This window comes from Bactrocera dorsalis, chromosome 2 (assembly GCF_023373825.1).
Source record: "Bactrocera dorsalis isolate Fly_Bdor chromosome 2, ASM2337382v1, whole genome shotgun sequence".
Lineage (NCBI taxonomy): Eukaryota > Metazoa > Arthropoda > Insecta > Diptera > Tephritidae > Bactrocera > Bactrocera dorsalis.
Window position 1 is genome coordinate 95,219,653 of NC_064304.1, and position 576,716 is coordinate 95,796,368.

The window sequence follows — 576,716 nt, forward strand, 5'->3', positions numbered from 1 at the left end:
TATGAGAGCTGCTTCCGCCACAACGTCAAAATTGTATATGGCGACTTTAATGCCAGAGTGGACAAAAAATATACTTTTGGACAACGGTCAGTAAATACAGACCCATAATGAACCATTCTCAAATGGTTTGAGGCTGATCGACTTCGTCGGGGCACAAAATATGATTATCTGCAGTACTAGACTCCAGCGTAGAAAAATTCATCAAGCTACCTGGCTGGCTCCGGTAGGTGATCTAGTAACTGATGCCGACAGCATACTATAATTATGGAGGGAACACTTCCCTCCACCTGCTGTGTAGCAGTGAAAACATAACTCCAGAAGATGGTGAAACCGATTCCCCAATCGATGACGATGGAGCGGACGTTCTATTGTCCGATCATGAAGAAGTACGAATAGCAATTACCCATCTGAAGAAAAACAAAGCGGTGGGGGCCGATGGCTTGGCGGTCAAGCTATTCAAACAACGTGGCGAAGAATTCATAAGGACCATACGTCAGCTTTTTTGTAGAATTTGGCGACGAAAGTATGCCCGACGACTAAAATTTAAGTGTGCTCTGTCGAATATACAAAAAGGGAGACCCCACAATCTGAGTCGTATTGTGTGAAAGATTAAAAACCACTGTCAACAAACTGATTGGAACTTATCATTGTGGCTTTAGGCGTGAAATATCCTAGGGGTGTTGCCGCAGTGGTCCAATATTAGTGGTTACCACGAATGACCAATTTCTGGGAAAGAAAACTAAAGAACTAGTTCGTGTTCTTTAGAGCAAACTTAAAATATCTTGTTGAGGGTATGAAAATATATATATATGTATATAAAATATAACGTAGCAAATCATTATTTTATAATTTCGTAAGCGAAAATAACTGATTCGTATTCGAAACCTTGCAGTTATCAGCATAGCCAATTTTAGCAGCAACAAATAAACACATAAGTTTAATTAAATAAACTTTTGAGCTAAAATGTCAATGAAAACATTGTCCTGCAAAACTTTGTAGACAAGAAAGTGGTCTTGTGGTGAACCTCTCACTGAACACGAGAGCTCATTAGCTTGCTGATGTCATACTCAGTTTGGAGTGTTTCTAATTGGGAAATACAAAAAAAGTCAACAGAGAAATGCCCAAAACAAAACACAAACATTATGCTTCTGAAACAAGTTTGAAGACGGAAAGAAACTTTTGTTTCATTCAGTTGAAGCGTGGCATATATGAAATGTTACGGTAAAAGCGCCCAAATGTGAGCTACCAAAAACTCATATTCAAAAGCGTATAACTTTCACTTTCGCACACATAAATGCACGCGTGGGCGAAACAAACTCTTGTGTGAGTGTGTGTGTGTGTGTAAGTGCCAGAGGTCACCAAGCATCCTTGAGAAAAGCATGTGGCCCCGTGGGCCATGGCGAAAGTCGGCTAAAAAGTGTGCGCACAGTTAAAAAGTGAAAGTTTTGCATTTATTTATTGTTTGCGCTGCCGTTTGCCCTAATGCCAAGGAATTAAAAACGCAATTTTGCTTAGCATATTTTTAGGCTTAAGTATGAAATATGAGGTTTAAAAAACATAAACACGCCATTAAAACTATAGAGCAAAAATGAAAAAGTAATCGCGACAGCAAAGCAAAGGCGCAAAGCGGCAGCCGAGGCTGGCGGGTGCGGAAAACGAATGCCGCCAAGTAGGCGGGAGGGAGAGAAAGAGCAAAGCGGAGCGACAGCAAGCAGATAAAGAACAGCACGGCTGATGATTTTGTTGTTGTTGGCGGTGTTGGCACAAGGTAAGCAGCACTTAATTTAAAAGATTTGCATAAATGAGCGACAGTTGCTGCGCTCCTCAGAGGAGCAGAGCGCGAGCGAATAAACAACAACGGCCATGTATGCCACATGGCGCGTATGCTTGCAGCATCAGCAGTCGCAGCAGTGGCAGCAGCATTTTCGGCAAGTTTAGAATATTTTTCTTCGCGCCCAACGCATTGCCGCCCTTCTGACGCAGACGGCGCGCGTATGGCATTTAATTTCGGAAGTTTTGTGAGTTTGCCTTTCAGTATTTGAGTGCCGTAGCGACGTTCGTAGGAGCGTTTGTCGCACACAAATGCTGCCAACTTACTTTCAGCACCGTTAGGGCGGCAGCGATAAAGTTTTTCGACTACCCCCGCTTAAAGACTGCTGCTGTAACAACAACGAAAAGTTAATGGAGGGAGACACTCGTATAAAAATACGTACACACATACACACATACCCCCTTACAAACAGCTTGCTTTCATAAATGGCACCTTACCTTGGCAACAACAAAGTTTTTAATAAAAGTCGGAAATGAGTGTGCAAACAGGTTTCAACTTATTCGCAAGCCATACCTTTGGAATTAAAGGCATGTACATATGTATTTACGTACATTCCCGCAAATCTAAGCCAAATAAATTTTGGTAGCCTTAGAAATGCGGAATTTGTTTCTGGTATTTGAAAATTATGTTGGAAAGTAAAAGTTTTGAAAACGAATTATGCTGGAATTTGTAACAAAAATTGTTTGTTGTTTGGGAAAATTTGCACATTTAAAGTAGTCAGCAGGAACTTAAGGCTGATGTGTGAGCAGATTATACTACAACACTACTGCACAGAAATCTAAGGTGCGTACTAGCTTGGAATAAATATAAGCTTATAATCTAAAAAAAGTCAAGGAAAACGTTGACTCAGCTTGCGCCAAAGCCAAAATATGTACCCTACAAAAATATATTTCTTTGAGATAAAGGGATTTAAAAAAATCTTTAAGTCGATTTTGCTCATTTAGTTTGTATGGCAACTACATTCTAGAGTGGCCCGATTAGAATAGTATGTTTGGAGATTGTAGCACTATCTTGGAAAATAATTCGTGCCAAATTTCATCAAGATATCTCGACATTTGAAAAAAGTTTTTCTTACATGACTTGATTTTAATCGATCAGTGTTGCTCCCATTCTATAATGTTCCGATCTACGCAATTTCTTCAGAGATTGTTGCTTTGCTTTGGGTAAGAATCTGTTGCGAATTTGGAGAAGATTTTTTGTCAAATAAAAATGTTTTTCATACAGGAACTTGGTTTTCATCGATAAGTTTGTATGGCAGCTATACGTTATAGTGATCCGATCTGAATAGTTTCTTCGTAGATTTTAGCTTTACTTTGGGCAACAACCCATTGCTGAATTTGGTGAAGATTTCTCGTCATATAAGAAAGTTTTCTATACAAGAATTAACTTTGGTCGATCAGTTTGTATGCGGGCTTATGCCTTAACGGTCCGATCTGAACAGTTTCTCGAGAGATTATAGTGTTACCTTGGACAATAATCTATGCCAAACTTCATGAAGATATATTTTCAAATAAATAATTTTCGATATGTAGACTTGGTTTTGATCGATAAATTTGTTTGTCAGCTGTACGCTACAGTGGGTCGATGTGAGCAGTTTCTTCGCAGATTGTACTGTTATCTTGGACAAGAATCCACTCTAAATTTCGAGAAGATTTCTTGTGGAATAAAATCGAAAAATCTGTCCGACTGAACGATTCACAAGAGAGCTTGTACGAACATCAAATTACAAGGAAAATTTCTCACTTCAGATTATAGATTACAGATTCCATACGCTTATCACTCTTCACTGCACGTTGAGCATGCAAACAAACACAGCCAAAAATGCAATTTTTCCCAATCGATACAATAACAGACATATCTATAGTTAGGCATGCACCTGCCGAATTCTACTTTGTAAATTTAATCAAATAAAGGTGAGTTCGTGAAAAAAATGCAGACACAAGCCAAAGCAATTCAACAAGCAGCCATACAAATACACGTACAATAAGCGTTAGAAGCGTTAGAAGCGTAATTTTTAAATAATTTTGGAGATATGAAGTAGAATCAACAAAAGGGCCCACCTGCCTTTCTCTGCTGCACCAGCAATCTCTTTCAAATTATGGTATATGCAGTTTGCTCATGTTTTTTTCCATTGGCCGGTCCGATTTTTCGTCAAAGTTCTCGTTTTGGTTACGGAGTCAGTTTTCAGGGTTTCAGGATTTCCGATAAACCGAGCAACTACAAACGGCAGCCACGATGCAGCCGAGGCAAGTGCACAGGTACATACTATATACACATATGTACGAGTATATGATTCACATAACGGTACATACGTGCTCCAAAATCTGCATAGCTTAATTCCAATTGCAATTTGCTTTTCAATTACAACTGTTATTAGCAAAACGAAGCCAATACTCTGTGGCAAAAAAAAATTGTATTTTTAAGGATGGCTACTAGTTTTTATGCTGCTGGACTGTTCATTGTAGATTTCATTATTTGCAAATTCGGCAGGAATTTTAACGTAAACACGCTGCTCATTTTACATACAAACGGTGGATGGATGAGATATGCTGCCTAAAAATTTTACACCCGAATAATTACTGCTAATAAGTTGCCGGTTACAAACCTAATAAATACTCTGAAACTCGCAGAAAACAGAAAATTTTCATTTTTTTCGAAGCCGTTTTTTGAGAGCGGTGAGTATTTGTTATCAAGGAACAAAACTACATAGTACCATAAAGTGCCATGAGTAAAAGACACAAAAGACTCATAAGGTACACCCTCCACATCTGGTATCAACAAACCACTAACAGAAAGTATAACTTAATTGAAACATTATTTCTACATAAAAATTGCGTAAAAATTCCATTAAAGCAAAAACTTGGCTTGATAACGAGTTTCTGCACAGTGTTCCAGGAAAATCAACCATCAAGGACTGGTATACAAAGTGCACATGTGGTAAAATGTTCAACGAAGACGACGCAGTGGATGCCCAAAAGAGGTTGTTGCCGACGAAAACATCAAAAGAGTCCACAAATAATTTCGGATGACCGTAAAGTGAAGTAGTGCGATATAGCAGGCACTCACGAATATTTGGGTATGAGAAAACACTGTGTCACGCGAGCGAGTTTGGAAGTGACAGTGGATTAAAGATGGCTCCATCATTTCACTCCGAAGTCCAATCGACAGTCACCCGAGTGAACTGCTCACGATGAATCCGTTCCAAAGCATGCAAAACGACAACGATCGGTTGGTAAGGTTATGACGTTTATATTTTGGGATGCGCAAGGAATAATTTTTATTGACTACTTTGAAAAAATAAAAACCATCAACAGTGACCTAGCGTTATTGGACCGCTTGATGGACGAAATCGGCGAAAAATTACCGCATTTAAAGAAAATAAAAGTGCTGTCTCGCCAAGACATTGCACCGTACACAATTAGTCCGTTAAGTGAAAACGATGGATGCACCATGTTCTACAGATCTGGACCCAGCAACTATTTTCTGTCCTTAGATCTCAAAAAAATGTTCACTGGAAAAAACTTTTCGTCAAAAGAGGAGTTGAACGGCTCAGGTCTATTTTGAAACAACGGTCAAACCGTACAACAAAAAGAATATCGAAAAGTTGGAAGGTCGCTGTAATTAGTGTACGAGTATCATCCGTAAAGTGAGATGGTTCGGAAAGTGAAGAAGCGACTTGGGCGAAATCCACGACGAAGTGCCAATCAAATGGCTAACGAACTGAAAATATCCGACCGCAGCATGCGACACATATTGAAAAATGAGCTCAAGGTCAAGCCTTACAAGTTCCAAAAGACCCTTGAAGTAAGACTTGAGAGAGCGAAGCAGTTGCTTCGATTGGTCGGAAGCGGCCAAATTCCGAACATTGTGTTTTCTGATGAAAAAATTTTTTCAATTGAGCAATTCGTAAACTCTCAAAATGATAGGATTTCCTTGACCGACCGTTCGTACGAGAATCTAAGTCATCGCTTGGCCTCTAGGAGGCAGCACCCGCCACAAATAATGGTTTGGGCGCTCTCCAATTATTTTCATCGAGCCTGACGTCAAAGTAATTATCGGGAAAGTGTTCTGGAGGCTGCTTTGAAGCCGTAGGTAAACAAACATTTCGGTCGCAAACCATGGACGTTACAACAAGACTCAGCACCGTCTCACACAGGGCGAGTGAAGCAAGAATGGCTGAAAAACAACGTTCCGAACTTCAGTACGACCACACAATGGCTCTCGAATTCACCTGATGCGAATAGCTTTTTAATGTTCTTGTCGAATATAGAATGGAAAGTGTTGAAACTAGCTTTCGGTATGTATACTGGTTTTCCGACAGTCATAACTTTGATGTCAGCCACTGTGATATTGAAGAGAACTGTATACACTCTCTTCTAATTAGTGAACTGTGTCCTGTGGATATCCTACAAAAAATATTAGATTACAGGTAATGAGTAATGTTTATAATTATTTATTTTTTATTTAACAGGAAGATAATTATATTACAGTTTAAAAGCGCAACGAAAGCTGTCGGTGGTTTATAGTATAACTATAAGACTTTCCATTATCATACACTCTAAGTCCCATAAATATCACGACTTTGTTCTTACCACTCAAACTCGTTTATTTCGGTAAATGTTTGCTTCAACTTTCCCACATTCATACTCCTTACTGTCACATTATGGGCTAAGCGTAAAAAATTGTCAAATCCCCAAAGAGCTTGGCCACCCAGAACACAGAAAGGTGTAGGTGTAGAAGAAGAGAGAGCGAGTAGATGTGCAGAGGAAAATATAAAGTGAATGAAATCGACCACACATGTCATTTAGTCGAATTGACCACAACTTTTCCATTTAAGTGCAACTACCGAATGACAGACACAGAGTAGAGACAACAGTGCCAGCAACAAACGGAAGCGCACTCCAAAAACAGCTACAACCACGCACTTAGGTAAGAAAGTAAAGCCATCTGGCCAATTTATAGCGTCGAGATTTAGTGCAGGAGACATGAGGTTGAAGCAGAGAATTCCAAAGCGTCGACTGTCCGCCTTCACATAACTACGAACATATCGGAATCAAAGTGACATTTATTTCGATACTCGTTCATACATACATACATATGTATAAGGATGTGTGAACATGTCCATTGGAAAAAGAAACCGTTAACATGGTTGGCAAGTAATACCGTACAACGTTTTAATGCGCTGTAGATTGGCACTGGAAACGTCATCGGCGGTTTACTACCAACCGAGCTTAGTCGGGACAGTTTTTGTCAGAGCAACAGGCGCTGCTGTACTTCGCGCACATATCTTGGCACATTTTATGTCTCGCAAGTGCATATATGGTGGCCATATGTAGTGGCAGCGAAGGCCTTTAAATCTTCATACGCCCTCCTTGTCACACTCAATTTTTTTTTTTTTGTATTTGCGTGGCATTGTCCCTGCTGCAGTTTTGTTTTCACAACGAGACAACACTTTGTCTTGCCTTGCCTTGCTTTGGTTGTCTTCTTTGTTTGGCAGAAAGCGCGTAGCAAATGAATGTGTGCACATTTATTTTCGGTTAATTTTTTCGGTAGTCTCTTACGTATACTCCGAAGTAATGCACCGACACAAAGACAAGCACGAGTTGTTCTTCAACGGGTTCAGCTGTACCTCAAGTCAGCTTATTTGTCTGAAAAGACAAATGGGTGTTACTTAAATGAATCTCAACAAATCTTTGGCAATTCTTAAAAGGGATAAAAGTGAGGAATGATCGCATATACACACACATATGTCTGCGTGCGACTCAATGCATGTTTATTACTGCGATTTCGTTGCAAAGATGAAGTTATTACTTAAAAACACAAAAAAAAAATATTTGTCGCAGATTTCTGCTTGGAAAATATATAACAGCATCACAAAAAATATGAAGGAAAACCTCTGTGAAACAAGAAATTGGAAATTAGCCACAAGCTCTCCGATTTACAACACTTCCCTGTTCGGATCGATCACCGGGGGCCCGGAGATGATTGTATTAAATTGTTGTAAAATAGAATCATCAAAACGTTGTTGCAGAGGACTGGACCTCGATGAAAACTCCGATAATTTCGCTTATCTTGGAACCAGCATCTACGCCAACAACAATATCAACCATGAAATACAATGCAGAATCACCCTGACCAACAGGTGCTACTTCGGACTGAATAGCCAATTGAGAAGTAAAGTCCTCTCTTGACGAACAAAGACTAAACTCTACAAGACTCTCATCATCCTCGTTCTCCTATATAATGCGGAGGCATGGACACTGGCAGCATCTATGAATCGGACTTAGGAGTGTCCAGGAGAAGATTTATGGTTCTTTGCGCATTGGCAACGTCGATGGAACGATATATACGGCGACGTTGGCATAGTTTAGCGAATCAAGAGACATTGGCAGCGCTGGCTAGATCATGTTGTCCGGATGAAGGAGAACACTCCAGCTGTGAAAGTTTTGATTTCAGTCTCCCCCGGTGGAAGCATAGAAAGAGGAGGACTTTTCTGAAGAGATTAGGTGAAGAAGGACCTGGCTGAACTTGATATCTCGAATTGGCGCCAAATACCAAAAATAAGAAACGGTTGGTCCCCTGTTCCTAACTCGGCTTTAACTGCGTAAGTAAGAAGAATAATTGCTTTAGCGCACAAATATTTTAATTGCCGAAACCCCACAGTACCAACAACAAAATTTGTGAACTTTACAGTTGTTTTGTTTAGAGGTGTTGCAGTTTTAACAGCTTTCTGCTTCAATTGTTTTTCCAACAGCATTTCCTACCGACAGCAAGTCGTCCGCGATTGCGAAGTTTATAATTCCATGTCCCAACTTTTTTCAGCCACTAAAAAAACGTTGATTTCACTCGCCACAATTCCTATCAGCTCCACTCACGCACACTGTACGCCATACTCTCCGCTCTAGACGCGGTCGCCCAAAACCCCACCAGAATGTGGACAGCATTGCCGTCCGTCATTCTCGCATTCGCGTCATGTTGTCATAGCCACGGAAGCCGATTAAGTGTGTAATCCTTTGACATTGTAATTTTTTAGTTATTCCTCTCTTTGTTTTTTTTTAATTTAACGCTCTGACTGCTATTTCCATTCCAGCTTACTTGCTAATACGTTTTAGAACAAAAAAAAACTAAATCGAAGTTTTAAAACTGAACTAGTGGCACATAAAAGCATATAAATGTATCCGATTACAGGGTCGGTTTAAATTCAAGAATGCTTCGTCTTCAAATTGGACATTTATTATATTGAATATAAACTTGATGAGCAGGTTACTTTCAGAACAGGATAAGTGGTGTAACCCCATTTCCGCATAGATTCTTATAAATAGAAAAAGATACCACAGTACCACAGATAACCTTCTCAATTAAGGGACCGGACATTCCAGATGCATACCCTCATATCGTAGTCCTTATTTCGTTTGCCATGGTCGTCATCAAAAGGGAAGCCTCTCATCCGAGGCTGTTTTTTGTTGTTCATTTTGGGGCGTTTTTTACGAGGCAGATCCCAAACCCAGCGCACAAACCTATAGAAGGGGATGTTTCGCCTTCTTACTTTAACTCGCCTTCCAACGGATGTTTTCTGGCTACCCAGAAGATAATTGATCTAGGACCGGAAGTCGTGAGCTCCTTGAGTCAAATGTAAAAGATGACTCCCAAGTCAATGGCAATCAGAGAACTTTTCTCACTTGTTTGAATTTCTACACATGACTCCATCCTCAATTTCTCAAAACTATTTGGAGAAAATTTTTGGCCAAACATGTTTGCGTTTGTTTTACCCATGTCGAGGAATCGTACATTTCTTAAGGTGTCAACTCGGAAAGATTTCTTTGAAAGACTAGCTGCTCTCTCGGGTTTTCCTTTACTTTACTTTCTTAACACAATTTTGCTAGCCAGATTATAATTGCTTTGTTCACCTCACGGTGGTCTGTAACACACAAAACTAGCGAATGAATGAGGAGATAAATCGAGTTTTGAATTGTCGTCTGTCCGTGAAAACATATTATTCGAAAGCATATAAAGCTGGCAGAATAAAACCTGCTACTATTTGAATATTGGATGAATGATTTCCGAGTATGTCTAACTACTTCACCGAATCTGTTTCCCATTTTGGAATACCGAGGTCACTTTTTAAACTAACTATAACTTTTTCAATTAATTGAAGCTACAAAAGATATTTGCTATTAGAAAAATGCCAGCATTAAAACTACGCAAGCGAGGTTCAACGAAAGACACACAACTTACACAACGGATAAAGCGCGCGATTAAAGCGTTACGAGATGTTAAGTTGCTAGCCGCACCCCCATGTCTGGGGCATGCGAGAAGCTGCATAAATGCAATGCAGCGTAAATAGGTAAATAAGTTTCAACGCTTTTTCCCTCCTCTTTCTTGCTCACTCTCTCTGCAAACCCGAAGCACCACAACGAATTTATGACGCTTAGTGGGTGTCATGTTTAAATTCCAATTTTCGCTCCCGCAACGCACTTAACGGGCCACCCACCGGCCGCGATATGCTGATTTCATTACTTTCTCCTCACTTTTATTTTCACCTTTTGCTCGATGTTGGTCCCATGCTTTAACGGATTTCGCACACCATTATCCCTCCAACCAATTTTTTTCTCAGTTTTTGTTTTTGCCTTTAATGCAATGTCTGTAATTCATTAAAAGTGTAAGCGAGAAAACGGTTACGGAGAATGCAGCTGCTGTTGCATGCTAGGCAAGGTGAGGGAGTGAATGAGGCGCGCCAGTTTTGTGTGCATTACATCGCCTGGTGGGCTTCACCTTACATAGTGTTTATGGATTTATTGTTTCTACTTATACTATATAATGCGCAATCGGTGTTTTTTATCACGTTGGAATTTTTATTATCATTTTTTCCACTTTCCTTGTTATCTATATGAGATCTGCGTCCATCAAAGGCTAACGTAATTGCATTTGCTTTCTTTTTTCTTTCTCAAAGTTATGTTTTCCGCAGATAATTACCTTTGCATTATGCAATGAAATTGCGAATTACGCTATACAGTTATAAAACATATCTACATTCGGCGACAATACTTGCTCAGCACCACTATCTTTCCTATTTTATCGTTATATAATACAAATTTGTACAAGAGAGAAACATCTTTACACGATGGAGAGTACATGTAACACTCGAACAATCCAAAGAAGATTAAACGACATAGATTTTAACTCTTGCAAACCCGCAAAAAAGCCTCTTCTCAGAAGCCTATTCCGCAAACATTTGGTCTGAACGGCGAGAGCGGGCTAAGATCCACAAAATGTGGACCTCTGTCCTATGAGAGAATTTTATATTTAGGAATGAATGCATAATTAATCTTAACGGAGTTGATGGACAAGAGCGTAAGACGGAAAAACTGAGAACGTTTTTCAGATCAATATTTATTGTACACTGTATAGCATTAACCTTAAAAAGTGTGATCCATTTCAAGGTTCCCTATTTTATAAAAGAAAAAACACAGAAACTTCAAATTTAATGAGGAATCTTTATTATCATTCGAAAGAACATTCTTTAGCATTTATTTTTTGAAGATTATCTCTTTCAAATGTTGGCCGCGGCTACGTCTCAGCTGGTCCATCCGTTGAGTCTAATTTTCGATGACTCGTTCGAGCATTTCGACTGGTAACTGGCGAATGACTCTATTTGTTTCAAGGCTTTATTAAAAGTGGAATTGTTCGCATAGACTTTAGATTTTTCATATCCTCACCGAAAAAAGTCTAATGGTGTGATACCAGAAGTTTTGAAACTAAATGAATATAATGGTATTTGGTGGGAGAGCAATGAATCTGATTTTGCCCGCCTGAAATGCCAACATCCACAGTGGAACAGTCAACGAATAAAAAGTATTTTTAATGCATCACAATCTCTACTCACAGACACTACGACTTTATGTCGATATCATTACAAGCAACCGTTAGGTGAACCAAACTAACATACTCTGTGCAACATGTGCGCAATTTTTGCTTTGATCTCTCCATTCTTGACCAATGTACATATATATACATTTACAATTGTGCGCTGCTAAGCTCTTGCCGTGTCCACAAATTGCTTGATTATGTCTCTTTACGGTTGCGAAATTATTTTTACTCTAATAAGGTTTTAAAGGCCAATGTGTAAGTATGCGTGCTTATGACTTTGCTTTTGCTCTCATTAGCATGTCATTCGAGACATGCTAATTTGTTGTTGTAACAACTCACTCTTAACAGTTTGACCCATCCAACACTCACATACAGGAACACTATAGGTTTCTACACATTTATCTGTCTATACATATATTTACGTATATTTATGTGTGTGCTGTTATATATGCTTTTAGTCGTTAAATCTAATGAGAAGTTGTAAAATCATTAAACAAATGTGTTGCGAGAAACTTTGCAGCTTTCACTACAACTATGTCATAATCCGTATGGTGGTATTTAGGAACAGCAACAACACTCGTTAAAAGCTTGCACTAAATGAGGGTTTCAACATTGTTAACTAAGCCTTAAAAGTCCGTGTCAGACATGGACATTTGCAAATCGTCACTAATTGCTTTCATATACATTTGGAGCTTAATGTGGGTTGCTGGATTTAGTCGCTTTGAAGACTCTTGCATTAAACTTAACTATTAATTTGTATATTATGAATACAAGGTATTAATTTCGATGTACGAGGTCAAATAATGCAAGCTATTATATATTGTCTCGTCTACACTCTTGTCTACTAACAGGTTTTCTATTTAGCTTTTGTATCTATCATTTAGTAAGAAACGTACCTATTTCACAAAGTGACACTGACTCAGAGTAGATTGCCTTGAGGTTGTACATACTTAGTATGTTTTGACATACGAGCGCCATTTGTGTTGTTTACAGTAACTCAAAATATTCAAATTTAATTAAAATCGCAAACATTTACGCGTGATTTATTTTTACAATTTTCGACGTCGATTAACTCATCAATAGTGCATTTATAAGCATAATTCTATTCCTGGCGATAACGCTCCATCAAGGACTTGTGTATGTAGTTGGTTTTGGTGAATTCAATCAAGGTCGTAGATCACTTTAAGATGAATTTCGTGAAGGTCGCCCAAAATCAGTTGTTATTCCATAAGCTATTGATGCTGTACGCAAAGTAATACTGCAAGACTGTCATGTGACTTGCCGTGAGATTGAAATAACTATAAGCATCAGTAGGACCAGCAGACATTCAATACGAGTATAGCATGAACATTTGACTGTAAAAAATTGTGTTCACATTGGATGATACACTATTTATCAATCACTCAAAAAAATGGTCGTGTCGATTTGTCGAGAGAAATGTTAAAAAAAAAATACGGTAGCGGATTCCAGATGAGCCATATCCAGCAAAATTTATTCGCGGACGAGGCATCACACCACTATCAATCATTTGCTTGCCAGTTGTCTTTCAAGAAATCAGGAAAACAACTACCGAACACGGATGACTCTTCACCATGATAATGCGAGCACACTCGTATCGACAGAAACAACCGCGCTTTTGAGTACTCAAAAAATTGATTTGATGAGTCCGTCCTGACTTTTTACCCCATTACTTGTTTTTATTCTCGTATGTAAAACACAAACTAAAAGGTCAAGGTTTTACGACACATGCGCAGGCAGTTTATGCGTTCAGAACTCATATTTTGGAGATGCCCCGATCAGGATGGTAAAGAAGCTTCGAAAATGGGTTCAAATGCGTTCGAAAGTTGACTGATCTCTATGAAAGATATTTTGAAAAACAATAAAGCAATTTTCAATGGCAAAAATATGTTTTTGTTTCAATACCAAAATATGACAGGCAAATTTGGTACAACTAAAGTTTATGAAGAAACACCCAACTGTCTCACAACTTTAATCTGGATTTTTCCTAATTTTCCACGTACAATTTTAAGCCATATTATCTGAGACTTCTGATTCATAATATCAAATAAAAATGTATAATAAATGCTTGATAGTCTTGCTTAAAAAAAAAACCAACACAAGAACAACAAACGTATCAATGTTTATCTGCTTCTGGAAATCAAGCACACTCACTTCAAGCGAAATATTTCATAAATTCAGATGTATTCACCCCACAAATATGCATAAATCCATTTAAACATTTTTGCCGCGTCTGCCTCTGTACAGAAGACTTATCTACTCATTTTCAAAATAACTCACACATCTCATCAACACATCTGTTTTTACAACGTGTTATTCGCCATAAACCGCAACATGAAATTTCGACTTCAAGCGAGTTACTTTTGGAAGTGATTTTGAAGTGCATAGCATACATTAAGGCGCCATGCTTTTGCCAATAAATAAAAAATCATAAAAACCATATTTTTATGCGTGCGTTCATAAATGAAAAACACCCTCTAAAAGTTGTTGACGTGCGGCTGCCATATTGACGGAAATGCGGGCATAAAACAGGTAAGTAACTGCCGAGCATTTCCCGTGCCATGGTAGGCTTTTACTCGAGATTTTTATCATTTTATCGGATTGTGTGTGTGTACGCTTATACTTGTATACGTATGTATGCATACACTTAACATTGCCTGGGCGCATAAAGATATATAAAATAAAACCAAATTGTTGCTCGCAGCAAACGACCGCGTGATAAACAACTCTTACGCCACTTACAACGCTGTCGGCGGCAATAACTGCAAATTTAAATCTGTTTACTGTTCACAGGCATTCGAAAGCGATGTTCGGAAATTCGCACCAATAAGCCGACACCCACCTTACAAAAGTGAAATAAATGTACGAGCAAGCAATAAAAAAAAGGTCGACAGCAGCGTAATGGCGATGGAAAGAGTTGATTTGCCGCCTGACATGACTGCTAATGCGTAGGCGATAAAATCGCACATTATGGTGCAAATTTGTCGAAAATTCATTCGCTGAGATTGTGGATATGATTATTATTTAGAGCAGGTGAACAAAATTTGTTAGCAAAGCAAGGTTGAAAAAAAATATTGATGATTCAAAATGATGAATGGCGATGTTAGTATTGACAGCGTCAAATCAAGCATTAGCAGAGAGTCGGAGATGTGGCTATATTTAAACCAAATCGAACCATTTCTGAATCAAATGGTAAAAGTGAATCAAATATGACAATAATCTGTGAAAAAAATCACGGTCCAAGCCTGGTGAAGCTCAACAAATGGTTGCAAATCCAGGATTAACACCTAGAAAGGCTATGCTGCGTGTTTGGTGGGATTGGAAAGGAATCAGCCACTATGAGCTGCTGTAGCCTGGTCAAACGATTGATTCTACATTTTACTGTCAACAACTGATGATACTGACACAAGCAATCGAAAACAATGACCAGAACTGATCAACAGAAAGTGCTTGGTCTTTCATCAGGAAAACGCTAAACCACACATTCGACAAAAACTGCTAGAGCTTGGCTGGGAAGTTTTGATGCATTCACCACATAGCTCTGACCTTGCACCGTTTTTCTACCATTTATTTCGGTCATTGCAGAACTCTTAATGGAGTAAAGTTGGCTTCAAGTGCAGCCAGTAAAAATTACTGTCGCACATTTTGGCCGAGAAACCAGAAAAGTTTTACACCGAAGGAATAATGTCTCTAGCGGAAAAATGGCAAAGAGTGGGCGACCAAAATGGTACATATTTGGTTCATTAAAGTTCATTACAAATATAAAAAAAGTTGAAGTTTGATTGGAAATATTTTTCGACTACCCAATACATAGTATACCAAAAAAGTTGTACATACAAGACCTTGATTTGAATCTGCCAGTTTGTACGGTAGCTATATGCTATAGTGATCCTATATCGGCAATTGCAACAAATAATAAGCTTCTTACAAAGAAAAGATCATCTGCAAATTTTCGGAACAATATCTCTAAAATTGATGAACTAAATCGGGTGTATACTAACATACAGCCTTGAGTTAATCGAGTCAGCTCGTTACGCTGTCATTTGTATACAAATTTTAAAGCTTAACCAACGTTTTCTTTGAGTTGTTACAAACTTTGTGCCATACTTAATATACCCTACTCAAGCTATAAATGTGCCAATAATACAATATTTGTTGACTTACTCCAATAGTCAAGTTATTACGGTCGAGCCTTTGAAATCCACTCTACACTCTACAGCTCACGAAACAAAGCAACCCAAATATAGGCAAAACTTAAATTGCTACAATTTCGTTTTCAATGTGAAATGCACTTGTATCCGTGGAAGAGAAGGAATTCTCGTCGCAGACCACGACTACCACAACTCACTAGATTGGCCTTGGACCAAGCAGCAAACGCTGAAATGTATTACACGTAACTTTAGCTAAATTGTTAAGCCATTTGCCCAATGACCTCACGTAGCCAACGGCGCGCACACAAACCGCTACACACACTCATACATACATACATATGCAAAGATGTGGGCGTTTGCGCATATACAAGTCATCAGATTTATATGTTCGCTGCTTAATGTATGTGTAGATGCGTCACACTTGACAGGACACGCGCAGTGTCCGAGCATTTTTGTGGCATTTGCGAATTATGTAAATGTATATGTGTGCGAACTTTCGGTAGCGAACTTCAACAGCATAATTTTGCTCGTCGCAATTGTAGTGGTTGTGGTCATGGTGGCGACAGAAATATATTTTTAACCTTTTATATAAAGAATATGCGCTACACACACGTGCGTGCTGGCGGGCTTATCCACGTACACATATGCCTCTGTGTGTGTGTGTTGGTGTATGACTCGGCCGAAACGTGACTTTTATGGCGAATTCACTTTCTGCCAGTGTGTGCACGCGTTCAACATACGAAAATGGGGCAGAGTGGAGCCAAACTAGTTTTGGGTGCTAACTCGCTTTGTACTTACTACATCCCCACTTCTCAGTATTCACCTTAAGCCAATTTTATGCTATCTCTTTTCACAATGAACTGACTGCCAGGCGTTGCGCAAAAGTTTGCCTGCGTCCGTTACAGTTGTTGGTTTGACTGATTTCAATTCAATGCAGTCAGTTCATCGGCATCAGCAGCAGCAGCAGCAGCAGCAGTGAGTGAGTGACTGTGGCAGCGGCACGCAACCTTGGACCAAATCAAAGCCAAACTGAACAGTAAACTAAGGCAAACTGACGGCAGCAGCATCAAGCCCAAACTAAACGCAAGTCAGCCGCACTAAAATCAACTGAAGCGCATAGGCCATAGCCAAGCCGAGCGTAAAGGCCAAACAGTTGTTGTTGTTACGTTGTTGCTCGTTCGCTTTCCTTTTTTGCTTTAAGTTCTTCAGCAAATATTTTTAATTTTAATAGTTGTTTTCTTCTGCACTTGCACGAGTTCTGCTTTGTGCAGCTCAGCAATTTAGGGTATTCTGGATAAAGCCCTTCTGGGAATTCGCAAGTTAACACTGGCCTGGGTATGCATGTATACAGCATTATGACTTTCGCCTCTAGCCTTAGAACCGTGCTTTAATAAAATTAACATTACTCATACGTCACGTACGTCCGCGCTTTGTTTGTGACAGCCAGTTGTTTTGCACAAATATAGTTTACAGTCAATTCGTGTATTTAAATTTTGAAATTAGAAAAATTTTAAACACATAATTTATATATATTTGTATCACAATGTATGTATGTGCTTATACATAACTGCATTTCATTGCGCAACTTTTTTTCATTACTTTATATGGCAGTTCTTGCCTGCGTTTGCATCCTTTCTGCACTTTGTGTTTTTGTTTCTTGCCTCGCGCTTACTTAAATGCACAAAACTTTTTCAATTTTCCGCGCTTTTCTTTCGACGCAATAATAACAAAAAGGCGAATAAGGAAATTATTGGGCGTGTGCAGCGGGTAAAGGCAATATGCGGCTTTGTTGTATCTACTTGAGTGTTTCAACCGGTAAACTGTAGGTATAACACTGCAACGTGTGTTGACGACTACGAGGCTGTCGCAGAAGGTACTGCTACTTACTTACAAGTATATAACAAAGCACATGGTTAATGAGTTGGAGACCCGCTAAACAAATGGGCAAAAAATAGTAAGACTTTTTGATACAAATTTCGAGCGAACATGTATTAATTGTGTTGAGAAGAAAATTGTACATTTATAATCTTAAGAAACACCCTGTATATTATTAGACTTACAGATGTCATTACGAATAGAAGCTAAGTTCATTATTTAATAAACTTCCTTCTTCTGTTTTCTACTGTCGCCAAGTCAACACGCGTTTTACTCTCCTAACAAATTGAAAAAAATGTATTTATAGGTTGGTATGACGCCAGTGACATCTATTTGGTACAGATCACATCAAAGTAGTCGTTAATGTTTATTATAATGTTGTCTTTCTGAAGTATATAAAGTGCATTCGGCGATTTTTACGTTGAATGAACGTATTCAACAAAGAAGTTCCCTTAAATTTTATGTGCGTAGTCAAATTTCTGCTGACGAAACTATAAAAATGTTGAAAAAGACCTTCGATGATAATTTTTTGTACCGAGCAAGTATTTTTGATTGGTACAAATAATTCAAATAGGCTCGAGAACGCGTTGACGACGAACCACGTCCAAGAATTAACATCAACTGATGATCAAGACGTCAACAAAATAAAGGAAAAGGTGCTTGAGAATCGACGATTAACAGTCGAAGATCTTACAGGCATCGTTGGAATATCGGAAGGAATAGTTTTCAAAAATTATTTCGGCACAATAAATGTGAAAGCACGGTTGATTATTACACTTAACAATGCTTTACGATTAACGGTATGTCATGAAACGATTGATCTATGCTTACGACCCGGAAAAAGACGATCAATCTGTCGTGGCAAAGGTGAGCCGAAACCGAAGAAATCACGTCAGAGCAGTCAAAAATTAAGGTTATGTTGAGAGTTTTCTTCGATTATCGACTTCGAATTTCCTCCGACCGAGCATACTGTCAACAAGAAATACTATTTGAGTGTCATGCGTCGTTTACGTGAGCTGATCGTAAGAAGTCGTCAGAATTATAAGCCGACAACTCTTGGTTTTTGAACCATGTCAATACATAGACGCATACTGCATTGATTCTTCGTGACTTTTTCGCCAAATTTTCAACCAATATCCTGCCGCACCCCCATATTCACTTGATTTAGCTCCGTGAGACTTCTGCCTATTCAAATGGCCGCACCGTGGGAGCCGTCTTGAGTCAATGGAAGGCATTAAACGTGAATCGCTGCGCGCAATGAAAGGTTTTCCAGAAATTAACTTTAACCACTATTTCGGGTATTGGGAAAAACGTTGCCACAAGTGTGTCGGACCTTACAGACTAGTGTGACTCTACCAATAGCTAAGCTACCGCCAGCATCGCCTTCAAAACCATTGAACTTGCTATGCCCCCTCATTGCGAACTTGTCTAGCATATCGTGGTCATACAAACTGATTGTTTAAACGAAATATAAAAATATTTTTACACACTTTCATGCTATAAGAAGTCCACCTATCAAAGGTTTAGGGTGTAGCCTGTGTAGCCGTAGTTAGCGTGTTTTCTTCTTTTCAACTAAAATGCACCAAGTTCTTTTCAATTACTTTATATTTGCACTTACAGGTTTTATCGTGCTACACGCGTACCTGCAGCTACCTCTTGCCTGCATTATTCGCCTTTCCTTTCTGCAGCAAACTCGCTGCCACCCAACAAGTTAGCACACTAATTCGCTGCATATTTAGGTGTGTACTTCGCATTTTACGTAATTTTTTGCTACTTTCATTGAGTTTTTAATAAAATATTTCCGTGCACGCCGCAACTAGCGCATATTTGCATTCGAAATTGAACTAACTAAGCATAATTTTTAATTTTCCCACACAATTTTTCATTTCCCTTTTTGCACGTTTCGCCTTTACTGGCCATTCGTTCGCCGGTGGAGGGCTTTCTGTGTGCGGCAGCAGAAGAAGAAAACTGAATATTCAATTTATTCAATTAAGTATGGAAAACAATATATCCACCACGGCAATGAATGGTATGTATTTCGGTGTGTGGGTGCGCTGCGTTTTCATGCGTTCGTGCGCGCGTGCTTATGTGCGTGGTTAACTAACCGGAATCATTTGGTTAATGTGAAGTTATGTCTGTCATAATTACAATCATTTATACTATGTTTATATGTGTGTGGTTAGTAGGTTAGTTAGGTAACAGGATTTACTATCGCTCTTTTTTTAGATATCAGATTATCATGATGTTTACGTTATGATGAGCTTAGCATGGAAACTGTGCGCATATTCATGGTAATAAGTTACGTTTTTGCTATTTGCTTTGTGCCTTTGCACATGGAATTGACTATAAACGTATTTGATGTACAGGGTTTTCCAATACGAATGATATGACTTCTAAGCGTTGTTTCGGGCATTTTTAATGTGTCACGACCTGTGACGCCCGATATATGGCTATCTGTAGTACTAGATTCCAGCATAGAAAATTTTATTGCGTTATCTGGCTGTCTCTAGATCGAAATGTTACCAGCCAGATCGATCATTTCGTGATAGACGGAAGACACGTTTCGAGCGTTTTAGACGCGCGTACGCTCCGAGGTCTTAAAAAAATCACCTTTTTCGATGAGACTCACTGTCATCAAGGTGGTACGATAGATAAACAAAACTGTCGTTTCTGGTGCGAAAAAAATCCACAAATTATTCATGAACAACCATTACATTCACATAAATCAACAGTTCTTACTTATTTCGAAAAACTGAGAAACACTTACTGTCAATGGAGAGCAGTAAAGATCAATGATAACCTACCTATTATGGTCGCAATTGGAAGAAGTTGATCTTTACAACATCTTGTTCCAACAAAACGAGATATGTGCCCCACAGTACGTGCAACAGCCGAATTTTAGGAAGACAATTTTGCAGATTCGATTGTTTCAAGAAATTGTGACAATAAATGGACTCCAATAAGTTGTGATTCAAAGCAAATAGACTACTTCTTTTGGGATTATTTGAAGTCATTGGTCTTTAGCAATAAACAAGGCTCTCTTCAAACTTTAGAAGTCAATATCGAACATGCTATTCATGACATACGACTTGATTTTGTGAAAAAATTACCCGCAAATTGTGTTCAGCGAATTCGTTCCTGCAAAAGAAGTCGTGGAGACCAATTGAGTGATGTTATATTTAGAACATGATTGTATTATAAATATGAAACGAGTACATTTTAGGTATAAACAACAATAACCACAACATATTGCTATGCATATCACAAGAGAGGAAGCGACTCGCGTACAACTTTGTTGCTGAAATACAGCAAAAAATTGCGAAAGCGGCAAAACAAATTGTTTTTGAGAAACGAGCGAAATTGCTTGCTCGTGAACTATCTGCTTTCTTGTGCGTGGTAGTAAGCGTTAAAGCGAACCTGTTGCCACATTTTTTATGTCGACTTGATAAGTTTTTTATTTTCGCTTTGTTTCACTGGTTACTGCAGTGCCTAGCACAGTCAGCATCCGGCGCTTTCGTCGCTGCAACAATGCTCTCTTGCCGCAAACGCCACGAAAGCATCTGCCGCAATGAGTAAGCGTTTAGTGGTCGAGTTGGTAGCAATAACCGCATAGGACCACCCGCATCTTAACATTTTGTCTTGACTTTTCAATTTCAAAACGCGATTAAATTCAAATTGTAGTTGTAACTTTGTCATGCTTTTAAAAGTTTTCATAGCCAAATCGAAACACAGAACAGACAACCATTGAGGAACCACACTTGTGTGAAGCTAAAAAAAATCTATATTTTCTCATATTTCGATTAAACATATCAGAATGACGTATTAAATCAATATCTTAAATGGTTTTTTAATTCAAGCCTTCCAAAGTGTAGTCGCTCGGCACCAGCAGTTTCGCTTCGAAAACGTTTTTCGAATTTTCTGCATGGGGTTTTCAATAAGAGCGCTGCAAGAGCTTTTTAAATAATATTACATTTGGGAAATTAATGAAATTCTTTATTCCTCTAAAAATACATTCGATGTCATTATGTATGGAATTCTTTTGCATGGCCACCACGGACACGCTTGCAGAAGTCCAGACGCTTAATCCAATTTTCAACAGTTTCCAAGCATAAAACGGTTGATACTGCTGCAATTTCACAATCGATGTTCCTACGAAATTCCTCAATCGTCGCTGGCTTGTTGGCACAGACCATAGACTTGCAGTAGTCCCTCAGGAAATAGCCCCAAATCGCACAACAGAGGTGGCCAATTGACTGGGCCATTACGGGAGATAACACGTTTACCAAACTAGGTTTTCAATAAAACGATTGTGACATTCCTATTGGAACCACATATATCAAATCCATATCATCCAATTCGGACCATAAATATTCGGTTATCATTTGAGCGGTAGCGGCTCCCACTCACAATAACATGCCGGTCTTGATCATCATGGAAGAAGTACGGCCTAATGATTCCGCCTGCCCATAAACCGCACCAAACCGTAATTTTTTCGGAATGCAGTAGTGACTCAGGGACTACGCGTGGATTGCTGCCTGATCAATGCAATGTATATTTTGCTTACTGACGAAGCCATTCAGTCAGAAATGAACCTCATCGCTGAACATGATTATTCGATAAAAATCCGGATCATTTTCAAGTTGTTGCCCAATTCTCGAACATAGGACGATTCTGGTGGTCAAGCGGCTTCAGTTCTTGCGTCGATTTGATCTTGTAAGGATGTAGGCCAAGATCTTTTCGTGAAATTCGCCACAACGATGTGATAACGCTTGAAAACGACGTGTCAGAATAATTTGGGTATTATTTGGGTCTTCCTCAATTGCTGGGCTAGCGGCAGCAATATTCTCGAGACTATGGGCACTTCTATATCGAACTGGCATGAGAACATTTTTTCCTGTGCCTGTGGATTAAAAAATTTCCAATAAACACTCAATTGTTGATCTGATAGGACGATTATGATGACCAGAAATTAGGCGTAGCGCTCTTAAAGTTGCGGCCACTGATTCCAAATTTAGGTAGTAAATTTTAAAAATTTCGACTCATTGGATCGTATAACTTTCCATGATGAAATGGCAAGCCTTACTGAAGAGAAATGTCAAAAGAGCGGGAAAAATATTTTGTTGTTTGCTATCCCTATCGGTCTAAAAAACTACTCAGCTCGATAAATTTCAAAACTATGACAGTTAGGTTTGATAAGATTGTTTTAGGTTTTCAAGAACTCGACTTCTTTAAGAACACTACGAAAATATTTTGGGTTGTCAAAGCAAAAGGTTGCACACTCTTCGCTCAAGTAATTTCACACAGAAAATTATAATCGCTGAGAGTAGTAGTAATATATTCACGGCAATTTTAGCATTTTTTCTCTTATTATCCTTTTCGGTTCCACCACAACGGTCAACTTTATATCATTTTTCAAAATGCAGCTCTAACGGTATGAGACTTTTCAATGGCACAATTATCGATTTAGATAATGCTCTTGTTGGCATTGGGACCTTCCAGCTCTATACAAAAGAAAGAGCTTGTTACTGATAGCAAAAAAGTATTTCCTAAACCCATTGACCCAAAAAATTAAATTTTGCACTATAATAGTGTGGTTATTTTCGTGCACCGTTCGACATTTGTTTTGCAGAAGAAAAAACGAAATTGATTACACACCGTTCCAGAGAAAATCAAATGCGTCAGGCGATTCATCAACAAAGAGAACACAAAAGTCAGCAGCAAAGACCGATTTGCATGGAAATCATGCAGCAAATTTCACATTTGCATAAGGACATCACCGAGAAAATATATGTGTGGTGGAATAGCCTTCGTTTTCAGATACACATAGGTACACAGGTGTGCCAGTTTGTCCTTTGGCACTAATGCGTTCGAACAATAAAACTGTAGAGATTAGAGATCTAGAGCCAAACGTGGACTTCGGCGGCCAATGCCTGCATGTGAGTGCGTAGAAAAGAAAACAAAACAAGTCGTTTCGCATCACATGTCGACATGCTGACACAGAGCTAACGGAATGAGCAGCGATGCAACAAAATTGGTTTTATGGTCAAATGGTTCAGGCAAGTCAGTTAAGTTGGACAACAACAAGAGTAGCCAGCTCACTTACAAACGTTCTCGAGTTCGCCATGTGTGCTGTCGTGTATGTGTACGTGCGTCAGCGAGTTGGCTGGAAAATCCGTTTGTTGGCAACGTCAGCAACAGTGCAACTCGGTCATTTGCGCAGATGCATATCCTGTAGAGCGTTCGCCCGATTCACGATTAGTCTGCCACAGGTGCATGACAGCTGCAGCGACAGCGGTAGCGATGAATCGCTCAAACGGCAAACCATGCAATCCATTCGTCATCAATCGAAGCCGTCTCAACAGACCATTCAAGCCAGACGAAGTCAACGCATTGGATGTTGCCTGCTGAATGTCGCGGTCGACTTGTTGACCCGTTCCAGCCGTACCTGCATGTGCCAAACTAAGTCATTTAGCCGTTGGCCGGTCCAGTCTGCACTCTAATAGCTACTAGGCTGCTGTCAATAGCGACGTTAAACTACAAACGTGCACCTTTAGGTCTTTTGCTTGCGTTGCCCAGAATTACTCACTTTGTTTGCGTGAAAAACTAAACACACGCTAACCGTGGTTGGCCAGCACTAATTTCTGCACTAATTTACAAGCCTTTACATCACCTCTGTCTCACATGCAGTACCTTACTGTGCAACTATGCTGCCTTGCAGCTCTTCACCACACACACTGTATGCACTTGCTCACACACAGAAGCTGTGTACGTCACGCCGTTGCTCCACAGTTTAATCACAAAATCTTGCGGATAATATTTTGCTGGCATCACGACGACAAAGGACGAAAGCATCAGTGAATTTATGCGCACAATTGCAGGTCATACGCAGAACATGCAAGATATATGTAGCATGCAGCATGCATGGAAGCTCACCACCCGAAGCAGAGGCAGCGGATGCATTGTAAGCTGTTGCTAAACCCCTTAGCCTTGACGGCGCACACAATCTGAGCGGAGCGGCCAAATACTGCCATTGGGACAGAGTGAAGAAAAGACACAGGTGCACTTGCAGTAGCTCCGTTTCGTTTGTGCAAAATCCCAAAGCTTACTGGCACACCACCTTGCTGTAAATCTTGCCAAAGGCATTGGGTCAACTTTTGAGCAGCTTTCTCTGCGCCACAACACAAGACATGCAGAACATATTTCTTCAAAACATACTTTTACAAAACTCTGGAGATAACCTCATTGGAAATATCTTCGTGCTTCTTCCATATTAAAATTGTATGTGTGCGTAGTCGCAAGGGAATCGCTAGAAACTGCAAAGCCGATGAGCTTTCCAGAGAGGCCACCATTTCCTCAACTTTAGTTTATTGGAAGCGAATCGGTTTTTCAATAACCTCTAGATTTCTTGCGTTAAACCGATGGTCCCCCAGTGAGCTTAACAAGCACTGGTCAATAATCAACCGCAAAAGGTTCTTCGAACAGCCAACCTCACCGTCGGTAGACACACCTTTGGCGAACCTAGCGAAGTGGTTGGGATTGCTATTAACTGCCTTAATAAATTTGTGCTAAACTCAAAATGCTTCGTCGATCTCGAGGATCCGGTGATACACTTCTAGAGAATCTATCCAATATCTGTCCAAGTGAGATCCGTTTAATTTTCATCTACCATATGTCTTAAACTAACGTAACCAACCTGTATGTACGTAAATCGAACAATCTACCTCATGGCGCAGTTTTTTCTTGCTGTGCGACCTTACACATTGTAAGCGTATTAATATCTTTTCTGGATTCAAAAACTCACGCCCTTTTATTTGTAGACCTGTGCATGCAATCTCACATTCTTCCGTCAATGTCACATTGTTGCATGCAACGTTTTAAATTTCAGCAACATTGTAGCTGCGCAGACATTCCCACCAGCACATATCCAAAATCTCTCACGCTGAGTGCAAGTATTGGTGCATCCTTTCCTCCGTCATTTGTCTTTCCTGACATATTCTAGTTACTGTTTTTGGTCGCGTCGCATCCTGTTTGAGCAATTCTTACTGCGTCGTATACTTTTTAGTCAACTGTGATTTTTAATCGTTCATTTCTGCATTCTTCAATTTTGCTCATTTCGTATGCTTATTTTTACATTTTGAGCTCTGCCCTCTTTTCGTTGCTCTAGCATTTGCTTTCTGACAAATGAGAAACATTCATTTTCCATTTGCTCGGTCTTCTTTTTTGCTTCATTTCGATTTTTGCTCTTAATTAACTTTGAGAGGGTACATTTTGATGAGCCGTTCGAATTGTGTAGAAATTTTTTCCTCTTCCACTGGTTGAGTACATGGATATACTCGTATGCATAGGTATCTCGTTAAATTTAAATAATTTTCGAATAATTAAGTGAATGAAATTTGAATTCCGAGGACCGATACGAGCAAGTGGTTGGTCAGATCTAAATGTTTATTATCACTCGAAAGAACATTCTTTGGCATTTTTTTTTTTTTTGAAGAGTATCTCTATCAAATGCTGGCCTCAGCTACATACGTCTCAGCTGATCCATCCGTTGAGTCCGATTTTCGATGATGCGTTCGAGATCTTCGACTGACAACTGGCGAATGACACGTGTGATGCTTTGCTCCAAGGCCTGAGTTGAAGCAAAATCGTCCGTATAGACTTTATACTTTACATATCCCCACAGGCAAAAGTCTAACAGCCTGATATCACACGATCTTAATGGATAATCAACCGGCACAAAATGTGAAAATATCAGCTCACCGTAGTGTTCTCTCGTAAGGTGAAACCAGTTGTCCCCGAGATCACCAGCTTCAATTTCAGGCATCAAATAGTCGAATATCATGGCGCGATAACGGTCGTCATTGACATTTCTGTTCTCACCGGCATACTTTTTGAAGAAATATGAACCGATGATTCCAGCGGCCTACTAACCGCACCAAACCGTTGCTTTTTCTGGATGAAATGACAGCTCTTGATTCTCTTCAGGTTGCTCTTCGTCCTGAATGCGCCAATTTTGCTTGTTTACATATCCATTGAGCCAGAAATGGGTCTCATCCCGGAACAAAATTTGACTCGAAAACGTCGGATCTTTTTGGAACTTTTCAAGAGCCCATGGAGCGTACCGATGTCGCTTGGGAAGATCCAGTGGCTTCAGTTCTTGCACAAGCTGTAGTTTGTACGCTTTCACTTTAAGATCTCGACGCCAAATTCGCCATATCGTTCCATACGTCAGTCCGAGTTCCTGTAAACGGCGCCGTATCGACTCTACACGGTCTTCGTGCACACACTATATTTTTTTCCTTGTGTGCCAGACGTGGTCTATTCGGTCGAATATAATCCAATAATGAATGCTGGGGCTCAACACGGGTGATGGTGAATTAGTACGCGCAGGAGGCCGATTATATTGGCGATAAGTCGAGCGAAGTTAACAAAACACATTCTTTACATAACGTGAACTTTCGTAATAAGGTTGAACGTTGTTCAGGCGTAAGGATTTTCAGCATGAAATGCCAAACAATGCTCAACAAAAATAACATGACACGTTGTCCCGACTCACGCGTGAGCTGTCAAAGAAAGACTATTAAAAAAGTACCTATACTCGGATTACCTGTTATATCTTTTTACTTGGCTCTACTTAGATCACCTGCTATATTTGGCAACGTTCCTCGTTTAATCCATATTTTTGTTTAGTTTGCCTTTGGTTGAAATCGTGCGATCCGACTCTATTATAAAAAAAGTAACAAACTATCCTGAATAATGTCAGGTTTAAGCCGCCAGTCCACTAACGGGCTATTTGATGAACACGCTTACAATCTGTGGTGCATAGAAATGATAATTCGTTGGCCGTGGAGAAAATCCGGCAGTTAAGAGCGGTCACCGTCATTGTCAGCATTCGCGAATGACAACGCATTTATTTCTAAGCATTCAGCTAATCCGCTGGCAATGCCAGCATCGTCAATGATAAGTAGTATGTGTCAAACGTGCGATAGGTTTTGGATAGGACGATGCGCATAAAAACAACGGCCAAAAGTGAAGCGTAGAAGACCAACAAAACGGCCCAAAAGTGAGGAGGGGCCGAAAGCAGTGAATGAATGCGTAGAATTGCCAACTTTGTAATGTTTCGCAACGCGCTGCAGTGCCATGCAGCATCGGTTGTCAAACATGGCACGCGACGCCAGCGCGATAAAAACCGAAAAAGTCAAAAAGAAAAGAGAGAATTGGAAATTGGAGCAATGCATAGTGGCGAGTGGGTGGAGCAGCCTGAGAGTCGCAGTTTCGAAATTTTTTCGTGTTACGCGCATTTCACGTTTCATGTTGAGAACGAAAAAAACCGAAATGCATAAACGCAAAAGCAACTGTAAAAATCGCTCAAATTGCCTTCGGGTCAGAATACCAAAAAGGAATTTTCATTTTCAATGCGTCTACATGTATGTGTAGCACTGCTGCTATGCAATAACAAGTTCGCATACACGTATGACACAAGTAGCAAATGGAATTAAAATATTCAACTACAACAGTGCAAATTTGTCTAACACTCCCTTGACGCTAGTCGACCGCATAAGCCTCTTTCAATACCTTTCGATCCGTTTGCTCTCGACTGCCACGCTTTCACTTTTACACTGCCGCTTCCGCTTCCGCCACTATGGCCAACAGAGCTATAGAATAACGGCACACATTTTGTATAGTATATATATGATAATATATCCACCAAAAAAGTGTGCGTATGTGACATTAGGGTGTATGTTACTTCTAAAGTTGAATACGAAGATTAGAGAAAGAGGTTGTTTACGTTAGATTCTTTTTTTTAGGACAAAAATTGTTACTTCAGAGTGCGTTTGGGAAAAAAGGTTGGTAATAATAGACACCCTAACGGGACATACTTTCTTCCGAGGCTGTTGTTTAGTTTTCATGTTTTCATTTTTACGTGGCGGGTCCCAAATCCAGTGCAGAGACAGGAGCCATGCTAGCTAAGTCATGTCGTCTTAACGGATTAAAAAACTCCAGCTCCTGAAACTATTCGACGCAGTACACCGGTGAGAAGCCGAGGAAGAGAAAGAGCTCCACTCCTTTGGAGAAATCCGGTAGAGAAGGACCTGGCTTCGCTTGAAATCTCCAATTGGCGCCTCGTTGCGAAAAGTAGAAACGACTGGCGCACTGTTGTTAACTCGGCTATAACCGCGTAAGCGATGTTTCAGGCATATAAATATAGCAGACTGATCTCTGCTACCTTGTCTCTGCCGAGACCTCGCTCCAGGATTGCAACTGCTAATTCATGACTCTTCATATATATTCTTTGAGTCCTAAGCTCTTTCAGTACTTACACCAACTTTGCTCTTAGCGTTGTGGAATCAGATGGTTATCCGCTGATGGCATATATGCATGGCTACGGAGGTTGCTATCAGACTCCAAGAAGTCGGACATATTAAGGGACACAAAAATGAACTCTCGGAAATCATCTTTCCCTTAGATTGCCTTCATGATAACGTGAACCTCTCCTAGCGGTACATGTCTCCGAGGGATATGTGGGTGTGACAGAGTCGCTGGAGAAGAGCTCTTCATCATCTCTACTTCCAAACTGCCAGACCAATGTATTATCCGCGCCGCCCATCTACGTCAATAGCACAGCTGCTATAAACGTCTTGAGTTTGCTGATAATGGACTCAAAACAAGTCAAGGAGTGCATGACCTCACTAGCTGTAAAATTTAACAACATTCACAATACATAAACCTGTGAGGTTGCCTGGTTACAGCGGAATTCTCGAAAATTGTAAAACCAATGAGCTCACGAGACAAGGCACTCTTACCCAAATCCTGTCCGAATGGAAAAGAGCAGATGTTCCCCTATCTTCGCGTAGTCATACGCTTGGGCTATGAGTTTCGCTAGAGCTCAGCAAGCGTTGGTCAGCAACTAACACTTGTGCGGTTGCGACAACCTCCTGACCCCGAGTGGAGCACAAAAGCTCCTTGAATCTAATACCTCTTAGTAAGGTTCACATGGCTGCACTCACACTGTGTACAACATATTTTGGAAGTAGTGTATCGCCTTTGTCATTGAATTAAAAGTGAATTGAAATATGCATAATTCTCTCACTTGGCAGAAGCAAATTAATGGCTAACAGAACCCCACCCAACCTTAGGTAAAAAATAGATACGGTCCGAATATTGGTTCGGGATTATGGCACCTCGCATTCGTTCATATAACTTAATGCTATAAGTATAGAGATTTACAGCTTAAGGATTTCTTAAAGAGTCTGGGCAAAGTGTTATCAATAGGTAAGTGAAATCTTGCAGCTGGAGTTCAACATCAAAGCACGGCTTAGAATCCAAAAAAAAACGTAGCGACATTTATATGAAGTCTGCAACTTTTTTATTAATCGCCATATTTCACGCCTACATATTTTATATGTATGGCTTTTCACAGTCGAAATGCGAAAATTCCACTGATAATTCTCGAAACTGCCGTTGATGAAATATTCAAACCTCAGTTCGCCAGAGAAATGATTGTCCGGATCAGATAGACCGCAATTCCAAAGCAAAACAGCTAAATTAAGCAACAAAAGAGTTAAATAAACTGCAAACAAAACAAAAGCGAACAGAAAAAATTATAAAGCAGAAGACAAAAACCCGTTAAGCTGCTACCATTAACACCAGACAAGAGAGCAAATAAAAAGAAAACACAAAGCGCTTGCTACTGCCCGCCCAAAGGAAAATATTTTATATCTGCGGGAATATTTTATAGGCTCAGTCAAAGCATTTGACTTTTTGGCCCGCCAAATCAAAGCGAACGCCCGCCAAAACCAACCGTCAAAAGGCCGATCTTTATGGCTATTTAAATGGCTGGACCGCGCTATGAGGCAATTATTGTCTGCTAACATGTTCCCGCAGCTGTCTACTCGTGTGGTCAACTTCACGCCCATCTTCCGTGAACACAACGCCAGTGTGTCCAGCATGTCCTTTTAATGACCGCACACGCGGATTAATGCCACAAAAATGTTTTATGGCCAGTCATGCGTGCGCATAAAGCGGCCGGCTGCAGCTGTATAGCCACGCTGGAACGACAAGCAATGCGCGGAAGTGGTGTTGGCCATTTAGTATACGCTTGCCTCTACGACTGTCATCGCTTGTACCCATTCCAATTTTTATTTGCTTACAGCTTGCCGATTACCAACAAACTGGACGCGCGTATTCAACAATGGGTCTGGGTAGGTTGCAGTGGCAAAGGGTCGCAACCGTACAAACAATGAATAAAAGTAATAATAAATGTTCACGGTTTTTTCATGTCATTTGTAATTTAAAACCCCGCCGCTGCCGGTTTCTGCTTTTCCACCAACCGGTTCCTTGCTTGTAGGCATAAATGTTTCAGCATTTTGTGCGTATTTTATCGGCTTGTTTGTGTAATTTTTATGAGCTTCACTTCCAGCGGAAATATTATTCGAAAAATACGTGCCCGCACACAGTTAGGCTGCGCCATTGCGTTGAAGGATGCGTCAGCGGCGGCGGCAGGCCGTGCCCATGACAGGAAGGAATTAAAATCTCAGCTGACTAAATTCATTCCGGTCGATGTGGTTAATTTTGTATGTTATAAAAGCACTTGCGTAATGCTGATTATGGCCTCTCATGTGGTTTTCGTTATTGCTTTTATTGCAATTAAACACACATGCAGCAAAGCGCTGTGGCACGCAGCGGCCGAACGAATTGTGTGGCCATAATTTACAAGCAAATATATTATTTTTTTCAATTTACGATTCAAACTCACGCAAAGGTTTCAATTTGACCTTTTCGCCTGCTTTTTGGGTTGTATAAATTTTAATATTTGAATTCATTAAAATTCAGGGTTGCCTTAGGTCCAAAGGATTCATACGTTGAACATTCGAATTTGCAACCATAGAATCGGTATTTCTCTTTCGAATTAAATTTTTTAAGCTTTTAAAATTACAGTTGTCATTACCGGGCTTCTTTTGGGGAGTGGATGCATACACTCTGATAGCAGAGCTGTTGTACAAGAATTGTGCTGTCTGACAGGGAGCTCTAAGCCAGTCCAGAATGGCATAACCTCACTAGCTACAGCATCAAGCAACTTCAAAATTAAATCGTGCACTCGATCGCTGAATCTATGGACCTCGAGCGAGCTCAGTAAGCGTTGGTCAGCAACGAGTTCTTGTGGAATTGCAAGAGCCTTCTGGCTAAGAGTGGAACAAAAAAAGTCCATGGATCTAGTAGCTCTTAACTGAACATTAGAACTCACGCAGTGAGGCTAAAGATTTTTTAAAACGCAAACTGTCAAAGTTGAAATAACGAAAATGAGTTGGGAACATCTAGCCACTTTCTCCTTTAATGATCACCTTTCGCCAGACCAAGGTTGAAGCCTCTTGGTTTCCATACTTTCTGCGAATCCAGGGAATTGGCTGGAAATCCAACGCAGAATATCTCTTGACCACAGGTGCTACTATGGACTGAGTAGGCAATTGAGAAGTAAAGTCCTCTCTCGAAAAACAAAAACCAACCCTATAAGTCACTCATTATTCCCGTCCTGCTATATGGGACAGAGGCATGGACGATGACAACATCTGATGAGTAGAGTTTACGAGTTTTCGAGTGAAATGTTCTGCGGAAGATTTATGATCATTTGCGTATAGACAACGGCGAATATCACATTGGAGTTATGCAACAACATTACTTAGTTCAGCGAATTAAGAGACAGCGGCTACACTGGCTAGGTCATATCGTCTGAATGGACGAAAACACTCCCGCTCTGAGAGTATGCGACAGAGAACCCGCCGGGGGAAGTAGAGGAAGACCTCTAATCCGTTGAAAAGACCAGGTGAAGAAGCTTGGCATTTCCAATTGGCGCCACGTTGCGAAAAGGAGAAACGGCTGACGCGCTGTTGTTAACTCGGCTCTGCTCGTAATCGGTATCTGCGTCAGTAAAGACGAAGAAGAAGCTATGTTACCCTGTTCAATACATTTGTGGTTGGCTTTAGGCGCTTTGCAGATTTGCGACGGTCTATGAGCCATACTTAAGAGTTCTGGGCATCACAACGGACAAGCATCTCTAGCAGCCCAATTGGGATTATTCGATCAAACTCGACCTTCGCTTTATTTCCTAATGATTACTTTAGACTAATTTTGGGAAAAATCTTAAAGTTTCACCAACGCTTTCTAAGTTCATAAGAAGTCTATAGATTCAACGCTGACGCGTAAGAGGAGAGCGGAACCTATAAAAGTCAAGTGGTAAAGGAACTAACTAAGCTGCGGTTTTCCTTTGGTGCCAACTTGCAAGAATAAGAATGGACTGACGCGCCATTGTGGACTCCGCCGACATTTCTCATGATTTTTATTACTTCAATCAACTGCAATTTCGATAACTGTGCGACGATAGTAAGTACCAAATAAGAGTCGAATTTAGTAAGGGATATACTTGTAAGTCAGTATGAGCTTGGTGGTTGTGGATTTCCAAAAACCACTGATAAGCTACCAGGAAATAAAAACCCTAATTATTAAATCTAAAAAAACGATGACCCTCTGGTCAAAGACGATTTGTATAAGGAACCACCATAATGTCGCAACACTTAGCTTGAATCACCCACGCAACCTGTGTCATTTGCAAGAGCAATTAAGATGTATACCCCCATAGTTCCAAATTTATAGTAAAACAGTTCTCAAAACACTGCTTCCTTGCTTTGACACGAAATTACTGCGACATAACAAAACACTGAACTGATGATGTCATTGGCCCAGCAAAGACACTAAACACATACACATATGTAGCTGCAAAGATTCTGTCGGTTCAGGCAAAACAGGTGAAAGTTGACTCCGTGCAGCTGAAGTAGCCGGCCACTTGAATTAATTCAAACCAATTTAGGCAGCACCACGACACTGAGTGTCAGTTGTTTCCACTTGACTTATCTGCCGGAGACGACAACATCATCAGCTGGTTGATTGCCATCAACGACGCGCCAACTCTTTAAAGTTACACCCTGCTCAGAATGCAATGTGATATGGCGGTGGCATGCCATGCACTTCAAACATTGGTGTTTTGTATGACAATCAAGTGTCTATGGCTGCCGCTCACCTCTCCGTGATAAGCCTAATTTGCCTTTGCGAGTTGAATGTACGCCCGCCCTATTGGCCTGGTAAGCTGAGCACGACGTCACCGTCCACACAAGACTACTTGTGCAAGTTCTCCAAAATTTGTACGTAAACTTTCTTCAACTCACTTACACTTTAAATGGTTTTGGAAATTTGTCTGCTACGTCTGTGGTTGGTGCCTGCTGCCATCGATGCAGATAAGCTGCCATTAAACTCATAGCCGCCATGCTGTTTGTGTTTGAAGACGATTACGTATATTTGGGTGAGCTTGTTCGTGTGATTAAAACGCAATATTAGCAGTGCAGTCACGAACTTTAGTGGAGAAGTTGAGAACCTATTGTTCAAAGAAGTTTAAATCTATTTTGTCAAACTCTTGACCAAGCAAATAATACGCAATTAGAAGTTGCAGCTTAATGAAATTTCTTCGCCTTAAACAGCGTTTTGTTATTTCTCTCGTCTCTCTCTCTTTTTGTTCTGCGTAGAATTGAGATGGCTATTGCATTCCGATAAATATTTAAATTTTATCAAATCGTCGAGTTAAGTTTGACTACATTAACTTATTTAGCTTATTTGACCTTGACGAAAGGTCCAATGTAAAAAGTATCCAACAAAACTCCTCTCAAATTGGTTCAGTTAGAGAAAAGTATTTTTAGGGTTTTTACCGAAACCGAAAGTATCTGCAGAGCTCTCTATAGCCGGCAATTATGTACTCTTACCTCGGTTTTTGTTCCCAAACCCTTAAGTGGAACCATTGTTAAAACTAAATCATGGCTTAAAAGCAAGGTTCTTTGTTTCAAATATCCAAAAATTTGTTTCGCAAAAGAAGCGCCAATGGCGCTCAGTTTCAATTTTTCAGAGTTACTTGCCCTGAAAAAAATGTGTTTACACTAGTAAGCTTGTAACACCCAGAAGCAAACGCGCCGACTCCATTCGTCTGTCTACCTGTCTTTGCGTACCCGAACTAGTCCTTCAGTTTTTGAAACATCGATCTGAAATTATGACCACGTTCTTTTCTCCCAAAACAGCTGCTTATTTTTTCAAAATCACCAATATCAGGGAATTATAACATATAGCAGTCATACAAACCGATCGATCAAAATCAAGCTCTTGTATGGACAACTTTTTTAACTGACATGATATCTTCATGAAATTTAGTATGGGTTGTTATTTAAGTTAATAATGTAACCTCCGAAGAAATCATTCAGATCGAACCATTATAGCATATAGCTGCCATACAAACTGAATGGTAGGCTTAAAATCCTTTTATGGAAAACTTTTTAATTTAAGAAGCTATCTTCACGAAATTTGGCGTGGATTATTTTCTACGGCAATGGTAAATTTTCCGAAGAAATAGTGTAGATCGGACTACTATAACATATAGCTGCCATACAAACTGAACAATTGGAATCAAGTGCTTGTATGGAAAACTTTTTTATTTGACGAAATATTTTCACGTAATTAGACAAGAGTTATTATCCAAGATAACGATGCAATCCTGTATGGAATATTTCAGATCAGGACACTATAGCATATTGCTGCCATACAAACTGGCCGATCAAAGTTTATTTAACAAAGCTCTTGGAATTGTAAAGTTGACGTTTTTTTATTTTTAAACTTATTTGACCTTTCAGTATTTCGATTATTGATCTATTTTATTAGTTATTCACACTTTCTTGCTTATTTCAATTATTTTCATTCCATTACTTATCCCTTTTCGAAAGAAATTATAAATACCAAGCAGCAGAACAGCATTCAATATAAATGTATAAATATATATAATAACAATAACCATGCAACTAAATAATGCGATTACAATTGCTTGGAAATCACTCCAAGTCGGACTTCTGCTGGAACTTATGTCAGCATTTTGTTAAACGATAATGGCAAATGTTCACAGTTTCATTGTTGAAATGTAAATACGGCAAAGACAACAATCAAAGAGCACCATAAGGCAAATTGGCCGACGCAGTTGAGCGGCAGCAACCATAAGGATGCAATGCCTTGACGCCAGACGCTAGAAGATTTTCAACTTGCCAAACGGCAGATTTGCAGTGATGAATGTTGAACGTTGGCAATGAAGTAGCGGCTGCAGCTCCACCCAAGCCGCCTCCCGCGGTGCTTACTCATAGCGAACAACGTAAGCCGAAACCAATCAGCCGAGTGCCTTTGCTATCAATCAATCACACAATTTCAACGTCTTGGGCCTGTTTATGCACACACACACGCGTACATACATACTTAAGCCTGTTTATGCACGCACGCACACACACACACATACATACTTAAGCCTGTTTATAGGCTTATACGCGTTGATGTGTCAGAAACCCGGCAATTTCTTGCAGACGACGTTCAAAGTTATTGCTGCCGTTTGCAACACAAGCAATAAGACTTTCTTGCAGACAAGCAATATAGAAGCACAGCAAGTTGTACATACATATTAAATTGTGTCATTATAGCGTACATAAACAATTCAACAAATTCATCGTCTATAATTGTGGCTTAATTGTGTATTTGCAATTAAAAGGAGCAGTTATACCGTATCGATATACCATATGTTATGTTTGAAAACACGTTACACGTCGGTAATTATTGATGATAATCTAGGAAAATGCAAATATTTAAAATAAATATCCAATTTACTGTGTTTAATACGAATAAAATATTAAAGAGTTCCAATTTATCAACAGAATATTATATAATTTTATTCTACGGTAATGATTATGCTCATTCGCAGTTCAAACTTAAAATAACATTATTATTATTACTTAAAACCAATCAAAGGAGATTATAAGCATATAAGCAGGTATGCCGTTAGAGGCAAAGAATGATATAATCCGGCATTGTTAGTTTGTATATACTGTAACAATGTGGCCAACGGAGTTCCACAAAAGTCTTAATTTTACTATGTTCATCAATAAATTAAAGCACTTTACGTTGGGCTATATCATTTTCTATCTTCAAATATAAAACTACGGTGTTGTCATTTTTAAATACATTCAGCCGGAAGTTAGAAAATATTTATATTAGGTATATGAGGCTAAGAGAGGTATTCCATTCCATTTTATGCATTTTGCTATAATGGTGTGCTGTCATCACAATATATCTTCCCCGAATTTCAATACTAGAACTCACAGGTTCCAAGCAGTTGTGATTTAACACCATTAGACTTGTTCTTGTGGGGTTATTTGAAGTCATTGTTCTTTACCAATAAATCAGACCGTCTTCAAGCTTTAGAAGTCAATATTGAAAGTGCTATTCATGCCATACGACTTGATTTAGTGGAAAAAGTACTCAAACTTGGCTTCGTTGAATTCGTTCCTGCAGAAGTAGTCGTGGAATCCATTTTAGTAATATTATATTCAGAACTTAATTGTAACGATTGTACTTCACAATAAATAAACATCATTTAAATTCACTGAACAACTAGTATATTTTTTTAAAGAAAACATAACACTCTTATTAGAAAACCCTTTATATGGTGGCTAAGTGAGGTATTGATCTGATTTTACAGGGCATGTAGACATCACAAAAATATTCTCCCCGAGTTTTAATACTAGAACTCCTAGATCCACCAATATATTTGGGAAAAAGTCAGCAAAAGCAGATATTTGATGTCTGGGTCCTTGAAAAGTTTTAACCCGATTTCTGCAATTTTCGCACATAAAATCAAATACTTCAAAGTCAAAGAATGAAAAAGAGTTTAAAACTGTGTTATACGGAAGTAGGCATGATTGTGGTTCGAATTTACTTATTTTTACAGTGTATGATTTTTAGTTTAAAACCCTTATGTAGTTCCTGAGATATATGTCTTCACTTATAGGTGGACGGTGCCGCAACTATCATTCAACTTTTCTTTATCTCTTTGATCGACTGAAAACGGGTTTCACGGAGCAGCAATTTCAGTTTGGGTAACAAGAAAAAATCAAGCGGAGCCAAATCTGGTAAATACGTTGTTGATCGATGGTATTCATTGCGTTTTTGGTTATAAATACAGTCACAATCGTACTCTTTTTGGAAAAAATTTAGATTTATTGGAACGAGTTGTGCATGAACGCGTTTCATACCCAAAATTCCACCAAAATGATTCGAATGAACTAGATATCAAGCTCTCTTGCCATCTCTCTAACATATGCCTGACGTTTTTCAAGCACCATATCCTTCATTTAATGATATTTTCATCAGTTGAAGAGGTTGAAAGTCATTCAGAACGGAGCATGTTTTCAACGATCTCTTGACCATCTTTGAAGGGTTTGTCAGGCTTGTGTTATTGATAAAACTAAATTTCCAACTTTCGCGACGATTCCTCGTACGAAATTTGGTTAGAAATACAAAATTTTAACCAAACTCTTTCTTCGATATTTTTATTCATTGTGAAAATCGCAAAGCACTACTCAGACGTACCGACTTAAGCAGCTGCTGTAAACAAACTGGTAGACAGATTGTGCTCATATTTGGCATACTTACCAAAACACATGTGTTTGAAATATTGTTTACCCGAGGAATTTAATTACAATTTCCGGGTGCTTTTTTATCCCAACATATTATATGTAGCAACTTTCATCGAAATATCTCAAATAATCGTTTGCAGAGATAAGCAATCACCCGGATTTCAAATAATGTATGTAAAATCTTATCTATTTCGATTAGTTATGGGTGATACAAATAACCATAAGGTAAACCAAACTATTATACTCTGTAGCAACATATTGCTACATTTCCTCGATTACATGCTCGCGAGAAGTTTGATCTACAAATTTCACATAGTGTGTGCTTGAAGCTTATTTTACGCCCATTATAGAATAATTATTTAAAAATGTTTCACAAGTGCTTTGGCCACTTTATCAGTTAGTGTAGGTTCTGTCATCTCGAAAGTTCAAACCTCACGCGAGTCGTTCATCCACTTTGATTAATGACGATAATATCGAAAAAATTGAAGCAACAATGTTTGAAAATGCTGTGTAGTCATCAGAGAGATAGAAGAGGACCTCAACTTCTCTTTTGGATCGACTCAACATATTATAGTTAATATTTTGAGTATGAAGCGTACCAATGCAAGCGACATATCAAAAGACCTAAAGTTTTTTTCGTAACACGACGTTGCGGAGAGGTAACAAAAGAAACGCTTGACGACGTAGCTAAAGACCCTACATTCATAAAACTCATCTCTACTGGTGATGAGGTGACGGTTTATAAATATGACGTCGAAACTGACCAAACATTCTAGCGAATGGTTATCCAAAAATGACAAACAAGCCGAAACCGGAAACAACAAAAGCATCTGAAGACCATTCCAGCCGGGAGTTATAACAAGTGTATGGAAAATTGCTTTAAGTGTTGGGCTCGCCGTTTTAATGCAGAAGCCTATTTTGAAGGCGTTAAAATAACCTATTTTAATATATATTTTTTTTCAGTCCATTCCAAATAATATTTATCCTATCATTTTCACTCTACTTGTCATCTTAGCGCTAGAAATATTGTCCTGAAACATCGCTAAACATTGTTTTTGATTGACGAAATTTATTACAGCTGACGATAACAAGTTTTGCACGAAAATATATTATAGGGTATTGTTCTTTTTGAAGCGTCGCCAAACAATTTTCAAGTAGAAAATATAACATCAAATTTGTACTGCACATTAAAACTTCACCTTAAGCTTCCATCTCTTACATAAACTGGCTCAAGAACTGCTACATTTGAAACTTCTTAAAGTGTTTGTTATTGTAATCTGAATTTTTATGATAACTCAGACTACTGCTGCTTTCTTATGGGTTCCCCGGTAAGAGTATGAGTCTCTCTGCTTCCTAACTGCGACTGCTTCGCATATAACACAACAAACGTAAATACTATCTTACGCAATTAAGAAGCGACACAAACTGCAATCGAACAGTAAAATTAAAGGCAACATAGTAGCAGCAATGGACGGATCGTGAAAGTTTTGACGGAGTTAGAGTATTACATAAAAACACCTGCACAATAAACGAAAAAGCGAAGGTTAAGTGCTAAAAAATACCGAACTATAAAAGAGTTGGCGCAAAGGAAGAGAAAATGCAGAGACAAATCTGCTGATATGATATAAAGGGTTATCCATTTCGAAGTTCCCTACTCTTTTTTTAAGAAAAATCAAATAAACTTCAAGTTTAATGGGCTTATTAGCATTCGAAAGAACATTCTTGGACATTTATTTTTTGAAGATTATCTCTTTCAGATGTTGAGTCACATTTTCGATTGCTCATTCGAGCATTTCGACAGGTAACAGGTAAACGACACGATTGATGTTTTGCTGTAAGGCCTAAATCGAAGCGGGATGGTCCGCTCTAGTCTTGTCTCTAGACTTTAGATATGCCCACAGGAAAAAGTTTGATAGCGTAATATCACACAATCTTGGTGGCCAATCGGCTGGCCCAAAATGTGAAATTATATTATAACCGAAGTGTTCTCTCAATAATTGATGCGATGTTTGGGAAGTGACAACGTCTTGTTGAAATCAAATGTCGCCGAGATCGCAAGCTTCAATTTCAGGCATCAAATAGTCATTATCCTGGTGCGATAACGTTCGCCATTGACGATTACGATCTCCAACTGATGATTCCACCGGACCACAAATCACACCAGACTCATATTTTGGTAAACAAAATTTGGCTCGAAAACGTTGAAAATTCTTGGAACTTTTCACGAGTCCAAAAAGCGAAACGATGTCGGTTGGGAAGGTCGGTCGGCTTCAATTCTTGCAAAAGCTGTATTTTGTACGTTTACAATTTAAGATCTCGACGTAAAATTCGCCACAATGTTCCATACGTTAGTCCGAGTTTCTGTGAACGACGCCGAATCAACTCTGCACGGTCTTTGTGTACACCCCCAGCTACGGCTGCTATATTTTCTTCACTGCGTGTTGGACGTGATCTATTCGTCAAATGGTATCCAATAATGAATGCTGGCTCTCAAGAAGGGGGATGGTGTTGCGAACATAATACGCTCAGTAGGCTGATTATGTTCACCATAAGATGAGCGAAGAGCGCGAAACACATTATTTACAGAACATGAATTTTCGTAATAAAGTTGAACGATTTGTAAGCGTTCATTAGGCATAAATCTTTCCATAATGAAATGCCAAACAATACCGAACAAAAAGAACATGACAACTTGACACGACTCATGCGTAATCTGCCAAAAAAAGACAATTGGAAAAATTATATCTACTTGGATCACCCGTTAGAATTAAACTCATTGCAACTAACTGTAATTATGCGTAAACATTCTTAATTAAAAGTTGCAGTTGCAAATATAAAAGTCCGTGTACTACAATGTCACGTCAACCGTCATTATTTCTAGGTATATGACAAATCATAGGTCATACTTACATTGCAAGACAATGTATTGTCACTGAAATTATGTCAACTTAAAAGAAATTCGAGTATAATATGTGTGTGCATATAGTAAATGACTTCCTTTGCTACACTTTCTCCACAAATAATACCGTTAAGCCGTGATTAAATCCCTCAGGTGCGGCTGCTCATATTGGTTACTTTTCTGAAAGTCTGCATCAATTATCTTTAGGAATTGAGACACGAAACTTTATGTCTCCACTAGTTTGAACTATTGCGTTGCTTGTCGACTGCCGTGCGCTTGTTTGTAAGTTCTACGGCCGAAGCCTATCTGCTAGAGACGAGTGTGCAAACTTCTCACAAAGTATACAATATTGTTGTTGCAGATTGTGATGAAAACGCCATTGATGGAGTTGCTATACTAGCTGCAAGCTACTATAACTATATGTATGTGTCTGTGCGAGATTAAGCAAGCTAATTGAATTTGTATCGACGCTGCTGGTTCTACGTCTCATTCCTATGAAAGTTCGCAACTCAATACGGTGGACATACATACATATTAATCAAGCTCATCGTCTCCTGCTCTTATTGGAATTCTATTCATACCTGCAGCTTCGCATTAACAAAGAATCGCCATTCGGAGGTAGTGATATTGTAACATTACGGCAAAATTATTAAGCTCTGCAAAAGTTTTGCCTGACAAAACAACTAAACTTTTAGCTGCACCGGTTGATGGCGTTTCATTCCGTTGCTGACACTTTTACAATGCGCTTCTCGGTACAGTTGTTACTGTGATGATGGTGGATCAGGCACAGTTGCATTAAGGCACAAAGTTTCTGGAAAACTGAAAGAAGTTTGAACTCACTAAAAGTTAGTAGGCTTAAAGATGCACTAACGTAACTCTAACCGGTTTTTACTCAATGAATAATAATTAAATAAGTTAAATACAGCAAAAAAAAAATTATTGTACATTTATCAAGGAAATAGTTTTGTATGAGTCTATTTTTTACTGTTTTACTGTAAAAAGCTTTTAAAATAGCAAAGATTGTATAAGTCACCCCATTATAGCTCAAAACTATATTATTTCACAGCTTTAAACACATTTGAAGACCTTGACAGCCATTGTTTCATTATCGTCCCTTCCCCACCTTTCACGTCGCTTGCTCTATGGCATGCTCATTCATGGTGACACGTGTCCTGCTAGAGTCTCTGTAAAGCCTGCCTAATGAACGCATCAATGCCAAAGACCACCAAAATATACTGAGACCATACAACCATTCAATAATGTTATGTATGCATTATAATAAAGCAACATTGGAAACTTTCGAAAAGCCAAAGCAAATCAATTGAATTAGTTGCCTGTGGAGAGACAGAGAAGAAAGACGATGAGAAATCGAGCTGGGTATTGTAACGCCAACAATCGTGTGGACCGCATGTCACACTCGATTTAAGCCATTATTAACTGTGCCCGAACGCAGTTGACAGCTGTGACCGGAATATAATTGACAACTTTAGCTTGATGGACGGACAAATGAGTTGGTAAGCCTACCAGCCTGCTGCTGTAGCCCGCAGTAGAGTCAGCGCCATAGCAGAAAGCCAGTAACGATGCCGAATGTTTAGTCATTAATCGAGTGTCGCACAAAAATGTTCTGCCAATGGAGGTAACCAATTAAGTAACCAAAGTTTGGCGAATATAGAATGTGTGTGTTCATGTATGTGTGTGTATGTGTTCGGAAAACTCAGATTATGAAGTCATGTACATTTAGATATATATTTATATTTAGTATGGTCGAAAAGGCCCTTGCACTAATGACAGTTATATGGAAGAAGAAGCTAAATAAGAGCCAAAAAAATATTATTTTTATAAAAGCTTCGTGTGAAACTTTTCGCTTGTGCTCACCAACACATGCGAAACATTGACGACCATTGGCCGCCATTAAACTTTCCGATTAATTGCACTTTGAAATTAATTTGGCGATTTTCGCATTTGTTTTTTACGCATCGGAGCTTTATTATTAAGGCATTTTAAGTCGGGAATGCAACGTTAATTGATTGTCTGACTTTTGAATAAATTAAGGAAAGCGTGATGTCCAATAAGGCGTAAAATCTCAAATAATAATTAAGTTTTATACAATGCATGATTCTAAGTATTATCATAAGAAGTTACTAAGTGCAATTAATCAAAATTAATTTAATTATGAATTCGTATACAAATGAACGTATACAACGACAAATGTAAAAGGTGATCCTCCCTCCCAACCTAAAAAAAACACTGACACTTTAAATTTAAAGGGGAATGCTTATTATCATTCGAAAAATCATTCTTTGGCATTCATTTTTCGAAGATTATCTCTTTTAAATACTGACCGCGGCTACGCCTCAGATGGTCCATCCGTTGAGTCCAATTTTCGATGACTCGTTCGAGCATTTCTATTGCAACTGGCGACTGATGTGCGTGATGTTTTACTCCAAGGCCTTAATCGAAGCGGAATTGTCTGCGCAGACTTAATACTTTACATATTCCGACAGGAAAAAGTCTAACGGCTTGATATCACACGATCTTGCTGACCAAATGACCGGCCTAAAATGTGAAATTATCTGCTCACCGAAGTGTTGTCTCAATATATACCTTGATTGATGCGATGTGTGGAAAATGGCGTCTTGTTGAAACCATATATCGCCGAGATTACGACTCATTTTCAGACATAAAATAATCGGTTATTATGCCGCGATAACGGTAACGATAACAAACCATACCAAACCGTTTGTGTTTTCTGCATGAAATGGTAGCTTTTGGAACTCTTCAAGTCATTCTTCGTTCCAAAAGTGGAAATTTGCATGTTTACATACCCCCTAGCCAGAAGTAGGCCGCATCGCTGAACAAAATTTAGCTCGAAAACTTCGAATCTGCTGAGATGTCGCTTGAGAAGGTCATGTGGCATTAATTCTTGCACAAGCTACATTTTGTACGCTTTCAATTTAGGTTCTCGACATAAAATGTGGCAATTCGTTCCAAGTGCCAGGTCCTTCTCCACCTGATCTCTTCAAGGAAGTGGAGGTCTTCCCATTCCTCTGTTTCCACCGGCGGGTACTGAAACGAATACCTTCAAAGCTGAAGTGTTCTCTTTCATTTGAACAACATGACCTAGCCAGCGCAGCCGCTGTCTCTTGAGTCGCTGAACTATGCCAATATTGTCATACATATATCACGTACTCACGCCTCATCGTTTCATCGACTTTGCGCAAAAGACCATAAATCTTTCGCAAAACCTTCCCCTCGAACACTCCTAAGGTCGACTCAGCAGATGATGTCATTGTTCATGGCTCCTCACCATATTGCAGGACGGGAATAATGAGTAGCTTGTAGATTTTGGTCTTTGTTCGTCGGGAGAGGATTTTACTTTTTAAATTGCCTACTCAATCCAAAGTAGCAAGAGTGATTCTGCGTTGGATTTCAAGTTGTCTAATGGGTTATAGTTATGCTTCTGGGTAAGCAGTTACAGTTGTAGGACTATACCCAATTCCTACTCTTGCGTCCTCGTCGCGTACCCTGGAAACGTGAGTAACCCTTGTATAAGGTACGGTAGCAAACCCATATGGAGTCTGTGATCATGGCTAAAAGGGAGAAAGCTTCAGCGGAGCCACTCCGTCATATTCGGTTGAAGATCTCGCTGAAGTCTAAGTGCAGCGTCAGTTGACGAGGGTGTGGAAACAGGCGTCTGTCTTGAAATCAACTGCTAGCTTCATAAATGTGTATAAAGCTTTATACTACTCACCTAACAAGTTTGTGCGCTGGGTTTGGGAACCACCACTTAGAAACAACTACAAATGAAAAGGGAAATATGCTATTTGCCAGCACCTAAAGGTATTTCCCCGGTTTTGATTCTTTGAAATTAAGGGAGAATATTCATTTACACCCGAACTTTGCCCTTCCTTACTTGCTAAGTGTCGTTCCGTCATGTCAAGCGCTTTTTTTCGGTAGGGGGAAGCATCAAAAGCCGGAGTGCGTAACTTTAATCCGCTTAACGAAGAAGTATTAATGATAGCGATTTTGACCTTGGATCTTTTTTATAGCAAATAAAATTTCCTACAAGTTTGGCATGTAAATTTTTTCTATAACTCCTGTCATTTACGAGATACGAGTATATACAAAAAAAAATGCGAACTTCTTGGAAAAATCAAGTTTAGAGCCCCAAACGACATCGCCGGTGTGAGTTACGACTTTGTTGCACTGGGCACTTTTGTAGAGTGAACAATTCTGAGAAATATGTGTCTAAAGTCAAAGCGATGCCATAAAATACCTCTGATCTTTAGGAATTTAAAGATAAAAACACATGATTGTTGTGTATTTTCTATGGAAAATTTTTACAGGCCTTGGTTCAGTTCTTAATGTTAATATTAAGGGCTAAAATTTTCAGGGAATTTTTTTAGGGTATTATATGAGAGCATTTAAGGAAATTTCGTGATGGGACTGAAAAAACTTAATAGTTCAAAAAAAAAAACACCGTAATATACACATATATATGTATATGTATATAATCTTTTTCTTGTAAACTAACATTATTCTCCTCTCGCAGTGGGAGTAAGGCGTTCTCGAGCAACCTTCGGTAGAAAATATCTACCACGATGCAGCAAACAAATTTCACAAAAATAACAACATCAACCTCAACGCACTGTGTGCTCACTTTATTATCCGTTTTACGGCTTTTATTGTGCTTCGATCGCATTTACTTATTTACGCTCCTTTTCATATTTCCTTTATACCAGTGCGACACAATATTAAAAGCAATTAATCATATTATGAACGCCATTAAAATGTTAAGGCTGCTGGGCGAGCTTGTGGGCGTGGATATGGGCACAGAGCGTCGGCAAGGCAGAAGACACTGCGACACGGCCGCAAAATTATGATTTTTATTAATATGAGAAAAATGCAGACCTGCCTCATTGCAGCAAGAGCAGCCGACAGACGCAGCATACTTGGATGGGAGCGCAATAAGCCGAATCAGCCGAGACTGACGTTGCGATAAGCATGGAAAGGTGGCGATTCAAATTAAAATTTAATATACAACAAACACTCTTAATAATGATTAACTTTTGAAACGAAAATAAAGGCGTAAACATAAATTTATATCTGCCACTCTGCTTTCAATGTAATTTATGCTTATCAAGACGTCTTAAATGAGCAACGACGAAGAGTTCAAGAAGGTGCAATATAAATTTGTTTATTTTATTTATTTGAGAAGCATGGGTGCATGCAACATTCATATGAATTAATCTATGCAGTTGCTTGACTCAAAAGCTGTTGTCGCAATATGTTATGAAGTAACAGTAATCTCAACATTTTCAGTGTCTTAACAATTCAGCAATTTTGGGAGTATTATTCTAAAATAATCCAACCATAGTTAGATTGAATCCGGAAAATATGTGAGAGCATTTAAGCCTACCTAACCATTTTATAATAAATTTAAAAGTCAGTTCAAACGCATCATTCACCTTCAAGCGCTCACAAATCACACAGACTACGAAGCTGATCAGACGTCTCAAAGGCTTTGGTGTTTTTATTGTTACTTCAAACATACAATTTTTTTCAGAAATTTCTTGCAGAGCAGCAGTTAAATATCAAACAATTTTATGCACACGCAATATGTTGAGATAAAGCTTATTAGTTTTGTTCCACCATAACAATTGGAAGCATCAAGATGATTGGAAGCATCGAGGCAATCGGTTAATAAAGTTTCTACCGCCAAATTGTTCCATTGATTTCCCGCAAAGACTTCTTTTGACTACTCCTTAATGCTCCACAAATTAGAGCTCTGCCACGCCTTCTATTTGTTGCCGAAAATCGAGTATTTCAGCTGTGTTCGATACGCCAATTCACTACTCGCTACTATTCTCATGTCAAAGAAGTTACATGCCAAAGCTACAACAAGGTTATAAAGTTGAATTCGTACAAGAGAGTATGCGGATACCTCAGTACAGAACATACGCAAGAGACTAAAAACGATATATGTACAAGTACAATAAAATTTTCAAAAGGACTGACATACGAATCAGGGCGAATGCTTCAAAGACATGCAGGATCTAACAAGAATATGTGCAAAAGCCCTTGAAAACACGCATGCTTTTCACTCACACGGTCTCGAAAGGACTGTAGCACGGTTATGACAGCTCACAACCTACTGGCATCACATACGAGCCGGATGAGTATAGGAAACGGGGATGGATCTTGCAGGAAGTAAGTAGGAAACAGAACTCGTCATAGAGATCTAAGAGCTTTACAGTTCAAGAGACTGGATGAAGTATCAGAACAAAATAACAAGTCGCCTTTAAAATTCGCAAACCGCGTTGACGTCCTGCATGACCAGAAGGTCTATGTATAGCTTGACAGCCTTCCAGTATAACCTAACCTAACTTAACTCTTTTTAATGCGAAAGTATCCCATATTCGGATGCGCCCGAATTTATGCCTTCCTAATTTTCGATTCATTCAATTTGCATACACAGGAGATTGTATTGTGATAGTGTAAATTTTTAAAATATTTTCACTTTTATTTCGTATAGTTTGTCTCAAAAGCATTGCAAGCTTTAAATTTGAGATTTTATTTAAATAAATCGCACACAGACACGCCCGTAGACTTATACGCTACGTGCAAGTATAGTACTTGCAGAACTCTTGCTAGTTGTTTGCTTAATATCCGCAATCCTTTTCGTATTTATTTTTCCCATTTGAACTTCGTCGAACATCGCAAATTTAATTTGGCTCAGTTTACAAAAACGAGCATAACGGATATTTGCTGTTACTGAGCATGCATGCATGGATTAAACATACTAACTAGAATTATTTATATATAGATATATATACATACATATGTGTATATATGTACTTGTATATATGAATGTAAATGTATATATGAATATATGTTGACTCAGGTATTTACAGTTGGCCACAAGAAATAGCTACGGAAACCACAGTATGTCAGTTAAATATTTAGCATTCATTAATTCAAGAACACACACACACACACACATACATACATACATATGGCTTTCAGAATGCCGAATAAATAAGACCGTATGAAGAAACTGCAAATGCAATGTACATAAGCCAAGCCTGCATCGAAGAAAGGCAATGAGAATATTACAATGGAATTTATGGAAAAATTTAAAATGAGAGCATATTAAATTAAGCCAAGCATTTAAAGCCTTCAGAAAATATGTACCATGGCCAAAGGCACAAATTATGTGTACAGGACTTCGCCAAGCTACAAAACGTTGGGAAAGCTTATGAAAAACAAAAACGAGTGTATAGATTTGTAGGTTAAGTTAATGCCACCGAGCATTCTTTTGAGATCTGAGAACAGAAAAAAGTAGATGAGGCCAGATCAGGAGAATGTGGTGGATGTTTAAATCATTAAGAGCTCAATTCAAGGATTTTTGTCATTGTTTTCACTAATAAGCGACACGAACACTTTCTTTTTCTTCAAAAGCGGTCTTCAATAACGCTAAGTAATAGTCACTGTTGATGGTTCTCCCATCAATAAAAATTATCAAATGCGCACCCAATTAGAGATTTCATGCGAAGGCGGGTCCTTCTCCACTTGGTCTTTCCAAAAGAGTTGAGGTCTTCCGCTTCCTCTGCTCTGTCTTTTAATTGGCCAAACTATGTCAATGCCGTCGTATATCTCATACAGCACATCGTTCCATCTGTGGTATTCGCCGTTGACAATGCATAACGGGCTATACATCTTCCGCAGAATCGTTCTCTCGAAAACTCGTAACATCGACTTGGAGGATGGAGTTATGTGTAGCAGTTCACGCCAGTGAGGAAAGTTCTCTGATCCAAATTCACTTGGGCGTGGCCAGAAACCATTCTTTTATAAATGGCTCAAACAGCGCACGACTTCCGGTCTTAGACCAAGTATCTTCTGGGTAGCCAAAGAACATCTGTTTGAAGGCGAGCTAAAATGAGCAGGCGAACCACCCCCCAGAGTTGTGAACTCGCCACGTAAAAACGCTCCCAATGAAAAGTAAACAACAGTCTCGGAATTGACCTTTTAGTTCATAAAATTAACCGATGGATGCGACAAAAAACACAAATAGTAAAAGGAACCCAATAATATCGGTTTTCCGATGTCTTCTTGCGTTTTGGCCTTGAATCCATGTACCTCCAGCGAGCGACTGTGTGAAGCGTACGATATCCTCAAAAATGCTAGCTCTTAGCAAAGCCAATCTCTACGCATTTGTAAGTGCTCTGTCTGGACAATAGGTATACGTGCAGTTCGGCTAAATATACTGTCGGACGCTTTTTATCAAAGCTGTATGGAGAAAGGCAAATTTTGTCACTTCCTTTTCTCGGCTTTTGCTAAACTGAGAATGAAATATCTCGGTAGACACACCTTTGGCGAACTCAGCGACGTGGATGGGAATGATATTAACCGATCTTAATAAACTTGTTGTAAGTTTAAAACGCTTCGTCGATCTATGAGAATCTGGAGTTTATGAGTAGCACGGAGGACGAATGTCTGTCAAAGTGTCCAAAGATTTTAAATCAATTCTAAAGCCTAAACTAATTTAACCTGCACTAAAGTTCTTCCAAAACTTACGACGCTCATCCGGTCAGACTGTTCCGATAACTTGCAAACACGAACTTGCGCCGTATTAATAATACAACTAGACACACACACATATAGTATATGCAGTACTTTAAACATATAAGACAAACAGACATAAGTGTCATTAATTTACATTTTCTTTTCTTGCATACAAACGACAATAAAGACACTTGTCTTGTGCGCAAGTAGAGCTTAACCAGCGTGTCTTTTAGGTCGAACCGCAAGAAGTAACTGCATTTATTTAGACACTCTTCATTTAACTATGAAGTTGTTTCTTCGCACGCTTACAGGCTTTATTTTTTCTTCTCCACCACTGACAGCTGCTTTCATTTGCGCACAAGACACAAACAAACCGATCTCTGTCTCTTGACGGTGTGAAAGTCGCAGCACGAACGAATATTGTACGCCCAAAATGGCGCAGTGCTGGGACCAACGCCTCCGGACACAACACGCTCCAATTCAATTAATCACATGGACACACATGTCGGACCCATAAGCGCCGACACAGCCGGCAAGCGAGGTGCTTGCGAGAGGCCGTACAGGCCGCCAGCCAACGAGCATACAAATATTTCTGGTTAATGTAATTTTTCATTTTCAATTTTAAAAACTTAATTGCAGGATGTGGTGCCGTCGTTGCTGAGCCGTACGAATTCAAGGAAAGCTGCGTTGTGTCTGTGGACAGCAGACTGCCAGAGTGGGAGATAGACGAGCGAGAGAATATTTCAACGTTCGTACAGCATGAGCGCTTGTCTCTTGTTTTTGCACATTTCAGCAGAGCTCCGAGTTTAAGTGAATTTCAGGCACCAAAGTGTGTATGTGTGTGTGTGTTTGTCAGCATGAATTGTTGTGTCAGACATCTTGGTGTTGAAAGTGTATCTAAGCTTGGCCGTTGCTGCCGTATCTCTGTGTATCTTGTTGGTTTATTTTTCCGTTGTACGTCTGTATGTGTGCGATTACGAAATCATCATTTATCACATTATGTCACTGCGTTAGCCGTAGGGTGACGAAGATGAAGCTGCTCGATGAAAATTCTCCAAAAGCATACTACAAGCAACTGAACCCGGCTTCATTCAGCTGCGCCAACTTTGAAGCAATAGAAGTATTTCCATTTTCGTGTTGTCGTGACGATTGCTGTTGCACGTAAATGTTGCTGCCAACATCAGCTGTTATCAGTCATGTGCGAGAGGAGAGTGCGTGGCTGGCGGGACATCAACTGCTGACATCTGAAGCGAAAAAGCGTGACAAATATACGTTCGAAAACTATTTCTGTATTTCTATTTATATTTACTGCACTGTGGCAGAGGTTCGGGGGGAGTGATGAAGCAAAATCACCGTTAATATTTTTCCTACTGAGTGATGACGAGTTTGGCATACAAGAGAGAAAGACAATATTTAAGGCAAAACTCTTTAAGTTGCCACCCATTTTTGTTATAATTTTTGCTATTAGTCTAGTCATTTATGTCGATATATAAATTCCTGATTGTTATGAATCGAAAATTACTAGAAAAACACTGCATTACCTTATTTGTAATAATCAGAAATACTTCCAGGTCCGTAGCACTCCATTTTTTTTCCCGGCTGTCTCATATAAGAGAGTTCAACATTTTTCAGTAACTTTAAATTCCGAAAATTGCTGAAGATTAAATGCTCAGTGCAGCCTCACTGACCGTACACAACACACGAATATTGTGCAGTTGTTGATAATTTATGTTGCTGTCAAGCAAGTTGTTGCCGCTGTTTGTCGTTACTTTACACTTTACAGCTCACCATGTTTGTACTTGTTATTTTATTATTGAAGTAGGTACTGTGGCACAAAAAGCTGCAATTGGCAAATTAAGAGACAACACAGTTTGATCAATATATCTTTATATATAAAAATCACGTGTCACATTGTTTGCTCGCGATGGACTCCTAAACTACTGAACCGATTTTAAGAAAATTTAGTGTCTCCAGTTCGAACCAACTTAGAAGATAGGATAGTAAAAAAACTCATAACTGAAAAATACAGTGAAACCTCTATTAAATGGGCGTTCTATTAAGCGGACATCTTCATTAAGCATGCACATTGGCCGGTCCCACAATTAGTTGATGTTTATTAAGTACAATCTATTAAGTCGACAACTCTACGAGTATTAACTGGACAGAAAGGCTGGTTACCAGACATTGAGAAAGTAGCCTTAAGTTCGTTATTTTATCCAAGCGGATGTTTGAAAATCCGCATACCTTGTATATGGGGTATGCAAAACGGCCATCACAACCGCAGGAGCAACGTGTAGACCTTCGAAACATATTTCAGCCATTACGCCATCTAAATTGACAGAAAACATAGCAAAGTCGATAATCGGAGTACCACAACTCGAGTTTCTTAGACATATTATCACCCTAGACGGCATGGAACCATTATCAAATCATGTCAAGACTATCACAGATCATAAACTTCCAACTTCATCGCAAGATCTCAAACCATTTCTCGCTATAGTAAACTTCTATAGACCTTTTTTGAAAAATCATCTTCATTCTCAGCAAAAATTTTCAAAAGGCCGAACAGCGATACAGCACTTACGAGAGAGAGGTAACAGCTATGGACCTTGCGATCCAACATTTTTTTTATGCTTGAAGGACAAGAATGCCAGGTCTACACAGACCACAAACTTCTCACATTCGCATTTCGTTAACGACTCGAAAAAGCTTCGGATGGTCAAGGGCGATAACTATCACATACACATCCGTCAGGTGTCTGGTCAACAATATGTTGTTACCGATACGATGTCTGGCATCGAAGCAGTAACTTCAGAAACAACTTCTCAACCAATAACAACGAGTCGAAATTATTAAAATTTACTTCCGAAATTCGGTGTCAGTGGCCTCAACTTTAAGAGCGCTACGTCCAATTTATGGTCCTCATAATCGTCCTGTCAGATCAATAATTGAGCGTCTAGTGGAAAAATTTTCATCCACAGGCACAGTACAAAATGTTCCCGTGCCAGTGTGACAAAGTAGTGCCCTTAGTGTCGAGAATATTGCTGCTGCTAGTGCATCAATTGAGGAAGACCCAAATCTGTCTCACACACGTCGTTCTCAAGCGTTAGGTATCTCTGTGGCGTCGTTGTGGCGAACTTTGTGAAAAGATCTTGGCCTTACAAGATCAAATTGACGCAAGAGCTGAAGCCGCTTGACCAGCAAAATCGCTGAATTGGGCTGAGCAACAACTTGAAAATGTTACGGATTTTCTTCGAAATACCATCTTCAGCGATGAGTCTTATTTCTGACTGTATGGCTTCGTCAATAAGCAAAATATGCATCATTGGTCAGGCAGCAGTCCACGCGTTCTCCATGCATGCCGAAAAAATACGGTTTGGTGCGATTTATGGGTATTCATTTTGTTACACAACACAACACACAGTGCTGAACCGAGTACATAATGCATGCTTCTGTTTCTTAGTATTCACCAATTCAGCACAAACTGAGCGATGAAAAATAAAATACACATCGCCAAAATGCTGGTCACCGACATGTAGGCGCAATCTGCTGCAACAAGCTATCAGAAGCATACGCACGCACTCACGCATATAAACGTGCAACAACATTTAACGGGCTTGTATCAAAAAATCTACATATACTCAGTTATATATATGTGTGTGTTACTGGCGCAGCAACATAAGTTTGAAGTAAAGAGTGAAAAGTACAAATTTCTGATATTAATTCTGGAAAAACGTGTACTAGTTCTTTTGTAATCTAAGCTAGACCAGTTCAAAATTTAGCCGATATGAACTGTGTTTTTTAACGGTGACCTATTATAAGTACCTTGCATGTGCCTAATTTTCTAAACGAACCAGGCTTGCGCACAATATCACTACAAGTGCACCAGCTTCAAATTGGTGAACTTTCCCATGAAACTTTCGTCACTGCTGTGACTAATGCTTTCCATTGTTGGTGCTGGCATTCAGCATGTTTCCGTCATTTCTATCAGCGTCCTTACTGCCACGACACTAATGGCAACACTAACCATTAGGATGTGTTGTTGTTGCAGTTTTCCAATTACGAAGCCTTTCGATTGCGCAGCTTAAATATTTTCATAGCTTATATTGCCTTTTGATGCCTTTGATGCCACGCTGCTCTCAGCGTTGACGCAGCATGCCTCTGTTACTGCTGACGCTGTCATCACTCGTCGTTGCAGTACTCAACGAAGCGTCGCCGTTAGCACAATTCAATGAGACCCGCATTCATACGGCCGTCTCTTCAGATGCTTTGTCTGCCTCGTCAATCGGACGACAAATTTGACATTTTAACAGGAGACTGTGGACCCTGATTGACAACAAGCGAGCACAGCTCTGGTGCAGCGCTTGCTTGCAACAATCAAGAGTACAAAGAAGCATAAAATTCCAAAAAGGCGCACACTGACTTACGGAGTATTTTTGCTGATGAAGTGAAAGAACTCGAAATCAAATTACAATTTACTGAGCCAAAATATGGAAAATTTTAAACTTGCTCAGTAGAATATCGGTAAAGTAGTATGGGGTGAGAGAGGGAGAATTATGTAGCCATAAAAACTAATATCAAATGATGAGAAGAACTCTAGCTAGCAAGCGCAAATTCTGTCGAAACTGTGTAGCCGGTGCTCTCAAGCTATAATAGTACAGGGTAGTAATACATTATCCAGAGAAATTGTTCAGATAGGATCATTATAGCATACAGCTGTCATACAAACTGAACGATCGGAATTAAGGGCTCGTATGGAAAAAATCTCTATTTGAGGAGATATCCTCACGAAATTTGGTACGGATAATAATCGAGGGCAATAATACAATCTTCAAAGAAATTATTCAGATCGGACTATTATAACATATAGCTGTCATACAAACTGGCCAATCAAAGTTTTTCTGTATTTGTGAAGGGTATTACAACTTTGTTACAACCGTAGTAAACGATTTCTTTTTTCATTTTTTCGACAATATAGCGCAATTTTAAATATTAATTTTAAATAATGACACAATAAATTTTACCTAACCTCAAATAACCTCTGGCTGAATATGAATTGAAAATAATTTGAATTATGCAAATCTGTTTATAATAAATTCCGTTTTATATATATTAGCAATTAAGATAAATGATAATCATGCAATATAATAGCACACGCATAGCTCAAATATTGATTATAACACCCTTTGCCAAATGAATTAATTACTAGGTTATGCAAGTAAGGCTTGTAAACATACATAAATATGTGTTTATTTGCCGATATTAAGCACAACGAAAATATAAATCATGCATTTTATATGGAAATACAATGTTGTGCGTAGTTGTTAGCGCTTAGCCTCCCGCACAAGTATCCGCCCAACATGGCGTATACGTAACGAAGCGTCAACGCTTAATTTATAGCAATTTTCCTAAATGCATCAATGAGAATTAAATTTATTGTAGGCATTGATTAAGTGGCCAGCAATGAAGCATAGAAATAAAATATTCATTCGAAGATAAAATTGTTGTTGTTGTTTTTGTGTGTATTTTAGCGCGCATGCGTTTCTGGCTGAGAGCATTTGGGTAGCCACAAAGCTTTCACTGGCGTAATAAATTCTTGATTTTTGCCACAATATGAAACTGCACTTACACATTAGAGCAAAGGCAAAGCAATAGCCCACCCAGCCACCAAAAGTGGCGATTGCAGGGTATGAAATCAACCATTTATGCCACTGCAGCATGCAACATCAACACAATGTATGCAGCACACTCAATAACAAATCGCTTTGGGCCAAACACAGCAATGCGAACCGCAACAACACTATGCCACTGGGACTTCGAGAGCATGTAAGGTGCATGCAACCAAGATAAGGTGAGAAAATGTGAAAGTGTGAAAATGCATTGCGTTGCGTGCCTCATAATGTGTTTCCAAACTAAAATGCAGCCAACACACTTTTGTGTCCTGTTGCATGTTGTTTGCGTTTGTTGTGCAACAGAGCGCCGCAAATCCTGTCACCTGCCCAAGTTGTGTGCATCTAAAGCGGAAAACTTATAGGCTTGCACACAAATACGTGCAAGCATTGCACCTCAGAGACATATATATGTATGTATGTATATAAAACTGGTCACGCAGGTTAAATGGATTTTCAGGGCAAATTGCTGACTGAGCGAATGTGTGTGTGCGTATGCACTTGTAATGCAGTCATGCTGCCACATATTCGTACTTGTTAATACGCATTCTATGCTGCAAAGTTCGTAAATCACAGAAGCTTGCAAATCGGCGGCAGCTGCCGGTGCGCAGGTGTGTCTCAGCATGAGTGTGTTAAGAGTTGGGCCAACAACAACTGTGCATAAGGAATGGTTGGAGAAGGTATTATATGGTACTACAATGCACGTACTAATTTCACTGGTAAAATTCGAAACACCTGTCTTGGAAAACATCGAGTTAGACCGGCATGTGGCATCTCGTGACATCGCCCAGAAGATGGAAGTAAGTCACCAAACCATTTTAAATCATCTGCAGAAGGCTGGATACAGGAAAAAGTTTAGTGTTTTACTGTCGCACGATTTGACGAACCTTCTGGACCGAATCAACGCCTGCGTTATGCTGCTGAAACGCCAACAAACGCCATACCACACTCTTCGTGGATGATGTGTGGGAGCTCGGATGGGAGGTTTTATCGCATCCACCATATAACCCGGACATAACGCCAAGTGATTACCCCCTCTTTCAGCCAATGGCGTACGCCATTGTTGGTGTAAAGTTGAACTCAAAAGAAGCTTGTGAAAAGTGGCTGTCCCAGTTCTTCGCAAATAAGTAGGGTGGCTTCTACGAGTAGATTATTATGAAGTTGCCGTCTAGACGGAAACAGTTTATCGAACGAAACGGCGCATATTTGAGCTAAATCCGATCACTGTAACACTTTTTATAAAGCATTAAATAAAGAGCAAAAAAGGAATGACTATTTTTAGTCAGAACCAACGACCAGACACTCTTCCAACCTGTGGGTATATATAGAGAGGAAATAGCTTGTGGAGTACTTTGAAAGATTTTGAGGAGTTGAGTAGTCAACTGTTATTCGAAAGCTTAAATGAGAAATTTGCCGCACATCAGAGCAGACTAAGTTATTATTTAGGGACAAAATCAGCATATTGAAAGGCCAACTGGCGATTGAAGGCTTAAATGTGATATATGCCACATATCAAAGAAGGCTAAGTTATTTTTTATTATACTTTGGGTTCTTGTGCATGACCTGACCTTGAAAATAAGTCAGATATCGCTTCCTACACTGCTCATCTTCAAGGGATATTATACACACATGATCAAAATTGACCCGGGCTGGTCGATGTAAACTGTGTGTGTAAACCGAATCTTTATATATTTTTTTCATAGAACAATTCAACAATTTGTATGTTGTTGTGAATTTTGATTTCCATAAGTCGATTAATGTGTGTTTGACAGCTCAGTGTTTACAATACAAACGGTTTGTGTGACGATTTTTTCCATGAAAAAAAAACTTTAACTAAAAGCTAACTCAAAATTTTGCGTTTCCAATGGAATCACGGCTATGGAATCGTTGAAATATCACAAAAGTACTTTGGAGAGTGTGCTTCACCCCGAACAAAAATATTTTAATGCCACAAAATATTCAGCGAAGGTTGTGAAGTCATCCAAAACGTGACTCATGCGGGTCGTCTATCCATCTCCGTTAATGAAGGAGTCGAAGAAACGGCATTTGAAAATTGTCCTGTTGGCAACAGGGAGATAGCAAAAGGTCTCAGCATCTTTTATGGATGGACCCAGCTATTTTTCAATGCTAGACTCGTAACAAAATGCCTGAATGTACCATCGAATTATGTGATGATTGGGACTCTTTTTTGGCCAAAGACGAAATGAGAGTCATTGCTTAGTCACCGTATTCGAAAGATTTTGCTTTTTTGACTAATTTCTGTTTCTGAACCTGAACCTGAACCGCTACGGAGAACCGCTTTGGAGAACGTTTTATTACTGGCGATGAATCTTGGGTCTATGATCGGCCGAATATCGTGGCAACGGTGAACCGAAACCAAAAAACCAGGTCAAAAATCAAGGTTATGTTGACAGTTTTCCTCGATTATCGAAGTATGGTGCACTCCGTACTTCATCCGACCGGCCTAACTGTTAACAAATCAACAAGATATACTATTTGAGTGTTATTCGTCGTTTACGCGAAGATATTCGTAAAAAGCGGTTGGAATTATGGACCAACAATTTCTGATACTTGCACCACGATAATGCGCCGTTGCATACTGCAATGATTCTTCGTGACTTTTTTGACAAATTTGACTTTAACAACTGTTTCGAGGATTGAAAAAAACGTTGGCACAAGTGTATTGGTGCCAAGTTTCATTACTTTAAAGGAGACAACATAAATTGTGTAGAATAAATTAAGAATTTTAAAATTTTGCAGAAAGTCTTACTATTTTTTGCCCATAATAGAAATGAAAGCATTCTTGCTTTAACGACGAATATCTCTTGGGTAGCAATATTAGCTTCCTCGCTTCTAGAAGCAGCAGCGCAATTCAAGCTGCGAGCTCATAAATTTGTCACTTCACGCCAACGCATTGTTGCAATTTGTTGTGCAAACATTGAGAACATGAAAATTTATAACGCTAAACTATACAGCGTCATAGTAGCAAAGTAAAAAACAACAACAACAACAACATGAACAAGGCTTACTTTAAACGCGGCCAAAAGGTTTGCTGCCGGATCCCACTAAAGCAGCGAGTCCACTGCTTTGCTGCCAACCGCTTGCGCTTCGTTCACGGCGGCTAAGCCATGATATTTCACACCATTGTTGTTGCAAAGTAAATGCAAAACTGCCTTAGCATAAAATATTAATGATAAATAAAAACATACACACGCAACATGGCAGCAAAGCGCGCCCTAAGGAAAGCAAGTAGATGTGTACACTTAATATATACTTATATATAGTTGTAGATAATCAAAATGAGCAGCAACACAAGCAAACAACTCCGCCTTACAAACTATGTAATAATAAATAAATAAAAGCCAAAACCACCACTATAATATTGAACGAAGAAATTCGACCTGCAGCGACGGCGACAGGCCAACGGAGGGAGGCGCTGGTTGCGTATTTATCGGACATACTAGCGCCAATGTGGCCGAAGGGCGTACAAGCCTGCATAAAATTTAATCGCGCACAATTTGCGTTTAACCACAAATTGAATTTTCAACGCCCGCTTAACCGAAACACCTTGCAAAGTGTTGGGCGTGGGAATGACAAAACAAGCCTCACACCGCGTTCGAATTGTGCGGCAGATCAGCAGCAAACTAACTTACATAACTGGAAATAACTTTACAAGTCAACTGAAAAGTCATCGGCTTGACACATAGATGGCGCTACTGGAAGGCGGTGAACACTTTGGACGCCGAAAAGAAAACATCAAAAAAATTCGCAAATTAATTTCGGATGACGAAAAGTAGAGTTTTTCCGATAGCAGGTACTCCAAAGATATCAACGGAACATGTTATCATATTATTCACGAATATTTGGGTATGAGAAAGTTGGATGCAAAGTAGGCGACCTCACTTTAGACCGAAAGCGGCTTTGGTGTTTCGCCAAGACAATGCACCGTGCCACATGTCAATGAAAACGAGAGCAAAAATCCATGAGTTGAGCTTCGAATTTCAAATTGCCTCTACATGCACCGTATGCTCCAGATCTGACCTCCAGCGATTATTTCCTTATCTCAGATCTCAAGACTGCTTGCTAGGAAGAAATTTTCGTCGAATGAAGAGGTGATCGCCGAACTTGACTCCTATTTGGCAGCAAAGAACCAATCGTACTACATGAATGATATCGAAAAGTTGTAGGGTCGCTTTTCTTTCACTTTTAAGGAAACAATGTTGAATAAAAAAACTGATTTTGTTCAAAAAATATATATAAAAATATATTACTATAGTAAGCCGAGGACTTTTTCATTGACCTGTTCAATTCGTGCGTATGTACTAGATGACTGTTGCAAAGCCTCACCCCGTGCCACTTCTGCATAAATATTTCCTTAAATAAGGATAATTTCCCGGAAAATAATAACGCTTACTTTATTTGTGTGTGTGTGTGTTTTGTTTTTCGGGTAATTATAGCTATCGTCTGCACTGCGCTCCGCCAGCCGCTAGTGCGCCAGTGTGTGTACCTACGAGATATATTACACTCATTTAAATATTATCGCTTATCCGTTCGTGTCATCGCCGCAAATGCGCGATTCATTTACATAAATTCTATTATTTAACGTTCGCATTTATTGTTACGTATACGACACGGTGACCTCAAATAAATACTGATCTGCAATGGTTTTCGCTGTCTGGCGCGCTACCATCGCGCAATACATACACATATATTATATTTACTTGTCTGACTGTCTGACGCACGCACGCACACACTTATACATACATACTATGCGTATGTTTGTATGTATAATGGAATATGTATGTATTTATCGATTTGCTGGCTGGCTTTTCTTTGTGTCTGCTGCTGTCTCTGCGTTTGTCTACCTGCTGACATATTGACAGCTTTATCGTGCAACAATTGTTGACGATACGAAAATTTGCTAAATTGTTGTTGCTGTTGTTGTTGTATATTTTCCGTGTCAACGCACGTTAACGAATTCGTGGTGTGATTTTTTACAGATAATTTCTTTGTCAAGCGTGAATTCGGCGTATGATTGCTGCGGCTCTTGAATTTTTATGGATTTCCTGACGATAGTTTTTTGCTATAAGAGGTAATAATTTAAAATAACACAACAAAAGTTCAAAAGACAAAGTTAAATTGATGCCACATGGAAATTTACTTGCCATCAAAAGCATAAAACCAACGCAGTTTTTAATATTCCTTTGGTAACAAAATCCATTACTTACACTTAAAGTAAGCACAAACCCATTTAGAAGCCTAGCGTATCTCCAACCAACGCCTCATCATAAATATTATATGAACATCATCGCTGGCAAATCATTCTCCTCAACAAAAAAAAAAGAAATTGTGCGCCGTCTGTCAGCTTACCCAACATAAAAAGCTCTGCGGCAAGTGCTGCACTCAAAATAGTTAACATCAGCGCGGCGCGCTAAATGACGAGTCGCACATGCACAGACGCGTATATGCAACCTTTATCACAAGCATCGACAATTTAAAACGATTTCGACATTTTCCTCACTCACCGTCGCTTTCACAGAGTTTGGTTTTTTTCTTTTTTGCTCTTATTTTTGCAACCTGGAAAGGTGAATGGCAGCCAAACGAAAGCAAACCGGCATTTTTTCGGCTGCTGCAACATTTTTATGTGACGCCGCTTGTAAATTCGCCATAAAAAATTACACTTCGTGGCAAAATGGGCGCACAATTGACGATGATGGAGTGCGACGTGAACGCCAACGTGGACTGCTACGTGACCCTGTCTACCCCATGGCCGCAATGCGCGCAATGTGCGTCTCAACGCGGCTTGCGCTGGAAAGTGTTGAGGCGTAGTGAAGCGTATAAACGACTGCAAATACGTTTGAAATGCGAATGTGACAACCCCAAAACGCGGGTGATGTTTTTGCTTACGGTTTTCACTCACTTTAAAACTGTACCGGAAATGTACTTTAAATGTTTTATTTTTCGAATACTTTAACAATTTGTAATGCGTGTCGGTTGTGAAATGTTACAGAAACGTGACAAATAAATGTCAATGTTCTGTATCATTACCGCTTCCCCAACACTCAACGCCTATCCATCTCTAACTGTAAGGTCATCAACACCTTATTTGTCCCGAACGCAGCTAGGAATATTAATTCTCCTCGTTTTTCTTGGCTAGCGGGAAAGTTCAAAGCAACCAAGCACAACACAATAGACATCCAGTGGCTTGCAAATTAATTGACTGCGAAATGTCCCCTAAATTCCCAATGCCTATTTTGGGTTCAGTTAAGCTTGCACTGGAAAAGCAAAGCAAGGGCGTGGCCGGCAGCTGTGCATTTTTGTAAGCGTCCCGTCATGTGGTATTTATTTCTGATTGCTAAGTGAAATTGTATGTTCTAATCTAATTGGCGCTGAAAGAGCATATGAAAGGAAGAGATATTGCGCGGAACAAGATAAAATGTTGTTGTTGAGCTGCACTGGCAACTATATGCTGTAGTGGTCCGTTCTGGGAAAGAAGATTCAGAGTAAACTCTGAAAGAGATGCTTGGCGTAAGGATAGCTAAACGCAACATGGTATACACTCCTAAACATGGCTCGAAAATGGAAGACAGAGTTGATGTGGGCATAAACTGTCCAGAGTTAGGCATAAGGCAGCCGTTTAAGCTGCCGAGCCTGCTATATATTTTAAGCAGAGATTTTTGTTATTAGGAAAGCCGCGGAGCTAATCTGACAACTGTTGTGGTAACATACAAGGTGCGCTCCAAAGTAAATAGGGCTTAAAAAAACAGAACAAATGTTTTTTTCAGCAAAATCAATTTATTTTATTCAAAATAGTCTCCTTCTGCTTCAATATAGCTGTTTGCACGGTCCAAAAGCATGTCGAGAGGTGTTTTAGCTCGTAGGCCGGTATGGCCACCAGTATGCCGGTGCAAGCCTTTTGAATGGCCTCTACGTCTGCGTAACGCTTTCATTTTATGAACAAATGCATTTCTTCGAAAAGGAAAAAGTCGAACGATGAGATATCAGGTGAAAACGGGCAGTGGTTAATGGTTAAAATGTGATTTTTGGTCAAATAATCGTCCTTCTAATGTTGGATTCTGAGCAATTTTTGGTCGTCAGTCATTTTGTGCGGAACAAACCGTGTTCACACCTTCCGCAAGCCCAAATGTTCGGTCAAAATGCGATAAATGATGTTTTGGAGATGTTCAATTCCATTTTCATGAATTTCAATGATGATTTCGGCACGCACAGTTTCGATGAAATTTACAGTGATCACGGATTTTGATTGGCCCACATGTTGGTCGTCATTTATGTCCTCACGACCACTTTGAAAACGTTGAAACCACTCGTGCACTCTGCTACGGGATAGGCAATCATGGCCGTAGACTTGTTTCATCAATTGAAACGTTTCGGTAAAAGTTTAATCAATTTTAAAACAAAATTTAATGTTGGCTCTTTGTTCGAAGCTCATTTTCGCACCGATAACACAAACATACTGGCACATAAAACGCAATAACTTCACTTCCAATCTAGGCGCTAGATTCAAAAAGTCCTGTTTACTTTGGAACGTACCTTGTATGTATACCTGGACAGCCAAGCAACAAACAAGGAATTAGCGCATTTCGCATATCAGCTGGATAATGAACGAGATTGACAAGAGTGGCTTACCGTTTTTAGCCATAAACGTGACCGACCCTGATAAGCCCAGAATTATCCATACGTCGATCTACTTGTAGACAGTAGTTTGGCAAGAAAAGTCGAAACGTGATGAAATGATCCACACAAGAGCTTCGCACTGAGATTCGATAGAAAAGACTGTAGAAACAGGGGTTGGGATTCTTACTGCTCATAGACTGGTCACAGCACACACCTGTGGCTGACAGCTCGAGAGCATGGCGATGAACAATGTAGCATACTTTGTGCTCTTATAAAGCATTGGCATGGTTAGTGAGGCCATAGAACGCATTGACACAATGACGTGTTAAACTGTGAATACCATTCCTGGACTAGGTGACGACAGTCCATCTCGTAACGTTAGGGATCAAAACTGGTCTATCCGTGACTTATTAGCCTATCAGACTATCAGACTAATTAACCTTTAATACACACTAAGAACAGACAACTCTTTTCCAAAAATTAATAATTTCAATCTAAATATTGCTATCACAACCCTTTAAATAATCTTCGTTAGTCCGCCTGACTTAAAAATAGACATTTCGTTATCAAGAATGTTGACATAAGGAAGTGTGAGTATTTATTATAGAACGAGGTAATGTTATACTAAATGTGGCATTTCAGCCAAATAACCACCAGTTCACCAAATAACGAATCACTATTAAAAAGTCGTTCAAAAGAAGTGAAAAAATAGTAGAGTCAAAAATCGTCAAAAAAATCTAAATCGAAGTTTTATATTGTTTACGATTCGCTTTATCATATTACATATGTGTAGCATACATTTTTCAGCTTTCATTCTTAGATATAACCAAAATATAACCGATATACATATAATCAATATATAATCACCTTATAACCAAAACTCAAATTTGTTTCAATGTAAGTGTTGCCTATTATATCGTTTTTCCTTCGCCTTTAAACTTATGAAAATTTCGTTATTTTGCATTTTAGGTAGCGATATTATAAATAATCAACATGCTGAGTTCAGTCGATTTAGCCATGTTCGTTTGCCTGTCCGTCCGTCAGTCTGTCTGCATATAAGCGATGTGATTCCTCAATTTTTACGATATCGTTCGGAAATTTTGCACACACACATATTTTCTCGTAAAAAAAGCAGCTCACTTATTGGAACCACTGAGATCGGACCACTATAGCATATAGCTGTCATACAAATGAAAATTTGAACTGAACGATCGGAATAAAGAGATTATCAGGAACATTTTTTCATTTGACAAGATACCTTTTCGAAATTTGGCACGGATTATGGTTCAAAGCAACACTACAATCGCCGAAAGAAAATGTTCTAATTGGACCACTATAACATATAGTAGGCATACAAACTGATCAACTAAAATCAAGTTCTAGATCTTTATTTTTGTATTTTCAAAGGATATTATTGCATCGGTGAAACCCTCGTTTTTCCATATTTTTTCTTTGTATTAGCAGGCAACAAGTATAACAGACAAAGAGAGAAAATTCAAATACAAAATGAATATAGAGCGAAAGTGAATGGAAATTCCTATTTGGAATGTGGAAATTGGCAAACGGTTTAATTGAATTTTGAAGCGATTTTCGGAACAGCAACCACACATGACCACCAGAGCACATATACTCGTATATATGTATATGGGCAAGCAGAAAACTGCTGCATGGCATGTTGAGAGTATAGTATACATACATATCTATGTATATATACGAGTGCATGCAAAATTCGAATTTAGCAGAATCACAACTAATGTGGGAATTTACAAGCGACCACTCCAACGAACATACCCACCAAAACTCAAGTATGCAATAATGAAAACACGAAGGTATTTCTCCAATTTATTATTTATAGAGGTTTTTTTTTGTTTTCAGATATTTACTAACGTGTGCAGGTGTCAGTGTGACGAAGCAAAAATTGTTCCACTCAAAACACGCATGTTCGCTCAAGCGCAACAATAATATTGAATATGCTATGTTCATAAAAAATCTCCGGCATGTCGTTAAAGAAAATAAATCAAATGAAATAAAACACAAAACGCAGCGGCTCCTAGCATATGTCAGGCGTTGGCGCTGCCGGGCTTGACGCTGCGTTGTGAGCTGAACTCCGGTTGCCAGCAATTTTACACAACATTTCCGCTGCATTTTTTGTTAGCATACTTTACGGTGCTTAATGTCGGATGAGGGCAATCATTTAGCTGTATTAATTTTTTATTGCATGTAAATATGCTCATGTAAATGTGTGTAAATCATTATTTTATGCATGTATATGTGCGTGTATGTATATATTATATATTTCTATATAAAAATATTACACAACGCCTTTGGTGCTTTGTTTACCAACGCGTTGAAATCAACAACACGTTTATGCAAATATCGCGTTATATGAATATGTGAATGTAAAGCACGTTTACGCATATTATTTAAATTTTATGTTTGCCATTTATTATTAACGCAATTGTTGTGGACATAAGTTTATTTCAAAACTATACAGGCTATGGCAACTTTCAGCGAATTGATAGCTGGCTCAGCAAAGCACTAAGTTAAATGAAATTTAGCGTACGCCAGCTGACGTAGTCGCATGCCATCCATGTCCGCCCAGTAATGTACAGAATCCGCTGAAAATTGAATATTGTTCGATAGCCTGTAATGAGTAGAGTAGGCAATAGCCACAAAGCAGCTGAACAAGCAAAGCACATCGCACAGCAACAACTAAATGAAATGCGAAAGAAAATAATGTAAAGCTAACAAGAAAGCATGTTTCCTACGGCTGCACCGAAACTATGATACCCCACTCAGTTGCATTTCTAATAGCATAAAGAGGTATGTAAAGATGTTTATCTTGATTTCGAGGAGGCAGTTTGTATGGCAGCCATATGTTTTAGTGGCCCGATCTGAATAATTTCTTACAATATTTAACCATTGCGTAAGGCAATAATCTATGGCAAATTTCGTGAAGGTATCTCAACAAATAAAAAATTTTCCCATACAATGAGTTGACTTTGATCAGTCAGTTTGTATGGCAGCCATATGCTATAGTGATCCGATTTGAACAATTACTTAGAATATTTAACCATTGCATAAGGCAATAATCTGTGAGAAATTTCGTGACGATATCTCAACAAATACAAAAGTTTTCCACACAATAACTTCAGTTTGATCGGTTAGTTTTTTTGAATCCATAGCTCAGCTGTTCACGCTGATTATTGATATAATATATTTATATATATATTTTTTTGGGTATTACAAACTTAGCTGCAAACTTATTATACTCTGTTCAGGGTATAATAATGCAAAACCAAAAACGAACAAATGTGCAAATAGCAATAAAAGGCGATTAATCAAGAAAGTCAATGAAATCAAAATAAAGAAAAATGCAACAAAGTGAAAGAATTGCATGGCATTGTAAGGAATGAAAAAATGTCAGCACAGTGTGTGAGCAAAGAAGAAAAGTAAAGACAACAAAGACGAAATCGAAACAAGAATGCGATAAAAAATACCGCAACACACATGAATGGCTCAAAGCCAATAAAACATCACTGTATTGGTGTAGTTGACGCCAATAAAATCCGTTAAATAAATTCCAGCCAAAAAAAAAGAAAATAGAGCGCGTAAAAGTGATCCATTCCATTGTCCGGGGAAATAAGAATGAATGAATGTTAAAATAGCTGGAACAACTGCAATAACAGTGCAGTCATGGTGGCAAAAGTGGCGCGAATGAGTGGAAAATGTAGAAAAGTAAAACAATTAAAGCACAAAACAAATACAACAAAACGAAAGAATGTTGAAGTTGAAGCTTGAAATCGACAAATTTATATGTACGGCTTTGGTACAGAATCATTTATGCAGCTTAACTCACATATCACCCCAAAGCGGTATTGTAATGATTTTTTTATTCAGTCTCTAAGAAAACACTTGCCAGCAAATACATACATAGTAGAGGCGTACCAGGAATTAAAAACTTACCATTCTCTATTATCGCCTTCAAAATTGGTAAACTTTAAGACAATACAATCATGCCAACTCTTAATTAAACCTTCAGTGCCTTCCGCAAATGACTTTTGTTTGACTTTTAATAGCTTCAATAAGTTCACGGTCCGCTCGCTGAAGTGGTTGTTTCAGTTTCGTAAATGGCGACTTTGACGTGTTCTTTTTAGGTTTTTGCTGACTTTTCTAGCATCATTCCTTTAGAGGTCTGAGAACAGGAAATAGTAGCTGTGGGTCAGATCTTGAGGATGGAAAACGAAAACCAATTCATGGATTCTTACAATCGTTTGCACTGAAAACCTTCTTTCACCTATTATATATGTGTTGAGTTGGAGTGTCCACTACCTCGAGCAACTTCACTATTTTATTTATTATTTCGTTATTTTTTCGATGCTTTCGTCATTACCAAATTTGAATTGACGCACTACTTTATTTAGACAAATTTTCGATGACTTCAACATCTACACTAAATGCTCTGTGTCACTCAAATATTTAAGTTCCTGATAAAGTAGACTTCGGAAACCACATTTTCAACGATTCCGTAGCCATAATTTCACTGGAAATACAAAATCTCAAGCCAACTCGTTTTTAAAAGTTTGTTCATTGTAAGAGTCGCCAGATAAAGCTTGCGTGGCGTTAACAAAGAGCAGCCAAACACACACTAATAATGGAGAGCAAACTTCACGCGAATATAAAAAACATGTTCTATCATCTTCAAAAAATATTGTAAGTCATATCCTTCACGCACAGTTTAAAGGGATGCGAGTCAAATTTTATGCGATGGTTTAACCAATATATAGGTTAGTGATAGCATGTTCGAAAATTTCTTACTTAGTTTCTTAAGAGACAAAAAAAATACCAACAGCTACTGTAGCCATACCGAAGCGACAATAAGTGCCAACGATTCGAAAAAATGCATAGACCCCAAAAAGTAAAACGAGATAAAACTGATCTTCAAAGACTCAAAACCCCTAACAGGGGTAGCGACAAACATTTTCGATTTACAGCTACCATCAATGCAAAACTCTTCCGGACTTTTGACTATACTTGCATTAATACACCATTGTTGCATCTGTTCAATTAATTGAAAACCCTAGAAAAGGAATATTCACATTAACTATGCTGTTTGGGTGGTTTACAACACTTCTCTTTGTTTATGGAGGCAAACCATTGCAAACATAAATGTGACCGTTTTGATATACATACATAAGGCCTATCTGTAAATTGGTAACTACACACAGGGCTATCGGTTGGTATTATAAATGGTTAAAACCACTAAACACGTGTAAGTCAACAACTAAGAGCAACGAGCCACCTGCCACTGCTGCAACGCACAGGTCGATGTCCAAAATGTCGGCTTAAGTCCATACATATATGCATAACTATGTACGCAGCTCATGGATATACAAATATTTACCACCATGCACCATATGTACATACATATGTAAGTATGGGCATGTGAGTGCCGTACTCAACGGAGATCACGCAGGCGACTTCGTCAGGGGACATGGTTATTTGACAAGGTGTAACACTGACATATGTCCATCCTAATAGGCAGCACGAAATTAACATTTCATTGACAATGACCGGCAGCCCAATTGAATGAATACAAACGAACAAGTGTAGACATAACAGGGCATTAACCCAAATACATTTCCGCTATGCGCATATAATATGAGAGCATGTATGTGGGGGAAAGTATACATGGGTGGTAGTGGGTAATGACATTTATTACTCATAACTGTGACACGCACGACCTCATAGACCAGCACGCATTCATATGCGCACTTACGGCTGGTGGCTTTCAAAATTTAATGAGATGAAAAAGGTTGACAACGGAACTCGGTAACGGCTGAGAGTAACGACAGCCATACACAGTCGTCAATATACAATTATAACTGCTCTCTCGAACGCCGGTCCCAAGGGTGGTCACTAGTCAGTGACAGTAGTTGTCAGTCGGCAGAAAACATTTAATTTGACGCTATCCCCTAGTAATTGTACACGATATATACATACATACATATAAAAATAAACCTCTGAAAAGATGATTTTTTTAATTTTTTTTATATTTTTTTTATAAATATCGTTGTGATAGACGTCGTTAAACCACCGTTCGGTTAATGCGGCCGGAGTATGTACTTAAGTGAATATGTGAAAAAAAGCCAAACATATGAAATGCTCACAAAGCCCAACTTTGCTTGGTACTTACCAACAATTTACACGCTGTTTTGGCATTCGAAAGGAAAAACGAAAATCCGTTAGTAAAAACAAAACTTAAAACTTTAAAATACGTCAGCATTGCGGCAATTCAATCGAACAAACAATGCTGCCAGTGCCTGCCTACATACAAGCATAAACACCTGCATTCAAACCCTGCTCCACTTTCAACAATGGCAACCTCCTTTCTGCGCATGCAAAATAACAGAGAGAGAGAAAAAGTTTTGTTTACACAACTTATATGTATACTGAATATTTTATAATGCTTGATGTTAAAAAATATTTGTAATTTTTTTCGAAATACCCACCGTATTTACGGTCATATAATAACGAGAAATCCTCCTCAAGTACAATTCACATGCGAGAACGTTCGCAAATACACATAAGATGAATATTTTTAACTCTTGACCAGCGAACTTGGAAAGCCCTTGCGTGCCCTTACCGCTGAAGCATCCATATTTTCCACCATTACTACTAAAGCCAACAAAAAATATACAAACAAAGGCATGTCACTATACATAAAAACAAAAAAAAAAACACGCCAACCGAAGCCATAATACCCTTCACAAATACAAAATATTCCTTTCGTCGTCATTACTTATATTTTTAATGTATCAGCTATAGGTTTGAGATGGATGGAGAAGGGGGCCACGTGTAGGAATTAATGCAAGTGAGGAAATTTTCCTGAGCGCAATTCACTTGGAAGTGGCCAGAAACGATTCTTTTATATATGGTTTAAGCAGCTCAAGACTTCTTATCTTAGACCAAGTTTGCTCTGGGTAGCCAAAAAACATCCGTATGAAGGCTAGAGTGAGGCGAAATATCTCCTTCCCAGGGTTGTGCGCAGAGTTTGGGACCCACTTCGGATAAAATACCCCCCTTTTGATGGCGACCCCTGCAAACGTGTTAAAGATTACGATTTAAGGGAATGCACCAGGAAAATCCACTTCCTTAACTGGGAAGGTTCCGCATTCTTGCTAGTTTATGTCTTTGTTAGAGTAAGGGCTGACATCACCACCGCCAGGGGTTATACTTGAAATTTCTATGAAAAGATGCGGAGTATAACAGAAATAACGATGACATTGATATAGTTCAGTGTATTTAGAGACAGCGGTTACGCTGGTTAAGTCTTGTCGTCCGCATGGATGAAAACACTCTGAAAGTATTGGATGCAGTACTCGCCGGAGGAGGAAGAAAACATCCACTCCGTTGATGAGATAAGGTGGAGAAGGAACTGGCTGTACTTGATATCTCGAATTAACACCAAATCGAGAAAAGAAGAAACGACTTGCGTTCTGTTGTTAACTCGGCTATAAACGCGTAAGCGTTGCCTACGCTATTTATGAATCCAATCTGAACAATTTCTTCGCAGATTGCACCATTGCCTTAGACAATAGTCCATGCCAAACATCCTCAAGATAACTCGTCAATTGAAAACATTTTCTCTAAAAGAACTTAATTCCAATCTTTCAGTTTGTAATATGCTATAGAGTTCCGATATCCGCGGTTCCTACAAATGAGCAGCTTTTTGGAAGTAGATATACAGACGTACAGACAGAGAGAAAATATTAAATCGGCCCAACTCGTCACACTGATTATGCCAAAGCCTTTGAAGTACTTTTATCGTGTCTGAGGACCGTCGAAATCGACCCATAACCGTTCAAGCCATCAAACACCGAATATGTGGACCCCATTGACTTTTGCCGGAATTGACCGATATTTTTGACAAAAGTCTTTCATACGCAATAGGGGTTCACATTTTCGGTCTATGGTGGCTTGAAGAGTTATGATATATTTATATGATATTAAATATGATATTTTTAGTTTATAAAATATATATCTGAATTAAAAGATTTTCAAACTCACAGTTTACTTCATACCACACATATCGGCCAATAAGTGAGTTATCTCAATGAAAATTAATGATCTTATTTTTCTAAGAAAGGTACATCTTTGTGTATAAAATGGGTTTAATTGGTTAAAAACTTGCCTTAGCCACCATATAACTTACAAACCTTATGCACCCGAAGGTATTTCACCGACTTTGATGCTTGCAAATTGCAAAGGTGTAACATGTGCGGTTCGACCCGAACTTAGCCCTTCCATACTTGTATCAATACCGTTTCACCTTTGCTTTTTTGTTTATCTGAAAATACTGCTACGAACTATTTGGTCAATTAAGGACATCGAAACTCAACTGCACCATTTGTCATTTAGCTTCCACTTTCAACCTCTTGTGACTGCTTTTAGGCATTTGCATACGCATAATACATATAAAAAGTTCAGATTCTTTGAGTTGAAAAAGTTACACTTTTTTACGTTCAAAGCCATACCCATTATAAAACACTCGCTTTTTCACATTAATTGCCAATTATATTTGACTTTATTTTTTCACTCTTAATATGGCTCGCACGCACACGGCTGATCGAGCGCGACACCGAACCTACCTCCAAACTGAGCAATATAGACATTATCCTCACATACTTGCATATACTTGTAAACATGTTTTTGTTAGTTGTAGTAAGTGTAAGTGTATTACAGCCATTGCAGCAAGCGATTTTGTCCACCTGCCTCACACAAATCCATATACCACATACCACAAATGCACGTGACTATGTGTTTGTGTAATGAATATGAACAATTCAACCCGATATCAACAGGGAAATATTGTAATAAATTCACACCTTAGTGGAGTGGGTCGGAACAGCTCGCAACAGCAAAAACAATGGTCACTATATTTAATAATTGCATTTGCATTGTTGTCGTGAATATTCATAACGCGCTTAAAACATTATTTCAGTTGTCAAAATAGGTAAAAAGCTTTCTATTTGATTTGGTACGGAATAATTCAATAAAAATTACAGCAAATATAAGAACAAATAAGGATATCAAAGGGTCATATTTCGATTATTATTATTTTTTAGTTTTTTACTAAAAAAAGCCATCGAATCGAATTAAAGCTAGGTTTGATTAAAAGTTCGTTGCTGGCAGGCATCTAACTGTGATGGCTTAGAACGCCGGTCCTTTGCGGTTACTGAAATAAGAGAAAACGCTTTGAGTCTATCACAAATTTGTTGAGAGGGCTAATGTCAGTCTTGGCTATGTCTTCGCCGAGTGTTAAGATGTCGCGATGGTTCAGCCTCAGTCCTGCAAAAGCTGGGCAATTTATTTAAGAGAAAATATCCGGGTGTTTCCATCTAAGTCGCCTCCATACAACTTTGACAACTAGCGTCCAATAATATTTGTAGCCTTACCCCATGTGTGCCTATTGGGTATGTATCCAGTAAGAACTCCTACAATTGCGGGAAGATAAACTTTGCTACGTAGTTCAGTAGATCTCGTAAATTCTACTCCAGGTCAAAAGGATCTCACAGTCGAAAAGATGCTGGTTGTCGACCAGCGCTTGCTAAGTACACGCGAAGTCCATTTGTTCAATCCTAGAATGCAAGGTGAATATGGAGAACCAACTCGTTGTAATCTTTATATCAACAACTTCTGCCTGAAAATAAAGTGATAGACCGATAGCCTAAAGCTAAGCTCTTTACAGAAAAATCTTCTTCACACCTTCTCTCATAACTTCAACCCATCCGTGAAATTGCTGACAGCGCCTTTTCTCCAGCGACTTCCCATTCAAGTATCCCTCGTCAGTATATACTCGTAAGTAGCGATAAAACTACCACGAGTGACCTCTACAACGAAGTGTTCTAAGTTTTCGGGGATCCAGTTAAAGGAGAAAGAATTTCAGCGTGAATTTGTTCAGGGCCCTTCATATACCCAGGTTCCCTGAACCTTATAGCGCGCTTCGGAGCAATATACATACCGGCAGTGTCGCTGGGCCTTATACAAGGTGCATTCCAAAGTAAACAGGACTTAAAAAAAACAGAACAATTGGTTTTTTCAGCAAAATCAATTTATTTTGTTCAAAATAGTCTCCTTCTGCTTCAATACAGCTTTTTGCACGGTCCAAAAGCATGTCAAACGAGTGTTTTAGCTCGTAGGCCGGTATGGGCACCAGTATGCCGGTGCAAGCCTTTTGAATGGCCTCTACCTCTGCATAACGCTTTCCTTTCATGGGCAAATGCACTTTTCGGAAAAGAAAAATGTCGCACGGTGCCATATGAGGTGAATACGGGGAGAGATTAATGGTGAAAATGTGATTTTTGGTCAAATAATCGTCTTTAGGATGTTGGATTCTGAGCTATTTTTGGTCGTCAGTCAATTTGTGTGCAACAAACCGTGCTCACACCTTTCGCAAGCCCAAATGTTCGCTCAAAAAATCTATGTTTTGGAGATGTTCAATTCCATTTCCATGAATTTCAATGATTATTTCGGCTGATTTTTGATGAATTCTCTCACAGTTTCGATGGAATTTCCGGTGACCACGGATTTTGATAGGCCCACTTGTTGCTCGTCATTTATGTCTGATAAATAAAGCATATTCTAACGCACCAGTTGACATATATATGACGCCACCAGGGCCGCTAGATTCAAATAGTCTTTTTACTTTAGAATGCACCTTGCATTAAAAAAGGCTTTATGTGCTTTTGTTGGTTTAGTTCGCGGTGCACCGGAGGTGTCGATGAGAGTAGCTCTTTAGGCTCGCTAAAGTGTCATAACAAGTGTAGCCTATTTGAGCGCCTCCTCCCGATGACTATACCATAGAACATTTTCGACTTGACCACGGTTTCGTAGAGTCAAAACAACACCTTTACAGAGAAACTTAATGATTACAGCTTCTATACAGCATTATATGGCAACGGATGTCTTCCTTACTCTCCCAATATTTGGCGTCAACGACAGCTTTCTATCAAGGATAAGCACGCATAATTGAGGTTATATATGTTCGCCTTATTTCATGAAGATATCGATTAGCGGTCGGCGATATGTAGGTGAAATCGGTTAGGTTGTTTATGAGAGTGAAAATTCAGCGTCAATTAAACGAAGGCACGCCCATAATGCTTATAACCTCAAACAGCGTTTCAGCCGTTATAACTTCGCGAATCACAGCAATTTTGTTTTATTATGTGAGTGTGATCATCATTCCCCACCTTAGCTATTTGTAGTTCTCCCGAAGCCTTCTAATCTAATCATAAAACTCGATGCGTTTACCGATTACTCGATTTTCATCTATCCAATCAATTAGTTAGATTTAACTATATGTATTTTCAAATCAGATCGGCATTCCAATCTTACCAAAGCAACTAACAGCAAGCACATGTACATATGTATGTATAAAAATTTGCTACGAGCAGGAAAGCATATTTACTCTTACAACTGTTTTCATGGCAACTCGCATTGCTATTGCTGGCAAGTCGCATGTAGCAGCTGCAACATTTAAGGTCGTTTGATAAAGTCAAAAGCGCAAATGAAGCGCAATCGCATGCAACATTGGCATTTATACGTATTTACCCAAGTTGTATTGAGAAAGAAAACGTTCCAAAACGAGATGGAGAAAATTATATTTTTATACTCTTGCAACAAATAGGTACAGAGTATAACAGTTTTGTTCACCTAATGGTTGTACATATCATCTAAAACTAATAGATATAGGATTATATATACTACATATAAATGATAAGTATGACGAGACGAATTGAAGTCCGCGGTACTGTTAGTCTGTCCATCCATCTGTTCGTGCAAGCTGTAACTTGGGTAAAAATTAAGATATCGTGATCTGGGCATCAGTCACTAGATCACCTCTAGTCTAGTTGCCAGAAACTAGATATGATGGAAAGCTTCTGGCAGAAGATTCTAGCTCCTACTACTATCCTCTGCCTTCGTTGTCACAATTAATGAATTTTCGGATTTTTGCAAAGCTTTTGTCGAAAACTGCTCATCGTGTTTTGTGGCGCAGAGAAGGCTGCTCAAAAGTCGACCAAATGCCTTTGGAACGATTTACATCGAAGGTGCATCTTCAGTGGTATGCAAGTAAGCTTTGGGATTTCACACAAACGAAACGGAGCTACTGCAAAGCACCTATGTCTTTCCTTGACTCTGTCACCAACCATATTTTGGGCCCCGGTGAAATCGATCAGGTTCAATCTCATTCATCGTGGAAACTGAGTTTACTGACCGTAGTGCCTAAGATACCTTCTTTGTCCACCCTAGCCTTAATGTAGGTGCGCTCCAAACGCGAGAAGCTGTTGTGTCCATTTCATTGGGAGTGTTTTTTATGTGGCGGGTCCCTACCCCAGCCCACAACCCTGAGGACAGATGATTCGCCTTATCACTTTAATTATGCTTTCGACTGCAGTTGTTATCCCATTTTATCAAATGACTGGCAATATTATCTTCATACAGATTATTCCCTAGGATCACCACCCGTAGTGTTCCATTTTCTCAATTGTGATCAATTACATTCCGTTGTCCCAATTCGACCGCAAAATCTTCTTAAACGACTAGCTCCTACACCTTTGCAAGAACCTCTTCTACTATATGCGTTACCCATATTTGCCCATAATGTTTCCTCCTTGCTAGTTGAGCATATATCGACTAAACGTCACTTATGCCTTCCTCTCAATCAACTATACAGTTAGAATTTCAGCATACAAATGCGTTTACACCTCATGCTGATTGCCACCAAAGAAGGTGTCGGCGCCAACTCCTAGGAGTGGTAATGAGAGGTGCGTGAAGGCAATAATTATGCTCCGTATTTACATGCTTTAGCTGTAGATTGCAGGGCTGGCAACTGTAGAGCTTCTTCTGTATTTGCAGTTGTAGTAGTAGTAGGCTGCTGATTTATATATACAGGTATATGGGTATGTGAGTGGTGTAACTGTCGATCGGTTCGTTGGCTGGGGTGTAATGAAGTGCATAAGTGTCGATTATATTAAGCACCGAAATTGCAACAATACAAAGCCACACCTCAAGTAGTCAGCACAAACGTAACACACAACTGCTGCCACCTGTATTGACATGTGCATGTATTTGTGTGCAACGTATATATGTATGTACCATAAGTGACCAATAGTAGGTAGTGTTCAGCACAGCCTGCGAATGCGTTGACACCAACACTCTTGTTATTGCGTTAGCAACAGCAACAGTCTGACCACAACAACAATACTGCGAGGCAAACCGTGGTGAAGCCTCTGTTTGTATAGTGGCAGCATCGTGTTGCATTGTGGCAATTAATTACCTGCGAGCGTTGCAAATTGCCATTTTAATTAGTGAAGGAGCTGCAACACGTGTAACTTGGCGACGTGAGTAGAAAGCGGTCAGCGCGTACATACATGCCCACCCACTTACATAATATATATACATATACTTATGTGTATGTAAGTACATACAATCTGGACTCCGCATCCACATACTTCTGGTTGTACACCCATCTGCATTGGCATCGAGTGCCACCTTCCACGGCACACCTGGGGCGCACTCCAGCTGATTGCTTTAATGCGGCAACTTATCGTTACCAACAGCTCGGCTTAACGTAGACACACACAGCCGCACAGCGGACTCGTGTAAACATGCCGGAGGAAGTGTGCAACGTTAGATTGCCCAGCTGGCCCCCAAATTATTACAAAACCTAACTTAAACATATATACATGTATGTATGTGTGTATATGTAAGTATGTTTGTATGTGGCAAATATAGACACATCGACAAATAAATTTGATATTTGTCAGCGCTTAGAGCAATTAGTACGCCCTGAGCAAGTATTCGCCCATAAGAATAACGTAGAGTAATACGAGCATTACGTACCTTGCTGCGCGGTAGGCTCTCTCGGAGCTGACTCCAGCGCATTTCGAGTATTAATCTTATAGTAAGGCAATTAAGTGGTTTGAAGGCTGACTTTCTAATTGTAATAAGAGTTCTTAATGTAAGTGGGATTAAGTTTTAAGATCTCTAAACTAAAGTTAATTGACGACTAAATTTAGATTTTATAACTTCGTTAAATGTCAGTCGAAATTGTAATTACTGACTTTGCGAACTGAATAATTATTTTTGTTCAAATTTAAATTTAGCAACGTCACAATCGACCACAACACGTACGGAATAGGATAGAAACTGAAAGCTGAAGATTGAAGCGAGACGCATTTGCATGCAAAAAAGAGAGAGACCGAAATGTGTGAGTACGAAGAGCTATATAAGGTTGAATACGGGGGTAATGCTCGAAAATTCTACGATGCGGCGACTAACAGAAAATTTCAAGACCGGAGCATACTTTTGTAGAACCCGCAGAAGTGATCTAGAGACTGTATCCAGAACATACTGAAATTATGGAGGGAACAACCGATGAACCCGATTTCCTAATCGATAACGACGGACCAGACGTTCCATTGCCCGACCTTGAATAAGTTCTAATAGCAATTACCAGTCTGAAGAACATCAAAGCACCGGGAGCCGATGGATTGCCGACCGAGTTATTCAAATACGGCGGTGAAGAACTTGTAAGGAGCATGCATCAACTTCTTTGTAGAATATTGTCAAACGAAAGCACACTGGACGATTGCAGTTTAAGTGTGTTCTGCCCAATCCACAAAAAGGGAGACCCAACATTAGCGCCAACGCCAACTACCGTGGAATAAGCCTCCTCAACATCGCATCTTAGATGGTATCGAGCATAATGTGTGAATTATTAAAGTTCACCGTCAACAAATTGATCGGAACATATGGTTTCAGGCTTGGAAAATCAGCAACTGACCAGATATTAACCATGCGCCAAGTCTTGGAAAATACTTGTGAAAAGAGGATCGGCACACATCACTTCTTCGTCGATTTTAAAGCTGCTTTTAACATGAAAAGGAGTTACCATTACGCCGCTATGCCTGAATTTGGTATTCCCTCGAAAACTAATAAGACGGTGTAAGCTGAAGTTGAGAAATACTAAAAGCTCTGTCAGAATCGGAAAGGACATCTCACAACCATTTGATACCAAACAAGGTTTCATATAAGGCGACTCCCTATAAAATAATTCGAGCTTCAGGGCTAAATAGAGAAGGTAAAATCTTTTATAAGATATTGATTTCATTGGCCTCAACAACCGCGATATTAGTTCTGCTTTCTCCAGATTAGACAAGGAAGCAAAACAAATGGGTCTAGTAGTGAACGATGATTCATTCTTGGCCGCCAAACTGGCGTAGTTCTTTTGGAACGTTGTTAGAAAGTAATATGCAGAAATGTGAAAAAACGCACGAATATAGTTATATAGGGCACAATAGACCATAGATCGCATTGCATTCCTCAAGTTTCAATCTATATATATAATAATGGACTCAATATTTGGTTAATGAGAAATGCGGAAATTAACACGCGACATTAAATCCATTGTACTCGGAAAACAATGACCACTTAAGTATATATTCAAATCAAACCCCTCACAACTTTAACTTTAGTAAGTTTTATTGGAGGGGTAGTTTGCAACGATTGTTTCATGCTTACTTGCGTTTTGGGAATATTCTATATTTATTCCAGAATGCCTAGTTCAATTTATGAAATTTTCCATTAGAAAATAACGTACTTTACTTTGCCCAGCCTCCTGACCTTCAGAAGTCGTGCACTCAGAATCTTATCAGAGCAAAATGAAACACTTTGACTTCCCTTTCAACATTGGCATTCAAATTAATGGGAAATCATTTGGTTGGATTAGCAGTTAAATAATTAAATTATATGGGCTTTGTCTAAAATCAACGAGTTAAACATTTTACACATAATTTCAGAACTACAAGCCTTCACACATTCAGCATACATATGATTACAAGCGAACGTAAACGAAGGCCAACAGAACTTCAGAGTATAATACAAGTAGATACATGTTGTCTGAAACAACGGACATTCGGTGTGGTCATAAACATAGTCCAATTCAGTAATCGCTAAAATTAACTAATTACCGCTGAGAGCATTTAGTCTGCAAAAATAGATGGCCCAGTGATCCTTTTATAGATTATCGAAGTACGCACAAATTATTGCACTGCATTGCATTACTGGAATAACTCATGTCTCCAGATCCTTGCTCCTGTAACATGTAAGTGTTGCATAAGTAGGTGATTTGAAAGTAGTTATGAAAACAATTTTCTCCAGTTACTTCATATAGTTCTGCAAAGACTTACCTACTTACTTGATCCCCATCCTAATTAAACCTCATATTTTAAAGGCGTTGTGGTTGAATTTGGTGTACTCCTTGGAGTACTGCTTGGAATAGTCGTTATATTTTCAGGGTTGTGCATGTCATATCCACGCACACAATCGCCGATTCGAACAAACTGAAGTAATTACTTAGAAAATGTTCCGAAACTTACATATAATGAGCAAGAAATAGATGTGCAAGAACAATAACAGGTAAGATGGGTACTCAAACAATACTACAGATGTAATTGTGGCAAATTAACCGAATGGGCATACGAGTACATTGCATAATAGGTATTATAGATATGTATAGATATGATAAAGAGAAGTGAGAAAATTTTCATAAGTAAATGCTTTCATAAACATAAGAGGCACTAGGAAGAGAATACGACTGTGTTGGTCAAGTGAAAGCGTTGTTTACTGGAAGCTGAACCTGATAATATGTATAATAGTTAACCAAAAAGCATGAAACACGAGCAATGCTTTCATACTAAGTAAAAATAATAAATGAATACAGACATCCGTACAGTCTAATTAGCTTTGCAAAAAGAGAACACACAGTGTAGCAATTTGAAGTTGACGAAAAACCATTGTGTATGAAAGCAGATCGATTAACATATTCTAAAATATTATGAAATAGAGGGGTATCCAAATCTCCACACCCACACATACATAGAAGAAGAAACTCTCCATATAAGAATAAATGGACTTTAATTTTGTTTGGCACCAAACAAAAACGTAGAGATTTTCGGAGATATTAACATTTTTTGCTACTCGACATTTTGTCGAATACTCTTTGTTGAAAATTTCTCGTCGTGTTTTTTAATAGCTGTAATTGAAAACAATACTTCCTTCAAGATCTAATAAATTATATCTCTAAGGCCATCATTAAAATCGTTTGAGTAGATCGCGAGAAATCTTGGCAACCGATTTTAGATGCAAATTTTCAAGAAAGCTGCGTTCAAAGTTTTAAATGTGTCTATACCTGAACTCTACCGCGCAATTTTTCAAGGCTGTATCCCCAAAACCATCTCTCCGACCAACTGAATCATTTAGGACAATATTCCATAAAATTTCTAGAACTAAATATGATAATAAAAAATCGATTCGAAACCACGAAATCCATATTTTTCCTTAGCATACATAAAATAATATGCAACCCTGGTTACATAAAAGAGTCTATGTTCGCAAAATACGCGGAAACAGTGACTAAATCACGCATCAAAAGAGAATTTTATTAAATTTATACATAATAAGTCAGCAACAGCAAAATATCATATAGAACACCGTTACCGTTATACTCGTATAGGTTGCAAAGGCACGAAATGCAGCATCAGACATGAAAGTAGTTACAGTTATTTTATAAACTTTGACGACGTTAGTCATAGCCTAATGCTAAAGTATAACTTATTTCGTAAATCTGGTAGCCATCAGCACGAAAAGGAGCTGCCTTTATGCCGCTATGTCTGAACTTGGTATCCCCACAAAACTAAAATACAGCTGTGCAAGCTAACGTTGAGCAACGCCAAAAGCCCCGTCAGGTCCCGGAAGCAGCTCTCCGAGCCGTTCGATACCAAACGAGGTTTCGACAAGGCGACCTCTTTTCGTGCGACTTCTTCAATCTACTGCTGGAGGGAATAATTCGTGCTGCAAAATTGAATAGGGAAGGTACAAGCTTCTACAAAAGTATACTACTAGTGGCGTATAATGATGACATCATTGGCCATAACAACCGCGCCGTTTGGTCCGCTTTCTCCACTCTAGTTTATCTAGCGAAGCAAATCGGTCTGGTAGTAAACGAGGGCATCAAACATACAGTCGACGTACTCGCGGCTTGGTTCCTACATCAACGTTGACAGTCATAACTTTGACGTCGTAGATAATTTCATCTATCTTGGACCAGTATTAACACCAATAACAACGTTAGCCTCGAAATCCAATGTAGAATAACTCTTGCCAACAGGAGCTACCTTGGACTGACTAAGCAATTGAAAAGTAAAGTCCTCTCTCGACGAACGAAGACCAAACTCTATATGGTGCGGCGGCATGATAACATCATCATCATTTTAAAAGAAAGGTTCTGTGGAAGATTTATGGTCCCCTGCGTATTGACAACGGCGAGTAGTATAGTCGATGGAACGATGAGCTCTACAATATTGACATAGTTCAACGCGAAAAGAAGAAACGACTGACGCGCTGTTGTTAACTCGACTATCATTAGTTTGTGTGTATACGCCAGCAAAGACCGAGGAAGAAGCCGAAATCTGTTAAGATTTTGTGTCTAAAACGTCGTAACTATTTCTATGGCCGTATGTGTAAATGCGCACACCGTGTATAATACAGATATACAAGTAGTCAATGCCACAAAATGAGTTAGAAGAAGTAATTATGATTTGATTGCAATTGGCAGTCGTAAATATAGAGAATAGAAACAATGAGAAGATATTGTGGCAGGCGCCAGTGTATGTTCAAAGCGCATTGCGGACAAAAATGGCTATGTATATATGTATATTCAGCAAATATAGTTATCTAGAGAAAGCTTCCCTTATATGTACAAGAGAATATGATTACTTGAAAGTAATGTTAGTCGGTGTCTGTGTGCATATCTTTAGTTGTACATATGTTTAAATGTTGATGATTTGAAGTGTTTCTTCTTTATGATGTTTAGTTAGTAGGCAGATGGCAGCCAGTAATTGCACACCCAACTAAATATAACTATATACCCCATCACTGTAGAAGTACAAGACATTTCATTGTCCGTTATTTTGCGGTTACTCGGTAATTAAATGCATATATTCACTGGAAGTGCTACTCGCCCACTTCCCACACACACAGATAATGTAGAATACATGTACGCAGAGCAGGCAATTACACACACTTACACACACGCACGTTTCACTTTCATGTTTTCGCATTTAGAAATATCTCGTTACTTAGAAGCGCTTACAACTGAGTAACATAATTTTGTGTTGCTGTTCAGGCATTTTGTATGCTCGTATAACGGTACTTGCTGTTAAGTTGTTAAAATTACTATTTGTTGTTGTTATTGTAGCTTGTTTGCATGTTAGTTATTACAACATTTTCATATGCAAATAGATTCCACAAGCATTTAACCATAAGTACCAGTGCAAAGACACCTGCAAACGTGCGGTATATGCATAAATATATACATATATATATATATATACATCTAGCATTTACAAATGCTAGAATATTGTATGTAAGGCAGCCGCATATGCAGAATGGTATTTCACTTAAATAGCATTGTCATCAGTTCGCAGTTGTTGGTTTGAAGGACATTTGTCAGTTTACGTGCAGAACATTTCAAAATGCCGTTAGCATTGCATGTAACTGTATAGGTGTTGCAACGGATTTGTGAATTGCAATATGCGTCAGCATATATATCTATTTACAAACTTGTAGTCTAACTGCTCACAACAATTGTTTAAGTGTTGATAGAATGTTTTACGTAGCAGAAAAGTAACGTCAGAAAGAGACCGCAAATATGTGTGAATTTTCTAAAATTTCGCCCGAGATCTCAAAAGAAGATTTAAATGAGGAACAAGAAGTGTTATTAAGAGACACGGCTTATAATATTAATAGCCACACCTTATGTGAATCCTTTAAAAATCACATACTAAAATTTAAAATCCTGATCTAAAATTCAATTAAAAAATAAACGCGGAAAATTTGCCCATTTCTGATTTTTTCGACCTTGGAGCATAGATTAGGTAAATGGCATTTGACATTTCTTTTCAGTAATGTTTGCCGTTTCGTCGTGAAAAGATATACGCTCCAACAATGAGTCAGATTTATTAAAATTTACTTCTGGAATTCCGTGTCAGTGGCCTCAATTTTAAGAGCGCTACGTCCAATTTATGGTGGTCATAATCGTCTTATCATAGTCTAGTGGAGAAATTTGAATCCGCAGGCACAGTACAAAATGTTCCCGTACCAATGAGACAAAGAAGTGTCGTTCTCAAGCATTGAGCATCACTGTGACGTCGTTGTGGCGAATTTTACGAAAATGTCTTGACCTACATCCTTACAAGATTAAGTTCACGCAAGAACTGAAGCCGCTTGACTACCAGAATAGTCGTATGTTCCTTAATTGGGCTGAGCAAAAACTTGAAAATGATCCGGATTATCATCGAAAAATTATCTTCAGCGATAAGGCTCATTTCTGACTTAATGGCTTCGTCAATAAGAAAAATATACATTACTGGACAGGCAGCAATCCATAAGTACTCCATGAGTCACCACTATATCCCCAAAATTTACAGTTTGGTGCGGTTCATGGGCCGCCCCGATCGTGTGATTTGACGCCGTTAGACTATTTCCTGTGGGGCTACGTTAAGTCTATGGTCTATGCCAGCAAGCCAGCGACGATTGATGAACTTCATTGGGTTCAGCGTATGGACTTCTGCAACGTGTATGTGGTCTTGCAAAAAAATCAAGTTCCATACATAATGGCATCGAATGTACTTTCACAGAAATAAAAAATTGCATTGATATCCCAAAACAGAAAACTTTAGTCCAGAAAAAGTGTCTGGCGGTTTTCATCTCATTACATCTTCCTCGTCGCAACTTTAAAAATGGGCGCCGCGTGAGCTAGGCTGACATGGAATAATTTTTATTGACTACCGTGAAAATTTAGTCGAATGAAGAAATGAATACCGAAACAGAGGTCTATTTTGAAGCAAAGGACAAATCATACTAGAAAAAATTGTATCGAAAAGTTGAAGAGGCGCTATAATCAGTGTATCACCCTTGAATGGAACTATGCTGAATAAAAAACGAATTTTGCTGAAAGGCCGAAAATTTTCAATTAACTGGTTATCTTCTAGAGAAAATTTTAATACTCTTGTCTGTTTTAGTTCCCATAGAAAGCCCTTTTTAGGCTGTCACACTAGGTGTATCCTTTAAAAAAGAAGGATTTAAGACTAAAAAATACTCATATTTATAAATTAATGAATGATAAAAGCGTGACCACTTTCATATACCATACCAACAATTTGCTCAGCTAAACCATATCCACACTCAAAGTGTGCGCACGACAGGCGTAACGCTTTTGAGAAAATTTATTATTATTAGTTGGGTACTTTCCATATTGATTTTTTCATAGTCCTTGCACATTATGTGATCTACCAATATTGTCAATATTGCCGACGTTTGAATGAAAATTAAGAACTTTACATATATAATTCGTTACCGGTGCTCCACCAAAAGCATACACATACAAATAAACCTATTAACTGCGATTTCAATGCTTGCAATGTGATTAACATTTAATCTATAAAAAATGGTGTACATTTTGGGGAGTCCCTAGAACAACCTCATGAATTAAGTACAATTGCGATGCAAATAGTTGGGCGGCTGAACATGGAAGCGGAGATCATACTCCCGTAGACGGCTGTGAATTTATGTGCCATCGCCTTTTGGCTCCATTCATTTTATGTTTCGACTCAGCTGGCCGAAGGTGCAATTATATTCACATTTGCTTTGAATAATTTCCGCTATAAATGTATTTATTATCCGCCCAACTGGTGCGCGCACAATGCTGGTGGGCGCTGCCAATCGCTGCAGCTGCCCCATTTCGATCGAATTGCCGCGCACTTCAGCTGGGCTGTCAGTAATGCAGAGACATTAATTTCGAGTCAAGTCAAAGTTAACGGCACAAGCGCTGCGTCATTACGGTCATTTACTCTTTTAACTGTATTTTTACCATTCGCTGGGAACGCACATTAATTTCGGTTGCCTTTGCGCTGCTTTTGTTTTTCATATCGAGGCACTACAATCAGCGACGCACGCTGTGCGTTGCCTGGTTTTGCTATGTGCTTTTCGCGCTTTCGTTCAACGCGTTAAAACAAAGTCAACGACAATTTGATAAATGCACTTGATCCCGGTCAAATGTCGTCTTTAATTGAATTTCAATGGCGTGTGACCGGCTGGCGGACCACTGCAGGCGGGGCGTGCGTTGCGACTACAAAGTAATTTCAATTTTTGGCCATACTTAAAATTGTGTAAAATTTCTTTTTTTCCTGATTAATGGAATCTAGTTGAATTCGCGTAGTGTTCGGCTGAGGTGATTAGGGTTTGTTAATATAATATCTCATTGGTTTCGGTTGAGCTATTAAATTTAAGCCCGATTCACATAAATCGCATTAACCAATCTCATTGTGTGTTCTACTCGCGAAACCAAATAACGTCAATGCCACGAAACATTTCTTTGACAAATAATTAACGCCACTTAATCCCGGGAAACTTTTCTACTTTTCTTGCCACAATAAAAATTATTTCAAATACAATAATGACTGGACTCATGTTTGCAAATATTAGTACTGTGAAAACTTTTTGATGTGCCCTTTCAGGCACTCATTACCGTTAAGTAAATTTACCACTTTAGCCGACATTAAGGTAACCTATTATGACAATGGCCCGCCTAATGCAAGACAATGGCTCTAAAGGATTAAGTTGATTTTTACCTTGCCAAAACAACGCGAACTTTATCCAGCAAATATAAGCACCGCGGTCCATTAATTTTGTGGGCTTTCATAGACCTTTTCTCCCCGCTCGCTCATTTACTTTAGCAATTCTCAGAATTTCTAATCTCTAACCCTATTCATTGTGCGTCTCTGAATGGTTGTTTATTTTGCTGCGAGTTTTAAACACATTTTGACTTAATTGTAGCCACCACTTTGCACCTTTACACCTCTTTGTGGCGGTGCTTGATTGACTTCGCTTTGGTGTGAACAGTTTTCGTCGCCTTAATACACTATTGCAGAGGAACTGACTTTCACTAGGGAGAATTCTTTTGTTAAACTTTTTCAGTTAACAATTCGAGGGAGAATGGCTAAACTGAGGCGAATTAAATTATTGTAGAATTTTGAAAATATTTATTAAGTTAATAAAATTTATGCATTTTTGCATTGGCTATGGTATTTGCCGTTGCCAATGCGCTTCAGACCATAAATCTTCCGTATAACCTTTCTCTAGAAAATTCGTAACGCTGATTCATCAGATGTTATAGCATGGACATATAGCAGAACGGGAATGATAAGGGACTTGTAGAATTTGGTCTTTGTTCGTCCGGAGAGGACTTTACTTCTCAATCCGAAGTAGCTCAAGGGTTATTCTGCGTTGGATTTCGAGGCTGACATTGTTGTGGGTATTAATTCTAATTCCAAGATAGACGAAATTATGTACGACTACGATGTTATAACTGTCAACAGCGACGTCGGAGTCAAGTCGCGAATGCGACGACTGTTTGTTTGATGACAGGAGATATTTCGTCTTGCCCACGTTCACTGTCAAACCCATCTGCTTCACTTTCTTATCTAGTTTGGCCAAGTTGAGGCCAATAATATCAATATCATCAACGGACGCCAGTAGCTGTATACTCTTCGAGAAGATTGTACCTTTTCTATTCAGCTCTGCAACTCGGATTATTGAGGAAGTCGCACGATAAGTAACGCCTTGTCTGAAACCACGTTTGATATCGAACGGCTCAGAGAGATGCAATGGAGTTTTTGATATTACTCACACAGCCGTATTAGTTTTGCGGGGATATCAATTTCCGACTTCGCAGCATAAAGGCAGCTTTTTTTTGTGCTGTCGAAAGCAGCTTTGAAATCGACTGAGAGGTGGTGTATATCGATCTTCTTTTCAAAGGTCCAATCAGTTTATTGGCGGTGGGCTTTAATCTTTCATACAGTACGCTCGACAGGTCCTTTTTTATACTCTCGCAACAAAGTTGCTAAGGAGAGTATTATAATTTTGTTCACATAACGGTTGTTTGTAAGTCCTAAAACTAAAAAGAGTCAGATATAAGGTTATATATACCAAAGTGATCAGGGTGACGAGTAGAGTTGAAATCCGAATGTCTGTCTGTCCGTCCGTCCGTTTGTCCGTCCGTGCAAGCTGTAACTTGAGTAAAAATTGAGATATCGTGATGAAACTTGGTACACGTATTTCTTGGCTCCATAGGAAGGTTAAGTTCGAAGATGGGCGAAATCGGCCCACTACCACGCCCACAAAATGGCGGAAACCGAAAACCTATAAAGTGTCATAACTAAGCCACAAATGAAGATATTAAAGTCAAATTTGGCACAAACGATCGCATTAGGGAGGAGCATATTTGGAAGTAATTTTTTTGGAAAAGTGGGCGTGGCCCCGCCCCCTACTAAGTTTTTTGTACATATCTCGGAAACTACTATAGGTTTGTCAACCAAACTTTACAGAGTCGTTTCCTTCAAGCATTTCCATATACAGTTCAAAAATGGAAGAAATCGGATAAAATCCACGCCCACCTCCCATACAAAGGTTATGTTGAAAATCAATGCGTTAACCGACTAACAAAAAAACGTCATAAACACTAAATTTTACGGAAGAAATGGCAGAAGGAAGTTACACCCAGGTTTTTTTTTAAATTGAAAATGGGCGTGGCGTCGCCCACTTATGGACCAAAAACCATATCTCAGGAACTACTCCACCGATTTCAATGAAATTCGGAACATAATATTTTCTTAACGCCCTGATGACATGTACGAAATATGGGCGAAATCGGTTCACAACCACGCTTCTTCCAATGTAACGCTATTTTGAATTCCGTCTGATGCCTTCTCTGTATAATATACATATACATTAGGAACCAATGATGATAGCGGAATAAAACTTTACACAAATACGGTATTTGAGCTGACGTACCCCTTGTGGAAAAATTGTCGTGATCGGACTATAACTTTTCAAGGTCCCTGATATCGAACACGAAGTTCCAGTGAAACTGACTAACCTAATTTTTCACCGAAAATATCGGTAAATCTCTCAGAATTTAATTCTAATTAATTTTACGGCAAAATAAAAATAAAGGTAAATGACGGATAATGAAATCTCGATTATCACTTTATCATGCGAGAGTATAAAATGTTCGGTTTTGGAAGTGTTTTTAGTTGGGGGGTCCCAAACCCAGTGCACAACCCTCGGTAGGGGATGTTACGCCTTTTCACTTTAGCTCGCTTTCAAATGGATATTTTTTGGCTACCCAAAGAATACTTGGTCTCAATCTCAAGTGAATGTCGCTCCAAGAACTTTCCTCACCTGCGGGAACTTCTACTCATAGCACCATCCTCTAAAGAATTATATAAGATAATGAAAAAATCGATATTTTGAAGTCCATGCAACCTCTTAAATTATCGCCGAGAAGGACGAAGAGATAGTCGTATGGAAACTTACCCATCCCGTCTTCTTGACCTTTTTCACATATGTAGTTCTATATTTATCTCAAAACTGAACACATTTGTGATGACCGTTTTCAAAACTATTTGGTTAAAACCTAAAAAATATCAATGCTGCGCTAGAAAACTAGGTATGTACTACATATGTATATATATGTTGGTCAAACACCATAACGCTAGAAACAATTTCACCTGACACAATTTTGGAGCACAGTTACACACGAGGATTTTATGATAGCATCGCTAAGCTCTTAAGAGCTGCCACTATTGCGCACATATACACAAATGCAAAAACAAAGCCGAGGCAAACAAATGAAATTTCAATTACCTACAAATAGCGCGCCGGAACAAATGCCGTCATGGTGAAAACAATTACAAAAGCAAAGCAATACATACAAGTACATCCGACTGCACATGATGCAAAAATTATTGGACCATGTGGTCAATTTGTGGGATATTTCAGTGCTCTCCAAAATGTTCATCAGATTTTCAGCATTGCAATAAAACCAAAATTCCAATTGTAATTTTCAAAAAACCGATTTTGCTGCGTTTACCATATATCTCAGATACACATATACATAGCTTTAATATTCTCCGAAATTTTGCAGTAGTTCCGGCAAATCCTTATGAAGAGGAGGAGAAAGAAATACAATTTTTGATAAAAATTTAGATTTTTAAAGCCACACTTAATGGATCTAACAACATGTTTCACGAAAAAGCTGCAATGGGTTCCTGGACATAGTGCTATTGCTGATAACTGCGAAACAGATGAACTAGCCAGAACTACCCATAGTAGAAGCTGTTTAAAGGTAGAAGAAGAGGATAAAACCAACTTCTATGCGAATGCAAAGCTTTGTAGGGGAAAGTATCACAACTATCGGTCGACGTTTTCTTGACGATATTTAGGAGGTTTCACAGATAAAACTTTGTGTACTCATTAACTTTATCAGAAACACGGGGTAGTTCAGAGGAGACATAATATAGTAGAATGAGTAGATTTTAGTCCCAGTAGTTTCACAATGAGCTACACTAACAACAAATTTTGTTGATACGTGGATTCGAGAAAATTTCGAGTAGAAAAATATTCCTCACCATCAAACATCTTTTTTTGAGGACATACTGGAGATAGTCCTCTTGATTTCTTGCTAAATGAATTGCTGATTATAAATCACAAAAATCAAGGATATTAATCCCTAAGTAAACGCCGTGCTAATGGGACCACTTAAATTATACTTTAGGTGTGCATTTTAGTTAATTTTTGAGTATACTCTGTTCCCAGTTGAGTACTTTTTTGTTGTTCTTGCAGGGCTGTTTACCATTGCTCACACAATATGGTAATAAACACGCATGCTTATACATATATATAGTACAAATGCAGATACCTGGTATGTTTAGGTAAATAGCTGTGCAAACAAAGAATATTTAAATGCAAGAATCGAGGAAGGACACATTAACCAGATAATTTCAATTTGGCCTAATTAGACCACAAGCTAATGAAGGATAAAAGCAAATATTTGGACACAAGAATACAAATACACTAAAGTTTACCAAAGTACCAGGCCGGCAAATAAACACCGTGCAGTCAAAACTACTTTGTAACTAGTTTGGAAAAGTAGTGAGCTAAGAGTTCATTTTTCTTGGAAGCAGCTGGAATTTTTAACTGTGGTTAACCTGACTAATTTGCACTAATAAGAAAAACAAATCTAGTTCAACAATAACTGATTCGGTAATTGGTATAAGTCCAATATATTTCTGTCTACCTAGATTACGAGTAGGTTAGGTTAAATCAAGTCATAATATTGATTCAAAATCGCTAAATATCTCTTAGTCCTTTGTGTCGACCCATAAACTCGACGAATCGTTTGTGCTTACCACAAATTTACTAAGGCGATTAATGTCAATCCCAGCAAAGTCTAGCAAGATATTTTTGTCTCAGTCTAACAAAAGCTGGGCAAAACGAAAGGAAGTTTCAAGACGTTTCTACTTAGCTTTCCTCCCTACAGCTTTAGCAAAAAGCATCCGACAGAATATTTAGCCATACCTTGTGTAAATCTATTTGACAGCGTCGAGTCAGAACATCTATAATTGTGGTGAGATAGATTTTTCTAAGCGCTAATAGTTCGGAGAACCTCTGACGGTTCTCTCTGAGCCAGAGGGATCTCGAAGTCACACAGGTTCTAGTTGTTGATCAGCGCCAGCTGAACTCACTCGAAGTCCATAGGTCCAACGCCAGAACGCAAGCAAACATCGGAGAACCGACGCGACTCCAATCAAATGAAATTGAAAAAAAATGTAGTTTTCGCGATTTCATGGCCCCTACTAATATAATAGAGAAGAAGCTTGAAGCTATATAAGGTCATGCACTCCTTGACTAGTTTTGAGTGCCCACTTGGTAACCACATATACATAGGTAACCTTGGGTTAGATCGTAAACTGTGTTCAGGAATATTCATTTCATCAAAAGAGCTACATTGTCTGCGTAGGCAACCATCTTCCCTGCTTTTCTTCTGCCGGTCGTTCACCACTAGGTTTCAGGGAGAAAGGACGCCAACTTGCGGGGCTTCCCTATTTACTTTCGATGTGCCCGTGCAACTGTTCTGTCGCAAACTTATTAAGGGCTCCAATAATCGCCTCCGGCCGGACGTTGTTAAAGCTCCCCTTGATATCAAGTCGATAAAAGGCCTGCCTTTGCTGTAGGCATGCTGAGCTTTAATAGTCCGTTCCTTGTAATTCGACGCCTGCATGACCAAAAATTTCTAGTTACAAACCGGTTTATTTCCAAAGTAGTGGGATGGAGATGCTCCATTGCAGCGTAATTATGCATTTTCATACTTATGCAACGGTTTTCGCTTTGGCAGAATTAAGTGTAAAGTGATGAAGAGAAAAATCGCAGTAAGCGCTTTGAATTAGGCGAAACGAGAGACAAAGAACAAAAGCCCCAACAGCTAAGCCAAACAAATATGACACACAGAGGAGGAGTAGTAGAGAAGGCAATAGAAACAAAATACAAAGCACAGAAGCCTTCACTGCAATACGCACACGACGCTCGACCAGGGTTGCCATAGATTTTATTTTATTTTACTTTATTTTTTTCATAAGACAATACTGTTTTTGGAAGCCAAAACAAGAGCGGAAGTGAAATAATGCAGCTACCATTAATCTAGTGGAAAGCACAACAATAACAGCGTAAACGCACACATTCAAACATTATAATAGCGGTAAATGTACTTTTGTGTTTAAATATGAGTATATGTGTGAGTGGATAAATGCAAAGTCGTGGTTTGTGCAAAAACTCGCACGAGGACAAATCTACATACATATTTATGAAAAAAGTAACAGAATAAAACTAAGTGCGACTATATGCGAACGGGAGAATAATAAAAATGGGCAAGCATAGAGACCACAAAAGCTCTAATGATATATACCGAAAAGTACAAGAGCCTCTAGTGCTGTTGCTTTTTTATACTCTTGCAACATGTTGCTACAGAGTACAATGGTTCTGTCTATTTGGCGGCTGTTTGTATCACCTTAAACTAATCGAGACAGATAAGGCACTACAAAAGTAGACCGATAGGGATAGTAAACAACACCATATTTTTTCCACTCTTTTGACATTTCTCTTCAATAAGGTTTGCCATTTCATTATGGAAAGACATACGATCCAACAACGAGTCGAAATTATTAAAATTTACTACTGAAATTCAATCCAATTTATGGTCGTCATAATCGTTCTGTCAGATCATCAATTGAGCGTCTAGTGTAAAAAAAATCTGTACAAAATGTTCTGAGCCAGTGAGACCGTGCCCGTAATGACGAGAAAATTGCTGCCGCTAGAGCATCAACTGAGGAAGACCCAAATCGGTCTCTCACATGTGATTCTCAAGTGTTGAGACTCTCTGTGACGCCGTTGTGGGGGATTTCCGAAAAGATCTTTGGCAATATCCTTACAAGATCAAATTGGCGCAAGAACTGAAGCCGCTTGGCCACCAGAATCGTCGGATGTTCGTGAATTGGGCTGAGCATCAACGTGAAAATGATCTGGATTTTCATTGAAAAATCATCTTCAACGATGAGGCTCATTTGTAGAAATAGTGACCTCAAAGTATTTTTCGAAATCGGACTACAACTTTTCATGAACCCAGACACCAAATAAGTGGACCCCTTTACATACAAGTATGACTGATTTTTTACCGCACATATCAATCTGTGAGTTTTAACATTGAAACTCAGGTAGAATAATTTTGTGATCACAGCGTGCCCTTGCGCCAAACACGAGTAAAAACGAGTTAATGATTCCTTTAGCCCCCATATACCTAATACCTTGTGAAAGTATAAAATTTTCGGTTACACACGATCTTAGCCGTTCCACATTGTATTTTGCAGGCAAAGAAAGTCAGTACTAAATAATGTACTTTTTGAAAAACTAAAGAGTCAGAGAAATTGAAAAAATGGATCGTATCCAGGTGGTTTCAGATGACCTGTCTGTTTCAAAAGCTGGAACAATCAAAATCAAAAAAATTCTTGCTTCAAGTAAATGCATGTAATATTGTTTCGGGCATTATATTCACTACTAATCGGATTTACAATTGATCTCCTGAGTAGCTAATTTTGGTACTGTTACCAGAAGTTACTTAAATAAAATTATCTGTTAAAAATATCCAAAGAAAGCATGTTTTGGACATTTAGGACGTAAAGTATACGAGCACCTCAAATTCATTTCGCCAAACTTATATCTCATCAAAACCTTAAACACAAGAAACTCGATGCCCCTTAAGACTTGTGATATATGTACAAGTCCGCTCCGCGTCATAAAGATCTCATAATGTGATCAGATTAAAATATAACTGAACTCAGAATTGGAGGTAAACTCTGGAAAAAGCTGTTTTGTGCTTTCAAATTTGAAACAACAATTTGCTTTCTCAGAAAATCAAAGCTTTCAAAATGCTCCATTAAGAGTTTACTCAGTGTGATGCTTGCAGATAGTTTTGAACGGCCGGAGTAACAATAAAGAAATATCGCATTATCAAGAATTTCTCTATAATAGAAGCCTAAACCGGGTTGCTAGTCGTTTTGCTCATCATGACATGAATAAGTTCTAAATCATTAAACGTGTTTTCTAAAACTGAAATACAAAAAAGTATTTTTAAGTTCTGAAAGCTGAGCTAATGACGATGCTTATGTCGATATTTTGTATTCACACAAGTAAAGGGTGATCCACTACGAGTTCTAACGTGGGCCTCGACCACTCGACCGGCACAAAACGTGAAATGAACTTCTTACCGAAGTGTTCTATCACTCTTGCTGAAACCAAATCCGCCGAGATCACGAGCTCCAATTTCAAGCATCAAATAGTCGGTTATCATGGCGAGATAACAGTTGCCATTGACGATTACGTTCCCACCGGCAACATTTTTGAAGAAATATGATTCCACCGGCCCATAAACCACACCAAACCTTTATCTTTTCTGGATGAAATGGCAGCTCTTGAAACTCTTCAGGTTGCTCTTGTTTTCATACCATTTAGCCGCAAATTAGCCACATCGCTGAACATAATTTGTTTCGAAAACATCGAACCTTCTTGGAACTTTTCAAAAGACCATAGAGCGTAGCGATGTCGCTTTGGAAGATCGAGCAGCTTTAGTGCTTGCTTAAGCTGTATTTTGTAAGTAAAACGCGCCAAGTGGTTACGTATGTCAGTCCGATTTGCTCCGAACGGCGCCGAATCGACGCACCACGTTCTTCGGGTACACTCGCAGCTACGACTGCTATATTTTCTTCACTGCGCGCTGAACGTTTCTATTCGTCGCTGAACGTCGAATAGATCTATTAAGGAATGCTGGGCCTCAAATGGTGATGGTGTTGTGATCATAAGTTAAGCGAAGGGGGCGAAACACATTCTTCACAGAACGTGCATTTCCATAATAAAATTGAATGATTTAAAAGTGTTGTTCAGGCGCAAGTCTTTCTATGCTGAATTGCCATACAGTATTGAACAAATGATACGACACACGCATGATCTGTCAAAAACAGGCCATTGAAAAAAGTATCTCTACTTGAATAACCCGTTATTTCTCTACCAACTGTGAAATGTGTACGTTTTCTAAATTTATCAAAAACAGGTTCTTTTATTATTTATTAAGTATTAATTACTACTAATTTAAACAAAATAAACTCGTTTAAAAAAGGTTTTTTGCGTATCTTTGCTTTTCACTCGCGTTTCCCTCCGTCTTGTCGAATGGATTAACTAGTTTCCAGCATTGTTGTGTGACCAAAACAAAAATAAACTTAACAGCAAAGAGAAGTTGTTTGAGATAACGGACACTCTAAAAATATTAACTGAACATGTACACCACATCATTCACGAATATTTGGGTATGAGAAAGCGCTGTGCTAAATGGATGTCGCTCGAACTCACTTTTGACCTACAACAACGATGAATTGGTGATTCGGAGCAGTGTTTGGAGATGTTCAAGCGAAATAAGCCCGAGTTTTTGCGTTGATATGTGACAATAGATACAACATGGCATCACAATTTCCGTCCGAAGTCTAATCGATAGTCATCTCTGTGGACTGCACAAGATGAACTCGTTTCAAACGCGTGGAAAACGCAACATTCGGCTGGCATAGTTATAGCGTCTATATTCTTGGATGCGTATGAAATAATTTTTATTTACTACCCTGCAAAAGGAACGACCTACAACAGCGACTATAACATAGCGTTATTGGATCGTTTAAAAGACGAAATCATTTGAAAAAAATCAAGTGCCGTTTCAGCAAAACAATGCACCGTGTCACAAGTCAGTGAAAATTACGGCAAAAATTCGTGGATTGAGCTTCGAATTGCTCCCGCATCCACCAAATTCTCCAGATGTGGCCCTCAGCGGCTATTTTCTGCTCTCAAATCTCTAAAGAATGCTCGAGGGAAATAAAATTTTGTCAAATGGAATAGTGATGACCGAAATTGAGGCCTATTTAGAAGCAAATGACAAAACGTACTATAGAAATGTTGTCAAAAAGTTGGAGAATCGCTATACTCAGTGTATCAGCCCTGAAGAGGACAATGTGGATTAAAAAATATATTTTACTATGGTAGGCCGGAGTTTTTTTCAATTGACCTGTTCCATGGACTAGAAACTGAGGGAGTTTTTGAGACATCGATCTAAAACTTTGTGCAGGAGTTTTTCTTCACAATAAACTGCTTATTTGTCGGAATCGCCGATATCGCACTACTATAGCATATAGCTGCCATACAAACTGAATGATCAGAATCTTGTGGTTGGAACTTTTTGATTTGACGTGATATCTTCAAGAATTTCGACAACGCTAGTTTTCTACGGCATTGGCTGAAACTCCGAAAAAATTTTAGAGATCGGATGTCTATAGCATATAGCTGGTACACAAACTGAGCGAACACAATAAAGTTCTCTAAGGAATCTTTTGAATTTATGGAGACTATTATTGATTATTTGATATTTAACGATCTTCTCTCGTCGTGATGTGGGCACGTGCTACATTTTCTCTCAGTTCTCTCAAGTTGCGAGAAATAAAGCGATTAAAGTGATTAACCGAAGAACAATGAGAAAATATAATCAGCTATCTTTCGGCTACTGCCTGGTGACTTCACTAAAAACAAAAAAAAAAAACAAGATTAAAGTGTAAATAGTGAAGACATTGTACTTATGCTCTAAGTCTCAAGAAATTCCTGGGAACTAGATTTTTTTCTAATTTCCCAAAGCTTACCAACCATTTCTAAATGGCGATGATAGAGCATAAATATTGTTACAGTTGTTGTTTACCATACATCTCGTTAATGTGTTGATGTAAGAGTGTATATATGTATTTCCACATATTCAATATCGGCACAGCAAACATCACATCGTGCATTACAGTTAGTGCGAAACTCCACTTGGCCGAATGGCTGTAGTGGCGCAAACATAACTTATGCTCTGCTTTTCTATTACTGCGGCAACAACTACAACAATAACAACGACAAGAACAGCAAGCCGAAGTCGTTGCCAAAGTCATGCCACAGCGGAGTATTGCCTTGTTCTTGCAATCTTGTCAACTCTGTTGTTTCTTCTAGCGCATGCCGCACACTTTCCGTTATTTGTTCGCTACGCGCCACAACAGGAGCATAAACAACCTTGCCATCAACAGCAAGCATTTTATGCTTTTCCCGTTAAGGGCATTTGCCACGCCATACTTCTTTCGACGGCAAGCGACAAACGGCACAAAACCTCACTGCGTAACGGTGTATGTAAGTGAGGCAACTAAACAGCCATACGCTCAGCTAGCCAACTTTGCTTTTATTATTATTGCATTACCTCACATTACTTCGCATTTTCAGCTGCGACTGCCACATTCTTCCATATACAATACAATTATTTAACGGTACAAAAATACTCCCATTCCACATGCAACATCACTTCAAATGTTGCTTTCCTCCTTTTTATGGTTTTTGGTTTTATTTTTTCGTTATTTGTATTTTTGTTGTTATTGTTGTACCGCCTTTTATGCGCTGCACTAGTTTCAATTACCCTTCGGTTGTTATTGTTGTTATATGTAGTTGTTTGGCTAATATTTCGCCACGTTTGACAAGTTGTGTACGTTTCGGTGGTCAACATGGCGCGTTTCAATTGAATTTCGAGTTCCACCAGCAAACTTTTGTGTGCCACGAGTGTTTGGTTTGACGATATTATTGTTGTTGTATGTTGTTGCTGTGGTAAAGCTAGAATGATGGTTATGGCAACTCGTTAGTAGCGCAAATGAGCTTAAGGCTTCTTTAACTCGCAACAACAAGCAATTGGCGAAGTTCTCAAGTAACGCGCACACTGCCATGAAGGCGGTCAACTTCTCGGTTAAATAACAAAAATAGTTCATGAAAGTGGGATTTAAAATAAAGTTTAGTAATAAAGGATCGCTCGCTTGCATTCGCTAAAATTCGAAAAATATTCGAAATCTTTGTGAAAAACATGAAACACACGCATGTGAAACATGAAACACTACCATAGTAAAACACATTTTTTTGGCGAAACTTACTTTTTTTATTGAACATAGTCTTTCAAGGGTGATACACTGATAATAGCGATCCTCCAACTTTTTAACAACATTTTTGTAATACGATTTGCCATTTGTTCCTGAAAGGCCCCAGTTTCGGCGTTCCATCGCGTTCTTCTTTTTTATTGGCGTAGATACCTTTACGCAGTTTTAGTCGAGTTTACAACCGCGCACCAATCGTTCTTCGTTTTCGCTGGATTTTCGCCAATTAGAGATTCCAAGTATAGCCGGGTCCTTCTCCACCTGATCTTTTAAACGGAGTGGAGGTCTTCATCTACATCCTATCTCGAGTACTGCTTCGAACACTCTCAGAGCCGGAGTGTTTTCGTCCATACGGACGACATAGTTATCTATGGCAATGTTATCATCATCTCATACAGCTCATCGTTCCATTGACTGCGGTATTCGCCGTTGACAATGCTCAAAGGACCATAAATCTTCCGCAGAGCCATCCTCTCGAAAACTCTTAACGCCAAATCATCAGATTTTGTCATCCATGTCCATGCTTCAGCACCACATAGCAAGACGGGGATCATGAGTGATTTGTAGGGTTTGGTCTTTGTTCGTCGAGAGAACACTTTAGTCATGCGCGTCCATGCGAGTGAAATAACAGAGCCATGTTTCATCCATTGACACGCAAAAACTCGGGTTTAATCCGCTTCTATTCTCTGCTCTGCCTCTGCTCTCTGGAACAACTTCACTTTATTACATCTGAAAATATTTTGGAGACATTTTCGATGTTTTCTTTGATACGAGTAACAATCTCTTTTGGTCGTCCATTGCGTTTACCGTCTTCGGAACTTATTTCTATGTTTAGAAGTGAAACTTAGAAAACCAATCCTTGAAGGTTGATTTTTCTGAGGCCCCGAGGTTCGGAATCTCGTGATTTCACAATCGATATCGGCGGTTCCGACAAAGGAGCTGTTTCTTGTGAGGAAAAGGACTACTGCAAAATTTCAGATTGATATCTCAAGAACGAATATGTACTACATATTCGTAGATAGATGGATAGGCAGAGAGAACAAACAGACAGACATTAGTAAATCGGCTCATCATGCTAACCATTCCTAAATATTTTTATAAGCTCTTCGAGGAGTTTTTGTGGGTGTTACAAGCTGTGGCAAGCTTAATATACCACATTGAGGATATGCAAATTATAAATAATGCACAAAAATTCAGAGGTTCGTTGGTCCCGATATCTCATCTTCGATGTAGGCTTTCTTTTTTTTCGCAGAAATAGTAAAACAAAAGCTCAACACATTCAGAGTTGCAAATCGCCTGCAAAGGTATTTATAAAACTGCAGTCATTTCATTTCCGAAGTTGAGAGACTCCACCAAAAGGCAAAGGCACTGCACTGCTCCGTCGCAACATTATACAGCACTTAGAACCATATAGAAAACAAAACTAAAACCAAATCCGCATAGGCGTACACAAGCCCTACACTTTTACTATTTCCGGCTTCCTAGCTTGCGGCAAACATTGCCAATTTCTTCGGTGCAGCAACTTTATTTGCATAAAATTTCAAATATAACAACGGAAAACGATGTAAAAACTGCAGTACAAACGAGTCGCAGCGGTAGTCTGCCGTATTGCGCGCCCCTTGCCGTGCGTGAACTGCAACACTCTGTTGCAAAAAGCCGCATTGGCCGACTTTCGTATTGATGTGCGGGCTGAAAGCATAAAAAGCAATCAGACAATCAACATACACCAAATCATACGATGCTTACGAGTATGTATGGATGTTTGTGCGCATTTGCAAAGTGCATTTGCGGGCTCCTTAGGGAGCATAAGTCGAATACCAGAAACACAGGTCTAAGCGTTATGCTTTGCTGGCACGCCTCAACTGCTCTGCTGGACTGTTTTTAAGTAAAGTTACTCAGTTTTTTTTCTGCACGAGACCACATAGCAGACTATGCATGTGCTTCGCCTATAATTGATTATCAAGTTTCACATACTTTTACCATACCTATGCTGCCTTTGCATTTTTACCATATTTACGAATGCCTTTTATTGTTCGCCCTCTAAAAATTCGAAATTTGTGCATTTTTAGCGTAGATTTCGCTCTTTTGGCTCCTCCTGCTTGTGCTTCTTCCGCAAATTGGCTTACTGTGCTTACTTTTGAATTATTTTTATGTTTTTCGCTTTGCTTTTGTGTGCTCCCATCGCTCTTTGTCGCACTTGCTGTAGCTCCTTGTGCTTTTGCATTGTATGTATAGTATACATATGTATGTATGTATATTGTGTATTATGGTAATGTTCCAAGAAATGCATAAATTCCATGTTTTTATTGCATTTTTAGTGCTCGCTTTTCGTCGTTCAACTGCTCACTTCATGGTGACTTCCCTCATCGTTGGAGAGCGGAAACGCGACCAGACAAATGCTCGTTATCCGCCCTACGATCGTACGCTGTAAGCACTCGTTTACACATATACACAAACAAACACAGAATAACACAAATTCCTTATAATTTGGTAGTTTCGTTTTTCTTTTCGTAAAGCTTTAAGAATTACATTTTCTATTACTGGTTTAATTAAGTTGTCTACTTTTATTGTTATTTACATTAGCTATATGAGATATTGGCAGTTGTACCATATACATACATATATATATGTATATATTCATATAACACATTCCATTAAATGTCAGATAATTTTGTCTGTACAGAGTACCGGCCGATATTAGCATAGGCTCTATTTTCCTTCGTGCAACTTTTTTGGACCGAGATAAGGCACAAGTAAGTCTATATAATTGTTGAACTCTTTTGGACGATTTTATGTTTATGTTATTTAAGAAAACCAACAAAAAAATATCAAATTAGGGCCGGTGGAGTGGTTGCTTCTTAGTTAACATAACACCAACTCTTGTAGTAATCTAAAACAAAAAAACTGAAAAAATTCCTCATTAGTAAAGATGTCGCTATCGAATTGACCTTTGCCAAAGAAAACAAAAATTGACTTGATACAAAATTTAGTCCCTTTTGGACTTTTTCAAATTTTTTTAAATACTTAATATAAAAAATTTCCAAACTACAAGGCAGGCACGATAGAGAGATATAGAACAAAGATTATTGTCCAATTTCAAAGCAATCGGTTCAGTGAATCTTGAGTTGCCATTTCAACCACCTCAAATAAAGTAATTTAGAGAAAAACGCGTTTTCTTGGGTATATGTGAATAAATATTTAGGTATGAGAAAGCTCTGTACAAAATGGATGCTGCGCGAGCTAACTTTTGACCAAAAACAAGGACGAATTGATGATTCGGAGCAGAGCTTGGAGATGTTCCAGCGTAATAAACTCGAGGTTTTGCATCGAAATGTGACAACGACTCCACCATTTCAATCCGAAGTCCAATCGACAGTCATCCGAGTAGACTGCATACGATAAACCAGTTCTAAAGCGTAGAAAAACGTCGACTGCCAAGGTTATGGCATATGTATTTTTGGGAAACGCATGGAATAATTTTTATTGACTACCCTGCAACAGGAGGGACCATCAACAGCGACTATTACATAGCGTTTTTGGACGGTTTGAAGGACGAAACCGCCGAAACACGGGCATATTTGAAGAAAAAGAACCAAGACAATGCATCGTGTTACAAGTCAGTGAAAACTATGACAACAATCCATGAATTGGGCTTTGAGTTGCTTCCGCATCCACCGTATTTTCCTAATCTGAGCCTAAGCGATTTTTTCCTGTTCCCAAATCTGAAAGGAATGCTGGCTGGAAATAAATTTTCGTCTAATGAAGAGGTGATCACCGAAACTGAGGCTTATTGTTAAGCAAATGACAAATCGTACCAAAACCATGTTGTCAAAAAGTTTGAGGATCGCTTTTAATAGTATATAACCCTTGAAATGAACTTGAAGTGAAAGGGAATTTTCAATAGACCTGTTATACCCTTCACAAATAGAAAAAAGTACTTCCAAGAACTTGAATCGTTCAGTCTGTATGATAGTTATATGCAACAGTGACTCGAACTCAACAATTTCTTCGCAGTACCCAGGTACGAAACTGCAGATCGATATCTCAAAAACTGGATTGGGAATAGTTTGGAAGTATTTTCGTACTTTGTCAGCAGATTTTGTTGCAGTCGTATCTCTCCAGTACTACAAGTCACATTGTGACATACCATATAATGTTGGAAAGATGAGATTTTAAGCTTCATTTAACAAAAAAAATTAAATTCGGGGAAGTTGAAAAAAAATTACAGCTGTTCAAAAATTAGCGAAAATGCCACGCAAGCCACCAATAATATTTGCGAAGATTACGGATCCGATCCTGTATCAGTTCGTGTAGTACAACAATGGTTCGCTCGCTTCCGTTCCGAAAATTTCGTTGTGAAAGATACACTTCACTCTGGTCGACCTATGATTGAAAAAGTCAACGAAATTATGGAAAAGGTTGACCAGGACGGTCACATAATCGGTCATGACATCGCTAAGGAATTTAACATTCATCGTTAAATGGTTCTGAACCATTTAAAAAAGACTGGCTACAAAAATAAGCTCGATGTTTGGGTACCATGACACATGAATTGTCTGGGAAAAATTTAATGGACCGCATTAACATCTACGATTCTTTGCTGAAACGAAATGAAACTGAATAATTCCTGAAGCGAATGATAACAGGAGACGAAAAGTGGATCAAATACGACAATAATGTGCGAAAAATATCATGGTCCAAGCATGGTGAAGCTCAACAAATTGCCGCAAAGTCAGGATTAACGCCTCGAAAGGTTAATCTGAGTGTTAAGAGCTGCTCCAGCCTGGTCGAATGATTGATTCCATATAGTCCTGACCTTGCACCATTAACCTTTACTTGTTTCGGTCGTAGCAGAACTCCCTTAATAGAGTAAAGTTGGCTTCAAGAGAAGCCTGTGAAAATTACTTATCGCAGTTTATCGCCGAGAAACCAGAAAAATTTTACACTGATGGAATAATATCTCTAATGGAAAAATGGCAAAAAGTAGTCGAACGAAATGGTACACATTTGGTTCATTGAAGTTAATTATAAAAAAAAATGGTGAAGATTGATTAGAAATACGAAAACACTTTTTCTGCTATCCAATATACAGACGGACGGTCCTACTTCAATTGCAACTGTAAAATTTAGCAGCAAAAACTTTTTTAAACATAAATATTTTTAAACGAAAATATCGTCAATAAAAATTAAAAAATATAATCTGTTCAAGTATTTCCAATTATATTTAACGACGTCTTAAAGATTACTTTTAGCGAAAAAGTATTTAGAGAATACTAAATACTAAAAATGCACAGAATTCAGTGAGCCCATTTCGGAGCTAACGCACAGCTTGCGACAATACGAGTACAAGTTTGACAAACGCATTTTCCAACTACATGAGCGCACAGGTGAACTGACGATTTATTTCAAGAGAACAAGTTTTCTTTGTTTGTTGTACTAACTCAAAGCCAGACGATCGATTTTACGGTAATTATTGCATTACTAGCAATAAAGACCGTCTCTAATTTGGGTAGTAAACAAAATACTCGCGCCGATCGAATTGTGGCTGATCGTTATCGCTATATACGCGAGAGCGCTTGCTAGTCGCTCAGCTAACGGCGAACAGTGCGGTTTGTCTCAGGTAGTAGCGCTACTTGAAAAAAGCTAACCACACAAAAAATAAAAACAAAACTTAATTCTCCACTGCTTCAGCTTTCATCGCCTACTGGGCTTTGTGTGGCAATATTTTGACACTAATCTGGTTTGTTATACGAATCCGGCTATCAAATGACTACTAGTTTCGTTATCAATGGCACGCCTTATGATGGTAAGTTAGCGCAATGGCTTGTCTCTATTTGGCTGTATTAAGCGGAGCTTTCGATTCTGTTTGGGCCGTTACAGTTGATTTGAGCAGCTTGCCGGTCGACATAACGCTGAACACCTTCCTGCGCGAGCATGCCCAGCTAACAGGAACGAAATTCATGTGCCTGGAGGGCGGCTGTGGCGTTTGTATCTGCGTCGTTAGAGGCAAGCATCCGGCGACCGGCGAAACACGCACTTGGGCTGTTAACTCGGTAAGTGGATTCAGAGAGCACATTTGTACTTAGGTATATAAACACATATGTATGCATGTATGTACTTTGGAGAATGCATTTGCCTACACTCGTTTGCAGTGCTTGACTCTGCTGAATACCTGTACGGATTGGCAAATCACCACCATCGAGGGCATTGGCAACAAACGCGATGGCTATCACCCGATTCAAAAGCGCTTGGCCAAACTGAATGGCTCTCAGTGTGGCTTTTGCTCGCCGGCCATGGTAATGAATATGTATGGATTGCTTGAATCCAAGGGCGGTAAGGTCACTTTGGAGGAGGTGGAGAACTCGTTTGGTGGCAACATTTGCCGCTGCACCGGTTATCGACCGATATTGGATACCATGAAATCATTTGCCATCGATAGCAATACTAGGGTGCACAGCGGCTGCTGCGACGACATTGAAGATTTCGAATTTGTCATTTGCCCAATGGCGGGTAGGCAGTGTGTGAGCAAGTGTGACAAGCCCCTAACTATGCTGGCTTATGAAAATGGCACTTATTGGTATTGGCCACATACACTTGCCGATGTTTTCCACGCGCTAGGTCAAGTGGGCAACGATCCGTACATGTTGGTGGGAGGAAATACCGCACATGGCGTCTACAGACGATCCCCGGACATCAAACATTTCATCGATTTGCATGCGGTGCCGGAATTAAAGCGACATTCCATTGTCGGCGAAAAACTTACACTAGGTGCCAATTTGAGTCTCAACGAAGCGATTGAGATTTTCCAAAAGATTTCACAGCGTCCCGGTTTCGAGTATTGCCAGCAACTATGGCAACATTTCGACATGATCGCTCATGTACCTGTGCGGAATGTGAGTGCCTAATTAGACTTCGAAATACTAAACTCGTATTAACCGAGAACTATTTTACAGACAGGAACACTTGCCGGCAATATCAGTATTAAAAAGGCTCATCCGGAGTTCCCCTCAGACGTTTTCCTTACCTTCGAGGCACTCAATGCGCAGATTGTTGTACAGGAGCTTTCAGCGCAGCCGAAGACCATTTCCATACTGGACTATCTGAAATTGCCATTCAATAAGACGGTCATTCTTGCATTTGAGCTAAGAGCATATCTAAAGGGCCGATTCATTTTCCACTCTTACAAAGTAATTTAGTGCCTTAATTGAGTCCTCATTATTCTACTTAATACGTATTAATTTCAGATCACACCGCGGGCACAAAATGCACACGCATATGTAAATGCCGCATTTTTGCTCGATATGGATGTGACTTCTTGGGGCATAGTTAACGCCGCGCGCATTTGTTTCGGTGGCATCAATCCGGACTTCGTGCACGCCACTGCCACCGAAGCATACTTGGTAAGACAAAACTTATTTGATAAGGAGGTTATGGCCAAGATATTTGTGAGTTTAAATAACGAAGTGCAGCCTGATGATGTATTACCGGAGCCTTCACCGACCTACAGAAGAGCATTGGCATGTGGACTCTTTTACAAAACAATTCTGAAGCTTGCGCCGGCAGAGAAGGTGAGGCCGGAGTATAGAAGTGGAGCGGACATATTAAGGCGACCACTTTCATCCGGCACACAGACCTACGAGACAATAGAGAAAAATTATCCGATCACACAGCCGGTGCAAAAACTTGATGGTATATAAAATTACTTAAACTTGATTCTTTTCGTAAGAATAACAATTATTTTCATATCATTTAGCCTTGCTTCAGTGTTCTGGAGAAGCCTTTTATATGGATGACACACTCACAAATTCAAACGCCGTCTACTGTGCATTCGCTAATGCCACCAGAGTTGGTGCCCACATTGAACAGATCGACGCATCGGAAGCCTTAGACATGTCGGGCGTCATCGCCTTTTACACCGCTAAGGATATACCCGGCAACAATAGTTTTGGTGATGCGGCATTTCTATATGAACCCGAAGAAATATTCTGCAGTGATGTAGTTAAATATTATGATCAGCCATTAGGCGTTGTTGTCGCCCAGACTAGTGACATAGCCAAACTTGCGGCCACAAAGGTTAAGGTCATTTATAGTAATCGTCCAAACACACCAATTTTTCCTACTATGACACACGTTTTCGAGGCAGAGGCCAAGGGGCGGACCAAAGCAAGGACGGCTTCTCAATTGAAGGATTTACAACTCTCAGATCAGCCAGATATATCAGCGAGAGGTATTTTCGAAATGGGTGGGCAATATCATTTTACAATGGAGCCTCAAACCACTGTAGCTGTACCCTTTGAGGATGGGTTGCAAATTTGGTGCGCCACGCAATGGATGGACCACACACAGTGTGTCATTGCCAAAATGTTGGCGATTTCAGCAAATGCTGTGCAATTAAAGGTACGCCGGCTCGGTGGCGCATACGGTGCTAAAATCTCACGTGGTAACCAGGCCGCTTGTGCGGCCTCTCTAGCCGCCTACAAACTCAACCGACCGGCGCGTTTCGTACAGTCCATTGAGTCGATGATGAATTCAAATGGCAAGCGTTGGGGTTGCCGCTCCGACTACGAGTTTCACATTAAAAATAATGGTAAGATTGTAGGCTTCACGAATACATATTACGAGGATGCAGGATGTACAACAAATGAGAATCCTATTGAGGATCTTACACAATCAACAGCGAGAAATTGTTATGACCTTAACGACTCAAATTCAAGAGTGTCCGGACAGGCCGTCATCACCGATGCACCCAGTTCAGCTTGGTGTCGAGCACCAGGCTCAACAGAAGGAATAGCAATGATCGAAAATATGTTGGAGCACATGGCATTCGAGGCGAACTTGGATCCTGCGGACGTCCGACGGGTCAACTTAAAGCCGGGGAATAAAATGGTGGAACTATTACCGCGGTTTTTACAATCGACAGAGTACCAACAGCGCCGAAAAGAAATCGCTGCTTTCAATGATAGTAATCGTTGGGTTAAACGTGGACTTGGTCTAGCCATAATGGAGTATCCTGTCAATTTGGTTGGACAGTACGCAGCAACTGTAGCCATATATCATGTAGACGGAAGCGTGGTCATAGCACACGGCGGTATCGAGATGGGACAAGGTGAATGAACACATACACACACACATACACACATATATATATATATTTAACCAAAGCATAACGAATAACATTGCAACATTCTTTAGGTATGAACACGAAAATAGCGCAAGTTGCCGCGCACACACTTGGCATACCGTTATCATTTGTAAAGCTCGAATACAGCGACACAATCAATGGCGCAAACTCAATCGTGACAGGTGGTTCATTGGGCAGTGAGAGCCTTTGTTACGCCGTACGCAAAGCTTGCGATACACTCAATGAGCGCTTGAAACCGGTAAGAGATGCACTCGGCAAAAACGCTAGTTGGCAAAAAGTAGTGACCGAAGCCTATATTAGAACCATAAACATGATTGCCAGCGAACATTATAAGCAAGGCGATATGAAGAACTACTTCGTTTACGGTCTAGGATTAACTGAAATTATGTTGGACATTTTAACCGGCAATCATTTAATTAAACGTGTGGACCTATTGGAAGATGCTGGTGAAAGTCTAAGCCCTTATATAGATATTGGACAAGTTGAGGGCGCATTTGTCATGCTACTTGGTTACTGGTTAACGGAGCACTTGGTGTACGAACGTGAAACTGGGCGACTAGTAACCAATCGTACCTGGACATACAAACCACCCGGTGCAAAGGACATACCCATTGACTTCCGCATCGAACTGCTGCAGAAGAATCCGAATCCTGCTGGCTTTATGCGTTCCAAAACTACTGGTGAGCCTCCAGCCTGTCTAGCAGTGAGCTCTATATTTGCCATACAACATGCTCTGCAATCTGCTCGAAGAGACGCTGGTATTCAGCATGAATGGGTACGCCTAGGAGCGCCAACAACGCCAGAGACAATCGTCTTGAATTCCGGCACTGACACGAAGACGTTTTCGTTGGAATAGTTTTTATAACGGACATTTATCGTAATATTTCTGCACATATATGTATATATTCTAAATCAATGTAACAATCTAAAATATATAGTACTAATAGCGCCGCGTATCATAGTCCTTATTCTTCTTCTTCTTTACTGGTGCAGACATGGCTTAAGAGATTATAGCCTTATCACATGTCAATTGGAGAAACCAAGTCCAGCAAGGTCCTTCTCCACCTGATCTTTCCAACGAAGTGGGGTCTTTCTGTTCCTCTGGTTCCACCGGCTGGGGGGCCAGCGTAAGGTGGAGCTTCTTGATATATATTTTAAGCTCTGAAAAAACCGGTCTGGGTATTGGAAAGATACTACTTCGACGCAGTTCAGGGTACAAAAAGCTCATTCAACATCTTTAAATAACGGAGCCCATTGACAGTTACTGTTATTTAAACCCCTTATTTCAAAAAAGGGTGGCCCTACAATGCACCTTGATGAAACTGCGGAACACGCAGTAACTCAATCTAGGTGAAGTTCCGTCTCGTGGATTATTTCTGGATTTGACTCACTCCAATATGACTACTTTGCCGTGATTGTTTCTTGTACACGAACATACGGATTTCTATGGTACGGTCTTCTTGCGATACTTCAAGATTCGAAAAACAGGTTTACCAACCTCATATTGGTCCATCTAATCGGTGACTGTCGCCAAAATCCCATCAAACTTTTCTTTGGACGGAAATGACGGGCTACAAAGCGTGATACCGCACTATTCAAACCCCCTTTACGGTATTCCAAACTTTCACTGTTATTTTATTTTTAAATATAAATAATGACCCACCAAATGAAAAAAGTAAAGTGATTACTCACACAGCAAAAATGTGATTCAATTATATTTGTAGCAAAATTCGTGCGCCACCCTGTACAGATACAGTCTGAATTGTTGAGTCAAGTCTGCGTGTCAATTGGCAATTACGGAAGTGTGTCTTGCAAAACAACTTGTTACCATTAATTAGTGGTACCACGTAAAACCTATTTAGTTTTACTTACGAGCATTTTGACACCTTAAACATGTACGTTCGTAAAACCCAAGTCGGTCGGTGTAATTATAAATAGATTCCAGCGACCAAAAAAAGTAAGAAACTAAAACAGAAATATAAAAATTTTGGGCACATAAGACCTCTATCAACTAGGATTAGTTGTGAAGCGGAATGGTGCACGGTTTCACAGAGTAAGAAGCTCTAAGGGCAAGCAGTAACCTGTAATGGAAATACACTCTGTTTAAGAAGCATTCGAATAATGACTGAATTGATTTATTTGCTTAAATGTCTTGGTTTTCTTCCGTTAGTTCAGAGGAATACATCTTAATAAATAATTTCTTCTTAGTATGTTCGCTGAACTATGTCAATGTCGGCATTGTCGTATATCTCATACAGCTCATCGTTCCGTCGACTGAGGTATTCGCCGTTGCCAACCTTTATCTCGAAAACTCATAAGCCGACTTATCAGATGTTGTCATCGTCCATGCCTCTGCATATATCATATAGAAGGACGGGTCTGATGATTGACTTCTATAGTTTGGGTTTTGTTCGTCAATAGAGATCGATCGATAGACCATCCATTTTTAGATTGCTATCTTTAACCTCGTAGATAGCTAGCTCGACATCCTCCGTCTTCTTCGCGTAGTTGAGTTACTAAACTAATCTTCACTATATACACAATTCACATTTGGAACCGGTGCTTTTTGTTTACGCTGCAGTTATTAACTGACCAGTGCCCGACCGAGTCCTATGGGTCTATGGCAAGGCTCAATACTTCTACTCCTCTCAACAACGCAAGGTATTATTTTCAATAATAATGAATATAGACAAAAACTACAAAATTAATAATGACAGTGTTTAACATTTTAGTTCCAATCTAATGCAGCTGTTACTCGTTCCCTCAACATGCTTCGTGCAGCACTAAAGGGGGTTATAAACCGCATCATAATGCCGCGAAAGCATAGGGGAGCACTGTGGTAGCGGTGAATGCAGAAAAGTTTTCCCATTATTATGTACCGCAAACTTTATGTTGCACAACAACGCGCGCTACTGCTAACAGAAGCGCACACCGACCCGCGAGCGGAGCACGTAACTCCGTAAGAGTTTAGTGGCGCGCACCTTGCGCAATATGTTTTTTCGCGTTGCTCTCTTCAGCGATTTTCTGAGCAATTTTCTTTTTCTGCGGATATATTTATATATATCTTATATATATACCTATATATTCATTTATATATGTATATATTTACATATGTATGTACCTTCGTCACTTTGACACTTCACTTCTGTTCGGAAAATTGCGGTGTTTTTAAACTACATACTATTGCGTAATTCGCGAAGAAAGATAAACACTAACAACATTAACCATTGCAGCCACTGTTGCAACAAAGATTCAAAAAGCTGCTTTAGCTATGTAACTAGCTCCATCTCTTTAAAAATCATATTAGGGCGGTTACAAAAATCACCAAAAAGTCAGTCCATTTAGGCAAATGGGCAAATCCACTTTTACTGCGCTCCGGATCCCTTAAGAACTTGTGCTTGTATTAATTATGAGAACGCGGTGACTGTATGCGAGGGCTGCTATATATATATCTGTCCTAATAATGAAAATAGGAATATTTATCAACGAAAATGTTTTTTTTTTAATTTTTTTTTCGTTGGATTTGGCTCGTCTTGGAAGACCCACACGGTCGATTGCTGTTTTGTTTCGGGCTCATACGCATAGATCCATGATTCGTCACCTGTGTTATAAACGTCTTTTGAAGCACCGCGATCGTATTTTTTCAGCATTTCTTTACACCAATCCACACGAGCCTTTTTTTGAGCGATTGTCAAATTGTGCAGGATCCAACGAGAACAAACCTTTTTTACGGCCAGGTGTTCATGCAATATCGAATGTATGCTGGTGGGAGAAATGCATAGGCATGCCTCTATCTGAAGGTATGTTACATGACGGTCTTGCATTATCAGTTCACGTACGGCATCGATGTTTTCTGGCACAACGGCTGTTTTTGGACGACCTTCACGGAATTCGTCTTTGAGCGAGCGTCGGCCACGATTGAATTCGTTGTACCAGTTTTTCACAGTGCTATAGGATGGTGCTTCATAGCCATACAAAGATTTTAGTTCATCGATGCACTCTTGTCGTGATAATCCACGTCGAAGGTTGTGAAAAATGATCGCACGAAAATGTTCACGAGTTAATTCCATTTTTTGGCCGAGATGAATTCTTTAATTCACTGTAAATAAAACAATTCACGATTAAATGACAAAACGTTCTGAGTGATGTTATGCTAAAAAATGTCAAACTTTCCAATGGAAATGTCAGATAAATAGTTTTTGGGTCATGGGGTCTACTAAGGGCCTACTAACGGTGAGTGGTGCTTCCAAAGCATTTGCATAAACATAAAGCTTTTCGTTTCACTGACATTGCTCTGCATTTCGCTTTTCTTTCACCATATTTAGTACGCACCGTCATGTCATCATGTCTGACTAAATGCTGCCTATCCAACTCAACTACATGAACGCTTCGGCATTGCCCTGCGAAGTCGCGGAACTACAAACACTTTCCTTGGCAATCTGCCAGGTGCGTAGTGCCCGCTTGAGTTTACTTTCGATTGCAGCGTAACTGCGTTTCTTTAAATTATTACCGCTATGCAGTAATAGCATCAAAAAAAAAAAATAACTGGTAGAAACGAAAATCATTGCATATGCCACTTAACTTAAAATGCTCGGATGCGCAGAGAAAATCAGGAAGACGAAAAAGGGAAGTTGGAAGCCAGAAAGTGACGTAAATGCGTTTAAACAGGTAAATTGCTTTAGTTGTACGCTGTCAACGAGGCCACCTGCAATCATCGCTGACGTCCTAACGCCCGCCTTGCTTCCTCCAGCGTCAGGCATTACGCTCTTAGTCGCTCCCTTTTCAACGCTTTACGCCTTACAACTATTTTTACAGTTACGCGTAGCTCCTTGGTTGTCGTTCGTTCGTACGCATCGTTGTCTTTTCACTTTTATGGCTGTGTTCCCCCAGTTTATATTTCCGTTATGTTTAAAGTTGTTACGCTTTTTCACGCCTTTGATGTCGTAAGCTCCCGCACAACGTCAGTGGTGGTTGGTGGTAACGGTGTATGCTCTGCAACCTGCTGATTTCACTTTATTTAATTTAATAATATAAAATTGACAAGTTGCACATATTACCTGAGCTCAGCACCTCTCCCAGGTACTCCCCCAAAATTTCCTCAAACGTTTTGCACTGTTTAATTCCAAGCCGCGCATACATCAGTTTGGTAGCTGCGATATCAGTTGTACTTCAATTGCTAAGCGGCCTCACTAACGATACCTCCTCCAGTGTATCATACCGTGGGGACCTCAGATCCTTACAGCGTAGCCTTGGTAATGTGAGACAAGTACACACAAGTACCTACAGCCTCTTCTATCGAGAGCCGATAGGAATTTTGTGTAGTTTCAATCTACCATTTTGCACATGACTTGTGCAGTTTTTCACCCAGATGGATCGGTCCGTCGAGTTTTGATTTTCTTTACCATTTATGTTTATTAAAGAAAATACTGTCGAAAATTAGTCAATTTCCGTAGCACTTAGTCTTTGCTAGGACAAAAAGAGTCACCGGGAACGAACAGTATAACAAGCTTGTCCGCTTCGTTGTTACCTCCAGGGTGGTAGTACCGGAATCTGTATGGTCTTCATACTGTAAAGGAGCTGCTCCGTAAGGAGGATGGATATATCCGGCTATTCGTGGCATTTTACACTGAGCAGGCTCAAGAAGTTTACTTCTAAGCATTGGTACAGCCTCCTATGAGAACTGTGGGTTTTGCGAGAAACAGCGGGAAACTCGTGAATACCTGATTCTAAACTGCAGACGCCTCATCAAGTTATTTGTATGGCGGAGTGTAGGGTGCAATAGATTCTAGATCGCAATGTAAGCCTCATTTTATTTCTATCTGTCTATAAATACATGCAGTTATTCTCAGTTATTACATCATCCAGCATACATAATACCACACCATCATAAATTATTTAAAGTAGAATTTTCATAGACCTGGATATACCTTTTCATTCCTTCCTTATATTGATACACTTTTGTTCATCGCAACATTTTATTTATACCAAATCCCTTCTAATGAAATCAATTCCAACGACAACAGCCAATTAAATAAGCAGCTTTTAGTTAGGGATTTGCCACAGTTTCGTTTTACATACATACATATGTATTTGTGTCGTCAACTTCAAGCCGAAGACTATTTATGCTTCTTAGGTATATACATAGTATATCTGTATATCTGTATGTATATATAGATATATGAAATATGGATCGTAATTATAAACTGTCGATGGGGTAGCCGCATAGTTTACAAGTGAAATATGTATAAAGATGGATTAGTATTATGCCGTTATTTCTCTAGATGACGGCAGAGAGCTTTAATTAAAATTTACCGTGAAAAAGCAACAAATCTCTTTAGACAAAAAACGATAACACAAAAGCAATAAAATGTACAGGCTTTACACACACACGCATTTTGATTAACATTACATATCGACTTACTGCTCAGAGAGGCACTAGTTTCTACATATATATGTATGTATATGTATTTATGTAAAGGCACTCATAGAAAATGTTGGGATATGTAATGTTGCGGCGCTCTTTTAATGACTCAACTCATAGTGCCAAGAAGCAAGAACAAAGGCTACCCACTCTCCGATTTGCAGTGCGTTAGCCTTGCTGATGTAAAGCGCCATCGGCATGTAGTCAACGGAATGTCATACGGCACTATCTGTAGGTCACTTATGCTGCAACAACTTGCAGCCGAACGAAATCTAAAAGAGCAAAAAAACCAATATAACAACAACATACAACCATAACAATAAGCTCAAAATTAAAGCCGAATAACAGCAGGCGACGGTACAAGAAAGTCAGCCAAATCAAAGTTCATCATCGAAGAGCTACCGGCCGGCCAGTTGACGGCAGCTACAAAGCCGACAAAGTTGTGCAAATATCTTGAGCTAAGCTTTTTTCAATCAACAAAGTAAAAGAGTATTTCGAGTAAAAGCTCACTCAATCGATAAAAGTATGGTTATAATTGCTCAATTGGAAGTGGCACTGGAAATTTCCATTCAGAGAAAAATAATTTGTTTCGAAGTACGCACAATCTATGAGTTGAAGAGAAATGTGCTTGCGTTCCACAATCTACGTGTATTAACATTCTCAAATTTCCTGGCGCAATCATGAGAGCGCTAACGCTCAGCATATATGATAACTTTTTCATCGCTGCTCTGGAAGCACCATAATATATATTGTATATGATCCACATTTCAGGTTGCTCTGCTTTTCCTTTGATATTTTTGCTTTATATAATTTTGTTATTGTTTTGAGAAAGCCTTTACGCTGCACTGCAGCAGTGGCTTTTCCTTTCTCTTGCATCTGCTATGCTTTCAAAGTGGAACGGGCGTTAGTTGCTTGCAGCGCTGGCTGTCCTCAAGTGCCAGTGATGTCCTTGCTTCCTTAATGAATCACTCAGCTGTCGCTTTGACAGTCATTAATTAATATAATTAGCCTTTTCGCTGCTTTTGTTTTAGTTATTATTATTAGTTGCTTTCTTTTGCCAGTGTCGCTTTCGCCACTTTCGACACTTTCTTTTCAACACCTCATCAACGTTTATCATCATAGCGAAAATAGACACAAAAATTTTACTAATAAAGATAAACAAGAGAACAAGAAAAGTAAGAGTAAAAGTCAGCTTTAATCATCCAACGTGGCAGTAGCTCATACGCTGACGTGAGTTACGAGCCTGATATCCTTAATTTTAAAAATACTTTTCGCCAATATTATTTAATACTTGTATGGCTGAAATCCACCTGGGTTCATATGTCTATCCATAAAATCATATATGTATATACGATTATAATTTTCACCGATCGCCTTACTTTAAATTTCTCTTGTGGTAAGCTTTCATTCTGCTTATTTCTTCCTTCTCTTGCCTTCAGTTTTTTTGCGATTCTCCATTTTTCGCACACACTGTGCTCTCGTCGCCTTTCCCTGTCTGATTACGTCTATCACAAGCTGTACTATATGCTGTTTGTTATCTTATTAAGTGTCGTTGTACTCTTTTTTGTTTTCGTTTACTGGTTAATCCAAGCGTTCTTGATTACGTCTATCACAAGCTGTACTATATGCTGTTTGTTATCTTATTAAGTGTCGTTGTACTCTTTTTTGTTTTCGTTTACTGGTTAATCCAAGCGTTCGCCCCTATGGATGTACCTGGCATCAGTGAAAACACCCAGCACTCGCTCCCACTAACCAAACAAGCAAGCGCACATCCAACGGTGACCGTTCGGCCAACAAGCCGGGTAAATATCCCACTGTGGCATCATTGTGTCTCGACTTGTTTGCAACACCGTACGCACTCGGTGGCACCCACGCAGCTTGACACATGTACGCACTCACGTTAATTGCCATGCTTGTCATTTGCTCGTCAATTTGCATTTAAATTACAAAATTTCCAACCACTTTCGTTTACGACATTAACGAAATGCCATTTATTTTCGGTTACCCTTGCCCCAGTTGTTCATAATACTCCAACAACACTAAATTCGAAACTAGAATTTAGTGTATCAAAAAAACAACGCAATTTCATCGGAGGCGTCATTTCAAAATAATTCAAATTTAAATAACCACCAACAACTTTGCGAATCCATATGAAGAGTAATATATCCAGTTTAGGGCAAAACCCCGCCAGCAATACATATCAACTAACGAAAATAGAAATATATCCATTTGTAGGTTATTTACAAGGCTAACACTAAAAATAGCAAATACGTCCAATGGATTTTGCTAAAGCCCCATTTCGCATTCACCTGACCCCGTTATGTTAGGTTTGGTTAGGTAAATCGGGTGATTGATTACTCGGCCACGAATAATACCAACTAAACAGCTAAAGCGGACTGTACGTTACCCGAACTCGTAGTTATGGATAAAAGAACCGTCGCACAGTGACCGTCTGAAACAAAAATTGATTGAGAGCTCCCTATAATATTCACCTTGAGCTTCAATCTATACGTGAAAATGCATATTGCGCCCCCTCTGCAGCAAATCCGCCCACCAACATACTTTCTTCTCGGAGATATGTGGGCGGAGAAGATGCGGCTAAGACAAGGTTTTGCGGCGCAGTGGTCCTAGTTACCAGAGATGCAGTCGAAGTGAGAAATGATTTCGGAATGTCTCTCTCTGGGATCTTTAATGTATCCAGTTTATCGGAGTCTATTAGGAACTTTCGCAGTAATGCATCTGTCGGCTATGTCCATATCGTATTATTGGCATTGATGCCTTGATAATATTACAAGAGCGTAAGTGAAAAGTATGCGCTATAGAGCAAGCAAATATTTATTACAAGTATCAGACTGATATAAAGCACTCGCTGGCTCAGTAATATCATAGAAAGAAAATTTGAAGTAAAGTGGATGAACCAACTCTCTTAATGACGATGACGTCGAAAAATATATAGAAATGATGGTCCAAAATATTTTTGTAGGCATTAGAGAAGGGCTTAGAGTAGCTGTCTCGTATCAATCATCACATTTTGCTGGTGGATTTTGAGCTTTATGATGTTCGTCGACGGCAGACTTGCACAAGTTTAACCGACTTTCTTTTCAAAAATATCGAGAATACTTCCTTCACTTCTTTACGTTTTCGAAACTCAAATGTCTATTTTTGAAACATGTATGTGAGTAATACGAAGACCGATCGTTTTCATTGATATGTTTCACCGTGAACCGGTAGATTAAGAGCTCGAGCGTCAAATACTATGTACAGAGCTCCAATTTTTATAATTGGTCGGATCCATTTCATTTTAAGGTCATCCAAAATCATTATAAGGTGCATATTTTTGATGTTTTCGCCCATAGCCAGACTGGCCGTATCGCACACAAATGACGAATGGAAAACACTTACGAATATTCTGCGCAAATGAAAACTTCGAAAAGGACAGTATTTTGAATATTTTGTAGTCATTTTTTGTATAGGCTTCACACTACTTCAAGTTGGCTATCCTTTAAATACTCCGTCCACTTAACTGTTGCGTAACCAATTCCTTCATAATTAACTAGAAAGTATTTTTGCGTCGAAATATGTATATCGGAAAAATGTCACAGACATCTCAACAATTAACATAAATTTTCCTATTCACCCCAACAGCTTTCCTACACCCGCCACATGAACTGTCAGACAACAAAGTATTTTAAAGCATCGAGTAAACCGCCAGAAGGTTAGGAGTGCGAAAAGGCAAGCAATTGGTTGGAGTCCCTCAAGCAATTAGGCACGGGCAATATGCCAACTCTCTCCGTTGCGCTAGAGACTCACGGTTACTTGCCACAGCGGGGTGATTTTATCGAAATAATTGAAATGAATGAACTTTTCATCAAATTTGCTACATTCTTGTGCAAAGTTATGAGCTCCAGCAAACGCTCTGACTCTGTCAGCAGCGCAGGAAGACAGCAACAAATAAGAATACCAACACACAGCCACACATACTTCGAATTGCACAGAAACAATGAAATGAGTTGCAAGCATTTCATTTCATTTAAGTAAACTTTCACGCCAATACGAAATATCATTCAACGAAACATACAGCCTTCAAAACCAGCCATTAACACTGAAATCGTGGCATTCCGACTTGCCACACGCACAAATTTCGCAAATTTATTCATATGAAATGGCAGCCGTGCTTTTTCACACCCATTAGTCACCGACAAATTACCGCCAAGCATTCCGCACGCCAACACCAGCGCTGCACACTACCGTTATTTACAGCATACTTGATAAGGTGTCCTATTGTTGTTGCTGGCCGTATAGAAGTAATATACCGCTAAACGATTTCATCCAGCTGCGGCTAGGGTTGTTATTCCTTCAGCGTAAATTGATTGACATGCTCCCACATTGGACGCTCGATTCAGGAGTAGTTTGCTTCGACATAACACGTCAGCGAGGTGGCAGTTCTGATTAGCGAGAATGGCTCAACTATTTAAATTGAAATTTATTTGGCAGATAATGGGTTTAATAATTAATTTTTTCGGAGTGGAACAAACAAATAAGGCACAACTAAATTTAAGCGAAACGGTACACAACAAAAATTGGAGGTTAGGAGTAGAAGTATACACGCGATATGAGTCGAGGACGAGCCAGCGTAGCAGCTGTCTCTCAATTCGCTGAACTATGTCAATCTCGTCATATAACTTGTACAGTTCATCGTTCCATCAACTGCGGTATACGCCGTGGCCACTGCGCAAAGGATTATAAATCTTGCGCAGAACCTTTCTCTCGAAAACTCGTAAACTCGACTCATCAGTTGTTGTCATCGCACCATATAGCAGGACGGGAATAATGAGTGACTTATAGAGTTCGGTATTTGTTCGTCAACAGAGGACTTTACTTCTCATTTGCCTACTCAGTCCGAAGTAGCACCTATTGGGAAGAGTTATTATGCGTTTGATGTCAAGGTTGACGTTTTTGTTGGTGTTAATATTGGTTCCAAGATAGACGAAATTATCTACGAATTCAAAGTTATGACTCTCAAAAGTGATATGGCAGCCAAGTCGATAGTGCAACGACTGTTTGTTTTATGACAGGGAAGATATTTCGTCTTGCCCTCGTTCACTTAGCTTTATTTACTAGATTACATAAAATCCCTTAAATCCTTGATATTCTCCAACCTATGGACAGAGTATAGTAGTTTTGAATTATCCCTGATAAGAAGCTTGCATGGAAGTCAAACATCAAGGAGAGAGTGAGAAAGTCATCAGTCTCTTTATACTGTGTATAAGTGAAATTGTTGCAAAGGGGAGTTCTGCCTCTGCCTCTATGAAACCGCAGTTAAGCCAATATGTTTGCTGTGTGGTGAAAGGCCCTCGAAACAACCACACCAGCTAAGCGGCTGAGACGTGTTCAATGAGGGGCCCTTATCGGCATCTGTGCCGCACATCGGAAGCAACTCCATTTTCAGACTACCATACCATTGTAGCGTGCGTCTTTCAAGTGGAGGTAACTGCCAACATTCACTCCGATAGATGAGCGGCTATACTGGCTAAGAGCTCGCTAACTGTGTACTCTAAACTAATCAAGAAGTACACATCTTCGTAAATAATTGCATCATAATTCATGCATTTTAGATTCGTACGGAATTACCGGTAACTGCTAAGCTACTGAGCATGATAAGCATCCTTACCTCAATTTCATTAGAATAAAAGTGAGTGGATTTTCCGATGTCCTCTTGCTTTCTAGCGTTGGACCAATGGACCTCCAGTGAGCTCGCCAAGTACCGGCCAACAACTTGTGCGACTGCGAGATTCAACTCAGATACCCAAAGTGCTCCAAAAGACATCTTCCGAACTACTTGCTCTTAGTTAAGTTAATTAATCTCGCCACAACTGTAGGTGTTCTGACTGAACCCTTTCTAATACGTTCATACGACGTGGGACTAAATATTTTCAGACGGTCTTTGCGAAAGCTATAAGAAGGAAGGCGAGGTGTCATCATATTGTCCCTTTTTCTTCTATAGTTCGGCTTTGGCCAGCTTGAGTTGGAAACATAACGGGAGACACACCTTCAGCGAAACTACTGAAGTGGAGATCTATGAAGTGGTGACTTCTCGGAGTTTATAGGTAACACAAAGGACATACATTTCTGTATGTGAGATCCATCGTTTAGAATCAACGCTACGACCTAGGCCAACATAACCTAACCCCAATTATTAAAAGCAGAAAAAAACGTTACCTTCGGCGACATGGAAGGAATAATACATTTCTTATTACATAAATAGGTATTTAAAAATATAAATAAATGGCGATAGGTTCGGTGACTGTAGCGTTGCCTTGCACAGTTGCCTTGTTTTCAAAAACCGAATGTCAGCTTCACGCGCAAAAAAGGGTGTGTACCGAATTTTAGATCGTTCATATAAACGGGCAGATGGATAACTAAACTTGTCACTTTTATTATTTATATGTATGTATGTATATTTCATAGAATCTCCGTCAAGCAAAACCGATATCAGGGAAAGAAAACCTGGCTTGGCTCAAATAAATCTTACCCAACAGGTCCTCCAAAGATAACATATCTTCAATAAAGTCCTTTACTTCATGATAGGGATTCTGTACGTAAAAAATATTTATTATAATTAATTTTGCTTTACTTTCCTTGCTTCGGTTCTTACGAATTATGATCCCAAGCGTTCCAAAATACCGCAAATTATTTACGAGATTCTATAGAATACGAAGTGTGAGCAAATATCACAACTAATTCATTATAATTAATAATACCAAGCATTCACGATTGTGGGTCTTTTGTCAAGGCAACATTTAAACTCAAACTTTTGCACAATAGCGGTCGACAATTTGCCCAAAATAACTTCGCGTCACCTTTGCACAGTCGGCTTCATGCTCGACAAACGCCGCACAGAATTTAATGCCATTGTTGAGACGCCTGCCACAAATGTCGACACTGCTGGGGCGCATTATTGATTTGTATACTCGTACTTATTTATTTTGCTGCCTTTGTTTGTCTAACTTTTTTGGGGACCAAATTATCGCGCCAGCCACAAGCGCACAAGCAGGCGCCCAAGCACTTTTGCGAAATTCAACAAAAGCAAAGAAAATTAAATGAACTCCCGAGCAAGCAATGACCCCTTCTGCTTTTTTTAAGTAACACTTGAGACTTGATTTGAGATTTCTGTGGAGAGCACCGATTAGAAATTCAATGAAGCACAACAACTGCCAACTGAGTCGTTGCGCTACAGCATTTTGCCGCCTGCTCCGGTTAGCAGCCGCGCAGCCAGAAAATGTTTGTATTTTGTTACAGTCTTTTACTGTTGTTGATTTCGTGTGCTATGCAAATTCTATATTCAATTGTCGCATTACATTTCCGAAACGTCGCCGAATTTATTCAACGCTTTTATTCATTATTTCCTGCAGTAATTAAAAGGCCTTAAAGTATTCGGAACAGTTTTAAAGTCACAAAAGTGGCTATCAAAGCCATACAAGGAGTAATAACAAACCTACGGAAATGTAACGGTTTGTGCAGCGTACTGCGGGATTGCTTTCGAAACTTAAATTCAGATTTTAGTGTGTTATAACTGTAAATTTATTGAGGCGTGCTGAGTTCTTCTGTCACCCACTTTGCCTTGCTTTTTGCGGAACTTTTTAACTAAGAAATATTATTTAATAACATTCGACTTGAATATAGAAGTAGTATTAACATAATATTGAACTGAAAAAAGGCATTTAAGGGGTTATATCCCCTTCTGAATTTTAATATATCGAACGGTTGAAGTTGACGCATATTTGAAAGAATTTTTTAACTTAGTGTAATCGAATCCCAAAACTGTAAACGCCGTTTTGTTGAAACGCTGTTTTCGAAGTTGGTGAGCATAATCTTCGAAACGGCTGAACCGATGGAGTTAAGTTTTCTCACGATCTTCTGAGAAAAACAACATATTTGTTGTTTTTAAAGCCGGCCAAAGATTTTAATGTATATACATACATACATATATGCCAAACCGTATACAAAAATTTCAAAATATAGCGAATTTTTGAACAGCTGTAATTTTTTTCAACTTGCCCGAATTTAATTTTTTTGTTTTTTTTCGTTCCTCACCAAAATCTTTCTCACCACCAGGCAACTTTTCCCGGCAGTCCTTCTGGAGGTCGACTACGAGAACAAAAGAATACAAAATTTTTAAATTCGCCCATTATTAAAGTATAAAAAATCCTCTAAAATTTCATCTTTTGTTAAATAAAATGCCTCTTCTAATAAATTACAAAAAGCGCCGTTTTTCTGACACCACCAATGGTTGAAATTATCTACAATTCAACGTTTTCAATAATAAAACACAGTTAAATTTTAATGTATATATGTAATAATAAAATCGCCATTTTGTATAAACTTGTTGCAAGCATTTTCAGACTTCTTTAAACCCTCGTAACACAACAACTGCCACATCAGCCAGCAACCGGAAAACAACAAGCGACCTTTTCCTAACAAAAGCAATGTTCGTATTTTTTATATCCAATTAAAAAGTTTTATGAGTACACCAACAAAACTAACAACTAAATAGTCTGCAGGAAAACATAAGCGTTTTTTGTTGTTTTTTGCTTTTTGTACTTGGAAAAACATGTTGCAGCCAAGCAAGTAGCAGCAATAATTCGATAACAAAATAACTGAGGAAAAAGCCGCAGCAGGAAAATGCAGCGAATTTCTTAACAAGCTACAGGTTGCGCGCGACTCAGTGGCATGAACTTGAAATTGGCTAACTTAGAGAAAATTTCACGCTCGAGGGCGACAGGTCGGCATGTGGGCGGTGTGCACAGTCTGCAGAGTGTCAGTGTCGAGCTGCTGGTGCATTGCCAACAAACAAAAAAAAAATAAAATAAAAGGATAATATTCCGTGGGCTAAAGGGATGCCGAAGGTTGAAAACCAACCGCGAAAAGTTGAATAAGAAATTATTGCGAAATTGCAAATACAAAAGTTTTATAAATTCACTTATATACCATAATAATGGAAAATAACAAATATATGTCAACAAAACTTATTGCATACATTTTTATTTCAAGCACCTAGCAAAGTTAGCAAAACCGCCGTAGTATGTAATTTTTTTTTTTTTATTTTTTTTGCTAAAATGCAACTTAGAAAAGCAGCAGCGGAGGAATTGGCATTGTAAAATACTTTATGCCGCAGCAGCTACCTCCACTTGGTCCTTTAATATTTCGATTATGCTTTTCCTTCGAAACTAAATTTATACGCGTTCTTTTTCTCAATATTACGTATACGCCCTGAAGGTGCCAACATACTGTGGCAAATCTTTTTGACGACTTTGGCAAAGTGTTCAATTGTTTATGTGGGGTCTATATAGCATTAATATTACTGACGCCTGTGCTGAACTTAAGTCTTGCTTTTGTTACTGCTCCGGCGCGCAAAACTGTGAGAAGTTGTTATTGATAAGGGCAAATACACCAATTTCTTTATGCTGTTGTATAAAAGTTCTCTGACTTCGAACAGGTGTTACTTATTACCATGAAGTACAAAACTAGGAGGCTGGCATAAACTGTATAAGTACATAAATAAATTTCAAAACAAGTAAGAAAGGGTTAAGTTCGGCAGTAACCGAAAATTTAATACTCTCACCATCTGCACAGCGACCTAAAATATCGTACATATTGACATATATCGCACGAAATGGATTAAAACAGGCTTATATATAAGTTATATTAGGGCTAGGGAATATTTTATCTCAATTGTATATAGTTTTGGTAAAACAATGTATCATTACTAGGAACCTTCATTAAGAAACCTCTCAGATTGACCAATATAACTATAAGGTATAAAGCCAGGCGGATGTTTGAAAATATGTATATGGCAGCAGTATTTTTTAGTATTTTCAATACTAAACCGCACAAACTGACCGATATATTCATAAAAAAATCAGCCTTATACACTGGGGGGTCTACATATATGCTGTCTGGGTCCTTGAAAAGAATTATCCGAGGTCAACAACTATTGAGCGTAAAATAAAAAAAACTTTAAGGACGTATGGGGTAGTTGTGGCCCGAAATTGGTTGAAAATTTGGCGAAAAACTCACTCAAGTATGCGACGGTGCATTATCATGGTGCAAAAACCAAGACCTGTAAGCCCAAAATTCGTATTTTTACGAATAGCTTCGCGCAAACGAAGCATTTCGGCCAGTCAAAAGGACTACACCTCGATAATCGGAGAAAACTGTCATCATAACCTTGATTTTAACCTGGTTTAACATGGTTTTTTCGCATTCGGCTTACCGTTGGCACGATATTCGACCGATTCATCGTATCCGCATAAAAAGAAAGTAATCTTACAAATAACTCAGGGACTTGTTGGGGAGAGAAACGGTTATTAAAAAGGCAAAGCATTAAAAAAAAACTTATTTTTAGCGAACGCATTGGAAAAAAGTGTAAAAAAATTAGGTGGTTACTCTTGATTAAAATGTCAATGTGATAACTGATCTTTGACCTGACTCCATAGAAATCTAGCTGAAAAATTAACAAATCACATTACACATAACCTATATCTATTGTAGCTAGAAACTGGGAAATTTTTTCCACTCGTGTGTTTTGTACTTTTTTTATTCATACTACATTTGATTTACTAAAATAAAACTGAGCCGGAAATCTCGCTTTTAATTTCCGTTCGATTCGTGCAAAAGAACAAAACTTCCCACAAATGCCTGTGATGATGAAGTACGAAACTCAGACGCTGCGAATAAGTTGTCATCCATCAACAGCAAGAAAAGAAGTCTAGTTGCCAGCACATGTGGCATTCAAATTTCCATGACATCCGCCGTCGCTTGCAACCATATGATTCTCCCGCTTCACTCCCTAGACATTCACGCAGGGCCATGAGGCGCTGTCAAATTTAATTTTGACTTAAAGCAAAGCGCAACGTGGCTTTATGCCAACAAGCAACCACTAAGACATCAAACAAAGCCAGCACCGCCATAAGTGACAACGCCTTAGCCACACTCTGCTTGCCGCTTTGGCTGTCAATATCAGCATTAATAACAGACATGGCCACAACTGTTGTCGCAATAGTTGCACTGTGAAACCCTACAGCAACGCGACCCACGGAGAACCTTTGATAGAAGATGGAATTAATTAATTTGGAGTTCAGCCAAGCTGAAGAGCTAAATTGCCAATATTTCATATTTTACTTAGTTAGTATTTAAATCGGGAAGTATTTTCATACATGGCTATAACACGTTCGAACTGTACTGACACGAACTCTATTAAAACAATATTAAGGTTATATGATTTGGGTATCGTAAGCTTGTGATTTGGCAGACATCACAACCTTGATCTTTATCGTGCAAAAGGGATTCGCAGCGCCCAACGTCTAAGAGTGTCGTAGTCTATGTCCAACATGTGATTTGACGAGTTTTAATTCACTTAACAGGTTTACGGAAAAAACTTATTTATGCCGATGTATCTACAACTTCCCCTTTCGTGGAGTTTGAGCTAAATTTATAACGAAAATTTAATTCTATTTAATTTTTCTCACAGATTTCGATTTTACCGCTCAACGATCCAAGGTTTACAACTCTGCGTCACATCATGTCGCCCGCAGCACGAGAAAGTCACACTTAGCTGATAAACGCAAAGACGAATGCACGTAGCAAAAGCTCGACCCACACACAGCATAAGATACGAGTGCTTACAGTGGAGTTCTACTCTACGAACACGACTGTGAGCGCGGCATGCAGCGTCAACAACGGATCTCTCCGTAAGCACTTAACGTGTTGTTGTTTACTTTATCTCCCATATGCAGCATATATTCCAACGTCTTTATCTTTAATCTTTAATCGTCTTCCTTCCCGTCAGTGTCTCGCCTAGCTCCAAAGTTCACTTAAAGCACCTTTAGCAATATCAAATATGTTTAAGCATCTTATGCGCAAACACATACATACATATCTGTGAATATGTATTCATATCCCTACATACTTAGTTGTGGTATTTTTCTCATCTTTTTTTTAAGTTATTCTTGCCAATCTGGAAAATTTAGCTTTACTTTGGTTTCTCCCGTCTAAATATGTACGTATGTATGTATATGTGTATTACCGCAAGTATATATGGTTTTGTGTGTACATAACCATAGATAAAGTTTTGCGCCTCGCTGATGCCAACAGTTTTGAAAGTTCGCCGCCAATCTCACTTTTTGCCTTTCAATATGCGCTGCCTACATCGTCATCTCGAAAGTGTTTGCTCTAGACGCGCTAATTTCGCTGAATTGCTGGTTTAATCGATTTTCGTCTCGCCCTCAAATTTTCATAAATTTATAAAATGACAAGCACAGGCATATGTATGGTATATTATTTACAGTTATCGTTGAGTAAGTACATTACATCATGATAACAGGGACTACTTATTTGATGCTTACACTTTGGCAGACACTTAGCCTCGCTTCTTCTTCTTATTTATTTTTATACTCTCGTAACTTGTTGCAATAGAGTATAATAATTTTGTTCAACTGACGTTTATTTGCGGTAACTAACACTAATTGAGTTAGATATAGATCTATATAGTTTTATGGTCGCAATGGCGAGACGAGTTGAATTCCGGATGATTGTCCGACCGTTCGTTCGTCCAACCGTGTAAGCAATTGATAACTTGAGTAAAAATAAACAAATCTTGTTGAAACACACGAGCTCCCCGGTACTATAAAAAGGTTGCCGCGTCCACAAAATGATGTTGCAGTACTATACCTGTGTTTCAAAAAAATTGATAAATAACGGGTGATTTTTTTGAGGTTAGGATTTTCATGCATTAGTATTTGACAGATCACGTGGGATTTCAGACATGGTGTCAAAGAGAAAGATGCTCAGTATGCTTTGACATTTCATCATGAATAGACTTACTAACGAGCAACGCTTGCAAATCATTGAATTTTATTACCAAAATCAGTGTTCGGTTCGAAATGTGTTTATCGACAAATTTTGTTCAGCGATGAGGCTCATTTCTGGTTGAATGGCTACGTAAAAAAGCAAAATTGCCGCATTTGGGGTGAAGAGCAACCAGAAGCCGTTCAAGAACTGCCCATGCATCCCGAAAAATGCACTGTTTGGTGTGGTTTGTACGCTGGTGGAATCATTGGACCGTATTTTTTCAAAGATGCTGTTGGACGCAACGTTACGGTGAATGGCGATCGCTATCGTTCGATGCTAACAAACTTTTTGTTGCCAAAAATGGAAGAACTGAACTTGGTTGACATGTGGTTTCAACAAGATGGCGCTACATGCCACACAGCTTGCGATTCTATGGCCATTTTGAGGGAAAACTTCGGACAACAATTCATCTCAAGAAATGGACCCGTAAGTTGGCCACCAAGATCATGCGATTTAACGCCTTTAGACTATTTTTTGTGGGGCTACGTCAAGTCTAAAGTCTACAGAAATAAGCCAGCAACTATTCCAGCTTTGGAAGACAACATTTCCGAAGAAATTCGGGCTATTCTGGCCGAAATGCTCGAAAAAGTTGCCCAAAATTGGACTTTCCGAATGGACCACCTAAGACGCAGCCGCGGTCAACATTTAAATGAAATTATCTTCAAAAAGTAAAATGTCATGAACCAATCTAACGTTTCAAATAAAGAACCGATGAGATTTTGCAAATTTTATGCGTTTTTTTTAAAAAAAAAGTTATCAAGCTCTTAAAAAATCACCCTTTACAACTCTTTCTTGAACCATATCACACTCTATCAAATGGAATAAATCAGAATAAAACTCACAAGATGTATTTCATTCAAGTTCACAGCCAATATGGTGCTTTGCCAACAGGCGTGTCCCTACCTACTACTAGAGCCAAATTTCAGCCAAATTTGATGCATAAACTTATTCTGACATTCTTGGTTACTCTGGATATCCAGCGACAGATGAGCTACCATACTTAATCAGTACTCTTGCGTCCACACCGAACACCCCAGGCACCCCCATGTGGCGAAGAAAGAGGGATCCTTGATGGGCCGCTTCGAAACAAACGGTTTAAGGGCACAACAAGTTTGCAGCGTTTGTCCACCAAAAGGTGCGGCTGCAAGCGGACGTCTGTCTTGGAGCAACTAGGCTTGTGGCGCTGACTGCAATGAAAGAAAGACGAAAGCCTGAAATATCCACGGCCCAGAGCAATCCACCTCTGTAGTGCCAATTTTTTTTACTTTACAGAACATACAGAAATCGAGTGATATATCTAAAAGTTTTGGAATACGGGACTACAAGTTTTCAAGCCCTCAGATACCGAACATGTGAACCTCGGGGCCTATAGCTGATCTTTCTGTGTAAAACTCGGTAAATCTGGGAAAGAGACGTTTGATATGATCGAGTATGCTTACCCAGATGTTGCTTTAAATGATGTGTATTGGTTGCACTAATCCTTTTTGGAGGGTCGGGAAGAAGTCGCTGATGAAAGCCGGAATAATGTGCAAAATCAATATGAAAACGATGCTCCTTGTGTTTTTTGACATCAAAGGCATCGTCCATCATGAATTTCTTCCTCATAAACAAATCGTCAACGCCAAGTTTTACGTTAAAATCTTCAACAGACTCAAACGAAGTTTCAATCCGACAAGATCCGATAAGACATCGCAGCCGAGTGGAAGTTGCACCACGACAACGCCCCGGCTCACACCGCCTTTCTTGTGAATAGCTACCTAACCAAGGCCGGCATCCCAACGCTTCCGCAGCCGCCGTACTGTCCAGGTGTGAGTTATCTTCATAAAATCTTGAGCAACATTTTCTCGAATATATATATACAATATATACGATATATAGTAGTAATTTGCAACTTCTCACCTGACTTTAAGACCTTTAAAGTGATCAAAATTTGTGACTTTACATGGTTTAACCAACCCGGAAGTAAGTATTTCCCGCTTTCGAATCGCGCGCATCGCGGGAGTATAAAATATTAGATGCTTCTTCACATGTCTTTCTAGACAAAGTTGAAATTTTATAACCAGACTTGCAGAAAGATATTTTCACGAAAAAATTGATTTTGACACATTTTTGAGTTTGACCGAGATAGCTGTTAAGAATCTATTCCTTGGATCAGCTTCAGTAGATTTCGTGAAAAATGAGATTAGTCTCTAGTCTTTCTGATTTCCCCCAAAATCAATGGTAATACAGTTAATGTCAAAAATAGTTTAATTTTTGGAACCATCCTTATATACTGCCCGTAATTCGTTGTTCTTGCTGCAGCAATGCAAATGGACGGCTAAAGTTTTCAACACCCTCGGACATGAACAAAATCATTTGCGCAGCCGTAAATTCGCAATTCAATTAATTAAATGCTGAAAATTTCCGTTACTCTATAAAAACTCAATGCTGGATAGAAACTTTTTCCAACAACGTTAGCGCGCGCCACCTTTTCCGCCAATCAGATTACTGAAGCGTTGGTACTTAATGGCGCCGAGGCGATTTATACGGACTAATAGATATTTATGTGTATTCTCGGATTTATTCGAACTCACACACTCCCACGTGCATACGAACATAAGGCGACCTCCACCCCAACAGCATTTACAATCCATGACCTTTCAAATACTTTATAAGCTCTACATAGTATATTCGTAACAGTAATGTGGTTCGAACGCTACCGCCGCGTTCCAACACGGAAATGCGGGTCATGGTACGTCAATTTAAATGTAAAGTAATCATGTCACGTGCGAATTGATTGAATATATATATATTTTTTTTTGTCACACCGTCAACGACTCCCACTCCTTTAGCTGGCTGCTTTAGCAAGGTGGAGCATTCATTGTACCTCGATTTTAGGTCCACACTGGCCGTCGCAATTCGTATGCAGCGAATGCCGCTGAGCTTTTCGTGCGCGTGAGGCTGATTTAGCTTTCAACTATGCGAAAGCTCCGTTGTGCTTTACCGTAATTTGCACTCGACCGCCGCCTTGGGTGAGCGCTCGTGTGCGCAGCTAAGAAAATGTGCGTGAAGGAGCGAAAATTGCTTTTGATTAGATTAATTAAAGCCGTTTGCCAGATTTTACTCGCAAATTAGCTTTTCTGGCAATTAACGGCAAATCGGATATTTATAGTGGAAGAAATGAACTTCTGGTTTCGCATAAAAACCGACATTTGATTTATATTGAATGAGGATATTAATTTGGCGCGTCATCATTTAGGGTAAGGAATGGTGCTATGGTGGTATCGAATAATAGCAAGTCTTGAGAGTCACAAATAATTAGTAGTCTTATTGAAACGTTTAAGATTTTGTGTAAAAAAATACTTTTAAGGGTGTATGTTAAGAATACTCTAGAAGTTTGAAAACATATAAATAATAAGCGTGACGAACTGAATGGAATGATTCATGTCCGGCTGTATATAAGCGAACTAGTTCCACAGTTTTTGAAAGATCGACCTGATTTTGCTAACGTCATTTTCTACACAATTCTGCTCATTTGTCGGAATCGCAATATTGAAACACTATAGGATAGAGCTACCATACCAACTAACCAACCAAAAGCAAGTTTCTTTTTGGAAAGTTTTTCTTTGACTAATAATCTTCACATAATTTCCTGTTTTACTTTATTTTTTAGCTGATACTGTTTAAATTTATGTTAGGTTAGGTTACACTGGCTGGCTTTCATGCCATACATAGACCAGATGGAGGTTCATTATTAATACGAGCTAAAGTTTACGTCATGCAGAACGTCAGCGCCCACAGTTTAATAGAAATTTAATATCTAGTCCAAGTTCTACAGAGTGCTGAATGTAAACAGAGGGGGTGTTCCAGCGTCTGCTCCAGGCCTACTTCTCTGCACTTTCTACATGTGTCATGGTTTATAATGTGATGCTATGTGACCTGTGACTAGGCCAACAAGTATGCTGCCGTCTTTGCGAGAACGTGTGAGTAGAAAGCTCGAGTATTTTCTACCTATCTCTTGCACAAGATCTTGGCCTTCTAGCATGTCATTAAGGCATTCCATCTCACTCTGACCCGTCTGTCAGCACTTTCGGCATTCCTTGTCATTGTCGATCGTTTTTAGCGACTTGCATATTTCTTGAACTGCTTCGTAAGGATCGGGAAGAACCTCTGAGCCATTCGATACCAAATGAGGTTTCACACAAGGCTCTCTATTGTGTGACTTCTTCAATTTAAAGGCTAGCCAGTCAAAAACGCTACTCCCTTCCTTCCTTTTCCTTCCTTATCGGCAAAATGTGTGCACAGTCAAAAACGTGGTAAAAACGCAGAAATCAGCCATCTTTGCTTTGTTTTCATTTGAACAATGTTGCCATTGCCCAATACGCATATATAGTTTTGAGCACATCTTTGTTTTCAATTACAATTTTTTACAATATAAAATATCAAAACTAAAAACAAACTATTAAAAATAGTTTATATATTTACTAGCTGACCCCGCAGCCGTTGTCCTGCGCGAAATTGTGTGTTTTGAAATAAAAAGACTTCATATTTTATTGATAATCATTTATTTGCTATTTGTCTACATTTTTCTTCAATGTAACGCAGCTTGATAAACAAAATTTTTTGGTTTCTGTTCCGGTGCGTAAATGTACAGAGAAGAGGGTTTTCCAACTCTTGAGCACGCCACGTATATCTGGCCGTGTGAAAAACATAGCATTTCCAAATGTATGCCACCCACTATGCGACTATTCTGTTGATCGTCATTTTAAATTCAATTTTCACTGGAAACGGAATACTTTTGAACCGAAATGGCAATCGTTAGAACTCAAAAGAAATCCGTAGCATCAAGCATTTTGTCCCTTATATTTGATAGGTGCATCACAATCAGATTGCGATGATGCGGTGGCATACCAGGCCTCTCCAAAGAATTTACAAATTCCACTGGTAATTCACGGTGTCGTCTTCATTGTCAGACGATCGATCGATTTGTAACGGGTGATTTTTTTGAGGTTAGGATTTTCATGCATTAGTATTTGACAGATCACGTGGGATTTCAGACATGGTGTCAAAGAGAAAGATGCTCAGTATGCTTTCACATTTCATCATGAATAGACTTACTAACGAGCAACGCTTGCAAATCATTGAATTTTATTACCAAAATCAGTGTTCGGTTCGAAAATTTTTTATCGACAAATTTTGTTCAGCGATGAGGCTCATTTCTGGTTGAATGGCTACGTAAATAAGCAAAATTGCCGCATTTGGGGTGAAGAGCAACCAGAAGCCGTTCAAGAACTGCCCATGCATCCCGAAAAATGCACTGTTTGGTGTGGTTTGTACGCTGGTGGAATCATTGGACCGTATTTTTTCAAAGATGCTGTTGGACGCAACGTTACGGTGAATGGCGATCGCTATCGTTCGATGCTAACAAACTTTTTTTGTTGCCAAAAATGGAAGAACTGAACTTGGTTGACATGTGGTTTCAACAAGATGGCGCTACATGCCACACAGCTCGCGATTCTATGGCCATTTTGAGGGAAAACTTCGGACAACAATTCATCTCAAGAAATGGACCCGTAAGTTGGCCACCAAGATCATGCGATTTAACGCCTTTAGACTATTTTTTGTGGGGCTACGTCAAGTCTAAAGTCTACAGAAATAAGCCAGCAACTATTCCAGCTTTGAAAGACAACATTTCCGAAGAAATTCGGGCTATTCCGGCCGAAATGCTCGAAAAAGTTGCCCAAAATTGGACTTTCCGAATGGACCACCTAAGACGCAGCCGCGGTCAACATTTAAATGAAATTATCTTCAAAAAGTAAATGTCATGAACCAATCTAACGTTTCAAATAAAGAACCGATGAGATTTTGCAAATTTTATGCGTTTTTTTTTTTAAAAAAAGTTATCAAGCTCTTAAAAAATCACCCTTTATAACTGCAAGTCTCCTGGAATTTGACTTTGAATTTTCCAGTTTAAGTCAAGGAATCGTACTTACGACAGTTTGGCCAATGTTCGCATAAACATTCGTGATGAATCCATCTTTCGTGAATTGATAAACGGCATATGGGATTGATATCAGACCATGGGAAGTATCAATCAGTATTGACCCATTTCCAATTCTTAGCGTATGCAATGTAAAATGTCTTCGGCAATGTAATTTTTGGTCGTATCCCACAACGCGGATTTGAAGGCTGATCATCGCGAAATGTGTGTGAACTTCAGTGGCATTCGTTTTTCGGGTGGATTGTGTAAGTTCATTCTAATGCATTAGTTGAGAACACACCTGGATGTCCATCTACTGGATGACCCTGCTTTCTGCGTAACAATTTCTTCGATGATGCATCCCATGTACAATATCAACGTATTTCGAATAGAGCAATGTTCTCGCAAACGGATCACCGACGGAAGTTGAGAAAAAACTCGCTAATGTTAATTTTGTTGCTGGTGGTGTTTCTGTTGACTGTACTGTATTCTCTGGGTTGAAATAGACTCTTTGGTCATTCCCCAAATTAACTTCGAGACGCACAACAGTCGGAAAACGTTCATGAATTGCAAAAGAAATATCCTACAAAGCGCTTTATTTCAGTTCACGTATCGACCGTGTCGTTTAAAACCAATAATCGCCATGTTGCTTCCTATTTTGACGTATTTACAAACGCATTTTATCGATTACACCAAACTACAATACGAACATTCACATGACTTTTGAATGTGAATTAGACAATAGAGGCGAATATAGTACGACCCATGTGTTGTCAACTTTGATGTGTTGTTAACTTCGATATTTACGCCGATAGAGTGGATATCCATCATTTCCAGCTTGTGTTTCAGAAAAGCACATGGATAATGTTTCGCGCATTTATTGTCAGGCATACAAACCGAAGTGTGATTGTGGTGTCCGCAAGGTCCATGAACCATGTTGGTTTTCATCACTTCATATAATACGGGATCTTTCTCTGCATCATTAATTTCCGCAGAAATGAGTTCATCAATTTGATCTGGTGTGACAACCATCCACCATCCAAAGAAGAATATGTACGTGCGACAAACCTCTCTTTTGCCACTCAACAGAGTACATTTAGTATCTAACAGTACCACATATACCTACCCTACTCCAAGATAAACTCCATGAAACATCGTAACTGTTGTTTGAAAAGTCGTGCTGTGACATCGTGACGATCGCTTGCTTATTGACCGCGATCCATAATTCCGCACGTATTTCACCGCATCCTGGGAGTACTTCTTGCCTTGCCTTGCCTTTGGCTGCCATACTTTGATGGAACGATATTAGGGCGACCTCTTCGTGGCTTCGTAACAAATTTCAATCTGCAATTGACCTCTTTGTGTGAAACGCACGTAAAGTTTTCACTGAATACTTTTTCTTTTGAATAGCCGGAATAAAAAAGCAAGCGACCGAAATTGAACTATTCAAATAATTTACAAATCAAAATATTGAAAAACAAAACAAACAAAAATTGAAAAAAAATGTTTATGGAAAAAAGATACTTTTTGGAATTATCCAAAAAAAAAAACATTTCCATAATTTTCTTAAGTATTCTCCTAAAAAAAAAAGTATTCTCCTTGTTTGGGCGGAGACCTATCCGAATTGGTGGTAATCACCGAAATCGGTCCAGGCGTTCTCTAGTTATAAGCGTAGTAACTAACATCACTTTCTTTTATAGATATTAAGCGATGTGATAAAAACTTGATCCACAGATGTCGCCTTTTACTTTGGCATCGTTTTGTTTAATACACGTTTACGCCAATTTAAGGTTTGAATATTGGATACTGCGATGGCAGCGCCATCTATCAATCAAACATTCCAAATTTAAAAATTGATTAAAAATGAAAAAATTATTTAAAAAACATTTTCCAGTGGACCAAATTGTAAATATAAACCATTCCCGAATCTCCTTGAACGTACACACAAAATTTCATCAAAATCGGTCCATCCGTTTAGGAGCAATTCCAAGGCAAACACACGGTCAGAAGATTTATATATATAAAGATAAAAAATAGCATTCGACTCTGATTTTGAGTTATTTTAAGAAAATTTCAAACATATTGAACAGATTGAATTATAAAAGTTGATAATTACTGCAGTATATCGATATTGGCAACCCTGCGTTGTGAGAGAGCAATCAGCTGAGACGTTTGCGACGGCAAAAATCCAAATGTCGCAGATTCTCACGTCATCGTCACGTCAGAGAGAAGGGAGTAGCGTTTTTCACTGTTCAGTTACATTGCGCGCCCATAAGATAGGTCGTGCCAGCTGACACGACCCACGATTCTGCGTTGTTCACTAACTAGCCTATTACTGTTGGAGAAAATAATTCGAGCTCCAGAACTTAATCGAGCAGGTACAATCTCCTATAAGAGTGTACAAGTGCTGGCATACGCCGATGATATTGATACCATTGGACCCAACAACCGTGCCGTGAGTTCTGCTTTTCTCAGAATGGATAAGGAAGCGAATCAAAAGGTGCTGATAGTGAACAAATGCAAGACTAAATATTTCCTGTCATCAAACGAACAGTCCTCGCACTCGGGTCATGGCTCTCACGTCACTGTTGACAGTCATAACGTTGAAGTCATAGATAATTTCGCCTATCTTGGAAGTATCAACACCAACAACAATGACAGCCTCAAAATCCAACGCAGAATAACTCTTGCCAACAGGTTCTACTTCGGACTGAGTAGGCAATTGAGAAGTAATGTCCTCTCTTGACGAACAAATACCAAACTCTGCAGTCACTCATTATTCCTGTCCTGCTGTATGGTTTAGAGGCATGGACGATGACAACATCCGATCAGTCGACGTTACGAGTTTTCGAGAGAAAGGTTCTGCGAAAGACAACGGCGAATATCGCATTCGGTAGAACGATGAGCTGTACAATATGTATATACGATTACATTGACATAGTGCAGCGAATTCAGAGACAGAGGCTGTGTGTGATGAAAACACTCCAGCTCCGAAAGTATTCGACGCAGTACCCGTCGAGGGAAGCAGAGGAAGAGGAACACCTCTACTCCGTTGAAGAGATCAAAGGGAGAAAGACCTGGCTGCACTTGGTATCTCGAATTGGCGCCAAATCGCAGAAAGAAGAAAGGATTGGCGCGCTGTGGTTGACTCGGTTATAGCCGCGTGGGCGGTCTCTACGCCCTTAAAGAAGAAGAAGGTATGCCATTTATGCCAAGATTTTACTAAAACTGAGTTTTTCTGATGAAAAAGGCTTATAGCTTTATAAGCTATTTAGAGCTTTATTGCGAAACTTTTTTAAAATGTAGGACATATAATATTTAACTCCAAAATGGCCTAACTTTAATATTTTCCCCTTGAAAATGGGCAAGTCTTCGATCTGATAATGTATTCCTACAATTTCTGAACTTAATTAAACCTAATCTAAATTCAGAGTTTTTTTTACACACAAGCCAGTAGAATATACATATGTACATACTCCTCCCGGAGCGCACACGCTTGAGTAACAAAATAAGCAACAATTTGTCATCACATGGCAGTTACATACTAATATATTTGCTTTGGCATTTGAACGAGAAAAAAATTAAGTTATCTCCCAGTGTTTTTCGCAACGTACTTCGAATGACACAAAACAAATCCTGGCTGGCAACAGAATAGACATGCCAATCGATGGCATTCCCGCAATCAGCGGAGCCAACCAATAACCAACTTTTATGACTTCCAGCAGTGACGAAAAAAAGTAACTAAAAATACGAAAATAAACAATACGAAAATTTTTGTTTGAAATTATGAAAAGAAATGGCAGTATAGCAAATAAACGAATATATCTAAGGGCAGCGGCGCACCACACCTTGCGAGACCCTAATTGAATTGCTGAAACTTTAGACGAAACTCGAACATTTGCCATCGCCGAAAAGCGAACGACGCCACTTTTGTTGAATGGTCACCGTTTGGCAATTGCTGATAACGACATTCATCAGCAGGACCACGATGCCAAAGCACCCTCGCCCCATACGCAGCCATGCACAGGCACACTGGTGGCGACGCTGGTTTTCGCTTGCAACGATTGGCCCGTAAATTATTGTTTGCTGGCCTTTTCTTATTTCATCGACGTGCGTTCACCGTTATTGCTGCGTGCAACTCGTGCAAATGAAGTTTTTGCAAACGCCCGCAGCCTGAATTCCATACCTCCTACCTCCACCCCCACAGCAAGCAAACACTGTTTGGCAATCACAAAGAAAAGTAAACAAAAAAACCACAATAATTTTGTTAGTGTCGCCATTGTTTGCATGTCGCATGACACAAACACACACACACACACAAATAATCACAAAAGTGTCATCATATTTTTGCAATTTCACACAATTTTTTAGGACTCCACCAAGCCTGGCCGCCATCACTGGCCGAATGCCGCTGTTAAAAAATATTAGAATTTGGACTGTGGCGCTCGGCGTGGTCCGCAGAAAACCCGTTAGTTTTTCAATTACGCCACACGCAGATTACGTTGATAGTTGCCTCATGACTGTGTTGGTGTCAGCTGCACGCAGCATTCCAAACCTAAATGCATTCAAGCGAGCCAGAGCGGCATTTACGTTAGGCGTTGCCTAGCGCCAATCACAAATGTACGAATGGATGTGTTTGTATGTAGAATTGCGCATCGAGTTGTGGTTGAGATTCAATCCAATAAGGCTAAAAATCGAATGGACTAGAAGAGAATTGAAAGAATTTTAATCGAAATTCGTCTCTTTAAACATACCCCATCGGTGAAGGCTATGATACTATTTTTGTGATACCGAGGAGAGTTGGGGTAGGTTAAGTTAAGAGGTCGATCCTAATAGGGATCTCACTTAGACAGCCGGTCTGTTGTGTTACCTAAAACTCCTATGTAATAGATCATAAGTCTCTTACAAATCGACAAAACGCCTTGATCCTATCACAATTTTTTTGAGACAGCTGATGTCAGCTCCGGCTATGTTTCCCGATTCGTTGAAGCTGAAGCTGCCGATATGTTTCAACCTCAGCTTGCAAAGCTACTCAAAAAAGGAGAAAGAAGACCACTCCAACCCGGTCCCATTCAGACGTAATCGGGGCAAGATAACCCGCTCTGGCTAGCTCGTCGGCTTTAGAGTTGCCAACGACTCCTCTACGACTAGGCAATCAAACGAATCTGATGATGATATAGCTTGATACCATTTATAGTGAAGAGAGACACTCCTTAATTAGCTTGGAACGCGGAGTTAGCGAGCTCAGCGTTAAGCTCTGCTGTCAGAGTGAATCCTCACCTGCCTGAAAGCGGCTGCACATCGTAGCAGTACGTCTACCACCACCTTAATAAGAGCCGCTGGCCTACAGCTAGGATTTACGAAGAGCTCCTTGCAAACAACTCCTCAACTAACCATCTCACCTAGCTTCGACCCATCCGTGAAAAAGCTCCATTCGTCTTTTCTCCAGCGGCTCCTTCCTATCCACTTATCTCTCGACGGTATATGAGCACAGAAAAAGCCTCCTCTGCGACGGAGTGATGCAAGTTTCGAAGAATGCAGTTAAAGGAGCGAATTAAAAGACAGCGGCTACGCTGGCTACTCTCCAGCTCTGAGTATTCGACGCATTACCAGCCGGGGGAAGCAGAGGAAAAGGACGACCTCCACTCCCTTGGAGGGACCAGGCGGAGAAAGACCAGGCTTCGCTTAGAATCTCCAATTGGCGTTATCTTGCGAAAAGAAGAAACGACTGGCGCGCTGTTATTAACTCGGCTATAACCGCGTGAGCGATTTCTACGCCAGTAAAGATAAAGTTGAAGTAGGAGATATTTTCGGCGTGTTCTTGTTCGAGCCCCTTTATATCCAAAACTTCACTGAACCTTAGAGTATACTTAGCAGCAATGCACCTGTCGGCAATTTCACCGAGGGGCCTAAATATCACTCATGAAATATTAAAGTATCCCCCAAAATAGCCTCCACTTTACAATACAGCAAATCCTATAACGAAATAATACCAACCTTGCTCGTATAACCCGTTAGCATCCTGCGTAGCCACATTTCCGCCTCAAACCGAGAAAGTTTGAAAAACTTCCCAGGTTCAAAATTTCAATGGATACAAAATGATTTTTTATGCGAAACTAAGAAAAAGTTGTGAATGCAGATGTTCTTCAAATAAATGAATACTAAAAAGTTCTATTCGGGAATTTCCTTGCTGACCCAGAACCCTGCAATGCCAATAACAATAGATTATTTAGAAAAATCAGGTGACTGGCAACGATCGTCCACTTTGGCAAGGGTTTGCTCGCAACATGCAGCTAGAAGAATAATAGCTCCTTCAAGTAAGTAAAAATTTGAATTTCTAATGAAAAAAGAAACTTTTCCCAGTTCATTTAAAGGCAAGAGTCCATAATAATTTCAAGGCTATACTAAAGGCCGCGCTGCTCTTATTGTGCAACAAATGCGCTTGGCTTATCCCATTCGCTATAACTCATATTCATGCAAGTGGAAGCGCATCCCGAGTCTATTGTCTAAATTATTTAGTGCATATGTGAGGCTACGCCATTGCATTTACGACAATATATGATTATGTGCGTTGTGTTTGTATGGGCGAAGGCGCGCATCCGCAGAATGAAAGAGGCAAAACTTCCTTGAACAACTTATGCCATTTCCGTTTCCGTTAACAAACAACAAAGCCAAACCGGCGTGCAGGCGTCCAACAATAGACAACACAATCAAGGCGGCAAACGCGACAAGAACTTCCATAAATTATAGATACGAACACACACGAACAAACACATACAGCAAAGGAGGAGGTAGGAGATTGAGAAATACGAGAAGCAAGTAGAGAAATAAAAGGGCTGCAACAACAGTAAGAATACCAAGGTAATGTATGGAGGTGAAGATGGAGAGGCAAAGAGAAAAACACTCGAAGACATTGGCGCTTTGTTGACCAAGAATAATGTTTCGAAGCATTATTTTCGTGTAAAGAAACTCGAAACTTTTCCTCAACTGCAACACCTAAATGAAGTTTTAGTAGACCCGCAAATATCGGCGTCGAAATGTCAACAGAACACGCCAAGCGAGACGATGGAAATCCGACGATGAAGAGGTGTATGCAAGTATGTTGTGCCAAGCAAATCGAGAAGAAGAAGCGAACGATGAAGTGGCAAGGAAGATGAGCGTAACTTTTTAAAAGTGCCAAAGTTTTATATTCGCCACAAATACTTGGATTACCAAAGCGGCACGCTGGCAGACTCGCTTGCCCCAACCGCCATCAATGCATGAAAGTTTTTTTTAGTGTGTGTGTGCATGTTGCAAATACAAAATAGCATAAAGAATGTGCGCTCGATATACACGTGCGCTCAATTCTTGTCTAAGTCGCCTACGGGTTAATAAAGTAAGCGGCAAGTGGGCGATAAAGGCGAACGTAATAAGCGGCAGTGAAGGAAAATAGAGATGTTTATGGCGACAACCGATCCAGGAGAGTGCGAGGTATGTTAAAAAAAATTAAGTGGGGAAATGAGCAAATGAGGCGTAATGGCAGCTGAGGGTGCAACTGGAATGCGCCAGAAAGCAGCTTACTTTCAGCGCTTCTGTGTGTGTGTGGCTGCTGCTGTTGCACGCATAATGTAGTTGGACGCAAAATGCATGCAACTCATACAAGAATGGCGCACGTTAAGTAGCTTGACTTCATGGCTACTTTGGTCATTGCAAATGTTTTGCGGCAAGTGACTCGTTGTAATATTTTATGGTATTTTCGCACAATACGCTACTGCGTTAGCGTTAGTGGCAATAAGCGCGCCAAGCTGCTGCAAAAATGTGCCCCACAATTGCCATACACATAACTTCGCATATGAAATGCCTTACTTTATCAGACTTTCCTTCCATTAGCCAGCTCTAATGAAGCGTTGCCGCAGGTGGCGAGAGGTGAAGGAAAACCATCTAAAGCGTAAATGTTGTTGTACGTAAGAAAACAACTCAAATTTTAACTTTAAAAATAAGATATTATGGACTTACATATGTATTACGCGCTTCAGACTAGTAAATATACTCAATTTATAATAATTTCATTTATGTTATTGTTCTCACTTAACCGATGCTCTGATGAACGACACATAGCGTCGTTAAACAAAAGGTGGGTTACGAGTCGATTAGCAATATGTTAGGTACTTAATTATACCGTATCACAAAAAGGGAGACTCCACAATCTGTGACAATTACCGTGGGATAAGCCTCCTCGACATCGCTTATAAGGTTCTATCGAGCATAATGTGTGAAGGATGAAGGCTCACCGTCAACAAACTCATTGGACCTTATCAGTGTGGCTTTGGACATGGAAAATCAATAACCGACCATCATTCATCATGCGCCGAACCTTGGAAAAGACCCGTGAAAAGAGAATCGACACACCACCTTTTCGTCGATTTCATAGCTGATTTTGACAGCATGAAAAGCAGCTGCCTTTATGCCGCGATATCTGAACTTGGTATCTCCGCAAAACTAATAGGGCTGCGTAAACTGACGTTAAGCAATACCAAAGGTTCCGTCTGGATCAGAAAGGATCACTACGATACCAAACGAGGTTTCAGACAAGACGACCCCCTTTCGTGCGACTTCTTCAATCTGCTCCTGGAGAAAACAATTCGAGTTGCAGAACTTAATGGAGCAGGTACCATCTTCTATAAGAGCGTACAGATGCTGGCGTATGCCGATGATATTGATATCATTGGCCTCAAAACCCGCGCCGTCATTTCTGTTGTCTCCAGAATGGATAAGGAAGCAAAGCAAATAGGTTGTGCACTGAACGAGGGCAAGGCGTAATATATCCTGTCATCAAACAAACAGTCGTCGCACTCGCGAGTTGGCTCTCACGTCACTGTTGGCAGTCATAACTTTGAAGTTGTAGATAATTTCGTCTATCTTGGAATCAGCAACAATGTTAGCCTCGAAATCCAACGCAGAATAACACCCTTTAATGATACAAGTATAGTATTCTCAAGGCTTTGGCTCGCACCAATTTCGTACTCAAAATCGTGTATAAAACTGATAAAGTTTAAAATGAATAGTTCATAAGCCCAAGGTTTAAATTGGTCAACAATATTTGGAATCTGCACCAAGGAAATCAACCGTTGAGAACATTGTTTGCCAAGTTTTAACGAGGCTAAATGAGCTCCGAGGACGGTGAACACAGTTTACGCCGAAAAGAGTTTGTTACCGACGAAAACATCAAACAATTCACAAAATAATTTTGGACGATCATAAAGTGAAGTTCCTCGAGATAGCTTGGAGATGTTCAAGCGAAATAACCCCGAGTTTTTGCATCGATATGTGACTGTGGATGATACATGTCCTCACCATTTCAGTCCAAGTTGCAAACGACAGTCATCCGAGTGACTACACCCGTGTGGAAAAACCAACAGTCGGCTAGCAGGGTTTTGACGTCTGTATTTTGGGATGCGCATGAAATAATTTCTACCTTGAAAACCTTGAAAACCACCAACAGCAATTATTATATAAGTAGCGCTATTGTATTGTATTGTTTAAAGGTCAAAATCGGCAGCATTTGAAGAAAAGAAAACTACTGTTTCACCAAGACAATGCGCCGTGTCTCAAAACAAAGAAATCGATGGTAAAAACCCATGAATTGGGATTGGAATTACCTCCACATCCACAGAATTCTCCACATCTGGCCTCCAGCTACTATTTCGCATCCTCAGATCTCAAAATAATGCTCCCTGGGAAAACATTTTCGTCGAATGAAGAGGTGATCACCGAAACTGAGGCCTCTTTTAATGAAAACGACAAATCGTAGTACAAAAATGGTATCGAAAAGTTTAAGGGTCGCTATACTCAGTGTATCACCCTTGAAGAGACCTGTGTACAATAGAAAAAACGAATTTCGGTAAAAAATGTGCTTTACTATGGTTGGTCGGGGACTTTTCAATTTAGCAGATTTGACGAATCGATAGGCATTGCTAAATCAACTCAGCCCTTCACGATGATCATTCTTCAAAACAAATACTTTATAGGCCTTCTGACATTTCCTTCAGGATATTAACTTCATTAGATATCACCGTTCCTTATTGGATTGTTTAGATAACATATTTTAGACCATAATATTACTTACTTATACCAACATGAATAGAGATTATATTGAGCAATGAATATGACAATATTTGTCCTCTCGGAATTTTTTCTGGTTATTTATAATGTTTAATGCCAAAGGCGTAAAAAGATGCGTCTCAATTTTCATTTAAACATTTTGTCGCTATCCAATAGACGAATAAAATCAAATGCCAAATAATGGAAAATTTAAGAAACAAAAATTTTCACAACCCGTTAAAGATATAGTTAATATAAGAGAGACAACACTACAAATATCGATTAGAGCTTTCTTGGGTTTCACCTGAATTTCAAATGAAAATATATTATGTTTTTCTTTTTCCTTTTCTTTAAATTTATTTCGGCAATGGATTTTCCTTGCTAAACCACCTGTGGTGTCTTACATTTGATTTGCAACACGTGGCCAAATCTTTTAAGGCAGCACGCCGTTGGATTTACGCTTCGTTGAGCAAGTCGAGTCTTCCATTTTGCTTGTATTTGCTTGTATTATTTTTACACTTGTTTATTTTTTGTTTTCGATAAAGGCGGAATTCGATAAATTTGTACTAAAGGAATTGGGTGTGTTGGGTGACAAGCCAAAAGGTATATTGTTCGGAATAACAGTAACTCAAGTAATTAATAATAAATTGCATAAATTTTCGAAAACATTTTTTGATTTCGATAAAATCAAAATTTAACTGAAGTGTAACCAATGCAGCCATTCAAAAGATATCAACTATGTGTTCAATTAAGACGAGTTCTACGAAATGAATCGAATCAAGGCTGGCTGGTATGTTCCCTGGTCCCGTTGCACCGAGCCGCAAAACAAAGAAACACAAAAAAATTAAATTCCAATTCCAACATGAATTAATTGAAAAATGCGGAATTCGGAAGCACAGTTGGCGAAAGCTGACATCTGTATATACGAATAATTTAAGCAAAGTTGCACTGAGAACAATATGCGAGATGGGTGATTGAAAGGCAATATCTTCTGATACATGCAATAAAAAGCATTAAGGCGCGAAGACAAGAACATGCTACACGAATTTATGTACTCAAATTTGACGGAGCAAATGAACTGAGATGCTTGAGTTCAATATCACAAGCTCACATTTCAATGCATCACATACATAGCAAAGGAATAAGCGACCATAGACTGTCTTTCAGTGTGAAGGAGAAGTTCAAGGCTGCAACTAACAGCTGTCGCAAATACATACAAGTTTAAGGAGACAACCTATCTTGTACCACAGCACTAGATCTGGTTTTACAGCAATTTCGCATCGGCAATGCAGTCACCAATATAACTTTCACAACTGTATTGCGTGTACGCCGTGGAGCACAAGTGAAATCTAAGAAGCTACGCGCGCAGTCATTGTGGACTACAAAGCTTACAAAGGCATTTGCATTGTTCAGCCCTCAGAGACAGTGCACAGGCGACACTCCAGCATCAATGCGGAGCAGCGGTGAACTGCAGGCGAAATTGAAAATGGTAAAGTCTTATATTGTATTGAAGGTAAACGCAGGACCATCGGCTTGTGTAGTATTGCAGTAAAACGATAAGCAGCGCATATACACACACTCGCTGGGACATTTCGTCTTACTTGTGCTTGTGGATCAAGGTTTTATTCTATATAAATAAATGAGTTTGGTGATTTGTGGGCAGAATTATGCGCAGGATTTGCTGGATAGTGAGGCAGGAGTATGGAGGATGGAGACATGTGTAGAAGTTCAAGCAAATGAGGAAAGTTCTCTGATTAGCATACAATTGGGAGTGGCCATAAACGATTCTTTTACACACGGCTCAGTCAGCTCACGACTTCCGGTCCTAGACCAAATATCCTCTAGGTAGCCAGAGAACATCAGTTGAAGGCGAGCTAAAGTGAGAAGGCGAAGCATCCCCTCCACACGGTTGTGCGCTGGGTTTGGGAACCGCCACGTAAAAACACCACCAATGAGAATAAGAAAACAGCCTCGGTTGAGAGACCTCTTTTGATGGCAACCTTGACAAACAACATGACAAATTAAGGATTACGATTTGAGGGCATGCACCTGGAATGTCCGATCCCTTAATTGGGAAGGTGCCACTACCCAGCTGGTTGATGTCCTTGATATCACCGCAGTCCAAGAAATGCGATGGACGGAACAAGGACTGAAATAAATCAGAAATAAACAGTGTGTATTAAAAGTGTGTTCGGGGTACGATAAACATCAAAAATGGTGTGCATACGTACTTGAGTGAGTCCTAAAAAAATCAGTCGGTGTAAAGAAATAACTCAATTATCAAGCAGTCACGCAGGTTAAGGCTTGGCCCCGGGTAAGTAAATAGTAGCACTCAAGACTGACGAATCAGTAGAGTCCAAAATCACAGATCTCATGCGATAAACCAAAATATAAATCCGTATTCCACAACACCCCCCGGGTGGCTGGCCGGTGAACATTTAGACGCCTTTACACATTCAATAATAAATTCAATAAGCGAGTAGGGTTTATGGCTCGCGGTGAACGGCAACGCCCGCTTCGCTGCACACGAGGATGGCACTCCAGAAACAACAACATTTGGACGAACAATAGCTAGACCGCCAAAACGCCCAGCAGAGCATGGCACAAACACGCGCACACGTCCAACAACACACAAAAGGCATATTTAAAATTCAAAAGTGCACTTTATTGCCTGTAAGTGTTGCCAATGTGCCGAACAGTGCGATTTGTGCATACCAATCTTATCGTAAATCGTAAAATGGTTAAATGGTAAATGCTAAATTGGACGTTCAAGCGTGCGCCGCCCATTTTGGCGGCTCTTTAGGGCAACCCAAGTGCCCGCGCGCCAGAGATGGGTGTCGCACCGTAAGGGGAAGCACAAGGCGTACACAATGGACGACAATGATTTTTATGGCCAAACAAAAAGTCAAATCTATAGCCGGGCGAACAATTGCTCTACATACAACAAATATATATGTATGTATATGGTATGTGTGTGTATTTACCTATTGCTTTTTTCCTTTTGTTGACGCGCTGCATATTGCTGGCAGCGCAGCGGGTGCACATCGAGCAGCTGCAGAAGAGTGCTGAAAGAAAAACCAATGCAAACGAAAGAAGCCCAACTGAGAAAGAGAAATATTTCCATATTGGATTAGCGCACACAAAGAACGGGTCATGCAGAGCAGTCGGTAAGGATTCGCACCAAAGACCATACCGCTCAATTCACCCCGAGCAAATGAAAAAAACAACAACGACACCAGTGCAATGGCAGTATAACGGCAGTTCAGTTCACCCACATCCGTTAGGCGTATATTCAACATACAAACAAAGATGTGTGTGTGTGTGTTGGATGGAAGCTCATAGATTTGCGAATTGTTTGCTTTGGGGCATTTTGATGTGCCGCTCGATAGTCGGGCGGGAACGATTACAATGTGCTTGAGGTTGCTGGTACGCCACTTTGGGCATTTCGAATTATGAATAGTTCATCGGATAATGCGGCGGATAGTAAATGGCCTCTAGGGCGACACAAAGGAAGAGAGAGTAAAAGCGAAAAAATAAAGAGCGAATATTAAAGCGATTTATTACGAAATCAGATGTTGCCAGCAAATGCCGCTGCCTGTGTGGAATGTTCGAAATGAAGGAATAACAGCAATATTTAAGCCTTCATCCAACTGAGTTTTACACAAATTAAAGTGAATATCACTAAAGTAATCTTTAGAGATTGAAATGTAATTGTTTTAGAGCGGCAATATTTTATCTGTTATGAAGCTCAAAGATAGTTTTCAGAGCGTAGTAGAATTGGCATCTTTTTTACTTCCGAACTTAACATGAACCGGTTTTGTAATGAATATTGTCAGGAGCTCTCTATCATTTTCAGGTTTCAGACTCCCTGACTATTGTAATGTTTCTTAAGCCGATGTTTCTGACAGTATATTTGCTACTCCGCAGTGCAGCCTCCTTCAAAGAAGTGACTATACACTCTGATAGCTGGACTCTGATAGCCATGCGTTCAAGGCTGGTTAAGAAACTCTATTACTCATGGCATCGAATCACATTGTCTAATAGGTGCCAGACCACAGCGGCCTATCAGTAGAATGGGAACGGTTTGGCACTCCACTCTTCTCGTGAATTCTATATAGTACTGGATAGTTGGACTTCGCAGGAACTTGGTCCACGAAGAGATACCATACAGGGTTTTTCTGAAAAATAATAGGGCTAACTTGATTTAAAACAAATTTATTGAACCAACCGTTACAATTTTTAAAAACTTTCAAAATAGACACCTTCTGCGTCGATGCAGCGCTGCCAGCGCGATTTCCAAGCATTGAAGGCGTCACGGAAGGCATTCTCTGAAATAGCCTTGAGAGCCGAGGTGCATGCTGCTTGGATCCCCTCTGTTGTCTCAAAATGCTTGAAGATTGCCTCTTTGTCTCGGGATCATACTCAAAGATCCATGACTCGTCACCTGTGATTACGTTATTAAAAAAAGGGAGTCACTTTCACACATTTCTGGCAAACTTCCAGTCGTCGCGATTTCTGGTTGTCAGCACGTTTGGAACCATCTTCGCTCGCACCTTGCGCATGTTCAATGTACTGAAACACAGATGGGCAATACTTAGTCGACGATCTGAGTTCAAAACTTTGCGCACAGGAGTCACATAGTCGGTGTTTGTCGAAGTCGCAGGTCGCCCAGCAGGCTCTTCATCAGCGACCTCTTCCCGGCCGTCAAAAAGGCCTGGTGCCACGGAAACATAACACTTCTTGCTAAGCAACAGCGGAAGAAAATCAGTCCTATGACTTTCCGGACAATCCCTATAGACCCAAGATCGTTCGTAAGAGATCCGATGAGCTCATTGTCTCTCCCTATTTGTGGGGATTTTATGCGCTTTCCACGTCCAAGCTGTAAGGTTTCCTCGAATCTGTCGTTTGAGCTTACTAAATAGCCAGAAGTCACACGGAGCTAAATCAAGCGACCACGGTAGTTGCGGCACGATATTGGTTGAAGATTTGGCAAAAAACTAACGACGAATCGTGGTACAAAAGCCAAGAGTTGTTGGCCCATAATTCCGGCATCTTTATACAAATAGTTTCGCACAAACAACGCATAACACTCAAATGGTAGTCTTGTTGACAGTTTGGCCTGTCGGAAGGAATTCGGAGTACACCACACCTCGAAAATCAATAAACGTCTTGGTGTTTCTAGCATTTCTACACAGTGCATTAAAACGTCCCAAACTTTTTTTCAATTAAGACATTCTACAAAATTCACCTGAAGTCAATTTATCCGCACGATGAAAGTCCAGAAATGTTCAGTTAATGCAGCACGTTTCACGAGCTAAGCGCCTTCAACCATTCTATTCGGAGACAGTGAACGCCTAGCCAACACCCAACTGTGACTGCCCATAACAAACACAAGCGCCTGAAATGTTCCTTACACTTATTTCACACTTTTCCGTATTTGACAGCAAAGGATCAACTTGTCGTTTATTGTGTCAATTATCATTAAGTCCATCCGCAAGAGAACACTGCGATACAAGTGTGTTGTTTTTATTGTAACGCTTGTAAATTATCGTTATTGTTATTATTGTGCCAGATTGACTGTACATAAGTATAGCTCGGCTTTGGTCTGCCAGGCATTTTGACACTTGGCTTGGCAGAATTTGTGGCTTGCGTTGAACGGAAGTTAAATACTGTTATTTACTTGCTCAATTTCAAGTAAAAGGTTTTCCGAACGAAGTTGTTATTGTTGTTGTTGCATGTTTTCTTAAATTAGAGTCTTTATTACATCGGATGTCACAGGTTCCGTAGAAATTGTTGTTATTAGTAAAGCTGAAACGCTTTCGTTACGGAAATACTAAAGACAATGAATACTCGTGCCAGTTACAGTTATTTTATTATTAGCCAAATATTACGATGAAATTGCTTACATTTTATAAAGGCAAATAGTTTCGTAGCGGTGTCTACGACAGTAAAGAAGAAGAAAAAAAATAGTTTAGGAGATGTGAGCATGTTTGTAAGAACTTTTTAACGTAGTGTTTTTGACTCCAAAAACTTTAAACGCTGTCTTCCTTCAAAACGTCTGGCTCCCATCGACTTTTTACACGACCATCTTCGATATATTTATCTGGTATTGATCGAGGGAATTCGATTTTCGATAATAAGTAATTTTGATTTTTTAAGGCATTATGAGAGCCGTTTTCTCAATGAGCCAGCCAGTTAGCAGTCATTTCACCGACACCGGAAAGCAGAGCATAGCACAACCTCTTCGTCGATTTTAAAGCACACGAAAAGTAGCTGCCTTTATATCGCGATGTCTGAATTTGGTATCCACGCAAAACTAATACGGCTGTGCAAACCGACGTTGAGCAATACCAAAAGTTCTGTCAGGATCGGGAAGGACCTTTCCTTGCCGTGCGATACCCAACAAGGCTTCAGACAAAGGTACTTGTTTTCGTGGGTCTTCTACAATTTACTCTTGGAGAGAATAATTCGAGTTCCAGAACTAAATAGAGAAGGTACCATCTTCTATAAGAGTGTACAGCTGCTGGGCGACGACGATGACATCGATATCATTGGCCTCAACAATCACGCCGTTAGTTCTGGATCTGGTAATGAACGAGGGCAAGACGAAATATCTCCTGTCATCAAATATCATTGTTGACAGTCATAGCTTTGCAGTCGTAGATAATTTAGTCTATCTTGGAACCAGTATTAACAGCAATCACAATGTCAGTCTCGAAATTCAATGCCGAATAGCTCTTGCCAACAGGTGCCACTTCGAACTGAGTAGGCAATTGAGAAAGTAAAATCCTCTCTCCACAAACGAAGTCCAAATTCTATAAGTCACTCATTATTATTGTCCTGCTATATGGTGCAGAGCCATGGACGATGACAGCATATGATGACTCGACGTTGCGAGTTTTCGACAGGAAGGTTGTCCGAGAGATTAATGGAACTTTGCGCGTTGGCCATGACGAATACCGCATTTGATGGAACGATGTCGTCCGAATGAATGAAAACGCTGCAGCTCTGAAAGTATTTAACGCAGTACCCGCCGGTTGAAGCAGAGAAAGAGGAAGACCTCCACTTCCACTTCGTTGGAAAGACCAGGTGGAGAAGGACCTGGCTAAACTTGGAATTTCCAATTGGCGTCAAACAGCAGCGTAGAAGGACGATTTAACTGTTGTTAACTCGGCTATAACTGCGTGAACGGTGTCTACGCCAATAAACAAGACGAAGAAAAAGAAGAAGACAATCAAACTGATCGATATTTTCAGTTTATCGAAAGTGAAATACACTAAAAAATTGTAAATTGAGTCCCGTTACAATTCTCTAATACAATAAACAACTACATTTAGTTGATATTATTTGCGACTTTGGTTACACGATGGAGGTTTTTCGGCTTGTTTTGTTCAGGTTTTAATTTCTGCCAACAAAGGTCAACTAAAAAGTTTAAATTGGTGCATTGAAGTATTCCGAAAAGTTCTCCAACTCAAGCAGCGTGCGAGTCAAGCACTAAAAACGGCTATCCGCCCACATGGTTGCGCCTCCAGAAAAAGTTCAAACACAGGCCGGCCGGGCCAAACAGCGGATGAGGCAAACGGAAGCAAAGCCAAAACATGAATTTTATGTCATGCAAATTCTTGTTCTTTGTTCTTGTGTTTGTCTTTGTTTTACAAAAGCCACCGACACCGGAAAGCGGAGAAAAACAGTGTCAAAATAACACAAAAATATGAAAAACCCAGAGCCCTGTGAACGGTTGGCTGAAACGACACGCGAACTGACAAGTGGACACGCAGCGGGCAGAAGGGGAGCCTGCGCATAACACTTCAGATTTGGGTTCATGAGTATTAGGCATACATATATACGAATATGGGCCAAGCCAAGTAACACAAACAACAAGTGCACCAGAAACGATTTTTACAACAACTACAACAAATGAAGCAAAGAAACTATCACAATAAGCAAAAACAGCTAAACAACCGCCTGAGTGACTTTTGATGCCCACCGGAGAAGGCAACGGCAGCAGCAACGGCAAACAATAACCGGGACTGCAACGATAATAACAAAAGGATAGCAGCACAAGCGCAATTTGTTGCATGAAGTTGCTGCCGCAGACAACCAACACAACTTGAAGCATCCTACGTCGTCCACTCATAAACGACTGACTGTGGCGCTAATGGCGGCGTTGGTGGCGGGCGCTATTGGCGGCAATGTTGTGTCACACTGACTTCTCTTCGTTTTTTGACATTTTTGATACAAATATTTTTACCGCATTGTTGCTGCTTAATCCTATTGCTCATTGCTTGCTGGCGGCTTTGTATGCTTTGTAAACTGTTTTTATGTTTCACAGACTGAGTTCAAATCGTGTTGTTGTTGCTTTTCGTTAAGTTTGTTTAAGTGTTTTGTCTTTGTAGTTGTGGCAAATATCGCTATTACGTAGTGTTGTGGCGTTGAATGAGTTTTGCGACAAAGTTTGCACACAACAATTTGGCTAATGTCCAATTTTCAGTTGATTTCCTTCTTTTCTTTTCATTTCTTTTCTTTTCTTTACGTTCGTGTGGCGACATTTCTTAAGTATACAAGCGTTGAGAGCAAAGAGCGCTGTTCATTACATATTTAAGGATGTTCGTTGTTTGTTGTTTGTAGATACATATACACACATAAATAAACGGATAAGGACCGGTGGATAAATCAAAATTTTTAATTAATTTAATAAACGAAAGCACAAATAAACAATGACAACAGTTAACAAATCCAAAGCTTTCGCTTGCCCTCACAGTTTCCTTTCACACTAACATGGAACTAAAATCATGATAGTTTTGGCTGACGACGTTTCTATAACTACAGCCCTTCTTATTACCTTCTACGAACTAACCGAATAGTATCTCAACATGGTATCCAACTGAGCGAATAGAAACGTCCAAAACGACAAACCAAGTAAACCTAAGGTAGTTTTTTTTTACCAGGAGATATAAAATCTCAGACGTGCCTCTCTCCTCATTCGGAGCTTACGCCTTCAATCTGTTGATAAGATGAAATACCTCGGACTTATCCTTGACAGAAATTATTCACGTTGACCAAATATTAAGGAGAATGTAAGAAGACATTGAATGCCATGCTGTACAGGTGCTATAGAGAAGAGCGATGTTTTTTTTCTACGAAACCGTTGCCAAGCCAATAATATTTTATATTCGTCTGTTATTTGGCGCTCAAAGGCTACGCTCACTAAGAAGAGCGGCTCTCTACTGTGTTTACAGTGCATTGCGAGCTGCACGAATAATATTGTCGGCAAATGCATTTTGGCGAAGGTCGCTCTTCGTGCGTACGAAGAGGTCCAAACCGGGACTCGTTAAAATGTTATCCTCCTTAAACTGCATATTGCAACTCTGTTCAATTGCCAACGAGGAATGTGAATGCGAATTGTGCACTCAAAGTTGGTCAAGGAGTTTCTGCCCTCAGTAGAATTAGCATCGAGCTATTTCGTTTCGTTTTCCTGATCATAGCGGTTTTACTGAAAACTGGAAAGTCGATGATCTAACAAGAGGGGGTACCCTTGTCTCGCTCACATTACAATGGGGAGGAATGGATCTCCATTGTCATCTTCTGTTCTGGCCCTAAACTTATGGATCTCGTGTGCGCTTAGCAGGCGTGGGTCGACGACCAACTTTGTTGCGATTGTTAGATTTTCTTCACCTAGAGTAAGCCTATTGAACTACTTGCTCCTTGCAGAGTTCGTCTTGTTCCGCAATCGTAGGAGTTCTTACTAAACATTCTTGTCGAACCCAAGTTGCTAAAGATATGAAAAAGGTGAGATAGCACTGGTCCTGGTGCTTTCTCCTCCATTATCCAGCTTATAAAAGACTGATGTTGAAACTTCTCGTCATTTATACATTCGGTGAACCAGGTCACATGCTCAAAGGCTCAAAGGTCGATTATTGCGGGTATTATAATCGAAATCAATTTTATTGGAGTTTTATGTTACACAACGTACCGGCTATCTAAGCTGTCCAAAAAAGATCCCTGTGAGGATCGACGTCTTAACCCAATCTGACGTGTTATTTAATAAGGTATTTGAGCGAAAAGCTGCTTTTGCCCGGATGAGTTTTACATAGACTGACATTACTACAATGTTGCAGATGCAGAGTTTTACATAGACTGAAATTACGACAACGTTGCAGATGCGATGGACCAAGTCTCGATTTATACAATGTTTAATATATGCTAAGTTCGCTTCTGCGGGCCTTATTGGACAGTATTCTGCTTGAAGATTTGAGTTCCGGTAACTCCGGTATCCATCAAGGAAGTTTTCCCTTTCCTTTCTGAGTTTTCAGAGAACAAGAGCTTTCAAGGGAAGATCTACATACAGAACTGAAAACCTCGACGCACTCATCCTTCGCACAGGCAGATAGCGGAGAGCCTCGACCTGGCGCGACTGGTAGAACTGATCGAGCAGTTAAGGTCTAAATTCGTATTTCAAAAGATCTTATAAGGCTCACAGAACTGCTCTGTCCATGTTAAAACTAATATACATGTAATTAGAAAAGGAATTGTCACGAAGAGGTCAAGAATTTTTTCATAGCGTGCAGTTACAAAAGTGGGGGAGTTTTTTCGGTTATCAATAAATAGATCATCACTACAGATGAATTCAAAAAGTGTTTCACCCTAGAGTTGAAGTCTGAATTTCTTCAGACATTATGCCTTGAGTTTGCACTCGAGTCAATAATGACGCTGATTTTCTTTCGCCATAATCTTCTAGCCGGAGTTCTCCGGTATCGCATTCGAGACTGTTAGTCACAACGTCTTCGTTGCTGAAATTAGGTAAGGTAAAACTTTTTTTCGCACCAGCAAATAAGTTCGGATTGCAGTACGCAACATTTCTTCTTATTTTTGGCTTTTGTGTAGCCATCCTACTGCACTCAAACGAGTTGTTTGTTCGATTCTCCACTCGCCAAGTTCTGCCGAATCGAAAACACTTAACAAAACATTTATATATACAAAAGTTATCAGTTCCTTTGTATACGTTTGAACAAAAAACTTTATTATAACCCTGAAATACTAGCAAATACCCAGAAGTTACCAAAGCTCTGCAGATATATTGGATAAAAGTAACGTTTGTCAGCAGCATAACAACGTAAGACTTAGCGAAAACAGAATAAAACACAAAAGCGGAAACAAGAAAAGCAATGAAGCATGCCCCGAAGGCAACTGCTTATCCGTCGGTATCATCCTTAAAGATTTTTGTCGCTCCAGCTTAGCTAGCAGCCAATCAAACGTTAACGCAGAAAGTCACAGGGTGGCAGATTTCCGCATTGATTCGAACTTTTATAAGAATACTGTAAGGAAAAGTAAATATTAAATGCATTTGGACTTAAATAAATGCTAATGCTATATGTATATTGCTAATGGATCGTAAGTCATTAGAAATGTACTGGCAGATCTATATTCTACTAAGCGAGATTTACCATTTGTTAATATGGATGACGTTAATGTCGATAAAGCGCAGACTAGTGTCACCCGAAAACTTTGTTTAGTTTGTTTTCCAAAAAAACAACAAAAATAAGAAAAAAAAAGCGGTAACTTCGGTTACACCGAAGCTAGAATACCCTTAACAAATAAAAAAAAAATCTAGAAGAACTTGATTTTTATTGGTCGCTTTGTATGACAGTTATGTATGTACATATATGCTATAGTAGTCCGATCTGAAAATTTCATCCTGATAACATAGAGTTGACTTCAACAATAAGGCAAATAAAATAAAAAAAAATCCATAAAAGAACTTTATTTTAATCGTTGCTGATGTTGCTGTTGTTGTAGAAAACATTCCTGTAATAATTTCTAGTAATGGTGCCGAGTTGACAGTCCTTGGTCGGATACAAATCCGGATCAGTTCCGATAACTTTTGATTTTTGATCGTTCAGTTTCGAACATGGCTAAATCGACTCAGGTCAACACGCCGATCATTTATGTAAGACTTGTATGTACGTTAGAGAGTTTCTGACGTTCCCTTCAGGCTATTACCAACTTCGTGGCAAACTTAATATACACTGTTCGAGGTATAAAAATCGTAATTTGCGTCACACATTTTGGAATGCACACTTTCTTTTCACTTGCATAGATTTTTTTAATGTTCCAACGAATGCCATCGCCTGTGCTGTTTTGTATCGTAAGCATAAAGGATGCGCCTTACAGCCATCAACTTGCAATCGCACAAAAATACTATACATACATATACTTTATCAATGCACCCAGCTTATAGGATTTCATTGGATGTGCGTGTATGTGTACGCACGCTGCGTATCGATAACAGCAATTGCAATTCTTCGTTATTGCCTTACTACCTAATATCCAATATTGGATGGCTTTTTTTGACTTCAGCTTTGCTGTGCCGGAATCACTTATTTGACTTGGCATCTGTCTATTTGTCTACTTCGAATGTTGGCAATACGTGCATGCTTCATGCTGCTTCATATCCACTCTTGCTGTGACCTGATACAACACATTCATACAAATACATACTTATGTATATATGTACATATGCTTGCATGTACATTTCAAACTCTACTAAATGTACATATGTACATACATATACTTATGTATGAATGTATTATATGTATGTGGCAACGACCCTGACCTAGAGGATTGACATTGTAGAATACTTTTTACTCCATATTTTTAGTTTGGTGGAGAGTAAGGAATTTCAGTTATGGCTTTCATATTCAATTTTGGGAGTATTTGAAAATAATTAAGGTTTTCGCTTTTCAATCCAATAATAGGTTGCATATTCAGTGCGAGTAAATGAGGTTATATACATACGCTGAAATAAATAGTCATAAAAATTATATTTTTATACGTTCATATAGTTCACGATTATTTAAAGTTGTATTTTAAATAGTTTTAAAGCAAAAGAGAAACACATACATAGATACTTACATATACGCAGACAAGGGTTCAGTCGATACCTTAGTAATCATTTGTAGCTCGCAGCTGGGATATTTTCTATATATGTATAGAATTTTCCATTTTCTCCCATAGGCAACGTTCTGCGCATTCAAAAGTTTAAACTTGTGAAATTATTATTATTTTTTTGGGTTATGAAGTTTATTTAAAACTTAAAAAAATCATTACTGCTTATTTTGCCACAGAGCATACAAAATCAAAGCTTGTTATTTCTAATGACAACTTTATACACTAACAACTTATTATATATGTTAACTACGGTGTTTCATAAGGCTAATCACTGTCAGATGAAACACATTTCCCAGTTTCGGGTTCATTCTTAAAACGCGCTATTAGCTCCTTCGCAGGATTAAAAATACCATTTGTCTGTTGTGAACAAATTATGCACCGTTGAGACTTTTTATAATTTTCCAAAGCACATTTTTCGCAAAAATAATGCTTGCACCTAAAAATAAAATTTTTTTGTAGTAATTTTTGCCCACATGGATATGTGCGTGAATTATACTTACTTCGTCACCACTGGATTTACGAAGCTATTTCGACATATGAAACATTTAAACGGCAACGTTTCTTCATCTGAATGTATTTCATATTTCGCATCGTCCTCATCGGATTCCGCTTCACCACGTTGCTGTGCAGCATGATCGAGTTCCAATTGCCAACCAGCTTTATAATCACTTCGATCATGCAAAAATTTACAACTGTCGCCGAAACCGCAATAACCGGTCTCCTTATAATCTTTACATATATCCGGCTGATAGTCCCACCGCACAGTGGCACGCAAATGCGCTGGTGCACGAATCGGTCCTTTCCTAACCATCCCTGAACTCGCATTTCCTTGAGCTGTACCTTCTTTTTTATAATATTGCGCATAGTTATTAAGACCGCGATAGACTTTATCATCTGCTTTGCCTTCAAGTTCTTTATTAATTTTCAACATTTTCTCATGTAAAGCTTGTGCATCACGATCCTGTGCTGTGTCTGTTTCATTTATAGAAGTAGCCCCCTGATCTTGTGGACCACTTGGCAAGGCACTTCGTTTGGACTTATAGGATACACTTATTTTGTTATCTTCTTCTTCATTCCCACTTTCCGATGAAGCCTCAGTTTTGCGTTCCCTCTTGTGGATCAATTGTTTGGTACTTTGAAAATTGGGATTTGACCGTTTACGTGAATTATCACTACGCACAACAGCTGAGGTAGTTTCGCCATCGCTATTCTTTTCTGCAATTTATGCAATAAGAAATTTCAGTACAAATTTATAAAAGTACAATTTATAACTTATTACCTGATTCCGAACTACTTTGTTTACGACGTATGGTTGCTTGTTTCCTAATATTTCGTTTCTTAAATCCAAACGAAGACGTGCTAGCATCCTCGGACATAGTGAAGATATTATAAATTATTCAAATAACGATAAACGCAATAAAATTAAGTTGAACAAAGCGTTTTATTTATATTTAACTCAATGGCTCCAGTTGTTATTTACAAAACGTTTTAGTTAGCGCGAAAATCAGCTGTTTACCCGCTAATAAATGATGCCACACTTTATGACTATCGCGCAGCACGTAAACCGCAGAGTTGCATTCAACAATGTTGTAAAGTACAGTTAGATTTATAACAAATTGTTCTTGTTAAAATGGCGAAAAACTTTTATTTAAGTTTTTGCAACGTTACATTGTTTAACCAAAACTAGTAAATCAAGTCAATAGTCAAATAAATTATTATAAAACTTTTAACAGATTTTTTAAACGAAATTTAGGCAACACTACATTTTCCATAATTCATTTGCAATATTCATTTTGGTTCATTTAACCGGCAATCAAATGCGATTCACCACCAACAATATCTATAATAGATTTTACAGAACACAAGAAGGTCGGTTCATAATCTGATAAGAAATGTCATTTGAATACTTTTCGATATTTAAAATTTCTAATTTGTTTAGGACCCAGTATGGCGCCGAAATTATTGTCGACAGTCAAATGCTTTGGTGGAGAGCAGCGGATTTATTCGCATCCATCTGAAGTTCTGGGATGCGAAATGAAATTTGGTGTTTACATGCCTCCGCTTGCTGTGGACGAACATATGGAATGCCCTGTATTATATTTCCTCAGCGGACTAACCTGCACTCACGAAAATTTCATTCAAAAGTCTGGCTTTCAACAATACGCAGCAAAGCACGGTATTGTGGTTGTTAATCCAGACACCTCACCCCGTGGCTTAAACCTGCCCGGAGAGGATGATAGTTGGGATTTTGGTAGTGGTGCCGGTTTCTATGTTGACTCTACGGAAACGCCATGGTCTAAGAACTACAAAATGTACACTTACGTTACAAGCGAACTAGTCGAATTGGTAAATGCCAGTTTTCCGGTGCTACCTAACAAACGTGGTATATTCGGACACAGCATGGGTGGTCATGGTGCTTTAATATGTGCTTTGAAGAATCCTGGTGTTTACCAGTCAGTGTCTGCATTTGCACCCATATCAAATCCAATTGAATGTCCATGGGGTAAAAAAGCGTTCACAGGTTATTTAGGTGCAAACGAAGACTCGTGGAAAGATTGGGATGCTACTGTATTAGCTACCAAATATGCTGGTACACCTTTGGAAATATTAATCGATCAAGGCTCAGATGACAATTTCTTAAAAGAGAAACAGCTGTTACCTGAAAATCTGTTGAATGCCGCCGCTGAAAACGATCATTTGCAATTGATCTATAAAAAACGTGAAGGTTATGACCATAGCTACTTCTTCATTTCTACTTTCATTGCTGAACATTTTGATCATCATGCCAAGTTCTTGAACGCATAACCTTTGGTAGCTAGTTATTGAATAATTACGGCCAATCAAGTAACGTGTCAATGTGTATAGTGTACAACTGCGAATTTATTAAAATCCAAATTATTTTAAATCGTTAAAAAATGTTGAAAATTGTGTAAAATGTAAAGATATGAAATATGTAATTTGTTGATCTTTTAAAGTGCTTATAAAGAAAATATTAGTTTAAATAAAATACTTTTTTAAAATGTACGTGTTTAGTTAGCGGAATTGTATTTTGAAATGTGTTATAAATGATTGTTAACGATCGGGAAGAATTTTATAAATGAAATCAGGAAAATTGCGAAATTCGACTGTATGGAATTTGATCGGTTAGTTTGTATGACAGATAATGCTGTAGTCATCCGATCTGGGCAATTTAATCGAACATTGTACTCGTCTGGGACAATAATCCATGTCAAATTTCAAAGATATATAGCATGTAAAATAAGCAGTTTTCCTTACAAGAATTGATTTTGATACTTCAGTTTGTAAGGCAGCTACATATATGCTATAGCGGTCCGATATCGGCAGTCCCGACAAATGAACAGCATCAATTCGGTGAACTTTTTCTGATGGGTAATGTAATTGACAGATAGATGGCGCTAATAAATATAACTTTTAACTATTATAGAATAAACTGAGTACCGGATAATGTTTGTTATTAATTCGGCTTTTGACAGTATTTACCGTGAGAAATTTTATTTATGCATAAAATATTATCTAAATTAATGTAGTATAACAGCCACTACTTCTAATTGTGTTATTTAGCGAAGTTATCCATCCAACTTCCTCAAAAATTGCCGCATTAGGAGGTAAATATATTTCAGTTCAAATAATAATGTTTCAGTTAATGACCATAGCAGTTTGTGCAAGTTTCCCTAACCAGATATTCTTACATGTTGCAGTAATCCTAGGCCAGCTATCAAATTTCAATGACCAGTTAAATATTGTGACCAGAACAAATACATACTTATGTATACATACATATGTACAAAGCATTCAGGTGTCGCTAACCCCAGCTTCCCTTGTATGGGATACAAACAATTTTGTGCCAGCAATTCTCTTCTGACCATCATTAGCTTTAAGTAGTAAAAGCACACGTTTAATACAGTCAAAGCAAATTATTCGTATACTCGAGCAGAGCTTTCATTCATAAAGCCCAGCTGATGGCATTTTGGCGCCATCAGTTGCCGCTTCGGTCGTGAGTTCGTTTGCTACGCAGCATCCTTGTGCTGCTGTGTCGAGTGAATAGCAAATCAGTCGAAGACAGACAATTGAATATACTGGAAGTGCTTGAAGTTTTACGCGCCCTGACTAGAACGACAAAGTCTCTACGCTTCTGTGTGATTGAACAAAGTACGTGTAGGTGTTTTACAAAGCCGAACATCAGCCAAACAAATTGCGCCAAATAAAAGATAACCATACCTGAGGCGATACTCAGTTGCGATATTCGCACGCATGTGATTTTTGTACAGAGGCACGGAAGTGAAATAAATAATAATATCAGTCAAAAAAAATGCAACGAATTTTGGCACATCACTCATACGCAATGTCGTACCGCGTGCCGTGCGAAGCGTGAGAACGCGCGATTTGTTTGCTTACCATGTCCATCCACTAAAGACGCCACAAGACATTTGTCAGCCTTTGGCGCCACACGAAATTAAGACAAATCACGAGTGGTGTGGAGTTAACTGTAAGCGTGAAGTGAGTCGAGGCAGAGGCATAGGCAGCAAGGCTGACGGCGTCAACGACCGCAACATTACAAGTAAGGGTTAGATTGTGTTAGAGTAGTGTATGGCGCGTGAATTGGTATGTGTGTATGGCATTGCTTGTTTAACTGAATTAAGGCTGTGATTTTTGTTAAAGTCTTCTCCTCGGCAAGTGGTGCCTGACCATTTAGCGGAGCTGCGTGCTTTTTGTGTTTATTTCTGTTTCAGTTGGGGGAAACAATATTGCCACGTCTTCTTTGACTTGCACATTCACGCGTTTTTGTTGATTGATGTGTGCACTGCTTTGTTCGAAATATTTTTATTTGCACGTCCGCCATTGCCAAGACACACTGAAACGAAATTGTCTTCGGTTTCTATATTCGTCTACTGTTTACTTCAATTGTTCGTTTGCTCTGGATAAGCTATTCAATTATTTCCGAGATTGTAAATGCTGGTGATGGGAAGACGGCTGCATTAGCTAAACAAACAAGACCTTAAATTGCTTCAAACGAAGAGGAAAAGTGTGTGCGAAAGCGTTTGTCGTTTTGTGTGTGTGTGTGCGTACGAAAAGAAAATAATACGTTTAAAAGCATTGTAGCATGAATGCGTGACCTCATCGAGAATAATAATTTATTGTTGTCATAAATTTTATAATATGTTTACATATGTATATATTAGCAGTTGTTCGGCCGAACACCTCACTCAGGTGTCGGAATTACACTAAAATGCCTGATCATCGCATGACTGTTAAATTAGTTTGCAAAACCTTAGCATTTTAGGAATTTATTCGGAGATTTGTCTTAAAAACATACATATTCATTGTTTTATATTTTACTATGACTGGGTTTTCAACCATCTATCGCACGTTGGCCACAAAACAACAATTTTCAAATGTCTACTTGCACACCCATTATTTGATTCTTTATGAAACCATATTTTTAGTGTTCAAAAATGGCTTACCAGGCGCGTGCCGTACGTGCGGTGCTGCTCGAATTGCTTAATGTGCGAATGAATGTACGTAGATATAGTTTTAGCTTTGAAAATTGTTTTAAATTTCATTCGCACTTACTGTTTTCATATCAAAGTGATATGTTTTCTCTTCAAAAAATATACTAATCGCTAAGGAAAATCAATTTTTTTTTTATTTAATGTAAAGTACAATCGATACAATTAAGTTCTGAACATAACATCACTCAAATGGTCTTTACGACTTATTTTGGAGGAACGAGCACCCTTCTTATAAATCCATTCGTATGTCACAATAGCACGTTCAAGATTGACTTCTAAAGCTTGAAGAGAGTCTGGTTAATTGCTAAAGACCAATGACTTCAAATAAACACACAGGGAGTAGTCTAATGGTATTAAATTAAAACTGCTTGGAGGCCATTCAATGTCACAATTTCTTGAAGTCATCGAATCTCCAAATTTTTCTCGCAATAATTCGGTTGTTGCGCACGAAGCCCCGTTTTGTTGGAACCAGATGTTGTCAAGATCAACTTCTTCCAACTGCGGCCATCAAAGTTTGGTTAGCACTGATCTTCATTAACAGTAACGGTGCATTTCGAAAGAAGTACGGACAGGTGATTCCACCACAACAAAATCCACACCAAACATCAGATGAAAGTGAGTCTCATCGGAGAAGATAAATTTTTTGCAAAAATCGTTATCGTTTTCCAGTTGTCCCAAGGCAAAATCAGCAAATTCCCGACGTTTACGGCCATCCATTGGCTACAGTTGTTGAGTGAGAACAATTTTTGCGGAAGCAAGCCCAAATCCTTTCCCAAAATGCGCCAATCCTTTCTCATATAGCTCATCGTATACGATCTTCACCGTTGCCAATGCGCAAAAGACCATAAAGCTTCTGCAGAATCTTTTTCTCGAAAACTCGTTTTCCGGCATCTCTCCCCTCTCCATTGATATATGTACCATCGCTCTAGCTTGTTTAGTTCGCCTGCTGCGTCAAGTTGAGTAGACGTGTGTTTGTAGCGCTCGTCACGAAAATGGAAAAACGAAATCAAGAGCAACGCGTCGCGATAAAATTTTGCGCCAGATTGGGCGAAACAGCTTCGGAAACGTACGCTAAAATTGTAAGAGTGTATGGTGATAGTGCTCTTAGCCCAGAAACCAAACGCCAAAGCTCACAATGGTTGTCTCCGCGCGTCCCCCGCCCGAAAAAAGCTCGCATGAGCAAGTCGAAGGTGAAAACGATGATTATTGCCTTTTTTGATAGCCGTGGAATCGTCCACAAAGAATTCGTTCCACCGGGGAAAACTGTGAATCAAGTCTACTATTGCCAAGTACTCGAAAGATTGCGAAAACGAGTCAACAGGGTGCGCCCAGACATCGCTCGTAACTGGATCCTTCATCACGACAACGCGCCGTGCCACACCGCCCTCAGCGTGTCCCAGTATTTGGCCTCTAAAGGGATCGCCGTGTTGCAACAGCCGCCTTATTCGCCCGACATGTAACACTGTGACTGTTTTTGTTTTCTAAAATAAAACTGGTTGTCAAAGGAACCCATTTTGAGTCGATTACGGACATCCAGGCGGCCGTGACGAGGGTACTCGCGGACATCCCAGTCGAAGCGTTCCAGAAATGTTACGAAGCATGGAAAACGCGCTGGAATCGCTGTATAGCTGCCCAAGGGGACTACTTTGAAGGGGATGGCAGAGTTGTAGAATAATTTTCAAATATACGGTTTTTATGGAATCAGTCTCATTACTTTATTGTCATACCTCGTACTCAGTCCGAAGTAGCACCTCTTGGCAAGAGTTATTCTGCGTTGGATTTCCAGTTTGACATTACTGTGAAAAATTGAAAAAAAGTGTGTCCATTTCATCTCCTTCAAAGTAGTCCCCTCCCGCTGCAACGCACTTATGTCAACGAATTTTCCATTCATCATAGCAATTGGAAAAATCCTCCGTCGTGTTGGCCATCAGAGCCTTCTTAAATTCGACTTTTATATCCTCAATTGAGTCAAAACGGTGTTCTCGGAGTGGTCATGTAAATTTGCTGAATAGCCAGAAGTTACACGAAGGTAAATCAGGTGATTGCGGTGGTTGCGTATTTCAAATGCTAATGAATATTTTGACGTGAATGTTTTGACATACTAAGATGTCACTAACAGTAGTACCAACTTACAGGAAAAAATGTACCGATTCGAAAAACACGCGAGGTAAAAATTAAAATTTAACCTTTCAATTTGATCTACGACTTCAAAGTAGAAGCCTAGTCGGGAGTGCGACGACTGTTTGTTTAATGACAGGAAATAAAACAACAGCAATAACTGCAACTACCGTTTATTCAGTTTGATATTGTCCCTACCATATAAAACGTAAACGAATTTTGAAATATTAATGTGATCAATAATTTTCCACACTTTTTTTAATATATTTTATTTTTAATTTCTATATTTTTAACTTATTGAATTTTCAAGATATTTCATTTTCATTGTTGCCCTGTCAAAAACTTATCTACCCATAGCAAAAACACTCACCTATTCTTTATATACAAGTGCTCTATACATGCGCACGTATACATACATACAATATATGCGTGTGTGTTGCCAAAGTTTCTCCAAAGGCTCTCTTTTTGCGTTGCAGTGGTTGGGGCAATTTGTTATTTTATACACGGCATAATTACCTGTTGGCTGCTCACGCCACCTACACCTAATTTATCTCCATTATTTTAACCACTTCTCAGTTATATTGCAGCTGAGTTTCCGCCATTAGTAACGGAAGTACTGCCTCACTGTGTTGGTTTTTTCTTTTGGTCAGTTACAAAAGCTTTACTGTTGTCGTTATTAATATTTATGTTCCGATTTTGGTTTGAAGGTCATGCAACCAATTTCAACACCGGACGTGCGCATACACTTGCATTTATATTTAATGATTAAAAAAATATATATATTAATATTTTAATATTTATTATAGACAAATTTTTATTACCGCAATGCAATGTGGTATTATTATGGTTAATTCGTGCAAAAACAAGCATGCTTTTGTGATGACACAGTACAAATATCTTTATTAAAGCCAACGGTACCTTGAAATTTATTTTATAAAATTTTCGCGGGAAAATATTAAAAAGTACGGCAATGCTAGCTCAAAATGTGGTGCTGAATCAACCACAATCAAGGTTCATTTATTAGATTATAGTTTTCCACATTTAAAGCAGGGATGATTTTTCGAAATATTAATTCTTCTTATATTTCCCGGAGCACTTTGAAAGGAAAAACGTGACTTTTTCTGTTGAATCGGCAAATTTATGGTTTTGGTCACTAAAAGTCTGATGTAAAAGGTCCATAGAGCAGAAATAAAAATACTCATAATTTCGAGGATTTTCGACTAGAAAGTTTTGCTGAACATTCTTGAAATTGTTATAGTCGAAAAAGTCTTTTCGTAATTTGTCAGTAAATATCATTGCAGTCACATATCTCCAGTACTACCAATCACATGTTGTCATACCAAAAGACTTTTTCGACTACCCAATATTTAAACCCCTGCTTAAAGTCGAAGTATTAGAGTATCCGTCCGTAGCTAGCGCCACCTTACCTGTATTGTTTGTTTTCTATTTATACGCCATGGTTGTAACACAGTGCTCGACCGCGACACGACATTAAATACCTGAAATATTTAACAAACGATTATGGTTGTCGAAAACAAGCGCTCACACTCGCAACAGCTACGCACTAACACAAATGCATATGTATCCGTATACATGTGCTTAGTATGTCCATTCAGCCACTCGCTTTTATAACGGCAATTTATCTCATCCATATGCGCCAATATGCCAGGATGTGTACGTGCCTTAACGACAGCGAGCATCCAAAAGTGCTTCAACTTTATACTCGTATAGACACATGCCTATGTGTGTTTGTGTGTATGTGTGATTTGTTTAAAAGCCCTGCAGGGAAACACGAAATTGCTAATCGAATTATATAGTTCAGAAACTAGAACTAGAACAATTTTGCAAAATTCGTGGAAAATGGTGGCTGTCTAAAAATATGCTATGAGTATAGCACTAGCAACGCCCTCTGCGACTGTAGTGACAAGAAATCTTACACTAGTGCGTGAAATCTCTTCACTGCCAGCATGGAATTGAAGGCGTTACGTGGGTTTTGACGGCCGAAAAAGTGCTTATTTTCATAATTTTTTTTTTTATATTTATAATAAATGAATTAATTTATTGCAACTTTTGAGCATATCAAAGGGATAGTTTTGAATAATATTTTATTAACTTTTCGAAACATTTTTATTTTTGCAAATTCTGCCATTGGCATATTTCTTGCACGGCATGCACGTGTCATAATATGGGCCTATATTTACGGTTGTATATACATATGTATACTAAGCCATTATCTTGCCAATTAAATCAATCAAGACTAACTCGATGGGACATTAATAATATATTCAATTTTATAGGCTAATGTGGATGGAGAGAAAAAATTTTAAGTGATTTAAAGTATTGCGCAAAAATATGAGTTCTTTTATTAGCACTTTAAAAATTGAGAAAATCATAATACCTCTGATTTTTTGTTATTTTTCTCCCTTTTATGGGAGATATTACAAAAGCGAGAAAAATCATAAAAAAAATAATTCGAGGCCATCTGGTTGAGGGCAGAGAGGTGGTCGAATTTTTAAGGGATAAAAGCGGTTTACCTTTATACTTATGGAAAAAAACTAAAACTTGATTAAATTTTTCACATAAATTTAAAGCCTTTTTGCTTGCTGAGTGATGCTGGTCTATATTAATTAGTTATCAAATCACGTTCTCATCACACGAAGGCATATAACTCGCAAATGCAAATTAAAAATTTTTTTAATATTGGCAACAAATTATTGTGCTAGCGCCATTTTAACGCTATTGCAACAATTTGCTACAGAATATAATAGTTTTGTTCACCTAAAGGTTGTGTGTATCACATAAAACTAATCGAGATAGATATAGGGTTTTATATTTACAAATGATTAGGATGACGAGAAAAGTTGAAATCCGGGCGTTGCGTCGCCCTATAATATGTTTGATGTTAAAATTGGACGATGGGCGTGGCATCGCCCATTTTTTGGTGAAATCACGTATCTCGGAACCCGATTAACCGATTTCGACTAAATATAGTACGTGTCATTATTCTCTTATTAACAAGATACATACAGTGCGAAATCGGCCAAAACTACAACCACGCCTACTTCCCGTTTAACACAATTTTAAATTACATTAGATAATTTCACTTTCCAGTGTTCAAATCAAGAAATAATCAATATTATGGGAAAAAAATTTGCACGATTAATGTTTTTAGTGTATGCCACCTTAAGACTAAAAATTTCTCAAGTACAACCAAAAACAGTTCAAGCCCCCAAATACCGGAAAGGTGGACTCCAGTATCTATAGTTGTTTTTTGATCGAAAATATCGGTCAATGTATCGGATACAGAATTGAAATTCACGGAGAACCCTTTCCTGGCAACATTAACTCTATGTACGAGGTATGACAATTAAGTAATGAGACTGATTCCATAAAAACCGTATATTTGAAAATTATTCTACAACTCTGCCATTCCCTTCAAAGTAGTCCCCTTGGGCAGCTATACAGCGATTCCAGCGCGTTTTCCATGCTTCGTAATATTTCTGGAACGCTTCGACTGGGATGCCCGCGAGTACCCTCGTCACGGCCGCCTGAATGTCCGTAATCGACTCAAAATGGGTTCCTTTGACAACCAATTTTGTTTTAGAAAACAAAAACAGTCATAGGGTTACATGTCGAGCGAATAAGGCGGCTGTTGCAACACGACGATCCCTTTAGAAGCCAAATACTGGGACACTCCGAGGGCGGTGTGGCACGGCGCGTTGTGGTGATGAAGGATCCAGTTACGAGCGATGTCTTGTCGCACCCTTTGACTCGTTTTCGCAATCTTTCGAGTACTTGGCAATAGTAGACTTGATTCACAGTTTTCCGCGGTGGAACGAATTCTTTGTGGACGATTCCACGGCTATCAAAAAAGGCAATAATCATCGTTTTCACCTTCGACTTGCTCATTGTGAGCTGGGGCACGACTGTGAGCACTATCACAATACACTCTTACAATTTTAGCATACGTTTCCGAAGCTGTTTTGCCCAATCTGGCGCAAAATTTTATCGCGACGCGTTGCTCTTGATTTTGTTTTTTCATTTTCGTGACGGCACTACAAACACACGTTTACTCAACTTGATGTATCAATAGAGAGGGGAGGGATGGCGGAAAAAGAAAACTTTAAGGCCACAGGTTTACAACAAGCGCGGCGATAAAATCAGTCTCATTACTTAAGTGTCAAACCTCGTTTGGTCAATACTTCCATCAGCCCTCATATACTTAATATAAAGATTTTTGAACTTCCGAGTGACTTTATACCGCATAAATCAGCCAATATGTAAGTTAATGAGAATTAAGGAGCGTGTTTTACTCATAAAAGTATATCTTTGTGTTTAAAGTAGAAAAATTTGAGCGAAACCTTGACCTAGCCCTCATATAACTAATATCAGGATCTTCGAACATGCGGCTGACTTTACTCTATATAATTGGTGATCGTATGTGAGATACCTTAACGAAACCCAGGAACATTTTTTAGTATGTGGGGTGATAAAAGTTAATAGATGAAATCGGGTTGATACTTCACCAACTCTCATACACTACATATAATGATTTTCGTTTTTCTAACAAACCTTATGCTGAATATGTAGGACAGTATATAAGTTGTACATAGTATATATATATATAAATTTTCTTGTATTCCAATCCTCTCGTTGACATTTTACACCTTAAGATATTTCCCTAGCTTTTATTCTTGCAAATTGCAAGAGTACAAAATGTTGGGTTGCATACGAACTTAGCTCTTCCTTACATGTTTAACATTTCCCTGGACCAATTAACACGACCCTGCGTTGCGATCAGCGAATTGTGTAGAATTCTACGTGAAAAAAGTTTTTCTACAATCAAATGTTTCTTCATATTGAATGCATGCTAGTCTCACTAATGCCTATAGTTGTCTCAGTCTCACAATAGGACGCATGACGATCTTGCAGTATCCGGAACAATAACTGATTTTAGACGACCTTCACGAAATTCGTCTTGGAGTGATCTACGATCTCGATAGAATTCACTATATCATCAATTAACACTGGTCCTTAATGGAGCTTCACCGTCAAAAATTCCTTTAAGTTCATCGATATAATCTTGACAAGCTAATCCACGTCGAAAGTTGTAAAAGATTATCGAATAATAATTGCACGTTTTCGTCTGTAGTACTACACGTTATACGAGATCTGCATGCTTATTGCATATATATATAAACATATTATGTACATAATTATTTTAAAAAACATTATAGCTTTTTGATGATATCTCCTTTTAATGCGTGCGCAGAAATGAAATATTGTATTTTGTTTTTTATTCTGACGGATGCTTCAGCGGCTTATTTTATTTGATTGACAAGTCGCTTGCATGATAAAATGGAGTGACATGTTTGCTTCATAAACTTTATATACATATTTTGTTCAAAGTAAGTATGCATTTTTTCGAAGCTTGACTCGATTTAAAGTCAACAGTTGTGTGTGGGTGCATGCAAATAAATCGTCGCATGCATGCATGAGCTTGCCCTTGGCTTTATGTAGCAGTAGCACTAATAGCCATGGCTTATCTCTGTAAGCTATATGAGCTTGCGACTACATGCTAGCCCACAAACTGCCCCCCACTAGACTACCGAAAGCGAATGCATGTATGTATGTCAGTTGCCGACACATACACAGGCGTATTTCACAAGACACACGGATATTCACTCAGCCTTCTTCACATAGCACTTTCTCCATTTTACGCAGGTTCAGCACTCACGCATTTACTGCCAAGCCAATAAAGGCCAGCAGAGATTAAATGCAGATAGAATGGATAAATCGTACGCACTAAAAATTCGCACATTCATATATATATATATATATATATATATATGTATATATGTATATATATGAGAATATTCACATCTTTATAGAATTGTGTTCGGGTATGTAGTTGCAGTTTGGGAAAGTTAGTTGTCATGCCTCATAGAAGTATTTAATTTGTATGCAGCTGTAAAGTAATTAAAACTGCAATTAAGGCTGTGCTGTAATGCATTGTCATGCATACCTACGTATGTATGTATGTGTAAGTGGGCATGAGTAAGCAATTTCTCATTACTGTCTTCTTATTGTTTATATGCATACCAAACTTCTCTTCGGTAATAAATTTCATTGCAATTGCTAATTATCGCATTAGGCCACAAGCATGATGGAAAATTCAATTAAAGATTAAATGAAGTTTGTCGCTTCAAATCATAGCCAATATCTAAATTATTGAGTCCGTTTATACTAAAAAATGTCACGACAAGCTATTTAAAAGCACCAAAGGAATACTATACATATGAGGAGCAGTGGAAAGTAACGGGTTTTTTAATAGGGACGCTACAAGAGAAGACCAATAAGGATAGCAACCGACGCCATATGGAAAAATATTCGATCCAACAATGAGTCAAAATTATTAAAATTTACTACCGAAATTCGGAGTCAGTGGCCACAACTTTAAGAGCGCTACGTACAATTTATGGTTGTCATAATTGTCCAGTCAGATCAACAATTGAGCATCTATTGGAAAAATTCTAATCCACAGACTCAGCACAAAATGATGCTGTGCCAGTGAGACATAAAAGTGCTCGTAGTGCCGAGAATATTGCTCCCGCTAGCTCATCAATTGAGGAAGACCCAAATGAGAGTCTCACATGTCGTTCTCAAGCGATGAGAATATCTATGACGACGTTGTGGCGAATTTTGCGAAAAGATCTCGGCTTGCACCCATACAAAATCAAACTGGCGCAAGAACTGAAGCCGCTTGACTACCAGATTCGTCGTATGTTCGTGAATAGGGTTAAGCAACAACTTGAAAATGGTCCGGATTTTCATCGAAAAATTATCTTCAGCGATGAGGCTCATTTCTGGCTGAATGGCTGGTCAGGCAGAAATCTACACGTACCCCATGAGTCACATTTGCATCAAGAAAAAATTACGGTTTGGTGTAGTTTATGGGCTGGCGCCCTCTTTGGGCCGTACTTCTTCCGTGATGAGGAAGACTTGCGTGTCACTTTGAATGGGAATCAATGATAACCAAATATTTTTGGCCCGAATTGGATGATATGGAATTGGACAATATGTGGATCCAACAGGTCGGTGAACGTGTTATCTCACGAAATGGCGCAGTAAATTGGTCGCCTCGGTCGTGCAATTTGATGCGTTAGATTATAAAAGTTAAAATTCGCTTTATCCGTAAAGATGACATTCTTTCAGTGCACGAAAGTCCAGTTTCCATGAATTTCGGGAATTTGGTATCGTTTTTGACGCATTTTGGCATTCAAAAACAATTTTTTTGCGGGATGTCTTCCTACAAGTCCGCATTTATCAATCTCCTATGCACAGAATATTAATTTATTTCGACGCTAGACTCATCCAAGAAATCCTTCCTGATGTCTGCCGAAGGTTTGAATCGTTTTTGCAACTTTCTTTAAAAATTGACAACAGATCAATTTCAGAATCCTGCTCTATCAGCAATTCGACGTATGGACAATTTCGTCCGCGATAGTGCTACAATTCTTCGCATAACAACAGCACCCATTTGCTTCGATCTTGGCATATTTTTTATATAAACACTTGTCACAAGTCAACTATTTCGCTTACGGATTTAATGCTGATGCAAATATATTCAAAACTGTTCTATTTAGGCAAAAAAAAACTATTAGCCGCTAAGAAGATGCATAATCAATTTAAGGAACTTTTAATAGGAATAATTTAACAGTCCGGTGTTTTTTTTTTTTGCCACAGCTATACAGTGGTTATGGTAGCTTGGTCACGGTATAACAAATATTGATAATATACCAATAAAAAATTCTTACTCGTATTGAAACCTTTCGTAGCGAGATAAAAATATATGTACAGAGCAGCCTTTGTCATTGAGGTCACTTAGAAATGCCACATTTCAACTTTCCCATGGCTGATGAGAATGTGCAAATAATCCATTTGTTAAAAGCATGCAACCTTCCACCGGAATCAAAGGATAGAATTCAATAATCTTTATTATAGGACTTAACAATATAGCAGCCAATACATTGATTTTCACATTTCTTTTTTTGATCGAATTAAAACTTAATAATTTATTACAATAGACATTGCAAATACCCAATAGACCCGACTGGCATTCAAATTGGGATGCTCGTGGCGACAACTTAAATCAATCTCTCCTCACACACAAAAGCGATGGGGCTCAGAAAAACACACAAACAAAGAGTTTGCAAGAGGACAGAGCTAATGGATATTGAACGTCGCTGTGCAAGGATCGAATGCGAAAGCCACTGCGGAGGTGGGAAACTGTTGATGGTGAGCGGTGAATTCGAGTAGATGACAAGAGCTTCAAGGTGATGAAGAGGCAGGCTGAATAAATAAGTCAACAAAAAGCGAAGGCGAACCACTATGCTAAAAATAGTCAAATTCGAAAAAGGAGAAGGACTGAATCGGAATGATAAAAGGCTTTTTGCCAACGCGGTTAGCGTGCTGTCTACGTGCGCGTTTAGCGACCGCAAAACACAGTTGCGCTGTTCGTCAGTGAATTCCCTACTGGGCAGACACCCGCTAATAAAGTCGATGAACGAACGAGCGGATGCACGCGCGGTTAGATGGATGGCTGCTAGTCGAGTGTACACAGTTTGTATGTATGTGGATATGCACGAGAGGTAGCGGCGCGCTTGTTTGGTTGAAAGCATGCTCGGTTAAACAGCTGTGTGAAGAGCAACGGTTGAGACATAAAAGCGCCATCAAAATTTAGACAATGACTCTTTCAAATCAAACCAATAAAACGTCAATCAAATAGCTCAGGAAAAAAGTACGCGAACCAAAATTCAGCGGATAAGCATGTGTAAACTGTAGAGACAGCGGTATTGCAAATGACGGGTAAACACTTAGATAAATGACCGAGCGGGTGTTAGATGATTGGGTCGGTCGTTTGGAACCTCACCCAACGCCTATTACACCCAGCAATCCTTTGTTCATTTGGAATATATTATGTATTTGTTCCTTTGATTGCAACATTTTATGGGTTACCCTAATGTGAGTACGTATACACATGCATAAGTACGCATAATGGTCGTAACTGTTCATATGGTACTGCTAGCGATATCATTTACCAAAAGCGATGGTTTTCAGCAAAATGCAAATGCTCGAAAAATAATAACAGCTGAATAATTTTTTTATCCGTTTTCAACATCCGAGTTGTTGTGTGCTCTTTACTTACCCACATCCACATTAGTGTGGGTCAAAAAACGAATGTTTTTTTGGATTGGTATTCCAGACCATTTGGAGACTTGTATATTTACAAACCGTTCCCACGACAGCCGGGTCTACGTATCCGGAACGGACTCGAATTTTTATCCGGCCAAGCACATTCAACTCGGCAGTATTCCGCGGCTACAACAACAACAACCATTTGTAGAGCACAATATTTTTACTACAAAACTATGAGATTTTCGATTGTTAATGATTTTTTTGTTCATTAAGTTATAAAATATATAATAAAAAAATTTTGACTTAAAATAATCAAATATTAAACGTTAATATCTTTCAAACAGTTAGGTTTAAGAAAAAATTGCAAGAGACCTAAATTTCCTAAAAATTCTATAAAAATAGATATGTATATTTTTCAAATAATTGAAGGCAAGTTTCGATTTTTCGTACCTGATAACAAGTAAAAAATAGAAAGCTGTTAGACGGAGGACCCGTTACAATTAAGAGCTCATATATGGAGTGATTTTTTTACAGGTGTCTAAGAACTTATATTTCCGAGCACCAGCGAAAAAAAAATTTTCGTTTTTTGGAGCCACCCTAATCCGCATACAGAAGCGTAAATTTGAACCGGTTTGCTGGTTGGTTAGCCACACATGTCCTGCGCGCAAATCGAATCAGTGACGTAGAACGCCAAAAGTTTTCGACCGCCCAACAAGGGATCGATGCACCCTGCGTTGTAGTGGGTTATTTTTGGGATATCGGTAACGCGAGTTGGCGCGGTGTACGTTGCTATGAGCTTGTAACTACGAACTATATTAGATTCTGGCAACAAAGCCTCGTTTGGCTTTGCATCTGTAATTCATTTCACAGTAATTTGAATTAATTTGAATTACTGTGAAATGAATTACAGATTCAACGCTTTGTGCTCCACCGAAACGGTTCTATCGTAAATTCAGTGCGTAATTGATGCATTACGCAGTATGCACAAGTCATATATACGCACATGTATGTATATATGTATGTACTTACATTTAATATTAAACTCGCAACTATATTTAGTATGATGCTGTGGACTTTGCTAAGTATAAAGGGCTTCTTAAGTTCGTCGCAAATAAGTGCGTGAGAGAAAATTGCGTTTCGCCAAAAGTTTCCACTTATGATCACAAACTATAAAAATAATCCACCCATCTGTGGTTAGCAATATTTTCTGACAGCTTACGATGATAACTTTTTCTTTGACTTTTGCTTACTTTTCACGACTTGGGTGCTCTTCGTGGATTTTTGCTTAAATGTTGGAAAAACTTTTGCGTTAGTAATCATAAAAAGTCGACTCATTAATTATGCAACACTAAAAATGGTAGCATCGTTTCTCACCATTTACACACTTCGATATCTTACCGCCAAAGACTCAACACAAAAACGTCTGTTTCTTAGAGACTGGCTTTGCAATATTCAAATTTTGCTTAAAGGTTGAGGGTTTTTACTATTGCCACGCGTCTAATTAATTGTTTACACATTGGCGCATTTTTGATTAGCTTCCCACACAAATTTTTAGAAAAAATAGCAATCGATGAGGAACCGAAGAGTGAAGTGTGAGTTATAATAACATAGTGCTAAGAGAATTTTAAATATTCTCCCTCAAATTATTTCAATTGAATGCGTTCTCTCGTTGTAATTAAAATGTTGAGCAAGCAAGTTTTGCTCATAATGGACTTTTCTATATATAAGTTCAGTGTATGTATGTATATGTATGTAACACGCACATTTAATTAAGAGTGTGCTAAGCTACCTATTTTGTCAAATAATCTATAGAATATATAGCAAACATATGTAGGCAGAGTTTGTCGATCTGCAACTGACAGAACATATTGTACTATTTAATAAAACAAAAAATTCGATTTTTTAGAATTCTCAAATTCACCTATAACCCTCAAAGAATCTTGGGCTCATCGTTATATGTATACTATACAATATATCTGCAACACTCATACGTCACGGTGTACTGCGATTTCTAAATCTAGATGAATAAAACTGAGATGCTTCGAAGCTATTTGCAACCATTTGGTTACCATATGCTTTTACAATTAATAATTATTAAATATTATATTACAATTGCCATTTTTTTAGCATATGTTTCATTAAATTTTCATGAAAATGCTAGAATTTCGCTTTTGCTTCCTGTAATTAAGTGCATATTACATTTACAAATGCATTTTTTGGACTCTCAACTACACATATAAACACAAATAAATACTGAATTTCACCAAGACAGGAAAAACGTTCATACCCTTTACAGGTGCTTTTCTTTTGACACAAAAGAGTACAAAAAGATCTGTTTTTTGATCGCTCAGTTTGTATGGCGGCTATATGCTATCGTACCCTGATCTGACCAATATGTTCGTATATTGTAACGTTTCCTTGGACAATAATCCATGTTAAATTTTGTGTAGATAGCTTGTCAAAGAAAAAAAATTTCTATACAAGATTTGGATTTTGAGCGTTCAGTTTGTATGGCAGCTATATGCTATAGTAGTTCAATATCGGCGGTTTCGACAAATGAGCTGCTTCTTGAGAAGAAATTGACGTGTGAAAAATTTCAGATCGATATCTCAAAAACTGAGGAAGTAGACCGCGTATATACAAACAAATGGACAAGGACCCAGCTTCCGACCGTTTATATTTACACTTCTCTTCCTCTTGGATACTGCAAATCCTTCTGGATGTTAGAAACGTTGTAAAAAAACATAATACTACTGTACCCAAAAATAAGGTGAAATTGTATTTGTTTTGAAAATTCTTTATTTATTGTTCCAAATCAATTTCATCCCCTTCAAAGTAATCCCCTCCCGATGCAATGCACTTATGCCAACGGATTTTCCAATCTTCGAAACACTGGTTGTAGTCACTTTCCGGAATGGCCTTCAGTTCCGTCTTCGCTGCGGCTTGAATCTCCTCTATCGTATGAAAACGGTGTCCCCGATTCATGACCTTCAACATGACCTTGATTTTTGAGCGACTTTGGCGCGATTTTTTTGGTCTCGGCTCTCTTTTGGCATGATATTCGCTCGATTGATCGGTTGTTTCGGGGTCGTAAGCATAGTTCCAAGTCTCATCGCCAGTTATAATGCATTTCATGACACCCTGGTAGTCGGAAAGCATCGTTTCACACACTTCAATGCGACGCCTTTTTCCAAAAAATTCAATGTTTTCGGTACCAGTCAAGAATTCACGCGCTTGAGGCCCAAACATCCTTCAAAATAGTATTGGCTGAGCCTTTCGATGTACCAACTTTATCAGCAAGGTCACTAATTGTTAATCGACGGTTTTTCAACACCAAATCTTTGATTTGTTGAACTTGAGCTTCGTCGGTTGAGGTTGATGATCGCCCTGGACGCTCTTCGTCTTCGACACGTTCACGGCCGGCTTGGAACTCACTATACCACTTGTAAACATTTTTTTAGACATAGCCTCATCACCAAAGGCTTTCTGCACCATCCTCAACGTATCCGCAGCAGAAAATTGATTCCGTAAACAAAATTTAATGCAAATTCTTTGCTCAACAAATTTCGACATCGCAAAAAGCGAAAAACTTACTTTTAGCAGCTCACAAAACGACACGTAACTCGAACACTAATGAATAATTTTGAAATTTACCAAAAATGCGACTGACAGTACTACCAACCTAAAAAAAAAAAATATTTTCAAAATCCTTCGACGCGCGCAGTTTAAATTCAAATGTCACCTTTTTTGGATACAGTAGTATAATCTATTTAGGGTATAAAAATGTCGTAATAAGTATATGCTATATACTTACTGAAGCAGAAATAATGAAAAGTTAATTAGGTACGTAATATCAGGGGATGTGCGAGGATGCAGAAAATAATAGTTTAATATTTAAATTTAAATACTTCAAAAAGTGTGCTAAAAAATAACGGGAATTTTCGTTTTTTGAAAAGAAAGATATTCTTAAAATGTATCCTTAATATTGTCGCTTTAAAAATAGTCTCCACTCGATATTATGCATTTATGTCAGGCTCTGTATTTTCCTCAGCCTTCTTAACTATGTCCTTTTGCTGTGCAATAACCATTTCTTAAACTTGAATGGATGCATTCTGCTAACAGCTTCTGTAAACTATTTTATGCTCTGTGATAATGCCGAGAAATTGATAATTGGTTATAAGGGATTTGTGGCGCAGCTCTGCAAATTAATTCTAACGTTTCAGGCTGTTAATTTCTACGAAAATTAGAGGAATATGTACCTAAAATGCATGCGAGAATTTTTTCAGATAATGCCCAGCTGAGGTTACTAGGAAGATTGCCTGTTTTAATTGCATATACAGGTATGTATGTAAATATATTAACTCAATTCTATGTAACGGTTGGATGAACACGCATGCAAATGAATTTCTCCCTTGACAACCTTCCAGTGTTCTAGTAATTGCTTTAATTGACATATTGGCCTTTTGCTTTTGTGCAATTTGTAGACATTTGCGTAATTTTTAAGACTGAAAAAATAATTGATTTTATACTTTTCTACGTTTCAATTTCAATTTCGAATTCGATCAATTGGAAAAGGCAATAAGACAAATCAAATAAGGCAAATGTTATGTGTGCTTGTTTTTCTTAGTTAACTGTCGTTTGTTGCAATAACCTGAATTTCAAATTGAATTGCTGATGTTAGTAGTGCCTTTGGCGATGCTTTTGTATAAAATTTAAGCAACAATTATTTACAAAGCTTTGCTTAATATGGCCGCATACAAAGACTATAATATATGATGTAGGCGAGAAAATCATATTTTAAAGTGTAAGATGCTCATATGCTCAACTAGAAGCATTGTCAGAAAAATGCATTTATTTTATTTAATTGTTCAACCAATATTTTACTATTGTTGGACCTTTTCTTTTCGGCACCGGAAGTCGTACTTTCTTAGAAGAAAATCAACGAAAATGAAACTTTATATTTTTTGTTTTTATTGGTATGTATGTATATACATGCATATATATAAATATCATACATGCATATGCACATAGGTATTGGCAATTATTCATGCAAATAAAATAACAGTCCTTTCGAATGAACTCAGCTTTGTGTTCATCATACGACCTGGCGTACACATTTTACGATCGGAAGCGAAATCTGTGCATGGATGCACGTAAATCAGTCAATCTTTTACAGTATACCATTCAAATGTGCAGTTATTCAAAAGAAAAAATTCAATCCGATGTCAATCAGGAATTTAAACATATATGCTCGTAGTCATGGCACGATTTTCGGGCAACATAAATTGCAAACATGCTTGAATTCAACTCCTAAATTTCCATACTTATATGCTTACATGCGTAAATAGCTCGTTTTTATTTCTTTCTGCATGAAGTGAAACATTTGCGCTTATGTACTTAAGCACATACACACACAGGAGATTGTAGGATTATTCAAAAGCGTAAGCATTTTTTTCGGTCGGTACTTTTGGGTTTGCCTTTGCAGCGATTTGTTTTTATTTGCACGCAAAATTGTTATTTTCATATTATGCTTAGTGCTTCGGTTGCTTCACTTGATTGGCTTAGGATACAAGTACAAACGAACCCAACACTTTAGGGCGTTATTTGTGGTATAAAACGGTCTAAATTTAGATTAGTGTGCAAAATAATAATATGTACAGTACATATTGCAACCCATTCCGGGTACTTCAAAAGAAATGCGTAAACAATTTTTTTAAGTTTTGAGGTAACTTTTTGAAACACTATTACTTATCGCCTAATCAAAATTGGAAGTGAATGATAAAAAAAAATGTTGAGGATTTTTTTTTAGACCCAGATATATTTAGACCCAGTGTATATTAAGTTTGCCATGCAGTTTGTAACACCTAGAAGAAAACGTCGGCGACCCTATAAAATGTATATATAAATAATCAGTGAGCCGATTTAGGCATATCCGTCTATCTGTCCGTTCGTCTGGCTGCCCGTCTATAGACAGTATATGCGAACAAGTCCCTCAATTTGAGAGATATTGATCTGTAATTTTGCATCCGCTATTTTCTCTGCAAGAAGTTGTTTACTTGTGGCAACCGCCGTTATCGGACCACTACCGCATATAGCCGCCATATAAAGTAATCGATCAAAGTCAAGTTTTTGTATATATTTCTATTTGGAAAAATTAACGTTTTCTCCAATTTTTTAATTAGCCACCCTAATGTTTGTAAATATGTGTGTTATTATTATTCGCGTACATATAAGCTCGCATATGGCACCCTTCAGCTCTATACGTATATTCTCCACAATCGTTTCGCTCATTTACTTTAACACACTCCATTTAGCCTTGTCTGCTTTCCTTTTGAAATGAATGCATACTTGCACGGTTTATATAATACTTAAATATACATATATATATGTACTGGTGTATTTATTTCACGTTTAAACCTTTGTTTTTCCTGTTGCATTTGCAAATTTCAAAAACACTACACCTTTTCATATTCGAACGCTTGTGATGTCAAATGGAAGCAAAATTAGCGTGAGTTAGTTTATTTTCACTGCTTCTATTATGAGTTTAAATTCTTCTTATGTACACATACGTAGGTAGCCTTTTATATTTCCGGATTTGGCGACCCTAGTGTTGCAACCTGGCAACTAACAACTATATTGCAAAGTTTGACATATTAAATTGCATACATACTCAGAACATTTTGACAAACGAGCGCTATTTGTGTTGTTTACAGTAACTTAAAATATTCATCTCGACCAAAAAATGGAAATAATCGTATTTTTTTACCTTCGACGTGGATTTTCTCAACAACAGTGCATCAATGAACTCGATCAACTTTGGCGATGAATTCTCATTAAGGACCAGTGTTTATCGATGGTATAGTGAATACAATCACATATTGCTCCGGAAGCTGTTGATGCTGTGATCTATCGTGGGATTGAGACAACTATAGACATTAGTGTATGCCCAACATTCTATTTTGGACGAGCATTTGTTTGAAAAAAAATTGTTTCATGTGATCGTTGATCGCTCAAAACGGCTCGTGTCGATTGGTCGAGAGAAATGTTAAAAACATATAAACATGTCTATGACAACGTGACAGATGATGAATAATGGATTTATACGAATTAGTCCAAGATAAAGAGCAATTGAGTGTATGGGTGTTTCAAAATGAGCGGAATCTAACAAAAACTATTCGACTACGAAGCACTTCCAAGCAAATGGTAACTTGTTTTTTGTGAAAACTGAGCAACTCGCTACCACTAGAACATTACACAACAGTGAATTCTGGGTGGTATAAAACCTGGCATAAAGCCAGTTGTTTTTCAAGAAATCGAGAAAGCCAATCACAGATGTCGGATCACTCTTCATCACGACAATGCGAGCACTCACACATCGACTGAAACAATTGCATTTTTGAGTACTTAAAACATCCATTTGATGAGTCTTCCGACGTATAGTCTTGACTTAGCACCGAATAATTTCTTTTTATTCTCGTACGAAAAAAAGTAAACTAAGAGGTCAACGTTATTCGATACCTGAAGAGGCGGTGTGATGCGTTTAAAACGCATGTTTTGGAGATGTCTCAATCAGAGTGGCAAAGGAGTTTCGACAATTGCTTCAAATGAAGCAAAAGTCTACAGATCTCAATGAACGATATTTTGAAAAACAATAAAGCAATTTTCGATGATTAATATTTGTTTTTCTACTCTACTCTAATACGAAAATAATAAAAGGCAACCTTCGTACCTATATACATATGTAAAGATATTCATTCGATCGAAAAACAATATGAAAATGGCATGAATACAGAATATCTCGTGTTTTTATTATTTCCTTTTGGTTTCGACTCATTTCACTCGCTTTAGTAATTTTAATCAGTTTAAGAGTACCAAAACAAAGAAAACAGTATATGTACATATGTATGGGTAATGTAGGGGTAAGGTGTATGGGTAATTTTATTGTTATTGAACTCTTTTTGCGAAAACTCGTTGCACTTCTCTCAGTTCCGCTAATGTAATGAATTATTTTTGTTTAAGTAGAGCATCTTAACCGTTGGTTCCTTTACGCTTGACTCATCACACAACCATACAGGGATACATACACTCATATATACGGACAAATTGGTTCAGCCATTCGTCGTCATGGCGGCCATAAATTCATTTGATGTCTGTGCATTTTAAATATTTGCACACAAACATATGTATGTATGTATGTATTTCAAAAAAATGCTTTCCTTCGTACGCCAAACAATTTGCGGACTTCATTTACGAAGTACGAGCACGAGTGAACGCACAACATACCATTGGAAGGTAAGCAGAAATTTCTCAATAAACTCGTTTTTATTCAGTTGTTCTCACTAATCAGATTACATTCAAAATGACAAAACAAATTACGAGGCAAGTGCAAATAAAGAGCGCAAATAAAAAAACTTCATATTTATATCTTCTATGTCTATTCGCATTTCTCCAAGGACATGTCGCAGATATATCGCAAAGAAACTGCAAATATGCGAGTTCAAAAATATGTTTTCCACTAGACCCATTCTCACCTAAATTGTTAAGTTCCAGCTGTGTACCCGTTCTGTGGTTCTGTTATAAAATTTGTCTTTAATACGCATCTTTTTATACCCTGAATAGAGAATATTAGGTTGCCACGATGTTTGTAACACCCAAAAGGAAATATCGGAGAAAGTTAGCGTGACCAACTAAGTCGATTTAACCATGTTTGCATGTTTATCCTGCTGTCCGTCTCTATACAAACGAACTAGTCCCTCCGTTTTTGAGATATCGAACTGACATTTTGCTCATTTTACTCACCAAGAAGCTGCTCAATTGTCGAAACCACCGATATCGAAGCACTATACCATATAGCTGCCGTACAAACTTAACAATCGGAAGCAAGTACTTATATGGGAAAACTTTTTTATTTGAGGAGATATATTGACGAAATTGAGCTTTTATCTAAGACAATAAGGCAATATCCGAAGGAATGGTTCAGATCAGATCACTGTAAGGTATAGCTGTCATAAAAACTGAACGATCGGAATCAAGTGCTTGTACGGGTATCTTCAAGAAATTTGGTATCTATTATTGTTCAAGGCAACGGTGGAATGTTCGAAAAAATTGTTCATATCGATTCACTATGGCCGACCGATCAAAGTTCTTGTAAGGAATCTTTTGTTTTTGTGAGGGGTATTATATGTAACTTCGGTGCAAGCGAAGTTAACCTTTTTTCTTATTTCCATTGAAATTACAACAATGACAGTCAAACCAATTTCTTATCTTATTTTGTCTGGCGCACAATAGTTTCATACTTCTTTCTTTGCTTTTGACTCTTCTCTGTACTATTTCTCTAATAATTTTATTGCCCCTCAGCCATTGAAAGTGTTCATTGCGTTTCATTAAATTCTTTATGTCAGCAGTTTGCTCATTTTTGACAATGCACGCATTAAAATAAAGGATTTCGCTCACGATTGACACTTAAAATTTAAATAGAGCTTACCGCTATGCGAATTGAGCGCTGAATTTTATTCAGTTAGTTTGTGAGTGCCAATTCATGCTACCACTTGAAATACATAAGTTCATATGCACACACTTACTTGCATACTTAAGTATGTATTTAAATGCCTTACACCCGCGAAATGGTTCGGTCTTTTGTCGAAATGTGAGTAATGGCTGATTCGCATTGAACTTTTCCTCGCTTTGCTTCAGACGTTTGCTTTGACAGAAGAGTTGGATGTATGCTTTTGTATGAGTTCATTCATATTGAAGCGAAAGAAGATTTTCGAACTTCTGGGTGACTTTATACTGCATATATCGGTCAATATGTAAGTTAACTTAATTATATTGAGAAAGCGTGTCTTCTTATAACGGTGCATATTTGTGCTTAGAACGAATAAAATCGGGTGAAAACTCGCCCCAGACCGTATATAATTAACAGGCCTTATGTACCTGAATGTACTTTCCTTGCTTTAATCGGTTTCGGTTAGCTCTTCCTTACTTGTTATTAATGAGTAACACGAAAAGCAAAACGTTCATTCTGACAAACCCAATCAAACTTGATGGTTAAAATGTGATTTTTGGTCAAATAATCTTCCTTCGAATGTTCGATTCTGAGCAATTTTTGGTCGTCAATCAATTTGTGCGGAACAAACCGTGCACACACCATTCGTGAGCCCAAATGTTGGGTCAAAATGCTATAAATCGATGTTTTCGAGAGCTTCGAATCCTTTTCCATAAATTTCAATGATGATTTCGGCTGATTTTTGATGAATTCACGCATAGTTTCGATAGAATTTCCGGTGATCACGGATTTTGATTGGCCCACATGTTGGTCGTCATTTATGTTCTCACGACCACTTTGAAAACGTTGAAACCACTCGTGCACTCTGCTAAGGGATAGGCAATCATCGCCATAAACTTGTGTCATCAATTGAAACGTTTCGGTAAAAGTGTTAGCAATTTTAAAATAAAATTTAATGTTGGTTCTTTGTTCGAAGCTCATTTTCGCACCGATAACACAAACATATTTACACTTAAAACGCAATAACTTCACTTCCAATCAATGAAATGTCATGAAATTCTCACTGGACAATCGATAAAGATAGCAGATTCTAACGCAACAGTCGACATAGAGATGGCGCCACCAGGGGTGCTAGATTCAAAAAGTCCTGTTTACTTTGGAACGGACCTTGTATAATTTCAAAGATGCTATATATTATTGTGAAATTTTCGAAGGAAAAGATTCATGACAGATTCGAAAAAAGGTGCTTCCGCGTTAACAGCAGAACTTATTACAGAGTCAACCGAAGTAAAAAGGAAAAATAAGTATTTTAATTAACACCATGAAATAGCTATTGGGCAAAGGAAAAAGTGTAAAAAGTATTTTTGGCAGACATTAAAAAATGCAAATGTTGGTAGAAATTTCTCGAAGTTTTCTTTAAAATAGCTGCTTTTTAATTGTTCTTTGTTCAAAACCTTGCAAAGAGGTCTCGAAGAGGTCTGATTAAAATCGGTTGTGTAGTTCTTGACAGCCGAACTTGAAAACACTTTTTCGAGAAAAACGCGTTTAAAGTTTTAGGTGACACATAGCTAACCTCGATGACGAAACTTTTCAAGGTCGCATCTTCGAACCTGAATTTATGTTAAACCAATAAATTTATATTTCGTTATAACATATTGTGTATATTTGTATAAAAATCTCTTTATTGCTAAAAACTTTTTGTTGCTTGACTTGTTAATCGGTGATTGATTGTTGCATTGCATACATACGTACGTTGTTATTATGAAACGATTTCAGGCGAAATTCTCCTTTGTATAAAAGTATAAGCCATGTTTTCGACGAATTTTGAAACATTTGTAAATAATAATTCTGGCACTGACGCCGCAAATCATAAACCACAACTAGAGGCCGCAGTTGTTCAAAAACAGGGGTTAACGTAACACCATTCGTGACTATTATTAACCATCCTATCATTAACCAAAGAACTCTCGAATTTTTTCATTATCAACATCCTCGAAAACGCATATATTTAAATCCTAGGAAATAAATTGTTTATTCCCACTTAAATTCATACATATTTGTTGCTCATACTGATTATGAGTTAAAAGATCTGGCCGTAATTTCCTTTTCAAGAGTCCATTAAACAAAGTGTAAAAATCTTACTCCACGAAGGCAGACAAAGGAAAAACGTCTGTGGTCAGTCATTTGTAATTTTATGCGCCACATTAGTGCTGTAAAAGTAGAAGTACTTAAGTGCACACATACCAAGCTATTACAGGCTTTAAGTACAAAGAGTAGGAACATACGTATGTACCTATGTTTCGAAAGCGCTTTCCTTTATAGAACAGGCGATAAAGCAGAACACATAAAATCCGTATGGAGAATTAAAATGCGTTGGCGAAAAAATGGAACAAACAAAGTCATCAGCAGCGATGCAAGAGAAAGGCCAAACTAATGACCATAATCAAGAATGAAATATATCCCATAATAAAGTATGTAGATAGGCTTATTATTCATTAATAAGAACATCTTAGCAATTCATACTCGAATGTCAACTTAATTATAGCGCAAAAAGGCGCAGAAGTAACTGCATTGGCGTCAAAAAACCAAGCACAAATTGCCATGCTTACAACATGTTTTTAGTTATATGAGTATGTGCATATCCTGACTAAATCTTTAGCAAATCTTGCTGAATTCCGAACAAACAATATGTCCGCAAGAAGTTGAACAGGCTTTGTCATAACAAAATTTATTCTTTGAGCACATTTGAGAACAGTAATGGCTAAGAAATTAGTTTAGTAAACGACTTTTCCTAAAGAAATCAAAATGAGAACCCGAAAAACAGTCTGTTAGGGTCTTGAGTAAGTCTCTTTTTTGCTAAGCAAAAATTGAGGAAAATTTACATACATAGTTCATGGTATATGGTTAGTAACCACATGTAAATCACAAATACTTAGAATTAGTATTATAGTACATTAGTTCGCTCATCACTTTGTTGTTTCAATGAAGAGTATTAGGGTTTACGTATTGGTAAACTTTTATTCTTTTCTACAATTTATGACCAAGTTTTATTTCATATGACTATCGCTGCCATGGAGTTCATTAGTTTTCGTCTATTCTATCTATTTTCGACAGGCAAAGTCAAACCATAAGATGAAGCAACAACAATTCACAAAGATCACAATAAAAGCGCTTGTTAGCTCATAATCAAGGAGAACCATATAGTTACAAACGTTTTCACGGAACAGCAGCAACAGAATCTAAGCAGCTAACACTAAATAGGGAAGCAGCAAAGGCGGTAAGAAGAGGGTGGTACAACTATTTGCAAAGGCCACGGGGAGCACAACGCTTGGCAGCTCAGCAACGGCGAAAATAGCTTTCAACTACAGCAGCGCTGTCGACTTCTTAAAGGCACATTGTCAGCGTAGTCTCGTCAATCACAACGTAAGCACAAAGCCAACAACAACAACAACACAAACTATACATCTATTAACTACTGAGTGAGGCTAGAAAATAAACGCTCTTCCCACAGTTGTCAGCTGTCACCGTTGGCAAACAGAGGAGTCATAACCGTTAGCTCGCCGGTCCGCTAACGCCTCTACTCCATAAATTCATTTGGCTGCATTGGCTTAGCCACACACTACTCTGTTTCATTTCGTTTTTGGTCGTACGAAATATTGCACAAAAAATGCCTGTGGGTGGGCGCACAGCCGGCAAATACGGATATTCCGACAGCAGCTACTACAGTGGTAAGTTCATAATTTTATTCAGGGCCAACAGCTCATACACGAACTAAGCTTTCGGCTACATGTACCACTACCCATAGCATACCGAACAGATTAATAACAGAAAATGAGAACTCCCAGCGCCATCCGATCTGCCTTTGAACCCGCCCACTTACATATGATACAGCGTCCTTTCTGTATAACACTCATGTATACATGTAGACGAATAAATGTGGATACATACATACATATGTAGTTGGTGCTTTGACACATTTCCTTGTCACCGAGAGGCAACGGGGTACCAGCGTATCGAAACAGGAGTGTGAACATTAAACTCTCAGCAGCATCAAACAAAAGCAGAAAGTACAAACAAAACAAGTAAAGAAGGGCTAAGTTCGCGTGTAACCGATCAATTCATATCTCTCATCACTTGCATAAAACAAAGACAGGGAAATTCCTTCAGGTGTTCATTTATATTGAAAACTTTCATTGAAATTGGTAAAGTAGGTGCGGAGTTATGTGATTTTACATAAAGGTGGACGGAGTCACGTCCATTGTTCACGTCGAAATAATTAGTTTGTGAATATTTGGTTGATATAGTTTGAATGGTAAGAGGAATATGTACATAAAACCTATTAGGGGACGAGACCACGCCCACTTTTAAGCCACCGTTTTGTATCTTAATTTTTGTCTAAATTATGGTAATACATAGGTTTCTGATTAACGCCGTTTTGTGGGCATGGCAGTGGTTCCATTACGCTTATCTACAAACTCTTCACAGCTTACACGGGTAGACGGACAGACAGTCACCCGAATTTCAACCCCGCTTTTCATGTACATATATAACTCCATATCTGTCTCGCTTAGTTTAAGTTAAGTAAACCAAACTATTATACTCTGCAGCAAAATGTTGCAGTTGTATAAAAAATCAATGACTTCTGCGCAAAAGGGCTAAAATATGGTAGTAAACAAGCGTGGAGAAATCTCAGCGCTTTGGGTTTAATACAAATGGCCAACATGCTCCCGCTGCTTATTTATACTCACATACGCTCACATGCTAGGAGAACAAAAGCGCATTGACAGTTGCTCAATGACCGAATTCAATGAACCGAAAAAGTGCTAATATTTCACGCTTTCGCCCAGCGCATTCACCATTTGACTTTTGTAGCATAAATTCACGCTCGTACCCACACTTACGATTTACTCTTATTATTCATTTATTATATGTACAATCATCAGTCTTTTCGTTTTCGTTTAACGCTCTCAATGACACGCGACATATTATATAATATAATGCTCGCGTTGTTTAGCGAAGTATGTGTGCAATAAAACCACTTCTGCTTGACCTTCATTACGGCTCCCCCCACCTAGCTATTTTCGACGAATTTCAAGCTTTGAACTCTCATTCATTCTAGGACAATACAAGATTTGACACCGGAATGAGGTCAATGCAAAAGCTTTTTCACAAGTAATGTCCCACTTAATGGTATTTTAAAGTATTATATTATGATATATGGAACTCGCAGATTAAAATAACATCTAAATAGATTTAAGAAGTATATACAAATCTAAGCTCTATGACAGTGACAAAGAAATCATTAATTAAGATTTCCTACTTTTTTCACGATTTTTAAGAACTTGATTTATTGAATATTTCTGGTTTGCAAATCGCAGTTTTTGGGATACGCGGCGCAAGCCTTACTCTCTGTGTATTATGATTGAAATAAAACTCGGTGCACAACTTGGACTGGACTCTGGAGGTTTGGTAAGAAGGCTGGAAAGTATAGTAGAACTCCACTCTCTATTATCAATTTTCGGTTTGGCTACTGATTGTTTGAAAATTATAAACAAAAAGCAGTTTTTCGAAGCCGAAGCTGGAGAATACGGTGGATGGAACTGCTGTGCAGCCTCATTTTTGTTTATCTTGGTAAAATGCCGTCGTTTTATCTACATATTAATAAGGCATAATAAGATCGTTATGACCTTTTCTAGTTAGGAGATGCAAATCATACCTTGTGAATTCTAAAATTCGGTGGCTAACACCTTTTCTACAGAGAGGTCTTCGCCTTACATTGCCGAGTAAAATCTAGTGTTTAATTGTTCTCAGTTGTGTATCAGTGGATCCATGTTCTTTGGACAGTGATGAAACGACGCAGAAGTTCAAACCTTGCCGTGAAATGGTTTCACTATTCTTCTAGCTGTACCTACGGAGTAAGCAAACTGGACACCCATCTAGCTGAAGACTTCCTCATGCCCAACAAATCCTGCAGGATATGAACCACGCAATTTTTTGAGATGCTTACAGACACAGATATTTTCTCGCGAAATTTCAATCGCTTCTCATGATCATGGTAGCTATTTTTGTGGACACCTGGGCGTGGCTAATCAAAAATCGTCATGCAACCACGTTGAGATTTATTTAACCAAGTTCTGATGATTGCTATTGAAGGAAAGAATCACCGTATAAATATGGCAGTTATGCGTTCTTCGATTTTAATGATAGATTTTCCTTCATAAGAGAATCGAATCCCAGACTTATATTGCTCCTATACTCTTTTCTAAAATTTGCGGACAAGCCCACTTTCGAAATTGATCAAAACAAAACTGTGCTGAAATGTTGGCATTATTACGCGATGATAAATTCACCTTGGATATCTTCCTTATGCGTACTATACAAAAGAGCCATAAGGTGGATGTTTCATCTGCTTGCAAGCACTTATGTATAATTAGCTTCAGATGTGCAGCACAAGTACACAGAGGCGACATGTACCAATTTACTTTTTAATGGCTCCCTTGTAAAGACTTTTATTACTTAGTAAATTTGAAAGACATAGTTCCATTGGCTGCGAGAACTTTTCTCTATTGTTTTCGCTCAATTTACAAGTTTCGCTGCATCTAAATGCACTTCATGGTAAATGGGAATGATATATGACAAAAGTTCATATTTTATTTACTCATTTACTTATTTGAATTGTAATCTAAACGACAAAAGTTTAACACTTACATATGTATATACATACATACATGCTTGGCATTTCACCGATTACTACTCGTGAAAGAATGCAGGAACAAAGGTTAGTGAAGTGACCGAAGTGGCCAAAGTGGTCGAAGGTGTTGAAAGCAGATGAAGCGAAATACAAGCACACTTAAACCCTGTTATTGGGTACGTGCTAGTAATTTGCGATGTCGATTGCAGAGCTTTGCAGAGTGCACTGAAGAGCGTTGAAACTGACAAGCTGAATAAATTTCAAGGGGAGTTTCGGTGGCAGCTTCCAGCGCGACATTCGTTGATGAACGTCACCATTTACTTTCCAAAAAATTCTTTTTTCCTTTTTAATATATATTGCAGGTGCATATGCTATAATGAATTAACGGCAACAGTCAACTATATGGAGTAAATAATATATTTTAATGTTGCACCACTCATATGAATCGGAGGTGAAACCTTATAGACGCATTATTTCAAAAAAAAAAACTGGACAAAAATATTAAGGACTATGATAACAAAGTATAAATAATATCATAGATATTTAGTACCTGGTAGTGAATCCTTTGTTGTTCAAACAACCTTCAAGCGCTTAGGCATGAAACTCACCAAGTTTTCGTATACTTCCAATTCAATAGAGTTTCATGATTTTAATAAAGCAATCTTTAGCGCATACAGCGTGTTAAATTTGGTTGGTTGGCACTCAGTACTGGCGTTTGTACAACTTTGAGGCAGTTATAGACCAACCAAAGTTTTGTAAGACTCAACGTGTTTTAGGGATCAACCAATTTTCACAATTTCCTTCATATTTTCTGTTAAAACGTTAATGCATCCAAACTTTTTCAGAATTTTATCTACTACAGTAAATTTAATAAAAATAAGTTTTAATAAAATCCAGTGAAAAATAATAATTTCAGAGTTTATAAAGTAGTAAATTACGGTTTTCAAAAATTTCTTCTGGAAATTCTGTCATGTAATACTTGTATGTGAAGTATTACGTACAATGTTTAAGCATCATAGATGGTAAATATCATTTTGGTTTCGTAAAACAATTTTCAGTTCTTTCGAAGAACCTTGCTTAATTTCTTATAATACACATCGATCTTCTCGGTCATTTAACATCTTGTTCTGACTCCCTCTGATTTTAGCGAACAACCTTAAATCAACCACGTAACTTAGAAATAATATCAAGAACTGTAGATTTGTTCTTTCCAACAAATTCGGCGATTTCTCTTACAGTTTTGCTTTCAAAATTGAGTTTTGTAATAAAGTGCCGAAGTTCTGAAAAGGATTGCATTGCGGTCGGAGCCTCTTTTGCAGTTTCTAATGATGTTTTCTGCCCTTGATCTCAAATAAATACAAGCACTTAATTCCGATCGATCTGTTTGTATGGCAGCTCTATGCTATGGTAGTCCGACATCAGTTCCGTTCCGACAAATTAGCAGCTTCTTGGTAAGAAAGGGGTGGGTGCAAAATTTAAGATCACTATCTCAAAAAGTACGTTTGTACAGTGACGGACATGTCTAAATCGACTTAACTGGTCACGCTAATCAGTTATATATAAACTTTATAGGGTCTCCGATATTTCCTTTTGGATGTTACAAACATTGTGGCAAACATTGTGGCCCTGTACATTAGTACATATACAAAACGCAATCCAAGAATCCCAACATTTTGCAGCAAATTCCGACAAAATAACGATTTTTTACGTTCATATTGGCTTTGTCCGATTATTTGTTATACTTGTATATACTTTATATATAGTATATACATAGGTACATTTTACAATTTTTGTCCGTTTGCATGACTTTTTTCCCAAAGCGCTTACTGGAACTCCAATGCAAGGCGCTATGTTTGACAAGAGGTGGAAAATGCAATAAAGATTTTCGTGGAAAGCTATTTGCAGGCATATTTACACATGTCAATATACAAAAATTTTAACAAAGGTTCGAGGGGTGAGAGCACATTATTTGTCATATTGAAAATATTTTTACTTATATTGTTATTTTCATAAATAACGTTTCGAGCTATTAAGTTTCGTATTTCATTAAATTCATATTAAGTTTACGTTATGTAAAAGGTCTGAACAAAAACTATTGTTATACAGCATTTAATACGGCTCTACAGGCTATTAAATGTCAGAAACACAGAATAGTGAAATGTAATGACAAAAAGAAAGGAAGTCATGGGAGCATTGGAGATTAAATTCAAGCATTCTGTCAGCAATTGGACCCGCAGTGGGTGTAAAAATGATCTGATATATATTAAATAATGTACGGAGAAAAGTATTTTAGATCAGTTAATGAAAAAATATTTTTTGACCAAAATGAAAAGTCTAAAATTTTCTGATCCCATGTGTCTAAAAAACATTATTTAATGATGTCTGAAAATTGACGCAAGCGAGCCGCGTAAGGCACACTGTGAAACATATTACACTATTCAGTTTCTGCTACAAAACTTCTGAGATCATAAAAAGTTGACATGGACTGACAACCTACAACTTAAAGTTTGGTGCGCCTTACTTCCTTTTTCTGAAAATCAAAATTTGCGCGGAAATATACCGCACTGACAGAAATTTTGCAATCAATACGTCTCGTCCTCCCGATTCTTGGCTTCGGATCAAAATTCAGCCGAACTCTATAATAAATTTGCCTAAATTTTAACAATCTATTTTATGTTCGTGTGAAGTTTACACCGCCAAAGTTTTTTTCTGGCAAATTTTACCGTGGAAACGCAGTTAGTAACTAGTTCATTAAAATTTTGTATTTCCAATGGAATCACAGAATAGTTGAAAATATTACAGAATTGTTTGAGTGTGACTACTTTATTACGAACTCAAGTATACATAAAGCATCCCATGAAGATCGTAAAGTCATCGAAAACTTGTCTCGTGGAGTCGTCCACAGGTGCTTGGATAATGATGATAACATCGAAAAAGTTAAAGAATCGGTGAGATAGTAGAGGATTCCAACATTTCCTATGTATCAACTCAACCATATTGATTAATGCTTTGAACATGTCAATGGTAGACCCGTACATTTCCACCAGCCTTGGCTCCCTGTGACTTTAGTCTATTTTTGAAACAGGAAAATCCATTTCGAGGAACACGCCATAAGTCCATTGACTCAACTTCACATGAACACACGAGTAAAAGACCAATCCAGGTCCAATTTATTCTTGAGGTATATCGATTAATTTTGCATGAACTACCCTAGCAGACTCTTTTGCAAAATTCACGTCTGTATTTATTGAAAGCAATGTGTTCGTCATAAATACTTATTCAGCAAGAAAAGATATAATGGGAATATAAAGTGATAAAACATGTTACTTTCAACGCAAATGAAGTACGTTACATTTCCATTCATAGCTTTTGAGGCAGGCATGCTGGTGCCAGGTTATATTGACATTGTATTTTTTCATATGTGTATGTATATAAGAGCGGGTAAAATTCATTGAGATAGATATAGGGTTATATATATTACAAAAAAAATATGAGTTCGTAAATTGGTGTATTCCTACCACAGCCATTAACCGAAAACCTAAAAAGTTTCATAAAAATCGGTAGCTCGAAACCGGTTTAAGACACATAGTCCGCTAGCCAAAATTGTTCAGAATGATCCGTAGAACATTTCCCGTATACCGATTTCTTCGTTTTTTTTGTCTTTCTGTAAATCGACCCCACTCTATTGTATATACATAATTTTTTTTACGACCTCTATGGACGAGTATATTTTATGGCTAAAGCGACGAACTTGAAAAAGTTTTATTATTATATATTATAATTACTAATTAAACAGAGGTCTTAATCTCTGAATATTTGGCATGGAGCATTTTTCAAGGTGGTGTGAGGTATGATATTCGAAGACATTTTCCTGATCGAACTAATATAGCACTGCCTTACAAACTGAAAGATCAAAATTTCTGGTATGACTTCTTAATTAGTTATGGTTATCCGAACTTCATAACAGCCGAAGTTAACATTTTTGCCTGTTTTATATTGACTTATTGAAAGAAAATGTAAGATAATTTCAACGCAATCTGAAAAAGCATCATGATAGCAATCTTTTTCAAACGTTAAAAATCAACGTTTCTAGAGCCAGACTATATGCTTGTCAGCCAGATAATGGCAAATGGTAAGGAGAATGAGAGTAAAGCGTTTTTTAGTAAATGTAAACGCTTTCCTGTCACAAACCGCATAAAAATAAAAACCGAACGGACATTAGTGCTTTGAAGCTTGCATTAAACACTCAAATCATATCATGCCATTTTCAATAGTTTTCCCCATTTACCTTCCTTTTACAGGCCATTCCTATAAAAGCATCAACGATGAAATTATTTGGGTGAGCATCGGCATGGGCGTCACTATAATTGTTCTAATCACCATAGCGTTGTGCTACATCGCTTACGAGAAATGCCACAAGAAACGTGAATACTACATTAATGCATAACGCGGTACCTTGGAGGCGGTGAATTTCAATAGCAACTGGCAGCCAATTATGGAAGCGAACGGCATGCAGTGTCATGTGGCACGCAACACATGCAACGAGAGCCAATTTGCAAAGAAGATAGCCGAAAATTATGCGCAACACAAAAGTGCGCGCGATATGGAGGTGCCGCCATAAATGCAGAAGATAAAAGTAGACCGAGCAGCGTAAAGCGAGTGTATCGAAAAAACATAGTTAAGTTTGCACAAAATTGGCATAAGTAGAAGTGCCACCTAGCGCCAACCACCAACCAACGACCGCAAACCGCTTGCTCCGTTCACTACAAGTGCACTTCACACATCCACCTACCCACACAAATACAATGCACATACACACACATGCAGTAATAATTTGCGGTATATAAAGTTTGTATGATTCGCATTTCGTAATATCTACGCCAAAAAGCGCCAAATCCCCCACAAAATTACATTTTTCACACACACACAATTGCAAAGCGCAGGAAGCATTTGTGCTTGCAACCGGAAGCGCATAATGCCAATGGCTTAGCCATTTGCTTTACGCGGCTACTCTTATTCTGGTCATCATGAATGTGTTTTCCCGCTCGTACAGGAACAGCAAGCCAATTCCCGTTGAGTTGGGGCAAAGCGTCGAAATAAGGTATAGAGGACAATGGTGCAGTCAACCATATAAACATATTTACATTGTACTCTGTGCAACAATATTACTTAAGCGTATGAGTTTGCAATGGCAATTTAGAGAATTTATAAAAGCGGGTATGAGCTGTACAAGGTGAGCTTATTAAGCAAAAATAATACTCCCACATTTTAAAAAGCTTTAAATAAAATAAGGTAAGGCCTTTGAAAATTCGATTGAATTGAAATTAATTAAAATTAATTAAAAATAAAAACGATGATATTTAAAAGACCTGAAGACATTACTTTAAAGCTGAAATATTAGTAAACGAATTTTAATAGGAAATGTAGTAATCTACTTATACATATATATGACATTCTGTTTTAAACAAATAAAAAGTATTTACTCTATATAAATGTCAATGAAGTTATATACTTAGTATTGTATTAAATTCAATATTAAATTTATGTTTCTAAAAACTATAACTAAATAACTTGCTCTTAAGCCAACTACACGATTTTTTGGACTATGTGTGTGTATTTATCTTACGTGTAGTTATTTTATGAAAAATACTTTAAAACATGTTAAAAACACTATACAATAATAATTATAAAAAAAAAACTTTAAAAATTATATATAAGCAAATTTTGACAGGATTTTTCCTAACTCATCTGCATAGTGTTATTAAGAAGTTTGTGTTTGCTTTCAACTATTTCACTTAACTACATATGTATTTTACTAAAATATGTACAAATATCAATTAACATAACGGAAAATGTGCTCACTTTCTTTGCTGTCCAAGCATTTAATACACAGAAAACCAACTTCTTTCTAATTAACTATACAGTTAGAGTCAGTTAACTGTTACCAACAGATTTGTTTAGAACAAGTGTGTTACGGTTAAAACTTCGAAAGCATCTTATAACATTTTTTTTTAATAATAAACACAAAATATGAAAATATAGATGAAATAATATGAAGCCTAACATTTAAAATTAAATAAAAGTAATCGCTCAAAAGATTTATGGTCTACTATAGACCACTACTAGACCAGTTTCAAAAATATGACTCAAGCGCTCAAATGATCCTTTATTATAATAACACTCCTCTACATTGATTTTGTTGCCCTAGATCTGAGATCAATTTTGGATATAATGGCGCTCACAATTCATGAAACTATCAAAGATTTTATTGCTCTCGTTTATTTTTAAGTCCTTATTTACATTTGAAATTACAAATATTAAACAAAATAACAGAAACATTAATAATTTAATTTTTTTTAAATGACTTACATCGAAGTAAGCAGCGAGAAAAATGTCGAAAACATATATTAATTTCCATAAAACTCCTTTTATGAGCAATTCTTTCATAAATTTCCTGTTGACAAGCCAGCAGTATTTTTAAAAACATCAATGGCGTTCCCATCCGAAATCTTCGTGAAACCGCTTTCCCTGTTCCTCACTATAATTTCGTTGATTATCTGTATAAATAGCCAGTGATTTGCGGATATAGTCTAACTTGACACATATTTATTTGCTCCTAGCGTCGGAAAGTTTGTCGGCATTTTCAAATTTTTTTCATAATTTGGTGATTTATAGTAACCGAGGAAATTTTCGACTACTTGTCGAAACTTTATTTTCCGATACAGTCATAACCTTAATTAATTCTATATCTTTCATCAAGTGCAGTATTTGAGGATCTTTAAATATATCACATTTCAAATTTTCCTTACTAAGCTTCGGAATGTTTCTAAAAATGTGCTTACAACTTCACTGTTTTGAAAAATTGCGTGAAGATTTCGAAATTGATTACGTAAGTAACTTTTTCGTTGATATTTCATTTATTTGAATACTTGAAGACTTCAAAATTTGCTAAGATCTTCTTTGTTGAGCTAAGTTATATTGAATATCCAAAGGCAATGATAAGCCCGTAATAGCAAAACTCTAATTATGTATATTTCAATTTAACTTTGGTACTCTGTTTTGAATTTCTGCCCAGCCTTTTGCATTTCTAGGTGTTGTAACTTTATACGCATCGTTTGTAGCTTTCTAAACACCGAACTAAAAATATTTGGCTCTTAAAATGCCACCCTCGTACTGTGCGCAAAATTTTTAAACGCTATTTATAGTATATCAAACATGGAAATGTATATAGAGAGAATAAGCAATTAGTACTTTGTAAATTGTGTCAGCGTGTGCCCATAAAAATTCGCTGATATGACAAGCTTTACTAAAGTACCGTCATGGTGCAGAAGCCAAAAACGTTAAAACGAGAAATTAGCAAATATTTAAAGTGATATTATAACATATAACTATGTATTCGGAAACTTTACTTTAGCTACCTTGTACACTAAGCGCTGTTAAACTGACTTATAACCTTTTGATGTTTTTCCTGTAAAGGTTCCTCCTTAACACTATGTACTATTTTATACTTAGTCTCTATTTGAGTCTCAAGAAATGTGAACATAATTAGGCGTGGATATACAACCATTAAAATTAACTAGTTGTATGTTACAATGTGTGTTCGAGTAGCTGTAGCAATCGATTAGTATTTCATGTTACATACTGTAGATCTAGTAATAGTATCATATTAACGACTGTCTTAGCTGCCTGCCACAAGCTACTACTTAAAAGCAGTAATATGTAGACGGACTATAATCTTACTTACTTGCATTAACACATTAGACGCCAGATGAGTTAAACCAAAATCAAATATTCGCCAATAAAAACACTTCATTAGCACACACCAAAGAGGATCACGAGAGCAAGGTTAGAAGAAGAAACTGTCTGAAGTGGAAAAAAGTAAATTTAGTAAATACAGGCATATGTACATGTTTTACATATAATATTATAAAGAGTCTACCAATAAGAACGACGTGATGTTGAAATGAAATAAAACACTCAATTTTGGCCAAAATGGGTTCATTTTGTTTTTTTGTTATGTTTCTTCTTTTGCTATGTAGATAATGTTATGCCATTTATGATTTGAAAAGAAAATATCGACTCCGTTTATATATCTCCACCCGTTAACGCCATTTTTCCGTGAGCCGGTGCAACATTTCGCTGAAAATTCGGCTATAGTGCGCTTTGCCTTTGAGCTCTTCGAACGTTGATGGTTGATTGGCGTAAACCCTTGATTTAACATACCTCCAGAGAAAATAATCTAGAGGCGTTAAATCGCATGATCTTGGCGGCCATTTGATTGACTGGACTGAAATTACTGAAAAAATGGCATTTCCTGTTTCATTTCGAACGACATTAGGCTCGATCATGATGCTATGCCACAATCCGCACCAAGCAGTCAATTTTTGGGGATGCCTCGGATTGGAATCATCTCAATAGCAACAATTTTGTTTGTTCACAAAATCATTAAGGCCAGAAATGGGCCTCAGCTGAGAAGTGAATTTTGTGCATTTTTCGGAACACGTGAATTTGCGTAAAAATCTTGGGCAATTTCCAAGCGTTGGGCCGAAGTGAAAAGTGACATGATGAAATTGCAAATCTTACTGAACACACTGACAAAATTTGACACGAATCCGTAAACAAAAATGGTCGTCACTTGTTTTCAAAATCACGTCATTCCTATTGGTAAACGCTGTATATATGTATGTACGAGTATCTACCTTTTCATTTGAACGCATGAGAGCGCGGATGAAATAAACGATATAATACTCTCAAGCAGCGTGGTAGAGTCCAACGGTTTTTTTTTGCCAGGCAACTCTCTAAGGATGTTAGTAACATTAAACCAAGTCGGAAAGAAGAATGGAACTCAATATAGAAAATGACGTTGAAAAGCAAACGGAAACAATGTTGCTCTTAATGTAATCAGCTTAACATCTATCCATGGAGCTGCGTGCGTGTTTTGTTGTATGTAGGTACATATGTTGGTATTAAGTGTTGTCAAGTACGTAATGAGCTGCGGAAATCAGTATTGACATCATTAGCTGCCAACACCAGAAAATGCAAAGCTCACTCTACCCTAAACAGCCTGTCACACGTTACATAGTTACCTCTTAGATTGACATTTACCATAGCAAATTGTTTGTTGTCAAGTTCAACCGTTATTTTTTGCATTAAAGTATAGAATTACAACTTTTTATCTCATTTTACTTTTAAAGTGTTTTGTGCTCTGTCAGTCAGCTTAACTTACTCGTTAATTGACAACGGCTTCTGGTATGATAATACTTATACAATATATGGAATATGAGAGTTATTTTGAGTCGACTGCTTGATTCTTCTTGTGTTTTCTCAGAAATTCCTGGTGAAATCTTATTTTAAAAAAGTGTGAATGTCATTTATACATTTTTGCGAATTAGGCGTAGATTTGAGGAAACTTTTTATCTTAGATAATGCTCACATTCCGAAATATAGTACATCGTCAATATTCAAGAAAAATTGTGCAATCGCATGTGAAAAGTACGGTCGGCCTTATCAAAGCTATAAGACCTTTTACAGATGCATTTCATGTTGCATAAAGGGTATGAAAGGATCTTCATATTGTGTTTGATCGGTCAGTTTGTATGGCAGCTATATGCCACAGGGGTGCAATCGGAAAAAAATGTTCGAATATTGTAATGTTGCCTATAACAAATATCTGTACAAAATTGTATGAAGTTAATTTGCCAAAGAAAAAAGTTTTCCATACAAAGACTGGATTTTTATGTGCTAGTTTGTTTGACAGCTATATGCTATAGTACTCCGATCTGAACAATTTATTCGGATATTATTGCTTTGCTTCTGCCAATAATCTATGTCAAATTTCGTGATGATATCTTGTCAAACAATTTTTTTCATACAAGAATTTGATTTTGAGTCAACAGTTTGTATTACAGCTGTATGATATACATAGTAGTTTGATATTGGCGGTTCCGATAAATCTGTAGCTTCTAGGGGAGAAAAGAGAGTGCAAAAAAATTTCAAAGCGATATCTCAAATACGGAGGCACTATTTTATATACATATATGTATATGTATATCAACTAACAGATGGATATAGCTCAATCAATGCAGCTCGTCATGCTGATCATTAATATACAGAGTTTGTCCAGAAAGTAATAGCACTAAGTCGATTTAAAAAAATATTGAACTAACCGTTACAATTCTTTAAAGACTTTCAAAATAGGATCCTTATGCGTCGATGCAGCGCTGCCAGCACGATTTCCAAGCATTGAAGTTGTCACAGAAGGCATTGTCCGGAATAGCCATGAGAGCCGAGGTGCTTGCTGCTTGGATCCCCTATGTCGTCTCAAAATGCTTGCTTTTCATCGGGATCATAATCAAAGATCCATGACTCGTCACCTGTGATTACGTTATTCAAAAATTGGCGGTCAGTTTCATACATGTTCAAATTATCTTGGCACACTTCCACTCGCCGCAAGTCGTCAGTGAGCACTTTTGGGACCAATTTCGCTCACACCCTGTGCATGTGCTAGTACTCCGTCACAATGTCATGAACCGCGGATTTTGCTAAATTTAACATCTGGGCAATTAAACGAATACTTAGTCGACGGTCTGAGTTCAAAACTTTGCGCACACGAGTCACATTGTCGGTGTTTGTCGAAGTCGCAGGTCTCCCAGCACGGTCTTCATCAGCGATCTCTTCCCGGCCCTCCAAAAGCAAAATGACATTGAGACATATGACAAGAAAAAGTTGCACGCCATTGGCAGGGCGAGCCATAAGTATCTGCGCTTTGGATGTGCATCTCCACAGCTCCATTTGGATACATATGGTACATACATTCGATTTATAGCCAAAGAACAATATTTTGCGACAAAGTCAAGCGTTAAAGCACACATTCGCACACATACACACAAGTATATGTGAAGATAATATCGCTGAATCAACCATTATACAGCATGTAAAGTGTGCCACTGTGCGACATCTCACATACATACATACGTATGTACAACTTTACTCTGGTCAATCACGCCGAGCATACGGATATGCGCCGATGATTGCACACACAAACAAACAGACAGTTGACCTGATGTGACTGCACATCCGTATTTTACAGCTCCATCCATGGGTTTGGACATGTACACACAAATTGACACTCAAATATGGAAACAGTGAGTGGGATGCATCAGCAAAAAAAATGTTGTAATAACAAAATAGTGAAAATTGCAACATCTTATGAGCTTCGAAAAAGCGTCCACAGTAAACTTTCAACGTACGTAATGCTACTGGCGCATTAATACATACATGCACTCATGCGAGATGTACTCAGTTTAACGGGTTATATTCACTTATGAATTTCAAACAATTTTTGTGTTTGCATTTACATAAATATATCGAATGTACATATTTATATTTGAGAACTTTGACCGAAAATTTAAAGTTGATCCGGCAAATTGTTTCGAAAATGCCAGCGTGTTTGTAATTATTTTTAAACTTAGTGTAATCGGCTTCCAAAATTTTAAACGCGTTTTTCTCGAAACACTGCTTTCAGAATCGATGAGAAAAATTTCTCCGAAACAACTGGATCCGATCAACTGGCAATTTTCACATGAATTTTATAGGTATATTTGTAATAATCGAAGGTGTAATATTTTTGATAAGAATATTGATTTTTAAGCCTCACTGAGCGTAAGCTTCCTTAACTTAAAACCACTTTTTGGGAAGTCGGCAATTTGTCAAAAACCAAAATTTTAACTAGCCCTTCGAACATTTGCTGCATATACGTATCTTTTTTTTTTTCTTTTTTTTTGGTTTTAAGAAGGGTTTAACTTCCTCACCGCCAGACACCACGTCTTTCGGCGATATTCTAGGAGATCGGCCACGGTATCAAGGGAATCCAGATTTTTTATAAACGAATCCCAGATTATTAAAGTACATTACGACGGCATTCTAGTCTAGAAATAAATAAGAAAAAAGTATATTTTCAAAGTTCAACTATTCAAGATCTGCAAGAGAATCAAAATTTCAAATTATTATCGAATATATAGGAATTTTGAGGACCCATTATGCAAACGTATTCGACCGGTACGCGAAACTTTAAACGTGTTTTACTCAAAACTGTCTTTTTCTTAGTCGTCATTTCACGGAAAACATTTTTTCCAACTTTTCCGTAGAACCAGATATAGCGAAATTATTCTAGATTAATATTTTTTTTGGTTTCAGACTGTTGAAATCGGTTCATCAGCTGCTAATTTTTGCAATTTATAGCTTTTTTAGAAAAAATATTTATTGCCTTTTTTACGATAATTCAAAAATTACCTAAAATACTGTAACTGCACATTTTTTTATTTTTTAAATTAAATGTCTCTCCAAAAAAGTCACAAATAATCCGCTCTCTTTTTTCACTTGCAAATGGAAATAACTCCTTATTTTCCTCTAGTAGGGAGCAGTTTCGGCCTTTTCCTATAGATTTTGTCTTGGGCTATTTGTCTAAACATTTTTAAGCACCATAATCAACTCTTCGCAAAAGTCCAAATATTTAGAGCTTTTTCGAAGTCAATTTGAGCCAACAAATTAACGGTTTAGGGAGTTTATTAAAAAATCATCGAAAATTTCTTAGACAAGTTTAAGCCAGCGTTTACTTATTTACCAAACACATATGTACGTATAATTATTAATAACTGTAATAATTATAACGAATTATATATATGTACATACATATTAAACTTTGATGTATGTATGTTTCCGTAGCCACCACACATACATACATACTCGTTCCAATTGTACGCATTTACGAATATATAGCATTGCAATGCAAAATGGTAGTTAATTTTATCTTATCGCATGCAAACATACATACATACATATGTGTCGTATACACTTCCATTTGATTGATGAAGAAAACTTAACTAATGTATTACTTTATATACACGTATTATATATACTTACATATATATAAGTATAAGAATTTCGATAGCAGTAATATATAAAAGTCCATAAGCAAACAATCACACGCACACAAATAAAAATACTTGTATATATGTATTTACTAAATGAAAAATAAAAACTATGAAACTATAATATTTCTGTATATTTCCTAAAATATATTATATTGATATGATAAATGTGTTCGCATGAAATTTGTTTATTACAAAATAAGGCCAGTTTGATTTACATACATTTTATTAAAATTATTTTAGTAAGAAAATCTAAAATGTATGCCTCGGCAATGTGTTTGACTAGTTTGCCATGCCGTTCCACGATAGTCGGGTCTACGAAACCGAAACGGACCCGGATTTTTTATCCGGTCAAGGACTTTCAACTCGGCAGAACTCTACCCCTACAACAAAAACAACAACTACTAAGTAACCGAAACGGACCCGGATATTTATCCGGCAAAGAACTGTCAAATCGGTAGAATTCCTCGAAATTACTGCAGAAATATGCTCTACCGCTACAACAACAACAACTGGTGCTACTACCACTACTTTGGCATAAAAATCGTTATGCATGCAATACCAAATATCTTACTTAACTCGACTTAAGCTGCTCTTCCAAAGAACTACATAGTATATTTTAATATTATTACATGGATTATAATTACAAATTATTCCTTAATTTAATTAACTGATGTAACACTCATTATTCATTTTTATGTTTTTTCTGAGCAACAAAGTGTATTTATTTATAAGAAACAAAACAAATATAAGAAACACTTTTAAAAGATTTAAAGAAGAAGAGAGGTATCAGTTTTCTGACTAGAGTCTATGCCCCATAATAGTTCCATATACCTGTCCATAAATATCTACATATACATATATGTATGTATGCTCTTAATCAACTATATACCCGAGTATGTATTTAGTACCAATTTTATTAAACATAATTACGTTTATTACTATATATGAAAAGAATTTTCTAAATATGTATATTTATATGTCGATAAAAATAAATAATATGTTTATGGCAGAGTTAATATGTGTGTACGTATAGTTTTATATGTTTTATTATTTCCCTAAATAAAACTAATTAACAAAACAAATCAAGTGTTATTCTTAACACCTCAGCAGCGAAATCTAGAAACAACTGTTGCTCCTCCGCCTCCTTCCACATTAAAAAAGTATAGCTTTAAGCAATTACAATAGCCCGAGTGTACCAGCAGGTTCACCTTAACACTTCTTTATTATATTTTATTATTTTACGAAGTATTTTTTCTAAATTTCCATTTATAAGAATGAAGAAGAAATTAGCTACATGATTTTTAGTATTTTCAATGTTTATTCAAGGGCTTATAATAAATCAAATAGTCATAAATGCCTACTACATAAATTTTTACAAATATGTCTGAGGTCTAACATTGGTTTTTACATTCAGCATTTTACTAAACAAGTAAAGAAAGAGTTGAATTTTATAGGTGCTTATTTAGTTTAAATATAACTTTCCATTTATTGCATAAACATAATAAAGATCCAGTATATTTATTAAAAATAAAGGTTGGTATTTTATATTTCTAGGATCTGTGTGGTAGCAGTTACTACTTCATGATAGCTTTCTAATGTTTCCACTTCTATCGGCTCTATTTTCACTCCAACGCCTTTTCGCTCATGTGTCATTTTGTGATTTCGCAGTTTGTAAGCTTGTTGAAAGCCTTTACCACAAATATCACATCTGCATAAATAAACAATTAAAAACCTATAGCAAAATATGTACAAATGTAAAACTTACACATGTGGCTTTTCTCCCGTGTGTATCATCTTGTGAAATTTCAAAGTGTTTGTGTATGTGAAGGATTTACCACAAACATCGCACACATATGGCCTTTCATTCGTATGAATCCTATTTATAAAATAAATATAAATTATATTAATAATAATTAAGACTACTTGAGAACATACCGGTGATGTTTATTGCGTGTGGAAAGGTCAGCAAAAGCTGCTGGACAATAACTGCATTTATATGGCCGATTTCCGGTGTGAGTATTCATATGCCGCGTTAATTGCTGTGTCTGGGCGAAGCAGTGTCCACAAATCCTGTAGTAATTTTGTGTTTTATAAATACGACCAAATTTACTTGACAATTTTACATATTTATTAATACTTACTCGCACTCATGCGGTTTGATACCCTTATGTAATTTTATATGTTCAGTAAGACGTCCTTGCGACGGATAGATGTTTCCACAAATATCACAAATATATGATGTAGGTTTGACTTTTTTCGGTTTGGGCCCTCGCTTTGCCGGCGATGTCTTCTCTTTCTTAATTATATCTCGATTTACTGTTTGTTTGGATGATACTACAGCACCTTTCTTCAAATTCTTTGGCGGTCGTCCTCTACCTCGCTTAGGTGCAACTTCTTTCATTGGTACATAATCTTCATCCGAATATTGGAATTCATAATTAATATCTTCTAAGTACTCGGCACCGTCAGAAAGAGCTGAGCCTGACCGCTATAAGTTTTAAATCATTATAAATCCTCCACGATTAATTAAGTTTCTACTTACATCAATTGTGTCGAACTCTTCAAAAACCTCCGCATCTTCTTCAATTGGTTCATAAATATCTAGAACTTCAGTTTCCTCCGGATCCGATAGTTCCTGCTTAATGTTGGCAAGATCAGGCTCAACTTTCAAAGCTTCTACTTCCTCCACCTCAATGGGTATATATTCCGTTACTTCTTCCTCAACCGGAGTATCTACTACAGCTGGTGCTATAAATCTACTAAGGTGTTTATGTGAGCGCTGGCAAGTAACACGAAACTTATATGCCACACGTAAATATTTTATACATTTGCAACATATTTTATCCGGATAATGATCAAAACGTTTAATCTGCATTGAAATATATTCAATTGTTGTATTATTACAAAATAAAAACAATACGGCAGAGCTATTTAGTAGAAATCACTCTGCGCGCGGCAAATACTTACTGGTACTCCGCCACACTCCAAAATCATTTGCGTCATGTCTTTTTCGTCATCCCTATCAAATATAGTCGTCATCACTTCTTCGGGTTGCTTTAAACAAACCCTGCACACAATCCATTTTTCGTTCAAACTAGATTTCATATTTTGATATTTACTATTTTGATCCTTGGTCGTGCCAATGCACCCAATTTATCTTTTGTTTTTAAGAAAATGTTACAATACGAGAACGCTGTGACGCGATGCCAGTCTGCTTGGTCTGCTTTTCCACACTTTGACGCACGAAGGCCTGCAGCTGTCAATCTTCGAAACATTTCGGGTACAGTTGGCAGCGCATATACAGAGTTGATTGAATATGAAAAAGGCATTATTAAATATATGTATACTAAAACGCCTTGAACTACACTACTTTATTATAAATACTATAAACATTTTATTTGTCGTAATTATTTTTTCGTTTTATTGCATAGTACTGGAAATATCTGCAGTTTATGTATTCATTATTTTATGAAAGTGCTGGAAAATGCAACTCTGAAAATATTTACACCTATACATATATATGCCTCGATTAAATATGTACATACGTTTGTCATTTTTAACAATCCGTATAAAAATATTGTAAAATCAAAGGTCCCAACAAAATTTAAATCGGGAAAACTGAATAATTAATTGTAATACTATTTGCACTCACAAATATGCTCCAAATAGATAAAAATATTTGTAGAAGAAACATGAATTTATTAGTAACATTTCCTTTATCACCAACCATAGGCAGAGATAAAAACTTAACAAATAATTTTTTTGTATATGTATGAATGTACATGATATTTCTTCCATTAAATATGGGTGCGCTCATGGGTTCTCATGTGATGTGATTGAGTAAATTTTTTTCCACAGTATTCACAGCTAAAAAAGTTTAATAATTACAGCATATACAAAAAATTACTCTAGTGTACTCACTTGTAAGGTTTCTCTCCTGTATGAGACATAACATGAACTTTGAGTACGTTCGAATAAGAAAATGCTTTGCCGCAGGTCTCGCAAATGTACGGTCGCTCCTGGGTATGAATCCTATTTAAAGTATTATATATTTTTAAAAATTATTTGTATATAAACGTCACTAAACACACCGTTGATGCTTAATGCAAGTAGATGGATCCGCAAAACTAGCTTCACAAAACTTGCATTTAAAAGGTCTGTTACCTGTGTGCGAATTCATATGACGAGCCAATTGGGGAGTTTGAGAAAATCGCTTATGACAAATTCTAAAAAACATATATAAATGTATGTGCTTAAAATACGCTAATATATGTATAGGAATGTCTTGTACTTACTCGCATTCATGCGGTTTTTCTTTGGTGTGTATCCTTAAGTGTAATGTTAATTTAGACTTTTCATTATAAACATTACCACAAAAACTACAAATAAAATTATTTGCCGTTTTCTTTGGCCAATTCCTGGTAGAATTTCCTTCGTTTTCAGTTTTATTTTTTGGCGTAGTTTTCATTGCATTAGTAGTTTTTTTACGGCCTCGTATTACTGGAGTTTTTAAGGAAACAATTTTAGTACTCACTTGAAACTCACATTCGACTCCTTCACCTACTTTTTGCTGATATTTTTTTAATTTTTGTGTCGACTCCTCACTTAAGAGATTTTCAATATGATCTTCGGAACTAAGAGTTTCTTCTTCCTTAAATTCTTCGTATTGTGTGTTGGAGTAATATACCAGTTCATCAGATTGTTCTGTATTCGTATCTTCTAAAAAATCCATTCCATCACCTTCAATTTCCACAAACTAAAAGGTAAGAATTAAATATATATGTATGTATATGTATATATATATATATACATTTTATATAATTATTAATTAAATTTGGCAAGAATATAGAAATCAATATGTATAAATTTCTTAAAATACAATATAAGTAAAAAATAACGGTCGATTTGATGATCTTCCTTTAGGAAATTTGGCAACGCTTAATTTTCTATCAGGCTCGATGGCAACGCCACGTTTAAATTTGTTTACATAAATTTTTAACATTCACTAGAATGCTCAGCATTTACAAACCTCGGCCTCATTCGAATCTAATATGCTATCTTCAGCTACATCACAATCCTCCGAAAAGCCTTCTATAACTTCAAACACAAAGTTATTATCATCGCCTCCAGCTTGGCTTGACTCATCAACTAGTACCAAAGATTTTTCACATTTTGTTTTTTCAGACGGATGTTTGTTAGAACTATTTTTATTCAAAATCTCCTTAAATTCATCGACTTTATCTCCAGGCTCTTTTAGATTGCGTTCAGTAAATTGATGTAACTCCTGCCATTGCTTGACTGAGTGTTGACAAAGCTTTCGAAACTTTTCTGCTGCTTTTAGCAATAAAAGACATCTATTACATATTCGATCTGACCAATGTTTTAATTCATTCATCTAAAACAAAAGATAGTTATATATAAGTGTCTCTAAAGTACTATCAACAATACACACTGCGATGGAACCATAGTCAGCTATTTGTTCAGCAAGATTTGACTCTTCATCAAATATAGCACTCATTTCATTTTCCGATGTTTTCAAGCAGATTCGGCAAACGATCCATTTACTTACAGAATGTTCGTTCATTGTTTTCGCTATTGAAAGAGCTCACAAAATATTTTATTTACAAGACTTGCTTTTAATAATATAGTTGGCAATGAAGTATGCTGTTTCTTCGTTGCCAAAGTCTGTTTGGCATACTATCGCCAAACTGTTCTCAGTTCGAATGACTTTTTGTAAATAAGTGTTGTATTTTTTGGCACTTTTCGAAAAATCTATTTTTTTCATTACCACTTATATGGAAAATAATAATTGTCACCAAAATTATAAATCTGTTTGGTAACACCGTCACTCATTCTGACGTTCTTTGTTGTTGGTGTCTCAATGTTTACAATAATTTAATATTAGGAAGAACTTACATTATTTTTTATCACATTAATAGTATATATTAATTGCAATTTATTGAAAATAAGTTATGATGGATGTTAAGTTGGAAGTTGATACATTGTCAATGTGCCGTATATGCCTTCAAAATAGTGAAGAAGGTGAAGAAATGGCGTCTATTTTCGACCAAGACGCCGATTCAATTTGTCTATACGAAAAAATTGAGAGTTGTGGAGGCATAAAGGCAAATTTATAAATATGATATATGAAATATCTTACATTTTCAAGATAATTTTTTAACAGATCCTCACCGAACCGGAACTTCCAACCCGTATTTGCACCAAATGTAATGCTTTCCTTACAATAGCACACAAGTTTCGTATAATATGCAAAAACTCGGACGATTATCTGCGTGAATTTGTTTGCAAATCTTTTGATGACTGCGAAGATGAGGACAATATTTCAGAGTACACTATGGAGTACAGTCCAAAAGCATCAGTTACACAAAGTCTGCAGCAAACGAGTCAAAATAACGACGAGACGCAACCGATTGATTATGAAGAAGTAGCAGTGTACTCAGAAATTTGGTTGCAGGATGGAGACAATGGAGACGATCTAATTGTTGAAGATCATGGAGATGGTTCACAGCATTTCCAAAACCCTCAGAACCAGAATACAAACCCCAGCCCTTCAAGGAAAACATTAGGTATATCTTCGGACGGTGCGGCCGTTATACGTGTAAGAAATGACAGACAACTAAATAAAGAAAAACAAATTCACATATGTGACATATGTGGTAATGTGTATCCGCGTAAGTATGCGCTAGAAGCGCATATGAGGCGACATCGTAATGAACGACCATATGAATGCGAGTAAGTAAGATTTACCACACATAACAGTTGTATTTATCGTTGAAAATTTTATAAACGAAATACATATCTTGATTGGTCACAGAATCTGTTCGCAATCATTTCATCTAAATTTCCAACTAACGCGGCATATACGCAAACATACTGGTGTGCGGCCATATGCGTGCCAATATTGCAAAAGGACATTTGCTGATCGATCCACAATGCTTAAGCATGAGAGGTACAGTTCCATTTGTTAATTATTTTACCGACAATAAATATGTAAAATATCTGAATAGGATTCATCGCAATGAGAGGCCTTATAAATGCGACGTTTGTGGGAAAAGCTTTACCTATTCCAGTGTTCTAAAAGTACATACGCTAACACACACGGGGGAAAAACCTTTTACGTATGTAATTACTCATGACTAATGAGTTTATATGTTAATTACTAAGTATTTAAAGTTTTGTTTTTAATATAATGTATATTATTTAACAAACTAGATGTGGCATTTGCGGTAAACGATTTTCTCGTGCTCATCACCTGCGAGCGCATTTGGAAACGCTGTTGCATCAGAGTGATCCTCGTTCCAAAATACTGCTGAAGCAAATCAAGCGTGAAGAAGGTCTGGGAAACGTATGTGAAGATTTACTAAATGCGTAATAAAGACTTGTCATGACTTTGAAATTGGCTACAAAGTGTAGAGATTATTTCCTGTAAAACATTTGATTTTTCGAAGTTAAACCATGGCAAAATGTAAATCCCTCCCATGAGAAGATATGGGTATAACTTTTGATTAAATAATTTTGCTTGTGTGAATAGTCCGTTTGTAAAACTAAAAATATTTTTAAATTGTACCATCCGATCATTTTAAAAGTAGCTAGTACGATTGTGTTATGCTTGCGAATTTGTTTTTTTTTTTACAGTTAAGCTAAATATTAAAATAACAGTAACAGTGATTATATGAATGTTAGCATAAAAGATCACACCTTTGTTTTCAGGTTTTGTGAAATATTTTTCTCAATCATAGATAACTAGCAGCGAAAATAATTAAATTTTTTACATTACACACAGAATATTTACTTTTATTGTATCAAATATACAGAAATTCATTGGTGATAGACTTTGTTGTTAAAAGTGCAAAACATTAATAATTTTCCATTGCGTTATGCTTCTAGAATGTAGAGAAATCAAATGTAATAAACATCCCAATTAAGTTTATTTTTGTTTGAACTAAAAATTAAATAACAAAACATACGCGTTTATTGTCAATAACTTCTATGCAAACGCTTTAATTACATAATAATAAAAATGGATGAATTAAATTGCCAGGACATGGAAGCGTACTGTCTCACTCAGTTTTCTTTTTAATTTGAAACAAACTATCCTAGTGTTTTAATTTGTTATTACAAACTTGCTCCAACTTTTTATTACAATATTGATGTTCATCGCATTTTCTCATTTAATTTCATGTTTTCGTTTTAAAACTTCTGAATTTTAATTTTTTCTGTTAAATATTTGTTTCGATTTGCACAGCAAATCAGTCTAAGACAGTCGCAACGGCTGTCGTTAGAAATCTACTTGCTCAACATACGCATTTTATCTTTGATTAAATTCCGGAGTTCCGCAATCATAAGCTCATGAGATTCCTTAAATATTGACGCGACATCACCAATGAGAGTTGCTTCTACTTCTGGCTTAAGCGACATATCCGCCATAAAAGAGTTTAGTTCTCGAGCCAAAGTCGGTGTTTTCCAATTAGCTGCAAAGGAAAGAAAGTAACATTTGTTGAAATAAACTTCATGATCCAAATTATTTATCTAATTTTTTTTTTAAACATATACACATTATACGTACTTATGGCAGTTTCGCAACTTTGAAATTGTTTTCTCAGGTGACGCATTAACTCAATCACTAATTGGCTGCGTTCCTTCTCATTTACGATATTCAAATCACTATTGCTTTCCTGACCGGCCTTCTTTCGGGGTTTGGTTTTGGCAGGTTGTTGTAATTTTTCATATATAACCGATAATACAAAAGCGTATAACGACAATATCTATAATAAGAATAACAAATTATTTGAAGGCGCTTTTGTTTATTTTTCGACACACACTAACTTCTAAGCAGGCAGCCACCTTATTCTGCCATTCGCGTCTACGCCAAAGGCCATCCGCCGCTGAGTCACTTTCCGATATAACCTGTACACATAGTTGTACAATTTTAGACGCATTGTCGCTAACCACTTTACATTGAATAGGCAAATTACTCGCTCCGCTGTATAAGTCCAGAACAAGCTGTGCGAGCGAACTGAAGAACTCCTCATATGGCACTTCAAGCAACAGATGCAGTCTGGTTGGTAACAAATTGACTAGAAAACGATTTGACAGTGGCTTGTAGTTCATGAGACGTAAACGTTGAAATAATCCAGACCATGAATCGCGAAGCAATTCGATCGTGTCGGTTTCTCTTGCGCTTTCCATATCATTAGAGTTGCTGTTGCTATTTGCATTAACGGTTTTTTGATTCGTTTTCTTGCTATTAATATTTTTATCGATGTTTTGTTTATCTTCCGTTACATTTGCTATGTCTAAATTTGGTTTTTGGTGGAAAATGTCGACAAACGATGCTACTAAACGCAACTGAAGTTGGCGTATTTGCAACACTTCCACTTCTTGGTCAAACGATTCTTTGCGTTCCTCGTCAACATTAACCAAATGCACCGGGTCCCAGCGTATCAAGGCGCCTAAATCGCGATTGTCCGATAATTCATTCCATGAAATGCGATCTTCAGCAGGCTCAATGCTCATAGCTGTATATGCTGCTAGATTTTGTCGCACATTACCATATAACATAACCAAATCACACAATTGAGCCTCTATAGAAGTGCTCACATAGTGAATGCTGTTTGTAAGACGTTCTTTAAAATTCATGAACTCTTCAAGTTTAGAGAATGTACAAAACCGATATGTCAATGTAATGTACTCTAAGCGTTCCTTGTAGCTGTTGGTGAAAAATTTCAATGTTGCATCAAAAACTGTGCGTGCCATAGAGAAACGACCACACAATGGTAATAAATTGCAATGAATGTAACTCATCGAGTCGAGCTGTATTTGCTTGATATCCAAGTAATCGTACATTTCTTGTGCACCCAACATGCAACCGAACATATGATATATCTTTAGGCTAAGCAATTTTACATGAAAATTGCTGGTGCTATTACGAAGTACATATTGTAACAGACAGAGCGCTTCAAAAATTCGATCCGATCGTTGTTCTCTCAAGCTTACATCATACATTACATTTGCGGCCAATAGCGCATACGGATCAGAGGGGCCCATATCGGTGTGTAGTAAATTCTTACCAAAAGAGCTTAAACCGTGTTCGTAGTGCAATTTTAGGGCAGTGTAAAATGCAAGTAAATGTTCCGTTTGCAAGTCTAAATGTGAGCCACAAATGCGCGAAATCTGCAAAGCACAGATGTGCTTTTGCATTTGTTCTTTCTAAAGTAATGGGTTTAAAATATTATTGTAGAACAGGTTGTTTATCGTCATATTACTTACATCCTGTGGTAGAGTAGTGGAGCTAATTCCGCTCTCCAATAAAAGCTTACTAGCTAACTGCTGACGACCTTCCATACTAATAGAGGGCAAGAAGAGCGCAATGTCGTGAGTACAACAAGGTTTGTCACCAAAAAGTCGAAAATATTCATTAATCAATACAGAAAAGTCACCAAGTAAAGCTTCTGCATCCAAATTTTGTGCACGCATTCGCTTATGTAGTTCCAGGCGCGCTAAATACGGTCCACGTACTTTGCGTTCACCGGATTCGATCATCTGTAGAGTTAACAAAAGAAGTATACGAAATTTTAATATAACAACCAATAGTTCATTAATGAAGTGCTTAGATAGCATACCTGACAAAGAAAATCGTGGCATTCATCTAGGGTACTTAATTCACTTATGGGTGTTTCATCGTTAGTTTTCTCGGTCGGAGTGTTTTCTGGGGCATCTTTCAGCAATTGAAAACAGCTTATTAAGTAATCTTGATAATAGTCCCAGCGATCTCGACTTTAAAATAATTAAATTTATATTATCTACATGAATCTTATTTTTATTTTTTCAAATGTAGTTTAGTATTTTTTTCTATAATCATTCTAATATTTGTAAAGTTGCAAAACTAAATTACTCACTCATCTTTTAACAAGTCTTTTAGAAGGGTATTTGTCTCTTGCCACATTTTCAACTCTTTTAACAAATCGATTTTCATATAAACGGGAGCCCCAGGATACAGCTTTTCACATAGTTCACCGCTAAGGAATTCCAAAGCATCTTTATACTTTTTCTGTAGTTTTAAAATATGCAAATAAAGAAAAACTTCTTGTTCCGACTCGAGTTTATTTTCATTGATCATTTTTTCTACCATGCGCTGTGCAAGCGCTAAATAAATTTTGGTCTTTTCCGGAAATTTACTTTCTGGTCCACGTATGCCCTAAAATTATAGTGAAATTGTAAACCACATGCCAAGCGAAACTCAATTTGAATACCTGAAGAACAACACTCATTACAGCCCAAAAATAATACGCCGTCTTTGGTTGCGCTTTATATAATTGCAGCGCAACAGATTGCTGCGATTTAAAATCCTCCAAACGCACATGAGATATAAAAAGATGGGCTAATAGTTCCTCATTACCGGGTGATTGTTTTACGGCATTATTATACAAATATACAATCTTGTCCACTGTAAATTAAAAAATGTGGTTATAAATATGATTTATGACTAAAGATTATTTATAGCTTATCTCCACCCTCTTAATAATTAAACGTTTTATAAATTAATATTTTTTCTCTAGCATTCGTGGTACTTATGATATGTAGTGCGGTATCACGGTAATAGTCGTCTATACTTATGGCTATATGAATTTTGTCGCACGCCCAATATGAATAATGTGCATTTGGCGGCAGACAAAAAACTAAAATTATATTTTAATGAGTGCAACCAAATTTCTTTGAATATGTAATTGCTTAGAACGCTACCAACAAAGTATTCGGCTAAATTGTTGTGAGAAATTTTCTAGGTATTGCGAATTGATTGACTGATTCTATAGTTTTATTTTAGATGTGTATATATTTTACAATTAAAAATATTTTTTCCTAAAAACTCTATTTTTTCTGATAACTCGATATTTCTGTTCAATTTCATTAAATTAAATTTTTAATTTTCTCAATTCAAAATTTTCATAAAACAATAATTAATAATTTTATTTTGTAACCAAAATTTAGACATTATGCTTCTGCGGAGAATATAGTATAAAAATAAAGATCCAAACGTATACGTTTACAAGCATACATATATGTATTTATATATGTACATATGTAAATCAGAATCAAAACCCATCTACACATTCCATTTGGGTGCATGACAATTTGTTTTTGCATACATTTAATGATAATGAATGCATGTGTGTATATACATTAGGGTATACTAAATAAGATAAATAAACGAATATCATTTTAATGACACCTTACTATAAGTTCACAGCTCTAATGGATATACATATTTAAATTATAATAAAATAAAAGCTTGTACTATCTTGTATATTTTTATATATAAGAATAAAAAAATTGCCTTTCAAAAAAATTGAACTTACAGAAAATATTGTTATTACATACTTTTTTTTATATTTTTTCAAGAGAACATTTACATATATTATTGATTATTTTATATATACTTACGTTGTTCCAATTCTTTATAGCAAAATGATAACACCTGTAATGTTGGATCATCTACCGGTTTCTCATTGCTCACAGTTTTTAATACGATCTGACTCTCTTCATATCGCCCCAGTCGAAGTAATGCTAACGCTTTCAACGCACGAGCACACCACATATTTGGATGTTTTTTCAGAAGTTTTTCCGTCTCTTGAAGAGCTTTTCGGTTATTCCCAACTTCCAAACTATCTAAAAATTTCAAATAAAATGTTTGTTTCAATTGAAAATTTTCACAAAATTGTTTTCATTTCATATGGAAAATTGCATACAATTATTCGTCCACATGCTATTGTTACTCACACGTGCCATAAATCGCTTACCATATATTGGGCGCAACCGTCTCTCAAAGACGGTAGCGTCATGCACTTGTTGCGACATCGCTCCTTTGTAATCACACTAGGCTTTATATAGCCGTTTTATTTTAAAATTACTTAAAATTCAACAACTTTTTAATTTATCAATCGTAGTTTAATCCTCAACTTCTAACACTTTTTAGACAACCTCTAGTCATAAGTTCTTACAAATGCATGTAGTCGGACTGTGCTTTTTTGATTATTACGAAAGCCAATGTGGTGCTAGTTTCACGGAAACTACCATAAATATTTTTTTTAAAGAAATTTTGTTTAATAATGGCTAAATTATTTTGAGCCTTTTCAATTGCTAATTTTCCCCCGAAAATATTCCAAATACATATGTCAATTTGCTGCTACACATTCTTCCATCAAATGTCGCCTTTTTGTTGTTATTGTATGTGTCTCACGTATTACTTTTACGCGATAGTCCTTTGAGAACAATTTTTGAGTTATTACTTAATTTTTATCTATGATATTGATAAAATTAAATCTTTTTAAACGAATCGCACCTAGCCGAAAGTAAAGGAGCATACGGCAAAAGTTGCAAGTAAAGCATAAGCAAAAATAAATGTCACAAAAGAACGAACAACTAAAGGCATGCATAATTTATAAATACAGTGAAGGGTATACCATTGAAACTTTGGTAGTTTTGAAGAACTACTCGGGAAAGGGAAAATCCGATTTTTTTAAATTCAAAGACCCATTTTTTTACCAAAATCTGAAGCATCAGAAAATGTCGCTGCTGTAGCGGAATTTTGTTGCTGAATAAATAATATTCACGTAATAAACAATTAATTACGTTACACATTACTGAAATTAAAGTCTAAAATAAAATTCCTAAATTTTTCTATTATTTAAAAAATTGTATATATACAGTACTTTTGTCTCATAGAAAATATATGGTGAATAATTAAAAAAAATTTATAATTATTTAACTTTTTCTTATTTAACACTATAAGTCCTTTATTGTAAATGACGAGATAAATTGTCAGTTAATTTTATTTTACTTCCATTCGTAAATATTTACGAAACAGATGTATAATAAAATTTAAGCTTTGGGCTGCCCCTTCGTTACAAAAAACCAAAATCAAACAAAATTATAATAGTTTATTAATATCATTTTGTAGACTAAAATTCGTTAATAAAAAATTATATAAAGAAGTTTGCAATAGTTGGTTTAAGCAACTTTATCGTAGGTTTTAATAAATAGAATTTAATTCTTTAGAACTCATTTATGTGGCAGCGACAACTAATTTTGTCAATTTCATATCTGGCACTATTTAATTTTACAAGTAACATTGAAAACAAAAAATGAATGATCCTAATAAAGCTATTAACGTGAATTTATCATCGCTTTTAAGTTTAAAAGCTGAGCTATTACGTAAACAGGCAGAAGTAAGCAAAGCAAAAACTGCCCAAGCTCAAACTCAACCGAGTGAATATACTGCTAAAAAATTGCAAACATTCAATAATAACAACGCTACCACGGAAGATGCTCAAAGCAATAAAAAATATAAAAAGTCTCGAACCAAAGAAGTGGAATCAGGTGAGGATGTTACTGTGTACGAGTACGAAGATACCGAGTTGGTGGAAAAGTCAAAAAGGGTATTGGAAGCAAAAAGCAAGTTCTACGAACGCATGACGCGCACTGGAGGACAATTAAATTCAGATGATAACTGCTTAGTGTTATTTAATCGCAAGCACCAAGAAGAATGCAAGAACAATAACAATGCCAACAGGTATGATGAGCAATGTACAGAAAACGATGTTAAAAACAGCGAAAGCGAAAGTGAGGATGAAGTAGCATCAGATGAAGAAGAGGATTGGGTCGAATATACAGATTGTTTAGGGCGTACTAGAAAATGTCTACGGGAAGATTTAGAAACCATAAAGAAAAGAGATGCTGAATTGGCAGCTACTATGCCGGAACGTTTGGACCAATCTAAAGCTAATTGGATGATAAATACGAAAAACACTGATACAGCAAAACTGGATGAAGATGCACCCTTCGGTCCGATGCCATGTGAGAGTTTATTCGGTGATGGGATTTCCTTAATGTCCAAACATGATGAACAAAGGGCTAACTGGGAGCGCAAAGAGCAAGAAAATCTCGACAAGATTGATGTGCACTACCAGGATGTTTTCTTTGATGAGGCTAGGCAACACGGTGTCGGTTATTATACCTTCTCCACCGATGAAGAAGAACGTAAAAAACAGCAAAAAGAATTGGAAGAAATAAGAAAAGGCACCATTGATGAGCAGAACCGTCGTGAACAGCTTCGCGCTCAGCGGGAAAAAATAATTGCAGAACGCGTGTTTGCAGCTAAAAATAGGCAACGGGCTCGTCTTGGGCTGCCTCCACTTGAAAAAGTTGAAGAAAGGGAAGAAGATGCAAATACAAAAAAAGAGACTAAGGAGGAGCGTAGAGCTAGAAAAAAAGAAGAAAAAAATAGACGAAAACAAGAAAAATATGAAAAAGAAAGGGAGCTGGAACGTCAGAATCATCTTCGTCCATGGGATAAGGAAAAATTATTCAAAGAAAGTAGCAATTTAGCTAAAGATATAAGCCAAAATGAGCAAGAACCAAAATGGTCCTATAAGCCGGAAAAATTGCCGATGTCTCAAGAGCAGTGGAATGAGAAGAAAAGATCTGAACGTATAACAGAATTTGCGCCCATTAGCAATCCACAAATTCAGAAACAATACCAGCCAAAACGTAAAAACTTCACCAGTATGCCTCCACCCGAAGAGCAAAATTTAGTGAACAGCTCCAACAATGACAAATATTGTACGACTGAAAATTTCGCTAATTACCAGTCATCTAAAAGTGATAAGAGATTTCAGTGTCGCAGCTACTGTGCAGAGACAACAGAACCGGAACGGTTAGGAGTTAACATAGCGCCACCTGTTGACTTAGATTATGTTTCGCCACCGCATACTAAAAAGCCAAAATCCAACAGTGAACTAGAAAAATCAATTGAAGCAGGTTTACGATTTCTGCGCAACAATTCTGATAAAGGAAATTTGACCACTAAATCCAGTTGGACAGCAAAGGCAGACTATTAAATAATTTAGACAACCAATTTTTTATAAAACATACAAATATGACTAATACATTCTTTTTAAGCAGATAAATTTATTTAATCATATTTATGTATATACCGTATTATTTCATTCACTTGTGGTTGTCGAACAAGTATGGAACTATTAACAATTTTCTTTTTAAATATAAATCTATTCAAGCGACAATATGCAATATTGCTACAAATTGTTATTGTCAGTATGAAATTTTTGGTAATATTGTATATTACAAAATTTTTTCCGAAAAAAATAAAAGTAAAGCCATTCGTGCGAAATTACAGTGCAATTTTTCCATTATAAATAGGACATTACTCTTTATTTTTGCGATATTGAGGAGTACTTAAACTAAATCGAAATGTTATATCAATACTTTCACAGAAGTCGCTAGGGTACATAGTGCGTGAATGTGTGCGAATTGTGTTCGAAATATTCTTTGGTTTTGGATTACAACTAATATTTTTTCATTCACCCACTTACATACATATGAATCTATAAAATATAACTACAGTCGCCTCGCTCAATCTACTCGTTTACTGTATTAAATTACATTTATAAAATTCTCATGAGAATGAAAATTAATTAGCGCTTCACATATTTGAAACATTTCTATAGAACTGCATAACTAAAATAAGCTTATATTATATACATACTATGTACGCTTCCTTTTTAATTTATATACCAACATAAATTTAATATATCATTTTTTATATGGTTGCACTATAATCAAAAATCATTATAAGAAAGTTTATCTGCAGTTGTAACCATTATATTATGTTACACGTGCAGCCACCGTTAGCCTTTGTAATCTGCCAATTTAGATTATTAAAGCATGCCCCTATCGACCATATCAATGACGATATCAGACATTTTTTCGCGACACAAATCGTTTGGAGGAAAATTCAAGATTGGTGCACCGGCCTCTATGTCATCAGGGTGCATATTTAAGTACATGTCTGGTGCATTTTCAGACGAACATGTTGACATGGGTATAATATCCATTGCAAGTCCAAGTGCAAAACATCCATATTCTTTCAATTCAACCCGGAATCTACGAATAACTCATAAGAAGGCAATATTAAAGAAGTTATCTAATACAAGAAATTGATAATACATACAATTTTGCAAATTTCTCTGTGGTATCACATACTTCTGGTATGTTTGTGCATAATAATTTGAGCCAACCAAAAAGTTCTGATGTATATAGTTTAATAAACCCGTTTAAATGTTCATCGCGCATTGCTTTGGTGGTACAACAAAATAATAAATTGGCTATATCCAATGCAATAGAACTGTAGCGAATCAGTTGAAAATCTACAAGGCAAACCTAAAGAGAGCGTAATTACTTCAATATTTGTATAAATATATTGATAAAATAGATATTGGATCATCTCTCACATCTACGGCTCGTTTTTGTTCTGTATTATCCCCGGTACATTCATAGCGATAGAGGAAATTGTTGACCCAACAGTCACCATGACAAATAGCAGAAAGTGTCGATTCCGCACTGACTAAATGAACCATTTGGGAAAAGAACGTTGAAGACCCCGCAAATTTTTTCATTGCTTCCAAATATTTAGAATCTTCCGGAAGGATTTCAGAAACCTGTTGATAGAGATCGCCGGTAAACATAGAACACGTTCGAATAAATAATTATATATTCTAATATTTACCATTTTAATGGCATCCTTTGTAAGCCTTTCATAATAATTTTTGTACCAATTCGCATTTGAGGAACAAAACAGTCCTTCGGTAATATGCTCGCGCAATCGTTCGAAATGAGCAGGGTTTTCAAATTTATAAGACAAACTGAGGGCATGAAATTGAGCCATCTCTTTCAGCACCAAGTGTGTCTCTTCTAAAGTTAAACCCTTTTGCCGATCCGGCATTTGGAAGTTGCGCACGCGCAAGTCCTCTGAAAAAGTTTGAAGTTAAGTCAAAAAGTTTATTGTTCATATTTTTTTAATTTGCTTATCCATACCCATTATGAGAAGATCATCACGCGCATAGTAACATTTAGGAGTGGCTCCAAAAACTTTGGATGTTTTGTCCTCTTGAAATCTCAACAGTTCTGGCATTATTTCCGTATAAAATAACACCTCATTTCTGAAATTCAAGATGGTTATCAAATACATACATATATCTTACGTACATATACATATATACATAGTTTTGGAAAATTCAAATTAATTTTTATTTTAAAACAAAATTAAATATCAAAAATAAATTAAGTGTTGATATTGGATATTTTAACACCTAGAATAAATAAACATAGGGATACTAATAAAATGGCAGCGTCGGTGGTGTAATGGTTAGCATAGTTGCCTTCCAAGCAGTTGATCCGGGTTCGATTCCCGGCCGACGCACACTTTTTTTTTAATTTTTTTTATATGTAAATATAGTTCACGTTTTTAGATATAGTGAATTCAATTACTTACCTAAAGAGTTTATCGCTTTTATAAGCTTCTCGGCGTTGTACATTTTCCGGCATTCTCTTACAAATTAAATTCTTTTCCCATTTTTGTTTTTTACCATCCGCTGAGCTTTGTCGTTGACCAGTTAGATGTGTGCGATATATTGTCGCCGTATAATTGTCACCGCGCCCAGAACCCTGCTCCTCCTACCGATCAGAAGCAATTAAAAATAATTATCTAGAACAAGTGCAGCTTAATAAAGCAACACAGAAAGATTTTGCATACACATGTCCATAAATATGTACATATGTATATATTTAAATACTTTGACTGCACTGCATTGAATGTTTCCACAATTTCAGCATTAACCGCAATACAACCGCACACAACAATGTCAAAAGCAATTGAAATCAAAGTATCCAATCGTGAAAGAACTACTTGCTTAAAAAAGATTTAATTTCTCTATCCACAATACTGACTAAGCCAATCAATCGAATGTTTGAAGTGTGTGAGGTTGCAGAGCGGTAACTGCTACCACCTTGTGATGTAACATTGAATTCATATGTGGAGTCTTAAACTGTGCTTACAAACACTTTCATTTTCTTAGGTACATACATATGAACAATGTACAGATTTATTACACACAGATTTAGATATGTGAATACGTTAATGAAATCGTTTATAATAAACCTGTGCCATACCTCATATCCATCGATTTCTACTTCCGGCTCTAAGTCGCGAAAAATTTCCCGATATGTTTCTAATGTTCCTTTAGAACAAGATGCACTATCTCCCGGAGTCTTATCAGTTACTCCCATAATATTTAGAACTCTTTCCCGAATAGGATCAAATGCTATACAAAACTGAAAGAATATTAGAAGCAGAAGGTCTTAGAATACTGTAGACCTCACATTGCAATACTTATAGTTGATTTCGGTGGTTTTGTACTGCGAATTTTTGCCGATATCGATTCTATATTATTGTTGTTAATTTTGTTCCCAATAATATTATAAAATTCACCTTCAACTAATAAGCAATGAAGACAGTTTGTATACGAATACTTGCAGTTTTTCGATGCGTTACAATTACAATTCTCCACTTGACGTTCTCAATGCTTTCGCGAATTTCTCGCATCGATTTTCTCTGCTGAAATTTGACAACTGTACGGGCGGCCGCTTAGGAAGGGATGCTAAGCGGCTGTCAGTTTCAAGAATGAAATACATATATACATACATTTAGTTTATGCCTTTGGTAATGTCAATTTCCGGTATACTTATAATACTCATCCTTCGTTTTATCCAACGCTGCCATATCAAAACAAATATTTGAAATAAATGTTGATCTTATGAAAAGGTCTTGCATAATTTTAGGCTTAATAATCGTATGAGTGCGTATGGGAGAAAATGTGTCTAAAGATTTTATTATTTAATTAAACAAATTTTAATGACACACAATTGTTTCTCATTTAATAATAATTAATAAATTAGACTTCCATAACATGAATCACTTTCTTTCAGATACGCATTTTTTCTTTTCAATTATTAATTTCTGTTTTTTTTTATAATAATTTATTATATACTTTTTAAGTATGCATATAAATTATTCGTAAATTATTAACTATAATGTAATTATAATAAAATATAAAAACTACTACAGGAAAAAAAGTGTGCGTCGGCCGGGAATCGAACCCGGATCAACTGCTTGGAAGGCAACTATGCTAACCATTACACCACCGACGCGTCTTACCCACCAGTGTCAAATGTTCCATTAAACAGCAACGTTCCTATCCATATGAAAATAATTCCACCAAAACCTGAAAAATACCTCGTGAGAAAAATTACTATTACAAAAATAAGAAAAATAATTACAAAAAATATTTTTAATTTAAAAATATGTAATTAATTTTTTTGTTGTACGTAAATTTGGATGTAGAATTAGACACGCCAGAGTAAAGCTAGATTTTAAGGAATAACGAGAAAATACAACTTCTCGTGGCGAGTGAAAAAGTAAAAGTCTTCGGTACAATTTTTTATATTTTTTTATTAAGTAAAATATTATTTTTTAATTAAATGCATTTGTACAATACTATTACAAAGCATTTTGGAAAATGTTAACAGTGATTGTTCATTGAACATTGAATGGAAATATTTAGAAAAAGTGTTTTAGGTAAGATAAAATATGACTCCTAGAATCTTTATACAATATAATTGTTGAGGCGCTTATGAATGATATATAAAGCTATTGCAGTGACGCATTATCGCAGCTGATATCATTAGAGCAAATCTTGTCTGCATTCATTAAATTAGCAGGAATCAAATTTAGTTGAGCCAGTTCAGCGCTAAAAGGAAGGGGACGTTGTGGCCATACGCGTCGCTGTAACAATCTCTGTCCTTCCAACAACTGTCGTTGCAAGCTGGCAATCATTGGATAAATATTTTGCTCAACAAATTCGACGACGGTGTACTAAGGAATGCGAGAACTGTATATAAAACATGTACATATTTTCATTTCAACTTTGTATACCTCATCAAACACATCAAACATAACCTCGTATGCTTCTCTAGCCATGGCACTTAACTCATTAATGTAGAGCGGAGTATTGTGAGTCACATCGTATACACGTGAGTGCGAGGAGAAATTATGACGCACGTTATATTCGGACATCCAGGCACTACGGTCCTGTGTATGCAACAAATAATTCTGCAACTCCGATAACTTTTCAAATAGACGCAACGCAAACTTATAGACCATGCTGCCAGGATATGAACACGCGGAGAATAGCTGACTATGGTGTGAGTTCGGGTGGAGCTCTATCCACGGATGTCCAGACCGCCTAAAATTTAAACGTAAACTTCATTGAAAATAAGAACAAAAATAATTATAGCATATCTTAATTTTACCCACCGACTATCCGGATGGAACGCACACTCCAGTACGCGCAATATATCGTTCTCCTTCGGATTTGTAACGAAATAACCTTTCGATACAGTAGACAGCGAGGTGATTAAGCTGGGTATACCGACTGGAAACAATTCGCACAACACTGCAAAGTGGTCGTAACGCTGCCATCCTGTTAATGCTAGACCGCGTATGCCTTTGGAGAAACTATACACAACAAACATAAAAAAGTTTTACATAAAAAATATTTCACGTTTACCGTCCACTCTCTTTCGCTATGACAGCTAACCATCTCATATTATTTTCTAAATGACGTTGCAGTGGTGGTATCATTAAACTCTCACCAAATGCGCCTTTAAAAGCAGATGCCGTCCAAATAGTCGGAAACACTTTTGCGTACATGTCCCATAATTGAGGCTGAATGAATCTGTAAATATCATTGGCATATACCCAAACCATCGGCTCGACGTAGCTACCAATGTGAGCATGCTGCATTTCGCTTAGCATCATGTCGCGTAGCATATCATCCCAGATAACCACCTGAAGTTGAGGCCAACGTGTTCTTACGAAATTGGAAATAGTGGTGACGTGGGTAAGAAAAATTTCGTGGCGGCTATGTTGTCGACATCGAATACACTCGCCCATACGCAACACCTCATCACAGCCAATATGGATATGTGTAAACGCGGTGGAGTGTAGTGATGCTCCACCAGCTGATGTACTGTTACTGTTCATGACCGCATCGGCTATACTTAGATGAAACTCTATAATTTGAGTCAACATATTCTGTATAAATATGATAGAATCATCTTGACTTGGGCATAAAGATTGCGGGATTTCGGGTATTTCACGCAAGTTTTCGAATTCTTGCAGTTTCAAGGCGAACTCAATGTGTCCAAATGTTTGTACCAGAGGCATAATAGATAAGCCATGCAGTACAACGCTTGTCAGAAAGTCCTTTAATTTAAAAAATAACAATCAAGATACTCCACTTACCAACACATAAACAAATACGTTGAAGAATTGTAAATCACCTTCAATTCTTCCACCTTATAAGCATTTTTAGCTGGTAGTGCTTGTAAAATTCCAGTGTACGGAAACATATCTTCGTACTCAATTAGCAGTCCAGTAGCACCTAATGTTTTCAGCAACGGCAACAGTCGTTTTAAAAAAGAAAGCTAAAACAACAAGCATGTGTAATGCACTTCTACGTTTTTATTTGGAGAAAGGTAAACCTTTGGCGGCGCACCCTTCAAATCTAGATGCACGAGGCGCTCATTAGGTGGGCGAGGTCCACTCGGTCCGATGCCCGCGATAGTTGGCACGCCCAATCGTAACAATTCATGCTCATATTGTGTCTGTCGCTCAGCTGATGTAAGCAGGCGTTCATAGTCCATGCTGTTCTGGATCTCCGCCATACCGGCGTTACGCACACGTTGCTGGTTCTCAAGTATTTTAAGACGTTCGTCTTCGAAAAGATAGTTGGCACCAAACAAGGCAATTTTTTTGTGACGCGATCCGAATAAAAGTGGTTGGTCTGTGGTCTCGAGCAGGCCAATTGAAGGCGGACTTTTAGTTGGTTTGACGAAGCGAACTATGCCGGAGTTTTTGCCGGTATGCGCTGCTGCTGGCACAGGTATGCCACCGGTTGGGCGGCGTGCTTGCAGCAACTTGTGATTGACACTAGACGAAGTGTTCTGCTGCTTTTGTTGATAGCGTAGAATACGATTTGCTTGCGAGATTAATTTTTGCAGAAAATATACGTGCTTTTGTGGATTATCGGTTTGTATAAGATGCTAAACAAAGTTAAATATTAACTGAGGTTTTAAACGATATCAGCAATCTAACATTAATTTCACCATCTATTTGAACATCTCTGCTGTTATAAATGAAAAATACCCAAGTCCAAAGGGCAAACAGCACTAGACTGGAAACGATTAGAATGCCACTGAGTTTACGACGCCAGAGCAAAATAAGGCAATTGGATTGCATCTAGGAATATAATATGTACAAATATATGTTATATATTTACTATATATTATCTAAATTAGCTTTTGCATAACTTATTTCTAAATTCTTGCAAGAGTTTAAATACATTCGGTTTTGTATTATTTAATATTTGCTCATTTCGGTATTTTTTAGAGAAAATAGTGTTGTATATACATACATATGTAAATGCCTAACTACAAGTAGTTAATTTGTTTACGTAATTGCTTCCTACTTGTACAAACTAAATAAATCCTCTGCCAGCTTAACGACCTTGACTACACCCAGCTCAATAATCATATTTATAAGGGTTTAACTTGGTTTATTTTCGCGCTTAATAGCCTTATTACCGCTTTTTTATGTCTCTGTGTGCTCGGTACAGTTGTTTACCTCGCGGTGCAGTTTTAGGCTACCGAAAGTACCAAATGAGGTACTGGTGTTCGCTCTGTTTCCCCTCACAAGTGGTAGCTGCTGCCACAAGCAGCCGCAGGAAGCTGCGTTTTATAAAGCATGTTAAAAAGAACCTGCCCCAACACGGCATTGAGGCCAACAAGTAGCCTCAAGGGTCTGTAAAGCTTGTGAGCACTGGAAACTATATACCTACATACTAGATGTATGTACATATATACATGTATATTTATGTAGTAGTATGTATGTCCATATGTAAAGAAAGACAAATTCGTGCAGCTAGTCGACAAAAAGCGTGGAGTTCTAGCTCCAGCAAAATGGCAAAATATAGTAGACGTGTAGGTGTAGAGTATTGTTCGATAAGAACGAATCGCACGTTCATGAAACACACCTATTTATAAAAATGATGTATCTTCCTCAAAAACTGAAATTACATTGGTTTGTTGGTTTATAGACTTCAAGTAACTCAGTTCAAGCTGTTTCGGTGGCAAACCAGAAATATACATATGTAAATATAAATAAGTTCTTATTATATGTACATATTTCGTGTGATGAGCATAGTTATTCCCTGCTACATGTAAGTTTATAATTTTTAACGGCTGCACAATTCTACAACAGACTCAAGGTACTTAGTTTCATTACCTTGAAGCTCTTGCCAATTTATACTACTGTATATTCAGCGCGTCAGATGAAACCACTTGAGCTTAGTGTTTTGTTTAAATATATCTGGCGGCGCTATGTAATGAATATATGCCTCTACATTAGGGAGGTCATTTACTAGAAATTTTAGTAAAAATTCAGTAAAAAGATAATTTTTCCATAGCGGATAATATACAGCTTTATATATTGGAAGAATTCACGGCATGTTTAAGATATCATCAATATATACTGTAGAGAACATAATTCGCTACAGAGAAACTCCTCAAATCGTAAATTTTTCACAACTGCAAGTTTTATTATTACTTAGTGATTACAGTCTGAAATGCTTTCTTTCACAAAAAATACACACACATATACCATTTGATCAAATTTGACTCGAACTGGTCCATTTAAATTGCGGGCACAAACCGAATTGATAAAATTTTTGTTTTGATATTCTGGCAGAATCTTTTTTAAGTTTGCGTGAAGTTTGATCTCCATATATCAATGAGCTGTTTGCTTCCGACACGAAGAGTTTGTAGAAAAAGTTAAAGAAATTGTACTTGACAAACATCACGAAAATATAATTGAATACCTTATTTGGCTACCCTAATTATACACAGGCATATCTAAGGGGTGCGTAGAGATGTATGCGTGTAGTAAAGTGTTGTCAACCTAAAAACAAAAAAAACAAATCGCCAGCTGACAGTTTAGACTTAGTTAAAAATGGAGCGTTCCACGATAGAACAACGTGTCTTCATTACTGAATAATTTCAAGAAACTAATTAAAACTTGGCGGCTGCAGTTCGAAATGCATCCACAACGTCACTGTTTGGTGTGAATTTAATTTAACGCCACTAGATTTCTTTTTAAGCAATTCACGACTTCCGGTCTTAGACCAAGTATACTCTGGGTGGCCTAAACACATTCGTTTGAAGTCGAGCTAAAGTGAGGCGGCATCCGTCCTCAGGGCTATGTACTAGATTTGGAACCCGCCACGAAAAATATACCCCCAATGAATAAGGTCACACCAGCATCGGATGAGAGACGCCCTTTTTATGAAGATCACTGCAAACGTATTAAGAATTACGATTTAAGGGCATGCACCTGAAATCTCCGTTCCCTTAATTGGTAAGGTACTGCTGCCCAGGACCAAGACCGCTGAAGAACCGCCGTCCAAGAAGTGCGATGGCGGGACAAGGACTGAGATATTTACTAAAGTGGCTATATAAAGTAGCGCAAATGCGGTGTGGGATTCGTGGTGGGAGAGAGACTCCGACGCCGAGTCCGAGCATTTACCCCCGGTGGAAGAAAGTCTAGCCACAATGCGCAACAAAGCGAAGTTCCTCAACATATTGTTGATTTGCGCACACGCCCCGCGTCGTCGTCCTTGGCGACTTTAACGTCAGCGTGGGCAAAGAAGGTATCTTCGGCACAATGATCGATAAATTCCGCCTACATATGGGTTGAGGCTGATCGACGTGTCCCGAAATATGATTATCCTATCTCCAGCATAGGAAAATTTATAACAACTGCTCCGTTAGTTCTACTTTCTTTAAATTGGAGAAAGAAGTGAAGAAATTAAATTCAGCCACAATTATGCAGAATAGTCATGGAAACTACCGACAAACGAGCGAGTATATGTATGCAAAGCCGTGGGGGCCATTTGCCCGACATACATAAATAACCCTGTACTTTATAATTTAATAAAAAAAATTAACAATCAAAAGACTAAAAACTCTCTATTTAATTCTAATCTTGTGTTAATTTTGGGACACCCGTTAGATCTGCATAAAAGCATGTGCATATGCTTGCGAGGTTTTTGAGTAAATGTTGAGATGATGACGAATGGCCTGGGTGGCTTTCACCATTGTTTACTTTGCCCCTGATGTGGAGCAGAGGCAACGGCGGATGCTTGTTGTTGCAGCGCCTGTTACCAATGTAAAACCACAGTGCCACATTCCTATATAAAGACGATGGCTGCCGTCATCACATGGTTAATAAAATGTGTGTATAGCACCATAATGCACTCACAAGTATGTTTATGTGTACATGTCATCATCACAACGCGATGCATGAAATGTGAACCGACACCATCGCATTCCGTACATCCATGTTTGAAAAGTTACGTTAGGCTGTAGATTCTTGTGTACTTTTATCATTTTATGCGCTGGAAACGTGTATAATGAGTGGTAAATGCACTTCGTCTTTAGTCGCACAAATTGTTGCAACAAAGAATAAAGAATTTTTTCATAAGTAAAAGGGGCGTATATTCTTTGGCGAATAAATGGGAATACTTCTAAGCCAAAAGCTGGGCCTTTGAAAAAAATATAGAAGCAAAATGAAGTGACAACATTGAAGTATTACTATAGTAAAATGACTACCTTCAAACCTTCTAAAAGGAATTTCTTATACAGAACGTTTTGCTGTCCAATAAAAATGAAAGCTAACCCTAATGAAAATAAAAAGCAGAGAAGAAAGCACTACATCTGTCCAAAGAATGAAATTCATTTATTTGACACTTGAAATAATTGCAGCTTCCTGGAGGGTATACCATAACCATTTCACGTCAGTAACGTTCAGTTGGATAATGAATAGGACATATATAAATTCGTATGCAATTGAATCCTCGCAAATTTGTTATAATGGAACGAGCACAAAGTAAAACGTGTACAACGCGAGCGAGCAAATGTCACTCTCAATTGAAACTGATTGTTTATGTCAAATCCATTTAGCCGAGCAAACAGATAATCCGCGTACAGGTTTTAAGCTGCTGCATCAACACGCTCCAATAAACAGCCACTATAATAACGAATGCAAAATTTAAGGTATTTAAACTGCGTTCATACTGGGAAACTTTGGTGGCTCTTTATCAGAAATTTCTCGTTTGGTAGTGTATTGCATTGAGCAACTCAGTTGGAAAATTACCTGATATTCCATCTTATTGCTGGACGGAGTAAAGTTCTTGCACGCTTGATTTAGGAATTGAACAGAATATTAATTTTGTTGCAGTAAACTGCCCCAATAAGAATACAAAGTCGGCTTTACAAACATAATAATAATAAATATTACAACAATCCAAATCAGACCTGATTTGCTGTACTTATAGTATGTCTTAAGTTACCGCGCCTACTGGTGCCTTGTCGTCTGATTGAGTTGCCAACTCTGCAGCTGTCAAGTGAGTTTGGTACAGATGTATGTTTATTGAATACAATAGTCTATATGTATCCGTATTAAAGGTTTGCAAGTCACTATTCGTTGCGAGGTAACATAATAAAAATGTAACATTGATTTGTAAGACTTTCATTCATAGTATCCCTAGCTCAACACATCTCCATTACGCTCATGACAGTTTTGCAATTGTACATACGAGTTATGGTACAACAATGCGTATAAGTAATCTTTGTCAACTAAGTAGTGTGGTGCTATTTTTTTTGCCGAATCGGAGCTATATTATGGGCAGTCATGTCAAGACATTTCTTTATATCACATTCCTAACATTTTGTCCATAACAGGACATAACATATAATATATAAGCACATGTAGAGGCATACGTACACGGGTATATCAAAAGCAGAAAAAAAATTAAGACAGTAAGACTTTGTTTATAATTTAAAAATTCTTAATTTATTCTTAAAAATCCATGTCGTACCCCTCAAAGTAATCCCCCTGACCACAAAACAAGTGCTAAAGTGAATTTCTGTAATGCGCAAATCGATTCACGCTTAATGTCTTCAATTGGCTCAAGACAGATTCCCCGGAGCAGTCGTTTGAGTTTGCTGAATAGCCAGAAGTCACACGGAGCTACATTTCGGCGAATACGGTGGTTGCGCCCGATATTGGTAAAAAATTTGGCCAAAAACTCACGAAGAATCAATGCAGTATCAGGTGGTGCTTTGACGAGGTTTTTTCAACTTCGGCTCACCTTTGCCACGATATTCGACCAATTGATCATCCGTTTTCGGGTCGTAAGCATAGATGCAAGACTCATCCGCCAGTGATAATACGTTTCATGATATCCTGTTGGTAGGAAAGCATTGTTTCACAGAAATTAACCCAATGCTGTTTTTCGAAAATATTTAGTGATTTTGAAACCAATCGTGCTTTCACTTTTCTTAGACACAAATGAGCTTTCAAAATGGTTTTCACTGATCCTTCCAATATTCCAACGATTCCAGTAAGATCTCTGACTGTTAATCGTCGATTCTCAAGCATCAAGTCATTTATTTTATCGACAAATTTATCATCCGTTGATCTTGAGGGCCATCCCGTACGTGGTTCTTCGTCAACGCGTTCTCGACCTTCTTTGAATTATTTGTACCAATCAAAAAAACTTGCCCTCGACAAACAGAAGAAGGCCACCGAAGGCCTTTTCCATTATTCTGAACATTTCGGCACCGGACATTTAATTTCGCACATAACATTTAATGAAACTTCTTTGTGGAATAATTTCACTCAACATAAAAAATCGCCGAATGCACTTTATGTACTTTAGAAAGACAAGCGTATACTATACATTGAAGATTATTTTAATGTGACATTTGGCATAGATGTCACTAACCGTCATACCAACCTAAAAAAAATCGACGAAAGGGTTTCCGCGGAAAATATAAATTAAAGTCTTACTTTTCGGCCATAGTCATATTTTATTGTAAAGAAGTTCCATAAATAAAAATCGCAGCAATCACTGAAATTTCAAGGGAAATTCTTTTCGAGAAGTTATTGAAATATACGAATTTAAAGTCTAATTTTTATACCGTTTGTAAGATACGTCTCGGTATTAATCAAGAGTATATTAATACAGAGACCAGAAACATGTTGCTACAAAGCTTTGTTCACCTAAAGGTTGTTTGTATTACCTCAAATTAATCGAGATAAATATAGGGTGATATAAATAAACTATGAGAATGAAGAGGCAAGTTGAAGTCCCGGTGACTGTCTATCTGTCCGTCTGCGCAAGCGATAACTTGAGTAAGAATTGAGATTTCGACTTGATACAGGTGTTTCTTGACAAACAAAAAAAGGAGTTCTTAGATGGGCGTGACCCGGGCCTCTAAAAGGTTTAATGCACACATCTCCTAAACCACTAAAGATGCAATAACTAGATTTAGTCAAGACATATCCTTTAAGCACCCCTACTAACAATGTAAAAATGAATGAAATCGGATTATAATCTCGCTCATTCCTCATATAACTACTAAAAGCGTGATAAATCAATAAATTTTGCGCCCGAGATAGTACGAGCGGTCTTTATATGATCGAGTGACAAAATAAGACGATAGGCATTTTGCCGACCATTTTTAGGTGAAAATCCAACCGAATTTGCATTCTTTCCACATTCCTACTTTACAGTGTAAAAATGGACAAAATAAGACAACCACGCCTACTTCCCATATAACACAATTTTTAATTCCAACTGACTTTTTCACTTTCCTTTATGAAAATCAAACACTAAGAAATGTATCAAGATAAAACTTTGCACGAAAAGTGCCTCTGAGATGTACCATCTTATAACTAAAAATGATCTGATTTGAGGGTTATGTTTCCCAGTCTTTAGTCCTGGCAAGTTCCAAGAACATGAAATGTTCGGTTACACGCGAACTTAGCCTTTCCATAGTACTTCTTTTTTATGTTTTTTCGATTTTTCGGCGACTTTTGATGCGGGAATGAAATTATGGGTAGTATGATTGTGTCTCATGCGTTCATTAATTATTTAAAAATTAATTAATCGTGATGTTATATTATGTTAAATTTTATGACGCAATGATTCGTGTGACTTTATGAACAAAAAAGGTAAATAAAGTTATGCAGCTCATTTACGTTCTACGCTAGTGCCTGCAGACGAAATGATGTAGAATTTTAAAATAAGCCCAAAGGATAAGTCTAATGGAGCATATGTGTAAAAGATTGTATTAATAGTTAGAAGCGTAAGGAGGGGAGTCACTTAAAAATTTACTAACTGAATCAACCACACTTGCCCGCCACAAAAGTGCGGAACTGTAGTACACAGAACATCCGTTCGGTCTACGCTTCGCTTACGTGCATGTTCGCCCACATTCGTAAGCAACGCCATCACACTGCTACTTGCTTTTTACATACTATTAGGACAGAATGCGGAGAGTAGATGCTGTTTTCCATGACGTAGCACGTGTGGCATCAACCACCTTTACCTTTACTTTTTCAGTTTTCACGTGTCTCTCGCATTCGAAATTTCGGTCACTCGCAAATTTGCAACGTTGTTGTTATAATTACCGCTGAAAACACTTAAAAGTAATTAATTGAATTATGATTATAATTTCGTTTGAGAATAATCATATTGGACCACATTTATTACTTATTATATTTATCACATGGTTAAATACTAGGTAAACTATACTACATATAGTATATAATATATTTACAGTTAAAAGTCAAATTTAACTTACACATTTTTAGTATTCTTTAACTAATATAATATTATTATTAAAAATTACTATGTATTATTTGATTTTAAAGAATTTTTTGTCGCTTTTAAAAAGTAGCGAGGAACAATTTTCCCCGTCCAAGAGCTGAAAAAAAGAGGAATATATTCCTACAGTTTTCTCGCCAATATTCTCCCCTTGTTGTCTTTTATTTATGACCTAGTTGTGGAAAGAAAAGCTTCTGCATTTGAAAACTGCTGCAAAATGCAGTGTTGACCTACAAAATCATGATTTATATGACTGTAAAGCGTTTATTCTCCTCCCAACAACAAGACGATTGCCAATTTGTGCGCCAGTTTGTTAAAGTGACAATTTATGATTTGCATATAATTTGTATATGCAACGATTGTCTTCTTTATTCGTATTTTCTATAACAATTTGAATTTCGTGACTTTCAACATGGATTTTCCATGGGTTGGTTTATCTATCAGCTCATCAGTAGAATTTCCCTATTAGTTATTTTTTACTTAAATACATTTTTAGACTCTCCCAAGGGTTTCCTTTACGATTGCTTGCAAAATCTTTAAGCAGCATACCTAATACGAAATTAAAATAAAATTATTTTTTTCATATTTTGATAAGTTATACCTTTAAAAATACCATACCTAATATATAAAATTGAATTTTGGCAGCCCAAAAACGACTAAAAATTTTGTATAAAACTATATTTTTTTAACCCCGTCATTTTGTCAATTTTTGATTTTTTTCGACTTAATGACATTGTAAGGACTAGATCTTCTAGTGTGATATATACATATAGACTAAAGGAAGTAGCGGTGTCATTGAAATATTTATAAATAGGTATAGCATACGCCCTGGTGTACAACAATATTGACTACACCACTGTCAACGACGTCTTCATATATTCCATTATTAGCGAAATCATTTAACATATTGCAACTGCTATTCTTTTAATTCTACGAAATATTGAATGAGATTAGAATTTTTGATAAAGTGTTCCAAGCTCCAGACACCTAATCTCACATCAGTATTCATTTCAATAGACCTTAGTTTTATTTAGATTTTATGGTAAAAATTACAAAAGTATTTTGTTAAAATTGTATTTTTTAATCAGAGATAACATATATACATATTCATACTCGGTTTGAAGGGAAATTTAGACTATCACTGCGTTGTTAGCGGCTCTCTCTCTTTACTTTCTTATAATACTTGCGGGATGTGTAATATACAATTGAACAGTGTGTAACTTTTCAAGGAAAATTCACAGACTTTTAGTTTTCAAGATTATTCAGTACACATTTAATTGAGGAAACAAATTTTATTTTTTTTATATGGTAGTTTAGTTTTAGTTGAATATATAATATTTAAGAAATACACTGCCAATTCAATTGGAGCAAAATTAACGAATATAAAAGAGTTTTTATACAAATCTTATGAACGTTTTACATGAGATTTTTTAGTGTTCAAAACTTAAATATAAAGTCTGTCTGTCTGTCCGTCTGTATATACGCGAACAAGTTCCACAGTTTTTGAGATATCGACCTGGTATTTTTCTTACCAAGAAGCTGCTCATTTGTCGGAACCGCTTATATCAAATAACCATTATATCTTGTATGGAAAAACTTTTAATTTGACAAGTTATCTTTACGAAATTGGTTTTTTTTTTACAATTTCCGAACATATTGTTCAGATCAGACTACTATAGCACATATATTTACCAATCAAACTCAAGATTGTTATGTTATGAAAAAGCACCTGGGAAGGGTATTATAGTTACATTATATTATTATAGTGCAGTCCTTGTTAACGTTTTTTTTTCTTGTTTGATACTTCTTCACGAAAATTTTTAACTTTGTCGTCACAAAAAATACACCAAATAAGCATTAAATTAAACAAATAAGTATATAAATTGGTTCCAACACACATCTAAGTATATTTTTATATTATAAGTGCCACAAAAGCTTTGTTTACCGTTATTTATTGAAGTGCATCCGTTGACGTATTATTTGTCTTTCACTAAGAATTTTGCTTTAAATTATCACATTTTTAAGCGCCGATTATTGTATTTCATTATTATTAAAACATAATTACGAGTGCAAACATACTTCTTCTGAAAACAAACATGTATGTATGAATTCACGGACAAAAACTGAACACCGTCACAAGTTTCCGCCTACCAACTTCGCTGTTAACTGATTGATACCAATTTGCAGGTCCACTAACAGCATAACAACCAGCATCACACTTCCCTTTAAAAGCAGAGAAGTAGCAGCATTGAATAAACAGTGTTGCTTTTTACGTAAGGCACAATACTAAACGGGTAATTAATTTCACTGTATCGGATAATTCCATATTTGAAGAATTATACTGGAAGTTTAAATTTAAAACTAAAGATTAATACTGATCATTCATAGTATAGGGTGATTTTTTAAGAGCTTGATAACTTTTTTTTTTAAAAAAAACGCATAAAATTTGCAAAATCTCATCGGTTCTTTATTTGAAACGTTAGATTGGTTCATGACATTTACTTTTTGAAGATAATTTCATTTAAATGTTGACCGCGGCTGCGTCTTAGGTGGTCCATTCGGAAAGTAGCCCGAATTTCTTCGGAAATGTTGTCTTCCAAAGCTGGAATAGTTGCTGGCTTATTTCTGTAGACTTTAGACTTGACGTAGCCCCACAAAAAATAGTCTAAAGGCGTTAAATCGCATGATCTTGGTGGCCAACTTACGGGTCCATTTCTTGAGATGAATTGTTGTCCGAAGTTTTCCCTCAAAATGGCCATAGAATCGCGAGCTGTGTGGCATGTAGCGCCATCTTGTTGAAACCACATGTCAACCAAGTTCAGTTCTTCCATTTTTGGCAACAAAAAGTTTGTTAGCATCGAACGATAGCGATCGCCATTCACCGTAACGTTGCGTCCAACAGCATCTTTGAAAAAATACGGTCCAATGATTCCACCAGCGTACAAACCACACCAAACAGTGCATTTTTCGGGATGCATGGGCAGTTCTTGAACGGCTTCTGGTTGCTCTTCACCCCAAATGCGGCAATTTTGCTTATTTACGTAGCCATTCAACCAGAAATGAGCCTCATCGCTGAACCAAATTTGTCGATAAACACATTTCGAACCGAACACTGATTTTGGTAATAAAATTCAATGATTTGCAAGCGTTGCTCGTTAGTAAGTCTATTCATGATGAAATGTCAAAGCATACTGAGCATCTTTCTCTTTGACACCATGTCTGAAATCCCACGTGATCTGTCAAATACTAATGCATGAAAATCCTAACCTCAAAAAAATCACCCGTTAGTAGTCAAAGTAACGTGGTCTAAGAAACTGGAACAGACCCGGAATCAAAGCCACTAAACTTTGAAATTATTATACCTTTACCGACTAGCTTCAAGAGGTGTTTTTTTGTTTTTTATATTTTATTTTACAGAGTGAATTAAACTTGTTAACTGTCAATTATTAAAATATAAAATATTGCACCAAAAATTGTGAAATTTTAAATGTTTCATTTTATTTTTTTATTATTTTACACTTTTTTAGTGATCTTGATCATCAGTTACATATCTCTCCATAGAAATATTTTTTTTTTTTTTTTTGCAGGATTCTAATTTGTTGTTCCAGTTGATAAACCTAACCTAACTGATCCAGTCAACTATCAATGTTTGATACATGATTTAGGGCACATTTACTTTGAACTTTTGACCGCTTAGTGGCAGATACTTCACAGGTATGTTCAACGCACCATGCATAAGGCCTTTTTCACCACGAGTTAAATGGTATACTCGGACAAGACATTTGCTTTGGCAGAAAAATTCGAATAAGGCTTTTGTATGAGTACGTTCATATCGAACCGAAAGCAAAATGTTCGTGAACTCTCATCTGTTTACGCTTTGCTAAGCAAAGGTCGGCAATTTTATTAGAGATAAACACTGAAATCAAAGCGTCCATTTTGGCAAACCTTCTGCTTTGTTCATAAAGATGAATTGTCAAGCAAAGCGAGGAAAGTTGTCTATGAATGGACCATTAAGTTCTCAATTTCCGCTTCTCTTTATAAAAAAGAGCATATAACTCATGAAAGAGCTAAAGGCATGGAACAAAGTTTCTATTCCATATTTTACTTTTATTGGAAGCTCCGATTTTTTGAAAATTTTTTCAAACAGTTGTGAGCAATAAAACCGCACGTAATGATTTTAAGGAAGATTTGATGCAATCTTAATAATATTGAATAAATATTTGATTTCTAACAAAATATTTGATACCAAACATTTATGACATCTGTGAAATACTTGTAAACGCTTTGCTTTTGAAGTTTTTTTCTTAAGACAAATCTTTAACTTCATGCATTGCACTGGTAATTATTCTGCCGGCTATTTATATGTATATTTATTTTGTAAATATTACTCGACAACCCTGCAACAGAGCTTTTAAATTGTGGCCTCAGACATATTTTGATTTTATTGATTTTATGCGAAACTATTTCATGTACATTTTTATTATTGTGCAATACATGCTTACAAGGAGATTAACATAATTAATTTCATTGGTTAATATTAGTTTTGATTTGAAATAAAACCACTCACCTAAGAAAACACCGCACATGAAATTAATGACTAAAACAAACTATCAAAAATGCAGCACTTGTTATGAGAGAGCGTGAGAAAAACACTCTCAAGTAAGAAGGAGAGAAGTTCGCAAAACCATAAACTCGAAGGAGGGAACAGAATATTTATTATTTGGACGAATAAATAAAAGCACCGGGAGCATCTAAAAAGCAAAACGGAGTATCTTGCATCAAAAATGGATGAAAAGGATGAAATTGTAATTAAAGTGTGAACTGCTCAGAATAATAAGAGTTAGAGGGAGATGACACCTATATACAAAGAGGGGAGGCATATAGCTCCTATTGAAATGTAAAGGAAACGGTGCCTGGTGCTACGATAAAACTTTATTGCCAAAACAAACTGAGTTGCCAAAAGTTTCTGATGAAAATTATAAATGGCGTAATTATCATAATACTTATCATTCAAAAAAATTTTTGCACGATAAAGTTTCTTATTAGAGTATTTAATTCTAAAATGCTACACAACTTTGAAGTCTTTATGTATATGAGAGTTGAGAGTAACTACTATTTTATTATACGTAATTGGACTAAAAGTAACGTTAAAGTGCTTTTATTAACAGATGTATCCAAATTTTTTGACATACATGAATGTGTTTCCATTTATGAACATCTTTAAAACCTGGCATAAGATTTTTATTAATTTAAATTTATAAAAGCCCATCTTTGAATGTAGTATATTAGCACAGGGTTTTAACAGTAGACCTTCTAAAACGCTGTAATTAGTTTTTCAAAATTGATACAGGAATCTATGCAGATTCTAAATTTTTTAAAAAGTAAACTGTATATACATACATATGAATGTTAAATATTTGAATAGTTATACAACGCATTATAGGGGTATCAACACAATGCATTAGGAATTATCTTATATTGGCAACTCTGTATATGTGTGTCGTATTGCAGTATATAATAGCCATTTAATAACGCGAGACACACTTGTAATGAGAAGTTGGAATTGAATTTATTAGTTTTTGACGGTGAAAAACGTAATATTTTGTATTAAATTATAATTAATAAAATTCGAATAGTAATACAGCAATTTGAGCTTAAAATGGAAGTGAACGAAGATGCAATTGTATCTGAAAATTACTTGTGAAAATCTATGGGAAAATTTTCAAGTAAAGCGAATAGAATTTTATGGAAATAGAGCAATAACGATAGAAGTAAAGAAGAAGAGGCGATTTAAGAAAGAAGCGGTGACAGAGACAGCAGCTAGAGTGAGAGAAAGGTGATTGCGAAAAATCGAAAAGAAGAAAAAACAGAAACAGTGAACACACAAACAACAAGAAGACAGCAACAAAAATGACATTTCGGCAGAGACGTCGACAGTGTTGATTGCAAAGTCGGCGACGACGACAAAATGTTTGGTCGGCGTACGTGTGTGAATAAAGAGCAGCGTAAAATATAAGAAATACAATTAATTTAAAAGTAGTGTTATAAAGTTTTGATTAAATATAATTTATTCAAAGAAAAACAAACTTCATAAAAAGATAAAACCGTAAAAGTGTATTGAATAAAATTTTTGAGTATTGGAAAATACATAAAATCTAAAGTAGTAATTAAAACAGAAAGAAGAAGCAACAAAGTGTATTAAGGAAAAGAAACATCAAATTACCGAAAGCTAGTGGATCCTCTCACACACAGTTTTATCACGTAAAAACGAACTTGTAGCATAAAGCAAACGTGAAACATTAAAAATCTGGGTACAGCAGCCAGATTCGGTGTGTATATTTCCAGTGGTGTTGTGCAAAGGCAAATAGTAAGTGTATAGCAAAAGGTTTCTTGATAGGTGGAAACGTAACATCAACAATGTAACGTGATAAAATATCGCTTCAATTTAAGCATGTCTTAAGACCTTTATTGTTTTGCTTTTCTCTTACGTATGTGTTTATATATATATATCCATGCATTTAGCTGGAAATCCTATTAATTTATTACAACTTATGATTTGATCATCATTACCATTGAACAGCTGGAATGGAAGTTAGAGATTTCACAAATCAGAAATAAATATTGCAAAAGGAAATGTTTTTAACTCTTTATTTTCTAAAAATTAGAGTTAATGGAAATTTTACTGTTACAGTTGGGATACGAACTCTTCAAAATATAGCACTTAGATAGCACGCCCCCTGGTCCATAACAGTCCACTTATAATTCTCATTGTTAAATATTACCGAGTTCAATGTAAATATACACATTTTAATGATAGTTAACTAAATTTAAGGGGGAGGTAGGATTTTATTTTTATATTTATTAAATTTTTTTTGATTATTTTCAATTAATGCAATTTATATCAAAAATGTTTGGTCTAAATTAATTTAATTTCAAATCGGGGGTTTCCTGAGAATGGTTATTATCCGACGAATGAACCTTGATATTTTGATTTCGGACGATCGAGCAAACGTTCAGGATAATTGCTGCCATTGGCGTATTTTTTAATATTACGGACGATCCAGCACCAATATATGAGGGACACCGCTAAACCTATGCACTCTTTCCAAACGCTTTAAAGTATTTGCTGCCATTAGCGTATTTGTTAATATTTGTCCATGAAAACTTAACACAAAATTCTTCAAATATCATACTATTAATGTGCAGTTATTTTTTATAAATATATTTTATCTGTTTCGTAAAAATGAGCCTTGTTTTACACGCATTCACCCTACTTTCCTACCAAAAATATTATTAATACAAATTGTATGGATTTTGTTTAATTTATCAGAAACGTTACAACGGCTCGTTGTACAGAAGGTGGCAATGAGAATTCGCTGGCAGATTATATACTTGAAACTAGTAAATTATTAGTGTTTGAATCAATTTCAATCAGTTTCAAGCTTATTTAAATCAACATTTATATACAAGTAATTAAATTTCAATCAAACGGATCAAGTGAATTTCTTCCCTTTTTAATGAATCATTAGAATTTTCGTTTGCAGGTAATCAGTTCTTTATTTTGATAATATTTCCGATTTGTAGACCGATTGTGCTATTTATGTAGGTTGGTATAAAATAATAAATTAAGCCAATTTTATTTACCACATTGCCACAAGTCCGCGCCAAAAACGTACATGCGGACATACGTAGGTTTTAAAATTATTTAAAAAAAAAGGAATTTTTTAAACGTTTAAGGGAACACGAAAAAAAAAATTTTGAAAAATGGCGACTACCTGAAAATAAAAATCATTTTTTACGCTTTTTTTTTTTTTGAAATTCCTGAATTTTTTTTAAATATTAAAAACAAAGGATTAAGGATTATATAAAGAAGGTTCACACAAAATTTCAAGTAAATCGGTTGTATAGAACTTGAGATAATACCGGTACCGTGTGGAAAAAAATAGTTTCGAGAAAAAAGCGTTTAAAAAAGTGAGTCTACCTACCTACCGGGCTAGGTACTACGTCACTAAAGTAACTGTAGCTCTTAAAATAATTTTAATTTTTAAAAATCCTTTGGAGGATATGTTCTTAAGGGTCTAAACTTTAAATATATGAAAAAAATCGAATTTTTCAAAATCCTCCTTAATGCCATTCTTGAAATATTAGTTTACAATTATAAACAGATTTGGTATCACAGTATGAAGCTGGTGTTGCTTCTTTAGGCAATCTAGTACAGCTAATTTAATGTTTTATAAGCTTTATTGTTTTTACTTGCATAAATGTACATGCGTACATAAATATGCCAAACACACATGTTTATGTGCATAGAAAACGGCAAAGTAACATTTGTTAGCGAACACATTAAATTTGCCTGAATTGCGATTGCAACTGTGGTAGTGCATCGAAGCGCATCTTTAGTAATAAAACGAAAATCGATTACTCTTCAAGTGCAAATCTGCTCATCAAGTCTCGGATTCGCGCATACGACAGAAGGCTGCAGCTTCAGCTTTATTATGGCGGCGTTAGCATCAACGTAAGCGCAAGTCCTCGGATTCTCGCCACCTTCTACTTGTCCTCATGGTTTTTGCGCCCGTTTGGCATGGCGAAGTGTTTGTTGATCGCGATGAAGGTACAACGGGTAGCGTAAACGCACCTTGCGTTGTCTCATCCTCCGCCCCTTCACGTTCCTATGTCATGCGCTCTTTTATTGTAGTTTCTCATTCTGCTACAATAGTATGCGACGGCGGCATCGTCATCATAATCATCATCACTAACTTCGCCGTCATCGCATGCTGAACAGTTTGTCAATTCCTTCATTATACTGTTTTTACATTTCGATTTTGATTTTTATTTTTTACTTACTATCCCCTTTTTCTTTTTTGGCTATGTGTTTCAGGTTGTGTGCTGGTTTCTGTGTTATTTGTATTTTGAACGTATCAGCAGCAGAGGCAACAATACAAAAACAGCATAGGTACAATAGCGGCAACGGTAGCAGCGCAGCCACAGCAACATTTATAATAATTGTGCACGAGTGTATCAACGACTGCGACGACGACGACTGCTGTTTCACAGATTCAAACGTACACGAACACAATTATTAGCGCAACGACGTTTATTTAGTGAAGTGGTTGGAAAAGCAGAAGAAGCGGCAGAAGTACCAACAAAAGCATACAAAATAAAGAAAAAACGGTAAAAAGGAGAAGCAAGCATGGCAAACATGAACTAAATTTTGCATAAGACGAGGAACGAGCATTTTGATTGTAAAAAGTTCATTTCGATATGTGTTTTTGCGAATAATAGTAAAATCAAAAAAATAAGCTAATATAAAATATAGTTTGTGCGGAGCATAGAAAGAAGTCAAAAAGAAATCATATTAATACCAGTAATAGTAACATCAGCAACAGTATTGGATTTACTGACATGGTATTGTGGAAGAAGAAGCAAATGTGACTACAGAAAGCAAAAACACGAATACAGGAGGACCAGCGAAACGCACAAATTACCCACGAAAGCAACTGATACAACAGAAAGTACATTAAATATGCTGAAAGTCAAAAAAGAAAAGAGAATGACTGCGTGAACTTCGCAGTGGCGGCGAGCGCCTATTAAATTTGTACGGTGGCCTCAAAACTTAAAGAAATAGAAAAAAGTAAATGGAAACAGATTAAGAATATTATATGCAATAGTGAAAAAAGTGAAAAATAATATATATCTATATATAGAGAGATATATAATCTAAGACACACTAAAGTTGGAAATTAAAGAGTCGAATACCGGTAAGCAGTGTTTTAAATTTTTAACCACTGCGAGGAAAAAACAAGGCTCTTATAGAAATCCGACTATATTTATAAGATTAGATAAAGTGACTAACTGATCCAAAAACACTAAACAAGAGTTGAAAGTAAGAAAAAACCGCGCAACACATCACAACAGAGAATGTATGGAAAGGCGAAGACATCGTCAGTGCCATCAGATGCACAGGCACGTGAAAAATTGGCACTATATGTTTATGAATACCTGTTACACGTTGGCGCCCAGAAAGCAGCTCAAACATTTTTATCGGAAATTCGGTGGGAGAAAAACATTACGTTAGGTGAGCCACCTGGGTTCCTACACACATGGTGGTGCGTGTTTTGGGATCTCTACTGCGCCGCGCCAGAACGGCGAGATCAATGTGACCATTCATCAGAAGCCAAGGCCTTCCATGACTATGGTTTTGTTAGTTCCGGTTACGGAGTAAATGGAATTGGTCCCGGAGGACCGCATAGTGCTGGTGGTCCAGCTCCTAGTCCACTGGGTCAAATGCCACCAGGTAGTGAAGGTCCGATGGGGCCAGGTGGTCCAATGGGTCCTAATTTTTTTCCAAATTCTACAATGCGACCCTCACCACCGACTCATGCGTCGAGTCCCCAACCACCACCATCACAAATGATGCCGGGTCAACCGCCATTTATGGGCGGTCCGCGATATCCTGGAGGACCTCGTCCTGGTGTACGTATGCAGGGCATGGGCAATGAATTTAACGGTCCTCCTGGTCAACCCATGATGCCGAATAGTATGGATCCAACGAGACCTGGAGGTATGGGTCCAATGAATCCGCGTATGAATCCTCCTCGTGGACCAGGTGGAATGGGTCCTATGGGGTACGGTGGGCCTGGAGGCATGCGAGGCCCTGCTCCAGGACCGGGTGGAATGCCACCTGGTATGGGTATGGGAGCGGGTGGACGACCGCCACAGTGGCAACCAAACGCTACAGCACCAATGAACGCTTATTCATCATCTTCGCCAGGGAACTATGGCCCTGGACCTGGTTCGAATGGACCACCTGGTCCAGGAACGCCGATTATGCCATCACCCCAAGATAATACCCAAGCTGGTCCAGGCGGTCCAGGCGATAATATGTACTCGATAATGAAACCTGAATTTCCAATGGGTGGTGGACCCGATGGCGGTGGAGGAGGTCCGGGTGGTATGGGTCCTATGGGCGGGGGACCTAATTCAATGGGTCCTGTACTTAATGGTGGCGGTGGAGATGGTACCGGATTAGATGGCATGAAAAATTCGCCAGCAAATGGAGGTCCGGGAACGCCTCGTGAAGATTCTGGAAGTGGAATGGGAGATTACAATTTGGGAGGATTCGGCGGTCCAGGGGAAAATGATCAAAATGAATCAGCAGCTATACTAAAAATAAAGGAAAGTATGCATGAAGAGGCCAAAAGGTTTGAAAAAGATTCGGAACACCCGGACTATTTTATGCAATAACAACATAGTAGCAACCCGGCCACGACGCACACGACAGCGGCAGTAGCTGCAGCGGCGGCAGCTTTAGGAGCAAATATACTGAGCGGTCAAGCTGCAGCCGTTTCTCAAAATCTTAGCACCAGTAACATTAGCAACACTAGTGGCAACAACAATCTCATCAACAATGCCAACAATAGTAGTCCCCCCGCATTAACGCCGCATTTCCATAAGGAACTTAATTTTTAAAGAAATAATTTTCGATTACCATTAACATCAGAAAGAGAAAGATCATAAAAATTGATATACATATATATATACAGTTATGAGTAAAACACACTGTTCAATTATCAATAACAGTTTATAAATAATCCAAATTCAGATTGCATGTCTTTAAAAATTATCAGGTTGGAAATGAGACCGACCGTAAAAAAGAACAGTTAAGATAATGCCCAAGAAATGTAATTTATCCGGGATCTTTAATTGATGGGTCTGTTTTCTTTCGCAGACAACGCGCCAATAACGCGGATAAATATTAAAAAAAAGCTACCCAACTTGATCTTCGAGTAACTTTTACTTTGAAAAATTTGCAGAAAGTATTAAGATTGTACAAAATAAAAGCGCAATTAAATATATCAATAGACACCGTGCACAGTCGATTTTACAAATCAAATAAAAGATAATTCATTTCGAATATGGAATTTAGATGGTCGAGATATCGAAATTATACAAATATGCAACAAGAATCCTACATCCCTATCTTTGATTCATTGCTAAGCATGAAGCAAATATAAAATAACATGAATAGAAAAAGATCAGTAAAGACATGTTTTTTTTTTTGTAAAAAAATATACAAACATTTACCAATAATTGTTAATCCTAAAATAATATGGTACTTATTAAAGCGAACTTAAACTGTATAATATTTAACATAAACGACTTCATATTACTAAATGCTAAACGCAGATATGTTAAAATATAAAAACTTATAGCTATTAAAAGATTGCACCTATGAGGAAATACTTTAATGAAAAAAACGTGCATATGTAATAGTATTTAGTGTAAACGCGGTAAATGCAGCATTACAGTTGTAGATGCTGCATAAACCGCTCACCCATAAATATACGTGTATAATATACTAAAATATGGAATATGTAAAATATATATAAATAAAAGGTGTATAACAATTATTTGTCAGAAGCAGCACTCGAATTTTATAAAGTCTCTTTTTTCGGTTGCATTAAGTATATAAGAAGTGATCAAACGTCGAAAGAGGAGATAAGTGTGGACACCACCTAACAAATATCGAAATTGCACAAATTGAATGTAATGCTGCGAATAATTTCTTCTGAAATAGTAATACAATTATTTTCTTTTCGTTCAATAAAATAATCAAGCTTTTATAAAGCAAAACTAGTGCTCAGCACATATTAAAATTAATTGGGCACAATTGTACACCCAAGGTAAATTTTTAGTTTAATCTTTTTTGGTAGTAATTTGTACAATTTGAAATGGTTTTCATATGAACATATAGGCATAATTTAATAAGTGTGGTAGGAATAATCATATTGTTTAAATATGTTCTATTTTTTCGCTTTCATTGAAAATAATTTATTTAGTTTAGAAAAAATGCCGCCAAAGTTTTGAAGTAGAAACAGTAATTTTGCTGGTTGATTTGTACATTTTTAAAATAAAAATAGTCCCCTATTTTACTTCAAATGAAATATGGATTTTCGGCGGAGAAACGAAATATACAAGGTTCCATTCTTTATTTTATATGTCTTTATTTATTAAGCTCAATATTCCAGATTCTGAAGAGTTGCAATAATTTTAAATATATAAATTTCAATCAATTTTAAAGTAGTGCATTCATGACAAAACATCACGTGCTTTTAATAAATTTGTTTTCAGAATCATAGTTATGACTATATATTGATACATTATTCAGCGTAATTTGAAATATTTTACTGTTGAAGGTGTCACAAAAGGTCTTACAAGTGCTATCAATAGTGGTGGTGTGCCACCGAAAAATATGCAATTAGACAAAAATTTTTCTTTGGTTCGCATATAAAATATGTAAAATATATGTTTATATCTATTCAAATGCTATATTATATACGCGTAAATGCAGATTTAGTATTGAGAGTGATTTTATGCGTCTGAGGGGAAAATAGAATCATCCCATATAAACGTACATACATATGTAGACATAAATATACAAATATTTCTATAACTATGCTTATATAGCGATAAATATACATATATGCTGCATGTGTATATATACCAATATATAACGCATTATTGTACAAAAATTCAAATTATATACACAGCATATGTAATTAAATAAAATATTTACTTATATATATAAAAAAAAATAATTATTTCAAAAGATAGCACATTACAACTTAAAAGTCTTTATAGTTATCATTAGCAGAAGGGAAAGCAAAGAATAAATAAAATATAAAAAAAAAATATAAAAAGCGAAAAACACTTAAAAACAAAAAATGGTTGAATAAATTAGTTAATAAGTACAGTGTAAGTAATGAAATATGAATATCTATTATGTAGGCATGTACTGTACAATATTTATACATGGATTATTGATCATTGTTCTTACATGTATGTATGTAGTATTTTCATCGCGTTTCTTTTTTTTATTACTTCTGTGTCCTTAGAGCGGTTTAGTCTTAATTTTAATGATTTTTCATATCCCAAAAATTAGGGTTAGTCCTATTTGATGTATTAATTTTATTTTAAAAATCAAAACAGATAAATCAAAACACATGCATTACAATGGTATTAAAAAGAGCCTTTCATTAACTGCATCACTTTTGAAATACATATACACATTTTGTATTTATAAAGGTAAAGTTGATTGAAATTTTATTAGTATCTGAAAATTAATTTGTAGATGCATATTTCAACAAATATTTAATACGAAAACCACTAAAAATAGTTTTCGACAAATGCAAAATAATGAAAATATTAATTTCTAAATTTTATATTATAAGCTTAAGATAAAAAATAAAATACCTATATATTCATATATAAAATAAAAATTTGCATATGACAAAATTGTGTGAAAGAAGGAATGTACAATGAATGCACACTTTTATGCGATTAATGTCATTGTAATCGACGATGATGAATGTGATCATCGTGGTAATATTTCGTGATGAGTATATGAATTTTGATGCAGTTTGTATGCATGAAACGATAAATAAAACCGCAGTTGCAAATATTAAAAAAAAGAACAATTAACAATAAATTATGAGTAAAAACGAATTATTGAAATGTGGTGGTGAATTATGCAAATATGTTTAAAATAAGTATTTTTAGTGTTAATTATATACAATTTGCAAATGGCATAATAGCATAACACATGAAAAACATAAAAACTATAAAAACGTGAAAATGATGAATAAAGTTTTAAAACAAAAGTATTTGTAAAAAGTAAAAAGGAGCATAATTTTGTTTTATTATGTGTATAGTTAGGACCTGTGAGTTGTTGTAGCACTGCAAAGCTACTTTGGTTTTATGATAACACAATTTAATTTTAAACACAACGTGTTTTATTTACAAATTTTGTTGTAATATACAAATATATGAAAAAAAGCTGTTTTATAGAACATTCTACTTTTTACTACTTTCGCTAAATACTTAATGTACCCCGAAACGTTCAAAAGTACTTTGAATACTTGTGCTTCGTTGGCGGACGTTTCTATGTGGCATTACTAGAGCGTGCCGGCTGCCGCTCGGTACGCAAAATATGCTTCCACTGCGGTGAATTTTATTGGTTGAAATATTGTTATTATTCGCCGGCAGATCAATTGGATCGGGCAAACTATCGTTGTGTCGCGTCACTATGAACGTATCCTCCAGGCAGATAGTGTTGGCACGATTTGTACTCTTTAAAAAAAAAGTGCAGTATAAACATAAAACCACATAGTTATACTTTTAGACCTATGTATTTATAGATGCGTATCTATACATATTTTTACTCACCCAACGCTCCAAATCACAAAAACGTATTTCGTCGCCACTAGTGGAGGGCAATGATAAGTCAAACCCACCATAGCTTGACAAAGTGGCATCTGTTATGTCGGTTGTTGAAGTACTAGTTACACATTCATGTAAACATTCATCGTTATTGCCTACACACGATTTAGACATGGACTTAGGAACACGTAAATACAATCCCCGATTAGTGGAAAATAGAACAGGTGTTGCAGATTTTGTTGCTTTTATTTGTTGATTTTGATTACTGCTGTTGTCGGTGTTAGATTGAGCGCATCTACCAGATTTTTCAATACTCTTAGTTCGAAAAGCACTTATGAAGTTTTCATTTTTTGCACGTTTTCGTGTAGGGGGTGGTGTTTGTGAAGATTCATCACTGTCGGATACTGCTGATGTACAAGGGTTTCTCCAATTCCAAGGTGCCATCCAATAAAATTATTTGTATTTATTTTATATAATATTCTTTCTTCCTTGCATACTTATTATTTTATATTGATTTATCTACTTGTCTTTTGGCGTTTAACGTTACGGTAAAAGTAAAAAATATAGCCAAAAATTTGTTAGTTAGCAGTCAGTAATTTTGCTAATGGTTATTCAATGTGCGAAGACCGAAAGGTTTGTTATGCGAAAATGAAGTTAAGAAAAATATGTATGTGTGTATAAATGCGTAACAGCGCTTACTCCATTGTTGAACTTTGGTGACATTCTGAAGTATAACTGCTAACATATAAGTTATTCCGACTACTTTCAGAAACTCCTATATCAGTAACATTACAAAAAAAAAGCATATTTGTGTGGGTGTAGTGAATTATTTGTTTGCCTTGGTAACGTACAATGTTTGTCCACATTAGCAACATTATTTTATAATGGAAAATATCGTACATTATTTTCTTTCCAATTATTCTACTGTTAAACTTAATAAAAATATGATTTTCATAAATATTCATTGGAATTTATTTTATTTTACGTTCAAACTTTAACTAGTCTCTTTTTACAATATTCTACAAACTATGAATTTTAGACTGAATTACTAGTAAGAGCGGCCATTAAAAACTCCATTTTATTGAGGAAACTTTTGCCTTCGATTTTATCAAAGCGGACCTAAGTAAATGGTTAAAAAATATCACTTATATACAATCTACAATATCTAATATGAATAACTTACTTCTTTAAAATGTCCACCCAAATTTTCCCAGAATTTTTCTGGTACCAGCGGATTGGGTATAAAATCTGGACGTGGACTACGAGCAATATAAACTTTAACATCGATTTGCGGGTCACAACGTATTTGTACCGCAATCATGCGATCTCCATTTGGTGACGCCAACAAACATGAACTGGCATTGCCTAGTGGTTCAACCTTACCAATTCCGAGATTGTTACTGTTCGATAATACCGTCCAAGCCATACATCGAGCCAAATTCAGAAGACACGATATTTGATGTGAATTGATCTGACACAAGATGAGATCACGCAACTCTTGCGGTTCGTATGAAAGATGCATTACCCGACCATCGCGGCAAATGCATTTGAGAGATCGCTCTTTAACGTGTATTACTAACGACGTCCGATTTATTGTGTCGTATCTGTGAAAAATTTTATATACATACATTTTTATCAAAATTAGGCAAATTATTATTTACCCATGTGTTACAATATTAATTTTCACACACGACATTATAGGACTGTTCATCGCATTCCAATGCGACACAATCTGAGGGTCCTTCACATCTCTAGCTAATGTGTCCAAAACGTATTGTGTGCGCTTTCGCATAAATATATGCTGAGCTTGGGCAATTATTTGTTCTAGTATTGTCTGTGATTTTGTCATCTCTAGTAAACTTTCACGGTCTGCCGCTTTTGGGCCAGCAAGCATACGTTTCTTACTGGGCCCCAATGGTCCGCTGGTAGGGTGAGGAAAGGGATGATGTGAATTCTTGTGATGCACTTCACGTAAAAGTTGATGTAATGAGTGTTCAAGTACATGATCATGATCGTTAATAGGTCCAGGTTGACTCGAATCAAAAGTTGTAGAATGACAAAGGGAAATAATAAGCTGAATGCCCGGCAGTAAAGTTGCACGGATTTGATTACCAATTACAACATGTGGTATTGGAGCCTGTAATTGAATTGCTTCTCGAGCAAGTTGACTGAAAAGTTCCTTACAAAAAAGTACATTCTGTGCGAATTCCAAGGTCTTCTGCCAAACACCGGCCTAATAATTTTTTTTTTTAACGAAGCATGTAAGTAAAGAAATTTTTTCAAAAGTAAAAAAAATTGCGATTCGAAATCTTACCTGTTGTGTTATGTTGGGTCCATGACCCATTAAATTAACATTGGCCGTGCATAAATCTTCCTGGTCTTTCTGAGTTATAACTTTTATATATGCTACTCCTTGTAACTCTGCTGGTACAATCACGCGCAATGAGGATGTAGTTTTCGGCGATTGAGTTGGTAAGCCATTATTTCCGCTACCAGTGGTACCTGATGCCGCTTCCTCGTCAGTTAAATCTTCCGCTTTAGTTACTTCAAATGTACCGCTCATTCCGTATTTTGATCCAGCTGTGCGATAACTTAAGTCGCCAATAATCGCATTTGAAACTTTTTTCAGTCGCCAATTCTGTCGTAATCGTAATAATTCAATATGAAAGTCTGTCACATTACGGTTACGTTGCTCGCTGTGCGAGTTCCTCAGTCTTTCTGCCCCACTCAAAAGAACCTGTGCTGCTTGACCCAAAGCTTTTTTTCGACTATAAACTTGCACTATAGGTTTTATCTCATCAGGATCTTCTGGTACTGGGTCCAAAACTAAATAACGTTTATCCTTAGCTATTGAAATTACGTCAGAAAGTACGCAAATTTCTGTTAAAGCATCATTCAGCTTATTGCGTACCGAGTCCCATGGCCACAGACTTGGTTGAAACTGAGATGAATCTTTAACGTCATCCTCAGCGGATTTATCCTCCTTCTTTAGGTCATCTAAAGATGTTTTACTAAAATCTATTCGAGCAGCACAGCGGGTTAGTGTTTCGGATAAAGTTGGAGGTCTATTGAGATCATTAAATTATTATTAGTTTGTTAAGATTTTTGAACGCACTTACGGTTGGTAGATTTCCGTGCCATCGTATGTTATTTCCTGAATTTGATTTTCACACGTTGTTTCAACAGAAACGTTTACACCGTTTGTTATATTCATTGCAAATATAACTTTTCTACTCACAAAATACAAAAATTAGCGTCCTGATATAAACACCTAAGAACTTTTTATATATCACCCCCTTCTTTAATATTAGACAGTTCACAATCGTTGCCGCCAGAGCAGTTCCCATGTAATGAAGTGCTTAAGTATTAATTTTCGTAAATATTTACTAAAGACTGTATTATTGATGGGTACAGTTAAAATAATCGTTTATAAAATTATTTCAAAACTAACTTTTTTAAATTTTTTTTTCAAAATATGAAAAAAATATATATAATATTAATGCATGTTATTTGGTTTTCAAAGCTATCGATAATTTTTGAAAATTACATTGCTGATAGTGGTATTGACTGTTTTACAACACTGTTCTGTACTGCATGCAGAGAACGTATATCACATAATTAACGTTCTCTGCTGCATGGTTATGCTAGTTCAAGTGTTAGCATTATTATTTATTTGCTCAGTGTACTAGTTGTCAATTATTTTGTTGATATAGAGGAGTTAAATGATTTCATAAAAGTAATTTGTGTTTTTTTTCTGTAAACAATTAACAAAATGGCTACGAAACGTAGATATATTGAGGATGAGCTTTCGCGATTCGAGGCGGAAATATCTAAACAAACTTCTCAGCCTGCAAGAAATTTATTCGTTCCTTCCCAAGTAAGGCCTATAATTGCAGCAAACACGTACAACCAGGTTCAGCAAAAGTTGCAACAACATCCGCACACGACAACAATATCTTCGACGGTGCATGTTACTCCACGAGTAACTGTTGCCCCGCCAGTGATTCCACCACCAACATTTATGTCCACTTTTGTACCTACTCAAGTAAACAATACTGCTGGACAATTGAAAGCTGTAGCACCGTCACCTTCTGGTATTACAGCGACGCCTGTTGTGGTTAGTAGTGCTCCAAAATTATACCAAAGTAGACAATCGGTGAATGTTCCTGCTACACCGCATATCGACATAAATGCCATACAATTTGATGTTACTCAAAAATTAAAAAAGCTAAAAGCTGAGAAATCTGGTCCAAATCCTATTGCAGAGGAAGCAATTAAAGCTGCTAGAGCCTCGTCAGCTTTGCAATCATTTCAAACAACAGAGAGGAAAAAGAAGGATCGTAAGACTATACGAGTAGCGGGTGGAACAGTCTGGGAGGACTCTTCATTAGCAGATTGGCCTGATGATGATTTTCGCATATTTTGTGGTGATTTGGGTAATGATGTAAATGACGAAGTTTTAACCCGAACATTTAATAAGTATCCGTCTTTTCAACGAGCACGCGTTATCCGTGATAAACGGACTGGAAAAAGCAAGGGTTTCGGCTTTGTAAGTTTTCGGGAGCCAGCAGATTTTATACGTGCGATGAAAGAAATGGATGGTCGTTATGTCGGAAGTAGACCAATAAAACTACGTAAAAGTACATGGAAACAACGCAGTTTGGACATAGTCAAGAAGAAGGAACGTGAAAAACAGCAGCTGTTACAATCCTTCAATTCATAATTTTTTCGAGCATAATGATACGCTTATGTGAACAAATTATGTTTATTTAAATTTTAAATACAAAACGTGTTCATTTTAAAATTATGTTTGTGTCAATCAAATAATAGTAAACTTCCTGAAATTACCGCAGTGTAAAAGGATATTTTGATTAATCATTAATCTCAAAGCAGCTTAAAACTTGAAAGACATTTTACTCTTGTTCTTACCAACAGAAAAAGCTTGACCAAACATCCATTAATAAATATGTGTGACTTAAATTTTGTATAATAATAACTAAATTATTTAAGTTAAAACTTTGAATATTATTAATACATTTACTAAATTAAAATACACAGTTTCGGAATATCTAGCACATATTTCCTATTGAAATAAATAAATATTTACATATACGTATTTTCATACATTTACGAGATTTATAATGTTAATTGTTCTAGTCATAACTAACATTGCTACTTCAAATAAGTGGGCGGCGTTCATCATCGGCACGATCGTTCACTTCGGTGATTTTTTCATTTGAAGATAAATACTCAGGTGTCTTTGATTGTGGATTCAACTGATTATAATTATGTGTCAATCTTTCACATGTTCGTAAATAGGGGCGATGACAATGAATTGAGTATACCGACGGATAATATTGTCTATAAACTGCATAAGTACAAAATAATCCAATTAAACTACCGGCAACAACATCCTCCCAATGGTGATGATAATCGCAAGTTCGACTAACTGCTATCAAAGCTGCTAAAATCAACGGCAAAATTGAAACGCATAAACGCCAGGATTGACCGCGACCACGAGCACTCATTGCATGTAATTTGGCGGCTATATAAATAGCGATGAAGCCTAAACCAACAAAAGAAACTGTAATAATAAAAAAAGATACGTGAGAGAAACATGTACATGCGCTTAGAAAGGCTTTGCAGGTTAACACTTACATGAAGCATGACCGCTGGGGAAACTCTTACGACCCTCACTTATTTCGCGTAAGTCACCTGTGCAATTATAATAGTCGAGCGAACCATTTGAATCGGTGGCGTTGTTGATTACTACAATACCATTAGGAAAGCAGCGGTAAAAGAAATCAGGTCTATGACGCCCGACTGTTATTTTCAACAAACTTGTTGCAAAACCATTTAATCCAAGTGCTAAAGTCCAAACCCAGCTTGCTGCGCGAAAATCACGCCGATCTCCCGTCAGCCACAAATGAAACATGGTTACAAATAATGGACCAAATATCACAGATAATATTAGTGTCTGAGCTGAAACTATATCTGGGGTGCGAGGATTTTTGTACAACCACATCTCTTCAGGATGAACTTTTCGTTTGAATGGCTTTGTTGTTTCCAGCGATCTTAAAAAGAAATATTTAGCCAATAGATTGTTTGCGTTTTGCGAAAAAAACTTCTAAACCATTAAGTGATACTAAAAAATCATATATTGATTATTTTTCATGAGAATAGTACTTACATAAAAATAAATACTAGCATAACACGTATTCCGATATCGATAGCGTCACTTAAGCGTTTTTTTCCCTTGCCCCCATCAAAACAACAGCAGCCCTCTCCCTCATCATCGTCATTGTTAGAGAATCGCGGACATTTTCCTCTATTATAGTGCTGAGCGTTGGTGTTATTAGTATTATCCAAATTCTTATAGTCCATGATTTTATTTAAAGTAGCTCGCTTAGTTGATTTTTCACCTCTGTACAATTCATCTGCCGAACTTTCACTGAAACGGCGATTCATAGTGATATCAACATTCAGATTTGAGTTCATTAATACTGCGGCTGTTTTACTTGTCGTTTCTGCTGACGTAATTGTGGTTGGTGTTTTTATCGGAGGCGTTTGAGTAAGCTGATAAGATGTTTTATGGGCAGAAGGGAAGTGAAACAGGTGGTTAATAATAAAGTTAAAAAAATGAAGAAAATTTAACCTTACATGTATTATTTGTAGATAGATAAAAAATATTTGTGCAGCATGATTTGTGCTGTGATGTGTCAATATTAATATTCAAAATTATTACGAAATAATACGTACTTATTTGTATTTGACAATTGTTCTTATTGATCTTTGGCATAAGGTGAAAGTGTAAGATCAATTGTTATTTTTACATCTACTATTATTACAATCGCGCTTATTGATCTTTGCCATAAGGTGAAAGTGAAAGAACAATTGTTATTGTTACATCTACTATCATTACAATTTAAAGTTAAAAATTAGGAAACCAATTATAGGAAACATATTTATAAGGGGTACCACATACCATCAGATAATATTCGTTTTCCTTGTAACCATTTCGTTGTTGATGTTGTCTCTCATTGTATTCAATAGTATTTGCTTTAAAATGCAAATTTTTAGACTGATTTGCCAGCGTTTGAGTACGTTTGCGCAACTCGGTTTCTGAAGAGGAACTCGAACGTAAGTCAGGACTTTTTATCTCGCTATCCATTATCAGTACACTTTTCACTGTCAAATAAAATAATTTATGAATATATGGACCCCACTTAATATACTGTTAAGTCATTCACTTTATAATCTTTAATGTTTACACAAACTGCTCCATCACCATTACTTTTACTTTACAGCCAGCTCTCTAAATTTGACGTACACTATTGCTATTAGTTATCACGAATACTTAATTAATTATAGTATTAGTATTATTAGTGCAAATATATTTTTTATTTCTATTGAAGTTATCAAATTACTATAGGTAGAATTTTTTATAAATACCATATCTATATGTAAATACATATTTAGCACCAATTCTTACCTTCTCATATAACTTTAAAACTTCCATTGTACCAACAAATAATGTAAATAGCGGGCGTAATATCTCTTTTAACTTTTAATATTTTTATTCCATTTAAACATTGTCCACTCAAAAAGTTCTAATGTCAACAAATTGTGCTTCAACTGCTTAACGTAAGTTTTTATAAATATATACAATTGTATATAATTGTTATCAACACATGAGTTTCAATAAAATAACCCGGTCACAATAGAGTGTTATTTATCGTTAAATGGTAGAAAAATCGATAGCAACTTGCAGTCATATGATTTTCTGATAAATAGGAATATGTGTATTAGAATTTAGTATTGGTGTAGTATTAGAAATAGAACTCTGCTAAGTTATTCGAATCAACAATTTAAATTCGTCTAAATTAAAAATTTACTAAAAATGCCTTCGAAGAAAGAAGAAATTGGAAATTTACTTGACCTGCTATACTTAGAAATGTTGGATTTGATAGAACAATACGCAACGAGCAGAGTGAATATAGAAAAATTAATGAACAGTGGACAGTTGATGTTAGCCAAAACACGGTACCTTAAAGGATCACAAACTATTAGTTCGGCACAAATTCCGACCGAGAATAGTAATACATTTAATGCACTTTGTGTATTGGAGGAGCAAAAAAATGACACAAAAATATCAAGTGTGGAATACAGTCTGATGTAAGTGTCCAATGTCTTCGGTTTTGTACCATGGCATATTAAGTTTGTCATGAAGTTTGTAACACTCAGAGGGAAACGTATATATGTATATATAATTGTCGATCGATATCTCATAAACTTATGGACTTATTCGCGTACATATAGACATACAGACAGATGTTGCGAAATCAACATAGCTCATCACGCTGATCGTGTATTTATCTATTTTTTAGATATCGATCGAAAATTTTGAAAACTTCATATATTTCCTCCAAAAAGCTGCTCATTTGTTGAACCCGCCGATATCGAAATACTATGGCATATAGCTATCATACAAATTGAACGATCAAAGTCAAGTTCTTGTATAATTTGTGTTGAATTAATGTCCACAGCAACGGTTAATCTCCGGACAAATTATCCCGAACGACGTAATAATATTTTTAAAAAATGTTTATCTGAAAAATAATATTAGGTTCAATAATCAATTTTATTTTGTATTTTATTTTAACTTACAGGAGACGTAACGTCGACAAAGATAAAGAATTCGTCGAACCGATGCATTGGTTCACTTTACTACCACCCAGTAGCTTGCGAACCGCATCTGATCACTTCAAAAAATGTTTAGAATTAGTATTGGAAAGCGCGAATGTACAACGAGAACTTCTTGCAGTAATGGATCATATTGATAGACTTAAACAACATTGCAAAGCATTATGAATTCTACTTCCCCTAATAACTTAAATAATAACATCAAATGATAAACTAATCAAATATATTCCTTTAAATTAGAGTGTATGTATTTATGTTTTTTGTATATATTTTGTATATGTATATAGTATAAATTTCTTCCTAGCGATAACGTGATTTCTAAACTTCGTCTTTAACCTCAAACACAATCCTTAAGTTATCACCAATACCAGCCTCAATTACGTCACCAGCTTTTACGGGCAACGCACCGTCTGGCGTGCCGGTGAGAATAAGATCGTTTGGTTCAAGCGTCATATACTTTGAAGAGTAAGCTATAAGGTCGTCTACTTTAAAAATTAGATCTTCAGTATTGCCTTGTTGACGTAGCTGTCCATTCACTTTTAACCATAGTGAAACTTTATGGGGATCTTTGATGTCGTTCGTAGATATAAATCCCGAAACAGGAGTTGAAGTGTCAAAACCTTTACCTAAGCTCCATGGATGACCATTTTGTCGTGCTAATGCCAAATTACATTGCGCAGTCATATCAAGTGCTAGGCAATAACCACTTATGTAGTTGAACGCTTCTTCTTTTTTAACATTCTTACATTGTTTTCCAATTATGACGCCTAACTCAACTTCATGCGCGACTTTTGTAAACACTTTGGGAATCTGAAAGAATATTTATAATACAGAAACATATATTGACATCACTAAAAATACATATATTGGACATACAACAATTGGATTGCCTTCGGTTATGTAGGATGATGTTGGTTTAAGGAATAAAAGTGGTTCTGCTGGCACCGCAACGTTTCGGGAGCGTACAATATCCCTGAAAAGATATTCAATTAGTATTATCCACATACATATGCAGATGTATGTATTTGGTATAAATATTTTTCACGCACATATAATTAAGTGCTGCACCAAGAATTTTTCTACTTTTCCTAACAAAGTCATATTTTTCGGATGCGCTTGAAGATAATGCCATTTTTTGATATGCTATACCCGCGGTAACACGAAATGAACTAACTAAATTCATCTTTCAAATGATCTATTTAATAAATGTTGCGTCAATTCAATGTTGTATTCAATTAATATATGTAAGTTTTGTGCGCAAGGAATTTTGTGTTAGAAGCAGCAAGCAGCGCAAATGTTATGAGACAATCTCTGGAACTATGTGAGAGCCAACATTCGCTCTTTTCCTTGATAATAATAGTCACTTGTGACCTAAGTTAAGAGTTGAGGAAGACATATGTACATACAATGATATTTATAAATAATCACTTATTTTATCTCTTGATAATGATTTTGAGAAAGTAACAGTACTAACAGCTGTTTTCGTTTTTTGGCAGTGATAACAAACAACTGTTTGGCTTATGCTCTCTACGTTATAAGTGGAGAAACGGACAGTTAAGCGTTCTTTTGCCATGACGTATACCACATTGGTTTTTAAGTGCTCACTATCACGGTCATATGAGAACTGTGATTATAAACTTAAGTGATTTATAAACTTAAATCGTTAGAAAATAGTTGTATTTGAAAATGGATACAATAAATCGAATTCACACTTCCAGCTATACTCGAAGCAAGATAACATCCTTATCAACATCGCCGCAAAGATGATAAAATTGACTTTATCGACAACTAATCTTCATACATTGTGACACCAAAATCATGAGCTGTGCTAAAATATTGTGCTTCAGATGACGAAATACGTTCATGTGATTTGTTGCAGTGTGAAGAAGAAGAACTGTTTGTAAAATGTCAATTAAAGTTATAAAAATCTGGCAATTGTAGTGAAAAACAACTGGAAATACGCAATTTATTCATGGTGGATATATTTATTATAAAATCTAAAAACTTTAATTTAAATAGATTCGGGATGAAATATTAGTGAAATATGCGTAAAAAAGAATAGAACAATTTGAATTCCATTTGATATGTTTACGTAGTTAGACCTTTCAGCGTTTTGGTTGTTATACATAAGTATCTAAATATGTGTAAATATTTTGGTACTGGAAATTTTTGAGGGCATTGTCAAGCTACTGGATGAATGATTGAGGATTTAATGAGGTGTGGAAGTTCAATTCTGCTGAAATTTCACAAGCTTTAAAGTTGAAATTTATGTGTTGAATATATTTGTTGGTTTCTTGTTGGATTTCTGTTTTTTTTTTTTACTTATTGGAATAGTAGCAGCACAACTGTCAGTAGTAAAGAAATTTAAAGCCAAAACAAGACCAACTGTCAATGTGACAATTGAGTGTATGGCCGAAAAAAGAGCAGCGGTGAAAATAACAATATAACGCACCAGAATGCACAGAACGCATCTCGCAGAAGTGGTAGCGTCGAATTTTATAAAATAAATGACTTGGCAAAGTTTCTTGTATTTGGAGTAGGGCGGGCAACAGTAAAGGCGAAACCAAATTGCATAGTCATACTCCAATTAGACAATAAATTTATAGGATTAGCCAGTAATTTTTTCGGCAAATGCTTTAACAGATGTGTTTTAAAAGATGTAAATAATTACATAAAATTAAGTTTAATTAGTGATATAAAGTGTTTGCAGTTTCGTTTTTATGTCTCCTTCCAAAATATAGGAAAAGAGAAATCGAGAGGCCTAAATTATGCATATGTAATAAAAAACTTCAGTGCTCGCACATCAAGTTAAAATTAACGTGTACACAGTGCTTTATATTGTTTGTTGTTTTATTTATATGCAGCAAATTACAAAAATTCGAAAGGCCGAGAAATGAGAAAGTTAAATCAAATTAAAATTCAAAGAATTATAATAAACAAAATAAAACGTTTGCAACGTTATTAAAAAATTAAAATAGTCTGTATATATGGTTGGTTGTTTACTGAATGCTAAAAATGCAAATTGGAGCAAAGAGTAAAGAGTGTAACTTTGGAAATTAAACAGATAATTCGCACATTACAAGTTGATCAATAAAACAATTAACACAACTGACTACCAAAAATAATAACAATAACTTACTAAATAGTGATTAAAAATACTCAAATCTCTTAAATTGCCATATAAAATAATATAATCTCAATATTACGAATTGTGAAAATTAATAAAACTTGAAACAAAGACCGTAATGCTAATGGTTCTTGACCAATAAATTGTAAGATTTTTAATAAGAATATCATTTAAGTTAAGATGGACACGTCTTTGACACAACAGCGAAATCGTTTAAAACCTGCACCTACCACAACGACCACATCCGCAGCCAATGCTTCGCCATTGAGTAGTAGTATCAGTGGTGGAACCAGCGCGATTTTAACTAATCATAACAACATCAGCAATAATGCCGGAATTGTAAATGCAAATAGAAGTGTTGGTAGTGCTAGTGTTGCAATTATGGCAAGTTCTGGTGCGGTAATACCAATTAATCCATTAACACAGTTATCAACTCAATCTTCATCATTGGAACGGATAACCACAACATCATCATTAGCGAATCTGTTAGATGGATTTACTTCACGTGTATCGGGCGATCGTACTCAGAACACTGTTAGCACCCCTAGTAGTATTAGTTCTCTGGGTACCACCGCAAATGCCTTCTACTCTTCTTTAGGACTTGCTTTCAACTCCCTGACATCGCCAATTTCTACGGTTGCTGCTGCAGCTCAAGCGACTACCGCTGAAGCTGCAGCTGTTGTGGTAGCTGCTGCTTCAGCAATTTCAAATCATCTTAGCTCACCAACAAGCGGAACGCCTCCTAATATGGAGGGCTTATATGATGATGATGATTGTGAGGATGACGACGAAGATGATGACCGTCATGTACCGGCGCCAACACCTAAAAAGACATGGTCAGAGATTAAATCCATTGTTAATGATATGCGCAAACAGTTAGTCAATTTATCCAGCATGATGCCATCTAATATACAGTTCCGTACCTTATCTGACGGTCGGGTGCGATGCTACTTTCTGAGTACACCACCTAACGCCTGGGAGCCAACACTGCTTTATGCAGATATTAATATGAATGCAGCAGAAGAAACTATTTTGCAAAATAGTCCACCCCTAACTGATATAAATGATAGTATTGATAGCGTTAAAGTTTGTAACAACATTGCATCAGTTACAGATGGTGAATCAGATGACGTAGCTGATTCCCTTGGGAATGCTGTAACAAATCGCTTGCCGTCACCATCTTCTTCACACGCTTCGTCTCCCATATTGAATTCTTCTTTCCTCAGATATAGTTCAAACAAAAGGTTTGTCAAAGTCTCTATGTATATATATACATATAATTTTTCATATGATTGAGCCCATATTTTTTAATATATTTATATTAGACTTCAATGGAAGGTAGTATTACAACAGCCAATGTCAAGTGTGGCTGCTACGGCTGCTAGCGGAGGAGTTAATCTATGGTCAAGAGAATTTCAGCTACTGCAGGAACGGAAACGACTCTCAACGTGGGGCATTACTTCGTACGAGTTACACAAACCAAGCGGAAAAATAGTTTTTCCCTGCTTTAGTGATCTGTATCAATGCCTCGATACTGGATATAATGTAAGTACAAATACTACTTTTAAAAGAAAGTCTGAAATTGAATGTAAACATATTCTGTGTAAAATAATTCTTTTATTAAATGTAATGATTTTTTCTTTCTTTCCTTGGGATAATATTATTCCCTAATGGTATTTAATTGTCGGATATATAAGCACATTCCAGCATTTCATCGTATAATTATGAAGGTTTTATTCGAGTTAAACACAGCCCATTTTGATGATTTTTTTACATAAAATAAAATAGTTATGCCAACAATACATTACATTTGCAGAATATTCTATTGAATTTTCGTGGAGAAATGTAAAAAAATACGGCAATGACAGCAATTACTCTAAAAAATCGATTAATTTGTTATTGAAAAATGATAATATTTACGAATATAGAAATAGAGTTCAAAATTTCAAAACGACCTGTGCGGAAGTTCTGAAGTTATGAGTGGCATCATACAGGTTTAATTATTATTTTAATTGCAACCAAGGGTTGTAAATATCTACATCTAATTATATATATTGTCTTATTTTTGGAATAAAAGTTTAACAAGTTTTTATTTTATGATAATTTATTATTCAAATGAGTAAGAATAGGAATATAAGATAAGCAATTACTTCAAAGTGTTTGAATCTTTTAGAATGGAATAGTAAAGCTTAATAGTAAAAAATATGTTCGCTTTTCCTATCTTAAATCTGTGAAAATGAGGCTATATTTTTCCATTTTTCTAAGAAGAATGAATGGGTAAAGAAAGTAATTTATATTTTCGATTTACAATGTAAAATGGATTAGTTTCATTACCGAGTTTTTATTTGGATCATACTGCTTCTTATCAATCATATGCAATCAGTTTTTCTTTTTAATTGTTATTAATTATAACATTTGTTAGGGGGCAATTAAAATTAGCATATTATCTTAATTTTAATTGTTATTGGTCAATGACCTTTAGCTTGATGTGATAAGACGACGCATATTTTTCGTTAAGTTGTCGGTAATTTCTATAGAGTTCTAATTTTACCGGTTTTTTGTATGTATGTATAACAAAAATATGTACATACATACATGTATATGAGAGAGTAAAACATGGTTTCATATTAAATAAATCTAATCTCTGAACAAAAACAAGAAAAAATGTTAAGTTTTGTTGCATCGAAGCTAAAACATCTTTCACGCATAAATAATTTGTACTTGATCTTAATCGATCAGTTTGTATGGTAGCTACAGACATACATATGTACCTATATACTTTGTGATTCGATATCGGCGAAAGAAAGTGCGAACATTTTCAAATTTGTTTGAAAATGTACAATATGACGCTTGAAAAAATTCTAAAATAACAGGTGGAAATAAATTGGACTTACATATGTATATTTTATAATTTCTGACCATAAAAGTAAAATAAATATATACATGGATTAGATTGAGGATTAGAATGATTCTATAAAATGGATTTCTATATATGTATATATATATATTTTTTTTACAGACCAGCCCGCTTTTCCCTACACAATTGCGAACATGTCCCCAGTGGGCAGCGTTAGATCCACAAATCTGTCCACAAAATTCTGATTTAATAGCATACATTAGCGGTAGCGACATATGGGTGACACATACGGTTAGCGGACATGAAGAGCGTTTGACATTCGTGCACGATGGTCGTCGTTCTATTGCAGATGATCCTCTTAGCGCTGGTGTGCCATCATATATAATGCTTGAGGAGTTTAGCCGCTTCCAGGGTTATTGGTGGCAACCACACTCGAATGGTAATAAAGTAATCAAATAATAAAAAAAAACACATGCTTTTGTACAGATGCTTTATATGTTTGTGAACACATCGTATTTTCAAGATGGTGTATATCGCATTGTTTACGAGGAAGTGGATGAGTCGGATGTTTGCTTGTATACATTTCCATCATCGCAAGCAACGCCTGGGGAAATAGAAGAATATCGTTTTCCACGTGCCGGCACAGCCAATGCAAAATCCAAATTAAAATTAGTGCAATTCGTGCTCAATGAGTCGCTGCAAATTAGCGACGTTTGTATAAAGGATTTACCCTATTCACTTTCCGTGGTGTTTCCTTGGCTGGAATATATAGTGCGCATTGGGTGGACGCCCGATTCAAATTAGTGAGTATCATTTTAGTCGCTGCACAATATGTATAATCAGGGTTGCGAATTTTTCACTCCCCATTTTTTGTATTATAAAATATCAATAAATTATAATTTAGATTTAATTCCAATTTTGGTATAAAAAATTATATTTTCAGTTCTTAATTCTGATTTCCGGATAAAAAATTTAATTTTAAATTTGTAATCTGATTTTGGAAATAAAAATTGAAAATTTAGTAATAAAGATTTAAAAATTAATTTTCGATTCCAACATTTTACAAATTTAACCCTTAAATGCATGATGATGTATATATACATCAGTGTTTTCTTCCTTACATAATTTCTAAACGGTAACTCAAACACAGTATTTTTTACTTTTATTAGGTGCTAAAAATATCTGTGTTGACTTTTGAATGCAAACTTTCATGATATGACATTTCACTTTTTAATTTTAATAATTTGACAGCTTGGCGCGCCACTTAAAAAATACACACTTGGTATTTAAAAAGGAAAACCATGCATTTAAGGGTTAAAATACATTTTTAATAATTTTTTTTATAATTATATCCGATATTTGGGATTTAATTAATAATTTCTATATTACAAAAAAAAAAATAATTTGTTAATTCAATATTTTTTAAACATCTTTTAAAAGTGTTTTGACTGTTTGCACAACGAAGCTAAGAACATATGAAAAATTTAACGTCTTTGTTTCACTGAAACTGAAAAGTCACTCTATACCTTGCCCATTGATAAATATTGATTCAGATTTAGATAGACTTGAAAGTAGATCTTTTGGTTATATAACAATATACATATATCAATGGTACTAAATGAGTCCGCTCTATAGAATAAGTTAATTTGATTTTACTTTTTTAACGAGCATTGATTTTATAGCCAACATTTTGTATACTTCAGTTTTGCACACATAATTATAATTGTTCAATGTTTAAAGATTATCTCATAGTCGGTTGGGCTTGTACAAATTCCCTCCTTGACGTCTTGGTTTATTATTAATTGTTAAATCAGCTCTCCGGTGCAGATATGGTATAATAAAATTTTGTCTTTATAGCGTTTGGATGCAGGGATTGAACCGTAAACAACAACGTTTGGATTTGGTACTTATACCGTTGGATAATTTTTGCGAAACCTATACCAGCACGGCGTCGTCGCCCTCAGGTTCAGCAGACCACAGCTGGAAGAGTCCATATTGTAGAGCTGTGTCACCTCTACAGGTATAATCTCTGAAATATGATAATCCATATATTACTTGAGTGAACCTTAATGTTGGATTACTTATTATTTGTAGGTTATTTACTCCCAGACATCAGATACATGGGTGAATGTGCACGATTTGCTTTATTTTCTGGAAATAACCGATACAACGGTGACTTTTTTGTGGGCCTCTGAGGAGACTGGTTTCAGACATTTATATCTTGTCACATCTAGTCTGAATACATGCCCACTGAATGGTTATAAAGACGCGCATAGCAATACGAACAATTTTGAAATGAATAGTCGAACAAATTCTACTTCTTCTACCACATCAGCCAACATGGATATTCATACGGATTTCATCGATAGTGTGACGTTGCATCCAAGAATTATTAATAAAGTAATTATAGCGGGTTATTTAATGGGGAAAATGTTTACGTATTATATTTTTAGGTTGCACTTACCTCCGGCGAATGGGAGGTTTTGCATCGAAACATTTGGGTGGACAAAGCGCAACAGTTGGTATATTTCATTGGATTACGTGATACGCCACTGGAAAAACACTTGTATGTGGTGAGTTTGCAACGTCCCGAACACATACGTTTGCTAACCGAACCGGGCTATTCATATCAGGTGGAATTTGATGAGGTAATTATGATATTTATCATACAACATCAATTTAATAATTCATATATTCTTATTATTGGTATTTTGCAGTCATGTCAATTGATGTTGCAAGTCTACTGCAACATACAGCGCTTGCCTTCCTGCAAAGTGATGCGTGTTGCACAAACATGCCAAAATGGTGGAGTTAACGGCATACAATTATCACTGATGGGCTATCTTCATGAGGGTGGCAAACCTGAACCACAATATTGTCCGCAAATGTTCCGCCCGCAATTACCGTCGGGTGAAATCGTGTATGCAATGGTATTCAAACCACATAATTTCCACTTGGGCATTAAATATCCAACAGTACTCAATGTATATGGCGGTCCTGAGGTGCAGACTGTCAATAACACATTCAAAGTTGGTATCTTAAATTTTAGTTTTTGGTTTTTTAATGTGTCATACTCGCCATTTTAGGGTAAACATCAGTTGCGCATGCATATGTTGGCGGCGCAAGGGTATTGTGTCATTTGTATCGACTCGCGTGGGTCACGACATCGTGGACTTAAATTTGAAACTCACATACGTTGTCGCATGGGCCAAGTGGAGCTGAACGATCAAGTGGCTGCATTACGAATATTGGCAGATCAGTTAGGCTACATTGATATGAATCGTGTAGCTATACACGGCTGGTCCTATGGTGCGTAATTAATATTAGGTTGTCAAAAAAGTCTTGCGGTATTTTCGCTAGTTGGCGCTGAAAGCGCGTAGTTCTAGTTTTATTCGTCGCATCGGGTCATGCTATACCTTTTTGGAAAGCTCATTTCACGCGCTAACACGTGTTTGATTGATTGTCGTTTCTTTTAAGTCGTTCGTGAGTTATAGCGTCGCAAACATGGAGCAAAATAAAGAGAAAATACGGCATATTTTACAGTACTACTACGATAAAGGCAAAAATGCATCTCAAGCCGCCAATAAAATTTGTGCAGTTTATGGACCCGATACAGTTCCATTTCCACCGCACAACGATGGTTTCAACGTTTTCGTTCTGGTGTAGAGGTGGTCGAAGATGCGCCACGCTCCGGAAGGCCTGTCGTCGAAAATTGCGATAAAATCACTGAATTGGTCGAAAGAGACCGGCATAGTAGTCATCAAACCGTTATAAACCATTTGAAGAAGCTTGGAGTCACTAAGAAGCTCGATGTATGGGTGCCACACAAATTGATTCAATAAAAATACCGCAAGACTTTTTTGACAACCTAATATTATAAAATTTTGTAATTTTAAAAAAATAAAAAAAAATTGTATAGGTGGTTATCTCAGTCTAATGGGTCTGGTGCAGTATCCCGAAGTCTTCAAGGTTGCAATTGCTGGAGCGCCAGTTACAAATTGGGAATATTATGACACGGGCTATACGGAACGCTATATGGATTTGCCGCAGAATAATAAACGCGGCTATTCAGGGGGCTCTGTGCTTAATTACGTAGACGCTTTCCCCGAAGAGTAAGTTCAAATGAATGAAAATGCAAATTATTTTTGATTATCCATTTACACACACATATTGCTTTCATTGCGCAGAGAAAATCGTCTTTTACTCATACACGGACTCATCGATGAGAATGTTCACTTCTATCATACCTCACAGCTCATATCAGCCTTGAATCGTGCAAACAAACCATACGATCTACACATATTCCCTGAAGAGAGACACTCATTGCGCAACTTGGAATCCAATAAAAATTATGAGACGAAACTATTGGCGTTCCTGCAACACTTATGAAATTGCCAACACCATGCTACCTACCAATTAGCTATGCATATAATAATAACGACAACGATGACGATAGCAATGCTACTTATAATTTTTGTGTTGCAAGAGTTGCCACTGGCTTGTAGCGATAATCTCGATAAAAAAACGAAATACGAATCCACATCCACAAACACCAAGTGGAAGTATAATCGCTACAATATAGTAATTAACAGCGCTAAAATGCAATACCGGATGATAGGCAGCAAATATTAGTAATGCATGTTTGTTGCCATCCTCAACTTTTGAAAATCGTTAAGCGCATGCAGTATATTTTATTTCAACTGACCTCTAGCAAACTATTTAGATTTTAAATTTTATTTTTTACCATCTTTTATCACTAAATAACTTGATTTGTACAGCCAGAAATTAATAGTAGCTTCTATAGCATCAGCGACATTAAATTAAAATCGGCAGAAAATGCATTCGCGCCGTATATAATCGCTTGGCATTTCGAGCAGCGTGCAACGTAAAGGTCATGTGTGCAGAAATGAATATTAGTAATAATTAAATTAATGAACAATATATATATATACTTAAGCTAAATTATAAAAAGGCAAATATAAGCGTTTACTTAAACTAATTGTAGTCAACTGCAAGAATTTGAATAATCTTATCACAATAGCAAAAAGAGTGATGTAAAAATTAATAGAACCCATGGCTGCCAACTCAAAGTGCTGCGAACTATAGATTTGTAAACTCTTCATACACCTTCAAATGTTTCATGCGTGCACAAATCACGTTGTATACATAAGTTGGTCAGATATAATAATTATTATTATTTATTTTTGCTTTTGGTTTACGTAAAGCATAAAGTCATCTATTGCTAATATTTATTGCTTACATATTGTGTATTAATTTTTATTTTGTGATTTTATGTGTTCCAGTAGATCGGATATAACCTAAAAACAATTGTTGTAATTTTAGTGCAGCTAGATCTACTGAAACGCGTTCAATTGCATTAAAATAAATGTGAAATTTCGAAATTAGGCGTTACGCCTTAAACTGAGTAACTCATAGCAGTATATACCGTTTTGTACCATTACATGTAAGATTAAGAAGGTCTAATCAGTTCATTTTGTGCTCATAAATAAGAATAAGTAAAAAGCAATTTCAAAAACTGTGTTCCATTGCATTGAGATGATTTTTTAATTGATGACAATTTCCAACGCAGAACTTGCCTGTTTATAGCCCGCAATGATTAATGTTACAGTCCTAAACGTGTCGTTGTCCTCAATATTTAAATGTAATGTATGTAAATATAACATGTTGCAATATTAAATATAAATTAAATACCAATTAACTTTATTTACTAATTCATAAATTCATTATTAATTATGTTCACTGTTATATTACGAAATTTTTGAAAAATAGTCGCTAGTTTATAATAAACGCAAAATAATGTATTTATTAAAAGAGACGAAACGTTGAATAATTAAATTAAACAAAAAATGATAATAATAATAAAGAAGTGTATATTTAAAATTTCGTGATTATTACAACAAATGTATTGCTTATGCATATAAATAAACTTATACAAAGGCTATTTCGTGTATTGAATGCCTAAAGTAGGTGAAAAAGTATGTTTTTTATTTAACATATTCGCATGGCTGACTAATCGTTGGTGAATATTAGAGCCAGTCGATTTTTTCTCTGTAAAATCGCATATGCGGGAAATATTCTACGGATAATTCTGAACAAATTTGGCTAAGAGACAATGAGTCTGAAATCGGCTTAGAGCGATCGAATTTAAAAACGGAGAACGGAATCATGCTATGTTAGTCTACTTACGTAATACAGGTTTTAGTTGCGGAGTTTTAACGAACACGCTTTGTAAGAGTGCGTGCAGCAAGTAGTGAGCACTTTATGGTGCTCACACAAATTCTTCGACTGCCGCGCAAATCATTATTGAAAGTGTCAAATATATTTTATAAGCAAATATAACGAAATAGTTTTCGAATATTTGTAATTATACTTTTCTTTATTTTTTTCATTTATATATAATTTATTGATAATTACATTTTAATAGTGTACATTAATTTTTCTTATATTAAGTTACTTCAGAAGACGGTATATTCCAAGCGGGGGTATTGTATGCACATTTGTAATTATGTTTGTTATTCATTTTATTTGATTAGTAATTATGTAAATATAAAAAATCTAATTCTAATTTGTTTTACTTATCAAAAATTATACTAACTTTTGGACTTCTTTAGCACAAACTTTGTAGCATTTGCCTTCAAGCAACCTATTAATATACATACATACATATATGTATAGGTACATATACATATGTATGCATGCACGTATGCATATAATTAGTTATTTCTGCAGATAATATCTATGCATACATACATTATTTATAATTAACCTACTTGGCTAATTCTTATAAAAATGTAAGCTTTAACAATTACCTTGATATTTGGTTGCTTAAAATAATAAAGTTAAAAAAAAAAATATTCCCAAAACAGTACATAATAAACACGTTCGTATATAATGAAACTTTAACAAATGCCTGAGCATTTTTTGAAAAAAATTAGTTTTTTAGCGTTGCATACATATGTACATATGTGCGTATTCAATTTAGCAGTTTTTTTTTAATTTTTTTTAATGCATATGCTATATGTATGCTGTGCCGGGCTGTTTGGTAATTTTCGTCTATTATAATGGTTGAAGGTTGTATTTTGATTAATTTTCCACTTTGCTTTTACTATATTTTATGTAGTCATCACTTCCTGTTTTCTAAGCTGGAATAATTAATTTTCTCATTATACAATAAAAACAAAGGAACTATGTATATATTTCAGTCTTTTAGGTGCTTCTTTTCAAACGTCTATTGTTTTATTGTTTATGCTTTAGATTTTTGCATTTTTTACTGTTACAGTTACTGTTGCTTTAGCTATTTACTATTTTTTGTAAAAATTACAATGCATTACTTTATTTAAATTAAGCTATTCATCTTAGCATTCCAATTCTAAACTACAAATATTTTATTTTATACTTTTAATGTGTGTGTGTGTGTGTAAGTGCATTTATCAAGTGCAGCCTGTGCCTATTCAGTATACTTAATTATAAATTACTATATATACATATGTACATACATGTAAATGGGTAGCAAATTACACTATTTTCAGTTTTATCCTTTGTAAATTGGCGATAAATGAACACTTGGAATTTGCAATAGCTGGTGTGCACAGCTCAAAGCATGAAAAAACACTTTTTACAGAACTGCTTAAAATATTAGCGAGTTCAGCTAGGATAAATAATTGACAAATAAAAAAATCGAAAAGTAAAAAAATGGTCTTGAAAACTTGTTGGCGTATATTTGTATGCTTTGGACTAATAAACAAAGCTTTATATTAGAGTATTTAAAGTATTATATTTATTGCTTCTTTTTTATTCATGCACATACTGTATATATAGTACATATGACAAAACTAAGCTTCACTAAACGTACTTTTCATGGCTATAGCCAGCATTATGGGTTAATTGTGGGCCGTAGTTTATTGAGTGTTTAAAATCAGTTTGTAGGTACAGTTAATTTCACAGGAACACAACAACAAAAACTTGATTACAACTGCAGTCATATAGTTATATAACAGTACCCTTGTATATGTTTTTATACATCGTCTACATACAAACACTTTTTAGAGCAATTGCAACTTAATATTGGAAACTATAGCCTTTGCACCGCCCATCTTTAAAAACCAATACTTATAACAGCAGTTCCACTGTCACCGACTAGATTATTTACGCTGCATGCGAGCTCAAATATTTAGACCAACCTCGAAATGCCAACTTTATTATGAAATTCAATTAGTACGACTTTTATTATGATTCCTACTTTTTATTCCTGCATACTTTTATATCTTTGTCAGATATTAGCAATTCGTATAGTTTATTTGCATGTATGTATATTATACAGTCTTGGACATACATATATACATACATATACATGTACATGTATAGTATATATTAAGAAATATTGTATGAACTATTGCAGTACCTTTGGTTATACGCACATACATACATATTTATGCTTTGCATTTCTGCGTTATTCTTTGTTGTTCTTCATACAAATGTTTTATGAAATGCGCAGAAAGGTGTTTTATGAGTTTTCATTAAACTGAATGTGTTATTTGACGAATATATCCTTCCAAATAAGCATAAGTTGTATGTTTTTTATTGTTGTATAAATGGTTTTAAGGTCATCATTTCGCTAAACGTCATTTTATTTTAGTTGTTGTTTCAATCTTGCTTGGAATCTTATTCAATTTTCATTTACATACTTTTTCTAAATATAAAATTTGAATAAAAAGGCGAAATTTTGATTTTTTTCGAATTATTTTGAGCTATTACGAAAATGCACTGTTCAAAAATAGAATTAAAAATTGTTAGCGCTCTAAATTATTTTTGGAGTGTGTGTACATCGCTAACACAACCTAAAACATGCAACAAAATCGATTCAGTTCAGTAGATTAAGCAACTTAAAACATTTAGTTTGAAAAAACTGTTAAGAAAATATGCAATAATGTTATCTTTAGTAAATTTGTTTGGAAATCTCAATTATGAATAATTATTTTAATTTTTTTTTCGAAATCTCAATTAAGTATAATATCATTTAAACTAATACAAACCAAGTGTAAAATGTGAGAAATTCTGCACGTCATTAACTATCAGTACTGCATAATCATTATTCGTTATGCATTATGTATGTATGTATTTTCTAGGCTCTAAGTAGTATTTATTAGGCGAAAAACGAGTTCGTTTCCTATATGCAGATTCTGTAAAAATTGTAAAAAGTGCTGTGGAACAATGTATTAAAGCGAATGCGAAACTTTTGTTTAAATAAAATGTATATTTTTATTATGTTTACTTTCAAAAGTTGCACATAGATAAATTCAAAACTCTTGCACAAACGCCAATTCGTTTGCTGTAAATTTAATGGCGACTTGTTGCGACTCTTAATTTCTTAGCTTTATCAATCTTATTTAGTTATTGAATGTTTATTTTGAAACAAAATGAAATTTAATTAGTATTTTTTCCGTTAATGTTTTTCAATTTTACGGTCAACTGTACAAACTATTGTTCATAATTTATTATAACGTCTTCTTTTGCTTATGTACATACATACATATACTTACAATATAAACCTATTACTATTAATTATGCTATTTTATTGAAATCGTTATGTATTTACGATTTGCCAAGAGAAATTATTTCAATATAAATCCCTCAGTTACTTTACTTATTTTATTTCGTGTCGCGCTTACTTTTAATTTGTACTTTATGTGTTTATTTTATTTATAAAATTATAAATAAAGTTTTTTATATATCGTGGGTGTGTGAATCATGTATCGTTATTCGTGCATAAATCAGTGTATAAAATCAAAAATTTCTGTAGAAGCATGAAATTATCTCTAATTTGGAAAACATTTTTCACAAGTTATGCCATTGTACATTTTTAGTTATGTTTCTCCAGTGTATTGCCAGTTCAAAATACATTTGGTATATGTACATACATATGTATGTAGTTAATTCTCATATGTTATATTTAGATATATTTTAACCAAATTTTTCAATGCATTCAAAAATAGTATTTTATGAGTGTTCCCCTACACAACTGTAGGCCGTGAATAACTGTTGTTTAAAATTTGTATATTTGTATGTATGTAGTAATGAAATTGCATACATCTTGTCTGCTTGCCCTAAATAAATATCCATAAACAAATGTAACTTTTATATGTAAATATTTGTTTAGTATGAGTAGAAAAAAATTTGTGTGCTAAATGTTTCCTGGCTGAACACATACATTTATAATTATCTGAATTTGAAAATGTTTTTTTTTTTTAATAATTTCTTCGTAATTATTTACTGAAACTGCGAATGTATGTATATAAAAATTTCAAACTCTTCGTGTAGTTAATCATTTGCATTAGTACTTTTCCTAGCATGATTTATTAAATTTTCTAATAATTTAAATTTTTTTTTTAATATATCGCCATAATTATGGACATTTATGTATATATTTTAATTTAATTGAATTTATTTTTTTTTGTTTTTGATTTTTATGTTTTGAATTTTTTTTAAGCCGAAAGCATCATAAGTACATTACATTAATTTCTATTACACGTAGTCTACAGTGTGAAACGTTATATGCATAATAATTTGTAAAAAATTAAATTTTGACTAAATACAATTTTTATAAAATAATTAAATTTGTTTTAATCAAATGGTTGCTAAATGAAACTTGCATGCAATTCTTTGTTGTTTTTGTTATAATTGCTGTAACAACATGTAATTCTTTGATGTTGTTGTAACAACATGCAATTCTTTGTCAAGTCACTCGCTACTTAATTTACAATGCATTTGTATGTAATGTGATGTCTGCCATCAAACTTAATATTTTGGCGAGTTTAACGAAATTAGGAATCTTCAGTGAAACAAAACTCGTTATGTGTGCATACAACAAAAGATTGTGGATTTAACAACATTTGCGAAAATACAAAAACTGTAAAAAAAATATCTTCTTTTTGCAGAAAACTTTAAGAAATGTCCTATTTGCAGGAAATGCCATTTCATCGTATTATTTTGGTTACGAAATTGCCATAAACAAGTCATTATATTATAGACATCACATTATAGTCATTACACTGCTGACGAGATAATGTTTAAGGTGCAGTATTATTTAAATTAGCGCGCTTTGTATTCTCTATCCAACCTTGAGTGCTTTTATTTTACATACTTTAAATAATCAACTTGAAGTTAATGCATTGTAGCGTTGGAAAACTCTTTAGTTGTTAACACATTGCTTATCTTTCTTTAACATTGTTACAACCAAACATTCATTCACTTTTTACTAAAGCTCGCTACTTTCTGTACATATATGCAGATGCTAGCTACTTATAAGCTTCTTACTTTTAATTGTTGTTTCGTCAATAATTTAAATAATTTTGTACTCTACACATTCCTTTCAGCGAGCACATATGCATTTTGTTATCATATTGTATAAAACTCAATTACAATTTTCTGTGTTAAATTAAGCACCTCTTTCTCATGCATGCAATTCACGCAAGCCTGCGAATGTCTCAACGATTTTGATTTGTTATTTCATCATTATACTAAATGATGCTTGGCATATCGTATATAAATATGTATATACACATACATACATATCGAATAGTATTTATTTAATTTAATTTACTTTTTTGTCTTAAAAATATCAGTAGGAAAAAACAAAAATTTGCACTCAGCATGTGTCATCTACTTTGTATGTACATCTATCAAACAAATTACATATATGTGTATACTTATTGCCACCGCGTAGAATTTATAATATTTTGAAATTTTGTTTTGGAGCCAATATATTCGCCACTTGTCCTACATAATGAACTTTCTTAAGATTCGTCGTTTTGTTTTATTTTGGCAGTGTGCGCTTCCTTGTCTTTTTCGTTCTATGCTATTCCTTCGCTTCCTGATACTACGTCTCACGCCCGATGAAACCATTTGGTGGCGGTTGTTGTGGCTGCTGTGATTGCTGTCGTAACCACTTCTCTTTGAGTGAGTAAGTGGTAGAAGGCTTAGACTGCGTAGCTGGCGGAGATGTAGTCGCTGTTGTTGTTGCGGGTGTTAAACTTACATAGCTACTGCCACCTTCAGCGGGGGTTGTGTAGCAGCTGGTAGGAGTTGTTCCGGGTGAGTTTCCGATTTTTTGTGTAGTCTTTTCTTCCAATTTGTTTTGACTTTGGCTGCGGCTTCGTTTTCCACGCGACTTGCGATGTTGTTGCGCTTTATCGCTACCACGTCGATGACCACCGAGCAGTTCCATTCTTATATGTTCAGTCGGCTCATCATCTTCATCATCATTATCTTCATCGTCATCATCATGAGCCACCACTTTGGGGTCGTCGTCAAGCGATGATGTCGATGATATATTAGTGCTTGGTTCATGTGGCGTAGGTCCCATCATTGTATAAGCGGCATCGTCACTTCTTTGCGCAAATGCAATTGGACTGGTAGTGGTTGTTTGCGACAGTTTTGAAGGCGGTAGGGTGAGTGCTGATGGTTGATTCATTACAACGTAGTTGGGATTATCAGTGGTACGCAGTGTAGAATCTGACCCCGCGGCACCCATCAGAGTATAGGGGGCGTTATCAATAGATTTTGCAAACGGTCGAGGTGTGAACGAAGCAATGTTACTAGATGGCGTACCTAGGGGCTTGCCAGGTGTTAATGTGGCGTTTAATGATTCGTCAAGGCGTTTGTAATTCCTGTTACCACTTGCTGGGAAATCGCTCGCGTCACCTGCCCCGGAAAGACACGATGTGTTTGCAGTTTCATCTAACAAACGGTAGTTTGGATTGCTGCTCGCATTTAGTACATCAGAGGAAGGAGTGAAAAAGCGAGGAGTTACATAGCTACTAGCACTACCACTGCCACCACTCTCAATTGTACCCAAATTCTGACCGCTTACACTCTTTTCGCGACCAACGCTTCCTCCCGCTGCTATATTTGAAGTGCTGCTCGAAGACGTGGTGGTGTTCGGATTAGAACTCGTGCTTCTATGGCTAGCATTACTACCCGTGCGCTTGTGATTAAAGATGCGCCGATTAATGTTTTTAAAGCGCATTTTGTCGGCCACGGCTTTCAGACCCGAATAGCGTCCCGTTGTCGTATTAGTTGATGAGGCATTTGACGAAGCGGCCGATGCCGTAGATGGATGCAGCGATGAAGCAATAGGTGTACCCGTCATTTCATCGGGCATTGAACTAGACATTGGCATTATGGTGGGCATGCGATGTCGCGGCTTATTTCGTGGTAATAGTTGTTGGCCGCCGCTTCCGATTCTGGAGCTATGACCAGTCGTTGGTAAACCATCAAAATCGTCCTCGTCTGCAGCTGCGTCATACGGTCCATGTTCACGGTAATTCGGACTTGGATCGTACATTTCATAACCGCGCTCATCAGTTTCCATCCTAGCACCGATTAAGGCACTTTGTCGTTCATTCTTACCATTAAATTCTGTACGAGGATCATAGTCTGGTAGTACGTAATTGGCTGCCGTCTCTTCGGTTGGAAACTGACTGTAGCGTGGTTGTCGTAGTTGTGCACCCGGTTGATGTAGCTGATGAGAATGCGAGTGAGAACCACCACTGACAATACCGGCCGATGTCGATGGTACCGAACTAAGCAGAGTTTGATTGTTGTGCGACATTTGCGAGAAATTGTAGCTATTTTTGGACTGGCCGTCAGGCGTGCTGCTGATAATGTTGGCTGAGCCTAGGCTGTGGCTGTGATTCGAATTAAAGTAAATATGGAGTTTGTTGTAAAGAATTATAATTTATTGTGTAATTTCAAAGACAGTGTGATTGTACAAAAAATGTATGAGTTGAAGTATGTAGCTCACATTACATATATGATTAAGATGATTACTTATTAAGGTGTTCGCTGTTTCTCAAATTGATTGTGTTTTTGCACGTCTTCTGAAGTTTTAGTTCGTACCTTAAAAATAAGGATCCGTCGTAAACAAGCTCTACATTTTCAATTTAAACCGTGCCTAATTCATATTTCTTCACCAAAGTATGTAACAGCGGATATTTTGGGATTTTGCTTCGAGAAAGTAAATTTACAAATTTAGGAAATTATATACCAATTAAAAAATTAAAAATTTCTCGCTCCACAAAAGAGGTCTTAAAGATTTTTTTTTTCATAAAAACATGCCTTTAAAAGCTAAACGAAGTTAAAGTTATCCACTAAATGACTCAGGCAAGTGATTCCATATACTTTCTGTGTTACTCATACCACATGGTGTACTATGTAAATACAGTATATTGTATTTGATGTATAACTTTACAAACGTATAACTTTTAAAAGAAGTCTTTTTATGCAAAAATCATTTAAAATTTTTTGTAAGAGGAAAATTTTATATTAGAAAATCACATTTTCAAAGTTATAGATTAATTTTCTTTGCAGACAAAAATTGTATTACAACAAATCAAAAAACCATATAAAGTACTGTATATGGGAAAAGTAATACGACGCGGATTAAATTGAAAATAAATAGTTTTTTCGATTGGTTCCTTATTTTTACTACAGAAACTGAAACATAGAAAATTCAAGGGGCTTTTGCAAAAAAAAAAAAAACACAAAAATTCAACCTTCGTAATAACGGACACCTTAATTATTATATACAAGTACATACTATGTATGCTTTATAGAAATCAGTGCTAAGCAATATGTGTCCATATGAGTGTGTTGGTTTATGAGGAATGCATTTAGTTAGGTTACGAACACGATTGACTGCCAATTCATATATGTTATCCATTAATGAAAAATCGACAAATAATGTACATGTATACAAAGTACATTGTTGTAATAAATAAACTCATATCATATTGTTTCATATCCTACGAGCTTATTTATAAAACTATTTTTTGGATATATTTTTAATGTTCTTGTTGTAATTTTTGGGCTATGACCGAACAATTTCCAATTGATTAAGACTGTAAGTTTTAATTTTGTTAGAAGTTTAATATAATTTTTAATTTTTTTTTTATACAAAACAAAAAATTTTTACTTTCGCCAATACATCGAAATGGGGCATTGTAATATATACTTATCTATAACTACGGAATGCTTTCGCTTAGTTTTTGCTCCAGTCTTTAAATCGATTTACAAAGTAAAGGTTTGAATTTCGCTATGTCTTTGGATCTCTGATATTTACGCAATAGAAATTTGTTCTGATAGCCTAAAAATTACCTAAGTTATTGAATGTTGCTTGGCTTGCTCTCACCTATATGGAGAGTGAGGATGGTCATCATCGATGGCCATTGGACTTTCGCCTTCGTGCTCTACAGAGGAAGTGTTAGCCAAATTGAGTTTATATTCATTGAATTCATCGGTACGTAATGGTGTGGTAGCGTCATCGATTTCATTCTCCTCACTGAATATATCGCCAGAGGGATGCATACTCTCTGAAAATTATAAATGTATAAAAAATGTTAGAATTGCTATATACATGGGATGTATATGTTTGTATGTATGTAATGTAATTAAGTAACATAAGTTTTAGTTTATATAAAAAGCTGGTATAAAGTGCACATACCGGTTCGTTCTTTTTCACGTTCCTGCGTACCCTCATTAGAGAAGTAGTAAGATACCTCACGAAAGCGCGAAAGATAACCTTCGGAATCTGTGTGCACATGATCCAAAAGTACGCGTATAATTTTGAAGAACGATGGTCGTTTTGAAGGGCGATGTTCCCAGCATTGCTGCATAATTTCATAAATTTTGTCTGGACAATTATCTGGGCGTTCCATAACTCCGCCCTCGATGACGAAACGCAATACTTGATCATTAGAATAACCCTGAAATGTATAAGTGTTAGGCATTTCAAAACAATTGTTTATATATACATACAGGATATGGCTGTGAAGCGAGTGTAACAATCTCCCAAAGTACTACACCATAACTGAAGACATCACTGGCAGTGGAATAGATGCCATCACGTAAACTTTCTGGCGGCATCCAACGTACTGGTAACAAACCTGTTTGAAGTTGTTTTAATTTATCAATTTTCTTTACATTTCGGCTATTGTTTTCTTTCTATGCTCAAAGTTTTTGCAAACATACCCTTATCGCCTTTTCGATAGTAATCTGTTTCATAAACGTCTCGAGTCATGCCGAAATCACCAATTTTCACGGTTAAATCAGCACCCACCATACAATTACGAGCTGCTAAATCGCGATGTACAAACTTTTTGGCTGATAGATAAGCCATACCATCTGCAATTTCTATGGCCATCTACAGGAAACAAAGGTCAAATTTGTTTGCTTTGAAAAAAAAATGTAAAGAACTCACCTGGAAAACGCGACTCAGGGGTGGTGGTTGCACGCCAGTTTCACGGTACCTGAAGGGCATTTCATCGCTTTGTACGCTATCGGGACGGTGTGCACGTAAGTATGATTTTAAATCACCGAACTTCATCAACTCCATTACGACTAATGCAGGTTGGCCGACTGAGCAAACGCCGAGTAGCCGCACTACGTGATATGTATCGAATTGTTTCATAACACTGGCTTCGCTCAAGAAATTAATCCGTTCGCGATCGGTGGCATTTTCATTGACCGTCTTAATGGCACATGGTGTATCCTCAGTACCGTTTAAGCCTTTAAGTATACCTTCGTATACCATACCGAAAGAGCCCTGACCAAGTGGACTTAATTGTATAACGCGTTCTCGTTCTACCTCCCAGCCGTCCTGCACATATTGCAGGCTTATATAGTATGGATTGACGGTGGGAATGATTTTGATATCGTTTGGAGGCGCGTATTTTCGTCGAACGTACCAATATACACCACCCATCAGAAAGATGATACCAATGACTCCAACACAAATGCCGGCAATCAAAGCTCCAGACCATTTTTCAGGCTACGATTTATTGTAAGAAGTTCAAGAGTTTTAAAATACATTTATCGACGAAAGTTGTGGATTTTTACTTACCGGAATGTCAATATAAACAATTTCTGAATAAACACCATCACCAGCCAATGAATTTGCGCGCACTCTAATACTGTAATTTCCGGTCGGTAACGGCATCGTGTAGCCATTTGTCAAATTGCGATAATTTACTTCAGTGATGCAACGTTTCTCCTCCACAGCATCCTGTTCGGATTTCTTGTAAGAAATCGTGTAAGACACCACATCGCCATTTGGATTCTCTGGTGGATCCCAATTTATGCGCACTTCACTTCGCGTTGTATTTGTTTGTACTAAGGCAACGCGCAAATTTTCTACCTTGTCCACACCCTCTGTAAGCAAAATCGTTACGTGTTATGGAAATAAATAATTTCATTATATAAATTTAGTTGCAAATATGTATATGCGTACCCATTTTTTTAGTACGCACAAACCTCATGCGTATATCACTACATTCCTTCTCGGTGGCGCCCTCTTCGGGCTCACGACATGCTTCGACACCGATCGTATAGAAAGAGAAATGCTTAAGGTTTGTGAATTCATATTTAAGAGTGTTGACGGACACATTTTGTACGAAGGTCTCATAAAATTGACCAGTCGCATCCAAACGGTTGTCGCTATTGCCCGATGCATTTCTATTGCCAAGTGTGGTTCGCTCAATTGGTGTCACCGTGGTTATAATGGTCGCATCCTCTTTACTACCATCTTCAGATGTAGTCTTAAGTATAATATTTTCGAAATTATCGGGGATAGCACGCATGTGGCGTACAAGAAAACTATCCTCGGGATCGCCCTCACTGCGTCGGCGTCGTCGTTTAGCATCCATTTCAGTGAGAGATATTTTATTTTGTTCAACATTTTTCGGTTTTGACTTTTTGGTATCGTTTGTGTGTCTGTAAAATTTAAAAATATGAATTAGCAGAGCGTTAGTTTGCGATTTTTCGTCTAAAAGTTACTTACTTTACATAAATGAAATTCTGTAGTGTATTCTCGAAATCAATGCCAGCCACAATTGTTGCCTCACTGGTATCTATGTCGCTGTGATTTGGCGATTTCTCACCATCACATTTGCAATTGGCAGCGTTTGGCGGTTCCGTCACCCCACCAGGGCTATTCCGTGTAGGATCCTTTGTATCATCGTCTTTGTCTATTTGGGCAGCTATTTAATAAAGCAAATTAAATTCATATTACTCGTATACATTAACACAAGTATACTATTTAAAAGGCATATAAAACGTAAATATGTATAATTAACTTACGATCTTTGCAGTAGTTACGTGAATCCAAGACTTGACTGTGTTTATCAAGAGTAGCATGCACGCGATAGACTGTTAGATTGCCTTGCGGATTCGCGGGTGGTGTCCATGTAATAGCCTGAGGAGAATTTGTTACAGTATTATTTAGTTGTTTGATTTACTTAATATGTGTTATAGACACATGCGGTTCTACTAAATGTTTACGATATTACTTACGATTTTAGAGCTCGATATTGCGTAGGCGTTTAGGCTTTGTACGAATTTGGGTTGCGCAGATTTGGTTTTAAAATGATGTATATTACTTTGTGCGTTACGTTTCTCCGAAGATATGGTCCAAGTTTTAACATAATACGCGTACTGCGTGTATGGTTGCAGATTTACGAAGATATATTGGTTATCCTTGGTGGGATCACTTACAATCCAGCTATAATTATAATAAAAAAAAGACACCCATCAATATCTGTATGCCTAATGTACTTTGTAGAACAACGTCTATAAGATAATGACACAATAGCAATTCATTGCAAATTGGAGAATAACAATAGCAAACAGTAATTTCTAATTATTTCTTTGTATACAGGCGCTTTCTTAGTCTTACCCGTCGTCACAGATGCGCTGTGAATATTTGGTGGCATTTTTGTACTTATCCTCCATTAGAAAATACTGATAACCAATGAAGGTGCGATTATCATCAAATACCAGTGGATTCTCGATTTCCGCAACCGCCACACGACTCGACACCTTTGACACAGTAACATTCAATAATTCTGTGTTACCTAAAAATCAGATAAGCACGTAGTATAAGTAAGTATAGTTTTATATTCGACAGATTAAAGTAGCTATCATTTAGTTTGTTATTTAAGCACTCACATGACCCCTTATGTCCGTTGGAATCCGTGGCCACTTCATTTTTATCGAACGTTGCATTTTCTCTCATCATCGGCAGTAATTTCTCAATCTCATTGTAACATAGCTTTGGGTTGAAATGGAAGAAGACGCGTCCTCTCTCAATATGTACGGTACGGTTATCGCCCCATACTGATTCGAGATCATTATTCTCAAGCGCATAAATTGCAAATCTACATAAGATCACAATGAATGAATTCATATACCTACTAAATGTTTTTAAAGTTTGCCTGTGTACTTACTTGTTTTCACTGAGCTCAGTGCCATTAATACGCTTTAGGTGTTTGAAGAACGACAATGACGTTAAACCGTATGTACCTTGTACCTTTAGAAATGTGCTAATTTCTTGAATGGATGACAGACCAGATTCCAACTCCTCCATTAAGTGTTCTGGTAAAGAGTTTAGAAAATTAATATGGTTTAAATGCAGGGATTTACTAGGGCGACTTACTTCCGCCACGCTTAATGCTTATGGTTAATCCGTTTTTAACAATATGCGTGCAACCGGTAAAATCCTTCGCGCGTTCCACACTATCGATGTGCGCCCCATCACACTTGTTCACGCAGTTGTCGCCGCATGCCTGGCACGTTGAACCGATTTTGTTATATCCATTCGGGCAGCGAGTTGAGCATTTTCCGTCATAAGGCACAATAATCTGTGGTTTATTGTTTTCGAATTTCGTACCGATTCCAATACATTCCTCCGCTGTGAGGCAGCGACGATCCAAGTACTAAAGAATTTGATGGCAAGAAAGATGTCAGCATTAGCATTATTTAACTTATTTTCAACTGAATAATTTGAACTTACGCTAAAGTAATTAGGGGGACATTTCTCAATGCAGGTGTTGTTGTAGATAGAGAAATCGCGGCAACTGATACATTCGTCTAAGTTGTTGGGCGAACAACCGCCAAGGCAGTTCTCATTGCAGCAAGTGTTCTCGTCCACGCAATTATTTTTGCAGCGATCCGGGCAGACTGTAAGGTAAAATGTAAAATATTTTTCATTTATAATGACTACAAATAAATAACTTACTCTTTTGGCACTTCTTATTGTTCCAACAACGTCTTTGTCCATCGAATTCCTTGCAAGCCAATTCTGTATCGACGCCATCTTCTCTGCTAGGCTTTGTGTCTCCCGGACATTTGGGACACTCAATCAGTTTGCTATTGTTCTGTCGCAACAATTTAAACATTTAACAAACATTTTCGAAAAACAAACTCCATCACAAAATTCAAACTAACCTCGATAGTTACTTCGGCGTCACGGTTTACAATGCGCTTCCAAGCAATCGTCTTCACATAACAAAGTACGATATTGTTCTCAAGTCGTACACCACCGCGTGATATGGTTGTTAGTTTGGAGAGGCCCAAGTCCTCCAGATGTGGATTGTAGTAGACAATGAGAGCATAACCTTCAAATAGTGTTGTACCACGTATGATGCTTAAATTCGGGAAGATTTGTGACAGCGATCGTAGATAGTGAACCCGATAAATGATGATGAATTCCGTGACTTCAGTTAGCAAAGGAAATGTCTGTGTGAACTCCTGTGGATTGTGCTGATTCATGAGTGTTATGAGTAGGAAACCTTCTATGACCGTGCAATTGCGCAACTGATTCAATTCGCTGGGAGAGTTGCGTATATCTAACGAGCGGCATACTGTAAATATTAATGAAGTTAAATGTTAACATTTTTTTGTTTGTTTAATAAAAATTTGCAGCATATCTTTAAACTTAAGAATCTCATATTATATATTACAACGAATAGGAAGCAGAGTATAGACTAGTGGTAGTACATACTACTACATAGTCAAACTCAGTTTCACTGCAGGCATGTTATCAAACTCGAGCTTATTAATAAACTCGGACCAAATTGGCAATGTAACTGAAAAAAAGAATTTCCATGAAGAATTAAAGACAATATTTTCATTGTCCAGTAGAGAAGAATGAGTCAATGGTTCTGTGGTCGACAGAACTGTCGAATGCCAAAATATTCATATTCACTGACGGATCGAATGGTGAAATAGGAACAGGAGCAGGCTTGTTCTGTAGTAATCCATTCGCAGAGGGTAGCTTCTAACGAAATTGCTACAATTCAGTCTTTCAATTAAGGTTATCGCCAACGCTAAGTCTCACTGTGTAGGGTTATATCGTCTGGTTATCCAGTCATATAGTAATGGAAGGAAACGAAAAGACAGATGAGCTGGCTGGGGCAGCAGGGAACATAATTCTCCGAAGCTTCCCCAGACTATTATGCTCTTTCAAGGTATGTTTAAAGCAATGGATCCTAGGGAACACCTTAGATCTGGGAAAACTAGCAACACAGTGCATACCACGAAGTTACTTTGAGATAGTGTTGATGGTGGATAGAACAAAAAACTCCTACGTCTAGGCAGAAGGGAATTTAGTAATATTGAAGGGGTCATCACAGTTATTACCTTTACAAAATTGTAAAAGTATATGTGGCAGAATGCAGAGAATTCGTGGAGGATGATGATGAAATATGATAAGACTTAATTTGGTTACCAATCGGGAGAACAATAGGCCTAATGTTTGCTTAACGCCTCCCTTTTCAAGCGACCAACCAACCAAAGTACGCAAGTTTCGGAGACCTGTTCAAATTTCAAATTTCTTCAGCCATATGGGCGTGCTTTCTTTACTTCTTAAATTTATTTCTAAAGTATTTATGTTCCCCACGTGCTAAGCCTAAAGCAACTTCGTGCGTATGACATTTGCATACGTTATGAATTTGTGGGGAATGCGCTCATAGCAGTCTAGCCAGTTACCCACTCTAAACAATTAACCGGTATTTGCCTTGTAATAGTTTTGCCGGTATGTATAGTGTATGCGGAGCTCTGAAACTCTACTTGCACATCACGTTTGTGTTTGCATGTTTCACAATTGAGAACACTTGTCGTAAGTTTGTAACTTTTGCGAAGTATAAATTTTTTACAACAATTTTTTTTATAAAAAAAAGCAGAAAGTACAAAATTCTTCAATGGAGGTTTTTCAACTGGAAAAGACGGTTCAAAGTAAGCATAGAAAAGATGGTGCTGGAATATACTGTCCAGAGTTAAGCATTAGGCAATCCTATAAGTTGCCGGAACACTGCAGTAAATTTCAAGCTGAGGTCTGTGTTATTGCGAAAGCTGCAGAGCTAAACTCTAATGCACCTGCAGCAATTCCAGAGTCAAGATCTACGTGGACAGCCAAGCAGCATTTAAGGCAGTAATCTCGTATTGCATATCGGTCAGAAGTGTTTTGGGAAGCAGGGCAGCAGTGCAAAGTATTGTCAGAAGCAAGTAACTTCACTTCAACTGGATGCCAAAACATTGAGGACAATGAAATAGTGGACGAGATCGCCAAGAATGGTGTACGGCTAACATTCGAAAAACGTGATCAACATTGGGAAACCCATGCATTGTCTAAGAAGTACACAAAATTCCTATTGGCACTCGATAGAAGAGATTGTAGGAATATGATGGTAATACTAACTGGTTACTGTTTGGAGGCGACACACGTCCGCAGGATGGGGCTGACCGAATGAGAAGACTACAGGAAATGCCTGGAGCAGGGCACCAGTTAAACAATGGATCTCTAGTGCACTTCTCCCGCATTGGCAAGACTACACTGTAAGCATGTGAGGCCACCACGGTATGATACACTGTAGGAGGTATCGATAGTCAGGCCGAAAAAATTCGCGTCAAACCACGGTCATCCTAAACGATGACTACTCCTCTTGGACTTAGCGCTTGAAATCCATCTGGTATCGCAAATTACCAAACTGGTCTATGCTTAGCTTATTGACCACCATATTAACCAAACCTATAAAAAAGCAATCTATCGCATAGTAACTGGCGAACAGGTGTCCACTTGTGTATGGTATTTATAGGTGCATAAAGCTACAACATTGAGACAAGAGTGAAAGAGAAAACACACTAAGTATTAAAGATTTTGGGCCTAAGCTGTAAATGGTTTAGTTTTTGTGTCTCCAGTCAGCACATTTGTACGAAGTGACATCTTTAGAAATACCATCAGCCTACCTTTTTTCAGTACTAATAAGCTACTTGCTAACAAATGTAAATGCAGCGAACGTTCCATAAAAACCAAATAAAAATCATTGAATCGGAAATTTCGATTTCCATAATTGATAAACATACACTCATTAAAATTCACACTTACATGTGTATAAGTGATTGACACAAGTACTAATTTTTCATTGTAATTTTAATGAATGAATGAGTTAATACGTTGAAGAATTTGAGGAATTTCGATAATTGGCGGCTATTTTGGCCACACGGCGCTTACCAATTAATAGTTGGGAATTCTCAGTAATAAAGGAAGTGGCGTGAATACGTGAGTGGCATGAAAAATATGAAATAGTCATAATTCATTTTAAAGGTGTAGCAATCATAGCTGCGGTCATCGTCAATACCTTTTTTTTATAAATTTTTACACGCGTTTGATTCAATTGGCAAACATATTGGATTGCCGTTTCATTTGGCTATTTCTCAGCGTTCTCTTACATTAATGCACACACATTTACCGCTGATAGCTGCATTTACTGTCATCAATAGTTATCGCAGCAGCAGAAATGCCACCGGCTCCGACCAGCAGATGTGCGGTTCAATCAAATCAAGTGTAAGTAATCAAAATGCAAGCAGGTGACGAGTTCCCATGAGTTCGCTGGCCAGTCAATGCGTATGCTGTTGCTTTTACATTTTCGAAATGCAGCAACAACAATTGACTTGAACAATTGCTGTTTTGTATGCCAATTGCAGTGCTGCCGACTCGTCTGGCAAAATGTAGCTTTTCGAAAAGTGATGGCTTGTGGCTAGTTGCTTGGTTCTGCTACTGTGCAGAAGCACTTTTTTGCTGTGCACATAGCGAAGGCCGCAGGATTTTGCAAATTTCATCGCTTATGAGCATGTTTATGCTCGCAGTTAATTATTAAAAGCAGAGAGTGTGCTTTTCCGAAGCACTTTTTGAGTGTCCATTGTAGTTGCTGTCGTTTGAATTGTCACAAACTACGCGAAGTGTGTAAAAAATAAAATCTGTTAAAAATAGCGCTTTCTTTAATCATCGAAACGTCGAATCGAGTTTGAGCGGTTCTTGGGATAGGTCTTAACGCTTTCAGTAATTTTCAACTACATTGTAAAATGACGGCATGCATGGAAGTGTTCATATTTGCATCTAAATTCCTTTCGATTACTTTTACGTTTTTTTTAATCATACAAAGAGGTCAAATGGCGAGATAAAAAATAAATAAATAAATCGTTAGAAGTGAGTTTTACATATTGAGACCTTCTATCTGCATATTTCTAAAAATAATACACCGTGGCGGATGAGTGATGTCATGAACAATAATCCGTACAAAGTAACAAAGTATATGTGGACTTATGGAACTTAAGCCATACTAAGTATTAGTTGTTTTTACCACTAAGTATGAAAATAGTTGAGTTTAAGATATCTAAGATAAACGATATAGGTAAATAAGTGCGTAGCATGGTTTTCATTTAAAATCGGCATTCATCATAGAAATATGTATGTATGTACTATGTAATGATCAATTTGCTTTCATGGCCAACATTTTCAAATTAATAATGATTTTTATTTCTGAAATACATGCAATGTATGCATACGTCCGCTAAGCTCTGCGTGGCTTTCTGGTGTTAGCTATTTTGTTTTTAATTTTCGTCATTGATCCGATGTCGACGATCGCGTTTGTTTATTTTTTACTGCCGCTTTTGCTATTTTTATGCGGATTTGTGTTGATTTATAAATAGAAATATCTCGTAATAGAAACGAGAGCAACAACAAACACAATTGTATATTAACAACAGCATAAAAAAGTTAATTTAAAAACAAAAGTTTATTTACGCACACGCAGCTTGTGCCTACACACACGCACACACAAATTCGCACGTTTGGCACAAGAAAAATCGTTATTAAATAGCTGAATTTGCGCAACTAGAAAGTGTGTACTATGTAGACATATGCAAGTATGCTGATAAAGTGTACTACACATGTAGATGAATATTGGGTAGTTTCGAAGAAAAAAATTGAACAACTTTGTTTCTGGCAAAAATAACAAAAAAAGTAGGTGTGAGAAACATGTGTGAGCGCGTAACTGTATAAGAGCTTGAAACCATAAAGTTTTAAATATGCTACAAAAGAGTAAATGATTTTTTTTCTTTGAGATAATGCCGCTAACAGATATTTTTTGCACATTTCTGAACAAGATTGACCTAAAAAAATATCCTTTTTTTCACATATTTAAAAAAACATCATTATTATTGCTTTCAAAATAGACGACTTCTAAGCCAATACAAGCATGCCAATGCTTAATTCAATTTCACTTCTTAAATACCTCGCCTGGAATGGCCTTTTATGCAATTAGAGCCTTTAGCAAATTTTGATTCATTCTGTTTCGGCTCTTTTTTGGAGCGTTGGACAGTTTCGACGTCATTACCCCACTTCTCGTCATCAGTAATGTATTAATCTCAGCTATTTTGTCAAGCATCTCTTTTGCGATCTCTAAACGACGTTGTTTTCCCAAAAGCTTCAGGTCTTTTAGTACAATTCCAGCAATGACACGCTTCAAACTCAAAATAATAACCAAAATTTGTTGAGTCGGACCATAAAAGGCATGCTGAGATGTTTGGCTATCTACTCTCTGATGCCAACATAACAATTTTCAAGTACTGTTTCTTCAACTTTTTTAATGTCATAATCATCAAAAACAGAGGTTATTGCATTGATAATGGACTTGTGTGGGCATGCGCATTCGCATCTTTAGAATAGAACACCAATATACAGAAATATTTGTGTTATAAGTACATATGGTCACCTAAAATGCAAAATAAAGTAACATCATCATTTTCATAAGTTTACAGGTGAAGGAAACTTACTTGCACTCAAACCATGACAATTATTTATTTTAATTTTCAGTCTATATTTATAAGCATCTAAAACGCTATCGATTACTATGCAAAAATCTTGAAATATTTATAATAATCTAGTAAAATATTTTCTTAAATTATTACCTCAAGAGTCACGAGCTAAGTATTTCATAATGATTGACGCACAGGTCCTTCAAGTCACTTTTATATTCATTTATTTATTCTCTGATATAGATTTGTAAATGTATTTATGAAATTTATGACAACCCTTCTCGACTCATCGGTTGAAGGGAAAACAAATATTTGCAATTATTTTTGAATGAATAATAATAAATGCCTTACAAAGCAGAAGTCAATGTTCGAGTGAGTAATCGTGAAACAATTGCAAATATATACGAGTACATACATACATACACATGTACGTAGTACATACGAGCATGTGCTTATAAGGTATAAAGTGTTTAGTTCATTCATCAATTGCATATGCCTTTTGTAGTAATCTTACTCCTATAAATATATTTACGATAAGTGTTTATTTATAACTATTCGATGGAAATCGCAAATATTGCTTCACTGGCGCCATTAGCTAAGTTAGGTGTTTAATGTAAATAGAAAAAGTAATTTTTTAATTAAAAAGTCCAAATTCTCATCCCCTACTAGATGCGGACTTCCACTTGTCTTGCGGTGTAATGCGGTTAACTTCGCGCACTATCTTTATGACGGGACTTGATTTTTTAGAACTTTGGCGACTAGTCGACCACTTGTAAATACAAACATTTCATGGAATTATGACGCCAGTGGCATAATGGCATACTTGTATACATATAAGTTAGGGTGAATCAGAAAAAATGAATACTTTTTCGCTTGGTACTAGGAAAAATGGGATCTTAGACATCGCTATAAAAATTACTCACAGTATGAGCGCTTTATTGTAACAGAAAGGTCCTCCGTCGTTTTGCTCTCAATTCCTTTCTTAACATCAGAAAATTCAAATCTCTTACCAACTACGAGTACTCGAGAAATACATGTTTCATATATTCTATGAGAAATTGTATGCTCAACAAAAAAGTCTCCTAAGATTTTTTTGTAAACTTTACCAAAGAACTTTATGAAAAAATATTAACGGCTGAAATTTGATTAATTTAAGACAATTTTTTATTCTAATGAATTCTATAATTCACAGAAAAAAATCATTAAAAATATAATTGTTTTATAGGAATTTTGCTGCCCTACAAGGCGAAGGCTCTTCCCGTTACAATCAAGAGCTCATATATACTTGGAGGGACTTTCTTAGTATTGTCGAAAAACATAGTACAAAGTGAAAAATAAAATTTCTATTTTTTTAGCCCACCCTAATATATGTACATACATATGTACTTGAATATGACTGAATACCTTCTAGTTGTTAGGAATTATACTTATCAGTTTAAAAATAAACACTGTTGTTTCAAATCCAACTAGAGAGAAAAACCTCTGCTATCTGTTCGCATTAGTTCTAAAGTAGTTTATAACTAATTGAAGCACGAATACTAGAAATCACAGTATGGAACACTTTTCCCGTTTTCAAATTAAAGGTTTTGGCAAATATTTTACTTTTGCGGTGAACTCTATAGAAGAGGATGCAAATTATAAGCTTTCCAGAGTACGATCAACTCGCTACTTTTTCCTTTTTCTCGCCGATCGCAAAATTACGAGTTGCCTTAACAAAAACTTCCATAACTAAAGGCATGCAATATATTCAGAGCTATATACAATGCTTGTACATATTTATATAGAGTGCGCAATGAAAAAATCTCTGTATGGAGAGCAAAGCGGACTAAAACGAGAGAGTATTTGCAATGACAATGCAAACGCGAATGTGGAATGTTTATTCGCTGCAATATGATGAACCAGTCGCAATGTTTTCTTGTTTCCGGTTGAATGCCTCAACGACTGAGCTCAGCAATTGTACTTGGCGATTGTTTTTTGTAAATACAAATATTATACTCATATTGTACACACAATTATTGTATTAAATGACAATTATAATAATAACAACACGGTGTTGTAAAAAATGCCGCCTGGCGCCACACTATGAAAGTCACATAAACAACAACAAAATTACTATAGTCATCACAACAAAGCTTATTGCTTGTAGTGATTATTTTCAGTAACTAGATATACTTATATATTTATGTATGTAAATTTTCTCTCACAGTTGACTTTTTTGTATGGCTCTTTTGCACTTTACTACGTTTCAATATTGCCGGGGGGTTTTTGCGAACGCGCTGTATAGTAATTCGACAGACTCCATGTAAAGGCAAGGAATTTCGGACTGCTACTGACGAGCGTTTTTATGTAGATAGTTTGAATAAATTTCAACCATTAAACCCTATTTTAAGCACTTTTTGAAGCAATTGGGGACGTATGTATGTCAGCAATCACACACCGAATATGTTCTTGCCTGCACTTCCTTCGGATATTATTTTCTGAAATATTTCAATAATCCCATTTGGTCCCAAGTCAGGACTATGCGGCGGAAGACTTATCAAATCGATGTTTTGAGTGCTCAAAAATGCAGTTGTTTCAGTCTATGTGTGAGAGCTCGCATTGTTGTGGCGAAGAGTGACCTGTCTTCGACGGTTGTTTTTCTTGATATCTTGAAAGACAACTGACAAGCAAATTTGTTTGTGCACCGCTTTAGAATTTAATGTGCTGTGTTCTTCTAGTGGTATAGTTGCGATGTGTCCAGATTTACCCAAAAAAAATAGGGAACTGCGAACAACTTTTGTTGGATTCGGGTTACCTGGAAACACCTATTTAGTCGGCCTTCCGTGTCGGGATCATACGCGTAAATCCACGATTCAACACCTTATATCATGTCATAGACATTTAACATTTCTTAACGTTTTTAACATTTATCCCAACTAATCGACACCAGCCTTTTTAGAGCGATTGCCGAATTGTATGGGATCCAACGTGAACAAATTTTTCCTCCAGTAAAATATTCATATTATAGTTGTTTTAATCTTACCTTAGGTCACATGACCTTATCAATTTGCGCACAGCATCAATAGTTTCCGGAAGAACAACTGATTTTGGACGATCTTCCCGAAATTCGTCTTAAAGTGATCTACCTTCTTGAATCTTGAATTCACCATACAATCGATAAACACTCGTCTTTGACGGAGCTTCGCCGCCAAGAATTGAATTAACCCATTCCTTCCCACTGTCTTATTTATAGGACACCATAGTAAATATTTTTTTTTTCAAAACTGACCGTTTATTTTAATTATTTCTGTAAAAATTTATATTCATGTACTATTTTCCTATTATATTCTCGCTATTAAAAGTATTAACATTATTTTAATATGAATTTTTAAAACTGGTCAGATTTTAGAATTTAGGTCACTATATGATGAAGAGGGACAAACAGAGGCGTTGCCAAGGTCTAGGTTGTAAGAAAAAACCTCTTACTTTTTGTGTCAAATGCGATAAAATACTTTGCAGTGATTGTTTTATACCTTATCATACAAAATAAGCTTAAATACGATGATAATTTTAATAAAGTTGATTTTCTTATAAGGGTTATCTTTAATTTTTTCTGAGCATATATCGCCAGTGTCCTATTTATATGACTGGCTGTTTCATCAATCAAGGTATTTTTTTATTTTTTTTTATTTCATATTCTTCTTTCTTAACGTATTAAGAGCCCAAGTTACAAATTTTATCAAAAAATTCCAATGATTTCGATACTTGGGAAGTAATGGGTTATGTACATGGATGCACTGCTGTTGGGCTATAATCCACGTCGAAAGTTTAAAAAAAATATTCGCGCGAAAATGTTCGCGATTTAAAAGCATTTTTTGCCGAAATGAATATTTTAAATTACTGTAAATAACACATATAGCGCTCGTATGCCAAAACTTTCTAAGTTTGCATACCATAAATAATATCAAATTTTACGATAACGTTGTGAGTTGCCAGATTACACCATTAGGGTAGTCAAATCCCGAAATATAAAATACAAGCTACGTTATGCGCTCACCAAAAGTTCCCTTCAATAAATTTATTGCTTTGTTGGAAGTATGGCATGTACTAAAGATCGTTCACATCCAGCAGCCTCCAATTTAGGCACGAAAAAGTCACTAGTTTTGGATCTGCATAAAAAAAAAAAAACAAAATGGAAAACAAAAATGTTCGCGCGACTCAAACCATTATGTTGGTAATAGATTTGCACGATTTACGACTGTTGTTCCGATGTAAGTCTGCTTATTACGAAATGGCAAATCAAACTGAGTTTAATTCAAATAACAACTGTTAAAAAGAGCAACTCCAAAGAAGCAATGCTTCATTGAAAACCACAAATCCAAAAAAAACACCCTTTAGCCATACATATATCGATCCCAATTGTGCTGCCATATTTGAGCTGTTGCGGGGTATTGGATGACAATGCGGAATTCAGTCTTGTTCCGTCGTTCGGATGGGGAATTTGCACTTCCTTCGGATATTATTTTCTGGAATATTTGAAATTTCCTTTGATTTCGTATCCCTTTCATAATTTATTGTTTTAGTGACATACGCATACGCAATAATTCCACTCATCGATGTTAACCCGATGTACATATGTATTTGTAAGTATCATACTCATATAAATGTATATAGTCTGTATGTACTTTTGTAAATGCACAAGTGTGAAAGTGCTTTTGTTGTATTCGCATGAATAAAATAGTCTCTTTGCAGCAGCAGTGGAGCAATGGTGCAGGGAATCTGTGCTGCTTTTGTTCAAAATATGCAAAATGCATTGCAATAACAACAATGACGAAATCACTTGCTTACGACTTACTTACACTTAACAATCAATTGTCTCCCCGCACTTACAAATGTATTTACATACATATACATATATATGCATGGGGACAGACATACACATGAATTTGTTGCTGCAATGGAGCATCAGAGTAAGTGTGACACAGGGAAGTGGAATACTTAAGAACGTACATTTAACACTTTGATTAAATTGTTTGTTTGTCTGACATTATTTCCCACAATTGACTGTTTGTGTGTGATTTGTATCTATGAAGGCGGTCATGTGAGTGCAAATATCCGCAGAGAATAACTAGTAGACTAACTGACGGGCTATACGAATATGTAAGAATAATATTTATTGAATATAATTTGATTTCATATATATATTTTAGTAATAACAACTTAAGCTCTCAGTTAATACTACAGAACTGTTTTTGTAAGCATTTGAAATCATCCGTCCACTTAAACTCTAAATAGCCCTCACTCTAATAACTGGTTCTGAAAGATCCCCGTGAAAAATTTCGTGTGCACTTTTGTTGAATTCGGCTCATCTTGAAATACCCAAACAGTCGCCTGCTGTTTACTTTCGGGCTCATACGCGTGAATTCACGATTCATCACCAATCCTCACGAGCGGTTTTTGGAGCGATTGACAGATTGTGTGGGATCCAACGTGAACACATTGTTGTACAGTCAAATGTTTATGCAATATGAGATTTATGCTAGTCTCACAATGTCCTTAGTTGTCTCAACCTCACGGTAGACCATATGGCGATCTTGCAATCTTAGTGTGCGCACAACATCAATAGTTTCCGGAAAAACAATTAATTTTGAACGACCTTTACGAAATTCATTTGGGAGTGATCTACTACCTCGATTGGATTCACCACACCATTGATAAACCCTCGTCTTGGATAGAGCTTCGTCGCCAAGAATTGAATTAAGTTCTTCGATGCACTGTTAATGAGTTAATCAACGTCGAAAGTTGTAACAAATTTTCGCAATTAAATTTCATTTCTTTTGGTGAGATGAATATTTTAAGTTACTGTAAACAACACAAATAGGGTTCGTATGTAAAAACATACTGCGTATGCATACCATAAATAATGTCAAACTTTACGATATGGTAGTGAGTTGTCAGATGGGAACACTAGGGTTACCAAATCCCGCAATATAAAAGGCTTGCAACGTGCATATATTGACTCAAGCTATATAAATTCTTTAGAGATTGCACCGCTGCCTTGAATAATAACTCATGACTATTTTTGTGAAGATATTTTGTCAAATAAAAAACCTTTTCCTTACAAGAACTTAATTTTGTTTATCAGTTTGTATTAAAACTATATACTATGGTAGTCCAATCTGAACAATACATACGTCTTTTACATATAAATCTATCATTTCATTCTTTGAAAATAAATGTTCTAAATACTTCATCAAATTTAGAACAACAGAAAGTGCTAAGAATAGATCTTATAAATATAAATTATGCGAGTATGTGAAGAATCACTTAGCGAATCGTTTCTACGTTAAATCCACTTCACTTTGTCGGCGCAAAATAGATTTTTGCAAACAAATTTATAGCTGCAATAATAGAAAAGAATTTTAGATGTCATAAAAAAAGTTTATTACTTTTTCAACAACACGTTTTTGTGGGTTGAAAATGCGGTAAATTCTCATGTCAACTGTCAAGATTTGTGTAGATTAAATGTTGGAGAGCCGAAAGCCAATGATGCTAGCGCTGCGTACTTTAGTTTATATAATAATTTGTTTATTATGTAAGCTTTAATAAAAAATAAAAAAATAAAATAAAAAAAAAATGTTGGACACACATACATATAGTACTAAAGAAGAAGAGCCGGCATTAAAATCTGAAATGCTATGATATAAAAGTGCTTGTTACTCTCCATACTGCTTTAAATTGAGTATTCGACAAACTTAAATTATACCTGGTACAAGTGCATCGAAACATTAATTGCCGAAATACGAAGGAACAATGGCAAACATACATACATACATACCATACATATGACGTGGAGAAACGAATAAGACAAGTCAAAAACGCTTTTTCTTATGATTATGAAGTTGAAGTTGGCGTTGGTGGCAAATCTTAAAAGAGGTTTTAGGGTTTTAAAGTCCGGAACTTATTATTATATCGGGCCTTTTCATAAAGACGCTACAAAAGCCCGATAGGGACATCAAACGACGCTATATTTTTTCCGCTCTTTTGACATTTTTCTTCGTCAGGTTTGCCAAGTCATCATGGAAAGATATACGATCCAACAACTAGTCGAAATTATTAAAATTTACTCCCGAAATTCGGAGTCAGTGGCCTCAACTTCGTCTCCAATTTTAGGTCGTCATAATCGTCCTGTAAGATGAACAATTGAGCGTCTAGTGGAAAAATTTGAATCCACAGGCACAGTACAAAATGTTAGCGTGCCAGTGAGACAAAGATGTGCCCGTGATGTCGAGAATATTGCTGCCGCTAGCGCATCAATTGAGGAAAATCAAAATCAGTCTCACACCAGTCATTCTCAAGCGTTGGGCATCTCTGTAACGTCGTGTGTGATCAAATTGACGCACTGAACTGAACTGAAGTCGCTTGACCATCAGAATCGTCGTATGTCATTTGCAATAAGCAAGATATGCGTTATTGGTCAGGCAGCAACCCATAAGTACTCCATTAGTCGATTTATGGACCGGCAGCGTCATTGGGTCGAACTTCTTCCGTTACGATCAAGATTGACAGTTTGGTGAACGTGTTATCTCACGTGTTATCATTCGAAGTGTAAGTATATGTATATATTCGATATATAAATAGCGTCTACCGAGGACTTTAAGCTATTCCTGAGTTGTCTTTTGAATTTCAGGTGAAGTTTTTCTTTTATTATAAGTACACTCGGTAGTTGACACAGTGTTTTTTTATACGTATTTTCAAATAATTTCTCTCTAAACCTCTTGTCATCTACATTTGTTCACACTTGAAAAAGGTTGCAGTGTTTTTATTTTGCTGTCAAGCGTACTTGTCACATTGACATCATAATTCTTAAATAAGCAGTTGTGAAAATTTTTTTTGCAATTTTTTATAATTTTTTATGTCTTTTGAAACTGTTATTTTTGAGTTTGCAGAAATTGGCAAACTTGTGTGGAAATTCAGTTTGACATTGACAGATGTTTCTAAATTCACACACATCGTTATCATGACTTATTTTTGAAAATGCTACGATTTGCGAAAATACTGTCAAAGCATTGATGTTGGCATTTATTTTAGTGTCATAGGTGAGTGTGTGTGTGCATGTTTTTTGCAAATTTACAAATATTTCTTCAACGAAATGTTTATTGAGCAACAATTATGTGGTCAACGACTTGCCGCCGGTGAGTGACGATATCACATGCAGTATTACATATTTTGAGATATTATAAATTTCAATGTTTATTATTTTGATTTTTTTCTTATATATTTCGGGTTTATGTGACATTGACAAGTGGTTTGCTGGCGCCTTAACTGCACTAATAACGGATTTGTTTTGCGCCGCTGCTTTAGTATTGCACTCATGTGTGTATGCTGTAAGTTTTTTGTTGTATGTGATTAATTGATTTGCCCACTTTTGGTAAACGACCAATAAATTTTGTATTATTTATAAGAAAATCGTGTTTTTTAAGTACCTTTTTATTTTGCAAGTTGAAATATTGAGCAGTAAATTGTGCTAATTATGGCAAATAGTACATAGGAGTAATTAATACGCGATTTTGAGTACTTTTCTCAGTTGGCTTGGTGAACACTTATTGATCAGAAGAAAAGTGATATATCTAAAAAATTTAGTCAATTGATATTTGTTGCGATTATCTAGAAAGATCCGTGCCGTCAAAACAGCACTTTTAATAGTTTTTTTTCCTTGAATTAAATATTTGCATAGGAATATTGTTGTAGGCATTTATACTTACTCTCTTACTACTAATTTAATCTTCACAGAGAACTATTGAAGGGCCATAATGAAATCGACAATAATGTGAATCATAAAAATCGAAAGAAAATACTACGCATGCATTCATATATACCACATAGCATGTATGAGCATAAGGCATATGAAGGCAGAGTAGTAGTCGTTCCTTGAGCAATGCATCGCAATTGACCCAATTCACAATGAGTTCCAGCCGTCCGCAGAAGGCTAAGACAAGTACAGTATAGGACCTGCCACAGCAACGAGTTGATTAAACAACGCGACATGTCGTCCAGTCTAATCGAGTGCACAGCAGGTGATTCAATAATTATTAATCGGAACATGACAAGTAAACAGAGCACTACTTAATAATGCCATAGTGTGATAAAAGTAGCTCTTAATGTCTAATTAAGCAGAACAGGGAGCTCGTTCCAGCACTCAAACATGGAATTTATTTAGATTTTTAAAAATATTCTATCTTTTTAAAACTACTCTTACTCGAAAAAGAAAAACTCTTGAAAATAGTACATCTTATGTACCGATCTGAAAAAGTGTTCGAAGTGTTACCGATAATCCATGCAAAATTTCGTGAAGATATTTTGTCAAATAAAGCAGTATTACACGGACTTGAATCCGATCGTTCTGTTTGTATGACAGCTTGGATCCTGGAGTCGCCCAACCGAACTCTGACGGCTCTTTCTTTTCCCATATACAGGCGAGGGAGTAGTGGGTGGGAAGAAGAAGAGGAGTAATGAGCTTCTTTACGAATGGGTGAAAGCTTAAGGAAAAGGTTGATGGAGGGGTTTATTGTCAGCAGCTCTCTATCAATTCCAGCTTCATACTTCCTGAGTATTGAAGTGTTCTCAAAGCCAAGATTGCAGCCATTAAAGTAGCAGTAGATTTACTGGTCCAGAGTGCAGCTTCCTTCAGAGATCATCCACTCAGATAACAGAGCATCGATACTAGCCAAGAACTCATTAATAGTGCGTATAGGATTGCTCAAGGAGTACCTAAACTCGCTATTAATAACATCAAGTTTCTTTGTGATCAGACTGGTGTGCGTGCAGGGCCACAGTGGAATCGCATGAAACTATAAATCTGATGAGCTAGCAAGAAAAGGCACCCTAAAACTGCTATCGGTAGAATGGGAGCGCGTCTATGCTCCCGTATCCTCTTGTATTCTACTATTAAATAATTGGACTTCGCAGAAGCTTGGCCACCATTGGAACATGTGTTGTCACAGAAGTCTTTTAGTTCAGGTTAGTTGGATTGCAAGAGATCTAGTGATCTCTTTACCCAGAGTAAAGCTACGCATTCCCTAGTTGAGGGGCTTTTAATAGGTCATTGTCCAATTGGCATCCATGCTGTAAGGCTGGCAAGAAGATGAGCTGGAAACATAGTATACCTTTAGACAACCCATCAAACGGGCTGGAACGGAAATTAAACGCCCGTGCAAATTTATATTGGCTACTAAGCATTTTGTTAATTTATAAGTTCGAACACAAGAGGTCTTCTTTTCTATATCTCTCTAGATCAGCAATCTATCTAATCTAACCTAACTTAACTTATATGTTAGTAGTGGATATCGGTGATACAAATGATCAGATTATTGGTCTGAAAAGCAAAGCTTCAGGTAGATATCTTAAAAACTGAGAGACTAGTACGCACATGACTGGTGGATGGGCAGACGGGCAGGATTAAACCGACTCATCTTTTTAAGCGACCATATTTGATATGTTCTCCGACGATTCCTTCTGTGTGTGAAACTTTGTGGTATAAAAATATACTTCCACTCTTTTATGTCTTTTATGTTGGATTTCCAAGAAGAATTTCTAGTTGAAAACAAATATAATTCCCTTAATAGGGACGGAAAAAATGGGAAGACATTTACATACTTATATGTATGTAGACGTTAACTACTTATGTATGTAGTAAATACACATATGCATATGTTTGCCTATTGTAATGTAAGGCATTATTACACAAGTATGTGCATACATATGCAATAAAATATGGCGTACTATTTATAGTAGAGCTTAACACTTAACATGGCTGTAATGTAAACTAGTCGGACGGTGCTCTTATTATCTGTTCTTGGGGAAGCAAATGGCTGAAGTCTATGCGACGTGAAAAGCGACAAAACAAAACTACAAATAGAAACCCAGCAAACACAGTTTGTCATAACGGTGTGCGCGCTGTAATGTTCGGAATATTAACGGATACCAGTAAACGGATACCAATAACAGGTGGAAAAATCACAACACATAATTTTTTGTTCTTTGTCTTGGGGCTCACCCCTTAGATATGCCACTAGCTGGTGTAAGTGGAAATTAAACGCCTTATCAAATTTGTATTGGCCTCAAGTCGCTTTGTTGTGGGAGGGTGTCTGCAGAGTGGACGCTAAAAGCCGAGCCGTACGCGTGTCGCATAATTTTCTCATTCTTTTACCCGCGCATTTAAGCTCCGCTTCTTGTGTCCACACTGTGGCCACCATTATAAGATCGGATTCATCAGTTCTACATATCGCTCATTTTCTTCAAGAAAGGCATAATTAAAAAAACGTGAGTTTGGAGTTAATGTTGCAGAATTGTTCATTATATTATACTTCATGTTTAGTGAAAAATTCATATGAATACCTCTTATATGCTCCGCTTGAGAAGAGGTGTAAGGTTGGAGTCACCGTGTAAGGTTGTAGTAAGTTGAAAACTTTAAACGCGTTTTCTGGCGAATCGATTTTTTTGACTTATGCCGGTCTTGCAGCAAATGAGCGATATAACCTAACCTTACAAATACAACCACAAATATTAGAGAATTTTTGAACATTAATAGGCAATCTGCCCTTCTCTGTGTCTTCAGTCGTTCTCCAACATTATAGGTTAGTGTGAACGACTAGTTTCCTAATAATTTTTTTATTTTAATATACGATATCAAAATTGCTTGCTGGGCATAATTAAAATATATTATAAAAAACACAAATGCTAATATAACAACAAACAATCACTGTTACAATCAAGTGTTTGTTGGTATGTGTGTGCTGAGTATATTGAAGAAGTAGTGGTACTGCTTCTTATCAAGTGATACACATTCAATCTTGGACAACAATAAAAAAAATTGTTTTCTAACAACAACTGAATAGTTGATAAGAACGACAAATAGCGCGAGTAAACACGTTAGCTGACCGCCGATCGCACAGTGACAATGTATGTGTGAATGCACATATACAAACGCATACAAGTATATGCACACAAATAGCAGTTTAGTTAACGCCGGCAATTGACCAATCAGCATGGTCCGCCGAGGGCTTCACTAACCGCAACATTTTAATATATTACATACGTACATACATATGTATGTACGTACAATTCGCGAAAAATTTATACGAAGGAAAGTTCTACCAAGCAGTTACCTTTCAGCAACATAAATTTAAATAATGTGCAGATGAAAAAATTATATTTGTAGAATCTTGAAGTCGATATTCTTAGTTTGATACGCGATTGCGCAAATGTGGTTTGAATTTTGACTACAGACACGAAACCTTCGTGGCGTGACTATATGTTTTGAATTTTATGGCTTACCTATTTTATGCTGGAGCAAATATTTTATCGCCTGCGTAAGTGCAGAATCGCACAAGAAGAATATCTTCCCTATGATTATTGCAGAAGTTTCCTATTACCCCAATTCATGGGGTTTTATTTAAGAATTTTTGATTTTGTGAAACCCTCTAGTGTGAAATATAAGAATTCTAAGTTTTTATATACTGAGAGGTTATTAACTAACTTAACTTTAAACATAACATACTAATATTTTAAATGGAAATCTCTTAAGTAATTTATGAGTTACTAAAATGTAGCCGCTAAGTTCAGTCAGTTCTATCACTTTATTTTTAAATGCGATTTTCTCGAAACCGTATTTTGGGAATTTGTGATTACTCGAAGATAAATGATTCGATCATTTTGAGGTTTTTCAGCGTGGATATATTTACGTCGATTTCCGGGGCAACCTTTCGCCGAAAATTGTGTGACGAGAACGGTTAAGCATCCTGAAAGCCAAATGGTAGGGGCATGCTTTTCTTTTTAAGTATATTCGGGTCCTTTACTTTTTATTGATGGGAAGTATGGAGAAGTTGCTTCTCATTTTATCGTACCGGCCGTAGAAGAACAATATGGGCATATTTCTGAGACCATCTCCCAGGACGACTCAGCACGGTGTCATCGGACTAAATCGGTAAGTTTTATATGTTATTTAATAAACGATATATCATAATGTTTATGTATTAGAAGAATGTCATTTGTCTATCTTTTCCTTTTTTTTGCAAGTTCAGAAAATGTTTGCAGACCTTGGGATATCGCATATGGCATGGTCAAAAATTGTCACGTTTTGAACCCGAGTGAGAATTTTTGGCATGCCATGAAAAAGAAAGTAGCTCAACACGGGCCAAGCTCAAAGACAAAACTGAAAAAAATACTTAATAAGGTGTGGGAGCAGGAATTTTCAACCGAATGGCTTGAAAACCTCGTTGTTTCGAAGCCTACCTGGATCCAAGCAGTTATAGCCGCCAAAGGTGGTTGAACAGCATATCAAACCATTTAATTAAATATTTATTAATTTATCATATAAAAAAATTAAAATCAGAATACTAAAAGAAAGTCTTCATTTAAATATAAGAGAAACATTATTTTCATAGTTTTCTTACAACAAATACTCGTATAATAGTATAAAAATTAAAACTACTTATTTATTAAGTATATTATATCCTATTCTGAAGATATCTTAATTTTTCTTTTTCGTGAAGGCCACTGGTATAAAGCATTTATGAAACAGTATTTTATTAAAACTCTTTTTAAAACTTTGGTTAGGCCTATATCGGAAGGTGGCCCTGTGGTATGAAACCCCTAACTAGGGTTAGGGATTTAGTTACAGTTTGTTCAAAAACAATGTTTACTTTTCGTTTTAGGACATTTCCGATGGGATTCGAGATTAGCTCTACCTACATACATATAACTCATATATCAACCTACACTTACTCGTGGTAGTCGTAGCAAAATGCTTGGCATTATATTGTTAGTAAAAATGCTTACAGCTCTTGTATAATATCTGCAGTCATATTTAATAACCCGGTTCGTCTTTTAAGGCAGTTTAGACCCTGACAGTCAAAATTTTGCAAATCAAATTTGGGACTAAGCGAATCTTTCTATCGGATATGTCATGATTTTAATTCTCTTGCCTACACATTTAATTTATCTGACTTTTCAAAATTGAAAGGGCTATATTGCTTTCCTCATAAATAAACTCTTAACAATTCATTTTAGCGTAATGTTAAATCTGAGCTGTTGAAATTTTTGTTTCTGTAGCTGAGCAAGTTTAGACCTCAACGCTTAACAAAACGATCTTGCCTTGCCTGACTCCGCCAATTTCGGATGTATACGAACTTAGGGTCGGTTGGGTATGGGGAGGGTAATCATTGGATTATAATTATTATGACTGCAGCAGTAGAGTTTTTTAGCGTAGACGGTAGTCGCGTGTAACTCAAAAAATACATTTAACGAATGAACTAAGGCGGTTCGGAGACAACAGCAAGGTGTAAACCGCTAACTGCTGAATTGTAGGCCCATAATTCCGGTCTCGCATAAAGCATAAATAGTATTCCTTGTTGACCGTTTGGGCGGTCGGAAGTAATTCGGATTGCACCACACCTCGATATTAGAAGAAAACTGTCAACATAGCCTTGATGTTTGAACTGCTTTGACGAGATTTTTGGGGCTTCGGTTACTATATACCACGATGTATATATTTAAATGTAAAAGTGGGTAGGGGTTTTTTCTTTTAACTTACCAGTCTCGTTGCGGCCCAAAGCCACCGGTGATGTGCGGATAGCATTGCGGCTAGGCGCCGACGCCGCTGACGATGCCGCAATCGCGTGTGATGTCTGTGCATTTATCGATGGCAGAAATAGTGATAGGAACGACAGAATAAGTAGTAACTTATACAAAATTGTTAGATTTGGCATTTTGAAGTAACGCAAATGTTGTAATTGCAATTGTAGTGATGATGAGGAGGCGATATTGCTCGCTTTGTGGTGACTGTGCTGCTGTTGCAAAACATTTTGTCGATGTGATGTTGGTGGTGTTGTTGGCGATGATAATATTAAATTATAGTGATGTACATGTTGTTTTTGTTGTTGTAATATCTGTGATTTTTGCTGTACTGTACGGTAGCTAATGTGATGTTGCGGTTGCGAGCATATATCGTTACTTAAATATCTATTATTACAGCTAGTCTTGTTGGCGTTAGCATTGGCGTATTGTTGTTGTTGCTCGGTTCGTGATGTATTAAATATATTTGCATAACTATTGTTACTATTGACTATATCCATTATATTATTATTTGCATTATCATTATTATTATTATTATTATTGTAGTAGGAATTACAGCGAATTTGTTGCATCAGTCTTGAGAGTGGAGGACGTTGTTGTTGTTGTTGTTTTTGTTGTGGCTGCTCTTGCCACGCAGGCATTTGCAGTTGTGCTTTTTCATTTGCATGTCTTTTATTGGATTTCGTATTCGTATTACAATTTCTACTATGTCTACTGCTAATATTACTATTTGTCGTATATTCTTTGTTGTTGTTGTTGCTGTTGCTATTGCTATTACTATTGTTTTTGTTTTTGTAAAGAAAACTATGGATTTTTTCGCGTACAGGATGCAAAAGTTGTACCTGGATGCACAATAATAAAATCTGAAAAGTGCGCAGAGCTTTATCAAAGAGCGCAGGCGCAGGCGTAGGCGCAGGCGCAGACGAATTTATACTTGTTGCTGTTGCTATTGCTGTTGCAGCAACCGGGTTTTTTTGATGTAGCTCGTTGCAATTTGTACAGGTGGTATGAACTAATAATGATGAAGATGATGGTGGTGAAAAAGTGAACGCTGCAGTTGTTGTTGTCAACTCTAAATCTGTTGTGGTTGTTGTTGTATTTAGCATTGGCGCTGCATGTAATGGTGTTGAATGTGGTCGCGTCGTTTTCGTTGTTGCTGCCAATAAATCAGCTACCCCGAAAGGTGTACCCAAAGCAGTTGCTGGTGCAGATGACACATCGTTGGTGTGCAAGAAATTGTTGCTGCTTCCTTGTCGCTTTTGTCGTCGACAGTTGCAGCACACAAACGCTAACGCCATTGCGGTCTCCTTAGTAGGTAGCGCCGATTGCTGCTGCGCCAGTGATTTTGACGTATTGCCATCACCGTTAACTAGCTTAGTTGTTTGTGTTGTTGCAGGCGGCAGTTGTACTGAGCGAGGTCTGCAACTGTCTACGCATTTGCCGTCGCATGCACAAGTACTGTCCTGCACAAAGAGCAACTGACGATCGTTGTAATCGGGTTTCGCTACGTGTGTTGTTGCACTGGTTGTTGTTGTTGTTGTTGATGATGTTGATGAGTTAATCGTTGTGCATCTGCTATGTAAACTTTTATGCTGCGTCACTTGTCGCACACTGCTGCCATTAAAATTGGCTATTGTTGTAGGTGAGTAATTGCTACAACAACGCGCGCAACACTCCTCCACTCGTTGACGGCAGATGATACAAACGCTGCAACAGTGGGACTCGCTTTCGCGCATTACCAACGTCCTGTTGTCAGCAGCTCGCCACTCTTGCACTCCCCCTCCCGTATCGGTGGAGTTTTGTGTACGCTGCGCCGCTGCTGCCGCCGCCGACCAACGTCGGCCGCGTTCTGCACGCAGCGCATTGTTTTCAAGTCGTTGCCTCGGCATATCGACACGAACGCGACTGTGCTGGTGATCGTGTTCGGCGCTCAAAATCAATCGCTCACAATTAACATCCATTCTGGCTAATTACTTTTGGACTAACTTTTGACATTGACTTAGATTTCCCCTTTTTGGCGCATTAAATTCTAGGGGAATTCCGTTTAGTAGTATTTTTACTTTGCTTAATTCAGTGATTTAATGTTGCCTGCGAAACTGGGTGTGTTCTGAAATAGTCTGTATTCTCGTTAAATAACAAATTTTGAGGTTGGTTTTCACTTTCCGTCATATATCAAGTTCCGTTCAATGGCATCATCGTATTCGTCACTTCGTTTTTCCGTATGGATTTTTTCATCATTTTTTGCACAAACAACGAGGTCAACTATAAAAAAAAAATTTAGAGAAAACATTAGTTAAACGAAACAAAATCATTTATGTAAAATATATAATATGTATGTATACTATGTGCTAACAGTAGTTTTTAGGCAAGTATTAATGATGATTTTACAAGGGATAAGTAACATAACTTAAATAGTTTAGTAAATGCAGTCATTGAATCTACTCCTCTTGCGGTTTCCATTCAAAATTGGTTCATTTAAACTTCGTGCGCAAACCGAATCGATAAAAATGTTTTCCTTAGATTGGTACAATTGGATTGATCATGTGAAGTTTGATCTTCATATGTATGTCAATTAATATGTAGTAGCACAAAGCAAGCAGTGAAGTTCATGTGGTCGATTATCTATCTATGAAGTCGACTAACCAGATGCAAAGCCTCTGCGTAGGGTAAGATTCGTCTTGGTACTACGAGAGGCTGCCCACTGGGTGGAGTTCTATCGCCCTCTGCTATGGAGCCTAGTAGTAGATGAGTTCTTTGAGTTGCTCACTAGCAATGGGATTCGATGCCAGTCCTACGCCGATGACATTGTCATAATGGCGCGAGGTAAGTTTGGGAACACTCTCTGCGACATAGTTCAATGGGCTTAAGTTGTCCCTTTTACAAAGCGAAAATCTCTTCCGGGCTTGAGGCCCCTAACAGTCGGTGGCAGTTGGAGGTATCTAAAAGGTCAAATTCCTTGGCTTCACATTAGACTTAACCTTACAGTGGAGTAGGCATGTGGATTTAACACTGTCCAAAGCCACTAAGGCACTCATGATATGCAGATGCCTAGCCGGCAGATCCTGGTGCTGTAAGCCAGGTATCATAAGATGGCTGTATATCAATCGCCACCGCAACTATCGCAACCAGCGTATCGCTATACTTAGCGACAGTCAAGCGGTACTAAAAGCGTTATCACCGTATGTGGTTAAAACGCATTTAGTGGAAGAGTATATAGGAAGGCTGAACCGCCTATCAGTGTGCACGCGTGTGCACCTAATCTAGGTGCCGGGGCATAAAGGGATAGCCAGCAATGAGCTGGCCGACGAACTACCCTCTTTGCACCAACTTCCAGGATGACGAGGCCAGAACCATGCATTGCAGTGGGGTCACACACCATAAAAGAGCAGCTCCGCACAGAGGAGTGAGAGTGGAGAGAACAGCAGTGACAGCACAAATGTGCTATGCCTAGCTACTTCTGGGAGGATACAACTTTTTAAGATTTCAGAAAATGATCTACACCGAGACAAATTCCGAATCGTTTTTGCATGGACATAGTCTCTTGCGCAAACTGCCGGTTCTGCGACATGGAACAGGAAACTACAGAACACCTGATTGAATCTCAACATCTCTTATGGTCGACTCAACACAGTGTCAATACCGAACTCATAGCAAGACAGACGTCTGTAAGCGGTTGTAAACGAGATTCTTGACAAGGTAGCTGAGAATTCTACATGCATCAACGCATAATTACTGGTGATGAATATGATGTCGAAATTGTCCAATAATTTAGTGAATTGCGTTTCGGAATGAACCGAAACCAAAAAACAAAATCGTCAGTTATACTACACCAACTGTGTTTCCAGTCTCCGAAACACTTTTCATAAGCAATTTAGTTTTATCTCTTCGATCGACTGAAAACAGATTCTCCACAACACAACAATTTCAGTTTGGGAACAGGAAAAAATCACACGGCGCCAAATCTGGTGAATGCGGTGGTTGATTGATGGTATTCATTGCGGTTTTGGCTTTAAAATCGGTCAAAATCGTACTCTTTTTGAAAAGAATTCAGCTTTACCGGCTTGTCAGCGCGTGTATTGAAAAGTACTCTCGAACTTTGGTCATAGAGAGCATAAGTAATTGTAATCATCGGTAATTGTATTCGCAATTTTACTAAATGTCTTACATATAGGTTCTTAAACTGGCATCCATCGATGGAAGCCTTTAGCAACGATATGGCATTGTGACTTTCATGCAGAACTATTTGAGGGACTATTTGGGGGCCTCAGGAATCAGCGCCTACAGCGCAAAGTAGTAGCAAAGATACGGTGATCTATGCGTAAAAGTCCATAACGACTTATTAAAAGATTATGTGAACAATATAAATAGCAATATAAAAATTAAGTACGGCGTTAACAAATAGCTTAAATACTAACAACAACTAACCGTAGTGGGTTACAAACAAAGAACTACACGAATTTATGTCGCAACTAATTTTCATAGAGGGAGATTGATACCACAAATGAGTACGGATTCTAGGCTGTGCTACGCTCAACGCTCAACGCAGAATTTCTACGAGTAATTGCAATGCTTTTCGCATATCAAATGTCAACTGCATTTTTTAATAACATAGCGCGTAATTTTTATACCCTCGTAACATGTTGCACATAGTAAAAATAATATTGTTCATGTAAAACACTTATGCCAACGAATTTTCCAGTCCTTGAAACACGTTTCATAAGTAGTTTTTAAATCTTTATATGTATATCTTTAGAAACTGTGTTTTGAAGTCGGCTGGCAAGCTTTCTCGAGAACTACTCAACGGATCTTCATGAAATTTTACACAGGTCTTTGAGATACAATTCTTAAAGACGTGGAAGAAGGATTTTTTTCGATTACAACTATTTGAAAAAAAGTCATGAAATTTTTACAGAAATTTTCATTTTTTGGTAAATACATACATATGTCTGCCAAAAATTCAACTTTCAGTTTTGTTTTTCCTTTGTCCAAGATCTAAGCCGGAATTGGCGTCGCAATGGCTGAGTTTAAAATATTTTTTTTTCAAAACTTTCAGAATTTCTTTAGTATATTTTTGTAACAATAAGAAATTCTAATAAAATATTTCATTTTTTATATGAGAAAATAATTTTTGAAAAAATGCTGTTTTTTACCCGAGGAAATGCATATAATCCCTTAAATTTATAAGCAACTCTTTCAAAACAAAGCTTTACCAAAATCTGGAAATATTTCCTTGCATTTTATCTTTGCGAATTGCAAAGAAATAAAATGTTCGTTTGCATCCGAACTAAGCTCGTCCTTACTGCTTTGTTCGTGTGCAAGTTATATACACATTTCTCGTCGTACTCCATGTCTGTGCTTCGGGTTTCATTCATGCTTTGCCAACAGCGTAGTTCTAATAGTGCACAGTACGTATGTACATATATGTATATATGTATGTTGGTATGTTGGCGAATAAAATTGAAGTGGAAAATAAGTTACAGCAAAAAACAACCTACAAAACGTCACCAATGACGCGATTGTCTGTGTGTTTGTGCCATTTTTTTAAGGTAAGTAGTCGGCGCCGACGTCAATTACACAAGGCTTTATCAAACAACAAAACAATATGTTTATGGCAACTATTGCGTTCAGCTTATTGATATATTTTGCATTACTTTTATTGCTTTGATGACGTTTTGTTTGGCTGATGACACTCAGCCGTGCAGTACAATCATAACACTTTTTCTTGGGTTTTGTGTGTCTACCTTATAATGCGGTGTTATGCTTGAATTGTGAGCGTTTAATTAATTGCAGTCGGCAAAATTTAGAAAATGATTCACAGTCCATTCAGGATAAACACTTTAAAATCGATTTTGAACGTGAACTTCGCAAATTATTGAAGCGATCAAATAAAGGGTGATTTTTTAAGAGCTTGATAACTTTTTTTTAAAAAAAAACGCATAAAATTTGCAAAATCTCATCGGTTCTTTATTTGAAACGTTAGATTGGTTCATGACATTTACTTTTTGAAGATAATTTCATTTAAATGTTGACCGCGGCTGCGTCCTAGGTGGTCCATTCGGAAAGTCCAATTTTGGGCAACTTTTTCGAGCATTTCGGCCGGAATAGCCCGAATTTCTTCGGAAATGTTGTCTTCCAAAGCTGGAATAGTTGCTGGCTTATTTCTGTAGACTTTAGACTTGACGTAGCCCCACAAAAAATAGTCTAAAGGCGTTAAATCGCATGATCTTGGTGGCCAACTTACGGGTCCATTTCTTGAGATGAATTGTTGTCCGAAGTTTTCCCTCAAAATGGCCATAGAATCGCGAGCTGTGTGGCATGTAGCGCCATCTTGTTGAAACCACATGTCAACCAAGTTCAGTTTCTTCCATTTTTGGCAACAAAAAGTTTGTTAGCATCGAACGATAGCGATCGCCATTCACCGTAACGTTGCGTCCAACAGCATCTTTGAAAAAATACGGTCCAATGATTCCACCAGCGTACAAACCACACCAAACAGTGCATTTTTCGGGATGCATGGGCAGTTCTTGAACGGCTTCTGGTTGCTCTTCACCCCAAATGCGGCAATTTTGCTTATTTACGTAGCCATTCAACCAGAAATGAGCCTCATCGCTGAACAAAATTTGTCGATAAACACATTTCGAACGGAACACTGATTTTGGTAATAAAATTCAATGATTTGCAAGCGTTGCTCGTTAGTAAGTCTATTCATGATGAAATGTCAAAGCATACTGAGCATCTTTCTCTTTGACACCATGTCTGAAATCCCACGTGATCTGTCAAATAAAGGGTGATTTTTTTGAGGTTAGGATTTTCATGCATTAGTATTTGACAGATCACGTGGGATTTCAGACATGGTGTCAAAGAGAAAGATGCTCAGTATGCTTTGACATTTCATCATGAATAGACTTACTAACGAGCAACGCTTGCAAATCATTGAATTTTTATTACCAAAATCAGTGTTCGGTTCGAAATGTGTTTCGCGCTTTAATTTTGTTCAGCGATGAGGCTCATTTCTGGTTGAATGGCTACGTAAATAAGCAAAATTGCCGCATTTGGGGTGAAGAGCAACCAGAAGCCGTTCAAGAACTGCCCATGCATCCCGAAAAATGCACTGTTTGGTGTGGTTTGTACGCTGGTGGAATCATTGGACCGTATTTTTTCAAAGATGCTGTTGGACGCAACGTTACGGTGAATGGCGATCGCTATCGTTCGATGCTAACAAACTTTTTGTTGCCAAAAATGGAAGAACTGAACTTGGTTGACATGTGGTTTCAACAAGATGGCGCTACATGCCACACAGCTCGCGATTCTATGGCCATTTTGAGGGAAAACTTCGGACAACAATTCATCTCAAGAAATGGACCCGTAAGTTGGCCACCAAGATCATGCGATTTAACGCCTTTAGACTATTTTTTGTGGGGCTACGTCAAGTCTAAAGTCTACAGAAATAAGCCAGCAACTATTCCAGCTTTGGAAGACAACATTTCCGAAGAAATTCGGGCTATTCCGGCCGAAATGCTCGAAAAAGTTGCCCAAAATTGGACTTTCCGAATGGACCACCTAAGACGCAGCCGCGGTCAACATTTAAATGAAATTATCTTCAAAAAGTAAATGTCATGAACCAATCTAACGTTTCAAATAAAGAACCGATGAGATTTTGCAAATTTTATGCGTTTTTTTTTAAAAAAAAAGTTATCAAGCTCTTAAAAAAACACCCTTTACTAATGCATGAAAATCCTAACCTCAAAAAAATCACCCGTTAGATACTAAATAATAAGATTACTATATGTAAAAAGATTCTTCATGAAGGTCTGGATGTTGATTGGTTAGTTTGACTGAAAACTGTAGGCAACAGTAGTCGGATCTGAACAATTTGTTCGGAGATTATATAAAACCGTTGCTTTAAAAAAGAAGTTAAGTTAAGTTGTGTGAAGATAGCCTGCCAAATAAAAAAGTTTTCCATACGAAGACTTTTTGGGTTTTGATCGATAAGTTTTTATGGCAGCTATATCGCATTGCATCTATTAAACCTCTCTACAATATATTTCTTAGACCTGATAAACACTCATTAAGCAAGCTTTTAAGGGGAGAAAGAGCTTTATGGCCAGCCTAATAAAGTCCTTGAGACTGTGAATGCGGATTGTGTAGCAGCGATCTGTTACGAAGACAAAGCTTGCCACCCGACCACGAGCGGCACGATCCCTTAGTATTTCCTCGTCGTTCTCTCGCTTACAAAAACCGGTTTGGGCGACAAAAAGGGTCCTGCTTTGAACATAGCTTTATATGTGCATATACTTACTTTGTACATAGAGAGGTATGGCTCACTCTCAATTAGGTTGACATAAATTCTGCCACATATTGAGCACGACTGTTGCTGGACAATTTGCCCAACCGTCGTTTCTACGGCATCGCATATGTTCAATAACAACGTTGTCATCAATCATTCGTAATATCGCGCGTCAACTGTCAATACACACTGTGATACAGATTTTATTTACATATGTACATGTATTATAATTACATCAAATTAACTGCAACAATGGCGCCTATGACGCTTCTCGAGGCGGAAGTAACGAAAATCGTAAACAACAACCATTTATGCGTTATATACACAAGGGTACCAGCAGAGTGGACGCTTAAAGCCGAGCCGAGCGCATTTTTCATTTTGAGCGTAATCAATCCTCTGCGGATTGATTTGCATGGAGCCAAAAATACGTAAAAATCGCAAATGAGTGAAATAGTATTCCACCGATCACGCCGAACAACTTTGCCGAGTTTCATTCGGATATCTCAAAAAAAGCCGAAGAAATTTTTTATAATCCGTAAAAGCTAAACTTTGCCTTAAAAATCGCTGGCTCGAAATTTATTTTAGACCGATAGTCTCTTAGGTAAAGTTGTTTAGAATGATCTTCAGAACATTTACCCGCACACGCGACTTCATAGATAAAAATCTACCTGCTCTAACGTTCATAATACATATAACATTGTGTAAACCAGAAAAAGAGGCAGAGGTTGCGATTTCCGATTGAGTGTTTCTGTTTGAGGGCTCGGGAGTTCACTTTCGCACACCAACTGAGGCTGACTACTCAAGCCGGTATATTGGGCTAGCTATTAAGAGGTGCAGACATCGAAAACAACTTAATATCAAAAGCTAATCAGCGTGGCAAGTTAGTAAATCCACTTGCAATGTGTTCCGTTCTGAGCCTCAAATGCCGACAACAAGAGAATATCAAAGTAAAAAGACTGAAACCAATGGCAACAATTATCTGCGACATTTCGAGACAGTGTCTGCTTTTCTATTGTTTGCTCTAGTCGCTATTATGCGACCGACACTGTGCTGACACAGTTTCGCCGTGCTTCCTCCCCCCCCAAAACCATCCCAGCGTTTCGATGGCACCTACTTGTTTCCAGGGCTATGGCTTGTTGTGTATTGGCATGTTACTGCCGCGTCTGTGAGAATCTCTCTCCATCGCTCCACATTGTACTACATACACCGTCGGTTTTTTATCCGTCAAAGCTTTATGGTTGCAGTTGTTGCTTGCTACCCACAAATTTACAAACTGTATGTTTTTGTTGCGTTTACAGGGTTGATTTCAGCTGAGTGCAGAAGCTTGCGGTGCTATTGACGCCTTGCGACATCCGACACCTTCGCGCAATGTGAGTATGTAGCAGCAGCAGCAACAACAAAAACCTGAGATGACATGCTTTAACGCCTCTCGCAACAACCATATGTAATTGCATTGGTGAATAATCGATATATTGTGGTCAGCTGTGGAGCATGCGGCGTCACAGCGACACACCACCTTACAACTTCCACACGTAAAACGTCAATGATTTTATGTGTGGTTTTGTTGGTGTATATTATAAGTACGAGTATATGCGTAACTTAACTGATTTTTGTGTAAAACAATTCTTTTAAGAGCAATAATTATCTCCTCGCCCCAACTGGTGCTGTGTTCGTATGTATGTATGCTTCCTGATGCAATTCGAACGCTTTCTGCGCAAGAGATATACAAATAGTACACTTTTGTGCATACATTGCTGCCTGTGTAAGTACATACTCGTCAAATGCGTAGCTTCATCACTGGCGGCAGCAGCAGCAACTGCAAAGAAATCGTACCCAGCCAAAGTTACCTACGTTTCTGCAGGTGAGAGGTGGTCTTCACACACATGTCAGTGCAGGGTATGTCCATTTTGAACTTTACATACACCACACGATACAACAATAATGTTAACTTCGATTGCACCGACGCCATAATACCCTTACAACCGCTTTTTCAATAGCACAAAAGGTATAAAACGATCTTTATCCTACTTTTGATCAATCTATTTGTATGGCAACTTCTTCTGCTTTACTGGCCAAGTCCTCCTCCGCCTGATCTCTCCAACGGAGTGAAGGTCTTCCGCTGCGTCGAATAATTTCAGAGCTGGCGTGTTTTCATCCATACAAACGACATGACCTAGCCAGCGTAGTTCAGTGTAGGCTATAGTAGTTCGATATACTTTTAGAGATTTTGACATTGGCTTCGACATTTATCGGTGCTAAATTTAATGAAGATATCATTTGAACAAGTTTTCCATATAAGAATCTGATTTTAATCGATCTATTTGTATGGCAACTATATCTTATATTTGTCCGATATCGGCAGTAATGAGCAGCTTCTTGGTAAAAAAAGAGGTATCCAAAATTTGATATCGCTATCTGAAAAACTAGGGATCTAGTACGCGTATTTACAGATAGACGTTCGTGGCTAAAGTGACTGATTCCAAATATACTACGTACATATATTTTTCCAGCACATCTGACGTTTCCTTCTGGTGTTACAAACTTAATATACCCTGTTCAGGATATAAAATACTGTGTTGGAAAATATTGACATTTCGCAGGACTTTACTGGTTCGCAGGTGAGTGCACAACTATGCCGTTTCACTGCTGGGTTCATAGGCACCTATGCATTTGTTGCGAATGTAACGTGACGCGTCGATTTCAATGACCTAAATTCAGCTGCTTGCCCCAGACACGGCAAAATTACATTACAGGCGACATACATATGTACATATGAAGGTATATACATTGTATCTGTCACAGCCGACAGCAGCAACAGCACACTTTACATATGTACATACACTTATACAAATTTTGAACACATAATATATTCACACACATGGCTGTGTTGACAACTGAATTTCTTTCGCAATAAAATTGATAATTATCAAAAATCATTGTCCTCTCTACGAAGTCCTTTCAATATCTTACAAAAAATATTAATAAGACACTAGTCGTCGTTAATTAACTAAATTTCGGATAATGTGGTATGCAATAAAAACGTGTTCTTAACCCTGGACGTGCTTTGCTAGTCAATTTGCCTAACAATCGTCGTGTTTTGCAAACAGATGCAAAATAACGATGCCTGTGTTCAGGCATCATCGAATAGGGTGATATAACTAAGGTACACCTCCTTTATAAATTATCGTCCCTCCTTGTCTACAAACTGTACAAGAAAAGTTTCCGTGTGTGAACCAGCGCTTATGGTTTGTTGTAAACTGGTGGTCATTGACATGCCACATTGAGTTCCAGATATATGTACATCCAAGTATATACATACATGTATGTATGTACTTCCAACAGCGCCATAGCTGGCGCCAACCACTCTCTGTTGACGTTGGATGAAAAATGAGAGAAACACACTGCTAATTGTGGTGGCGGCTGAAAAGAACATACAATTACGAAACGAATATACATATGTATATCTCGCTGGGTTATACCTAGTGAAAGAAAAAAATGTGATTCTGGAATCTACAACTTTGACAATGTACTTTTATTAACATTTCTCATTTACATACATATGTAATTTTTCTTCTTTATTGGCGTAAAAACCGCTTACGCGATTATAGCCTAGTTAACAACAGCGCACCAGTCGTTTCTGCTTTTTGTATTGTGGGGCCAATTGGAGATTCCAAGCTAAACCAGGTCTTCTCCAACTGGTCTTGCCAACGGATTGAAGATATTCCTCTTCCTCTGCTTTCCCCGGCGGATACAGCGTCGAATACTTTTAGAGCTGAAGTACTTTCATCTATACGGGCGACATGACGCGGCCAGCGTAGCCGCTGTCTTTTAGTTCGCTGAACTACTATACATACTTCTACAATGTCAAGGGCGTCGTATATCTCATACAGCTCATCGTTCCATCGAATGTGATATTCAACGTGGCCAACGCGCAAGGGACCATAACTCTTAATCGCTCATTTAATTAGGTAAATTAAATTCTATCAAATACATATATGGATTTAGTGAGCACACTACTTTGTAGTCTCTAAATATCAGGCATTGCATCGTGAAAACGTCTAAAGACTACTCATCTCCTGAACGACGTCTTTGATAATTTCTAATTTACCCAGAATAAGTTTGGTGTAAAAATAGGTTTGAGAAATGAAGAGGCTTGCTGATCCGAACATTTTTAGGAGTATTTCTTTGGACCTAAAAGTGACAAGTCCTTAGACTGAAAGTGTTAAGACCCATACATCTTCATGTAATCATCATTCTTAGACATTCTTGTAAAATAAACAAATATCAGCTTTACTCTCTTTTGAATTAATACCGAAGCATTCAACGTGCAACGGTGTAAATGATAGCAAAACGAAATACATAGATACATACATATGTATATTAAAACATTCAGACAATGTAAGCACTTTACTGCTTTTGAAAAAATACGTAAACAGTACATTTAAATGAAAACTACGCAAAAAACAACTGCGCATGCGCGGGCAATTCTACTACATAATACTACAAGGCAGTAATGGGACACTTTTCGAGGCAAGCAGAAGTAATTGGCAAAGTCCATAGAACATGAATGGAAGGAAAGAGAAGTACAACATTTCCGCATCACCGCTCCTCCACACCCCCATTATGACTACATATTCAAACGATTTATACATAGCCATGGTGCAGATGGGCTCCTTTTGCCTAAGACACTCTTATATAAAGAATTGGCGTATTTTGTAAAATATAAGAGAAGCGTATGATTATCTATTGGCTGGTAGATAATATTAAATTCAAGTACAGTTATGTTAGTATGTTTGTTTTTATGTACATATGTATGTATATAAGTGTAACCTGTCTTGTTTTGCTTTTGAAGGACTAATGGATGGAGACATGTATGTACATACATACATATGGACATGTATGTAAGCATGCATTTTTTTTTTGCATCGAAAGCCTGAACCCCAATTTAGTGCGTAAATTTAATTTGAACTAAACCTCCTATCGTCACGTGCCGATCCTTCCGGTACCACCGTCAAGTCTTACGTCGACATGACGTTGGAGCAATGCTCATATATAAGTAAGTTTATATTAGTCTGAATTTATTTTTTTTTTGTTTGTCGCCAAATCCTTCCCATATGACTTAGTTGTTTTGGTATGCGTTTATTTGGTCTGCGTTCTAGCAGTCCATTTAGTTTTGAAGTTCTGTTTTTCTCATTGTTGAGTTTGGTTTTGGCGGATATTTCGCACACCGCATTCCACTTTACTATTTATTCAAGCATTTGGTCTACTACGTTTTCACTGGGATTGGATTGGGTCCATACCGAACTCTTGAGGTATCGCCTCTAGCTTGTATTGAGGACAATGGAACAACATATGATTTATGTTGGTAATTGTCTCACCTCCCCAATTATCGCATATAACATCATTTTCATGTCCTGTAAGAATATGTCGAAAACGGCCGAAAATGTGGAAGAACAATTCATGAATATTGTGACTGAATTTAAAGCCACAAACGCAATGAGTACCATCAATCAACCACGGTATTCATCAGATTTGTCTCTGTGTGATTTTTTTTTTGTTTTCCAAACTGAAATTGCTGCTCCATTGTACCCGTTCTTAGTCGATCACAGAGATAAAACAAAATTCGCTGAAGAAGCTGAAAACCATCCCAAAAAGTGCTTGTGAAATGTGTTTCGAGGACAAAATAAATATTGATGAATAATTTTGCGTTTTATTTACAATATCAGGGTACTTTTTGTCACAATGCATGTAGCATACTGTCTGCGGCTTTTCACATCCGCATCCGTTTAAAAATGTACTGTATTTAAGATGATGCGACTTGATGTCTCTACGAGAGTGTGTTAAATCAAAGGTTAAGGCCAACCGACCAGCAACGCTGGAGGATCAATGTGTTACAGTCGAAACGCTGTACCACCGGCGTAAATGGGTGGAGATATATGTACAAACAGAGCCGTCGGCCGTTTGGACAACATTTTATCCAAGTCATAAATGGCATAAAAAAAAGAATCCACTTTAACAAATTTGAATGTTTTATTTCATTTTAACATCACGTCGTTCTTAGGGGTAGACCCGTCTCTTCACTTTCACTATTTCAGGCGAGGGTTCTCCAAAGCATAAGTTAAGAGGTTGTTCCCACTAGACTGTGGGTGTTTTATTGCTACGGATGCTTGGAAAAACCAAAAACATTTTGTGGGCACCTACAATGTACATACATATGTATTTCTTGCATGCGCTAAGTAACGGGCTTTATTTGGAATTGTTGAGTTCTCACAATGTGTGTATGTATGTATGTGACTGGACTTCGTTGTCTTTTTACTTTTCAAATCCCCAAATTGTGCATTAAAGGTGTTAAGCAAAATATTTATGGAAGCCACGGTACATACATACATATGTATATATATATATATATGTAAGTATATATAAATGTTTATGTAATACTTTGTACCAGGAAGTTCGCACTTAACTTCAGCGCCACTGTAGCGTCATCACCTTGCACCTCACAACAAAAACAAAAAATAAGCAAGTACATATCTAAATATGTTTTCTCAATTGTTGTATTGAGAACATAAAAAAAGAGCAGCAACCAACAACAACAAAGTATGGGCATATTATTTTGCTCGCTACCCTTAAACGCCAACCACCCAAGGGAGTTGCGAAAAAAGTGAAGCGATATCTCACTAGCGGCAGTGCTGTTGAAGAGCTCAATACAAAAATAAAAGAGAAATCTGAAATGAATGTTGGCGGCGACATATTTCTGAGATATATTTACATATGTATGTAGACTCGACATTGTATAGTGTTTGCATGCTTCTGTTCAAAGAGCTGTCGCGGCAATCAAATCATACTCTTTCATACATAAAGAAATATTACGTTAGAGTATGTTCACACGTTGGACATTTTTTGACGACTTCACCGGTTTTTGGAGACGAGTTCAGATGTCGAGTGAACAAAAACATAAACAATGTCGCTTCACCTTTTCTTGTCGTCCTCTCGTTTATAAAGCAGATAATGTAGATTACAGAGAAATTTCAATTGCCGGCCAGCGTGTGAACTGTCAAAACCAAAGAAAATACGATGAGTGGATTTCAAGATAGTTAGCGCGGAATGTGAAATTTTAACAGGCGCGCATGAGCATTGAACGAAAAATATGCTCAGGAATATACATTTTTATTACAGACTTACATATTTTGTATAAATCGACATATTTTGTATACATACGTACATACATCTGCATAAAGTTCCAGCTTGAACAACAAAATAGTGCGCGTGTGAATGCATTCTTCAATAATTTGCACACCTTTAAAGAATTTCAAAATTAGAAGGAGATATTACGAACAAGCACACAATGTATGTTGCCCAAGTACGAGCGTACTTGATGCGATCCGTCTTTTCTCGGCGCCCGCTCGCCAACAAATCCCAGTTGCGGGCAACAAAAGTTTTCTTGTATGAACCAGCTGCAAGTGTAAACATCAAAAGGCAGCAATTGAAGAGAGCACGCGAGAGGAAAGAGCGAGTTGTTGTGGCTGATAGGCGACCGAACCACCTTCTGCTTAATTCACCTGTCGCGTCCCCCTGGAACTGGTAATACGCATTTACGTTATTGACGCCGAACATTCTTTAAGATGGAGATATACGCACAATACGTACACACATATGTACTTATATTTCATTAAATTCGTTAAAATTTCTCGTTTAAACGCTTCAAAGCCACCTTTAAGTAAACATCATATACTACGCATATTTTTGCATATGCTTCTACATAAATATGTATGTATGTAAATGCAGCCAAAAACAGAGAACAGACACACACGTACAAGCAAATACGCACACTTACATACCCATACATATGCGCTGGTGTGGGTTGGGGTCGGTCCACAGGTTTGATATGCTTTTGGGTGGGATGCCGAGCACTTTGCAGGGTATGCTTGCCTGTGTATTTGAATCGGCTGGGAAAGTAAACAAAAACTAATATTCCGACATAACAACGCTTGAGCATACGCATATGTATATTTAAGTACACATATATATGTATGTATGTATGCATATATTAATATGTATATCACCAACGGTCGCAACTGGAGAATGCTGGCGAAAAAGTATTGAGCGAAAAGAAAGACATTTTGCGCATTTAAAAAATGAAATCAGCTAGAAAGCAAAGAAAGAGAATTCAAATACATGCTGTACGTACATACGTACATATGTATGTATGTGGAGTGGAGTATATGTATGTATTTTGTTTTAGCTGCTATTGATGATGTGATCCCAAAACGAGCCCGCTTGCAGACAAGAGCTCGCAGCAGCAGCATTCTCTGCAATAGGTCCCACACATTCTTAGAAAAGCTTTTTTTGCACTGTTGTTTTCTGCTGAAGAATTTCATTTGCAAATGTTTATGTATATGCAAGTGTGATTCACATTTACTATATACAAACACACATGCGTACATATACAATAACATATAATACATATTTGTAAAACTAGTTAGTTACTAGCTTTTAGAAAGGTGATTTGTGGCAGCAAGGCATACCAACACACGCATACACCTCATATGTATGTATACACAAAAACAAATTGATAATATAAATATATGTATACATATGTATGTATATACATATATTTTCAGCGATATATACATACATACATATGTACATATATATAATATCTGGGTATGTATATGTACATACATATACATAAGTGTTTTTTTTCGTCAGCAGCGTGTGTGTGCTGCTGCTCAGCTGTGAGCGTAAAACGATTTTCAGTGTATAACGTATACGCACCGCCTCTCTAAACACATATGCAAACACATGCACATACTTATGTACATACATGTAGTATGTAGAATAGAAAAGTAAATGCGCAAATAAAAACGTTGTTGTTGTTGTGACAGTTGTTTTTCTCCAATTTATGCGCATAGTTGTCGTTCTTGCTATTGTGGTTGTTGCACAGTATTTATATTATTCATATTATTAGTTTTTTGTTTTATTTTATTCTTCTTCTTCTGTATTGGCTGACGTCGCTGCGCTGGACTTCAACTGCGCAGCAAATATAATCAGCGAGAATCGTAAAAAATACATAGTATGAAGCTATGAAGCATAGGCGCTGGCATACTAGCGAACAGACAAACGAACGTTTGGGCAGATATCGGCAACATCATTCGGCAAATTGGTGATGGGTGGCGCCACCGTTGTAAGGAGCGGAGGGATGGTGAAAAATAGACCTTTATAGTATATAGCGCATGTTAATATGTACACATGTATGTATGTATGTACATATGTAGAACAATCGAAAAAATTAATTCTAAATCATTAATTGTGTAATGTTGTTGTTTTCCCTTCTCTACAAACCTATAAGATGCAAAAAAGTGAACGCTTTCATACGCTTACCCTCACACGCCCACCGGGGCATAAGCGAAGGGGTGAGTTTTCTAAGTTAAAGGTCTATTTATTTTTGCTATTTTGCGATACAGTAAATGGCAATGATAATAATTCTTTAACATAAGAATCGGAAAAACATTGAGCCTAAACAAGTTAATGCCTTGGCTACTCTCATAGGTAAGAACTAGAGTTTCAAAGTCTGCGATCAAATTTTATTTGTTGCTGTAACAAAAACTTGGCAATTAACCGGAAGTTTCAGAAGCTCAATGGCATGAACAAATTGTAACTATAAATCAAATAAAGAGCGTACAGCAAACAGTTATGACGCAATAATAATGAACTCGAGCACAGTTTGCTTAAATCTCGAACGAATTTCGAACTGTAGTTGGTTTTATAACATTTCGGATACTTTTGCAAGTAGCAGTAAAGGACTCTACCCTTTCGAGACACCGCTTACGCGGTTATAGTCGAGTTAACAACAGCGCGCTAGATAGTGGCTGCGCTGGCTAGGTCATGCTGTCCGAATAGAAGAGCACACTACAGTTTTGAAGTTTTTCGTTTCAGTACTCGCCGATGGAAGCAGAGGACTCGAAATAAAGTACGAGACGACTTGGCGTATTTTACGACGACGATTTTAAATTGTAAGCGTACGAAATGGAGCTTATTGAAAGAACTGAAGCCGTTCGACTTTCCCAAGCGACATCGCTTCGCTTTTCGTGCTCTTGAAAAGTTCCAAGAAGATCCGATGTTTTCGAGCCAAATTTTGTTCAGCGATGAGGCCTCTTTCTGGCTCAATGTGTATATGTATGTATAAAAAAGCAAAATTGCTGCATTTAGGACGAAGAGCAACATAGATTGACGAGCAGTCATTTTGTCCAGAAAAAAGACAGCCGTTTAGTGTGGTTTGTGAGCCGGTGGTAATCAATTAATATTTCTTCAAAAATGATACCGGTGAGAACGTAGCCGTCAATGGCGACCGTTATCACGACTTGATAACGGACTATTTGATGCCCGAAATTGAAGCTCGTGAGCTCGGCGACATTTGGTTTCATCAAGACGGCGCAACTTCCAACACATCGCATCAATCAATGGATTTATTGAAAGAACACTTCCGTGAGTAGATAATTTCTCATTTTGGGCCGGTCAATTGACCATTAAGATCGTGTGATATCACACTGTTAGATTTTTTCCTGTAGGGATATGTAAAGTCTTAAGTCTATGCGGACAATCCCGCTTCGATTCAGACCTCGGAGCAAAACATCACGCGTATCTTTCGTCAGTTGCCAGTCGAAATGCTTGTACGAATCAACGAAAATTGGACTAAATGGATGTACCAATTGAAACATTTTCTTTCGGGTGTTACAAACTTCGGGGCAAACTAATTATCCCCTGTTCAGATTATAAAAATACCAAAATAATAATAAATCATTGCCAAAAGTCGAACGTACCTATGCATACGTGTGTATGTATTCTATGTGCATGTTTAGATGCACCTTGACATTCTACAATAATTAATATTTGCAGTTTCATCAACAATTACTTCCACAATGCATTGGTGCAGGAAACTGTATACACACAGTTATACATCTACTTACATTTATAAACATATAACATAAATATATACATACATACATGTAAGAAGTATTATTGCATTTTAATTTTCGTCGGGAATTATTTTCGGCATTTGTTGCTTTGTTTTGGTTTTAGGCGCCCTTCATACATAGATACATATGCACAACTGGTATGTAAGTACTCGTAGACATATACTTCCAACCGAATATTCATATCGTATTTCGCGTGTGTTGCAGCTGGTCGCCCTGACTCTTAACTGGTGGTGGTGTTGTTGTTGATATGATAATGAAGTGTGAACGGTGAACAAAATTGTGGCTTTTGGAAGCTTTATTTAATGGTTAATTGCTGAGTTTCTTTATTTGCTGTAAAACATATCGTGACCTAAATAGTTTGAGCTCGTTTTAGAGAGAAATTCAAAGTGACTTTTTTCTTGGTAAGTACTATAAATATACTTAGGTTACACTACACGGAATATGCTAGGTACTGGCTTACAACAGAGTGCGAGTGTCAAAGGTGACTCGTACGGGCCGAAACGATGAGGCAGCATATTGTTAAAACACCGTCCCGTTGCAAGCACTATAAACTGCCACGCTATTTGCTTTAAGAAGAACAGAAACATAGGAAACTGAAATGCGAGCCTCTGTTACGGTTTCCAAATCAATTCGCTTGAAGTTTTGAAAAAAAGTCGTCATCGCCGTGACCAAACAAGAAAACACGTTAACTTCGGCTTCGGAAGCTATGTATAATGTCTTTCACAGTTGTGCCTAAATTTTAATCGGTCAGTTTGCATGAAAGATATATGTATGCTATAGTGCTTCGATTTGAACAATTTGTTCTAACATTGTACCGTAACTTTAATCAATAATTTGTGCTAAATTTCGTGAAGATAACGAGTCAAATAAAAAAGTTTTCTAGATAATGGGCATGAATTTATTAGTTCAGTTGGTATGACAGTTGTATGCTATAGTGATACGATCTGAAACATTTCTTCGGAGATTGCACCATTACCTCTGGTAACGATCAATGCCGAATTTCTTGAAAATATCTCATCGAATCAAAAAAGATTTTCATCCAAGCACTTGATTCCGGTTCCGACAAATGAGCAGCTTTTTGAAGAGCAAACGACGTGTGCACAATTTCAGCTCAATAGACAGGGCTAAATTGACTCAGCTCATGATGCTGATGATTTTGGTATCGGTGCGGGAATTTTCTGTAAAATGGCTGAATGTTTTGGAGTGGTTTGGATGTTCAGTTCTTGTTCCAATAAGATAAAGATCCAAAGCATAAGGATAAAATTTTTCAGGGTTGACTGCTCCATTATGATCACAGACGATTAATCTAGAGAGCTATAATTCAATAATACCTAGGATTAAGTAAAGTTTTTGTACTAAAATATGTTAGTTTTATTCTGTTTGTAGACTTTTGTCAACGTATTTTTTGTTTTTTTTTCATATTTTTGTTATTTTGATAAATGACGAGTACCAAAAGCTCAAAAAGGATCGGGAAGGAGCTCTCCGAGCCATTTCATATCAAACAACATCGGTCTCAACAACTGCGCCGTTAGTACTGCTTTCTACAGACTGGAAAATGAAGCGAAGCAAATGGGTCTGGTAGTGATCGAAGGTAAGACCTGTCATCAAACAAACAGTCGTCGCACCCGCGACTTGGCTCCCACGTCAGTGTTGGTGATCATAACTTTGAAGTCGTAGATAATTTCGTCTGGCTTGGAACCAATATTAACATCAACAGCCTCGAAATCCAACCCAGAATAACTCTGTAAAGTCCTCTCTCGACGAACAAACACCAAACTTTATAAGTCACTCATTATTCTCGTCCTGCAACATCTAATGAGTTGACGTTACGAGTTTTCGAGAGAAAGGCTCTGCGGAAGATTTATGTAGATTTATTTAGATTTATATCGCATTCGATGGACCAACAAGCTGTACGAGTTATACAACGACGTTGACAAATTTCCCCGAATTAAGAGACAGCGACACTCTGGCTAGGTCAAGTCGTCCGAATAGATGAAAACGTTCCAGCTTTGAGAATAGCAGAAGAAGAGGAAGACCTCCACTCCGATGGAAAGACCAGGTGGAGAAGGACCTGGCTTGTAAATTACTATATCTCGAAGACATGTGTAAAATATCATTGAATTCGCGAGAAATCTTGACAACCGATTTTGAGAACACAGTTTCGAGAAAAACGCGTTTACAGTTTTAAGTGCCTATAAAACTGACCTCGAGCACGAAAGTTTTCAAGGCTGTATCTAAAAAACTATTATTCAGATGAACTTGAGTATTTAGGACAACATTGTAGAGATGTTACGGAATTAAATAAGACAAAAAAAAATATTGAAGCCGTGAAACTCATGCAACCACTTAAGAGAGTGCCATATTGATAAAGAGAACTATTTGAATCTGTAAGCAGGTCTAAAATATAACCAAAACTATAAAAAATAATAACTTAATTAGTAATTACATAATTTACATAGATATGCAAGTTAATAAATTAAACAAAAAATAAACAAAGTTTATATATAGCCATTCTGCGAATCCGATAAAGCACTTAGAATTCAATAATAATAATTTATTCGCGGAAATGCCACAGTCATTGCTTAATCCAGAAATTTCAAAACAAGTAAACACATTTGTTGACGAATCAAAAGTCCAAACGTACATATGTAAGTATGTATGTATATATGTATGTACGTACTTATACATACAGCCAAGTATAAGAATATACATACATATATACAGATATGTATATGTACATATGTATGTACATATATGTTTACATATGTGTGTGTAAAGAAATGTTTGTGAACTACTGAATAGCGCCAATAACACAACGCAGCAATGAGTCATTGATCACATAGTTGTAAGCGCCGGATACGGATGTGGAAAAACATGACTGCATTACATACATACATAGAAGTCGTATTGCGAGGTTTCAAGAAGTTGCGTCATTACCTTTCTTTTGGCACTGGTGAAATCCGTCTTGAAGTTATTGCTTCGAGTATTTTGAAGTCTATTTCCGACAATTTATATTCAATTATGATTTTTTCCACTTGTAGCTTTGTTTGCCCACTTAAATTACGCAATCTTTTCCGAGAATTTCGCGTCTTTGTCGTTGAGTAGCAAACAAATTTATGGCGATTTACAATGAAACGAATTCACAATACTTGCGCTTCATTAACAGAAAATAATAAAAATTCACAGTTATTTGCATTACTTGTAAGATTATAGCGCCAAATCTACACAAACATACAGACAACCATACTACATGCTTCTGTGACATGTGAGTCTGGAATACATGAATTCACATACACGTGCAAAGTGACGGGCGACGAGTGAAAACAATTTTCGCCTGACATCAAGCACTTTGTTGATGCAATAATTTTCACGCGCGTAAATTTTCCACGGACATACGCGCACACTCACGCACACACATATACTCGTATATATATTCTACAAACGGCGCATACACAAATTGAAATGCTGTGGCACAGATAGTGATGCTGCTGCTCATTATCATATGATTGATATGCTGTTAGCATATGCAGATCGAACTGCTCATCTGACGCTGGAGGCCAAGCGCCCGGCGGCTGCGAGCACAGATGCTTGATTCGAGCGGTCGCACGTTAGCGCAACCACAACTTCCGGTCGCGGAGCGCTACCCGCTGCATAGCGAATAGTCTTGATCGCACAAACAGATTGAAAAACTAAAAAAAAAATAACAAATTCGTAAAGTACTTTTAGAGAGAACACTAAGCGATGATTTGTGGATTTTTAAATAGATTTTAGAACTGCTACAGCTAGCAATGCTTTGCGCAGCTGCGCTTGTGGTGTAATTACAAGCTGGTATTTCACTAATTCTCTTACAATTTTCACACACACGCGCACACACTCGCGCACACACACACAAGTATGGCGCTGCGTTAAACGCCGTAAATACCAAAATACCGCCAAAACGCGTTTTATGAGTTACAACTACACTGCCCGTTTGTGCGTGTGTGTGTGTATTAAGGCTGCTTACTGTTGTTGTCTATTTACGACGTGTGACTCTTCGTTGCGGTTTGTTTGTTTTTAATCGTATTATGATAATTTTTATTTTGTCTTTCACTTAGTTTCACTGTTGCTTGTTTTATAATTTTTTTTTTATTTTATTGGCTCTCTTCAATAATATAGAAATACGAAGAATTGTAAAGCACGCATAACCGAACCGACGTTGAATTATGTACGTGTGCGATTTCCGAACACTAAAATGCGGCTATGCGAAGAATTTTCGGTTTGCGTTATAACAATATTATGCGCAGGTTGCCTTTGAATTACACGAAGCACTCGTAAACGTCAGAATCGTTTAGAAATATCGCACTAAACAAAAGAAAGACGAAGCTTTTGCGAAAACGGTGGGTTTACCCAAAAACGACTGCACAAGCACAAGCGCTGCTATAAACAAAATATGCGGCTTTCCAACCACCGATCGCATGCTCCGATCAACGACTGAGCAAATGTTGTGCCGAAACAATGCGTAGTGGCGCAGCCGACCGACCTACCGTTCCTACATACATACATACATACATGTCTACATATATTCGAACATGCTTGGTGCTTGAGCAGCGAGCGAGCGAATGATCAGCGCGGATATGAATATAATGAAAGAATACAATGTAGTAGTTGCATGAATCAAAACGCGAGCGCGCGGGTTAGTAACGCACATGCAAACGCTACTTCATATCATAGGAAACTATTAAAACACACACGACATTCAAGTCGTCATCAAAACAACAGCGGCGCTCGTAATGGTATCCAACAACATATACATATATGTATGTATGGTAGTTGCATATGTGAGTGAACGGCTGAGCGCCACATGTAAGAGAGCGTCGCGAGCGTGAGCGCATGAATGAACAACCAACCGACTGAACAGACAAACGATTCGAAGTCGCGCCGAATGTTAGACAATGCGCAATGCCGCACCGACGCGCGCTGTTCGTGACGCGTTGGAGAGCGCACGCAGTCAGATGCGCGCACGAATCGCAACGTTGTGACGTTTTTTAAATCATGAATGAAAAACATTTCCAGCAATCAGCGGTTTGAAACAACCACAATAATATTAATACATATGCACGTACTAAGGCAAAGGCACATATTATGAAAAAAGTAAATAAAGCAATAAAAATAAGTGAAAAGGTTAGCGCAGCTACACACACTCCGCTAACTATGTAGCCATATAAGCATATAAACAAATCTTGATATGAGCCTAAGCATGGGAATAACAAAGTAATAGACGGTAGTACTAGGCATGTGTGCTGTGTTGATGATCAGCGCTGCTGGCGCCTCAACGGCAAAGAGCGTTATGCGCGCTGATTGGAAGTGCCGAGAGTATGATGAACACTTTCGTTAGCAGAGAGCGCTGAGAAAGCTGAGAGTGATCAGTAGGTAACAGATTTCGATGTTGAGCACGCATGTGTGCTGTTTAGTCCTTTTTCGAAGTTCATTATCCTTTGGTTCTTGTATTACGAATGTCTTATCTTTTCACCTTTTTTTGTACTTAGTTGCTAATCTGAAACATTCTATGAAGAATTTGTATGCATGTATGCACCTGGTTTTTACGTGTAACCAGTCGCTATGTCGTGTAGATTAATGTGTATGGTTAAGTGGTGCGTACTCGTATACTTTCTAGATAATTTGTTGATTTGATACTTTTGTTTTCACATTTAGACAAGGTTGCATTTCCAGGCATTCTTGCTTTCTATACACATATGTAAGTAGTTATAAAATATAACATATACATATGTATGTATGTATATGCTTTTAACGCTTTTATATTCATGTTATTCTTAGGCACAAGGGTTCAGAATGGGATCTGTACATACTATTCTATTTATTTTGAACTGGTACAATCAATTGATTGAAAACCTAAGAGAGTCTGTAATACCCATCACAGGTGCATTTCTTATAGCAACTATAGGTATGTACGTATTACTAAATCTAAAAGCATAGTAAAACATTTCGAAGATTGGATAATAATTCTTTCCGAATTTCGAGAAGAAAAAATAACATAAAAAACTTTTTATAGAAGAACTTGATTTTGTCCAATCAGTTTGTATGACAACTGTGCCGACAAATGAGCAGCAGTTTCTTGGGAAGTAAGAAATTTTCGAAAAATTTCTGATCGATATCTCAAAAACTGAGAAACTAGATGGCCGTATATACAGATGGACCTTTTAGGGTAAGAAATTCATTTATTGAAAATAGAAGGCTGATCTACGACACCAACGAAGGCACCAAGAACTACCTTTTTTCAATTGGAGTACCACAAGGTTCAGTATCTTTTATGGAATCTCCTGAATGATAACCTCCAAAAAAAAAAAAAAAAATTAATGAATAAATGGTCTGCGCCAATGGTTTTCTTCCATGAGTTTGCTAACTGGCTGAGCAGAAAACAGAAGTATTGCTCACAAGCAGCAGGAAAATTGAGGGAAAAACAACTCTCACTATAGGAGAGTGTGCGATTACTTCACACCCACACTTGAAGAATTTAGGGGTAAGGACTCCAAACTGAAATTCAAGCAGCATTTGACGTACACATCAAATAAAGCTAATAAGATTTACAGTGCCTTATCAAGAATGATGACAAGTAGAGGCTGTGTGCGCTCCAGCCGTCAACTGTTAACCGCAAAAGCGATGAGCTCAGTACGAGTAATACTGCTCCAGTATGGATACTGGCACTAGACATAAAAGCGTATGCAAGACCAATAAATGCGGTGCATAGACTCACAGAAATGAGAGTAACACGTGCTTTACGAACTACATATACATATGTATGTACATATCTAGCGAAGCAGCTGAAGTACTAGCTAGTATGCCGCCAATAGACATGCAGGGATACGAATTCACGAGACTATTTGAGTTATCAACAAAAATTACAGAAATTAAAAAAAGAGTGGAGAGAGAGAGAGCATAATTATATGGTGGACCCACAGACTTATACCTGAGATCCATGCGTAGATAACTAGGCAACATGGGGACCTGAATTTCCACCTGACCTTAATATTACGCGGGCATGGGAGCTTCAAAGGCTAGCTATAAACATTTCAAAATGACGTCAACCCGTATTGTTTTATGTTCAGAGTCCATAGAAGATTTTGAACACGTGTTTTTCCATAGTCCTCGGTTTTTAAACCATAAGGAAAAAGTTAGAAACTGCACTAGGTGCTAGTTTAACGGTGGGAAATTTGACTGCATTTATGTGTCAGTTCTCTGAGAAGTGGAAAGCTGTTCGTGAAGCGGCAACTTCCATCATAACTAAATTAAAACAGTTACAGCATAACAGGCGTCAGTCCGTCCGTGCTCTAGAGGAGACATAAAACGTCTTGACACTCCCACAAAATAATACCTTATCTGGTGGTTCCGTGGGAGAGTCTGATTTGGGAGTAACTTGGGTTTAGCGGATTACAGTTCCGTATTCCGGCTTTCGATGCTTTATTCTACTAAAGAAAGAGTATAAAATCAAGTCATATGGAAAGAATATATGTTTGTACATATGTACATAACTATACTACATACATATAAGCATCTTCAGAGATTGCGCCATTGATTCTTGGTGAGAAAAGGACGTGTGCAAAATTTCAGATCAAAAACTGAGGACCGAGTTCGCATATAGTACATATACCAAACAGACCGACGGATAGACGGACATGGCATACTATTCTATGAAAAATTTTGTGAAAATATCTCTTGAAATGAAAAAGGTTTTCATCCGATATCGGCCGTTCCGAGGAATGAGCAGCTTCTAAGAGAGAAAGACACATGTGTAAAATTTCTGAACGACGTCTCAAAAGCGGAGGCACTAGTTTGCATTGCTAAATAGACTCAGCTCGTGACGCTGATCGTTCATACATATACATACATATATACTTTATAGGGTGTCTGACGTCTTCTTTTGAGTGTTACAAACATCGTGATATATAATAGATAGCACATACACAAGTTTCAATTATATGTATGTCTCGGTCCACACGTACATACGTAGGCAAGCGTATATGTGTGGCTATTTCGCGGCGAATGCCAATTGCCACTGTTAATACACAGCCTGTAGTTGTCGTCACTTTTGGTGTTTGTGATGGGCCGATGATTCCATTGCCGTTATTATTGTTTACGATGACGGTACAACAAATACTATGGTTACACACACATACATATATGCATAAACTTGCAGTTTGATTTGAGTGTGGGTGCGCGCCGACGATTAAGTTGTTTACGATTTTTACGCCGCAATGGAGTGCGCGACTTGGGTGGGGAAAGACCGGCCGTTGTTGATGATGCAGTCCGGGCTGCGTTATTGCAAATATTGTTGTTGTGTTTGTTGTTGCTGCGGTGCCTCTCATTGGCGGCACGTTCGCACCTCGGCATATTTTCATTGTTTCATCGGCGGGGGAGGTTTATTTGCATTTGCTTGTGCAGTTCATTTGGTGGGTGACGACTACGATTTCTTACTATATTATTGCATTGCTGGCGGCTGATATTTTGGCGCGAGAATGACGTCCGGAGGCTAAGTTTGCATCGATGACGCTAATTGTTTTCCAGCAACAATCGAAAAATAGCCCTGAATACAATTCGTTTGCTTTCTTTGTACAAAATAACACACAATACGCTATAGCTTGGGGATTTTCGTTTGTTAAAAGCTCATACTTTGTTGATTGTGCAAGGCTAAAAACAATACTGTAACGATGCCCCAGTCTCCATATTCGCCAGACTTGGCGCTTGGTGTGACTTTTGCCTATTTCCAAGTAATCTTAAAGCGCCGGCGTTTTAAAAGATGAATAAAACTCGAAAAAGAGCTAAAGGCTATGCCAAAAATAGAAAAGTGTTTCAATTGAAAGAAGCGCTGGCATAAGTGTATAATATCGAATGGGGACTATTTTAAAAGGCGACATCATTAATGTAGACGAATGCATAACTAATCAAAAAGCGAAAATTCCAGTAACCTGGAACGATAGCTTTACCACATGACGCTCAAAAGCACAGCGGATCAAATCAGTGCGTTCATCAGCGCTCTAAAAATGCCAGGTATTTTTAGTATCAAATCGCAGTGTGAAATGGACACAATAACCACCTTGGTAGGGTTCGATGCCCATCTAAAATCTTTGCCGTACTTTGGGTCTGGCACTCGGTTGCAATGCAACTCCACATTCAACTGACAAAGTATCAGTTCTTCCCGCATTTGGGTTTTAACCACAACCATCATGATACTCCCCGAAAAGCCAGCCCTCATTAGCAGGTTGGAGCGAACTCCAAGGGCTCCTGCTCCCCGTGATACCAGGATTAAGTCTCCGGCCAGACCTCGTAGCAGAAAATACTACCAGTTGAGCTTCCATATAGCACTGGACTGGTGGTAATGTGCTGTGTGGAGCCCATACACACATCACATACACACACCACTCATACATGCCCCATGAACAGAAAAGCCAGACTCAGACAAATCTTGGGTCTGGGTTATCCTCAACAAACCCAACGATCCGAATGTACTCATAAATCACTCGGTTGTTAGGACTATTGTCCCAACGTTTTTGCCACCTACACCTAACCCTATCGTCTAGAAGCCTGCTGCTCCATAGATATCCCTTCCTCTCCTCATCATCATCGGAAATCCAGTCATTCCGCAGCAATAATATACTCAAGCCTCTTCTTAATCTGAACGCTGTATGACAATCAGGTCAAGAGGGGATGTACCTAACAAAATCTGCATAGTAGCCATTGAGACGGTGAGTCGTAGTATAGAAAAATACGCGATAAGGAAGTTCGATATGAGTAGAGCAAAACATACTGAAAATTTAATTTAAAAAAATTTCATTGTTCGGAAAATTACAAGCTAATTATGATGGAACAGTGAGTTAATGTAAATGACGGTATAATGAGTTCCTAAAGTGGCGTCTACCAAACCTTCCGCACGTCGCAAAAGATAGTTTCATTCAAAAATGACGATTCATAAGAGAACAAAGTTAAGCTAAAATACAGAAAATCACAAAATAAATCGGAAAGACTAACACATTTTAGAATACTCTTTTGTTAAGAATGGATTTCAAGTGCTTCGCACGCTTACAAATACTTCTCCCGCTGTTAAGTGCTTTAAATCAATCAAGCGCTGCAAGCGCTAATACTTTACCGGTTTAGATAACCAAACGCCATTCAAATTCCAAGGAATTTCTTAGCCGCCAATCGATCGAGTGGCGATAAACATCGGCGCTGCATTGCATTGTTTTGTCAATTGCTGTCACGTCATAGTGGGCCTGCTGACAAATCGCAAACAGAGTAGAATTATGACACCTACATGCATACTTGTATGCGTGTGTACGTTTACACGCATAAGAAAGGCATGTTGAGGAATGAAAATTGTTGGCGAATGACTTCACGTAATAAAAATTGTCAACATACACGTAATGGGCTTAAAAATGCTTGTAGTAATGTGCACACACAGGCACCGGTACATGCATACGCATACACACCCTGTAGGAAATCTGTTGTTGAAGAATTGGGACAACTGTGCTTAAACGCCTCAAAATGCATTTCATGCAAAAGGCAAGCCCTTACGGCAAGAAATCTTTCCATACGCGAGAGTTAGTGCTATTAGGGAGTCATTCCATGTGATGGGCTCAAAAATCGATTTTTGTTCATAAATTACTTTTTTGCCAAGTCGAGAATATGGTAAACATTTTGTTTTTTTAATACGAAGTCTTTAAAAGATACAGCGGTTAGAAGATGCTCAAAAAAAAAACCTGTCCGACTTTCATGACAAATGTAAAGAAGACGCCAGAGCTCAAACGTTTGCCTGTCAAACACACAGCTCTTGGCTTTAATTAATAGATATTACCGAAGCAAATTCCCGCTGGGTGTCCATGTAAGTAAGTATATGTGCGTGTTAATAGAGTAATCAACTATTATTCTCTGATTATACAATTTTTTTTATTGTTTTTCAACTTTTACTCAAATGCATGAGGAATGCTATAAAAATGCCTAAGATTTTTTCCGTAATAAGTAAACCTGTCCAATTGTAACATAAAGACGGCTACGAAGATATGGAGAACCAAAAACGAATGTGTGCTATCGTCGGCGATCACGAGTTTTCATATTGTACATATGGTGTACATAATACGACTGTTCAATTCTATAGATGACCTCATTTATATTATTTCCTCGTTTAAAGCCACAAATATGGCACCTGATAACGGATAAGATGGCTTTCACGAAACACTGAATGATCAAGAAAAATTTGCTTGAAAATGTTTTGTGAACGTTGTCCAAAATCAGAAAATTACTAAGGCTTTGTAAAGGAAATTTTAACATCACATAAAGTTCAGGAGTACTCGTATAATATGAAAACACGTATGTATGCTGGACTGTCATCTGGATTAGTTTCCGACAAGTTTTGGTGCTGCGGACATTTACTTAAGGAAAAGCGCTAACAAGGGATATGGAGCATAGGAATGTCTGTAGATTATTGTTGGAGATTTAAAAAGATCTTCCAGAAGCTGAATATTTACGAAAATCATAATTATTTTTTCCATATTAAACAATAGTTTTTCTAAATGTACGAGTAGTTGATGTTTGAACGAAGGCTAGACGAAATATCTCCTGCCATCAAACAAACAGTCGTCGCACTTGCGACTAAGTTCCCACGTCACTGTTGACAGTCAAAACTTCGGAGTCGTAGATAGTTTCCTCTATCTTGGAACTAGTATTAACAGCAACTAGAATATTAGCTTTGGAATCCAACGCAGAATAACGCTTGCCAACTGGTGCTACTGCGGACTGAATAGGCAATTGTGAAGTAAAGTCCTCTCTCGGCGAACACAGCCCAAACCCTATAAGTCACTCATTATTCCCGTTCTGCTGGTGCAGAAGCATGGATGATGACAACATCTGATGAGTCGGCATTACGAGTTTTCGAGATAAAGGTTCTGCGGAAGATATATGGTTCTTTGCGCATTGGCCACGTCGAGTCGTTCGATGGAACGATATTCTGATATAATTCAGTATGTCAGTCGTCCGTATGGATGAATACGCTCCGGCTCTGAAAGTATTCGACGCAGTACCCGCCAGGGGAAGCAGAGAACAGCTCCATTCAGTTGGAAATACTAGGTGTAGAAGGGCTTGGCTTCGCTTGGAATCTCCAATTGGAATTGGAATTGCGAAAAGAAGAAACGACTGGCGCGTAAAGAAGGAAACATAGGATTTCAGTAACTCAAAAATCATGTTTCTTCAAACGACTTCTTTTGGTGCGTTGCATATTTGAATGTATAGTTTTTTGATACAACAGCAGTTTCTTAAAATAGTCTTACCAAACATGGAAATTTTGTAGTAATTTTTACCTGCAATGAAAAAAAAACATTAAACTTAAATTAATGACTTTTAATAATATTAAAAAAACTTGTTAAAGACTTTTTGAAAATTTTAAGTTAAGTACAAGAACAATAATTGTGTACATAAATAGCGTATATACATTATAACAGTGCTTAGTTGAATACTCGTGTACGTAAGTATGTTAACACAATCCACTGAAGAGAAAGATCCTCTAGCTCCTCTTGACAGCCTCTATTCATTCGGATCGCTTGTTTAATAAACAATTATTTTTCATATCTACACAAACAAATACATACATACATACATATTTACATCAAACTACGAAGCGCCAATAGCAAGGCCTGCAAAGTAAAAGCTGAAGCCGCGCTAAAGAATGGGGGGCCAATATTGACGAACGAACGTGAAGTTGACCCAGTGCATTCCAGCACGTTTTTGGGGGCAAAAATGTTTGACAGCCGACAAACCGACAAACAAATATTTGCGCCCATTAATTCACAGAATATTTGTTATTCGACGCATATGCATGCATACATACATATGTATATACGCGTATATATGTTTATAAGTTTCGGGTAATATAGCGAGTATTCCATCTATGCATGAAAAAGTGCTGTACGAGTTCGGTTGTAACCGGTTTTACACTACAGTTAAAAGATTCGGAAATATTTTCAAGTGTGGACAAAATTTTATTTTTTGAATTTCATTGAAAAAACTGTCCGGTATATACGAAAATCTACCTATCATATAAATTGGGGATATTATACATTTCTTATTCAAGGACACATTAAGAAAATGATATTATTTTATCTGAATTTCAATAAAATTTCTCTCAGTTGTTCCAATATTTTCTCTGAAATGGCAGCCATAAGGTGCACATATTCGCTATACAGGAAATTGATTTATTACAAGTGAAATAGAATACCCATGCAGAGTTATATTCTGATACACAAAGAAATTTTCGAAAGAGCTCACAATTTTCGAAAGAGCTCACGACAGAAGGCGATATGGAATGTCTTAACGACATGCTGGATCGACAACATCATGTGCTAGATCATCAAATAATACTTTTTACTCACACGGTCTCGAAATGACTTCAGCCCTTTTGTGGATCTAATGGCAGATCACAACCCACTGGCATCACATAAGAGCCGGATGGGCATAAGTAACGTATAACTACGTTGTATACAGAAAGTGTAGAGAATTAGGGATTTGACCAGTATAACCTAACCTATTCCGTTATCTTCATTAGCACTCGATTTATGTATACATATATAGTAAAGTGAATGATTCAGATCAGACCAAAAAAGGTTCAAACAACCACTTGGAATTCAACTCTTGCCTTCTCGCCTTATCATCCTCATCAATCGTATATATTTATATATATTACTCTACGTCTATCTCGATAACTTTTATGCAAAAACTTAAATAATCGTGAGGTTCAAAAATTCACTTCGCCTTGTGGCAACATTTTGCAAGTGTATAAATAGAGGAAAATTACCGTACTAACAGATTGATACAGAATGTATGAGAAATTCTTGGAGTATTTCATTTCCGCTGCCTGTCAGTAATCCATGTTGCAAAAGACATTTGTATGTAGCTTCAAGGCAAATATATTGCCAAAACGTCACTGGCATAATATATTTAATTCAAAATATAATATGTACATACATATGTTTGGAAATTGTAGTCTTGCTTAGGAAAAAAAAATTAAAAAGAAATCTTGTCAGATAAAAGAGTGTTCCATGCAAGGGCTTGATTTTGACCAATCGATTTGTATGACAGCTATATTCTATAATTATCCAATATCGGTTCTAAGAAATGAGTAACTTCTTAGGAAGAAAATTCCATGTGAAAAATTTCAGATCGATTTCGCAAAAACTGATGGAGATTGATGTACCACCAGTTCACGTATATACAGGAAGAAACAAATGATTTCATCGCCTCAGCTTGTCAAGCTGATCAGTTTAAAGCACTTCGGATGCTTTATTCTGGGTTTTACGAATTTCATGGTAAATTTAAGGGGTTACATCAGATCGAGAAAACTGCAGGAAGCAGCAGGGCACCAGAGCGCATCTCTTGCCTCGCATTGGCAAGACTACGCTGTAAGCATCTGTGGTCCCCACGGTATGATGTATGGTAAAAGGTATCGATAGTAAGGCCATAGAGACTGTTCTCAAAGGATGATTACTCCCCTTGGACTAAGCAACTGAGCTCCATCTGTTATCGCAAAGAACCAAAACTGATCTATGCGTGCGTTATTGGCCTACCAGATTAACCTAATTTTACCTAAGGGATTACATGGGTTTCTTCGAGCAGAAAAGGACCGATGTTCAATATTTTTTTTTTCATATAACCCATGTTATCCCTTAATAAACCTTGTTCGGGGTATTAAAATAATTTATTTACTTGCTATTTCACGCAGTGCGTAGCTCTTCAGGGCGTAAGACGACTTCACATAAATGCTCCGCATAAAACTAAACACATACATATGTAGGTGTGTACATACAATAAAAAGTGAAGTTACTGTTTGTGTAAGATAAAAAAGAGTCGTTGGCACCATTTTTACGCACGCACCTTTACTGCCGTCGCGCCACATTTTTGTACCTCCATGAATTTCATATTTACTCACTTGACTATTTATTGTGCTTTATTTGTTGAACGAAATTTTTGTGAATGAATGCACATTTTCTAGCGATGCCCACCGATACACACACACACACACACACACACACTCATACATGCTGATAAAGGTGCAAGCGTATTTAATGCGTTGCTCTCATTAATATGTCGCGTACTTGTTGTACAGAGCTTTGCGGGGCTGCATAATGGATCCATGAATGGATGAGTGTGGCGGCACAAGCGGTCGAAATTTTGAATGGAAATTTATTACTATTGACTTATTGATTAAAACACACACACACATATTAACTTACATGCACAGCAAGTATGTTAATATGCACCGTAAATATTTTACGCAGTATCTGCGTGTAAGTGTGCATGTATGTATGTATATATTTAAATATATATACTGATGTACTGATAAGGCGTAAAGTGTAATAAATAATATTAAAGGAAAAGCTTATAAGTAACATTAAAATATAAATAACCGAAATTATAATCAGATATGAATAATATGAAATCGCTTAGCGGTTGGCATTAAATGTGCATTTGCACAGACGCAGTGTTGGTTGCTGTTGTTGTTGCATACGCAACCGAAATTCCATCAATGGCGTATTTGTGTAATAATATAATTTTTAATGTTTGTTCCGGTGCGATTTGATAGTAAATATTGACGCAAGCGCCTCAGCGAGGGGAGCAAACACGGTCGCCGGTGTTATAAAAACACAATACCAATAATCAGTGATATAGTAAGCGCCGAACATATACATATGTATGTTGTATATTAGGGTGATTAAATTTTTTTTTTTTCGATTGGTACTCGGAAAAATGGGTTCCTAGACACCTTTAAGAAAACCTCTCCAAAAACCTATGAGTTTCATCGTTCATAATGATTTTTTTCATTGAGTTATAAAATTAATAAGAAATAAAAAATTTTCCCAAAAATAATCAAATTTTAACTGTTAGTATCTTTTAAACGTTTGGGTTTACGAAAAAATCATAAGAGACCTTTTTTGTAGAGCATTCAATTTCCTACAAAATTTAAGGAGCAAGATATTTTTTCAAGTAGTTGGAAGCGAGATATAAATTTTTCTATCGGATAATAAGAAAAAAATAGAAAACTGCATGTAGGAGGACTTTCCGTTACAATTAAAAAGGCTTTCTTAGAGACGTCTAGGAACATATTTTTCCGAGTATCAATCGAAAAAAAAAGAAAAAAATTTTTTTGAATCACCCTTTTGTCTATGTAGGTATGTAAGTATGTGTACTAAATACATAAAGCATTTTTAAATAACTACATATCTACGTTGTTATATACATATATATTTATCAAATGATGAGTATAGTGACGGTTTAATTTACTAGAGCACAGGTGGGCTCTTACCGATGTACATATCGTCACCTAAAATGCGAAATAACGTAACACCACTTTTTATAAATTTCCAGGCGAAGGAAAAGCGATATAATAGAAACCACTCAAATTGAACCAAAATTATGTCTGACAACTAAACGCTTTGCATTCTACGTTATGTACGATATGTACATATTTGATTAGAATACATAGACTTGCTGGATGGTTATTGCTGATAATTAAGAATTCTTAAATTTTGTAACAGCACCTCAACATCTTCCAATATCCGCATGAAATTTGTAAAACTCTTAACATTTTGGTAAAAAAAAAAATCGAGTTTCGAAGTGGATTTGCATAAGTGTGCTTATCAGAAAGAGAACTGTTCGTACATAACAGGTCCCCGGCCTATCATAGTTACACACATTTTTTTGTAGGACTTCGAAGTGAAATAATGGAGCCATGTTTCATTTATTGTTACTAATCAATCCAAAAACTCGGAGTTATTACGCTTGATTACCTCCAAACACCGCTCCGAGTCAGCAAATCGTCGTTGCTTTTGGTCAAAAGTGAGTTCGCGGGACACCGACTGCGCATAGAGATTTCTCATAATCAAACATTCGCGAATGATATGATCTATATGTTTAGTTGATATCTTTAGAGTGCCCGTTAAGTCGAAGAACTTCACTTTACGGCTATTATTATGTGGACTTTTTTGCTGTTTTTGTCGGTAACAACCTCTTCAGACATCTAGTCTACTGCCTTCATCGTTCTCGGTGCTAATGTGGCCTCGTTAAACCTTAGTAAATCACTTTTCAACGGTTGATTTCCCTGATCGAAATAATGTTGATCAATCCAAGCGTTGACTGTTGTGTTTTTTACCTTCAAAAAGCGTTGATCTATACGCCTTTTTATACATTTTTTTCACAAAAACAAAAGTAGCTTTGCTCAATATGATATACTTCACAAACCAATGATCAGATAGCTATCAAAATTATATACGCGGCTTTTGAAGGTTAGGACTAGCTAAAAATGAGATGGATTTAATTCCATCTAAGTATTTGTCAAGCAGCGAACTTTTCTAGAGAGGATTATATTTTTCCGAGCTTTTTTATCCATTCCATAATTCTTGCAATTATTGGTGTAGAGTTACTATTCACCTTTTCCATATGCATCCATAGGTGTTCGCTACGAATAAGGGCCTGGGCAACTTGTACCAATTCACTTAATTAATATTTTAGCTATGAAACCACTACTTAGATCCTTTCGAGGTATATATTGACATATCACATTGGCATATCATCTTCCAGGTAAGTTAGAACAAGGTCTTTCAGGTTGTTAATAACATAATAAATGGTGTCCATAGTTCCTGATATCTTTACTAGAGACACAACACCAAGAAAAATATACCTTTAAAATGACACTGGCAAAATTTGATACAAATCTTTGAATAAATATGGCCGCCATGAGCTCAAAATTGCGTTGTTGCTATTGATAGAGGCTGTACATATTTTGTTGTAGACCAGAGTGCAAGGGAACTGCGATAGCTGCTAATGAGGCAGGTTAAACTAGCTCTATTTGTCTGAACAAGGCAAATTGAATAACAAATTACAAGATTTCTGTGCCGCTCGGTACTCACGATCTGCAGGCTACATATGTATGTATGTATGTATTTCGGTTTAAAGTCGAGCAAATATTCAGCTAAACAAACTTTGGTTAATACAACTCAATTAGTGAACGGTATTAGTTTGTACTTGACATGAGGTCTTGCTTATCGAGGGGTGCCCTAGTCGGAAGTGCAAACTCATTATTATATTTTTTTTGAATATCAAAAGACTAAAGAGCTTAACAATAATTTCAAATAAAATTCTTAAATATACATAATATATATACATACATATGTATGTATGTACTCGTATGTACTTGAGTCCGAGATTATCAGAGACTTCAGAGCAAAATGAGTATTACATGGAGATCTCAATAACTGTAGAAGTGGGCAAAGCAAGATATATAGGGTGATTTTTTAAGAGCTTGATAACTGAGATGAATTGTTGTCCGAAGTTTTCCCTCAAAATGGCCATAGAATCGCGAGCTGTGTGGCATGTAGCGCCATCTTGTTGAAACCACATGTCAATGATTCCACCAGCGTACAAACCACACCAAACAGTGCATTTTTCGGGATGCATGGGCAGTTCTTGAACGGCTTCGTGCGGCAATTTTGCTTATGGTAATAAAATTCAATGATTTGCAAGCGTTGCTCGTTAGTAAGTCTATTCATGATGAAATGTCAAAGCATACTGAGCATCTTTCTCTTTGACACCATGTCTGGAATCCCACGTGATCTGTCAAATACTAATGCATGAAAATCCTAACCTCAAAAAAATCACCCGTTATAACATGCATACATATACATATGTATGTATGTGAATTTATGTACATTAATACATACATATGTATATAAATAAATACAAATATGAATATCAACATTCACATAATTTTTTTAAAATTGTTAGGAGATCTAGGTACACTAATCCATATTATCCACATTGATTGGGGGATTTATGCATATTTTAATACTATTAATTGGAATACCTACGAGTACATATGTATGTACATACATAAGAAAATAAAATCTCCATGGCAACTTGAACACAAAAGTCAATTAGATGGATTGCGCATGGATTAGCGAATGTGTGCAAAATAGCGCTGAAAGCTTAGGATAGTGTAATGCCGGAGAGAGGCGTTAGAGTATGCAGTTATCACTAAATTTATGAATATATGTATACATATATGTACATTTCTATGTATAAATGCATGTAAGTATTGTGAAATTTTGATTTAATATTTGCTAGCGTTGTTGTTATGCCTAGCGTGTATGTTCTCCCGTTGTGCCAGGGTGGCGCCTCATTTTCTGCTCCAACATTTTACGAACATTTTCATGGATTTTTACACAACGTTCACCCAAGTTATTCGAAGAGAGGCCAGCTGCATCTCTTACACATCCTCCAATGCAGGGCTTTGTCCTTTATACAGACGACAGCTCTTACAAGAGGTCACTGCGTCTGTTGCTTGTGCGTCGCTGCTCTCTCCTGTAAGCATTTACTCTTTATTTGCAAGTTTCGAACTCTGCTGTGCTCTTTTGTATTGTTGTGTTGTGTTGTTGATATTTCCGCTAATTTCATATCTTTCTGTTTGCCGTTGTTTGCTGTATTATTTCACTTTGTTATTGTTTTAGGTCGGTTTTGCTCGTTTGTTTACAGCCCCTTCGCTTGGCGTTTAACATTTGCCGTTTGCCGTTCGCTGTTTGCCGCTGGCTCGACTCCAAATGACGCGGTGTGGCGCTTGGTTGCATTCGCGTCGATTCGACAAGGTCAATGACACTGCTGGGGCGGCTTGGAGCGGACGCGCTGTTCGTTGGTGGAGGCGACCGAGACAGAATGCAGTACTTGCTGTCTTTTTGTTATTTTATTTTTTGCTTTTTTTTTGCCTTTTTGCTAATGTCGCCGTTGCTGTTATTGTAGTTGTACGAGTGGTTGTTGGCGCGCTTACTTTTGTGCTAACCGTAATTGCATTTTCGTTTGCTTTGTGTATTTTTCGTATGAGCATAACTTTGTTTGTAAGTATTTATTTTAATTTCAATTCGTTTTTTTTTTGTTCTTTGGTTTGTGGGTCGATTGCTTTCCATACTACCTAATTTCATCACTTTTGAAGCTTTAGCGTGGAGTTTGCCAAAATATTCTATTTTTACACTTCTGCAGCCAACGATTTCGGCTTTAGAAACGCTACATTTAGTTATACCATTTCTTTTCGAAGAGAGATGCTCGCAAACCTGAAGTCCTTCGGTGCACAAAATTAAGCTGAGACTTTCTTGAAAACTATATTTGAGCTTCAATTCGCCAAATCAATTTTTTTCCACGATATAATGTTGTTTGCTTTGCAATACTTCCATTCTATATTGTATGGGTGATATGTGATCTAGTAGTCCGATCTGACTGATTGCGAGAAATGATCAATTAATAACAAAACCCACCTGTGTATTAAATTTCATTTGGATATCTTAAAAACTGACGAAAAAATTTGTATGATCAAAGAAAAAGGGAAAGTTTTAAAAGATGAATGCAAATGGAATTTGAGCAGTGTTCCGACGATTGGAAGAAGTGCTGGAATAAGTTAATAATATAGAAAAGGAACTATTTTAAAGACGTCAGCATCAATGTAGATAAAAATAGATATTCAAAAAACAAAAATTCCTGTCTGCCTTCTGACATTTGTTATCCAGCATTCTGATTTAGCATTGGCAGCGCCAATTCGCTTTTTCCAGAATTTGGCTCGTATGCTCCCTTTATTATAGATATTGAAAGTTTATATATACTTCTTTTAAGAAAGACCTTTTCAAAGACTGGCAGAAAATGTCGTAACTTATTTCAAGTTGTTTATTACTCTTAAAGGAAAGGAAATAACAAGATTATACAATTCTATTATTTTGACCAGGGTTATACATACATATACATGAACCATTACGTGTCATATTCTGTGAGCCATGCACATCTCTTAGTTCGCTTTGAATAACTCCAATTGAGGCAAATCGAAATACAAAAGAGCTAATAAATAGCTTCATAATACGAGTAGCGGGTACAATTTCATTATTGTATAGCATGGTATAGAGAGAAAGGCGTCAGCAGTAAGTAGGGGAAACCACGTGACCCAGTCATTTTGCAAAACATGCACATATGTACATCAATAAATATATATGTATATATCTACTATAATTGTTATGCAAATTATTGAGTAAGAACTTTCAAAATAAACTTCGATTAAAGGAAAGTAACAAGGTAGATGATAGCTGGTGGTGGCAGCAGAGCTCCTAAGTTTGTTGTATTCACTGATTTGTTGTGCATATTTTGGCATTCTTACTTACATTGCATGAATGAATTATTCTTGTATACCAGTATCATCACCCTGGAGCCATTCGCCTTCGAAAGCGATATATGTAAGTATATGTAAGTAATAAAATATATATAATACAGTCATGATCTTTTTCTAAGTTAATATCGTACGCAAAAATTATTCGTACAAGCGGTCTACATATATGCGGGGAATTGGAATTGTTCAAAAAAGGCACCATAACCTCTCGTTTATTTCCTCGCGAGCCAGGAATGTGGAAATATGTTTTGAGGGTACTTAGAAAGAAAATTTTAGGAGTTAGGAGTGCATACTGCGGACTCAGGCTGAAAGTAAAATTGCTAGGATTATCAGAGTACAGCCCAAATATGTGAAGAATATTCCTAAATGGGGCGACAGCGTTTTAGTTTGGAGTGCTTGACTTCATCTAGAGTTGGACGTTTGCCTTTTATTGAGGGTGCTATGGACTGAAATGTTAATGAAAACATGTTGGAATACAAATTGTCGTTAGTTTGGCGATCTTTTTGGGAATTATTGGTGTTTGTAAAAAGACAACGCATGCGGCGCACGTTATTCTATATAGACTCGCATCTATACTTTGCCGCCAGGCAATTCAATTTCCCATCAATGTCATATCCGATTGAACATACTGTATTTGGGACGTTTTAGGAAAAGAATACGCAAAAATGATATCAGATGACGGGTTATCCTAAAACCTGTCTTTACTAGAAACCGATGTAACCAACAGATGTAACTGAAAATTTGGTGACCTCAATGTCCGACGTCTACAAGTAGTGATTGACGCAAAAGTTGGATAATTCAAATATTAAGATTACAAAAATACTAGGATCAAAAAAGAAATCGTTCCCACGATAGTCGGGTCTAAGTAATAGGAGTGGACAAGTGTGTTAGATGACCGATTGTTCGAGATAGCAGGCACTCTAAAGATATCAACTGAACGTGTACGCCATATCACGAATATTTGGGTATGAGAAAGGTACATATGTGCAAAGTGGGTGACGCGCGAGCTCACTTTTGGCCAAAAACAATGACGAGTTGATGATTTGGATCAGTGCGTGGAGATGTTCAAGCGTAATAAATTCGACTTTTGAGCCGACTTGTGACAATGGATGAAGCATGGGTCCATCATTTTATTCCGAAGTCCACTCGACAGTCATTTAAATGGACTGCACATGTTGAACCCGCTCCAAAGCGTGGAAAAGCGTAACAGTCAGCTGGCAATATTATTATTAAGGCCTTTATGTTTTGGGATGCGAATGGGGTAACTTTTATTGAATACTTTGAAAAAGTGACTATCACTAGCGACTATTAAATAGCATTAGTGGTTCGTTTGAAGGACGAAATCGACGAAAAACGTCCACATTTGAAGAACAAGAAAGTGCTGCTTCACCAATCAATGCACCGTGTAAGAAGTCAGTGAAAACAATGGCAAAAATCCATGACTTTGGCTTCGAATTGCTTCTGCATCTACCGTATTTTCCAGATCTGGCCACTAGCGACTATTTTTTTTACTCAAATCTGAAAAGAATGCTCGCTGGGAAGTTATTTTCATCGAATGAAGAGGTAATCGCCGAAGCTAAGGCCTATTTTGAAGCAAAGGGCAAATCGTGCTATAAAAATGATATCGAAAAGTTGGAGGGTCGCTATAATCAATCTATAATTCTTGAAGGGAACTATGTAGAAGAAAAGAAAGGATTCTACCAAAAATATGTGTTATACAAGGGTAGGCCGGAAACTTTTCAAGTGAACTGTTATTTATAAAATAGGATTAAAACCACAAATTCAGAAAAAAATTGCGAAATTTTCATTTTATTGTAAAAATCTCTGCTAAAAATCCAATTTTCAGTTTTTTTCTTTCGTGCAATTTTTAAATTAAGGTTTTAACTAAAAAAAGAATAAAATAGAATACACTAAAATAGAAACCGATACAAAAAAATTAAAAATAAAAAATAGAAACTGATATAAAAAGTAGAAAATTCTCTGTTATGTAAATAAAAACTCTCGTTTATTTTTAAAATCGAGCTTGAGGAGGTAAATATCATGCAACTTAAGGGTGTCACTGCGGCAATAGCTTAGTCTTTTTGATCGTTTTGAATAAGAAGAAGTTGGACCCATGAGATATACTATATGTATGTATAGGAATATATCGCTCATTTGCTGCAAGACCGGCATAAATCAAAAAACGTGATTTTTGAGTTAATGCTGCAGAATTGTTCGTTATATCATACTTCATGTTGAGTGAAAAATTCATATGAATACCTCTTATATGCTCCGCTTGAGAAGAGATGTAAGGTTGGAGTCACCGTGTAAGGTTGTAGTCAGTTGAAAACTTTAAACGCGTTTTCTGGAGAATCGATTTTTTTGACTTATGCCGGTCTTGCAGCAAACGAGCGATATGATGAAAATGCTAATTGCTTCAGATACAAAAAATATAAATATAATATAGGATATGAAAGCGTGAACATATAGTATGTGGTACTTATATTTAGAGAATATGCAAATTGGAAGCCTAAACTCTTTGTTGCATTAAACTGCCTCCAACTGGAATCAAATTTTATAATGTTAATTTATTTTTATTAATTTCATACAACTTCAATAATACTGGACCACCCACCTACCGAAGAAACGGAGTCAATCACAGTACAATGTCTTCAACACTTGTTTTCATATCTTTATGGCGCCTGTTCACACTTCGTATATCCTATGTCAGAGTTGAAATGCAATTAAGACACCAATTAATATATCCATGAGCGTGCAAATAATATGTTTGTATTTTATAACAACTCGTTAAAATTTTATTGCTGCAAATGGAAAAACGGAGGCTGTTTGCTGTTTTGCAAGCGACCGCGACGAACCACGAACAAATTTTATTGGCAGGCATAAAAGTATTATAGCTAAAGCGAAAACAAGCTATTGGAATTAAATGCTCATAAAAATTCAATATATATTCTTAAATTGGTGTGTAAATGCAACAAAAATCAAAGTGCAGCCACCGAAGGCCATTCGCCCATGCTGCCATCTGGTGATCTGATGGCTTTTAAACCTTTGAGGGTGTGGATTTTGCAATGGCATAAAATCACACTTGACTGTGCAGACTGTGGAGCAAGTCAAGAGGACAGCTGGCGAAGCAGCAGAAACAAACCCTTTCGGCGCATTGGTGGCAGTGCCCGAGTGACTGCATGCAATGCTACAAATGTGACTCCATATTAAGTTCCTAAGTGCCTATTAAAGTATATATACATATATGTATGTGTATGTGCACACACGCGCAAACATATGTATGCATATTATACATGCATATGTGCCGGCGCTTAGGTGCAGAACTGTTTCGTTTTGCTTCGCAGTGTTTGCCGATGTTTGGCGCTGAATGAAGGCATGATTGGCGTGGTAAAGTGTTGATATGGCGTGGTGGCACTGTGTCACGCCGCCACTGTTTAACGCCACTTTATTGCATTTTAATAGCTGCACATTATTTTCAACAACCTGCAACAAGCAATAAATCCGTCAACGAGCCTTGCCGAACGAACGAACGCTACAAGGCGCTATAACCAGCGATCGAAGCTCACAACAAACAGTCGACGTTGCTAATGGAGGAAACCACAAACAACTAATGGTAGTAAAGTAACCAAAGGGTATTCCATTCAAAACACGTTCATACATGTGTACATCTTATATGATATTATGTTGTTTTTTTTTGCCTATAAATGCTTGGGCAGAATATTGGCGCGAAACACATTTTTTGCACTAAACGTTTCGAAGAGCAATGTGTTTGAAGTTGTGTAGATTTCTTAGAATAGGTGGCAGCATTATTTTGAGTTAACTTGTTACACATAACAGTTCAATTAATGGGTTACATGGGTTTTTTTGTTTTTTTTTTTTTAATTGGTGTAGATACCGCTTACGCGATTATAGCCGAAGTTTTCATTGGTTTTTTTTTTTTTACGTGGCGGGTCCCAAACCCAGCGCACTATGTATGGGTTTACGGGTTTAAAAAAATCGATTTTTTTATTGTCTTATTAAATTCTATAACACCTCTAGAATATTGTCTAAATTTTCAAGTTGATCCGAGTAATTGTTTCGGAAATACAGCCTTGAGAATACATGCGCTCGAGGATAGCTAAGCTAAGTGCGCCGTCTTTAAACGCGTTTTTCTCGAAACTGTGTTTTTGAAGTCGGTGGGCAAGGTTTTTCGAAAACTACATAACCGATCTTCATGAAATTTTACAGAGGTCATTGAGATACCATTCTAAAAGAATTGGACGAAGGATTTTTTTATCGATTACAACTATTTGAAAAAAAATGACGTGAAATTTTCATTATTTATATTGAAAGAAACAACAAAGTCCTCAAAATAATTTTGAATGCCCACAAAGTGAAGTTGTTCGAGGTAGCAGGCACTCTAAAGATATTAACTGAATGTGTACATCATATAATTCACGAATATTTGGGTATGAGAAAGCTCTGTGAAAAGTGGGTGTCGTCCGAACTCAATTTTGACCAAAACCAACGACAAATTGATGATTCGGATGAGTGTTTGGAGATGATCAAGCGTAATAACTTAGAGTTTTTGCATCGATATGTGACAATGGATGAAACCTGGCTCCATCATTTCACTCCCAAGTCCAATCGACAGTCATTCGAACCCGGTCCAAAGCGTGGACAAACACAACAGTCGGTTGTTATGGTGTCTGTATTTTGGAATGAAAATGGAATAATTTTTCTCGACCACGTTGGAAAAGGAAGTTGACTATTACATAGTGGAACATTTGAAGGTCGAAATTGCTGAAAAACGGCCACATTTAAAGGAAGGTGCTGTTTCATCAATCAATACACACAAGTCACAAGTCAGTGGAAATGATGGAAAAATTAATGAATTGGACTTCGACATGCTTTTGCATCCACCGTATTTCCCAGTTTCGGCCACCAGCGACTATTTACATTTCAAATATCTAAATAATGCTTGCTGGGACGATATTTTCTTCGAATGATTCTTCTTAATTTTTGTTTACCATCTTTATGCCTGAAAATTACCGAATAACTGCCACAGGTATAAGTGACAAAAAACTTAATTTTGCCTGCACCGAGGCTATAATACCCTTGTGCATTTCTTATAGCATAAAAGGGTATGAGAAGATCTTACTCGATACTGATCGGTCAGTTGTTTGGCATCTACAAACTTATATGTATGTAAGTTTGAAGGTCGGATTTGAACAATTTCATTGGTGATCGTTGCGCTGTCATGGACAATCATATGTACATAGTATATAGTGTGCCCAATTTTGTGAAGTTATCTTAGACAAATTTTTCCACACAATGACTTTATTTTGAACGATCAGTTTGCCCGGATGTTATATGCTTGTTGGGAGGCTGTACTATTGCCTTCACCAACAGTGTACGCAAAATATCCTGAATGGTCACGCTGATCATTTGTGTATAATTTCCAGGGTCTTCTAGGTTAAAAACTGCGTGGCAAACATAATAGACCCTTTCAAGCTATCAAGATCGACCAGAAGCTGCATTTCTCTTACAAAAATTCTTTAAAAATTACTGATTAGTTTTAAAATACCAAATGCCGTTTGTTTACGGCATGGTGCTCCCACAAAAAACGAAAGACTGACGAGGCGGTGAGGCGCAGATTGGTAAGTTTTATAAAGAGTATACATACATACATATCTACAAAAGTGAGAACGAAATTCCACACAAGCACACCAGCATTTTCGCATTGTATTATCTCATTGTACTGAATAAGGTCATAAAATTCTGTGAGAACAGCAGTTTTAAATGTAAATATTATTATATGTATATACAATAATAGAAAACGTCAAATTAAGCAGAAACGAGATCTGAGAATGAGAGGCAAAAATATAACAATAAACAAGCCAACAAACACACATACCTTGCTAAACGAAAACAAAAAGGTTAAACATCTATTTCAAGGTGAATTTTACGCAAGTGTGTGGTGAAGTTTCGTACTATTTGATTTTGGGGTAATCAACACATTTATGCTTCCTTTTGTTGTTGTCGCACTTTTTACGCCGTTTGCTTGTGATTTCAATAATTGTGTTTTGTAGTTATTTATTGTGGTTATATATTTGCTTTTACTTAAAGTTATCAGCGGCCACGAAATGCTGCTAAAAGCTGATTAAAACATAGAAAATAGAGAAAAAGCATAGTCACTTAGATATGTAAATAGTTGGCAGGCAATCGAAAAAAATTATATATTTTTCATGAAATGCGTTAAACAATTCTGTTTAAACAATGCCAACACAACACAATACAACACAATGAAAGAAATCCAGATTTGGCAACGCAATCAAATGTTACGCTGCTGTGTACGAATATGGTTTCGGAACTGTGACAGCACAACAATTATACAACTCGAAATCACAGTAAAATTTTCAATTTACATGTACATACTTATGTATATTATATAATAGTCCGAAGTAGGAAAGGGCTTTTGCTTGTAAAGTTCGGTTTAGCCGAAAAGGAGCGTGTTTTTCATACTATAAAGTGGTTAGCCAAAACAATGTTGTTTTGTTGTTGCTTCGGTTTCGTAAACCCGACTGTGGCGGGTACAAAACTATTCAGATATAAGCCGTATAAACTTCATATCCAAAACTTTAACCAAAATGGTTGTGTCAACCCATATGAGTTGTTGAGATCAGAGTGTTAACGTCTGTTGCCGAAGCAATAATTTTCTAGCACGTTTCTATGATTTTTTCGATGTTATAGTGATTAAAAGAGTGGTAAGTTCTGGATGTCTGCCGACCTGCACCGTTTGCTTTGAATGACATTGTAATATTTTTTATTGTGATAAAGTAGACTCCTCGAAATACTTCTGCACGTTTTTCAACGATTTCCTAACCGGGATTCCATTGGAAACACAAAAAACTAACATTTATATAATTTTTGTAGAAGTACAAAATGTTTGTTTATACACGAATTTAGCCATTCGTTACTTGCTTACGATCATTTTGCTTATTTTTTTTTTGTTTTGCTTTGATAGACCACACATACAGAGAATAAGTAACCCTACAAGAAAAGTGACAGTTATCAAAATTAGCTTTTGGAAAAACATTGACAGTCATCTGACTGTTCATTTGACTGTCAGTGTTGACAGCACTAAAGAACTCAGCTATTTCATTCTTACCGTATGCAAATCAATAGTAAGGATTATAAGTTGTAGTGTCTCTTTTCAGAGAAAACAGTGACGGTCAGCTGATCAGTTAACCGCCCGTCATAAAAGACATACAAAATTGTAAGTGTATTAGTGAAACCAACAGCAGTTTCTTGTTGGGTAATAGGTAATACTGGCATATCGCATGTGTATATGTATGTGCGAATATTGTTAGAAGTCTCTCTCCAGTCAAGGGCCAAATTAACGTCAGCGGGCACGACGCGTCATCATGAAACTAATGAAGAAATTATGCGTAAAATTGACAGTTTGGACTACTCAGCAATAAATAAATTGTTTGAGTGGCTGTGCGTAAGTATTTGGGTATTGTTAAGTATGTGTGAGTATAAGAGATATGTATGTACCTTTTGCGAATGCGGGGAGAATATACGAAAAGTGAGAAATGTATGGACAACAAATTGTTATTCCTCGAAACTGTAACATAGAAAGGAGAGCTATGCCGTCAAGGTTATTGAACTAAGAATCTGAAACACAAATTAATTTCAAGGTCTTAGTAGAGTGAAGCGAAGCATGGGAATTACCAATGAGTATAAGTATGTATAGTATGTATGTAGTATGTACATATGTACATAAATATGTATGCCTCAAAAAATAACAACACAGTATCGAGAAATTACGCATGAATATAGCAATTCTCATGAAATCAAGTGGTCAAATTTGATTAATATTAAAATGAATTTAATATCTGCGAATCTAATGCTCGTTACGTTAATACAAATAACTGTTATAGAGACTGTCTTATCACCAAAATTTTTTATCAAGTATTCAAATTTAAACTGTTTCCGATCGCTTGGGTGGTGCTGGCATTCGTTTCATTACTCGTCTTAGCGTGGGATCTAGTCTTTTTTAAAACATAACTCTTAAAAATGTCAAATTACCATTCACTAATAATGCAAATGACTTTCAAACTTGCGCTTTTGACACTTGTAAGTTATCAAATGATTGCATCACGCATCGTCATATACTGCTGTGGGCAAAAAATAGTAAGACTTAACATCGAAGTGATTTTTTCTCAGGTTGGTATGACTGTTAGTGACATCTGTGCCAAATGCCACATCAAAATAATCATAATATAGTCTTTAGGAGGAAAATTAAGAGAATTCGGCGGTTCTTACGATGAGTGAAACAACAACAAAGAATGTCCATTAAATTTTATGTGCGGATTTAAATTTCTGGTGGCGGAATGTTCAGAATGTTGGAAAAGGGCTTCGGTGATAATTTTTAGTCACGAGCAAGTGTCTTTGATTGGTACAAATTATTCAAAGAGGGTCGAGAACGCCTTTACAACGAATCATGTCCTGGACGGCCAACAACATCAACTGATGATCAACACGTCAATAAAATAAGGGAATTGGTGCCTGAGAATCCACGATGACAGTCAGAGATCTTACTGGAATCGTTGAAATATCGAATGGATCAGTGGAAACCATCTTGAAAGATCATTTGGGCCTGGAAAAGGGAAAGCACGATTGGTTCCAAAATCACCCGACGTCTGTGAAACAATGCTTTCCGATTAATAGAATGTCACGAAACGTATTATTACTGCCGATGAGAATTGGATCTATGCTTACGAGCTTGACAATCAATCGGCCGATTGTATGTAGTGGCAAAGATGAGCCGAAGACGAAAAAAACACATCAAAACAGGTCGAAAGTCAAGGTCATGTCGACAGTTTTATTATAGAAGTGTGGTGCACTACGAATTCCTTCTGACCGGCGAAACTGTTAAGAAGAAAAACTATTTATGTGCGAACCTATTCGTAGAAAGAGGTCGGAATTATGGAACGACAACTCTTGGTTTTTGCACCATGAAAATGCAGAGTCTTATACGGCATTGATTCTTCGAGAGTTTTTCGCCAAATTTTTAACCAATATCAAAACCACCGTATTAGCCAGCAAACTCAACCGCTCCGGGGAAACCGTTTTAAGTCAAGGATTGGAAAAAACTTGGCTTGCAATACTTTGAGGTGAACGACATAGATTTTGAGAAATAAATTTGGAATTTTAAAATAATGAACAAAGTCCTATTATGTTTTGCTCATAGTAGTACGTAACGCACTGTCAAACTATCTCAGTAAGACTAAACAAAATCTTCCTCTCATTTCATTCATGACGTCACGCAGCTATGTATTTGCCTGTCAGCCATATGTCAAAAATCCTCCACACGCTAATTTGTTGTCGTAATCTGTGTTTCTAACATTTTTGTTGTACACTTCGCATTTCCTCTAAATAACCACATCAACACATGCATATTTATGTTTGAATATTGTGTTGTGTAGGTGACCGCTTAATAAGCAGCAAATAAATATAGTCGATGATCGCAGAGTTTTGTTGTTTATTCGCAAATTGTTGTTAATTTTCATGTCAACACTATTCACTGATGCCTAATCGCTGTTTATTTGTATAAATAGTTGTTGTTGTGATTGTCGTTGGTATTATTTATGATTGCTGTTGGTGCTGAGGCTGCATGTGCTGTTAGTTTTGGGCTGCTGAATCATCAACTCCCACAAATTCCACGGCGATGAATATATTTGAGATGGAATAGACAAAAAAAATAGTTCGAAATGGCCATCGTGAGCACTTATGAACATACGAAGTGTGTTTAGAAAATAACGGGAATTTTGATATTTCAAATTTGCCGGATTTGGAGAGTCTAATTGTCAACTTTTTTATGTATAAAAACGATTGTGGACAATTTTGAAGGCCTCAATATTGATGTACATACATACATATGTAGATGGATGAATAAATATTTTTTTGAAACAACGAAAACTCCCCTTATTTTTTGAGCGCACCACGTATGTATGCGTTAAACGTTAATTGAATGATTGAATATATATTTTATTATTAAAATAATAATTGACATGTCTTCAGCAAGTTTTCCAATAAATATGGATAGTATGCATAAGATCTCCTATATTGCACAATCTGCCAGACTAGCAGTTAGTAAGTCTTTTGAAGTGTAACTACTATTGAATTCTACATCAAATATATATGTACTTATTTCTCATTGTCAGAAGGATAGCTCTATGTGGAGAAATTCACCCTCACAGTTCTCTGAGCGCCATTCACTTAAGAGTGGCCAGAAATGATTCTTTTACACGTAACTCAAGCAGCTCACGACTTCCGGTCTTAAACTAAGTATACTCTAAAGTGAGAAGGTGAACCATCACTCTCCAGTGCTGTGCGCTGGATTTAGAAGCTGTCACGTAAAAAACACTACCAATGAAAAGAACAAAACGCCCAAGGATTACGATTTAAGAGCATGCACCTGGAATGTCCGGTCCTTAATTCATGGAACTAGCATAAATTCTAGCAATAATCTAAACCTGGAGATTAAGGACTGAATAACTGTGGCCAACAAGTGCTACTTTGGATAGAATTGAGAGGGATCTCAGAAAGAAGCAGATCGAAGAAAAATTACGAACATAAGTCTCTTATTATTATCAGCCTATTTACGGCACAGAAACAGAAACAATGACGAACTGAGTTGAGAGCAAGTGAGAGAACTGTTTTTCGCAAAGTCTTTGGAACTGTTCGCGTGAGCGATGCGTATCGAAAAAGGTGGAACAATGAACTTTATTGTCTCTACGGTGAGATAGATATAGTTAAGTTTAATTAATGTACTGGTTGTGCCACGTCGTTCGCTTGGAAAATGATGCCTAAGTGGAAAGCTCCTTCTATTCCAGGCCCATGGCTGGACAACGGAAGCAAGGGCGATTCCAATAGAAGGACCAAGTGGACAGTGACCTGTCTGCACTTTAGATGGGCAATTGGCGTGACCTCGACAAGGATGCCCCTATCCTGGTGAAATTGTATGTTTGCGGCCCGCAGTAATCCACGTTTGCAGAAAGTAGGAAAAAGAAGAAGAAAATAGATAGAAAAACTAGTAGGACCTCCAAAGTGAACCGCTCAAGCAATAAAACTATTGTACGGTCATTTAGAGGCTACTTACTAAAATGACAAAAATCGATGTCAAATTTGTAATCAGTACACAACCTCAAACACCCCACAGACCTTTTATCACATCAGTCACAAATTTTTCCTTCATATTTGTTGAGTAGTGTAATTAGTAATTAATGAAGAATATACAAAGCAAGCGAAGTGTGCTCGACCGTCTAGGCTTTCATTGCGAGCAAAGCATAAAATTTAGGAACCAAATTCTCGGGTTTCGGCTATTGAAATTGAAAACTCCAGTATTTTTGAGGGAAGGGTTTATTTTCTTCTTTCAGCCAAAGAAATCAACTGCTAAAGCATAACGTAAAATCTAAAAAGTTTATGGAGGTGCTGCTTAAAGGGGAAAAATTTGCCGTTGTTGGTTTCGTCGTTTCAAAGACGGCGATTTCGATATTAACAAGCGTCCGCGTGAAGTAAGACCAAAAATCTACGAAGACCGTAAATTGGTGCCGTTGCTCGATGAGGAACCATGTCAAATTGCTTCTGCTTTGGGAGTAAATCGCCAAGCCATTTCAAAGCGACTACATACATATGTATGTATACATACTTATGTATATGCTGGAAATGATTCAGAAGTATGCAATTTGGCTTCCTTATGACCTCAATATCAGGATAAGCACGAAAAAGTGATTCTCCTACATGACAACGCTCAGCCTCACGTTGCCAAACCGTTTAAAATCTGTCTGGGAACGCTTGAATGAGAAATCCGACCTCATCATCCATATTGCGCAGATATTGTCTCGTCCGATTATTATACTTGTACCTTTCGATGGCACATGATCTGCTTTAGAAGCAGTTTCCCCTCACAAGACGACACCGACAAATAGCTTGATTCTGGAATAGCATCACAAGATGAACAGTTTTACTGTAATGGTATTCGTGCTTCGCCAGAAAGTTGGGAAAAAGTTTATACTAGCGTTGGACAGTACTGCGAATAACTCATTTGTAATAATTTCCTTACAAAAAATTGCATTTTCATTAAAAAAACGGCTAGAACTTAGTTGCTCACTTAATATATTAATTAATCTATTATTTTTGTGCATTTGCATAAAAATAATGTGTACATTTTTATTGTATGAATCATATCTTTCATTATTTCAAGCGGAATTTTTTGCAGCCGCTTGGCTAGTAGTGAGCAACGTCAAAAAGCTACGGACAGCTGCAAATAACACCGGGAATTCGCAATATGCAACGCAATGAGCTGCATGTGACAGTCGCGACAACGCCAAAAGTGTTTACCATCAAATACCAAATACACAAATAGCGCGACAGCCATCTGCTGCCCAGACAGTCGAGCGACACCTACTATCTGCTACACAAACAACAACAGCAGCCGTATCAAGTTAAAATTAAAATCATACCAAGTACTTACATGAAGATATGTATGTACATACATATGTGACTGTGTGTGAGCGCCGGTTGTTTATTTACATTGTCAGCATGTGATTTGTTGTTGCTGTTTACAATTTTTCACAAAATTTTCCTTGCAATTTCAATTGTTGCCGTCATTTGTTGGTTGCAATTGCAAATTGTTCGCATATCACTTGTCACAGTTAAGTATGTGTGTGTAAGTGTGCAGCGCGACTGTCATGGTGTTATGTGTGTGTGTAAAGTATGCGCATGCTGTACACATTGTTGTTTTTGTTGTGGATGACGTTGTTATTTTTGCACAGCGAAAACATATAGGCTATGGTGGGTTTCAGTGTTAGAACCCAGTGAGAAAAAGTTCGCGCCAAACACGATGTATTGTCTTCGTTTGATTTGTGGCGGCTCAATGCTAAGTGGATTGAATTTGCAATGAATTACATTTCAGCTATTGTAATATGGAAGTGGAAGTGTGCTTCATTCAGGGGTTAAATGGGTTTATAGGTTTCACCGAAACCGATTTTATAGTTTCGGAGATACAGTCTTGAGAACTTGTGCGCTCGAGGCTAGCTAGGCTAAGTGCGCGACTTTAAACGCGTTTTTCTCGAAACTTTGTTTTTGCAGACAGTTGACAAGATTTTTCGAGAACTACACAACCCATCTTCACTTGAGAGATACAATTCTTAAAGACTTTGACGAAGGATTTTCTTTTCGATTACAACTATTTGAAGAAAAAAATGTTAAATTTTTTTTTGTAAAAATGTCTGCCAAATATCCACTTTTCATTATTTTTTTCTTCGTCCATGTTCTAAGTTAAGGTTTTAATTAAAATACGTGTTTTTGTCCTTTTTAGATGATCCTGTAAAGAGTTAGCCTAACAACGCTGCGCACCTTTTTTCCGAAGGGTCAGTGGAAATGCCGTGACAATGGCCGAGTTTAAAATATTTCTTTTCAAAAATTTCAGAATTTCTTTATTAATAGTGTATGTTTGTAACAATAAAAAAATGTAATAAAATATTTAATTTTTCATATGAGAAAAAATCCTTGAAAAATGGCTGTTTTTACGCGAAGAAGAATTTAAGATTTTTTTATTGAAAGTTTAGGTTTTTTCCTTTATTAAGTCAATATAAAGGAAAAACAAGATATTTTGAATAAAAAATACGGTGTAGTTGGGATATACGAAGCTAAGTTTGCAACAAATTTCTTGAAATAAAAGAATTTTTTTTGTACAAAAAAAATAATAAAGCCAAAATTTTGGTTATGCGAACTTTGAGATTATGTGAAACATGTCTTTAAACAAAAGTTGCAGCGCTTTCATTATCTACAACTTTGGCATATAACTTTTTTCTATAGGACTCGACTCATTGCTTTGCTAGAAAACTAGAAACCCGGGTTTTAACACTTAGAAATTCAACCACGCCTTTGCTTTCTCTTGCCGATCTCAGTTCGCCCGTAAATAATATTTCAATTAAATTTTTATTTTTTATCTTTCGTTAAAATCGGTTTCAACCTACTATGATTTTGTTTGCTTTCAAAACTTATTTATCCTGGTTTACAAACTATAAATGTTTATAGGGAATTTAGGGCATGGATACTGTTCGAAACGGAATGGTTTTCAAAATGCTTTATTGTATGTTCCATCAAAGCGAAAGCGCCGCAACATTGCGCAAATGTTAGGGAAGCTTCAGATTGTAGCACAAACGCTGACAGTTTGTTAGAACAACTGGTATAGTTTGTTCGATTCGCTACTCTTCAACTCATGGGGAATATCGAAGACGCCTTTCTGTAGAAAAAAATATCTAGTTAAACAGATAAGAACCGTTAAAATTGTATTTACGCTTTGTAGGATGTATAGCAAATCTGCATTCATATGTATAATTAATCCATTTTCCTATAAGGCAAATTTTAATTTAAATTTATTTTGGTGGCAACGCAGTGGGATTTCTTCTCTTCGTTTGTGCGCATCAGTTTTCGCTTTGCTGCTATTTATATACATATGCACAAGTATACATTCTGCATATTCTAAAATATCTAAGCACGAGAATTCTATTTAAAGAATCCAACACATTGGGGTCGTCAAGAAACACAATAACAAACAAGTAAGGAAAGACTAAGTTCGGGTACAAACGAACATTTTATACTCTTGCAACTTGCAGGAATCAAAGCCAGGGAAATACTTTAAGGTATAAAAGGCCGACCAGAGGATCGAAATCCAAGCAATTTTACATAAGTATATATGTACATATATACTATATATAAGTCATCCGATTTCATCCGTTTTCGTACTGTCGGTAGGAGTTCTTATAATATTTGTGCTAAACGAATTTGGTTTGGGATATATTTACATTAAACTTATTAGAGGGCGAGGTTTTCGGTTAATGGCGTTTTGTGGGTATGGCAGTGATCCTAGTATGCCCAACCACGAACTTTTACTTTTTACTAAAGAACGCTCATACCAAATTTCATCAAGATATCTTAATTTTTATTGAATTTACAGCTTGCATGGCCGCACGGACGGGCGGACAAACATACAGTCACCTGAATCAACTCAACTCGTCTCGTCTTCCTGATCATTTATATACATATATACTATATAATATATAACTTATATAACTCTATATCTATCTCATTTTATTTTAGATGATATGAACAACCGTTAGGTAAACACAACTATTATACTCCGTGGCAACATGTTGCAAGAGTATAAAGAGCATAAGCTAAGCAAAATAACAACATCAGCAATGACTTTTCATGGGGCCCCCCTGACCAGACGGTTATAAGTCGGTGTTGGCGTCTGCGGCTGAAGAAGAAATGTAAATGGAAGCTATGCTCCTTAAATCACGGTTGCGCCTAATGTATCGTGACAATATACGTATGTATAATTTAATATCAGTAGTATATAATAAAAATCTGAAATGGATTTCAATGTTGTGTTAGTTGCGGGAAATAAAAAATAAAAATTGAGATATCGCAATAATATTTGGTACATATGTTCCTTGGTGAAAAAGTAAGAACTACAGGCATGGATATTGTATTACGTCTTGTAATATCAGAAATTTTTCAATATTTTTTTTCATATGTGTTATTTTTTAAATAGGCAGATTACGCTTTTGCTTACGACATTCACATGATTCATTCGGTATACAGCGCCTATGGAGGGCGAGATTAAAACATGGGCACTTTGTACCAACAGTTGCTATGACATAAAGCGTCACACAATTGCCGTCGCTCACATTGCGTCATTTGGTCATTCAGAGGTGTCAAAATACTATAAATACCAGATATTTGAATTGGCGGTTTAGTGATACGATCACGGCAAATCGGCAGTCCGCTTTCGTCATATGGTGAGCGAAACATCTTCTTGACTGGTATACAATATTTTTAAATTTACTTCAGTATGATAGCTGTAATATATCTTATTTAGCGCAGGACGTCGAGATACATACCTGAAAATAGAAGAAATAATATTGATTAATACTTTTAAGTTTCATATAAATGTATATTTATTTTAAACAATTCGCTTATAATTATTGTCTAATTAGAAAAAGATAAGCCGACATTATGAATTCAACTATAAATTTTACAACAACAGAAGTTTAAAAACAAAGAATGAGTTTTGCTTAGAACCATATCAGTGTAAATATTTGGTACAGTAAAAAAAATCCATTATTTTTACAATAGATGGCTTTATTAATCTGTATCACGGTTAATGCGAAAACGTAAGCCAGGCTATGACTATGAGCCAAAATTGGTAAGACTTTTGTTTAAGATTTTAAAATTCTTAATTTATTCTTCAAAATCTATGCCGTCCTCCTCAAAGTAACCCCCCTTGGCCCCAATACATTTTTCCAACGTTTTTTCCAATTCTCTAAACAGTTGTTAAAGTCAATTTTCGGAATAGCCTTCAATGTGCGCAGCGTTTCACGTTTAATGTCTTCAATTTACTAAAAACAGTTCCCCTGTAGCGTTCCTTTGAGTTTGTTGAATAGCCCGAGGTCACACGGAGTTATCGCTTCATAATTTCGGCCTCTTTTTACAAATAGCTTCGCGTAAACAACAAATAAAGCATAAATAGTATTCCGTGTTGGCAGTTTGGTCAGCCAGAAGGAGTTCGGAGTGCCCCACATCTCGATAATCGAAGAACACTGTCAACATAACCTCGATTTTCGGCCTGATTTGTTGTGTTTTTTCGATATTCGGCTGGCTGATTGTCTGTTTCTGGGTCGTAAGGATAGAATCAACACTCATCCCCAGTAATAATCCATTTTTTTGACATCCTGGTAGTTAGAAAGCATTGTTTCACAGATGTTAACGAGACGCTGCTTTTCTAAAAACTTGATTTATTTTGGAATCAATCATGCTTTCACTTTTCTTAGACCCAAATGATCTTTCAAAATGTTTTTCACTGATCCTTCCGCTATACCAACGATGCCAGTAAGAACTCTGACTGCTAAATGTCGATTCTCAAACACCAATTCATTTATTTTTATTAACGTGCTGATCATCAGCTAAAGTTCGATCCCTTTGAATAATTTGTACCACACTAAAATACAAACAATTATCACTGAAGGCCTTTTTCAACGCATAATTTTAATTTAAGCCCGCACTCAAAGTTTAATGGAACTTCTTTGTTGAAAAATTTCAGTCATCGTTAACTTTGCCGAATGTATGAATGTAGTTGATGTTTCGCAGAAAGAAAATATTATGTTTATTATGATGTGACTTTTGGCCCAGATGTCACTGATAGTCATAGCAAAGTAGAAAAAAAAAGTATTTCGACGAATGGGTTTTTGCGCGAGATTTTACTTTTTTGCCCACAGTCGTACAGTAAAGACCACGACTGTTATTGTTATCCTTTGTAATGACTATACTAATATCATAAATGTACGAATCACAATAAAAATATAAAATTTCGACGCACAATGTTTCTATACAACTCCCAAAAGTTATCACTGAAAATGTATTGGTATTAACTGTGCTAGTGACGTCATCCTACAACTATATACCTATAATTCCAATTCAAAAAACTTGAAAGTTAGACACCTTCATTAGTTTCCCTTGAGCCTATTTGCTTCAAAAGCAGCTTTCGGCCTTAGACGTCCACTCATTTTATGGACCGTAGCGTGTACAATTTGCTTATCACAAAATAAATAAGTATTAGAGAATTAATTTCAATTAATGTAGATGTTTATAGCTTTAACGTTTCAAAAATATCAATATTTACGCCACTATGCTAATTCATTGTGTTCACAAAATTTTATGGCTTCATTAAATGCATTAAAAAAACGTGAAATGCAAGCTATACTAACCAACTTGAAGTGCTGAGGAAAGAAACTAAAACGTAAAAAAAATTGGTAATAGGTCTCATCCGAGTTCATGTTTAACAAATATTTAAAATATGCTTTCAATTGAGTTACTCTCTCTCACTCGCTCTCACGCTCAATAAAGCTTCATTGCCACTAATTTGCTGAACAGTTAGTCTTCTAGTTCGTATAATTTTTTCAATCCAATCACATTAGTGTAATTACACCAAATCAAATCAGCTTTTCAAAAGTCGTAAACGATACATGATCGAATTCAACTTCGTGAATGCACATATTAACCCACACACATAACGGGTGATTTTTTTGAGGTTAGGATTTTCATGCATTAGTATTTGACAGATCACGTGGGATTTCAGACATGGTGTCAAAGAGAAAGATGCTCAGTATGCTTTGACATTTCATCATGAATAGACTTACTAACGAGCAACGCTTGCAAATCATTGAATTTTATTACCAAAATCAGTGTTCGGTTCGAAATGTGTTTCGCGCGCGTGTTTTGTTCAGCGATGAGGCTCATTTCTGGTTGAATGGCTACGTAAATAAGCAAAATTGCCGCATTTGGGGTGAAGAGCAACCAGAAGCCGTTCAAGAACTGCCCATGCATCCCGAAAAATGCACTGTTTGGTGTGGTTTGTACGCTGGTGGAATCATTGGACCGTATTTTTTCAAAGATGCTGTTGGACGCAACGTTACGGTGAATGGCGATCGCTATCGTTCGATGCTAACAAACTTTTTGTTGCCAAAAATGGAAGAACTGAACTTGGTTGACATGTGGTTTCAACAAGATGGCGCTACATGCCACACAGCTCGCGATTCTATGGCCATTTCGAGGGAAAACTTCGGACAACAATTCATCTCAAGAAATGGACCCGTAAGTTGGCCACCAAGATCATGCGATTTAACGCCTTTAGACTATTTTTTGTGGGGCTACGTCAAGTCTAAAGTCTACAGAAATAAGCCAGCAACTATTCCAGCTTTGGAAGACAACATTTCCGAAGAAATTCGGGCTATTCCGGCCGAAATGCTCGAAAAAGTTGCCCAAAATTGGACTTTCCGAATGGACCACCTAAGACGCAGCCGCGGTCAACATTTAAATGAAATTATCTTCAAAAAGTAAATGTCATGAACCAATCTAACGTTTCAAATAAAGAACCGATGAGATTTTGCAAATTTTATGCGTTTTTTTTTTTAAAAAAGTTATCAAGCTCTTAAAAAATCACCCTTTATAATACATGCAATAGAGTTGCTGCAAATCAGAAGCTTTGCCATTGGATACTTAAAAACGGACCTCAACCATCCTGTACATGCTTTTCATGCCCCAACCAAATGGCAAGCCTACAATGCCATTCATATAGAAAGCAAGCCAACAACACAAACATAAAATGCACAACCCCGCCGTTGCCGAATCACCTGTCGACCCACTTGCAAATGAGTACGTTAGCATGTCACTTCCATTAAATTTACGAGCTTACGTCGACAGTTTTCATTCGCTTCACAACGCTTTTGCATTTTTCCGTAGCCAAGCGACTTTGAGCCACCGCCGTCGGTTAAAGGAGGTAAATAAAGTGCTTGGTATGAACCTTGCAATCGCTACGTCCTTGCCGTAGGAAAGGGAACGGTTTGTGGGTGCTTGGCTGCGCAGTGTTTGCGAAAGGCCAAAACTTCATTCAAAATAAATTTTTTCCTTATATTTAATTATAAGTTTATAACAAGAGCTGTGGACTCTACAAAAAATATTTATTTTTTTATGCCGGAAAGCATCCTAAACATTTATACGGATGGCTCGTAAATTGAAGTTGCTGTGGGAATATACTGCCCAGAGTTAGGCATAAGGCAACCTTTTAAGTTGTCGGACCACTGCAGTATATTTTAAACTAAGGTCTTTGCTATTGGGAAAGCCGCGGAGCTAAACTCTAATGCACCTGCAGGCAACATCCAATCCAAGTAGACAGCCAAGCAGCAATCAAGGTGGGAAGCAGTGGTCAGTGGAAAGTGTTGCTAGAAGCAAGCAACTGCACCTCTACTGGGTGCCAGGCATCAGACCCCGACAGAACGAACGACCTGGGTGCAAAAGTCATGTGCAAAACGGTAGATCGGAAGTTCACAAAATTACTATTGACACTCGATAGATTAGACTCTAAAAGAACATGATGGTATTTCACGCTCGCAAGATGGGGGTGACAGATCAAGGAGACAGCAGGAAATGTATAGAGCAGAGCACCAGGGAAATAATGTAGCATCTCTTCTGCATGCATGTTACACTGGAGAAAGTCTCGATAGTGAGGCCGCAGGCACCCTAAAAGATGACTACATGTCATGTGATACCCACACTTAGGCTCCTTACCGAAGATATGCGCAAAATTATTATACGTTGAAGATATTTAGACTTACAGTCAACAAAAAGTCCCCTTTACGCATAACCACACAAGCAATGGAATGGAATCGATACAGTCTACTTATTAACGATATATTTGAGAGGTGGAATATTGAATGGTTCTCAAATACGGAAATGAAAGCTACAGATTTTACAGAGGTTATGACTGTTCCGGAAATTGAAGCTTGGAAAAGTTTTGTGTTGATAGTCGAAAATCTAATAGGTAACCAAAATTTAAACTAACTTCATAATCAAATGAATGAATTTTCGAATAATCTACGAAATTATAGTAACGCACGGAGAGAACGGTTTCATCAGGATCTGAAAGTGAGGGAAAAAAGGTATCAAAATCGATGGGATCACCACATGAGAGCAGATTTGTGCTAGTCCTTAAAAAGAAATTGTCAAATGGAAAATTATAAAAGAAATGTCAATGAAAGAAATTTTCTTGAAATACAACGTACATATGTAATGTAAAATGGAAATAAGGAATAAAAAATTAAACGAAAGCAAATCTTACAAAATCATTACAAAATCATTTCATAGTTTCATGAAAACGAGATATATCAAAACGAGTGCTGGAATTTCTCACGTATTTTGCTTCACTGGAGCCACTGTCATCTGCGGAGTTGTTGAAGTAGTCAGTGCAATTATGCTAATTAGGTGTTGAACGTCAACTAGCCCACATAAACGCGCATACGCATGCACATTTCTACAAAAATAACTTGGCTTACCGAACAGACTGCCTTTGATATGACCGATTTCGCTGTCGCTTATACACCATTTCCACCATTTGTGTGGGGTGCGTTGTAATTCTACTGCGTTTCTAAATACGTAATCAGATTGTGAGTAACCCTTTACTATTCTGCCTACATTTCGCCCGCCCGCGGGTAATTTTTGCATGGAATCGCTATAATTTGCCGATACTGTCTAGTGCATTTCCGATTTTCTTACCATAATATTAGAGTCGGGTTTGCATATTACATATGTATGCGTGAGTTTGTGCGCGCCATTTAGCTGTTTACTCATGAACCTTTTTCTTAAAGTAGACTTGCCCAATAAAGTTGCATTTCAATTTACCCTCGACCCAGACCCATAGATTTATTTAGGCCGCAGTCAAAGGTAATTTTCTATTTGCATCCACAAGACACCAATTACATACATACAAACGTAAGACGGTCTTGAGGTGTTGCATTTTCACAGTAAATAAATTTTGATTGATTTTAGACTTACAAGAATACCATTGCTGTCTCCGTGGAAGGGGTTTTGTAATAGCGCACTATTAACATTAGGATAAAAAAATAAAATTAAAAAAATTAGGATAAAAAAATAACCTTTTTTTCACAGTGTATTGTGATGAAAAAGTTAATTTTTTGATTAAGTTAAGCGTTTGCGAGGGATCCATCGTCAAAAATCAACAAAAGAAAAATAGTTGTAGAAAGAAATGAGAAAAATTTTTTAGAACAGTAACTATGAAATTAGATTATGCTGTTGGAAGCGAGTTATGAAATTTTCAATCTGATAAAAAGAAAATAAGAGCTCATACTTGGACAGATTTTCGTAGAGGTATCAAAAAACAAACTTTTCACAGAACCAAATAAAAAAAATATTAGTTTTTTTACTCATCGTTTATGTTCTATGGAGTTTTTATGTGGTGGAGGGCTCTAGAAAAGACCACACTTGCAACGAAACTCGAGAGCGTTCAACGGGCGGCGCTTATCAGCATGTGTGGTGCGTACATTAAGGTCCACTCCAATTATGGCACTTTTGAATATAGAAATTTTGAACATAAACATCGCCGGAAGGTGTATGGCCGCTAAAGTGGCTATTAGGCCCAGAAAATTTGGGTTCTTACAAGAACGCGTGTCTCAACACTCGGATATCTACACACACTTTGACTGCATACCGGATCATCTAGATCATGGAGTCGCCAAACCGAACACTAGCGGCTCCGTCTCTGTCCATATACCGACGAGGGTGCTATGGGTGGGAAGAAGTCGTTGGAGGAAAGGGGTAGCGAGCAGCTTTGCGGATGGGTCGAAGCTTGAGGGGAAGGGGTTTACTGCCGGGAGCTCTCTATCACCTCCAGTTTCAGACTTCCTGACAATTGCAGTGTCTACCAAGCCGAAGTTTCAGCCATCAAGGTAGCATTGGAACTGCTGCTCCAGATTGCGGCTACTTTTAGAGAAGTGACCATACACTCAGATAGCGGAGCGGCGATTCTAGTCTTGGAATTCATTTGCAGTGCGTTTAGAGTTGGTCGAAGAGTACCTAACCTCGTTATCAACAGCATCGAGTATTTTTGTGATAAGACTGGTATGGGTGCCGGGACATAGCGGAATCGCAGGAAATTGTAAAGCTGATGAGCTAGCAAGGAAAGGCACCCAATAACTGCTATCGGTAGAATGGGAGCGGGTCAGTGCTCCCGTATCCTATTGTGTTCTATTACTGTATAGCTCGGCTTCACGGAAGCTTGGCCAGTGTTGGACCACCATCGGTATTTGAACACTCGCAAAAGTCTTTTGGCTCAAGATTCATCGCAGGAGATTTAGTGATCTCTTTGCCTTCAGTAAGGCTAGCCCCTCCCTACTTTTGGGCCTTTCAACAGGCAATTGTCATATTGACATCCACGCTGTAAAGTTGGGAATCTTTCTTCTTGACTGTCCTGCGCTTGGGAAGTCAAGACTTAAGCACCTGGGAGCGCATACCTTGAGACATCTCACCAAACTGGCGGGAGTTGAAATTAAGCGCTTTTGCAAATTTGTATTGGCTGCTAAGAATTTTGCTAATCTGTAAGTCCGAACTCAGGAGTTCTTATTTTCTAAGGCTTCACAAAGGACTACATATACCAGTCCACGTGCGGTCATCGATCAGCCATCTAATCTTACTCACCCTTGCACACATACTTACATATTTAATATACCCTGTTCAGAGCATATCAAAAGTCAGTCGTCATTTTGTAAGTCACAAAGAACCAAAGTCTCCCAGGCCGCGAAGTCACTTAAGAATTCTGCTTACTGCAGATTTATAATTCGATATTATCGCCTTGAATTCATATGTATGTGTGGTTGTATGAGGTAAAACCGTAAGTCAATAAAATACCCATTTCGCTGGCATACCCTTTCCGTGACCACATCCGCATACAAAAACACTACGAACGTAGTTCGGCTGCCCTGCAAAAGAAACGACTACTCCATGAATGCATGAATAATGCACTTCACGTGGGTGAGAGATTACTCTAAAATTAGCCACATTTGTGTGTACTCTATGGAGATTCTGTGCGAAATTATTTTTGTTGTTGAAAAGAAACAAAAAAAAACATACATATATAACATGTAATTTTCATAACACCTTCCATTTTCTCACAACAAGTCTGTCGATTATACATCGAACAGAGATGACGATCTTTGAGACACGAGCGATGATCGCGAAGTAGTGAGCTGACTAGTGTACAAGCTTTACTTGGTTCTGTACTGCATTAAAGTGGAACATTTTATGCACTACTTTAATATCCCTCAAATGGAACACATGCTCTGATAATTTTTGCAGCGAATACAACCCTGCTTCTCTGTTGTCTGTGTATTTCTAATAAAAAAAAGAGCCGCCAAAACAGCAATAAATTCGTCTTTGAATGTAATAAATCACCGAAAACGGAAAATAAATAAAATGTAGGTTGTCATATAATGTGAGGGTACGAGCTCGAAAAATCAGTGTCTTGTTAGCAACTAGTTTTTTTCACTGCGAAAATCAATTAAGGAGGCCAGAAAACTTGAGCTCGAACTTTGCCTGACTTTGCATAACCGCGCAAGGGCTACAGCAAAACAAAGGCGCTAAGTCTGATGTAAGGAAAATGGGCCGTGAAATATTACACCTTATATATGTACATACGTAGCAAAACAAGACGGTGCACCTACATACATATGTACATACAGTCAATGCAGGCAAGTCGACCAACACGGTTTGCTGAAACGAGGCGCGTCAACATAAAATTTGTCTGAGCGGCGTACAGAGCTTTTATGCGCACACGAGCGTCACACACCCACACAACCATATCACATACGTGATATTGTTGCAATGAGCAAACTTGCATTAAAAGAAAAAATTAAAACAAAAATCACGAAAAAGGCCGCACACGTGCCAAAAACAACAGTAACAACAGCTAGCAGCGGAGTTGATAATAAATGCTCGCCTTTTAAAAATAGCTGCAGTAAAACAATTTTTAGAAAATTTGAGTGCCCATAAATGCACGAGACCGCAAAACATGTAATGACCGCAATAAAAACTACGTCTCAGCTGAAATGTCTGGCGTTACTACTCAGTGGACTTAACGCCGCCGCCGGTTGTCGGCAGGCCTTCACATACATACACACGTATGTAGGTATGTATGTATGTATGTATGTAATGGTATGCTTGTACTTATGTATATATGCACATAATTTGCATTGATTTGGGTAGGAGTACCGACGGATATACAAATTTAGTGCACGGTTAATGAAAATTTTGGAGGAAGAGGAAAGTAGGGTATTCTTACACCCAGAAGAAAACATATAAAATATGTATATGTAAGTATAAGTGATCAGCATGTCGAGTTCAGTAGATTTAGCCGTGACCGTCAATCGGTATACATACATACATATATGCTATGGAAGGTACTATCTTCTATAAGATTATAACGGGTGATTTTTTTGAGGTTAGGATTTTCATGCATTAGTATTTGACAGATCACGTGGGATTTCAGACATGGTGTCAAAGAGAAAGATGCTCAGTATGCTTTGACATTTCATCATGAATAGACTTACTAACGAGCAACGCTTGCAAATCATTGAAAAGATGCTGTTGGACCCAACGTTACGGTGAATGGCGATCGCTATCGTTCGATGCTAACAAACTTTTTGTTGCCAAAAATGGAAGAACTGAACTTGGTTGACATGTGGTTTCAACAAGATGGCGCTACATGCCACACAGCTCGCGATTCTATGGCCATTTTGAGGGAAAACTTCGGACAACAATTCATCTCAAGAAATGGACCCGTAAGTTGGCCACCAAGATCATGCGATTTAACGCCTTTAGACTATTTTTTGTGGGGCTACGTCAAGTCTAAAGTCTACAGAAATAAGCCAGCAACTATTCCAGCTTTGGAAGACAACATTTCCGAAGAAATTCGGGCTATTCCGGCCGAAATGCTCGAAAAAGTTGCCCAAAATTGGACTTTCCGAATGGACCACCTAAGACGCAGCCGCGGTCAACATTCAAATGAAATTATCTTCAAAAAGTAAATGTCATGAACCAATCTAACGTTTCAAATAAAGAACCGATGAGATTTTGCAAATTTTATGCGTTTTTTTTTTAAAAAAAAGTTATCAAGCTCTTAAAAAATCACCCTATAGATTGTACAATTGCTGGCGTGCGCCATTGACATCGATATCATTGGCCTTAACAACCACGCCGTCAGTTCTGCTTTCTCCAGAATGGATAAGAAAGCAAAGCAACTAGGTCTTGTGGTGAATGAGGGCAAGACGAAATATCGCCCATCAAACAAGCAGTCGTCGTACTCGTGACTAGGCTCCTACGTCACTGTTGCCAGTCATACTTAACTTCGAAGTCGTAGATAATTCCGTCCATCTTGGAATCAGTATTAACAACAACAACAATGTCAGCCTTGAAATCCAAACCCAGTATAACTCTTGTCAACAGGTGCTACTTCGGACTAAGTGGGCAATTGAGAAGTAAAGTCCTCTCTCGACGAACCAAAATCAAATTCTGTAAGTCAATCATTATGCCCGTTCTGCTATACGGTGCAGAGGCATGGACGATGACAACATCTGAGGAGGCAACGTTACGAGTTTTCGAGAGAAAGGTTCTGCGAAAGATTTATGGTCCATTGCGCATTGGCCTCGGCGAATACCACATTCGATGGATCGATGAGGTCATGTCGCCCAAATGGGTGAAGACACTCCAGCTCTGAAAGTTTTCTACGCAGTACTCGCCCGGGGAAGCAGATGCAGATGAAGACCTCTACTCCGTTGGAAAGACCAGGTGCAGAAGGACTTGGCTTCGTTTGGAATCTCCAATCTGTTGTTAGCTCGGCTTTAACCGCGTAAGCGGTGTCTACGCCATTAAGGAAGAAGAAGAAAAAGATGTGTCCTTTGTTTCAAAATAGGTTTCATTTTCGCTGATCATCTCATCATTCGAAGATAATTTCGTCCCAGCAAAGGGATATTTTTATATCTGAGAAAGGAAATCTGGATGATATGGTGGATGCAGAAGCAGTTCGAAGTCCAATTCATGATTTTTTTTGCCATATCTTTCACTAACTTATGACAGAGTGCATTGTCTTGGTAAAACAGCTAACTATACATTTGATGGTTTTAATTCTGTAGGGCCATATATTTGTTAGGCCAGGAATTTTTCAATTAAACTTTTATATACATTCTTATATGTATATGTATTTCTGGCCTACCTCTTTATGCCATCGTATTTACTACCACTATTAGATATCGCCTTGACTCGCATAAGATTTCATGAGTACATTTAGCTGACATATTGTCATTCCTTGAACATGTAACTGTATTGTATTTTGTCGGTGTATTCCGGTACATTGCATTTTGTGTTGTCGCCTGCAACAATGCGTCAAGCCGGAAGGATATTTCGCTTGACTACTCCTTTTCATTACGGTTTCTGGCTGTCAATGCAATCGAGCATATTACCGTGCTCGATTTGGTGTTGTGTTCATAAGTCTGTCCTGCCAAGTAAATACCTAACGCAATCACCTATTGTAGGTAAACAAGTTGAGGTATGGTTAGACATTCCGAAAATACTCACAAATTCGTATAGTTCACATTAGTATTTCATATTGAAAGATTATTATTTAAACTGATTGACATGAAGCATTCAAATAAAAGAATCATAGAGTGATTTGTGATGCCCATTTAAGTATGATTTTATTGTTTGAGACCCACACACCCACAAGACGAAAACACTGCCCATAATAGCACTATTTTTAAATCATTATATGCTACCATTCATTCACATTTATAATTGTTGTAAACAAACTATTAATAAATGTGTGGTGAGCGCCACCTTTGGTGTTGAAAAATATACGCCTACGAACTTCGAATACACAGCGATCGCCGGTTACGGCACGATAGCGTCAGCATGAGATAATGAGACATGTGAGTGAATTAAACTCGTGACATACCAATGGACATCCAACAAATCCGCATATTTGTGATTGTCCAAAATAGATACATACATAAATACGCAAATAAATATCTTGAGGAACATTGATATAACGGGTGAACGTTATAGAAGTAGAAATACTTTTCAATAGCCTTTTTTTCGACAGAGCACGAGTGAGTCGTGTCTCTCAACTTATGTTCAAGACAATCGGCCTATAGAGCATACTATTTGAAACACAGTTACCCAACTTGAGACTCAACATTAATTATTGGTTAATATTCGACCGAATACACCACATCCAGCATGCAGTGAAGAAAATATAGCAGCCGTAGCTGAGAGTGTACACAAAGACCGTGAAGAGTCGATTAGGCGCCGCTCGCAGCAACTAAGACTGAAGTATGGAACGACTTGGCGCATTTTACGTCGAGATCATAAATTGAAAACGTACAAAATTCCGCTGGAACTAAACCCGACTTTTCCAGCGACATCGCTTCGCTTTATTGGTTTGCGAAAAGTTCCACGAGGATCCGACGTTTTCGTGTAAAATTTTGTTCAGTGATGAAGCCCATTTCTGGCTCATTGAATATTTAAATACTAAGCAAAATCGCCGCATTTGGGCCGAAGTGCAACCTGAAGATATTCAAGAGCTGCCATTTCATGAAGAAAATACAACGTTTTGATGCGATTTGTCAGCCGGTGAAATCATAGGTCTATATTTCTTCAAAAATGATGGCGGTGAGAACGCAATCGTCAATGACGACCGATAACGCATCATGATAACCGACTATTTGATGTCTGAAATTGAAGCGCATGATATTGGCAACATTTGGTTTCACTAAGACGGCGCCACTTTTCACCAATCAATGGATTTATTGAAAGAACATTTCGGTGATCAGATAATTTCCCGTGTTGGGCCGGTCGATTAGCCGCCAAAATTATGTGATATCACACCGTTAGACTTTTTTCTGTGGAGATATGTAAAGTCTAAAGTCTAGACGGACAATTTCGAATCAGGTCATGGAGCAAAACATTCGTTATGTCATTCGCTAGTCACCAATTCGACTGGGTTATCGAAAGTTGGACTCAACAGATAGACCATCTGAGACGTAGCTGCGGCCAACATTTGAAGGAGATAAACTTCAAAAAATATATGCCAAAGAATATGATATCAAACATTCCAACTCATGGATCAAATCGAGACAAAATGGAAGTCGCTTATCATCCCATTAACACTCAGTTTGGGCTCAAAAGCTGCTGTAGGTGACCATATTAAGTTCGATGTTGACATAATATCCACTTACATACATAGTTTGGGGCATAGAAATACAACGGTTTGTGTTTGGTACAGATTCCTACAAGTTTTTGTCCGCTTGCGGAGAGCTTGCCATCAAATATATAATATGTATGTTGTTTTGTTTCGGATATGAAATCTATTGTTGTTGCTTTTGTTGTAGTCACAAACGTCAACACGAATTGTAATATTTTGCGATTTTCATCAATTAATTAGTGAATGAATGCTACTTATTTGCTTTTTTTTTGTTTTGTTGCTGCGGTAGTTTTGTGTGGGCGCTTTAAATGCCAAGCAGGCCATGCCGTATACGCAACCTTTTCAATGTGTTTGCTAACTGCTCGACAACGGAAAGCAAGAGTAACGCTCTAACGCCTTTTTTGACTTACTTCAAACGCCGCTTAATACCTATGTGTGTGTGCGTGTGTATGTGTGAGTTTGTGTTTTTGCTTTGCTCATTCATATCTACACTTAATTGTTGGAAGTTCGTTTGGCTTGCGCAGTGCGTAGGCGGAAGTAGTAATCATATTTATAAATGCTTTGACGTTAACCACCATATGCTGTTGCGGCTGGTTAGTACACTCATTGAACTAGTTGGCATATTTTGTTGAACGCCCTGCGCTGTCGTTTTGTTTACACCGGAAGTGGAATACTTGCGCGACCGGCGGCGTTCATATTTGGTATCAGTTTTATTTTTGTACACACACACTACTAATGCTCGTGGAACGCAGGCAAATTTGCTGGCGTTACTTTTTATTAGTGTGTCATGTTGTTGTTAGCCGGCGCTGGCTGAAGACTTTTACGTCTGCCTTACCATGATATTTCGCTGCATTGCCATTTTTAGCGGCTCTTTGCGTTAGGTTTAAGTGCTTGCCCACACATATCGCGACTCTGGGTTTTTTGCGCGTCTGGATTTCTGCCTTAATTGCAGTTTGTCTACACATCTATTAGCTCATTTCGAGACACACAAGTGCGCGCACACTTATTTCAATTTGTAGTCAAAGTTGACGCTCTTAAGTCTATAGTCAGCTCATGCATTCAGTATGTCGACGAGTCGCCACAATTCCACATACGTCTGCCCAAATACCGCAGAATACTTCTCCACATACAGCGTAAACCTACATACATATGTATGTATGTGTTTATATACACATTTATGTGTATTTATTACATAGTGATTCACTGAATCAGAATTTGTTTGTTTCATTCATTAATTTCGCCATTCATGCGATCGCTCAAATATGGCGCTGCGTTTTAAACTCGTCTCCGTTTTTAGAGCTCGCATTGTGCCACTCACTTATTTATGGTGAGTTGCGTCTTATTGACTTCAAATTTGTGTGAGCACAAGCGATTAATCGCCAGCTTCATTGTGTGCAGTAAATTTGTCAGTATATGATTTATTTTATAGCTGTAAACATTTCTCATGCTGTCGTAATATGTGCTTAGCTATGTATACATATCTAAATATGTAACTCCTTAGTGAAATTGTCGTTTGTTCGAGTTCACTATTCCATTTCGGGGTTGTTTGTACGGGTATTGCACCAAATGAGTTTGGATTTTTATGCGAATTTTTCGCATATCACAAAGCTTGAAAGTTTTGAACTTAGTTTTGGTGTCAATGCTCACACTACCTGTTATTCTGCGCAAAGTTCTCGCGTTGCTTGAAAGTGTTTATAAATTTGTGCGCGGTTTTTTTACAACTCCTTTACGCAATGCACCCAACAGTTCTCCACTTGATTTTTGACACAATCCACATTTTGAACATTTTTACTTTAAATATTTGATATTCGATTCGGCTTACCGGGTACTTTCGTACGACCATATTCTAGAAAGAAGCTGATGCGTGCTCCTTATGAGTTCTTCGCAGCCGTGTTTGAATAGCTCTGCCGGCAATCTATTTGCTTCCGCCGCTTTGTTGTTCTTCAGATGCCTAATTGTTATTCGAACTTCTTCACGGTCGAGCAATGAAACGTCTGCTCTATCGGCATCGATTGGTGAATCGGGTACCTTTTTCCTGACGTTATGCTTTCACTGCCATTTAGCATGCTGGTGGAGTGTTCCCTCCATAATTTTAGTATCTTCATTATACCTATATATTTACTAAATTTATGCCATTCTGTGGAATTTATATCTCATATGTACTACTTATAACCTACCTTTCCTACTTATTCTTGGTGTTTTCTCACAAAACTATCTGAAACGCCGTGATATGACGTTTTTATTGGGCTATTTAGTGGACTTGTACTCGTATGTTATTTTCACACCGAAGACACTCTTGCCATTCAAATGCTTTACGCTTTCTTTCAGAGTACTTCTCACTGCACAAGCCCCTGGCATGTTTTCGTTGCTTCTATTTTATTTTCACTTTTTAAAAAAGTCAGAAACACAAAACCAACCACTCACACTTATATAAATGAATTTTTGATAGCAGCTCAGCTCGTTGGTAACGTATTAGAGGCGCTAAGGAATTTCAATGGAATTTAGAAAATTATCACATTTCCATTGAACGAAATATTTTCAGGTGTTATTTAGGTATTTAATGCCGTTGGCCGTATTTGTAACGCACGTGACAGTGAAAGCGCTAAATTATACTAACACACACAGCTTTTTCATGTAACGGGTGATTTTTTTGAGGTTAGGATTTTCATGCATTAGTATTTGACAGATCACCTGGGATTTCAGACATGGTGTCAAAGAGAAAGATGCTCAGTATGCTTTGACATTTCATCATGAATAGACTTACTAACGAGCAACGCTTGCAAATCATTGAATTTTATTACCAAAATCAGTGTTCGGTTCGAAATGTGTTTTATCGACAAATTTTGTTCAGCGATGAGGCTCATTTCTGGTTGAATGGCTACGTAAATAAGCAAAATTGCCGCATTTGGGGTGAAGAGCAACCAGAAGCCGTTCAAGAACTGCCCATGCATCCCGAAAAATGCACTGTTTGGTGTGGTTTGTACGCTGGTGGAATCATTGGACCGTATTTTTTCAAAGATGCTGTTGGACGCAACGTTACGGTGAATGGCGATCGCTATCGTTCGATGCTAACAAACTTTTTGTTGCCAAAAATGGAAGAACTGAACTTGGTTGACATGTGGTTTCAACAAGATGGCGCTACATGCCACACAGCTCGCGATTCTATGGCCATTTTGAGGGAAAACTTCGGACAACAATTCATCTCAAGAAATGGACCAGTAAGTTGGCCACCAAGATCATGCGATTTAACGCCTTTAGACTATTTTTTGTGGGGCTACGTCAAGTCTAAAGTCTACAGAAATAAGCCAGCAACTATTCCAGCTTTGGAAGACAACATTTCCGAAGAAATTCGGGCTATTCCGGCCGAAATGCTCGAAAAAGTTGCCCAAAATTGGACTTTCCGAATGGACCACCTAAGACGCAGCCGCGGTCAACATTTAAATGAAATTATCTTCAAAAAGTAAATGTCATGAACCAATCTAACGTTTCAAATAAAGAACCGATGAGATTTTGCAAATTTTATGCGTTTTTTTTTTAAAAAAGTTATCAAGCTCTTAAAAAATCATCCTTTACAACTGCATATGCAGGTGTTTGCATGTATATGTATGTAGATATATATACCTATAGATGCCTAAGCGATAAACAAAAGCCACTAGATGACAGGCGAACCACACAAATGCTGCCGAGTTATTTCGTGCAATCGTTTTGCACAAACACACGCACATACCAAACTTCTGACGTGTTTTCCTACTTATCACTGATATGACCGTAATGTGATTGTGTTGAGCTTGAAATATGAACACGCCGGCAGCGATAAAAACACACCTCACTGACATATGGCACACCGAATATAATAAAAAGAAGAAAAAAGTTTTCTTATCATCTGGAGTGCAAACTACAAATGTGATTATTTGTGGTACTGACTCCAATTATGCTACAAATGAATTTGAAATATGTTGCAAAGCATTAGATATTTTAAAGATACCAACAAATTAAGTGTAAGCTACGCTCCAATTCACTGACAAAACTGTGGACTATATTGTTATGTGATTTCTGATATGTGATTTCTACCAAAAATCTCTTCATTAACAAGCATTGCTCTTTTAGCAGTGATGCCGTTGAATTACAGATGAGTTGCTGAGATCGAGTAAATTGTGTTTTTCCCCTTACAATTGGATTTTTGATAGTAGCTCAGCTGATTGGTAACCTATTAGTGGCGCTAAGGAATTTCAATGAAATTTATATATGTCACCTGGTCTACGGAAAGGGGGCTTAGGTGTCAAAAAATCAATTTTCACTTTTTAGTTGATTCGGATAAAAGATGAGATGCTTTTTCACTTGATAGAATCCAAAAAGTCATATCTTGTTTTTAGCTCCCTTTTCGTAGACCAGGTCACATATATTGTATTATTTCCTCATTGCGCTTCAGTAGATCAAATTTGAGCCGGACTAACAAATAAATAACATTTTCATATAATTTTTTACAAGTCTTTATTATCGCTTTCGAAAATTGTTTGTTTTTTGTACACTTTTTATAAGCTTCGGGGTGGATGGGTTTCTTCGCATTTTTTGTTTCAGTTCATTATTGGTGCGTCACTAGCTAGATTGTTCAAGATTTTCCCCCATCAATTCATAAACCTACATCTTATCTGTTATTTGATGATCAATTTGAATATCAGCTACGTTACCAAGCATCTTTTTTGTGACCTCTTTTTGTTGTCGGCGGAAAATATTCACATTTTCACATACTAGTCTATCATTGACATAATTTGTACCATAATAAAAATCTGAAGACAACCTTTCACAACGTAACGAATATAGGAAAAGGTTGTGCCAAACTAAAAAAGTTGCCGATGAACCACATTCAGGTCGGTCATCAACACCAACTGATGATCAACACTTCAAAGAAATTTGTGCATGAGAATCGACGATTAAAAGGCAGAGATCGTTGTAATATTGGAAGGATCAGTCAGAACCTTTTTGAAAGATAATTTGGGCTTAAGAAACGTGAAAACACGATTGGTTCCAAAATCACTAAATTTTTTCGTAAAAGGGGGTCGCATTAACGTCTTTGAAACAATGCTTTCCGACTACCAGGTTGTTACGAAACGTTTTATTACTGGCGATGAGTCTTTGATCTATGCTTATTACCCAAAAACAGACAAACAATCGGCCATATCGTGGCAAAGGTGAGCCGAAGTTGAAAAAAACACGTCAAAGCAGCTCAAAAATCAAGGTTATGTTGACAGTTTTCTTCGATTGCTTCGATTATCAAGGTGTGGTGCACTCTGAGTTCCTTCCGACCGGCGTCGTTCGAGCGTACCTATACAGTTGCTCATTTCAGTCAAATTATTAGTAATATCCTATCTATCATGTGCACTTAACTATCTATTACAAAAACATAGAAGTTTTGTTCATTAACATGCTTCACGAATTCGCTAATTTGTATTAATACTATCTGTTTCTATTTTCGATTTTATACTTACTTCCACACCCTACATAAGCATGTACATTCATACTTGTATATACACATGTGAGTACCATAGAAATATATAGCTTCCATCCCATAATTATTCAATTAGCTTTGTTTGCAATTATGTTGCTGTCTGGTGTTGGTGTGTTTTGGTTTGCTAAGTTCGCTTTGACACTCAATTTATTGTCGTTCTTTATGCATTCATTCGCACATTCATTGAGCAATTTTAATGTTCGAAACTCGACTTTTTAATGCCTTTCGGAGCATTTCTTTGTTATTGATGATAATCTGTTTCTGTTCTCGCCAAGTTGAACAGCATTCCTTTGATGAATAAAAACGTTTCTGTTTAATTATACCCCGAACCCGGTAGTTTGGTACACCCAGAAAGAAAAGTTGTACACCATATGAAGTATATATTGGGTAGTCAAAAAATTCTTGCGGTATTTTCGATAGCTGGCGCTGAAAGCGTACATATGTACATATACAAATGATCAGCGTGACGAGCTAAGTGTATTCAACTACCTACGCCTGTCCCCGCCTGTTTGAATACACGCGATCTCAGTTTTTGAGATATCGATTTGAAATGGTATGAAAAACTTTATTTGAAAAGTTATCTTACGAAATTTTTCATGATTTATTGCCCAAAACAGTGCTACAACTCATGTTGTTCAGATGGGCCCACTGTAACCCATAGCTGCCGTAAAATTGAACGATCAATCTCAAGTTTTTGTATTGAAAGCCGTTTTATTTGACAAGTTGACTTCACAAAATTTGGCATGGACTATTTCGTAACATATTGTTCCAAAACTCTGAGCAACCGTTCAGATCGTGCTATAATAGCATATAGCTGCCGTAAAAAGTAACCTATGGAAATCTAGTTCTTGTTTGGAAAATTGTATTTCACAATATATCTTCACGAAATTTAAAATACTCGTAAAGGGTATTATAGCTTCGCTGCAGTCGAAGTGGGCGTTCGTTCGTTCCGATTTTTCATTGTTTATGTTAAATCAAATTTAATTAGCAACGGCTGGTGCTTTAGTACACACATTTTGTGTGTTCATACACACACACATACACATACTTGTTTGCATGCAAAAACACAATTAATAGTCATTGGTGATTTTTTTTACAAAGTAATCAAAAAAAAAAGTCGGAACCAAAGCCAGGGAAATACTTTAACGTACGTCAACCAGGGGATAGGAATCAATTTTATATAAACATATAAAGGGAGATTTTTTAAGAGCTTGATAACTTTTTTTAAAAAAAAAACGCATAAAATTTGCAAAATCTCATCGGTTCTTTATTTGAAACGTTAGATTGGTTCATGACAATTACTTTTTGAAGATAATTTCATTTAAATGTTGACCGCGGCTGCGTCTTAGGTGGTCCATTCGGAAAGTCCAATTTTGGGCAACTTTTTCGAGCATTTCGGCCGGAATAGCCCGAATTTCTTCGGAAATGTTGTCTTCCAAAGCTGGAATAGTTGCTGGCTTATTTCTGTATACTTTAGACTTGACGTAGCCCCACAAAAAATAGTCTAAAGGCGTTAAATCGCATGATCTTGGTGGCCAACTTACGGGTCCATTTCTTGAGATGAATTGTTGTCCGAAGTTTTCCCTCAAAATGGCCATAGAATCGCGAGCTGTGTGGCATGTAGCGCCATCTTGTTGAAACCACATGTCAACCAAGTTCAGTTCTTCCATTTTTGGCAACAAAAAGTTTGTTAGCATCGAACGATAGCGATCGCCATTCACCGTAACGTTGCGTCCAACAGCATCTTTGAAAAAATACGGTCCAATGATTCCACCAGCGTACAAACCACACCAAACAGTGCATTTTTCGGGATGCATGGGCAGTTCTTGAACGGCTTCTGGTTGCTCTTCACCCCAAATGCGGCAATTTTGCTTATTTACGTAGCCATTCAACCAGAAATGAGCCTCATCGCTGAACAAAACACGCGCGCGAAACACATTTCGAACCGAACACTGATTTTGGTAATAAAATTCAATGATTTGCAAGCGTTGCTCGTTAGTAAGTCTATTCATGATGAAATGTCAAAGCATACTGAGCATCTTTCTCTTTGACACCATGTCTGAAATCCCACGTGATCTGTCAAATACTAATGCATGAAAATCCTAACCTCAAAAAAATCACCCGTTACTATATGTATATAACACTTTTACTGACAGCCACATAAGGTCTGTTAGATAAATGAAAATCATTATATGTATGTTGGGGTAGTATCGGCCCAATTTTATTTATTAAATATTATTAAGTCATATACTAACAAAATGTTTCTTGGGTTTCATTAATGTACCTCACATACCAACTTCAGTCATACGGAGTAAAGTCACACGGATGTTCGATAATTTTGATATTGGTTATATGAGAGCTAGGTCAAGTTTTCGCCCAATTTTTGGCACAAAGATACACTGTCATCAGATATTTTGCAATTTTCATTGGAATAACTCAACTATTAGGCGATATATCCAGTATTTAGTCATTCGGAAGTTTTAAAATCTACATGGAGGCTCAGGGAAGTATTGCCCCGATTCAACTAATTTTTTATACACAGAGTTATAATTGTCAGGAAAGGATTTTCTCTGAATTCCAATTGCATATTTCATACATTGACCGATATTTTCGAGGAAAAGTCAACTGTAGATATGGTGATCCACATATTCGGTACCTAGGGGCATGAACAGTTTTGGTTAGATTTGGGCAATTTTTGGTCATGAGGTGGCGTACATATATTGAAGAAATTAATAGTGTTGGAATAGTGGAATTTTGATCCTTTGAAATGGGTATATAGAGTTAACGCTCCCATGTGTCACAAACTGAGCCGTTTTAGCCATGACCATTTATCTGTCTAACCCTCTATTTATCTGCGAACTAGTTATTTTGAAGATATCTTTCTGAAATTGTGCATATGTAACTTTTCTCTGTCTGCTCTGATTGATACCGCCAATATTGAGGCACTATAGCAGATAGTTTAGCCTGCAAACTATTCTATGCGAATCTAGTGCGTGTACGGAAAATTTTTTTCGCAGGATATTTTCACGAATTATTATCCAACGCAATACTATAACCTTCTAATATATTTTTTCAGATCGGATCACTTTAGCATATAGCTGTCGTACAAACTTACTGATCAAATTCAAGTGCTTGTATATGAAAAACTTTTTTATTTGAAAAGTAATCTTTACAAAATTTAGCACGGATTCTTGACAAGAGCATAGCTACAATCTCCGAATATCTCATTCAGATCGGTGCGCTATAGCATATAGCTGGCATACAAACTAACCAACAATCAAAATAAAGATACAAATTTAGTATACCCTTTCACGCTATAAAAAATCCACCTGTGAAGGGTATTACAGCTTTAGTGTAATTGAAGTAGCATTAGTACTTGTTCAGTAATCAGAAAAAATCGAGAAATCAGAAAAAAATTATTTCGTAAAGCTCTGCATAACATTGTGTTAAGATATGATTATAAATATATATTTGCAAACATTTGAAGATTTGGTGTTTTATCAATACACGCACTCTAACCGAAATTCTCTTAATAAATAGAACCGATTTGCCATATGTCATGCTATTTCCTTTCCTCTTCTGCTGTTGTACAACCAAAATGCTGAATTTCGTTCTCTGCTGTCGTTTAGAAATTTAAATGAGTTCTTTTTTTTGCCAAATTCTATTTTCAATAATCCTTTTAAAATGTAAATAAATTTAAAAGCTAGCAATGAAAGCGTATGACGCAACGAGCGGATAGCAACAACTGGATAGGTATGTATCTCTACCGTTCGTCTATCATTGCAAATACACAAGCAGTTGTAGTCCAGCGGCTGCGACTGTTATTAAGCATATTTACATGCACTCAGCATAATAAATCTACATATGTATGTATGTTCTTTGCGCATTGCTAATTTAAACAAACACGTGGCACGCTGTGATCCAGAATTGGAATACGACTTCAACTGATGAGAAGCCAACACATAAAAGAACAAGAAAAAGGTTAAATTCGATTCTACCGTAGTCGTTTACATACAGAAACTAGATTTTGATTGGTCAGTAAGCATGCCGGCTATGGGCTATAGTGGTCCGATAGATAAAGTTTGTGCGAGGATTATACCGTATATTGGTCTTGAAGAAATATCCATGCCAAATTTTGCGATATTATGTTGTGAGAAAAAAATTTTCCATACAAGGGGTTGAGCTATGCATTTGTTACAGTGAAACGATATCGGCGGTTCCAACAAATGAGCAGCGTCTTAGGAAAACGCACAGGTGCCAAATTTCAAATCGATTTGTAAAAAACTAAGGCAAACAGACATTCAGTCAGCCATGGCTAAATCAACTCAGCTCGTCATGCTGATCATTTGTGTAAGTAAGTGTATATTTTATAGGGTCTCCGACGTTTACTTTTGGGTATTACAAACTTTGTGACAAACTCCGTTTAGAGTATAAAATCAGATGAACTACAATACAAGAAGGCGAATCATCTCTCCCCAGGGTTGTGCGCTGGATTTGGGACCCGCCACGTAGAAGACACCCCTAATAAAAACTAATCAATAGCTTCGGATGAGAGATCCCCTTTTTGCTGACGACTATGGCAAACGCATTAAGAATTATAATTTGAGGGCATGCACCTGGAATGTCCAGTCCCTTAATTGGGAAGTTGTCGCTGCCCAGCTGATTGATGTCCTCCTTAGAGTGAAGGCGGATATAACCACCGTCCAAGAAGTGCGATGGACGGGACAAGGACTGAGAAGAGTAAAGTCCCTGTGGCATTTACCACAGTGACCATATAAAGGAGCGCAAATTCGGTGTGGGTTCGTGGTGGGAGAGAGACTCAATCGCATTCACCCCGGTGGATGAACGTCTAGCCGCAATCTGAATCAAAGCGAAGTTCTTAAACATATCGCTGATTTGAGCCCACGCTCCGACGGAAGAGGAGGATAATGTGACCAAAAATGTGTTCTATGAGCGCTTTGAGTACACCTATGAGAGCTGCCCCCGCCACGATGTCAAAATTGTGCTTGGCGACTTTAACGCCAGGGTGGCCATATGAGGTATCCTTGGCACGACGGTCGATAAATTCAGTCTCCATGATGAATCATCACCAAATGGATTGAGGCTGATCGACTTCGCCGAGGCCCGAAATATGGTTATCTGTAGTACTAGATTCCAGCATAGGTAAATTCACCAAACTACCTGGCTGTCTCCGGTTGAAAAAGCCACGAGAAGGTGCTTGAAATACCTTTTTAATGTGGTTTATGAGTAAATTGAATTTAAGTAGTTTAACGGGCAAGTAGGGCTCCCAACGTTAAATATTACTTTTGGTCATTTGGTGATATCATATTCCATATAGTTATTAATCATACTACTAATTATTTATTTGTAGAGCGCAAAATCTCTGTTTTTAAAACTACTTGTTAGTTATTTCAATATCTTATGTCTTAAATGTGCGAGAAGCGTGACTATTAAAATCGGTGTTAATAAAGCAAGTCATTCTTTAGTTGGTAAAAACGCTTGAGCATGGAGTTCGGTGAAATGAAGTTATAATAGAGCTTTGATGCAATTGGTATTAAACTTAATCATTCCGTCGAGGGTGTTTCTCTCTCTGCAGTCTCATTATTTTACGCCAGCGTGATTTCACTTCCATGTCTTTGCGCTAATTTGCTGAGAAAATATTGACAATTCCATGCCACAAATATGACAAAATCGATATTCAAGATATCACAACATATCGCGAACATATTCACGAAGTACTTGTACAATACATAATTTCTTGCGGTAGTGGCGCATAAATACTAAAGAGTCCATAGGAAAGACCGATAATAATAACCATAAAAATCGAGATTTTTTAAACTGATTGTATTGGTGTTTCCGTTGTGGCGCTGACTAACTTCATTGACACCAAAGTGGCAGGATATAAATGCAATAAACGGCCGTACATATGTTACACTCTGCAGCCAGTAAATTTGTTGGCTGTTATTGCCAATGTAACTCACCAACGTGTAGGCAGATTTCCTAGTATGAGCACGAAGGCAGTGCGCTACAATTTCAAATATCAATATGTGCCTGTGTGTATATAATTTAACAGCCATTTAGGCGCCAGTATGGTCGCCAACAATGGAGATCTAGCATGAGTCTGCTAAGCAAGCCGCCGTACTCAACATACATAGTCTATATCTATAGTATAAGTAATTTATATACCATATTGTTGGTAGCGGCAATGGGGAAAGGCATGACGACATTACTTTTATGATGTTGTGGTTGGTTATGGTAATTGACACACGTTGAATGCCTGTGTGTGTTGAAGCTGTGCATGCCTATCGTTTCCTTAGCTTAACTAGTATATGCTAAAACTACCACTCTATTGAGCAATATGACAAAGGCAGGAATCTGTCCAATACGAATTTATTTCCAGCAGCTAGACGGACGAAAGGACAGAAAGATACGGTGCTGATCTCAACACTATGAGCTTCATTGTCGGCTTGATGCTGAGTTGTATGTAAGTATATCTTGCGAAGGCGGCTTAAACGGAGAAATCGGAGAACACAATTCCAGCGAAAGTTGTTGATATTGAGCAAAATATTTTTATAAAGTTATACATACCTACTAAAGAATGTGTTATAAAGGTTCTACTAAAAATAACGACGTGATGTTAAATGCAAGGATGGTCAAAAAGCCACTACGGCTTCGTTTACAAATCTCTACTCGTTTACGCCAATTTTCGATGACACGCTGCAACATTCCGGCTGTAGTTTCGGTTATAGTGCGCTAAATGTTGCTTTCGAGATCTTCGAGCGTCGCTGGTGGAGTGATATACCTCCAGTGAAAAAAATCGAAAGACGTTAAGTCGCAGGATTTTGGCGGCTATTTGGTTTGGCCATTTCTCGAAATCAACGAGTCTCTAAACTATGCACACACTGTGTCTAAACCTCACGAGAATTGGACTCCCCCCCACTAGCGAAAATGTTGTTTGTTGATGAAGCTATTAAGCCAGAAATGGGCTTAGTCTGAGAAGATGATTTTCGATGAATGATGGCTTACTTCATTTCTAGCGCCCAACCGGCAAAGCTACGGCGCTTGAAATGATCTGTCGGCTTAAGTTCTTTTGCCAACACAATCTTATATGGATGCAGAGCCAAATCTAACACCAAAATTCGCCATGTTGGCATCAGACAACAACACTGGCCTGAACCGTAGCGATATTTCCATCACTACGGGCTTTATTGTGACGAGGAGCTGGCACACTATCTTAGAGATTATAAGCATTTGCAAATACGCGGTGAACAGCACGCTCAGAAGGAGCATTCGGACGATGGTGTTTTGCGCGAAGAGCTCCAGCAGTAGCCACTGGAGAACGTGCATAATCTTAGACAATTTCGAAGCGTTGTACCAAAGTAAAACTTGGCATGAGAAAATGGCTAACCTTATCAAACACACTGACAAAATTTGACACAAATCCGTTAGAACACATGTTTCCAAGAGCTGTCAAAAGTATTATTCGTATTGGTGGATCAGTGAGACCATGTCGTCAACTGGTAATACTAGTTGTTGTAAATCTTGAAGTCCTGCATAGGCGACGGTAATTAGCAATTAAACATATTTACATGCTTAAAAGTATACAACGACTTGTGCTATAACCGCTCTCTATCGCTCTTGTGCCTTCTATAAGTAGGTTCAGTTGTATTTATCTCTTTAAGATTTGTATTTGTTGTTTTACATATTGGATCGCTTGTACTTTGGACGCCATCAGGCCGGTTCGTGCTCTATTCTCGTTGGAATTTCATGATCCCCTCAACACATTATACACTGTAACTATGTGACTTCAAACCAATTCAGCGCTTGATGGCATTCATACATACAATTTTACTGGACTCGGAGTCGCACAGCTTTAAAAATAATTCCACATAATTTTTGTTAATCTCATTCAATTTCTTGTCGTTTTCCCTTACCCTAGGCAAGGTGCTTTTCGCATACCCACAATCTGTGAGCATTCGTAGTTCGAGTTTGTGTAGAGTTTACGCTTCGCGAGCGCTCACATATACATACATGTATGTATACATACCAGTGCACCACACCCAAAGCACGCGGCGTGGACCAGCAAAGCACTTCGAGGTGTCGCAGCAGCAGTAGCAACAACAATGAAAACAGCAATGCAGAAATGCAACCGAAATTATTCGCATTCATATCGATGCATTTGCCAGCATCCCTCACTGTGCATTCGTTTAGTACTGTGGGAAATTCTATGGAAATTTTTGGCAGAGTGGCAGAGCGCCACGAGTATATTGTATGATTTACATATTGTCCATATGCTCTGTGGAGTTGGTCAGGGACAGTGCTGGACGAGCCAAGCGATATGCACGGTATTGTTGATGCTTGCATTGGACATAAACACCACACAGCAACGAAATCGGTTAAGTATCAACGAAGACTAGTCTAACTATCAGTGGAAGTATTGTGTGTGAATGAGGTTCTCGGTTGCATACACGTATTTTGGAGTGATTACCAGATACCCCGGATTCTCTAATGTATTCCCAGACTCTCTAATATACTCCCGAATGTATTCGGGGTTTGCTGGGTCGATGCGAAGAATTTGGAATTCACAATTCTGTCTCTTTCAAAGCACTTTAATAAATATGATTGGGTTTTGGATTAAATTTAGGAGTACACAGAGACTGCAGGCAAAATAATTAGATTTAAAAGCGCAAGAAGTCACGCTTGAAATTTAATGTTGCATAGCGTGCGGGTTACAGGGAATCGAATCAAGTTGGCAATAATTTTTCTAGTTGAGCGTTTACAATTTACTTTTACCTCTCGATTCGTTTTGATTCCTGTGTAACAATCTCTGCTGGACGCTTATTACAATGAATTGCTAACGTTGTAGAGGAAATATGAATGCTTGCAATTCGTATTTTTCAGAGGCTAACTTGGGATCAGCTGGTACGACGAGGAGTGCCGTGTCGCAGCGGAGAGAAAACAGGCAGGGATAGATACCGAGAGTTGAAGAGGGAAGCGAGACGCATTTGAAGACAGAAAAAGAAAGAGGCCGAAATGCGTGAGTACGAAGAGCTTGATAAGCTGGCCGACAGGGGTAATGCTCGAAAATTCTACGAAAAAATGCGGCGGCTTACAGAAGGTTTCAAGACCGGAGCATACTCCTGTAGAACCCCCAAAGGTGATCTAGCCATCGATGCCCAGAGCATACTTAGATTATGGAGGGAACACTTCTCCAGCCTGCTGAATGGCAGTGAACACATAACACCAGGAGAAGGCGAACCCGATTCCCCAATCGATGACGATGGAGCAGACGTTCCATCACCCGGCCATGAAGAAGTTCGAATAGCAGTTGCCCACCTGAAGAACAACAAAGCGGCAGGGGCCGACGGATTGCCGGCCGAGCTATTCAAACACGGCGGCGAAGAACTGATAAGGAGCATGCATCAGCTTCATTGCAAAACATGGTCGAATGAAAGCATGCCCAACGATTGGAATTTAAGTGTGCTATGCCCAATCCATAAAAAAGGAGACCCCACAATCTGCGTCAACTACCGTGGGATAAGCCTCCTCAACATCGCGTACAAGTTTCTATCGAGCGTATTGTGTGAAAGATTAAAGGCCACCGTCAACAAACTGATTTGACCTTATCAGTGTGGCTTCAGACCTGGTAAATCAACAGCCGACCAGATATTCACCATGCGCCAAATCTTGGAAAAGACCCGTGAAAGGAGAATCGACACTCACCACCTATTCGTCGATTTCAAAGCTGCTTTCGACAGCACGAAAAGGTGCTGCCTTTATGCCGCGATGTCTGAATTTGGTATCCCCGCAAAACTAATACGGCTGTGTAAACTGACGTTGAGCAACACGAAAAGCTCCGTCAGGATCGGGAAGGACCTCTCCGAACCGTTCGATACCAAACGAGGTTTCAGACAAGGCGACTCCCTATCGTGCGACTTTTTCAATCTGCTGCTGGAGAAAATTATTCGAGCTGCAGAACTGAATCGAGCAGGTACAATCTTTTATAAGAGTGTACAGCTGCTGGCGTATGCCGATGATGTTGATATCATCGGTCCCAACACCCGCGCCGTTAGTTCTGCTTTCTCCAGACTGAACAAGGAAGCAACGCAAATGGGTCTGGCAGTGAACGAGGGCAAGACGAAATATCTCCTGTCATCAAACAAACAGTCGTCGCACTCGCGATTTGGCTCTCACGTCACTGTTGACAGTCATATCTTTGAAGTTGTAGATAATTTCGTCTATCTTGGAACCAGCGTAAACACCACCAACAATGTCAGCCTGGAAATCCAACGCAGGATTACTCTTGCCAACAGGTGCTACTTCGGACTGAGTAGGCAATTGAAAAGTAAAGTCCTCTCTCGACGAACAAAAACCAAACTCTATAAGTCGCTCATAATTCCCGTCCTGCTATTTGGTGCAGAGGCTTGGACGATGACAACATCTGATGAGTCGACGTTACGAGTTTTCGAGAGAAAAGTTCTGCGAAAGATTTATGGCCCTTTGCGCGTTGGCCAAAGCGTATATCGCATTCGCTGGAATGATGAGCTGTATGAGTTATACGACGGCATTGACATAGTTCAGCGAATTAAAAGACAGCGGCTACGTTGGCTAGGTCATGTCGTCCGAAAGAACGAAAACACTCCAGCTCTGAAAATATTCGACGCAGTACCCGCCGGGGGAAGCAGAGGAAGAGGAAGACCTCAACTCCGTTGGAAGGACCAGGTGGAGAACTTGCAATGTCCAATTGGCGTCACCTAGCGAAAAGAAGAAACGACTGGCGCGCTGTTGCTAACTCGGCTATACGTACCACAAAAGCGGTGTTTATGCCAGCGAAGAAGAAGCTGAAGTACTACCATAGATCTATAAAATAAGAAGTGCAGATATCTCTATACCGGGAGATCTCTATTGAGCGAGATCTCTATTGAGCCAATTACGAAAGTTTCCACCAGCGAACTTAATAATGAAAAGAACGTGAGACAAAAAATGTTGTTTTCTTTCATTCATCTGTACAATTGAGTCTTGTTGAGTGGAGCAAATGCATAAATCGCACGAGGCGACTCAGGGAAATCATCTTTTCCATATGTTCCACCTTGTTGACTAAGCATTAACGGAAGTAGAAAACAAAAAAGAAAGCAACAATTGTCGATATTGCTCACTTGGCACTGCGTTCATGCCGCAACGATACACATACCATATATGTATGTACTTGGAGTCTACTCTTCTAATGTAAGTGCACTACAACGGTGTGCTAAGAGCACGCGGCTGCGCATGCGCCAGACAGCTTAACGCTTTTTTTTGGCTTTGTTAGCCGCAACCGTACGACAACAGTCATATTCGTAAAAGCTGTTTATCATCTTTGTGGCTTGTTTACCACACCATTTTTTGGTTAATATGGTTGTTTGTAGTATAATGCTTACTTCACGGTTGCAAGTTTATTTAAATGTGCTTTAGGGTTATTGTTCGCTCTCACACTCAGGCAAAGTTGCTGCCAATTGTATTGCTGTTAGTGGACTGTTGGTTGGTTGGCGGCTAAATCAAATAGTTGTGGTTGCGGTCGTTATTGTTATTATTGTTTTATGTTACTTATGCGTTTATTGATATTATTGTTGTTGATTTTGAAGTTGAAGTCGTACTATATCGTATTGTTTGATTGCGGAACGCTCTTCGGCAAATGCTTTTCGTGCTGCCCGAAGTGCACGTATACTTAAACCAATTTCTTTTGGTTGAATGTATTTTATTTCGAGTTGGCTAGAGACTCGATAGCTTCGTCCCAAAACGGATCTAGGAATCTAGATTAGGCGAGTTATCTTAAGATGATCTGCTATAGAACAGAAGTTAAGGCTTTGTGGTTGGCATGATCCGTGTGATTACTCAAATTGCATGTATTTTTTATAATTTTAATTATTTTTCCTATGTTTGAAAGGCGATATGGTACAGTTAACGAAGATACACTATATATATGTATATATGAAATTAGTGTCATTAATATATCTGAAATGCCAATCTTTACTATAAATTGTTGAGCCATATTGAGGCGATTTGAAATTTAGAGTTTGCGTAAAGCAATATTAGTAAGAGTGATCGAACCAGACTTTATGGCTACAACTTTATTCCGCTCATACTTCCACCTGTCACAGCACACCACGTGGCTTTGTCTTGGATGAAGCTAGTTAAAATGTAAATTAAACAAACTGAAGAATGCCGACAAGAGAAGAATTATAAAAGATAAAATAATAATCGGCAGATTAAACAATTTTTAGACGCATACTCGTATCATTTTCTGCATATATGAATGTATCTATGTATGCATATAAAGGGTAATCCACATCGAGATTCGCTACTTTTTTAGATTATCTCTTTCAAATGCTAGCCGCCGCTACGTCGCAGATGGTATATCTGGTGAGTTCAATTTTCGATGACTAATTCGAGCATTTCGACTGGTAACTGGCGAATGACACGCCGGATGTTTTGCTCCAATACCTGAATCGAAGTCAGATTGTCCGCATAGACTTTAGACTTCACATATCCCCAGAGTAAAAAGTTTAACGGTGTGATACCACAAGATCTTGGTGGCCAATTGACCGGCCCAAAATGTGAAATTATCAGTTCACCGAAGTGTTCTCTCAATAAATCCATTGATTGATGCGATGTGAGGGAAGTGGCACTGGCTTGTTGAAACCAAATGAAACCATTGTGCTAGAACAAAATTTGGCTTGAAAACGTCGGGTCTGCTTGGAACTTTTCAAGAGCCCATAGAACGAAGCGAAGTCGCTTGGGATGATCAAGCGGCTTCCGTTTTTGCACAAATTGTATTTGGTACACTTTCAATTTAAGATCTCGACGTAAAATGCGCTGAGTTGGTTCATACGTCAGTCCTGCGAACGGCGACGAATGGACTTTCCACGGTCTTCGTGTACACTCTCAGCTATATTTTTTTCACCGCATGCTGGATGTGGTCTATTCTGTCGAATATTAACCAATACGTAATGTTGGGTCTCAAGTTGGGTGATGGTGTTGCGAATAGTACTTTCAGTAGACCGATTATGTTAATCATAAGTTGAGCGCAGCGCGCGAAACACATTTTTTATAGAATATGAACTTTCGTTTTAAAGTTGAACTATTTGTGAACTTTGTTTAGGCGTAAGTCTTTTCATGATGAAAACAATACTAAATAAGAATAACATGACAGTTTGACATGACTCACGCGTGATCTGTCAAAAAAAAAGACTATTGAAAAAAGTATCTCTACTTGGATCACCCGTTATATACTAGTGCAACAACTAATTGAATGAAATCAGCAAAAGTCAACCGATGGTTCGAAATGCTCGGGCGAAACCGTCTCAGCTAGTCAATAAAGAACTTCGAAGGGGCTAAACTAGTATTGCGTTCGTTTGTTTAGTCGGTAAGATTCAGTGATTGTTATGACTGCTGTTGTTGTATTACTTGTTTGTGATCAATGCTGCTGCGGTTGCTGTTCGATTTGGTAGCAGTGTTAGTGACCCAGCCGCATTCCAAGCTACAGCAGCGGTAGCGACGACAATACATTAGTTGTGAATTTCACAAAGCTTCCCAAATAATATGACGCACACTCACTCTCTCACAGCTGAGAGACGACGCGATCCGTTGGAGTATTAAGCATTGTGAACGAAATATGAGCATTTTCAATGCTAAGTGCTGTACGAGCATGCCTCCTCACCTTTGCTCAGTCATTAGCAGCAGCGACAAACTGCGGTTGTCGTGGATTATTATTATTAAAATTCCGAGAATATTCTGCGATCACGAAATGGTGGTATGAGATGCAGAAAAAAGGGCCGCTGACTATGATTAAAAAAATTGAGTGGATTGTAAAATTATGTACACATATACATAAGTATTTATGGACGGACAATGGTTGGAGATTATCTGTGGTGTTAAGGTAAAACTAAAAATATCATCTATAGTAGTAACATATTTCGATCTGTGAAAATGAAAGCAGCTTTGGATTTGTGCGCGCATATACATACATATATTTCTCTTCTCTTGTATTTATATTTTGTTTAAAAAGCTGCTAAGCGCCTCACTGAATGATGAACTCATAAAATCAACTTTACGGCTTCATGCTAAAAGCACTTACTTTAATGGTATTTTTCAAATTTCTGAATAAACAGAAACTCAGCTATGCATAAGTACATAACGTAGCAGTTAATTTACAAGGCTTGCCATACTTTACAAAATTAGTAATAGCATAAATACTACTTTTGTAGTTATTATGTTTACATTGCCGGACTTATTTTAGATTTTGGCATTTGACTTGAGGCAAAATCTTTCGTGAGCACGAAGGCTATAAATTTGAGTTCACTGTACAATAATTTTGGCTGGCAAATATTAACGGGTACGGGTACGGTACGGGACGCTACAAATGTAGACCGATAGAGACAGCAAACAACGCCATAATTTCCCCGCTCTTTTAATATTTCTCTTTAAAACGGTTTGCCATTTCATTATCAAAAGATATCCAACAACGGGTCGAAATTATTAAAATTTACTACCGAAATTCGCAGCCAGCGGCCTTAACTTTAAGAGCGCTACGTCCAATTTATGGTCGTCATAATCGTTCTGTAAGATCAACAATTGAGCGTCTAGGGAAAAAATTTGCATCCACAGACACTGTACAAAATGTTCCCGTCCCAGTGAGACATATTTTGTAGTTTCGAGAATATTGCTGCCGCTAGCGTATCTCTGTGACGTAGATGTGGCGAATTTTGCGAAAAGATCTTGGTCTACATCCTTACAAGATCAAATTGACGCAAAAACTGAAGTCGCTTGACCACCAATCGTGCTGAGCAACAACTTGAAAATGATCCGAATTTTCATCAAAAAATAATATTCAGCGGTGAGGGTCATTTCTGGCGTAAAGACTTCGTCAATAAGCAAAATATGTCTTATTAGCCAGGCAGAAACACACACGTACTCCATGAGTCACCATGGCATCCCGAAAAAATTACGGTTTGGTGCAGTTTACGGGCCGGCGGCGTCATTGGGTCGCACTTCTTCCGTGTTGATCAAGACCGGCAAGTTACTGTGAGTGGGAATCGTTATTGCTAATGATAACCGAATATTTTTGGCCCAAATTGGATGATGTGGACTTGGATAAAATGAGCTTCCAACAGACGGGGCCACAAGCGACACAACGAATGTCACAATCGATTTATTGAAAACTAAGTTTGGTGAAGGTGTTTCCTTACGAAATGGTCCAATCAATTCACCGTCTTATGTTGGGACAGTTTCTGTTGCAGCTATATTCTATTCTGGCCCGAACTGAACTTCCTTCGAAGATTGTAATTATGCCTTTGACAAGATAAAAAAAATTTTCATACACGGACTTTAGTTTGATCAGTCAGTTTGTATGACAATTATATGCCATAGTTGTCCGAAAAGATTTTGTGTAAAATTTCAAAATGATATCTCAAAAACTGAGGCACTAGTTCGCTTATATAACTAGTATACAGATGTACTGCCAGAAACGCGGAAATTCTTAAAATTGCTTAAGTAGCTCAGCTCGTCACGCTGATCATTTATAAATATTTTTTAAAAGATCTCCGATGTTTTTCTAGTATTGGGTAGTCGAAAAATTTTTTTCGTATTTTGTTAATAGATATACATAGTTGCAGTCGTATATCTCCAGTGCTACCAATCACATTGTGGCATATCATGTAGTGTTGGAAAGGTGAGTTTTTTAGCTTCATTAAAAAAAAGAATAAGTTGAAGTTTTATTAGAAATACGGAAAGACTTTTTCGACAACCCCAATATGTTACCAACATCGTGACAAACTTAATATACTCTGTTCAGGATATAAAATGTTAAAAAAGAACCCAAAACCAAGGTCTATCCTTAAAAACATGTTTTATTAAATCGAAATTAATAAAAGATATCGATAATTTGTACTGCCAGCTTACACACAGTGGCAAAATTCGAAAATTCGGTGTAATCTTCGCTCTAAATATTGGAGCACAACAGCAAAAGAATCAGCTTTTGGCTGTAAAATGCCTACGAAAATCGCGTGCTATTTTTAGACTGCCTATTCCTGGAACTCCATCCGGTTAGCCAACTCTCATGCTTTCACATACATACGAATACATACATATGTACAAATGTATGTGTGTCCGGTTGTGCACGCTGTGTGCTCGTAAATTCATGCTAAATAATAGAATATGTGAAGGAAGCAATATGAAAATTGCGGCAAGCAAAGCAAATACCTAGCTGCTTATGTAAATCTTCATTAGTTGAATTGGTTACATTTATATGCTGTTGATCTGCGCCTCGACAAAACCTACACAACAATAATATGCAGCGCAGAGAGTGCGAGTGAGTGAGCTAGCGCGAGAAGCTGAGGCAAATAATGATTGCAGTCAATGCTTTTATAGCTGCGGTTGAGTTGTCTTACGGCTTTTACCGGTCATAACTTATAGTCGTTGGTATGTCTGCCAGAAAAATACTTACGAGACCGGCGTGCAACGCTTTTGTGGATTTTGTTGTGTCCACGATCATGTAAAGCCGCTTGCATGCGATTTCTTTCCACTGAGTAAGCACTTAAAAGTTGCTGTGCATTAGGCGCCGGCGTGAAAGGGTGGAGATGTGTATGGTTGCCACCAAAACAAAAATTATTTTAAAACTCAAAAGCGTGCAAAATGTGGCTGGTGGAAAGTGTGACGAACCGCGAGCAGGTAGAGCAGCTTAAATGGATTCGCGGTGCGGTGCAGCGAGCGAACATTGGATAGACTGGTTCAGTTGCGACGAGGAGTGCAATCAATGGCGAACATGTGACATTTTGGCATTTAAAATGGTGAAAATTTACAGTGCAGAATATGAATTAGCCAAGACTTGATATTGTGTAAAGGTTCTTTTGTGGCTCCAAGAGAGTATTAAACATAAGTAACAACGGATTATTCTAATATACCGCTCCAAATGTTATGAAAATGTGAAAACTCTCTTTTTGAAACTCTTCAATATGGTGATGGATCACTGGTTCCAACGACCTTACGAACAGCTCGGCTAATATATTTGGAACAAGTCGCTTCCGCTATTCCTCCATAGAGCTATGAAGACGGAAAACCGCGGCTAATCTAAGTAATCTGCAGATGAATATATTAGCAACAATCATATGAAATTATTCCACAAATAACATGGCTTAGTATAAATAACCAGAACATGCAATAAACAAGTAAATTTTGCACATAATTAACCAGGTACAAGTCGGAGACCAATACTAAAGCCACGAAACAAATAAAAAGAGAGCACAATATGTTTAAGTTCTTGTGTGAATGGTTTTAATGAAGTAAACTTAGTCTGTCTGAAGTAAACTTAGACTGTAATTCATAGTCTGCTTGTCACGACGGAGAGAGAGCGAGAGTTCGAGCTCGAGCTCAGCACTTAAAAGTTACTGCGCAACGGTAGCCGCGTGTGTGCGCTGCCGCTTACGAATTTCATCGTTTAAGTTTATGTAAGTTTTATTGCCAATTACCGCGATCATTAAACTGTACCCGCCTATACTAATGGCACTGCAGTCTAGCAAAATGAGAGACATACACTCGTACCACTTGCTTCGCACTTTTACTGCAAGCGTTCGTGGAGAGCGAACGATATTTGCGCTAAACGTGTTTTCAACATTTTACGCAATACTATGCTTCCACTTATGGATACCTCACACTTGTTGCAATATGAAAGTGATCGCCGGCAGTTGGAGGTTGAGACGGTCTGACTGTTGACGACGACGGCGACGACAAGCTTGTTAGTGAGGCCAGGTAACGCAGATCGGTCTACCGAACTGCCAACAGGTCGACACCCCGTTCAAATGACCAACAGCACATTTCTAAAAGCTTGGAATGTTTGGTATGCATTTAATTGCTGCAACGGCCCGACCTTCCCATTTCACAAACGCAACGACCGAGCGAACAACGGCAACGCCAGACATACCCATAACATTGGAAATGGCCAATAAAATGTAGAACTGCAACAAGTGCGTTTGTTTGTCTAGCAGCACTTAGCTCGTCTATCAAGCGGAGTTCATGGCTACTTAACGAAAACCGTTAGTCCGTGCAAAAAGCAGTTGTATTACTTGTTTGTGCTCATATTACTTACATTACGTGTGCTATTTATGTTGTTTTTAATATAATTTATTAATAAATGTGGTGTCTGCTGTTTGCTTTGCTTCTACTCTCTGTGAGCGCCTTCGTGGTATGCCACTTTAGTTGCAAAATATGCAGTTATTGCCAACATTTCTTACTTTCGCTTCTGATACCTGAAAGTATTCATTGGAATTTTCACAAACAAATGAGGCAATAAGACATGCCCCAGCCAGGTAAGCGGCGATCGGATTGGATAGTTCGCTAGAGCTTTGGCCAGATGGCTTGGAATTTTAGTGTTTTGATTACCCACATTCCGTGGTGTATTATTTGCGTTGACTGGCTTACCTGTAAAAGAAGAGAATATATTAATACAAATGTAAATTATTAAAGAATTAAAATATTTAACGAAATATAAACTAAAAAAATTCTATTTTTTTCTTTTTTAATCTTAAGTATATTAGAAAATAGCTGGACTTCGTGAAAGCTTAGCCAGCGCTGGGACACAATCGGTAAATGCGCTGTCGCAAGAGCTTTTTGGCCCAAGATCGATCGCAAGAGATCTTGTGATCTCTTTGCTCTCAATAAAGCTAGCGTCTCCCAGGCCATTGCTCTATTGCTGTCCACGCAGTAAGGCTGGGAATCCTACCAGACGCCATGCCGAAGCTGTATGGTAGAAGATGTGGTGGAAACAACTCATTACTTCCTTGTTGACAGTCTCGCGTTTGGGAGGTCAAGACTTAAACACTTAGGTCCGCATACCTTTAGACATCCCACCGAGCTGGCGGGAATGAGGGAGGCGTTTTGCTAACTTATAGTTCGAACACATGAGTTCTTCTTTTCTATTGCATCACAAAAGACTACATATAGTATATAGTCAACGTGCGATCTTTGGCAGCCATCTAGCTTAACCTAACCTAATCTTTATTAGGAAATGAGGCTATAAGGACAAATCCAAACATTACCTGTACTGGTTGTGGGACCATTCAACTAAATACAGTTGAACTTCATAACTCGAACTTCTAGAACGAATTGGTGATAATTCTAACACGAAGTATTTTGTGGATTATGTGATCCGACCTAAACAATTTCTTCAAGCATTTTACCTTTGCTAGGCAATTTCGCTATATGTTATAGTGATACGATCTGAATAATTTCTACAGAAAATTCATTTTTACCTTAGATAATAATCCTAGCTGAATTTTGTGAAGATATCTTATCAAATAGAAAAGATTTCCATATAAGGACTTGATTCCGCATGGCAGTGATTCGATATCGGCAAATGAACGGTTTCTTGGGGCGAAAAGGACGTCCCAAAATTTTCAATCGACATTACAAAAGCTGAGAGACTAGTTCCCGTATATATAGACAGAAAGACAAACGGACAGACAGTTGGACATGGCTAAATCGTCATTCTGATCATTTATTTATGTATTTTATATCATTTCCGACGCGTCCCTCTAGGTCTTACAAACTTTGTGGCCAACTTAATGTACATACTCTGTCCAGGATATAAAAGAAGAGTCCGAAATGTATATACAAGTATGCTTCTAGTATTACACAATAGATAACATAAGTTATGGTAATTATTTCTTTTGCATAGGAAGGAAATAAATTGTCTAGCAACTATGTTAAATTTTCCGAATCGAAAATAGATCTAAATTCTTCATACGTTTCATGGTACATTATCTACGGCACAACAGCTCGCACCACATGTGCGAGGTATGCATACAATATGATTTTTGAGAATTCATTCATTTCTTTTACCAACACCGGCGATATTTTTATAATTGAGGGAAAAACTAAAATCCCAACCCCCCGTTTGCTGGAAGCGTTGATGTTGCAAGATGGATTTTCTCAAAAACTATGAGTGCACTTAAGCGTTAAAACACTTATGTATGTAGCATGGATGGACACATACCCAGCAACGAAAATATGACTTAACTATAACTAAAGAATAGCTAAGGATTTGAATAGCATATTTAGAAAAAAATTTATTTTTTAATGAAAAAATGTTCAAATAAAATAGCATATAGTTCTTTTAAATATCCAAGTTATTCCGTCTTTTTTCTTTCTACTCTCGCTGTAGAAACATAATTTGTCCAATGCTGTAATGTTTTCGTGCTTATTTGTTCCGCCAGGGCGTCTGGCTGGTGCATATACTGTGTGTGGCGCGATCTGTAACACATTTGGGGTGATCGACTTCACGCGTGTGGTGCTCATTAATAGTTCCGGCACGCATCCGGAACCATTTCGAAATTTCTTTCAACTAATTTTAGTGGGCCCCCCGTAGTGAGTGCGGGCACGAGTGAATGATGGACGGGTGTGTGGCGTTAGTTAAAAATAGCGATGACAACATGTCTGCATCTTATTGCAGCAGCAACAGTTGCTGCTGTCATTTCGAATCCTCGAAATACGCACAGAGTTACTACAGCATCATAAATACATATGTAAGTATATAGGCTTGTGCATTTCCCCCCATTCTTAGAGTAGGCATTGTCGTTTCAATTGCGCATTCCAACGATTTCTGTTAGATTTTCATTAGAAGTGTAAAAGGGCGCCTGGTAATCAGTGGGTATGTGGCATGTGTTTTGTTAGTATGCTATTATTGTTTAAATTTTTATTTCGCCCTGCTCTTAAGCAAATGTGTAGGTGTTGGAAATGTTTTTTGTTATTTTTTAAGATATGTTTTTTTTTTACTCGCGAAGAATGTGGAATTGTTAACTTCAAACACCATCAGCGTTCGAAACATCGTGGGTCGGCCTTAGGCCGCCTGTCGCTGGTTCATCAAAAATTGGCGTTGGGGTTTATCAGACATTTTCAACGGAGCGCACTATATTACACAACTAAGAAGATATTTTTAAATACAAGTATTACCAGGGGTCTACTGGCGTTATCGAGAATTTTTAGTTCGTAATACGACATGCGAAGTTTTCACAACAGAGCTATTTTTAGGTTATAGCAAAACATTTGGGTAAACAAAATTTGCTTAACACTTGTAGCATAATAAATTCTGATCTACATACATACTGCAAACTAGAAGATGAAATTTTGAAAATAGTTCCATAGAAAGCATTAGTAGTTTAACACGCCTACCCATTTATAGGAAAAGACATTTCAAAGAGGGAGAAATAGCAGCTGCCATTTTATAGTTATCGACTGCTACCTGACACGTACGAGACGCCGCGATGATGAAACGCAAACGGCTACCAAGGAGGATAATGTGACGAAAGTTTACGTCTAACAGCTTGAAGCGACGCGAGATAGCTAATGGTAGGCATTCTAAAAGAAAGGCCAGTGTCGTACACTGTATAAAGCATTGATCATAAGAAGGTTACCTACGATAAGGTGCCGTTTATTCTTTCCGATCTGAAGAAGATTCTCATTGCTCCTGCAACCATCGCTGAAACATTCAGAACTTGCTACAAACCAGAGAACAAGTGAGCGCCGAAAAAGGACACTTCATCCCACGAAACTGCTTTGAAAACGGTGAAAACTTTCATCAGTCAACCATTTTGCATATGTTAAAACGATATGTCATTACTTTCACTTATTTACACTTACAGCAAGGGGCACATAATTTCTTGGACCCCTCCATATCATAATTTTTCATTTTATGTCGTTAAGACACATTTCGTATACATATAAAGAGGACGCGAACAGCAACAAGCTTATAGAATTGTCTACAAATTAATTAAGACTCATTTAAAAGCAGTAAAATTGGAAGCCAACTTAAATGCAACGAGTAGAGCAATAAAAGTGCCAGATGTCAAATGTGAAAACGAAGAAAGAGTGCAGTCACGTGCAATAAACAATGGAAGCAGACACTGAAGCGAGGGGAGACCAACGAATCTACACAAACATGTGATAAACTGTCATAAAAAAATAAAATTTGTAGCGCATATAAGCGGGACAAACTTCATATTAGTATGAGTTTTATGTACGTACAGAACCAAACTTTGTAAATTTTTTAGGTTAGGTTAGGTAAGGTAGATTATACTGATATCTAATTTTCTAATCCCTTGAACCGCGAAGCTTCTAGATATAGACGAGTGCTAGCTAAGACCGCACACAAGCAGAGGAAGTGTTCCTGGAGTCTGTTCGAGACAGTGTGTAAAAATTGTAAATAAGGAATTTCGCATGTTGATAAAATATTGCTTTTTGAAGAGAGAAAATACAGCTCAAGCCAAAACTTAATTTAATGCCGAGTTTCCGGACACTGTCCCAGGAAAATCAAGCATCAAGGATTGGTATGCAAAGTTTCGACGTGGTGAAATAGGTACCGAAGACGGTCAACGCGGTGGACGCCCAAGGAGGTTTTTACCGAGGAAAACACCAAAAAAGTCCACAAAATAATTTTTGGTGATTGTAAAATAAAGTTGTTCGAGAAGCAGGCACTTCAAAGACATCAACTAAACGTGATATATTACATATATTTCACGAATATTTGGGTATGAATATGGGTATGAGAAAGCCCTGTTCAAAGTAGGTGCCGCGCGGACTTATTTACTAATAAACCCGAGTTGTTTCATCGATGTGTAACAGAGGATGAAAAATGGCTCCATCATTTCACTACGAAGTCCAATCGGCAGACATCCGAGTGGATTCCACATGATGAACCCGCTCTAAAGCGTGAAAAACCCCAACAGTCGGTTGGCAAGGTTATGGCGTCTGTATTTTGGGATGCGCATGATATAACTTTTATTGAATACTTTGAAAAAGGAAGGATCATCAACAGCGAATATTACATAGCGTTATTGGGCCGTTTGAAGGACGAAATCGCGGAAAAACGGTGGCATTTGAAGAAAAAAAGTGCTGTTCCACCAAGACAATGTACCGTGTCGCTAGTCAGTGAAAACCATAACAAAAATTCATGAATTTCGCTTATTTTCTTAGAAGAAATTTTCGTCGCATGAAGAGAGGATCGCCGAAACTAAGTCTTATTTTGAAGTAAAGGACAAGTCGAAAGGTTAAGGGTCGTTATAATTAGTGTTTCACACTTGAAGGGTACTAAGTTGAATATAAAAAAAAAACAACTTTTGTCAAAAAATAAGTTTTATAATGGCAGGCCGGAAACTTCCTGCCCTTCCGGACCCTCTATTTGGGAATCTTCAATTCACAGATGCTTTGTTAATTCTATTGTATGTTATTGGGCTCTTGTAAAGTAGGTATCTTGTAACACAGCTTGCCAAGTCACGATAGTTATTTTACAAAGTCATAAAGATGGAATGTTTTGAAGTTGACATCGTTCGGTGAATTCTTGTTTGATTAAGGGAGTTTTATAACATTTTTCTAAAAAATAATTAACAGTTCGTATTGCCAGGCCATCGTGGCAGTATTTTAATTCTTTCCATTATTACAGTTAATTAAATAAACACGAAAACTGCTTTGCAATACCATAAAATTTTGATTTCCGGCAAAACCCTTTTTATTTTTTAAATACTCCGACGCATGAATGGGTTATAAGACACACAAAGTCTACAGCTCGGTTTCTCTCAGGCTCAATAAAATCGCGCAGATTTCTGTGTCTCTGACAGTTTGATTTCGTAATCGCGCATGCTCGCTGTGGTTGCGAATTAGTTGTGAAGATCAAGAAGAAAAAAACGAAAAGAAAAAATTTCGGTTATCGATTTGGAAACTACTCAGAGTTTATATACTACGTAAAACAACAATAATATTTAAGCACATTTTGCTTAAGCGCTCGTAAAACGATTGGTATTTGCTTGCTTCCAGCTAAGTTCGCACAGCATTTCGAAGTAGCCTTTGGGGTCGCCACACTGTCTGTAAGGAATTTTAATGATCACAACACAATTAATATCCAAAGTAAATTATATACGCGGCTTATTTTAGTGGCCTACAAAACCAGTTAATTTGTACAATGCTACGTTGTGGTAGGCAAACCGGAGGAAATGCCATAGGCATTAGGAAAACAAGCCCATCTGAGCTCATGCTCGTACGCATGGCCTACCATTTTGCAATAGTGTGAAAATATTCGTTAAGTGGATGGAAAAATTTTAAAATAAAAATTGTGCAATCATTAATGAGCCTAACTAATTGGTATTATTTCTTTTGTTGAACTTTGTTTGTGTTTTTATTATTTGTTTTAAGTATTGCTTATGCCATTGTACTTGGTAACACGGTATACATTGCGGCATATGACTGCCTTTTTACCACTTAATAAATTGGTTAAAAATCGAAACGATTGAATTATTGTATACATATTTCGAAAGTTAGTGCCTGGGGTTAGGTGAAACGTGTTAAGTTTCACTTCACATCGTTTCTGTGCTAAGGTCCACTAAGTGCACGCATCGAAAGATCTTTTTAGGTCTTTCCCATTTTTATTAAATTTAAGGGGTTATAAACAGTTAGAATTTTCAAAAAATCGATTTTTTTGTTTTATTTTCTTAATGAACATATATTTAAGATACACACAGAATTTCATATTGTGCCGGTGAATATTTTCGAAGTTACACGCAAATTTGAAAAGACGTTTCAGAGTGCTTGGAAGTACAAGGCAACATTAGGGGGTTACTTGGGTTTACAGGTTTCCAAAAATCAATTTTTATTATTGTCTTATTAAATTCTACAACACCTCCAGAATATTGTCCTAAAATTTCAAGATGATCCGTGTAATAGTTTCAGAGATACAGCCTTAAGAACTTGTGCGCTCGAGGCTAGTTGGACTTAGTGCGCCGTCCTTATACGCGTTTTTCTCGAAACTGTGTTTTTGAAGTTGGCAAGATTTCTTGAGAACTATTCAAACGATCTTCGTGAAATGTTACACAGGTAAACTGAGAGCTACAATTCTTAAAGACTTGGACGAATAATTTTTTTTCGACAACAACTATTTAACAACAATTTCATTCTAACAAAAAAATCTTGAAAATTCCGCTTTTATCGGCCTTCTAACTGTATATAACCCTTTAAGGAAAGTCTAAGTTTGCTATATCGGCTATAAAGTACCAAAGTCCTTCAGTTTTTGAGATATCCCGCTAAAATTTTTGTACACATACAAGAAGCTGCTTCTTTGTCGGATCGCATCACTATAACATATTGCTGAAAGATCAGAATGGAAGCCTTTGTATGTAAAACTTTTTCATTTGACGCGAATACTTGACGAAAGATTATTGTCTGAAACAACGCTACAAACTTTGAAAAAATTGTTCAGATCAGACCACTATATCGTATAGCTACTAGACATCAGAAAACTTTTTTATTTGTGAAGATTATTGTAAGCATTTTAATTAAACATTTCTAACTAGTCTCAAAAGCAAGCAGACATTTTTTTAACGTTAGATCATTTGCCAAACAAGTAGGCAGAAACATATATACTTATTTAGTTTGTACTAACAAGCGAAACCAGAGCGACTAAAAGCGAGTAGCTTTGTTTATTATACTTCAGAAGCAGGTGTTTGCTCAGAACTCGCTTGTGACTTTAGGCTGTGGAATGTCAAATGCAAAAAGCGGAATGTTATTTACTATAACCGCAGATTTCTAAAGCGTTTCGACGAACTAGCGATTATGTACAAAATGCCTTGAAAGCATCTAAATTAGTTGAAAAGAAAGTTGAAAATATACATCATTATTTTTTATTGTTTAAGAGGGGAAATAAACGTTTTGGTTTAGTTTTATGGCTTTGATTATCAGTCTTAATGATTTTTTTAATTTTCGTAAATTTTATTGCACCAAGAACTCTGTGAGCCCGGTACCTCTCATTTCCATGTTTATACCTTGACTACGGAATTTCCTACTTTCTTTAAGCCCTCAACCACGTTAAGTGCAGAAATCCATTAGCCACCGTTTTGAGAAATAGAATTATAATACTAGTAATTGTAAGTGCAACCATGTGTATTGTTTCTAGGAAATCAGATATAGTATAACATTTCGAAGTGTATATAGTATGTATATATAATTTCCAGTATTAATTTGTATAGCTATTGCGACCCTTGAATGTTGCACGCGCTAGTCCTGAAGAAGACACCTGTCCGCCTGTTCGTTGTTTTGTTTACGAGTTTCTGAGAAGCGATCTTTTGTTGCAGTGGCGTGCTTGTAACGATCGTCAGGTGGCCAATTGCTACAACAACTTCATTACGATTTCGTTGATGACTGCTTAATTATGTGTATGTATATGCACCTAACAACGACTTGCTTGCAACTCAATATTTATAAATATATGTATATAAGGCTAATAATTTATTATTATGCTCTTACCATATTACGATCAAGAGAGAAGCAAACATGTGCTTTGGAGAGTAACAGATCAATTGAAAAGTCACCGACCTCATAGATGACGTTACTAGAACTAAATCCATTTGATTTTTAGTTAGCCCAAATATATACAATTAAAGCTGTCGGTTCATTAGTTTGAGACTTATATTGTTTTGAGTGAAGCAACTTTGGTTATTGTGAAAAAATGAATCAAAAGGAATCACGTGTTGATAAAATATCGCTTTTTAAAGGGAAAAAATACAGTTGAAGCAAAAACGTGATTTCAGGACGAGTTTCCGGGCACTGCTTCATAAAGATCAATCATTAAGGACTGGTGTGCTAAGTTTAGGTATGGTGAAATGAGCACCGAAAACGGTGAACGCAGTGGACGCCCAAAGGAGGTTGTTGTTAGTTGACAAAATAATTTTGGATGGCCGTAAAGTGATGTTTTTCGAGATAGCAGGCACACTAAAAACATATACTGAACGTGTACATCATTCACACATATTTGGCTATGAGAAAACTCTGTGAGATGTGGGTGCCGCGCGAGCTCGCTTTCGACCAAAACCAACGACGAGTTATTAGTTCGGAGCAGAGATGTTCAAGCGTGATTTTTTGTGCCGATATGTCACAATAGATGAAACATGGTTTCACTCTTTCACTCCGAAGTCCAATCGACAGTAATCCGTGTGGACTCCACACGTTGAATACGCTCCAAGATCCAGATTTGGCCCTCAGCGACTATCTTAGATCTCAAAAGAATGCTCGCTGGTATGAAATTTTCGTCAAATGAAGAGGTGATCGCCGAAACTGTACTACAAAAAAAGAATACCGATATTTTGCTAAGTTAAACAAGTAACGAAGTTAAATACTCTCAAAAGGTTCAAAGCTTGAGGAAATACTTCCAGGTTTGGCAATAATCGTAACTCAACTAGGAGACGTATTGCTCTTTCTCAATTTGATTAAGATTTCTACATATTGACAATAGAAGCGGTATAAAGTCAACCGAAGGTTCAAAAATATTTAAGTTGGATATATGGAAGAAGTATTGACTCGACTTTACCCATTTTTAACACAATATAATTCTATATCTATCTCGATTATTTTTGGGTGATACAGTCTGGCAACAACACACGCAGGCAGGCGGAAGAAACAAACCATGACCGAGCGTCTAAATGAAATTAATGCGCATAGTTGAAATCACACTTCAGTATTCGCTTTCACATCGGTGTCTGATGGCAATCAATGATAATTGTAGCATTGAGACCCCTCTAAGAAATGCACTCTCGCTTCTATGCATTCTTAGTATGCTTTCATTTGCCTGCAATTATACTTGCATTATGATTGTATTTTAATTTAATTTAATTTTTGCACTCTGCTTCTTGGCAACAACAACGGCAATTAGCAACGCCTCTAATAATATCTGTCTGGTTAAAATAGAGCTTATTTGTAATTTAGATTAGTTTACATGTTTGCTTGTGTATGCGTGTGTTTGTATAAACCAAGATATAACCACTTATTATTATGTGGCTTTTAGAAGCACTTTCCTTCCTGCTTGGACTCGGACGACTTGTGCAACATTAGCTGTATTCTTCAAATTATACCAGCTACCCAACCGAACTGGCAACACTTGCGATGCTACCTTAAAGAACGTGGTTATACCCTTGAATGACATACAAATATTCACATATTCTCTTCTATCACATGCGTCAGAAGACTTTAAAGCGCAGGATTGCAGCACAAATGTTGTCAGTTTATTCGATTCGCTGGAGAGTAACGCTTGGCGAATCGAAGACAGCTAGAATGTTGGCGCTTCAGTGTGGTTTTGCTGCACGAGTTTGTATTTAGAAATAAATTTTTGATTTATTCAAAATAATTTTCATAACAGAAAAATAAATAAGATTCTTTGTTAATATACCTTTTTAGACAGTACTATTAATTCATGCTGCGGATGTGTTGACTCATGCTTGGTTGTGTCTTTTAGTTTTGTGGTTGTCGTTGAACAATTTTCTATTAGGAACAATTTTTAATAACGCTTTTAGCACAAAATTCGAAGCTATTCGATTTTTTCTTATATTAATTATAGACAGAACTTTATCAAACCACTGAATTATGTGTTTAAATTTGCTTAACACTTCACAATATTTATATCCACCTTTTGAGTATTTTTGTATATTTTAATTAATTTCGATATAACAAGCTTCAAATTATAAAATATTTTGCCACTTCTCATGTAAAAACTTGTATATCATTTTTTAATACTATGCACAATCGTAGCACTACACAAGGATATTGGTCTGAAAAGAAGAAAGAAAATAGAGTGTTAAATATTTATTATTATTTATACATCGTATTTATAAATGTTATTTATGTCATACAAAATAATTGTTAATTCACTCAGAAAAAGCTAAGTTCCGGTGCGGCCAAAGAGTAAATTTGCTCATGCACTCTCTTAGCTCATTGCAGAAACTTCGTAAAGGGTCGAAATATTTATTATAATCTCTACCAGAAATTACCGTATTCATCATATTAGCGCGGGGGAAAGTAAGCGCAATATTTTTCTCTAATAAAACTGTTTAAAAACAATGATGAGTTCATGATTCGGAGCAGTGTTGGGAGATGTTCAAACGTAATTAAGCCGATTTTTTGTGTCGATAAGTGACAATAGATGAAACATGGCTCCACCGTTTTACTCCGAAGTCAAATCGACAGGCAGTCGAGTGGATCACACACACTCCAAAGCGTGTCAAAACTCAACAGTCTGCTGGCAAGATTGTGGCGTCAATATTTTGGGACGCCCATGGAATCGTTTTTATTGACTACTCTGAAAAAAAGGAAGGACCATCAGCAACGGACTGTTAGAAGGACGAAATTGCCAGTATTTGAAGAAAATAAACTTGTTGTATTACCAAGAAATACACTATGTCGCAAGTCAGTGAAAGCGATGGCAAAAATCTATGATTTTGGGCTTCGAATTGCTTCTGCATCCACCGCATTCTCCAGATCTGGCCTCCAGCGACTATTTTCTAAGAAGAAATTTTCGTTGAATGAAGAGGTGATCGCCGAAGCAGTGGCCTATTTTGAAGCAAAGGAAAAATCGTACGCCAAAAGTGTTATTGAAAAGTTGGAGTAACGCCATAATCACCCTTGAAGGAAACTATGTTGAAAAAAAAAGAATTTTGCCAAAAAAATTAATTTTACTATTGTAAGCAGTGGACTTTTCAATTGACTTGTTAGTTCGTCATACCATTTCATTTCGAAATTCTTTCCATGGTTGCAATAACGCTCGGTGAAATTTATCATACAGTTTTGTATTAATTTAAAAGTATAAAAATATGCATACATATGTGAGAGAAATATTTGAGTAAATCGTGAATGCAGCGTACAAATGTTTGAGAGAAGCAGTTGTGCGACACAAATTGACCGTGTGAAGCGTATTGGCAACAACAAAACAGAAATTGGCCGATACAATTCGCACAACAGCCGGTTCTACGTACCGGAATTGACCCGGATTTTATCCTGCTAAGGGCTGACAGCTCTAACAGCTTTCGGTGTTTTAACCCCCTTAAGATCGGTAGGTCTTAAGTTTAAGAAATTGCCAAAAATGAGAACCAAAAGCTTTGGTGTATGAACAGGCGCTTAGTCATTGAAGCCAATAATTGGATTGGTGTAGTTAAGGTAGGTATGAAGAGTTTATTAGACTATCAAAACCTTGTCTACAGAACCGGAACGAACCTCGCTTTATAAACGGCTCTGAACGTTTAACTCGTTAGTATTAATTCAAAACTATTTGGTATAAAGTAAAGCGTCAGTGCCTTTTCCTAATAAAAACGCAATGTAACTTCAGTAATTTTCACATTATTGTACTAACAGTACCTTCTGATTCTTTATTACAAATAGTTTGGTGTTGCAATTTTATCTTCAAGTGGACAGTTTTTCATCACTGTTATATAGCTGTTATGACATTACAACAAATTGACGTAACAAGCGGTCAAATAGCTTCACTTTATGCACATATTTTTTTTTGTAATTTTCCGATGCTACAAAATTTTGCTCGGTTTAAACTTTATTATATGTATTTATTTGCGTATGTGTGAATATGTTGGCTTGTATGTGTGCGTATTTCGCCACTTGTCGCTTTTAATGCCTCGAATCGAACTACATATGTACATACATATGTATGTATATTGCCTTTGTCGTGTTTTGCTTTGTAAAATTTTTAGTATTTCTCTTATTTTATCTCCGAAACATCGTTTCCGTCGTCGTCTTGGCGTTTTTTTCGGACTTCGTGCGGTATTTTCGGTGTTTTATTGTTGTTTGTCACACGCGCTTCAATTATGTCGACGGCAAACCGTTGAAAAAAAAGCAATAAACAAGTGACGTCACATGAACGAAGTCGTCAGAAGTGACGTCGAAGGAACGAGCAACCATTTAAAATAATTTCTTTCGTTTTAGGCACTTATACTTTTTAGTATCGAAAGCACAACGAATTGAGCACAAGAAATGGAAAAAACATAAATATTAATTACGCTAATTAACACTTACAGATTTATGTATATTTGCATATACATAAATTCATATATATATTTTCTTTTGCTTTAATTTTATTTGTTGTTTTGATTTTCCACTGTGCGTTTGTCGCTGCTTTGAAAAATAATTTTGAACATCGAATTTGCGCAGATCAAAATCAAGAGGTACAAGCCGGAGATAAAATATGTGCGAGTACGTATGTATGTACGTCAGTATGTATGTATGTATATATTCGCATGAAACGAAAGCGCAGGCGCATTCTAGACACTCATAAAATTATTCGCTTTGATCAACGCACAGACGCGACGAAAGTGAAGTAACGACTAAATTCATTTACTTAAAGCTAAAAGCTGCGAGGGCCCCCCTTGCTGGCGCTGGTGCTAGCACTGGGGCTGGCGCTCACTCGCAATTCTGGCAAATATCTCCGCAATCAGCAATACAGCAAATTGAGAGTTGAAATAAAAATCGCAAAGCGCCAAACAAACACATAGAAAGTGCGGCTAGTATCGGGCTTGTAGGCACATGTACCTACATACAAACAAGAAGGAACCACCACACATAAATATTTAAATTTGTATTTATGTGTTTAAACATGTGTATGTGTGTATGCATGTGTGGACGTAAATATCACATGCTCAAGCAGCGCCGATCGAGAGAGGTTGCCCGCTCATGCCAGGTGCCTACTTATTACCAATGTTTTATGTAACTCATAAGAGTAGACAATTTCACACCGCGTACTCAGCAGCAGCAAGGAAATATCGCATTGCAAAAGCAACATTAATGAGATAGACAAAGCGAGAACAATCATCACCAACAACGGAGTTGTCAGTTTTGCTATTTTACAGCTTGTTTTGACTTGAAGAAGCTTTAATTTGAAAGCAAGTGCATCGATTGTGTCTGCGACGTTCCCCTGATCTAAAACTATAAAAAAATGTTTGGATAAATTCTAGACGGTTGCCGCAAATTGTAAACAGTCTGGCTAAGGTGTCAGCAGTAATTACATACTTACATATTTACATTTATACATACATAATTGCGTACGGTATTTATATACTACAAATGCATTATTGCACATCCCTGCATATACTGTAATGTGGTATATTTCGCCCGAAAACCTATTCGTCCAAATAGTTTTTTTCTAGGTTAGCATCAAAATAATCATTAGTGTTTAGTATAAGCTTGTTTTTCTGAAGTACATACATACTTACATATGTACATAAACTGCATTCGGCGACTTTTACGATGAGTGAAATTATTCAACAAAGAGGTTGCATTAAATTTGGTGTGCGATTCAAATTTCTGGTGGAGAAACTTTCAGAATGTTGGAAAAGGCCTTCGGTCATTATTCTTTGTCGGGAGCAAGTGTTTTTGATTGGTACAACTTATTCAAAGAGGGTTCAGAACGCGTTGATGACGAATCATGTCCAGAACGGCCATCAATATCAACCGATGATCAATACGTCAATAAAATAAATGAACCGGTGCCTGAAAATCGACGATTAACAATCAGAAATCTTACCGGCATCATTGGTATACCGAAAGGATTATTGAAAACCATTTTGAGAGATCATTTGGATTTAAGAAAAGTGAAAGCACGACTGGTTCCAAAATCACACATATTTTTTTTAACTGCGATGCGTTAACCTCTGTGAAACAATGTTTTCCGACTAACAGGATGTTGTGAAACTTATTATTACTGGCGATGCGTCTTGGATATATGTTGACGACCCGGAAACAGTCGATCAATCGGCCGAATACGTCAAAGCAGAATAAACATCAAAGTTATGTTCTGTGTGGGACACTCCGAACGCCTTCTTACCGGCCAAACTGTCAGCGTGAAATACTATTTGAGTGTTATGCGTCGTTTGCGCGAAGCTATTCGTTAAAAGAGGCCAGACTAATGGCACGACTTCTGGCTATTCGGTAAATCAAAATGACGGCTGGACAAAATCAAAAAATTGCTTCCCGATCCGTTGTTTCAGCTCCCCCTTAAGGTTTTTAATTGGATTCAAGTCGGGGGACTGACTTGGTCAGTTAAGAGAACCAGACCGTTGTTCTGGAACCCATCTCTTACCAACTTCAAAAATCAGATTTTAGGAACGTTAAGCTGTTGTAATGTTCATATTATTGGCATAATTTCCTTAGCCTATGGCAGCTTCGTATTCTCCAAGATATCTTTATCTTGGAATCTGTTTATGGAGTATGTAATATGATATATTGGCCATACACCATACCATAAAAAACAGCACCAGACCATTATATTGCCGCAACCATGTTCAACGATCTTTTTTGTTAACCGTGAATATAACTTTTTGCCTTTCGAACGAAGAAAATTGCATCTGGCATCATTGCCGCACAAATTAATATTCTTTCATCCCTCTACAAGGTATGGATCGCTATGCATTACGGTATGAGTCTGGTCGCCGCAAAGATTTCGACCAAAAACTGTGCCATTCCTAAGGAGATGTTGAACTTAGTCCGCTACGACCGAGATTTGCTCTACAGGGTCATATCTGGTGACAAAACATGGATTTATGATGTGGAAAACAAAGCTCAAAGGAAGCTCCCATATTAGTCAATACTGAAAAAAAACGCGCCAAATGAGGTCGAATCTGAATGTTTTGCTAAAAAATTTTCTTTACAGATGCGTCGTGCATCATGAGTTCTTGCCAAAGGGTCGTACGGTTAATAAAGAGTTTAGGCTACCAGATTATAACTATGTTTCTAAGGCAATGAGCTGGATTCCGGTTGTTCTCTAACGTTATAGAGCTAGATATATGAACCCGCGTGAGCATAATAAGCGTTGCGCAGCAATTATGTCTTGTGTTACCTTATATGGTCTTAATCTTTTATTAGATTGCAATGATGGAGATCCAGCTTCAACTAGCCACAATTTTAAGAGTTGTTACTGGACATTGTGCAAGGCGAAGCAAGTGAAATGAAGTGCCCAAAGATCGATCCTTAGCGTGTTTGTTCTAACGATAGACCTTTTAACTTAACCTAACCTAGATTGACATCCAGCCAACACCAATTTTCAGAGCGTTAGGAAAATTAAGTGGCCACCCACTGCTGGTGGTTACGTCAATAGCATGCACATGCAACTGAAGAGATAAGCGATATCAAATAATATACAATAAATTATTTTTAGAATAGAAACTCGGAATAACACGAACTATGTATGTCGCCGAAGTGGGCGATGATATGCGCCCGGAAAAGTCAACAACTTGCTAATCACACGCTTTATGGTTATTTTCACGCTTTTGGTGGTCTGACTATTTATTACTCACTACTCAGCCAAACACACACACACACATATGAATTCGAGCTTGAAAGCGTGTCCAAGTGAAGCGATGTGGGGCACGGTGTAGACGGCGCTTAGCTTGTTTGCAAAGTGCACGCCTATTATTGTACATATTTGTACCACTGTACACATCTACATATAAATAAGTTACATATTTTCTAATATCCATTGTCGGCGCAGTCACCGGCGCATTATTACAACATGTAATACAAAAACAAAAGTAACAAAGAGAATTTTGCAAAATCCATAATTTCTCCACACATGTGCATATGCCTATAGTGAAACATCCCTGCAGTTAAATCAACTAGTTCGAACGTAATACACAAGAATAAGATATTCCGGCCAAACTAGTCAGCAGACGACCTTTTCAGCCTGCGATTGGTATTTACAAGTATTACTGTTATTTGCTAGGAGATGACAATTGTCAGAATTAGAAGCCTCACTAGTCTTACACTAGTTCAAAGATAGAATAAGTGCCGTTTCCCCAATGCCTGGTTAGCTGTCAACTGTTGGTGAAGTTCTGGTTAAAAAACAGGTTAAGTTGTTTTCTCAATATCTGGTTAGCAGCCATCTGTCAGTGAATTTCTGGTTAATTTAACCTCGACTAAAGCAGAACTGTACTGACACATGTCTACTAACTAGACATTAAGAAAGCGGCCCTAAATATTATGGATTCTGGGGCCAAACGGTGGCAAAATAAAATACCCATTAGAAAATCATTCTATACTTTGTATGTTTTTTTATCTAATAAGAATTCAGTCAGGTATTTCTATTGGCATAATTCCTAACTAGTTTGAGCTTGCGATCTTTCGCGCTGTAACTATTTACCGTATTTTATGAACTTTTCACAGCGTGGTAATCTTACGGTATATGTAATATAGTAATGGTACAGCGGCATACAGGGTTTGTCCGGACAGCAATAGGACTGAATCGATTTAAAAATATGTATCGAACCAATCGTTACAATTCTTTAAAAACTTTCAAAATAGGCTCCTTCTATGTCGATGCAGAGCTACCAGCGTGATTTCCGAGCAATGAAGGCATCATGGAAGGAATTCTCCAGAATAGCCTTGAGAGCCGAGGTGCATGCTGCTTGGATCTTCTCTGTCCTTTCAAAATGCTTGCATTTTCATCGGCCTTTGCAGACAAGAAAACAAAAAAAAAGTCAGGGGGGTCACATCTGGGCTGTAGGGCTGCTACAGCGTTGGGATACCGGCCTTGATTAGGTAGCTATTCACAAGAAAGGCCGTGTGAGCCAGGGCGTTGTTGTGGTGAACTTCCAATCGGTTGCGATGTCTTATCGGACCCGATTGACCATTCGTTTGAGTCTCTTGAGGACTTCGACGTAAAGCTTGACGTTGCCGGTTTGTCCAGGAAGAACAAATCCATGGCAACCGATGCCTTTGATGTCTAAAAAAAAAGACAATGAGCATCGTTTTCACTTTGGATTTGCTCATTCTTCCCTTTTTTGAGCGAGTAGGCGCCAGCTTGCAGCACTCACAGAAACACGTCGCGCGAAAATGTTTGTCCTGACTCTCCAGGGTCTCGAAGACAACTGACCAGCCGCTCGTTCGTTAGCTAGAAACGCCCTCTACCGAATACAGTCGGTGCGAGTACGCTCGGAAGTACATTCGCAGCGTAAGAAAATCATCCTATTACTTTCCGCACAAACCCTGTATTAGCGCTCTTGGGGCGTCAGTAACAAGATTGCCTTTGGTGGATTTTTGACGCCAACTTAATGCGGCTTGGCATCATTGGCGCCACTCAGCGTGCTTTTGCTGCTTATTTGGCTACTGTCACTGCCAACTACCACTGTTCGACGCTGTCCGCCTGTCTGTCCGTTTACTAGAGTTCCTTGTGCTGTTGCAATGTACATATTTACCATATGTGTTAAATATTACAACATATGTATGTACATATATGTATGGGCATTTGGATTCATAGATTTCATATGTCTTATGTGAAGGAAGAAAGTCCACTAGTTCCAATGTTGGTTCGACAGTTGCGGCATGAAAAGTTTGGTTGTCTCAACACTCAACTAAAGAAGATATTATATCCCTCATCAACGTTTTGAAATGTGGCAGCTCAGAAATGGAGCTCATAGCTGTGCAGTCGGCCGTATCATTTGGTCATCGCAGAGTTGTGACTGATTCCTATAAAATTTTTGCTTCGTCTTGCTTCAGACTTTTGCTCAACTTCGTATACCTATGTACATATGTTCAATATAAAGACGAATGTACTTACATATATCCAACAGGAATTTTAACTTTGTAAAGAAATCTATAATAACAAGAAGCCCCAGTTTTAACATAAAATAAATAAATAAAGCGTCTTGCGAGAGATCATGAAAGAAATTTACCAGAGAACGGCTGGAGCGCGTTCTTCAGCCATGACATTATGAAAAATTTTAAAAAAAGAATATGTACAAATACATACTATGTATTTAATAAGGTACATACTTATATACTCATATGTATGTATGTACTTAGGTTTATGTTATTGTTTGTATACACAGCAGCCGACACTGACCTACCCCAGAAAATGCAACGCTCATACATATACATACATACGTAGACAAGTTGTACGAGTATTTTGGTGTGGCTGACTGTCTAAATTGTGGTTTACGAAGTCCTTATATACATATGTATGTATGTATGTATGTACTTATGAGTGCACGAGTGTATTGCTTGCAGCTACTGTACTCGCATCTTCGTGTGAGTGCGCGGTTTGTTGTGAAGATTGCAAAAAGGATGTTAACTACGGAGAGTAATAGGATGGTACACACGCATTCACATACATACGTAAGTATGTATGTATACTCATAAATATATTCGTAAATGCAAGTTTTAAATTTCCAAAAATACATAGATTAAAGTCTGAAAATTAAAGTGTCAGCACTAGTAATATTAAAATTCGATTTGAGAACAAACATTCGATCATTTGCAGGTTGAGGTATCTTCTCTTTTTCAACTCCTTTTCTCATTTCAACGGTTATTTTTGCAATTTCTCTGGTTGTTTTTGTTTGTTTTTTTTTTGATACGGTTCTCCATATTCTGTGAAAATTTAAATTTTTCTCCCAATCCAATTCTATTTTCGTTTGGTTTTCCTATTGTTTTATGGTTTAAGTTGCCTTCTCTAAATTTTGTTGTCCTGAGTCGATATTGCTGGCCACTATACATACACATACGTTATAGTCTCCGACGTTTCTTGTATAAGCGTATTAGAATATATACAAACATACTTATGTGCATACATATGTACGTATGTACATACAATAGATATTAAAGGAATTTCATCAAATCGTTTATATCTCTGAAACAATGCTCTTTTGTAGGATGATCGTTCAGACAGAAATTTAATTTTTTACAACTTTTTCTTAGAAAGTTCTTCGATAAGACCAGTTGTTCTCTAAATTTTTCAAAAATGTGTGAAAAACGTGAAAACTCGGAAAGGAAGTACTTAGGGGGTTACGCGGATTTCTTCGCGTAAAAAAAGCCTTTTTTCTACATTTTTTTTTTTTCTCATATTAAAAATTTAATATATTTCTAGAATTTCTAATTGTTACAAACATACACTTTTAACAAAGAAATTCTGAAATTTTTGGAAAATAATATTTAAACTCGACCATTGCGACGCCATATCCGCTGACTCTCGTAAAAAAGATGCGCCCGCGTTGGCAGGATAACTCCCTACATGATCATCTAAAGTGAAAAAATACGTGTTTTAGTTCAAACCTTAGCTTAGAACTTGGCCAAAAAAAAATCGACATTTTGGCAGGCGTTTTTACAAAAATTTCAGTGATTTTTTTTCAAATAGTTGTAATCGAAAAAAAATCCTTCGTCCAAGTCTTTAAGAATTGTATCTCAAAGACCCATGAAGATCGGTGCAAAATTTTCATGTCTTCGCAAGGAAATAAAAACGGTTTTACAACGTTTTAACGTTTACGTGTAGTCCAATGTACTACCAATGTTTGTACGCCCGGTTTTAGGCTTCAAATGAAGGCCGGAAAGGCTAAACTCGAAAAACACTCATACATATGTACATATACATATACACGAACTAATATACATAAATATATATTCCTAAACATACATACATATATATATACATATGTACATATGTATGTACAAACTTCCATATGCAGACAGAAGAGCGACTGGCTTGACATTTTGAAAATCTAGAACAGTTAACCGAAATCCAACGAAGTAATGAGAAATGCCCAAATTAAAAATGCATAAAAACCAAGCATACACAATAGAAAGCACATAAAATGTGTGGAAACACGAAGAAAGAATGCGGACAGACAGCCAGCAAATGAATGCCGCAAAGAAGATGGAATGCACACCATGCCGATACCCGCTTACAAACCAACACACACACACGCAAACATTGCCATAAACAAGTTTTGAATGCAGACAACGTTGGCTGTGTTGTTTCCCCGAAAAACACCGAAAACCTACAATACCAACCATAGGGCCGAACTGCGCAACGCGAAGCGAAACTTACAGCGCGCGGCACACAACAAAAAAAAAAACACTCCAAGCATTTCCATAGTGCAGAGAGCGAAACATGAACGGAAACAACCCTCAAGATGACGTTGACCCCAAAAGGCGGACAAAAACATAAACACAGTGAAAAAAAGCGTTTTTCAGCAACTGCGGCAAAAAAGCGAGCAAATCGAACTGATGGCGCGACTGATGTGCCTGATAAATGAGAGCAAAGAGCAGTAAGGCGAGGTTTTGACTCTTACAATATAATGTGAACCGAGACACAACGGAGTAAATATTACGAAAAAATCAGAAAATGCATGAAGATGAATGGAGGAGGATGGCGTCAATGGCACAACCGGCAGCGGAATTTTTTCATACTTACACATACACACATACATACGATATATGTGTATTTATGCATGTATGTACAGAATACAACTGCGTACTAATTAATTGGGCTGTGAAGTGAATAATCAATATGCTAGTAGTATGAAAACGAAATGAAATGGTAAATAAATGCAATCGGAAAGGGATAAACAAAGTACCAATGACAACATAAAAACAGTAAAACTTCCATAAATTAATGAAGAGCGTGATGATGAACTAAAGAGCTAAAAATTAAGAGAAGAGCAGACAAATGCCTATTAAAAAGCGGTGACATATATGTACATATGTATATGCCTAACTTATGAGCAATTGCGGGGGCAAAGTACAGCAACAGTAAATTCGAGAACCGCACCACTTAGCGGTGGTTTCTGTGTAGCGCAAAAGTCGCCTTAGTAGCTACGAAATTGTATATCTAACCTAAAATATGGGCGAGAACCTAGGTCGCGATTTTTATATGTATGTTAATTAGTATTATTTATATACTCTTGAGCCATTTCTTAGCAAAACACATTCTCTACATTCGTTCGGTTGAAATGCTTTAAGTGCTGAACACATAGAGCGCGACAGACTGTGGGCGACATCTGTCAAATATTAAAATACACACGTTCTTATGGACACAGTTATTTAGACAGCCGCACGATTACACGACTGCAGGCCGTCAGTTGTCGCTCGCGCTAAGTTGAAAATATTTTTAAATTTGCCGACGACAGTAGAGTTGACAGTAGAGAGGAGTGATGCCACTAATATGGAAAATGTTAAATTATTCAAAGCTCTAACAAACCTGACAAATAAAAGCATAAAATAGCTCTGTTATATCATTTGTAATAACAATTTAAAATTTAAAACAAATAAATTTACGCACGAAAAATTTCACTTTGAACAAAGTATTAAAATTTCATTGAAGTGAAAGGTTTTAGTATGGCCACAACGAAATTGTGTACTTGCAAAATCGACAGCTGTGTTGTCTTGAATACATGCCGACCATTGTTATGTCACTGCCTTCTTACAAATGTTCATGTAGAAGCATTCACGACGCCATTTACAGTTCACTGTCGTGCTGCCTTGTGGTGTCGCGCTCTATGTGTTCAGCACTTTAGTTTTTAATAGCTTCAAAAAGCAGCCGCTACAGCGAACGGGAAAGGCAGAAAAACACTCATACATGTATGTATGTGTGTATAGAGAGGACCATCGAAAACAAAAAACAATATAAAACAAAATAACCAACTGCAAAATGCTGATAAACAAATAGCCGCACAAAAGAAAATACAATTAAGAAGCTATCAAGCGGGCGGCGGCGGCGAGCTGTTTAACGTAAAAATGCGAAATGCGAACCAGCTTCATAAAGCGGAAATGATAAAATAAGAAAAACAAATGACGATGTGAGACAAAATACCGGAAAATAATAACAAGCCGAGCATTGTACGAGCCTACACCGCACCACCTTTTCGAATTTCGAACTGTCGCACACTAACACACATGTATGCCGACTATGCGCCATGCGCTCGTTCTCGCTCTCGCTCTCTCTCTATTTAATTGAGTTGAGTTGAGCACCAGCAGCCGAAAAGTAAACGAGTGCTATACACTCCCGCTGACCCACTACTAGTGCAATGACAAGCAAAGCACGACGGCAACGTGTGTCTGTCTCGTATGCGTTTGTTTTGGCATCATTCTGCGTCGGTTATTCGAATTCATCGAAACCGGCTTTCTTGCACCTCGTAAATCAAGATTTCGGTCTGGCACCGTACAACAAACACCACACAACATCGCTTACTGCTTTGTTGTATCTTTTATATTTATAGTTACATACATATGTGTGAATGCATGTATATTTGTTGCATGAATGCATGTTTTGTGGAATGTGCGCCAAGGCATAACAGCAAGAGGCAACATAAACAACACCGACGGCCAAACGAATACGAAGCGTTGCAATTGAATGGAAATTCCCGTGGTATGTACTCGTCGAGTGGCGGCAAAAATTTCAGCAGTGGTGATCAAAACAAAATGGTAATGGCCTGCAATGCCGCATTGTCTATGAATTTGGGAGAGGTTGTTGCCTTTTTTATAAGATTTGTTGGCGTACATAGTGTGGTTGAAGTATGCAAGTTAAATCCGGAATATGTATTTTAATTTAGAGTACATATTTTTGGACATGTGTATGTGCATACCAGAGAACGGGTCGATTTATAGGACGCCAAAAAAACGGAAAAATTTGTCTAAGTGGTTATGAATCTGTAATTGGTTTCGAGCCAGCGATTTTTAAGACGAAGTTACTTAGAAATTTTAAAAATTTGTCCGGCAGTTTTTGAGAAATCTGCATGAAATTTAATACTCAGGTGCATTTTGATATTCTATTGATCGTTTGTCGGAATCACCCAGGTCGAACAACAACCACAGTTAGTAACAAAAATGTGTATACGCAGGTATTCGTAAAAGAACACAGTTATGCAACATTTAGCGAATACATTTGAATTTTCTTGAAGATAGAAACCTTAACAACTATAATTCAGCGTAAATTAACTCTTTTTTGTTTTGTTTCTGTTCCAACAAGACAAGGATTCAAAACATAAAGCGATGATAGCGAAAGAATGGTTGCTTTATAATGCTCCAAAACAGCTTAAGACTCTCCCACATTCCCACGATACGAACCCTATAGGATACCTTAAAAGTAGCTGCTTCGAAACCAGTTGTAGACTCTCTTAATTAAAGTGTTTAGAATGATCTGTAGAATATTTCCTGGATAGGTCACTTTTTAGAAAAAATCGACCCGATCTAATATTACATTACTATTGGAAGGTTGAGAGGTTGAGTCTTCGTAAGAAGTCTTTTAGTCGAGTAAATTGGATGTATGCAATTAGATATCTTCTGTAGTAAACGTACAATTTCGTGGTATTATTGAATTTGAATGCCTATCGTTTCAGCTTATTTGGACGTCTTTTAAATAAACAATTTTATTTCATCGATTTGGCAACACTGCAACAAATTGTGAAGAGAGGACACTTATTTATGTAGCGACTGCACAGTGGAGCCTCGATTACTTGCGTTACTAATTTAACCAAATATCACGACAATGGGAGCAAATCGAGTTGTGTTTACTGCGCAAGAATTCAAAATGTACAGGAATATGAATATGTACACTCACACACACATATACATATACATGTACATACGTATATGTAGTGGTACGTCTGGTGTACGTACATTCATATGTGTATGTGAAACGAAGAAAAGCCAGAAAGAATAAACACAAACAGTAGAAGCTATAAAGGCAACAACATCGTCTTTGCTATACAAAAGCCAATACAAACATATGCATGTACGTTTGTATGCTCACACAAACATATGCATGTACGTATGCACACACAATCGTGTGTGTGTGTGTTCGTATATTTTTAATCATTTTATTGCTTGTGCGCCGTCACTGCCATTCAACGCCATTCAACGCAAAATGGTGGCGCTGACTCTTGGGGCCGTCATATTAAATTTTTGTACTTTTGTTGTTATTGTTGCCACCAAGCTTGCTTGATTGCGCGCTATTGTTGTGTTCGGGGAACCAATGAAAAATGGGAATTGGAATAGACTTGTACAATTGTTTACACATTCGCCGGACACTATGAATGCATGTGGCCGCAGTCGTATTAATGGGTAAAAAAAAAAAGAATTGAATTCCAACGAAACGCAGTTAAAAATACATACTTATTATGTGATTTTATTTGCAATTTACTTTTAATTGAAAAACAAGTAAATTTTTATTCAATTTTTAATAATTTTTTTTTTTTTTGACGTCAGAAAATTTTCTTTTATAATAATTTTTAATACGCATACCATCAGAAATTCACTCAACCTACTCTATCTCTACTTTTAATGAAGGTAAACCAGCTTTCCGTTGATAAGGTAAACTTGGAAAGTAAAGAAGTAAATTTTCAGGTTCATCACTTATTACTTTTACACCGCAATTTGTCCCAATCCCTATTTTCAATTATTTTTAATTTTTATTTAATTGTAAATTGCACTCACGGACCAGTGCCGAAGCCTTTTAAAATGGTAGAAGTGAAAAAATAATCATTATTAGATGAAACCCATTCGGAGAGCAAGATAAATTAACGAAAATCAATGAAAAAGTTATAACGGGTATTTCAGTAGGGACGCAACAAAAGCAGACCGATAGAGACAGCAAACGACGCCATATTTTCTTCCGCTCTTTTGACATTTTTCTTAACCTTCAACTGGTGACATGATTTTTGTGTAACTTAACTGGTGACGAGCGGCCTAAGAGGCCGCTGCTTTACATGGTCTATAGCATCGAAACTATATACGATAGCTTACTGCAGTCTTTCAATCCATTAAATGAATATATAAAATGATAAAATAAAACTACTCAATTGGCTCTAAATGTGATTTTTAATTATTAACTTTCTAATACAATCTATGTAAAAACTAAAATCAGGGGGTGAAATGATGTTTCACTGACTCCGCGCGGCCTGTGAGACCGCTTGTCACCAGTTAAAGGTTAAGAAAGGTTTGCCAATTCATCATGGAAAGATATAATACCGAAATCCGGAGTCGGTGGCCTCAACTTTAAGAACGCTACGTCCAATTTATGGTCGTTATAATCGTCAATCTGTCAGATGAACATCTGAGCGTCTAGAGGAAAAATTTTAGTCCACAGACACAGTACAAAATGTTCGCGTGCATCTCTGTGACGTCGTTGTGGATAATTTTGCAAAAAGATCGTCGTATGTTCGTGAATTGGACTGAGCAACAATTTGAAAATTATCCAGATTTTCATCGAAAAATCATCTTCAGTGATGAGGCTCATTTCTGGTTGAAAGGCTTCGTCAATAAGCAAAATATGCGTTATTGATCAGGCAGTAATCCACACGTACTCCATGAGTCACCATTGCATTGCAAAAAATTACGATTTGGTGCGGATTATGAGCAGGCGGCGTCATTGGGCCGCACTTCTTACGTGATGATCAAGACCGGCACGTTACTTTGAATGGGAATCGCTACCGCTCAATGACAACCGAATATTTTTGGCCCAGAATGGATGATATGGACTTGGACAATATGTGGTTCCAATAGAACGGCGCCACAAGCCACACAGGGAATGTCACAAACGATTTATTGAAAACCAGGTTTGGTGAATGTGTTATCTCACGAAATGGCCCAGTCAATTGGCCGGCTCGGTCGGACTATTTCCTGTGAGGCTACGTCAAGTAAAATCGAGTTCCATACACAGAGAGACGGAAATGTGGAAATCAACTCAGTTTTTCACATTGATTATTTATAGAAATGTAGTTTATAGGGTCTCCAACACTGATGCAACCAATCAATTGCAGCTGGTTTGCATTATCTAAGCACATACCATACATTCATACATACAATATTTCAATAGTTGGATCTGATTATCTATTCTTATTTTGCGTGCTGTGTGACTCTCTTACTTTCTTCTGCGCATCTCAACTGTACACCTGCCAAAATACAAATTTTCTTGCTCTTTACGACTTTCTCCAAACATTTTTAAGTCATCCCTTCAACAGTTGCTCTCTATTTGGCTACTCGTAAATTGACGGCTGTTTCACCAAAAATAGCAATACTTGTACGCGTATTCTCACTTCAACTGTAGTCCTTTGGCCCGACCAAATCCGAAGCGTCATCCCATTTGCGACATCATACTACGATTTCTGTGTTCACTCGTTTCAGTTTTCGTTGTCAAAGTTAGAAAAGGTGTGCGGCGAGCGGCAAAAATGTGTAAAATTTGTAAAATATGGAAAATATATGAATGAATGAAGCTGAGACGCCTCGTAAAACAGTTGTAAATGCCACAGTTTTTGTTGTGTCTGGGCTGTCATTTACTACTCGGAATGAGCATTTATGCGCACACTATACCATATATAGTACATACATAGTTACATACCGTGTTCAGCCTCTTTTAAGTGTTGCACAACGCCGGCACACTGCAGTAAACCAACGGCTCAGCTTTTCCACGCCCTTACACTTGTTGACACGGGTTTTTGTTCAAGGAAGTGAAGGGTAGTGTTATTCCAGCCGTTCTACTGTTGTTGTTTACACCGCTCGGGCGTTCGCCTCGGTTGGTTCATTCAACTATCAGACGGAAGCTCAATCTCAGCAACCCCAATAAACTTGCATGCTGGCGAAACGGATCAACGCTGATAGTTAGGGTTCGTACATATATACGTTTAGCAAAAAGAATTCTCAATGACAGTGTAGAAACGTCGGCGTGTAACGCCTTAATGTCTTTCAACGGAGAATGCAGAAGTGCAAGAGAAATAGCGGGAAGACCGTGTAACGACTTCTTGTTATATAAAATAATATATTGTTTCGATCTGTTAGTCATCCAAAATATCAATATATCCACACTATAAAGAAGCTGTTCCCTAAACAACTAACGATTGTTCAGGTGAGGCATACAGGGGTTTCCCATTCCACTAAAGAATCTGCAAAACTGAAGTTATCCTCCTAACGAATTTATTCTGTATTCCAGTAACGCTAGTTGTTTTCGAACTGACGACTCTACTCTGGTATTGGTCACTCTGTTTGAAATATGCTGTTTTCGATTTAAAGCGATTTTCAAAATTCAGAACGACTTTAGGCAAAGTTTCTATACCCTGAACTCTCACATGACGGAACCGTCGATGTTGAATGACAGGGTAATAATGCCGGGTTTAAATATGGACGATAGGCGCGGCACCGCCCTCTTTTGGTTGAAAACACATATCTCGAGATCCGTCTGACCGACTTCAATCAAATTCGGTATATTACATCCTATGGGCATTTCTATGTCAGTGAGGATAATCGGACTACTGCTTTATGTACTTGAAGGTACTTCCCTCGCTTGAATCCTTGAAAGTGGTAAGAGTATAAAACGTACGTATACCCGAACTTAACTCCTCCTTACTTGTTATTTATACCTTTGTTTTGAAATTAAACAGGGAGCATAGATCATAGCCTAGAATCAACAATTTGCACATTAAACAGTTACATTTCATGGCGACGAAAGCACTCGAGCGATGTACGAGTATAAGCCTAGACAGTAGCTACCACAAAAGACAGCTCTCGACAGGCTTTTTATAAGCGCTCATCCCTCAAATTTACGGATGTATACATATATATATGTATGTATGTATCTAAAAAGGAACACGAGGTTGGTGGACATCCAAACATCTGGAGGTTAACACACCAAAACAAGGCAAATGCTTCGCAGTGAGAGTTAAGCTACACAGCGGAAAGTTAGGAGAAAAAAGTTTATTTCGAGTTTCAGTGTGAGCCACGTTACGCATTTTCCCAGATAAATGCCTATTTGGATACGGCAAGCGTGTTTGGGGTGCCGTTAAACAGGGTTGTTTCAACTATGTGTAATGAACACGTGGCATCTGGCAAGCCGCTGGCAGCGCAAGCGGGTGAGCAGGCTGCGAAATTCAGGTCACCAGACAGCAGCGCCGCATTACATACACATTTACACACAAGCAGACGCACATTGCGTGTGGTGGCTGGCAGACCGGAGCTTGACGCCCAGCAGAATTATGGCAAAATCGGCAATGAGAGGATAATCTACTACAAAAGGGAGATGCAGACATCTGAATGCGTGTGCCCATACAAAGATGTTGGGATACGCACGTACGCTTGGCGTTAGACGGTCGTCAAATGGGGCCAGTCGTTAGCGGGTACGCACATTGCTTGTTAACTGCGACTGTCGGCAATAAGGACTTTAGATTTTTTCTGCTTTCGCTTGCTTTTGTAGCATTGAATACAATGTAAAGTTACTGAACTACAATATGTATACATATAACAACAAGAGCGTTATTCAGACTGTGCATCTGTCTGACGCGTCGCAACATTTGGCTCTTTGTAGAAACACAACGACACGCCGTTTATTCTTCCCTCCACGGCACTTGCACATGCAAAACATATGTACATTTGTATATATCGTTTCTTTTTTGTCGTTTAGGGGTTGTTGGCCTTTATTTTACAGTTAGAAGTAAGCGGACAGTGCGTAATATGCTTTTAGGCGTTAGCCCATACCTCATTACTGCCCTTAGGTGCTAGGAGTAGTTTGGGTAGCCACTTTAGAGACAAGCGTGGATATTTTTACAACTTTCTGCTGGAAGTTGCTGTGTTTCATAAAAATAATTCTTTAAAATAGAATATTACGTCATTAAATTCTATTTCGCTTAAGAGCCCGTTTTACTAGACGTAGCGCTATATATGCATGCGTCCTTGCTGAATGATTGATAAGTCTGTAGAAATGGAACGTCTCATGAACAATAAAAATATAGCTTCGCTTGGTATGAACTAGTGAATTTCACTAGAAAAATTTACGCACAAAAATTTAACCATGACGTTAGTTTAATTCGTAGGGTTGATCCGAAATCGATACATCTCACTTGGGTAGATATTCGTGCTTCGTATTACCCATAAACTCATACAAGTCGGTTACCATAGATCGGCGAAACGTTTTGAGCTTCATCTTCTCTCTTATTGACGTGGACACCGCTTATGCGGCCATAGCCGAGTTTACAACAGCGCGTCAGTCGTGTCGTCCTTTGTTTTCACTGTTCACTCCTTTTCGCTGTTTGGTGTCAATTGGAGATTTTAAGTGTAGTCAGGACTTGCTCCACCTGGTCTTTGGAATGGAGTGTAGGTCTTCCTCTGTTTTAAGCTAACCACAAATATGCTCTGACGTTTAATATCAATTCCAGCAAATTTGCCAGATGCGTCAGCCTAAATCCTTTAAAAGTCGGGCAAGAGAGGAGGTTGTGACAAGATCAACCCATTTCGTTTTTCTCCACGCAGCTTTGCCAAAGAGCGTCTGACAGAATATTGAACCAGTGGTTCGGAGGACCTCTAACGGTTCATTCTGGGGCAGAAGGATCTTATATTCGCACAAGTTTTTGTTGTAAACCAACGCAAGAAGTTAACGGAAAACCGACCCGCTTCCAATCGAATCAAATTGTGGAAAAGGTGCTCTGCCAAGCTCATCGGATTTGCAGTTTCCAACGATTTCGCTGTGACCAGGCACACATACAAGTTTAATATGGAAAAAACTTGAAGCTGTTGGTATTAAGGTCATGCCCTCCTTGATTTGTTTTGAGGGCACAGTCAGCGACCTCAAAACCAGTATAGCCACTCGGCTATCGGAGTGAGTGTACACCATTCGGAAGGAAGCTGCCCTTCGGAGTAGTACATCTACTGCTACCTTGATGGCAGCCACATCCGCTTAAAAGACGCCACAGTGGTCTGGTGGTATGACAATAGTGTTCATGTAAAGCTCCTGATAGAAGACTACACCACTTATTCTCCTTCGTAACTTCGAACTAACCGTGAACTGCACTCACTGCACCCTTACACCAACGGTTTCGCTCGGCGCCAAAATTTTTAGTTTTGGCTATAGAACGGTTAGATATTGGGGTTATTAAATACTCATATTGAAGCAAAATTTGAGTTTTGGCTACAAAATGTTTATAGATAGGTTATTATCCGACAGCGAGTTTTTTTTTAATGATACAATGTTTTGCATTTCATGTGAGGATGTGTATGTCTGTATGTAATCAGTGTCACACGACTCGGTTCGAAATACACACAAATAGTAATTTTAAAGTAACCACTAAAACCAAAGTGCATTGACTCGGCAATAAAAAGTGAAAAAAGCAATAAAAGCAAAAACCTCCACAAATCGTTTGAGTATATTTTCCACGATTTCATTTATCGCTGTTTATTGATTGTCAAACAATTTTCCCCCACATGCCCATACTTACGTCTAAGAAGGGAACGTGACTGTATACACATGCACACTAACAAATGTTTCATTACTTGACGTCAGCCTGACTATGAATGAAATTTATATTTACGTATGGTTTGTTGGCTATTTGGGAGCGTGTGAAAGCAGTGACATGAAATTCATCACAATTCCACGGATAAGCCGTTGAGCACGCTGTTCACACCGCTGGCACATAGCGAGCGAGCGTGGTCTAGTCAACCAAGACCAAGTGTGAACGCACAAGCCTTTATTTTCGTTGCGGTTTGAGTTCCCTTATTGCGGTATACAACAACACACAGCCATGCACATATACATACATAGAAATGCATGTGTGTATATGCATTTTAGTTGATGGTTTAACTTCTAGCTGTTGTCTGATGTGTTCTCCGATTTGTGATTTGTTGTTTTATGGCGTTGTGGTCACGGGTCAATGGATCAAATAAAGTCAAACGGTTGCATAGGCTTAAAAAAGCGCACGTACTCTCAGCTGTGCTATGCTATTATTGATATTATTATTGTGGCAGGAGAAAAGGAAATCGAATTAGGAATCAAAAATTCAACAATCCACTCGCTTGGTCTTCCTTAATTTGTAATTATGTTGTGTGAGACTACTTTAGATGGCTTTCTGCAAGAAATTACTGAATCCTTTATGAGTTATTTTATTAAAGTCTATGGCCTTTAGATAATTTTTTAAACAACACGTGCGGGATGGGATAGATACCGAGAGCTGAAGAAGGAAGGGAGACGCTTTTTGCGGACAAAACACGAGAAAGGCCGAAATGCGTGAGTACGAAGAGCTTACAAGCTGGTTGACAGGGCAATGCTCGAAAATTCTTCGAAAAAATGCGGCGACTAACAGAAGGTTTCAAGACCGGAGCATACTTTTGTAGAACCCCCAGAGGTGATCTTGTGACTGATCCCCAGAACATAAATACTAAAATTATGGAGGGAATATTTCTACAGCAGATGGAGGGATGGAGCAGAGGTTCCATTACCCGACCATGAAGAAAGCATGAACAATGATTGGAATTAAATGTGCTCTGTGCAATCCACAAAGCGGGAGACCCCACAATCTACGCCAACTACCGTGGTATAAGTCTCCTCAACATTGCAAATAAGGTTCTATCGAGTGCATTGTGTGAAAGATTTAAGCCCACCATTAACAAACTGATTAGACCTTATCAGTGTGACTTTAAGGCTGAAAAATGTACGATTGACCACACGTTCACCATGCGTCAAATCTTGGAAAAGACTCGTGAAAAGAGGATCGACACACACCACCTCCCACCGACTTGGCTTCCACTTTACTGTTGACTTCGAAGTCGCTGATAACTTCGTCTATCTTGGAACCAGTATTAACAGCAACAACAATGTCAGCCTCGAAATCCAATGCAGAATAACGTTTGCCAACAAGTGCTACTTTGGACAGAGTAGGCAATTAACAAATAAAATAATAAAGGTTCTATGGAAGATTTATGGTCCTTTGCGCATTGGCAACGGCAAATACCGCAATCGACGATGTTAACAGAGTTAAGCGAATTAATAGACAGCAGTTGCGGTGCCTAGGTCATGCCGTCCGAATGGACGAAAACACTCCAGCTCTGAAAGTTTCCGACGCAGTACCCGCTGAGGGAAGCAGAGAAAGCTGAATACCTCCACTCCGTTGGGAAGACCAGGAGGAGAGGGGCCTGGCTTTGCTAGGAATCTCCAACTGTATACGCCAGTAAAGAGGAAGAAGAAGTTTCCATATATACGAGCAGACGGACATGGCTAAATCGACTGAGCTCGCCACGTTGAGCATTTAAATACTTATATATACTTTATAGTGTGTCCGATGTTTCCTTCTGTCTTACAAACTTAATATATGTAGCTTCTTCGAGTTATAATTATTCCATATGAATATTATATTGATATGAACTCGCGGCTTTTTCATGCTACACGCTCTTGTTTTCGCTCTCTTTTGCAAGTATTATGGATTATCAAACGCTGCTCTAGTTAGATTACTTGATCTAGTAAAAATTGGCAAACGGAACAGTTTTTATTATAGAACATCTTATTTGCATTTGCTGCTCTTAAAGCGGATAACCTCAGTAAGAATCTCATAACTACACGATTCAGCTAGACTATGGATCGCTTAACGAGAGAAAGTGTTTTAAGTATTGTGGTAGTATTGTTTCTCAGCTAACCGCTGCATTATTGTTGTTCAGGCTCTTGAAGTCACCAGGTGCGTTCCAGGAAATATGTACAGCATGCGGTCTATGAGAGTCTGCTAATGATGTATGTATATTCAGTTATTTATACGTACATATATATGTACATGTCTAGCAGGTATGCGATATTGTTTGGCATTTCAGTGCAAGATACCGTAAGGATTCTTTTTCAAAGAGGCCCTGCAGTGAAGCATCAAACTGGTTGGGAAAAATATCGTTTCACAACTAGAACTTACTTCGAGATTGCAATAGTTGATAAATGTAAAACAGAAACATAAAGAAAATCAATTAAAGGACCCAACGGAAATCCCTTTCTTGTTTGTGAGATTTGTTCGTTAGGTTGTTCCGAGAAAATAGATAAATGTCAAATTTTTTCAAGAAATTTTCTACTTAAGAGTTTTGTCACTATTTCGAATGAAAATGGGATGATAATAAAAAAATGCATAAATAGATATATATGTATGTATATATACTTTTGCTTCTCACTCTTTCTGTGCACTTTTCTTTGAAGTTACACCCGTCTTAGGCAATTTACAAGGAAATTATCACTGTATGAAGTCACTTGTCGGCAGACTACAAATTTCACGCTCATTATCAACTGTTTACTGCCAATTAGGCATAAAACCGGGAAAAGGCGATAAAAGAGTCCCTTAAGAACTAAGGCGGCGTGAGCACACCCAATACCATTCCATTTCTGTTCATGTGGGCACCATAAACACCAGCGGACGCGCTCTCTTTTGGGCTTTGGTATTTGTTTCATTATTCCACGTTTTCAAAGTTCATAAAATTATCGTGAAAAAATCTTCATTCTAAATACATACATACATACATAGTATGCACTTATGAAGGTACGCAGTTGTATGCAAATGCTTTTAATTTCAAAAAGTGTCATTCTGTTGCTCGTAACTATTTTTACGACTATTTAAGTACGCGCATGCATGGCATTTGTGAAATAAGAGTGAAAAGCCTTTTTGTAATTTCAAAAATGAAGAAAACAAAAAAAGAAAACAGAATTTGAAAAAAAAAATGGTAAGATATGAAGTGATATGGGCGCTGGTTGGAGCTCATCGATAGTCATGATTTAAGATAAGACCTTCATTATGGGTAACAAATCAACGAAGCGTGTTGTTGCTAAGGCTAGTAAACATGTTAATGTTTGTAAAATGATATATGTAATCTTCAAAGACTATAAATATTTTGTACCACCTAATGGTGGAGATTTCAAACAAAAGATTCCTAAAAAGAACTTTTTGTATGGCAGCTGTGGTTTATAGTGATCTTATTTGAACAATTTCTTTGCAGACTACAAAGTTATTTTAGAAAATAGTTCATGCAAACACTTGATTTCGATCGCTCAGTTTGTATGGTAGCTATATGCTATAGTGGTCTGATGCCAGCAGTACCGACTAGTGAGATGTTTTTTGAGAAAAAAAGGACGCGTGCAAAATTTCAGATCGATATCTCTAAAAATAATACATACGGCAGACAGACAGACTTGACTAAGCAGTGGGTATATCTGTGCAGAGTATAATAAAACGCACCACAAGAGCAACATACAAACAGTAATTATTATCGTTTTATGTGTAAGTATGTATGTAGATAAGTAGATAAATAACAATAGAACTCTGAGAGACGCACACAACTCCACCACAGTTAAAATGCAGTCGTCGACAAACTTAAAAAAGAATCGACATTTTCTTGTACAAGTGCGGTGAATGAGGGTAAAGTTCATAAGGGTTAGAGGAGTGAGAGGCTAAGGGGCTATGGGGCTAAGGGTAAGTGCACATAAGTGCTGTTATTGTCCGCTAATAGATAGGCCTGCCTATCGTTCTCTAACACGGCAAAGTGATTGTGCTTTTATTTCGTGTACGGAATCATTGCGAATATTGGAAACGGGTTACGATGATTCAGCTTTATGAAAAATACAAGTCTAAGTGTGGTACAAAGCCTTTAAAAACGGTCGAGAGATCGTTGAAGACGTGCCTTGTTCTGGATGACCTTCGGCATCTTCAACTGATGAAAATATTCAAAAAGTGAAGGATATGGTGCTTGAAAAATATCAGATAGGTCTTCTTGAGTTGGCAAGAGAGAGAGAGAGTTGACAAGAGAGCTCAACATCTCTCGCGAGTCCATTTGAATAATTTTGGTACATATTTTGGGTACGAAATGTGTTCTTGCTCGACTTCATCCCGATAAAGCTGAACTTTTTTTAAAGAGGGTGCCGTAAACAGGTCTCTCGGGACATACTTGGTCGCGCGAGTTCCCACATTCATAGAGAGCAACTGCCGATGAAAAATGGGTTTATGAGCTTGACATGCAAACAAGTCAACAATCGTCGGAATGGTGGGAAAAAAAATGAGTCGAAGCCAATAAAAAAAAAAGAACTCGCCAAAGACGCTCAAAAATCCAGGTGATGCTCATTGCTTTTTTCGATATTCGTGGTTTGGTGCATCAAGAATTTGTTCCGAAGGACCATATGGCAAATAAAGAGTTATATTATATTTGGCCGTGGGAGCATCTGTCGAAAAAGGCCGGAATTGTGGAAGAATAACTCAGAGTTTTACACGATACTAATGCACCATTGCATCAAGCCACAATTGTGGCCGAATTTAAAGCCAAAAACGTAATGAATAACATCGATCAATCACCGAGTGATTTTTTCTTGTTCGCCAAACTGAAATTGTCACTCCATGGAGCCCGTTTTCTGTCGGTAGAAGGGATAAAAGAAAATTCGCTGAAGGAACTGGAGGTCATCCCAAAAAGTGCTTATGAAAAGTGTTTTGAGTGCCGGAAAAATCGAGTTTGAAGATGGCGAAATAAATAGTGATGAATAATTAAATATTTTTCGTTTTATTTACAATTTCCGGGTACTTCACAATGTATACATATGCCTGTATATAAGTATATTATATTTATGTACATAATTCTATTTGGGGCGCGTTCCGACATTTCAGCGACCCCTCTCTTCAGCGCTCTTTTTAGTTGAGTAGCTTTTACTTTATAATTGCTTGTTTTTTGTTTTCATGTTTAGGTTTAGTTTTATTTTTATTATTTTTTTATTTATCGCCTAAACTATTCTTTTAGACTCGTTTGTAGTTTGCCTGGCTCTTACGCATGGTTGTTGGCAATAAAAGTTTTACGATATTTTTACGATGTTTTTTGTTTTTCCGTAGTGGTTGCTATTTACTACACACACAAATGTAGACACACATAAACGCATATTGAAACTGGCAGCGACTGCTGCCTTCCGTAACTTGTATTTAACTGGGTGATTTCATGAGTGAATTCAAATGTAGTTGACATTATTCAAATGGTGCTACCGTTATTTGCATTACTTAGAGGCATTATGCGAGCCAAAGTAGATCAGTAGTAAAATATAACAACTGAACAACTAACAAAAAAAAACTCTACTTGTGTAATACATATTACTCTAAACAGAAACAACACAATCATAGATAATTGCGAAACCCGAAGAGTAAAGCGGCAATGCTTCCCAGCCGGATAATCACAGTATTTATATATATAATCATGAGGTTTCGAAAGAATAAAGATGATATTATATAAGTATGTATTTTGTAATTTTTTAGGTATGAGCGCAGTCTCTTCGAACGCAACTAGCGCTGGAAGCGCCATTTCCATACACTATTCGAAAGATCTTTAGGTATTTGCTTTTTTGTTTCATTGTGGTGTTCAAAGCATTTAGTGCCCTCAATGAACTCATTTATCTCTATTATGCTTTTCGTAGATAGACAATCAAGGTTTGGTACCTGGTGAGTTCTAGGGGTGCCACGTCGGGATTGTGATAGAGCTGGACACTCATAGAGTAAGTGTAGAACTATTTTCTCAGATAAAGGGTTTGTCCGGCAAGTAATAGGACTGATTTTCTTCCGTCGCAAATGTGCTTGGACTGGATTTGGTAGAAGGCGTTCCTAGCTAACGAACGAGCGCCTGGAGAATCAGAACAAACATTTTCGCACGACGTGTTTCTATGAGTGGTGGAAGCCGAAAATCCAACGTTCGTTAGAGCAGAGCTACGTGATTAAATTCTGTGTGAAACTCGTTAAATCTGCGACGACAGAGACGTTTGATATAATCAAGCAGGCTTACCCAGATGTTGCTTTAGCAAAAAGTGGTGTGTTTCGGTGGCACCAGGCCTTTTTGGAGGGCCGGGAAGAGGTCGCTGATGAAGACCGTGCTGGAGACCTGCGACTTCGACAAGCACCGACAATGTGACTCGTGTGCGCAAAGTTTAGAACTCAGACCGTCGACTATTCGTTTAATTGCACAGATGTTAAATTTATCAAAATCTGTGGTTCATGAAATTATGACGGAGCACTTAACATACGCAACGTGTGCGAGAAGATGGTCCCAAAAGTGCTCACTTTCTTGTGAACAGCTATCTAACCAAGGCCGGCATCCCAACGCTTCCGCAACCGCAGGGGATCCAAGCAGAATGCACCACGGCTCTCAAGGCTATTCCACCTTCAATGCATGGAAATCGTAGTGGCAGAGCTGCATCGACGCAGACGGAGCCTATTTCGAAGATTTTTAAAGAATTGTAACGATAGGTTCAATAAATTTTTATTATTTACTATTACTTTCCGGACAGATCCCATAGTATATTCATGTACCTTTTCTGGACTTATGTACCTAATAAATCCATAGTTCTTGTATTGTTATATTTTGACCATATTTGTTTCGCTAACTTTCATTTGGTTGGAGATTTTCAACTGTTTTGAGCTCTTTGTTCAAGCTTAAGATTATTCGTAGCGGACAACGTATCATTGTGCCCGCCACAGATGTGTCTAGAGAGACTCTTGACTTGTTCCAATGACATATGAGCCTAAAGTCTTTCTACATTTGTTGACCATGATTTATGTCTAGTGCTTCCGCTTGAAAGATGCAAGCTGAGTTTCGTAGACGGTTGGAGAGGGCGAGATATCGAGATCACCAGAGTATAGCTCCGTTAGTACTGCACAGTCCATTCTGAACTCGTTAGCATATTATTGAGATGGTATTTTCCTCATTTCCACAAATGATAAGCGTGACGAGCTAAGTCGATTTAGTCATGTCGGCTGACATTATATAGTCCCTAAGTTTTTGAGATATCGATCTACGATCCTGCACACGACCTTTTCTCTTCAAGAAGCTGTTCATTTGTTGGAACCGCCGATATCGGATCACTATAGCACTGTAGCTGCCATACAAACTGACCGATTAAAATGAAGTTCTTGTGTTTTAGTTAATCACTCATAGGACTAAATTATAAATTTGGAACAATTATAGATGGAATGATGTCAAACGCGGTTGGCGAGTTGAACTGTAATTTTTTCTTTACGGTTCTTCTTAGCGCAAAAATATTGCACTTAAATATTAAATCAAATTAAAAAGGCCTTGGATTTTGGCACAGTCCTCATAAAGTTAAAGAAATAAGAAGTAAGGAAGGGCTAAGTTCGGGTACAACCGAACATTTTATACCCCTATAACTTGCAAGAATCAAAGCCAGGAAGTTTCAAAATCATTGGATTAATGTACATATGTGGGCTCCGGGAAGTATTGGCGCGATTCAACCCATCTTTCATGAGGTAAATATTGTCGCTGAATTTCAATTATTTATCTCACACATCGGCCGATATTTGCGGTAAAAAATCAACTAAATTTACTGGAATCCATATATTCGGTACAAGGGCTTGAATGATTTTTGGTCAGAAGGTGGCATACTCAAAAAGCATTAATCGTGAAAAGTTTTATAATTAATATAACTTAATTGTTACTTGATTTGTACACTGGAAAGGAAAGAATCAGATGGAATTCAAAAATGTGTTATATGCGAAGTAGGTGATTTCGCACTGTTACATGCTAATGTGTGAAGAATTTTACGTATTAAATTTGGTTGAAATCGTCCGATCGGGTCCAGACATATGTATGTGATTTTACCTAAAAGTAGGCTGTGCCATGCCCAACGTCCGATTTTAACATCGGGTTTTGCAAAGTCTACATATACAAGCTCGGGAGTAAGTTATTTATTTATCGCGCTTTTAGTAGTTTTCAACAGTACCGTTATATGGGGAGTGGGCGGGGTTATCATCCAATTTCAAAGTGTTGGTAGGGCTGTTGGTAAATAACCGTTAGGTGACAAAACTCTTATGCTCTCTAGCAACATGTTGCAAGAGTATAAAGTTAAGTGAAAGTGTGCGTATTAAACGGAGTCATGAGTAATAAGCTTCACTAGCGTTTTAACATGTTCAAAGCACAAATTTGCAAGATTTTTGCGTATCAAACGCTGACTATAATAAAAGTGGGCTCACATATATAAAGGGTGATTTTTTAAGAGCTTGATAACTTTTTAAAAAAAAAAAAACGCATAAAATTTGCAAAATCTCATCGGTTCTTTATTTGAAACGTTAGATTGGTTCATGACATTTACTTTTTGAAGATAATTTCATTTAAATGTTGACCGCGGCTGCGTCTTAGGTGGTCCATTCGGAAAGTCCAATTTTGGGCAACTTTTTCGAGCATTTCGGCCGGAATAGCCCGAATTTCTTCGGAAATGTTGTCTTCCAAAGCTGGAATAGTTGCTGGCTTATTTCTGTAGACTTTAGACTTGACGTAGCCCCACAAAAAATAGTCTAAAGGCGTTAAATCGCATGATCTTGGTGGCCAACTTACGGGTCCATTTCTTGAGATGAATTGTTGTCCGAAGTTTTCCCTCAAAATGGCCATAGAATCGCGAGCTGTGTGGCATGTAGCGCCATCTTGTTGAAACCACATGTCAACCAAGTTCAGTTCTTCCATTTTTGGCAACAAAAAGTTTGTTAGCATCGAACGATAGCGATCGCCATTCACCGTAACGTTGCGTCCAACAGCATCTTTGAAAAAATACGGTCCAATGATTCCACCAGCGTACAAACCACACCAAACAGTGCATTTTTCGGGATGCATGGGCAGTTCTTGAACGGCTTCTGGTTGCTCTTCACCCCAAATGCGGCAATTTTGCTTATTTACGTAGCCATTCAACCAGAAATGAGCCTCATCGCTGAACAAAATTTGTCGATAAACACATTTCGAACCGAACACTGATTTTGGTAATAAAATTCAATGATTTGCAAGCGTTGCTCGTTAGTAAGTCTATTCATGATGAAATGTCAAAGCATACTGAGCATCTTTCTCTTTGACACCATGTCTGAAATCCCACGTGATCTGTCAAATACTAATGCATGAAAATCCTAACCTCAAAAAAATCACCCGTTACATACATACATATGTATGTCTCTGCGTACTGGAAATATCCAATATATGAATAACAGCTTTTCACTGTTCTCCTCACCACGTACCTCATTTACAAATATTTATATTTTTTCTTTACATAACTTTTATTTATTGTCGCCTTGAAGCGCGCAGCAATACTCAGCGAATTACTATTATTCAGCAAAAGCGAGACAATGCAGTTATTATAACGGCCGAATACCCATGAGAGATGCTCCAACAACATGTATGTATGAAGTAAAGTTCACGAGTCGCAGTTCAATGAACGCTTAATTTAATTCCATTTCGGTAGATATGTTATTTGTAACAGCGACAGGAGCAAGGAGCATTAACACCAACAACCGTCCACTACAAGCTTGTTTTAAAATTAATCATAAACTGCAACAGACCTGCTCATACCTGCAGGCTCCGTGCGGTTGTGCGCCCAGAGTAGACCGAGCTAAGTCGACATGACGCAGGTGACAGCAATGCACGTGGGTTTCAAGATGTGAGGTGAGCTCGGCAATGGATTATATTTGTGTGTGGGCACGAAATACCGTTGCAAACGTTAATGTATGCACACATGCACAATATGTGCCGAATTTCGGTTCTGCGGTTTTGCTGATGGTTTACAACAACAAGGAATTCTCAATGAAAGTCGTGTTAAGCAGATGCAATTTTGTATTACATACATACATATGTATGAGTTTTATGGGTGTGTGTGTGTGTGTGTGACAAAAATGGCAACAACCGCAACAAATACTACGGCCATAAGGCGAGTATAATAAAGCGCATTGACTTCACTCTGGTCACCTGCCGTAAATTTTACGCATGCGCACACTCATACTATTGAATAATCACACATACATACATACATACCTACATGCCTATGTGAAATACATTGGAATGTTGTTACCAATCACCGAAATTTACGTCTGTGTTGATACGAAAAGCAGCAAAAATTTACGCTTAACTATTATGGACAAAACAAAGTGGTAAATTTTGGCATTTCTACAATTTTGATAAGTTGTTGCGCTGGATTGAAGCGTTACGGATCAGAAGTTTCAAATTTGGCAAGTTAAGAAGAGCTAAGTTAGGATGGACTAAACATTTCATACTCTCCTAACTTGCAATGTACGAAAGCCCGCAAAAATTCTTTCGGAATTTCAGAAATATTTCTGACGGGTTGACCGATATTCTCGGTAAAAAGTTCACAATACGAACTGGCCTTCACATACACGGTATCGGGCGGTTTGAATGTTGTAGTCCGGTTATACCAATTTTTGGCCATAAAATGAAGCACTTTAAGCATCTATTCGTCCAAGTGTTATCCCTAAATATTCAATGGTGCTTCTTTCGTATACTGATAGTATAGTAAAAGAAGTCTATCAAATCGTAACCAAGGGCACCTCATTTGGCTGCCAGGTCACAATGGTATAGCCGGGAATAAATTGAACTTTCCATAGTATCCATCAATATGGTAGGACCCGAACCTTTCATTGCGGTTGGTCCCCACAGCATAAAGTAGCTGCTACGCAATGATGAAGCGGTGTGTAGGGAGAAGCATTGGCTACAAACTCCTGGGCATGCGCCATGCCAAGTTGCTAATGGGTGGTAAGAATCTTAAAAAGTTTAAATATGTATGTAATTAAACTCCCAAGCAAAAAATCGAGCTTATTTGTCGCCTTCTACACTGACCATGATCAAGAAGCACTTATTTAACATGGGTCTAGCTTCTTGTGGGAATTGCCGGTTCTGCGACTTGGAGTCTGGCACCTGATAATTGACTCCACAGCAGACTGTAGGCACAGGATAAAGACCCTTGGATTCATGTTTCCAAATAGGGATCACATCGTATCAATAGCACCTAGCAGTATATTAGAATTTATCAATTTGTTGGGGTTCGCTGAGACATTGTGACTTAGGAGAGGACGCAATAGACCCTAGGTCGCGGTGCAATCCTCATTTATTTATTTAATCTAATCTAACGGGTAACGATGTCGCCGATAATAGCAGGAATGTCAGATTAATATGATGTACCGCATATGGTTGAAATTGGTCGAGGGTCCGAAGATATGCGATTTCATTAAAAAGTGGGCGGTGCCATGTTCATAGTCAAAATTTGATACTGGCTGCTAAAAAACCCATCAAATCATTTGCGGGAGGTATTGATCTTCTTATTTCAGTCAAAGAAATCAGCGACTGACTCACAAGGGCTTCGAATAATTCATTTGTAATATTTTCCTTAGAAAAAATTGCATTTTCATTTAAAAAAAAAAGCAGTGAGATGTTAATTGCGCCACTAATAAGTCGCAGTGAGAATTCAACTTGTACATAATATTCTCTTTCTCGGATAACTTCAAAATGTTATCAGAAACAACAAAAGCCTGGCCTCCTAGATGCAGGATATATCAGCATGTACTATACATTTAAGCGCATAATCTGTGCAGACTTTATACTATGATATATAATAGTTTGATATTACGCCACGTTAATAAATTGATATCAACATCAATGTAGAAATTATAGTATTTTAACCGTTGGGAGAAATTGGGGTAAGACGAGCAGCCCTGCAACATTGCCAGCTGTGTCAATGAGTCGCACCAATATTTCGTGAACAAAACATTGCCAGCTAAGAGTATGAAAGAGTGCAGTTATATCTGTAAACACATACATATAAACCTTTGTGTGTGTTTTCGTGTATTTCATGCTCGCGGTTACCAATCTTTGCGTGTTTTAGCACACTCACGCGCTCTGTCTGCCTCTCTTCCTATGGCTGCTTGATTGCTTTCGACCGACTGGGCGGGATTATATGTACATCAATAATGGCTTATACATAGGTATGTACATATCTACATGCATAGTTTATTTGCTTTTATCGGGTTTGTTTATGTTTACGCTCTATAACAAATACGATATTCTAAATAATTATATACAATAAGTTGCCCTAACACACATGCAAGTGATATTATTTCGGCTTAATATAGGGGCAGTGGCTTAACCACGCGAAATTTATTGATCATATTGGTTCAAAAATGAGTAAAAATAATGAAGAAATTCGCTATATTTTTAAATTTTTATATAAAAAAGGGAAGAAAGCCACACAAGCCACCAAAGAAATTTGTGAAGTTTACGAAAACGATGCTGTATCAGTTCGTGTAGCACAACAATGGTTCGCTCGTTTCCGTTCTGGAAATTTCGAAGTGAAACATACACCTCGCTCTGTTCGACCTAACGTTGAAGAAGTCGATGAAATTAGGGAGAAGAGTGAACAGGACCGTCACATAAGCAGCGATGACATCGTTAAGGAACTTAACATTCATCATCAAACGGTTTTAAATCATTTAGAAATGGCTGGCTACAAAAAGAAGCTCGATGTTTGGGTACCACATGAATTGTCTGTGAAAAATTTAATGAACCGAATAAACATTTACGATTATTTGCTAAAACGAAATGAAATCAAACCATTTCTGAAGCGAATAGTAACAGAAGACGGAAAGTGGACCAAATGCGACGAAAAAGATCATGGTTCAAGCGTAGTGAAGCTCAACAAATAATCGCAAAGCCAGGATTGACGCCTCGACAGGTTATGCTGAGTGTTTGGTGGGATTGGAAAAGAATTAATCACTATGGACTGCTCCAGCCTGGTCGAACGATTGATTCTACATTTTACTGTCAACAACTGATGAGATTGAAGCAAGCAAGCGAAAAAAACGGTCAGAACTGGTCAACAGAAAGGGCTTCGTCTTCCATCAGGACAACGCTAGACCACACAAATCTTTGATGACTCGGCAAAAACTGGGAGAGCTTGGCAGGGAAGTTTGTATGCATCCACCATATAGCCCTGACCTTGTATCATCGGACTACCATTTGTTTCGGTCAATGCAGAACTATCCTAATGCAGTAAAGTTGGCTTGAAGAAGAAGCCTGTAAAAATAACTTGTCGCAGTTTTTCGCCGAGAAACCAGAAAATTTTTACATAATGTCTCTGGCGGAAAAATGGCAAAATGTGGTCGACCAAATTGGTATATATTTGGTTCATTAAAGTTAATTATAAATATAAAAAAATAAATTGAAGTTTGATTAGAAATACGAAAGAAGACTACCCAATAGTTTCTGCATAGCCGAAGTTTACGGTTTTACATTTTTGGGATAACTTTAACTTTATTTTAATGGCTAAAAATATTGGAACTTTTGTAAAACTAGCTACTAAGTAAATATGTCAATGCAAATAGAAATCTGTGGAAAATCAGATTAACTTACCTTTTTAGGTTGTATTACAAATAGACCGCAATTCTTATTGGAAAACTATGACAATCCGTTGCAATTACGTATGTACATGAGTATATAGAACTTTGCGCTTTATTGTGGCTAACACTTGTTCTATGTTTTGCTGCTTAATGCTCCTTGTTTGGCAAATAATTTGGTAGAATTTTTTATTTTGATTTCAAATGCAGCAATACTCCAACACACATGACACATTTGTTGTGAGTGGCTTAATTATAGACGCCAGAAATAGGCGATGCTTTTGCGCACATTTTCTTAAATATTAACATACAATCATATGCATCTATGTAACTATGCACATAAGTATGTATGTGTACATATGTATAGAAAAAATTTCGCTGAACTATAGTAAGTTCATTCGATGAGTAATTTATGACACTTTTGCTTTGCGAATTTCACATTGATTCACTTTACGTTTGCAACTGCACATGTTTACCGTTAAACACTAGCTTGTATGCGCACATAATTCTTAAAAAAAAAATAAACAAGCAATAATAACACACTAACACACACGCACGCACGATTATTCGAGGTTTTGTTAGCAAATATTCGCCGCACACTAATTTCACGCTTGCTGCAAGTACACAATTCACTTGCAATTTAAGAAACACTTATTTAAAGTATACACAATAACTTGTGTGTAGTATATTCCGCAATATTTTTAGTTTGGCTCCTTCCACTCGAAACGCGCCGATACAACTGAACAACTGACAACTTCCGTGTTCCTATTTCGTGCAATTTTCCATGTATACTTCCGGCCAGTGAAGCTACGCTTCCGCTCATGAGCGCTACCTACTGACTGTGTCTTAATTTTTGCTCACTACGCTTACAATTCGCGCCGTTGCGGTCTCTGTCGCGGCCAGCGTCTACACCTACTTTGGCTGGTGGCGCCTTTGCCAACTAACACATACCGATTTTCTCTATACACAGCAGCATAAGGAAGGCACTTCCTTTCTGGGCGGACGCGGTGGCTAAGCGAATGAATATATGTATGAGCATAAGTGCGGTATATAAACGAAACCAGAAAGCAGGACGAATTGTTCACACCCTGACCTGGCGTTGACCTTTGTAATATATACGGAATTTTATCACTTTTGTGCTTCTTCTTATGCACAATTTTAAAGTCTTGCTTCGATATTCGTATTTTTTTGCAATTATTTTAAATTAACTAAAGCACACACACACACACTAGCACATTTAAGTTTATGTTTTGTATTTTCTGCGGTTATTTCTGGCTGTTTTGTTTTGATTCATTGTGCATTATCAAAGCGCGACATGACCTCATTGAGCACAAGAATAACAAAAATTTCGTGCTCATGCAGTATTGTTGTTGCTGCACATAAAGAGCTGGTGCTGCAGCTTATATGACACTTGCAGGCATATATTGAATGACTACTCTTAATTTTCACTCTCTTTTTCGCTTGCACTCTTTATATATTTTTCTTACTCTCCGAAAGCAAACAAATGAAGCGAAACCTCGCGTACCTGCTGCCTCCCAATACGCTGCCTCCTTGTTACATATGTGGACTCATAGCATAGGTCGCTTCTGCTCTGGCGTTTTGCTTAGCATTTTGTAGTTGTTGTTGTACTTGTTGTCGCCTGCGTGCAACGCAAATATTGTATCTCTTATGGATCTGGTTTGGTGTGTTTTGTTGGCTAAGTGTTTTTGTTTGTGTAGTTGCGTGCTTTTATTGTGTAGATATGAAGCTAGCATAATTTTTCTGCTGCGTAGTATTTCGTTTCGTGCATTCCACTACAATTTACTATCTGCTGTTGTAGTCTGCTGCTTGTCCACCGCCCGCGTCCTCATTGCCGCCCTAAATCACTGGGACTTTGTTTGACTGCTATTGTAGATAAATGTGCGAATACATATATGTATAGCGTATAACGGCACATTTCATTACGTACTAGAATGACGAAAATATTTTTTTGTTGTTTTTACGGTTTTCACACAACGGAACGGAATGGCGTTTAATCTGATAAAAAAATCGTTGCACAGTTTTAGGCGTAATTGCGTGTTTATTCGAGTATTCGTCAATTTTCCACGCACATTACTTATGTCGCGTTGTTTTTTTTACCACGAGTTCCACGTTTTGCTCACTGTATGTTTTTTTCTTCACTTATGTTTCTAGCACGTCTGTAACGGCAAAGTAACTTTTACGCATTAACGTTTATCAAAATTCCACAAAATTAGTTGTAATTGATTGTTTTCCACCATAAATTTTCACCTTTGTTGCTGTTTGTTTTTGTTGTAACTGTGCGCGCGGGTCCGTGACGCTCTCACACGTCCTTTCAAACGCAAAGTCATGAACAGACTGTGGCTACGAGTATTTAGGGTGGCGCCGCCGACAAGCAAGCAGTTGGCTGCGAACAGCCACAGCAGCAGCACAAACGTGTGACCAAAAGTCGAAGAAAAAAGTAGAAAAACAAAAAAGCAAAAACCAAAAACGGCAACCAAAGAGCCTGCAACCTAATACAGACACACATTTAAAACGTTTGTAAATATGTTTTCTGCTTGCAACTAAATGATAATATATGTACATATACATATATCCATATACATACATACATATACATTTACGTGAATGGTGCATGCCCACTTTTAGTTGATCTAAATAGATTTCGCTTTGCGCACTCTTGCTTTTCATTACTGCTTTGTAAAGTAGTGCTGTTAATCGTTTGTCTGGCAAACCGGCTATTTTCAGCCCATCACAGTTTTCTCTTCAGACTTGCGCGCTCTTACTCTACCCTCAAGCAAAAGCGTTTCTTATTGGTACAAACCCTGCAAGATGATTAGGCCAAGCGGTCCAGTTGTGGCATGTTGGAGTAGTTCGTAAAATGCTGCAATAAAACGCGGCAGTAGACCAATTCGTTATTTTATACTAATAGTTCGTTGCTATACCACAGTATCGTGTTTAACAAGCATCATTATGTGTGATGAGGTGAAATGAGCGATAAGAAAACGATGAAGGCAGTAGAGTAGACGCCTTAAGAGGTTGTTACCGACGAAAACATCAAAAAAGTTTACAAAATAATTGGGAAGACCATAAAGTGAAGTTGTTCAAAATAGCAGGCACTCTAAAGATTTCCACTGAATGTGTAACTCATTTGTTTCGTGTATAATTGGTTATGAGAAACCCCTATAGAGTAATTACTATTGAATACTTTGAAAAAAGAAGGACTATCATCAGCGACTAGTACACAGCGTTATGCTTGAAAGACGAAATCGCTAAAAAACGGCCGCATGGGAAAAAAAGAAAAGTGCTATTTCATCAAGCCAGTGAAAACGATGACAAAACTCCATGAATTGTGCTTAGAGTTGCTTCCGTATTTACTGTATTTTACAGATCTGGCCCAGCGATTACCTCCGGTTCTCAGATCTCAAAAGAATGCCCGCTGGAAAGAAATTTTCGTCGCCAAAACTGAGACTTACTACATTTAGATGCTAAAGGCAAATCGTACTACAACAATTTTGCCGTAAAGTTCGAGGGTCGCTATAATCAATGTATCAATTGATCTGTAATGTAAGTATAATCAAATATTTTCTAGATACAAGAAAATAAATAAAATTCGGTAAGTATGTCCTTATATTCTAAAATGCTTATATTCTAAAATGCTTGCATGTAACGAAAAATACTCCTACGCAAATTATTTATAGAGAAATCATTTGAAAATAGTTAAGAAAGTAATTTCTTGTAGTTAAACCATGGAGTACACCGTCGTCAAGTTGAGGGGTATTACAGGCTTCCGCTATGGCATAGCTAGTTTAAAAATAACATGCATTTTATATGAAATACGTTTATTTCCGGGGTACTCTTTCTACCTTGTGGATTGTGCATTCAGTTATCCGGTGTACTCTTTCAATTACGTCTAGTCTCTTTTGATTCATGTATACGGAGTACTCTTTTACCCACGTGAATTACTTTTTCATTCATGTATAGGCTACTCGTCACTTTGCCTGCAAATTATACGCATTCGCTCACTTGAAATCTTTTCTGTTTTTGTCGCTCATTTCGCATTCTTGTACAGTCTCTCGTTGCTATTGCCATTTGTCTTTCTTCTTCGGTTTGTTTTGTTCGTTAGGTCGCTCTCTGTGCTATGTACTTATATATATATGTATGTACATATGTGTTATACTTGTATATAAATGTATGGAAAACGAAAGAAATGAAAAGTGGCGAGTTGCGTTAGCCACCACCCAAATTGTATTAAGAGAGCGACTCACGTGTATACTACCAAGTAATCGTAGCGTAGTAGTAGTAATGCAGAACTGCGCGTAGACTACGCTCCCGCCAACCGCCGACTGCGCCGGCAAAGAATGGAGCAAAAACAAAGCACGTAAAGGTCAAAAACTTTTGAAGATGCTTTGCTACCCTCTGGTAATTGTGCTTGCTTATGCTACTATACGAAAACCAGAGAACGCAAAATGTACACTATCGGCAGAGTAGTATGTTAATGATTCATTCATATTCTCTGATTTAACATTTGTGCTTTCTCATTTTATTAGCATTCTAAATGCATATGCAAGATAAGGTCCGTTTTTAAGAGTCTGTTATATGTCTAGTTATTATACCCTAAACAGGGTATATTAGGGTTGCCAAAATGTTTGTAACACCCAAAATGGGACGAATAAGCAGCATGATGAGCTGAGTCGATGTTGCCATGTTCGTCTGTTTGTCTGTATATTCGCAAACTAATCCCTCAACCTGCTCATTTGTCGGTATCGTCGATAGCGGTCTACTACTGTTTACCATAGGAATCAAGTCCTTCCATGAAAATCTTTCTTGTGTGGAAATTGCGTTATTTGTGGATGCTATTTCAAACCAACCGAAATTAAAAAAATGAGATCTGGCCGTTAAGGATCGCTTTCTCATAAGCAAGCGGAGTCTTGGTTAAGTTATAAACATTAATCCATTGGGAGTTCAATCGTGGTACTGGTTAAACAAATCTTTGCAAGCTGCTTATTTCAATATTTCCAAAATTTATGGAATTGTCAAGAAGCCCACTCAGTTGATGCATTTTTCCAAGTAGGTTTTCAGTTTTTGCACTCTTTTTCTTCCGGTTGGTTAACAGTACAGAAACACGACTAATGTTACTGTTGTTGGCGACATCTGACGGGCATATTTTTAAAGCAAAAAAGTTGAGGTTTTTCGCCGGAAAATGTGATAGCTAATTCTAGCCAATACCACAACCACACAGGGTGTCACAACGGCTACAGTAGCGGCAGAGCATGTTAAAGCAGAGAAAGATGAATTTTTTAGTGTTCTCCGATGTGAGTATTCAATGTTTACGACAAGTAATGAACTAAAATTTACTGTTTATTTTCCATTATATTTCTTCCGTCAATATAAATATAGTGAACTGGTTCGACTGTTAAAACAGTAAGCTTTGTTTTCTTCTTTACTGGCGTTGAAACCACTCACGCGATTATAGCCGAGTTAACAACAGCGCGCTAGTCATTTCTCCTTTTTGCTATGTGCCGCCAATTGTAGATTCCAAGCGAAGCCAGGTCCTTCTTCACGTGGTCTTTTCAGTGGGGTGAAGGTCTTCCTCTTCCGTATTGCAGCCGTATGCCAAATTCAGACATAGCGGTATAAAGGCAGCATTTTCGTGCTGTCAAAAGCAGCTTTGAAATCGACAAAGAGGTGGTGTGTGTCGATTCTCTTTTCCCCGGTCTTTTCCAAGATTTGGTCCCTGGTAAATATCTGGACAGTTGTAGAATTTCCAGGCCTAAAGCCACACTGATAAGATCCAATCAATTTCTTGATGGTGGTCTTTAATCTTTCATACAATACCCTCGATAGAACCTTATATGCGATGTTGAGGAAGCTTATCCCACGGTAGTTGGCGCAGATTGTGCGGTATCCCGTTTTGTGGATTGCAAGTTTGAAATATTCTTCTGTTTACAAATAAACAAGAGCTGTGCTAGAGAGCTATGAAAACCAGTTGTATTAAAGACTTCTCATTTGGCAGTGCGTTTGTGTTAGTTGCTGATCATGCGTAGGTCATTATAAGTTTATTCTGAATTAATTTATTTGTCATTCAGAAAATAAACCATCAGAAATGATCAACTCGTTTTCAATTCGAAACTCGCTTTGAGGAAATTTTCGTCGTATGAAGAGGGGATCGCTGAAACTAATGCCTATTTTGAAGCGAAAGTCAAGTCGTATTATAAAAATGATATAGAAAAGTTGGGTCGCCTTGAATGTTGAACAAAAAAAAAATTGCTAAAAAAAGTGTTTTACTATGGCAGGTTCCCTGGTGTCTCAATTGACCTGCGTGTCTATTACGACGCTGATAGAAAAGCGGAATTCGTTATGTCCCAAGTAAACTTGTATGCTTAAAAAAATATCAATTTTCCAAATTAACTCGTACACACTGTTTCTGAAATTTCATTTCAATGAGCTTACGGCCACGTTACACCTACATACATATGTACATATGGTATGTGTATGTGCATTGGACGTTGCAACCTATGCGTTGAAGCGTTGCGTGAAATTCGCCACATTTGTAATTTTGCGAAATTCATTGCCAATAATATGCGCCCAATGAAAGACACAGACGCCAAAGGCACAATTAGGGCGCTGTAACAAACAAACCCATCCAAATTCTATTTGGATGCGATATTATTTTAATTTGATTGCACGTAGCTGCTATTACAACATCAAATGCCTGGCGTGGCGTAGCGGGACGAGACGCAGTCAATTTCGAATTGAAAATGTGCGCAATTAAAAATCAAAATTTCCACTTTTTGTCGTCCTTATTTAAATGCGCTTCACGCGATTGCCAACATTAACTGCCAGCTGAGCAGCACGGTGCGCCGACTGCGAACAGCGCCACCTCTCGCCCCATAAGCTTGGATTCCCGTTAAATGGCGTAATCAATACGCGAGAGAGCGTGCAAATATTACATGTAAACGGGAGGAAATACGAAGTGGCCGCCAGCCTCCTAGCATAGCGTCATGCCAGCGATATCAGCTTAAAATGCGGCGCAGCGCAGAGAACAGCCAATTCTCAGTGATATTGATGACCCTGGCGCGTGCTGATTTCGATTGCGGCGTGCTCGACAAGTCCTCAATAAGCCAGCGTCCAAATTCCATTTATCAGCAGCACTTAGTTATCGCTACGCGTCAGTGTTGTTGGCAGTGTTGTTGTCAGTGCTGGCGATACTGCTTAATTTGCCACACTTGCAAATTGCATACAAATTCACAAAATACACAAAAACGCTTTTCTATGAATTTAAATTCTCTTGTCCTTCCAAATCACTACAAACCGATCCAAGCTGAATTCACATTCACTACTCGACACGCTGCCGGTTCGGGCGAAATCAGCGCTGCAAATACCCGATTCTAATTTAATTTAATTTGGTTCAGTCGAACCATCTAAATGGCTTTCATGTTGCTGATAAACTAAACTTTGTTGTTGCCGCATAGTTATAGTAACGATAGATTTGACGAACTGGTTGAGAAGAGATGTGGCGCAGAGGAAAACGTGACTTGCTTCAACGCCGTTATGGGGTACAGGTCGGTGATGTCGTAGTCGGGCCGTCATGTTGACACGCATCACCATTTTGCGCTGTGGCTCTGCTGTTACCGCTGTTACCCCTGTCTCTTCACTTCCCCACTCGGAGTTCTTCGTCAACAGCTATCGCATATCTGATTGATAATCAGATTTGATTTTGCATATTGAAAAGCGAAAATGTGTTTATTCGCGAACAGTGGAAAGCGAATACGAAAACAAAAACAGTTAGCTTCATTTCAAATCAGGTTAACGAAGGTAGAGAGTGGAGGAAGATATTATCATTATAATTTTTATACTCTAAACCGGGAATATTAAGTTTGGCACGAAGTTTTAATGCCCAGAAGGAAACTTTGTGTCTGTCCGTGTATACGCGATCTAAAGATATCAATCCAAAGTTTTGCATACCTTCTTTACTCCTCAAGCCTCCTTGTTGAAACCGCCAATATCGGAGCATTAAAGCATATAGCTGCCATACAAACAGGAAACAGTTTTTAATCGACGAGATATCTTCACCAAATTTGGCATGGGTTATTGTCCAAGGCAACGTTATAATCTCCAAACAAATTGTTCAGCTCGGTTCACTATATCATATAGCTGCTGGCTGAGCTGAGTACTATTATGAATGTACTTCATTGAATGTACTTCATTGAATGTACTATTTTTCCAAAAATATCTTGTGGAGGTATCGTAGGCCGAGCGAGCTTTTAGAGTTTTCTTTATTAATAGATTGAAAAGACATCGCGACCATCGTTCAATTCTAAAGCTCTTAGAAAATCTAGATTATTTAAGGGATGGTTGAATTTAATGGGACCTTGCTTGGGCTGCATGGCTTTTAGGGCACAATAGGCCCCAGTCGCAGTGCAATCCTCACTTACTTATCTAATGACTCTTAGATGGGTCAGCCTACTTCTAACCATAACGCCACATCCAACAATATATGCGAAGGAATCTCGGATTTTAGCTCATAGAAGCGACAAATTTCGTTAGAGCTCATTCCTATCCAATAACCTGTAAGTAAAATATCAAAATTCTTAAGTTTCTTTTCTAAATAAAATACTATTTTTAAATCTTCTGCTTTGTAGTCGTCTATTAGTTGCTTCTATTGTCATTTTTCCTCGATACTGTACCAATATCTGTCTGTTATTATCTTTTCCTCATGTCTCAGTTGCTCGTTAATCGTGAGAGGGTCTAGTGAGAAGAATTTAGTAGGCACGAGAGAGTCGCTCGAACACCACTTCTGCTTATGTTCGGTCTTATCTAGAACTTGCCTTAGATATTTAGAAGCTTTACAGTTCAAGCGACTAGCGGAAGTATCAAAAATTAGATATCAGGTCTGTACTACTTGTAAACTTCGGAAAAAGCAAATTTTCAGCTTGTATTAACAATAAACCTCTATTGGGCGTTACATAGGATCTAAGGATTTATGTATGCCTGAAACCCAGGCAGTGTAACTTATTCTAACCAAACTTACACTCAACCTAGTGCAACTTTTTACTACCTTAAATGGTCTAAATATACGGTTTAAAGAGATCGCCAATAGTCAGCCCAAAAATCGCCATAAAAGAGTCTGTAACCCCTTCCAGATTCTCAAGCGGTTCATTAACTTTTCAGTCGATAGCACAGTCATAGCCTTCTTTGGTTTAGATTTGCCAGGTGAAGTCCACTCTTTCGATTGTTCTTTAATCACTGATGTATAACAGTAGATTCCTGTTTCGTCGAGTGTCAGGTAAAGATTGCGAAACCTCTTCGAATTTCGTTTAAACAATACCAAATACCGTTGGGAAAAGTTCTTACGGTTGCGTTTTTTGTACGGAGTGAGTATGCGATGCAAACATCGCACCGACAGCTTTCTCAGGGTTAAAAATTCATGCAGAGATGCACAGAGAGATCTCACATATGCTTATAAGCCTACAATACAAGGAACAAGTAACACACAAAAATATTCATATATTGCTGAAGTTGGCTAAACATTTTGCAATGACAACAACGTTTAAAGATAACCCAATAAGGTAATATATGTACATTTTTAAGCATTACTCTAATTCGAAATAACCATTTTCCAGAAATCTCGGCAACAGCTCCCGTAACTCTTCCAGTAACTTTGGATTTTGTAAACTTTGTTTTAGTACCGTTGGATTTTCAATGATCCCTGCTAGGTCGCCATCCTCTTCGACCAAAGCATGGTTGATATTTAGAAAGATAAGGAATACAAACAGTTCTGTTCAAAAAAAAATTAAAATATTTGGTTGTCACTATTTTCGAAATTAAAATTTAAAAACCACAAAAAAAATATATATATAAAATAACAACCAAACCAGAAATTTATAACAATTAACCGTTTTTGTTTATGCGTGTAACTTACGCCAATATTTATGCTTTTTCAATTCTTGTCTAATTTCAATATCCGTCGGTATATGGCCTTTGAATTCCATTTTGCGTAGCGTCTGCTGAAAATTGCTAATATAAAAGTTAAGCAGCACATCGTAGTGATCACGCCGCATTTCGGGGCTAAACATCATCGTGAACGCATAATGCAGATCTATTGCCGGCGATCCAAATATGCTGATCTGATAATCAAACTGCTCAAAGAACCGAGAAGAGAGTACAAAGAATTTAGTTTTTTGCGTAAAAAATATTGAACCGTCTTGCTCACCAGCATAAGATCAGTTAGCTTGCCATCAACTGCTTGGATCATCATGTTCTTCAAATGAAAGTCACCATGGTTAAGCACTAAAAGGCCATCTCGCTTACCACTGCTGTGCGCTTTAAACAATTCGAGCGTTTTTGGCAGTAGTAAATGCTCGACCGACTCTATGTGTGGCACAAATTGTTTTAGATCAACGTGTTCACTCAGGACTTCTTTGAGCAATCTAATGCCATGCTTAATAAATGGAAACTTTTCGGGGTCAATAGAATTGATTAAACCCTTGTCCAACGAAGTGCTGGCAGCTTCTTCCTAAAATGTTTCGAATTAGTGTATTAGTCTAAAATAATATTGATTTTCATTTATCCGCACCCTCTCTTTGTTCAATTTATAGCTGATCGCATGCAGTTTTGCTAGTTTGAGCATGGCAATTTTCCCTTCATCCAAATGTATGTACCGGGATCCAATTGTGGTGTAACCTTGTACTGTTAAGTCGTTAAACATCACATATGTCTGCGTGGGGCTGGTGCTGCTGGCGATGAGCCTTTTTCATAGTTTAAATTAAAAAATTATATTATTTTGCTTTTTTGTTCGTTTTTTGCGTTTGAATGCTCACTTTGGTGCCAAAACGGTCTGGTCGCCATATTGCCTTAGCACCTTCTCGATCTTTGGCAACATTTTAGTATACATGAGTATTTCAGTTTGGAATAAATGCAAATCGCCTAGCATTTCTTTCTTAACGCCTTCTACAAAAGGTTTGACTTTTAATATGAACGAGGAGGTCTTCTCTTGCTTTGGCTGCGATTGCAATCTGTAGTTGACTTTGGTTCGGTACATAACAGTAGAGTAGTTATCGTTTTGCAATGTGCCCGGTTTCAACTCTAAATTGGTCACCTAAAGAAATCAATGCCACCAATATTAAATTATGTTAGAAATTACTGGACACACACCTTCGCGCTTTCAGCTTCAACTTGTTTTAGAATATTTTCGAAAAATGCCACGTTCAACCAATCCGGTGAAGTAAGGTGAGCCTCACTGTTTTTCTCGTTAGTTGCCATTTCAATGCAGTTTCTGGAATGTAAATTTTGTATACGCGGAGCTACGTTCGTATGCCGCTGCACTTTAGGCGAAGAGAAGTAGTAATGCGCTGTTCGTTTAAGTTGCTTTGCATTTTATAGTTGAGTTAACTAAATTAATTAGCTGCTATTGCAGTTAGCTTATCACATTCATGATTATAACATTTGCGATTCAGGCAGGGCTATGTACTTGGCCCTTCACTGAGTACAAATAATATTTATTGGCTTGTAATGCTGCGAGCGTACTACTCTATCTGTGTACACGATCAATCAGGCGTGTAAATATGTGTACATCAATAGTGTATAAGTATATATGTCAAGAAGCGAGAGAGCAGGCTGCGGCTAACTTTCAACGTTGATTGTCTAATCAAATTTGCTTCCCCCGGCGGGTACGTCGAATACTTTCAGAGCTGGAGTGTTTTCGTCCATCCGGACAACATGACCTCACCAGCGTAACTGCTGTATTTTAATTCGCTGAACTATGTCAATGTCGTCGTATATGTATCTCGTACAGCTCATCGTTTCATCGAATGCGATATTCGCCGTGACCAACGCGCAAAGGACCATAAATCTTTCGCAGAACTTTTCTCTCGAAAACTCGCAACGTCGACTCATCAGTTGTTGTCATCGTCCAAGTCTCTGCACCATATAGCAGGACGGGAATTATCAGCGACTTATAGAGTTTGGCTTTTGTTCGTCGAGAGCGGGCTTTACTTTTCAATTGCCTACTCAGTCCGAAGTAGCACCTGTTGGCGTTGGATTTCCAGGCTGGCATTGTTTGTGGTGTTTATGCTGGTTACCAAATATACGAAACTATCTACAACTTCAAAGTGATGATTGTCAACAATGACGTGAGAGCCAAGTCGCAAGTGCGACGAATGTTTGTTTGATATTTCGTGTTGACCTCGTTCACCTATTTTTGGCTAAATCGATTAGTACCAAATTCTAACACGAGCTGCTTAAGTATATTTTTTAGTGATTAGTAGAAGACTTTGTCTCATCGATTAATATCTTTTATAAACAATTTGAGGCCGAAAATTTGGTTAAAATCAATTTTTCTTTTGAAAAATTTTTCAGAAAAGTTTATTGCGCTTATTTTCTTAATTTGCTTTACTAGATTTAACATTACTTTAACGAAATCTGTTTGGTTTTTTAATTTCAGAAGTCCAGTTCAGGGATATGGCGGTCAACGCAAAACACCTTCTTTAAGAGGAGCTCTCGGAGATCGGTTGTGGTTCCTTTCCAAATAAATATTTTTACTAATACTAAGTCTTTCAGTTTAAAGATACCATATTATGTATTTGTACAAATTCGGATGAATAAATAAAAAAAAAAATCGCCATTTTTCGGCCTTCTCACTTAGCCCTTAAAAATTCAAGCACTCCACTCCCCTTCCTCTACACGAACCGCGCTGCTTTAATTTTGAATACATTAACTTTCGTTTCTAATGAGTTTCAACCTACTCTAAATTGCTTTCACTTTTTGCAATTCTCATGAGCATCTGCTCTTGTCTAATTATAATATTTCACCGAAAGTAAAACACTAAAATCACAATTACTGTCAACTAAACTAAAATAACCTTAAGCGCTGTGCGGTTCGATCAAGCTAACACATGGTGAATTGAAGACAGCTACTGTCTGTCTCAATTTTATAATTAAATATATTCCTGACGGCAGTGGTCGACCCCATAGAAGCTGCACTGTTTGTCAGCTGCGATAAGGCAGATTGAAATAATTAGTATTGGACGGAATCAGGTAAAAGTGGCAAGGTGAAAAGTGTATCTCAAATTGAATGTCAAATCAAAGTTTAATTTTAATTGCAATTATAAAAAGGGGAATGAGACTAACGTATGCGTGCTTGGCTTTGGCTTAACTAATATTCGCGGCTACTAGGGACACATTTGAAATGCTGTGCTACAAAAAGCCTTAACTGGCATAGTAGTGCCTCGATTGCTGCTAGATTTAACTGTCATTGAAATTTCAATTTCTGCTGAGCCGTGATTGGTGCAAAAACCCAGTGTGAGTAAGCATAATACCTCGATCTTATAGAGAAAGCTTAAAATTTGTCATATTTTCGGAAATATTTTCGATTAATTAAAAGTAAATATTACAAACTGAGCGAGTAAAAATTTCATGTTGTCAATTTGAATTAAGTTTTTTGAAGAAACGTTTTTTGAACAAAAAAAGTTGTATTTTTATTTTTTTTGAGAATGTGAGAGCACGGCCACTTGCCCAGCAAATATGACAGCCGAACGTTATATAGTCAGAGTGTGGGTGCGGAAAATGCAATTGCATCGAACACATGCAGTGTAAATACACTATAAAATATATTGTAGAATAATAAAAAAAGTTAAAAGAATTTACGGTAAAACTTTACCCAACAACACACTCACACACACAGACTCGGCCATACACTACGTATGCATATACACTGTAAGTCCTTATTTTGATTTTGATTTTGATTGGGCCCGTGTACAAATTTGCATTTCACTTTATTTTCATTGTTGTCTGTCCATATGCATGTACAGTTACCGCTACAGTAGCGTGTCTGTGCGCATTTAGTTTTTATTCAATCTGTTCGTAGTTAGGGTTTAGGCACGACTACGCCCTCTTTCAGTTCCTTTTATTACCTATATCTGCTGCATTTTTTACAAATATTTTTGGTTTTTGTTATTTTCATTTTCTTTCAACCGTTCAATACCGGCAATTCAACTTGTTTAAAATACAATCGAACGGAACACGGATGCGGATGCTGATTGCCATATAAGCAAACCCAACATATTACTGTTGTTGTTGTGCGCGGCGGGTGGCCATTTAATTGCTTCCCCAGGAAGAGTGAACTAACAGCGTTGTTTTAGCATTTTAGTTGGAATTTTTACTTTTCAATTCCGTTTTTATTATTCATATGTATATCTGTGTGTATGTAAATATATGTTGCCTGGTATGCATGTGTTCGTGTGCCTTTATTGTATACAGTTTTATTTAAAATACCGTTATTTGCCAAGTGCAGGTAACACGAAAGTTGTTACCGTTCGAAACGCGAAGAGTGTAGGGCATGTGGAGACAGCAGCACTGCTAAACCGTTATAACCGGCGAGGAAAAAGCATATTTTTATTGCCGTGCATTGAAGTGGAAATGTAAAGCGTGGGAATGCAAACTTGGTAATTGTTGAAAAATAAAGTAAACAAGAAACATGTAAGGAAGGGCTAAGTTCGGGTGTAACCGAGCAATATACATTTTCTTGTAACGGGTTTTAAATAAGAGCGCTACAAAAGTTATAAAATAAAACGAAACGTTTTGAGAATTTCATCAATTGTCGTTGGCTTGTTGGTATACTTTTAGACGATAGATTTGACGTAAAGCTTTTTTCAATATTTTGAACGTTTCGGCATAAGGAATTTGATTTGTACACAAACTTTAAATCGCAAAAGTCGCCGAATGCAATTTATGTTATTCAGAAAGACAAGCGATACTAAACACTAATGATTACTTTGATGTGACATTTGGCCCAGATGCCACTAACAACTGTCAATGTGTTTTAACGTGAGTATCTGCCATTGTAGGCTCCACGGTGTTTTCTATTGCTAGAAACACGTAGATCAGTATAATGCGCCGATCAACGCCCCAAGGACAGGTGCATGCACAACACCATACCATGAGAGAACCAAAGCATAGTGCTCCACATACATCTATACCTTGGTTCCAATCGGTTCGGGTGAAAACCAAAGGAACACCCTAGCCACCTTGGTCGGGTACGAGGCCTACCCAAACCTCTGCCGTACTCTGGGTCCGACACCCGGCCGCGATGCGACTCCACATTGGACAAAAGTCCTTCCTGCATTTAGGTTTAAACCACAGCCACCACGAATCTCCCCAAAAGGCCGAACCCAATGAGCAGATTGGAGCGAGCTCCAAGGGCAAACTGCTCCCCGTGGTACCATGTTTTAGTCTTTGGTGTGACCTGTAGACCACAGTGTTACCTGTGATCTACTGCCAGTCGGGGACCCTAAGAACTCCTAGGAATTCCTAAGGACCCGGCTGTATGATGTATTGTACATCATTTCATTTTTGTGTTTGTTATATAATCGCAAACCCATTTAAAGAATATGATATTATTTCAATATAGCACTTTTCTGACATCTCTGACCATGCCGACATTCAATTAAACCAGACACGTGAATGTCGGACATAGTACATTTGGATTTTAGTCGCCTCTTACGACAGGCATACCTTACCGCGTGGATATTCTTTTCCCAACCACGCAGGGAACAATGGGATTTTAGTCGCCTTTTACGACAGGCATGCCTTACCGCGGGAATATTCTCTATCCCCCTCCCCGCAGGGGGAGATGCCACTAACAGTCATACCAACCTGGGAAAAATATTTCGACGAATGGGTTTTCGTGCGAAATTTAAATTAAAAAGTCTTACTATTTTGGCCCACAGTCGTATTTTCGATAGAAAGTTTGAAACTGTTGTATTACCACCAAAATTTCGGAAAAACAGCGACGAAACTAAAATAAATAGGTTGGGTTCAGATGACAAAACGATTGTACGCCGTCCACAAGGTAAAGCCGTTAATCCTATACCTAGGAACCACTATGGTATCAAGGCTTGGGGGACGTCTTCATGGCATGACGTCGGATCAATTGTTCGCATAAATGGTAATACAGACCTCCATCAGTATTAGGATATCCACGAACTCATGAACTGGACATTTATGCAGGCCAATGATCCGTGGCACTATTAAGTATCTCAGTTGACAAGTGGGACAGTTCCGTCTGTTTTTTTATTGGTTATATAATATTTATTGTTTTTGTGTTTTAGTAATATGCAAATATGTAATCTTTGAAATAAAATCCGATGCCACCGAAGACCAAGTTTGCTACTTATGTGTTCATGGCTGTATAAACAGAAGTACGAATACTTTTCATGATAATAACTGTATGACAGAAATAAATGAAGTACGCATTAACAATATTTGCATATTTCTTGAAGTACATGTGTGTATGCATTTCCCTTTTTATAAATAGTATTAATATAAATAATAAATATAAATTCTTAATTGCGAAACAAATGAACCACATATAAGCTTAGCAATAAAATATCGCGTGACTGTGATTCGCATATACTTGCCATGTAACCCTGCAAAAATTGTATGGTTTCTGTTTAAAAAGAATACTCCCGGATTACTCCCAATGGGATACAATTAGGTACTAATTAGCTACGAACGAATATCTTCAGAGTATAATTGGAAAAAAGTCGAATTTTCGTCTGCATTTCTCTTCAAATGTATGTATTAGTCTCTTTAAACAGACTTTCGTGCACTAAGGGTACAATTACACTCCGCATAATCTATACTCATTGCTCATAGAGAGGAGAACAATTCGTTCCAAATAAAAACGATCAAAAATTAAATTTGTCGCGTGTTACTTTGCGACTAATCGCAAACACATTCCGAACTTGTCGCACTTTTTGCAGGGTTGGTAAAATGTACACATACACAAACATTTTAACGGATTTTAAACGTTCGGCTTGGTGATTATAAAAGCGATGCATTCAGCCTATGTGGGGTATTCCAAAGTTTTAGAGTAATCATGGTTAATGCGGGTAGTGAGTCTCATGACGAAGATGCCTTAAGCGTACCAGAGTGGATAAATGAAGAATTCTTTAAGCGCATTCTCGATAAAGACGAAAGTGAAAGTGTAAAGGTGATACAATAAATGCAAATAAGCCAAACCAATTTAGTCAATCAAATAAAAAAAAATCAATTATTACAGATCCACAAATTGCTGCTCTCATCCGGCACTACCAATACTGATAACTACGCGAGTGTATTGTGTCGTGCTAAGATAAAGTATGCCTTGTGTTCCGAGCCGAATCAACAGAAAGTTCGTTCATTTGTAATGAAAACCGAGCACTTCGAGGAAGGCCTGCAGAAGGATAAATTGGGTGAAATGACACTTTTTGATACTGAAGTGCGAATGTATACGAGTGTGTTGCCGATGATCGAAGCGAAGCTGCGAGAGTTTGGCGATCAGACGGTACTGGCACCGAAGTGAGTTGCATAAACCATAATGTGTGATTTATCATATACTCTAGAGAAATATTATTCATTAGAACTATGAAAATAGTAAGAAAAGTAAGAAACTGAAAATCTATTACTAAATCTTTTTAGGATATTCCACAGCAGCTTGGAGATGCCGCGTAACATAGTGTTCGAAGACCTTGTGGCTGAAGGTTATTCTCTCATCAATAACCGTCCCGGTAGCTTGGAAGAAATCAAGTTAGCTCTAAAAAAATTAGCTAAAATACATGCAATAAGCTATCAAATGGCACAGACGGTAGGTATTCAAACATTAGAACAAATCGAAAGATTGTTGTTGATAAGTAATCTTTAAATACACGTTTCCTTACAGGGAAACAAAGAGATAACCACATTCCAAAAGACCTACGTTAATACGGTGAATGTAGATGATTTTATTATCTTAAGAGATGGTGTCAAACTAATGAAAAAAGTGATCAGTGATCAGCCAGATCTTCAAAAGTATATATCACATTTTGAGGCGGCAGAAAAATTTTTATTTCCCAAGGTTTTGGACTTACTAAATGCGGCTAAAAATGGTGACCGGAGTGGCGTTCAAGTACTGAATCACGGCGATTTTCATATGAAGAATTTAATGGTGAAATATGTCGACAATGAACTGAAAGAATTAATGTTGGTGAGTCATTCATACAGTTAAATTATATATTTTTATATATAACTTTAATTTTTTACTAATTGTACGCTTTCTGGAGTGATCCATACAGCATAATTGTTATATGTTCTTAAGACGGTGAGGTCTGTCGTAAGATTATAATTGAATATTTGGTAGATACTGTTGGCACTATCCTGTACATACATCTTCAAATCCATTCTTATGATCTATATTTATGGTTTGTTCTTTCAGCTCGACTATCAAACCTGTATTTTTGGATCTCCTGCTATAGATTTACATTATGCTTTTGCCATGATGTACAGCCCTAGTATGCGATTAGAGAAAATGGATGAACTGCTTTATTATTACACAAAGATTTTTCAAGATACTCTACATAGTGTTCAGTACCAAGGGCATATTCCAACCATTACGGAGATAAGGTCGGAGGTGTGCGATTACCGACATTGGGGTAGATAAAGCTTTCTTTTACCGATGTTCTGTATTATTATATGATATTTTTCAATTAGGTCTGTACTTAATCTGTACTTTGCTTTGCTTCAACTATGCCTTCATGGATGGTTTTGACATGGGCGAAATCGTCGAGTCTGAGGCGGCAAGACTTGCATTATTCGCGAATACGAAGATTCTGGATGAGTTGCGTTTACTGCTTCCGCGCCTCTTATATTTAGGCTATTTCGAGGAATAACACACTGAAGCATATAATAAGGGATGTAATTTTTGTCATAGTAAAAAATCAACTTTTATGAATAATAAATATGATTCTAAAGTTGTGTCGAGTTTTTGAGGAATACAGCCCTTTACGTCCAACAAATTGCTCTGAGTGCTTTGAAGATTGTGACATTCATTTAGCTAGTCGAATGTCGTATATTGGTTAGTAAGAAGAATCATGTCTCAAGCTTGTGTTTGACGTTTAGAAATATATAAAGTATATTGGTGCATGGCATTTAGTAGTCCAGTACGACAGCAGGGTTGTTATTGTAGAGATTATATAAACCCTGTTTGTGGAGAGTAATATGTTAGCTGTCATTGAAATCACTTAATGGTAGGCCGAGGAAACGAGCTGTTTCGAGGGATTCGGACCACAAGGAAAAAGGCGTGTTAGTGTTATGTAAGGATTCGTTATCACTCTTGATTCACGGCAATTAGAAGCTCTTGTTCTGTAAAAGGTGGTGTTGGTCCAAGTACGCCATTCACTGAGAAGGAGCTTAATCTGTTACAGTACCCAAAATCAGTGTATTGTTCGATTTCGTCAACATGTTAAAGTAATATTATCCTGATGTTCCATGGAGGTGGCTCCATCTCTAACAATGTTGACTGCAGGGATGGTTTCCGCAGAAGTACCCAATAAGAAACTGCTTCGAGAGAAGAGTGTTATGCTTCTTTACAGGAAGCATGCGGGTCTCATTGTGTAAATGTTCCATGGAGGACACCCTGTTATAGTCAGAAGTGCGGTGTTTTGGCAGGTCTGTAGAATCTCCATCATATTGGGGCGACATAGTTGAAAACCAGCCGATCGATTTCTTAGTATGTTGCCAACAACGTCTCTAGGATTTGGCAGGGGAGAGTTTTAGGCTTCTTGCAACGCAGAAGCGAGAAAGAGAAATAGGCGTTCATCAATGTATGAGGTTATTGAAACTCCTCTGGTGGTTGTGGGAGTTTCGAAATATAGAGATTAAACAGTAGACACCACCAACAGACTCGAAATAGTACCGACGATTGACGACCGGTTAGGTCGACTTCATTGGCACTGTAGGGAGCGTTGATGGTTCGATGTCTTCTAGTAGCTTACGGTTTCAAGTTAAGACCACGAGCTATATAGGCGTTTACGATGCTAAGTGCTATGTGTTCATCTACGTTTAGATGGTGTGTGAAGGTCTAGAGTAGCAATATCTCAAGAGGTTGGCTGGCTTCTCTCGTTTTGATAGTGGGAGCTTACTCTCATCGAGCCTAAGTTTAAATAAGCTCATGCTATATTTTCCGGCTGCTGCCTTTGATTTGATGCGCAACCGTCGGATAATACATCTTTTCATCTTGTATACCGAAGTGTGTAGTATAAATTGACGGTTAAAGTAGCTCGCGTACTTCTTCGGGTCCGAGAATGCACCACCGTTGAATTTGACTTCGACACAGTTATCGTCGTGTCTTCTCGGGCTGGATAAGGACTTGAGAGTATTTCAAACCTTGCCCACTTCGTCGGAGGGAATGCATGGCTTCAGGTGCTCCACCGATTTCGTGCGCTCATGCTGGTCTACCAGTTGTCGAATCTACAAATTGCGATCCCTTTGGCAAAAGTGTTTTTTCGTATTTCACGAATTATTCCAACAGAAGTAAAGCGAATAGTAGGAGCTGCGATCACCTTGTGAAATTGACGTTCGCCAACGACGTAAAACTGGGTAGTGGTGTGAAAGAGCTCTCAGGAAATTTTCTGAAGCCGACCCAATTAGCTTAATTAAATTTAACGTATTAAACACACACCGTATGGTCTATCTGTTTCGCCAGCTCCATCCACCTACGGTCGCGAGGAATGTCAAAGATCGTGGTGCGCGTTAAAGTCGCCAAATACCGATTGGATCTCACCACTAAGCAGCGCACCTATGTTCGGGTCGTATTATGTTTGGAAATATGTAATGGGGCGATTTATATATCAAATACTTAGAACTCGACATCACCTGACCGGTTAGCTTTGCCCTTATGCTCTTGATTAGACGATTAGTCGTTACTGCACTGTGTGGTCTAAAATTAAGGCTAGGCTACAACCCTTATCTTGCAATCTTTACTCAAGACGTTGAAATCTGCACATCTCAGAAGATCTGAGTGGCTGTTAAGCTTGATTTCTCAACGCACATAAACTCAACTATCTCTTCGATCTTGCTCGGTAGTCCGCTGCAGTTCAATTGAAGAAGTCGGGTTTGTCGCGGTTACTTAGTTGTGATCGTGGCTGTTTTTGACGGTCTTGGGATCTTCCAGCAATCGCTACTTCTCGCCTTTCAATTCTGGTAGAGATTTGACAATAAATGGCTTACATTGGTGTCAGTGTGGCGGCTGACAAAGTAAACGTCCACTTAAGTAGGTACACTGATTTAGAAATAGGTCGGAAACTAGGAAACTAGTATAGTTCTCACATTTTTAGATTGGTTCTTCATTTTAATGTGATCTATCCATAATTTCGCATCGAGCGTAAAGCAAAATATCTTGACTATATAGGTGTAAGGTATGCAAAGATAAAAAATACGTATAGTTTGACAAGTGATTCTTTCCGCCGTTTAGCTTTATTCTCCATTTCTTAGTCCAAATCAGAAAGCTATTGCATGCTGCAGATTTAGGCAATCTTTCCTTAGCAAAAGTGTCAGTTTACTGCTTTTGCGACTAATTACGAATCGGTACCGGTTTATCGCATTTATTGTGGGGTTCATAAAATATAAACCTACGCATATACATGAACGATTTTTAAAACTCTGCTGCAATTGTAAAATGAGTAATATTTTCAATTGTAAAGTTGCGCTCTCCACAGCGAGATTATTTTAAATCGCTTGGTGACTATAAAAGCGTTGCATTCAGAGTATGTGAGGTATTCGAAAGCAATCATGGTTAATGCGGGTAGTGAGTCTCGTGGCGAAGATGCCTTAAACACTCCGGAGTGGATTAATGAAGAATTCTTCAAGTGCATTCTTGATAAAGACGAAAGTGAAAGTGTAAAGGTGAAACGATAAATGCAAATGAGCCAAACCAATTTAGTCAATCAAATAAATAAAATCAATTATTACAGATCCATAAATTGCTGCTCTCATCCGGCACTACCAATACTGATAACTACGCGAGTGTATTGTGTCGTGCTAAGATAAAGTATGCCTTGTGTTCCCAGCCGAATCAAGAGAAAGTTCGTTCATTTGTAATGAAAACCGAGCACTTCGAGGAAGGCCTGCAGAAGGATAAATTGGGTGAAATGACACTTTTTGAAACCGAAGTGCGAATGTATACGAGTGTGTTGTCGATGATCGAAGCGAAGCTGCGAGAGTTTGGCGATCAGACGGTACTCGCACCGAAGTGAGTTGCATAAACCATAATGTGTGATTTATCATATAATCTAGACAAATATTATCTATTAGAACTATGAAAATAGTAAGAAGAGTAAGAAACTGAAAATCTATTACTAAATATTTTTAGGATATTCCACAGCAGCTTGGAGATGCCGCGTAACATAGTGTTCGAAGATCTTGTGGCTGAAGGTTATTCTCTCATCAATAACCGTCCCTATAGCTTGGAAGAAATCAAGTTAGCTCTAAAAAAATTAGCTAAAATACATGCAATCAGCTATCAAATGGCACAGACGGTAGGTATTCAAACATTAGAGCAAATCGAAAGATTGTTGTTGATAAGTAATCTTTAAATACACGTTTCCTTACAGGGAAACAAAGAGATAACCACATTCCAAAAGACTTACGTTAATACGGTGAATGTAGATGATTTTATTATCTTAAGAGATGGTGTCAAACTAATGAAAAAAGTGATCAGTGATCAGCCAGATCTTCAGAGGTATATATCACATTTCGAGGCGGCAGAAAAATTTTTATTTCCCAAGGTTTTGGACTTACTAAATGCGGCTAAAAACGGTGACCGTAGTGGCGTTCAAGTACTGAATCACGGCGATTTTCATATGAAGAATTTAATGGTGAAATATGTCGACAGTGAACTGAAAGAATTAATGCTGGTGAGTCATTCATACAGTTAAATTATATATTTTTATATATAACTTTAATTTTTTACTAATTGTACGCCTTCTGGAGTGGTCCATACAGCATAATTGTTATACGAGTATGTTCTTAAGACGGTGAGGTCTGTAGTAAGATTATAATTGAATATTTGGGAGATACTGTTGGCACTACCCTGTACATACATATATCTTCAAATCCTTTCTTATGATCTATATTTATGGTTTGTTCTTACAGCTCGACTATCAAGCCTGTATTTTTGGATCTCCTGCTATAGATTTACATTATGCTTTTGCCATGATGTACAGCCCTAGTATGCGTTTAGAGAAAATGGATGAACTGCTTTATTATTACACAAAGATTTTTCAAGATACTCTACATAGTGTCCAGTACCAAGGGCATATTCCAACCATTACGGAGATAAGGGCTGAGGTGTGCGATTACCGACATTGGGGTAAATAAAGCTTGCTTTTACCGATGTGCTATATTATTATATGATATTTTCCATTTAGGTCTGTACTTAATTTGCACTTTGCTTTGTCTCAACTATGCCTTCATGGATGGTTTTAACATGGGCGAAATGATCGAGTCTGAGGCGGCAAGACTTGCATTATTCGCGAATACGAAGATTCTGGATGAGTTGCGTTTACTGCTTCCGCGCCTCTTATATTTAGGCTATTTTGAGGAATAATACACTGAGGCAATGATAAGAGGAAGTTTTAATTTCTTATGAACAATATTTGTATTTATTATTGTTTTTATGTGTTATTGTAAATAGCCAAATTGTAAATACATTGGTAGAATCGTGTGCAACTCTGCGATGTAATTTTTGTCATAGTAGAGGTCACGACGTTCCTCGTCGGTGGCCATCAAGTGATCTCTGTCTATTAAACCAGCGCGCAACGCATAGCGTATGGGCAGAAAGCTGACTAAGAGAAATAGTGCTGAAAAATTACAAAAAAAAAGTAGTCAAAAATGCAACTTTTGTTAATAAGTAGAGATACAAATGATTTTAAAATTGTATGGGATTATATAGTATATATGCAGTTGTGAAAGACTTGCGTCGAGCTGTTAAGCCATTGAGTGTTTTCAAATTTGTGTTATTTATTGAGTTATTCGATTGTCTTATTGATGACTACTTCGCTCCGCAAGTAATAATTTACTATTACATTTGTTAATTACCTAAAACTCTCTGTCTCTTTAGTTGTTGCTGAAAACTTTCCAAGGTTAACATTTCTGTTTGGCATCCAAGTAACTGCAAAGTCTGTACAAAATGTCTGAAATAATACTCAAAAAGTTCGTCGTGATTGCTGGCGCGTTGCTCCGGCGTATAGAGCATAAAGTATGAATATATGAGATCGTTAACTAAAGGTCCCATATAAGCAAGCTGGTAGTCCACGAGCAATACATCCTCCAATTCGCCAGTAAGAGAATCATGTCGAAACATCAAATTATTTGCGAGCAAATCTCCATGGCAGATGCCATACCAGGTTTGTGGTTGACGATTAGAAAAATACTCGGTATACGTTGCACGACATTTGGTAGCCCAGTCGGACTGCAGGGGCTGGAAGTAACGTTTGTACATGGTTAACGACGACACCGTATCGAGCATATTGATAAAGTTCTTGATACCGCCAGATATGAATGAGCTGTTGACGACGTACGGTAGGGTCATGAAACTATCGGCAAATGTTTCAAAACTTTTGGGTTGCTATCAAATGGGAACAAGGTACGGTGTAATGGAATTCTCACAACAAGTAACAAAGTATTTCACGTATTCACCTCGTTCGCCAATTTATAGCTTGCCGCATGCCACTTGGCTAACTTGAGATAGCCTGCTTTTATTTCGCTCAAAGTCAATGCGCGATTGCGAACGATTTCGTAGCCTAGCTGCCTTAGATCGTCAAAAACCAATACCTTGTTGGGCATCAGAGCATGATGTAAGCAACTGCGAAATATATGGTTAGCTTAAATTTCAAATATACCGAAATATGAAAGTGTACTCGGCGCCAAATCGTATGCACTCGCCTGCCAAGCGCAGCTTCTCCACCAGTTTGGGCAAGACATCGTTATAAATGCCGATTTCGGTTTCGAAAAGCTTTGAGTTCTCCAGCAAACGCTGCTTCTCACCCGCCAACTCCGGTAGCGCTTTGACAATAAATGACTTCGTTTGCTGGCATTGTGTGGCATCACAGTCGCCGGACAAAGTAAACGTCACCTTAACTCGGAACATCACACTGGCATAGTGTTCACCTTTTTTGGTTGCTGGCTGAATTTCAATATTTGTTATTTGACAAATTTCTCCGCTGTTTTGGGGCTGCAATACACGCTCCAAGAAGCCATTGTTCAACCATTGCGGTGGCACTAGTTCATCTTTGTCGTATTCCGTTGCGGTAAATGAACTCAGACTTTTAGCATCGTCCATACTGCTGCAGCGATGTGTATGTACTAACAGATAAGCACACCACCGGCTAGATAAGTACATTTGAATTGTATAGCATAGAGATAATGTTGGAGAGGGAGAGCGGAAGAAATATTTTTGTGAATCAAGGTGTTCGTGAAGCTCTTGAATGAGTTTTATTTTTAAATTTTAACATATTGCGTGGATTTTCAATTCGATATTTTTATTTAAAATTATTTGTCGACGATGGTATACATATTATATTAAGAAGTATAGTATACTGAGTTTTGGTTTCTGATTTTATATTCAAGGGAGGTATTTGTTTAGGTTCTATGAAAGACCCAGCGTCCATTTGGCAAGGTCTAAAAGGACGTCAAATTAATAATATTGTGTTCCAGAAACAATTTCTTGAGAATTTTATCATGTGTGTACTGTAGACCTCAGGCAGAGCAGGTAGCTTAATAAATGCAAATAAAATCCGCCAGACACACAAAACGGTTTTATAGCTCTGTAATCACATAATCTACTACATTCAGATAATGAAGGGTGCTTAATCGTTTAAGGTTTGCTTTATTACTATTTGAATGGTAGGAGAGGGCGTGATAGCCCATAGATTTCAGTGCAATCTCAAAGTTTCCTATCTAATTCTATTACTTTTTTTAGCTTATCCTTAAATTAGTCAAATATAATAATTTAAATAAATCACGATTTATTAAGTGTAAGCTCATTTTATATCATTAAATATATTTTTAAAGTTATTGCGTCATTATCCGTATGTAAATTTGTTCGCTTATTTGTTTTTATTTACATACATACATATATGTATGTTAATCAATATTAAAATTTTTTCGCAAAAGTACATGTGTACATATGTATCCCAGACCTTGTACGCTATAAATCTCATTAAGTCAGTGTCGACAAGTGTATGCCTGTGCGTCTCATGAGAAGTTGCGGGCAGATAAGTGTCATTGTTAATATCAGTAACTTATGCATATACGAGTACATTCAAATAACTTATTTAGTGAGAGTATTGCATCGAAAGAGCTACTCAACTGACACCGTCGAGAATTTGACTGGTTTTGAACGGGTGCTGTTCTGGTCGTTTCAGGACCATGTACGGTTTCTTATGAATACGAATAAGGAAATAATTGAGTTAGTAAGCTTTGAGCTTTCGGAAAATATGAAATGAAATAAACCATGTAAAACTATAGTACATAATAGCTGACAGAGAGAGAGAGAGAAAAGAATAATTTGAATGAATTCAATATATTAAGGTGTTATATACAGTTCAAATTTCGAACAAGAGCTAGTTTTTCAGAATATTTTCTGAGAAAACTTGTAAATTTATTGATCCAAAATTTTTTCTCATATAAAATTTAAATATTTTATTAGAATTTTTTTAAAAAATTATTTTTTTGGAAAAAATATTTTAAACTCGGCCATTACGACGCTATTTCCAGTGACCTCTCGGAAAAAAGACGTTGGCACGATAACTCCTTGCTGGATCCTACGAAGTTAAAGAATACGTGTTTGAGTTAAAACCTTAACCTTGGACAAAGGAATAAAGTTCAAAATTGCATTTTCGCAGATATTTCTAAAAAAATGAAAATTTCAGTGAAAATTTCGCGACATTTTTTTTCAAATAGTTGTAATCGAAAAAAAATTCTTCGACCAAGTCTTTACAAATTGTATCTCTCAGGTCTTTACCTATGTAAAATTTCATAAAGATCGGTTTAATAGTTCGAAATTTCAAGCACAAAGTTTTGAGAAAAACGCGTTTAAAAACACAAGTTCTCAAGGCTGTATCTCCGAAACTACTACCCGTATCAACTTTAAAATGTATGACAATATTCAAGAGTTGTTGTAGATTTCAATAAGACAATAAAACAAATTATATTTTTTGAAACCCGTATACCCAACTAATTGCTTAAAGTTTGTCCTTGCACTTCCAAAACACTCTGAAACGCTTTTTCAAATTTGCTTCCAAGTTCGAAAATATTAACTAGAACACTATGAAATATTTAGTGTGCATTCTTTAGTATATTCTATGTACATTAAGAAAATAAAATAAAAATGTTTTTGAGAATTCTAACTCTATTTAACCCCCTAAAGTTAGTCCTATCAACTTAGCAAAATATATTTTTTTGAAATATCATTTACCCGTGGAATTTAATTACAATCTCTGGCTGCGTTTTTGTTTTTTCTAGAGTGTTCTTAATAACCATAATAATACTAGCGATATTTGAATTCTAAATTCTGGTTGCTAATGCACATTTTTCCGACCAATTACCCGTTTTACTGTACGGTAGCCCCACTCGGTCTTATCGTACCCATAGTAACTTTTTCGTTAAGCAATACGGTTCGTCAGTTGCTTGCTGTTGTGTGCTCTTCTCAGCTTCGATATGAGACGTGAGTGTTTGCAGGTGATAATGTTGTTGTTGGGAGTATATTACTCAGAGTTGAAATGACTAAATGCTGTTAAATCTCTTTCTCTTTAATCTGTATGCATATCACATATTGTATGTTTGTCTAAATTTTTCAACACAACATTCGTTTGAATTGCAGTTTATGAGTTTTTATCGTTAATTAAAGCCTTTTTATTTATAAATTGTACGTGAGTAAATTAAGAAAGATAATGTGATGTTTAAACAACTATTTAACAATTTGATTATTTATTTTTATAGATCGATATAAAATGAACAAAGATTGAATCGATAATAAATAAATAAATAAATAAATAAATAAATAAATAAATAAATTTAAAGCAAATATGTATAATTCAAATTGTTTAAATGTGTTTCGCTAATGAAATTGAATATCATATTTAAACTGCCTTTTATTACTAAATATTAAATTACGAGAAATGCCTCAGACCTATAGCAAATCTATATTATCACCTATCTTCCACTATCTTATCACTATTGTTTGATTTGTAAAAATCTTACTTATTAAATTAAGTGCCGGCAAATCGACTGTTAATTATTATTATCAATTGAACGATTAGGGTACACAATACCTTCATACGAATGTAATTAAATATAAAATTATATTATTATAAATATAAAAGTACATAATTCGAGTTTTTTAGATTACTTATCTGAACAGTAATTACTTAGATGAATTGTTTTCATATTACGAAATGAAATTATTGGAATTTGAAATTAAGGAAATAAAGAAAGAAACAAAGTTCGTTAAACCCTGCTTAGAGAATTTACATTTATGAAGCATTATGTGCTCTTTATATGCTCACAAGCCGTTGGCTACATAATGAGTTTTTCAAAGCAGACGCTACAAAAGTAGACCGATAGGACCGTACACGACGACATTTTTTTCGTGCTTTTTTGATATTTCTCTTCAGTAAGGTTTGCCATTTGATCAGGTAAAGATATATGATCCAACAACGAGTCGAAATTATTAAAATTGAAGAAGACCCAAAACAGTCTCTGACCCGTCGTTCTCAAGCGTTGGGCATCTCTGTGACGTAATTGTGGCCTACATCTATCCACACGTACTCCATGATTCCGATTACAATCCGAAATAATTACGGTTTGGTGCGGTTTATGGACCGGCGGCGTCATTGGGCGGTACTTCTCCCCGTGGTGATTAAGACCGGCACGTTACTGTTTATGGGAATCGTTACCGTTCAATGATAACCGAATATTTTTGGTCCGAATTGCAATGATATTGTCTTGGACAATATGTAGCTCCAACAGGATGGCCCCACAAGCCACACTACGAATATCGTAATCAATTTATTGAACACAAAGTTTGGTCGTGTGATTTTTTACGCCGTTAAACAATTTCCATGGAGCTACGCCAAGTCTATGGTCTATTCCAAAAAGCTAGCCACAATGGATGAGCTTCGTACGAATATCGAACGTGAAATTGCAGCAGTATCGACCGATTTATGCTTGAAAACCGGCGAAAATTGGGTTCAGCATCTGGACTTTTGCAAGCGTGCTTGCGGTGGCCATGCAAAAGAAACCGAGTTCCATACATAATAAACGATTAAAATTAAGTTCTAATATGAAAAACTTTACAATTTGATGTACTATCTTCGAGGAATTCGGCACAGACTGTGCAAGGCAACGGTATAATGGTTCCTCGCCCCTTTTTTTGGGTGATCGCGGTTTTAACCCGTTGATAAGGTAAAACACTTGGGACTTATCCTTGCTAGAAAGTTTTAAAATTTTCGGGGCTAAGAAGCCGGAACGCTGGCGAGCGTCCAAGCTCTTAATGCCATTTCACCCAAGCACCCGTGAATAATACTGGCAAGTGCATTGCTGCGAAACTGCTCCAAGGCTCAGAGAAGCTGGACATATTAAGGAGATTTAAAACGCTGAAATTTTCTCTTCCTTCTATTGCATCTCCGAAAACTTGGAGCAAGAGACAATTTCTGGCTGCTGTTTCTCTGCTCACTTACCGACGTGGTTATATGGATCGATAGGAGTCATTTGAGAAGAGGCGCAGTCATATTTTTCAAGTATGGGTCGAAGCTGGAGGGGAAATCTTCAGCAAGAGGCTCTCCGTCAAGCTGAAATTTAGATTAACGGACTATTTTCGTGTTTTTGTAGCGGAACTACGAACTGCAGCTTCATTCAGGGAGCGGCGCATTTACTTCAACTATTTACTAAGCTACTAGCAAACTGTGTGGTCAAAGTTAGTCAGGGAGCATCTGTCCTCATTAAAAATAGCTACTTTATCATCAGACTCGTTTGGTTGCCTGAACTATAATAGCAAGACGGGGAAATCCCCCCGTCAGATTGGGATGGAGTGGGTCTCCGTGGTCATCTCGAACTTAGTACTGGACGTACGGACCTCCCGTGTGCTTAGAAGAAGGTGGTCTGCGACCAGCTACTGTGCGACTGTGTGGTCTTTCTGGGCTAACTAAATAGAATTTCGGAGATCGATTGATCTGCTTGCCCTTACAAAAGTTATTCTTTTAGCAATCGTAAGAGTTAATGGACTTTGTCCAACAAACATTCTGTTGTAAGCCTAAAAATGCGTCGCAAATTGTTGAAGTTGTATAAACGAAGGTGAGGTGGAAATATCCAGGCACTTTCATTTCCATTGTACTGCGTTTGCAAGACGAAGACTGGTACATTTCGGCAGTCATATCTTCGGTGAATCAGGAGACATACCCGAAACTGTCATTGGCCTCCTTAACATATTTGTGATCGGCTCAAAGCGCTTTGTCGATTTATAAGGGTTTTTATGAGTTTTCCTTTGGAAGTAAACGTTTTTTCTTGTTTTCAATTCTCGTTCATGAAGAATATAATGTAATAAATAATTGTTATTGCCTTATACATTTCTGTAAAGTAACGCCAACTTACAAATCTGCCAAGAAATCAAGGCTCCTAGAAGTCATTAGCAATTTACACATCCAAATTAACAGTGCAATTAGTCAAAAGGTCAAAAGCCATATTAAGATATTATTATGTGGCTTATATACATATGTTTAAGTACATATTGGACGTAATATTACTGTTGGATATATTATTACTGTTTATTAATATTTTGCGTTCACGAATCGGATAAGGGAATCAATTAGCAAAAGTGCATTAACTGCAATAATAAACACAACTTTAGAGGCTTATATCGTATTTTATATTATTTGTCCGTATGTACAATAAAATGTACAAATATATATGTATATACATATAGTTTGTCAGCGAGCGTTTCGGACATTCTTCAAGCCCTTCCATTTGCTTGTTAAAACCAACGCTGTTTTGCATGTCACTTTGCTTGTATGTATGTATGTAAGTATGAAACTCTATCGAATTTATTAGATAGGTTGCGGTGAAGAGGCCTTATTGCAGTGACACCACTACCACGTCGGCAGCGCTTTCAAATTCTGTTATTCTGGTTGGTCGGAATAGGCGTGTGAATGACGTGTCGTCCTTGCTGCAATGTCACTTTATGGCTGACATCATGCCAGCAGAGCAGCTTGTGCCGCCTTCACTTCATTGAGGTTGCGTAGATAGACAGACGAGTTGCACGAGCTGGCGTAGCCGGCAAGGCATAAATCTTCTCGAACACAATGACGGGCTGCGACAGCAGTGTGCAATGAAAGAATTCTGTTTGATGCGAAAAACCAAGAGCTGAGAAATCGCATTTAAAGTGCGGTAGGATTGACTTTTTGTATTAGTGTAAGCTTTAGTTGCTGTGAAAAGAATTCTTGCATATTTTCCTCGAAAATAAGTTTGATTTTTTTTCTTTTGCAGTTAAGGGTCTTACCGTTTCTCGAAGGAAATTCGTTCAGTCTGCGGCGTTTTATTTAAAGTCATATGTAGTTTGATTACCTAACTGTCGCTATTATTCCCCTTTATTTTATTTTAGACCTTTCATTAAGTATTCGTCTATCTTATATATATAATATATATCTATATAAGTAATATATACTTAAATGAATGACTATTACTGCTGTCACCGAAGTGGACTTCAAGAAAGTTGCTACCATCAAGGAGTCCGTCAAGGACCCCAGCAAGTTTGGTACTGCTGCTGCTGCCTCTGCTTCTGCTGCTGATGCAGGAGTCCGAGGAAGACGAGGACATGGATTTCGATCTCTTCCAATAAACAACTCAACATTAAAGCTGTGACACCAAGAATACGGCAGTAAAGAAACTTTTTAAAATTCGAAGAGCAGCAGTTAGAAGATTGAGCTGTTCGGCTGTCGTTTAAGTGGACTTGAAACTTTAAACGCATATTCTTAAAACCTTCGTAACTCAAAAACGGCTCGACCGAATGCCTTGAAATTTGCGTATTTCATGTAAAGTGTGATCCATTTCGAGGTTTCCTCCTTATTTAAAGAAAAAAACACTGAAACTTCAAATTTAATGGGCAATGTTTATCACCATTCGAAAGAACATTCTTTGACTTTCGCTTTTTATAAATTATCTCTTTCAAATGTTGGCCGCGGCTACGCGTAGCTACGTTTTAAATGGTCCGTAGAGTCCAATTTTTGATGACTAGTTCGAGTTTTTCTACTGGTAACTGGCGTTTGACATGCGTGATGTTTTGCTTCAAGGCCTCAATCGAATCGAAATCCAAATAAAATTACTCAATCCATATTCATGACATAAATTCGCAAAAAAGTATTTTTTTTACCATGAAAAACCTTACCAAACCGCCCCACCCCTAAAGCTCTATCTAACTATCTACTAGGTATGGACTTTAAAGGAACAAAAAATGCAATTCTTATCATCATAATTCTATTACTCAGACATCAAGCTAATCAGCAACTAATAAAACTATAGAACTAATTTGCTTGCTTATCGTCTCATTATTTATTTTTTTTTATAGTAATTCATTTAGTTTGCATGTTATTCCGCCCCCAGCGTACATTCAAAAGCTTTTCTCAATAACGAGTACAATATTGCTAATTGAAATAACAACAAAACAACAATAAATGACAGCAGTTTTCGCTTTTGTTCGAGTGCTAGGTAAAATGTTGATTGACGCTTTAGAACATGTGCATTTATTCCAAATAAAGAATTGGTAAATGTGATAATACTTGAGCTGTTAACGTTGTAATTGGCACTCAGAGCTACACGGTTATGAACGTAACTCTTTGCATTCGTTTTTGCTCTCTTTCCTGCATGTGTGTAAAAATTTTGTCGACAAAGCCGGGTAAAAACAACAAAGCGAAACTACGCTTCGGAGAAAAGGCGGGTGATCCGATAAGTACGTAGCCTGATCGCATAATGGCGCAATATCGCGAAGAAAATCGGACATAAAATTTTGTTCTGACAGGTTTGGTTCTTCTGCGGATTTTATGTCCATTGGAAAGAACAATTTCGATCTATAATCCGTATTTTGTGAGAAATAGTCCAATGAGTTATAAGAGCTTTTTTGATATGTTTCCTCCTCTATTTGGGTGACAATCGTCAAAATGGCTTCGATGTAGTTCTGCAGAAAACGTTGCTTCAGAGGGCTTAAAGAAGTTGAGCCGTCGATGGGTCAAAAGTATCCAATTCAAGGGAGATTATGTTAAAAAATTGCTATTTTTTTTCAAAATTTTCAGTTTTTGTAGATGAAGTACCTATTGAGCACAGATTAAGAAAATCATAAGTAGAGAAAAGGTGGGAACACTCACCAAAAGCCGAGTTTTGGCTCTACGAAACAGTAGTCAATTGAATAATGTTATATAAGGTATTCGTCTAAGAAGCTTGAACGTGTTCAACGAGCGACTGTCATAGTCATCTCCGGTGCACTACGGACTACATCAACATAAGCATTTAATGTCATTTTACACATAGCAACAGTGGATATTGGCCGAAGATGCATTGCTGCGGACTGCGCTTTAAAATTTGGGAACACTGGGCATCTGAAGGGGTTCTTCTGGAAATTGTGTCATAGAGGCCACTCGTGGCGGCTGGACCAATGGACTTCGTGTGCGCTGAGTAAACCTTGGTTGACGACCCGCCGCTGTGCGACTGCAAAATCCTTTAGATTAGAACGCTGAAGATTTTTCGAACGACTTGTTCTTAACAAAGTTCATCTTACCCTCATCGTACGGTTTTATTACTGAAGTTAAAGATAAAAGAATAGTTGTATGGAGGAGAGTGAGGTGGAAATATCCAAGCATTTTCACCTCCATTTTCCAGCCTTTGAAAGACTGAAGTTGAAACGACTCCGCATTCTTACCTTCGGCAAACCAGAAGGCATAGCCGAAACTGACATTATCCGGCCAAAAAAACTTGTGATCGACTTAGCTGTAAGCTGTTCAAGGAGATCCCTTTTGGAATCATCATTCCTGATAATGTTACAAAATTGAAAAAAAAACGTTTTTTTTGCTTTCTCTAGACTGGATAAAGAAGCGAAGCAAATGGCTCTGGTAGTGAAGGAGGGAAAGACCCGTCTACCCGTTTCTCCCGTCACCAAACAAACAGTCGTCGCACTCGCGACTTGGCTCTCACGTCACTGTTGACATTCATAACTTTGAAGTCGTAGGTAATTTCGTCTATCTTGGAACCAGCATCAACACCAAGAACAACGTCAGCAATCCAAAGCAGAATATCTCTGGCCAACAGTTGGTACTTCGGCAATTGAGAAGTAAAGGCATTGACCAAGTCAAGCTAATTAAGAGACAGCGTCTAAGCTGGTTCGGCCATGTCATCCGAAAGTCATGTCCAGCTCTGAAAGTATTAGACACAGTATTCACCGGGGGAAGCGGAGGAAAAGGAGGTTCTCCATTCCGTTGGAGAGGCCAGGTGGAGAAGGACCTGGCTGCACTTTATATCTCGAAGTAGCGAAGCTTCGCATTTGTTTGAGAATTGCTATGCCTCTTAGCTTTCAGAAATAAAGTTTTTTGAACTTTAGCGTTTAGGTATTCCACAACTACTTAACATAGAGAGCTCTCTAATATCACTTTAATCAGAAAAAAACTCACTTCCAAACACTATAATTTCGGCCATTGAAGAATGCATATGAAACGCATCAAATGAAACAAAGTGGGCGTTTTTAAGTAATTGAAAAACGAGGCGAATACGAACGCTGTGACTGCAAGTGCGGTTGCAGCTTCCTATTGGGATTTAGTAGATACTTTAGTGGATAATTTAGTGAATAAAAAACTACGGTTATGCTGAGCTGACGAGCTTGGCGACTGAGGCCGCAAATGTTGCCACATTTGCACAAAATGTTCACATTAAGTGCAGCAGCTGCAACCGAAGGCGGCAAAAATGAGATTTTTCATTTGCGTAATTTTAATGCCGTGCAATGAAGCAGCACATGCAGTAGTGGCAGCAGCGCTGCCGTCGGCGCATTACCCACATTCCGGCAGCACAAAAGAGTGTGCGCCGGTGCGCCGGAAAGTGAAGCAAAGAAAGTCTGTTATGTAACAGTAATAAGTAGTGGAAATTAACTTTAATGATTTGTAGCGTTCCACAGCTATTTCACAGCGCACAAATATGCGCACACACAAATTTCACCGTCAATACGAGCAAAATTTTGTGTAATTTCCTGAAATTCGCGGCTGCTGGCATTTATCGCTACGCTGTGGCTGCGAATTTTCTTTCACGCCGCAGTTTCTTTTTGTGGCGGCGCCAGGATCTGGCTCGCGTTACCACCATAGGTATGCTGGTGCGCGCGTTTGAGAGCAAAGCTGTGCAGCGAGCAGTTACCCGTTCCGGGAGTGAGTTCGCTAACCTGTCGAGAGCATTGAAGCGCGAACTCGTAAATTACGCGATAGCTAAGTGCTTGTCGGCGTCACCCCATTGACGGTAGCCGTCATTCCATTTGTTTTGCTCTAGTTTCTTTACGGCGCAGTGCGGTGAAACCCTGCGAGCATTTCGATCGCTAAAGCACTGGTGCTGGCTTCGGCTGTCTGAGTGGGCCGGTATGCAAGTGATTGTTAAATATGTGAATGGCGAGCACATTAGACGCTTCACTGGCATTTATTCGGTTGAAATTTACTTTATTTTGCGCGATGAGATAGAATTACCTGGTTTTAGCGCTTTAAATAGGAACAAAATGCGATGCTTGAAATGCGGTTGCTTCACATAACTTCATATTATCCAGGAATGTTGTCAGAGAATGTGGTGAGAGTTATCTTCCTGGATTCCGAGCAGATCAATCAGTCCTTTGCATCCAAAAGCAAGGAAATTGGGTGCCATTTGAACTGAAGTCAAGAGATGTTGAAAGAAATGTCAGAAATGTTTAAGCAGCATAAACGCAAAAAAAAGGTCATTGTGACATCGGCTAGTGACTGGTGATGAAAAATGAATGCATTACGGCAATCCCAGATGCAAAAAATCGTACCAACCAATCGCCAACCAACAAAATCAAGGGCAAATCCTAATATCTATAACATCAAGGCAACACCTCACATCACAACTCAGTAAATTGAAGCAAGTGATTGCCGACGACTAGACACGAGAGGCAATCATTTTCCATCATGACAATCCTTAATCTTATGTTTCAAGACCGGTTAAAAACTATTTGGAAACCAGCGCTGGGGAATTTTTGCCTCATCCGCTACACGCAGACCTTGCTGCTTTTGATTCAGTCAATAGAGAACGCCCTAACTGATATATGATGCACATCTGAACAGGGTTTCAAAAACTGGCTTAACTTATTTCTGGGTGTCAAGCCGGCGCAGTGCTTTTGGGATGAAATTCAAAAATTGCCAAAATAATGTTATAGCTTTCTGTTAAATAAACGATAAAAATTTATAGCGTCTTCGACCTACTGACAGAGTTAAGTATATACGGATCATCGTAGACAGGAAGCTTTCGCAGGAACTCAATATCGGGAAAGAGCAAGGAAAGCCTCGGTTGCCCTATAATGCAGCAGGAGCGTCATTGGCAAATGGTAAGGACTCTCACCGAAGGTAGTTCTGTGATTCCAAGAAATCATAGTTAAGTTTTTAATGTATTATACTACGGAATTTTTGTTTGGTTGACGACGATGGAAAATACTACACTCACAAAAAAATTGGCGAGTGCTCAGCGGACTGCTCTCATCAGTATTTGTGATGCACTACGAACGACACCAATTACTTGGATTATCAGTTCGCCGTGCCTAACCTTGGTTGTCGCGCCTCTGTTCTCATACCTTCGAGAGAGGCCTGAGAGAGAAGAAGAGAGAGGGATCACCGATCGATCAAAACCTATGGAGATGGTTGGAGGAGCAGTACACTATCGGGAACGTGCTATAAGTTCCAATTTTAGGCTTTCTGACCACGGCAGCGTCATCCCAATGAAAGTGGCTGTCATAAAAGTTCCGGAGTGTATTGTCATTTAGTGTGGTGACGGTATTGCAGGAAAGTATAAGTCTGATTAGTTGGCCAGAACAGATACTTCAGTCTCAATAACTGTGGAATGTGAACGGTCGCAAGGTCTTCCTGGCCCTGGGTAAATCAAGGAGGTTCAGCAAACCCTTCGCAATCAGGAAGGTTCTACTTTCAGTGGTTGTAGGATTAATAGATCAATGCTTGCAGGGATTGTTACTGGAAGTGTGCAGTGACGGGAATATTACGTCAGTTCCAGTTTTAGGCTTCTTGACCACTAAGAGTTCTGTTGTAGCGGCAGAAAAAATTCCTCAAGTAGTTTCGAGACATAGTGCTGGGTTGACAGTCCTTGACCGAATAAAAATCCGGGTTCGTTCCGGTTACTTAAACCCGACTGTCGTGGGAACGGAGGAGTAGGAGTATGTGTAGGAATTCTAATTGGACACTGTCCTATAGGCAGTCATGCAGTTTGATTGCATATCTTACTGGATGTTCAATCAAAGAAAAAACACCCCGTACATTTTACTTTTAGACAACCAGGTGAAATAGCGGTAGAAGAAAGATTTGTGATACGTTCAAGGCTTGACATCCAACTACAGGAGTTCTCTGTTTGCATCACAAAGTACCATACATAACAGTCCAAGTGTGATACTTCCGCAAATGCTGAGGAATGAGCCATCTAAGCTAACCTAACATACATATATACGTCATAGTTATATACTTTTACAATAGTGAAATTTACACTAACCAAGCTAATCGTTTGCTAGCCATGCACATTGTGCTCACAACTTGCACAATTTCTTAGCTTATGAACAACCTACTAAATCCATACAAATCTGCTCGAACAAAGCCATTTATTTTTTATTGTATTTTGCAACTCAATTAAGAATTACTCATACGCCCCGGTTAACTTTGCACATTTTATTATATACTTTAATGCAATGCATGACGGAAGCTAAGAAATGCCGTGTTTTAGATAACGAGAGAATGTGTTCAAAGCAATTGTTGTTGTTTTTGTTATTCAGGTGAATATTTACAATTACAAAATATTTCAAGCTCATATTCAGGGGAAAAGAGAAATTTTAATTTGTTTTTATGCCTTTAGTGACGGTAATAAAATTGTTTGCTTTGATTTGTTATGGCATCGAGTTGACATTGCAGACAATGTGAATCGATATTTCAATAACCTAATTCAATTTATTGAGCTTGTTGGCATTCTGATGCACTATATGCGAGAGTGTTAATCTGTAGTAATTGAAATGATGAGTCTTCAATATTATGTAAAAGCTTAGTATTGAATCTGACACGCTTTGTATGCGTGCTATTCACTTAAGATTTCATTAATTACAGAAATAAATGTTTTGGTAAATTACTTTTCTTCGTGTTATTTTTAGTACTTAAGGACTTTATTATACTCCGTCTGGCTGTATGTTTAACCAACAAGATTTCAAGGCATGCTATTTAAATACATTTTAACCTGAAAAGATTACACACTGCATGCAAATATTAAGCGTACTCTTCCCACACATAAAACCATCCATACACATACATACATATATAGTAGCGCGTAGATATGTGTAAGCTTGTCAAATAAATTATGAATGTTGAAAAGCAGAATGTAATAACACCGTTTAACAGCTGGCAATCAGTCATTAACCGCCAGACTTGCTTTCAGAACCCCAAAATAAAAGAGCAAAGATTTGCGACGTCATATACATACATATACTTGTAGAATAAGTATGTGAGAGTAAGTAAATACTATACGCCTAATGTTAGGTAAATCATATGAAACCCCCTCTTCCCATATATAAGTACATGTGCTTCCCAAATGTGTTAGTTTGTAAATATTCTGCGCCGCTCGACTCGCGCTGCCACCAAATTTACGCTTGGAGACGTGGCATATTACCACATGTGCGCATATGTTGTGGATTTGTTAACAAATTTTTCATTTTTCCTTTGGCGCCGTTGGAGCATTTTCACACTCCTTCGGAACTCCGAACGGCATTTGCGTGTCAACACATTCTTCATCGTCAATGTGTAAATGAACAGCGCCGAACAAATGAAGTGAGCGCGTCAACTGTGATGAAAATATGAGTAATAAGACACACACACACACACACACACACACAAGAAAAGTGCCAAGACATGAAAAATCATAATTTCAACCAGTAATCCAGTATGCCGACTGAGTACGCAAGTGTGAGTGAACCAATTTTTAAGCGTCATTTTTCATTTTTTACGATATACGTTGTTGCTATTGTTTTTGTTTACATACTCGTACTCATATGCCGCCTTGTGTGGCGTGTTCTATTGCTTGCGGACATGTTGGTATTTCGCTTTCGGTATTTTGTTAGTAGATGCCGCAGCGTGCTTTTAACTGGAGCAGTCTTGGCTGATGAGACATTTTTATGGCGCTCCACTTTGCCTAATGAACAACAAATGGCGACGTAAAGATGCTTAAGTATGTGTCAAAATTACGAATCGCCAAATCATGCAACATTTAAAAATAAAGAGACAGTTCTGCTCAAGCTGGAGGCAAAGCAACAGCAGCGGCAGAACTTGAAAGTTAAATGAAAATATACTTATATTAGGTTGTCGAAAAAGTCTTTTCGTATTTCTTATGAAATTTAAACTTATTTTTTTTTTATTTCTAATGAACTTTAATAAACCAAATATGTACCATTTTAGTCGACCACTTTTTGTAATTTTTCCGCTGGAGACATTATTCTATCAGTGTAAAACTTTTCTGGTTTCTCGGCGAAAAACTGTGACAAGTAATTTTCACAGGCTTCTATTGAAGCCACCTTGCTCCATTAAGGGAGTTCTGCATTGACGGAAACAAGTGGTAGTCCGATGGTGCAGGGTCAGGGCTATATGGTGGATGCATCAAAACTTTCCAGCCAAGCTCTCCCAGTTTATGCCGAGTCAGCAAAGATGTGTGTGGTCTAGCGTTGTCCTGATGAAAGCCGAAGCCCTTTCTGTTGATCCGTTCTGGTTGTTCTTTTTTCTCTTGCTTGCTTCAATCTCATCAGTTGTTGAGAGTGAAATGTAGAATTAATCGTTCGACCAGGCTGGAGCAGCTCATAGTGTATGATTCCATTCCAATCTTACCAAACATTCAGCATAACCTTTCGAGGCGTCAATCCTGGCTTTGCGACCATTTGTTGAGCTTCACCACGCTTGAACTATGATTTTGTTCGCACATTATTGTCATATTTGATCCACTTTTCGTTAACTCGGTCTATTAAATTTTTCATAGACAATTCATGTGGTACCCCAATATCAAGCTTCCTTTTGAAGCCAGCCTTGGTTCAAAACCGTATGATGATGATTGTTATGTTGCTTAGCGATGTCATGGCTGCCTAGCGTGGGTTATTGTCTAAAGCAACGGTGCCATCTCTAAACAAAGGTTTTTGATCAGACCACCATAGCCGTAATAACCATATAGGGTAGTATAGCTTCGGTACAGCCGAATGTTTTTCCTGGCTTTTCTTACTTTTATCTACTTTTTACAGAACATAACGACGAGAGCCATGTTTAATTCAAAATTATTTAATAATTTTAGTTCATTTAAATGTAATGTGTTATTGGCTTTGACATTTACAAGATTAGACAAACAATATACCGCCCACATGTTCGCACTCAATTAAGCAAAGTAAGTTTTCCGATAATCCAACGGTGAAATGGTTTTGACAGTTGATAGTACAATACTCATACTGCGCTGTATAGTTAGTATGTATAGTACAAATGCATATGTTCATACATACACACATAGTTTCGGGTTGGCTGCAAATGTCATGTCAACTTTAACTCCAGCTAATGGTGGCTATACCTATGAAAGAGTGCCATCATGAGGGACGTGCGAACTAACTTGCACAAATATGCATTATGGTCCATTGTTACTTGTTTTTTTTGTAGTTGTTGTAAGTGAGGCATACATTTTTCGTGGAAATGTTTGCCATTGTTCTATTTTATTTGCAAAACACACATGCAGTTTGCTTTGTTGTCTGTTGTACATATTTTCCATGGCTTCACTGTGGTTGCATCGGTTGGTTGTTGTTGGCATGCTAGTTTGCTTTTATCAGAATTTTGTGTTACTCACTTCCACACACACACGCCCGTAAGAGTTAAAAATCACAATTTTTGTGTGTAAACGAATATATTGGCAGCGTGTCAATTTTGATTAGGTTTTTGGGTTGTGGTTTTGGGTAGAATCCAAGCTTTGCTTGCACACCAATTGGCTGTTGTGAGTTTATTTTGCCTCACCGCAATGAAACGTGTTATATAAAGGGATTTATTTTATTAAAAAATATGTTAGATGTCCACTGTACATGTATATACAGTGAAGCTTTAACGAATACAATATTTGATACGATTTTTTGGAAATACGAGAATGGGAGTGGATGTAATACTTTTAAAACGATATTTATAATCAACATAAAGTAGTAAGGAAGAGCTAAGTTCGGGTATAACCGAGTGTTTAATACTCTTTCAAATAGCAAGGATTAGGAAAAGTTCATAAGGCTTGTTAGTTATATGGGATCTAGGGTAAATTCTCACACATTTGTTCATTCTAAGTAATATGCACCATTATTGGAAAAACACGATCTCTCATGTATGCGATGATCCGATCTGAAGTTCGAAAATCTTTACTCAAGGTAACACACCGAAATTATATACACTAACACGGTAATATCAGAAGAAGGTGACGTACCAAATTTGGTTGAAAACGTTCGAGGAAGTCCCGAGATATGTATGTGATTTCACCTCATGGAAGGCGATGCCACACCCGTTGGTCAGTTTCAACCATGGTTCCTTTAAAGACTTCTCATACTATCTCAAGGGTATTTTTTAATGTCTCTGGCATTTTTAGTCATTGATTTAGCGCGGTTTTAGTATTTTTTAACCGTATCGTTATATAGGGACTGAGCGGGTTTATCATCCGATTTCATCCATTTTCGGATCCACTGTCGGCAGAAGTTCTTAAAATATTCAAGCTAGTAAATTTGGTTATTGTAGCTTTAGTGGTTGAGAACATACATACATTAAACCTACTTACTTTATCAAAATGTTTAGCCCGCTGGTGCTTCATGCTATGGTGATCCCTCTACCAAACCACAGTTTTATATCTTAATACTGTTCTTTGTTATGTCACTTTATAGGTTTCCATTTAATGATATTTTGTGGGATTGGCAGTGGTCCGATTACGGTCATCTACGCTTCACTTTTTTACCAAGGAACACGTGTACCAATTTTGATTAAGATATCTTTATTTATATTCAAGCTACTGTTTCTACGGACGGACGGACGGACAGACAGGTAGTCACACGGTTTTCAACTCGTCTCATTATTGCTCCTTCGCTTATTGTCCGACAGCGATTACTGTCAAAGTATAAAGCCGCAACACCTTCCGTAAGTCGCTGGCCGACAGCACTTGCGGAAAGCACGAAGAAACATTGTGCTCAACATACAAAGTAATCGGTGGTTCATAAGCTTCGCTGCACCAATATGGTTGAGTGGATGTAGACAAACGCAAACTATGAAGCTTAAGAAGTGTCAAAACTTAGCACTCCGAACGATCAAGGAACATAATGCCCTCCTCTCGCAGCAGTTTCTGTTATTGCACAAACCATCACTGCAATCGTCTGTTTACAGCTCAACCACCTGCCAGATCCTTAACTACGTTAACGATTTGGAATAGTACGCGGTCCAGACTTCGGACGTAATAAACTTTAGACACGCATCGACGGTCACTCAAATTGGAGTCATTAACAGCTTCATTGACTTCCTCCCAGTGAATGATGTGCTTGAAGTGAAACTACTGCTCATTTCAGACGAAGAGCTCGAGTTGATCCGAGAATCTAGAGTAAACCTTGCGCAATTTCCTTCTGCATACTGCAGCAAGCTAAATTCATACTTATCCAGAATCGACCTCGACATACCAAGTATACGTACAGACAGTAATAAGTCCCCGCATGACTCTAGAAATCTCTTTGCATGTTCAGCGAATCTCTTCTTATGGTCCGACCCCGTCGAAACAGCAATTTTTCTGTCACTACCATTATATGGCTTCGAAACTATCAACCCGAACTTACCACCCAAGTGGGGAGTAGTTTACCGCTGTAGCAACAACAACAAAGGGTGACTTTATATGAAAATGTTTAAAGTATACAATGCCGCTGTCATCTCGTGATCTGTTGGTGGTCGAGCGTTAACTTCAAGATCTGGTATTAAGCCTCAAATATACATAGTTGTCAATCCGAAAATCATGTATTAACCTATAAAAAACTTAATGGGGTTTATAGCCTCGCCGGACGCATTCACGGCAATAAAAACATTGATTTGTCCGAAGCAAATCTCCCGTACATTTGATTATTTCCAAACTTCGGTCATAAATTTTTGCGGCCGAGAATAAACTGAAGACATCGGACAATTGCAGTGCTTGCAGGCAGACACATTATTGCAGCTAATCCAACGTGTCGATGTTTGTCCAGTTCAGTTGATTTGGAAAATTTTATTTCTATTGAAACTCGGACAAAGCTATAAAACTTGAATCTTGCGCGGAGAGGTGTGCAGGTGAAAGCTCACAAATAACTTTTATGTCTGACCGGAAATGGAGCGTGCGTCTGTGAATCGCGCTATATTATCAGCGGAGTTGCTGAAAATTAATAGCAGCGACTTCAGGTTAGCGCTAAGGGAGTATAATAGCAATTTGGGAAAACATAAAACCACTTTTGGCACCAATGAGTACGAGTATGTGGGTTGATCAAAATATAATGAAATCGATGTTGAAAAAGCAGCTGTAGTAGAATTTATTTATAGACACATTACTCACTCTTTTTCGCTGAGAGCAACAACATTGCAGTCATAGGTTGAGCTGTGGATGAAGTGAAAAAGTGGACCAAAAAAAAGGTGTTCTTCGAAGGGAGACAAAGAAATAAAAGTGCAAAATAAGTTTCCTGCGAGAAAGTTGGTCGACTTATGCTACATGAGAACATAACAATAATTAGGGCAGGCAATGGCAATAAATTTTCATAGAAGCCGTCTGCAAACCAACACGCAAGAGAATAGCTACTCTTCCATATGTGACATAAAGCGGCTTTGAAGCAGATGTCGGCCGTTTCATTGTCATATTTCTTTTTAGTACGGCGCATTCGTTTTTTTTTTGTTGTTTCTTAAGTGTGTATTTTTGCCCCTGTTTCGTCGGTATCTATACTCGTATATGCTCACCATTTGTCTTCTGTGCGCTGTTGGCGTTTTTGTCCACTTTAACACACGAATTTGTCATTACTGGCAGCCGGCCGGATGCTGTGAGCTCTGCTGATAAGATGAGATGAGAGGACGTTATCGATTGAGTGGGCAGCACAATGACTTGTAGGCCAAGGTTTCTAATTTATGGCCACTATAAATGACACACAGGTGATGTTACGCACAAGACCAACGCTTTGGTTGCATGGAAGCTATAATACCCTTCTAAAATAAAGAAGTGTAGAACTGAATTTTTGACGGCCCGTTTGTTTGGTAGCTATATGCTATAGTGGTGCGATCTAAAGAATTTTTCAGATATTGGAAAATAATCAATACCCAAATTTTGTGAAGATATCTCATCAAGTTAAAAGTTGTCCAAGAAAAAATTTATTTTGGTTGTTAAGTTTGTATGTTAGCTATATGCCACAGTAGTCCGATGTTGGTGGTTCTGACATGGGCAACTTCCGCTAGTTCGCGTATATACAGAGACTATTTTGGCTAAATCGATTCACCTCCTCACGCTTAGCATATAATATACACACATTTTATAGAGTTCCGACTTTGCCTTCGGGGCATTACAATTTCATGGCAAATATATCATGTGCAGGGTATAAAAGACTTACCTTCCAGCTGGAGGAGTCATAGCTCTTAAGCAAACTGCAATACAACTCACTTTATACAGAACAAGGTGACATATCCGATCACCATCTCATGACACACTCTGGAATGTGTGGCACATTTGCATGAAGCTCGGGATTTATCGCAAGAAATCAACGACACCATAAATCCAAACAATCAATTGGGCTGACAAGTGCTTGTGTGAAGTAAAATAAAAAGTGATCAATTGACGAAGTGTGAAGTAATGCACTTGCTTCTTGTCTTCTCAAAAACAAAAACAATAGAAAAACACAAAGAACCAAAAATCAACTTAAAAAGCCACTCAAGCAATTGCCAAACAGTGAAAAGGCAGCAATCGAACAGCATTACAAATCACAAAGGTAATGGGATATGTAGACAATTGCTAAGTGAAACATCAGTGAATATTGGGGAAAAGTAGATTTTGAACAAAAGTTTCGAAAATAAATCAGAGGCATTGAGGCATCATTAAAGCGGATTTAAATGACATTTGATTTCAATTGTAGAGCAACTCGTTCCAAGAGCAAAATGCACGGCAAAAGCACAAGCGGATTGCCGTTTGAAAGCAAATTATCTAATGCGAGTGAAATATCAGCTCTTTTGTTTCTGTAAAAAAATGGATAAAAAGGAATTTTGCGTGTTGATAAAATACTGGTTTTTGAAGGGAAAAAATACAGTTGAAGCACAAATTTGGCTTGGTAACGAGTTTGCAGACACTGCACTACATCAAGGAAGTAATACTTTTCTAGTGGTCCCGTGGGAGAGACATGAGATGTCAGTGGGTTAGGTTCAGAGAATTAAAATTCCGCTCCCCGGTTCGATGCTTTATCCTACTTAACAAAAAATTAAGAATTGGTGTGCTAAATTTAGATGTGCTGAAACGAGCACCGAAAGCAATGAATGCAGTCACCGACCAAAAGAGGGTCTCTACGGACGAAAACATCAAACAAGTCCACAAAATAATTTGGAAGATCATAAAATGTGAAGTTGTTCGAAATAGCAGACACTCTAAAGATATCAACTGAACCTGTAAATCATATCATTCACGAAGATTTGAGTATGAGAAAGTTACGCGCAAAGTGGCTACCGTGCGAGTTCACTTTTCACCTAAACCAACGACGAGTTGATAACTCAGAACAATATTTGAAGCTGCTCAAGCGTAATAAACCCGAGTTTTTACATCGATATGTTAAAATGAATGAAACATGGTTTCATAATTTCACTCCGAAGTCCAATCGACAACCAGCCAAGTGCATTGCACACGATAAACCTGCTGCAAAGCGTGGAAAAACGTAACAGTCAGCTGGCAAGGTTATAGCCTCTGTATTTTCGAATCAGCATGGAATCATTTTTATTAACTATCTTGAAAAAATAAGGACCATCAACAAAGACATGAATTTGGCTTCGAATTTCTTTCGCATCTATCGTGTTCTCCAGATCTAGTCCCCAGCGACTATGCCTTGTTGTCAGATCTTAAAAGATTGCTCGCTGGAAAGAAATTTTCGTCGAATGACGAGGTGATCGGCGAATGTTCGTAAATTAGGCTGAGAAACTACTTGAAAATGATCCGGATTTTCATCGAAATATCATCTTAAGCGATGAGGCTCATTTCTGGCTTAATGGCTTCGTCAATAAGTAAAATATGCAATATTGGACAGGCAGCAATCCACATGTCACCATTGTATGCCTAAAAAATTATGGGATCTGTACATTGTGTAGCAGTTAGTGGCACAAGAATAACAAGTCTGTGACCTCAAACCTTTTTTCTCACCTTACAACGCTCAATACATTCAATATACGATACGTGTGACATTCAACCTAATGAACTGTCTCCTACTCTACTCCTTAAGCAGGTACAAAGAATTCTGAACAAAAATACACACACACACCTATATAAGAGCAACACGCTGTCTATACCGTCTATATGTGTAGCGTTGTAAATTGTTTGTGACATCAATTGAATTTAAAATTGAAATTCGCAAATGCTACTCAAAATCGCACAAATGTTCCTTTCTTATTTGTTTTCGCCGTGTATGTGGGTGTGATTGTCCTTGCTTTGCTTGCCTTACCGTTTGCTGTCTGAGTATTTATACTATGTATGAGAGCACACATGCGTGTGTGACTGTTTATGTGTGGTTGTTCGATACCAAATAGCTATAGTCTTCATCATCGATAGACGTACAGAGATGCCACATGCCACGATATGGGTTTGTAGCTGTGATTTTGGTTTTTCATGTTTTTCTCGTATTTCTCAGTGATATTCTTCCCGATACTTGTCCCTTATTGAGTTTTCACAAATTTCTTTGAGCTTTCCAAGTGTGCGTGTTCTCTTCGCTTAAGTGGCTGTCGTTTATTTTTATAGGCCGCTTAAGGAAATTGGAAAATTGTTCAAGCGAAAGTAAATGTTCGAATGTAGCGTTTTTACTTGTTTTATCCTAACAACCTAACACGTTTGTTTGGCATATGCACATTGCAAGGAAAACAACTAGTTAGAAACCACTTTAGGACTAGCATATATAGTATTCGGAAGCTCAATACGGCTGACGGATAATCTTTTTTATGATATTCGTTGTCAAATTTTTATCAGAAATACGCACATATAAATGTTTAAATAATAGAACTAAGTACTCTTCTGTTTGCGGTTGCAAACTAGTCCGATTTCGAGCAGTTTCTAACTAGTCGTGAATATATCCCATACCATATATTCTGACAGTAAAATCTCTTCATAGGTTATTTATAACACTGCGTATACACATATACAAACATATACAAACATATGTACATCTATTTATAGTTCTAATTTTTCTACACACTCTTTTTATTGTTTTCGCCCTTTCCGTCTGGCTGATTCGTTTTAGTTTTATTTTCAATTTGTATCCGGCTTTTATCTTCCGAATGTAAAGTTCAGATATAGCAGTAGATAGGCGGAAGACTAATTGTCTGCACTATTAAAGGAAATTGGAAAGTTAATGGGTTATTAGTTTTGTATTCGGTTAAAGAATTTTTTACACCGAAAAACTCAATTCAGCGTAAATGGAACGAAATTTTTGCATGAGAAGGCAACGACCAAAATGAAATGAACAGTTTACCCAATAGAAAAAATACGAAATTTTCTTTAACTCGTTCAATTATACTGAACACTGTATGGATATACGAGTCTTTGACCTAAAAAATCTGCAGATTTTGATCTCAGTAATAATGATTACTGATTATTTTAACTTGCTTAAGGTAGCGCGACTCCTATTGCTCGGATAAACCACACTAGCTTAAGTAGTGTTCAAAGAACTGCTCTCATCGGCGTCTGTGGTTCACTGAGGACAATTCCATGTGCGCTAAACCTTTAAAACTCTAGTGAGCATAGCAAGCGCTAGTCAAAAACCAGAACTGGTACGTTTACCAGATCTCTCTGACCTAGAGTTAACCGTAAGAGATCGGTACTCTGAATCACTATACATGCCCTTAGCAAAGCCAATCCTGTCGTAAATAAACGAATTCTGGCTGGACACTCTGAGGATTCGGGTAGTCCTTTTAAAAGTTTATGTGTTACCCAATGGACTGATATCTGTACAAGTGAGTTCCATAAATCCGAAGCTGTTGTGTCCTTTACATTTGGGGTTTTTTACTACGTGGCAGCTCCCAAACCCAGCGCATAACCCTGGGGAGAAATTACTCGCATACTGATTTTGACTCACCTTCAAACGCATGTTTTTTGGCTACCCAGAGGATACTTGGTCTAAGACTGGAAGTCGCGAGCTGCTTGAACCATATGCAAAGAGTCACTTCTGGCCTATCGTGAGTGAATGTCAATCAGACACCTTTCCTCACTTGCGTGAACTTCTACACATGGTTCCATCCATCAAAGAAGTGAAACAAATGGGTCTGGTAGTGAACGAGGTTAAGACGAAATATCTCCTGTTAACAAACAAACGGTCGAAATCCATCGCAGAATAACTCTTTCCGACAGGTTCTACTCCGACTGACTAGAGCGAAAAGACAAATAAAGACCAAATTCAAGTCACTCATCATTTCCGTCCTTCTATATATGGTGCAGAGGCACGATGCGATGACAATATCTGATGAGTCGGCTTTACGAGTTCTCGAAAGAACGGCTCTGCGGAATTTTGCGCACTGGCAATAGCGTATACCGCCTTCGGAGGAACGATGAGCTGTACGATATATACGACGAAATTGACAGAGTTCAGCGAATTAAGAGACAGCGGCTACGCTGGCCAGGTCATGACGTTCGAATGGATGAAAGCACTCCAGCTCTAAGAATATTCCGTGCTGTATCCGCCGGGGGAAACAGAGAAAGAGGAAGACCTCCATTTCGTTGAAAAGACCAATTGGTGGAGAATCTGGTTACAGTTAGAATCTCCATTTTTCGCCAAAGAGCGAAAAGGAAGAACGACTGGCGCGCTGTTTTAAACTCGTAAGCAGAGTCTACGCCAATATAGAAAAAGAAGAAGAATACCATCAATTTTGGATCAATCCTACGACTTTACCTAATCTAACCTATGTAGTACTCGAATCCAAAAATATACATTTTTCTTCTCTTTCGGCCTGGCCAAAGAGTCTTCAGTAGTTATATAATATTAGAATTTATTTATTTGTCAAATATTAGTGAAATCTATACTCGAAGCGGGGCATATTTTCATGCGAACCGACTTCCTATTACATATCTTAGTTCAGCATAACCTCCATAACCAAAGCCTAGTTCGGCTCTGCTTTGTTATTGCCCCTTACATTTTGAACTCTTTTAATACTGTCTTTGTTTAACTTTCCCTTCACGCTTTGTGCAGAATTGTTCGCCATTTGTTCGCTTGACTACCTTACATGCGCTGCTACGAAAATTTGCACAACGGAGCTGGCGTCGTACTGCGTTGCCATCCTGCTGTTTCTTCGTTTTGCGTGGCTGCTAAACTAAAGAGCCGAAAAAATTCAAAAGAGAGTGTACTATACTATATGGACGCATCCGCAATAAGTAGAAAATTAAGCGGCTCTTGCACACACGCATATAATACGTACATGTATGTGTGCGCTCTGGTACAGAGATATGCCAAAAGTTGCAGCAAATTAATCGCCAGCAACAACTTTCGCAACAAAAAATGCATAAAATAAAAAGAGCGAGCAAAGTGCTGTAAAATAACTACAACCATGTTGATGCCACAAGCATCAACAACTTGGCGTGTGCCTCCGCCATGCAACTCCCCGCTTAACCTAATGAAATGTCGGTTAGTAGCGAGTACAACGTTGGGCCACAGCCATCGTACTGCAAAAACAATGGCCGCACTGGTGTGCGCAAATCAACAATGCGTTCAATTTAGTTCATTTGGCCGTAAGTTCGGCGCTGCCATGCCGTGAAACACGCAGCCAGTAACTGCGCTCTTTTAGAAGCTATATATGCTAGTTACAGAGCATTTTCAAATAGTTCCAGCCATATGCGTGGCAACAAAAGTAAAACCAACAACCAAAATACTAAACCGTCAGTTTGCAAAAAAAAGTTATAACTCGGTATTTTCAGTAAAAAGTTTCCGAAAGCTGCGCTACAAACTGGGTAGCAGGGTAAGCAAAAGAAATAGCAAAAACCAAAAAAATAAAATTGCCGCTAAAATGCCGCACAATAAACTTCGAGTTCTTGCCGCTAGCTAGTATCGGCTATAAATTTTTAGTTCGAACGCTTCGGCGGGCTGTGACGGGCAGACATTTGGCACTTTGGTGCGCCATTTTAAAGATACGTACTTGTATGGGAGAAATTTGCTGTAGAGCATACCTAAGGGCATTAGACTTGAACGCCATTCGTTTTCCACATCAATCGCGGTAACAGTATTAGGTTTAAGTTTAGGAGGCGTTTTAGTCGTTTCAACTTGATCGTGAACGTTCTGCTTGGATTAAGCCGACATATCTGTGATATTGTCACATATAAAGCCTCCTAAGTGTCGGTCCCCCATCATTAAACATCGGTGTTTAGATCCAACGCATTAAATGAATGACAAAAGGCCTAAATGTGAAGAGTACAAAACGTCTAAAAATGTATGAATATCATGAAAAGTTGTCAAAAGCTCATATCCAATTCAGAAATGTATTAAGTCCAATAAGACAACATTAAAACGTTATTTTAGGCTTTAAGGAGTCCAATCTTTCATTGAAACAGCTAGAGTACTCATCATGAAAATTCTCTGCTGTATCGTACCCGGGTGTGCCGACTAGTAAGAGATACCACAGTATCCCGACTAAGCAGGGCGGGCAGTTCGCCTCTGTTAAAGTTCGGAGGCATCTAGCTAAGATCTGCCTTCTTATATGTGCCTTCGCTGCTCCATGATAACTTGCTATGGTTGGGTGTAGAGTACGAAAAAGGGTTGAACCAAGATGTTATGCGACCAGTGCCGATGATCAACCTGGCTGGAGGCACTTAAATAGCAGACGTACATTCCCCTATACTCGTGGGTCCAAAATATGAACCAAACTAGTAAAAATAGAAAAAGAAGTAAGTGAAGGAGTCCAGATCTCTCATACAATAGTCGGAAGGAATTCGTTCCATAAGGAGGGCAGCGCTAGTAACGAACTCAAAAACAGCCGGCACTATGGCAAGAGAAAAGCTTGGTCTCGAAACAAGGTCCGTCACTAGTAAAGCTGAAGCTAAGTCTAACTCTCGAATGACAACAACACCAGCAGAACCAAACCAGGTAGTCAAAGTATGGTTGTTAAGCAGGTAGGAGATGGAGTTGCCAAAGTCGCTGCTGAAAATTAAGAACTATTTCACAAAATTTATTGCCATGCTCATTCACCTTCACTCACGCTCTGGTGGTTAGAAGCACTTCGGCAGTGACAAAGTGTAGCGCGTTGTGGATAGAATTCAAGTGAATGGCGCCAGGAGTAAAATCAGCAAATCTTACAAACTTATTTATTGCCAAATAATCTTTTTGTTGGGAGAAATAATGAAGTGTGGTAAATCGCACGGAGCAACAAAGAAAACCAGTTTACCGGTGATAAGTTTCCACAAATGCAAATGCGGTGATAAGTTTCGTTTTATCGATAGAAGAATTCGAGAATACCAGAGAGAAGTTGTAACTGAACTTATATACTTTTCCAAAATAAGCTGAAAACAGCAGTAGTATTCCACTGAGTACTTTACATTTCAATAATGAAAGCGGTGAATTTTTGCATCTTTTTTTCCATCGCATTAAACACATGTTGCCAACATATTTATCTGTATGTCGCTTATAGTTTTAACAGAAGGTTGAAGCGTTTTCGTAACAGCTGTTAACTTTTTGTGCCGCCATCTTTCAAAGGAATTTTTTAATTCAGATTTTGCTTCAGCCATTATTTGAACGCAGGGCTATCCACAAGTCACATTTACATATAATTTAACGGTTTTAAATGCGCTGCAATAACCAGATGACAAAATAAAACCCATTTGTGAGTCGGCTTAATCGGCTCGAGCTATGGTCGGTGCAAGAAATTAGCATGAGTGCAACATGTTTTTAATAAAAAGAACCAAACACTTTATATACTCGCAATTTGCAAGGGTCTAAGTTCAGGCAATGCTTTCGGGTGTTTTATATTCCACAAGTAAGGAAGGGTTAAGTTCGTTTGTAACCGAACATTTTATACTTTCGTAACTTCCAATGATCAAAGCCGGGACAAGAACATGTCGAATTTAAATAAGAGACGCTACAAAAGTAGACCGATAGAGATGGCAAACGACGCCATATTTTTTCCCGTTCTTTTGATATTTCTCTTCAGTAACATTTGCCCTTTCATCATAGAAAGAAATACGATCCAACAACGAATTGAAATAATTAAAGTTTACTACTGAAATTCGGAGTCAGTGGTCTCAACTTTAAGAGCGCTACGTCCAATTTATGGACGTAATAATCATTCTGTCAGATCAACAATTGAGCGTCTAGTAGAACAATTTGAATCCACGGGTACAGTATAAAATATTTCCAAGCCAGTGAGGCAAACAACTGCCTGTAGTTCTAGTGAACACCCAAAACAGTCTCTCACTTGTCGTTCTCAAGCGTTGGTCATCTCTGTGACGTCGCTGTGGCGAATTTTGCAAAAAGATCTTGGCCTACGCCCCTACAAGATCAAACTGATGCAAGAAGCGAAGCCGTTCGACCACTAGAATCGTCGTGTGTTCGTGAATTGGACTGAGCAACAACTTGAAAATGATCCGTATTTTCATAGAATAATCATCCTCAGCTATGAGGCTATTTTCTGGCTGAAAGGCTTCGTCAATAAGTAAAATATACCTTATTGGCCAGGCAGCAATCCACGCGTACTCCGTGAATCACCATTGCATCCCGAAAAAATTTAGGGTTTGGTGCGGTCTGTGAGCCGGCGTTGTCATTGTTCCGTACTTGTTCCGTGATGATAAGTGAATATTTTTGGTCCATATCTATCCCAGTTAGTTTCAGGTGATACAGCGAATCATTGAGTGAGCATGCCTATTATGCTCTGTGCAACATTTTGCGAGAGTATTGAAAATAATATTATATATCGTGGAGGTACAAGTGAATAAGCAATTTGCAGCGAAAGTCTGTCTAGTCTGAAGTCACATACCGTAAGCCAACAATGTCATTACCTACCAAAAAAAAGTACACCATTACATGCGCAACGAAAGTCAACCTGTTTAAGCTTTGGAGCACTTTAACGACAATTATGCCATGCTATGTGCCAGAAAAGCGCTTCTCATTACGAACGGCTGCGGGCTGTTCTTTCAAGGAGACTAATGTGCTCTTGAACAAATCTTCGGCTTATCCAATGCAGCAGCACGGAGTATTCCTCACACGGTGCCTTTTAATTTGTATGTAATATCAGCGTGGAGATAATGTCGCAAACTGGAGCTCCCCTTTCTGCATTATGAAAAAAAGAGACATTTGTGGGGTTAAGTCAGTTTGAAAGAGTTTTAATTAACATGCAAAACATGAGTTAATTGATGTTGTTGTTTTCGCTTATTAAAATAATTCAGTGCTTGTTCGAGTGGCTTGTTAACACGAGTTTTTAATAAGCGTGACTGCGCATTTACATGCATTAAAAAGTATGTGTGCATACCTGAGTGATGCAGCACAGTGGGGCAAATCGTGAAAGTAATAACGAAACTGAATATAAAATACATCAGTGTGATCAATTTTGAAACCCCGTTATAAACAGTCTTAAAAATGAATATTAATACTTCGCTTAAATGGGGTTAAGGTCCTGGGATGGATGGAGTCATGTGTAGAAGTTTTCTCTCGAAAACTCGCAACGTCAACTCATCGGTTGTTGTCATCGTCCAAGCCTCTGCACCATATAGCAGGACGGGAATTATGAGCGACATATAGAGTTTGGCTTTTGTTCGTCGAGAGAGGACTTTACTTTTCAATTGCCTACTCAGTCCGAAGTAGCACCTGTTGGCAAGAGTAATCCTGCGTTGGATTTCCAGGCTGGCATTGTTAGTGGTGTTAATGCTGGTTCCTAAATAGACGAAATTATCTACGACTTCGAAGTTATGACTGTCAACAGTGACGTGGGAGCCAAGTCGCGAGAGTGACGGCTGTTTGTTTGATGACAGAAGAAGTTTCGCCTTGCCCTCGTTCACTGCCAGACCTATTTCCATAATTTTATCGACATACGTCGGCATCTTATGGCTCTGTAATTCGAGTAATTTTCTCCAGCAGTAGTTTGAAGAATTCACATGACAGAGAATCGCTTTCTTTGATATACATATCGTTTGGTATCGAACGGCTCGAAGGGGTCTTTAATGAACCTCAATGAACATTTATTTTAGCATGTGACATGTTAATAGTATTTGTGTTACTGGAAAAAATAGATAAAATCGGCGGCCGCAGGCACAACAAACCACGACCGCTTTCGCTTGTCGTTGAAGCTATTAAAGCATTTTTCATCACCATTAACCACACGCTCTAAAACTGGATCGATTTTGTCGCCCTCACATATAAAGCTTCCTTTTGTGTCCAGCCTTAAAATGGTTCCAAACGATTTTTTGTGCAATATTTTACCACTGGCCAATCAAATCAGTGCTGACATGATAGTCGGATTCGAGAGTGTGGTGCATTTTTAACATCGAAGTAAGTAATCAAAACTGCCTGTGATTGGTTGAGTACCATAACCACCAGTAACGTTTTCAGCCGCCTGGCTTACGTTATCGGCTTTATCGAAGGAAAACTGAAAAATGTGGTGTGTTTTTTTACTACTGTCAATCTTTGGGTCTCACTACTCAAACAATAATGAGTTTTACTAACGGTATATGGGTAACCTGCATCAAAATTTAGGGAGACCAATTGATTACGTTTTTGAAGTATTTAATATAGAAATTTTTAATTGTAACTTTGAACAGTTGAAGGCGGAAAGCTGACGCCATTGACCTACTTTGACTAGAAATGCTAACTGGAAGGACGTTATAACAGTTATTTGGCTTATGCATTTTTCAGGTTTTCTTGTGTTTTCTTGTGGTTTTGTTGTTTTTGTCGTTTCTTCTTAACTCTTAAATAAACCAAAGTTGTATAACTACTTGGCTACTCCACTTTCCAGGCCAAATATTTTCCAGTTCGTGAAGTACTTCAACATGTCATATTCAGCTCGGCACCCAGCAAATGGAATGTTCAGAGGGAAAAATAAAAACAAGAACAAAATATCTGCAAATTTACGGAACTGAGACGCGATCGCGAAACTCAAAGAACTCGTGCTGCGGCGCCCTATGTCAGTGCGAATATTCTTCACACAGCGATTTCAATTTGCGCTACTGTCAGCGGCACTGATTTACTCGCCAACTTGACGCGCTCACTTGTCATTTATTTAAATACAATTCTAAGACGAGTTAAATTTTACTTTATCACTTGAACGATAAGTGCAAACTCGTAACTGAATCACAAATCTGCTGCATATTAACCAACAGCAAGAGCGCTGCCGAAGCGACGATGGAATGAGAGGCACAGAGTGTTGAAGTAATTGAACAAACAAGAAGTATACGAGGTATGTGGTGTATATATGTAGACTGGTGACAGCGAATACAGCAGTAATGCATTATTTTGTGCATTTTCCAATTTCTCTTTTGAATTTTTAAGCCACAAAAAACTTTCAGGCCACAATTCATTAAATATGCGAGTGCCAGAAAAAGTAGAAACAAACACTTTTGGATTTTGCTTTAGCGGAAAGTTTCGTCACATGAATTTTCAATGTGAGAGTTTCTGTCCACACATACTACATATTTATATGTATATGATTCTCATACACATATTCAACGTACGTGCTGCTTGGTCACAAGTATTTAAAGCTTTTAAGCAACTTCTCACCACACACTTCTTAAGCCCGATGCCGGCACAACTTTTATTTCATTGGTCGTGTGGCAGCCAAACTCACTAATTGCAATTTCTCTCGAAATTCACAGCACAAGAAAGAGAAGCAATAAAATAAAAGCTTGCTTTATGCAAATTCTTCGTACCCAGCTATACTTAGCTATTGGGATGTGGTCAAGCCTTTTTTCGTGTCTCTATTTGGGTCATTTAAATATTTTATGCAATTTTATTGGATTCTTGAATCGACACTAAAACTCTGTAGTGCCCTTTAGGTCGAGTGGTCATCGGCTGCCTATACTAATGTGACACTTGAAATGTATTAGTGGACACCAAAGGGGTACATATGTGTTGCATGTTCTTCATAAATGTGTTGTGATTGACGCTTGTGCAAATGTTAAGCCAATTAAATAAATTAGTCATATTAATTCAATTGTTTAGTTATTGCGGTTGAATTCGTAAGACTCATTTAATGGAAGATAGGGATACTATAAATCGACATTTGTAATTATGAACGAAGGGCATTTTGTGTTATATCTATAATAACGGTAAGAGAAGTAATGTGCTTTTAGACGATCTTTGTATTTTAGTGCTTCTTTTTTCATATTTATATACTTGTATATTTATTTTAATAATGGAGGATGGAGGATGGAGCCATGTGTGTTCCTCACGCAAGTGAGAAAAGTTCTCTGATTGCCATTAACTTGGGAGTGACCAGAACCGATTCTATTACATATGGTTCAAACAGCTCCGGTTTTAGACCAAGTATCCTCTTGGTAGCCAAAAAACATTCGTTTGAAGGCGAGCTAAAATGAGAAGACGAAACGTCCCTTCACACGGTTGCGCGCTGGGTTTGGGACTCGCCACGTAAAAACCCCTACCAACAAAAAGGAAACAGCAGCCTCGGATAAGTGATCCTCCTTATGATGATGACCATGGCAAAGGCATTAGAGATAACGATTTAAGGGCATGCATTTGGAATGTTTGGTCCATTAATTGGGAAGGTGCCGCTGCCCAGATGGTTGATGTTCTCGTAAAAATAAAGGCAGACTTCGCCGGTGCCCGAAATATGGTTATCTGTAGCGCTAGATTCCAGCATAGGAAAATTCATCAAGCTAACAAGCTGTCTCCGATTCGAAAAGCCACCTAACAGATCGATCATAGATAGACGGAAAACGCGTGTCCTGTGTTTTAGACGTGAGTACTCGCCGAGATCCTAACATCGACTTGGTCAACTATGTGTGTGGCAAAAAACGCACGTCAACGGCCGAACAACACTCGCACTTTTACTCTCTCAGAGCATTCGTCAGCAACTCGTTATAAGGGAACTGTGGGACGGCATTTTAAATTCCTTTCTTACAGCTGCAAACGAAACCTTGGCTTTCGGAAAATACAAAAGCAGGTACGATGAGGAGTGCCGTGGAGCATACTCATATTATGGAGGGAACACTTCTCCAGCCTGCTGAATGGCAGTGAGAGCATAACATTAGGATATGGAGGATCCAATTCCCCAATCGATTACGATGGAGCAGACGTTCTATTGCCCGACCATGAAGAAGTTCGAACAGAAATTATCTGCCTGAAGAACAACAAAGCGGCGGGGGCTGATGATTTCCGGCCAAGCTATTCGAATACGGCAGCGAAGAACTGATAAGGAGCATGAATCAGGTTTTTTTCAAAATATGGTCGAGAGAAAACATACCCGCCAATTGGAATTCAAGTGTGCTTTGCAATCCACAAAAATGAAGTCCAATCGATATTATCCGATCTTCATTCACGCGTGGAAAAATGCAACAGACCATTGGCGACGGAATAGTTTTGGTTGATTACCTTGAAAAAGGAAGGACCGTTTGAAGGACGAAATCGCCGAAAAACGGCCGCACTTGAAGAAAAAGACAGTGCAGTTTCACCAAGCCAATATGCCGTGTCACAAGTCAATGAAAACGATGGCAAAAATCCATGAAGGGTTCAATGAGGGTCGCTATAATCACGCCATCAACCTTGAAGGGAACTAAATTAAATAAAAAATAAACGAATTTTGCTACGAAAATGTGTTTTACTATATTTAAGCCGAATACTTTTCATTGATCTGTTAAATTGGATTGAGACGGATATAAATTCAACCTGGAACGAAGCTGCGTTATGCGTTGCTGCAAACATGTAGGCTATACGAAAAGTGATAAGTGACGCGGGTATCGCCGAGTTAATGGGTAAGCGTAAGCTGCAGCTGTTGAAAAAGGAATTATCTGCGCAAAATCGGCTTTCGAGAAAGAATGCAACGTAAGTGCAAAGGTTCGAAAGTAAAGGCGAACAAGGGTAATTACATATTTGTTAAAGGTATGCTTGTTATTTTCATTCACGTTGCTCATTGTTTGCTTTTGTTCTTTGCGCGAAACAAGACAATGGCGGGAGATATGCGCATACGGTGTGCAGGTGCCTCCAAATGCCCCGAACATTCACAAGCATATACATTTGTTTATAACGCTTATGAGATTTGCGCGCGAGTGTGTGCTCGTGTGCCATATATGCTCTTTAATACTGGTATTATTAAATAGTAGGTGCTTGTTTCACTGGGAAGTAGTGTGAGAGCGGTAGCAGTGCACTTGCGTGCTTTGTGCCGCTTGCTTGGCAGCCCCTCCGCAAAAGTCTTTTGCAAAGCAAAATTTACGCTCGTTGCGCATTGGTGTCTGCTTATCAGCTCAAGGATGCGTAAATTGTGTGTGAATTGCATTGAATTATGTATGTGTGTGAGTGTGTGTTTGTGTGTGTAATGACGGGTGGTTTGTGGTGTAGCGCGTGGTTGTATGCAGCAGTGGTGCACCCATGGCAGCAGTACCATTTGTGGCATTGGTAATGACGGCATTCGAATGTCAGTCTCCATTCTACTTACAAGTACAACAACAACGCTCATGGTAATCAATTGAACAATTTGTTGCTTTGCATTTGCCACTCATTGTGCCGGCATTTGTAAGGCTTACACCACTGTTTTCGCCAGAGCGCTGACAATGCAAATGCGTATCCTGTATCCTGCATCCTGCGTTCTGCACTCAGCGCGCACTGATGGATGCCCAACAACTGGGGGTACACGTGCGCTACGAATGCATTGCCAAATGTGCGCAGGCGTTACGTAATCGCCAGCATACCGACACACGCAGCCACTCAATGGAATCAATGGCGGCAGCATTTGCCCTGTTCCGAACAAAAGTGTTTACTTAGCTTTGTGCCGTTGAGTGCAGCCGAAATGAGCGCCTGAGAAAGGAACAAAAGTGCAAGTCTGTGGAATAAAGCCGTAATGCTTACTATAGAAATACGATGTGCAACATCAATTAGGTGCTTAATGCTACACTATGCTCTGGTCGATGTGCCCACCATGCAGAAAGCATTAATGTATAATGAATCCATGTCTTGGAATGATTTGTGACGCCCCGATACATGAATTTATGCTCAGTTGAATTCAGGCGTATGTAATTAGCATACATCAGTGCTATCTATCAATGGAAAACAAAGTAAACGCACGAAAGAAGTTTCCATACAAGAACTTTACTTCAAACGTTCAGTGCATATGACAACTATATGATTTAGTGATCCGATCTGAAAAATTTCTTCAGAGATTATATCAAATAACTTAGACAATAATTCGTGCGAAATTTCGTGAAGATTTCTCTTGAGATAAAATGTTTTTCATACAAGCACTTGACTCCATTGGTTCAACTTGTATGGCAGCTATATGCTATAGTGATCCGATGTTATCAATTTCTTCAGAGATTATATCAAAAGACTTAGACTATAATTCATGCCAAATTTCATGAAGACATCTTTTCAAAAAAAATGTTTATTGTACAAGAACTTAATTTTGATACTTCAGTTTGTAAGGTATGATGCAGTGTTCCGATTTCAAAATTATCTTCGAAAATCATAGTAATGCTTTATGTAATACTTCGTGTCTGATAAAAAAGTGTTCTATACAAAAACCTGATTCCGATGGTTCAACTTGCGAGATCAGCTTCCAATCACAGATAAGGCAGAGATCGTTTGCAGGAATTTTCAAAAGCGGACAACGTAAAGAGCGTATCGTCACCTAAAATAGAAAATAGCGTATCATCAAAAAAAAAAAAATCAAAAATCACTGTCAGATATAATAACCAATATACAACCATTTTATAACCAAAACTCATTTTTTTCAATATCAGTGTATGATAACCAATCTGTAACCGTTTTATGAACAAAACTAATTTTTTTTCAATATGGGTGTATGATAACCAATATGTAACCGTTTTATAACCAAAACTATTTTTTTTCAATATGAGTGTATGATAACAAATATATAACCATTTTATAACCAAATTTAAATTTTTTTTCAATGTGCGTGGTTTCTATTATATCGTTTACCGACCGCCTGTAAACTTATGAGAAATGATTTTAATTGAATTTTGATTTTATTTTGAATTTTAATTGACGGTATACAGTGATTTCGAGTTGGACACATTTTATGGACCAACGAAATATCACACATTCATGCCAAATCTGTGCCAACGAGCATTCACACGCACGCAAACTAATTACCAAAGTTCTTGCACAAAGTAATAAAATTAGATGTTGCACTTCGGAAACATTTCGGAAAAAAACGAAAAATACGAGAAACCGATATGCCAACGCCATACCAACACAAGTTTGGAAGAATTTAACGCAAATCAGCACTCAGTTGGCCAGAGCGTGTGCAGCGCGTTGGCTTTCGCATTGGTCGGCTAAGGCGAACAACTAAACACCAACTACAAACTGCACAAAGAAGCGCTAATAAAATTAATTTCCTTCCTTTTATTATATGATCAAAGTGGCAGGACTTGCATTCCTTCCCCGCACAAATGTATTTATATGCAAATTAAACTTAGCTCAAAGCCCAGCAGGCAATTTATTTTTAGTTATTTTCACATAATTACTGGACTTGAAGGCAATTAATGATGATATGAAAAATTAAACATAATAAATAAATAAATAATACGAGTACCAGAGCCACTTACAAAAGAAACTTTCAGTGAAAAATGTGAGCAACTCGCTACGATAAATAAATAATATTTCATATTTAAGAAATTTCCTGCTTTGCATATTGTCACGCAAAATGCAAAACAACGTATCATCATAAAAAAACATAAAAAAATTAAAAATCGATGTCAGATATAATAACCAATATATAACCATTTTATAACGAAAACTCTAATTATTTTTCAATATCAGTGTATGATAACCAATATGTTGGGTAGTCGAAAAAGTCTTTTTGTATTTTGTCAATAGATGTCGTTGCAGTCGTGTATCTTCAGTGCTACCAATCATATTATGTCATACCATATAGTGTTGGAAAGGTGAGATTTTAAGCATTATTTAAGCAAAAAAAATTAAATTTGGGGAAGTTGAAAAATGAAAAAATGTTACGCAACCCACCACTGAAATTTGAGAAGTTTACGGAGACGATGCTGTATCAGTTCATGTAGCACACCAATGGTTAGTGCGTTTCCATTCTAGAAATTTCAATGTGAAAGATGCACCTCGCTCTGGTCAAGCTATCATTGAAAAAGTTAATGAAATTAGTGAAATGATTAACCAAGACCGTGACATAAGCAGTCTTGACGCCGCTAAGGAACTTAACATTCATCATTAAACCGTTTTGAACCATTTAAAAATGGCTTTCTACAAAAAGAAGCTCGTTGTTTGGGTATCACATGAATTGTCTGTGAAAAATTTAATGGACCGAATTAATATCTGCGATTCTTTGCTGAAACGAAATGAAATCGAACCATTTCTGAAGCACATGGTAATAGGAGATGAAAAATGGATCAAATACAACAATCATCTGCAAAAAAGAACATGGTTCAAGCGTGGTGAAGCTCAAGAAATGGTCCAAAAACCAGAATAGACGCCTCGAAAGGTTATGCTGAGTGTTTGGTGGGATTGAAAATGAATCATCCACTATGAGCAGCTCCAGCCTGGTCTGTCAAATCTGTTCAACAGAAAGGGCTTCGTCTTCCATCATGACAACGCTAAACCACACACATCATTAATGAGCCGTCAAAAACTTGGAGAGCTTGGCTGGGAAGTTTTGATGGATCCGCCATATTGCACTGACCTTGCACCATCGGACTACCATTTGTTTCGGACAATGCAGAGCTCCCTTAATGGAGTAAAGTTGGCTTCAAGAGAAGCCTGTGAAAATTATTTGCCAGTTTTTCGCCGAGAAACCAGAAAAGTTTTATACTGATCGAATAATGTCTCTAGCGGCAAAAAGGCAAAAAATGTTCGACCAAAATGGCACATAGTCGTTTTTGGTTTATTAAAGTTTGATTAAAATACGAAAAGACTTTTTCGACTACCCAATATAAAACCATATATAGACATTACAACATGCAATGCTCGGTACGACTAAATTTAACAGTGCAATGGCGCGGATGTTTTCTTAATCAAAGTAGCACAAACGCGCGCAGTGAGCGTGAAAATACGAAAATGTGCACATTTTCCAACACCTTCATCTTTGATCGCACACAAACGCATTCACCTGCGAGTAACTGCTAGTTCTTGTATTTTTTCCTTCGCACTTCTTGCACTTTCCATTACTTCTTTATCCCATTTATCGTTTGAACTCGTCGACGCCACCTTTAGTGGTAATTTTGTGAATTTCCGCCGCAGAGTCGCAGCATTGCACATTCGCAGCCGCGGATAGTAGCAAAACTTTATTACGTTTTATGTTACGAGCATTACGACGCGGGCTTGTATTTGGATTTTGTTGCTGTTGCCATTTTCAAGCGTGCAATGCAATTACAGCAAATCGTCTAAAACTTTCGAATTCACTGGAGCGCCGCGCTAAGTTATCGGAAGTGAAGCTGTAAAAATAACCGCAAATGCCAAGTAATGCCAGCTGATATAAAATTCTATTATTGCTATTACAGTTAGTTTAAAGTTGCGTATGCGGCACGTCAGCCGGCACAATTCACTGTTCAACTTCGCTTTTACAGCGTTAATTAATTTTTTCTTGCGCCTAATTGACCAGCTCACTTGAGTAGTATTTGTTCTAGTTAGCGCCGCATATAAGTGTGTCTATATATATCTTCTTAATATAAAAGAGTTACATTTAAATGCAAGTTAGAAAAATTTCATATCAATAAACCGTCAAATTTGCGTAAGTATGCTTTTCTTACAAGTTCATCGGCCTTATAATTTTTGACCAGGCCAGGCATCCAGATAAAGTTAATATATAATATAGCTTAGTGCAACTGCTAGTGAGATCATACACTCGCTGACTAGCTCTGAGCTTATAGTCAGCGAGAGTTTAAGGAGAGGCGCGAAAGCGTGGAAGACGAGGCGCGGAGTGGGAGACCAGTTGAGGTGCGGACTGACGCGAGGAATCGTCCACAAAGAATTCGTTCCACCGGGAAAAACTGAGAATCAAGTCTACTATTGCCAAGTACTCGAAAGATTGTGAAAACGAGTCAACAGAGTGCGCCCAGACAACGCTCGTAACTGGATCCTTCATCACGACAACGCGCCGTGCCACACCGCCCTCAGTGTGTCCCAGTATTTGGCCTCTAAAGGGATCGCCATGTTGCAACAGCCGTCTTATTCGCCCGACATGTCACGCTGTGACTTTTTTTGTTTCCTAAAACAAAATCGGTGGTCAAAGGAACCCATTTTGATTCGATTACGGACATCCAGGCGGCCGTGACGAGGGTACTCGCGGACATCCCAGTCGAAGCGTTCCAGAAATGTTACGAAGCATGGAAAACGCGCTGGAATCGCGTATAGCGTATAGCTGCCCAAGGGGACTACTTTGAAGGAATGGCAGAGTTGTATATAGAATAATTTTTAAATATACGGTTTTTATGGAATCAGTCTCATTACTTAATTGTCATACCTCGTTGTCTTCATTTATAAAAATCACGTGCCACGTTGTTTGTCCGCGATGGACGCCTAAACTACTGAACAGATTTTAGTAAAATTTAGCACACTGTGTTCAGTTCGAACCAAATTAAGAGATAGGACAGTTAAGTTAATGCATTTAATTTCCTACTTGACGAATGAATAATGTCGTTGCTTGCAACTGAAATACATATCAGAAAAAATATCTGTGTATAAAAAATAGCGCTCTTCTATTATCAAAAACAATAAACCACAACATAAACAAAGTGTCTTGGATTAAATTGAGGGGTATTTTTTATTAATTGCAAAGCTGGTTGTGCAAAAAAGTGCTCACAGGTTGAAGTACCGGCGGAGAAACCGCAAATCATATTAAAAACTACTTTAAGCGGGGTAGAGGATGACTATAACATAATATGCGATTAAAAATAATGAACTTCAGCATTGCTAATGTTTGTTAGCAATTCTGCGGCTGAACGCCTAAAAAAAGCGGTTTCTAGAAGCGATAAAGTGTACAGAAGAAAATGAGGAAAATAAATAATTTTGAGCGCAGGAGATGTGTATGTTAGCCGTTCGCACATTTTCCGCCACTTTGGCTAAACTTTCACATTTCAATAAGCACAACTGAAATCCAAGGCTCACACTTGATTTTACAATTATACGCCGCAATCCCACACATTCACATATATATTACATATTATTCACCTATAAGTAGGAAAGGAAAACCCCACGCGTTTGTGCTTGGCTTAAATTTTCAACATAACTAAAAAAAACATCTTTCGACTGCGCTCTCCAACAGCGACGGCAGCAGTTGCAGCGGCGGCAAATTGCAATAACTTTTTCACTGCAAGTGGTTGACGGAGAAGCAAGGAGCGTTGTTCGTAGCGCAGGCCACTAGTCAAGCCAACTTTGTCGAATGTTTTTTGCCGACACTTTTCCCCATAATTTTGCTGTTCTTCTTGTAATTTGTTCGTTTTCTTATTACCATATTCCTGCTTTTTTATACTTCTGCGCTATTGCCTTATCGACACTATTCAGAAGTTTTATATAGCAATTGTCCTTGATAAATTTTTGAATTATCGCTTTTGGCGTGGGCGGTCGCGGCATGCGAATTTCTGTTGCATACGCGCGCAGCAAGCTAAAATTTTCAACACATATAGTATTCGGTTCTTGGGTGATGCCGAGCCAAAGCTGGGTATACTAAGAATGATTTAGTTTCGCCGCGATTGCTGAAGTGGCATCTTTGGTGCTTCATTCAATTATTTGCTCGAAAAGTATGGCAACAGATTGTGTGCATTCGCATAAGTTCTTCCTTCCTGGAAAGTTTCGAACATAAGAAACGCAGTAAGAAGTAAAATTTATTATTATTTTTAAAGGCCGAAGTCTTTGGAATCATAATATGCAAGTGAAGGCTAATGTATGGAAAAATGTTGTTTTTCTCTTTTCTCAGCAAAGTGTGCAGTTGAAGCAGGAATTGACTATCTTTGGACTTCTTGAGAATTTCGGATAGGATGATATATGATACAGATACTAGAAGAGTTAAGTCGCTGAAGGCAAGTTAGAAGACAAACAAAAGAGAGAATATTTATGGTTATAATGTTTTTTCTTTTAATACCTTGAATAGGGTATATCAAATATGCCAGGAAGTTTGTAACACTCAGAAGGTAAGGTCGGAAACCTTATAAAATATATGTACATATAAGTATATATTTATAAATGATCAGCGTGATGAGTTGCAACGAGTTAGCCATGCCTGTATGTCTGTTCGAGCATCTGTCCCTGAGTGATTGAGATATTGTTCTGAAATTTCACAACCGTGCTCTTCTCATAAAGAAACTGTTCATTTGTCGAAATTCGCCAATGTCAGATCCTTATAGCATATAGCTGCCATACAAACTGAACGAACGGAATCAAGTGCTTATATGGAAAACTATTTCTTCTAAAGAGATATCTTCACGAAAGTTGGCATAAATTATTGTTTAAGGCAGTGCTACAATCTCTGTAGAAATTGTTCAGATCGGTTCACTATAGCATATAGCTGCCATACAAACTTACCGATTAAAGTTCCTGTATATTTTTGAAGGGCATTATAGCTTCGAAACAAACGTAATTAACCCTTTTTTCTTGCATTTAGTGAGTTGTTAGTAGTTTATGAAATAATCGAAAACGTGTTTTTAAATGTATTTTTAGAAAGTAACTCCAATTTGTGTAGTTATTTTAGTCATAATAGTGGAATTCTTATTCAATCTGAGCTATGATTCACTTAAAGCTGTTTATTAGGGTTTGTACATGCGCACTACTGGCAACAACGTCTCTCAATCAAAATTGTAAGCTATACCTGGAAGCTTAATATGATTTCAGAACAGCTGCAAGCCTATCTCGGACCGATGTCATTTTCATAAAGGTATTGTCGGTCAACAACAGATATACAGATGTACATATACGAGCAATAAAGCGAAAGCAGCAGCCAGTGTGACGTGATTCAACACGGTTTTACCAGCTTCACAGTTAGTCTGCGTACTTCAATGAAAGAAAGGAATGTTCCAATAAACTCCTTAAACATAAACACTAATTCATATTTGGTTCTTTCAGGGCAATAACAGAGAGATAGTTTGTTCAGGCCGCTTTGTTGATGCAGTTCGTGCGAATTTCTGAATGCTAAAAGGACAAAAAGCTGCAATGTGCGCAATGGCATAATATTTGTGTTGTATCGTTCCTCAGCTATATAGTGTGTACATATATGTAAGCCTTCACGCAGCCATTGTTTGAAAAATATTTCCTTTTATTACATGAAAAACAATAATACAGTGGAATAACATTTTAATTCAGAAATATTTACAAGTTTTGCAGAATTCGAGAAAAATGGAAATGCAGTGAGAAATGAAACTAAAAAATTCGAGCCAACCAAGATGTACAAAGCTGGTATTTTTATTAAGAAAATAACACAGAACTTAATTATAGTTTTTTCCGACGAAATCCAATTATTGAGTTCTTCATAAAATATCTACCAGCTTACACATAAATATAATAAAATTATTTATAGTGAAAAATTTGAAAATTTGAAAATTGTTCATTTTCACACTCCAAAAGACAGGGAATTTTTCGTAATACTAGCGAAAAACTAGCACACAAACTCGAGCAACAGTTTTTAGCCAGATTTAGTGTGGTTTCTTGCTAAATTTTTTAATAAATTTAATTTGTGTGAGAGCGGAAAATTTATGAAACAAATAAATTTCAGCGAATTTGTAATTATTAAACTTGTAAATTGCGTAACAAATTGCATTTCAACAAACAAAATCAGCATGCGCTTTATAAAGCAGTGAGCAAATCACACGCAACAGTTCTTTGGAAATTGCGTATACGCAGTGGTGACCGAAAGGGTAAATAAACGTTGAGCGACGAATAAACGAGCGCTGACAAATAAACACATAAACACACTTCTCGCTACACTCTCTTCATGCTTACACACACATTTAAGCCTGCATGAATTTAGGAGCAATAATTGAACCTCGGCACAGACAGCAGTTTGGTTCCGCGAATTATTCTTCACTTTAGCAAGTATTTACTTTAAAACGCGTAGTTCACTGGCTGTGATGCTATAAAATCCTTTGACATTGCAACTTAAATTCACAGTTACACAACCGCACATACAAGCATACACAAAATTCGTGTGCCTCAGCACATAATTTCCCTCGAACGTTGAACATTCGGTCTAAGACAGATTGTCGGTGCCACCTCATAAACAAACACAGAATGTCGAATTAAAATAACAACAAATATACACCGAAAAGTAAAGCACCCCACGCAATCCGTATTGTGTTGTTTGGTAATGAGCGCAAATAGCTGACGCATGCTCCCCTAATGCAGCATAAAGCGTGTAATGCCGGCTTTAATTACACGATTCCATGTAAATTAGAAACTGCCAAGCGCTGGTAAAATATGGCAACAGCGCGCGGTAGCTAAACGGGTTAAAATTTAATGGTGAGAGCTTGAAGGGCTGGCGTGGCCATTGCTTACGGCGCTTCAACGCATTTTCAAAATTCTACACAAGTGTTTATTTGTTAATGCTGCGCTTAAATACGCAAAATGTTGTGAACAATTCGGAAAATGTTTTAAATAATCACACTCACACTTACGTCGAGTAGCGACATAAGCTTAACGCTTATTCAAGAACGTTTCAACTATTTGTTTTTGCTCAATTCGAGTTAAAACGATAGTGAATCAAATGAAATTGCAAAACATTGAAATGTGTTGAGGCGCTTATATTTTAATGAATGAAAAGTAAAATTTTTTGTTTAAATTTATGCGAATCCATAAGCTTTATTAGTTTGCTTGCTCAGCAGTAACCCAATTGGCGCTGCTTGGGTTTGTGTTTCGAAGAGTGAATAGCATTAAATGAAAGGAGACGGCAAAAGATTGGGACAAGCTAAAAAAGTTCGTGAAAATATAAACATAAAAAGATGGAAAAATAAAAGACATGCACCACTTCTTCACTAACATTCCGATTTTTCCTTTCAAGTCTTTCATTTTTGGTTTTCAAGAGCTTGAATATAATCATAAACTAGTACCTATGTAGTATATGACTTTTTACCGAAAATATCGGTCAATATCTGAGATGTTCAAATGAAATATATAGAAAATCTTTTCCTGTCAATAGTAACTCTTTGTATCAAAAATGGATTGAATCGGTTCAATATATCCCAGAGCTCCCATATAGCCAATATAAAGGTTTACTAACTTACGAGTCACTTTAACGGCCAATATGTGAGCTAACTCAATGAAAATTACATAGCGTGTTTTACTTATAACGGTGTATCTTTGTGCCTAAAATAAGTAAAATTGGGCGATAACTTGACCTAGCGCCCCACATAACCAATATCAGGATTTTCGAATATTCGGCTGAATTTATTAAATATGATTGATGATTTTATAATAGAAAACTTGCTAGCATTGTAACGGGTGATTTTTTTGAGGTTAGGATTTTCATGCATTAGTATTTGACAGATCACGTGGGATTTCAGACATGGTGTCAAAGAGAAAGATGCTCAGTATGCTTTGACATTTCATCATGAATAGACCTACTAACGAGCAACGCTTGCAAATCATTGAATTTTATTACCAAAATCAGTGTTCGGTTCGAAATGTGTTTCGCGCGCGTGTTTTGTTCAGCGATGAGGCTCATTTCTGGTTGAATGGCTACGTAAATAAGCAAAATTGCCGCATTTGGGGTGAAGAGCAACCAGAAGCCGTTCAAGAACTGCCCATGCATCCCGAAAAATGCACTGTTTGGTGTGGTTTGTACGCTGGTGGAATCATTGGACCGTATTTTTTCAAAGATGCTGTTGGACGCAACGTTACGGTGAATGGCGATCGCTATCGTTCGATGCTAACAAACTTTTTGTTGCCAAAAATGGAAGAACTGAACTTGGTTGACATGTGGTTTCAACAAGATGGCGCTACATGCCACACAGCTCGCGATTCTATGGCCATTTTGAGGGAAAACTTCGGACAACAATTCATCTCAAGAAATGGACCCGTAAGTTGGCCACCAAGATCATGCGATTTAACGCCTTTAGACTATTTTTTGTGGGGCTACGTCAAGTCTAAAGTCTACAGAAATAAGCCAGCAACTATTCCAGCTTTGGAAGACAACATTTCCGAAGAAATTCGGGCTATTCCGGCCGAAATGCTCGAAAAAGTTGCCCAAAATTGGACTTTCCGAATGGACCACCTAAGACGCAGCCGCGGTCAACATTTAAATGAAATTATCTTCAAAAAGTAAATGTCATGAACCAATCTAACGTTTCAAATAAAGAACCGATGAGATTTTGCAAATTTTATGCGTTTTTTTTTAAAAAAAAGTTATCAAGCTCTTAAAAAGTCACCCTTTATTATCTTGTGAGCTTTTAATATAGATAAAATTGTTCAATACTGTCTAATATATACCTAATATAAGATCTTCAAATAGTGATCTAAGAATTACCTATATATATTCCTATATCAATTTTCGCATACACATATACAAGTATAATTGCTTGGATTTCGATTCTCTGCTTGACGTTTCGCATCTTACAGGTAAGGCTTCGATTCTTGCAAGTTGCTAGAGTGTATGTATTATACAATTTTGGATTACTCCCGAACATAGCCTTCCTTACTTGCTTGGATGGCAGTTATAAGAGATCAGTCCGATAAGAATTGTATGTTCGAAAAGTATAGCACTGACTTAGATAATAATCTCTGCTAAAATTTTGAAGATACTTCCTCAAATGGAAAATTATTCCATACAAACACTTGGTTCCGTTGTTCAGTATGTATAGCAGCTATATGCTATAGTGACCCTAATACGGCTGTTACGACAAATAAACATTTTCTTGGTGACAGAAGGGGGTGTGCAAAATTTCATATCCATATCTCAAAAACTGAGTGACTAGTTCGCATTGACACAGACAGACCCAGCTAAACTTATTCAGCACGTCATGCTGATCATTTACCATTTACTTTATACGGCCGCCGAAGTTTCAGTTTAGTTGTAACAAAACTCATTACTAACTTAATATACCCTATTCAGCGTACAAAAATCGAATTTAATTATAAAACTTATAAATTTTCATCAGTACACGAATTTAAACAAACAAAATGTTTAGTAGAGAAAAAAAGTATACATTGACTAACAAAAAAGCTGTACGAAGGCGCGCTTAACAGTTCACGCAAAATTGTATTCGCCTATATTTGTTAGACATTTTCCTTACTTCTCATAAAAACACTTAGGCAACAAAAACTGATGTTTTTAGAATTTTCAACCAAGCCATTTTTATACCCTTTTTTCCCCAATTCCTTTATAAACCTCAATTAACCCCATCTTAAGGTGACAATGTGTTTTGACAAACGCCTAAGCTACAGCAACAACAAGAGTATGCAATATTTAAAGTTTTTGTGTTGGAGAAATTATCTTGTTTCTATCAGTTCCCCAAACTAGATATATACACTGTCCGAAGAGTAATTGCCAACTGCAGTTGTTACAATTTAAAACATCTGCAATCAAAGTTGACATGAAGAAGAGCTGCAGATTTAAGTTACTCGCACAAGCAAAAATGCTACTATGGCACACAAAGCAAAACAAAAAAAAATATTTCGTTCAAGCTGCTCAGAGACATGCAGTATGCGGCCAAGCTGCAGATGCTGAGCCAAATAGGCAGGTTGACAGATAAAACAGCTAAGCCGACATGAGCCGAGTGAGCAAGCTACGGAACTAATTCAATTGAAGCGACAGACAATAAACCAAATGAAGGGTAAACAAATCTCAGTAGACTTCTGCAACAACTATTAGAGAAAGGCTAAGTGGCTAGTTAAGTTTAGAGTGGCGGAAGAGCGATATGCGTAGTCAAAAGTGGTTAATATACGATAGAAAATATGTCGAAAAAATAAGTTGCTTTAAAGCAGAAATTTGCAACTTAAGATTCAGTTTTTTACCGCCTTTATTCTTATTAAGTAGAGCTGTAGTAGGACAAGTGCCAATATGTGTAATTACTTTTGGAATTTTTGCATGAAAAGGTGAAAGCTTTAAATTATTGGAGTGTAATACAACGAAATATTTAAATTTCATGGCGCGACGAATTAATCAAGTAAAATTGTCAGCGTGAATTGATTTAATTATAAAAATTTCTGCAGTAAAAGTCGCGCGCTAGCTGGAGTTCAGCACGAAATTGCAAATTACTCCAGATTACGAGCCATTTAACATTGCTTTCAATAGTTCGTATATGTGAGCTCAAATGCTTATACATTTACATACAATTATGTGTAATTACATATAGTTATATATATTTATCATTAGAGTGTGCCATTTATTTCGATATTTAAAGTTTGAGTCTTAACTCTTGCCATCAATGACTGACGCTAGACGAATGTTGGTGCATACTTGGTGAATAGTAATGGTAATACTGCCTTTACAGGAATGTCTGCCGCCGTGACTTCACTTCGGAGCGTGCGCCCACCGACTGGATTCGGAAGAGGAGAGAGAATTTGTTCTTCCTGGACGATTGGTCAGCGCCAAGTTTTATGTGGAAGTCTTCAAGAGACTCAAGCGAAGGGTCAATCAAGTCCATCAAGACGTCGCAGCTGATTAAAAAATGCATCACGGCAACATCGCAGCTCACACCGCCTTTCTTGTGAACAGCTACCTAACCAAGGCCGGCATCCCAACGCTTCCGCAGCCGCCCTACAGTTCAGATGTGGCCACTGGACTTTTTTTGTTTTCTTGCCTGAAGAGGCCGATGAAAGGCAATCATTTTAGTGCGACAGAGGAGATCCAAGCAGCATCTACCTTGGCTCTCAAGGTAATTCCAGAAAATCGCGCTGGCAGTGCTGCATCGACGCAGAAAGGGCCCATTTTGAAAGTTTTAAAGAATTGTAACGATTGGTTCAATAAATTGTTTTAAATCAACGCCTATTACTTTCCGGGCAACCTGGGCATCGTTCCATAGGATATGACTCATTAGAACCACGATTTTTCCATTAAAAATTAAATATCGTCATATTGTCCGATTATTGTCGTGTACAGAGTTTATAGAAGACTCTTACATGTACACTTGAAGGTAGTCTCAGGGTGGAAAATTTGCTTGCACTGCAACAGATTAGATATCAGTCATTCAGTACAATAAAGGAGACTTAAATGTCTTGTTTTCTCCCCCGAAGCAATAATTTTTCCGGTGGTTCTGTGGGAGAGATATAAGATGGGAGTAGGTTAGGTTTAGCAGACCGCACACCTGCTTCCGATGCTTCCTTCTACTATAAAAAAATACTTAGACAGTTACACATAATAGACTTAGCAAGTGATAGTCGTTGACAGACAAATCAAATGAGACGGAGAAATACAAGTTAAATCAAGTTCTAGATGACGCTGATCGCAAAGAAACAGTGGATGCCTTATAAAATATATATTTAAATGATCAGCATGAACACTATCATTTATAGCTGCCATACAAACTGTGCAATCGGAATCAAGTGCTGTAATAATATTTATCAGCTGATGATTTCTTCCAATTATATAAAAAATTACTCTGAGAAAGTGAGCACACTAGTTCGTGGAAGTAAGTATGCAAGTCCGTCGGCTTGTTGATCAAATAACTTTCTCTGCACAGCCGCTTTGATGATAAATTGTGCAGATAAATTATACTTTCCGCGTGTAATTACATGCATGTAATGCATAAACAATTACTTTACAATTTAATGTCGGCAATGAAAGGAGACAAATTAATTAATTGAGCTGCAGCAGCTTATTGATGCACTGCGAATCGTTCACATACCACTACTTCTGCACAAAATGGACAATTTAATCATTTCATAAATGCATACTTACATGCAAAGGTGGCGAAGGTCACAAGCCGTGCACTTCCAAAAGCCGGAGGTTCACGCCGAATTCGGTTCATATTGCATTGACGAATTAAAGCGAGACTGTGCCAATTGAATTCATGTGGAGAAATTCCTCGCAGCTAATTACATAGTAATCGCAACCGCATGTACTAACATAGCATATGCGACACTAGTGATTATTGAATAATTAGATGGATGCTCATCATTTGTAGCTGCAATTAATAGGTGATTGTATATGCGCTGATTGAATGCCACACTCAATAACACAACAACACTGTGCAATGCATTTAATCAAGCAATAATATGCTTTCAACTAAGGAATGAATTCGACTATTGTGAGTTTGTTTATATACACATATACGCCGCAATACAGGTATGTGCTATGCGAAAAATCTTATCACGCGTGCTCTTTTCGATCTTCTACCAGTTGCCCGGAATTTATTGCGTGACAATAGCATTTTGCAAATGTGTAGATCTCGCTCTATCAAATCTCTTGTTTGATTTGTGCACGAACACAAGCGTTAATGCACATATTGATTGTTGTCATGACCTCGCTGTTGTTGTTATTGCAGTTGCTATTGTTTTTACAGCTACTGAGGTTGGAATGCTGTTTGTTCTGCAGCGTTGTAGTGGGGTTTTGTGTTACGCGGTTATGGCGTACAACGCCAACGTTCATTGTTAGACAGCTAAATGCCAGCGAATATGTCACAGATATGTATATTAGGGCGAGGCAAAAAAAAAAATAAGGGTTTGATTGCTTCGTACTCTGAAAAATTGGTTGATAGACCTGTCTAAAAAAGGCTCTGTATGTATGAGCGTTTAATTCTAATGCTTAGGGTTCTCCGCCTAACGGTTCTTATTTTTTTTTTATTACCTGTTAGATAAATCCATATCTCGCTTCTGACTACCTAAAAACATATTTCATTATAAGGATTTTGTTGTGAATTGCATGCTTTTTGGAAAAGGTTTATTACGATATTTTCATAAACCTAACCGTTTAAAAGTTACTAATGGTTGAAGTTTGACTTTTTTAAGGAAAATTCTTAATATTTTTTGATTATAAAAATCATTGAAAAGATTCATTTTAAATTGCAAAGCTCACTACCTGCAAATTTCCGCACTTTGCCTCCCCCTAATGTATATATATATATATATATATATACGCATTCGCTGTCGAAAGATCACAAGCTGACCAGCAGGGCGTATGAGTAATATGAACACTTTTGTGACAATCACACAACTACTTCATATTACTCATACGCCCTGCTGGTCAGCTTGTGTTCTTGCGTACGCACATGTTTGCGCGCTTACTCTCATGTTAAAATATGCTAACTAATACAATGATATTCAGCAAATATTACTTTCGGCTTTTCGCGATTATTGTTGTTATTGTTTTCTGCATGCTTAGCATTAATTTGCGTTTTTTTTGGCTTGGTTTTTCGGGGATGACACACAGCTCGTCGTTGGCTGATGATTTAATGCAATTGATTTCGTTTACGCAAAAGTCCAGTGCACAGCTGTGCGCTTAAGGGATTTCGCTGACGAATTTGTTTGGAATTCTAAGAGCAACAGTACGGGTTTGTGGTCTGTCATGTAATAATTCTTTTGACATTGCGGATTATTGAATAAATATATTTCCGTACATTTTTTGTCGTACATGCAAAGATTTATGACATATGAAAGAGCCTCCGCAGTTATTGCTTTATTGAATTGTGTAATTTGTATGTTATGCAAGCATCTACAAATGAAATTGTGGATATGTTGTTGGTGGTTTGACACATATGTATGTTAGAATCCGATTTGAAGTTGCTTTTTGCTTCATTTGTAAGTTTAAAGCGATTTTAAACGCGAATTTAATGCACTCAGTGACCGACTCGAAGTATGCGTTCACCGTTTCTAAAACCTGTTAGCAGGCTTCTTAGTTTATTAGGTAAAGTGGCTGTCAAACAAGACATTGTTTAACCTTGGGAACTAAAATCCCCTCACTCTATTATGTTCTCTCTGAATCAGCTCGCGCTTCTGTTCCTCCGAAACGTTGTTAAGAAACCCTCGACCGATACTTGTGTTTCTTTTTCTATGAAAAATCTTGCATAAGTATAGAGTATGTTTTATGGTCTCCTCTTCTTCTACCTTCTGACAGTTTCTACAATAGTCATTATATGATTTTTTTGGTCAAAGCTTTAACCAAAAAGTGCAACTGGTCACAACATAATACCTAAATTAATAAAAAATGTATCTTTTCTAAATAACTCATGCATGGCTATTAAATATTTAATGCCTACTAATTCAGATTCTTATTTAGCTTACAGTGATACAGCTGAACAAATACAATTTTCGCAGAAATCATTTCACACATACACACACAAAAAATATTTTTGTTGAACCGCTGCCATGAATTTCCGAAATAAATTCCAAAGAATACTTGAATCAAGTCATCTCTTTATTACAAATCTCATTAAAAGAACATCATTAGGCGCGTTTATTGCCGGCAAATAGACACGAAATAAAAAGTCATTAAAATTTTACGACAAATATTTAGTGTCCAAAACGACCATTTCAAAATAAAAGGTACGAAGGTACAAGCGACGACGGCTAAAAGGTTGAATTAACAAAAACCAACAGAAATGAGAAAAATGCCCTGGCGGCGGCAGCGAAAGTGTAAGCAGTGTCTAAGTTAAAGCGGCAGTGCTACAAGTGGTGTGATGGGAAAGAAAATGAAACGAGTAAGGCAGCACGCAGTTGGGGTGCGGCCTAATATTACAATGGTTGACGCCTCGAAAGCTTATGCTGAATGTTTGGTGAGATTGGAATGGATTCATCCCCTATGAGCTTCTCCAGCTTGGTCAAACATTGATTCCACATTTTGCTGTCAACAACTGATGAGGTTGAAGCAAGTTTGCAAGGTGAAGTGTGATTAGAAATACGAAAAGACTTTTTCGACTACCCAATATTACTACTAAATATTTACAACTTCAGTACAGTTCGTGAGCTGAACAAATCTAGCATACTCTTTGAAATATATGGCCAGCGTCTAAAAAATTACATGAAAATTGTGCGAAAAATATGAAATAATTAAATTGTGTTGGGTATTCGCTAGCAGTCCCACTGCAGCGTAATATTTGCATAAAATCCGTTATCTCGCGGGTACAATCTCATTAATGAAAGGTGTTAAAAAGAGAGGACAAAATGAGAAAACTTCGCTGGACAATGAAACGCGTTTTGCGCTCATTGTTTTGGAGCTGACATTTATGCTGTTCATTCCGTAGCTGCCGTAATATGGTTGTTATTGTGAACATACATATTACATATATTTAATTTTTGTCTTATTTTTAATAAAGAACAAGAGACTACATAATTTCACAACAAGTGAAATGCAGCGCTTCAACTAAAATTATGCTTTTCAACAGGAACGCGAAGTCGTTGCATACGTGCTCGTGCTTCTTTCTTATTGTTGCAAGGCTATAAATAATTCTCTGTCCAGTTATGCTGTTTTATTTCGATCGATTTTTCGAGCTTTGGTTGCAAGCTATTTTACCTTTTTCTTGGAAAAACAATTTGATCCCTTGCGCTGTGGCTGTGCAATGGCTTGGCTAACTGAAATCCTCGGCTAACTGAAATCAACCGTTCTATTAGAATTAGTGCTCACTTTTTTCTCTAAATCACCGCCTGCTTTCAAAGATGAATCAATACCTAAATTACTTGGAATCGTTTATGCACATATTCAATTTCAGTGTATTTGTCTCGCAAGCGCAAAATTTTTATTTTTATTTGATTGCTTTTAATCCGCATATTCTCTGCAATCATATACCGCATTAAATTGCCCTCAAACTACATGCTGCCCTCATTTCATTGCTGTTCGCTCTCCAGCCTTTACAGTAGCTAAGCCGATTGCATAAAGCATGCGAGCAATAACCTTTTATAATAGTCAATATTGGTTCAAGCAGTCGGTGGTAGCAGCATCCCACTGTGAGAGGCCAGCCACAAATATCGCCAAACACATACACGACGCACACAAATTTGTATACGGTTACATTAATTTGCTGTAGGTAGTGGCTTTACAGGCGCACTATAAATAAATAAGTATGTAGATGTGGTGGGACTTTGCGGGTGTTTAACATACAAACATATACTTGTAGCCCGATAATACCCATACATTTGCACATTGGTTTATGACTAGATAGTAGCTACCTACTAAGGGTTTGGTCAATAAATATACTAAATGCCCTTTTATATCCATTTTAACAATACACTAGCGTTAACAAGCATAAATAGCAATTGTGGTTGCACGATATGCACGGATATGTGCGGCAGAAAAATACACGAGAAAAAATTTAGCGTTTATTGGGTGGTCGAAAAAGTCTTTTCGTATATCTAATCAAATTTCAACTTATTTTTTTTTTATATTTATAACAATAAATAAATAAACAAATAAATTATAAAATATTAAAAATATATTAATATTTTAAAAATATATATTGAAGAAATATATGCGCTTTCCAAAGACAAGCAAAATAATTCCAAACTTTTTCTCTACCGACAAGCCATTCGCTGACTGTGTTTTTATACGAATTTCTAAGATTTGTTTATTTGCACATATTTTGTCTTCTTATACACATTGGTTTAAGCACTAGATATATATAAACAGTTAGGCCAAAGTGTATAAATATAATTGTATATTGCCCAATAGTAGATACTCATACTCCGGTTGTACAGCAGCTTCCCAACGGACAGTGTCTTGTGTGGTACACGGCGTATACTTAACCTATTTTTCATTGGTTCAACACTGTGGCAGTGGGACAATGCGTGCTGTCGCTTTCAAGTATATTGTTGTTGCCTTCTTCGATTACCATTCTTTTATTGCAGTCATAAATTCATATGGAATTCATAAAATACACCAGTGACCCAGCAACAGAAAAGGTAGACGTATAGTTGGTTGGTGGAAAGAAAACCTTACCAGCACTGCGATTGCAGCGCAGTCAGTCGCTACGAGCTATGTACTTGCCGGTTTGCTTGGTTTTGCTGTTGGCTGTGTGGTCGTAGGCCTCGTTCTTTACTTACACGTCCACGTTTTTCATTGCTTTGGGAATACTTAATATGCTTCGGTGCGTTACTCTGTCCAACAGCTATGCTATATAACCGCGGGCGGTTTTCACGGCCATGTCTACAAATATTTAGTTGTTATATATTTGTATATCAGTCAAGGCGCAGAAATACCTAAAGCCTTTATTCAGCTACCATTTTTTTATTTGCATACGTTGGACTCTCTGCTTTATGCGATTTTATTGCTTCTCTGGAAGTTACACACCTTTTCTCCATTGTGTATGAGAAGTTATGACAATAACCCATGGCGTGACCGTTATTGTTCGTCTGCTGGCGTATGAATATGTAGTATGGAATATTTGCACCTTGCTCCCTGCTATAGTCAGACCCAGTCAGACCCTTTGGAACAACTATAATTCATGAATTTACTATTCGTTATGGCAGATACTAGTTATGCTTTTATCTTTGCTGATAATGTGAAAAGTCATGTCGCACTGTACAATGGCTTTGCGTGAGGTAGGCTGGCTGACACCGACTGTGTCAACCGTGGCGTATGCGGCACCGACATAACTTCCGCACAATAGCGCAAAACCACACAAGCATTTCGCATACGGAATGTTGTATATGACTCTTCATTTCCCCTGCTTTGTATTTGAATAGTTGTGTGTGTGTTATGGTGTTTTTGCATTATACCTAGAGCTATCCATTTTTCAGCAAATTGTTTTTCTTGGACGTTGTAAGAGGGAAAACAGGTTGTTGCTCGTATTGAATGTTTGGACAATGGTCGGTTTCTAAAAACAAAGAAGCACCTAAATTTTTGAGCACAAATATTTGTTAATTGCTTGATCTAATAACCAAGCATTCAACAATAATACAAATACAGTTTTTAGCTGCAATTCTTCAAAATAATATAATAACGTAATATTCCTTATCAGTGTTTGATTTTGATCGATTAGTCAGTATGGCTATAGTGACTCGATCTGAACAGCTGCTTCGGAGATCACATCCATGCAAAATTTCATGAAGATGTCTCATCAAATGAAAAACTTTCCCATACAAGAGCTTGATTCCGACCAATCAGTTTGTATAAAAGCTTTATGCTATAGTTATCCGATCTAAGAAAAATGTTTGGAGATAACATAATTGCCTTAGGCAATAGCTCATGCAAAATTTCGTGTAAATATCTTCATAAATGAAAAATTCTCTATGGAGGCGCTTGCTTCCAATCGTTCAGTTTGTTTGGCAGCTCCAGTTATAGCGGTCTGATATCTGCCGCTTCTTGGTGAGAAAAAGATGGCAGCAAAATTACAAAATTATAACTCATAACCGCATACACAAGTATACAAACTAATAAACATAGTGGCAAACTTTATATACTCTCTTCGGTGTATAAATATGTTAATAGTTTTTGGTATGCACCTTCTTATGCTTTCGCTAATTGGCCCATATTCCACTCCACACACACATATATATATATATGTATACAGTTGCGATATAACCAACCTTTACTTATCTCATTTATTGGCAGATAAACTGATTGCACGAGTGCAACAAGCAGTCGATGGCTTGAGTAATGAGCGCGGTAAGTAGTTAATGGACGCTTAAGCAAATGACGACGACAACGAATGCGATAGCAGCGCAAGGTCTGTGAAATGGAAACTCTTGAAGTGCAGGGAATTGCAAAAGTTAACTTTAATTACATTTCGTGCCTTCATTTGATTGAGATTAAAAACGACGCAAATTAATAAGGTTTCGGAATATGCAACAGTCGGTGAAGGAATCACAACTGTAAGGCAGATACTTAAATTGCAATAATTTATTGTAAAATATGTGAATCCGTAAACCAGTCTTCAGTGCAGTTATAAATTGCAGTTACATGGCGATTGGCAGGAATGTAAGTAATATGAGAGTGATAATATGCAAAAACACATGAAAAAAATTTTGTTTAATAATTGGTATTGCATTTTCTTTTCATTACGACTTACCATCTTCTTCTTCTTTACAGGCGTAGAAACCAAGAACCAGAACTTTCCTCACTTCTACACATGATTCCATCCTCCTAGATATTATAGATATTGTATTCATATATTTCTAGTTGGTATATAACTAATGCATATCAGTTATTTGTAACTGGAAAATTTTTTCTACAAATTCTAACAACAAAAAATAAATAATATAATATCAAACAATCAATTTAAATGTAATCGCTTTGCACTCATTCACCACTTTTGTAGACGCTTTCGACCAACGAGTGCTCTTGGTCAACAGCATCAAGAGTTGTGCTCAAAAGACCATCGAAAATCGCTGCGCTTCACAACCGCAAATGTTTTTCCAAGCTATTACTATGCTTTCAAAGCAAACACAAATAGAATTCATTCATACACACACGTACGTAAATATGCATTTGTAAAATTAGAAAAGCGACGTGGTAATGCACTGATGAGTAGCACACACGCATACACACCCACGCAGCAATACATGCACTTTCGTATGTAATTGTGTAAATATTTGTGCACACACGCACACACATGCGAACGCGCTCGCTTGCACACCGACAATTGTCTACAGCGATTTTTAGTGCAATCGCTTTATTTGCGCAACACTCGTGTGCGGTGCACCACATTAAAACGTCGCCTCGCCCCCGCCGCCCATCGAATAGCATCGCTTCACATTAATGTGAACTTTAATGCACGTTAAAGTGGCAAATACTCCAACGAATGGCTTTCGATATGACTCCGGCTTTGACTTTATCGCATGTCTGGCTTTCTGTCCTGTTCGGATGTGTGCATTTGCTCCCGTATGTCAGTGTGCTTGGATAAACCTGCTATCTTTTCGTTGGTTGTTTTGTGTTGGCTTTTCTGTTGCTTTGACAATCAAGCGGTCGCTTTCCATTGCTTCTCCATTTCATCGCTTTTTCTGCTTCGGCTTAAATTGCAATTTAGCGAAGAGTTTGTCATCAGCAATCGCATCGCTTTATTTCATTGTTTACTTTGCGGCCAACGAGAGCGCATGATTTTTTTTATCCTTATTTGTCATTGGATTAGCGACTGCAGAAGCATTAATCTAATTGATTTAATCAATGCAGGATAATGGATCTATGAAGTTTGGGATAATAAGTTAGGTTAGGTTAGATTAGATTATGGGAATATGCTGATTACTCGTTAGACCATCATCCCTTTTATACTGTTAAAAGCGCTTGTCCGCTGTGAAGCCCAGAACTCTTAGGTTTAGATCAAAAACCTTGTCTAGTTAGGACGTCTATCATTGCGGAGGTCTGAGATTAACTAAGAGCTGACGGTTCAATGGGTTTTTTAGTAGTTCCGCTCTGAGCCAGAAGACTTTCGCAACATTACAAGTGCTGGTTGATAACGAATTCTTGTTGAGCTCGGGCGAAGCCCATAGATCCTACACTTGCAGTTGGGGGAACCTCTGCTTGTTGCCATCTTGATGGAATTTGTGTAAGGATGCCTTCTCTTGTATCCTTCTAATTCCTTACAATACCAGGCATGCAGATAAGTTTAATATGGAAGTAGCAGCTGCTGGTGAGGATATGAACTCCTTGACTAGCTTTCATTTTACTTTTATTTGCTGTATGTTAACTCCATTATCGGAGTGGATGCATATCTCTTTAAAAGAAGTTGTATTTTTCAGAAGTACATCTGCTGCTGCTTTGATGGCTGCTACTTCTACTTGAAAGGCACCAAAGTGGTCTGGAAGTCTGAAACAATAGTTTATTCAGAGCTGCCGCCAGAAGACATAAATCCAGAGCACCTCTTTTCCAGCGACTCCGTCCCACTCACATATCTCTTGGCAGTATGTGCGTGGAGAACATGCCGCGAGGAGTAGGTTGCACGGCTGCTATATGTAGAATGACATTAAGTGCCATATTTGGCGTTGTTCGTAGTGACCTACTGCTGACAATGAGTGCGTGACTTTACCGAGTATCCTCCACCAGACAAATACACCATAGAATAGAATTACCGTTTCTTAAAGCTGGAGAGACCTCACCGCTTTCCAATAGCCTTTCTACAACAATAGTATTAAGCCAATGACAATTATAGCAAAGATGCGGTCCCAGTACTTCAACTTTTCGAGTGTGGAGTCGAGAGTCTCTTAACGAGGAAAATGTTGCATCTGTGATTACAATCCTCCTGGTAAATAAAGCCAGTTCAGTTTTATTGGTTTGGTTGAGATTCATTTCAACCTCAAAACTGTTGAATACTCCCTCAATGATGTTCCCACCGCATATTCCTTGTGTATGAGGGATCGCTCCAGCTGTGGCAGTGTCAATATCAAATTTTTCGGTATCCTGTCTCTGATGTTCAGGTCCGTAAGCCACTTCAGTGTCTTCAACCAAAACCAGAAGATGATAATACACCGAGATCATGCTCCTCTAGAAGATCCAAGAAAGCTATATCGCCATTTTGAAGCCCGCGGGCCACTTCTTTGCTGCTCGAAGTCTAGTCACCGTCCACACTTTTAAGATAACTCATAGAAATAGTGTGTTGACGTGAAAGCGCCTAAACCTTTAGGATTCGTGACGCCCTTCTTCGTCTTTGCAGAAGGATCTTCATGAAACTCTTTGTCCTTCTTTATTACCGCCACTCTAAACGCTTTTGTAGACTTTATTGAAAAGCTTACAATCTATCTGTTTTGATTTCTGAGTTTTCACAGATCACGAGCTTTCAAGAGAAGTTTTGCATCCTGCACCGAAGACCATACCCTCCAATTGGATGACTGTCAATACTGAGTCAGAACTGGCGTGACCGAAGGAACTAATATTTTTTCGAATGTTTTAGACCTTTTGTAGAACCTACCAGTATTCCAAATAAACTAGAATGACTCTGATTATTTAACTTGCAAAGTAGCACTTATATCCAAAATGTATTACATGTGGTTTCCAGGCGATTCGAAATTTCCCGTGTAAAAGAGAGAGGTTCCGTCAAATCCCGCTGCACCAAGGTAAGGATTTACCCTGCTGCTTTGTTTAAAATTTATACACGATATAAGCACACATCTAATTTCAAGAACAACTGTCTCCGATATGGCGTTTGTACAAAAGAGCCGACTCTAAAAATATTGTTCCCAGCACAGCAGATACCGAGTCAGCAACGGCGTATTTGTTGAAAATCCGAAAGCGAATGATTAAATTTTCAAACAGTACAAAAATTACACGTAGATTATCACATATCCTCGCCGTTTACGGTTACTATCAAGGGTGCGCCATAGCAGGATATCAGACACCCCAGAGTTGCATACATTTAAATATATACATAGCACTTCATGTATGCTTACATTATATGTAGATATGTGTATGTAAATTAAAATAAATGTTATCCGGTGGAACGTGCTGGTGCCCATGAGAGTGGAAACTCGACGGGTGAAAGCGACCGGACACTGACCGTTGCAACGCAGCAATTTGAAGTATTCCAATTTGGTGCTGGTTAATTTTCACCCCGGGGGGTTTGGGTGTTCAAACAGAGAGCGGGAACGGAAAAATAAATAATTGTGTGCGTGCCAATTATACGCAACTTTTACCTGCACCGTTATCATATGACTACTGCTGCGTGTGCTTCCTTTGCACCATCGACGCCGCGAGTTGCAGATTTTATCATAAATTGCAAATTTTATTCGCGGCAATGCAACAATTTTGCGGTGAAAATATAAACAATGCGTTGAGAGCCATTCAAGCAGCGAAAGAGAATGGGCAACCGACAAGTTAGTAACAACAGTGCGGCAGCAACAACGATAGCGACCACAGCCCACGGTGTCTCAATGCCACTACAGCACAACAAACCGCAGCACTTCGTGTAAACGGCAAGCCGAACCATTCGCACAGGAAACTACGGCAAAAGTATGAAATTCACACATGATGCGCGCGTGTGTGTGCGGAAGAGAGAGGGAGAGAAGGTTAATGTAAGTGTGTATGTATGTCGTCATTTGGATGCATGTCTGTTTGCATGTCCGTGTTGGCTCCGGGTGGGTCTGACTGTAAGCGCCACCAGCTCAATTACGCAGCATAACGGTTTCCGCCGTTCGTGCAACTTTCAGCAACTTAAAATGCAAAATGGCCATGCCGCGACCCCACTGCCGCCGCATGGCAGTGAAACCGCAACGATAAAATCGAAAATCGATTGTTGCAATTTGCGGTCATCACCAAAAAGTTGGATGAAATTTTATGACAGCGAAAGCGAGCGAATGAGGTGTGAAGCGTTGAGGTCGCATGGGCACAGGCACCTACATATACATTGATAATGAGTTCCGCGACTGTGTAGATGTACGAGGGTTGCATTTTACATTTTAGGAATACACACTTTCGTATGCGTTTCAACCAACCGTCGTTTCACTTTTGCCACTCTGGTTGAGGTATCTCCAATATATGCTTTGTGGAGGCATCAACTGTCTCATCAGGTGTCGATAAACATGGACTTTTTGGTTCATACGGGAGTTACAAGAAGGAAATTATTCGGTACCAAGTCGGGACTATGCGGTGGATGACTCATCAAATCGATGTTTTGAGTACTCAAAAATACAGATGTTTCAATCAATGTGTGAGAGCTCTCAGTGAAGAGTGATCCATTTTCGGCGGTTGGTTTCGTAACTTCTTGAGAGATAACTGCCAAACAAATGGTTACGTTCTACTCAAAATTTACTACTCTGCGTTATTCTTGTAAATATTAAAGGCTAGTTAGCTATTTACAAATGTACTAGTTTGCACAAGGGGTGCAATGGCGTATAAAAATGCTCTTGGGTAAGCAATTCTAGTCGCAGGGCTATACCCTGGAAACGTGAGTAACCCTTATGTACCTTGTAATGCGGTAGCCAACCCGCGGAGAGCCTTGGGTCACGGCTAAAAGAGAGGAAGTTTCAGCGGAGCCACTCCGACATATCCGGCTTAAGGGTTCGCTGTAGTCTAATTGCAGCGTCTGTTCACCTGAGGTGCGACTGCGAATGGGCGTCGGTCTTGAAATAACCGGCATACTATATAAATGTGTATAAAACTTTATACTACCCGGCTAACGCGAAGATGTGCTGGGTTTGGGATTCGCCACGTAGAAACCACTCCCAATGAGAAAGAAAAAACAGCCCACAGCAAACGTAATAAGGACTATGATTTAAGGGCATGCACTTGGAATGTCTGGTCCCCAAAATTGGGAAGGTGCCGTTACTTAGGTGGTTGGGATTCTCACAAAAGTAAAGGATGACATCAGCGCCGTTCAAGAAGATGCGATGGATCGGACAGGAACAAAGATGAGTAGGATCTTGTGACATTTTCTTACGGCGGCTACATGAAGGAACGAAAATTTGGTGTGGGAATAGAGGTGTGAGAAAAGAAAGGCGATACGACCAAAGATATCATTTTTGCTGTTATGACAACTGCTCCCGTCACGATATAAAAACTGTTATTGACGGTTTTACGCCAGAGTGAGCAAAGAGGACAACTTCGGTACAACAGTTGGAAAATTCAGCCTCCATGGCGAAACCAAATGGTTTGAGAAAAGAAAATTTATCGACATGTACATATCAAGTGTTCTTAAAGTGCGTACGCTCCGAGAACTTAACATCGACTCGGACCAATATTTTCTTGTATTGAGGATATCCGCCCGCCTCTGAACAGAAAAGCATGTCGGCCAACAAACTCAAGGAAGGTACAACATCGAGAAGCTACGCTGACAGCGACAGCGATTGCGGACATCCCACCTCGAAATGTTGAAAAAAAAGAAAGAGGAAAGAGAGGCGTGAGTTTGAAGAGTTTGAGAAGCTGGTCGACAGAGGTAGTGCTTGAAATTTTTACGAAAAGATGCGGCGACTGAGTAAGCTAACATTGTGCAACATAGGGAAAGCAGTCAGGATCGGGAGAGACCTCACCGAGCCGCTCGATACCAAACGAGGTATCAGACAAGGATACTCCCTATGTGTGACTTCTTTAATCTATTGCTGGAGAAATTAATATAAGCTATAGAGCTAAATAGAGAAGATAAAATCTTCAATAAGAGTGTACAGTGACTGCGTTGGCTAGGTCATGTTGTCTGTTGTCCGGATGGACGCGAACTCTCCAGCTTTCTCGGTTTTCTATTCAGCAGCCGCCGGTGGAAGCAGAGGGAGAGGAAGACTCCGATGGAGAGAACAGGCAGATAAAGACCTAGCGGCACTTGGTATCATGAATTGACGCCACTTTGCGAAAAGAAGAGGGAACGACTGTTGCTATAACTTTGGAAAAATGTGTTACGGAAATATTATGGATTTACTTAAACCAATGAGTAGAAAGTATTCGAATTATGTCAATCGACATTTGAATTGCAAAGATAATTAATTATAACGAATTAGTGAAATGTGATAAAGTGACCTGAGTTTGACATTATCAAAGAATGCAGCTGCATTTTATGGTAAAATTAGAAGGAAATTCCAAAGAAAATTAATAATATTATTGGAAATTATTAATTATAATTTTATCACAGACATGTGGTAAATATTGATTGCCTTATTATTAACAATTTTCAAATCCAGTATGGTATGATAATTGCGTGAAACCGCAACGTATAAACGAAGGTGAAATGCAATTTCGCCAATGTCATTGCCAATAACACGTCCTGAAGAACAAATAAATATTTATTGACTCAATTGTTGCACTCGCGGTTAGTGGCTATAAATAGCATTGCGGCAAGGGAATGAAGGCATCAAGTGCATTTATTCGTCAGGGTCACAGCGACCTTTGTTGTGCGGTTTTGTTGCGGTGAATGAGGAAAAGAGAAGGTAAATGGCACTCGAATGCGCATTGTATCTCTTAGCCACTACTTTACTAGTCGCGGTTGGTCTGCAGCTCGTGTTTCGTTTGAATTTGCAATCAGCGGATCAAGGTAATTTAAAGGGTGTTTGATTTAGGTATGTGGTTTTCAAGAGGAAATAAAACGGATATAATAATAAAAAAATATATGAGCGGTTATGCAGAATACGTCAGCTGCTTCTTAATCAGGAAGGACCTCTCCGAGCCTTTCGATAATAGACTAGGTTTTAAACAGTGGGATTTCTTCGCCTGCGTTTTTTTTTCAATATAATTCTGGGAGAAGTGTTACGAGTGTCTGAACCGCAGTGTAACTATCTAAAAGAGCCATCATTGCAGGCTTTTCTAGTCGAAAAAGAAGCGAGAAACTTGGTCTTGTGGTGAACGAGGGCAAGGCAAAATACCTGAAAGCCACACACAAAGACTACTCGCGTTTAGAGAACTACTTCACTCTCATTCCAATAAAAAGTGAGCTTCATCGTTGAGCAAAATTTTCTTATGAAATCAGGATCGGTGTCCATCTAGTTTTGGGCTCATTCAACGAACGTACAACGCGCTTGATGATCGTTCGGTTTTATTTTTTTGCACGAGTTGGATCTTTCAAGTCTGAAAATTGGGATCCGTCTTCAAAATCTATCATAAAGTGATCGAGCACAGCTCCAAGTGCTGCGTTCGATATCAAATGGACTTATTCGGGTTTTTTTCGATACTTTGCTTTTCAGCAGTAATATCGTCTTCGGTGCGCACTGTATGGCGCCTCTGAGGATACGCATTATCCACTAGAGTAAACGTGGTGCGATTTCGGTTTCGCATTGATGCTCCAATTATCGATTCTGGTGGGCTACTACGAGTATGCCGATTGAGTTGTGGACGCAGCATGCAATGCCATTATTTTGCTAATGGATTTTCGGTCGTAAGTCGTAACTAAGAGTTCGCCGTTTGCGGCAATGAGAGAGTTGAGCACTAGCTGTTGCGAAGCTATGTTGAAGTTAACACGAAACAGTTCTGTGTATCTCCACGATTAGTGTTATCAAAAAATTTATGGTGGAAATACAGTCTAATGTAAAATAATCCTCTCTTTTATAACAGCACTTTTATGTTGAATTTTAACATTCTGTATTATATGGCTTTTGGAAGAGAGAAACTATTTACATGTATTACAATTTACAACAAATGCAAGCATATATGTCTATAATAACACAAATTAAGTATCCATATTTATATATGAGCCTGTTTAAGGTGTAAAAAAACTACTTGATGACGTTAATTGATGTTAACATAAAACATTTAAACTTGAAGCGAAAATAATTCACACTTTGAGTGGACAGAAAAACGGCACATTAAACCAGCGTCAGCATCACGGTAATGAAAAGCATACTTTTTCACGTAAATTGCTATTCATAACAGTATCAAATTGCCTTTGGAGTCAAACAGCATACACATTTTTTAGCCAATTATCTCTAAATGCAAGTAAGGTGAGAATAATAAATGAATATTATTTATCCGACATTCGCTTGCTTTAAAGAAAATATTAATCACCGAAAACCGTAAAATGTACATAATTAAGCTTAAAGCTGTATGAATATCAAAACCAAAGATTCAAGCATATTTCGACTAAAAATTCGTGAAAAGACTTACTCGTTGTTAAACCCGCTCTAAAATTTCATTCTTCAGCAAAAAGGAAGTAAAAGAAATTTTTCTGCATGAAGGCAAGAAATTTTGCCTTTCATGTTGCAGCATTTTGTTTGCGAGCATTAGGCGATAACCATAAATTAACTGGCGAAAGTTTATTAAAATCACAACCCAGCTGTCGAAATGATTAATCAAGATTAGCACTTTAAACTGTATTGACGTTAAGGCATGGGGAGGTCCGTGGAAAGGCGCTTCAGCAATTTGTGAGAAGCGAATTTTGTGGAAATACTATATATATGAATGTCTGCGTAAACAAAACGTGCTGTTAAACACAGAAAAATATAGGGACGTACAGTACTTATGAAAAAATTGCGCTCAAAACGGATGAAAACACTTGAAAAAGTCACACTTCTTGTTGGCACTGTAAGGCAATAACAAAGCCTTAGCAAATCCCTTACTTATTGCACGCTCAATGGCAACTTTTCTAGCGATTTTTGTGTTGAAGTCATTGTCATTCTGCATAATAATTTTCTTATAGTTTACCCTGTATTCTATTTATTTGCACATGCGTGTTGCTTTCTAGTGCTAGTCTTACGCTCTATAGCCATAAACAAAGTTGTAGTTCGGTGGGTGGTATTTCTGAATAGCACAGCTTAGAAAGCAACAAAAAGCAGATTTTGAAATGCTTTTCATTTTCATTCGTCGTTTTATAGCTTATCACGATGGCTTTCACTTCTGCCAAAAATTTGTTGAGCTTTTTGTTTCATCACGCTGCATTGTTTCACCAGCTCACCTGTACAGTGTAACTGACACCGTCGCTGGTTTTGACTACCGTACTTGTATATTTGTAATGTACCAACTTTTTGCATACTTCATGCTAGTTACAGATTTTGATATATAATTTCTGCGGCGCCACGAGCAATAAAATTTGACTCAGTCAGCTTCTTTTGTTGCCACTCTTTGTGGGACCGCTCCACAACCCTCTTGGGTATGCTGTATGTACATAACTAATTAGTTAAAATTCATTAAAAAGGGTTGGCATTTAATTTACCTTGCTCATCTTGTCGTACTCACCAGCGGCCCTGATCTCGCATCCGTGACCTTGTGAATTCATGCGACTTCAATATAAAATATTTTATGTTTTTCATGCTAACTATTCAGTATTTGTGGCACACACTGCTTGCCGTCACCTTGTATTAGCTCCATAAATGTTAAAGCATGCGCTGAGTAGATTTCTGAAAGTGATAAATCACTTGTTGGAAGGGTTGTAATGTTGTTGAAATTACAGAAACAAAAAATATATTCATAATTACATTTAAAATTTAAAGTAGTGGCGGTAAGTTATTAGCCTGAAGAGTGTAATCATGTGGAACAGCCAGGAAACACAGAGAAGAGATAATATGCTGCAACTATTCTCTAAGCTAACCCAAATTCATAATTACGCTCGAGTTCAGAGATTCCAACTAGTGCTAAAATAAAATGTAATTTATTTAATGACAGAATTTTAATTAAGGAACAAAATGGGTCGATGCATACATATATTGGGTCTATAACTATGTATATTTGTGCGGTTTGCCAAGAGATGGCATAATTTGATTGATTAAAATTTCATTGTGCGAATATTCCGAATCAGGATTGGAAAGCTACTTCCGAAAAACATTCATAATGTGTGACTAAAGACGACACAATAATTTTTCATCATAACAATCCTCGGGCTCACGTTAAAAAAAACGGTCAAAAACAATTTGGATGACCGGACGATTCGTAAGACAAATATGAATTCACACAATTACAACAACAAAATATGACCACGCAACGACTGCAGGGATAACGTCAAAGATTAATACTAATCGGAATCCTATAACAGAATACACTGGCTGCCAAAGGAGAGGTACAGCGCAAAAAGAGGAATAAATCTCGAAGTCAACAGCCGGTACAGGAGCATATTCTTTTATATACTGAACAGGGTATACATATAATTTGTTTGCCATAAAGTTTGCGACATCCAAAAGAAAAATTCAGGGACAGTAAAAGGTATATATTCAGATGATCAGCATGACGAGCTTAGTCGATTCGACTGCTTGTCGATTGATCTGAAATTTTCAACCCATTCTTTTTTCACCAAAAAACTCTTAATTTCTCGGATCGTATGTCGGAATATTACAGCATATATCTGCCATACAAACTGAGTGATCGGAATGAAGTGCTTGTATGGAAAATTTTTTTCATTCGTGCGATATTTTCACTAAATTTTATTGTCTACGTACGCTGCCTTTTATTTTTCGGTATTCGAGAACAAGCACACATTTTAAGAATCGAAATTCACTTTATTGTGTCTCAAAATATTCTCCAATAAGATTTATACTATTTTCCATGCCTTTGAACCAATTGTCGAAGCGCATTTGCCACTCTGTTTGAAGTATCTCCAAAACATGCCTTGTGAATGCATCAACCGCCTGTTCAAGTGTCGAGAAACCTTGACTTCTAGTTTACTTTTTACTTATGGGAATTACTAGCTAGAAAGAAATCATTCGGTACCAAGACAGGAGTATACGATGGATGAGTTATCAAATCGATGTTTTGAGTACTCAGAAATGCAGGAGTTCCACTTAATGTGTGAGAGCTTGCATTGTTGTGTTGAACAGTAATCCTTATTCCGCGGGTAGTTTTTCTGACTTATTGAAGGACGATTAGCACAAATATGTTTGTGTATCACTCCAAGTTTACTAGTCTGCGTTGTTTTAGTGGTAGGGTTGCGACCAGTTCAGTTTTTACTATACAGGCAACTGTTTGCTTGAAAGGATTTCATGCTTGAACAACTTTTGTTGAATTCCGGGCATCTTGAAACATCCTTACAGTCGCCTGCTGTCAACTTTTGGGCTCATACGCGTGAATCCACGATTTATCAGCTATCGTGTTGTCAAGGGCGTATTTTGAGTCACCGTTATCGTATTTTTAAAAATTTCTTTCGAGCAATTGTCACGAGGCGTTTCTTGAATGATTGAAATTTTCATGCAATCTTAAATATATGCTAGTCTCACTAATGCCCATCGTTTTGTCAATCACGCAATAGGTCACTTGACGTTTTAGCAATGTCAATTTCCGGAACAACAACTTATTTTGGACGTACTTCATGAAATTCAGCATGGAGTGATCTACGACCTTGATTGATTGCATTGTCAAACATGAATTAAGTTCATAACTCTTAATAGTTAATCCACATCGAAAGTTGTGAAAAGAAGTCGCTCGAAAATGTCCGCGGTTTAATTACAATTTTGATCAAAATGAATATTTTAAGTTACTGTAAGCAACACAAATAGCGCTCGTATGTCAAAACGTGCTTAGTATGTGTACCATCAAAAATGTCAAACTGTGAGTTGCGGGTTGCAACACTAGTGTTGCCAAATCCGGAAATAAAGAGGGCAATTTACATATTTATGTCCAAGCTAACCCTGCAGTCTTCGAAGCTATTGTTCAGATCGAGATACTATAGCATATAGCTGCCACCGATAAAAATTTGTTTGTATTTGTGAAGGGAATTCTAGCTTTCGTGCAACCGAAGTTAACTGGTTTTCTTGTTTTCTTTACTATTCTTGACTCAAGGAAAGGTTATATATTTACTCAGCCTGTTCCTGTGTTTCATATTGTTGTTGGGGTTTTAAACAATATCAATATGTTGCTGTCCTTTGTGTTATCATTGAGGAAACAACAGCCGGGAGTGCATTTTACAGTATTGTCCGACGACGCCCTTGTTTCAGATTTAATTAATTGGCAAACAATACCTGAATAGGCGATCTTATTAACTGAAACTCGCATTATTATAATTACTTTGAGGAGATTTCATTAATACTACTTAATCGTTTAAATACTATTATTTGGATTGCGGAATTAATTTTCTATTGTCGTTTATGCATAAAATTTGAGCTCAATGAATCAATAGTCAATTTAGATAATTATTTTACTTATTTAGGTAGTAGAGCATAATTTTTGCATTCTACACGCCTAACGCATGCCTACCCAGGAAGGCTGCCATAAACACTATGTAAACAAGTCAGCAGTGACGATAATTTCAAGCCAACACTCCGTTTCCACAGCACAAAATTGTTGCAGCCATGTAAAGGCTTGCATATACATAATCTACACATCACTGTTGTTATTGGACAATTTTACAGCGTAGGGAACACGAAGACCGCACGGGCTTGCATGGGAATGACAACACCTGCTGTGACCAACAATACTCCGCTGTAAAATACGAAACACCGAAAACTTTTACATGCCATTTCATTTTGGATTCGCTCGCGCTTTGGGCTAGCCTACCGCGCGCCCCTCATTTGTGATTATGTTGCCACTGAGCGGGAGCTGGGTGTGTCGCAATGCGAGAATCGCTGAGTCGGCATGCGCTTCCCGTGAAATTACTAACTGCTGTCGCGGAAAAACTAGAAACCTAAATCGAAATTCGTGTGCATGAATGTGCGCTCATGTCTAAACTAGTAATTTGCCGCAGCCGACAGACACAACAGCTACGGCGTAGCGCAAAATGTTTGAATTACAATAATAAAAGGCCACAGTCAATTGCTGTTATTGAAATTTCAATTGAAATTACAAATGTACACGGGCACTAGAACTCAAATAATACATGTGTAATTGTACATTTGACCAGTTCCATACACACACAAATGCATGAAGGCGCGCGTGTGTGTGTGTAACTTTTTATGAGTGGCGCGCCGCCTGCTGAAGGCGCATTGTGCGCGGGCGTAATTGCATGGAAAATATTTAGTGGGCACTTTACAACGCCGTTAGGTCGAGTGCTGGGCGGTGTTTTTCTGTTCGGCCCCACACAGCCGTGCATACATCCACACATATGCGCTTTGTGCATTTTTATTACATATTGTTGAAATGCATATGGCGGCGTCGCTTTCGCCTCTCGTGTCCGCATCATCATCCACAGGTAGCAGTGCACTTTTTCCACTTTTCCAACGATTTCACCTTTTGTTGTGGCATGTTGAAAGCGCTGCACATGAACGTCGTGCCCACAAGCACGTGTGTTACATACATATGTATGTATGTAGGTGGCATATAAAACTGAAAATGTTTGCGTGTGCGTGAGGCACTGTCAGCAACCTGTTTTTTGCTAACTTACCTTACTTGGGGGCAAGGCAAATGGCACAGACTTTCACATGAGATATGAGTTGAAGTTTAGAAAAGTTTTCGCTCGAACAAAAGGCGCCACAATTGTTGCTGAGTTGCTGGCAAGCTGTGTGATTGTTTGCCCTGCTTGGCGTATCGCTTATGTGTGTGGAAAAAGCAGCATGCAATTTGTCCGTCGGACTCGATGGGTGGTCTTACAGTTTTCTGTGTTGGTGGGTGAGGGCAGGAAGGCACAATCAGTGCTAAACGTTTGCATTTCGTAAGAATTTCACACATTGTTGAGTGCAATAACACAAATATATATTTGCAAAGGTAAAAGATGTGAGCAGAGTGGAAGTAAATATTACAAATGAAAACAGGAAAGGAAAACAAAATTGACACGAAAGCGTAATAGGATTGCTTGCATAGAAGAGAATATTTGTAGCGCTTAAAGAAAGGTGTAGCAAGCGAACCAGAGTTGATCACAGTTGATGCTGAGATGCTATAAAACTAATTTAATAAAAAACAAAAAAAAACGTTAACTTCAGTTTCAAGAATATCTTTCACAAAAACAGATATTGATTTTTATCCTGCGGTTTGTATAGCGGCTAAATGCTAAAAAAGTCTTTTCGTATTTCTTATCAAACTTCAACTTATTTTTTATATTTATTATGAACTTTAATGAACCAAATAGGTACCATATTTTGGTCGACCACTTTTTGTCATTTTTCCAATTTGTTATTTCAACAGTGTAAAACTTTTCTGGTTTCTCGGCGAAAAACTGCGACAAGTAATTTTCACAGGCTTCTCTTGAAGCCAACTTAACTCCATTCAGGGACCTGTATTGACCGAAACAAATGGTAGTTCGATGGTGCAAAGTCAGGGCTATGTGATGGAAGCATCAAAACTTCCAAGCCACGCTCTCCCAGTTTTTGTGGAGTCATCAAAGATGCATGTGGTCTAGCGTTGTCCTGATGAAAGACGAAGCCCTTTCTGTTGATCAGTTCTGGCTATTTTTTTCCGATTGCTTGTTTTAATCTCATCAGTTGTTGACAGTAAAATGTATATGTAAATGTATGTATAATTGTTCGGCCAGGTTGGAGCAACTCAAAGTGTATGATTCCTTTCCAACGCCACCAAACACTCTGCATAACCTTTCGATGCGTCAATCCTGGCTCATTTTTTGACCTTCACCACCCTTGGACGATGATCTTTTTCGCACATTATTGTCGTATTTGATCCACTTTTCGCCTCCTGTTACCATTCGCTTCAGAAATTGTTCGATTTCATTTTGTTTGAGCAAAGAATCGCAGATGTTAATTCGATGCATTAAATTTTTCACAGACAATTCATGTGGTACCCAAACATCGAGTTTCTTGTTGCAGCCAGCCATTTCTAAATGGTTTAAAACCGTTTGACGATGAGTGTTAAGTTCCTTAGCGATATCGTGGCTGACGGTCCTGGTCACTCTTCTCCATAATTTCATCGCCTTCTTCAACGAAAAGCCGACCATAGCGAGGTGCAAATTTCACATCGAAAATTCCGGAACGAAAGCGAGCGAACCATTGGAGATTTATCATTCGTTAATCCGGGACAACCATCAACATCGACTGTTGGTGGGATCAGAAGGGTTTGATATATAATAAGCTTATGAAATCTAGTGAAACTGCTAACACTAATCTCTACAGACAATAAATAACCAATTTGAATCATGGATTGATCGAAAAACGACCAGTATAGGCTGTCAACTTTGTTACACAGCAATGCTCCTGCACACAAAACAAAATCGGTTCAGGATATAATCAAAGTACTTGGCTGGGAGCTGCTAACCCACTCGTCGTATTCACGAGACTTGGGACCCTTCCCACTACCATTAGTTTCTATCGATGGGGCACGCATTGGCTGACCAGCATTTCGATTCCTATTCAGAAGTCGGGTCTGATTGGTTTGCTTCAAAACGCAAACACTTCTTTTAACATGATAACCACAAATTGCCAGAAGGGTGGTCAAAATGTATGAAAAGCTATGATCAATACTCTAAATAATTCTGCTTTTACTTTCCGAATTAAAATAAGACTGAATTGACCACCTTTAAGGCATGAAAAATGTTTAGGGCAACTAAAATAATCTTTACTCCTGAAATCTTGCTTTTAATAGTACAAGAGCGATCCTCATACTTATAAATATATGTACATATGTAAAAATGTGTCGTTTGCACGTATACTTACATAGATCTAATGAGGTGGACCTTTTGTTAAAATGCTTAAATTCGCTCATTTATTCATGTAAAAGCCTGGGCAGTTTTAAGTTCTTAAAACAGCAAAAAAATCTGCAATTATTTAACGAAAATAATCTAATCAAATGCAGCGGAGAAAATAAAGCAAATTTGCTTAAACTAATTTCCATGTCCACTGCTGTCCGTGCGAAATTTCTTGCATTATACGCACACCACCGGCTTCATTGCGGAGCAGAACATTACAGGTGCAAAAAGCTCAGAGTTCCGCATTTTCTCGTAATTTCCTGCAGAGGACAGAAAACGGCGCGCTGTGCCACGAACGCCTTAGCTTGAATGCAAATCAACGCTAATTAATTGTCACTTTTTTCCACGACGCCAATGCGGACGTGACAGCAAATAGCAAACAAAAACCAACCGTGCACTGCTGAACAAAGAACAACAGCGCTGTGGCATTTGGGGCTGTTGGAGCAGGAAAGCAACAAAAACAGCCGTGGACAAAGTAACAACTAAATTGCTGCAGTTTGCAAGAAGATAAATGCATCCGCAGCGTTGTAAGCGGTCTCCCCGCACACACCGCTCCTTCCTTATACTTGTATGCGCGGCTGTGGTATTTTGTTGTTGCAGCACGCTGTCCTTGCGCCCGTATTCGGCGCATTATACGCAATTCACGAACTTGGCCGGTGGAAAAATAGCAAGCGCTGTTGGAAAAATTAAAGAATTTTCGCAAAAAAAAAACAAAAACAACTGAATGCAGGAAATTGAAGAAACAAGTTGGATGCTTGCGTACTCGCTTTTGTTTATTTATTTGCTTGTGAAGGGAACTCATTTATACGGAAATTAAGTTGTTGTAAAAGAAATCCAATAAAGCAAACCAACAATGCAGCGGCTAGTTTCCCCCAACACAACTGAATAAAACGTCTAATTCTTGTAGGAATTATACGAAATTAAGAAAAATATTTTCTTATTGTTGCAATTAGCGGTAATTTCGGCATTAACGAAGGGGATAAGGCGTTGAGCACTGCACGGCTTGCGAAGACAAACTAGAAAGAAGTGGACGAAACACAATTATTTACCCCAATAACTAATTAGTAATTTACTTAGATTAAGTTTAAAACTAATTCGCTGTAGAAAGACTTGATGTGGTAAGACTGTGCAAAATTGAAAAGGTTATATTATTTGAAACGAGTTTTTAGAACTGACTTTTTTATATTCTCACATCTTCATAACAAGAACTGCGCCGGCTTGACGGCCAAAAAGGAATATGTATAGTAAATTCTTGATAGCTCTAGTGTAAATATAGATTCCGATATTAACCGTAATACAGTGAGAGCGTTCTACATCGACCCCAAGGAAAGATAGTCAGGAAGGGCGAGCTCTCGGCTAATAGGCGAATGAGGCAAAACTTCTCAGCCGCATCCAAGTGGTTTATAACCATGCTTTTAACGTGTGGCTCAGCGTTGTCATGATGTAAAATTATTGACTCGTGTCTAGCCTCAAATTCCGGTCATTTTTCGTTAATCGCTAGCTTTAATTTGACGACAAGTTATCAGTAGCCTTCACTGTCAATGTTTCGCTCGGTTTTAGAAGCTCATAACAATAGACAAAGTCTTATTTTCTCTTGTCTTTAATTCATATGTCAAGCAAATCGTTCCGGCTTTTTTTTTCAAACGTTTTGAAATGGTTGGTTGAGAGACTCCCAAAGGTTTTGTGAACTCTTCTTGTGTTGGCAACAGTGCTAATCGCGTAATACAAAAAAATTGGCATACTGAGAGAAAAAAATCATTGGAGAAAAATAATCTGTAAAGCCAGACACATTAAAAGACGGGCAAATTAAAGGTTCCAGAGTTGAAGATTCCTAAATTCTCTCACAATTCGATTATAATCCTGATTACTTGGACCACTGCGCTGCGTTGGGTCCATTCGAGGTATTAGTGAGCGGGGTGGAGTGAGCTCTTTCTATAAATGGATCGAAGCTCAAAAGAGAAACTGGATCAATGTTTTCTGTGAGGAGCTTTAGTTTCAGATTGTCAGACCAAGCAGTCAAGCAGAAATTACAGCATTTCCGGTAACAGCAGATATACATAATTCAACGAATTGCGGCTGCTTTTACGAAGTATGCATCCATTTCGATAGCATAGCTGCTATACTGGCCTTGAGCTCGCAGACAATGAGCTAAAAGTAGGCCAAGGAGCGTGTGACCTCACTAGAGTTTGCATCAAGCTACTTCTATATTAAACTTGCCTGGGTGCCTAGTCATAGCGGGATCTTAAGAAACTGTAAAGCTGATGAGATCACTACAAAGAGCATCCTTACCCATTTCCTGTTAGGATGGGAGTGAGCAGTTGCTCGTTGCTTGCGTTGGTCAGGAAACGGATCTTGCGGGATTGCGAAAGCCTTCTGATCCAGAGTGAAATGCAAAAGATTCATGGAACTACTAGCTCTTAGCAAGGTTCACATGTCCGCAATGATATGTGCTCTAAATGGGCACTATCCAATTGGAATTCAGGCTGTGAGGCTAAATATTTTGGAGGTTGTTGAGAGAAAGAAGACGTGAAAACATCTAGACAATTTCTCCACCACATTACAGTTTTCGTCAGCCAAAATTTGAAGCCGAACGACTTACTTAGTTATAGACCAAACCTCTGAATCTTTAACTATATGGATGCCTGAATGTAAAATATAGTATAATGATGTCTTTAAAAAGCTAATGAAAAGTCATCCATCCAAGCGCTTGGATAAATTGAGTGTGAGGTTACTGTACTTATGATCGCACATTTATAAAAATCGAATACAAAACGATCAATTAACGATTGTGAAAATCTCAAATACTTACTTGCATCAGTAAAAGGGAAATATTTTGTCTTCTTCTCCTGCATTAAGTTCACGTCCTCTTCCCACTCTTCATATTTTCCACATAACAGGAAAACGTTCGAACATTTCTGTTTTGCTGGTACCACAATGCAACTCTCTTTTCTTTAGTTTTAAGCATCAGAACTCGAAGTCTTTGTTAGTTAACAGCACTTCCGATTGTCAGTCGCAGCCCAGTGCTCTTGCGAAGGCTAGATAGCGTAAATGAAGAAGTTAGAGTCAAAACCATGGAGGTGTGATGGCAGTTCTTTATTGTTGTTGCTATTTTTGTATTTACTGCGGATTTTCTTGGTGCTTGCGTTGGAGCGGTGCACTGCAGCAGATAGTCAATTGTGCACAAAAGATAATGGCCAAACAATTACTTCTTGCCACCAGTATGCACCCTCTACACGTACTCGCACACACGCACACCGAGGCAAAACTGACAGCTGTAGTGTCCTACAATGAGCGCTGCTGTTGCCAACACCGACGTGCCACTGGCGAGATTAATGATCACCTTCAAGCGCCTATACTTTGAGCCACACTTATGTGCATGCACTTTTGCAACAAAGCTGTGCGTTTGCACTTAAATGCGGAAGCTTGAACAAAGTACCCACATAGTTAAGAAATTAGCTTGAAGCCTTGATTTCGAAAACGAGTAGAGCATTTCGCTTGAAGTGCGTATGGAAATTTGTGTGACTATTGTAGCCTCTGGGGCAGCCTTATCTTAGAAAGCTGCAAAAATATATGACTAGAAAAAGCACCTCAAGTCTGTGATTTCTCTGATTGAGTGCTCCAAACTTACTACTTTTCGTTTTTACCAGAAACACAAAGAAGGGAATATTGTCTTATGTTTTCAAAAATCGAAAATGGTCGCCAATGTTAAGTGGGTTTTGGACGATTACTACGATCGTAGTAATACTACGCGGGTGATTGATGCTAATGTTTGATTGACGTTCCAATTTGTTTGACTAGTTTAAATACCCTGGTCACCTAGTTTATATACCCTGATCGCCAGATGTCGCAAGGGGGATATGAAATTTGTACTCCATATTTGTTTATGTACTGAACAGCTCTTCTTTGATGACATAAGGATCATGAAAACTTATCGCAATGCTCGTGTGGCAGTGAGTTGATGTAAGGTCATTGGTCCACTACTGCATTACAGAGGATCAATTCGTAGAGCACTTCATTTGCACACAAGTGCACGGCATAGTTCAATAATTCTTGCAACGATAAAGCAATTTCCAATCTGTTTCGTTGAGTGCCGATGGGAGAGGGTGCTTCACCACATTTCTGTCGCCAGGAATATCTCTGTTTGGCTATAAGTGTTGTGTCTTTCGTTGTAGGTATGGGAATTGTAATGGTTCGGGTATAAACGCTTTACGGACTGACATTTAACACAAATTGTGACAGGTTGCACGGTGTTGCCTTGGTGCTAGTGTTGCAGCTGCATAAATGTGTGGCTTACCGCAATGCGTTGAGATCGGTGGCGTACGCAAGTGTTTATGACGGTTTTAGAGACAACAATTATTTATGATTAATGAGCTTCCCGGCTACCAGCAACTCATTAGTAGGATAGGTACTAATTGCATGTTGTTGTTGAAATGTAAGCAGGACTTTTAAGTATTTTCTGCTCTCGTTTTAATGTTAAAAGGAGAGTTTTGTAATATCTGAAGGTCATAATGCCAGAGATGACCCACCGAGATGAAAAAAATGATAGAACAAGAAAGAAACGGCTGCAAGCAGCTTACTTTCGGTCTTAGATCGGTATCCTGTAGGTACCTAAAACACATCCGTTTCTAGGCGAGCTAAGGTGAGAAGTAGAATCATCCCCAACCAGGGTTGTACGCTAGGTTTGGGACCCGTAAGGTAAAAACACTACCTATCAAAAGAATAAAACGCGTAAGTGGATGTATACTGCCGTCATTTTAACAATTGTAACTTATGGCGGATGGATTGCCAGCCGAGCTATTCAAACACGGTGGCGAAGAACTGATAAGGAGCATGCATCAGCTTCTTTGCAAAATATGGTCGGATGAAAGCATGCCCAACGATTGGAATTTAAGTGTGCTATGCCCAATCCATAAAAAAGGAGACCCCACAATCTGCGCCAACTACCGTGGGATAAGCCTCCTCAACATCGCGTACAAGGTTCTATCGAGCGTATTGTGTGAAAGATTAAAGCCCACCGTCAACAAACTGATTGGACCTTATCAGTGTGGCTTCAGACCTGGTAAATCAACAACCGACCAGATATTCACCATGCGCCAAATCTTGGAAAAGACCCGTGAAAGGAGAATCGACACTCACCACCTATTCGTCGATTTCAAAGCTGCTTTCGACAGCACGAAAAGGAGCTGGCTTTATGCCGCGATGTCTGAATTTGGTATCCCCTAATACGGCTGTGTAAACTGACGCTGACCAGCACGAAAAGCTCCGTCAGGATCGGGAAGGACCTCTCCGAGTCGTTCGATACCAAACGAGGTTTCAGACAAGGCGACTCCCTATCGTGCGACTTTTTCAATCTGCTGCTGGAGAAAATAATTCAAGCTGCAGAACTGAATCGAGCGGGTACAATCTTTTATAAGAGTGTACAGCTGTTGGCGTATGCCGATGATATTGATATCATCGGTCTCAACACCCGCGCCGTTAGTTCTGATTTCTCCAGACTGAACAAGGAAGCAACGCAAATGGGTCTGGCAGTGAACGAGGGCAAGATGAAATATCTCCTGTCATCAAACAAACAGTCATCGCATCGAACAAAAACCAAACTCTATAAGTCGCTCATAATTCCCGTCCTGCTATATGGTGCAGAGGCTTGGACGATGACAACAACCGATGAGTCGACGTTGCGAGTTTTCGAGAGAAAAGTCCTGCGAAAGATTTATGGTCCTTTGCGCGTTGGCCACGGCGAATATCGCATTCGATGGAACGATGAGCCAACCTTAGTCAGCTAAATATAAGCAACTCAGACTATATACAGCTAAAGTTAGATTTAAATGACAATTTCAGGTAAGGTGACCCTTTAGACGTGAATGACGGAGAGGTATAGTATGGGAGGATGATACTATCTATATCTAAACCGCCTGGTCTAAAACAGATTGCAGAGTATACTCGAAATATCTCGACACCTTTATTTCTATTCCTCTATCAAACTCTGCAGGCATCCTCTAAGTGGAATTACTAGGTATAGAGAAGGTCTGTGTAGTTCTATTGAATAACTATCATATACACGATAAGCCAGGTGTCAGTGCTTGCCTTTTCGACACCACATACTAATTCCAACGTAGTCAATAACTGGCAAAGCTAAAAACCTCTTTAGACGCATCCGAATATATATACTTATATATAAAAAACAAGGACATATTTCGCATTATAAATATTTGTTATGATATACGCCATCCAAAGGCTGCCCTAAAATATTATACAATGAAGTTGATTTTCGATATAGCAAATAATGCCTGCACGCGCTTTCAAAAGCGTTGCTTATCGACACACTTAACTCATAAAGTTGTGCGAAAAATTCAACGGATTGCCATTGTGTTGACACTCGAACAACCCATGGCACATATACATATATCTAAATGTGTTTACTGATAGTGTAATTCGAAAATGACGTTAACCCTTTGTACCTGAAGGGTGTTGTGCCTATCGTAAAGGAAGAACGCTTGAAAGGACACAATGAACGAGCCTGAATAACAATTTATTGAGTGAAAGGCAATGGCGTGAGGATAGGCAACTGATTGATATACAGACATAAGTATGTGCGAATACCATAATGAGCTTTCCATAAGACCGGGATGTAGCACAAATACGTATATGTATTGCGTAGATCTACTACTAACCACAAGTACTTTCACCCGGCTACGTTCAGTAATGCCTTGCGGTTGCCTCTATCCTATGCACTGTGGGGAAAAATTAGTAAGACTTTTAGTTAAAAATTTGAGCAAAGTTAAGATTGGTACGAATTATTCAAAGAGGGTCGAGAACGAGTTGACGACGAACTGCTACCAGGCCGGCCATCAACAACAACTGATGAACAACACGTCAGGAAAGGAATTGGTGCTTGAAAATCGACTATTAGTAGTCAGAGACATTACTGACATCGTTGAAACATCGGAAGGATCAGTGAAAACCATTTTAAAGATCAATTGTCTGAGAAACAAAAAGGTGAGCCGAGGCGCGAACTTATTCATTAAGAGAGACCGTAATTATAGGCCGTGATCTCTCGGGTTTTGCAGCATGATAATACACCATCGCATACTGTATTGATTCTTCGTGAGTTTTTCGCCACATTTGTCATCGATATGATGCCGTAACCACCGTGTTCGTATGAGTTAGCTCCGTGTGACTTTTGGATATTCAGCAAACTCAGAAGACTGTGCCGGGGAAACCTCTTTGAGTCAATTGAAGACAATAAGCGTGAATCACTACGTTTATTAAATGTTATTTCGGAAACTGATCTATGACTATGTCATGTAGTGGTCTGATATCGGCGGGTGAGACGAATGAGCAGCTGTTTCGAAAGAAAAGTTAATGAGCAGAATTTCATATCGATATCTCAAAACTGAGGAATTAGTATTTCTTGTACATACAGACGATACTTTTTCATAACTTTTCAGACAGGAGTTAAATGATCAATTAACCGACCTTTGTTCTATTAAAGTGCTAATTAGACTGATTTGCGATATATAATAGAAATCTTATTTTACTGCATTAATACTTAATTAAGTTTGATACGAAATCGAGTTGAAACTGGTTGTTGTCCACACTGTAAATATGGCTGAGATTAACTCTGCCGGTTGTTGTCCAGGCTGTAAATTTGGTTCTGTGGTTTGTTAGAATAGCAATCAGCTGAAGATGTTTAGTAAAAAGTTTTAGAAAAAGTATAACAGCGGATCGTTAATCGAGCCTATCCTAACATGTAGCCTAGACTATATGTTCGAAGTAAGAAATATTTTCTTTGACCAAAGTCATATTGTTTAAAGATTTCGTCACAGTGTGTGATAAATCCACTTTATGTATACAATAACGGGTGATTTTTTTGAGGTTAGGATTTTCATGCATTAGTATTTGACAGATCACGTGGGATTTCAGACATGGTGTCAAAGAGAAAGATGCTCAGTATGCTTTGACATTTCATCATGAATAGACTTACTAACGAGCAACGCTTGCAAATCATTGAATTTTATTACCAAAATCAGTGTTCGGTTCGAAATGTGTTTCGCGCTTTTTTATCGACAAATTTTGTTCAGCGATGAGGCTCATTTCTGGTTGAATGGCTACGTAAATAAGCAAAATTGCCGCATTTGGGGTGAAGAGCAACCAGAAGCCGTTCAAGAACTGCCCATGCATCCCGAAAAATGCACTGTTTGGTGTGGTTTGTACGCTGGTGGAATCATTGGACCGTATTTTTTCAAAGATGCTGTTGGACGCAACGTTACGGTGAATGGCGATCGCTATCGTTCGATGCTAACAAACTTTTTGTTGCCAAAAATGGAAGAACTGAACTTGGTTGACATGTGGTTTCAACAAGATGGCGCTACATGCCACACAGCTCGCGATTCTATGGCCATTTTGAGGGAAAACTTCGGACAACAATTCATCTCAAGAAATGGACCCGTAAGTTGGCCACCAAGATCATGCGATTTAATGCCTTTAGACTATTTTTTGTGGGGCTACGTCAAGTCTAAAGTCTACAGAAATAAGCCAGCAACTATTCCAGCTTTGGAAGACAACATTTCCGAAGAAATTCGGGCTATTCCGGCCGAAATGCTCGAAAAAGTTGCCCAAAATTGGACTTTCCGAATGGACCACATAAGACGCAGCCGCGGTCAACATTTAAATGAAATTATCTTCAAAAAGTAAATGTCATGAACCAATCTAACGTTTCAAATAAAGAACCGATGAGATTTTGCAAATTTTATGCGTTTTTTTTTTTTAAAAAGTTATCAAGCTCTTAAAAAATCACCCTTTATATTCTATATTGCTTTATGTGCTGTAACTCGCTGGCAAGCAACTCATTATCTGCTTGGAGAGCTAAGCATATTAAAAAGCCGCAATATAGATATATAGTCCTTGAGGTGCATAACGGTAAATGCTTATAAATAATGCAGCTACGGGAAATCCCACTCATCATCGCTAAACATTATGCGCTGACTCCATCAAAATCCGTATACCTACACATACACATATACGCGTAATGCAAAAGCACACAGCAACTTGAACTCTGGATGCTCCCAGATTATTCTACGTTGCTCAGGCAATGCAATAAATAAATGCAGCATGTGCATGTGTGTGTGTGAATTAAGTTGTGTGCTGTGAATTGCACTAAAATCGCCAAGGAGCTATTAAACTACCATAAAATTACATTCTTAGTTGCACACTTTCGAAGAGCTAACATAAATTTAGTGTCCGAAAGATAGCCAAAAGTTGTCGCTCCAAGTAAATACGACCATTGGGATTTGAAGTCGCTAAGCAGCATTGTCGTTGCCACAGTAAAGCAAAGCAAAGTCCAATATGAAGATGTGCGGGTGTGTCGAAACCGAAGTCGATTTATCGCAGTACAAACTTGACGTTGCAGTCGCTGTTGATTATGAGCTGATATTGTAGCTTTAGTTTACTTTAAAAACTCAAAAAAATAGTTAAAATGTCGATTTCTACGATAGTAAGCAACTCCGTTACTTGTTTTCGTACCTTGAACACCAACTGTGTGTAATTAGTGTTCTATTTGTGTAAGATTTGTCGACATCTTGCTTAATTTACCAATAACATCCACCACTCACTTGGCAGGTAAAACCATTGATAGAATTGTAGTGTATTCTGAAGATGCTCTGCCAAATATGTACAGATATTTGTACATTTTTCTCTTGCAATGAGTGCATTGAAATATTGTTTTCCATTGACGTTACTTTGTAATTCTTCCACCATTCGCTGGATGTTTTATTAGCATTATCGTGAGCATTTTGCCATTGCCGCGTGTAATGCTCATTGTATATGCCTCAAATACTCAGTGGCATAATGGCAAAAGTTGCAGTGACAACAAAAAAAAGGTAACAGTTAATGGAGTAAAAGTAGTTGTAACGGATGCGCTGAGTACCGCAAGCAACAATAAAGCGAACAAACAAGAATAGTCGAAAGTAAGCAACTCTCCCGCGCGCTAACAAGCAAAAGTTTCACGTTGCAAAGCGCAAAAGTACAAAAGTAAACATAAACAAGCGTAATAATAATGGATGTGCACCATACTCTAGTAAATTATACAGGAGAAATATTGTAATGCAGCAGAGCAAGTTTATTAAAGCACAATTTTAACAATGTCAAGAAACGAATGAAAGTTTCACTGAAGCTCAACAAAGAAAAAACTACTTTGGTGACAATTCATAAGTGGCGATCTCCACGTAATCATTGTGCTTGTGTAAATAATACTCCATGCTAAGGACTTCACTAGGTAGGTAAGCGTTTCCAGGTGAAGTGAAAGTAGTGAAACATGGTAAAACTGTTTCTTGACTTCGTGGATGGGCGTAATCGGACCAACCAGGACAAATTTCCTAAGTACCCCCATCGACACTGTGAAAATTTATGAAATCGGATGATAAGTCCGCATACTCTCTATAAAACGGAACTTTTAAAACGATATAAATCCATAAATAAATACAACAGAGACATAAAATATTAAACTTAAGGTAATGCAAGAGGACTTTATTGAAGCCAGTCTCACCGTTCACATTCCAACGAAAATCCATATCGCAGCACCTACTGGACCACATTTAGTATATAATATTATTCGCACTAAAACATTTAATCCAGTTTTAAATTCCATCTGATTCTTTGACTTTTCAATATTCAAGTCAAGCACCAATAAATATTTCGGGATTCAACTTTTCGTGAGCAGTGGCTCTCAGAACCGTCATCTGATGTTCAAAAATTGTCCAAATCGGACCAAAACTATTCAGTTTTCAAAACCCGAATATATAAATCAATCGTTCGAATTGCGATTTTTTTCATGGAAAAAAGTGGTCTGCGAGATGTATTATGTACATATATGTATTCGTAGAGAATATTTTACTGATATTGCTATGACTTTGAGTCAGAAATGATTTGAATCGAATCAATAATAACTCCATTAGCACCCATATACCTGATAGAAAGATTTTCGAACTTCTGGCTGACTTCATACTGAATGCTACCTTGAGCAAAAAATAGTAAGACTTTGTTCATAATTTTAAAATTCTGTAACTATTCTTCAAAATCTATATCGGCCTACTCAAAGTAGCCCTCTTTGGACCCAATCCACTTGTGGCAATGTTTTTTCCAATCCTCGAATCAGTTGTTAAAATCAATGCGCGTAGCGATTCACGTTTAAAGCCTGCAATTGACTAGAAACGGTTACCGTTCAGAGGTCATTTGAGTTTGTTAAAAAGCCAAAAGACAATGCGATGGTTTCAGTGCGATGTAAGTTGAAAATTTGGCGAAAAGCTCACGAAGAATCAATACAGTATGCGACGGTGCTTTATTGGGGTGCAAAAACGAAGCATTGACGTCCCATCATTCCAGCCTCGTTTTACGATAAACTTCGCGCAAACGACGCATGACACATAATGCATGTGGTCGGAGGGAATTCGAGGTCCGCCAACCTCGATAATCGAAGAAAAGTTGCTTGTTTCGCAGGAGTGCTTTTGAAACCAATCGTGCTTGCACTTTTCTTAGGCCGAATTGAGTTTTCAACCTGGGTTTCACTGAACCTTCTGATATTCCTAAGATGCCAATAAAATCTTGATGGTTAATCTTCGATTCTCAAGCACCAATTCCTTTATCTTAAGGACGTGTTGATCATCATGATGGCCATCCTGGACGTGATTCGTCGTCAACATGTTCCTGAGCCTCTTTCAAAAACAGTTGCTCGCGTCAGAGCAAATTTTTAATTAAAAAGGCTTACTATTTTTTGGCCACATCAAATTTCTCGAGAATATGTTCTCGAGTATTCATGGTATATACCTGGGTAATGTTGAAAGTTTTGTGCTATTATTCTGGACCTTTTCTGGATTCCCAAATGTCTTTGAACAATTTAGGCTCTCCAAAATGTGTACTATTTCATGGAAAAGAAATGGATGTTTTCTTAAAAATTATAAAGGCATTTCACCGGGTTCGAGCCTGACAAGTAGCAAGAGTTTGAAACGTTTGTTTCCACCCGAACTTAGCTCTTTCTTAAGTGTTGTACTACCTCTTCAATGGCACTAAATTTTTTTCCAAAGAACCAGTTGTTCAACAGCTGGGATATTTATGGCCATATCTTTTTCGGTATAAGTCTAATATCGTTTCCAATGACAATCTTATACCTTCATACTTCGTAAATATAAAACTATGATTCGGTGTATTTGTAAATTTATTTAGATGTTGTTGCCAAAAATGGAGATAAGAACTGCAGAATTTTAAAAATATTTATAGAGTTTCAAGCTTTAAGAGAAATAATTATTAGCTTTAGTTTATTGCTTTATTGGGAGATCAGCAATTGAATATTCCCATAGCCGTTGGAAATGAGACAATATTCCTTAGACCTTTCTCCGTTTCAAAGCGGGCTGGGCACTCAATTCAGTTTGGTTTTGCCTACTTTTTACTTCGATTTGAATGTGACGCTTTGGTTGACTGGAGATCGCCCGTCCAGCGGGCAAAGAAATTATATTATATTTATCCAAAACATTTGTTGCCAACAGCCTCACAGGACTCTCTACATGAGATGACAAGGTACAGTGTACAGGAACTGTCGGTAGCGTACAACTCGTGCTGGAATTGAATGTTTTGGTCGAAACCGGCAGCTGTTTGAACGACATTTGGCTTTCTCTTTTTTGAATGGCATCTTCACAGATTTGTCGAAATAATTCATTCAAGCACGCGCTAGACTTATTCACAGTTATGTCGTTACGCTTCATTTCGGACAACTCCAGTATATTCGGTCTCTCAGGCAAAAGCATAGCCTTCTGCTTTTCCGGTGCGCCATGCGAGGTATCGCACTGTGCCACGTTTGATAAAGAATTCTGAGTTGATGCTTTGTACTGCGACTCGGGACGCGTGGGCGTATGCATTGACATGGTTGCGTCCTCAGTCGTCTTATCTGCTGCGGTGGCATTTTTTTGGTCGGCTTTTTGCTTATTTTGTTGTAGGTCGCTTGGTGACTTTCTTTCTTTACAGGCGCTGCTTCTTGACGTAATAAATATTGAAAGAGACTTTCTGGGCGCTGCGGCGTACAATTCACTGGAGGACTCTGCTGACAGTTGTCGTTTTGGCTGTATTTGTTGTTGTGAATTTTTGAGGGATTGTTTTTGCAATTGCAACAGTTTACTAATCGACTCTCTAGTTTGACGGAGACTACTCCCAAGCAAAGGGGACGACGAAGGGACTTTTGGCGACGCCGAAAGCTCTTGTCCTCCACGAAAAATGAATGCAACGATTTGTTTTGTCGTTCTGCGAAAACACCCTGAACCATGTGCTGTTGCGGTGGCCGTCTTATGTACTTTCCCATCAGTCGGAAGTATTTGACGCAGGCGTCGGGAAGGCAGTGGTTGGCGTAAGAAATTCGGTTGCCCCGTCCGAAATATACGAAAGTTTTCGGACAGTCGCGACCAAAATTCGGCACGCGCCTTGGCTGCTGCTTCACATGCCAGCGTCTTCTGTTGCCTATGAAGGCGAAAAGCGTTCACTGTTTCTACAAAGGCGTTGCCGTGGCGCGCTATCTTTGCATATTGTATGGCACAGAGCCATCGAAGGTAAGACATTACGACGTAGTCACCGTCTCTTTCCGGTCCTCTTCGCTTTGTGCTAAAAGTCTCTGGATTCTGCAAATACTATTTCACAGCAAATTTTGGTTGAACCTTTTACTATTGGAACTTTAAGGTTATATTGTTCAATCGAAATATTCTAAAGAAATCTTTCTGTTTACTTAAAATAATTTTTAAACGACGACAATTAAAGAAATCTAAAAAAATTTCAAATACATACATTTGTTTCAAATAACGTACAGTAGTTCACAGGCCACCGTAGATAAGTGGAAACGAATTTCAAATCTGCGAGCAAGGGCTTCAGGTTATCAAGAAGATTTTTCTGCTCTATTTTAGTCTGTTTATAAAATAACGCACATAGTCTGGCGCCTTACTATAATTTGAGAAGAGAAGATTTCAAGTCGCGCTAAAAGATGCCGGCGGAAGCTACAACATACATATATACAGACGGTTCGAAGATAGCTAGGTATTGCTCGTAGCTGGATCTCAAGCGACCCTTCAAGCTGCCGGCATACAACAGTATCATAAAGGCGGAAGACTTCGCGACCAAAACAGTGGTTGAGATAGCTAAAAACGCAGAAGCAGTATAAAAATGATAAATATATATTATATGTCTTAGCAGCAGGGAGGCAGTAGATGTAGCAGTTGACGGTAAGGAGCTACATACATATATGTATACCAAAGACTAGTGGGTCTATACATATCCGGTTAGTATAACCTACACCAAAATTGCTCAGCATGTAAAATTATTCTTTGGCTATAAGGCTATCTCAGAATTATAATTGCCTGCTTGCGACATAAGGCGGTCCTAACGACCTACCCCTATTTATACTTCTGGTTTGGTCTAAGTTTTGTATATACTAGTATTAGAGTTTCTAGTGACTTTGAGATTAATTAAATAAGGAACCCAAAAAGCTACTCCTGCTTAATGCAAGCGCTAAGTAGTGAAGTAAATTTAATTAGCTGACCAGTAGGCACTAAGCTGGTGCTTCAATGCTATCGGATGCCAAAGCCATTAGCATAACAGTGGATGATGGCATTGACGGCGCCATGCGCGTGTGGGTGACCGTCTACGCAATTCGGTTGGAGCGTGTTTCGAGCGCTAATCAATGGCTAACGAAGGACAGCAAAGGATAACAAATGTGTGGCTGGCTTGGTGGAAACATGCTCACTATTAGCAGCTAACAGTCTTGGCTAGTTCCTATTGCCTCGTAAGACAAAGGGATCAGAGGGAATAAAATAGCGGAAAGGTAAGATTTTGGTGTTTACGTTAATTGATTTTTTAAATATCTCAAATATGAAGTGTTTTATATATTCCATGAATATTTTTGTTTATTTTGTATTGAAGTTTTTCCTAGCCGCGATACAGAAAGTGAGTGAATATTTACTACGGGGGTTGTATAAGAGAGTTATTGAAATACGTACTAGTTCGGAGTAAAAGCGAAATTCGCACATAAGGCGCGAGTACATAGAGTGAGTCGAAATGTGCCGTTTTGTACTGCATACATTTCTGGTTCTAACTACGGCAGATTGCTGAGGTAATTGACAACAAAAGTGTGGCTCCAGGCATGTGATTGCCGGCGCCGAGTATGGACATCAATGCTTTTGAGTAAACGTGACTGGCAATAGCAACATACACAAATGAGCAACGTGCTAAAATGTGAGTGTCCATTAGACCGTGCCCAAATCTTGCTTGGAAAGCTGTAGCAGTTAAGGAACTGAATTGCCATAACTTAACGTTTCCAGTTGTACATGTTAAGTCGAGTGTGCGCCTGCTACACGTCTATATATGTATGTAGATAACATGAGTGTGTGAGTAACACATGTGTATGTAGATGATATGAGTGTGTGTGAAGCACATGTGTATGTATTGTTTATGTAGGCGTCCAACTCGTGCAGAACGTGCAGCACTTAGTAATACTTTCTTGGCAGAATCTGGCGGGTGGGCATGTCGAATTTGGCGTTACTAAAAGTGTGAACGTGCTAATTACACACATTGGCACACACATAAAACCGTCGCTAGGCGCTTTGGGAAAATGTAGTTGCTCAAATGCAAAAAAGCATGATTCATGACACTTTTGCGTCTAAATGATTATGCTAAGGCAGGCTACTAATTCAGTGAAATTTCGAAACAATTAGCCGAGAATTTTCAATATTTTTGGAAGCGGTTAGGATGTACGCATATTAGGACGAATTTTAGGTTGGATGATTATCAACTAAAGACGTTCAACAAAGGTTGTTCTTGTAAATGGTTGGTTTTTAAGTAATGTGTGAATGTTTGTTGACTTGCGGCTAGTTTGTCGGTATAATTATTATACAGCCGCACTACCTCAGTAGTTCCGCAAGGGTTTCCTCTAACTGCTTTTGATTTCTCATTAGTAAGCTTGTATGCGAGATTGTATTCCGGGCTGTTGTATACTTGTATTACATCGGAGAAAGTTGTATTTTCTACTTTGCTTTCATATTGAAATATCATGCGTTGCCTCATAACAATGTATAGTGAAATGCCCAGTCACGCGATATTTAGTCAAAATTATGCATTCGTTTCATTTAACTCAGCCGACGACAGCTTTGATAGCGATTACGTTGTTGTTGACGTTCAAGCCAAGTAAGACAAATGGCCTGTAAATGCATTCATAACGCTGCCTTCGATTATTACTCATACGCAGTGCTTGCGCTATACAATGGTTCGGGGGATTTTGTATCAGACTTAATTACACATACGTGCGCCTTAGAAAGTATAGCTAATTAATTACATCTACATTACTCATGTGAAACAGTTAGGCGTGGTGAGATAATTGCGCTTTATTCAACTGTCAGCGTATCATTATGAGCTTATAGGGAAAACGTTTAGGAGTCGTTTAGTAATTATGAAAGCGTGTCTTAGCTACGTTGTTGTGTCAATTGAGCACAATGGCGTTATTCGACTACTGTTTTGTATAAAGGTATAATTGACCGAATTGAACTGATAGGCGCAAATGTGTTTCCTGTGAAAAACAAAACTAAAAATTCACATTTTTTCAAGACTAATTATGAGTTTATGAAATAACAGAGCGAGTTCCTCCTACAAGCCGATTTCGAATAATTCGTATAATAATGTCATCGTTGGTCTCTAGTTATTATCTATTATTGCTGCTTCACTAACAATTATATCAGAAAATATACAATTCTTTCCAATTAAATAATTAGTTAAGGTGGCAGCAACATACTCGTAGCAATATTTTTTCCTATTTAATAATTCGGCTAAGGTGGCGTACCCATACCAGAGGCAATGATTCCTTTACGCCAACCAAAGTAAAATTGCGTAAATCCCAGCTAATGGACAAAAAAGAACCTGGTCAGAAAGCCAACCACAACTTTTGTTTGCGTTCTTCGGTGTACATATATATACATACATATATATCGGCATATAATATGCAAAACAACGCATCATAAAATTGAGTTTTTGATTGCTTACGATTCACTACATCATATAATATATATGTAGCATAAAATTTTAAGCCTCCGCTGTCGGATATAACCCATATACATATAACCCACATATATAACCAATATATAACCATTATAACCACTTTATAACCATAATATAACCACTTTATAACCGAAACAAAACTTTTGTTTCAATATGAGTGATTTCTATTACATCGTTTCTCCTTCGCCTGTAAACTTGAAAACTTGCAAAGGGTTGTTACGTTAATTTGCATTTCGGTGGACGTTATATAACTATGTATATGTATATTCACTCATACATATATTATACTATGCGGTAAAATTATCGATTGTAATTAGTGATTTTATACACGATAAGGTAAAAATTTAAACCAAGCACTAACAACGCTGCGCGGTATCAGCGCAATGTTAGACCGCAACAACAAATTAGCAGTCAATGTGCTAAGTGGCAACAATTTAAATTTCACCGCAAATACATTTACAAAGCGATTTAATACAGTTTGTATTTTTTAGCAGCAAAGTTTTGTTATTTGTCCACATTCTAACGCATAATTAATAAGCTGCTGCTCTTGCTACAAAAAAAAAAAAATAACTAAATTAATTGCTGATAGTGTTTGGATTTCAAATTTAAACTCATAATCAAAAACATTTTTCATATACGCTGCTGCGACCTTTTGGCTCTTATTTGATACTTTATCGCGAATTTCAGCAATCCATATGGCGATTAGAACTGCTTGAAGCGATTTTCGATTAAAATTTGTTTTTGTTCTCCAATCACGAAATATAATACGCAGGTCTCGAAATTGTTTGCAGGCATAATTTGATGAAAATCAATATTTAACCTATCTAGTTGAATAGAATATACACATTTTCTTTACATAGTTAGACGTGCTAACTCGAGTGTATAAACAATTTTAGAGTTAAGTTGAACGTTAAGTCAGCTAATTTAAAGAACTGATTCAAACAAGGCTCCAACATAATTATTTACCCAAAATTTTACAGAAATTTACTTTACTTTCTTCCACACTCTAGTCTTTCAGTAAGTGTGCTATACTTGTAAAATGTTGCAACTATTCATACTTGTAAATATTTCAAAATGCAAAAAGTTTCGCGTAGCAGTCTTCAGGTTCAATTCATTCAGAATTCACTTCAAGTTGAATATTTTCCATTTAAGCTTATAGGTTTTACCCTCGAAGTAAATAAGCGTTTGGGAAACTATTATATATACCATACGTTGCTACTATTTACTCCAATTAACTCATATATTCACACATATCGCTTATTGAGAGCAACAATCTGAGCTTCAAAAAAATCTGTTTGATTTGCTATAAGCGGGAAGAGATAACAAAAAAGTTCGGAGGTTATCACAGATCTAGGTAATACCCGCCCATGTGAAAATATTAAGAAGCTGTGAGCACGCCAGCTTAGCTTAAACGAAACAGTCGCTAGAGCACGTCGCATGAATTACAATGCTCCGCTATATATTGTTCCTGTTACTACATTACTTATTGTGGTTTCCCATTAAGAACGTTTACGGTGAAGTGCTAGATTCAACCGCGATTTGTGACTGCACTATTGATGTGCAAATAGATGTATTTAAAAAGTTCCTTGAAGAATTGCAAGCTGCGCGTAAGCGAGAAGATGATATTTGGACACAAATAGCTCTCATTGAAACCAGACTGCAATCGATTGAGGAACAGCTGAGGTATTGCAATCTGTAATTAGTCAAGATTATTCATACTATTTTAGGTACAATTTCAGTGTTCGAAAGTCGGTGCCTTCAAGTTGCTTGGAGGCAGCAGCTGAGAGCTTCAAAAGTGGTGTTTACAATATAACATTCGAAAAGTTTAGTGTCACACCGTTTGCCGTGTTCTGCAACGAAGAGGTGGACTACGGTGGTTGGTTAGTTATACAACGACGTGTCAGTAATGCCGTGGATTTCGATAGAGATTGGCTAGAGTATAAGAACGGTTTCGGGGTGCTGGATGAAAATTATTGGATCGGTTTGGAAAAACTACATGCCTTCACCAGTAGTTGTCAGCATGAGCTCTATATAGAAATGCAGAACGATAGTGGTGAAAGTTATTATGCACGCTACTCGGAATTTGTAGTCGGCAGTGAATCGGAGCGCTATCCTCTAAAAATATTGGGTACTTATGAAGGCACTGCTGGCAATAGCTTGAAAAAGCAAGTGGGTATGAAGTTCACCACTCGTGATCAGGATAATGACCTCTACGGCTATAATTGTGCTGTTTTTCACAAAGGCGGCTGGTGGTTTAAAAATTGTGCCTATAGGTAAGTGCAGCACCGTTAGCTTGTGCCACGTTCATTTGAGATTTATGTACATATTTGTAGTCATCTTAATGGACCATATAGACAAGAGGACAATGGAGTCGATTGGAATAGTTTAGGTGTGATGGAATCTTTGAAATCAGCGCAAATGATGATACGCCCCACAGAGAAATGCCTAAGGCGCATGTCACTGAAGGCCAAATGATTTTATATATTTTGTGAAATAGATCTAATTTTTAATAACTAAATGTATTATTAATGTCTTACTTAGCCAACTTTTCGATTTGATTCGGACATTATGTAATTTTTGATTAACACTCTAATAAAGCCATAATAATATTTTCAATTTAGTAACACGGTGTAATTTCCAACATTTCAAAACGAAGTTAAATTCTTTGCATTGAAAATATTGAAAAAGTTATATTTTTTCAGTCAGTTTGCGCACAGCATCGTTAGTTTCCGGAAAATGAACTTATTTTGGACTAACTTCACAAAATTCGAGATCGACATCGATTGAATTCACCATTACATCTATTAACACTCATCCTTGGTAGAGATTTATCGTAAAAAATAGTATTTATTTTTTAAATGTTTCTATGTTTTTTCTCAAAATTTTTTTAAAACCGATTAATGGTTGGTAAATTGCTGTCAGCCAAACGATCAGGGTAATACTAGCAACGCGCATAATGATTTGGTGTTTGCGCGTCGAGAGAGGTTTTACTTCTCAATTGCTTACTTAGTCCGAAGTAGCACTTTTCGGCAAGAGTAATTCTGCCTTGGATTTCGGGGCTAACATTGTTGTTGCTGTTCATATTGTTTTCAAGACATTACGAAGTTATCTATGAATTCGAAGCTATGACTGTCAACAGTGAAGTGGGAGCCTAGTCGTGAATGTGACGACTGTTTGTTTGATGACATCTTGTTGAGGCTGAGCATGTGGCACAATGGAACGTCTACTCCATCGTCATTGATTGGGGAATCGGATTCATCTTCTCCTGGTGCAATCCTTTCACTGCTATTCAGCAGTCAATAATTTGTCTTAATTTTTATTCATTTGCAAATGCTTGCTTAAAGGCTTTCCATGTTTTCCTTGTAAATATTAGATATGTACGCACATACTCGTATATGTACTTATGTATGAGTACATGCGTTATTTGAATTGCTTTCCACACATACTCGTCTCTGCTCATAAACAACAATCGTTGTATGTTTGTGTGACTCCAATAATTGCAAACAATTTACTAAGCTATTCTAATATTAATGCATGCAAATGCTTAGCAATCGAGTTTAATTGAAACACTTTGCAGTTTTGCACAAGTGCCAGCTATCATCGCTAATTCGCAGCCCATAATTCATGTGAATTGTGTGCAGTTTATACACAAATAAAAGTCAATTCGAGTAATAAAGCCATATATCAAATAATACTATATGTGCGCAACGCAGCTGCGGCTTATTTAAGTAATTTATTCTCAAAATTGTTTCAACTGAAAATTCAATTGAGCGTGCATATCGGGCATATCAAAGTTAGTCTTCCTCGTTTGCGTAACTGAACACAATATCAATTTCATGTAAGCCCCATGCCACCATTTTACTTTAGCCGCGAAATATTCTTATGAGCATTTATTGCATTATTTCAGTCTTTAATTGCTTTAGACGCGCGGCGCTTTACCTGCCCGCATTGTGGAGTGAACCGCGCCGGAAATGACGGCGTGCCTTTACGCAAACGATTGAAGCTCCAAATGTGCGCGGTGCTTTGTACGCAGCTGAATATATTATATATAGTTGCGAGAATGCTAATTTCTCCGAATTGAAATTTTCGCAGAAATTTAAATTGAGGCTAAAGGCTGAAAGTTTTTACTTTGTGCAAAGTTTCGTGTAAAGTTATTGGCAAAACTTTATTAATGAAGAATAAAGGGAGCACACTGACTTAAGTGCGTTCCTTTGTAACCGAGTCGTAATACATGCAAAAAAACTAACATAAAACCAACCAAAAAAACAAAAAAAATACCCCTCGCAGTTGCATTCTTTATAGCAAAAAATTGTATAAAACTTATTGGTGTTTATTTTGATCGGTCATTTTGTATGACAGCTATATGCTAAATTGATTAGATCCGAATAATATTTTAGAAGCTTGGACAGTTTTGTCTTTGGCAATAATCTGTGCCAATTTTCGGGAAAATTTTTTGTCAAATAAAAAATTTTCCTTTCAAAGACTCGGGTTCCATACATAATAGCATCGAATGTACTGTCACAGGAATAAAGAATTTCATTGAAATCCCAAACTGTTTTTGATTTATTTAACTTTTAGCGCTCTTATTGAAAAATCCGATATACATATGTTATAGTAGTCCGATATGGGCGATTCTGTCAAATCAGCAACTTCTTGATAAGTAAAGTTTGTGATCAATATCTCAGAAACTGGGGGACTAGTTATAAACAGACACCAGCACTCAGCTCGTCAAACTGATTATTCATAAGAATACTATATAGTAGGTAGTCAAGTATAAGTTTTGAAGCTAAGTGCTTTCTTTAATCTCACGTTTTTATGAAGCTATCTGACTTAATTATTTAATCGATCTAATTTTATTAGTAATTCCGCTTTTCAATTTCGGGTGACAAGATCTCTAGACATGAAACCATTACGGCTTAACGTGCTTACGACTGCTTCTCCATTTCCATTACCATCACAAAGGAATTGTATATTTCACTAGCAATTTGGCTGTTCTGCGACAATTGCTCTTACACACATTTTAGTAATTAACACTTGACCCATGGCTTAATTACATGGCTGCACAAAGAGACTTCGTACTTTAAGCTGGTTTCGCCTCTTGTCCTCTTTGTGCGCTTTGTCGTTGTTTATCGGTAATGGATAATGTAGGTTTAATGTTATTGCCATCAAATCGTGTTTGCTTGCCTGCTTCAAATCTTATCAATTTGTGCGTATGTAAATGGCTCTCACGTGTTGCCTGTACGCTGCTGAGGCTTGACTTTCGTGGCTATTCGTGTTGTGGTGTGTAGAAGCATTGTGACCAGCTTTCTGCTTGTTGACTTCTAGCATTACAAGCATACTACATATGGATTGGGGCACTTAGTGGTATAAGTTTAGGGAAGAGTCGAAATTAATATTAAATGCAAAATAGCTAGATTGTGGTTAATTGAAAATTAACAAAATTAAAAAGCGATAGCCTTTTTTTTGATACTGTTTTTTCACTGGGATTGGTATCATACAAGAACATTAAATATTTACATGCTTAATGCTTAATGCTTGCCTCATATACTAATTATTATAATCATTTAATTTCCGTTGTAAGGCATTTGAAACTAGCTAGTTGTTCATAATTCAATTGAAACAATGTCCGGAGAAGTTAAACTGCTCAATTTATTAAAGTGTTGCAACAACAAATTATTTATATTTTGTTACATTTATAGCAACAGCAATTACAGTTTTGTTTAGTTTCACTTCCGGACGGCTGAACAGTAACTTTAAGCCTTACCATTACAAACAAAGAATGCGGAAAAAATGTATAAAAATAAAATAAAAAATTATAATAATTAAAAATTGCAGGTTTATTGAATTTTTCGCTTAAATAATTTTTAATTTTATTTAATATGATAAAGTAATTACCTCTAATAATATATTAATTTAATATTTTTTCCAGCGAATCGAAACCACTAATTTAAATAAATTGCATCCATTTTGAATTAATATTAATTAGCTGAAATGGTAGAAACAGTTGCTGCACGCGTTCCGCGAACTATTATGGTTTTTGTCATATTCTTGATGATTATGTTGATCATATATTATAAATATGTACAGTTGTGTGTAATTGACGGATGTGTATTTTAAATCTAGTTTTCCCTTGTGCTTTACATTTGCATGCAGTAAATCACAATTGAAGTGTTAAAATGATTTACTTTTTTATTAGAGCGTATAGGTGTGGTTACACTGGCTGGCTTTCATGCCATACATAAACCTACAGGTCCTTTGTAATGCCAGCTGTTGGTTTATTATTAAAACGAGCTGAACTAACGTCACGTCAACGCTTTTTGCAATGTTTAGTAAACACTTGATATCTAATTCTGATACTTTATGCAGTCCCTTGATTCGCATGTGTTGCCAGTAGGCCAAAAACCGTCCTGCAGTCTTTTCGGGATTGTGTGTGTAAAAAGCTTGCCTGTTTTCCTTCCGCTTTCTTGCTCATCAACTTGGCGATCCTGTATTTCTCTAAGGCATACCATCGCAACCTGATCCATCTGTTAGCGCTTTCGTAAATTTCATTGTTTATCGTTTTTATCGGCTTGCGTATTTCCTGAACTGGTTCGGTAGTCAAGTGGATAGCACTCTTGGTAATTTCATCATATATTTCGTTCCCCGGAACGCAGTTGTGGTCTGCAGCCTAGTATAGGGTGATTTTTTAAGAGCTTGATAACTTTTTTAAAAAAAAAAACGCATAAAATTTGCAAAATCTCATCGGTTCTTTATTTGAAACGTTAGATTGGTTCATGACATTTACTTTTTGAAGATAATTTCATTTAAATGTTGACCGCGGCTGCGTCTTAGGTGGTCCATTCGGAAAGTCCAATTTTGGGCAACTTTTTCGAGCATTTCGGCCGGAATAGCCCGAATTTCTTCGGAAATGTTGTCTTCCAAAGCTGGAATAGTTGCTGGCTTATTTCTGTAGACTTTAGACTTGACGTAGCCCCACAAAAAATAGTCTAAAGGCGTTAAATCGCATGATCTTGGTGGCCAACTTACGGGTCCATTTCTTGAGATGAATTGTTGTCCGAAGTTTTCCCTCAAAATGGCCATAGAATCGCGAGCTGTGTGGCATGTAGCGCCATCTTGTTGAAACCACATGTCAACCAAGTTCAGTTCTTCCATTTTTGGCAACAAAAAGTTTGTTAGCATCGAACGATAGCGATCGCCATTCACCGTAACGTTGCGTCCAACAGCATCTTTGAAAAAATACGGTCCAATGATTCCACCAGCGTACAAACCACACCAAACAGTGCATTTTTCGGGATGCATGGGCAGTTCTTGAACGGCTTCTGGTTGCTCTTCACCCCAAATGCGGCAATTTTGCTTATTTACGTAGCCATTCAACCAGAAATGAGCCTCATCGCTGAACAAAACACGCGCGCGAAACACATTTCGAACCGAACACTGATTTTGGTAATAAAATTCAATGATTTGCAAGCGTTGCTCGTTAGTAAGTCTATTCATGATGAAATGTCAAAGCATACTGAGCATCTTTCTCTTTGACACCATGTCTGAAATCCCACGTGATCTGTCAAATACTAATGCATGAAAATCCTAACCTCAAAAAAATCACCCGTTATATGTGCAGGCACTGTATCGAATGGCTCGGAGAGGTACATCCTGACCCTGACCGAGCTTTTGCCGCTACACAAGGTCAGTTTAAAGAGCCCTACTGGTTTACGGGAATGCCAAATTCGGATATAGTGGCATAGTTGTATTTCCTTTTGAAAAAGAAGCAGAAGTCTATATAAATTAAGGATAAACGACATTAACATAGCCACAGGTGAAGCAGTCAAACGTCTACCGAAGGGCCGTAAAATTCCTAGAACTGAATATTTCGAGCACGAGCGCGATAGGTTGAGCACAGATGAATCCATGTTTGTTTGTTGCTTTATCGTTGCACTGGCATCATTACCAGTATCAGCGTTGGCTTCTAAAATGCAAACTCAAATTTGTCCAAGCCTGCCAAAATTCCAGGGTTTTTCCTACCTGCAAACAAAAAAGTGTTTTGCTTTTTGCATTTCGCCTGCTGTCGGGTGAAATTTCGTTAATACACTCTATTCTAAGCGGATTTCATTCCTCCAACGATACTCCAAGCATGCGACATTTCTGTCTGCACTTCGTACATGACTACATATACAAATACGTTTTCATGTAATGTTTGTATCTTTGAAATATTTACGGAGCGACAGTGGGTCGTGCTCAAAATAGCTGGAATGCCTGCTCCATAGCCTCTTGCAGCCAAATATAGATCCTTCTTTATCAGCCAAATGAACTCACTACCAAATTCGTTGCCGACTTTTGCAATACCTGATCAATAGCAGCTTGCTACCTAAACTCGTTGTTACTCTGTCTGCCGATTTTGAGTAGAAATCTTGCTGAGATACCTCGCAGTCATCATTTTATTGAGTCTGACCGCATTTTCACCGCTATACATAGGTATGTACATAGAAGGGACGTAAGTATGTACATAGCCTGCGTCAGTAAGCTGATATCATATTTCCGAGAGCGACATTTGCGGCATGGGTTTGCTTGCGTTGGCAAGGTGCCAAAAATGGCAATACCCTCAATTTTTCCACACGTTCACTTTAACCAAGTGACTTGTGCACGAAGTGTTGTGTTTAAAAGTCACAAGTGACCAATTATAGCACTCTTAAATTGCTCAGACTAGAATTCTTATTGCAATTACAACTTTAAAAATTTATTAGAGAACGACAATTAATTTATTCTGCTTTGAAAATAATTCTCTTTCATTATTCATACTCGTGAAGAGAAAAGGCCGAATTTTGTAATTTGCCCACGGCAAGGTATGCGTGTCGTAATAGGCGACTAAAATCACATGCATTGTGTCTGTATTTTGGGCTTGGCTAGAAATTTCAGCATAGTCTATGTCAGAAATAGTTCTATAATACTCAGCCTGAAATGATATAGAAACTTTGAATTAGACTTCTTCTACTGAAAAGTCATCCGACATTCAAGCGACAAATGTCACCAGTCATTATGCGGTTGGATGCTCAACTGGTAATGCTAAATATATATGGTATACAAGGTCTGACCGGAGACTTAAATCTGCTACCACGACGATCAGTTAGCCCTTGGCGTTTACTCCAATCTGCTCATTGGATATGGCCCTTTGTGGAGATTTGTGGTGGCTCTGGTTTAAATCTAGAGGCAGGTAGGGTTGACAAATTCAATCCTGTGTGGAGTCGCATTGCGACTAGGTGCCGTACACACAGCACGGCAGAGGTTTTAGATCGGCCTCGATTCCGAAAAGGTGTCCCTTCCATGTAGTCCAATTGGAACCAAAAATACGTGCAAAAAGTATTTATTGATTTATGTGCGTTTTAAAGCACCGTGAGGTTAGGCCGAGGTCGGCAGGTACTCAAGTAAACCACAGCGACTGTTGTTGTCAACCGTGACATATCGATGGAAAAAACGGTGCCAATGCTGCTTAAGGGTAAATTATTGCCGGTTCGACGAAAACGAAATACGCCTTTTTGGGAGTAGTTGGGCTTGGGAGTAGTCGTGGCTTGTTTGTGGTCTGTGTCACTTATGGAACAGCTGTATGGCGGTAAGCAGCCCCGACATTCTTAGGGTCCCAAAAACTACTCTCAATTCAGCGTTTTATGATGCTTACCTGTCTGCCTGTGTGTCGCATCGGCTCAATGGATGCTATGCAGGTTCTGTTAGGTGCACCCCTCTTGACCTGATTTTCATACAGTGTGCTGTTGCATTCAGGTTAAGAAGGGGATTGACTGGACTGACCCCTAGATTGTCAATAGTGACATAAGAGCGAATGTGATGACTGTTTTTTTGATGACAGAAGATATTTCGTCTTGTCTTCGTTCACTACCAGACACATACGCTTCACTTCTTTAACCAGTCTGGAGAAAACAGACTTCTTGTTTGAAACCCTGCTAGGAATCGAACGGCTCGGAGAGGCCCTTCCCGATGCTGACGAAGCCTTTGGTGTTGCTGAACGTCAGTTTATACAGCCGTAACATGTTTTCAATCGACCATCCCTTGCAAAAAAGCTGTTGCATGCATCTTGTCAATTCTTCGTCGCCGTATTTGAACAGCTCGGCTGGTATACCTCGGACTCTGCCGCTTTGTTGTACTTCAGGCGGGTAATTGCTATTCGAACCTCATCATAGTCGGGGAATGCAACATATATTACATCGTCATCGATTGTTGAATAGTGTTCGCCATCTCCAGAAGTTACACTTTCACTGTCGTTCAGCAGGCTGGATAAGTATTCCTACCAAAACTTCAGTATATTTTGCATTTCAGCCACTAGATCAATACTTTGATCCTACGAGAGGACCGGAGCAGTCTTCCATTAGTTCAGCATCTTTTAGTAGAAGCCTTGCCTCTGTAGGCCAGCAACCTGTTCCTGTCAATGGCAAATTATTTTATTTTTGCAAAGCTCTCTTTAATAGAAGTTTGTGAGAATCGATTTTTCCAGCTTTTTACGGATAGGAACGTGCTCTCCATTAAAGTAGCATTTTGAAATTATTATTTATGAAGGCGTAAACAGACATTTAGATTGGCATCACATCTTATTTCCTTGCAGTAAATTTTGTACCAGGAGTGGTATTTTCAAATGAATTGTTAGCTGTACAAATTCCATTATTTTAATAATTACAATTTTTCAATGTGTTCTTCTTCAATTATACACAATTCTAGACATAATGGCAAAATTAAGGCGCTTAACGCAAAATTAAGGCGCTTAAATCAATTTTCATGGTAAAACTAATTTGCGCACATTTCAATTAGGCGTTTCGCAGTACAAAGGCTTAATCAGTGCACATTCGTGGAACTTCAATACTGACGCATTAAATAACTATTTATAACTTTACGGATAACTTTATTGGCGCAAGTGTTGACGAGCTGGGTCATAAATGCCACAGCAGGTCACGCCACGGAATTGCACGCACATGCTCAATGATTTATGTATACCTACACATACAAGTACATAGAAGAGCAAATGTTTACAAAACTCTGGTTCGTGACTTCACTCGGAGAATGCGAGCAACGCTTTGTGTCAGTTTTTTGATGCCGCCATTTCATTTATATTTCTTTGTAACACACACACACAAGCATTTAGTGTTTTGCTGTTGCGTTTATAGCTATTTAACGCTGGAATAAAGCCATAAACAAGTCACAACTTTTAAATTACAATAAAAAAACGCCAACAACAAAAGCCATTTGTGTTGCAGAATGGAAAAAAGTGCGATTTAATTGTTGCAGTTGCAATCAACTCGCTTCGCAGGTTATGCAAAGGGACTTGCAACAATAGCAACACAAAGCATTCTAGTGTACAAATTTACTTACGACTGTAAGTGTTGTTGTGTTGTGTTTGCTTGTGCTGCCGACAATGCCGCATGTGTGTCAAATACATGTGGCGAGAGCGTGGCAGCTATGGCATGCGACAACAGCTGTTTACTGCTGCACAAGTGTGCGCAACAACATATACACACACACATACATACCCACTAAAACAAAGCACGCACACACTTTGCAATTGTTAACTAGTCCCTTAACAGATACCCGAAACCAGCGCCCTCCGCACATACACCTCTTCGCCGCCTTCAGCACGTCAACCAACAATTTTAAGCTCGTGCTGTGCATTCGAAAGCGAAATTGTAACTTTGTTTCAGCAATGCAGCCAATTTGTGCTAACTGCCCGCTGCCCAGCCTCACGCTCGGCCACCGTCCGACAGGCGACAGCCGCTCCCCAAACGAACGCTCGTTAGTATGGTAAGTTAGTTTGTCCAGTATGCCAAATAAGGCGTATTGTAGCTTGGTAGGCTGCAGTCGACTGGCTGGTCAAAGGCAGCTCGTTGTGCTGCAAAACAGCATGAAAGCGGCCTTAAACGAGTTTAATTAGTTGCCTGGTTACATATTTAAATGAGGCGTTGTGTGTGTGTGTATGTGTGCGCTTGTTGTTTAACTGCATGAGTGCGCATGTATGTGTATATATGTATGTGTGGGTGTGTATGGCTATGTGTGGGCGTTTAACATATAAAGAGCTTGTAATTAATGTGGCAACTGCGGTCGTGGGCACTTTGAAGCCACACCGAGCGCAAAGGCAGCAGCGGAAGCCTACTTTTCGGCTTAAATGCTTTATTCGATTAAATTTTCATTAAAGATTTTATTGTGTACTTATATGTATTTGTTAAATTCGGTATTGGCATTTCGTGTTTTGGCATAAAAGTTGCACTATCCGCTCAATGGCTTCTCACTTTTGCCACTTTTGTGCATAAATAAAGGTATTCTGTGAAAATTTAAATACTCTCCTCTGCAAATTAAATGCAGTTAGTTGCAACAAACCGAATATATTATATTTTGGAATTAGTTTGATTTCGTACTGGTAGGTGAAACGGGTCAGTAGAGTATGCGGCAAAGAGCGCACACTCACTCGTATGTAGGCTCTGCCATTGAGGCTCGCTTTTAGCCACAAAGTGCATAATACATCAGACAAATGTAATTTATATTCCATCTGTGGCTGGATATCAGTCAGTGTCTGCCCGTCTGTTTATTTGTGTTGGCAAATGTTTAGGTATTAAATTCTATTTGGCTTCTTCTGTATGATTGATTTGATCCTAAGCGGCATTGTTTGTGCATTTCAATACTAAATGCTGGCGTGTATACTGCTGTATTGTTGTGGGAGTTCGCTTAAAGTATCCTCATTCAAAGAACTATCGAAGCTAATATCGCATGGTTTGCAATCGTTGAGAAAGCAATGCATCTCTATCTATGGCTAATCTAGTAGGCATGAACTAGTAAATACACAAAATCCTTACAACTTTATGACTGAAGCTGCTCAGGTTTACTTCAGATACAAGTTTTTTTTTCAAAGGAAAAATATCAGAAATTACTAAACATATAACGGGTGATTTTTTTGAGGTTAGGATTTTCATGCATTAGTATTTGACAGATCACGTGGGATTTCAGACATGGTGTCAAAGAGAAAGATGCTCAGTATGCTTTGACATTTCATCATGAATAGACTTACTAACGAGCAACGCTTGCAAATCATTGAATTTTATTACCAAAATCAGTGTTCGGTTCGAAATGTGAAAATCCGCTTTTTTATCGACAAATTTTGTTCAGCGATGAGGCTCATTTCTGGTTGAATGGCTACGTAAATAAGCAAAATTGCCGCATTTGGGGTGAAGAGCAACCAGAAGCCGTTCAAGAACTGCCCATGCATCCCGAAAAATGCACTGTTTGGTGTGGTTTGTACGCTGGTGGAATCATTGGACCGTATTTTTTCAAAGATGCTGTTGGACGCAACGTTACGGTGAATGGCGATCGCTATCGTTCGATGCTAACAAACTTTTTGTTGCCAAAAATGGAAGAACTGAACTTGGTTGACATGTGGTTTCAACAAGATGGCGCTACATGCCACACAGCTCGCGATTCTATGGCCATTTTGAGGGAAAACTTCGGACAACAATTCATCTCAAGAAATGGACCCGTAAGTTGGCCACCAAGATCATGCGATTTAACGCCTTTAGACTATTTTTTGTGGGGCTACGTCAAGTCTAAAGTCTACAGAAATAAGCCAGCAACTATTCCAGCTTTGGAAGACAACATTTCCGAAGAAATTCGGGCTATTCCGGCCGAAATGCTCGAAAAAGTTGCCCAAAATTGGACTTTCCGAATGGACCACCTAAGACGCAGCCGCGGTCAACATTTAAATGAAATTATCTTCAAAAAGTAAATGTCATGAACCAATCTAACGTTTCAAATAAAGAACCGATGAGATTTTGCAAATTTTATGCGTTTTTTTTTTAAAAAAAGTTATCAAGCTCTTAAAAAATCACCCTTTACTATTAACAAAAAAGTTTTGAAATTTTTGAAAAAAAAATATTTTAAACTCGACAATTTCGACGCCATTTCCGTTGACCCCTCGGAAAAAAATGCACCGCGTTAGAAGGATAACTCCTTATAAAATCAGCTAAGGTGAAAGCATACGTGTTTTAGTTAAAACCTTAACTTAAAACTTGGACGAATGAAAAATAATGAAAATTGGATTTTTGACAGACATTTTTATAAAAAAAAAAATGAAAATTTCAGTAAAATTTTTTTTTTTTTCAAATTGTTGTAATTGAAAACAAAATCCTTCGTTGAAGTCTTAAAAAATTGTTTCTCTCAGGTCTTCACCTGTGTAAAATTTCATGAAGATCGGTTGAGTAGTTCTCAACAAATCTTGCCAGCCGATTTTAAAAACACAGTTTCGAGAAAAACGCGTTTAAAGACGGCGCATTTAGCCTAGCTAGCCTTGAGCGCACACGTTCTCAATATTAGGATGTCCTAAACTATTGCTCGGACCAACTTGAAAATTAAGGACAATATTTTAGAGGTGTTGGAGAATTCAATAGGAAAAAAACTAAGAAGAAAAACAAATTTAATTTTGAAACCTGTAAACCAATGCAACCGCTTAAGTGCTCAAGAGATGCCCTTGTGTTTCCCAGATGCTTTGCTCTCGACATTGCCTGCAGTCATACCGATCAGTCAGCTCCATTCTGCAGGCGTGTGACGGCACCAGAATATGACCAGTGAGTATTCAAATTATCTTCCTCTAGTTTTTTCCATTAAGAGTGAGCAGAAGCTTTGTGTATTTTTATACTCTAGCAACATGTTGCTACAAAGTAGTTTTATTCACCTAACGGTTGTTTGTATCACCTCAAAATAATTGAGTTAGAGCTTTAGGTACGTGAAGTTATTACGCCTGCTTTAATCCATTCAAGCTGCAAATGTATGAAATGTTCATACCCGAACTTAGCGCCTCCTAACTTGTTCTTCCATATTTTTTATTATTTACTGTCTCTTCAAAAAATTTAAATCACAAACAACGCGTTTTTCTGAGTTGCAAATATAATATAACCCCTTAGAATTAAGTTTGTAAATTTATAAAATTACCGTGAAATAAATTAAAAATAAGCACAGTATTTTCACAGATTTATGAACGCCGAGAGCAGACATTACTTCGAGAGCAATCAAAACAGATATGCTTTTTATTTATTCAATTATTGCAATGGCGCGAAATGTAGGCGATATTTTCAGAAAAATCGTGCGCTTCAACCAGCATATGTTTATTTATGTAAGTATGTATAGGTATGTATTGCGCTGGCCTACTGGCGCAGTTTTATGCGGTTTCGCGTCATCAACAACTCGAAGGCAACGTCAACTAAAACGACGCCAGCAGACGAAGCAGCAGTTTCAGAGGGACGAACGCGACAATTGGACAAGCTGTCAGTTGGACACTGCAGGGCTGATGTGGTAAAGGTGGTACGGAGGGCACATGCGTGAGTTGTGTCAAACAATTTTTTTTTAAATTCAACGCTATGCGCTTTAGTATGGAACCGAATAGCCGACGTTGTCAGAAAAGTCTGATAAAGGTATGTGTGCAGTACAAATATACGAACTCAGTCGAGAACTGTTACTGAAAATTATATATTTGGCACCCATCGATTATGTCGTCTATATACTATGGACTTCTGTGTAGTGTGTCCCTAGTTGGTGTCCGCTAATTGAAGTCTTAAACGTTCTTGTCATGACTAAAGAACTTAGCAGCTCGTAAACATTGAAAATTCGAAATACCTTACGAGACAACAATCGAAGATTAGAAATTGTTTAAAACTTGAGAACTGAGTATATAATTCCTTTCTCGCTGGGATTGTGCCTGGTTGTGCCTGAGTAAATGCTTTAAAAACCTGCTTACATGTGAATGTGTCTGCATTTGTCAGTGAATAAATGAAAATCGATAGAGTTAACACTTGCTATGCGATAAAAATGTCGAAGCTAATGACAGTATTGGCACTGTAGGCCATGGACGAGTTCACACGCACTTATGTACGGTAGTTCTGTGCAGCATATAGCGCTGTTTGCCTACACAAATTGTACATGCTTTATTTGTTGTACATTTTCACATGAATGCAAAATAAAATTTGGCCCTAATTAAGCTGAACCTACTTGGAATACCATACATGGCCTGACACCTCTTAAAAGTGGTAAAATAAATAACACTGATTAACTGTATTGCATTGACCTATTCCATTAGCCAGGCAGGCAGACAGAGACTATTGACTATTAAAAGCAACTATATCGTTTCAAAATTTTACGAAAATGCGAAAAAACTATTTTTTCATTTGAGAGCGTACTCAGGCGCAATTTCTCTTACCATCAAACGTGCATCAGTTAAATACTACTCATTCATATATACAATATATACATAGGTATTAGGGTGTACATTGTATTTCATGTAGATTTCGTTTTGCCGAAGCCCTGTGGAAACAGCATACAACCTTAACAGGCGCTATATTTTTAATTTAATTATTAAATGTGAAGATTAATACACTTGCTCCAACGATCCTTCAATCTGTAGATCCCATCCCTGAAGTGAGAATCCGGAAGGTCTGCAAAATACGCTTCAATAACCGTTATGATCTCTTCTTTTGATGAAAAATGATAGCTTCACATACATTTTTAAAGGTTCTGGAAACGAATGAAAGTCACTGGGAGCTAAATCTGTTGAATATGGTGAATGTTCCAACAATTTGAACTTTAATTCATGGATTTTAGTTATTATCAAAATGCTCTTGTGACACGATGCATTGTCCAGATGAAAAAGTATATTTTTCTTCTGAAAACCGTGTGTTTTTTTGAAATTTTTCATTCGACTGGTTCAAAAGATTGCAATAAAATTTAGAATTAATTGTTTTATCAGTTTGCGAGTAATACACAAACAAAATTCCTCTCGCATGCCAAAAACTGATGCAATAACCTTTTTGGCCGATTTCCGGACACGAACTCGTTTCGAAGCCGATTCAGCAGGTTCACACCACTCTTTAGCCTCTTGTTTTGATTCAGGAATATGGTGATAGCCACAAGTCTCATCCATAGTGATAAGTCGACGCACAAAATCCACTTTATCCTTTTTAAAACGCTCAAAATGTTGCTGAGAAAGCCGCATTCGAAAGTGATTTTGTTCCATTGTTAGCAATGTGGCATCTGTTGTGCACACAGCTTTCTAAAACCCAAAATTTCACTTAAAATATGGCTCTAACTGCCTAATGAGATGTGTAGGCCCTCTATTAAATCTCTCTCAATCAATCGACGATCTTCCAAAACCATATCCTGTCTTTTGGCTATTGGTCGTCGTTCACGTGGATCGGCTTTGAGGTTTATACGACAATGTTTAAATTCAGCAAGCCATCTTTATAATATTCTAAATGTAGGTGAACAATCATTATACACTTTTAACATTCATTCGTGAATTTCTTTTGGTGCTGCACCTTGCAAAAATAAGAATTTTTTACTGCACAATATTAAATTTTTTTCATTGTAAAAAAATACTGTGACACGGCGACACTAAATGGCTCGCAAACCAAATATGAATTGAAATAAAACTTCACATACGTACATATGAAGAGTGTACCAATAAAACAAAACAAAAAATTGGGCTAGTAACAATGCCCTCTCTTATCGAACGACAAAACTTATTGAGCAACCTGGTACATCATGGGTTTTTATAATATTTTGTATTAAACAATTAGCCCTGCAACCTTTTAGAGGCAATTTTGTAGAATGCTTGGCTCTACAGAAAGGATCTAAATGATTTTTTCCATAAAACCACTCCAATAAAAGTTATACGCAGTGAAAGCTATACAGCACGTGTATTGCGCTTGCATGCGGCACCATGGCGTATGAGCAACACAGCAGTTATAAGCCACTTGAATGAATGCATTTAATACATGACTTTAACTGCGTGTAGCTATTGCAGGAGTGGTTTAGTGGGAAAATCATGGTAACTTTTTTGTAGACCGAAGTCTGTTTTAATAGAATATTATCTTTTCAAAGCTTTAGTTTCTTTGGAGATAAACAATTTTGTGTAAAAATTAAAAAATCCCTTGTTAAATACACGGGAAAAGTAAATTGATTTATATATATATGGCAAAAATAAAAAATGAAGAGCTTGTTTACATTGGATTCGTTTTTAGTATAAGAATGACAACTTCCGGAGGGTTTGCAAAAAATGAGATTGGTAAATTACGCACATCCTAATACATACATACATATATAGCATAAGTATGTATATTGCCAACCAAAATGAAAGAAGAACGTATCCTCACAAATTTGAAATTGAGTTCTTAATGATTACGCTTCAGTGCATCATATTACATACTTATATGCATATATGTAAGCACAATGTAAGGCTTCTGTCTTCAGATATAACCAAGTTATAACGAAAATTCGCATTTTTTTATATGTGTAGTTTATTTTTAAAATCATGTTTTCCATACCCTTAAACGTTTGAAAACTTGTGTTGTGTTATTTTTCATTTTAGGTGATGGTATACATTTAGCATATTGTTGCATAGAAATGTTTGCTATATGTAAGCAGCCAACGCTGATTATGTGTGCCCATTAGTTAGTCAAAGCAGATGACACTCCATGCGCAAATTCTCTCAATTAATTATATATAGTATTACTTTGTAAAAGAGCCGCTTTTAATATAATTTGAAAATAAGAAAGCCCTTTGCAAATTCGAAACTAATGAGCTTGCGCAACATATAGGTAATACTTACAACTTATTCGTTTCCAATGAATTCTCTTGCTCGCTTTCATTAAATTTCTGTGATGTTTTCATTTTAGCTGTAAATTCAAACCATGTGTAATTTTCCCAAAATTACAGCTGACACTCTGCGAGGTTTTAACTTGAAATTAAAGACTGCAAATCAAACATGAACTGACGATTGCTAGAATTAATTTGATGTAAAGATTTCATATTTTATTAATCGAGAGCCAGTGAGTTCATTGCATTGAGGTATCCCACGGTGATAACCGACTGATGCTGAGGGGAAAAAATAGTAAGACTTTATAGTTTGAATTCGTCGAAATATCTTTTTCTAAGTTGGTACGACTATCAATGACAGCTGTGCTAAACTTCACATTAAAATAATCTTTACTGTTTAGTATACGTTTTTGTTTCTGAGGTGCATAAAGCGCATTCGGCGAGTTTGACGTTGAGTGAAATTCTTCTACAAGGAAGTTCCATTAAATTTTGTGCGCGGAATCAAATTTCTGTTGCCGAAACGTTCAAAATGTTGGAAAAGGCCTTCGGTGATAATTGTTTGTCACGAGCAAGTGTTTTTGCTTGGTGCGAATTATTCAATGAGGGTCGAGAACGAAAACATAAGAGAATTGTTGCTTGAGAAGCGAACAACGATTAACACAGTCAGACATTTTATTGGCATCGTTGAAATATCGCAAGGATTAGTGAAATCCATTTTGAATGATAAATTCGTCCTAAAAAAAGTGAAATCACGATTGGTTCCAAAGTCACTCAAGTCGGGCGTAATTATAGGCCGAAAACTCTTGATTTTTGCACAACGATAATGCACCGTCACATACTGCATTGATTCTTCTGTTGTTATCAGTAGTACTTAAAAGCAAGAGAGAAATTAGTAGCAGGACAGATTAAAGGAAAGATCCATTAGCAATTATGGAAATTATGAAATGCGGAAAACAGATTAGAGAGGATAAGTAACACAGGTAAAGAAATAATGTATAGAGCACTGTACGTTGTTGGTGGTGGAGTACTAGTATATGACTATATTGTCTATAGAATGACCTACGGTCGAGTAAAAATGACGACGGTTTTTAAAACACTTTAATTTTATTCAAAGTTTTGGTCACTTTTTGCTTGGCAAAATTAGATTTTTAAACAGAACTAAAACTGGTGGGTCATTATAAAAGGACTTATAAACAAAAATTGCAGAAAAATGAGACAAGGATTGAATCATTTGCTTACGAGTAATCACTCAATAAAAATTAAAAAAATTTAGTTTTGAAAAAAAAATTTTTTTTTGCGGACTGTAACTTTAATTTTACTCTTAGTATGTATGTTCGATAAAACCATAGAAATATAAATATATTCGTCAATATGTGAAAGTACCACTTAAATACTTTGCCGATATCTTCGTTTCAATAATTACAACAAAAACCAGTTCCACAAATAATCCATGATTGCTGTAAATGGCGCAGGCAACTAAAATGTTTGTTAAACGTTGCTAAGTAAACGCTGTGGCCTCTGGTGGTAAAGTGCATGGCCGCTGACGGCCGGTGGCGTCAAAAATATGGCCAAGCTCAAACGCAAATATTTTGTAAACAAAACTTGGCCGCATGCATGCCAACAATGGTTGCATGCTGCACTTAACACAGCCAACGCAGTCATGGATCTAACGATAAATTATAGCGCCAACAAATGGGTGCGTGTAGTGAGGGCAGTAAACAACAATAAAATGCGCGTGCGGCAGGAAATAATAGCTTTTACAGCTGACGGCGCAAAATCCAAATATGTACGAATGGAGTTTGGATATTGCACTCGTTGAGGCTACTAGTACTTTGATACGGACCTTGGCACCTTTAGGCTATGCGTCAAAAACCGATTCGGCAGCTGGCAATGCTGGCAAATTAGTATGACTTCGCAAAAAACAAAATCCAAAATTGGCAAAATATTACCCACTGCAGTTGGATATCCATATGCACGCACTAATTTCCAGTGGTTAATAAACTCATCTGCATACATTCTCATTTGTCATAATATTTGAGAACGATTTTCTAAAAGTAGTGTAATACCTGGCCTACCATAGTAAAACTCATTTTTTTGGCAAAAATGTTTTTTTTTTTTCATTCAACATAGTTAGTTCACTGCAAGGGTAATACACTGATTAAAGCTACCCTCCAAATTTTCGTTACCGTTTTCGTAGTAAGATTTGCTCAATCTTTAAACTAGGCCTTAATTTCGGCAATCACCTCTCATTCGATGGAAATTTATTCCCAGACAGTATTCTTTTGACATTTGATTGCAGGAAATAGTCACTTGGACTAGATCTGGAGAATACCATCCATGTTTCAGCCTATGCACTTTTAAGCCCACCTGTTAAGCATTTGTTTTGTTAGAGTTTTGTACAGTAATTTTTAACCAACCATTTCTAAGAATTGTACTTTTATCGATATTATTTCTTCGTTTTCACTTGAAGAAGTATTGTTAACCTTCGGAATTGAAGACTGACATTACTTTTGCAACTCAGCACTTCAGCAAGCAATTCGATTTGACGGTCATTTTACTACAAAATCGTTAAATTCAAAGCTTTTTACTTCTACATATATATATATATATATTCTTGAAACATATACATACATACTGATTCTTTTAGTTATGCAAACACTGCAGTGCCTTCTAAAAGCCTTTCCACGCCAGCAATCACCAACAATCGATACAGATCAATACTGGGTGTCGGCTGTGGCCAAGTGTAAAATCCACTTTTCATCTGCGTTGAAAAGTTAAGAAGTTTGTTAAAGTTGCTGACAGAACATGCATCCATTTTGATGAGCTTTATCTGAGCTTTAGGGGAATAAAACCAAATATACTCGAGTGTAGAGTGCTCGTGTAAGTAGATGTGTGGGCATCTGTGTACAAAGACAACACTTGACGGACAATATAATGTAATTGAAAAGTGTGTGAATGTCTGGGTGTTGGTAGGTATTTGGTTCAGGAAAAGTAAAAACAATAAAAGGTGGTAGATGTAACGCGGCTTTGTTTGATTTGACTTTCATCGAAATTGCAGTGTTGTTTTACTTGCCACGAAAACTTTCCTTTCAGCTTCACTAAACAAACAAGCCAAGCTAATTTCAACAGAAATTTTTTGTTGTGACTATTTTTAGGTCTACGTTTGTTTTACACATACCAGTAATGTTAATTTATGTATAATACACTTTAAGGTCCTAAAATATTGTTCAATTCATAGAATAGTAAAAAAAAAACAAAAACAATTATAAAAGTTTAAGTCAGCTGGAAAGTTCAAAAACATTATTTTGTATTTGGGCCATGCTCAAGTCTGAAATGCTTGCGTTAACTTGGGCATTACTCAAGTATATTCGGGAATTTGTTTTCATGAAGTTTATGAAGACAGCACACACACTTACGGACATGGTTGGTTGGTTGAAGAGGGAGCCGAGCAAGCCACAAGCCGCAAGTAGCCGCAGTTAGGTCATCATTAGGCATTGTGATCCCGTATTGACCGACATGTAACTAACCAGCCTTACGTAGCTGAAGGTACTTCCCATTTCCTTACTTATTTAAGATACCTTACATATTGCCAGGTATACATATATTTTACATATGTTATAATGTCAACCGGAAGTTCGCAAATCTTTATAAAAGGTGTCTGTGCGTTAGAGGAATTTTTGAACCGCTTTTATTCACTTATGACACAAACGCACATTATTGTCCGAAAATATTATTTCTAAATTTCAATAATATATATAACACATTAACGGATATTTTCGATAAAAAGTCAGCCAAAGGCACCGGGGTACACATATTCGATATCGTGGGGAGAGAACAGTTGAGGTCCCATTTTGATAATTTTTATTATTCAAAGTGAATTTAAAGTTGTTTTTTACCGGCAGTAGGCGTGGTTCCAGTTATATTTCGGCTATTTCCACACCGTAATATAGAAATGGCAAGATAATATTACCAACCGAATTTGGTTGATAACGTTCCTCACTTCCTTCTTTTTATACTCCCGGACTAAAATGATAAGGTTAGGTATTTAAAGATTTGATCTTTCATAGCAAAATTACTAAATAGGATAGTTCGGATCTTACCAAGCTATAGAATATAAGTAGGTTAGATGGCTAATCAAAGATTGCACGTGGATATAGTCCTTTGTGACTCCGCAGAAAAGAAGAACTCCACCGCTCAGTAGCCAATACAAATTTGTACAGCCGTTTATTTTCAATTCCCGCGAGCTCGGTGGGATGTCTGAAGGAATGCGCTCCCAAGTGCTAAGCCTTGACCTCTCATACACGGGACAGTCAAGAAAGAAATGTTGAGTTGTTTCCACCTCATCTTCTTCCATACAGCTTCTGCAGATGGCATTTGGTAGGATTCGCAGCCTTACTACGTGGATGCCAATAAATCAATGGCCCGTTAAATGCCCAAATGATAGTAACTCTAGAGTGTCTTTTCTTGCTAGCTCATCAGCTTTCCAGCTTTCTGAGATCTCGCTCTATCTATCTCGGCCGGGAAGATACTGCATTAATCAGGAAGTCTGAAACTGGAGCTGATAGAGAGCCCTGATAGTAGACCGGTCCACGAATTTTTCTCCTCTTTTTCACCCACATTTCCCTCTCCAGTATATGGATTGAGAAGGCGACGCCAGAGTTCAGCTTAGCGACTCCATGACACAAGTGATCCGGTATGAAATCAAAATGTGTTCTTTTAGGAACACAAATAGACTATAGCGAAGTTTTCCATTGTTGTGCAGAGCTCAAGTTCACTTCTCAAAAAATGAACCATCTCATTTCTACGGACGTGAATCTTTAAAGTACTTTGTGAGCATTCTAGCCATGCTTATGTATGATTCGATTTTACTTTTAGGATTATATCAATGATTGTGTGGCAAACACTTGAAAGTTCATTGCACCGCTGCTGATGCGATGGGCGCCGTTGAATGGTCTCATTTATTCACTTTCAGCACATTTTGGCACGATTTACACCTTAATCCAACAATCGCCGCACCAATCCTCCCCCCTTGATAATGCAATAAAATTCGCTGGCCTAGTTTTTGGCCCGAAATTGCGAAATGGCGCTTGAGAAGCATCTTACCGCAGCACACCTGAAGGCTGCATAAGAGAACATACTACTTTTGAGACTTGTGTGTCTGTACGAATACACAAGCTTTTGTGTGTAGAGCGAGCGAAGTAATGGCGAAGAAGAAACAGTTGGCGCGTTGGCAATCTGGCGCGCTGCCAATGTTGCAATGGTAACGAGAGCTCTCAAGTACCTTGTGTGTGTGTGTGCGTTAATGCCATGAGTATGTAAGTGTGTGTGCGCAAATACTCGTGTTCTTGGCTGCACTTGTGTGTCTCTGTGTGCGAATTGTAAAAGTGCCAGAAATTCGCTTTACACGCCCGACTAAGTACGGAAATTCTTCGAAGCGCCGCGTCTCAAAGGCTGATCGCTTGCATTTGCAGCGGCTGGCAGCGCTGGCTCATGCGACTGTTGCAAGAAATACTTTTGAAGCGTATTGCAACGTTAACGGAAATTCGTTA

General features: G+C 37.7%; 24 protein-coding genes, 1 long non-coding RNA gene and 2 other non-coding genes across 45 annotated transcripts; 12 read left to right on the forward strand and 15 right to left on the reverse strand.

Moving 5' to 3' along the window:
• The first annotated feature begins 100,255 nt into the window (after window positions 1–100,255).
• LOC105230951 (uncharacterized) lies at window positions 100,256–107,681 on the forward strand. 2 transcript variants are annotated; one of them, XM_019992001.3, is made up of 9 exons: window positions 100,271–100,338; window positions 102,827–103,205; window positions 103,277–103,391; window positions 103,466–103,638; window positions 103,738–104,478; window positions 104,539–104,772; window positions 104,830–105,274; window positions 105,339–106,691; window positions 106,778–107,681. In XM_019992001.3, exons 3-9 carry the CDS (start codon window positions 103,352–103,354, stop codon window positions 107,581–107,583), a joined length of 3,792 nt encoding a protein of 1,263 aa, XP_019847560.2. In that variant the 5' UTR covers window positions 100,271–100,338; window positions 102,827–103,205; window positions 103,277–103,351; the 3' UTR covers window positions 107,584–107,681. The 2 variants fall into 2 exon arrangements, with proteins under 2 accessions (XP_011210307.2, XP_019847560.2); XM_011212005.3 differs by lacking the exon at window positions 102,827–103,205 and having other exon boundaries at window positions 100,256–100,338.
• Window positions 107,682–155,148: 47,467 nt separating this feature from the next.
• LOC105230952 (E3 ubiquitin-protein ligase RNF113A) lies at window positions 155,149–156,560 on the reverse strand. Its single transcript, XM_011212006.4, has 3 exons — window positions 156,324–156,560; window positions 155,545–156,259; window positions 155,149–155,480 (listed from the first exon to the last, which is right to left on the reverse strand). The coding sequence occupies exons 1-3, from the start codon at window positions 156,418–156,420 to the stop codon at window positions 155,309–155,311; spliced, it is 984 nt and encodes a 327-aa protein (XP_011210308.2). The 5' UTR covers window positions 156,421–156,560; the 3' UTR covers window positions 155,149–155,308.
• A 129-nt stretch (window positions 156,561–156,689) lies between these two features.
• Window positions 156,690–158,068, forward strand: LOC105230953 (S-formylglutathione hydrolase). Its single transcript, XM_011212007.4, has 2 exons — window positions 156,690–156,913; window positions 156,984–158,068. Exons 1-2 carry the CDS (start codon window positions 156,862–156,864, stop codon window positions 157,847–157,849), a joined length of 918 nt encoding a protein of 305 aa, XP_011210309.2. The 5' UTR covers window positions 156,690–156,861; the 3' UTR covers window positions 157,850–158,068.
• An 856-nt stretch (window positions 158,069–158,924) lies between these two features.
• Window positions 158,925–199,359, forward strand: LOC105230954 (uncharacterized). Its single transcript, XM_011212008.3, has 3 exons — window positions 158,925–159,623; window positions 184,511–185,124; window positions 192,389–199,359. The coding sequence occupies exons 2-3, from the start codon at window positions 185,064–185,066 to the stop codon at window positions 192,532–192,534; spliced, it is 207 nt and encodes a 68-aa protein (XP_011210310.1). The 5' UTR covers window positions 158,925–159,623; window positions 184,511–185,063; the 3' UTR covers window positions 192,535–199,359.
• Window positions 199,360–200,668: 1,309 nt separating this feature from the next.
• On the reverse strand, window positions 200,669–204,314 carry LOC105230956 (zinc finger and SCAN domain-containing protein 21). The gene is made up of 6 exons (XM_019992005.3): window positions 203,987–204,314; window positions 203,562–203,888; window positions 203,161–203,507; window positions 202,955–203,089; window positions 202,785–202,895; window positions 200,669–202,727 (listed from the first exon to the last, which is right to left on the reverse strand). The coding sequence occupies exons 1-6, from the start codon at window positions 204,122–204,124 to the stop codon at window positions 202,562–202,564; spliced, it is 1,224 nt and encodes a 407-aa protein (XP_019847564.2). The 5' UTR covers window positions 204,125–204,314; the 3' UTR covers window positions 200,669–202,561.
• A 383-nt stretch (window positions 204,315–204,697) lies between these two features.
• Window positions 204,698–206,734, reverse strand: LOC109579877 (zinc finger protein 3). Its single transcript, XM_019992004.3, has 6 exons — window positions 206,472–206,734; window positions 206,049–206,414; window positions 205,315–205,775; window positions 205,111–205,245; window positions 204,941–205,051; window positions 204,698–204,886 (listed from the first exon to the last, which is right to left on the reverse strand). The coding sequence occupies exons 1-6, from the start codon at window positions 206,601–206,603 to the stop codon at window positions 204,817–204,819; spliced, it is 1,275 nt and encodes a 424-aa protein (XP_019847563.2). The 5' UTR covers window positions 206,604–206,734; the 3' UTR covers window positions 204,698–204,816.
• A 127-nt stretch (window positions 206,735–206,861) lies between these two features.
• LOC105230957 (transcription factor Ouib) lies at window positions 206,862–209,083 on the forward strand. Its single transcript, XM_011212010.4, has 5 exons — window positions 206,862–207,144; window positions 207,204–207,772; window positions 207,855–207,989; window positions 208,048–208,158; window positions 208,253–209,083. Exons 1-5 carry the CDS (start codon window positions 206,992–206,994, stop codon window positions 208,410–208,412), a joined length of 1,128 nt encoding a protein of 375 aa, XP_011210312.2. The 5' UTR covers window positions 206,862–206,991; the 3' UTR covers window positions 208,413–209,083.
• LOC105230958 (phagocyte signaling-impaired protein) lies at window positions 208,657–214,422 on the reverse strand. The gene is made up of 9 exons (XM_011212011.4): window positions 213,838–214,422; window positions 213,482–213,706; window positions 212,293–212,486; window positions 211,939–212,237; window positions 211,663–211,816; window positions 211,310–211,582; window positions 209,867–211,249; window positions 209,607–209,805; window positions 208,657–209,511 (listed from the first exon to the last, which is right to left on the reverse strand). Exons 1-9 carry the CDS (start codon window positions 213,893–213,895, stop codon window positions 209,327–209,329), a joined length of 2,970 nt encoding a protein of 989 aa, XP_011210313.2. The 5' UTR covers window positions 213,896–214,422; the 3' UTR covers window positions 208,657–209,326.
• A 697-nt stretch (window positions 214,423–215,119) lies between these two features.
• LOC105230959 (coiled-coil domain-containing protein 174) lies at window positions 215,120–217,231 on the forward strand. Its single transcript, XM_011212013.4, has one exon. It carries the CDS (start codon window positions 215,182–215,184, stop codon window positions 216,934–216,936), a length of 1,755 nt encoding a protein of 584 aa, XP_011210315.2. The 5' UTR covers window positions 215,120–215,181; the 3' UTR covers window positions 216,937–217,231.
• On the reverse strand, window positions 216,983–220,558 carry LOC105230960 (uncharacterized). 4 transcript variants are annotated; one of them, XM_029552298.2, is made up of 8 exons: window positions 220,428–220,558; window positions 220,064–220,225; window positions 219,387–219,568; window positions 218,930–219,054; window positions 218,622–218,863; window positions 218,347–218,553; window positions 218,067–218,275; window positions 216,983–217,999 (listed from the first exon to the last, which is right to left on the reverse strand). In XM_029552298.2, exons 1-8 carry the CDS (start codon window positions 220,494–220,496, stop codon window positions 217,774–217,776), a joined length of 1,422 nt encoding a protein of 473 aa, XP_029408158.2. In that variant the 5' UTR covers window positions 220,497–220,558; the 3' UTR covers window positions 216,983–217,773. The 4 variants fall into 4 exon arrangements, with proteins under 4 accessions (XP_029408158.2, XP_011210317.1, XP_011210316.1 ...); XM_011212015.4 differs by having other exon boundaries at window positions 220,064–220,215; window positions 220,274–220,542; XM_011212014.4 differs by having other exon boundaries at window positions 220,274–220,542.
• Window positions 219,243–219,314, forward strand: Trnag-ucc (transfer RNA glycine (anticodon UCC)). Its single transcript has one exon. It is a non-coding gene; the product is annotated as a tRNA-Gly (tRNA).
• Window positions 220,559–221,029: 471 nt separating the features above from the next.
• On the reverse strand, window positions 221,030–221,101 carry Trnag-ucc (transfer RNA glycine (anticodon UCC)). The gene has a single exon. It is a non-coding gene; the product is annotated as a tRNA-Gly (tRNA).
• A 281-nt stretch (window positions 221,102–221,382) lies between these two features.
• On the reverse strand, window positions 221,383–236,639 carry LOC105230961 (hexosaminidase D). Of its 3 annotated transcripts, none has more exons than XM_049449788.1 (8): window positions 236,309–236,639; window positions 224,109–224,252; window positions 223,496–224,056; window positions 223,295–223,438; window positions 222,520–223,217; window positions 222,267–222,467; window positions 221,886–222,213; window positions 221,383–221,825 (listed from the first exon to the last, which is right to left on the reverse strand). In XM_049449788.1, the coding sequence occupies exons 2-8, from the start codon at window positions 224,250–224,252 to the stop codon at window positions 221,601–221,603; spliced, it is 2,301 nt and encodes a 766-aa protein (XP_049305745.1). In that variant the 5' UTR covers window positions 236,309–236,639; the 3' UTR covers window positions 221,383–221,600. The 3 variants fall into 3 exon arrangements, with proteins under 3 accessions (XP_049305745.1, XP_019847533.2, XP_049305746.1); XM_019991974.3 differs by having other exon boundaries at window positions 221,886–222,195; window positions 236,309–236,629; XM_049449789.1 differs by lacking the exon at window positions 236,309–236,639 and adding an exon at window positions 233,687–233,935.
• A 612-nt stretch (window positions 236,640–237,251) lies between these two features.
• On the forward strand, window positions 237,252–246,424 carry LOC105230962 (single-stranded DNA-binding protein 3). Of its 3 annotated transcripts, XM_049449790.1 has the most exons (3): window positions 237,252–238,108; window positions 240,172–240,352; window positions 240,620–246,424. In XM_049449790.1, exon 3 carries the CDS (start codon window positions 241,660–241,662, stop codon window positions 242,983–242,985), a length of 1,326 nt encoding a protein of 441 aa, XP_049305747.1. In that variant the 5' UTR covers window positions 237,252–238,108; window positions 240,172–240,352; window positions 240,620–241,659; the 3' UTR covers window positions 242,986–246,424. The 3 variants fall into 3 exon arrangements, with proteins under 3 accessions (XP_049305747.1, XP_011210322.1, XP_049305748.1); XM_011212020.2 differs by lacking the exon at window positions 240,172–240,352; XM_049449791.1 differs by lacking the exon at window positions 240,172–240,352 and having other exon boundaries at window positions 237,252–237,577.
• A 106-nt stretch (window positions 246,425–246,530) lies between these two features.
• On the reverse strand, window positions 246,531–247,704 carry LOC105230982 (uncharacterized). The gene is made up of 2 exons (XM_029552310.2): window positions 246,967–247,704; window positions 246,531–246,870 (listed from the first exon to the last, which is right to left on the reverse strand). Exons 1-2 carry the CDS (start codon window positions 247,402–247,404, stop codon window positions 246,622–246,624), a joined length of 687 nt encoding a protein of 228 aa, XP_029408170.2. The 5' UTR covers window positions 247,405–247,704; the 3' UTR covers window positions 246,531–246,621.
• A 204-nt stretch (window positions 247,705–247,908) lies between these two features.
• LOC105230964 (mediator of RNA polymerase II transcription subunit 17) lies at window positions 247,909–250,274 on the reverse strand. Its single transcript, XM_011212021.4, has 5 exons — window positions 250,080–250,274; window positions 249,275–250,025; window positions 248,622–249,193; window positions 248,144–248,564; window positions 247,909–248,079 (listed from the first exon to the last, which is right to left on the reverse strand). Exons 1-5 carry the CDS (start codon window positions 250,172–250,174, stop codon window positions 247,996–247,998), a joined length of 1,923 nt encoding a protein of 640 aa, XP_011210323.1. The 5' UTR covers window positions 250,175–250,274; the 3' UTR covers window positions 247,909–247,995.
• A 298-nt stretch (window positions 250,275–250,572) lies between these two features.
• On the forward strand, window positions 250,573–252,093 carry LOC105230967 (RNA-binding protein 42). Its single transcript, XM_011212026.4, has one exon. It carries the CDS (start codon window positions 250,733–250,735, stop codon window positions 251,681–251,683), a length of 951 nt encoding a protein of 316 aa, XP_011210328.2. The 5' UTR covers window positions 250,573–250,732; the 3' UTR covers window positions 251,684–252,093.
• On the reverse strand, window positions 251,702–254,612 carry LOC105230965 (phospholipid phosphatase 5). 2 transcript variants are annotated; one of them, XM_011212023.4, is made up of 5 exons: window positions 254,453–254,612; window positions 253,946–254,148; window positions 253,151–253,536; window positions 252,619–253,034; window positions 251,702–252,544 (listed from the first exon to the last, which is right to left on the reverse strand). In XM_011212023.4, the coding sequence occupies exons 2-5, from the start codon at window positions 254,129–254,131 to the stop codon at window positions 252,138–252,140; spliced, it is 1,395 nt and encodes a 464-aa protein (XP_011210325.2). In that variant the 5' UTR covers window positions 254,132–254,148; window positions 254,453–254,612; the 3' UTR covers window positions 251,702–252,137. The 2 variants fall into 2 exon arrangements, with proteins under 2 accessions (XP_011210325.2, XP_011210324.2); XM_011212022.4 differs by lacking the exon at window positions 254,453–254,612 and adding an exon at window positions 254,211–254,362.
• Window positions 254,613–254,751: 139 nt separating this feature from the next.
• On the forward strand, window positions 254,752–255,904 carry Cc115 (Coiled-coil domain-containing protein 115). The gene is made up of 2 exons (XM_011212030.3): window positions 254,752–255,135; window positions 255,630–255,904. Exons 1-2 carry the CDS (start codon window positions 254,861–254,863, stop codon window positions 255,829–255,831), a joined length of 477 nt encoding a protein of 158 aa, XP_011210332.1. The 5' UTR covers window positions 254,752–254,860; the 3' UTR covers window positions 255,832–255,904.
• Window positions 255,890–257,419, reverse strand: LOC105230969 (acylpyruvase FAHD1, mitochondrial). Of its 2 annotated transcripts, none has more exons than XM_011212029.4 (3): window positions 257,376–257,419; window positions 256,540–256,636; window positions 255,890–256,473 (listed from the first exon to the last, which is right to left on the reverse strand). In XM_011212029.4, the coding sequence occupies exons 1-3, from the start codon at window positions 257,414–257,416 to the stop codon at window positions 255,982–255,984; spliced, it is 630 nt and encodes a 209-aa protein (XP_011210331.1). In that variant the 5' UTR covers window positions 257,417–257,419; the 3' UTR covers window positions 255,890–255,981. The 2 variants fall into 2 exon arrangements, with proteins under 2 accessions (XP_011210331.1, XP_011210330.1); XM_011212028.4 differs by lacking the exon at window positions 257,376–257,419 and adding an exon at window positions 256,713–257,098.
• LOC105230968 (dipeptidyl peptidase 9) lies at window positions 257,391–267,643 on the forward strand. 3 transcript variants are annotated; one of them, XM_049449787.1, is made up of 12 exons: window positions 257,395–257,638; window positions 258,528–260,034; window positions 260,116–260,335; window positions 261,810–262,086; window positions 262,171–262,450; window positions 263,505–263,667; window positions 263,742–264,047; window positions 264,101–264,295; window positions 264,365–264,676; window positions 264,734–264,956; window positions 265,567–265,759; window positions 265,835–267,643. In XM_049449787.1, exons 2-12 carry the CDS (start codon window positions 258,971–258,973, stop codon window positions 266,034–266,036), a joined length of 3,435 nt encoding a protein of 1,144 aa, XP_049305744.1. In that variant the 5' UTR covers window positions 257,395–257,638; window positions 258,528–258,970; the 3' UTR covers window positions 266,037–267,643. The 3 variants fall into 3 exon arrangements, with proteins under 3 accessions (XP_049305742.1, XP_049305743.1, XP_049305744.1); XM_049449785.1 differs by having other exon boundaries at window positions 257,391–257,638; window positions 258,405–260,034; window positions 264,101–264,676; XM_049449786.1 differs by having other exon boundaries at window positions 257,391–257,638; window positions 264,101–264,676.
• A 1,130-nt stretch (window positions 267,644–268,773) lies between these two features.
• Window positions 268,774–441,713, reverse strand: LOC105230971 (insulin-like receptor). 4 transcript variants are annotated; one of them, XM_049449784.1, is made up of 21 exons: window positions 439,374–441,713; window positions 405,088–405,466; window positions 302,167–304,469; window positions 281,946–282,361; window positions 281,737–281,875; window positions 281,512–281,678; window positions 281,155–281,434; window positions 280,946–281,093; window positions 280,668–280,876; window positions 280,396–280,573; window positions 280,014–280,221; window positions 279,801–279,915; window positions 279,502–279,700; window positions 278,953–279,434; window positions 278,566–278,873; window positions 277,924–278,493; window positions 277,695–277,866; window positions 277,482–277,609; window positions 277,168–277,429; window positions 276,856–277,036; window positions 268,774–275,353 (listed from the first exon to the last, which is right to left on the reverse strand). In XM_049449784.1, exons 3-21 carry the CDS (start codon window positions 304,166–304,168, stop codon window positions 273,544–273,546), a joined length of 7,974 nt encoding a protein of 2,657 aa, XP_049305741.1. In that variant the 5' UTR covers window positions 304,169–304,469; window positions 405,088–405,466; window positions 439,374–441,713; the 3' UTR covers window positions 268,774–273,543. The 4 variants fall into 4 exon arrangements, with proteins under 4 accessions (XP_049305741.1, XP_049305739.1, XP_049305738.1 ...); XM_049449782.1 differs by lacking the exon at window positions 439,374–441,713 and adding an exon at window positions 407,715–408,029; XM_049449781.1 differs by lacking the exon at window positions 439,374–441,713 and adding an exon at window positions 407,046–408,029.
• A 7,131-nt stretch (window positions 441,714–448,844) lies between these two features.
• Window positions 448,845–450,964, reverse strand: LOC105230984 (uncharacterized). Of its 2 annotated transcripts, none has more exons than XM_011212044.4 (6): window positions 450,512–450,963; window positions 450,178–450,455; window positions 449,934–450,105; window positions 449,571–449,873; window positions 449,280–449,496; window positions 448,845–449,135 (listed from the first exon to the last, which is right to left on the reverse strand). In XM_011212044.4, the coding sequence occupies exons 1-6, from the start codon at window positions 450,617–450,619 to the stop codon at window positions 448,951–448,953; spliced, it is 1,263 nt and encodes a 420-aa protein (XP_011210346.2). In that variant the 5' UTR covers window positions 450,620–450,963; the 3' UTR covers window positions 448,845–448,950. The 2 variants fall into 2 exon arrangements, with proteins under 2 accessions (XP_011210346.2, XP_049305749.1); XM_049449792.1 differs by having other exon boundaries at window positions 449,023–449,135; window positions 449,254–449,496; window positions 450,512–450,964.
• A 5,224-nt stretch (window positions 450,965–456,188) lies between these two features.
• Window positions 456,189–462,876, forward strand: LOC105230985 (uncharacterized). Of its 3 annotated transcripts, none has more exons than XM_049449798.1 (6): window positions 456,189–456,346; window positions 461,121–461,398; window positions 461,519–461,684; window positions 461,760–462,062; window positions 462,301–462,517; window positions 462,576–462,876. In XM_049449798.1, the coding sequence occupies exons 1-6, from the start codon at window positions 456,233–456,235 to the stop codon at window positions 462,752–462,754; spliced, it is 1,257 nt and encodes a 418-aa protein (XP_049305755.1). In that variant the 5' UTR covers window positions 456,189–456,232; the 3' UTR covers window positions 462,755–462,876. The 3 variants fall into 3 exon arrangements, with proteins under 3 accessions (XP_049305755.1, XP_049305754.1, XP_049305753.1); XM_049449797.1 differs by lacking the exons at window positions 461,121–461,398; window positions 461,519–461,684; window positions 461,760–462,062; window positions 462,301–462,517; window positions 462,576–462,876 and adding exons at window positions 456,416–456,693; window positions 456,814–456,979; window positions 457,055–457,357; window positions 457,586–457,802; window positions 457,861–458,142 and having other exon boundaries at window positions 456,197–456,346; XM_049449796.1 differs by lacking the exon at window positions 456,189–456,346 and adding an exon at window positions 460,897–461,052.
• LOC105230973 (uncharacterized) lies at window positions 462,781–464,492 on the reverse strand. The gene is made up of 4 exons (XM_011212033.4): window positions 464,067–464,492; window positions 463,846–464,011; window positions 463,246–463,774; window positions 462,781–463,007 (listed from the first exon to the last, which is right to left on the reverse strand). Exons 1-4 carry the CDS (start codon window positions 464,486–464,488, stop codon window positions 462,829–462,831), a joined length of 1,296 nt encoding a protein of 431 aa, XP_011210335.3. The 5' UTR covers window positions 464,489–464,492; the 3' UTR covers window positions 462,781–462,828.
• Window positions 464,493–528,593: 64,101 nt separating this feature from the next.
• LOC115066493 (uncharacterized) lies at window positions 528,594–529,561 on the reverse strand. The gene is made up of 3 exons (XR_003846051.2): window positions 529,409–529,561; window positions 529,147–529,330; window positions 528,594–529,088 (listed from the first exon to the last, which is right to left on the reverse strand). It is a non-coding gene; the product is annotated as an uncharacterized LOC115066493 (long non-coding RNA).
• Window positions 529,562–553,945: 24,384 nt separating this feature from the next.
• On the forward strand, window positions 553,946–555,172 carry LOC125776605 (angiopoietin-related protein 1-like). Its single transcript, XM_049449804.1, has 3 exons — window positions 553,946–554,235; window positions 554,292–554,825; window positions 554,886–555,172. The coding sequence occupies exons 1-3, from the start codon at window positions 554,000–554,002 to the stop codon at window positions 555,025–555,027; spliced, it is 912 nt and encodes a 303-aa protein (XP_049305761.1). The 5' UTR covers window positions 553,946–553,999; the 3' UTR covers window positions 555,028–555,172.
• The last annotated feature ends 21,544 nt before the right edge of the window (window positions 555,173–576,716 follow it).

Excerpts from the sequence above, each read along its gene's own strand:
- LOC105230957 (XM_011212010.4), top strand. The coding sequence starts at position 206,992 with ATGATGGATGTTAAGTTGGAAGTTGATACATTGTCAATGTGCCGTATA. Across the intron at positions 207,145-207,203 it reads AGAGTTGTGGAGGCATAAAG|ATCCTCACCGAACCGGAACT; the intron begins GCAAATTTATAA and ends ATTTTTTAACAG. Across the intron at positions 207,773-207,854 it reads GAACGACCATATGAATGCGA|AATCTGTTCGCAATCATTTC; the intron begins GTAAGTAAGATT and ends GATTGGTCACAG.
- LOC105230971 (XM_049449784.1), bottom strand. The coding sequence starts at position 304,168 with ATGGATGTTAATTGTGAGCGATTGATTTTGAGCGCCGAACACGATCAC. Across the intron at positions 278,494-278,565 it reads TTGTTTATATTGACATTCCG|CCTGAAAAATGGTCTGGAGC; the intron begins GTAAGTAAAAAT and ends AATAAATCGTAG. Across the intron at positions 277,867-277,923 it reads CCCTGAGTCGCGTTTTCCAG|ATGGCCATAGAAATTGCAGA; the intron begins GTGAGTTCTTTA and ends TGTTTCCTGTAG.
- LOC105230969 (XM_011212028.4), bottom strand. The coding sequence starts at position 256,846 with ATGAATTTAGTTAGTTCATTTCGTGTTACCGCGGGTATAGCATATCAA. Across the intron at positions 256,637-256,712 it reads GGTGCAGCACTTAATTATAT|GGATATTGTACGCTCCCGAA; the intron begins GTGCGTGAAAAA and ends ATATCTTTTCAG. Across the intron at positions 256,474-256,539 it reads CCGAAGGCAATCCAATTGTT|ATTCCCAAAGTGTTTACAAA; the intron begins GTATGTCCAATA and ends ATATTCTTTCAG.
- LOC105230954 (XM_011212008.3), top strand. The coding sequence starts at position 185,064 with ATGCCTGTGGGTGGGCGCACAGCCGGCAAATACGGATATTCCGACAGC. Across the intron at positions 185,125-192,388 it reads CGACAGCAGCTACTACAGTG|GCCATTCCTATAAAAGCATC; the intron begins GTAAGTTCATAA and ends TTCCTTTTACAG.
- LOC125776605 (XM_049449804.1), top strand. The coding sequence starts at position 554,000 with ATGCTCCGCTATATATTGTTCCTGTTACTACATTACTTATTGTGGTTT. Across the intron at positions 554,236-554,291 it reads TCGATTGAGGAACAGCTGAG|TGTTCGAAAGTCGGTGCCTT; the intron begins GTATTGCAATCT and ends GTACAATTTCAG. Across the intron at positions 554,826-554,885 it reads TTTAAAAATTGTGCCTATAG|TCATCTTAATGGACCATATA; the intron begins GTAAGTGCAGCA and ends ACATATTTGTAG.
- LOC105230961 (XM_049449788.1), bottom strand. The coding sequence starts at position 224,252 with ATGCAATCCAATTGCCTTATTTTGCTCTGGCGTCGTAAACTCAGTGGC. Across the intron at positions 223,439-223,495 it reads TGAAGGGTGCGCCGCCAAAG|CTTTCTTTTTTAAAACGACT; the intron begins GTTTACCTTTCT and ends TTGTTGTTTTAG. Across the intron at positions 221,826-221,885 it reads TGTTTGATGTGTTTGATGAG|TACACCGTCGTCGAATTTGT; the intron begins GTATACAAAGTT and ends CGCATTCCTTAG.
- LOC105230968 (XM_049449785.1), top strand. The coding sequence starts at position 258,971 with ATGGACACGTCTTTGACACAACAGCGAAATCGTTTAAAACCTGCACCT. Across the intron at positions 260,336-261,809 it reads GCCTCGATACTGGATATAAT|ACCAGCCCGCTTTTCCCTAC; the intron begins GTAAGTACAAAT and ends TTTTTTTTACAG. Across the intron at positions 263,668-263,741 it reads GAGCTGTGTCACCTCTACAG|GTTATTTACTCCCAGACATC; the intron begins GTATAATCTCTG and ends TATTATTTGTAG.
- LOC105230965 (XM_011212022.4), bottom strand. Across the intron at positions 253,537-253,945 it reads AAAACGAATATTATCTGATG|CTTACTCAAACGCCTCCGAT; the intron begins GTATGTGGTACC and ends ACATCTTATCAG. Across the intron at positions 253,035-253,150 it reads ATGCTAGTATTTATTTTTAT|ATCGCTGGAAACAACAAAGC; the intron begins GTAAGTACTATT and ends TTTCTTTTTAAG.
- LOC105230985 (XM_049449798.1), top strand. The coding sequence starts at position 456,233 with ATGGTTAATGCGGGTAGTGAGTCTCATGACGAAGATGCCTTAAGCGTA. Across the intron at positions 462,063-462,300 it reads AACTGAAAGAATTAATGCTG|CTCGACTATCAAGCCTGTAT; the intron begins GTGAGTCATTCA and ends TTGTTCTTACAG. Across the intron at positions 462,518-462,575 it reads GTGCGATTACCGACATTGGG|GTCTGTACTTAATTTGCACT; the intron begins GTAAATAAAGCT and ends TTTTCCATTTAG.
- LOC105230959 (XM_011212013.4), top strand. The coding sequence starts at position 215,182 with ATGAATGATCCTAATAAAGCTATTAACGTGAATTTATCATCGCTTTTA.
- LOC105230962 (XM_049449790.1), top strand. The coding sequence starts at position 241,660 with ATGTATGGAAAGGCGAAGACATCGTCAGTGCCATCAGATGCACAGGCA.
- LOC105230973 (XM_011212033.4), bottom strand. The coding sequence starts at position 464,488 with ATGGACGATGCTAAAAGTCTGAGTTCATTTACCGCAACGGAATACGAC. Across the intron at positions 463,775-463,845 it reads GCTATAAATTGGCGAACGAG|CAACCCAAAAGTTTTGAAAC; the intron begins GTGAATACGTGA and ends CCCATTTGATAG. Across the intron at positions 463,008-463,245 it reads AAAGAGACAGAGAGTTTTAG|CACTATTTCTCTTAGTCAGC; the intron begins GTAATTAACAAA and ends GTAATTTTTCAG.
- LOC105230960 (XM_029552298.2), bottom strand. The coding sequence starts at position 220,496 with ATGCGAGAAATTCGCGAAAGCATTGAGAACGTCAAGTGGAGAATTGTA. Across the intron at positions 219,055-219,386 it reads AAAAGCGATAAACTCTTTAG|AAATGAGGTGTTATTTTATA; the intron begins GTAAGTAATTGA and ends CTTGAATTTCAG. Across the intron at positions 218,554-218,621 it reads CAAAGGATGCCATTAAAATG|GTTTCTGAAATCCTTCCGGA; the intron begins GTAAATATTAGA and ends CTCTATCAACAG.
- LOC105230984 (XM_011212044.4), bottom strand. The coding sequence starts at position 450,619 with ATGGCAACTAACGAGAAAAACAGTGAGGCTCACCTTACTTCACCGGAT. Across the intron at positions 449,497-449,570 it reads AGCTAACTGATCTTATGCTG|TTTGATTATCAGATCAGCAT; the intron begins GTGAGCAAGACG and ends TTCTTTGAGCAG. Across the intron at positions 449,136-449,279 it reads GAAAAAGCATAAATATTGGC|AACTGTTTGTATTCCTTATC; the intron begins GTAAGTTACACG and ends TTTTTTGAACAG.
- LOC105230951 (XM_011212005.3), top strand. The coding sequence starts at position 103,352 with ATGACTACTAGTTTCGTTATCAATGGCACGCCTTATGATG. Across the intron at positions 103,392-103,465 it reads CAATGGCACGCCTTATGATG|TTGATTTGAGCAGCTTGCCG; the intron begins GTAAGTTAGCGC and ends GGGCCGTTACAG. Across the intron at positions 104,773-104,829 it reads TCATTTTCCACTCTTACAAA|ATCACACCGCGGGCACAAAA; the intron begins GTAATTTAGTGC and ends TATTAATTTCAG.
- LOC105230964 (XM_011212021.4), bottom strand. The coding sequence starts at position 250,174 with ATGAATATAACAAACGGTGTAAACGTTTCTGTTGAAACAACGTGTGAA. Across the intron at positions 250,026-250,079 it reads GGCACGGAAATCTACCAACC|ACCTCCAACTTTATCCGAAA; the intron begins GTAAGTGCGTTC and ends TGATCTCAATAG. Across the intron at positions 248,565-248,621 it reads ATTAATATTGTAACACATGG|ATACGACACAATAAATCGGA; the intron begins GTAAATAATAAT and ends AATTTTTCACAG.
- LOC105230953 (XM_011212007.4), top strand. The coding sequence starts at position 156,862 with ATGCGATTCACCACCAACAATATCTATAATAGATTTTACAGAACACAA. Across the intron at positions 156,914-156,983 it reads ATTTTACAGAACACAAGAAG|GACCCAGTATGGCGCCGAAA; the intron begins GTCGGTTCATAA and ends TAATTTGTTTAG.
- Cc115 (XM_011212030.3), top strand. The coding sequence starts at position 254,861 with ATGCCTTCGAAGAAAGAAGAAATTGGAAATTTACTTGACCTGCTATAC. Across the intron at positions 255,136-255,629 it reads AGTGTGGAATACAGTCTGAT|GAGACGTAACGTCGACAAAG; the intron begins GTAAGTGTCCAA and ends TTTAACTTACAG.
- LOC105230982 (XM_029552310.2), bottom strand. The coding sequence starts at position 247,404 with ATGGCACCTTGGAATTGGAGAAACCCTTGTACATCAGCAGTATCCGAC. Across the intron at positions 246,871-246,966 it reads TTTGTGATTTGGAGCGTTGG|AGTACAAATCGTGCCAACAC; the intron begins GTGAGTAAAAAT and ends TTTTTTTTAAAG.
- LOC109579877 (XM_019992004.3), bottom strand. The coding sequence starts at position 206,603 with ATGAACGAACATTCTGTAAGTAAATGGATCGTTTGCCGAATCTGCTTG. Across the intron at positions 206,415-206,471 it reads CTGACTATGGTTCCATCGCA|ATGAATGAATTAAAACATTG; the intron begins GTGTGTATTGTT and ends CTTTTGTTTTAG. Across the intron at positions 205,776-206,048 it reads TAGATTCGAATGAGGCCGAG|TTTGTGGAAATTGAAGGTGA; the intron begins GTTTGTAAATGC and ends CTTACCTTTTAG.
- LOC105230952 (XM_011212006.4), bottom strand. The coding sequence starts at position 156,420 with ATGTCCGAGGATGCTAGCACGTCTTCGTTTGGATTTAAGAAACGAAAT. Across the intron at positions 156,260-156,323 it reads ACAAAGTAGTTCGGAATCAG|AAAAGAATAGCGATGGCGAA; the intron begins GTAATAAGTTAT and ends CATAAATTGCAG. Across the intron at positions 155,481-155,544 it reads GTAAATCCAGTGGTGACGAA|GTGCAAGCATTATTTTTGCG; the intron begins GTAAGTATAATT and ends TTTTATTTTTAG.
- LOC105230956 (XM_019992005.3), bottom strand. The coding sequence starts at position 204,124 with ATGAAATCTAGTTTGAACGAAAAATGGATTGTGTGCAGGGTTTGTTTA. Across the intron at positions 203,508-203,561 it reads AAGAGTTCGACACAATTGAT|CGGTCAGGCTCAGCTCTTTC; the intron begins GTAAGTAGAAAC and ends TAAAACTTATAG. Across the intron at positions 203,090-203,160 it reads ATCAAACCGCATGAGTGCGA|GATTTGTGGACACTGCTTCG; the intron begins GTAAGTATTAAT and ends AAATTACTACAG.
- LOC105230958 (XM_011212011.4), bottom strand. The coding sequence starts at position 213,895 with ATGTCGCAACAAGTGCATGACGCTACCGTCTTTGAGAGACGGTTGCGC. Across the intron at positions 211,250-211,309 it reads CCACTACTCTACCACAGGAT|AAAGAACAAATGCAAAAGCA; the intron begins GTAAGTAATATG and ends CCATTACTTTAG. Across the intron at positions 209,806-209,866 it reads AGGTGGCTGCCTGCTTAGAA|ATATTGTCGTTATACGCTTT; the intron begins GTTAGTGTGTGT and ends TTCTTATTATAG.
- LOC105230967 (XM_011212026.4), top strand. The coding sequence starts at position 250,733 with ATGGCTACGAAACGTAGATATATTGAGGATGAGCTTTCGCGATTCGAG.